Source organism: Crocodylus siamensis, chromosome 3 (assembly GCF_052110815.1).
Source record: "Crocodylus siamensis isolate JL-2025a chromosome 3, ASM5211081v1, whole genome shotgun sequence".
Taxonomy (NCBI): domain Eukaryota; kingdom Metazoa; phylum Chordata; order Crocodylia; family Crocodylidae; genus Crocodylus; species Crocodylus siamensis.
Genome location: NC_143397.1, coordinates 212,392,118 through 212,958,991, shown reverse-complemented (window position 1 = coordinate 212,958,991; position 566,874 = coordinate 212,392,118). Strand labels below are relative to the sequence as shown.

At 43.9% G+C, this 566,874-nt stretch overlaps 3 protein-coding genes across 3 annotated transcripts; 1 reads left to right on the top strand and 2 right to left on the bottom strand.

Annotated features, from left to right (window-relative positions):
- Positions 1-1,384: 1,384 nt before the first annotated feature.
- Positions 1,385-124,556, top strand: LOC149869425 (uncharacterized). Its single transcript, XM_090037355.1, has 3 exons — positions 1,385-1,426; positions 119,523-119,811; positions 123,594-124,556. Exons 2-3 carry the CDS (start codon positions 119,540-119,542, stop codon positions 123,769-123,771), a joined length of 450 nt encoding a protein of 149 aa, XP_089893481.1. The 5' UTR covers positions 1,385-1,426; positions 119,523-119,539; the 3' UTR covers positions 123,772-124,556.
- Positions 124,557-197,154: 72,598 nt separating this feature from the next.
- Positions 197,155-204,431, bottom strand: LOC149869424 (uncharacterized). The gene is made up of 3 exons (XM_090037706.1): positions 204,397-204,431; positions 198,454-198,625; positions 197,155-197,907 (listed from the first exon to the last, which is right to left on the bottom strand). Exons 1-3 carry the CDS (start codon positions 204,429-204,431, stop codon positions 197,155-197,157), a joined length of 960 nt encoding a protein of 319 aa, XP_089893832.1.
- A 65,167-nt stretch (positions 204,432-269,598) lies between these two features.
- CNBD1 (cyclic nucleotide binding domain containing 1) lies at positions 269,599-504,082 on the bottom strand. The gene is made up of 9 exons (XM_090037354.1): positions 504,002-504,082; positions 441,933-442,081; positions 404,139-404,273; positions 392,817-392,949; positions 346,523-346,632; positions 329,436-329,586; positions 302,178-302,245; positions 271,898-271,957; positions 269,599-269,821 (listed from the first exon to the last, which is right to left on the bottom strand). The coding sequence occupies exons 2-9, from the start codon at positions 442,008-442,010 to the stop codon at positions 269,699-269,701; spliced, it is 858 nt and encodes a 285-aa protein (XP_089893480.1). The 5' UTR covers positions 442,011-442,081; positions 504,002-504,082; the 3' UTR covers positions 269,599-269,698.
- Between the last annotated feature and the right edge of the window lie 62,792 nt (positions 504,083-566,874).

The window sequence follows — 566,874 nt, the reverse complement described above, 5'->3', positions numbered from 1 at the left end:
TATTCATATTGCCATGTCACATTTTCCCTCTAAAATGCCTTTATTTCAGTTCACGAGTAGCATAGAGGTGAGAATATTACATTAGATAGACTATCCCCATGAGATTAGAGAATATGGCTACATGTAAAAACTGCCACTGCTAGTAGGAGAACTGTGAGGAGTTATGACCTTTAGGCACTTGATGAGAACATCTCAGAAACTGATACAACTGTTCAGCTTTTAAGACAAACATTGAGAGACAACACACAGCATGCCACAAGTGAGAAACAGGAGCAATTTGATAATGGTAGCGCAGGGCACTGTGAATCACATTGCACCTTGTACAATTTTTCAAGTGAATCAAGAACCAAAACCTGCTATTATTATAGGGTGCTGACAGATGTGAGAAAAAAGTGCTTTACTGGAAGAGGCAGCACGTTAGTTCAACCCAGCTCCATAGCCTCTGTAATAAACTGCATGCTTCAGCAGAGTTTTTTGGCACTTTTATCTAATAGATTCAATCAGCTATTAGATAAAAGCACCAGAAAGCCCTGCTGAAGCACCCAGTCTATATAGACATTGGTTGAGACAGGTCCAACTAGTGCTTCTTTTCCTGGGCATACGTTGTGCTTAGCACGGGGGCACACTGAGCTTAAAGAGCCTTTTTTCATGTCTGTAAGCAGGCATTATTGATGTTTTAAAATCAAATTAACCTTAAGATACTTATGACATCTGCAACTGCTGTATGTTAGCATATGTGACAGAATCTTTCTGTTTTTCACTGCATTCAGTTAAACTTGGAAGGGGCAAGCTTTCTTATGCACTGAACCATCACACAATTGTACATATTAGTACTAGTCTTATTATTTTTAATTAGCATTTTACTATGGTACTGCAAGTTTTCATCATGGTGTTTATCTGAGAGACTATACACTGCTTTTGAACTTAAAGCCTAAGGCCTGTGTGCTTGTATTTAATATCCTGCATATACAATATAATCAGATCACGGGCAAGATTAACATGAGAAAAGATAATTGCTTAAACCCAGCCCTATACTCAAAGGTTACATTCCATGTAACACATACCAAGATCAAGACTGTTAAAGAAGTCACTGTTTGTATTTCAGCTGTATGAGAAAGTTGGTTTTGGACGTGGTAGCAAACTGTGTGAAATTCCCTCATTATTTAACTAGATTAAGTACCAAGCAAAACAACATTTAGTGTCTGAGTGAACAAGCAAGTTCCAGAAAACTTGTAGAGGGTTACCCTTTCAGTAAGCTCAGGGGCCTCAGAATACAGAGACATGCTACATAAATTTGATTTATATGGGCTCTTTGGTAAGAAATCTCAAGATTTTAAAGCGATTCCGCCTCTTTTGCAGTTGGATTCTATTCCACAAAGGGCAACTGAAAGACCCTCTGACTGTTTCATCTCCCTTCTTCCTACAGGTATGCTAAAGAAAGACTCCCTGAAAACTTCTTACTGTTTTCCGGAAATGAACATAAGCAGCACAAGGGAATAAACCTGTAATTCTTTTCAGTATGTAGTTCTGCAAGGTCATTTAAAGTCCACAGAACTAATGATCATTGACTATAACCTCTGTTACTTCAAATGAACAAACAAGCAGATCCAGCCAAGTAGTACAGATCATTAAAGGAAAACTGCAGCTTAGAGATGCCCAATTAAAAGGTGACCTGCAAAGGATGGTTTTAAAATTGGGTGTGTGCTCTTTCTTTGTATCTTGTTCATGTGTGTGCATATTCATTTGGTGCTTTTATTTATTGATGTTTGTTTTTCTTGCTGTTTTACCTTACAATACAGGAATATGAAGCTGGTTTCTCCCTGACTTGTGGTAGGACTTCTTTGGGGGTTTCTCTCACAGGAAGCTCATTGTGAACACTAAGAGCTTCAGTAAAGAGTTGGGGGACATTAATTTGATAGAAAGACATCATTTACATAAAATAAAAAGATTCATTGTGTTGAAACAGCTATGAACAAAAACTGCCAATCAACCAAATACTAAGGTTAAGTACAGATATTTGGGGAGGTTGAATTGGGTTCAAAATGGCCACTCAATTTAAACTTAGCTCATTCTGGGGTTGACCTTACACTCACAGACCTGGTCTCAGTGACCAGCAATCAGTCTAAACCTGTAACCCTCCAGAAGTTCCATAAACACAACCAATCTAAAAATTGCAGAACCCAGTTTAAGATAAACTTGGATCTGTATAGTATCAGACTAATTCAATTTAGGTCAAACTAGCGCATGGAACTTCTGTATGCTTTCACTGTGCAGCCCCAAGGCTGGGAAAACCCTGCCATTGGCCCCAGCCCTAGGGCTGCTCTTTTCACCCCCACCCTACACTGGGTTATATTTTGCCCTCCCAGCACCTTGCTCCCCTGGCGACCAGCCAGTCCTCTCAACTCCCATCCCACAAGCTGCTCCGGGTGCAGCTGCTTTTATCAGCATTTGTCATTGCCAGAGCTAAGCAAGTATATCCTGGTAGGGGGAGGGGGAGGTGTAAGTTTACTGTGGGGACCTCATGCCACCCGTGGGTCATGTCAGCCCCCCAACCCACCCATGGATCATGCCTGCCCCTCCACTTACTCCCTTACTCCCCATGGGTTGCACTATCCTCACCCCCCTGTGGCTTGCTCCAGCCCTGCCCACCCCACACAGGTCATGCCTGCTCCCACCCCTTGCTCATCACAATGGCCCTGCTCACCACACCCGCAGGTTGCACTGGCCCCTGTACACATACCTTGAAGTGCAGCAAGTTGCCCTGGGTGGGACAAGAAGGGCTGAGGCAGCCCCTGGGCTGACCCCGGCAAACTTACCTGGGATCCTAGGGGCCTCCCAGGGCTCCAGCACTGGCGATCCAGGTGCATGGAGCCTGGCCAGCAGCTGGAGTGTGACTGTGGCTGGCCAGGCTCTGGTTTGGGGCAGCACATGCTGCTGCCACATGCACCATCCTGCTTTCTTCTGGTGAAGGTATTTTATACACCAGGACCTCCCAGTGTCAAAAAAAACAGCCACAGTACAAATTATCAGCATAGTGAACACCTGCATGTGAAGTGCATGTGGTTTGCAGTACCTCAAAGAGGTCTATTGCAACACAAACTGCACATGTGTGCTCATGGGGATGCACCCTAAATGTCTGTATTTAGTCTAAAATTTCTGCCTAAAAATACTGTAGCCTCCCAATCATTCAAACTTCATCCTCTTCACTCTGTAATGAAGTCTTTGCTTCATTAATTCTTCAGTCATCATAGTTTCATAGTTTTGTAGTTTCTAGGGTCAGAAGGGACCTGAGCAGATCATCAAGTCTGACCCCCTGCCATGGCAGGAAAGAACACTGGGGTCAAACAACCCCAGCAAGATGTTCATCTAACCTCCTCTTAAAAACCCCCGGGGTAGGAGCTTGCACCACTTCTCTTGGAAGTTGGTTCCAGACCCTAGCCGCCCTGACCGTCAAGCAGCGCCTTCTGATATCTAACCTAAACCTACCCTCTGCCAGCTTGTGACCGTTATTCCTGGTCACTCCTGGTGGTGCTTGGGGAAACAGTGACTCCCCCAATGCCTGCTGATCCCCCCTGACTAGTTTATAACAGGCCACAAGATCCCCCCTCAGCCTTCTCTTTTGGAGGCTGAACAGGTTCAGGTCCCGTAGCCTCTCCTCATAGGGCCTGCCCTGCTGTCCCCTGATCGTACGAGTGGCCCTCCTCTGGACCCTCTCCATGCTGTCAACATCCCTCCTAAAGTGTGGCGCCCAGAACTGGACGCAGTACTCCAACTGTGGCCTGACCAGTGCCGCATAGAGGGGGAGGATCACCTCTTTGGACCTGCTTGAGATGCATCTGTGTATGCATGACAAGATGCGGTTGGCCTTCCTAACTGCCTCCCCACACTGCCGGCCCATGTTCATCTTGGAGTCAATGATGACCCCCAGATCCTTTTCTGCCTCCGTGCTGACAAGAGGGGAGTTCCCTAACCCGTAGGCATGATGCCGGTTGTGCCTCCCAACGTGCATCACCTTGCACTTGTCAGTGTTGAAACCCATCCTATTCTCATCCGCCCACCCTTGAAACCTGTCTAGGTCTGATTGTAGCCTGTTGCATCCTTCCAGTGTGCCCACGTCCCCCCACATCTTAGTGTCATCAGCAAATTTGAATAGGGTGCTTTTTACCCCCTCGTCCAAATCATAGATGTCATAGATTTCATAGATATTAGGGCTGGAAGGGACCTCGGGAGATCATCGAGTCCAGCCCCCTGCCCAAAGGCCAGGAAGTCAGCTGGGGTCATAGGATCCCAGCAAGATAAGCATCCAATTTACTCTTGAAGGTGTTCAATGTAGGTGCTTGAACCACCTCCACTGGCAGACTGTTCCAGACCTTGGGGGCTCGGACAGTAAAGAAATTCTTCCTTATGTCCAGCCTGAAACGGTCTTGCAGGAGTTTGTGACGGTTCGACCTCGCCATGCCTTGGGGCGCTCTGGTGAACAAACGTTCCCCCAGATCCTGGTGGTCCCCCTTGATAAACTTATAGGTGGCCATCAGATCACCCCTGAGCCTACGCTTTTCCAGGCTAAAGAGTCCCATGGCTCTCAGCCTGTCATCGTAAGATCTGTTTTCCTGACTTCTGATCATGCACGTGGCTCTCCTCTGGACTTTCTCAAGCTTCTCCACATCCTTTTTGAATTGTGGAGCCCAAAACTGGATGCAGTACTCCAGCTGCGGCCTCACCAAGGCCGAGTACAAGGAGAGAATGACATCCCGGGATTTGCTCGAGAAGCATCTATGGATGCAAGCCAGCGTTTTGGTCACTTTACTAGCCGCAGCATCGCATTGCAGGCTCATATTCATCTTGTGGTCAATGATGACCCCCAAGTCTCTTTCTTCTGTAGTGCTAACCAACGTAGCACTGCCGAGCCTATAAGGGTGCTGCAGGTTTTTCCTCCCAAGGTGGAGAACCTTGCATTTTTCGGTGTTAAACACCATGAGGCTCTCGTCTGCCCATTTGCTGAGCTTGTCCAGGTCAGCCTGGATCACCCGCCTGTCCTCTGGCATGGATGCTTTGCCCCAAAGTTTGGTGTCATCGGCGAACTTGGCCAGTCCACTCCTGACTCCAATGTCCACATCGTTAATGAAGATGTTGAACAGTATGGGTCCCAGGACAGAGCCTTGAGGGACCCCACTGGTCACAGGGCACCACAATGAGTGACTGCCATCAATCACAACCCTCTGGGTCCAACCACGAAGCCAATTTCCCAGCCAGTGGATCGTGGTGGAGCCAAGGCCACAACTGGCCAGTATGGCCAAGAGGTGATCATGGGATACCAGATCAAAAGCTTTTTTGAAGTCAAGATATATGACATCAACCTCTTCTCCCTTGTCCAGGTGATAGGTCACCTGGTCATAGAAGGAAATGAGATTGGTCAAACAAGACCTACCTGCAACAAACCCATGCTGGCTATCCTTTAGAATGTTAGCCTGGGCCAGTCCCTCAAGGATGGCCTCCTTAATAAACTTTTCTAAGATCTTCCCCAGGATAGAAGTCAGGCTAATGGGCCTGTAGTTAGCTGGATCCACTCTCCTCCCTTTCTTGAAGATCGGCACCACATTGGCCTTCTTCCAGTCTTCGGGCACTACACCAGAGTGCCAGGAGTTTTCAAAGATCCATGCCAGGGGCTAGGCAATGATGCTCGCCAGCTCCTTGAGTACCCTGGGGTGCAGATTGTCAGGGCCAGCTGACTTGAAGGTATCCAGCTTCTCAAGGTGTTCCTTCACGAGGTCATCATTTATGGAGGGTAGGGGATCCCCCTCACCCAGATTTCCCTGTCCCATAGCAGGCATGGGCTTCCCATGTGACTGATGAAAGACTGACGCAAAGTACCTATTTAATAGGTTGGCTTTTTCCTGGGCGTCAGTTGTCAGTTGCCCCATCTGGTTTAGCAGGGGTCCAACATTGCCCTTGCTTTTCCTCCGGCTCCGCACATATCTGAAAAAGGACTTTTTGTTGTCCTTGATGCCTGAAGCTAGTTGGAGTTCAGTTGCAGCCTTGGCTTTCCTGGTTTGCTCCCTGCAGGACCGGACCAGCACGGAGTAATCCTCCTTGGAGGTGAATCCTGTCCTCCATCCTTTGTAGGCTTTCCTTTTTAGCCGCAGGAGGTCCGCTAGGTCCCTGGAGAGCCAGGGGGGCTGCTGTGCCTTCTTGCTGCCTTTCCTCCGTGTTGGGATAGCTTTAGCTTGTGCATTAAGGATCGCTTCCTTGAGAAGTGATGTTGAAGATGTTGAACAGTGCAGGCCCGAGGACCGAGCCCTGCGGAACCCCACTGCCCACGTCCTTCCAGGTTGAGAAGGACCCATCCACCACCACCCTCTGGGTGTGGCCCTCCAGCCAGTTGGCGACCCATTTGACTGTGTGGGTGTCTATACCACAGCCCCCCAGTTTCTTAATGAGAACAGGGAGAGAGACAGTGTCAAAAGCCTTCCGGAAGTCCAGGAAGACTATATCCACTGCTATCATCATAGAGCATTTGTGGGCAGGGAATAATTGAAGCTAATAAACAAATATTCCGCCCCCCCCTTTACTTTCTGCTTAGTCCTGTGCCCCTTTTAAGAATCCTAGACATATCAAAACAACCAAGAAGGGCAAAAGCCACATTTTTTCTGTTTAAGGTCACCTTTAAGAGTGCTACTGCTTGACAAATGATGTTGCTGGGAAACATTTAACTTATCACAGCATAAAATCTGTTTTGAAGTTCCTTTGAAAAGTTCAGCACATGTCAGTAGAATAATTGCATTTCATGATGGTGCAGAGATTAAATATATTTCCTGCAAAGATTCCAGTAGATCTGGATAAAAGAGAAAAAGAAAAAGATTACAAAAAAACCCCAATTAAATATTGTAGATTATGAAGCATAGGATAGAATCTCTATAGGCTATAGTTTCTCATATCCTTATTCACTTTGATCACTTTAGTTTCAGTGGGATTATTTGAGAAATAAGGGCTGGAAGTTAATGAGACCCCTCAAGTGCCAGATCAGGTCTGGACTGCACTGTACTTAGTATAATATAATTTAGTAAATTACTATTCACTAGGAGTTGGGAGGTGGCAGGGCAGGCATGATCTGTGGATGGGTTGGGGGGTAAGTCCAAATAACAGAAACTCGCTTTATAGGGTAAATGATGCACTGCTCATTTCAAAAGTATTATTAATATATTTTCACTAATGATTGTTGCAGATACCAATGATGTTTCTGTCTGTAAAATAGAAAATGTGTCTGTGGTAAACAAAGGAATTCTAAAACTTTGACTGAGTAAGTACTCAGCTAGTTTAGCCACATCACCCTCTCTTCCAGTTCAAGTTACACCTTTCCAAGGAGGGCTTTCAACTCTACTTGAACTCATCATGGATAATGCACTGCAAAACACTTGAAAGATGTGTGAAAGTAAAGATGAATGAATAACTCTGTCTCTGCTCTCATGTGTATATTCATGATGATACTATATTTAATTATTAAATTGTATATTATTTCTCAAATAACACAATGTAATATAATACTGGTATTTTCTATGACCTTTCATTGCATATATGTATCAAATGCATCCTGCCCTGCTCAGTATCACAACTGATGAGACTTTTAGAAATGAACATAAATAAAATATTTGGGCAGCCATGAAAATAATCTACTAATTTAAACAGCAGCACTGAAGTTATTAGAAGGAGATATGATCGCTCTCTAATTTAGAAAGATTTTTTTTAAATAGTCTCTAGTGACAGGAAAGGAGCAAAATATTTGGTACACTGGGGCACCAAGTTTAAATGTTTTCTAAAAAAATGTTCCTTTCAGCAGTTAGTAGATTATAATACCACTAGGACAGGCATTGAGTCCTATGCATTCATTCTGCACTTAAATGATTTAGAAGAAGATAGAACAAACATGATATGATTTTCATGTTTCCAGATGACACTAAACTAGCTGGGCCAGAAAATACTGTGAAAGAAAGAGATTTAATCCAAGGAGATTTAAATAGAGCTGGACTGTAACCAGAAGTATACATTATAAATTGTAGCTAGTGGAAGTTAAGAAATAGAGAGATGGGTGTATTCCATAGAAGTGAGTACAAGAGAAAACTAACTGGATCATATAGCTGTCAGCATAAAATATGGCTCTGGCATAAAAGACAAAGAGGATATTGGGATGTGCCATACAAGCAGGTGACAAATTAAATAATTTCCTCTTATCATAAAGGACATGGAGGTTATAGTAAAATTTCTGAAAGCGTATAAGTGAAGCCTAAATCCTATTCCCAGCAGTGACATAGAAACCTAACAATATGGATGCATGAGCACATTACTGCAAGATAAGTTAGGATGGGAGCTTACAGTTCAGCAGATCCTCCATAGAAACTGCCCATGTGTGATATCTCACATCTACTCTCGGATAAAAGCAGCAGACAGGAATGTAGTGTAAACTAAATGAAATCCCTGCCACTGGTTTACCTCTTGGTAACATTTTCCTGTGCCCGGGCCCTAAATCCAGTCCTAAACTGTAATATATAACTATGACAATAAGTGGGTAGAACTTTAGGCACAAGTTTGCCTAGTACAGGAGACAGAGAAAAGTTCAAATGAAAGAATTGAGACAGGTCAGGAAAAAATTCTATTAAAATCAGTTTGTAGGTCAGAATTCCTGTGGGGTTTATCAAATTGGGCTTTTGGGAGGAGTGGGGTATTATTGTCAGAATGGTAGATCTTGATGGGCAGAGGGGGAGGGAGGAAGAGTCCAAAACAAAACACTTACAATGGAGAGACAGACTGTGAATAAGAATTCACTCTATAAAGCACAGTCATCAGTTAGTTGAAATGATGTAGTAATGATTGACTATGCAGCTATCAAAGTGCATTTATGTGTGTGCATTGTGAAGCTGACACTGATGTGCAATGCTGGGGCGGGAGGATATGTCTCTATGAGACAGCTGCACAGCCAGTCTTCACAGCTTTCTTGATCGACTGATTGGCTGATTAGCTACTGTGACTCTCTTACCACTTAAAACACTCTGTGGTCTGATTGTCAGTGGGAGGGATCATTATTTATTTATTTATTTTTAGCAAAAGCAGTCATTTGCAACAGTCAGAGAAACAGTAAACAGAGCTTGCAGATGTGACCTTAAATATTTTGTTTGCTTTCACAAAGCATTGGGATGACGTATAACCAGCTGCTAAACTGTATAGTGTGGTGAAGTGAACAAGAATAGATGGAACGAGTTCCCATAACTTGCAAGTAAACTGCTGAAGAGAAATGCTTTGCCCTTTATTTTCAGAGCCTTAGTTTTCAGCACAGATTTACTTGAAAAATTAATACTGCTTACACCTGGATGGTGAAGATTCTTTCTTCTGGTCACCAGCTGGGTGTAGACTACATACCACACAAACCATTTCGGCTGCAGTCTGTTTTTAACTCAACGAAAGCAAATAGCACTTTGAGAATCTGCAGGCTAAGGGAATCTACAGGTTTATGCAAGCTTTACTTTCTGATCTTCTTTTTCCAGCAGTAGTGTGAGAGAAGGAAAAAACTTCCTTCCCAAGCCTGGATCCACCCAAGGCATTTGGCCAGCATGGTTAAGGCGTGCCTGTTTCTTTTTTCTGACAGTACACAAGTGCTGTGGCTAGTATTGCATGTAATCTTCTTGACTCGGGAATGGATTACACATTTTAGCTTTCATTACTGCCCTAAACCCTCTTTGGCTAGTCGGGTCTGTTTACATCCAGGCTGGGAAACAATGGATGGAGTGATTAGATTCTAAAAATTAGAAACCAAATTTAGATGTAATGAGAACTGGTTTTACTTGCAATATTACTATAGTTAAATGCAGCATTTTACACACAAGCAGTTGAAAATCAGTTTTCTAAGCCAACCCTTGCATTTTCCTGGTTTGAAATAAGCCATTTTAAAGGACATTATTACAACGTTCATAACAGAGATGCAGTTTTGCAAAGGTTCAGCTGCTTGTCTGTAGGTCTGCAATTGTGAATTTTGTTGTCAGTTAAGCACATGGGCTAGGGTCAGACATTACACATAAACCAGTTTATAAGCGATCAGAAACTGGTTTAAACCTGTAACAGAACATAAGTTCAGTACACATAAACCAGTTTGAAAATGGCTGAAACTAGTTTAAGATAAACCTGGTTGTATGTAGTATCAGACTTAACTGATTTGGGTTAAACCAGTTTATGCAAAGTCTGTCCCAGACCCCATCCTGGTTTAAGTTAAATCAGAGTCCCCCAGCATCCCAGGTGCTTTGCAGCCCTGGGCTGGGCTGCACTTTCTGCTCCAAAGAACAGGATGGCCCTGCCCCTTTCCTCCCTAGCCAGAGTTCTGGGGGAGACTGCAGGCATAAAAGGGTCTGTCTGGCTTCCCCCTGTCCTACCCCACCTTGCTGCTCACTGCTCAAGCAGGAATCCCCCCCTCCCTTCCCCCATCTCTCATAGCATGGACCCCAGCCCATGAGAAAGGGAGGGAGGGGGAGAAAGACCTGAGACAGGGCAGGCAGAGTGGGGCTTTAAACCCCTCCCTAATCAGAGCGTTGTGCTGGGCCTGGCCAGGCCCCCTCTCTCACCCCCCCCCAGCTCAGCACTATGGAAGCGGGGGGGCGGGGGGGTACTTCTCTAGTGCCCCTGGGCTTCTAGCCTGAGCCACTGCAAGCATGTGGCTGCATTTCTGGAATGAAAACCTCCAAGTCAGTTCAAGCGTTGCAGGTTACACTAACCTGCAAAGATTTAATCAATTCAAGCTCAGGCTTTTTGAATGTCTGTCCTTGTAGTTAAGTAACTGCAGTATATTTTATTACTACAATTAAATATATAGTTTTTAATGTTTATCTGATGCAAGTGTGCACATGCCCCTATACACATGCGCTAAATGCTACAGATAGAACTTCAACAGAATTTCTGTGTAGTAAACATTTCTTTTCTTTTTCCTCCATCAGAAAGAATAATCTCATAAGAAACAATGTTCAGGTAGACAAGTCTATAGGTTACAGAAGTCTGTAATAGTACATCAAATCAAAGTTACTGGCTAAATAGAATCCTCCTGAGGGATTTTACTTCAGCTAACATTTTTTAAAAGTATATTCAAGTTTGTTCTGTACTCTTCCAATTTGGTTGTTGAACTGCCTGATCAAAATACTTCTGGCTATATCGCTGGAGGGGACTGAAGACATGTTAAGAATGTCTGAAAAGCAAATATAACATAGTTCCCTTGGGTAACTGGACTGTCAGTCTAGAACCTTTGGATCTAAAAAATATGAGTCTGTACTATCCAAGTTACAATACAAAGCACTGGTACCAAAAAACTTGTAGAAGGTTTAGGGGCCTTTCTGTGGTCTACACAGTACAAGGAATAGAGAGCTCCATTGTATAACTACAGGTTACAAAAGGAAGAATTCAATAAAAACACATGTAAGCCCTACAGCAGTGGTTTTCAACCTGTAGTTTAAGGACCCCTGGGGATCTGCAGACTATATTTGAGGGATGTGCAAAAGATGACTGATCAATCAGAAGTATATGACTACCCACATTTAAAAGTCAAAGAGGTCCATCTGCCCCTCCATTCCAAGTTTCCAGTAGGGTCTGCACCTCCATTTGAATTTTTTTTAGAGGTCTGCAAATGAAAAAAGTTTAAAAACCACTGCCCTACAGCTAGAAAGAAAGCGCTTACTGTCAACACCTATTGGTAAACAGAGAGAATTGCAGCTCTGAGCTCCCAGGATTCCCATAGGAGATGCCTCATAAGAGAGTTCTGTAGGGAAGTCTCTCCTGGCCTCTGTTGGCCAGCAAGTGACACTGACTGGAGAGACCCTGTTTGCATTTTGGCAATGTGACATTTTAAGGCATCTTTATTAAAATATCACTAAATTGTGAAGATGAACAATATCTTATTAGCCCTGTGGATCATAAATGGACAGAAGACTAGTCTCTACTGCATCTGGGGGAGGTTACCCTAGCCAACAGCACAGTCTGGAGTGCAGGGTTAAGAGATCCCTTTGCAAGCCCAAGAGAGAGGGACAAAAAGGGCTTCATCCAGAACTCCCCCATTTGTGGTAGAAACTGCATTTGTTAATGGAACTCCCTTTAAAATGGGGGCAAGGCAGTACTGATGTGAGATTGGTTGTAAGAAGCTAAACCTTTTTGGGTTCAAGCTACTGAAAGCAGTGGCCTCTGGTGAAGCCACCCATGTCATGTACTAGAACTGTGGTCACTTCAGCTGAGATATGAGTAGGTTGCCAGAAACTAAACATCCCTGAGGGGTAAGAGGTGTACCTATCCAAGATTTAGTCTTCTTCAACCTGGACAACAAGCTGTGAATTGGGTGTTACAAGGGGAAGGAGGGAGTTAGCAACCTGCTTTATCAGCCATAGGTTCAGGATTGGGCAGGACTGGGTTCAGGATTATTGCTCAGGTACACTGGTGGTACGAGTTCCCAAGCTGCTGTTTTACTGTGCTTCCCTTTTCCTCGTAATAACCCATGGAACCAAAAAACCCAAGGAAATACTGATCCTATTTACCCAGGCACTGTAAGTTAGCTTCCCAGATTTCTGGGTGGACAGTCAAGGCAGTGTTATTCCAGGTCTTTTTTTTTTAAAGGAACCCCTGGGCAGTTAAACCCAGCCCCAGTTTCTGTCAAACAGGTCTTGGCAGAATAGTTGCATACACAGGCATGAAAAATTGGAATGAAGGGCAACCAGCTCTATTATTTGGGTTTGCAGAAAAATTGACACTGACAAGCTCATTTGTTGTTCTCTACACAATAGGCTCTCAATGAAATTGTCTTGTGAATAATATTTATTCATCACTTCTCACAATGTATTTAGAAAGCTCCCGTTAAAGGGTCTGGTCCTGTTCTGTTGATATTTCACCATTTTCTTCAAAAAAAGCAAAATCTGAATCTATACTAATAGTGTCATGAGGTCACCAGTAGCATGATAGCCCTTCAGCACACCTGAAGGAGGCTCCATTTAAAACCAGGGAAACAGCTGGCTAGTTTGATCCTAGAAATAGCAATGACATCCTGACGCCTAAGTGTATTGAAGTATAATATAAACAGGATGTTTCTAAATTATGGGGTTTTTTTAAGGTTTACACACACACACACACACACACACACACACACATATGCAAATTGAATAATAATATTGCAGAACCACAATGGAAACAATACCTGCTGATCAAAGGAACTCTTTGCAGTTAAAAAGACTGGATAAAAAGAGTAAAAAAAAAAATTTAAGAAAAGAATTAGAATGTTTTTATACTAACAGGCGTAGGGCAAAATGCAGTTTAGGATCAAGTGACCCAGTTTCGGTTTGAAGGCTAAATTCCCCCTGTGATTTGTGCAGCTTTTATCTAAAAACTGTCTAGATAAAGAATGACATATAGGCCATGTCCAGATGAGCACTGATGTTTGGTTCCCCAGAGACAACTACCAGTGGGACACCTTGTTCCGCTGCTAGTTGTCCCTGGGGAATGCCCGTGCCATGCGCCTCTTGCAAGGCAACCACAGGTGGGGTAGGGGAGGCTTGGGCCAGCAACTGTGCTGGCCCCAACAGCCCAGGAGTCCGGGGCTCCAGGGAAGCTGGAGATGCATTGCTCCTACAGCTTGGAGCCTGGCTGGCAGCCGGAGTGTGGATCTAGCTAGCCAGGCTCCAGTTTTGGGCAGCATGCACTGTCTTTACATGTACTACCCCACCCTGCTTTTTTTCTGTCGTTTTTTTTGACCGCTGCATTTCCAGGGATCAACCTCCTCCTCCCCCCACTGCAAGGTAGCAACACAGGAAATACCTGAATGTGCAGCGTGTGGTGTTGCAGAGGAGTTTACAAGGCCACATACTGTATGGCCACGCTCATCTGGACACGGCCATCGGAGGCAAATTCTGCAATGCTTATGGCTTACGATATTAAGTGAAAACTGAAGGTTCACCATTTCTTTTTGAACAGGTTTTACATCTGTATAACACTGACCAGAGTGAAAGATCCTAGCTCTTCACTTCCCCTCCTCTGTCATTCTTTCTTCTTTTTTATGATCATAGCCTGAATATTCTAGCAAGTCCCAGACATAAGTGGCCTAGTAAAAATCCATACTGTAACCAAGTGCTTTCTCCCTAGGTTGAGAACACAAGTCTCCTGAACATTTTGGTGAGTTGAAACCTAATATGTAAGAGATGGTTATTGGATTTAATAGAATTCACTATCAGCCACTGCCTTGATAAAAGTTGGGCTCTGACTAGATAACAAGCTTTTAGACATCACTTGGGACAGGGCCAATTCTCCTGGTCTACATCTAGTAGTAGCTCATGTGACTGGTGTGCCACTATTTTCCTTGACATTGCCTCTATCTGAACAAGTTTTTAATCAGTAACAGAATGTAACTTTTAATTTCAGGAATACTAAGGCTCTTCCTCTGAGAGATTTACTTACAATGGGTGCATCTATACATATGTTTTACTGCCAAGTAGATTAATTAGCTCCACAGTAAAGTGTCCCAGGGCATGTTTACTAGGCCTGTGCAGATAGGGAAGTATTAGATTAGCATTCCGATTCAGCAGATTCAGGTGACAGTGATTCCATTCAGAGATTTGGTTCACTGTCCCAAATCAATTTGGCTGAATAGGCTTCAAAAGATTCGGAGCTGATTTGGAGAGATTAATTGATTCAGCCACAGACTATAATGGGGAATCACTTAAAAAATTATAACTTGATCATTTTTTGGTAGATTTGGATGAAAATAGTAGAGATGGCAACCCCTTCTGAGGGCATAAGGTCTGCCAAGTTTCAAGGAGATAGGTGCAGGGGTTTCTGGGAAGGTGCATCTCAAGATTCTCAAAGTAAAACTCATGTCGTGTATGTATTAAGGGGTGTAGGTTGTAGTGTTGATCTAAGGATACAGGCAGACCAGGTGTTTTGGGTCAATCTGATCTATTTTATTAGACCAACTGAATAGTTGGAGAAATACATCTTAGCAAGCTTTCAGGTTTAAAAACCCTTCATCAGACTGAGGAAGTACCTGTAGTTGGTGTGTATGCTCTTCCTGGATGGAATAGTAAAGAAGCCAAAGTCTGGCATGCAATACAGGCAAGAAAGCTAGTCAGTGAAAATGGAAATGGAGGCATCAGGGGGTAAGACAGGCTGGGAGGCGGGGCAGGAAGGGAGCGTAGCACATAAAAGTGGAGAGAAACCTGGGAAGTCAGATGTCAGGCAGGCTATAGTGTTATTTATAGTCATAAATACAATGCCTATCTTGAGTCCATGAGGTTTTGTATCTAGGAAGTGGATGATGTTGTTTCTACATCCCTCCCCCAGAGCATTATGATTGGAAGGGAACTCAAGAAAAGATCATAGTCACTGGCCAGTTACAGATGTCACTCTTTCCCCCCACCGCTCTCTCTCCCTCTTCTCAATTTCTGCTTCCCTGAAACACTGCTTTCCAAATCACTGAATCTCCAAATATTTTCCTGAATCTTTTCTGAATCAATTCGTATTCTTCAAATCAATTCAGAGGTTTTTATGAGTCTCCTGATTTGATTCAGATTCAGTGATTTGGCCTCTGAATTGGGCCAAATCTTTTCTGAATCAAATCGGTGACTGAAGCTTCGCACACCCCTAATGTTTACATATACTATTAATGTGCAGTAGGCTTACTGCACAGTAAAATACTGCACAGTAAGCCAGGCTTGGGAAGTTCTTTACACGTGCAGCCTCTTGGAAGCAGATTTGCTCCTTATGGGAGTAGACTGATTCAGGCCTCCTCTTGCCCTGCTCCACCCTCCTGCAGCAGCCAGGGGGAACTAGAGGCTCCAGCCACAGTTGTCTGGGTGCCAGGGTCACTCTTTAAAAGGCAGCCTCATGAGATGTTCCCTGGCCACATGCTTTTCTGGCCTGGAGCAGTCTGCAGCCTGCTGGCACAGCCTTCTCACAGCCTTCTATGACTGTCTGCAGAGCCTGTGCCCAATGTGCAATGGCTGCTCCACACCCAGGGCCCAGCAGCACTGAGCAGCACTGTGGACTTCTGTTTGCCACTGCACGTGCTGCATTTCACAGTGACAGTGACTGCCACCTAGCCCAAGTAGGCCTCAGTGCTGTCAGCCCTCACATGTCACACAGCCATGTGACCAGGCTCACCACCCCACCTGTGGCCCACCACCCCTAAGATGTCACCTACCAGCCCCTGGACCACCACCTGGACCCTGGCAAGGATGCCAATGATGCCCACATGGATACCGCCATCCACAAGTTCCTGGGGCTTCAGCCCTGAAACTTGTGGGACCACCTTGCCTGCCAGGACTGGTGGCTCTACATTGTCCAGTGCACCTGGGATGATGAGCAGTGAGTGGACTCCTTCTGGATGACCTGGGCCACATTCCAGGAGGTACTTGACCAGCTGCACCTGCACCTCAAGTGGCACCCACCACCATGTGTCTATTTCTCTTCACAGAAACCCGGGTAGCCATCACCTTCCTCAAGCTCACCTTCAGGATGGGCAAGGCAACCACTGGAGCTCTTTGGTGCCCTCCAGAACATGCTGGACCACACTGTGTTCTATCAAGTCAAGTCACCCTGGAGATGGTGGCAATTCTGAGTCCTGGGCTTTCCACAGTGCTTTGGGGCCCTGGACGGAACACACATTCCCACCAGCTGCCCACTGGGGGGGACCACCACCCATCCTACAGCTAGCGGGGCCTCCACTAAGTTGTGCTTTAAGTTCTGGTGGACCACTGGGGCACCTTAACAAACATCAGTGCTCACTGGGCTGACAGCACCCACAATTCTCACATCTTCCAGAACTCCACCTTGCCAGTCCTAGTGGAGAGTGGGCATTCTGCATCTGGTATTCCAGACCTGCAGCTGGGTGATGTGACTGTCCCACCTCTCCTCATCAGTGACCCTGCCTACCTGCTGCTGTTGTGGCTCATGGAGGCCTACACTGGCTGGCTCAACCCACGCCAGGAAGATTTCAACAGGTGCCTAGCCCAGTGCCGTGCACTGGTGGAGTGCAACTTTGGCTGCCTGAAGGGAGGCTGGTACACCCTCATCACCCGCCTCAAGGTCGCTGAGGCCAACATCCCCAAAGTCATCATCACTAATTCATTTTGGCAGTAAAGACTGTTCCTCTTACCTAATGGAGTAGAGCTGGTTTTGTGTTTAGAGTCACAAGGAAGTCAAGAGACAAGTCATCTTAATTTATTCTGCTTCAAGTTCCTCCTGTTGGCTGGGTCCACATGAACAGGGGTGTGCCTTTGCAGAAGCATAAATAGAAGTGGCACAAATTTGTGCTGCTACTTTGTGCCCCAGTGCATGCCCCTGCCTGTGTGCTTTGCAATGGGATACATTGTTTCATTGCTCTGGGTGCCACACTTCAAAACTGGGCGCCGCACTTCAAGAGGGATGTGGACAACATGGAGAGGGTCCAGAGGAGGGCCACTTGCATGATCGGGGGCAGCAGGGCAGGCCCTATGAGGAGAGGCTACAGGACCTGAACCTGCTCAGCCTCCACAAGAGAAGGCTGAGGGGGGATCTAGTGGCCTGTTACAAACTAGTCAGAGGGGACCAGCAGGCACTGGGGAAGTCCCTGTTCCCGTGTGCACTACCAGGAGTGACTAGGAATAACGGTCACAAGCTGGCAGAGGGTAGATTTAGGCTAGATATCAGGAGGCACTACTTTATGGTGAGGGCAGCTAGGATCTGGAACCAACTTCCAAGAGAAGTGGTGCTGACTCCTACTCTTTAAGAGGAGGCTAGATGTATACCTTGCTGGGGTCCTTTGACCCCAGTACTCTTTCCTGCCATGGCAGGGGGTCAGACTCAATGATCTGCTCAGGTCCCTTCTGACTCTAGAAACTATGAAACTATACTCCATGTGCTGCAGTGGGGGGCTGTCTGGGGCACAAGGTGCCTCAGCAGGACCTAACCATCCCCTGCGCCAAAGTACCCTGTGCACCAGCCAGCTGGGAAGCAACACGTGGAGATGGAGGAGCAGGCAGTCCAGGGCTGCCTACTCCTCCATCTCTGCGTGCTGTGAAGCCCCTGCACTGAGGCATCCTGTGCCTGAGCCAGCCACTCCCCACCTGGCTGGGCACAAGGTGCCTTAGTATGGGGGCTTTGTAGTGAAGCCCCACACTGAGGCACACAAGAGGAGCAGCTAGCCTGCGGCTTTCTGCTCCCTTGTTTTGAGGCACCCAGTGTCCCAGCCAACTAGGACACAACTGGCTGGGACACAGGGTGCTTCAGCATGGAGACTCCACAGCACTCAGAGACAGCAAAGCAGGCAGCCCTGGGCTGCCCGCTTTCCCAACCTACTGTGTGTTCTGGTGCTCACTACTTTGGCAGGGTTTGCTTTTTTTCTAGGTATTTTTTTTGCGACGGGGAAATCCCAGTTGCAAATTTTGGCCCAGCACTGAAAATTAGTAGTGTCAAGCACTGATTATGTGCAACTCATGCATTTTTGCCACAATCCACATGTGCTTGCATGTCTGGACCCAGCCTTTGTGTTTTGTAGACACAACCTTAATTTGCCACGGGAAAAGATACCTCATTTGAGTCTGTGCATCCTTTGCTGGCAAACTGTGTTCCACTTAATCACTGGGGAATTTGTTCACTAAAATATTACTTTTTTCTTCATTGTGAAACCAGGAGCAGGATTGCCAGACTTGTAGGCAAAAGTCAAAACACAAGGCTACGTCTCACAGTTTGAATAAAGTCCATGAGTTTCTGCAGGAAGCTGCATGATTACTTAGCATGCCCTTTAGATATGATTTCTGCAACAATGTGGTCCAAATCACAGCCATCATTTTCTCTGGGGATTAGAGTTCTTTGTAAGGTAATTAGATGTCAAGGAAGTTAATAGTAAAAACAGATATTTGAAAAAAAGGAATGATTTATTGTCTAAAATGATTATTCAGATAGCTGAGGTTTTATTGCTCCTTAATTCTCTGTGTACAAAGAGAATTTTGTAGATAAATGATGTGGTGATGTAAAAGGAAAGCACTGATACTTAATGAATAAAAAATACAGGTTCAGCGATTTCTACAGCACAAAATGAGTACATTTCTGGAAAGTTGTGTGGGCTTTTTTAAAAAAAATGGGGTTGGGTATACTCTTCCTACACTTACTCAGACAAACTCTAGTGTCTGTAGATTACAAGTACCATTATCTACATTACCAGAGATCTTTGTCTAAGTGGAATTTTGTGGAAAACAGAACTATTACCTCTAGATTTCTTGACTTGAATAAATCAGTAGGAACCCATTTGTCAGATGAGTTTTCTAGCTTTATAAATCAATATTGAAAAATGTGTCAAGAATGAACTTGTCTATTAAAAACGTAACATTGGGTTGCAGCCAAATACATCGTTCAGATCAGATGTGCAAGAGAACAGATCTTTGAATTTAAACTACTAAAAGCTAGTGCCTCATCGTAATAGTGGGAAAGGAACTTCCTTTCCAGCTGAAAATGAATAGAAGCAGGAGCTGTTCTAAAGGCTTTTGCAGTCGATGGGAGTTACTCCATTATCTCCACTGAGTTTGATATCTGGCCCATATTTTTAGAAGCTTTATTTTAAGGTTGTATAACTTCTGTGGAGAAAATATTTTTTAAGACTGGGCCACTCACTCATGTGACTCAGACCTAACATCTCAGACTTCCTCACTCTCCATGACTTATGCTTGAAATATGCTTTTTTTACAGTCTCTCATACTGCCATTAACTTGCCACCTACCTTGCCTGGTCCCCTTCAAGGCCACTCACCATTTGCCTGTTTTCCTCAGTTCCAAACATCCTCCTGCTTCATTCTCCTGCTCTTTTATTTTCTAGTTGCCACACCACCTCCTGCTGAACTCTGGGGAGATCCAGACCTTGTCTGGCAGTGTCTACAAAACTGATGGACTCAGAACCCCAAATCTGAAGACCCCCAATACCACATAGAGTTTTCAACAGGCATTTTTTTGTAGCTTAAAACATAATCTCCGATCATGCTGAATAATTAATGACAGGATGGAGCCTACACATCACATTATCTTAGGCACATTTTAAAAAGCTTTTCAGGATTTTCATCTCAGAAAACCAAACACCTTTTTTTAAATCTATTTGCCTTTTCAGCTGTTTCATATCAGAAGTGCACATTGTTAAAAAAACAGTAATCAAAATATTGATATTTAGTTGAAGTGTATTGATTTTGCTGCTGAGGCAGACAATGTTGTTTGGCAATTAGGGCAAGTACTGTTTAAAGTTAGAATTGGCTTCCTTGCTATTTTTTTTTACCTTGCAGAAAATGATCTTGCAGTTTAAATTGGAAAAGCAAGCAGCACCAAAACCTCCGTTCCAGTTAATATAAAATGTATTAAAAAGGAAATTATTAGGCTGTATTTATAGGGTAATAATGTATAAGATAGTAAATCTAATCTGTTTCTAATAATTTTCAATTTCTTTTTATCATTGGAAGTCCCTGTGAAGAAATTATCCTGGAACTAAAAAGTTGATCTGCTGCAATGACAGAATCTAGCTCTTCTAAGAAAGGGAGGGCATATTATACCCATGCCACTAAGAGAGAATGCTTTAAGTAAGCTTTATTTAAACTGGTAATTCACAGATAATACAGTAACAGGGAACACAGAAATATTCTACATGTATGTAATCTACAACGAAAGTATGTGGCAAATGTCATTAAATGGACATAGAAACTGTTTAGCGCTATTCTTTAGAATCCATGAAATCTAAAATAGAACTTCTTTCTCAAGGGAGTGGCAGTCTGACTGTGTTTAGTAAAGGCTAATTCTGTTGGAGTCCTGAACAGATGCACGAAGGAAAGCGCTTACGCTTTGCTCACAGCCCTTAGTGACACCAGGACAACTGAATCTTTGCACTCTTGAGCACAGTGATGTTCAACCAATCTAGCTGATACAGTTTCAACAAATAAACTAAAGAATGGGAGCACTGATTTGATAACCTATTTGCGGTATAGAATTTGATCAGTCTTAGGAAATCATTCTTGCTATCTTTGGTGTTTGAGGCTAGCCCATACAATAGAAAAAAAACCTGGCAAGACAATGAATAAGGAAAAGTGGATGATAGAGTCATGTGTATCTAGGGTGCAATGTAGTTTATTTACAAAGCCCTGTATCCCAGAATAGGCAGAATGACCAACGGCAGACAGATTTTCTGCTCACAATTTCCAAACCAGCCTTTTTAGCCAATACTGTTCTCCAAGGAGCTATGTCTCTGGTCCCTCTCAGGGCCAAGCTCATGACTGTCCCCATAGTTTCTGTTCATTTGCTACTTTTTGTGATTGCTTTTTATTACCTTACTGTTCCTGATATATTTAACCTTTCCATTAGCAAGTAATTCTCAGCTCTCAGCCCGTGCTAATCAAACTTGCATACAGACAAATGTCTGGGACAGAACAGCTTAACGGCGTTAACTGCTTAAAGGCATTTACCTGCTTCTTGCCTTCAGCTCATGAAGGGCACCTATACATGAGTAGTAAGGCTTTTTCAATGCACTGTAATTACAGTGTGTTGGAGCCAACTCGATTAAATGAGTCTGCCGGAGTGTGGTAACTACTGCACGCCAACAAACTTCAGCATCTCATGTATCAGCATCCCTGTACTGAAAAATGGCAGGAGGGGCACTTTAACTAAAGCTTGTTTAATGAGCTTTAGTTAAAGCACCCCCACCACCATTTTTCAGTGTGGGGATGCTGATACATGAGACACTTTGGGCTCTTTAATTAAAGCAGCTCTGGGAGCTTGTGTATAAATGCCCGAAGTGCCTAGCATGGCATCAGCTTTAACTGGATCCACAGTGCCCATAAATCAAATATATACTTGATAATAACCATTAAGGCCTTCCAGCATTATTATATATTTATGCTACCTAAGCATTGAGATCCGTAAGAATAAATCATATGCTTTGGATAGCTGTGTGCTTAGTGACAAATTAAGATAACGCTTGATGAAAAATATTACTGGTCTAGCATCAAAGCTAGAATTAGCTATGAATCTAGGTGGAATCTTAGCGGTGACATAAGGAAAAGAATTTAGGTGACAGGAAAAACATAAGAGTTTTATCAGGTTAAGTAGTTCAACAAGCCTGCATCATTGCTACCTGTGTTCTGAACCTTTACATGCAAGGCACCTGTAGAGGCAATGCTCTCAGCAATCTGTTCAGAAAGCTTTTAAGTGATGATGTCATCTGTCTCTTTGCCCATCTCCTTCATGTGTTCCTTGTACATTTCCTTAACTTGAAATGAAAGCACATTTTACTCTCTTAGGGCATGTCTACATGTGCTATTAATACAATATAGGCTTACTGCATAGTAAAATACTGTGCAGTAAACTTCTCCTGGGAGCATGTCTACACATGCACCCTGATGGGAACAAATATGCTCCCAATGGCAGCAGCCTGGTACAGGGCTGCTCTTGCCCTGCTCTGCCCCGCTTGCAACAGCCAGGGAGAGCTCCAGGCTCCCCTGGGGTACTAGTCTGGAGGATGGCAGGGGGCATTGGGGCTAGTCCCAATGCACATGGGGCGAGGAGAGCTCTGCTAGCTTCAGCAGAAGCTGTTTCCTGGCCCTGTGCACATTGGGATGAGTCCTGATGTGCACAGGGCTGGAAGACAGATGTTGCTGCAGCCAGCAGAGCTCTCCTGGCTCCATGCACATCAGGACACATCTGCCAGCGAGCCCCATGCTCAGCAGGGCTTTCCTGCTTAAGAGGGGGCTCACTGGGAGCTGCCCTGCTTTTGGGTCAGCTGCTGGTGAGCCCCCTGCTGGGCAAGGATTCCCCACCCAGTAGGGGCTGGCTGGGAGCTGTTCCACTCCTGGGGCAGCTGTTGGTGAGCTCTCACCTGGGTTGGAATGTTGGAGTTCATAGTTTCATAGTTTGTAGGGTCAGAAAGGACCTAAGCAGATCATCAAGTCCGACCCCCTGCCATGGGCAGGAAAGGATGCTGGGGTCAAACGACCTTGCTAGGTGATTGTCTAGCCTCCTTTTGAAGACCCCCAGGATAGGGGCAAGCACCACTTCCCTTGGAAGTTGGTTCCAGCTCCTAGCCACCCTGACTGTGAAGTAGTGCCTCCTGATGTCCAGCCTGAATCTACTCTCAGTCAACTTATGGCTGTTATTCCTTGTTACTCCCGGTAGTGCTTGGGGGAGCACGGACTCTCCCATTGCCTGCTGGTCCCCATTTGCCAGTTTGTAGGTTGCCACCAGGTCCCCTCTCAGCCTTCTTTTGTGGATGTTGAATAGGTTCTGGTCCCATAGCCTCTCTTCATACGGCCTATCCTGTTGCCCCCAATCATGTGAGTGGCCCTCCTTTGGACCCTCTCAATGCTGTCCACATCCCTCCTGAAGTACAGAGCCCAGAACTGGACACAGTACTCCAACTGCAGCCTGACCAATGTCGCCTAGAGGGGGAGGATCACCTCCTTGGATCTGCTCGTAATGCATCTATGGATGCATGACAAGGTGCAGTTAGACTTCCTGACTGCTACCCCACATTGGCGGCCTATGTTCATCTTGGAATCAGTAATGACACCAAGATCCTTTTCTGCCTCTGTGCTGACTAGAGGGGAGTTCCCCAGCCTGTCGGTATGCTGCTGGTTCTTTCTCCCCAGGTGCAATACCTTGCAGTTGTCCTTATTGAAACCCATCCTATTCTCATCTGCCCACTTCTGTAACCTGTCCAGATCTAGTTGTAGCCTGTCCCTCTCCTCCAGTGTGCTCACTTCTCCCCACATCTTAGTGTCATCTGCAAATTGGAACAAGGTGCTTTTCACCCCCTCACCCAAGTTGCCAATGAAGATATTGAATAGTGCGGCCTGAGGACCAAGCCCTGGGGGACCCCACTGCACACATCCCTCCAGGTCAAAAACGACCCATCCACCACCCCTCTCTGGGTGCAGTGCTCCAGCCAAGTAGCAACCCATCTGACTGTGTAGGCGTTGACACCAGTTGCCTAATTTTTTTCAATGAGGATGGGGTGACAGTCAGTGTCGAAGGCCTTCCTAAAGTCCAGAAAGAGTACACCCACCGCAACACCCGTGTCCAAGGCTTTTGTGACCCGGTCGTAGAAGGTCACCAGGTTGGTCTGACAGGACCTGCCTCTAATGAACCCATGCTGGTTGCCCCTAAGCATAATCTCCCCTGCTGGTCCCTTATAGATGTGGTCCTGGATAATTTTCTCAAAGAGATTTCCCAGGACTGAGGTAAGACTAACGGGCCTATAGTTTGCTGAGTCCTCTTTCCTCCCTTTTTCCAAAATGGGGACCACATTGGCCCTTTTCCAGTCCTCTAGCACCTCGCCAGAGCACCACAAGTGCTCATAAAGCTGTGCCAGGGGTCCCGCAATGACCTCTGCCAATTCCCTCAGCACTCTGGGGTGGAGATCATCCACCTGCTGATTTAAATACATCCAGTCCCTCCAGAAGTTCCCTGATTAGGTCCTCACTGACCCTGGGCCTGGCTGCACCTCCCCTGGGTCCATCCAGAATCCCAGTGGGGGCGGGGGGGATGTCCCTGTCCCTGCACAGAAAAATGTAAGAAAAGAATCTGTTAAAGAGATTAGCTTTGTTGTCTGCTGCTAGCACCAGATTTCCAAGCATGTTCTGCAGAGGTCCCACATTACTTGGTACCTTCTTTCATAGTTTCATAGTTTGCAGAGTTGGAAGGGACCAGAGCAGATCATCAAATCCAACCCCCTGCCATGGCAGGAAAGAGTACTGGGGTTAAATGACCCCAGCAAGGTGATTGTCGAGCCTTGTCTTAAAGACCCCCAGGGTAGGAGCCAGCACCACTTCGCTTGGAAGTTGGTTCCAGATCTTAGCCGCCCTGACAGAAAAGTAGCACCTCCTGATGTCTAGTCTGTATTTACCATCTGCCAGCTTGTGACTTATTTCTAGTCACTCCTGGTAGTGCATGGGGAAACAAGGACTCCCCCAGTACCTGCTGGTACTTTGGCGCAGGGGATGGTTAGGTCCTGCTGAGGCACCTTGTGCCCCAGCCAGCCCCCCCACTGCAGCACATGGAGCATAGTTTCATAATTTCTAGGGTCAGAAGGGACCTGAGCAGATCATTGAGTCTGACCCCCTGCCATGGCAGGAAAGAGTATTGGGGTCAAAGGACCCCAGCAAGCTGTACTTCTAGCCTCTTCTTAAAGACCCCCAGAGTAGGAGCCAGCACCAACTTCTCTTGGAAGTTGGTTCCAGATCCTAGCCATCCACTGCTACCCCTGCATTTAAGGATTTGGTGACCTGGTCATAGAAGGCCACCAGGTTGGTCTGACAGGACCTGCCTCTAATGAACCCATCTTGGTGGCCCCCAAGCATAAACTCCCCTGCTGGCCCCTCGTGGACATGTGCCGGGATAATTCTCTCAAAAAGCTTACACAGGTTTGAGGTAAGACTAACTGGCCTATAGTTTCCTGAGTCCTCCTCCCTCCCTTTTTTGAAGATGGGATCCATGTTGGCCCTCTTCCAGTCCTCTGGCACCACACCGGAGCACCACAAGTCCTCATAAAGCCATGCCAGGGGTCCCGCAATGACCTCAGCTAATTCTCTCAGCACTCTGGGATGGAGATCAGCTGGACCAGCTGATTTAAATTAATCCAGTCCCTCTAGAAGGTCCCTGACTAGATCCTCACTGATCCTTGGCTTAGGTGCAACCTCCCCTGGGGCCTGAGGGGGGCCCAGTGGGAGGGCTGATACAGTCCCTGCTCAGGAAAACGGAGAAAAAGAAGTGGTTAAATAGGTTAGCTTTGTCGTCTGGTGTGATGACCAGATTTCCTAGCATGTCTTGCAAGGACCCCACATTATCCGGTATCTCCTTTTTGCCCCCTATGTACTTAAAAAAGGACTTCTTACTGTCCTTGATCTGGATAGCTAGCCCAGTTCCATCTCTGCCTTGGTCTTCCTGACGGCCCCCCTGCATCCCCGAGCAACCGCAGTATAGTCTCCCTGGTGATGGCCCCCTCCCTTCCATTGGGTGTATGCCTCCCTTTTACCTAGGAGACATTATCGGATACTTTTGGTGAGCCATGGGGGCTTTTGTGCCCTCCTGTTCCCTTTGATCTGTGTTGGAATTACCTCCCTTTGGGTTTGGAAGATCATCTCCTTAAGGAGTGACCATGCTTCTTGGACACCTGACTCCCCTCCCCTCCTCTCCCCTCTGGGACCTCAGTGCCTCCCTGACTATTCTCCTTAGCTCACTGAAGTCCACCCTTCTGAAATCTGGGGCTGCTGCCTCGCTGCAGGCCTTTGCCACCTTGCGCTGGAAGATGTATTCCAGCAAGCAATGATTGCTGTTGCCTAGGTGGTTGAGCACCTGCAGCCCCCTTACCAGGTAGTTGCCCATGGCCAGCACCAGGTCCAACAAGGCATCTCCCTTGGTGGGGCCATGCACTTCCTGGGTTAGAGGGAGTTCCTTCATTTTGGCTAGGAACCTATGTGAGAGGTCAGACCTGGATGACTGCTCTTCCCAGCAGATGTCTGGAAAGTTCAGGTCACCCATGATGACCACATCCTTTGACTTAACTACCTCCATGAGCTGACTTAAGAATTCCCGGTCTAGCTCTTCCCCTTGGTTGGGTCGTCTGTTGTACATCCCCCCCGTTAAGTCTCTTTCCTCTTGACTACCTTTTATTCTAACCCATAGCACTTCAGTGTGCCCCTCCTCTGACCCTGTGCTACTTGATAAGGATGTGTATTCCTCCTTAATGTAGAGCACCATGCCCCAACCTTTCCTCCCTGTCCTGTCCCTCCTGTACAGCCTATAGCCCTTAATATTCACTGCCCAGTCATGCATTGGGTCCCACTATGTTTCAGGTGAGCCCCACTATGTCTGGGTTGGTGTCAGGTAGCAGGAAGGTAAATTCCTCCCGATTGTTTCCCATACTACAAGCATTTGTGTAGGGGCATTTGAGGCCTCCTGAGGAGGTGTACACTGGCTCCCTAATCTCAGCATTGCCCTGGCCCCTGTTACTTACCCGGGCATATGTTCTGCTCATTGGTCTAGGCTGGGCTGTACTTGTGGGTGCTGCTTGGTTTAGCGGTCCAAGGCTTCCTCTGCCCTTGTCTTCCCCTTCCCCTGATGAGCCCAGTTTAAAGCCCACCGGAGGAGATCAACCAACCTAGAAGAGAACACATGCTTACCTTTAGGGGAAAGGTGGAGCCCATCCCATCCGAGCATGTCTCCCATCATGATGTGTGGGTCGTTGTCTAGGAAGCCGAAGCCCACCTCAAGACACCATTCCCAAAGCCACCACTTGGTCTCTGTGATGCAGGTCTCATGTCATCGTCCATGTCCGCTCACTGGTAGGACAGAAGAGAATACCACCTGTGTACCTTCTTCTTACCCCCTATGTATTTAAAAAAGGACTTCTTGTTATCTTTGATCTGGGTCACTAGTTCTAGTTCCATCTCTGCCTTAGCCTTCCTAACAGCCCCCCTACGATCTCGAGCAGTAGAGGTATAACCCTTCTTGGTGATGGCCGCTCCCTTCCATTGGGTATATGCCTCCTTTTTGGCTGAGATGTTCCTGGATGCTTTTGGTGAGCCATGGGGACTTTTGAGCACCCTTGCCCCCTTTGATCCACATGGGGACTGTCACCTTTTGGGCTTGGAGGATCGTCTCTTTACAGAATGACCACTCTTCTTGGACTCCCAACTCCCTTTGCCTGTGGGACCTCAGTGCCTCCCTGGCTAGTCTCCTTACCTCATTGAAATCCACCCTCCTGATGTCCAGGGTTGCTGCCTTGCTGCAGGCCTTTGACACCCTGCACTGGATGGTGAATTCCAGTAGGTGATGATCACTATTGCCCAGGTAGTCAAGCACCTGCAGTCCCCTCACCAGGTGTCAAAGGCCAGCTGGGCACTGTGAGTGTATCAATTTAGTTGCAGGCTGACTCAGTGCTGCAACTGTATCAGCCACAGGGCTGTTTAGTTTGAGAACGAGAAGGCAGAGTTGGGAATGAAGCAAAGACAAGTTTCACTTATAACAGTAAAGATAAATTTTACTTATAGCAGCAAAATAGCAACAAAAATATGTTTAAGCAGGAAAATATGGTTTATACGTATAACAGTTAATAAAAAGGTTAAGCTAATAAACAGACAATATAACAATAAAAGTTAAAAATGGGCAATGATAATAAAAACAGAGAGACAAATTGACAAAGAGTTCCCACTTGGTTGGCAACTTATTGATAGTCCCTCAGTGCCAGTACACATCAAGTTGATCCAGTGAAGTCAGGTGTCCCCGATCCACGCTGTCGGAGGGAGCACAGAGGAAGGTCCTTCAGTCAGAATCTGGTCCTTGCTCCCACTGGGAGTTTGGAGTCCAGGCTTGGAACAGCAATGACTGTTCTGTTCTGTTCTGTCCTTCCTACTGATCACCTGACATGCATGTTCCTTTATATCCTATCCTATGCTAATATGTTGGCTTTAGAGCCACTCACAGTCTTACCCTACAGCTGTTACCCTATGGAGTTAAAAGGTGTTAGAAATTATTATAATAGGTTACTGCCTAAACTTGGGTTTACCCAATAAGCAAATCACACCACATCACTTTGGGGTCTGAGATTAGCATTTTTCCCTGCCTAAGTTGAACCCACTAGGAATTTTTTGAAATGCGTTAATTATACTTTGTGGTCAGGTTTGTCAATTTTACTGATCTTTAAGTAAAAATTGTTAGATCAGCAAAGTTTGCAGTTTTGTTTTCTAGTTCCATTTCTGGGGGCCCATGTTAGTCTTATGATTGGTACAGACAGTTAATTTTAACATTAGGGTTATGCTTCTGACAGACAGGATATGTCTGCAGGGAACAATCTTGCAAGCTCTGCCTTGGCCAGTATTAACATGCCGTTACCAGATACTTTCAAGAAGCAGATCTTTTTTTTTTGCTATAAGTTGCTCATTAACCCATTTGGTTTTGGCCATCACACCAGGTCATCGCCTTTGGCCAGGACCAGGTCCAACAAGGCATTTCCCCAGGTGGGGAACCACTTGTAAAGGTATGCCCGGCTTCACGGGTTTTTGCTGCATTGCATTCAGTTGTATCAGGTTTCTCATAGAAAGTAAATAATTCTTTCAATATTTCCTGAGATGTACTAATTATGGTTGTACTTTATGCACATAATTATCATGCTGAGGATTTTTTATGTTATCATAACATAAGTTATCAAGTTATCAAGCATTTTCCTTAGTTTATTCTCCGTCCTTGAAAAATATATTTTGTTTTAGATATAAAAATGTATGAGTTGCTTCTGTTGTGTATTGAAAAAACTAATGTGACTTTACAATGTTTCTACCTTTGCCTACTTTTTTTCTGAAAGGATTTATAAAGTACCTCTGGGATTTTGATTTTAGTTTCTTTTGTAATTTACTTTGTTTTGATATTTTCTTCTCTGTTGTGATTTGAATACTTTTTTTTATAGCTTTCTTAGAACTGGTTTCATAGTTTCTCATAACAATGAGAGAGACATTTCTTCTGTGGCATTTGCTTCCCAGTACATTTTAGCCTTTTCTCTCTGTATAGCCTTTTCTTTTTGTATAAGGTTCTTTCAGAAGAAGGTTATTAAAGCTCCACTGGGAGAAATATCGGGGATGAGTTTCTAGTGTGTCTCTTTCTCCCCCCCGCATCTGTTTCTGAATCCTGAAAATGAAATATCTTTTGAGTCAATTCTCTTCTCATTCACTCCTTTTTACCATCATGGCCCCATTAAATGAATGGAATTATTTCCAATTTATACCAAAGGAAGTGTGGACTATCTGGCTCTTTGTCTAATGGGCCTGATGATGCCAGACAATGCATCCTTCCTGCTCCAAGAAAACCAGTGCAAGTCTTGTTAATAGGATAGGTAAGTGCTCTTTAGGCTAAGTACAGGCATTCAAGAAGTCTGAGGTGGAAGAACTCTAACTCTGGAGCTTTACTCCAAGCATCCAAAGTTAGGTTGGGAACAAACAGAACACACATTACTGCTCAGGAGAGGGGCAGGGAGAAGTGTGCCCAAGTCCAGCAGGTGGTAGGGGGGGGTCTCACACACCTCCCAGTGTACCCCACAGGCTCCTTAAGCTGCCAAAGATTCCCAAGTGGAGCCAAATGTCTGAGCCAGCCCTGACTGACTAGCAGGGACATCACAGCTGCCCACCTGGACCTAATGCATCAGCAGCTCATCATGGCATGTGCTGTTATGGCCACAAGCCACTGGATGATTGTCCCACACATGCTGAAACAGCTCACCCTGTGCCCACCAAATGTGTGTGTGCGCGCATGTGTGAGATGCCTAGGTTCTGTGTATGTGCACATGTCCCAGACACCTGGGTTGTATGTACATGTGTGCACGCATGTGCCCTGGATGCCTGGTTTCTGTACAAGTGTAAAAAGGACATTTGGGTTCTGTGTGTGTCTGTGAACCCCTCTCTCCCCACCACACACATACACACAGAACCCAGGTGTCCTGGACACTCTGAAGTGAGAACGGTTCTGGGAACAGTGGACCTGCTGATTCTTTGCAGTGACAGCCTGGGAGCTGGCCAAGTGCACGGGTGGAAGAGTTGAGCTCTAGCCAAGGCTAGAGTGCCACCATGAGGGTGGGGTGGGGAGGGGGTGAGCATGGGGCTGAACAGCACCAGGGTTGCTGATGGAATGTGGGATGGGGACTGGTACAGATGTTCATCACTGGTTTAGAGCACTGTAGTCTCCAAAGTGGGGTGCGTGGACCCCAGGGGGTGCACAAGATGATCCATTGGGGTACAGGAAGAAAATATTAGAACTTCTATTTATATTTATATAAATATACAAATACTGGGGATGCGTGCTCAAAAATTTTTTACTGACAGGGGTGTGTGATCAAAAAAGTTTGGCGACCACTGCTCTAAACTACAGCCCTGAAGTCTGATACCACATCCATCCAGGGTTATCTTAGAGTGGGATCTACCATTTTTACTGTGTTCTGTGTGCTCTGACCAGCTGTTCACTACTGGCTATACAGTGCTTTCTGCATGCCTACCATACAATAAGTGCAAATTTTGTACCTGGAAAAGAGCTAGATTGTTACATAAAGTATGACGAATGAAGACTGGAGCATAAACTGAAGCAAGCTGGGATAACATGAGGGGCCAGCATGGGAGATCATGCATGTCCACGAGGGGCCAGCAGGGGAGATCATGCGTAGGGACAACCAACACGGGTTCATTAGTGGCAGGTCCTGTCAAACCAACCTGGCGGCCTTCTATGATCAGATCACCAAATCCTTAGATGCAGGGGTAGCAGTGGACATAGTCTTCCTGGACTTTCAGAACACCTTCAACACTGTCTCTCACCCCATTCTCATTAAGAAACTGGGGGACTGTGGTGTTGACACCCAAACAGTCAATTGGGTCACCAACTCGCTGGAGGGCCACACCCAGAGAGTGGTAGTGGATGGGTCATTTTCGACCTGGAGGGATGTGGGCAGTGGGGTTCTGCAGGGCTCGGTCCTCGGGCCCGCACTGTTCAACATCTTCATCAGTGACTTGGATGAGGGGGTAAAAAGCACCCTGTTCAAATTTGCTGATGACACTAACATGTTGGGGGATGTGGCATGCTAGAAGGGAGCAATAGGCTGCAATTGGACCTAGACAGGTTACAAGGGTGGGCGGATGAGAATAGGATGGGATTCAACAGTGGCAAGTGCAAAGTGATGAACACGGGGAGGAAAAACTGGCACCATACATACAGGTTGGGTAACTCCCTTTTCGTCAGTACAGAGGCAGAAAAGGATATTGGAATCATCATTGACCATTGGCCAGCAGTGTGGGGATGCAGTCAGGAAGGCCAACTGTACCTTGTCATGCATCCACAGATGTATCTCAAGCAGGTCCAAGGAAGTGATACTCCCCCTCTATGCGGCACTGCTCAGGCTGCAGCTGGAGTACTGCGTCCAGTTCTGGGCGCCGCACCTTAGGAGGGATGTGGACAACATGGAGAGGGTCCAGAGGAAGGCCACTCGTATGATCAGGGGGCAGCAGGGCAGGCCCTACGAGGAGAGGCTATGGGACCTGAACCTGTTCCGCCTCCACAAGAGAAGGCTAAAGGGGGATCTAGTGGCTTGTTACAAACTAGTCAGGGGGGACCAGCAGGCACTGGGGGAGTCCCTATTCCCCCGAGCACTGCCAGGACTGACCTGGAATAACGGTCACAAGCTGGCAGAGGGTAGATTTAGGCTTGATATCAGGAGGCGCTACTTCATGGTCAGGGCAGCTAGGATCTGGAACCAACTTCCAAGAGAAGTGGTGCTGGCCCCTATCCTGGGGGTCTTTAAGAGGAGGCTAGAGCTACACCTTGCTGGGGTCGTTTGACCCCAGTACTCTTTCCTGCCATGGCAGGGGGTCGGACTAGATGATCTCCTCAGGTCCGTTTTGACCCTAGAAAGTATGAAACTATGAAACACCAGGAGGAACTATGACTTGATCAACACATTTCTGTCTACACCAGTCACAGCAGAAACTTCAATGTAGCACAGAGATACCTGAGCTATCTCTAGCTCTACTAGCTTTAATCATCAGTCTAACCAGGATAGAAAGAGACTCAGAAGAAGCTAATTTCTGCTTCTTCTCAGGTGGGTTTTGCAACCTATGCCGAGCTCCTTGCTGCTATGGCTTTGATACTGGTATCTCTACACTATGCTGCAGTCTAATGTAACCAGACTTACTCCTAGTTACAATTCCTCTTTCTTGCTGAAGCAAGCAGAGAAAAGTAATTTACCTGTAGCCTTCACCTTCATTTGGCCAGCTCTGAGGTTTTTTTGAGCAATTAAATATATTTTATCTTTACTGCTGATACAGTTTCATTTCATCACATGGGCTGAACACCCATATGTCTATATGACGAGTCATGAGTTGACCGGCCAAATTCGCCGATGACACCAAACTTTGGGGCAAAGCATTCACGCCAGAAGAAAGGCGGGTGATCCAGGCTGACCTGGACAAGCTCAGCAAATGGGCGGATGAGAACCTGATGGTGTTTAACACCAAAAAATGCAAGGTTCTCCACCTTGGGTAGAAAAAATTGCAGCATCCTTATAGGCTCGGCAGTGCTACGCTGGCTAGCACTATGGAAGAAAGAGTCTTGGGGGTTATCATTGACCACAAGATGAACATGAGCCTGCAATGTGATGCTGCAGCTACTAAAGTGACCAAAACGCTGGCTTGCATCCATAGATGCTTCTCAAGCAAATCCTGGGACATCATTCTCCCCTTGTATTCGGCCTTGGTGAGGCCGCAGCTGGAGTACTGCATCCAGTTTTGGGCTCCACAATTCAAAAAGGATGTGGAGAAGCTTGAGAGAGTCCAGAGGAGAGCCACGCGCATGATCAGAAGTCAGGAAAACAGACCTTACGATGACAGGCTGAGAGCCATGGAACTTTTCAGCCTGGAAAAGTGCAGGCTCAGGGGTGATCTGATGGCCACCTATAAGTTTATCAGGGGTGACCACCAGGATCTGAGGGAACGTTTGTTCACCAGAGCGCCCCAAGGGATGACAAGGTTGAACGGTCATAAACTATTGCGAGACAGTTTCAGGCTGGACATAAGGATGAATTTCTTTACTGTCTGAGCCCCCAAGGTCTGGAACAGCCTGCCATCGGAGGTGGTTCAAGCACCTACACTGAACACCTTCAAGAGCAAATTGGATCCTTATCTTGCTGGGATCCTATGACCCCAGCTGACTTCCTGCCCTTTGGGCGGGGAGCTAAACTTGATGATCTTCCGAGGTCCCTTCCAGCCCTAATGCCTGTAAAATCTATAATTAAAAGAGCAAGAGCAGCCAAGTTACTTACTACTGTTTTTGACACTTTGACCTAGTGGGCACATCTACATGTGAAGTTAATGTGAGCAATAAACTCCTGTGAATACTGCATGGGAGTATTGCTCTTGAGCACCATGTTTACATGTGCACCTGGGACTGTAGCACATTATGCCAGGTCAGAGCAGCCCTGGCTGGCAGGGGGGCCAAGGAGTCAGCTTGCCAGCGCATGGCTACTCCAACCTAGCTCACTGTGCTGCAGAGGGGCTGACTGGGGCACAGATGCTCCAGTATGGGGCTATCCAGCAGGCAACCCCCACACTGAGGCATCCTTGTGCCATCTGAGTTGTGACGCACTAAAGAATACCACTGTAGGATAGTACTTGTGCTTACAAGTACTTACCTACAGCAGAGTTTATTAGCTTACTGCAGCCTAATAGGGCAGCACGTGTAGATGCTGAGACTTTACTACAACAATAATTAGGCAGCTCTGCAGTAAATGTCTCATGTAGATGTGCCTAGTCTGTCACATTGTCTCTCCCTTGTTTATTGTCTTCCTGTTCCAAAGTCCATTTTTCCATCATTCATTATATATAACATGAGTGACACTTTGCCATCAAAATAAAGACTGGCATAGGTGCCAATCTCTCTGAATCAGGGACCAGATTTTCATTGCGTTTGCATGGTACCTAGCATGACATGGCCTTGATTCCTGATTAGGGCCTAGGCACTATTATAATATAAACAATACACAACAACATAGCTGATTTTTTATCTGATTTAAGCATGGGCAGATCCAAGGGGTACAATGGTACAGTTGCACCCCTTTTGGCTGTGCCACATGTGAGGTAGGGTCTGGCCAGAGCCTGTGCTTTTGCATAGTTCCAGAGGCTAGGGGATGAATGCTGCAACCATTGCTCATCCTCTCCATTCTTCTGCTGCTGAATTCACCAGGGAGGGGAAGGACAAACAGCAACATCATGCAGTGGCTCCAGCCAGACCCCATCCCAACTACCTGCTGATCTCACCATTCATTGCTCAGGAAGAGCTTCAACACAAGCCCTTGATAACCATGCAGTGAATTCAGAGCTTGCTGTACATGAGTAGCATGGCTTCTCTGCCCTGTTTCTGGATCTGCTACTTAATTTAACCTACAGTTTGTTACTGGGCTTCCAAAAGAACTCAGAGACTAGATGAAATCTTTGATAGTCTTTGTGCCATGGAAGCTGCCATTGTTATGCTTTTCTCCAGTTTCTGATTAATCCAATCCTTTTCTTCCCTTGTATATAGCTTACTTTGGTGTCTCTGTCTCGTAAGGTTTCATTTAATTCTTTTTTTCCACCCTGACCCAGTACTGCCCATCCTTTGGAGTACAGCAGCTTATTCTGTGGCAAGATTATTGATCACACAGCATAAGTGGTTCAGGGATAGCAGGGAGCTGTGCCAAAAGTGTTGTCCGACAATTACATGGGACTATCAATCACAGACATAATATGACCATAATGATGTGGGAAACTATTGTTGATGACTGTACAAGGTGTTCCTTGTTAAGACATAAGGTAAGAAGGGCCACTTGGGCCAGAAGGATAGGTGAAATTTTCCTGTTTCTATCAGCATCTGGAGGGATACTGCTATATTACTAAAAAATGCCAACAACAAGTCAGTATAAACTCTACGCAGTTGAGCCAGGTTTTCTGAGGTACATTTGATGTCATCTGTTTGAGGATGTTGTTTTAATCAATCAACTCCATCTCAGAGAGGGATTGCAAAATCCTCCATCTTTTCCTTAGTTAATGAGAAAAGTAAGGGAGTAGGAAGAAAGGCAGGTTATTAAAGAACAGAAGAAAAAGCCTATGCTTGAAAAAAACAAAAACAAAACAAAACGCAAAAACCCTTCTATCCAAAACATATGATGGGATGCTGGGGGCTGTAGCAGAAGGGATTGGTACTAATGAGGTGCCAAAATTGTAGAAACAGATATAAAGTAGTATTGCTATGTAGCCGAGTTCTGACTTGGGTATTTCCCTACAGTATTTTAGATATCCCACAAAAAACAACTGAGGATAGTTCAGATTTTCAATAATCTTAGCCTGGCCAATGAAGTCAGTGGTCCACCAAGTGCATATTTTTCTAGAGGAGCTTGAGGCTAGTCCTGAAGCCATTAAGAAGAGAATGTATGCATTGATGAAATAGGGGAATAGATTGAGGGTTTGGTGGAGTAAAGCTAATAAGAAAATATTTATACTGGCTGGCAAGCTCCTTTCTGTTTCCTATCTTCAGTCTCTTGGATTTGTAATAAGGGGGTGGGGGTGACCATTATTTGTATATAATTTTCTTTTTGAGAAAGGGGAGAGGTTTAAGAGGGAACTAAATTAGAAGAGTAGAGGGAACTCTGGGGGAATGTGGCTTCCCAAAGCTAGGGAAGCAAATGGAAGCCCATCCTTTGCTTTTAGTAGTAGAGCTAGCTGAACTAGAAAAAGAAGAAACCACTGGAAAACAGGGTTCCACATAACTGTCTACCAGATAGAGTTGTTATAAAAGTGTACTAGCCAATTGCCTGTCAAGAACGATGGGGGAGGGGGCGAGTGGGGCCTGCATCCCTTCCCCCCTGCCTCGGGCTGGGCCTATTTCCCCTCTCCCCCCTGCCATTTCGGGCCGGGGATGGGGCCTGGGCTGCTCCCCTCCCCCACTGCTTCAGCCTGGGGCCTGGGCTGTTCCCTACCTTTCCCCACTGCTTTGAGCCGGGGCCAGGCCTACTCCCCGCCTCCACCCCCATCTGCTGCTTAGGCGGGGGCTGGGGCCTGTGTTGTTTTCCACCCCCTCCCCTGCTGCTTTGGGCCAGGGAGAGGTCTAGGGCCACTCCCCCTCCTCCCCCCTGCTGCTTTGCATTGGGGCTGGGGCCATTCTCCCCATCACCCCCACTGCTTTGGGTCAGGGCTGGGGCCAGGGCCAGGACCATTCTCCCTGTCCCCTCCCCACTATTTTGGGCCAGGGCCAGGGCCAGGGCCACTCCCTGCCTCCCCACACCACTTGGGGCCAGGGCCTGTGACCATGGCGGCATTCGCAATGGCAGCAGGGCGCAGCCACCAGTAACCCCCACTTCCCCTTCCCGCTCTTCTCCCACCCCCCTTCCCTACCACCTCCCCTCCCTGCCAGCTGTCATTGGGGGTGGGGGGCACCGGCCAGAGCACTCTGGTCCCCATCATCTCCCTCTGCCTCCAAGCAGAGCTAGCCTTGCTCCCCTCCCCTCCAGTCCCTCAGTCCCCAGTGTCATGCCAGTGCTCCACTGTCCGTCTGTCTGTGTAGGGCACTCTGACTGGCTGCTGAGAAAGCCAATCAGAGTGCAAATACAGCATTATGGACAGGCAAACAGACAGAAAGACTGTCAGATAGACTTAGGCTTTTATAATATTAGAATGTAGAGCTAAATTCTTCCCTATCCTCCCCACCTTACCAAATAGTAGTTACACTGAATTGTACTATTCAGAATGAGCAGGGATCACAAAAAACCTCCCACTTCCTCAATATTTTTAAGCATGGTGACACTGTTTTCTAAACTCTATTATCAGTCCTACACTATTCACAATAAAGAGTCTTAAGCAGGCCCTTGATCTGTACACCAGACCCCAAATTATTAACAGTATGAATTCAAAAGTTTGCCATTCCTTTTTAGAATTTTATTCTTTAAGATTGATGATTGTTATCTGCACTGCTCAAATTTTACCTTATATACTCGCATCTAATAGTTCAAGGAACTGGAAAATGTAATCCAGAGTGGAGAATATGATAAAACATTCAAGGCTCATCTGTTCCCCTCCTCTCCTCTCCACCCTCTTCCTCCCACCTGAGGAATTTGAAAAAATGTCAGCCTGACTGCTTGAAAAGTAGTGCAGGGAGGTTGTTTTAGCTGATGGCATATAATTATTTTAGAATAGATACAGAATTCCATTATATATTTTGTATTTTAAGACTTGTGCCAAAGAGTGAGAATGGGGCAAAGAAAAAAAATTAAACTTTCTTGTAATAATCTTTTACTAGTAGCTCGTGGAAAAAACTAGTTAAAGAATGGGATTTTTGACTGCCTGCAGCAAATTCAGCTGAATATTACTGAATGGAAGGCCTCCTTTATAAGGCAGAGTAGAGAAAGAGGGAAACAGATGGAAGGGTGAAATAATTCTTGGAGTGCTGTCAGTGAAAGACTGTTGTGGTTGGCTCTTGTCCTGTCCCTGAAGAGATCCTGATGCTGGGATGAGTTCCTGCTGCCCAAAAGATTGTGTAAGAGATATGCTTCTGTCATGAGGCATGGCTTCTGACTGTCACGGAGCAGCAGGGCTGCTATAGCTACTAACAAACTGAAATCAGAACCATGTTTTACCCAGGACTGGAAAAAAAAAATCTTTGAACAGAGTAATGTTTTAATTGAATAAGAGATTACTTCCCCGTCATTATTTTGTGAATATAAGCACCATAAAACATTTTAAATATATATTTGTCAAGTAAGTAAATATATATACACATACATACATACACACACACACATACATACATATATTTATGAGATCTGTAGCTTAAACCCCATAATTTTGAGTTTTACTAGATTTTTCTCATAATTTTGGAGGCTCTGAATCATATTTTTGAAGTTATACTCACTTCAGCATACTTACATAGTGATCACATTTTATAAAGGCTCAAAGAAGTTTGAGTCCACCATCCTCTTTTCTTCCACCACCAAAGCTGCTGAGAGATACAAAAGAGATACAAAAGTCAATCAATATTCCCTTTGAAGAGGGAAACCTACCATCCATCCTAAACCATGCTGATTATCTGGAAAATATGTCTTGGCTGTCCAAACCTTGTCAACTTCTACATGATGTCAAAACTCTTATTCAAGAGTATACTATATCCAAATTGGCTAATAGCTCACAGCAGGAACTAGAAATGTGTATGTGTTCCCCGAGTGATACTGGGCAGGGGGAAATCTGCATCTAAGTGATCGGACCTATTATCAAAGAATAATGGCTTAAAATCCAATGTGCTAGGCTCAAGAAATCCCCAAAACAACTAGCCCATAGGTGGGTCTTCCCTTTCTTGGGAGCACTATGTTCAACCATCACCAGTTCATCCAGTGATCAAGGAGTCCAATTCAGATTGATTCAGTGATGCAATATCCTCAAGTATTTGAGGATACTCAATTAAAAATATGACAGTGTTACCTTCCAAATTTATTTATGAAATTAACCCATTACACCCATTAGAGAAGTAAGGATGGAGAGTAGCTTGCTGTAGCTTAGTCTGATAAAACATTAAGAGATCAATACAACTATAGGGAGCAACATAAAAATAGGAGCATCACTTTTTACACCCCATTGGTTAAAGGTTTGACATAAGAGATTAGTAGGCCTGCATCTTAAGTTTATGTTATTATGAGTGATAAACTAACGCTTGGATGTTAATTACATAATATTGAGTAAATGGCAAATAAGTTGGGTAAGAAACCACAAGAAGCAGATAATAAATAAATACATTTTATTTATAAATAAAATAAATAAATACCGCCATAGGTTTGTACTTGTCAACACAAATATTATCCTATGGTGGTGTTATTTAGTTCACTGCAATGCACATATTGATGCTGACAGGGCTAGCTGGGGCATGAGGCTACTTCAGTGCAGGGGCTGCCTGCTGACTAGCTCTGCATTGTAGCATCCTTGTGCCCCAGCCAGCCCCTTCACAGTACATCGAGCCAGGTCAGAGCAGATCCAGGTTGGCAGGCTGACTTTGGGCCCACTGCCAGCTGAGGCTGCTCTGACCTGGCTCAATGTGTTGTGGTCCCAGATGAACATGTAAATGTGGTGTCCAGGAGCAATAAACTCCAGTGCAAGCTGCACCAGAGTTTATTCAATTGCATAAATAGCATGTATAGATACACCCAGTATGACCAAATGATTAAAAGGTACACAATAAAAATGTTGTGGACTCTTAAAGCTGGGTTGTGAATAATCAATACATGGTCAAAAGAGCTTTTGACTAAACATGCCTATTATAAGTAAGGTATAAAATTAGGTACCTTGGCACCATTAGTAAGAAAGACAGGAAGAATGTGTCTATTTGATGTCTACCAACCAACTTCATGGGTTTTTTCCCCTTAAAATAGCATGAGTAGCACTTATGCTATTGAACCTTCTTCTATTTCATCTCAATAATATGCTCTACTCTGTAGTTTCATTATTTGTTTGTGAGCATTAGTAACAGCGTGAATCCAAATTGCTTATCCTTACTGTCTACCCTCCTTGGGTCCCTCCCATAATTATTCCTCTGCTTTTGCTACCTCAGGAGAACCTTTACAAACCACAAGATTCTAAACATTTGTTTTAATTTCAGCATTTTTAGTGCTTTACTTCCAATATGAGCAGTGGGATATAAAGTCCAAAAAACTGTTATAAGGGAGCTTGACTAGGTTGTGAAAGGAATATGACAGTAGTTTGTGATAGTAGGAGACTCAGTGAGGGGGGTCCCTTCCAGCCCATGTGCCTATGTTTAACACAACCTCAAGAACTCTCCATCTGCCAGTGTCAAACCTGAAGTTTGTAGAGGGTAGGAGTCGCTCAACAACAGGGACAAGGCTTCAGAGCTAATTGCTGGAGGAGTTGAGCACATCTATAAAATCTCACTGCCTATAGAAAAGAGTGAACAATCCACATCTTCAAATGAAGGTTGACAATCCACTCTCTCATAAAGGAGGAAGGGGAGAAAAGGAAGAAGGGGAAAATGTGAAGCTGAATGAAAAGAGAAAGAACAAAACATATAACATTAAAAAAAAATGCAGACTCTCACACTTTCAACTACCTTAGGGGAAACTGATCTTAGTTATTATCCTCATTTACTCTTAAAGAGGTGGACTGTGCAGTGAGAACCTTGATAGACTGATTGCTGGACCACATGTAGAAGGCTCATTGACTTAGTTTTTCCCTGCGGCTATTAAGACATGCTGGATTCTGGGAAGGTTCAAAAGCTTCACAAGTTACAGTTCAGTTCTTTTTTTTTTTTTCAGTTCCCAGTACAAGTGGAATTAATTAGGACACATCCTTCTTGCCTGTGTTCCTTAGGAAAACAAGAAAGTTTCTCTTGAGCACATTGGCAAGAGAAGGAAAAGGGAAAAATAGGATCCTGCAATAAATTAGGATCTTTGGCCTCTTGTATTTTATTTATATTAATACAATCCAAGTGGGAAGATAATTCACAGTGCACTCATTTTCCATACAACATTAATGTTAGAGGTGTTAGACCAGCTCAGCTGTGTATTGCAGAGGTAATTCATAGCAACTGTGCTTTGGACTTTCACCTTTGCTAATTTCAGATCATTTTACCAGGTAAATTTGTTAGTCTTTAGGAAAGAAACAATAAGAGAGAAAGACAGGCATGTTTTCAGGTTCAGAACATTGCTATCACAAGTCTTCATAGCAGTGTGAAAAATAATGACACACTGGGAATTGTTGCTGTTAATTCAGATGAGATTATGTAATTTTAGGTCTCTTTTTCACTTCAGAAACCTGAGCCAAGTAAAACAGATTACACATGCTAACTGAAGTGGACATGATGACACAGCTGAGATGGACCCAATTTTTGTGTACTGTATAGATAAAGAGGATAACTAAAAACACTTATCTATCATTTTGGAAAAAGCCTAAAATTAATTTACAAACAAGTCAAATAGGCTTCTTCTAAATTCTTTTTGGAAGATTCAAAGGCTAATCTTTTTCAGCAGGATGTAGGCTTTTTTGTCAGGCTCACAACATGAAGTTCACCAGAGAAATAGAAACAACTTAATCAAATTTGAAGTTATATCATAAACACATCTTATTTCCTGAGCAGTGGCCATGCAAGTTTGTGTAGCTCAACGGTCAAAGCTTTTCATCTGCTCACTCACCAGATTCTGAAAGTCAATATATGGTTAAGATATGGTACTTGATTAATAATAAAAGGTTACTTAAAATGACCATAAAGGAAATTGTATATAATGTCAGAATAGCAAACTGAAACAACCTTGAAGTTTTTATTTAGGTTGTTTTTTAAAGAGAATATTGGAGCAACATTAGAATAACAGCCCCATTTATCAGTCCTCTAAAGGGCTATTTCATTGTCTCTTCTTCACCAGGTAGTAGTGTGGGAAAGTAGCTTGAAGAAAGGATCATAATATGAAAAGATGATGATTAAGAACATTAATGAGTGAAGACTGATTATCACAGGTTTGGGAGCTTATAATAATGGGAGAATACAATTGCATTGCATTCACTTTCCTTTGTCACCCCATTGACTATCTATATAGGAACCTGCCATACATGTGCCAAATGTGTCTTTCACGCCATCCATTTTAAGGTTTGGGTTAGCATCTATCAGCGTGGTGTATGAACCTCTAGTCAGGTAAATTGCATCTGCAAAGCACAGTATATAAATCACATTGTGGTAAGAAGCCACCTATTTCTATGATAAACATTGTTCTCAGGTTTCACAGTATTTTGTTTTTTAATTTGCCTGATTTTTAATTGTACCACAGTTTTGTTATTAGCAGCACTGAATAAGAGACTTGCAGGCCACCATTCTGTTTTATGAAATGTAATGAAAAAATTCTCAGGGTGGAGTAAGAGAGAAAAGGTTGTGGGGAGCTGGAGAGGGAGAATGGTTAGAAAAAGATTTAAGATTATAGTAAGATACAAAATACTAATTGGGGAAGAATGAAGCTTGCATAAGATGATGAAGTATTGACAGGAACAGACTCTGAATGAGGAACAGAAAGAAATGGGATGAGAAAGAAGAAAGCATACTGAGGCAGTGAAACACAACGGAGCAATTAATATTAGCCAATCAGGAGAGACATTAGCATATTAACAATATGCTTACTGGGGAATAACCAAGCTACACAAATCAGGCCTTCAACCAGAGATGGGAATCTGCATACATGAGAAATAAATGTATGGTTACAGGTCAGTGACTATATAACCCCATGTGCTCTGATTGGCTGAGTGAAATCCTCTGCAGTAAGGATGCCTCAGGAACAAGCCACTCAGTTGTACTGCAATGGAACAGTCTCAGCCAACCCAAGTGCTCAGATGCCTGCTGTCACTGATGCATAACTAATCCATTTTTTTTTTCTGGATTACTTTTGGTGATAAATGTCCACTCTAGCAGCCAATACCCCCTAGCAGAAGAGAATCCAAGGGGCACACAGCATGTAAGCAATGCCTTGCCGAGGCATTACACACTGATAGTCCAAACAGGAAATTTAACAAGGAAATTATGGTGACTTTTTCAGAATTAGAAAGTGACCTTTTGATAAAGCTTTCCCTAGAATTAAATTATTTAGAGGGCTCATCTAGCAAATGCCAAGTAAAGGCATTTTTTAACATTATTTTATATTGGGGCTGAACTTTATAAGCAGTTTAGCTGTTAATGACACAAGGAAAAATAAACCTAGCAGTACTCTTAATTTCATGCACGGGGCTCTTAGAACTAAGTGTCATGCCTTTAAGAGTTAAATTTTGATGCCAGATAAATGGTATCAAAAGCTATTTAATGGGATGGATGGGGAAACTGTCACTGTAACAGAAAGAGATTAGAGCTGAGTCTAACCTTTCCTAGGAAGCTGTCACACACCAAAGGGCAGTGACTCAGCGCACCTCATTCCCTCCGCATGAGAAGCTATCCAGCTTCAGGCGTTTCTTTGCCATACAAACAGGAAATGAAATATCTTACATTCTAAATAAAAATCTATTTTCAATGAAATCTAAGTATGGCTGCCATCATCAGGGAGTTGTAAAATGCAGGAAATGGATAGGGGAATGTTTGCAACTAACATACATTAACAGTTTCAAGGTCCAGAAATCCAAAACCTAGGCTTTGCAAGAGCAACAAAGGCATACTGAACTCCCACTGTGGAGTTTTAAGGATGAAGTGAATCAGCTTACTGTAATATATTAATGAGTTTTGCCATTCTCCTTATTGTACTAATAAGAGATACTCTGCGCATAACTCCATATTTCACAGTTATCTTATCTGCTCCCCTTTTTTCTTCAAATCTTTGAAAATTCTTGCTTTCCGTCCTACCACTTCCATTTTGTTTCCTTTTCTCTTTCTCCCCTTTACTCTTTGCATTTTTATATCTTTCCAGTTTATTTCTGTACCTCATATCTACATTTGTAAACATATCATCACCTGAAGTTAGGGATAAAAATACTCTAATTAAAATTAAAGGTGAAAGTACTAAGGCTAGATAGTCCATCCCCTTTCTGGGTAATGTAGAATTTTTCCCAACATCATTTCTATTCTCTTATCCATTCCATTTTTAAATTAAGGGAAAATATTTCTACCTTAATCTGAGAGACTTCTCCAATACTCCTTGCCATTAGGTAATATCTACTTATTTTATTTTACCCCAAAGTATTCTTTCATCATTTCATCCCATTTCTTCATGCTATGTGCTTTTGGATCAGTCCAAACAATCTTGCTGCCTCCTTGAGGTATACCTTCCAAATTGCATGGGATATAATAGGGTGTTTTACAGGTTACAATTTGGGCATGCCAAATGTATGGAATATTATGCAGTACTGAAGTTAGAATGTGCTGTGAGCAGTCATACGTTGAGAGTTAATACCGCCTCTGACCTTCACAGCTCTGACTTGCCACTTGAGGGCTGGTGAACAGGTGTGTGGCTAGGAGCTGCCAAGTCTGCACTGCAGTTCTGAAAGAAGGAAAACAAGAGGGTCCAAACCAATTTCTTCCTTGTTTGAGCAGGTCACTTCGAAAACACCAGATGTTGCTCATCTTGACAGCAGTGGTACTGCAAGACCTATCCCCTGTTTTCTGCACTCTCTCCTTACTGCCCCAGATGGACAGAGAGCCAGGGAATTGGGCAGGTGCAGGAGACTGAAGAACCAGAGAGAGCTGGGGAGCCACAGGTCAGACTTGGCAGCTTCTAGACATGCCTCTGTTTGTCAGATCTGTCTGGCTCTCCAGTGGTTGGATTCAGTCTCCCAGAGCTCCCTGGCTTCCCAGCTTTCTGTTCATCCAGGCCAGTAGAGTTTAAGAGGATAGATCATCCACACTGGGGGGAACTGGGAGCAGCACATCCAGTGATGCTAGAACAGCACAAAATGCTCAGACTGCCCCTCTGCAACAGACTGATATTACTGCAACACAAGCTGTATAACATCAGCCAGAAGCGTACGTTGGAGATGCTCAGAGTACAAACTTAGTTTGTCTTTTCTCACCTTAAAGCACAGATGCTCCTGTCATAAGTGCATTTAACATGAGCATCTAACAACACCCATAGCGGTGTGCTCTGACAAACCTTGTATGGAACATATAGTCAATACGTAGACACCTTGAATGCGTCTTGTTCTAGTCTCATTCCCTACATCTCCTTGTCTGACCTCATGAAAAGTTGTGCCATTGAGCCTCTTCCATACTGAAGGTATAGATTACACCTTTCAGTCTTTCCAAGACAATCTCAATATGTAGCTGAACTACAAGAGTTTGACTACATTATGCACCTAATGGGGAAGGCTAAAGCATTTCACTCATAAGGAATAAATCTTACCAGACAAGCTTAATTGTTTTTTTTTGATAGAATTACAAATTAGCAGATGAAGGTAAAGCAGTTTATATGAAACACTTTAGGAAAGCATTTGATAGAGTGAGTAATGAAATCATACCTGGAAAATTAATTCAAATCACTTTGGATACCAAAGAACGCTGTCATGTTGATTGAAAACTGGCCAAGAGATCATAAATAAAATGTACTGATAGAGAGCAAAGGATTTAGTTAGGAGGTGTTTGGCCTTAACTTGAGTCTCACCAAGTATCCACAATGACCTGAAAAAGGGAGTAAATAGAATTAATGAAATTCATATATCCTAAAGTGTAAAAAATCGGAAACACAAGAAAGTGGGCACATGACCACAGGGTAACAATGGAACAGAGCATAGAAATATGCAAGCTAAGATTGCTGGGGAAACATCATCAGAAATACTTGTATTGAATGAGAAGAAAAGAAAAGAAAAAACTGGAACTGAGTCCCCATTAGGAGAGTCAGTGGCAACTAAATGCTCACTGAACTTATGTGGGTTGTTCACAAAGGTTGTGTGTACACGTGCATTTAAGTGTGCCTAAATTTAAGGCACATTAGCTTAATGTAGACGTACTAAAGTGCATTAATGATGTGTGTGGGCTGATTTGGGACTAAGGTTAGTCCCAAATCAGTCAACACACACAGCATTAATGTGCTTTAACTATTTGCGCCTAAATTCACCATTTTTAAATATGCATTAAAGGGCAAGCATGTGTAGACATGTACCCTTAAAGTGCATTAACTTAGAGTAATAAGCATTAAGGCATCATGTGTAGACATGCCAAGGAAGGTGCAGAACTCCCATGTGCTGTGGATTTGCTCTAGTTGCAGTACAGGTCTGTGCATATAAGACACAAGTGGGCCTGTAGCTGTGAGGCTTATTCACAGGGTATATGTTTGTGTTATGCAAAAAGATGATCCTTTTTCACTCCAAAATCTATAAAGTAAAGGACCTGTATCGCACCATAGAGCACATTCTTTCCAAGGAGACTTACAGGGTAATAATACCATGAAAAAATGTCAGCGGGTCCCAGTCTTGATCATGTAGGATGCTGTGAAGAAGTACTGGCATGGGACGACGCCGGAGGGGAGATATCAATGAAGCCAGGAGAGCAGCATTTTAGAAGCAGCTGCTCACTACACATAAAGGAGCCATGGGGCAGAGCTGCATGGCAGGGAGGAGGGGGAGGAAAAGGGGTGGAGTTCCCTCCAGTGCGGAGAACAAGGAGAGGCTTGTGGAGGCAGGGCGATCCAGGCGCTGAGCCCAGCGAGAGAGAGAGGCCTGGGCGAAAAAAGGGGCTGAGCGCTCCCCGAAGAGAGACCACACAGGGAGAGAAGTGGAGAAGCTGTGAGAAGCAGAGATAGGAGTGAGGATGCCCTAAAGGAAAAAATAGAGAAAGGAAGAAAGGAATGGCTACGGAGGCATAAAAAAGTCTTACCTTTGATTTTGGTTTAGTTATTGACTGTTTCCATTGAGAGCTAATAGAAAAAATAAGGAAGTATAGGTAAATACTTATCAGAAGGTTAAAAGTGAGATTGTCGAGGCAATCCCTGGCATGACTGTGAAAAGTAGACGGACTGATCAATATATTAAAGAAAAGAAGAATACTCCAAAGGCGTTTTTTGAAGAGAACTTAAAAAAAAAATGGGGAAGGTTTTTTTTGTCTTGTAATGGTTAAGAGTATAATGGAGCTCTAAAGACAAAAGAGTCACCTAATTACAACAGAGTGTGTTCTGAGTATTGCCTTAAAGTCCATGTGTCGGTAACAGAGACAACGGAAAGGTGGGACCACTGATAAAAAGAGTAGGGTCTGTCAGTAGCCTACTGCAGCAATTAATACCCCCCGACTAATAACATCTACAATCATCAAGACATGGCAGGCGAGAGTCAGAATAGACGCAAGAGGTGAAGGCCGAGACAACCAGTGCTAGCCCTCACTACAGTTGCCCAAGACAAAGAACAAGTCATTTTCCTCTTAAGGAATTAAGGAACCTGGAAAAGGGACTGGTTACAATTAGAAGTCCTTCCAGTGTGAAATTCACCCCTTTGCATAATAAAAAAGTTTATTCACCTTTTGTCTACTCGGCGCACAAGAAGCAGGGCAGAAAGCAGAAGGTATTAGCTGGGGAGCATTCCCATAAACCAGGCTTGTCCAACATACGGCCCGCAGGCTGCCATGCAGCCCTCCAAGGTGCTTCTGAAGGTCCTTCTGAGGCCCGAGGTGCTGTGACGGGAAACAAAAGTAAACGCTGTACTTTTGTTTTGGGGGGGGTTATGTGATACCACTTCCTGTGAGGTCTCTGAATACAGCTCAGGAGCCCACTGGGTGATAAAAACTTAATAATCCAGCCCCACATTCAGAAAGGCTGGACACCCTGCCATAAACCCTTTAATCTCAGTTTTTATCTTGGGTCATTTGGATTTTCCCCACACATCCTTTTTTCTACAGCTACCCTTCATCTCCCACCCATGCAAACATACCTTGTCTTTAGACTGTGCCCTGGACCCTGAGTCTAGATACCCTTCCTTCACTACCTCTTCCTAAATGTTACGAGTCATTTCCTCTGCCTGGAACAGCCTGAATGAAATTCCCTGAACAATCCAAGATTTAAGTGGTCTAATTAAAAAAAAAAAGGATTTTTTGAGAGAGAGAAAAATCAGTTTAAATAAAAGTCAGTTTGCATAAAGCAACTAAAACAATACTTGACAGAAGCTAAGCTGGATAAAACATGAACACCTTAAGTTTATTTAGAGTGAAGTAATAGTCTTATGTTTCTTTATGTAAAACAGTACTGGCTTCTGTTAGTCTCTCCCACCTTCTCCTCTATTCAGCCTTCATAGAAACTCACAACGTCAGAAAAACAAATTACAGATAATTTTCATGTCCTTTCTCTTTTCTCTGACTTGAGTCTTGTTAAACTTTTGGGCTATATATGTTTTTAAACACAGTTAAAAAAAGAGGTTGACTTTAACATGTTTTAAATACATCACATCTTGTCTACACTGACACTTACAATATATTAGTCAGTTAGGACAGGTGAATACATACTTTGCTTAAATTCACATTTGTTTTCTGTATTTATGCAAATTACATCACTGTTCAAAAGAAAGAGATGTGCAACTGCCCCACAAAATAGACTGCTATGAACATCCCATGCTACAAACTGGCAGAGGAGCAGATAATAGTTTGTTTCCCTTTGGTAAATAACTAACCTGGATGGAAGCACACAGACAATGCTTAAACCAATGAAATTTTATCAGAGTTTTATCCTGATTCTTTCCAATGCATCTCTCCATCAGATGGGTTAATGTTACCCTCGTTTGTGTTAGTGGCTAGCTTTTTTCTCTGCAGCAGTACAATGCTGACTATACCACTATAAACTCTCCACCTGCCCAGGACCTTATTTTTTTTAAGGCCATTGGGTTCTCCAGGGTTTCATGCTTTGCCCATTATTGGTTTTTGTGTTGGCATTCCTTGCTCTGCATAAATAATTTCTGTTTCACCTTCACATTTTAACACCTTAAGAAAACCTCTCCCAGTCTAAAACCATCTCCCTTTTGTACTGGCCTTAGTAAGCATGCTTTTGCATGTGAATTGTCTTGGCAGAAGGTGACCATGATTTTGCATTTTAATAGTCTTGTCTTAATCTTCTTTTAAAGATGCAGATTTTATATAATTACAATAATTCATTATTACCAATAACTCATGTTTATCAAGTATGACTCATGGACAGATTAACTCTTCCATCATATTCCTCCCCTTTCTGTCAAAAAGTCACAATCAGGGAAACAGTATAAAATACTTGAACTAGGAAATGGAAAGAGGAAGTTGCATAAATGCACACCTCCTATAAGAGAGACCCAATAAGTTGCTACCATGGTTACCTGTCGGCAGGTGATAGACCTGATATTCAGCCAGACATTATGATAAATTTAATGTAGTGGAAAACTCATGATGGACTTGGTCACTCAGACTTTTTATTTATCAGACTATCCCAAAGGAAAGGATTTATAGGACTTTATTTTAACTCATTTTATTACTTCCAGTAAGTAAATTTAGGCCAATGTGTGGTACCTCATCTCAGCCTTTCTGATTAAATAGTGTGAGGACATGCTCTCCAGTTTGATAAGCAGTGCACGACATCTATCAGGACCATTGAGAAGCAATGGGTTACAAATAAACTTCCATACTAGCAACAGAGATAGTATAAACAATACTGCTATTGAAACAACGAGCAAAAGGCAATTTAGGAAAGGAATCTAATAATGATCATAATATATGAACACAGGTCCAGAAAAGCAAGATATATAGAGATGAAAACATAATATGATTGACTTTGGCCCTGATCTTAGAACTGAGGAGAGGTCCAAAGTCAAGAAATGTCAACTTCTGATACAAATTTTCATAGCATTCATAGCATCTTTCATAGTTCTCCAGTCTTTCATAGTGCTTTCATAGTCCTTTCACAGCATTTGACAAAGTAGGTTGTCACCTGCAGAGGCTTATGCTTTTCTGAATGAGTTAGTCTGCAAGATGTCACCCTACGCTACCTTCATCCTGATACAACATTGAAAGGTTTGTTTGGTCAAGGCCTTGAATGCGTGAAAGAAAGAGAAAGAGCTGGTTTAGTTATTTACTGTTGTCCAACGTTACTATACAGAGAATGTTTCTGGCTATATCCTGACTATATTTTCCTTATAACAGCTTATGGAAAAGTTGTGGATATGTTAAAAAGCCCCAAAGTCCTTAAGATCCTTAAAATGGATATTTGACTATTGTGACAGGGGCCTCTGGGGCCAGAACTCAGACTGCCATAGTCTTGCCTGCCACAACTTGCTGCTTAATAAACTCAAATGTAATAAGTGGGAGGCTGCCCATATTAATGCCCCGATGCCTAGAACAATATACATGGCTCCAACCTACCTTATACCATGTCCCATGCCTTGCACATGGCATCCAATTGCTCCAGTGCCTCACACTGTGAACAAAGCTGCAGAGTCTCACATGCGACTCTCGCTCCACACTAGAGCTCTCAGTCACAGTGCCCTCACACTGGGCAGTTATTAATCTTACAACCCAAACTCATCCTAACAACATCTGAGTGCTTACTGGGGTCTCCCTCTGAACCAAATGCTGCCTCACCATGCTTGAGGACTTACTGGGGTCTCAGCCTCCAGCCCAACTGTGGCCTCAGGCATCCATGGACTTACTTTGGCCTTTCTGTCCCCTTCCTGGGGCTTCAATTTACACCTTTCCACTAGGGCCTTCTACTCATGCCCTCTCACTAGGGCCTCCTTAGATCAACACTCTTGTGGGGGTTGGCCTGTGTGCTTCACTGTGGGTCACTCCTTTAACCCTATTCAGCACTCCCCTGCTGCAGCACTTCAGGTCCTCCTGAGTAGACCCTACTTTACACACCATATGCACAGCACTTCAGGTCACCACCACACACCCTGTTCTGTGTTGGCCTCAACACATAATTCTGCGCCCCCCCCAGGCTACTCTCTTTGCCCCCTCACTGGGGCTCAGGTGCCTCTCCTTAAGTGTGCCTGGCCCCATACTCAACTGCCCCCCTCACTGGGGCCACCAGGGCCCGATATCCTACTGGGCTCAGGCACCTGAAGACATGCCTGGCCCCTGTGCCTGGCCCTAACACTGGGTAATCCATCAGGATGTGGGGGCTGGGGTTATAAGGCACCACTACCCACCTGTCACTGGGGAGACAGATGGCCTGGAATTTCTGGGGAAGTACCTCAACATGGGCCATCCCATCAGGCCATCCTTTCCCAGCAGGGTGTAGTTTTTGGTCATACCCAGGACCAGGACTCTGCCATCCCCATAGCTCCTGCCTTAGCTCCAATGATGTTCTGATCAGCAGCTCAGCCAGGTGTTGTTCTTCTGGCTGCTAGCAGCAGGCTGCTGGTTCAGCTCTGAGAGCCTGGATTAAAGTGAAGGCTGCTCTGCCCCCTCCTCCAATCACAAGGCCCTCCTGTGGTCATGGCACCGCCTCATCAGGCTGGGCCACACCTGTCAGCTGCCCTGCCTGATCTAAGTCTTAAAGGCAGGCACCGAAGGTGTTCTGCCACAAATATCCATACATTTAAAAAGTGTATTTACTTTATTTATGGAATTAGACCTCTACAGCTCTGTTACTGAGAAAGATTCATTTCTTATTATTTCTGTCTGTTTCAGGAGGCAAGAGAAACTTCAGTAAAGGAACACACAATTGATGTGTTTTATAGACTTGCAGTTGAATGCTGAGCATTCAGTTATTACATGGTCCATTTATGCCCCAGTCCTGGACTTCAAAAAGACAGTCGGTAGTAATCACTTTGCAAGATCAGATATATAGGTATTTGAGATAGCTGACCTCAGATGCATTAAAATTTCCCTTGAGGTCAAGTTTTTCTATACTGCAGTGTAAAACAAAGGTACCTTGTCTCTTTCGTAATATTTTAAGATCAAGCCTAAGTAAAAGGAGATAATGTATTTTTAAGTGTTAAATCAGCAACTTAGGAACACTAACACAATAGGAATACCTTAGTTGGCCATTAGGAACAAAGCCATTTTGTAGAACAAATATATGCAGATACAAAAATATGCCAAACATGGCACAGACTTTGACATGCTACACTTAAATTCTGTCGAGGTCTAGTTTGAAGATCATTATTCTTGTACTGAAAAAGATTTTTAAAAAATGTTTTTCCTTCTCTACTGACCTAAAACCAAGTGAAACCTTTTGTCAGGGAAAAGTATAGCAATTGAGGGGTTGAAGAATGGAAGAAAGCACCAAACAGTAAAGTCATTAAGGTAAGTAGAAAAGCTAGATTTAAATCTTTGCTTCAAAAAATAAAGCAGGTATTTGAACATCATTCTCCCACGTGTATATTCAAATCACTTTATCAGCCTCTGTGTCGCTCTTGCTGGAGCTGTTCCGTTTTTATATAAAAAATAAATAAATATTCATTAAGTATGAGGAAGAGAGAAAGAGTAAGAGAAACATTAACTCTGTAGTCCAGTGGTTAGGGCATTTACCTGGGATGGGAGAGATCCAGCCTTAAGTTCTTTATCCAATGGATATTTAATATTATTTATAATTATGTATATATAAAGATAGAAGACACAGAGATCCCTCCAGAACAGCAGTAGACCTGATTATTAGGACATTCATCTGAGCTTGGTGGAATGTTTGCATAGAATAAAAACTGATATTGAATTTGCTTTCAGTTTTGCAAATTTGAGTTTTTGGGGTTTTTTTGTTTTTTTACCAGAACTAGAAAATGCTATACTGAAATACTGTATTGCAGAAAGGTCTGTCCTTGTGGTACTTGCAATCTTAATCTGTTCAGGAGTTACCAGAAAACTACTCTTACAACAACAACTTAAAGCTGCTCGCAGCTCATGCTAATTTTAAAACAACCTAACATTCCTTAGATATAGAAAGTGCTAATGCGTAACTACACTTTTTGCAAGACTGAGACATGGATTGTAATCTATAGTATGCATGATGATCTTCATCCAAGGGTGCTGAAGGAATTGGCCAGGGTCATAGCTGAACCACTAACACAACTGTTTGAGCACTCATGGCACTCAGGACAGGTCCCAATGGACTGGAGAAGGGCCAGTGTGGTTCCTCTTTTCTAGACAGGGAGAAAAGAGGATCTGGGTAACTATAGGCCAGTTAGTCTCACCTCTATACTCAGGAACACTTTTGAAAAAATTAAGGACCACATTTGTGGGAGTCCAGTGGGAAAAATAATGCTGAAGGGCAACCAGCATGGATTCATAGTCAATAGATCCTGCACGACTAACCTTGTTTCTTTTTATAGTTTCATAGTTTCTAGCGTCGGAAGGGAACTGAGTAGATCATCTAGTCTGACCCCCCTGCCATGGCAGGAAACAGTACTGGGGTCAAACAACCTCAGCAAGGTATAGCTCCAGCCTCCTCTTAAAGACCCCCAGGGTAGGGGCCAGCACCACTTCTCTTGGAAGTTGGTTCCAAACCCTAGCTGCCCTGACCATGAAGTAGCGCCTCCTGATATCTAGCCTAAATCTACCCTCTGCCAGCTTGGGACTGTTATTTCTAGTCACTCCTGGTAGTGCTTGGGGGAACAGGGACTTCCCCAGTGCCTGCTGGTCCCCTCTGACTACTTTGTAACAGGCCACTAGATCCCCGCTCAGCCTTCTCTTGTGAAGGTTTAACAGGTTCAGGTCTCCTCGTAGGGTCTGCCCTGCTGCCCCCTGATCATGTAAGTGGCCCTCCTCCGGACCCTCTCCACGTTGTCCACATCCCTCCTGAAGTGCAGCGCCCAGAACTGGACACAGTACTCCAGCTGCGACTGGAACAATGCCACATAGAAGGAGAGTATCACCTCCTTGGACCTGCTCACGGTGCATCTGTGGATGCATGACAAGGTACGGTTGGCCTTCCTGACTGCATCCCCACACTGCTGGCCCATTTTCATCTTGGCATCAATAATGACTCCAAGATCCTTTTCTGCCTCTGCACTGATGAGAAGGGAGTTACCCAACCTGTAGGTATGGTGCTGGTTGTTCCTCCCTGTGTTCATCACTTTGCACTTGTCGCTGTTGAATCCCATCCTATTCTCATCCGCCCACCCTTGTAACCTGTCTAGGTCCAATTGCAGCCTATTGCTCCCTTCTAGCGTGCCACATCCCCCCACATGTTAGTGTCATCAGCAAATTTGAACAGGGTGCTTTTTACCCCCTCGTCCAAGTCTCTGATGAAGATGTTGAACAGTGCGGGCCCGAGGACCGAGCCCTGCGGAACCCCACTGCCCACATCCCTCCAAGTCAAAAATGACCCATCCAGGACCATTCTCTGGGTGCGGCCCTCCAGCCAGCTGGTGACCCAATTGACTGTGTGGGTGTCGACACCACAGCCCCCCAGTTTCTTAATGAGAACAGGGTGAGAGACAGTGTTGAAGGCCTTCCGAAAGTCCAGGAAGACTATGTCCACTGCTACCCCTGCATCTAAGGATTTGGTGATCTGGTCATAGAAGGCCACCAGGTTGGTCTGAAAGGATCTGCCACTAATGAACCTGTGTTTGTTGCCCCTAAACATAATCACCTCTGCTGGCCCCTCGTGGATATACACCAGAATAATCTTCTCAAAAAGCTTGCCCAGGATCGAGGTAAGACTAACTGGCCTATAGTTTCCCGGGTTCTCCTTCCTCCCCTTTTTGAAGATGGAAACCACACTGGCCCTCTTCCAGTCCTCTGGCACCACACTAGAGCACCATGAGTTCTTGTAAAGCTGTGCCAGGGGTCCTGCAATGACCTCCGCCAATTCCCTCAGTACTCTAGGGTGGAAATCATACGGACCAGCTGATTTGAATACATCCAGTCCTTCCAGAAGTTCCCTAACTAGTTCCTCACTAACCCTTGGCTTAGGTGTGCCTCCCCTGGGGCCTGAGGGGGGCCCAGAGATGGGGTGACTGTTCCAGTCCCAGCTTAGGAAAATGGAGGCAAAGAAATTGTTAAATATGTTGGCTTTGTCATCTGGTGTGACAACCAAATTTCCTAACGTGTCCTGCAGGGACCCGACATTATCCGGAACCTTCTTTTTACCCCTATGTATTTAAAAAAGGACTTCTTGTTATCCCTAATCTGGGAAGTTAGTCCCAGTTCCATCTCTGCCTTGGCCTTCCTGACTGTACCCCTGCATCCCCGAGCAACTGCAGTATAGCCCCTCTCTTCTATTGGCTGTACGCCTCCCTTTTAGCTAGGAGACATTCCCAGATGCTTTTGGTGAGCCATGGGGGCTTATACACCCTGCTGCTCCCTTTGATCCGTGTTGGGATTACCTTCCTTTGGGCTTGGAGGATCATCTCCTTAATGAGCGACCACTGTCCTTGGACACTGGCTCCCCTCCCCTCTGGGACCTCAGTGCTTCCCCAACTATTCTCCTTAGCTCATTGAAGTTTGCCCTCCTGAAATCTATGGCTGCTGCCTTGGTGCAGGCCTTTGCCACCTTGCGCTGGATGGTGAATTCCAGCAGGCGATGATGGCTGTCACCCAGGTGGTCGAGCACCTGCAGCCTCCTCACCAGGTCATCTCCTGTGGCCAGCACAATGTCCAACTAGGCATCTCCCCTGGTGGGGATGTGCACCTCCTGGGTTAGATGGAGGTCCTGCATTCTGGCTAGGAACTTACATGAACCGTCAGACCTGGCTGACTGCTCTTCCCAGCAGATGCCTGGAAAGTTCAGGTCCCCCATGACAACCACATCCTTTGACTTCACTACCTCCATGAGCTGACTTAAGAATTCCTGGTCGAGCTCTTCCCCTTGGTTGGGAGGTCTGTAGTAGACCCCCACTGTTAAGTCTCTTTCCCCTCGACTGCCTTGTATTCTAACCCAAGGCACTTCAGAGTGCCCCTCCTCTGATTCTTTGTTAATTGACGAGGATGTGTATTTCTCCTTAATATAGAGTGCCACGTCCCCACGATTCCTTCCTATCCTGTCTCTCCTGTACAGTGTATAGCCCTTAACACATGACTGGGCAGTGAATGTTGAGTCCCACCACATTTCAGTGATCCCCACTATGTCTGGGTTGGTGTCATCTAGCAGGAGGATAAGTTCCTCCTGCTTGTTTCCCATACTACGAGCATTTGTGTAGAGGCATTTGAGGCCTCTTGTGGATGTGTGCACTGGCCCCCTACTTTCAGCATTACCCTGGCCCCTGTCGCTTACCTGTGTATATGTTTCATAATTTCATAGTTTCTAGGGTCGGAAGGGACCTGAGCAGATCATCTAGTCCGACCCCCTGCCATGGCAGGAAAGAGTACTGGGGTCAAACAACCCTAGCAAGGTGTTCATCTAACCTCTTCTTAAAAACCCCCAGGGTAGGAGCCTGCACCACTTCTCTTGGAAGTTGGTTCCAGATCCTAGCCGCCCTGACCATGAAGTAGCGCCTCCTGATATCTAACCTAAACCTACCCTCTGCCAGCTTGTGACCATTATTCCTGGTCACTTCTGGCGGTGCTCGGGGGAACAGTGACTCCCCCAATGCCTGCTGATCCCCCCTGACTAGTTTATAACAGGCCATGAGATCCCCCCTCAGCCTTCTCCTGTGGAGGCTGAACAGGTTCAGGTCCCGTAGCCTCTCCTCATAGGGCCTGCCCTGCTGTCCTCTGATCATGTGAGTGGCCCTGCTCTGGACCCTCTCCATGCTGTTCACATCCCTCTTGAAGTGTGGCGCCCAGAACTGGTCGCAGTACTCCAACTATGGCCTGACCAGTGCCCCATAGAGGGGGAGGATCACCTCTTTGGACCTGCTCGAGATGAATCTGTGGATGCATGACAAGGTACGGTTGGCCTCCCTAACTGCCTCCCCACACTGCCGGCCCATGTTCATCTTGGAGTCAATTACGACTCCAAGATCCTTTTCCACCTCTGTGCTGACAAGAGGGGAATTCCCCAACCTGTAGGAATGGTGCCAGTTGTGCCTCCCCAGGTTTCACTCATCAGTCTAGGCTGGGCTGTACTTGTGGGTGTTGCTTGGTCTGGCAGTCCGATGTTTCCTCCACCCTCATCTTCCCCTTCCCCCATCAAGCCTAGTTTAAAGCCTGCTGGAGGAGATCCGCCAACCTAGAAGAGAACACATGCTTACCTTTAGGGGAAAGGTGGAGCCCATCCCATCTGAGCATGTCTCTTGTTATGATGTGCCGGTCATTGTCAAGGAAGCCAAAGTTTGCCTCGAGACACCATTCCCAAAGCTGCCAGTTGGTCTCCATGATGCACGTTGCATGCCGTCTTCCACGTCTACTCACCGGTAGGATAGAGGAGAAAACCACCTGTGTGCCTATCACCTTTAGCATGCACCCCAGAGTGTGGTAGTCCGCCATCAGGTGATCAGGGCTTCTCCTGGCTGCACCATTAGTAACCACATGGATTAGGACCATGGGGTAATAATTGGTGGGCTGGATCATGGCTTAGTTCATCCCCTTCACATCCTGAATCTTTCCTCCAGGTAGGCAGTAGACCTCGTGTGTTGAGGGGTCCTAGCGACAGATGGGGCCCTCTGTACCTCTCAGGATGGAGTCACCTATGATGATCACCCGAAGCTTTTTCCTCCTGGCCTGCTTATCTCCTTCAGCCTGCTTGGAACGTGGAGAGCGTAGAGTTGCCTCCTCCCTGGTTTCCTCCTCTCCTTCCTTCTCCTCCAGAGTTGCCAGGGCCTCATACCTGTTCTCCAGCCGGACTGGAGGAACTGGTACTGCTGTGTTACGAGCAGCCCTGGTTCTGGAGGTGACCGTCTGCCACTCTGCAGTAGAGGGCACTTCCCGAGGTGCTTCTTCCTTGGGTGCATAACCCTGCAGGGAAAGAAAATAGCTGTCAATTTCTTCCTCTGCTTCCCTGATTCCCCTCATCCTGCTAACCTCCTCCTGGAGCTCCCTCACCTGCGCCTCTGGGGCCCTAAGGTGGGTGCCTGCAGGACAGGTGTGAGGGGTCCCCAATTCCTGCCCCCCCAGGCCTTGCTGGGCAACTCCCGCAGGCCAGGGTTTGGGGGGATGCCAGCCCCCTCGTGGGCTCTGTCTGGGTGGAGGCCTCAGGCAAGCCTCAGGAAGGCTGCACCCCCCGGCAGGGGCCCTGGCAGTACTCTGTGTCCACACCATCTTAGGAGTTGCTGCCTGTTTCTGGCTGAGGTCAGTGCCTTCACCCCGCACTAGCAGGAGTCTCCCTCCTGGCCTTTCCTGCTTGCCTGCTGGCACGAACGCCGATGCAAACGCCGGCGCGCTCTTACAGAATGTGCCTGTTTGCGCGGCTTCCTACCAGCTCAGTTAAGAGGGATCTAGGGGGCTTCCCCTCCAGATCTGGCTCAGCTGCGTCAGTCCCTCTGCCCCCTTTACCTTAGGGGGTTCAGCTGCTGGTGCCCCCACTGCTGCTGCATTTGCCTCTGCTGCTGCTGCGTTTGCCTCTGCTCCGGGTCCGGTAAGAGGGCACACGTGCGTGCAGGACACACATGCCTAGATACCTCCTCTCCCCACTGCTCCTGGCTCCCGATCAGGTCACCAAATGCTCGGATGAAGGAATCAAAGTAGATGTCACTTACTTGCATTTCAAAAAGACTTTCAATAAGTGTCTCATCCCATTCTTATAAATTAGGTGGCTGTGTCATAGATGATTACATGGACAGGTGGGTGGCAAATTGGCTTATGGGACATACCCAGAGGGTGGTGGTGGTGGATAGGTCAGTATCAACCTGGAAAGAAGTGGACAGTGAAGTCCCACAAGGTTCAGTCTTTGGACCAGTGCTGTTCAATATCTTCATCAGATGGTGGCATGGAGAGCACTCTTTCCAAATTCGTAGACAACACCAAATTATGGGGCAAAGTAAACACATTGGGGGGCGGGGAATGGATTCAGGCAGATTTAAACAGGTTGGAAAAGTGGGCAGAAAAGAATAGGATGCAGTTTAACAAAGATAAGTGCAAGGTGCTGCACCTAGGGAGAAAGAATCAACGACACACTTACAGACTAGGTGATGGCTTTCTAAGCAGCACAGCAGCAATAAGGGAACTCAGAGTCAAATTTGACTTCAAGATGAACATGAGTCATCAATGTGATGAAGTGACAGGTAAAGTTAACTTCACTCTGTCATGCATTAGCAGGTGCATCACAAGCAGATCTAAGAAGGTCATATTTCCCCTCTATGCAGCACTGAAGCTGCAATTAGAGTACTGTGTCCAGTTTTGGGCACTGCACTTCCAGAGGAATGTGGATCCAGAGGAGGGCCACTCATATGGTTTAGGGCCTGCAGGTAAGGTTCTACAAGGAGGGATTGAGGGACCTGGACCTCTTCAGCCTCTGCATTGGGGGAGGGGGGGCAGCAAGGATTAGGATTAGGCTCTGTTTACCAAAGCACTCCTTGGGGTAACTAGAAACAATGGCCACAAACTGACAGAGAGAAGATTTAGATTAGATATGAGGAAGAACTTTTTTATAGTAAGGGTGAACAGAATCTGGAATGGGCTTCCAGGGGAGATGGTGCTCTCCCCTACCTTGAAGGTCTTTAAGAGAAGACTAGACAAGCACCTGGCTGGGGTCATCTGGCCCCAGCGCTCTTTCGTGTCCAGGGCAGGGGCTCAGACTGGATCTGCTGAGGTCCCTTCCAACCCTAAAAATCTATGAAATCTATGATTAACAGAACTGCTTAGTAATCAAATGCACCTGTACATGAAAACCTCCTAAAACACAAACACACAGTTAAAGCAATGAGATTTAGCCAGATGTCAATGAGGTCATAAATTGAAGGCAATCACATTGGTCCTGGTGTAACTGAGGACATTACCTGGTCTGCAAACTGTTTAGAGTAGGATGCTAGGGTTGTTGATACATGAAAACTTAGAGCCCTTTTGAAAGGGCAGCAGCTAGTCTGTTCTAATGGCTGTGTGGGAAGGAGCTAAGAACATGCAGCACACCTGCTCCAACTTTAACACTGGATGAAGGAATATTAAAGTTGGAGTGGGCTTGCTGCATTCTCACTCATTCACAACAATGAGAATCTACTTTTAGTAGCTGCCCTTTTGCAATGTTCCCCATTTGAAAGGTCTCCACGCCTTCTCATGCACTTGTGTAGATGTGGCCAAGTGCATTTTGCAGCACCTCAAAGGCTGTTGAGGAGCTGCAATATGCACCCTGACACATGATTTGGTTCTCCATGCTTCAGCACATAGCTAAATTTAGATACTGGGAAATCCCAGTGTCAAAAAAAAGCATGTGGAAAAAAAAAAGCAGGATGGTGCACATGGCAGCAGCATGCATTGCCCAGAACTGGAGCCTGGCCAGCCAGAGCCATGCTCCTGCTGCTGGCCAGGTTCCATGTGCCTGGATCACTGCTGCTGGAGTCCCAGGATGCCCCCAGGATGGGTAGCTGGGCTCAGCCCAGATGCTAGCTGCAGCCTGCCCTACTCTACCTGGAGCATTTTTCCCTACTCTAACCCCACATGCTGGGGTGTGCACCAGGGCAAAAAGCAGTGGCATGAATTTGTACTGCTGCTTTTTTCCCCTATGACATCCACACACCCCTGCTCGTGGGGAAGCAGCCCTTGTGTCCACACCCTGTTTGTTACCACCTGAAATAATGAGATATATCACTTCACTGCAGCTACGTGAAAGTGATGGCCAATGTTGTATATTTCTCTAATCTATACTACAAATATCATTAGTAATTAAATAAATACTAAGGTACTGTGTTATATCAATAGATATTCTGAATATTTTAGAGACAGACTCCCATAGCCATCTTCTGTTTTAAAAAAATCTGTAATAATTTCACTAGTGTAATTGTGGCTACATGGCAGGAACACTACTTTAACTTCTGACCCCAAGACTGAGGTGCTTAAAAGCTTTGTCTGTGGTTGTGTTTGTTCCTTTTTATTTAAAGAACTTATCGGAGGCTTTTCAGGCTCCGAATTAAAATGTAATGGGAAAATGTATATAACGAAAGTCAATCTGTTGTAGGTTTCCTTGAAATGCAGCAATAAGACTTAATATAAACTTTTTTTAAAAAACAAAATATCTGGACTTTTCATTCATGTATTACTCTGCTTAGCTTTAATTCTCTTCCTCACTCTGTCCTATTCTATATTTCTTATTTTTACTTCTATTTCTTCCATTACCATTACACAATTTCTTAGTCTTTTATCTCATCTTTTGTGTTTTTCATTCTTTCCTACTTGTCCCTTCCAAATTGTTTGAAACTCATATTAACGAGTATATATTGGAACCACCATTGTAATTATTAAAGTAATTTCTGTGACTGTAGCCTGAATTTTGCAGTTTGTGGTAGCATCACAGTTAATTAGAGTGCTTGTAACAGCTATAAAGATGTATGCCATTCTTTTACCTTCCTTTGAAAATAAACAGAAGTGCTCAAAGAATAATGGGACCCACAAGAAAAGGAGACTGGTGTTTTAATAGGGTTGTCTCTTTGTTGGTCAGTAGAACTTATTTTGGGGTGTTTATTGATTTTGGGTTGCCCACTACTGCTGTTACTTTGATTTTACTTAATGTTGCTTTCAGAATGATTAAAGCCAAAGTGAATGTATCAGCAGATAGATTAGTCCAAAAGCAGCTGAGAGGGACAGTTAATGAAGTTTATGTAATGAGGGAAAGAAACCAGGAGCAGAAGATTTCAACTGGACAACAACTTAGTTTTAAACTGTAGATAGATAGTTATAGAGCACAAATTAAAACGGCAAGAGAGAAAGGAATAGAAAAGACAGAGATTTCCCTGAAGCACTGGAATGTCTATTGGCATAATGGATTATGTTTGCCTAATGGCTTGGTTTGCAATTCTTTGTTCAATTTTAAACACTATGCTATGAATCAGTCTTTTAGTGACATTTCAACATTACTAGATCCAGGCTCCAACTAGTCTTCATCTTTCTTTGCATATACTGGATGTGTCTATAGATGCATTTGATTTGGGAGCAGTTGATTCACGGGTAAGCTACTTGCAAGTAAATGCTCTCAGGCAGGTGCCTACATGTGCAGGGTCTCAGAAGCAGATTTGCTGCTTGTGACAGCAATCTGCTCTCATCTCCACTAGCCCTGCACCAGCCCCTGCACCAGCTAGGGGGACCTCTAGGAGCCCTCCTTAAGAGACTCTATGTGTGCATGTGCACACGGACTTTCCAAGCCCTGCACCTCAGCTGCCCAATTGGGGCATGGGGCTGGGACCTGCCCCTGACTAAAGTAGTTCCCAGCCCCCCAGGAGCTGGAAAGTCTGTTCCTCACCCAGCTCCAACAATCACAGACCTGGGCAAGGAACAGGTTCCCCAGCCCCTGCCAGCAGGGAGCCCCCAGGCCCTGTTCCCTGATTGAGGAGCACGGGTTGGTAGATCCTGCTCTCCCAGTGCCAGCTCCATGATTGCATGGCCAGCGCTGGGAGCTCCCTGCTGCCAGGGGAGGGAGACATTGTCCCCTACACCTCGGCAGCTGGCAGTTCCTGGAGACAGGGAGCAATCTTCCACCCTCTGCTGCCCAGCTGCCCATTAGCAAGCTCCCAGTCAGGGGTATACATGTGTGCTACTGCACAGTTACAATAATGAGTAAATTTGATTTCATAGACTTCATAGATTTCATAGACATCAGGGCTGGAAGGGACCTCGAGAGATCATCGAGTCCAGCCCCCTGCCCAAAGGACAGGAAGTCAGCTGGAGTCATAGGATCCCAGCAAGATAAGCATCCAATTTACTCTTGAAGGTGTTCAATGTAGGTGCTTGAACCACCTCCGATGGCAGACTGTTCCAGACCTTGGGGGCTCGGACAGTAAAGAAATTCTTCCTTATGTCCAGCCTGAAACAGTCTTGCAGGAGTTTGTGACCATTCGACCTCGTCATCCCTTGGGGCGCTCTGGTGAATAACTCCTGTTAATAAACCCAGGACATTGTTGGCTTTTTGTTTGGTTTGGCTTTTTTTTTTTCTTGCAACAATAGCATGCTTCTGACCCACTCAGAGCATTTATGGTCCACTGTATTCCTCAGGTCCTTCTTTGCACTATTGCAGCCTAGACACTCAGCCCCCAGTCTGTGTTTGTGTATACAGTTATTCCATCCCAAGTGCAGAACTTTGCACTTGTTCTTGTTGAAGCTCATTTGATTAGCTGTGAACCATTCTTTCAGTCTATCCAGGTAATTTTGAATCCTAGCACAGCCCTCCAGAGTATTTGCAATCCAACCAACTTGTTGGCATTTGCGAATCTGTTAAACTTGCACTCAATCCTTCCATCCAAATAGTTAATGAAGATGTTGAACAATAAAAGAACCAAGACAAACCCATTTGAAATCCAGTTGATTAACTCCATTAATGACCCCATCCTCACTAAGCACAAGGATAAACCAGTTTTTCTAATATAATAAAAGCCTTACCAGTTTTATCCATCTGTCCATAATGTTCTGGACCAACTGCACATGTGCAGCCCACAGCCTTAGGACAGACAGACAGGCGGAGGTGGGGGCCAAGGTGGGTGGGGCCAGGCAGTGCTCCCTGCTGCAGGGTGTGCAGCCATGTGTGTGGGGGGTGCAGTGCATGGCTGTGTGAGAAGGGGGATGGCATGCCACCTCAGGGTGCCACAAGGGGATTGGGCTGGGGAGCATGGGCAGCACTGGCTGAATGGAGCACATGGCTGTGGGGCAGGGTGGGGTATGATCCCCCATGAACGCTCCCCATATGGCACTCTGCAGCAACACGCCATGCTCCCCCCCATGCTGGGAGCACTAAAACCCTGTGTGTGCTGTGTGGGGGGTGGGCATGAGGGGCATGCCCCACCCTGCAGCAACATGCTACAGCTGGTGGGTGCTGCCTGTGCCCCCCTGCCTGCTCCCCTCAGGGCTGCCTGCAGCTTTGCACCCCTCCCCCCTCATGCCATGCCTCGTCCATGGCCCACAGCTGGCAGTCACTTCCTGCATGGGGGGGAGCATGGCACATGGCCACAGGGTGCCATGCAGGGAGTGGGTGTGAAGGGTGTGCCCCACCACATGTGCTACAGGTGGTGGGCACTGTCTGCACCTTGTGTTCCCCTTCCCTGAGTGGCACCTGATGCCATGTCCCTCCCATCCCCCTGCACGCCCCACCGCCTGCATCCAGCAGGTGCTCCCAGTATGGGGGGGGTGCATGCAGTGTGACAGGTGGGTGTGTGGCATGTGGCCTGGTGTGTGTGGTTGGGTGCATGCCTGAGGTGTGTGTGGGGGTGCATGGGGCCAGACACAGAGCGGGGAGGCGGGTTGTGTGTGGCTGTATGAGGAACAGTGGTGGCGCGGGGTGGTGGTGCTCTGTCCCCACCACCCACCCACCATTCTTGATGGACACTTTGCTAGTGCATTCATATTGTTACAATACTTTTGTCTAGTGTGCATATCCTTAACTTGTTAATGAGAACATTGTGGGAGTTATTGTCAAAAGCCTTGTTAAAGTCAAGTATGTCATATCCACTACTTTCCCCACATTCACAGTATGTGTTGCCTTATCACAGAAATAAATCACATTGGTTAGGCATGACCTGTTCTTGGTTAATCGATTCTGGCTGTTCCTGATCATCTTGTTCACCTCTAGGCTTCACAATAGATTCTTTGAGGACCAGCTCCACAATCTTTCCACATATTAGGGTCAAACTGACTCACCTGCAATTGACCAGATCCTCCTTAAAGATGGGCACTCTATTTGCCCTTTTCTAACCATTTGGGACATCACTTGACCTCCACATGTTCTCAAAATGGGTAGCTAAGGACTCTGAAATTACCTTAGCCAGTTCCTTCAGTACCCTAGACTACATCCCATCCAGCCTGCTGACTTGCAAGCATCTAGCTTCTCTAAGTAATCCTCAACCTGCTCTGCCATTTTTTCTAGCTTATTTATCTCCTTCTCTATCTTTTCTGTTAACTGTACCCATCATCTGATAGCAGCCTGTTTGTGAAGACTGAAGTAAAAAAGTCATTAAATACTTCAACCTTCTCAGTATCTTAAATAACTAGATTGCTTTCTGTATTCTGTAAGGGACCTATGATTTTTTCCTCTTACTTTTGACATACCTGTGGAATCCTTTTGTTGTTAAGTCCCTTGCCAATTGCATCTCAAATTGTGCCTTGGCCTTCCTAAATTTATCCCTACATACTGTGTGATACTCTTACAATGTTCCCTAGTGCATGATCAATAAAAGAAACAGAGAGCCAGTCTTCCTAAACCCACTTTTCACCCCCAAACTATTCTATAGCCTGGCAGTTACACTTCACTCTTGGAAGATAATATAGATAGACTAAAATACTCATTTTAAAGTCAACAGAGGAAGAGAGAATGAGCCTTGCATCTTCCAAATTTTGGTGGCTGATCTAAACACTGAACTATCAGATAATGACTCCTCCTTGGGCAGTTTTGCCAACGTGATCCTGAAAACCTGTGGAGTTCTAGCATGAACAAAACCATGTTTTTCTGCAAATGTATTGTTTAAAGAAAATGCCCAGCTCTACACCTAGCTTCTAGTTTTGTCTACAGAAATAGCTGATAATTATTATCTAGGCCTTACACCTGATATTTGCTCAGTGGTTCTTGTAACAAGTAGAGCATCAGATGTCTGCTTGCTAGGGCTCCAACTGAACATATATTTGAATGACAAAAACCCATCAATTAACATACTTGTTGACAATTTCCAGCTAATGACCGAATGAATAGCAAGAATTAAACCCACCCTTGAATTACATACAAACAGATGGGTGTGCACGCACACACAAATTGATGTCACATAGAAAGCATTCCCTGCCTGGTTCATATCTATTTTGTATAAGTAAAACATACTTTTTTATGTACAGCATAAGGATCATGAATCATTTGGTTCTTACCTGAATCCTCAAGATACCAGGCTAGACATTCTGTACAAAGAAAAACTTTACCTTGTGTGAATGAAGGGTATGGGTTTCTAGATCTATCAACCTATCACTTTCCATGAACTTAGTAGTTAAGAGAATTGTTTTGTTCATGGTAATGTAGCAATTTCAAACCTTTCTTACCTTTTCATTTTTTTGTCTCAAACGTAACAGTTAGTCAGCCTTTTCTTCACATTTTTCTGATCTCTATGCCCTTTAGTAGGAGAAGACAGAGCTTTTCTCTTTGCAGGTACTTTGTTCCACACCCAGAAGGATGTGGAGTTCTACAATGGCACCTAAAGTCCTGTCTGATGTGCAGTTCAATAGATAAGTTTATCATTTGGAGGTCTGATAAAATTGTACAATGGGTCCCATAAAAATCACACAGCCTTATTATAACAGTTGTAATATATGCAAAGGAGGAAATAATGTAGAATAGTGGTGCTCAACCTATGGCCTGGGGGCTGGACCCTCTGGCACACAGGGCTCTCTATGGGTTTGGCAGGGAGTGATGGCAGTGTTAATTACCATGGTTCCCAGAGCCTCAGCAATTAACCCTGCTATCCCTCCCCTACCACCAAATTTCCAGATTCGTGGGTAGCCTTGCCATGTCCCCGTGCACCAGACAGTACTGTCCAGTTTGGGCCCCTGCTGCAGAAAGGATGTGGACAAATTGGAGAGAGTCCAGCAGAAGACAATGAAAATGGTTAGGGGGATGGGGTATATGACTTATGAGAAGAGGCTGAGGGAACTGGGCTTATTTAGTCTGGAGAAGAGAAGACTGAAAGGAGCTTTAATAGCAGCCTTCAACTACCTGAAGGGGCAGCGGTTGCAGATGACAGAATAAGGAGCAACGGTCTCAAGTTGTAGCAAGGGAAATTTAGTTTAGATATTAGGAAAAACTCTCTCATTAGGAGGGTAGTAAAACACTGGAACAGGTTACCCAGAGAGGTTGTGGAATCTCCATCCTTAAAGTTTTTAAGACCCGGCTAGACAAAAGCCTTGGCTGGGATGATATAGTTGGGGCTGGTCCTGCTTGGAGCAGGGGGTTGGACTAGATGACCTCCTGAGGTCCCTTCCAACCCAAATTTTCTATGATGTAGATTCAAAGACCCTGGAGAAATACAGAAAATACAGAGGAAATGAGGTAAATTTGGATATAGCCAAACTCTCTTTAGGCTACTCTGGAATAGAAGTTATAAATTGTTTCAATGTGTTTTAATACATCTTCATTATGGCTAAAAATAGGTTTAAGTTTTTTTATGTTAATTTCCTAGGAATGTGCAACTTCACAATTACCTTTTGCATTCTGAAGGGATTCCCTCCCTTCCTCCTCTTTCAGCTCTGGATGATTGTATAGAAAAGGTGATTCAAGGTGGGTGATACCAAAATAAAATTGTCCATAATTTCAGAGTACTTGACTGTTTCCAGTTCACTTGGTGTTCCCTTGCAATTTTGTATTGTGAATTCTATCACTCAAGTCAAAAGGGGTTGGATATTTAAAAGTTACATGGGTGTTTGAGCATGGAGATAGACACCAATTAAAATGGGAATTAGTTCATTTCTTTCAGAATTACCGAGGCACATTGTCTGCATCTTCTGGCACTTGCATACCCTTACAAAAGTCTGATGCATGGTCACTAAACTGTTCCTTCATTGAATGGCCAAACCATTTTAAATGAGCAACTGATTAAAGTAAAGAATATCTGGTAGGAATCTTCATTCACATACATTTTTCACAGTAAATTCACAAAACTTCGGGGAATTGCAACCATTTTTCACAAACAGTCAGTGGTTTTCTGAATGTTTATAATAGTAATTATCATGACTGTGGCTCAGACTTTTGCAAGGGGTTAAAGGGAGGTTAGATTGGGTTAAAAATGGCCACCAAATCTAATTAGTTTCCCAGGTGTGGACTTTATACTTAGACCCAGTCTCAGCAACCAGAAAGCAATCTAAATCTGTAACAGTACAGAAGGTCAGTGTACACAGACCAGTCTAAAAGTGGCAGAATCTGGTATAAGGTAGACTTGGATCAATATATACTCAAACTTAATCGTTCTAGGTTAGACTGGTGAATAGAAATTCAGTGTGGTTATCTGCATATCCTTAGGGCTGAGAAACCCAGACACTGGCCCCAGCCTTGGGATTGTACATTTCCTACCTGTCCTCTCTGGCACCAAGCTATTTTTAGCCCCGCAACTCATCGCCCCCCTCCCCTGCAGACCAGCCACCCACCTCTCAATGCCTCATCCTGCAAACCGCTCCTGGTGCCAGTCGTTTTCTCAGTATTTGCTGATGCTAGCAGCTGAGAAAGTAAGTAATCAGTGGGGGGGAGGGGCAGGAGGGATGGGGTTCACTGGGCAGCTTGGGGGACTAAAAGTAGCCTCCTGTCCCCCTCAAACCCCTCCCTGAACTTTCCTAGCTTCCCTAGTCCCACCAAACCCTCTCAGACCACAACAACCCCCTGCAAATCCAACCTGTCCCCTGATCCACTCAATCCCTCCTGCAGACCCTGACAACCTTCTTGATTCCCCTATGGATGCTGTCTGTACCCTTGATCACTGCAGTGGATCTTGCCTTCCCCCTGATGCAACCTGCCCTCTCTATCCCCCCTGAATGCCACTTGCACCCCAATTGCTCCTGTGGATCTCACCTGCCCCCATAACCCCCCTGATTTCTCCAGCAGACCCCACCCCCTCAAAACACCCTAAATGCTCCTGTAGATCCTGTTGTTCCCTGATCCTTCCACAGACATCTGACCACCCCCGCCGCAAGCCTACTCCCCGCCCCACATTCTTCCCAAACCTCCCTAGCCTCCCCATCCTAATTTACCTTAGATCAGGTGGCAATTTTTAATATAATCTAACCTCCTGCTAACCTCCTCAAAAGTCTGTACTTAGCCCTTTTGCTTTATCAGTGCTTTTATTCATGGAAATATTAGCAAAAGAGCTGTTTTCTAACTATTCTACCAGTTCTGTTCTTTCTTGACACCTTAGTATTATGCTGCTCTTTGAGAGAGTAAAAAGAAGGGCTGGTAGGTTTTAAAGAAAATAAAGTGAATATTGAAGAGAAGATATGGCAGCTCAGACTGGCCAAAACACTTTATTACTGGATACATAGAAAAAGCAAGAAAAAAATAAAATAAACCCCAAGGCTAGGGATAGATCTGCAGTTTGTGTGTGCTGTTAGCTCCTGAGTGGAGCGGATAGTAAAGAAGCCAGAAGCTGGTATGCATTTTCCTTTGGAAAAAGCTGTTTAAGAAGAACTTGTAATGAGCAAGGCTTTATTTTCTGGTTGGGTGTTAAATGGTGATAACCAATCTGATAAATGGTCTTTTATCAAGGGAGAGACCTCTCCCTAATCATAGTGTCCTGACGGGGCCTGGCCATGCACTCTCCTCCCCCAGCTCAGCCTGTGCAAAGGAAGGGAGGGCTGTTCTAGTGACCCTCAGTTTCTAGCCTGAGCCGCTGCAGGCATGTGCTTGTATTTCTGGGATGTCTGTCCGGTTACACAACTGATTTAGCCTAGCCAGGTTAGTCTAACCTACAAAATTGAATCAATTCAGTCTCAGGCTTTTTGAATGTCTGTTCCTAGCCCAAAAGAGCACTTCAATGGGATAAGCCACAAAACAGAATGTTTCCATGTTGTTCCTCCCTGAAGAATTTGTATATAGACTTGAGTATATGCCAAAGCTATTCCATCCTACATCTGATTAGGATTGTTACTATCCGGTTCTATGTTTAACAGCCTGAAATGTATGTCTTTGTTTTTTTCCCTCTTACAAGTAACACATCAAAGTACTTTTTAAAGCAAAATCAAAGAGCCACTGTTAAATAGCATACACAGTATATTTTCAGTCTTGCACTTTCCTTCACATTAAGAGAGACTGAGTATATTTTCTCTCTACCCTGATTACTGTCAGTCTGAGAACCCAAAATCAGGGACTGGCAGCTGAAATCTTAAAAATGATATATAGAGTTAGTCTCCAACTTTAGCCCTCCTGTAGGCAAAACACATAGTAATCAACATACAGCAAAGCATACTTTCAACCTACATTCTCATATTAGCAGCCTCATTTTTAGCTCTCTAATTTTCTGTGGCCATGATGATCTCTGGAGGTCCCTTGCAGCCCTACTTCACTATGACACTGAAGAGTCTAACAGATAATATGTTGTCCCAAAGACATGGGTCTGAAGCAGTGAACTACAGGATGGATGCAGGACTCAACCACATGATATTACATCACAAAACAATATTTTAATACTGCCAAAAAACATTTACTCTTAGAAACCACCAAGCCACCGACCACAATTTGATGTTCTACTCTAGCAGGGGCTAACCTATTTTGGCAGACACACCACAAATTAGCCCCATATCCTCTCAGAGTGCCATTCTGATCCCCTTCTGCCTGATCTGCTGCTCTGCTTCCTCCTCTGTGCTGCTGACCTGACTAGCTTCTCTGCTTTCTGCCCTATCTGCTGCTGTCAGCCTGTCCCTCCCATATGCCATGTACCACACACAGGGGCTTCCCTTGCCAATTTTGGCACATGTGCCACAGGTTGGCCATCTCTGTTTTACTCCATTTATTTCAAGTTTTGTTTTACTAGTTAACTATTTTTCATTTGCTGAACTAATAATTAAAAAAGTAATGTTGTAAACAGACATAAAGAACAATAAAAATATTGAATCCAATTCCACAAATACCATTCAAGCCATTAGTCCGTACCAAAATAAGTAGAACCATATGGTTCAATAAAGTATCTATTTCACTAAGCACTTGTAATAAGTAATTATTGAAGAAGCAGATTCATTGTCATGACTTGGCTCCAAAGCATTTCATCAGCATCCTCCAAGTCTCTGATTGAAAACATTCATCTTACAAACTTCACTGAAATTATTAATTTACTTTTCTTCTCATACAGTTTTTATAAATAACAAAAAAAACATTTAATAGAAATTAAACTGAAATAGATAGGAAGCAGTGTGCAATAGATGTTACATAGATGATAACATTTCCCCTGTGTAAGGCTTATGCACCACTTAAATGCCAGTTAATCTCTGGGATTAACTAGCATCAGTACTTGAAATGGCCTTCAGCAGAAGTTGATGTGTTTCACTAATATCAAAACATTATTCTCCATATGTATCAAATAATGTTAACTTTTGTAGTTTCAAGGTCTCTATAATATATCTGCTGTTAGATAAAGAAACTACAGTGTCTTAACCACCGTAGCCTAATTGTTTTATTGACCTGTGGGGACCCTTAATCATATGTTCTGTTGTTTAGTTTATTCCCAAAATGCCATAGCACTAGTCTATCTTTATCTGTGAAAAATATTTCTCTCTTATTCCATGTCAGAATACCTCCCATTTAAAAACCTGTGGCAGAACTTCCAAGAACTTCAAGGTGGAGATCACTCGACTTCCTTCATCCTCTCCTTCCTAGCTTTACTTAACTTGATAAAGATCTTTGTTCATGAATACTGGTCCATACCTTTATTTACTACACTGCATGGCCTGACATTGCCTATATTCTAACAAATTACATATTTTATCAAATTATTAAATATTCCTGTTACAACCATCTCAAATCACATGGCCCTTTCTTATGACAGGAGCAAATATACTTCACAGTTCTCTCTGAAGTTGTGTAACATTTAAAATGACCCTGGGTAATATTTTGAAATGCATTGCTTTTTTAAATTCAATATCAATATCTGATTCCTTTCAACTTTTAATTGCTTTAAGATGGTCACTTACATTTCCTGACAGGAAGATGTCCAAGCAAATCAAAAGCACACATAAGGAAGAATTTCTTTACTGTCCGAGCCCCCAAGGTCTGGAACAGTCTGCCAGCGGAGGTGGTTCAAGCACCTACATTGAACACCTTCAAGAGTAAATTGGATGCTTATCTTGCTGGGATCCTATGACCCCAGCTGACTTCCTGCCCTTTGGGCAGGGGGCTGGACTCGATGATCTCCCGAGGTCCCTTCCAGCCCTAATGTCTATGAAATCTATGAAATCCATTTTTCTCAAATTAATATTACCATTATCAGACCAAAGAAACAAAACAAAACCGTAAGTGTCAGTTAAGCAAGATAAATGCAGTTTAGGAGGAGATATACTTTTATTTTCTGCTGTGATCTCAAACGGAAGTTATAAAAACATCTCAGAACCAAGTTCAATATATAATTCATATATAACATCTATTAAAAAAATTCTCCATGATTATGAACAAAAATAACTTTAACTCTGTTCCTGTAATAAAGGAGTCACAATATCTACAAAGTATAAATGAACCTGTTGATTATACATCTTTCACTTGGAAAATTACATAATATTTTAATAACTTACTATTATTCCTGCAAAAGACTGGATAAGTCTTACTTTTCGTGCAGCCTATACAACCCAGAGAATTTAAGATCATTTAAAAAAATTAAAGGCCACTTCACTATTTCCATCCATATTATCCTTCTTCAAGCTACAAATTGTCACAAGTTCTCTCTTCCTGTGAAAAATTAAATTTTGCACCCTTGCCCCGCCCCTGTCCCCGCCCCTGCCCCCTGCTTCGTTACTTGCTGCCCAGAGGGAGTGGGATGCTAGGGAAGCCTGCAGCAGCAGTCCCACCTGGGGGGGCCAGGCTCTTCTGCCCATGAGGGTGGGACTGAAGCATAATAGGGTATATTGGGGGTGGGTGTAAAAACCTTCCTCTTGTAGGCGGAAGGGCTGGGCAGTATACAATTTATTGGTGGGCACCATGGGCCTAATAAAAAGTGCCTGGTGGGCCAGATCAAGCCCACGGCCTGCATTTTGCCTGCCCCTGTCCAAATGAAAAATACCCCACTTACATGGGTGAATAAAGTTAAGCATGTACAATATTCTTTGCAAGATCAGAGCCCAAATAGAATTTTTTTTAAAAAAATGCACAGCTAAGTTTTATATCCATTAGAAATCTATCTATTGATCTTGCAAGAGACGTCTTAAAAGAACTGTTATTATTTTTTGGATATTGTTCAGCACATACACCAAGGTAAAGCAAAATTGGCTTAGAAATAGATTTCAACATAAAAAAAGATTTCTTTGTATTAGTGTTTTCCAGTTGGAAGATCATGGTCTACAAAACAGAGTAAGTTCTGTGGCTTTTGTGGTTAAACATTTTTGTCAGACACTTTGTGTGGCCAGTTCTTCATAGTAGCCAATATCTGTTTTAAAAATTAGTTTAATGCAGTGCTAATCTTTCACTTTATAGCTTGCTTCTATTGGCTGTGCTAACTTGTATAAAGTCAGATAAGTTAATATCACTGGTTTAGACCTCTTAATGACCCTTTGTAAAGGCAGGTAAGCTTAGGTGTTCATGGCTCAGTGAGGTACTTTTTACTGTACCTGAGTAAAATAAAATTCCCTGCCATCACCAAACTGATGAAAAGCTCAGCAAGCTTTTAAGAAAGCAATAAAACCTCTTAAAGTTAATGATTTTAAAGGCCATCAAAGCACTTACATGTTCAAGAAAGCAATAATCACCGTCTGCCATCCCAATGGAATGTGATAACTTGTGATATTTTGGAACTGTTTCAATGAAAGTTCTACTAATTGAACTCCTGCCTGGACCATGTAATGTCCAAGATGAGAATTAAATGTCCCAAAACTAAAGGTGAAGGTAATAACTGACTGCCAAAAACTGTGATGTAATCAGTACCATCTGCAACCACTGGAGACCACTGCTGTTAGAAAATGTGTGTGTGTAAGAAATATAATATTTAAAGTGTAGGGAGAGGGTGCCATTTTATTAAACATTCTTGGAAAATGCAAATAAAAAAGAAAAAAGTGATTTTAATATCGATGGGGATAATTTTCCTTAGTGAGCTCAGACTGCATTGACTGTGATTTCTTCTCCAATTCTTAAGTGTAAGAGAACTGTAAATTGTCCATAATCACCTGGTTAGAAATGACACAGTAAAGTCAAATCCAAAAAGGCAGAGATGTTAATAGCCTGCAGGTATTTTACCCAACACACAGGAAGAAAGTTTTGGCTCTTTATTTTTCTGTTCTTCATGCATTTTCTATGGTGAAGTCCATGTATATAACACACACATTAATACACTGGTTCAATTCACCTTCCTTCAGCTTAATGATTTACACACGAACAAGTATCACCACCTCACTTTCATCTCATTTCCAGACATCACCACTAACTGCTCATTAAAATAGGGTCCAGTTTAATTATTTTGCATGTTTCTAAGATTCTTCATATGCATAATTCAGCCTGTCTCATAGACTTTCCCTCAATGTCCCCTTTCCAGCTTCCACTTTTTTAATCTAGTTCTCAGGAAACCTAGTTTTGCTGCCCATTACCCCAACCTAAAAAGAAATCACTTCCATTAACAGTGCATGGGATGGCAGTAGGGTTGAATACAACTTCAAATTGTATACTTATTTAATGTTTCACCATTACATATTTACACCTGAATTGGTTCACAGCTAAACTTCTACTTCCTTGGTAATGTGAAACCTTGGCAAATCTGGGTATAAAGTGATGCTCTTTCAGGTTTCAAGAAACATAACATAGAATGGCCATGTTCAAAGTTTAGAAAGAAAGCGATGAGACCATCCACATTCCTGGATACAGATTTTGTGTTGGCCACTTCTCTGTCTCCTCCCTCTTCCCCCTTGCTCTTCCCCTCCTCAAACCTTACATATATATCCTCCCAGATACTTACCAGTTTGAATTTGGAGGGTCATGATCATCTCTACCACAACAGAAACATAAGGGACTGGGGTGGCATGGGTGCCAAGGAGCACAGTTGACTGCCTAGAGGTCACAAATTTGAGGCCATAGCAGAAGCACTCATGGCATGGCCATATCAGATTCCAACAAATCTGTGAATTCTGCTAAGTACCTTGTCACAAGAACACAAAAAAGGAAGGAATAAAAACAAACTAAACCCAACAATTTAAAAATAGAAACCAAAGAACAATGCTACGCATGAAGAGTGTTTCAATGTCAAAGTTACCTCTGTTTGGCTGGATTTATCTGAAACTTAGATTCCATCCTAAACTATATGTTTTTTCTCTGTGATCTAACATCCTAGTGACAGTTCTGTAACAGTTACAGATCTAATCCTCAAATGGTAAATGTAACAAGCAAAGATAAAGTGCCAGCACTTGCTGGCGCACTGCCTCAGCTCATTGGAAAGAAGAAACACCTTACTCTTTTCTTCTCCTGGAAGGCTGTCAAGGATGAACATTGATTCTTTAAGATGGATGCTAAGTCACTAACAACTTCACATTACCAACCTCCTTTTAAAAGCTCTTGGGGACATTGTCACCTTGTGAGAAGTGAGGGTTGGGAAGAAAGGGAGCTCCAAGCAAAGCAGTTAACTCATACATTAATGAAAAATCTGTGAAAACCTTGCCATAGGTGAAACCAGTCTTTATCTTATATAATCAATTAACTAACTGCAGTCCACAACACCCTTTGGAAAAGGTTGTTTGCAATAATATTATAAATGCCAACTTGTCAATACTTTTAGAAAATTCTAGCAGAAATAATATTTCACTTCAATTGATTTAGGAGATTGGAATCAGCATGTTTTATTCTCAGATGACTGAACTGGAAATCTTACCTGCCTTCAATAAATGCTTCCCCCCTCCCCTCCATTATACAAGGATCATGGGGGAAAAAATGTAAATTCAGGATAAACTTTTGCCCAACTTAGACAAGCTAAGTGCTTGTAAAGAAACCTGGAAACAGAAAAGGTTTCATCTGGTTTTATATCCAGTTTTAATTACAAAACCTCATCGAGCCTTGAAATATATACTAGAAAAGGACATATTTCATCAGAATTATATTTCTATTTATGGTGACAGAAGGTCTCATTCTGACCTCATTTGCCCTAGTAAAAGTAAAGAACAATGTCACTGAAAGCTACAGTTACAGAGCTGCAAACCCAGTTTGAAATCAGGCTCAGGCCCACATACTGTGAAGTTATACTCTCACACACACTGTAAAAATTAACTGTCACTAATATATATATGTGACAGTTAATTTTTAGAATTTTCTGTTTGACAGTAAATGCATTGACAGCTGGCAAACCTAAAGGAGCCAGAGGCAATAAGTCATTTTATTGACATTATTTCAGGTGTTAAAATAAGGTAGTGAATCAGTATGAGGAAGATGCTTCCCATAAATACTTTTTATGCAAAAAAGTCAAAGACAAACAAAAAGTAAGTGTGACAGGGGCATACTCCCAGGCCTGATCTCAGTATCAGCCTGCCACCTGTGTATGGGCAAACTACCTACCTTGTTCGCCTGCCACTTGTAGTTAATTGATCGAGATGTTAATTAGGTGAGAGGCTGGCCTTTGAGCACCCAGATGTATAAGGGCAATAAGTACACACTCTGACCTTCTCTTAAGGTGTCCCATGCCTCACAGATATCCTCCAGTATGTCAATACTGCTCTGACTTGCAGCCGGGTCAAATTCAGACCTTCATCAGGCCTTTCACATACTGCCTTGCTCAGGCGTCACACACACCGCCCCCCTCTCACTGGGGCCTCTAGTATACTCCCCATTCCAGGGCCACACACACACTGCCCTGCTCCCTTAAGTGGCTCCCATAGGCCTTCAGGCTTGTCCTTACACTCCAAGTAGTCCTGGCTCAGCCTGCTGGGTTGTTTCCTTGGCCTTCATCTGAGCAGTGACTGTTCAATTAACCAAACTCCAGGCTAACTCTGCCCCTAGCCCCTCACCGGGGTCATCACCCCTTCCTCAGGCCAACACCCTGCCCCTTCTCTGAGGCCCAAGCAGTAGTTCGGTATAGGCTGCTATGGGCAGATCACAGCAGGGTATGTTTGGTCAAGCTAGTTGAGCTGACCAGTTTTACTTTTGCTGCGGGATTTGGCCAAGGACCCACTGTTCAGGACCCTTGCCTCTGCTGCAGCCAGGCTAGCGGATAATACCTGGAGGCCACCTCAGGCTTGTTAGCAATGCAGTACAAACCAAGGAAAGTAAACAAAAAAGTAAGCACTTAGCAGTGGTTCTTTCAGGCTTCACCCCCTGGCTGTCCCTCATCTTTTCAGAGGCTTTGCAGAGCCTGCAGGCTTGTGCAACAAAGTGATCAAGCAAGCAAGCAAACAAACAAACAGAGAAGAGTCCTACTCTTGGCTCTCCTGGTGGCTACTTAACCCCTGGCAACTCCAGGCTCCAGGCAGCCTGCTTCCTGGCCAGGTACAGTCCCTTGAGGCTGCTTTCATTGTCTTTTATCCTTCACACTCTGGGCTTACATGGATAATCCTCTCTCACTCCCCACGCCTCTGTCAGCTCCCTTGCTGCAGGACTCACTACATCCCAGGACCCGATTCCCCAGACTCCAGTGAGTTCTCCCCCATCTGGGGTGGGTGTGCAGAAGTACATGTGGGGTATAGGGCTGTTCATACTCCCTTGAACCCCTAGTAACATGGCAGGGCCCTGTTATACTCAGCCAGCTGGTATTATTCCCTTGCTGGTGGGCAGCAAACTGCTCTCAGCCCTGATAGCTGGGCTGTAAAATGGTCACCCTAATAAAGCACCTGTCAGCTGTCTGCTCCAGACCTTAAAGTGATGGAGCACCAAAGGTTCTTCATCACAGTAGGGGTCTAACTACAGGATGAACCTGGGGCAAAGAAGCTGTAGGAAACCAGCTATTGGACCACAGCTGCTATTAGCCAGTTACAATAATAAAGTGACTAATACCACTTCATGAAAAGAGCAGGGGGGAAAAATTGATACATAACCCCAGTATCCGCCTGTCTAAAATATAGCTCAACACTTGAGCACAAATGCTGTTATTATAACTTGAAGCAAGAATCAACACACAGATAGAAGAAAATGCAAATACAGCCAGGGTGATAAGCACCTGAGACTGCCAAATACAGTTCACACTTTAAAACCACACCCATTTGTTTTGCATCCTCCCTAGTGCTGCACTATTTGCACATGATATCACTAGAATTTTTAATTAGTATGTCCTGTGGCTCATGGTTCTGCAATCACATGAACTGCTCTGTCATCTTTTCCTCTGAATTGTGAGAAGAGTCCCCGTTGTGTGTGCACACTCTTCTGGACACAGTAGATGAATTGTGGGAAGGTGCTGAAGAACTATCAATGACTTGCGGCTGTGACCTTTTTGCAAAGTGGGTGGGTTACTAGTCTGAGTAAAACTTGAACTGATATCAGTTACACCAGCTGAGAGACTCCAGTCCCCAGGTTAATGTATAGTTTTTAAAAATAATGAAGCTATTACTAGTCTTTCTGAGAGAGATTTGCCTCCTATTATTTTAGTCTGCAGTGCAAAATGCTGAATATTTGTGTACAATGACAAAGTATTCAATTAGATCAGAAAGAAAATCTAAATAGGCTCAACTACTGATGTTTTAAGATTTTCCTCTTAAAAGATAAAAAAGACTGAGAGATTTAAATTCATGCAAGAGGGAAGGTATTTGCTTTATCAAGCAACACAATATGCATACAAGTTTTTCCACAAAGCTATATTAATGCACTTCAGACCTGACCTATTTATAGCAGTGGCAGAAGTTCAAAGGATTAAGACAAAGCAAATTACTGTCAATGGGAGCAAACTATGATTATTTCAATATAGCAAATCCTATGCTCTAAAAAAATCATGAATTAGTCTCCTCTGCCAAATCATGAAATTTTAAAACAATATATTTGCAGTAATTTTTCACTGATTTATGGCTTTTCAACATTTAGGATGCATTTTCCATCTATCTGCAACCATGGGGACTAGTAACTTAAGTAAAATAATAAGTTACAGCTGAAAACCACCAAATACTGTCAGACCTGAGATAAAATAATGGGAATAGGCACCATTACTATTTTCTTAAGTGTACTGATGGATGATTCATTATATAGGAAAATGTTTTTTCCAGTTCATAGTAGTAAAACCTGCCCTGCAGCCACTTCAGTGAAGACACCCCTGCAGAGTAGAATTAGTGTCAGAATGAGTGGGCATGAATTGGGGGTCTCACAGCAGTTGTTAGGAGGTATTGTCAGGGAAATTGGCCAGCTACTGCATAGCACCCATACACCAAAGGGTGTGCTTATACACCGATGAGCACTGGCCATGTCCCATCTCTGGGCTCGTTCCTAGCCGCGATCAATTAGGCAGAGAACGAGGGAGTGTCCGGTATGCGAGTTTATTGCTCTGCAGAGGGGTACTCAATGTCCAAAGACAAAAAGCTCCCCCAATCTGAGTTTGATAGTACTCTTTTATGTTAACATACATATGCAAACACATAGGTATAAGACATATATGTGCGAGCATCTTTGGGGAATTTCCACAAGTCTGGGGTCCTTCTACGTGCTGTTGCTGGGTTACAGAATGCGGAACAGAGCAAACTTAAGCTGGCTGAAGTTGGTTTGGTGGTCTCCAAACTTACTGTCAATCAAGGCGGGGGGGTGTTCAAGCTTCTGCTTTTAAAAGGTCATCTCCTGCTTCCCTTTTTTATTTATGGTTGTTTTTCTTACAGTACAGAGGGGTAAGGCCACAGGATCTGCTATTCTGCTGACTGCTGTTCTGCTGACTGCTATGCCCTTGATCACTTTTCTCGTGTTGGGGTTGTGTTTGGCATTAATGCCAAAGTGCTGGCCTACAGAAACTGAATGAAGTAGTGGTGGAGTCTTCAAAGAGAAAGATTACTTTACATATAATATATTGCTTTTTGTCCCTGGCAAAGTAATACAGATGCCACAATTTAAAAAATATATATATTTATTAAAGCTGCCCCTAACAAGAATCCACATCTGCATAGCCGGATCTGATAAATTATAGACTGGCCCTACCTCTAATATACTAGATCCAAAGTACAGGACTAATAACACCCTTTTAAACTTTGTAAAGGTGTTCATTTAGATTCAAAAGAACTTGCATATCAGACTTACAGCTAGTTTTAATTCACTTCTTCCAGAATGAAAATATTCAGCCCTTTAACTATCATGGCCACATATACATGTTCCTGGGATCTGATCTACATCATGATACTTACTTTAAGCAGCATGGTTGTAGGTTGGGTGCCAATTGTACAAACCTGTGCTGGTGCTGGTGCTGGTGTTGGGAGACTTACCTAAGTAAGTCAGGGTGTGGGGAGGGGCAAGTGAGATTTGAGAGCTAGCAGATCCACAGGGGAACCTTCCTGAATGTTTTTGTAGATCAGCATTTAACCCTAGTTGGGTTAATCTAAGTGTAACCTGTGCATGTGGATGAACTAAATTAAAGCAGGCAGCCATTTTTTGCCCAATCTATTCTCCCCAAATGTGTGCAGATTGGCACTTAGGTTGACCTAACCCAAGTTAGATCCAGTAACATCTTTACATACCCCTTGAACCTTTGACTATGTGAACAAGTCAACTTCAGTGGTACTGTACAATACTGAAGTTAAAATTTGGGCCCACACTTTTTCATTTCAAAATGTAGTTTGAGGGGCAAATTTTGAACTGTCATGGATAACAGACACCAATTCCTCAACACCAAGCAGAATATCTCTCCTTAGAACAATAAATCAGAAGACACTTGGGTTTGTAAATCATTAATAGTTGTCAGGCCTACTTATCAATACCCCTCTAAATTATTCCTCTTATGATTTGAAATGGAATCACAGGAGGAGATGAGTACTATAAGCCTTAAGGCAGGCAGAAAGCAGGTTAAAAATGGTAGATATGCACCATATAGACTGACTAAATAATGTATACAGAGCACAAGTTTTTGTGAACTCAGGTTTTGTGAACTCATCAGATGCTGTGTGAAGGGACAGCATAGAGCATCATATAGTTATTCATTAAAAGTCATTATTGAGCACGGTGGCCAGGTACACTTGCACTGGTATAAGCAATCAGAAACCAGTCTATACCTGTAACAGAACAGAAGTTCAGCATACACAGACTGGGTTTAAAAATTGGCGGGGGGGACCTGGTCTAAGATTTGTCACCTCCTCCCCCACAAAGGATGAATGTTTGCTACCAATCTGAACAACACCACTTACAGAAAATCGCGTCACTTAGATTGATTCATTGATTCTGCCTTGGACTTTTTTTGAATGTCTGTACCTAGTCTGTATGAGACAGTTACCTCAAACTAATTTGTATAGACATTGGATTTTCTCACAGGACCAATGCACAGACAATCAATAATTAACTTGTCAGGTGGCTAGCAGCCAGAACCAATTATGCTGCAATGCAGACATCTTCAGCCTCTTGTAAATAAAAGGAAAGTTGTCATAAAAAAGGAACCTGAAAAAATAAATAAAATAATTATTTCCTAACATGATAAATAACCTAACTCCTATTCATCTGGCTTTTACTTTCAGTAGTTTCAGTCTCATTGATTGCAAATAATCAATGAACTAAAGTAAGATAATCAAGACAATTGTGCACCCTCTGCCTCATCTGGTTTTCTGTATACTGATTTTGTCAATAGTTCCTTCTCCCTTTCCAGCCCTTCTTTACTTCTCTTGTTTGTTACACACATGACCAAATTAAGTTTTAAAAAAATCCACAACTGGCAAAATAATGTCAATTGTATTTTCCATGCAGTCTTCTACCCTACCAGTGTCATTAATCACTGTGCTGCAAATCAAACAAAGATCAACAGAACTCATTACAGATACCCTGTTGCAATTTCAGTAGGAAAAGGTGTCAACCTAATTTGCGTTATTCACATTTATTGGTTACAATTGGGGGTGGTAAATCCAAACCTCCTGACCTAAAAGTAGGAGCTTGTACATTTCAAAGAAAAGAGCTAGTTCTTGTACTACAGCTGTGGATGCTTCATATCTTTTGTGTGTCAGTCACAACTTTAGCCATGTAACACGTGCAAGTGGCACTTGCACAAACAGGATGAGTGCAGTTAGATTCAGGAGAGCAAAATCTGGAGAAAACCATCCTCAGCTGTAGCAATGCAATTTGTACAAGGGCAGAACCAAGATTTTACCAAAGGAAGCATGGTAGCAGCAACCAGCCCTGCAAGGGTGGCTGCACTCCTGCTCCCAGGTTCCCCGCTCCCACGCCACACTGGGATCTCAGATGGTGCCACAGGAGCAGCAGTTAGGGACTTCTCTGAGTCCTGAAGAAGGGCCTTGTTCCACCTTACACTGTAAGCCACACAAAAGCTGATAGGTGTTAGTGCTAGCTGAAGTTTGGCACAGTCAAACCTAGCTGCCACAGCCAGGATACTTCTTTTCTTAGGACTGAGGTTTCCCAGAAAGCAGCAGCAGAAGCAGCAGTGACAAGACAGGCAGATTAACCCTTCCCTGCCTGCTTCCCCAGGCAGCCACAAGTCAGTGGGGGAGAGCATTGATCTGGGGTGCTTGGTGGGTACGGGGGCAGTGGGCCTGAACTGGGCCAGCAGAGGTGGGGGGGGGCAGGTTTGGTGTGCCTACACATTAGTATAACACAAGCTGGGTACCCCAAATTAGATAATCTTTCCCTGGAGTGAAGTAATTTTGAGTTCCAAAACAAATGTTTCAGATGTTGATGTGCAGACAAACCAGGTTGTAAGAGCTACAAGAACTGCCCAAAATTACCATTTAACAAGGCCCAATGATAAGAATCCTCCCCACTCCCTTTCCCTCCCTGCTCTGAGGCATGTCCCCTCTCTTTCTTTCCTCCCCTGTCTCTTTCCTTCCCACTCCGCCCTCCCCATCTGGTGCTGCTGGCACCCCCAATGTCTCAGGGGAAAGGGGAGCTCCAGAGCCACTTGAGCTAGGCTGCACGAGGGCTGGGCTCAGCCTAGCACAGCAGCAGTGGGGTGGTGACAGTGGGCGGGTTCCCTGTGCCTGCTCCCCCCAGGTGTTCCCTGCCAGCCCAGGAGCAGGCATAGGGAGGGAGAACCTACCTACCTACCCACTGTTGCTGTTCCAGGTTGAGCTCAGCCCTGACACAACCCAGCTAGAGCAGCTCTGGAGCTCCACTTGCTCCCGGGATAATGGGGACACTGGTAGCAGCAGGCAGTAGGAATGGGAGGAAAGGGGACATGCCTCTGAATACAGAGGTGGGATTCTTACGTTCTTTGGGACTTAAAAAAGTCCCCAACTTCTGCTCCTGCCAGGTGGTCAGAAAGTATGGGTCTAGCTGAGCCACTGTAACCCCAATGGAGCCATCACTGGCTTTGTATATACCTTCAATCACAAATTGCAGCAGCCACAATCATAATTTATTACACCATTGCTTTCCTGGAGGGTTTTTCTTCTTTTCTTTTCTTCCTGAGGGCAGTCAGTCACTTTCCTTTCAGAATGATCAAGTTCTTGCTCATCCCTAGCAGTCATAACTAGATTTGGCTCTTTTGTTTATACTTTGCTTTTATTGATGTGTCATCTAATATTTAAACCTTAAATGATCGCCACCCTTGTAAATTATTAATGTCCAGGCCTTTTCTTCCCATAGCCATGAAAATAAAATTTATCACTGAAATGCTAAATACAACCTCTTAGTTTGAGACTAGGCTACAGTATGAGGGTTTTTTTCCCCCGCTTGGCTAACATAATTGGGTACCACAAAGTTATTTTGGTTTCCATCCTTGATTGACATAGTTCTTTTTGAAACAAGGCTTGCATTTGCAGATTCTATTCTACAACTGTGAGGCTTCCAACTAAGTGTGTTCCACAGGGAAGTAAAATCAACATAATTTCACAATGCTTATTAAATAGAACACATAAGCATCTGGAGTTTATGAATTTATTCCATGCATAAGGCATAAAACATGCACTGTGTGCAGATAGAGAAGTCCAGGAGACACATACACCTCTTCTATTTACTCAGCCATATCCCTCTCTCTGTACCCTCCTCCATTTTGGTTTCTGTCCTCTTCTGCTTTTTGTCACTCCCAGCTAGTAGCTAAAACATCAATTTCTGACTACTCAGACTGGGGGATTTGATAACAATTGTCAAATACAAAAACAAGTATCCTTGTTATAAAAAGGATGGCAATCAATAGTTCTGTGTGCCTATAGAGAACAGAACTAGAAGGAACAGGGTCGCATTGCAAAAAGGGAAATGTAGGTATTAGGAAGATTTCTTTTAACTATAAGGGTTATTAAACAATGGGAGATATTACTTAGACATAGGTAAAAGGATCAGAAGTGTTTAAGTGCAGATAACACAAAACATTAATCTAACATCATCCCTAGTGTAGACAAGGATGATACTTCCTTGAGCTGGTGATGACATCTTGGGTTCTTTATAATTCTATGATCCCAAAACTTCATTCCTCTGATGATCAGAAACCCTCTTCTCATTTTTAGTCTAAATGTGTTTGTGAACATTTCAAATCCATTGAATCTCAAGCCAATATTGTTCTTTAACTTAAATGGTCATTCTCCCCTCCTGATTGTTAGCTCTTGAATGCATTTATGAACAATAGTCATAGCCCCTCCCCCCACCTCATTTTTCTAAGCTAAAACAAGGCAAGTTCTTTTACCCTCCTCTCATGAGTTCTCTGTTCTTCTAACCATTCTAGTACCCAATAGTTCCAGTTTAAATTTAATCTTTTTTGAACACAGGTAACCAGAACAATATTTTACATGTGGTCTTATTCCCCCCACAGACCCCAGAGGAGGCGCACTTAGGCCAAGGGTCAGTGAGGATCTACTCAGGGAACTTCTGGAGGGACTGGATGTATTTAAATCAGCTGGTCTGGACAATCTCCACCCCAGAGTGCTTAGGGAATTAGCTGGAGTCATTGCAGGACCCCTGGCACGGCTTTACAAGAACTCATGGTGCTCTGGTGTGGTGCCAGAGGACTGGAAAAGGGCCAATGTGGTTCCCATTTTCAAAAAAGGGAGGAAGGAGAACCCGGGGAACTACAGGCCAGTTAGTCTTACCTTGACCCTGGGTAAACTTTTTGAGAGAATTATTCTGGCACATGTCCACGAGGGGCCAGCAGGGCAGATTATGCTTAGGGGCAACCAACATGGATTCATTAGAGGCAGGTCCTGTCAGACCAACCCGGTGGCCTTCTATGACCAGGTCACCAAATCCTTAGATGCAGGGGTAGCAGTGGACATAGTCTTGCAGAGGCTGAATAGTTTCATAGTATCTAGGGTCGGAAGGGACCTGAGCAGATCATCTAGTCCGACCCCCTGCCATGGCAGGAAAGAGTACTGGGGTCAAACGACCCCAGGAAGATGTTCATCTAGCCTCCTCTTAAACACCCCCAGGGTAGGAGCCTGCACCACTTCTCTTGGAAGTTGGTTCCAGACCCTAGCCGCCCTGACTGTGGAGTAGCACCTCCTGATATCTAGCCTAAACTTACCCTCTGCCAGCTTGTGACCGTTATTCCTGGTCACACCTGGCAGTGCTCGGGGGAACAGTGACTCCTCCAATGCCTGCTGATCCCCCCTGACTAGTTTATAACAGACCACAAGATCCCCCCTCAGCCTTCTCTTTTGGAGGCTGAACAGGTTCAGGTCCCGTAGCATCTCCTCATAGGGCCTGCCCTGCTGTCCCCTGATCATGCGAGTGGCCCTCCTCTGGACCCTCTCCATGCTGTCAACATCCCTCTTGAAGTGTGTTGCCCAGAACTGGACGCAGTACTCCAGCTGTGGCCTGACCAGTGCTGCATAGATGGGGAGGATCACCTCTTTGGACCTGCTCGAGATGCATCTGTGGATGCATGACAAGGTGCAGTTGGCCTTCCTAACTGCCTCTCCACACTGCCGGCCCATGTTCATCTTGGAGTCAATGATGACCCCCAGATCCTTTCCGCCTCTGTGCTGACAAGGGGAGTTCCCTAACCTGTAGGTATGGTGCCGGTTGTGCCTCCCCAGGTGCATCACCTTGCACTTGTCTGTGTTGAAACCCATCCTATTCTCGCCCACCCACCCTTGTAACCTGTCGAGGTCTGATTGTAGCCTGTTGCATCCTTCCAGTGTGCCCACGTCCCCCCACATCTTAGTGTCATCAGCAAATTTGAACAGGGTGCTTTTTACCCCCTCGTCGAAATCACTGATGAAAATGTTGAACAGTGCGGGCCCAAGGACCGAGCCCTGCGGAACCCCACTGCCCACATCCTTCCAGGTTGAGAAGGGCCCATCCACTACCACCCTCTGGGTGCGGCCCTCCAGCCAGCTGGCGACCCATTTGACTGTGTGGGTGTCTACACCACAGCCCCCCAGTTTCTTAATGAGAACGGGGTAATAGACACTTTCGAAAGCCTTCCGGGAGTCCAGGAAGACTATGTCCACTGCTACCCCTGCATCTAATGATCTGGTGATCTGATCGTAAAAGGCCGCCAGGTTGGTCTGACAGGACCTGCCACTGATGAACCCATGTTGGTTGCCCCTAAGCATGCAATCCCCTGCTGGCACCTCCTGGATGTGTGCCAGCATAATTTTCTCGAACAGCTTGCCTAGGATCGAGCTAAGCCTATAGTTTCCTGGGTCCTCCTTCCTGCCTTTTTTGAAGATGGGGACCACGTTGGCCCTCTTCCAGTTCTCCGGTACCTTACCAGAACACCACGAGTGCTCGTAAAGTCGTGCCAGGGGACTTGCAATGACCTCGGCCAATTCCTTTAGAACTCTAGGGTGGAGATCATCCGGACCGGCTGACTTGAATACGTCCAACCCCTCCAGAAGCTCCCTAACTGAATCCTCACTAACCCGTGGCCCAGGTGTGCCTCCCCCGGGGCCCGAGGGGGGCCCAGAAGGGAGGTGGCTGTTCTGGTCCCTACTTAGGAAGACGGAGGCAAAGAAATCATTAAACATGTTAGCTTTGCCATCTGGTGTGACAACCAAGTTTCCCGTCGCGTCCTGCAAGGGCCCCACATTACCCGGGACCTTCTTTTTACCCCCTATGTATTTAAAAAAGGACTTCTTATTGTCCTTAATCTGGGAAGCTAGTCCCAGTTCCATCTCTGCCTTGGCCTTCCTAACTACCTCGCTACATCCCCGAGCAACTACAGAATAGTCCTCTCTGGTGATGACCCCTTCTTTCCATTGGGTGTAACCCTCCTTTTTAGCAAGGAGACATTCCCGGATGCTTTTGGTGAGCCACAGATGCTTGTGTGCTCTCCTGCTCCCTTTGATCCTCATTGGGATTACCTTCCTTTGGGCTTGGAGGATCATCTTAAGGAGCGATCACTGTCCTTGGACACCTGGCTCCCCTCCCCTCCGGGACCTCAGTGCTTCTCCAACTATCCTCCTTAGCTCATTGAAGTCTGCCCTCCTAAAATCTAGGGCCACTGCCTTACTGCATGCCTTTGCCACCTTGCACTGGATGGTGAATTCCAGCAGGCAATGATCGCTGTCGCCCAGGTGGTCGAGCACCCGCAGCCCCCTCACCAGGTCATCACCCGTGGCCAGCACTAGGTCCAACAAGGCGTCTCCCCTGGTGGGGCTATGCACCTCCTGAGTTAGATGGAAGTCCTGCACTCTGGCCAAGAACCTACGTGAGTGTTCAGACCTGGCTGACTGTTCTTCCCAGCTTTTTGTTTTCTGAAGCTTAGTGTTTATATATATATATATATATATATGTTTTTATATATATATATAAATGTGTACACTCTTTTGTCTCCCTTTGTCTCCATTATGTGTTAAAATTCAAGCATACAGGCCATAGTGGCTTACAAAGAGATTAAACAAAGGGTCTATAACCATAATGTAAATGTCAAATGCATGGGCTGGGAAAATCTGGACCTCTTTTATTGAGCATCTTTCAGAGATCTCAAGGATGGAGATCTTGAAACACTCAAGAGAGGTTGTATCTTCAAATAACAAATGGCAAAGGGGGACTCAGTGGACCATAATGAGAAAATGGAAAAGAAAAAGAAAAGGTTACATATTAAATTGAAAAATTTCTAACATTTAAGTCAGAGAGGTTAAACCTACCACTCAATATAATGTTAATCATGGTTCTGCTCTCTCTTCTACTTGCTTGACATTTGTAGTTTTATACAAAATATGAGAAACAGCCTGTCCTATATTGCATTTCAAAAGATAGGGCAAAATCAGAACATGGTGAAGGCAAAATTCCCTCTTAAAACAGATTACACCAGTGTCCTTAAGTAGGTTTCAAACAGCTAGATAGCACCCAAGTTAGCATATCTCAATACTAGATATATAACAAACAGTAGAAGTATCAAGCATATGAATAATTTATATCTACTGTACTGGTATTCTGTTTTGTTAAGGGAAATCATCCAATAGTATTGCTATATGCAGGTATGTTTCATTACATTGCAAATGAGCTGATGGATAACTTTGTGAGCATGCACAAGAAACCACCTGTTATTCTAGTGTTTAGTAGCCTACTATGGTATATCATACTATCTCTGGGAATAGCAAAGGAGAAGTGGCAATTGTTGCAACAAAAAAGAACAATGAGGGAAAAAGGCCTATAATATATACCTGGTGGAGAATGACAGTGGCATTTCCTCAGAAAAGTTTGTATTCATCAACATCCTGTGAATAAACTTAAGAATTACTGAAAAATCAAATAAGAGATATCCTGGAACGCATCTCACAGATAAATACTGCCAGAAGAGATTAAAAGCAGGTGTAAAGAGCAGATTGAGTAGACCAGTACACAAGCTTTGTTTGTCACCAAAACCCAAACCCTATGGGACCTATTCTTGATATTCTTGAGTGCCATATGCTGTCACTTTTCTACTAGCTATTTACATATACACATCTACACAGCAGTTTCATCTAAAAAGATGGGGACCTTCCATTGTATGTCAGCCTGTTTCATAAGAACATAGGAAGTATTGTGCATGATCTGACCAATGGCCCATCTAGCTCAGTATCTCTGACAATGGCAAGAAGTAGATGCTTTAGAGCAGGGGTTGGCTATTATTTGGGCCCAAGGGTCACATAGGGAGTTTTGATGAGCTGTTGTGGGCTGGGTCAACACTTCCCCCTCTCCCCAAAACAACTAAGACTCTCTATGGGGGTGTGGGTGGGTGGGGAGCAGTGTTCAGGAGCAGGAGGGGCAGGTGAGGCTGGGATCATGGGACCAGGTCTCCAGACAGTGACAGCTGAAGACTGGAGCCTGGGGCCTAAGTCCACTGCCTAAATATTCCTGTCACCTGGAGGGGTGTGGGGAAGGCTGTGTGTGTCGGGGGGGAGTTTGTATGGATGCGTGTGTGAGGGGTGCTGCCTGGGCGCTAGGTCCCAGACGCCTGCTGTGAGTGACAGGAGTGAAAGGAGGTGAGGGTGTGTACAGCAGAGCTCCCTTGGGCATTGCAGTCTGTACTGCCCCTGTGAAACTCTGCATGCGGCTGAGCCCCACCTGCTCACACTGGGGCAGCTCATGCCATGCTCTTGCTGGTACCTGTAACCCAGTCGGGTGCTGCTCCATTCCTCCCCCACCTCCATCTCTAGTGGTGGCTTCTGCTCCTTATCTTGCCCTTGCTGTGCTGTGCCAGGTTGGCGGGGGGCTCCTGTCCCAGCATGCAGAGCTCTGGCTCCAGCTCTCAGGAAGACAGTCAACAGCTGAAGCTGGAGCCCCCATGCTAGGGCAGGAGCCACTCAGTGGAAGCTGCTTGCCCACCCACCTGGAACGGTGTGGCATGGTGCAGCAGGGGCAGGAGCAGGATCAGCTTCCAGTGGGCTGTTTCTGGTGCTGCTGCAGCCAGCTGAGTGCTGCTCTGTTCCTGCTGCTCCTGGTGGGCATGCAGGGTTCTGGCTCCAGCTCCTGGCTACCTTCCAGAACCATCGTACCATGTAGGAATGGTTTCTGATTGGATGTTAAAAAATCCTATGAAACTTATATTTTCAAGAAAACAGATAAGTACTGGTTTATATTTTATTCTTTATGGATGTTTTTAGCTCAGAAATCCAAACCATAGAGATAAAAGCCATGCCAGCAATCTGAGGAAAACATCCCCAATGTCTCCTGTGAAATGTCTCTTTTACTGTGATTCCTAACTACACTTATTGCCATAGAATTTGCGAACACCTTGAGTATAGCACAGCTGAAACTGCAACACACATAGTATGTCAATTTGTAACTCTATAGACTGACATGGGTTCTCTTCCACACTACTGCAAAATGTAATGGATCTTTTTCTTTGCTGATGCAACTTCAGTGATGTCATTATTAGGGATGACTTGTGTTTACATGTGGCATATGAAACTTAACCTTGAATTTATGACTTTGGTTGTTTCCAACACCTCCCAAGGAGTACTGAAGAGTTATGCATTCATTACCTTCTGTGTTTAAGGTTGTTTAATAGTAGTAGTAGTATGTGCTTATTAAAATATAATTAGTATTAATTCTACTACCACTAATAATAATTAACTGCACTCATAGAAACATATAACCTTCAGTAAAACAATTACAGGAACCAACAAGAAACAGATAATGAATGCTAAATATAGTTACGTAAACAAGCACTGGCATTTTTAAACATAATTTTGAGTATATATTCCTATAGAATTCATTTGGCATTTTTAAGGCAGGCCTAATTTTAAGCTTAGAACTTCATTGGTTTTTTTGTAACTTTTGAGATATTTCCTCTAAATATGTTGGACTTGAGCTTTTTCCTGTTGTGAAGTCTATGGCAAGCTTAGCTCCAGCAGTAAAGCCTTGGGTACCTAGTTTGTCTGCTTTTTTTTAAAGATAAGTTTATCTGATCATGAAGAAGTACTTTTCTATCTCCTACTGAAATGTATCAAGGTACTAACAAAAAGAGGAGTAAGTTTGAATTGTATGTGGCATTCACTGAGTTAAATGAAAAGCAGTAGAGATGTTAGTCTCCACTTTTATGGACTGTGGTCACAACAGAATATTTCCAATTTGTAAGTATATTAGTTGTAAGAAAATTAGATTTCTTATTTCAAGCTAATGGTTTAGCTATATAATGTGCTTCACTTTTAAGTAGCTTTGGTTCAAGTCCATCAATTCCTCCCATCCTATTAATATTTAAATCCAATAACTGTTTTAATACTATTGATTTGTGAATTTTCCACATTTTAAATTGATTCCCTTGTGTAGATTAAAATTACATTTTTTCTTCTCTATTTTCATTTCAACTTAATCCTTCAACAAGATCATGTAAGAGGGGAAGTGGAAACCACAGGAGCATCTGAGAAGGCAGGGGGGATGCCTATTCATGAAATTTCTCTTGAAGTTCATAGCCATCTTTAATGGACCTGATAATTATCTTCATTATTTTTATGCATCATCATCACTTTAAGATACCAATTTTATTTAACTCCTCTGAAAGTCAAATGCAATTCACTTCACTGATTTTACATATTTGAAAAAAAGGAGAAAAAGAGAAAACATTCTACCAGAGTGGTAACAGAATGGAACACCAGCTTCCCCATGATTTATCTTTACATATACCCATAATGAAGAAAGACATAAAATTCAAGATAGACTTTATGACCCAAGCAATGTTGCATTTGTAGCCCAGGTAACTCAGGCATATACTCCCCTTTTCCAGCCAAAGGGGATTGTTAGCTGGCAGGTGCTCTGTGGCAGGGGGAAACGGCGGGGCAGGGTGGGGGCGGGGAACTGCAGACCTCTCAGTTTCCCTCCGTCCCTATAGAACCAGGCCAGGACAGTCAGGGGATTAACTATATACACATTTATTTACATTAACTTCTCATGAGGGAAAGGAACATAAATATAAACATATGTACTATATATCTATATATATATAAGATACCTAAACAAGCAACATAAACAATAACCTCTGGGTAAATGACATAAAACCTTATACCAGTGCTCCAGATACAGGTAAGTCACAGGTAAGTATTTGATCTGAAACAAATAAACCCCAAAGATAAACTCAATCCCAAGGGGAAACCCTAATGCCCTTGGGCTTTTTCCAAGCCCTACAATGAAGCTGGTAACTTTAGGGGGGTCCCTCCCAGTGGGTCCTCCACTTTCAGGAGCCCTTATTGAACCGGGGGGGACTCCTTCTCCCCTGTGGGAATGCTCCTTTCCCTGCAACTCACGGCTCCCAGGCCTGGAAGGTGGCCCTCATGCTCTGCGCCAAGCTGCTCTCTCACCTGCAGTGGGCTTTGGGGGGTCACTATCCCCTAGAACAGGGCTCCTATATGCAGGGCTACTGGGGCCTCTGGCATGGCCCTGTCTGCTGGCTCAGTAGCCCAAGCACCATCTGGCTCCCTGGACTCAGCCTTTTGCTATGAGTCGGAAGCCTGGTCTGTCTCATGCAGCACCAGGCTTGGTCCACTCCAGGATTGTCCATGCAGTGACTCCTGCACTGAGCTCTCAGTATCGTTCCGGGGGTTGAGGACCTGAGCTGCCCAAGTGCTCCAAAGGTCCTACTCCAGGTACCGGCCTGTGCACTATGTCTCTGGCCAGAGGTTGCAGACCCAAGCCACCTCACGCAGGTCCCAGGATCGAATGCTGTGTGCCATGCTGCACACTGAGAGTTGTCTGCCGTTCCACACTGATAGAAGTCTTCAGGGGCACGTCAGAACTACTGCTGAGCAGCTCTCCTCAGCTGTTCTAAGGTCCGCTCTTCTCTCTTCTCTGTCCCAGATGTGTTCCCTCATGCTGGGCACGCAGCTCCTTTTGTACTCTACAGAGCTCTGCCCCTGAAGTCTTCTGGACCTGAGTGTTGCAGTCTTCAATCAGGTCTGGCATAGGGTGGGGGGGGAAGACTCCTCTCCTCCTCTCCTCAGGAAAGGGGCATGACTTAACTTCTCTAGCTGCCTCCTGATTGGTGGATGGGCTCCACCAATCAAAACAGCAAGATTTCAAGCCTGGGACTCAACCAATGCTCCAAAAGGCAAGCCTGCTACACATTCATTCTTATTTGTAGTGGATTCTGTACTTTCTGAAATTCACTAATATCTACAAAATTAATGAAATTTAAATAAGGGATGGGGAAACCAGTTCAGGTGAAATAAAATACCAATACAAACTCCTTCACATTCAAACCAAACCTTTCTGAAGATGCAAAAAAATTTGCCTGTATTTTTCCTCCATAATAATTTTTCATGTTCGTGCATTTCTTTATAATCCCATCTGGGCTACCTCAAGTGAATTTTGCTATGGAATAGCCATGATTTAAGACCAAAATATTCTACTTTGATTCTCATATCCCACTAGCTGTAGTAATAATTAATCTGACTGATTAGAAATATTTCTATATTGTGGCTCATGACAAATTTGTTTACCCAATATGCATGAAAGAATAGTATATATTTAAGTTTCTACTACATGTAGAAAGCTTCTACTATACATTATGAATGTGTTACACAGGAAAAAAACAATGATCTGAGCTAAAAGAACATTATTATGGTTGCAAAGTCAAGCATATAAAACTAAAGAAATGCCACTTTAATCTTAATTTGTAGTTTTATTTTACTATCACATTTTTTTCCATGGGACTACTGATTCATTCAGTGCATAGGGAAAGACATTGCTCAATTGAAAGACAAAGCCAACCTCAGTTCTGGCCTCTTGTAATACCACACACTGGCAACTACTGTGGCGAGGTGTGACCAAAGTTTTTCTGGCATGTTGATTTGCCACATCTCTCATAGGCATAAATAACCTTTTCCCTATTGCAGTGTATAATGGCCTACTGCAAGTCTTTTAGGAAATTCCTATGCATTTCCAGCCATTCATATAGTAGTACAAGCCATAGCTGGAGACAGGACGTGGATTAAAGTAGAATATTTGGCAATCCCCATATTTGTTAAGAGTTCTGGATTATTCATGGAAATGGCAAGAAATTGACTGCAGTAGTTAGACTTACTGAAATTACTTTGATCTGTAATAGAAACAAGGTCCCCACAATGGCTAGTTCAGTGTATCAAATCCAACGGCTACTTAAATAAGGCAGAATTCTTGCTATTACCAATCTTTTGTTTAGCCTTTAGAGAGGTCAAAGGTATCTAAGCTGACCTGATGCTGCAGGACTGCTATTCATAGTTTTCAAACTCTCTCAACCCACACTTGAGGGAGTCAAGTTAGTCAGCTTCAATGGCATAGTCACTTTTGTCACTTTCATCCTAACTGGAGGCAGTGTGACCATTCTGGAAATTAAGAAGGACCATGATGTTTAGATAGACTGCTCCAAGCACTTCAGTGAGACTGGGCTGAATTAGTTTTGCCCGGCTGAAATTCTAAAAGAACACTCAGAGATTGAATCATTTTTTAGCTTCAAGCTACAATTTATGATTTATGTTTTTAATTTCAAATACCAAAATCTTTGGGGTCAGAGTAGGAGAAGGGAAGTAATGGGGATAATTATGCCCAAAGATCTATCGATTCGGATTATACTGTAACATATTAATTACATGCTGAGAAGTGTCTGTAGCCTGATTCTAAGTTTTCAGTTTTATCTTCAGGTTAACTGAGAAAGATCATTGGTTCATGACAGAGTTTTATTTTGATACTGAAGAATGAGGGAAAGAAGGTCTTTAGCAAAACAGTGCATCTGAGAATAAACACATAGGCATCAAAACTTATGACTCTAAGTGTCTGCTTCAAAAGTCACTTAAAGAGAGATCCAAATTGAATATATACACTGTGTCCAAACAAGCAGGGGTGTGCAGTTTGTGGTGCCACAAACCACACACAAAGAATGTGAAAATGTGCCCCACACTGCAAATTTTCAGTGTGGAGCCAATATTTGCTAGTAGGAAATCTTGGTATTAAAAAAAAGCTCCAGGAGAAAACATGTGCAGCACATGCAACAGAAGTTTGCACTGGCAGACACCAAGGCTTGGTCTTCCAGGGAGAGATGATCTGGATGCTAGCCAGAGCATCTCCACTCCTGTGGCCTGGTTCCTCCAGTATGCCAGAAGCCAAGAGGAGCTGGGCAAGGGTAGTTTGCCCAAATCAGGATAATTGTCCTTCAACAAAGCACATGTACAGGGGTGTGTGCTACAGCAAAAAGTAGCAGAACAAATTTGTGCTGCTACTATTTTTACCACTGTAAGCGCATGCCCCTGCACGTCTGGACGTGGCCTTAGGTGCCAAAAGAGGATTTAGGCATAATGGATTTATTTATTTTATATATTTATACTGAAGCCATAAAAACCAATTCAGATCAACACCACTTCAACAGCTGCAAAACTCTATGTGAGATTAACTAGCACCTCCATTTTGGCTTGAAAAGACTCCTGAAGCACGTAGGCTTGGTCTAATGTTCATGGTTAGAACCAGTTCAGATCAGCTACTAAGGGACCTAACTCTTTCAGCTTAGGAGGTTTATATAGTTTGCCAAAGTCCCAGTTTCTTGGGTACAGCCAGAGCATGCAGAGTGACTACCTGCTGTTAAGTGCATATTGTCTATTACCAAACACAGCTTAAGATGGACAATATAGATACAGTGGAATGCTACCAATGGAAGAGTTTAAGAAAGACCCACCCCAGAATAATTTATAATCTATAGCCTGGTTATAAGGTCAGAAAACCCGGTAGGCATACTTTGTGAACAACTATCCAAATTGGTCTCTGAAAGCAAAGTAGGCAAGGTAATGCCTATCTGATGCCTAGTTTATCCTAAATTGTCTCAGATGAGAGGGAAGTACTTGCCAGAATTTAAGTATTCAGGAAAGCAGAAGGGGATGGATGTTGCACATGATATTGACCTGGTGCAGTACACCTTCCTCAATCTTTTCTTTGGTGTTATGATCTACCTCCCAGTCTGCTCTAGGACTTCATGGTCAAATCCACAGTATTTTATACACTGAAATCTTGTACAGCTATTACCTATACTAGTCCTCCTAATGTCCCTAAGAACCACAGAGCAAATCAGTAAGAGAGCTAGAATTAGCTCTGTCCCACTGAGTCCATTAGATCATGCTGCATCCATGCCTCAGTTTATGAAGAGTTATTCAGCCAGCCTTAAGGGGAATGACAAGCATAAATATTCTGCAGGGGGATGAGAAATTAGGCTTTTTCCATCTAAGCAAATGCACAGCTCTTCTCTCCCATGTAAACAAATTGATTTTCACATTAAGGGCTCGTCATATTGCATTGTGCGTGATATTGTTTGTAGCTTAAGTCACATTTAGAGTGATAAAGGATAGGGCTGTGTGAAATAGCACTATTTCATTTTGACTCGTGTTTCATTTCATTTTATCATTTAATTTCAAAGCACTGTTTCGTTTCATTTCGTCGAAACTGCTTCACTGTTTCGATGCATTTCAATGTTTCACCCATACACTATAATGGAGAATCCTGAAAATGCCTATAACTTTGTCATTTCTTGCATGATTCAGATAAAAATTGCACGGATACTATCCCCTTTTGAGGGCATGAAGTCTGCTAAGTTTCAAGGAGAAAGGCCCCTGGATCTGCATGTGGGATGACAGCAAGCTGCCACTGCTGGCTGTAGCCACTGCTGGCACCCAAGTCTGCCCAGCATAGTCCGTGGTGAGCACCAGGAAGAACCCAGTGCTGCTGCTGGCTGCAGCTGGCAGCAGCAGCCTGCTGTCATCCTGCATACAGATCTGGGGGCCTGCCCCATCCCACCCGGGAGGGCTGCAGGGCTGTGCCAGACTCTTCCCAGGGGGCATGGGCCCCTGGATGTGCCCACAGGATGACAGCAGGCTGCCGCTGCCAGGCGCCAAGTGCAGGCTGCCACTGCTGGGCGCCAAGTGCCAGAAAGGCTGGTGCTGGCACTGGCCCCAGCTGGCAACAGCAGCATGTTGTCATCCCATGTAAAGATCCAGGGGCCATTCCCCCTGGGAGGACTGCGGAGCTGTGCCAGACTCTTCTCAGAGGGGAGCAGGACCTCGGACTTGCGTGTGAGATGACAGCATGTTGCTACTGCCAGCTGGGACTGGTGCTAGGTGCAGCCCGTGCCAAGTGCTGGGAAGAACCCAGTGCTGGTGCTGGCCCCAGCTGGCAGCAGCAGCACTCTGTGCACTCATCCCATGCACAGATCTGGGTGCCTGCACCCCCCAGGAGGGCTGTGGGGCTGTGACAGACTCCTCCTGGGGGGCAAAGAGCCCCTGGATCTGTGTGTGGGATGACAGCAGGCTGCCACTGCCAGCTGGGACTGGTGCTGGGTGCAGCCCATGCTGAGTGCCAGGAAACCTGGTGTTGCCACTGGTCTCAGCCGGCAGCAGCAGCCTGCTGTCATCCTGCGTGTAGATCTGGGGGCCTGCACGCCCCGGGAGGGCTGTGGAGCTGTACCAGACTCCTCCTGGGGGGCTTCGGTCCCCAAATCTGTGCATGGGATGACAGCAGGCTGCCGCTGCCTGCTGGGACCAGTGCTGGCCGCTGCCTGCTGGGACCAATGCTGGCCACAGCCCCTGCTGAGTGCTGGGAAGCTGGTTCTGGTACTGTCCCTGGCTGGCAGTGGCAACCTGCTGTCCTTCTGCATGCAGATCCAGGGGCCTGCACGGATCTGGGGGCTTGTGCTACAGCAAACCTGGCTTTGAAACTCAAAACATTTCAAAACTTTTGAAATGTTTTGAGTGCCCTTATTTCATTTTGAAGCTGTTTTGAAACCTTGTTTCATTTAAATTTTGCTGTTTTGAGCTCAAAACGCGTCGAAACAGCTTCGAAATGAAATACCCGTCAAAATTTCACACAGCCCTACTAATGAACGACAAACAACAGAGCTTTTACATATCCTCACATCAAGAAGTTTATGTCAAAATATTTCTATAGAAATTTTCCCCCAACTTATTCACATTTTTACACAAAAATCTGAATGATCTATTATTATATATTGAAATTAGATTATGTTATTGTAATAATTTATACTGGCTACAAAAGTAAGGTATTCACAATCAGATCAAATACACGCTCAGTATCAATAACTAATTCGACCTAAATCAGTGGTGAGGAGGGGTGCAATAAACAGTCAATAGGTGGAAGTCAAGAGGAGTGCCCATATATAATGGCCTACAAGACCAGTATCTCAGCTTGATTTTGCACACAGACATTGGCCTCAGTCCAGCAAGCCATGTGCTTAACTAATTCCATTGACATCAATGCTTCTTCATGTACCTGAAGCTGAGATTGTGCTTAGTGCTTTCCTACATTATGACCACAGTATTCTGCACCTTGCTAGATAATTTTAATTATTTAAAATGCTTTCAGAGCCATATTTAATTATTGTAGCAACAAACACAGAGCAAGAGAGCAGGACAGAAAGGAATATAGGATCAAAAGCAGATGGATGAAAGCTTCAGTGCCATTCTTTAATTGATGAGCAAAGCATCATTTTCTAAGGAAGTTAAACAAGTGCCTCAATTAGCTTTGCTACTGGCTCAAACATCTACATAAGAATCTCTTAATGTTATATTTGTTATTTTCCTGTGTACGTTCTTATATGTCAATGATAGCTAAGCATTTTCTACATGAATTAATTTATGCACAGGAAAGGTTCCAGAATGCTATAGCCTATGCAGCATAGGCCAGGGGTGGACAATTATTTGGGCTACAGGGCCACTTAGGGATTTTTGATGAGCTATTGCAGGCTGGGTCATCACAACTCTCTCCCCACCCCCCTCCACCTGCAACAGCTCATCAAAACTCCCTAACTGGGCAGATGAGATGGGATAGGGCTCTGGGTGGGCAGGGAGTAACATCCAGGGTTGGGAGGGCAGGTGCAGCTCTGGGGCTGGTGCCAGGATTCAGGGCAGCCACAATGTGGAGCCTGGGCCAACACCAGGGCCACGGCTGAAACAGAGCCATGATCCACTTCCTCCACAACAGATCATGACTGGCCCATCCCTGGGAGGGTGCGGAGTGCACACGCATGACCCAGCCCCTGTTGCTCCCACCCCAGTATGGGTGCAGACAGGCAGCCCCAGTACAGTGCAGCTGCAGAGCAGTGTAGCCCGGTAGCGCAGGGCAACCCCAATGGATTGTGACCGAATTAGGCCACCCCACACTGCCGGGTCACACTGTTCTGCAGCTGTATTGTACTGTGTACACTTGTGCTGTGGGAGGGGCAGCAGGGGCCAGGTCATGGGCGTGCACTCTGCCCCACTCCTGGGTTGGGCCAGTCGCAATCCATCATGCAGGGTGTGAATTGCAGTTCTGCCCCAACCCCAGCCCCATATTGGCACTGCCCCATGATCTCGGCCCCGACTTCAGCCCTGCCTGTCTGTCCATCCCACTCCCAGCTGCTGGTCCCTACTCACCTGCAGACCTGTCCCGTCCTTCCGACCAGGCATGCCCTGCCCACAGGTTTCCCAGGCTAGTCTCCATAAAGACATCATTTACTCTGTCTGATGGCCCAGCAGTGGCTGTGGGGTGTGGTTTGGATTACTCATGCAGTGGGGATGGGTTTGGTGGTAGCGGTGACACTGGCAGTGGCAACTGGAAGGAACTGCCAATGCTGGGGCTACCAGGAAGTGGAGTCCTGCTGCCACACTGCTCCAGCCCTGCTGTGCACCCATAAAGAGCAGGACTGGCTTTGTGCACTATGGCCCAGGCTGCCCTTCAACCTGGCCTGGGTGGGGCTGAGAGACCAACCACTGGCTGGATAAAATCCTTGGTGGGCTGGATTCAGCCCAATGACCATATTTTGCCTACCTCTGGCATAGGTTCTCTGTTCTGGGACATTGTCTGTAATGAATATATATACTGCCACAGACTTTTCCTTTAAAATGACAAGATCTCCTCCAAGTTTCGCTCCCTATAAAGTGTATGCTTGAAATTGGAAAGTGTACAATAGTGTGTTTGAGTGAAATCTGTGAGCATAAAATTAGCTTCCTATGTGTGTGATGGTGGTGAGGCGAGGGTGTTTAAAATTGGCAATCTATATAGTTTCTGCATTTTCTAGACTACCAGATTTTGCTACAAGTAAAAGCAGAAAGTCTTAGTTATCTTTAAAGTTTATGGAAATTCTCCGAACTTTTAAACAAAGCCATTTCTTTTCTTGTTTTAAAATATCAGTTATATAAATAGAAAAAGTAAGACTGATTAGGACTATTCAGCGGCCTCTTCCTAGAACACTTAAACATCTAATATATGCATTATCTTTTTTTTGCCAGTGCTATACAGTGTGTACCGTATCTTGCTCTTTTATGACCTTAATGGATATGTGCACTCAGCTTTGAATCTGTATACAACTTTCACCTATTCTTTTCAGAAATGATGACAGTGAGAAATGCCGACCTACAGAGCTCTACTTTTTGCTTTATATAGATACTACTGCCCAAGATACACCAATTTCTTATTTGTATAGGACGTGGCATTGCCAGGTAGAGGTATTTGTTTGTCCCTGACTTAACTTCCACTTATTTTTCTAGCAGTTTGGGTGAAAGCTTTATTTTACTACTACAGGTGCAAACAGACATAACATTTGAATCATTCAAAAATGTCATTGATTGGAACATATTCACAAATACCTCTGGAAAGAAGTGTCCACAGGTACACTGCTAAGGGTTCTAAAAGTATCGCTGCCAGAGTGCCAAAGTGCCACCAGAGGGCAGTAGAGTTCCTAGACCATCATCCCTTCCAGGGGTCAGTGCCCAGTTTTCTCCAGGAAGACCTGGATTGGAGCAGGGGGTTGGAGTGGAAGGGTTGCCTGGTTTGCACATCACATTGAATTGGTTCATGGAGGACCAGCTCCAAAGAGTACTTGATTCCCCCAGTGTGTTTTTTAAATATTCCAGGAATTTTAAACCAGGAATTTTCCAGGAAGTTTAAACCTAACATAGTCTGTATGTCTAGACTCTAGAGGTACATCCAGACAAGGGCATACATGCATTTCCCTAAGGACAACTAACAGCAGCTCACAGCTGTGCTGCTGCTACCTGTCCTTATGGAAAAGCCAGGCAGATGTGCTCTGGCATGCAGCAAATTGCTACAGTGGGATAGGGGAGGCTGAGGCCAGCATGTGGGCTGGCTCCAGCAGCCTTACCTGGGGTTCTGGGGCCTCCTAGGGCTCCAACAGTAGCAATCAGGGTGCACAGAGGCTGGCCAGAAGCCAAAACATGGCTTTGGCTGGCCAGGTTCCAGTTTCAGGTGGCACATGTTACAGCCATGTGTGCTGCCCCGCTTTTTTCTGTCATGGGTTTTTCTGACACTGGGAGCTCCTGGTGTCAAAAAACCCTGCCACAGTGCAAATTAGAAGCATGGCAATTTTGGGCATGTGCAGTGTGTGTAGTTTGGGCCTGCAGCTCTGGAAACCTCATTTGTGAGCTCATCTGGATGTGCCCTAGTGGTTTAATGTGTATTTGGAATGTGCTAACTGTTACATCTATCCACACTCTAAGAGGTATGAAATAAAGGGAAGTAGAATGGTATTAGACATGTTTTGGTTCCCAAGGATAGATACTACTGTGGAAAAGAGCAGATGAGTCAGAAGAAATGCATGGGGTGATGCAAGGAACTGCTGTTTTTCAGAAGGGAGCAATGTGCACCCTGTTAATGCCTGCTCTACACTGATGTAGGCTGGGCCTGCTGAGCAAACTAGTGCACTGCCTCTGTGTATCTGGGTCACCAGACATACCCACCATTATTTTGTTCTCAGTACAAAATTGCAGTCCTGCCCGAGTTGTGCATGAGAGCTAAGAGAAGAGAAATAAGACTGTGTTTGATTTCTTTGTTGTCTAACTCAACAGTAGACAGCAGAATTTTACATATTATCTGTGGGATTTGTCTACAGTGCAGTACAGAAAATTTGCTTCTTCTTGGCCTTAGGGATCTCATTTAAAAATGGTTTTGTTGCTTGGTTGCTTGCTGGTGCACATGAAAATACTTTCAAAATAGAAGTGGGTGTGTATTTCATGCAGAATAGGTTTCTTGATGAATTTCACTTCTTTCTGTTTGCAAGTTGTCTGTGAACAGATTGTGAGAATCTCAGATGTACCGTTTACATTACAGTACTTTATCTTTTCCACACAGGGATTATTTCCATGGCTACAGATGCTGCCACACAAATTTACCTTTTCTGCACATGTCACTAGCCATACATGCAGCACTCTAAACATCAAAATGATTTTCAGCCAATTTACTGAAAAATTCCTGATATATTTTAAGACAATCTTTGCATTGGAAAAAATGCCATTTTTTCAGGAAGTAGCTTCATATCTATCAGACTTTTTTACTTATTAAGATCTCTGTCCAAATAACAAATTATGCATAGTGACTTCGTCAGCTCAAAACCTTGCAATACTACAGTCACATTTCACTCAGTTCCTGTACAATGTCTTCTAGTTAACTAGTCTTCTTTGAACTGAAATATAGGTCTGTAGTTTTATAGAATTACACAGTTGCTCCCATAGCATCTGTGCATAATTACAGATAGAGCTATTAAAAGATCCATGCAATTTCCTGACTAGCTGGCACTATTTTTTTCTTTTTTTCCATCTATAAAAGACTATAATTATGTATAATGGACTTCATTTCATCTCTGTTGACATTCATCCAATGAAGCAGATTCATTAATAGGATTAAAAGATTTTAAGATGCCAGAAAAGGACCATTGTGATAATATGCTTTGACCACTTGCATAGTGCAGGTCATAGGAGTCACCCGAATAAGTGTCTGTCTTAAGCTCAATAGAACTGGAGAACATGTTACAGTAAAAGATTCAGTCTAATTTACATTTTTTCAGATATGCTAGTTTTTCCAGTAACTACTCTATTGTTAAAAAGATATGCCTCATTTTTATAGTTTCATAGCTTTATAGTGCTTAGGGTCAGGAGGGACCTAAACAAATTATTAGGTCCAACCCCCTGCCCCAGGCAGGAATGGGTGCCAGGGTCATATCACCCCAGCCAAATATCTGTCCAGCCTCCTCTTAAAGACCACCAAGGTAGGAGAGAGCACCACCTCACTTGGGAGCCCATTCCAGAGCCTGGCAGCCCTAACTGTAAAGTAATGTCTCCTGATGTCCAGCCTGAACCTTCTCTCTAACAATTTGTGGCCATTACTCCTATTACCCCAGGTGGTGCCTAGGGGAACAGAGCCTCCCCCAATTCCCGCTGATCCCCCCGGTGAGTTTGTAAATGGCCACCAGATCACCTCTAAGCCTTCTCTTGTGGAGGCTGAACAGGTTCAGGTCCTGTAGCCTCTCCTCATAGGGCCTGCCCTGCTGCCACTTGACCAATAGAGTGGCCCTCCTCTGGATCCTCTCAACGTTAGCCACATCCCTCTTGAAGTGAGGCATCAGAACTGGCCATAGTACTCCAACTGTGGCCTAACCAATGCCACAGAGAGGGGGAGGATCACTTCCCTGGACCTGCTTGTGATGTATCTGTAGATGCACGACAAGGTGCAGTTAGCCATACTGACTGCTTCCTTGCATTGGAGGCTCATGTTTATCCTGGAGTCAACAATGACTCCAAGATCCCTTTCTGCTGCTGTGTTGACAAAAGGGGTGTTTCCCAGCCTATAGGTGTGTTGCTGGTTCCTTTTCCCTTGACGCAGCACCTTGCACTTGTTTGTGTTGAATTCCATCCTATTCTCATCTTCCCACCGCTGTAATCTGTCCAGATCTAGTTGGATTCTATCCCTCCCCTCCAGAGTGCCCACTTCACCTCACAACTTGGTGTCATCAGTGAACTTGGATGGCATGCATTCCACACCCACATCCAGATCGCTGATAAATATGTTGAACAGTACTGGCCCCAGGACCGAGCCCTAGGGGACTCCACTACCCACATCCCTCCAGGTTGAAAATGACTCATCCACAACCCCTCTCTGGGTGTGACCATCTAGCCACTTTGCCACCCATCTGACTGTGCAGGCATCAATGCTGCAGTCACCAAGTTTTTTTAAGAGAATGTGGTGGGAAACGGTGTCAAAAGCCTTCTTAAAGTCCAGGAAGACGACTTCCACCCCGACACCCTTGTCCAGGGACTTTGTGACCTGAACATAAAAACAAACCAGGTTAGTCAGGCAGGACCTGCACTCAATGAACCCATGTTGGTTGTCCCTGAGTATTACCTCCCCTGCAGGGCCCTTGCAGATATGCTCCTTGATAATTTTCTCAAAGATCTTCCCAAGGACCAAGGTTCAAATCATTCCTTGACCTTTTCTCTGAATATGGACACATGAACAAATTACAGAGGGTTAAAAGGAGGTGGGGATTACACTTCCGTGGACACATGTACATGTGCAATTAATGTGAAGCAATAAACTCTGGAGTGTATTGCTTTGGAGTTTATTGCTCTCAGGTGCGTACTTGGATGTGCACCCAGGACCACAACACGTTGAGTTGGGTTGGAGCAGCTTAAGCTGGCAGAGGGCCCTGGGGGTTAATCTATCAGCCCAGGGCTGCTCCCCTCAGCTCAACATGGTACATTGTGGGGCTAGCTGGCAGGGAGCCCTGCATGGAAGGACCCTTGTGCCGCAACCAGCCAGGGTAGCATCTACACATTCATTGTTGCAGAGTAACAAACTCTTCAGCAGGATAGTATTTCCAAGTATGATCCTGCTGTGGAGTTAATTAGTTTACTCCAGCCTAATAGGAACCTGTAGATGTGCAACATTTACTGCAGAGCTAATTTGTCTATTCTGCAGTAAATGTCTCATTTAGATGTGCCCTGTGATGCCATTGGAACCATATCCATTCAGTGATGATTTTCTATTTAGGTTACATTTTGAAACTGATTTGGCTCATAATTGTTTTTAGATTTGTGAAATTGATCTTTTAAAAACACCAAGAATATGCATGTATCTTGTTGGTATTTCATTCTGTTTGCACATAAATAGAATTAAGCTATGATCACTTGTACCTAAAAACCTACTAACTATTAATTCTACAGTCAATTCTTATCTGTCAAGATGAGGTCTAATATAGATTTTTCCTATCTTGGATGTAACACTTCTTCGGCTAGGAAAGTGTCATTTATGATTTTCAAAATTACAAGCATACTATGATAACCTAAGACCTACATTATGTGTTGCTCAGTTTAAAGTCCACTGGAACAAGTGCTTGTCTACTCTGCTCTTGAAAGGTCCAAAGATGAAGATTCCATAACCTCTCTGGGTAGCCTGGTTCAATGGTTAATTATCCTCATAATGTGAAAGTTCTTCCTAATATCCAACCTAAATTTCCACTGCTGCAATTTAAGACTAATGTTTCTTGTTCTGTCCTCTGCAACTACAGAAAACAATCTATCTTCAACCTATATACAGCCACCCTTCAGGTATTTGAACACTGTTATCAAATCCCTCCTCAGTTTTCTCTTCTCCAGACTAAATAACTCTAATTCTTTCATCCTGTCCACACAACTCATGTTTCCCAAGCCTCCAGTAGGTTTTGTCATTCTTTGTGGGACTCCTCCTAATTTTCCCACATCGTTTTTAAAGTGAGAGGCCTAAAACATGACAGAATACTCCACACCAGTGCCTAACAGAGTGGGAAAATCACTTCCCTTGCTTCATAAGTTATGTTTCTATCAGTACAAGCCACTATGCTTTTGGACTTTTTGGAATAAGAGCATACTGTTATCTCTATCCAGTTCACATAACCTCCAAGTCTTTCTCTGCAGTGCTGCAGCCTAGCAAATCATTCCCCAGCTTGTATTTGTGCATGTAATTGTTCTGTCCCACATGGAGGACTTTGCCCTTGTCCTTGTTATTTCTCATCTACTTGATTGTGAACCATTTTTCCAGTCTACCCAGGTCATTCTAGATACTAGCCCTGCCCTCCAGAGTGTTTGCAACTCTACCCAACTTGGTGTCATCCATAAATTTGCCTAGCATGAGCTCAGTCCCATCATCCAAATAATTAATGATGATATTAAACAATACTGGACTCCATGACAAACCCCCAAGGAAACCTGCTTAGTACCCCTGTGACTGGCCTATAAAGCAGAAACTCATGTAGACCTAGATGAGCTAGCCTATAACTGGATAACTCAGTGTAGGTGGCAAATTCCACCTAAGAATCTGGGAATATAGGTGGTAAGCCTGTGCTGAGCTCTGTGCTAACACAGCTATACTGCTAGTGGTACCCCAGCTAACTGATTTAAACAGTAAATTCAAGGAGTCCTTGGAAGTCATTAAAGTTACATTCATATAATTTTCATAATCAGCACTAAACCTAATCTGTTTTACCCTTTCTCTGATTAGAAAACACATATGGCTGAGAAGACATAATTAGCATAACAGCCAACAGGGTAAAGTATTACCATGTGCTGTACCAGATCTCCAGTGTGCACCAACGTTAGCAAAACAATTCACAGACTTTCAGCTATACACAATGGCCTCATAGCAGTAGTCTTCACCTAAAGTCTGCATGCTATTGCAAAAACAATAAAGCTGTGTCTTTGGGGTTTGACAAGACCTAGTTTTGTAAGTTTAGTTTAGTCTTTTTAGTTTTTTTTAAGTAAAGCAAGCTGTTCTACTTGTATTAAGAGAAAAAAATCAATAAAAGGGCCAGCATAGCAAAAACAAAAACAAGCAGAGTGTCCTGATATCCTTAAAGATCTTGTTATCCAGTATAATAGGTGTCTGACCTAATCTCATATTCTAACATGAAAGAAAAGAATCAATACAAATAAAATAATATCAAGCAAAATAAGAGTAATACCAAAAATCCCACAGCCAAATGGCTGGGAAAAACAAAAAGAATGTAAATCAGGAGGAATGCTTCTGAATGGGCATAACAGACAAGACATCAGGATAAGCTGAACCACATATAACTGGCAACCACAACTCACTATTAAAAATCAACTTTGACTCAGAAATACCACATGGTGTCATCTGAGAAACGGTAGTCAATTATTCTATTTATAGTGAAAAACTGTGGTATTTTAACTGTCACCACATTGTAATTGTGAGTGAATGCTTACTTTTCAATGGCAATTACACACAAAACATTAAGAGCAATGGAGCAAGAAGCAACGGTCTCAAGTTGCAGCAAGAGAAGTTTAAGTTAGATATTAGGAAACCCTGCTTGTGAAAAGGGTAGTAAAGCACTGGAAGAGGTTATCCAAAGAGGTTGTAGAATTTCCATCTTTGGAGTTTTTTAAGACCTGGCTAGACAAAGCCTTCTCTGGGAGGATATAGTTGGGCATAATCCTGCTTTGAGCAGGAAGTTGAACTAGATGACCTTCCAAGGTCCCTTTCAACCCTCATTTTCTATGATTCTAAGACAACAATTATCTTCCCTTTTCACAACCTAGGCTTACTGGAGGAAACTCATATGGATTTTTCAGAGATGCCTGCAATGGTCTTTGCCTTTTCATGCTCTCTCAGCATCTTTTCTCCTAATTGTGTCACATGCCTGTGGATCAAAATCCATCTCCTGGCTGTGACCAACTACAGAGTAATCAATTTAAAAAAGAAAAGGTTTCTTTTTCAGCTTTAAAGGTTTTCGTGGTCTACTAAGAAATGTTCTTATTTCCTACATGACTACATTGAGAGCTCTCTAAATATCAGCATATCCATGGGGAAACACCAACATCCTGTTCACTCATTTCTTCAGTTTACAAAAATCCTGTGGTATGTTTCATTATATGGTCTTATATGCTCCTCAGTCCAAACCAAATAAAGGCAACACTATTCTCCCAGGTAGTAATGGCAGGGCCTCTTAGATACTAAGAATCCTCAGACAACAAAAGAGATTGAATAAATCCCCTCCCACAGAGTCTTTTTATTGTATAGAACTAATATCCAAGTGGATACCATTTCATAGATAAATCTGCTAGTGTGAAAATACTCTTAAAACTGCTTGATTTGAGCTGGGTTTTTTTGTTTTTCATTGGGTAAGTATAAGCAAAGCATGTTGCATCAAGTTATCAAGTTATTAATTACTCAGTTGATCCACTCTATTTAATATCCCATAGACTAACAAAGCTTTGAAAGTGTGAACTGCTATTTTGGAATATTGATTTTATCAGTGGAAAGAGACTATGAGGATGGAATAGCTGAAATCAAGATCTTAAACCAGTGGGAGATTAGGAGAAATGGGGAACAGCTCCACGAATACAAGGCCTCATCTTAACCTGTTAAGAAAATAGAGCTTATAGTACATCACACAGATCAGAACACTGTTCTGCTTTCTGAAACACGAGTTGTTGTTTGCTTGATATATTCATTTAAGTCCTTTTTTACCTGTGATTTTGATATATATATTCCCTAATGTAAAAGCTGCATCTTCAGCCTAATAGAAGGTGGATATGATGCTTTCTATTTCCCATGAAAGGCCAGACAGGAGAGTTAATACACTACTGAAATGAGTACTGCAGTCAGTCATTGGGATACAGAGAACAGATTATTGGCACACAAGTAGAAAATCCTCATTTTATTCTTCATGCACATTCAAATATCCTATGCCTTAGTATCAAAGTTTCAGAAACAGATGATGCTTCTAAGTAGACCATGAGAACAGTGCTGCAGTTTCTCTAGTCCTCAAAAGGAGGGTTCATAAATAGAATACAAGAAAAAATCAGTTAAAAGGAATTTCGACATAATTAATGCCCCAAGGTGCAATACACAGACTCCACTAAGAGCCAGGCAATTCACCTCATGCATTTTTTTAAGATGTATCTTTACTTAGGAGATAAGATGTCCATATTAGTTTGAGCTGATTTCATAAAGATAGAGAAGGTACTATATAGAAGTATGAAAACTTGAGTTTTGTGCTGGGAATTCACTGGTGATGGAGGGAACTGTGAAACAGCATTCTAATACTGTTCCATTAGTTAGTTATCTTTCACAGTCTTCCTTGGAGATTTTGAGCTGCTGGATCTAGATACAAATTGAACTCAATACCACTTAGCCTCTCCTCAGCTTATCACTAACAGCAGGCTGGTCTCTTTACAGCCAACAAAGAACCATGCATGTCTTTCAGGGCATACCACTTCGATACTCCTCTCTTGGTTTGCCTTTGCCTCTTTTCAAATGTACCTACCAGAGGGCAAAAGTAGCATGGATGGCTTTGTGCCTATGCTCTCAACTGGAAGGTTATTTTACACATTCTGCACAGTTTTGTTATTCATTGCTTTTAGACCTTTAGAATAGATGCCATTATTTGGAAGACCTGGAGACCTGTTTGAAATTAAATTTACTTTCAGCTGCTCTCAATGTAAGCACACAAAGCTGTTTACAGTAAAAGAGAATTATGATTTCGGATCATGAACTTTGTATGTGGTTTCTGTGAGTACCACTTCCAAATGTGACATTTGTAAGAGATATAAAAATAAACTAAGTTATAGACTAGCATTTTTGTATGCACTCCCACTGTTTAAATAATTACAGCCATGGCTTCTTCTCACTTGCCAGAACAGAAAGAATTGTTTGCAAAACCAAGAAAAAAGACCCTGGTAAAATAAGCCTGAATAGACACTGAGCTTCCTAGATACTTTCTCAAGAAAAAGGCATATAAATTATATAGAATATTTTAACATTATATTCTTTAACTGAAGAGAAGCGAGGTGCAGCGGGGGTTGGATTATAGAAAAATTGAGAATGGACTCCTGATTCTCAAACTTGACATCAAGGGTGTGGTGGGGTTTTAATTTGGTACCCAGTGAAAGATACCTAAGGAACCTTCAACTAATGTAAAATGACTCTGTCATATCTCTTACAGCTACTTCTATATAATACTGTATTATTTATAAAAATGTATTGATTGTAAACATTAAAAAATAACAAGAAAAACCTCAGTATTAAGAAAGAAACAGATTGAAAAGAGAGGAATAAAGAGATTTGAGTAACTAAAGTGCACTTGGTATAGAGTGTATGTGTTTAAATCCAAAAGAACAATCCACAAAAACATTGGAACATTATAAAATCTGCTTGATATACTATAAATTGTTAACGTATCATGGAGTCCCTCCAATGGTGAGTGCTTGCCCAGAACTGCTGCAGCCTTGTCTAGTCTCTGAGGGTACATCAAGGCTACTCCAACATGCTGTAATTACAGCACATAAGAGCAGATTTGATTAATCAAGTCTGCTAGAACATGGTAATTACTGCGCTCCAGCAGACTCCAACATCATGTGCATCACTGTCCCTGTACTGAAAATGGTGGTGGGGGTGCTTTAACTAAAGCTTGTTCAATGAGCTTTAGTTAAAGCACCCCCACCACCATTTTTCAGGGACACTGATACTTTTTGAGGATACTGATATTTTATCTGCAACACAGGTACACATGATGCTCCAAGCGCTTTAATTAGAGTGGTTCCAAGAGCCCCCAGCCTGCACCTCCTGCACCACCACCTGCATGTGTATAAAAAGCCTGAGAGCCAGGCATAGTTTCTAGAGCAGGAAGTTGTGGGTGGGGATGGTCTGAGAGGGACATGTCCTGTTTCTTTTCCACTCTTGAGAACCTGTGCTTTTAGTATTCAACCCTTCCTAGTTGTTCCATGGGCCTGACTCAAGATGCTCCTGAGAGGGCAACTGTATCTCTCATAGGGGTGAATATCTGCACCCCAAAGTCCCAAGCAACAATACAGACAGCTCCTCTTTGATAAAGCATTTACTGGGGCAAAGGACACCCATTCATAGGTTCTTTGTCCCCCTCCAAAGGGTTAAACCCTCCCTTGATTCGGGAATCAAGCCTGTACAGTCCTGAGCATCCCAAAGTTACTCAGTTGTTTCCTTTCAGTCTGTTGAGCTCCCAAGCCCCAAAGCTGCTCTAATGGTCTCTCTCTCTCCAGACTCTTCCCGTCAGCAGCTGGTGCTTCCTTTTTCCAAACTGTTCTCTTATTGACATGCTTATCTAGCTTTCCTGGAGCCTTCTGGACTGCAATCCTCACCTTTGTTGGCATATGAACAAAGCTAGGGCTTTAAACTAGGTTCATCAGGAGATGGAAATGGAAGCCCTGATGTAAGTGGGGAAGCAGGAGCCCTGGAGGAAAAGCAAGCAGGAAGAGGCAACAGGGGAGGTCTCTCAGACTTTTTGAGAAATCAACTAGTATCTCCGGTGCCTATGCACAGAGCCTGGGAAACAAGCAGAAAGGATCAGAAGTCCTTGCACAGTTATGGCACTGTGACATGATTGGAATAACAGAGACTTGGTGGGATAGCTTGCTTGACTAGAGGACTGTCATGGATGACTATAAACTGTTCAGGAGGGACAGAGAGGGGAGAAGAGGAGGAGGAGTTGCACTTTATGTAAAAGAGCCATATGACTGTTCATAGCTCCAGTATGAAACTGGAGATAGGCCTGCTGAGAGTCTGAGGGGAAGGGGAGTCCAGGAGAGCTGGCTGTACTTTAAAGAAGCCTTACTGAGGCTGCAGGAACAAACCATTCCCATGTGCAGGAAGACTACCAAGTATGGCAGAAGACCAGCTTGGCTTAGCAGTAAACTAAATCACAAAAAGGAAGCTTATAAGAAGTGGAAACTTGGACAAGTAACTAGGGGAGAATATAAGTGTATTACTTGGGCATGCAGGGATGAAGTCAGGAATGTCAAAGCACAATTGGAGTAGTACCTAGCAGAGAATGTGAAGGGTGACAAGAAACAGTTCTACAAATACGTTGGTAGCAAGATGAGGATTAGGGAAAATGTGGGTCCCTTATTGAATGAGGGAGGCAACCTTGTGCCAGAGGATGCAGAAAAGGCTGAAATGCCCAATGCCTTTCTTTGCCTCAGTCTTCATAGGCAAGATCAGCTCCAAACTATTGCATAGGACAGCACAATTTGAGGAGGATGTGAGCAGCCCTCAGTGGTGAACGAACAGGTTAGGGACTATTTAGAAAACCTGGATGTGTACATGTCCATGGGGCCAGATGGGATACACCTGAGGTTTCAGAGGGAGTTGGCTGATGTGACTGCAGAGCCACTAGCCATCCTCTTTGAAAACATATTGTGATCAGGAGAGGTCCTGGATGACTGGAAAAGGCCAAACATTTTGCCCATATTTAAGAAAGGGAAAAAGGAAGATCTAGGGAACTACAGACCAGTCAGCCTCACCTCAGTCCCTGGAAAAACCATGGAGCAGGTCCTCAAGGAAGCCATTTCTAAGAACTAGGAGGAGAAAAAGGTGATTAGAAACACCCACCATGGATTCACCAAGGGCAAGTCATACCTGAACAACCTCATTGCCTTCTATGATAAGATGATTAGCGTTATGAATACAGGGAGACCAGTGGATGTGGTGTACCTTGATTTTGACACAGTACCCTTTTGACACGATCTCCCACAACTTTCTGTCAGGCAAAATACAGAAGTATGGGCTAGATGAATGGGTTGTAGGGTGGATAGAAAACTGGCTGGAACATTGGGCTCAGAGAATAATAATCAATGGCTTGATATCTAGTTGGCAGCTGGTATCAAGTGGAGTGCTCCATGTGTTGGTCCTGGGACCAGTTTTGTTCAATGTCTTCACCAATGATCTAGAAGATGGCATAGAGTGCACCCTCAGCAAGTCCACACATGACACCAAGCTGGGGGGAGTAGTAAATATGCTGTAGGATAGGGCTAGGATTCAGAGTGGCCTAGACAAATTGGAGGATGCGCCAATAGGAATCTTATGAGGTTCAACAAGGACAAGTACAAAGCCAAGGCTGCAGCTGAACTCCAACTAGCTCCAAGTATCAAGGGTAATAAAAAGTCCTTTCTCAGATATGTGGAGAGCCAGAGAAAAAGCAAGGGCAACATTGGACCCCTGCTAAACCAGATGGGACATTTCACAACTGACGCCCAGGAAAAAGCCAACCTATTAAATGGGTACTTTGCATCGGTCTTTCATCAGTCCCATGGGACGCCCATGCCCACTACGGGACAGGGAGGTCCTGGTGAGGGAGATCCCCTGCCCTCCATCAATGCTGACCTCATGAAGGAACATCTTGAGAGGCTGGATACCTTCAAGTCATCTGGCCCTGACAATCTACACCCCAGGGTACTCAAGGAGCTGGCAAGCACCATATCCCAGCCCCTGGCACAGATCTTTGAGAACTCCTGGTGCTCTGGTGTAGTGCCCGAAGACTGGAAGAAGGCCAATGTGGTGCCTATCTTCAAGAAAGGCAGGAAAGTGGATCTGGCAAACTCAGGCCTATCAGCCTGACCTCTATCCTGGGGAAGGTCTTAGAAAAGTTTATTAGAGACCAGCCTTAATGGACTGGCTGACACCAACATCCTGAGGGATAGCCAGCACAGGTTTGTTACGGGTAGGTCTTGCCTGAGCAATCTCATTTCCTTCTATAACCAGGTGACCTATCACCTGGACAAGGGAGAAGAGATTGATGTCATATATCTTGACTTCAAAAAAGCCTTAGATCTGGTATCCCATGATCACCTCTGGGCGAAACTGGCCAACTGTGGCCTTGGGTCCACCATGATCCGCTGGCTAGGAAATTGGCTTCGTGGTCGGACCCAGAGGGTAGTAATTGATGGAAGTCAATCATCTTGGTGCCCTGTGACCAGTGGAGTCCCCCAAGGCTCTGTCCTTGAATCCATATTGTTCAACACCTTCATTAATGATGTGGACATTGGAGTCAGAAGCGGACTGGCCAAGTTCACCGATGACACCAAACTCTGGGACACAGCATCCACACCTGAAGACAGGAGAGTGATTCAGGCTGATCTGGACAGGCTCAGCAAATGGGTAGATGAGAACCTGATGGTGTTTAACACTGAAAAATGCAAGGTTCTCCATCTTGGGAGGAAAAACTGGCAGCATCTTTATAGGCTCAGCAGTGCTATGCTGGCTAGAAAGAGACTTGGGAGTCATGATTGACCACAAAATGAACATGAGCCTTCAATGCGATGCTGCTGCTAGTAAAGCAACCAAAACGCTGGCTTGCATCCATAGATACTTCTCAAGCAAATCCAAGGACATCATTTTCCCATTGTACTTGGCCTTGCTGAGGCTGCAGCTGGAGTACTGCATCCAGTTTTGGGCCCCACGATTCAAAAAGGATGTGGAGAAGCTTGAGAGAGTCCAGAGAAGAGCCATGCACATGATCAGAGATCAGGAAAACAGACCTTACAATGACAGGCTGAGAGCTATGGGGCTCTTTAGCCTGGAAAAGCACAGGCTCAGGGGTGATCTGATGGCCACCTATAAGTTTATCAGGGGTGACCACCAGGATCTGGGGGAACGTTTTTTCACCAGAGTGCCCCAAGGGATGACAAGGTTGAACAGTTATAAACTACTACGAGACCATTTCAGGCTGGACATAAGGAAGACTTTCTTTTCTGTCTGAGCCTCCAAGGTCTGAAATAGCCTGCATTGAACACCTTCAAGAGAAATTTAGATGCTTATCTTGCTGGGATCCTATGACCCAAGCTGACTTCCTGCCCCTCAGGCAGGGGGCTGGACTCGATGATCTTTTGAGGTCCCTTCCAGCCCTAATGTCTATGAAATCTATTAAATCACTTCAGACAGAGCAATCCCATGCACCAGTACAGGATGGAGCTGACTGGCTGGACAGCAGCTCTGCAGTAAAGGACATGGGGTTTACAGTGGACAAGAAGCTGAATTTGAGCCAGCAGTGTGCCCTTTTTGCCAAGAAAGCTAATGGCAGACTGAAATGCATTGGTAGGTGTGTTGCCAGCAGGTCAAGGGAAGTGATTATTCCCCCCTATTCAGCACTGGTGAGGTTACATCTGCAGTACTGTTTTCAGTTTTGAGCCCTCCCACTACAGAAAAGATGTTCACAAATTGGAGAGAGTCCAGTGGAGGGCAACAAAGATGGTTTAGGGGCTGAGGCACATGACTTATGAGGACAGATTTAGGGAAATGGGCTCATTTAGTCTAGAGTAAAGAAGACTGAGGGGGGATTTAATAGCAGCCTTCAACTACCCAGATGAAGGTTCAAAAAAGGATGATAGAGCTAAACTGTTCTGTGGTAACAGATGACAGAACAAGGAACAATGGCCTCAAGTTGCAGCAAAGGAAGTTTAGTTTAGATATTAGGAAGAATTTTCTCACTAGGAGGGTAGTAAAACACTAGAACTTGTTACCCAGAGAAGTGGTGGAATCTCCATCATTGAAGGTTTTCAAGACTCGTCTAGACAAAGCTTTGGCTGGGATGATGTAGTTGTGGATGGTCCTGCTTTGAGATGAGGATTGGACTAAGTGACCTTCTGAGCTCCCTTCCAACCCTAAATTACTATGATTCTATTCAGGTCTCCTGGTGGAAGGGTGCCATGTTGTCTCATTCTGCATGTGGGCACATCCTTTCATTTTGTGTGCTCAGGCTAATGAGGTAAACTAAGGTACACAACAGTATAATAACATGAACACAACACTCTTCACAGAAAAGTCTACAAGATTTTGTAGACACCCTTCCCCAACCATGTGCTGCTGCTGCTGTTCCATCCTGTTACCTGCTGGGTCACAGGCAGGATTCTTTGGGCATCCATGTTGGGACATGGGTAGCAGACCCAATGAGGGGTAAGGGGGGAGAGGTGGGCAACATGGTATGGTCAATGGCATCAGGGTGTGGGGGTGAACAGTGGACCCCTAGGTGGGAGGACAACACAATGTCAAGTAGGTTTGCCAGATGAAGACATTTTTTTTTAACTGACAACCAAGCTTTTAAATTTTTTACTGCAGTTGATGATAAACCCCCAGATTCGAACTCAGATTTTCTAACTGGAGCCTGGCAGAAGAGTTTCATTTACATTATATAAAATATATATCAGTAAAAACCTGTGTTTTGGTTAAAAAAAAAATTCTTGGCTTGGCAACCATGAACTGAGCCCAAGCACCTGGGAAGAAATTAGAATCAGAAGTTGATTTTAAAAAGCTATTTAATATTAGTCTTAAGTGGGCACATCTACACATGCCCCCCATGGTGCAATTGTTACTGCCCTGTCATTTAGTGCTTGCTTTAGGAAGTACTAAATGATGGCGCACTAACAGCTGCACATAGTTATTTTTAGCAGCGACATCACCATAGCAATGCGCTATAGCGAGGTAGCTCATTACTACAGTGATGTAGAATAGGCATCATGGTTTGTGCCCACCAACACTATGTTGCCATAGCACATTGCTACAGCAACATAGCATCGTGCATAGATACACCCAGTGTGTCTTAAGTGGTGCATAATCATTATGCCATCTCCTCTGCACTGGGATTATTTTCAAATGTGAAAAATAAAGAACCAGTGAAGTGGAACAAAATATATTTGTCTACCCTCTTTTACTGACGATCCTAAGTGACCCCTCAAACTGTAGTAGTTGCAAAAAAATTCAGTCAGGATTGTGGCTTTTTAGTTTAAAAGTGAGAATGAGTAATGACTTACTTTTCAGAAACCAAAACAACTCACCACCAGAAAAAAACTCCAAAACTTCTCTTCTCCCTTCTTTCAACTCAAGTTGTGGTGGACAAGTTGTGAAAACCTATATGAATCAGGTAAAAAGAAGACCTTCAGAAAGACATGATAATTGCTAAAAAAAATCATAATTCTTCCTTAACTGGGGAAACTTGGAAGACATGATTTTACAAACTGAGAATGATGGTTTACTTGTCATCGTTGTCAGGAAAATTGCACCAGAACATTTTAGTAATCAGTGGGTGTGTCTACATGAGACGCTTTACTGCACAGTAGCCTAATATCCTGTGCAGTAAAACATAAGTATGTAACCATATGCTGAGCTACAGTAAATATACTACTCATATATATAGGTAGCAAATTTACTGTACATAAGCTAATGTGCAGTAACGCATGTATGGACACTGACCGGGAGCGATTTTCTCCTGTTCAGCCTAGGGAGCCCCTATGGGGATTGGGACCAGCCCTGTGCCCCCTGCCAGCCCCAGGCTGACACCTGGGGGAGCCTGGAGCTCCCCCTGGCTGCTGCAGTGAGCCAAGCAGGTCAGTGAGGCAGGCCTGGTCTCAATTGCTCCAGTTGGGAGCAAATGTGCTCCCAAGCCAGTGCACATGTATACCCGTTCTGGGGCACAGTTTACTGAACCTTATTTTAAGACACAATAACCTTACTGTGCATTAATAGCATGTGTAGATATGCTCAATAACACAGTGGTTTTAGAAAAAGAAAATGCCCTAATGTGAAGCATTTCACTCATAATTACAGTAGAGAGGAAACAGTCTAGAATGCATACTGAATAATAATGATGAATCACCACCATTTAGGAGGTGTTTTTATAAGTATATATATATTTAAACTTCTGTATGTGTATATATCTATATATATATCTATCGCTATAGATATGTGTATATAGGTATATTTATTTATTTATTAGAATCTATATAAGGGTAAGTAATTTTAAGAACTTTGTTTTTAAGTTCCTCTCCAATCCTGCATTCACATACAGTTCTTTTTAATGCCACTGGCCATGTCTACACAAGATGCTAAACGCAGTCATTTAATACTTGTTTATATAAACTTGTATAAACAAGTACTAAATGACTGCACAGTAGCCAGAGTTACTGTGCAGTAGCTCTGATGAATGTTTTTTTCATGATGCTGACTGTGCAGTAGTCTCAGGCTACTGTGCAGTCAGCATTGCAAGTAAACACAGCCACTGTCTGTGCAACCTCAGTTGAGAAAAGGAACAGGAGGGAAGCAGAAATGGTATTGGGGAGAACCTGTTGAGAACTGTCAAGAGACTCTACTTTGTAGCCTGTTGGTTATTTGGAGAACTTCCTGTATTTTTTTTTATGCTTTTGTGCCTTGGGTTGTCTGCCCATGCTGTGAATTGTTGTCATTAAGCTAAACTCCATTTTTATGTAACTGTCTCATCTCAGTCTCACTTTCACAGTGGCCAGGGTTCACTGAAATGTCAGCATTCCCGAACTGAGAAAACTAGAAAACTCTTCAGGTACCCTTAAGCACCAAGACCCAGGGCTGAACTATTTGGGGTTAATTTAGTTTCACCTTTTCTCAGTGTGTGCATGTAAAGCTTTTTACAGCAGAATAGAATTTTGCTTTCAGATCATCAACTTTTTCTATGGTAAGGAGGACAGAAACAGACAAGAGTGGCAGGGAAACCACTGTTTCTACTACCTTGAATTATATTCTCCTCCTAAGTATATATCTTAAAGAGATAATGGTATTCCTGCTTCTATCCCTGCTTCTGGGTTATCATCACAGCACTGGTGAAAAAATCAATTAGCTGATGTCATGACCTCCTTTTTGGAAGTATGTCTGGAGTCAGTATGTCTGGAAATGACATTAAAATGTCTTTTACTCTGTGATTATTGTATCAACAAATACAAAGGGTATGAGAACACCTATCTTAAGCTCTACAATTCAGCTCCATATGGTGCATTTTATGAAGTCCAAGTAAAAAGGCCAAACTTGACATTTTTTAAAAGTAAAATTAAATCTCAGTTTTCTTTTCCCTGGTATCATGTCAAAAGCCTTTCTGCAGAAAAGGTAAACAAGCTACACAGCTCGATACACTGAAGCACATTTTTTCTCTCCGAGTGAAAAATAAGAGTAATCACTTTTTTACCATGGAAAAACAAATTGTGAGCAGCAGGCCCATTGAAACAATTGATTATTCAGTTGCTTGAGTTAAAGCACATGAGGCTTATCTGCAAAACCATCAAAAAGAATTTTTTATTGAGACTCCAAGTACACAGAGCATTATTTATTGTCTGGAAATACAAGCAGCTATTTTTCCTTCTATTGTGTACTAAAAAAAGAAGTTAAAACTAGTAACTTTAATGTGAGAAATTCTTAGATATATTTCAGTTTTTATCTCTCAGATACTGAAGTTAACAACTTTAAAAAATCTAGTTCAGATTTTTTTCATAGCCAGATTTTTCAATTTAAATGGCCAAGGTGAGGAACGTAAATATATATGGTAATTTTTTTTGAAGAGCTGAGCACTCATGCAGCTTATTTTATTTAGTTGAAACTAGTATCTTCAAGAGATTCCTTTATATTTAGGACTTAATAACATAACTTTACAGTCCCAAGTTTGAAAAACATTGATGTATTTAGCATCAGTTTCTGCCACACACTCTCAAACTATTAATATACCATTCTCAATAAGCATTACCTATGCACTAAATATGGTAAAATATAACCTTTGGAAAGCTAGAGTAACATTCCATTCCAGGTTTTCACCTAGTGGGGCTATACTCAGTTGATATTAAATACAGAGCAGAGCTCATTATTGATCATACTCAGAACAGCTGATAGCCAAGCTTAGTAAGTTAGTTTATTACTAAAAAACAAAGGCGGTACTCAAAGATAGCATGTTAACTCCTTGGACAACATTCACAGCAATTTCCTCATAGCAGACACCCATCTCCAGATGGATGTTCCAAACATATTTTTAAACCAATTTTTAAACAAACTAAAACAAGTTTCTGGCCTTTTCCTACACAGTGGGAGCATCTACATGTGCAAGACTGCGCAGTCATTACTACACAGTTATTTAATACTTGCTTAAGCAAGTACTAAATGACCATGCAGTAACTGGCATTATTGTGCAGTCCCAATGCCACATGGGTTTTTTCCCATGGTTCATGTAGACACACCCTGGTTTAACCAAATTTGTCAAACAACTTAACTATTTTAAATAAACTGTGTTGGTCTCACTGGGCATAACCCTAGGTAACTCAGAGGGATGGAAGACCACAAGTGTCGATGAAGCCCCTCTGCTCTAGGCCCAGGCGAGCCAGGGCCCCCCCCCCCCCAACCTTTGTAACCTTTTCTTTGGCTCCTGTAATCTCCTGTCCTTCTGGAAAACAGGCAAGCTGAAACTGTTATCTGTGGAATGCAAGGGCATCGCTCAGAAAGAGAAGGGAGGAGGGAAAAGGGAAGGAGGAGGGGGACCAGCTAGTGGAAAAATACTGCAGAAAATGACTAGGGTATAAATATACACTGTTGCAGGGCTAGGGACGCAGGATATGAGACAATACAGTCTCCCTGCGCCTTTTACTTGAGCTCAAATAAACTCTGTCTACTTCTCCCCACAGTGTGTTTATTTGGCACGATGCCCAATTGTTTCCTCCCTCGGGCACCTTGTGCCGGCAACAGTTTTTGGCACCCAACGTGGGGCTCGAGGCTAACATTTCGCCTTGCCCAGATCCCTCCTGGGGTCGACAACTTGCGGCAACAACCGACACCCAGCGCGCACCAGTGGTTTCATCGGGGGCCTCGGCAGAGACGTGGTTTGATCAACCTCGGAGGGCACAACGGTACAACATGCTCAAATAGTGGAGAAGCGATCATGGGCAACGGTGTGGAACCGGTCCCTCGGACAAGGTAGGATAAGCTCAGCAGTCTGAGCATCGCCCGTTAAGACCTGGGGACGTCCCGTGTCTCCCTGTACGGCCTGGGGACGCCCAGTGTCTCCCTGGAGTATGGGGCAGGGACAGAGTACGGTTAGCAGGGCACGGTGTACACCCTTAGAATGCATTCTGACTAATTGGAAACTGTTTAAGTCAGATCTAATGACTAAAAATAATCTTAAAAGGTTCTGTACAGTGGAATGGCCTCAATATCAACTGGAGGATCAGGAAAAGTGGCCTCCAGAAGGGTCAGTTAACTATAATACAATCCTCCAATTACTCCTGTTTTGTCAGCGGATGGGTAAGTGGAATGAACATTTGTATGCGCAATTGTTTATGGCTTTACGAAATAAGACAGATATTTTGCAGAAGTGTAATTTGACTCCGACAGGATCGGTAGTTGTCAGTGTTGAGCCTCAGCATTCCCCCCAACCACTGTAATGCCAGAGTCGGTGTCCCCTTCGGCTTTAACACCTCCACCATATAAAGATCAGATGCCCCCGGTTCCAGAGATTCCTCCCTCAGTGGGATTTTATCCTTTACTTAGTGAAACTGTAATAGCCCGGCCTGGGGCAGATGGGCGTGCAGCCCAGACCATGCAAGTATACACCCATGTACCTTTTAATCTGGTGGACCTGGCGACTTTTAAGGCACAGGCTGGAAAATTTTCAACTAACCCGAGTAAGTTTATCTCTGTCTTTGAAGGATGTTTAGCTAGTCACAAGCCTGATTAGGATGATTGTAATATCCTTATGCGAACCTTATTATCTGAAGTAGAGCGGAATCAAATTATTTCCAAAGCAAGGGAGGAAGCACAGCGGAGGCATGAAAGGGATCCCATCAATGTTCCTGGTCCGGCAGATGTGGTTCCCCTAGCAGACCCTAGATGGGACCCTAACAATCCTGTGGATCATACCCGTCTTACCTCTTACAAAAAACTGCTTATGCATGGGCTCAGGCACTCGGCTGTCCGATTAATATCCAACTACTGCCAGGAAAAGTCCAGTACAAATCAAGCAGTACCCAATCAAAAAGGAAGCCAGAGAGGGACTGCAGGAGACTATAGACCGTTTCCTAAAGTATGGCATACTGCGAGAGTGTCAGTCAGCCTGGAACACTCCTATCTTGCCTGTACTAAAGCCTGATGGCATATATCAACTGGTGCAGGACCTAAGGGCGGTTAACGAACAGGTTAAAACTATTCATCCCCTCGTCCCAAACCCGTATACCTTGCTGGCCTCCATACGGGGGGCAGTATACTCATTTCTCAGTTCTTGATTTGGAAGATGCTTTCTTTATGATTCCAGTTGACACCCCCTCTCAGGAGATATTCTCTTTTGAATGGGAGGACAGAAAAAGGGTTAAGAAACAACTTTGTTGGACAGTATTAGCCCAGGGATTTAAGAACTCTCCTACCCTTTTTGGCCAGTCCTTAGCTAAAGACTTGGAGGAGTGGAATAATGACCATGAAGTTCTCGTATTACAATAAGTGGATGATTTATTAATTGCTGCTGTAAATTTAAACTCTTGCCTTAACGCCACTGTAAGCCTCCTGAACTTTATTGGACTTCGAGGATATCGGGTGGCTTGAAATAAAGCTCAAATTGCTATCCCCGAAGTACGATACCTGGGATTTCACATAAGACAGGGGGAGCGCCAGCTTTCAAGTGAGCAAAAGGAGGCTATATGTCAGGTTCCCACCCCAAGCAACCGTAAGCGGCTCAGGGCGTTTCTCGGCATGGCAGGATTTTGCAGAATATGGATCCCTGAATTTGGACTATGGGCAAAACCACTATATGACTGTGTAAAAGGGGCAGACCATGACCCCTTTTACTGGACTTCAGAAGCCGAGAAGGCATTTAAAATACTAAAAAGGAAACTAATGGAAGCCCCCGCCCTGGGTTTACTGGACCTTTCTAAACCTTTCCAATTGTATGTGCATGAACGAAAAGGGATGGCTCTGGGAGTGCTTACTCAATTGTTGGGGGCGTGGAAACGTCCAGTTGCTTATTTCTCCAAACAGCTTGATCCAGTTGCCAAGGGATGGCCAGCGTGTTTACGAGCAGTTGCGGCAACTGCCTTAGTACTTTAGAAAGCTGAAAAGTTAACGCTGGGAAGAGTCATGCAGGTGTATACCCCTCATATGGCCCAGGCTCTGCTAGACGCGAAGGGGGGTCTCTGGCTCACCCAGGCTCGGGTGGCTCGGTACCAAGCTAAGCTGTTGGAGAACCCTGAAGTGACTCTGCAGCCCTGCCCCTGCCTCAACCCGGCTACTCTCTTACCTGAAATGGAAGAACAAGAGCATGATTGTTTAGACATCATAGATGCACAGCACTCCAGCCATGCAGACCTACAGGATCAGCCACTACTGAATGCTGATTGTGAGTAGTACACTGATGGCAGTAGCATTGTTGTAGAAGGGCAAAGGAGGGCAGGTTATGCTGTTGTGACCCTCTATGATGTTGTTGAGGCCAAGGGTTTGCCCGCCGGAACATCTGCTCAACTTGCTAAACTGGTAGCCCTGACCCGGGCGCTAGAACTGTCAAAAGGGAAACGGGTCAACATCTATACCGACTCTAGGTATGCTTTTGGAGTACCGCATGCCCATGCTGGCCTATAGAAACAAAGGAGACTGCTGACAGCCCAAGGCTCCTCAATGAAGTATGGACCCCAAATTCTCCGACTCCTGGAAGCTGTTCAACTTCCCTCGGTAGTGGCAGTAATGCACTGTAAGGTGCATCAGAAAGAGGATCAAGACGTAGCCAGGGGTAACACCCAGGCAGACAGAGAAGCTAAAATTGCTGCCACCCTGAGGATGCTGAGACCTGCTGATACCCATATGCATGCCCTCATTCCATCAGTGGGGGAGCTCCCGGATCCCCAGTACTCATATGAAGAAAAAGAACTAGCTAATAAGCTTGGTCTCCAAGAAAAGGAGGGATGGCTCTGCTCCACTGATGGAAAGATCCTCCTACCAAAGAGCCTGACCCGGCTGGTGCTGCAACGGCTACATCAAACTACTCATGCCGGAAGAGAAGCTCTCACTCAGTTAATGAACAAATATTTTCTAACCTCTGGACTTCGACCTCTGGCCTCCCAGAAACAGGCCAGCTGTTTGATTTGTCAAAAGAATAACCCTCGACCCAGTCTCTCAGTACCTCCAGCCACTTTGGAACCTACCCCAGGCCCAGGACTGGTTTGGCAAATAGATTTTACTGAGTTCCCCTGAACTCAAGGATTCAAGTATCTCCTCGTTATAGTAGATCGATTCAGCGGATGGCCTGAAGCCTTTCCATGTCGCAATTGTACAGCCAAAACTGTAACTCTAAAATTCGTCCGGGAAATTATTCCCGGCTTCGGACTTCCCCAGTGGATGGAATCTGACAATGGAACACATTTCACTTCAAAAATCATCCAAAACATCTCAAATGCCTTACAGATCCTCTGGAAACTCCATACTCCATGGCGACCACAGGCTAGTGGTGTAGTAGAACATCCAAATCAGACTCTCAAGCGTCATCTATCAAAGATCTGCCAGGAGGCCTCTTTGCAATGGCCTGATGCTTTGCCCCTTGCTCTGCTTCGCATCCGTGCCCTCCCCAAGGGAAGATTAGGGCTTAGCCCCTTTGAGATTATGTTTGGAAGGGCATGGCCTATAAACGGGACTCCGGTTCTAGCAGGGGAGTGGGAAATAGGATGTAATATTTTGTCACGGTATATGTGCTCTCTGTCTGCTGTTCTTTCTTCTCTCCATAGGTACACTAAAGACTTGCAGCCTCTTCCGCTGGATGCTCCAGTCCACTCGTTACAGCCAGGGGATTCCGTGCTCATTCGCACCTGGAAGAATGAGCCCCTCCAGGAGAAGTGGAAAGGACCTCACACTGTCCTACTAGTTTCCTACACAGCGGCAAAGGTCGACGGACACAAGAACTGAATTCATCACGAGACAGATTTGGCATGATCTTTCTCCTGTTGTATGGAGTGGGCCGGTTAGCCAAGCTGTATTGTCAACTTTCTGCGTTTCTTACAAAATTTGCCAATGACACTTTAGCTATTGAAAAGAGCCTTAACTCCGAGATTTATCAACTTCGTTTATTATCTCTTCAAAACCATCAGGCTCTAGATTATGTTTTAGCATCTCGGGGGGGTATGTGCTCTAATTGGGAACGAATATTGTACTTATATCCCAGAAAATTCCCAAGATATTAAGAAACACATTTTGTCAGCCGAACAGGCTTTTGAGCAGTGGAAAAGTCAGAAATGTGAACCCACTGTTTTCAATTCTCTCTGGAGCTGGTTGGCTAACCTTGGAAGCCTAGGAACGGGCATCCTTCACCTCCTGGTCACCGGTGTTGTGTTGTGTTTAACTTACCCTCCTCTTATTTGCGTGCTGTAATGCCCTCCTACGCAAAGTCTGTGTATCCCCCTCCCCGAGCGCTTCACTATACCCCTGCATTGAAGATCCCAGTTCCCAAACACTTAATTGCTTTTTATCTTCAGAATATGAGAAAACTCAGCCAAAACTTTGTTGAGTATTCTCAAAGGGGGGAGTTGTTGGTGTCACTGGGCATAACCCTAGGTAACTCAGAGGGATGGAAGACTACGAGTGGCAATGAAGCCCCTCTGCTCTAGGCCCAGGTGAGCCAGGGCCCCCCCCCGCCCAACCTTTGTAACCCTTTCTTTGGCTCCTGTAATCTCCTGTCCTTCTGGAAAACAGGCAAGCTGAAACTGTTATCTGTGGAATGCAAGGGCATCGCTCAGAGAGAGAAGGGAGGAGGGAAAGGGGAGGAGGAGGGGGACCAGCTAGTGGAAAAATACTGCAGAAAATGACTAGGGTATAAATATACACTGTTGCAGGGCTAGGGGCGTGGGATTTGAGACAATACAGTCTCCCTGCGCCATTTACTTGAGCTCCAATAAACTCTGTCTACTTCTCCCCCCAGTGTGTTTATTTGGCGCGACGCACACCGGGCAACGAACCCAATTGTTGCCTCCCTCGGGCACCTTGTGCTGGCAACAACAGCATACCAAACTTAGCAAGCAAATATTTGTACTTATGTTAATTATTACTGCAATATCGTCAGAGTACTGTGAGGTATACTACAATCCCTAGTTTAGTTTAGAATAAATACAAAGCACTTCTACTACAATTCAGCCTAAGCATAAGAAATGCCATAACACCTTAAAATATAAAAATATATGGGTTATAAGTAATTTATCACCAGTTGAGATGCATGGCTGTAGTTGCCATAAAAATAAGCAACCCTAAGAACAATCTATTGTGACACTTAACCCCTGAAAATCAGTATTAAAATAGGAAGCAGTATTTTGTTCTTTTGTGTGGAAGGAATTGAAATACATATATCCATGCTCTCCCTTAACTTAATGCTAGTTTCATTTCATTACATAACTATTTAAACCTCATTTACATATGTTCTTATTGTGTAAAGACCCTACATTTTTGCCAGTGGTAGTTTATCTACATTTTCAATAGGAGTATCTAAAGTAGTCCTCTACCATGGACTCTATCTGCATAAGCTTCTTAATAAGTAAGAAGTGTAAATAAATATGAATAATAAAACCCCACAGCAAGAAGTTGTCCTGTTTACAAACTGTCATATTCATGTATGTAGATAGATAGCTATGTGAGCAAATGGCTTCAATAACAGGCCTTTCAGATTCAGAAAGTCCATATGGTGGTACTCAAGAGAATAAAACTTGTGCAGTTTTCAGTTTACAAAGGGCTTTTTCATGAGTTTTGCCATGAGGAAGTATTACACTAGTCCTACAATAACTTTATTTTTTTCTGTGAAATGCTTCATTGTATTAAAAAAATAGAGACAGTATTATTGGGACAGTCTTCAAGGTTGTTTCAGTTCATCTAGCAATTTAATTAGACTTTAGCATCATAACGTTACAAAGAAAATATTAAAAGATAAAGACAACACTAAGGATCAGTACAAAAAGCTTTGTTTATAGCCTGACCAAAAGTGTTTTTTTTGGGCAACAGAGAAAGGAAAGTTGTTTTAAATGTAGTTATTAAACTACAGACACTGGTTTTGGTCACCAGTGGGAAAGAAAGGCACATCTAAAAGGAAAAAGTTTGTACTTCAGCAAATAACGTATTTGCCAGCAAATATTATTGTTTCTGAGACAGGGACTGGAAGAATAGCCATCAGCTTACTAGTATGAGAATGACTATACAAGTGACCTGAAAGAAGAGCATTTGTGTTTGAAAGCTTGTCCAATATCCTGCCTAACTATATACAGCTGTGATCAAAGATATCACAAAAAAAACCCTTGCCTCACACATTTTCTGGATCATCATGACTGCAGCAACACTCTAACCCTATACAAGTAAAACAAGGTAATTTCAGTATGGAAGAGCCTTTTTAAAAGTTTAAAGCTGCAGTAATGCTTCTCCTTCCCTCTACGAGGAGGAGGTCTTAGGAGACCTACCTCATTACGCGGGCCAAAGGCTCAATATAGTACTACCACCAACACAAAGGATATGCATCCTTCGTGCAGTATCATCACAATCTATCAAGTGACATGCCCCAGTAAACAATTCTAGCTTCTCTCCTCATTTAAAACATCCATTCAAAACCACTCATACACAAAATATTAATTGCCCCATACTGTCCCCAGAGCGTAGGGACACAGCCAGGCATCCAGGGCAAAGCAGAAGCGGTGACTTCTGGTTCATGATCACAAATGTGCAGCAGTAACTTTTTTTCTGTCTCCATAGCTTCCCAGAGCAGTTGTCCCATCACCCCCTGCTACTTATACCACTGTACACATCAATCCACTAGTCAGAAACAAAGCTAATCGCTATCATGAATAACCCTTCTCTGCATCCAGAAGAACTCCATGTGTCAACACAGGTGAACGCTCAGTCCTAATATCCAACTTCTCTGCTGTTTGCACCACAATAGAGCATCTGGTGATACTGTTGTTCCAGTTATAGAGGGATAGTCAAAGTAGATAACACTGCTTTATTTCTAATTTTTCCATCAAATGGGGCCCAGATGGTGGATTGACAATTATTTTTTCCAAAGAGCCCTGAATAACAGAGTTCCAAAGGAATCTGTCCTTTTCTTCAAGATAGTAGCAGTCTCCATATAGATCATAGTGATCAGTCTCCATATAGATCATAGGAGATACGCTAAGCTGCTGTGGGAGAAATTGTTTCAATAAAATAACTGAGAGACTGAAAAAGGTTAGGCAAACACTTTTCTAGGATGTTGTAAACATTTGATCCTGCCTTGAGGAAGGTGTCAGATTAAATGTTCTCCTAAGGGAAGGGAGGTCTCTCCTTGCCCTACTTTTTCTATGATCCTATTCCTTTTATTGAGGGCTGAAAAGCATTAATCCTTGATTTGGAGATACCACCAGTGATGAAAAATGTGCTTTTACAAATTACAGTCATTGAGATTCTTGATCTATTCTATGATCCTGAAGAAAGTAGAGCAGGAAGGGACCTCATGAAATCTTCTAATCCCCTTGCTCAAGGCAGGATAATCCCTGACTAAACCATCTCAGCCAAGTGTCTGTGCAACCTGCTCTTGAAAATTTCAAGGATGGTGATTCCACAGCTTCTCTAGGTAGCTTTTCCAATGCTTGACCACTCTCCAAGTTCCTCCTACTCTCTAACCTAAATTTCTTCTGCTGCAGCTTGAGGCCATTGTTTGTAGTCCTGTCTCCTACAGCCACAGAGAAAAGCCCATCTCCATCCTCTGTACAATCATACTTCAGGTATTTGAAGACTGTTACCAAATCCCTCTTCAGTCTTCTCTTCTCCAAACTAAGAAAACCCAGTTTTTTCAGCCTTTCCTCTTAAGCCTTGCTTCAAAGGCCCCTAATCATTGTTGTCACTCTGTGGTGGACTCTGTCCATTCTGTTCACATCCTTCATCAAGTGTGGTGCCCAAAACTGGACACAGGACTCTAAGTAAGGCCTCACCAATGCTTAATAAAGCTGAAGAATCAATTCCCATGATTTGCAAGTGATATTCCTGCTGATACAACCCAGAATATTGTTGGCCTCTTCTGAGACAAGACCAGCTTATGATTCACTGTAACCCCCAGGTCTATCTCTGCAGCACTGCAGCTTAGCCAATCATTCCCAAGTCTGTATTTGTGCATGCAATTTTTCCATTATGAGCTTGTCCTTATTAAGTCTCATCTGATTGATTGTGGGCCATTTTTCCAGTCTATTCAGAGCATTCTGGATCCTAACCCCACCCCCATAGTGTTTCCAACTTGATATCATCCATAAATTTTCTAAGTGTATACTCAGTCCCCTCATCCAAGTCTTTAATGATTAAAGATATTGAAAAATACTAGACCCAGAACAGACCCCGATGAACCCCAGTTGATACTCCTCCCAACTACATATTGAGCCATTGATGACTACTCATTGAGCACAAGGATCCAACCAGTTATGTATCAATGTAATAGTACTCTTGTCTCGTCTGTATGTCCTTAGCTTGTTAATGAGAATGTCATAGGAGATATTGTCAAAAACCTTGTTAAAGTCAAGGTATATCATATCCACAGTTCTCCCCACATCTACAGTTACCTGCCACTTTATCATAGGAGGAAATCAGGTTGGTTAGCCATGATTTGCTCTTAGTGAACCCATGCTGGATGTTCTTCATCCTTTTGTTCTCCTCCAGGTGCTTTACAATATATTGTTTTGTGCTTTCTTTTAAGCCATAACTATCCTTGCATTAATCATATCTATGTTAAGCTACTACAAGTTGCTGTATTTAGGGAATGAGGCCTCCCAAATACCCATTTTCCCACACCCAGAATGCACAAACAAGCCTCCTAAGACTCTGAGACATGGCAGCTAACAGGGCTAAAGAAAAGAAAAAGAAAATATTTTCAGCTAAGAGATTTCAGTTGTTGAAAAATATACCCTGACCTTCTGTCCTGGGGGATAGGATTCACCAGTTCATTAAAGCTTTTACACCACAATCAACTTGTGAAAAAACCATAACCAAGCAGAGCATCTTCTAAATTTGGATGGGCAAAAAACAGAAACCTATGCTAAGTCCAATGTGTTTTTATACATGTCTACTGAACCTGTTCAATACTCAGATATTATAGTGATGGTACTATAGAAAAAAAAAATAACACCCATAGGAGTGACATTTTAGTCCCATTTCAGTAGGACCAGAATTTCAGCCACAGATTATACGGCATATCCAGTTTGAACTAACTACTTCCAAAAGCCTGGGAATAATAAAATGTTATCTTCTCTCCTAATGAACTTGACTCCTGTTGCTTATTAAACATTAGTGAGTTACCTTTGTGATTTCTCCTTTCTTGTAATTGTTCCTCAGTTTTACCTCCTTTTACCAGCACAAGCCATCATCTTGATGTTAGAATCCAAGCCATGTATGTTCTGCTGTTTAACATTAAACTTCTTCAATGCGTATTGAAAGTTAGAATGTGAAATAGCAGGAAGGAAGGCTGAAAAATACTTTTATGTAAAAAGATAAGAGATGCTATCCTGCTGCTATTTAATTAAATGAGTGGAGCATTAGTAACAGTAAACTGTGCCCCACATTTAAACGCTCTCAACATCAACCAACCCAAGCTCTCAAAATATTGCATCAATAGTGCAATACAGTTAATGAACAGACTTGGAATCCTGGAAGCATATTTGTTTTTTTCACTGCAAAGCTGTTTCCATTACATAATGCAGTAACTGATAACTAATTGTATTGCAAAAATTTGGTTGTGATTTTGCCTGTATACAGTGACTTTTCAACAATTCAGTTCTAGACGGTAGTTTAGAGCAAGAAGTAGCTTTAAAACCTGAAATAAAATCTTAATGGAGCTATTTAAATATTTTAAGAGAAAGACAAGGTAATTCAAAATACATTTCAGGGTATTTTGGACTATAACATCTTTTTTAAGGTAGACCATAAGCTATCATATGCAAATACTTATACTGGATTTTTTTTCAATACAGAAAAAACTTGAAAAAATGAACATTTTAAAACATGGCCAATGATCTGGCATTAAAAGGATTTTATTGTCTGAAAAAATCTGTTAAAAGGCTCTTAAATATTCTCAACTTCATTTAGATATTCAATTTATATACTGAATTTACATTTTTCTCCTTTATGCATTTGAAATATGCTACAAACTACATTTGACAGTGGACAGGACCATTTCAACAGTAGCACTTCCAAACCTGCTATCTTACAATGAGGTTACATTTTCATTTCTGCCCTTAACAAAATGTCAGAAAAAAATACTGATCTTTGTTCCTGTAAATTACAAGGGCCTTTTTTGGAGAATATCAGAAGTGTCAAGTGACATGTTTTCTGGAGACTGGTCAGCTGCCAGTAGGTAAACAAGTACATCATGGTAAATGTTAAATGTATCTGCTCTTCCAAATTTAAGTCCCATATTTCATTTCAGTGGACATATCTACATAATCATTAATGTGCCATAATTATAAACAGGTAACAGGTACTAATTAATAACAGGTACTAATCTTAATGAACTGTAATTGGTGCTATGCAGATGAATGCTTTTAATGTGATGCTTAATGCACATTGGACTAAATCTACTGTGCATTAGTGCATTGGCAAGGTTTTTGCCAGCCGTGCTAATGCTCAGTAGAATTAGTCCAATGCACATGAAGCATCTTGTGTAGATGCTCCCACTGCGTAAGAGCTAGAAAAGGTATTGAATATTGCAAATATGTGTTTCTTATTCAGAAAAATTGTTTTGCAGTTGTAGTATATTTGACAGCCATAGCTCTCTGCCAACATTCCTTTTTATTAAGGAGCCCAGAAACTCTGTATGTAGGCTTCACTAAATTATGTGGGAGCTGAATCCATGGAGTACTAGCAATATGTGAACATTTGCATTAGAGATGGACTGGGTGGAAGTTCCTCACTATATACCTCTGAAAAAGAAATACTTGCTGTTAACATAATCTTCCAGTCAGTAAATCATACCAAAAGTAAGAGCAGATGTTCATATACAATCTACTTGAAAATAACCAACTATGAAGCATATATGTTTTTAGCAGCATTCAGCTAAACTAAAATTGTCTATCTGCAACTAGAGGCAAGGATTTTTGTGACATCTTTTACTGAACAAGTGGCCTCCCTTTCTGCAACTACTCATAGAAGAAGGTACTGCCTAAAACAGGCAAAGTAATAGACTCAACAAAGTGTTCCCATTGACTTCAATAATCTTTGAATTGGGTTCTGAACCTGTCAGAGACAGATGCAATCTGTTGCATGCATGTGGTCTAGCATGCATAAGGGTCTTATTGTGAAATGTAATACAATCTGAATGAGATTCAGTTCATCTAAATATTACATGTAAATGATTTCAGTGAAAGTGAGTATACTTTTTCAAAAGTTTCTAAGTGAATTTTTAGGTGCCTAAATACCTTTTGAATATACCATTATTCCATTGACTTTATGGAGGTTAAGAAATGCAAGGGCTTTTTGACTCCAAAGGACACCTTCATTAGCTCAGTTGGCAGCATTTTTATGTGGGAAGAACAAATTTAGTCTGATTTTATTTTCATAGTAGGATGTCTGTATACTGGTACAAAAATCAGATTTTGGCTATGTTCAATGTACCTTCAGAATAAAGGTTAGTTAATTCAATGAGGTTTATATTCCCATCTAGCTTTTCTTCTATAAAAAGCTCCTTTTTCTTCAGCTGCATGAGATGCATCCATTTCTACAATGAGGAAACAAAATGGGTTTATTAAGTGTTATTTACAATTTACTCTAGAAAGTTTTACCCATGTGTTTTCTATATAAATATTGCACAGTGCTTAAAACAAATCAAGGGACTATTGAGGAATATGCCATATATCAGAGGTTCCCAACCACTGGGCTGTGGTCCGGTACTGGGCCGTGAAGGGTTGGTTGCTGGGTCGTGGTACAAGCCCCCTGCTTGGACCCCCATCTGTCCACCCAGGCGAGTGGCTTCCAGGGCATGTGGGGTTAAGGCTGGGGGGTGGGGCAGCCCAGGGAGGGAGGCAGCTGGCTCCATGCACCTCATCCTTCTCCCGTGCTAGTCCGCAGGAAAAAAAGGTTGGGAAACACTGCCATATATAGCTGATCCATTAGGCCCCCTCTACACATGAAGCTAAAGGCATGATGGGATTTAATGTGCAATTCACACAGTCACGCTTCCTGCTATATGACACATGCATAGCAGGAGGCATAATTATGGGATCATGCATTAGATCCCATCTTGCCTTATTGCAGTTGTAGAGGGAGCCTAGTGTTCCCAGCTATGGGGCACCCAATGCAGCCCCAGGACTGGAGGATCACTGCTGTGGCAATCCCCCCCACCCCAGTTGTGTGGGAAACCCCTGGGGCCAGAAGATCACTGTGATCCCACACCCTGGAGCCTTAGGGATCATGGCAGCTGTAATCTCCAGGGCTCAGAGGTGTGGGAAGCCCCTGGACCTTGGGGATCACAGCTGCTGAGAACCCTAGAGCTCAAGGGTTTTATGCTGGGTATGGTGAAGCTGGGGGGTCCCCTCAGCTGACAGGACTCCCAATCTGCAGGGGAGACCCTGATACACATTTTAATTAAAGCTCAATAGCAACCAGCTATAAAGTTAGCACACATTTTTGAGGTCTAACTTTATTGCTGGTTGGAGCTTATTGTATGATAGCTAGTTTGCACATGTAACTGGTCTCCGGGTAATTTCACAATTAACCAGTACATTTCACAATATTTATAGAGGGGGGCTTTAGTAACATGGGGTGTGTAGATACCTACTAGCTTTCTGACAGTAAAGTTGACTTAAATTAAAAGTTGACTTAAATGTCAGAACATACACACATATGTGGAGCAGAGTTGACTTAAATGTTGCACAAAATAATACACTTCCAAGGTGTAATATCTTGAGTCACATTATATAAATTGACTACAAAAGGGAGGGTTCACAAGATGGATACCACGATGTCAAGGAGCTGTACATATGTACGTTCCAACATGGCTTAAATCAACTTATTTAAGTCACCTTATTTTAAGTTGTCTTAAGCAGATGTACATACTCACTCATGTTCACGATAGTATGTGTGTCATTGGTAGGTGTTGTAGGGTCTTGGTGCCCTCTTTGTGGGTACCTTGCCCCCCCAGTGACGTCAGAGTGATACCTAGTCTTGGGGCTGCCTAGATGGTCTGGGCATTGCCCCTTCTCATCTGCCACATCTTTGATGTTGTTATTGGGGAGGCAGTTCCCTGTCAGTGACCTAAACTAAACTTGCCCCATCTGGGACCAATGGTAACTTAAACTGAATGCCCAGCTCATGTCGGCAGGACTCCCAAGATTCCCTTTTCTCAGGGCCCTTGATCCTCTGGGGATACTTGTCCGTCCCCTTTCCTCCTAGTAGATGTGGGTACAGGCAATCATCCTGTGCCCAGCCTCTCCCCTTTCCTTTAGCGTCACCTCCATGGGGCCCGGCTGACCTGTGGTCCAGGCACCCTAGTTCTTCCAGTTGGTATCCTCTCTTTTCTCCATCTGGGGGTTCATGATCCCCTGTGCTCTACCTGCTGCAGGGCTGTCTGTGGGTGCCTGCAAGCTGAAGGAGGCATCCCCAGCTACAGTGCCCAAGCTCCTGGTTGGAGCCTTGTGGCTCCTTGGCAATGTCCCACATAGAGATTGACCCAGCATGGGGATCCCTTGCTCCTGATGGTCCTCAAAGCCGCCTTCTTCCTCCATGGTCAGGGTCCTCTGGCAGGTGCCCAGTTCCTTGCTGAGGCACCTGCAGCCAGCATCTGGTGTTGAGCTGGTGTTCTGCTCCCAGCTTCCCAGCCTCTCCGCAGCTGTTTCCCCCACCACCTTTTGAGCAGCCCACGCTGCTTGGATGCCACGCACCCAGCCTTCACCGATACACAGGCTCAGGCAACTGTGAAACTGCTGAGCCTGTGCTTGCATTTCCTCCCAGCTGCTGCTCATCCTGGCTCCTAAGGTAAGTGCCAGAGCATGTTGGTCAGGGGTCCGGGCCTCTTTGGTGGGGCTTCTGCCTCCTCTCTCACAATGCGCAACTGAAAACCCATTGCTAAAGTGACTAGCTCTCACATATATAAGCTATGCTTCACTTTTGGCAGATGATCTTACTGTTGAAAGCAGAGAGTTATCCAAATGTTGTGGCTACTAGAGACGTTCACTATTTTGAGGTAGAAGTCACAAAACATGACAGAAAAATGGCAATGGGCAAATAAAAACAAATGAAAAATGAAACTGAAAAGATTAATTTTAAAAAGAAGGCAAGTGTATAGGGGAAAAATTTCTTTTCTGCCCCTTTTATCATTGAAAATATTAGCTGCCCATCAAGTTGATGAAGTAAGTTAGGCAGAAGACAGATAGCTGTTCTAGCTATATCTTCAATGAGTACTGATTGCAATGAGGCAGACTTCATTAGGAACTCTGCCGACCTTTCTTCATTTGATCTAATTAGAGATTTATAGTATTAGAAACCTGTAGATGAATTGCCCCTAACCACACTTCTGTTCAATATGTTTGTCTTGTAGCAGTTTCTCTTTTTGTGGATGTACCAGACTGGGTTTATATAGAAGAATGAGAAAATAACAACAGAACAACTGAATTTGTAAACTTGGTGATGCAGTAAATACTGAAAATAAGGAAGAGAGAAAAATGGTTTTAAAAACTAAGAACATTTCACTTAGATGTGAAGTAACAGCAACATGTTTCCTTGTATGCTTTTGGTAAGCCTAATGACCTGGAAAAAGAGTCAAAGTATATAATACAAAAAGGGCTTTTTTATTTCTCAAATAAAATGTCACTTTAGAGATTCCACAATTACTTTCCTAAAGCATCTCTGTGAAAGAGGCATTAAATCACTATATACCCTACTAAAAATAAATAGAAATCTTCCTACAATTATCTGCCACAAAATGCTATTGATCTATGTCTTTATTTTGTCTAGAAAAAGGCATACAATGAATATGGCCAATGCACCCTGAATAAATAAATATAGTGCTAGACAAAGCTTAGGGCTCTTTCTGCCACACGTATACTCAGTAGTCTTCTATGCCACGAGCAATTCAGTCTCATAGAATTCAGTGGACTAGGGTCACAAAGGGATGCTTAATAGGGCTGTACAAAGCTTCAGGTGCTGATTTGATTCGGAGGAGATTTGGCCTGATTTGGCAGCCAAATCTCTGAATCCAAATCAAATCAGGAGACCAATAAAAAGGTCTGAATTGATTCAAAGCTCTCTGAACTGATTTGGAAAAGATTTGGAGAGCCTTGGAGATTCAGGTAGTTCCCACTTGCCACCACAGGGAGCTGAATCCAGACTCCATGCTGGTAAGTAGGGGGTGGGGGAGCTGGAGGACAGGGAAGGGGACCATGGGAGGGACCCTGCCAGGCCCCACCACCTGCCTGCTCCCCCAGTTCCCCTGAGAACCTCTGCCCACTCTCCCAGCCCCCCCATCCCACATGGCTGCCCCACCTGGTCCCAGCTTCCAGCTGGGAGGTTAAGACTGGGAGAGGCAGCCATTGACAGGGCTGGGAGAGCGGGAGGGGCATGGGGCCTGTCTGATTCAGAGATTCAGATCACCAAATCAAATCATGGCCCCCTCAAATCTGCCAGTTTGAAATCTGAAATGAATACTAGCTGCTTTGCACATGCCTAATTCTTTGGCACCTCCAGATCTTTAGCCTAAGTTCACCATTTAAACACCACTGTCTTTCACGACGTGCCAGTGACACCACAGTCCATGATAATCTGACCAGGGGATAAAATTTCTTCCTGACCCCAAATATGGCAATCAGTCTGACTCTGAATGAAGGGGCAAGACCCTCTAGCCAGGAGCCTCCAGCTTTGGTCCCAAAAGGAGTATTGGTACACCCTAGTCAAAGTCCCCAATCATGGCTGTAGCCAACACTCAATGCCTGTGAGAAAAGCTTGAAAACACCCTGACACGTATAGCAGAAAGGTGAGGGAGGGCAACCAGTAAAGTCCAGAAGCATGGGAAATACCCACAGTAGAACATAGGCATAGCTACACAGAGATCATCCCTGACCATTCAGGGAGGTTGTAGGTGTCCAACCTCTTCTTGAACACCTCTAGTGATGGAGAGTCCACAATTTCCCTATGCAGTCTATTCCACTGTCTCACTGTTCTAATAGTGAAAAAATATATATTTTTTTGATATCAAATCTATACTTTCCTGCAACTTCAAGCCATTGGTCTGCAACCTGCTGTCTGCAGCAAGACAGAAAAGGTGCTTTCCCTCTTTTTTATGGCAGCCCTTCACATATTTGAAGACTATCATGTCCCCTCTTAAGTACTTTCTCTGCAAGCTGAATATGTCTAGCTCCTTCAGCCTCTCCTCATATGATTTGTTTTCCAAGCCCTTTATCATCTTTGTTGCCTGTTTCTGGACCCTTTCTGCTTCTCCACATCTTTTTTAAAATGTGGAGTCCAGTACTGGACACAGTTCGCCAGATAAGGCCTAACTAGTTCTGAGTGGAGACGCACTATCACCTCCCATGTCTCGCACCTCATGCTTTTATTAATGCTTCAAAACAGCATTCACCTTTTGCGTGGCTGCTTCATACAGCAGACTCATGTTGAATCTATAGTCTGCCAAGACTCCCAAGTCCTTTTCCATAGTGCAGCAGGTGTCACCCATTTTATATTTGTTTTTGATATCCATTTTATATTGATAGTGTCTTGGATTTGTCTGTCTTGAACTTCACCCCATTAGCTCTTGCCCAACTTTCCAATATGTCAGTTTCATTCTGAATTGTGCTCACATTCTCCAATGTATTCACAGCCCCTCCCAGTTTCATGTCATCTTCTAACTTGCCCAAAAAGTTTTCCATGCTAGTATCCCAATAATTAATAAACACATTGAACAGACCCGTGAGACTGCACGCAAAATCTCCTTCCATTAAACACATTGAACAGACCCCTGTGAGAGTGCACACAAAATCTCCTTCTATTCTGACATGGACCTGTTCATAACTTGGGAGTGGTCCCGGATGACTGGAAAAAGGCCAATGTGGTGCCCGTCTTCAAGAAAGGTAAGAGTGATGGCCATGCAAACTACAGGCTAGTCAGTCTAACCTCAGTCCTGGGTAAAATCTTGAAAAATGTATTAAGGAGGCCGTTATTTGCAAGATGGAAACAGACTTAGACTTCAGTAAAGCCTTTGATTCTATCTCTCACAGGATTCTCTCAAACAAACTCAATGGTGCTGGACTTGACTAGTCTACAGTGAGGTGGGTGGACAATTGGCTTACAGGCCACTCTCAGAGGGTGGTAATTGATGGGATGGCCTCATCCTGGAGGGCCATCTCCAGTGGTGTTCTCCAGGGATCAGTGCTTGGAACGGTGCTCTTTAATATATTAATTAACGACTTGGATGAGAGGGTGGAAAGTTCAATTTGTAACCCGGGTACACCCAAGGGTGTGCCCTATTCTCAACTGGATAGGATAGGTAGGGATGCCAGAATTTTGAGCAGATCCCTCTTTCCTCTAGAGAGTTAGCCCAGGCCCAAAGTTCTTAACTATATACAATGTATTGAGTTATAATATACATAATCATAAAACTAAACATACACATATATTTACTTAGTTAATATTAACCAATAACCAAGGTCAAACCCTAAATAACACCTATTACTTAATATAAGCCCTGACCCATGACAAGAGAGAGTTCTCCTTCCAATGGGGTCCCTTGGGGGTGTCCAGGAAGCACCAGGGGCCCCTCCCCTAAGGGCCTTGACTAGGTAGGGGATGGGGGCTTCTCACCCAGCCTTTCTCTGGGTTTGACCACCCTAAATGTCTTTCCCTTGTGGGACCCAAAGGACCAATGACTGATGCCTTGTCAGGTGGCAGTGGTCAGGGCACAGCTCGATGGGGTGTCCTTTGCCAGGCCTCTCCTGCACCGCTGGGCTCCTCCCCACCCTGTGCCCTGCTCTGGGCACCAAGGGCTCAGATCCTCTCAGCTGCTGCACCACCATTGCTGGCTCCTGAGTGCAGGGCCTCATGCTGCAGCACTACAATTTCCCCATGCCCTGGCTCAGCACTGAGGGCTCTTTTAGCACAGGCTGGACCCTTCAGGCTCTGGCCAGCTGTCCCTATGCTGTCCAAACAGCCTCCGCTGCTCCCTGGCTCCTCCCTCATGAGCTCCCAAAGCCTCAGCTCCATGCACTGAGTTGTGCACCGTGATGGGCCCAAGTGGTCACACCGCTCCCCTCCCAGGGCTGGGTCTCTGTGCACTGTCCCTGTGCATCACTAATAGCCGAAGTGGTCTTGCACCACTCCCAAGGCTGCTCCTCCAGTGGCAGCTTCAGGAGACTTGGACCTATCACCCACAGGGGGAGAGCTCCCCAGCTTTTCTTGGCTCCACTCTTCTTGAGTCCCTCACCGCTTCTTCCCCTCATGCTGGACAAGCAGCTCCTTTTATATGCTCCAGGGCTCTGCCCCTGAAGTCTTCTGGACCTGACAATTTACAGTCTTCAATCAGGTCCAATGGAGCTCTTCTCCCCCTCCCCTCAGGAAAGGGGTGTGACTTTATTTCTCTTGCTGCCTCCTGATTGGTAGATGGGCTCCACCAATCAAAATAGAAGGATATCAAGCCTGGGACTCAACCCAAGCTCTCAAAGGTAAGCCTGCTACAAATTATTAGGTTTGCATATGATATTAAGCTGTGGAAATGCGGGCACACTGGATGACAGGGTCAGGATCCAGGATGACTTTGACAGACTAGACTTATAGGCAAAATGGAATCAGATGAGGTTTAACACGGATATGTGCAGTCCTTCACCTTGGTAGGAAGAACCCTGACCACAGCTACATATTGGGTGGTGGTCCACTGGCTGGTACAGCGTCTGCATGAGACCTGGGGGTTACAATTGACTGGAAGATGAATATTAGTGTGCTGATGTAGCCAGGAAAGCAAATAGAACTCTGGCATGCATCAACTGTCACATGTCCAACAGATCCAGAGATCCAGAGAAGTGCTGCTCCCTCTCTATTCAGCACTGGTGAGGGCTTAGCTGGAGTACTGTGTCCATTTCTGGGCAGTGCACTTCAAGAAAGACATGCATAAGCTCAAGTGGGTACAAAGAAGGGCCACCCACATGGTCAAGTGCATGGAGGGTAGGCCCTACAAGGAGAGACTCTGGAATGGGGCCTGTTCAGTCTAAATAAAAGAAGGCTGAGAGGTGACTTGATAGCCACTGTGAGAAAGAGAGAGTCACAGGGCGCAAAGGAACAAGGGCTAAACATAGGGTCAGTGGCCCCAGATCCACAGCCCCAAAGGAACCGGCAGAAATCCTCCTTACCCAGGTGTTTCTGAAGGAGAGGGGCTGGGAACTCCAACTCTGATATAAAGAGGAGCCCGGAACAGGCAAGTGTGGGGAGTGTGGAACCGGAAGGAGGAGGATCGAGCCGAGCCACGCTGCAGAGAACCCTGAGATAAACATGGGGAGCTGGTAAGAGACTCCTCCAGAGATCGAGTTCCCTAGAGGGAACTTAGAGAGAGGGCTGTTGACCTGGAAGTCTTGGAACTGCCTGTTACCACGCCAGGAGCCAGCGGAGCCCAGCAGAGACAGGTACCATAAAGTCTCTAATAGAGGGGCACTCTAGAAAATGGGTAGCTTAAAGACCCTAAAAGGGGCACAAGAACATTTTTTGTCATGGATGGACCTAGTGGGATGAGGGGAATCATGATGACTCCAATAAGAGATTCGTGGAGAGCCACCATAGAGATGGTAGCGGGAAAGAAGAGGGACTGACCTCATGGATGTCATTTTTGTTTGTTTTCTGCCAAAAAGGAGTCGGAACAATAATCCAGGCCAGAAGTGCTTGGTTTTGTGTTTTTTTGTTTTTTTCCTTCTTTGGACAGAGGCCATGGGGAAGGACCAAGTGGCCGATCAGCTACCAGTGGAATGGGCGAGGGTGTAGGGGTGGAGGAGCCCTCAGGTACAAAGAACCTTGTGGGTCGACTAATTGAACCTACACATCCAGGTACTGAATTGACTCCCTTAAACACCAAGTCGTGGTAGGAAAGAACGTGGGTGTGTAGACCTTTAATTAGAATTCATCCCTCAAGTCGGCTGGCAGGCAGTGTCCTATGGGTCTGCAAGTTAAGGAGGTACATGACAGCTGCCTACAAGACATCAGGTATGAACACCAAGATCTTGGCGAGCAACTCTTCAGGAAGGCACCTCAAGGGAGGATGAGGACCAATGGACATAAACTTATAGAGGGTAAACACAGGCTAGCTATAAGGAAAAACTTTTTCTTTATAAGGGTCACCAGAATCTGGAACATACTCCAGAAGAGGAGGTGCAGTCACCATCCTTGGAGGTGTTCATCAGGAGGCTGGACAGGCACATTGTTGAGCTTGTCTGAGCCCAATAACTTCCTGCCCATAGCAGGGGACTGGACTTGATAATCCTACAGGTCCCTTCTGGTTCTATGACTCTATGATTCTATAATCAAGCCTTTGCTTATGGCTATTGAGCCAGTTATCTATCCACCATGTAGTAGTTTTATCCAGCACACATATCTCCAATTTGTTCATGTACACTCTTTGCTGTAGCTCTATAATGGTGTATAAAGTGCTATAAAAGAAACATGTGTACATTGTTATAGAACTGTTATACAGTAAATCACTTTGACATAAATGTACAGATTCAGGGCTAGTAACTCTTTTTTATTATAAAGAAAGTAAAATTTAAAAATTGAAATTTTGAAGGTCCCCGTTTCCTCATGCATTCAAATGTCTTCTTTGTACAAACTTAAACTGAAACACCTAGTGGGAAATTCAGGATCAGATTACACAAAGATGTTTCAGGTTCTTCCTCAAAGTAATGACTCAGTAACCAATGATTTAACATTGAGTTTAAAATCTTGACATTTAGAAGGGAGGTACATTTATTTATGTATTTTAAAAAGGAATGGTTCATGATGTTAAAACCCAAACAACAACAAACAAAACTTTCAGGCATTTTTAACCAGGGCTTTGACATAATCTAGTTATAAAAATAGGGGCACTGGCAAAATTGGAATTCACATTTATGTCCAGATTTTAATGTGCACCCCCAAAATGTTTGGTGGTTTGCTGTACCCAGAGTTTTTAATGATTTGGTTGCTTCTGTGATAAATATTTCTGAAGGAAAAATAAGAACACTTGAAGCCTATCATGGTAAAGTACACTTTTTTTAAATATATGAATATTAATGCCATGAGCCAGGCTGAGGCTAAAATATGACTAAGTATTCATTTACAATGAGTTCAGCCTTTTTAATAGATAATACCATCTTACAAGGAGAGCATGAGAAAAAGCTTAAAGCTCTTTTAATAAACACTATTCATGTTATTTCTCTTGAATATGGCTGCTGATATTTTTATTCAAAAAATCCACAAATCACTTTGTTACAGCTGAAAAGGACGATTTTTAAGTTGGCACTGCAATGAAACTAGAACTCCATCTTAGACGCCACCTCATACACCCATTCCTACAGTATAAAAAGATACTGTGTGTCCCTCCAGTGCTTATGATTTGCAGGTGGAAAATCTGATGTGAGGCTTCAATGTTCCACATGGCACACCTTGAAGATTACAGTTTTTTATTCAAGAGACAGAAAGCAGCAGCAGCTCTGCTCTGCAAGAAACTGTTGGACTAAGCACATTAAGAAAAGTGAAAGATGAGTGCAATGTGGTTGCAGATTTTACTCCTAGAATAATACAAACATTTACAAAGATTTAAAGTACCAGGAAAATTTCAGTGTGTCACCGATGCTTTTTTTAAAATTTAATTGTCCAGGCAGAAAACACTTTGAAGGCAAGCACAGAAAAGATCAAGGATTACATTTCATTCAAAGAAAGATATGGTCATCCAGCTCAGCATCTGACACAAATCATGAAAAATAGAATGACTAGATTTGGAAGTGACCTGCAGCATTGGCAGAATCCTTGGTATTCATTGCAGATTTCCTATGACACTTTACAGTTTGTGGTCTTTGGGTTTTTTTAGCTTTTGTTATTGGGTGTTCCCGGGTGCAGGGTGTCCAGTAGCATGTAGGGTCCATGAGGATTTTCTTGTGGGCTGTTTCAGACTTGATATCTATCATATATCTGCCTAAGATTGCAAGAAACTAGACGATGTCAGGGCCTTTGTGCCCTATGTTCAAAGGCACCTGAAGAATTTGTGCTGATTAATAATTTCCAAAGATCTTGGATGATACATGAAACAAGGTGTAAAAATCTATAAGATTTTTCTTCACTGCTTGTCACTATAGTTTGAAAAAATAAATAAAATGAAAACTTTTTTTTCCTCTTTGAACTCTTTCCTTCTCTTAAGAGGTGGAAACTTAATCTCTTCCCTCTCTTTCAAAAAATGAAACTTCTTCTGCAAAAATGTTGATAATTTTTAATTAAAAGTATTAAATTTCTTCCAACTTGAATTTAAATTTTAAGCAATAATGTTCATCTAACTTTCAGCCGAATTGATTGGTTGTAACTGGTTACATAGGTCTTACATGCTTGATTCTTGATCCTGGAATTGCCTGTTCCATAGGCATATAGGCTTAGCTATCAGTAGTATTTTGCCTCATTTTGTGAGAAGCTGCTGAAATTTGTGCAATCTTTGAGTCAAATAAGGAAAAATAATGGTGTTAACATTAGCAAAATGCTGTGCCCTCTATTAAAACACAACAGAGTGAGCTGGAAATAGAGATTCTTTTATTTCTGTATCATCTTAACAGCTTTCCACCTCCTTCTCTAAAATTCTTTTAAGGGTGTTAAAAGAGCAGTAATTATGCTCATTGATCTCAAAAGGCAAAAGGGGGGAAAGTATTCCATCCACCAGCAAAGTTAGCAGGCCAGAAGTTTTTTCTCACAGTATGCTGACATGCTCAGAAGGAATCGACTAAGAGCAAAACACTGCATAAGCAGGGGTAGAATTCTGAAAAGTTTAAACAAAGGCCATGTCTGGATGAATGCGCACATGCCTCTTGCCGCATCTCAAACCCCTTTGAGGAGGGGCAAGAGGCACGCATGGGAACAAAAAAAGTTTCCCCACATGCTGCAAACTTGCAGCATGGGGAGAAAATTAGACCCCTAGATATCCACAGGTGTAAAACAACTACTCTGCAGAAGAGGAGAGCAAGGCATGGTCCCAGACCATGCTAGAGAATCAGTCCTCCAAAAGAAATGCTCTGGTGTCAGTCGGAGCATCTCTTTTGTTCTCCTGCTGGTGCTGTCCAAGGTAAGTGTGTGTGGTGTGGGTTCATGGGTGTGGGTGGGTGAGGGGTGGCAGGGGGATGTGGGGGGAGAGCTTGAGGAGTTTCAGGGGTGATGTCCCTGGGGTGCGGGGGGTATAGACCCGGCCCAGCCACATGCGGCTTGCTAGTCTGGCTTTGTACCAGAGCAGGTCACTGGGCTCCAGGAGGCATGCATAGGACCCATGCCTCCTGGACCCATGTGACCCACTCCAGTGCAAAGCTGGATTAGCAAACCACACGGAACTGGCCCAAGTCCCACCATGTGACACCCACCCGCTGGCACAGCAGGGCAGAGGCAGGACCCAGGATGGTGCGTGGGGACTCCACACCATGTCCAGCCAAGTCCAGGCCGGGCCCTTGGCAGCAGGACCCAGTGCGGCATGCAGGGACCATGTGCCAGGCCCAGCTGGGTTCTGCCACCCTCGGGACAGGTTCTGCTGGCCTTGGGGCTGCTCCTGCTGCCTGGCTGGCCTAGCTGGGAAGCAGGAGCAGCCCCAGGGCTGGCAAGACCCAACAGGTGTGGAACATGGTCCCCGTGCACCACACCAGGTCCTACCACTATGTCCTGGCCTGGCCGGGTGGCGAAGAGGCCCTAGGACCCAACTCGGCCTGGCACGTGGTCCGCACATACTGTGCTGGGGCCTGCCACCAAGGGCCCAGCCTGGCTAGGTGGCAGATCACCCCCAGGGCTGGCAGATCCGGCTGGTTCCAGCGCACAGTCCCCACATGCCGTGTCGGGTCCTACCACCATGGCTTAGAGCACTCCACTCCCGCTGCTGCTGCTGAAAGTAAGTTATGGGCCGGGGGGCTGTGGCTCCCCAGGATGCCTGGGACCCTGGGGGTGGGGCTGTGGCCCTCCAGGGTACCTGGGACCATGGGCAGGGGGCCTGTGGCCCTCAAGGGTGCCTGGGACCTTGGGCAGTGGGGCTACAGCCTGCCAGGGGGGAGCTGGGATCATGGGCAGGGGGGCTGTGGCCCTCCAGGGTGCCTGCGACCCTGGGCAGTGGGGCTACAGCCCTCCAAGGGGGAGCTGGGTCCCTGGGCAGGGGGGCTGTGGCCATCCAGGGTGCCTGGGACCCTGGGCAGGGTGACTGGGGCACTGTGGGGGATAGGGCCTGTGGCCCTCCAGGGGGGAGCTCTGTGTAGGGGGGCTGCACCCCGTGGGGGCCAGGGGACCCACTCCTTCTGATCAGCCCCCCCATGGTTCCCCACACCCACAGTCCCCCCAGCAATTGCCCCACACTTACCCACAAACCAACCCACATCCCTCCACACACACACCTGCCTTCCCCAACACCCCTTCCCACTCCCTTCCTGCAAACACCACATTCCCCCATCACACACCCATCATGTGTGAATAAAGCCAAAAGTACCCTCAATACATATAGGTATTTAGAATTTATTTTATCATGATGATAGAGACACTGGTAGGCTTCAACATTGCTTTAACATTGTAAATATACCAATAAAGCATTGCCCAACTGATTGCTCTCTCTCTCTCAACATATGTGTGTGTGTGTGTGTGTGTGTATGTATGTGTATAGAGTGGTCTTTTGTTTTAATTATGGAAAAACATGGATTTTGGGGTATTTTTAAAAATGGATTTGGGATGCTGCTGCAGCAGTCCAGCTAGCATAAGGGGTAGTGTCCCCAAGTACCAAGAAGCTCTGGAGAGTGAGTAGCCCTGAGCTACTTGCCAGGGCAGCTTTTTGTATGGCTGGGGCCAGGACAGGGCAGCTTTTTATACTGCTGGGGACAGCACAGGTGCTGGCCCCGGGCTCTAACTCCCCCTGGCTGTAAATCTGGGAGGAGCCAGGCAGGGTTATTTTGCCCCAACTGGTGCCATTTGCTCCACAACAAAGTGCATGTCTGAGCACATGCACTGAGGCAAAAAGCCCTGGCTCCAATTTGCACCCTTTCTATTTGAGCTGCTGCAAACGCATGTGCTTCCAAGTTTGGACTCACCCAAAGAGTATAAACCCTATCTCCTAATGGTGTTTTTATAGGTAATATAACCAGCAATAGGGCAGGATGGGAAGTTTTTTAATTTAAAGAAATGCTGTTGAAGAATCATCCTTTAAAACAATGATATTTCATGATATTTTCAAATGAATTGTAATTTGTTTTACATTTATCACTAAATTTATTTATCATAAACAAAGGAAATGTACAACTCCTGATGTTCCGAATAAAAAATATTCTATTAAAGTTAGAGTGGGGGGGGAATGCCAATAAAGGACAAAATAGAAACAGCTTCAAAATATCAAATCTTGTGTGAATTAAAAGAGGTTTGGCTAGTTTTGGTTATAATGACTGAAAGGTTAATTAAGTCCCTTTCTCCCTCCCCCCCACCCCCACTTTTTTTTTTGCACTTATCACTGCATCAAGGAGAAAAAAGCTAAGCAGAAAAAAAAGTCTTATTTCTCATCCACCTTGAATCTGGCAGATGATTTTCACCAGTGCTATTTGTCAACACAAACTGATAATATAGATGCTGAATCATCTCTGTCTCTATCTAATGATGTTTTCTATGGCTGTCATCACATTGTCATGTCCCATTGTATGTCTGTATTCCCTATAATTAACTTTTATATTGGTTGCATAAATTTGAAAGCTGAGAACACTTACTACATTTTTAATGAAAGTATTGCACTCTTGGGTAATGTAACAACTATGGTTGAGGAAAAAATTATAATTTATTTGCATCAGTGTGTATTTTTTGAGAAAAAGTTCTGAGATTGTGGGTTTAATTTTCTGTGACAAACTTATACTAGGCACCAACATTCTTAATAGTAGCTGCAAATGAATTTGTATTTAAAGAAACTATGACCAACATCTTGCTCATTCTTATATATGAATGGGAAAATGTAACATACTGTGCCAGAATGGTAATACCGACACAGACTTCCTCAATGTAATATTTTTAGAGAGATGGCTCTCTATATACCTTATAAATATTAATATGCATGGCAATACAGAAAATCAGCATGCAGCACAAAGTAGTATCCAAGTAAGAAAGTGATATTTGTTCTTGTTGAGGGCCATATCCATCTGCTGTCTTATAATAAATAAATAAGAATAATATTCTAACTTCCGCCAGAACCCTCATTGTCAACTGTGTATCAGTACAGCATTATAAAGAGCATTGCTGGAATAAATATTCTAAGTTATGACCAGGAGGTATTTGGAAAATGGTCAGCATTTTCTATGACAAAAAATGAAAAATATTTGCTTTGTTTTTGAAAAATAAAATCTGGAAAATATCCTCCTTTTAAAATGCTATTTGAAAAATGAAAGATTTTTTTAAAAATATCCATTTTCAATTTAAATAAAGCTTTCCGGCTTTTAGTTCAAAAAGTAAAACAAAGTACCCCCAAATTTTCCATGAACATTTATCTTTGAACAACAAAGTATTTTTTCATAAAGATATTAATGGAAATATTTTAAACAAATAATGTAATGGTAATTTTTCTAAAAATTAATATTGACAATTGAGCCTTTGTACAATTGCACAAGAAAATGTCCCATGGCCTAATCTGGAGATTTGTCTCAACCTGGCCACCTTCTTAATCCTTGAAAGACTCTGATTAAAAATAAGTAAAAGGGAAATACTGTCATTTAGATACTTAATTTTCTGCTTTGTAACTGTAGTCAAGAATTTAATATTCAAATTACATAAACTATATATGTAGTCATTTGCATTGAAGTCTAATAGGTGAAAAAAGAAGGACGCTTCTTTATAAACCCACTTCTACAGTATGGAAAATACTAGAGGTTTTGGAATTCTCATTGCTCAAGGTTTTTGCTTTCTGAAATTAACTATACATGCTTCATTTGAAGAATCTTTCAGTAAGGAATTAGAACGTCTGCTAATAAATGCAATGTAGGGTTATATAATGATGTTAGGAGTACATCTTCCCTGTATCTGCTGATTCAAGATAAAGCTGTAGTAAAATAATCTTTGCAAGCATTAAAAGTTTTATTATAAATGATAATTCTAATAAATTAGATTTATTGACCTAAATGACCTTAACCGGATTGCTACAAGCCCTCCATTATCTATTGCTCATACACCCAGATTATCAGCAAACAGATGACAATACACTGATTTAAAATCCTCTTTGACTTCGCTGTCCTTGTGCTCAAGGGAAATCTACCTAACAGCTCTAAAAAGCAAAGGTGGGAACAAAAATTCATAAGCTGGCTGGACACTAAGAACCAGGGATTTAACACTAGTATTGGTTTCATGACACATTATAATCTACCAGATTCCTGAATTTTTCCCACATATGAAAGGTAATAATGACCCTTCTCCCTTTTGATTGGCCTTGATATCCCAGTAATCAGGTTCTTTTCTTCTACTAATTATTTGTCTGCTATCTGTGGGAATTTCCCTTCCCACTCTTAAAACTGTTTTTTATTATGCTATCCTGGGCTTTTCTCCTCAGACATAATGAAGAATGTCTTGCATTCAAAAGCTTGTGTAACTCTATCCCAGCTATGCAGTTGGTCCAATAAAAGATGCCATTCTAGGAACTCCTTACTTCTCCCATAATTCCTGGACCATCATGGCTTCAACATCACTATAACACTATGTTTAAAATTCAGGACATAATGTGCAACTGTCAATTTCTTTCCATAATATATCAGTCACAGTGTTCACAAGCAGGCAAACTCAAGAAGAAAATACATTTGGAAGGACTGAGTAAACCTCAGCACTATGGGTTTTTTCACTTACGTATATTTTTGAATGCTTATAAAAATTCTTTGATTTCAAAATTGGGCTGGAAGCCTTAAGAAAAAGTTTGATAAGGATTCCAATATTTCCTCACTTCTGTCAATTTCAAATATAAAAAGTGCCTTTCTCACATCCCAAACCTCCACTTTGTTTTACTGTTTCCTGCTGTAGCAAAAGGATGGGCTAATCAGGAAAACTAGAAGCCAGTCCTGATCCTATCTATGCATTGACATCACGTAAGATCCAGTGCTGAAGAGATGATGGGAGGTGCTTAATTTTACATACATTCAGAAACGTAACAGGGCAGCTGGGCACAAATCCAGGTAAAGACAAGATGTAACCATACGCATGGTCTTCAGTCTTTGTACAACTTGGCTCTCTGTTTCAGTTCATCATGTGGAAAGCGGACCTCCCTAATTTACTAGAGGCATATTAACTTCTAATGAAAAATTATGCAATATTCCTGGACTTGTAGGTAGAATTTATGAGACAGCAAAATTCTGCTGCCACTACTACTACTACTAAGAATAATGATTTCCTTCTTAGACCAATGGCCAAAACCTGAAAATTCATTTGAGTTCCTCCCCCCCACACCCAAAAACACTTACATTCTAAACCCATAAAAGTTGACTCAGCTTTTTGCTATCCATGCCACTGGTTGTTCTTGCTAACACTATATACAAGACCAGGACACCAGCATAAATATGGTACAATGAAAAAAATTATGAGAAACAGGGAGATACTGGAACATTAGGAAAGTTAAGTGTAGTATGATTGCAGCCCACATGTACATGGGTTTGTACTCCCTTCTTCAACTAAAGGAATTATTGGCAGGGCAGCATGTTATGGAAGGACACTAAAGCCCAGGAGCCACCTCCATCCCCTATAGAGTCAGGCCCAGGCAATCAATTACTTAACTATATGCAAGTTTATTATTACAACAAAACCATTAAAGGGAAGGAATATATATGTATGTGTGTGTGTATATAGATGTGTGTGTGTGTATACACACACACACAAATATGTACAAATTTATAAAACAATAAACCATATACAATATATAGGCATTCAGTTGTTATTCAAAATACAAATAAACAATAGAACAACCCAGAACAAAGGATATTGATTGGGCAACCTTAAATCTCTATTAATATACAGACTATCACTAAAACGTAATCAAACAAAATATAAGGCACAGTACCAAAATGTAAAAGGACACAAAATATAATAATCAATTCTAAAGAAACTACCTGGGTGCTCTATAGGACAGGGGCCCCACTCCCAAGATATAACTACAGGAAAGGAGGGGGGAAAGAGAAAGAGAGGAAGACCCCAAAGACTCTTAAGCCCTTCCCTACCACCAGGGAGTGGCCCATGTGATGCCCCTTCACAGACCTGGGGGAACCTCCCCTGTGGGGGCCCTCTCTCCCAGGGTAACTTACTTCTCCACATCCTGAGGGACTGCCACCCATCCTCTGACTCAAGCTCCACTCCCCACTGGGCTTTCCCACCTCCTGGCTTCACTGTTGCTGTCCTGACTTAGGGCTACATGTACCACCACATGTAGCGGGTGCTCCGCCTCATGCTAGGGGTTGGAGGCCCAGGCCATCTTATGCAGCACCAGGGCTTGGTCCACTCATGGACTTTCCATGCAGCGTTGCACTGCACCATGCCCTGGCCCCGAGCCAAGGGTCAGAGACCTGAGCTGCTGTGGTTGGCTCCAAGGGTCTTGGTCCTGCCATGCACCTCCCTGTGCACCAAGAAGCCTGACCACTTACCAGGGGTTGCAAACCCAAACCACTCCCAGGGTCTGAGGCACCATGCTCTGCATGGGGAGCCCTGGCTGCACATCGGGGTTGCAGACCCAAGTCACCTCAAGTGGTTCCCAGGGTCTGAACACCATGCACCACACTGTGCTCCAAATGGGGCGGAGGCATCGGTCCCAGCCAGGAGTCTTCAGGGCTCTTCCGGGTGCTGGCTTCACCTGCTGGGCAGCATTTCCCAGCTTTTCTCTGCCCCTTCTTCCTTCTCTATGTGTCTCCTTGCATGCTGGGCACACAGCTCTTTTTATTCACTTCAAAGGCTCCGCCCCTGAAGACTTGCCAGACCTGCAGAATGCAGGCTTCAGTAAGATCCAGGAGGCTCTTTGCCCCCACACCATCCATGCAAGGGGCAGGGCTGGCCTGATCGGTGGACAGGCTCCACCTATCAAAATGAAGATTTTCCAAGCCCATTTAAGCCAGGCTGGATTCGTAAGTCTATCACATGATCTACAAGAAAGAAGCCAGAAAAATCATTATGAGGATAAAAGAAACATGAGCAATAAAATGAGCCTGGTTTTGAAAGGAACAAATCCTCCCAGTCAAAGGCAAGTTCTTCTTTGAAAGAATTACATGCTCCAGATGAAGGGACTGCAGTTCATGTAATGCAGCTAATTAAAGGTTTAACTAGATGTAAACGATGTAGAAAAGAATCTGAGAAGCAATTAGAGCTTACTTTAATAAAATATCTGATCTTTAAGATTGTGGAATAATTTCACCAGGGATTCTATGGAATCCCATTGTTTTGTATTTTGGTTGAAGTAAGCAGTCAATATTCATTCTGTATCTTCACTCTTGCCCTATTCTACAATCAGGTACAATAGCTATCCATGAATAGATGTAGCAGTAAAGTTTCAAACGGGATGATGTCTGACCTCCCAGCTTGCCCATATAGGCTGTGTCCAGATCAGTGTGAATGTTTGGTTTCCCAGAGGCAACTAGCAGTGGCACCCCTTGTGCTGCTGCTAGTTATCTCTGGGGAGTGCCTGTGCCACACATGGTCTGGTGTGTAGCAGGTTACCCTGGGTGGGGTTGGGGCAGCTGAGGCCAGCATAGTTGCTGGCCCCAGCAGCCTTACCTGGGGTCCTGAGGACTGGAAGACAGACACATCACTCCTGAAACTTGGAGCCTGGCTAGCAGCCAGAGCATGGCTCCAGCCAGCCAAGCTTTGGTTTTGGGTAATGTGCACTGTCCCCTCATGTGCTGCCCTGCTTTTTTTCTGTACAGGTTTTTTTTGATCCCTGGATCTCCAGAGATAAAGCCCTCCCCCCTTGAATGTGCAGCATGTGGCGCTGCAGATAGGTTGCATGGCTGTACTCATCTGGACATGGCCATAGTTACATCTGTGGGTGCAATTTTTTCTTACACATAAGGTCAAGTAAGAGATAAATGATTGTAGACAAGATAGATTTTACACTATTAACATCTGGAAATTGTATCCAGAGGGATAGCTGACAGTTGTTCACATAATTACAGGCACAAATTTTGAGGAGTCCAAAAATTAGCTTGCTACTTGATATTCTCACTTTGTTGCTCAAAATGAATATTCAAGCTCTTTAGATGCATATCTCCACCAACAGAGATTGTAACACCCTTCTCCTCAGCAGATTACCCTATGACCTAGGTGCTGAGGGCATTTTCTGCAGAGGTGGAAGGTCTAGGCCTCTCTGAATTAGGCAGTATTGATTGGAAATGTGGGTCTACTGAATCTCAGCCTTACTAACAGATTATAGGTTATTCTGGCCATGTCTACATGAGGCATGGACTGCACAGAAGCTTTGCAGGGCATGAAGAGTGACATGAGGCTACAGTGCAGTAGTAATGAGCTACTGCACAGTCAGCATCATCTAAAAGGTGTTTGGCAATGCTACTGTGCAGTAACTTCAGTTACTGTGCAGTCATAGATTCATAGATTGTATGGCTGGAAGGGACGTTGGAAGATCATCAGGTCCAGCCCTCTGCGCTAAGCAGGAAAGATAACTGGGGGTCAGATGATCCTAGCAAGGAGACTGTCTAGTCTCCTCTTGAAGATTTCCAGGTTGGGTGATTGAACCACCTCTGGAGGGAGCTTATTTCACAGCCTTGACACCCTGACTTGAAGAAGTTTGTCCTAATGTTAAGCCTGAATCGATCTTCCATGAGTTTGTGGCCATTACTCCTAGTTTTCCCCTTGGATGCCCTGGTGAACAGTTGCTCACCAAGCCCTTGATGTACTCCCCTAGTATAATGGTAAGCTGCTACCAGGTCCCCTCTCAGCCTTCTTTTCCTCAGGCTGAAGAGTTCCAGATCCACCAGCTTTTCCTCATCTGGCTTGCCTTTTAAGACTCTGATCATATGTGTGGCTCTTCTTTGGACTCTCTCAGGGTTGTCCACATCCTTGTTAAAGTGTGGTGCCCAGAACTGGATGCAGTACTCCAGCTGCAATCTCACCAGTGCTGAGTAGAGAGGAAGAATCACCTCCTTGGTTTTGCTGAAGATGCATTGATTGATGCATGCCAGAGTATTATTTGGACTACTGGCTACAGCAATCCACTACCGGCTCATATTCATATGTGGTCCATTAATACCCCCAGGTCCTTTCATTCATGGTGCTAAGACAGTTTGGTGCTACCAAGCCTGTAGGTGCGTTGGGGTTGCTCGTCCCGAGGTGGAGTGCTTTACATTTCTTGATGTTGAATTTCATCAGATTCCGATCCACCCAACTAGCCTATCTAGGTCCACCTGTATCTGTAGCTTATCTTCAAGTGTGACCATGCTTCCCCATAACTTGGTGTCGTCCGCAAACTTGGCCAGTGAGCTTTTCACCCCCACATCCAAATCTTTAACAAAGATGTTGAAAAGTACTGGACCAAGCACCAACCCTTGTGGGACACCACTGCCCACTTCTCACCAGGATGACACAGATCCATTCACTATAACTCTCTGGGTTCTATCCTGCAGCCAGTTTCTCACCCACCTAACCATCTCAGAGTTAAGCCCACAATCCTCCTATTTTTTCATAGATTCATAGATTCATAGATGCTAGGGTCGGAAGGGACCTCAATAGATCATCGAGTCCGACCCCCTGCATAAGCAGGAAAGAGTGCTGGGCCTACATTACCCCAGCTAGATACACATCTAGCCTTCGCTTGAAGACCCCCAGGGTAGGGGAGAGCACGACCTCCCTTGAGAGCCCGTTCCAGACCTTGGCCACTTGAACTGTGAAGAAGTTCCTCCTAATATCCAATCTAAATCTGCTCTCTTCTAGCTTGTGGCCATTATTTCTTATAACCCCCGGGGGAGCCTTGCTGAATAAATACTCACCAATTCCCTTCTGCGCCCCCCTGATGAACTTATAGGCAGCCACCAGGTCGCCTCTCAACCTTCTCTTGCGGAGGCTGAAAAGGTCCAGTTTCTCTAGTCTCTCCTCGTAGGGCTTGGCCTGCAGGCCCTTAACCATACGAGTGGCCCTTCTCTGGACCCTCTCCAGATTATCCGCATCCTTCGTGAAGTGCGGCGCCCAGAATTGCACGCAGTACTCCAGCTGCGGTCTGACCAGCGCCCGATAGAGGGGAAGTATCACCTCCTTGGACCTATTTGTCATGCATCTGCTGATGCACGATAAAGTGCCATTGGCTTTTCTGATGGTTTCGTCACACTGCCAACTCATGTTCATCTTGGAGTCCACTAGGACTCCAAGATCCCTTTCCACTTCCGTGCCACCCAGCAGGTCATTTCCTAGGCTGTAGGTGTGCTGGACATTTTTCCTCCCTAGATGCAGCACTTTGCATTTCTCCTTGTTGAACTGCATTCTGTTGTTTTCTGCCCACTTGTCTAACCTGTCCAGGTCTGCTTGCAGCTGCTCCCTGCCCTCCGGCATGTCCACTTCGCCCCATAGCTTAGTGTCATCTGCAAACTTGGACAGAGTACATTTCACTCCCTCATCCAAGTTGCTGATGAAGACATTAAAGAGTATCGGTCCAAGGACTGAGCCCTGCGGGACCCCACTGCCCACACCCTTCCAGGTCGAAACCGACCCATCCACCACGACTCTCTGGGTGCGACCCTCCAGCCAATTCTCCACCCACCGGACTGTGCAGTCATCCAAGTCACAGCCCTTAACTTGTTCACCAGTATGGGGTGGGATACCGTATCAAAGGCCTTCTTGAAGTCCAAGTATACGACATCCACCCCTCCTCCTGCGTCGAGGCGTTTTGTAACCTGGTCATAAAAAGAGACTAGATTGGTCAGGCACGATCTGCCTGCCACGAACCCATGCTGGTTTCCCCTCAGCATAACTTGCCCTGCCGGGCTCTCACAAATGTGAGCCTTGATAATTTTTTCAAAGACTTTGCCAAGGATGGAGGTGAGACTAACTGGCCTATAGTTGCCTGGGTCCTCCTTCCTCCCCTTCTTGAAAATGGGAACCACATTGGCCCTTTTCCAGTCCTCCGGGACTTGACCCGTGCGCCACGAGCGTTCAAATATTCCCGCCAGTGGCTCTGCAATGATGTCGGCCAGTGCCTTCAGTACCCTCGGATGGAGCTCATGCGGGCCTGCCGACTTAAAGGCATCCAGCTCTTCCAAGTGACCCTGCACCACCTCAGGGTCCACGCATGGAAGTCTGGTGCCTTGCTGCTGCCTCCCTACACTCCCAGTGAGAGACTTGTCGTGCCTCTCGCTTAGGAACACTGAGGCGAAGAACTCGTTGAGGAGTTCAGCCTTGTCCCCTCTGTCCGTCACCAATTGTTTCTGCCCATTTAGCAGAGGTCCTATTCCTCCCTGGGCCTTCCTTTTACTCCCTATATATCTAAAAAACAATTTCTTATTGTCTTTTACTTGGGTTGCCATCCTCAGCTCCATGGTAGCTTTGGCCTGTCTAACTGCCTCCCTACAAGCACGAGCAGAAGAGGTATATTCCTCTTTGGTGATCTCTCCCTGTTTCCACTTTTTATGTGCTCCCCTTTTGGCCCTTAGTCTGCCCTGGATTTCTCTGGTCAGCCAGGGAAGCCTCCTGGCCCCTTTCCCTCTTTTACCTCTCACGGGGATCATCTCGCTTTGTGCTCGAAGGATAGTTTCCTTAAGGCACAGCCACCCTTCTTGGGCTCCCATCATTTCAAAACTACTACTCTGTAGTGCGTCCTTCACTAATCGCCTGAGTTCACTGAAATCAGCTTTCCTAAAGTCCAGCACGTTCACCCTACTAGTTACCTTACCCACTCGACGCCTTATGTTGAATTGTATTTTTAGGTGATCACTGTCCCCCAGATGGCTACCGATCTGTAGGTCCCCTACTATGTCATCCCCCGTTGCCAATACCAGATCCAGTAAGGCATTCCCCCTAGTGGGACCATGTACCTCCTGCGTCAGGTGGAGGTCCTGTACACAGGTTAGAAACCTGCGTGAGCGGTGGGACTTTGCTGTCTGTGTCTCCCAACAGATGTCCGGGTAGTTTAGGTCCCCCATGACCACCGCCTCTTTAGCTTTTATGGTCTCCGAGAGTTGCCTCAGGAGCCCCAAATCTATTTCTTCCCCTTGATGTGGGGGTCTGTAGCAGACCCCTACCACCAAATCCTTTTCTCCTTGCCCCCCATTTAGCCTAACCCACAGTCCTTCTACTTCCTCATCCTTTGATTCTGTCTTGATGAGGGTTGATGTATATTGCTCCTTAACATAGAGCGCAACCCCTCCCCCCTTTTTCCCCACCCTGTCCTTTCTGTACAATCTATAGCCCTCGATATGTACCACCCAGTCATGGGATGAATCCCACCAGGTTTCCGTCAGCCCCACTAAGTCATAGGCGTTTAGTGCAACCAGGAGCGCTAGTTCATCCTGCTTGTTCCCCATGCTCCTAGCATTAGTATATAGGCACTTGAGCCCTGCGACTGGTGCCTTTGCTGCCCCCCCGCTCCAAGTCCCAAAGGGCTCTTTGTCTCTTACCTTCTTGTTCCTTACCTGTGCCGTATTGCTGTCCACCCCCTGTCTTTCATGTTCCCAAAGCTCTCTTTCTTCAGGCTGGGCTGTCCTTGTTGGTGCCACCTGGTTTGGTGGTCCACAGCTTCCCCCGCCCTCATATTCCCCTCCCCCCGACAAGCCTAGTTTAAAGCCCGCTGGAGGAGATCCGCCAACCTGTAAGAAAACACACGCTTACCTTTGGGGGACAGGTGAAGCCCATCCCAGCTGAGCATGTCCCTCGTTGTAATGTGTGGGTCATTGTCCAGGAAGCCGAAGCCTGCCTCAAGACACCACTGCCGAAGCCGCCAGTTGGTCTCTCGGATGCAGTTCTCATACCGTCTGCCGCGTCCGTTCACTGGTAGGATGGAAGAGAATACAACCTGTGCACCGAATTCCCTCAGCACACCGCCCAGAGCCTGGTAGTCCGCCATCAGGTGATCGGGGGTTCTCCTGGCCGCATCATTAGTACCCACATGGACAAGGACCATGGGGTAGTAATCGGTGGGCTTGATCCTGGCCCGGATTACCTCCGTCACATCCCAAATCTTAGCTCCAGGCAGGCAGTAGACCTCTCGTGCTGAAGGGTCCTGGCGACAAATGGGCCCTTCCGCACCTCTCAGGATGGAATCGCCTATGACGAGCACACGTCTCCTCCTCTTCTGGGTCCTCTCAGATCTCTTGATCTGTTTGGAGTGTGAAGAATGTGGCGTTTCTTCCTGCCCAAGGGTTTCCTCCTCCCTTTCCATCTCCTGCAGAGTCGCCAAGGCCTCGTACCTGTTCCCCAGTCGGACTGGAGAAGCTGGTACCTGCTCGCTGCGAGCTGCTCCGGTCCTGGCTGTGACCGTCTGCCACTCTGCTGTGGAGGTCCTTCCCTGGGCTGCTTCTTCCTTGGGTGCCTGGTCCTGCAGGGAAAGGAAATAACTGTCAATTTCCTCCTCCGCCTCCCTGATCCCCCTCAGCCTGCTAACCTCCTCCTGGAGCTCCCTCACCTGTGCCTCCAGAGCCCTAAGCCGGGCACCTGTCGGACAGGTGTGGGGGCTCCCAATCTCTGCCCCCCCTGGCCCTGCTGGGGATCCCCCGCAGGCCAGGAGGTAGGGGGACATCAGCTCCCCCATGGGCTCAGTCTGGGTGGAGGCCTCAAACCAGCCCCGGTTAGCCTTGTCCCCCTGGGCAGAGGCCCTAGCAGCACTCCTCGTAGACACCATTCTAAGCTGCTGTTTGTAGACCTGTGTGGTGTCTACGTCCTACCCATACAGGAGTCCCACTCCTGGCCCTCCCGGCCCGCCCGCCGGCGCGAACGCCTGCGCAAACGCCGGCGCGCTCTGTTCGCGCTGCGCGGCTCGGGAGCACGGCTCCCTACCGGCTCAGCTATATGGGACCCGGGGGGCTTCCCCTCCGGATCCGGCTCAGCTGTGCCAAGGCCCTCCGCCCCACTTACCTTCGGGGGATCAGCTGCTGCCGCCGCCGCTGCCTCCGGTCAGAAGTTAGTTATGGGGCACACGTGCGTGTGGGACACACGTGTGCCTGATTCCTCTCCTTCCCGCTGCTGCTTCCCGAGTGAGGGAACTACGTCACCCTGCGGCTTTGAAACCTGCGGTTTGAATTACCCGCCCCCGCTCTAACGGCCAATCAGGCGCCCCGGTCTACCCGGAAGTGCCTGCTGGCAGTTCCGGCCCTTACGCTCCCCCGCTGGGGGGATCCGCTGCCGCCGAAGCCTGCTTCTTAAGGGTTAGCCCTGGGGGGGCTCGCTGGCCTGGGGGGACAGTCCCCTCCCTAGCCCTCCCTGTTTGCGCACTCTGTTCCCTCATATGAAAGGACATCAAGGAGCTTGGCTTGTTTAGATAGGCAAACTTGGGAACTTGTCAGAAGCCTTGCTGAAGTCCAGATACACTATTTCCACAGCATTCCCTTCATCCATCCATGTAATTACTTTGTCAAAAAAGGAGATCAAGTTAGTTTGACATGATTTGTTTTTCATAAATCCATGCTGGCTGCTTGTGATCACCCTTTCCTCCTCTAGAGCCTTAAACATGACCTTCCTTAGGATATGCTCCAGTAACTTCCCAGATATTGAGGTGGGCTAACCAGTCCGTAGTTCCTGAGATCCTCCTTTTTGCCTTTTTTAAAGAGGGGTACTACACTGGCCCTTTTCCAGTCCTCTGGCCCATCTCCCATGATTTGCCAAGGGCTCTGAGATCTCCTCTGCCAGTTCCTTCAGTATCCTGGGATGAAGTTCATCACACCCTGCTGACTAGAATTCAGACCCCAAAAAAGCTCTCTATCTCTTCTGAATTCTCCTATTCCTTATCCATGTAATCCTTATTATGTCAGCACTAACACCAAAAGCTGTATTAGGATGCAAAGGAATATGTCCTGCACCATTTTAGAATTTAGACATTTCATTTTTTCCAAGTGAATATTGGACTAAGAACTAAGACACTGGCTGTGAATGGTCTTTCATGCTATTATGAATATTATTATTGACTTACATGCATTGACTGACATTTACATATATACATATATACATGCATATATGTATACATAAATCACTCTAACGTTCTAAGTTTTTTCATCTTATACATGTGTGCAGGATGCAAGAAGTCCTTTTTTAAATACATAGCGGGTAAAAAGAAGGTAGCGGGTAACGTGGGGCTCCTGCAAGACACGCAAAGAAATCTGATCATCACAACAGACAAAGCTAACCTATTTAACAATTTCTTTGCCTCCATTTTCCTGAGCAGGGATGGGGTCACCTCCCCCACCGGGACCCCCATAGGCCCCAGGGGAGGCACACCCAGGCCTAGGGTCAGTGAGGATCTAGTCAGGAAACTTCTGGAGTGACTGGACATATTTAAAAAGGTTCGTCCTGACGATCCCCACCCCAGAGTACTGAGGGAATTAGCAGAGGTCATTGCGGGACCCCTGGCATGGCTTTACAAGCACTCACGGTGCTCTGGTGTGGTGCCAGAGGACTGGAAAAGGGCCAATGTGGTTCCCATTTTCAAAAAAGGGAGGAAGGAGGACCCAGGAAACTATAGGCCAGTTAGTCTTACCTTGATCCTGGGTAAGCTTTTTGAGAGATTTATCCTGGTGCATATCCACAAGGGGCCAGCAGGGGAGATTATGTTCAGGGGCAACCAACACAGTTCATTAGAGGCAGGTCCTGTCAGACCAACCTGGTGGCCTTCTATGACCAGGTTAGATGCAGGGGTAGCAGTGGATGTAGTCTTTCTGGACTTTAGGAAGGCCTTCAACACTTTCTCTCACCCCATTCTCATTAAAAAACTAGGGGACTATGCCGTCAACACCTACACAGTCAAATGGGTCACTGACTGGCTGGAGGGTCATACCCAGAGAGTGGTGGTGGATGGGTTTTATTTGACCCAGAGGGACGTGGGCAGTGGGGTTCCACAGGGCTCAGTCCTCGGGCCTGCACTGTTCAACATCTTCATCAGCGACTTGGATGAGGGGGTAAAAAGCACCCTGTTAAAATTCACAGATGATACTAAGTTGTGGGGAGAAGTGGGCATGCTGGAAGGGAGAAATAGGCTGTAATCAGACCTAGACAGGTTACAGGGGTGGGCGGATGAGAACAGGATGAGTTTCAACACTTGACAAGAGCAAGGTATGGCTCCTGGGGAGGAGGAATCAGCAGCAGACCTACAGGCTGGGGAACTCCCTTCTCATCAGTACAGAGGCAGAAAAGGATCTTGGAGTCATTATTGATGCCAAAATGAACATGGGCTGACAGTGTGGAGACACGGTCAGGAAGGCCAACCATACTTTGTCATGCATCCACAGATGCATCTCGAGCAGGTCTAAGGAGGTGATTCTCCCTCTCTATGCGGCACTGGTCAGGCTGCAGCTGGAGTACTGCTTCCAGTTCTGGGTGCCGCACTTCAAGAGGGACATGGACAACATGGAGAGGGTCGAGAGGAGGGCCACTCACATGATCAGGGGGCAACAGGGCAGGCCCTATAAGGAGAGGCTACGGGACTTGAACCTGTTCAGCCTCCGCAAGAGAAGGCTGAGGGGGGATCTTGTGGCTATTTACAAACTAGTCAGAGGGGACCAGCAGGCATTGGGGGAGTCCCTCTTCCCCCGAGCACTACTAGGAGTAACTAGAAATAACGGTCACAAGCTGGCAGAGGGTAGATTCAGACGAGACATCAGGAGGCGCTACTTTACTGTCAGGACAGCTAGGATCTTGAAACAACTTCCAAGAGAAGTGCTGGCTCCTACCCTGGGGGTCTTTAAGAGGAGGCTAGACTAACACCTTGCCGGGGATGTTTGACCCCAGTACTTTTTCCTGCCATAGCAGGGGGTCGGACCTAATGATCTGCTCAGGTCCCGTCTGACCCTACCAACTATGAAACTATATATATTATAAATATCATACAGTAAAATTAACAGGAGTAAAAAAAGCAAAGTTGTAATGATCTGATTAGTTAGCCCTATAGCTTGCAATCCATATTTCTTTAAAATTTGTAATAGATGCTCTTCTAGAAATTATTAGACATATTTGCAATCTTAGAGAGTATAACAAGGTGCTGTTTAGATTTTATGCTAGCCCAACAAGACCCACTGTCAAAAGAACCCACACATACAGTATTTATAAGTTTACTTGACTTCAAGTGATTTTACTTTTCCCTAGAGTTCCTGAAATTCACGTGCCCTTCATTTTCAATTATTGAAGATAATTTAATGCTGCTGCCATTTCAAACAAAGAACAAGTCATTGTGCAAAAGCCATAGAATTCCCTTGGCAAACTGAAAACAGGGGACACTACTTACTTTTAAGAAGTTGATTAGAAAGTTTCATTATGGTATTCCGGGCCTTTTTTCTAAACTTATCAATTAGTGCTACATGAAAGACTCAAAAGGTGCACTTAAACATACGTTTGTAGTGATTAACACATAGTTCTAGTACGTTTCAGAAAATGTTGTTTAGTAATCAAGGATCTATTCCTTTTTGTCTCTTTGAACCAGTTAGCTCTAAGGGCACTTTTACACATGCTCTGGGGATGGGGGATGGTCTTTTAATTAGAACAGCTCTGTGGCTCCTGTAACAGTGTCCCCCTGCTTAAAAATGGTGGAGGGGGCTCTTGAACTAAAGTTTATTGAACAAGCTTTAATTCAAGCACCCCCACTGCCATTTCTAAGTGCAGGGACACTAATACATGGGATTCAGGAGGCTGCTGGAGCACGGTAATTGCCATGATTAATCAAGTCTGCTCAGACATGCTGAAATTCCAGTGTGTCGGAGCAGCCTCTGCGCTCATGTATAGGTGCCCTAAGGTGCAACCCTGTCCTACCTCCTGCATCATATACCTAGCCAAGACATCCAGGACAATTTACCAACATTTTTATCTTTAGCTTCTACACACTTTTAAGTGTGAACTGTAACACAGCTCAGGCAAAACTCCCATGGGAACCAATGGGTGCATGAGAATATGAACTTGAAGAATCAACTCACATGTATTTATATTGCATATCTCAAAACAGCTACAGATGTTACTTTAAGCCCATACTACTCTCACATAACATACTACTCTTCAATCACTTAGCCACCATATTTGCTGGGACAAGATTTTCAAAAGCTGATTAAGCCAGGAGTAGTATCATAAAAGGCAAAAGGGATAACATGAGAAATGCAAGAGATTTCAAGTGAAGGAGGGAAAGTCCTTCCAAACACTTCACTGAGCTTTGGAGCCTCCACTCTATGGCAGTAATATTATCAAGGATATGAAACACTGAGCAAAGGACCTAGAAGACTTGCATCATACTTCATGCACAGGCACTTTTCCCTATGTTATCTGCATGCATCTTTTTGGTTTCAACAGACCAAAAATTCCATTTAGCTAAATTCCATTTAGCTTTTCTTCTGTTTTTAAACAATATTTGATCTTCACACCCATGGAGTACCCCTACAGCTGAGAGATCACATCCAAAGATGGGAGCCCTGTCAGCAAGGGCTTCTGCAAGGGTTGGCACTCAGGCTGGGAGCTCTAGGGTGAGAGGGTAGGCATGGGACAAGTTTTGCCTGTCAACAGCTAGGGGTGCAGGGCCCCAGAACCCCCCTGCACCTATCTCCTTAACAGTTGGCAGGCTTTGTGGCCACAGCAGGGCCTAGCAGCCAGGCCTGCAGTAGTTTCCCCCCCTCCCCTTGTGCGCCAAGACAGACACAGTTGCATAAGCACCCATGACACAAGTTTTGCCTTTCAGCAGCTAGAGGTGCAGGGCCTCAGAACCCAGAAGCCCCTGCACCTATCTCCTTGACAGCTGGCAGGCTTCGTGGCCTCAGCGGGGCTACCATCCCTGTAGCTTTCACTGTGCTGCGCCTTAACGCACACAGTGTCACGCATGTCACGTTTAGCTTGTCCGCAGCTTAAGGTACAGTTTTCCCCAAACCCCTGCATCTCTCTCCTTGAAACTTGGCAGGCTTTGTGGCCTCTGCAGGGGTTAGCATGCCTGAAGTTTTGACCCCACTGTGCTTAACACATACATGTGACACAAGTTTTGCTTTAAAAATTTTGAGGTGCAGTTTCCCCGAACCGCCTGCACCTATCTCCATGAAACTTGGCGGGCTTCATGCCCTTAGAAGGGGCTACCATTTCTGCAAGTTTCATTCAAACAAGCCAGAAATGACAAAGTTATAGGCTGTGTTGTCCTTCCCCTTTATATCCTATGGGTGAAACATTGAAACAGTTTTGCCGTTTCAACCCTGTTTCGACAGAACAAAATGGAACAGCTGTTTCAAATTGAAACAAAATTCGAAACAAAATGCTGTTCCATTGAAAAGTCAAAACACTGGTCAAAATGTAACTCTGCTGTTTCACACAGCCCTAATAATCACTAGGGGTTTGCAAAATGGGCCGTATTTGATTTGGATTAATCCCAAATCAGGGGACAGTGATTCTACTTGTTGATTCAGATCACTGCCCTGATTTCATTTGGCCAAATCCAAATCTGAAGATTCAATGCTGATTCAGAGAATCAGAGATTCAGTAACAGACACAGCTTTAAATGTTTTTTCTACATACCTTGAGGTACCAGGCATGGTTCATGAATGCTGAGATGCTAGGGTGGATAGAGCATCCCAAAGGAGTGTGTGGGGGTGGGCCCAGCATGCTCAGCAGCACTCCCCCACATGCCTCCCCAGCTTGGTGATCAGCCACAGGAGGACCGCAGGTGCTTCCCCAGACCCAGGAGGCACCAGTCACTGAGCCAGGGGCAGGGGGAGGGTCCCCTGCACTCTCTGCAGTGGACCCAAAAGTGGACTGAAAAGGCTTCTCATCCACTTCTGGGTCTGCCACTGAGCACAGTGGACACCCCCTATGCTCCTCTGGGACACTCCATCTGCCCCACCATCTCAGTGTTCATGAGCTGCCTGGTACCTTGAGGTACGTAGAAAAAACATTTAAAGCTGTGTCTATGTCTGAATCATTAAATCTCTCTGAATCGATTCAGAACGTTCCAATTCAGTCTGGAGAGATGAAAGGGTCTCCTGATTTGATTCAGAGATTTGGCCATCAAATCAGGCCAAATCTCTGCTGAATCAGCAACTGAAGCTTCGCACAGCCCTAATAATCATAGACTCATCTAGAAGATGAGTAGGTGACCACACCTTATCCTTGCTCATTTAAGCATTTATGTTCTTGTTTGTTGCTAAGCTAGGGAAAAATGACAGGAACCATCAATTTTTGTTTCTACCTGGGGTAAAGGATACTGTAATTGTGCTTGTGATTAACCTGATCACAATTTTTTCCATTTGCCAACATAACTTCCTCTTCTTATAATACTTTCTTTCAAGATTATTCCACCATACACCTCCATTTCCCATTCCCTTATGCCCCAAAAGACCAGCTTCAGTGTTGCAACCTCCCAGCACTTCCTCTGCTCTCCTCCTCACCTTCACAACGGCATCTGAATCAAAAGGAACCAATCCAGAAGATCTGCTATTTTCCATTTACTAAACTGTCTGTTACATTTGAATATGGCATCCTCTTAGTCTGTAAGAAGTGACATGGAATACATTCTACCTGAGGTTAAGTGTAGTTTGAATGGAGTCAATGTGTCATTGCCCAATAGAAATCCTTCTGGATCACATATAATGTAATGCAGGAAAGGGACTGACCTATCAGGGAATGGTAGCAGAAAGGAACAGGAAGGCCCGAGACTACAAAGTGATGGTGATGTTCAAATATTTAAGGTCAAATATTTAATAAACAGCATACTCCAATAAAACTGAACAAATGTGAATTTGGAGAATTAACAAATATTCTAATAAAGGACAGGATTGTTTATCTTTGTTAATAAAACTCCTATTTGAAATAATGACTGCTGAGTGATCCAGACTTAACATGATTGAAAGCAGTAAAATATCCACATCTTTGTAGAAGTCACTAAATAACAAATAAAAGCTGGGACTAAAAGAAAGAGGCAGCTCTAGCAAGAGCATTTCATAAAAAAATTTACCAGAACTAGTGAGCAGTAAACTAAGCATAGAAGGGGTGTGGGAGTTGTGGCATTCCGCCTCCCAGAAATAAGTGTCCTACATATGGCAAAGTCTGCAGAAATTGCAACAGAGAGACATTCTGCAAAAATATGCAAAGCAAATAATATACATGCAGTCACAAAAACCTAAATTAAGGGCACAAATGAAGCAGCAGATGAGCAGTCTCCAGAAACTGGGCACCACATCAGTACCAGAGTGAAGAATGAAAAAACTGTCATGGTTAAACTTGATGCAGAAATCCAATCCAAGTTTCACCAGAAAAGGTTTACCAGAAAAAAAATCAGGGATACATTCTGGAGAAAAAACAATAAAAATCAAGTCATATACTCTCATAGTCAGCTGAAGGAAAAAGTGAAAGGTAAATTATTGAGACTAGACATTATACAACATAATGTAGGGACAAAAACACGCTGAAATATAAACTGACTGAATGTTCTAATAGGTTTTTCTGTCTCTATTTTTCTTCTTTAACCCTTGTAAATTTATCCTTCTGAGAGAGAGAAAAAATAAATCAGCAGGTGAAATAGGAACTCTGAAAGCTTATAATAATATATCCAGACACCCTAATCCTGAAAGGGCTCCATTATGCTAGGTACTCTCCTGGCACAGATAAGAGAGAGTCACCAATCTAAAGAATTTGCAATTTAATTTTAAGACAGGTGGTAGACACTGCAAAGAAATAGATAAGATGACTGTCACTGAGCTAGTTAAGGTAAGAGGCAAACAGTGGGTATAACTAAGAATTAGAAGGAAAAGTTGAAGTAAGGGGAGGGTGTGGGGAGGGAAGAAAACCAAGTGCTAAGAGAATACTGCAGTATGGTGGCTATGGATCCTCAGGGTGAGAGATTTTTACCCCTGCTCTGCTTCCTACATGCAAGGTAAAGGGTCTAGTCAACATAAAGCATCTCTGTCCAGCTGGGGAAGAATGCCCCCTGTGTAAAACCTGACAACAGGAATAAGGTATCATCCATGGATCCTTTCACAAACTCCAGCATAAGGAACATTCTGGGGAGATGGATGGGGAGAGAGGCAGCATTTTTAAGGAGCTTTGCCACCCATAGGGCTATATGTACTTTGAATACGCTGATCAGAAGTTCCATACCCATAAAAGGTATATCGCTTCCCAGCATAGACATGAAACTCCTTATACCTGACGGATAGAATGCAATATTCTACAGAAAGGCCAAGAAGACCTCAAAAAGGGAACAAAGACAGAGCAGTTTTTTAAAATAAGGGCATATAAAATACAGGCATGGGATCTCTCTTTCTGTACCACTACACAAGGGAAATTGAGAATACCTTTAACTTGGGCCTGAAGAGCAACCTGAATATTTAAACTAAAAAGAATTCTGTAACAGTGATTCCTCCTCCCAGTACTTCAACTACCAAGATAATATGATGTACCAGAGAGAGAGTTTCACAGGTCTTGGGAAGGGCAAAGTTATGATTCAATAGCTTCCTTCTTTGGTGTCCTCCATCCTTCCCTGACAAGATTTGCCCAGGCATATTCCCTCTCATTGGCTCATGTAAAGAGAGATGTTCTGTGCTGGAGCTAAGATTTTTTTCCTCAAGTAAACAAACTGCTATGCTGCCAAATACTGACATCTGAAACTTTTGGTATCTTGGTGACAAAATACTTTTCATCATTTATTTCTTGTTATGTTTAATTAAGAAAAAACAACATCACATATTTCGTTCTGAAGCTCTTAACTGGAGTCTAACAATTTACTGGAGCCCTCAATGGAAATTTCCAAAGTATAATTAACACAAGAACAAAAAACCCCATAATACATGTTTAGCATGAAATGATGTGCTGCATATCAACAGAAAAACCTGCCTGAAACAGTTTAAAATTCATGAAAACATAATTATTTCTTCCTCTTATTTCAAATATGAGTTATCACACTTTACAATCTGCACTTTTCATGGTTTTTCTACTAGCATAATATCATCCATATATACCAGTAACATATAAAATTTCACAGAGGTATAATCTTGGGCTTTACTTAAGGACAGAACTTTCTTGCTTTCTTTTTTCTTCCTTCCATCTCCTAGCACCTGTTCTCTGTCGGCCAGCGTATCTGGATTATGCTGCTTGTATTTACCTGAAAGACAAATTATGTTGTCTTTTCCTATAAAACCAAAATATCCTCTTCCTGCACATTGCTGTTGTTTCTCTCTAATGGGCCCCACAGGGGACTTGAATATCCTTCTAAACCTTGGATCCCAGCTACGTTTGCAAGGAGGTAGGTAACCCGTTGCTCTGACTGATACATATGTACAAAACCAGAATCTAGAGAACTTTTAAACCAAAACTGGAGAGACGTCTTAACCTCTCTAGTGTTAGCCAAGTAGCTAAGTAGAATTTTTGGGATAGTAATTTTGGGCTTAGGTTACCAAAGCAAGACTTTAGTAATGATAAAGTACCTAAGTCCTTTATTAGATCTAGCCCTAAAGGTATGTAAAGCCTATTCTTCTTACTGTTAGGAAAGAAGTCTATCAAAATAAGTCAGAGATCTAATGGGGTACTACACAGGGAACCTTGTATCACCACATTCCTGTGATTAAGCTTTCATGACTGACTGACAATCTGTTGTTATTTAATTAAATAAACTAATTTAATATGGAAAGGGTGATCACTAGGACAGTTATGACTATATGGTAAAGGGACAGAAGGGGAAAAAATATGTTTACTGACAGCTAAAAAACTTCTCAATGGTTCCTGGCCAGTTCAGAATAATCTCAAAAACTTGCCAGTTCAAGTTGTTTTCCAAATCATTCTCACATCTGTCGATCCAATTACATGCATATTGTTCTCTGTGAGATGCAATTTTGCTTTACTGTCCATGGAAAGAAAAATGGCTATTTCAGCTGTGTCTGAGTGGAGCAACAATGATGTCTTAAATGTAGTGACCTACTAAATGCAGGTGTTTACTCAGATAGGCCCTAGACTTAACCCCTTTCTTAAAGGCTCCAGCCTGAATTTCTACACTAAGGTAGAATATCTTTTTATTAAAAATATGCTCCTTGATTCATTAAGAAATGTTTACCTGGTTTACCATTCTGTAAGCCATCCCATAGATCATCCACCAAGAGTCTCTGAGGTGCTTTATCTCTAGACAATGGAACAGCAGAGAAGTTAGCAAACTTAAAAAGGTGTCGTTTCCAAGGGAGGCAAACAGAAGAAGGACTAGGGAAGTCAAAAGAGAAGTCTTGTCTTCTTCCCAGGAAAAACAGGCAATGAAGGAAGTGGAGAAGGTAAGTAAATACATAAATTAAATGCATCTAATCAATTAAGTAGTCCTACTGTCACTCAAAAGAATGTCTTCAGAAAGAAAATAATGTATTTTTGCCAATTCTGTCTCACAGAAATAATTTCATAAATCTGCTCGCTCAAAGACAGAATGCTACCCTAAGGGGCAATAGAGAAAAATTAAAGCAAATGTGTTTAAGTACTTTGGATAAAAGGGGAAATGTCATTGGTTGCTCAGGATTTTTTCACTGCACACTGAAGTTTAATTCTAGACAATGGTTTATGTGTTTTCTAGTTTGAAATTATCTTCAGTTTGAGGAAGTGACTGAAACATGTTCATATAAGTAAAACAAAAAGAAAATCCACAGCAGAATTAGACATCTCATCCAGTCTTAGAATAGCCACACTTCCATTCCTACATAACCCTGTTCTGACAAGATCTATACAGATTCAGGTGCCTCTGTAAACACATAAGTATATCAAACTGAGAACATTGTACTGGCCAAAAGTCCCAATGCAACGAGAATGTAAGCAATTAAAAAGCAGGTTTTCTGACCAACAAATTTGTGCAAAACAAGAGACTTGCTTTGGCTGAGACATTTAATTTCCAACAGTAGTTTTCTTTGTTGGCTATGTATCCCTTTACCTGCAAAATACTGCTACTCATACTCCCTAGACCTGACATGCCTCTGCATGTTCATTCCTTAGGAGGAGTACCAGCACAGATGTAAATCTGCAACAATACACTCACTATGCAATGACCAAGTAGAAACTACATGACCTTTATTAAAAGTTAGGCATGTACTCATTGGTAAAGGGGTGAAGGTGACAGTCACAGTTTTAGAACAACACTGAGCTGAGATTCAGTCAGACAAAATGGTATACAAAGGGAAATGAAGCAAAGAACAACAGAATGATGGAGCTGCCACTTAGGAAAGATAATGGCCTACACCTTACTGTAGCCATTCATACAGTGATTTCGGAAAAATGTGAGAGACCGAAGGAAAGCATAATTTGCAGTTATTTGTTACTGCTTTTATTCAGAAGAAATTTTAGTAACTAGGGAATGGGCAGATTGTAGCTGCAAATATTTGACCCAATTATGTCTTTTCTAGGAAAGCAAAAGACAGTTTATCTTTTCTATTCAAGCCAAGTTGACTATGCAGCAGTTGATAAAATCTGGTTGCATCAATTGAACAGAAACATTTGAGTTTTAGGAAGTACAAGTCAGAAATCTAGTTGCTACTGCAAAATCTACAGGTGAGAACTGTCCAAAACAGAGTGGCCCTGGCCCTGGTGAGTGTTTTGTTTCTGCATAGCAGTGTTTTGTCCTGTGGCATTCCTCTCCAACAGAATGCAGGACCAGATGTTCAGGAGATCTTTGCTTCCACATTCAACACCTGTATGAAACAGACAACTTTTCCAAAGTCTTACTAAACTATACTAAAATTATAATTACCTAAAAAGTAGATTCCAATTGGAGCCTTTTTCAACTGGACTGTACAAATATACAAAAACATATGACCTCTCCCTGAAAACTTTACAGTTTAATCTGAAACATGATGCAAAAATTGGATTTTTTTTAACACAAGAATTAGAGATGAGGGAAACAGAGGGCAAGGGTGAACAATTAAGGGAACAGATGGAAACATAAATTAGGTATAAAATCAACTTCTCTTCCAAAATTCTTATGCTGCACTGCCATTGCATTATTTCAGCACCTTCCCATAGGTAGTCAAGCAACAGGACTAACCATTGTCACATGATTATTCTTTCAACCTTTCCTTAGGAGAAGTTGTTACCTCTCAGCTTCTAGTTCTTGGGGAACCCTGGCACAATACGCAGCCTGGCTGACTCACAAAGGACTCATCCCCCAACCTCTGCCTGAACAAGAACTGATTAGAGGAAGGACTTACAGAAGGCAATGAACATGCAGTGGGAGACGCATCTAAAGCCCTCCAGCCAGGGGTGATAGTAGTGAAGCAACTCCCCTGGTCTCATTTACATGGAAGATGGGACAGGAAAGCACCTTCATTAGCATTCAGGATGGAGAACAGAGATTCCAAGACAAAGACTGCACTGAATTCTGGGACCAGAGAAGCAGGGGAGCACTGCATGATGGGAAATCCCTGCTCCAAATGCTAATCAACCCACATCTCAGCTCGGCATTTATTAGACCAATTCTAGTAATTACTTCTTTTCTGGTACTCAAAACACTGAACCTGCCTGTCTGTATTGTGAGCTTCCTCAGGGTAACGTCACCAATAGCCAGGGGTGATCAGTTCCTATTATCCAGCATATAAGCCATTGTTTCCCCATAAACAAACCTAGTGTTCTGCCTTGAGCCATTGGTAGTTCTCTACAAAAACCCCTACCCAAAGCTCAAGTTTCTGTCCCGGGGCTTGGACCCAAAAGCTGCACCAGTTCCACTCCTTTTCTGCCTGAATCCCTCCATTGATCATGCTGAGGGCTCTGCCTGTCTGCAAGCTCTAACAAACACCTGGGGACCTCGACTGGTTCAAACTTTGCTAAGTGGTGAGATCCCAACTCTCTCTCTCTCTTTCTCCCTCTCTCTCTGGTCCAGGAACTTGACTTTTGCTTTCTTACTCCAGGCACAGCTTTCTAAACCTGACTTTGGCTGATCAAACTTCAGCTAGACTTCCCCAAATACCTAACTGAAACTATGTAATACTGTGACTGTTTTGTCTCTCTTGTATGGCTATTACTACTGGTATCATCATAAGTTCATATACCTGGAAATAAATAACTTTTATGGTCAAGCTGGTTGCTATACTCTCTCTCTGAATCTCACTTACTCTTCATTCCCCTTGACCTCCCCATTTGCACTGCAGCAACACTTCTTTTACCTAAGCCAAAGATCCCTGTAATGTACAAAACAACGGTGGGGTCTGCTCATCAAGGGAGTTACTACTAGGACCATTGCGACAAGAGATTGGGATGTGGTGAGTTTTGAGGAGCATGAGGGTATCAGCTGAAAGTGCTAATCAGACCTAGCTTTCTCAGATGTACTCTGTTAGCATGTATGTATGTGTGTCTAATTGCATTTATTATTGTCCTGCTGAAATAAGGGATGAACTGAGTTCAAGGCATATGAGGGTGTCAGCCTGTCAATGCTGAATAACTCAGCCTGGCTCAGGTGTGCCTTGTTAATCTGTGTGTGTATGTGTGTATATGTGTTTGACTGATTCAGTGGTTGGAGGAACCCAGCCTCATTGAAACTGAGTCCTGCAAGGTAGCTCCATTAGAGGTGAGGACGTGCAGAAGGAAGAGATACAGCTCCATATGGAAACACAAGTAACACAAGCAGCACATTGATAGAATTACGGTGACCTCAGAAACGTACCCCTAATAAATGAGCACACCCCAAAATGATGGGCAAATCTGGTAACAAAGCGTTTAGTGGGAAAATCTGGTAATGAAGTGCCCTGAGTTGCTGCTGGGAACAGTCTTGTGTTAGCACTTATTCATAAACACGGTGCTTGTAAACAGGACTTTAAGTAAAAGTCAGTCAATGAGATTTAAATTTTTGCTTAAAGTGAAGTTTCTGATAAAGTGCTTTTCTGAATCGGGACAGCTTCCCGATTTAGAAACTTATTTTTAATGTTTATTATATTTTATGTGTTCATCGCTTTAAATACACATATCAGCAATTTACAATAGTACAGTGGCTTGATGCATCATCCACGTCCATAGGTTTTCTTGTTTCCTCTAAAAGGAACAGTTGAAAGACAATCTCAGCTACTTTGAAGACCTTTAATCAGAAACCAGTATTTTACTCAACATCTATATTGATATAAGTTTAAGGGGCTTCCTCCTCTTTTGCAATAAACTATTCAACCAGGCATGCCTAAGTCATAGAGGTTAATGTTATTCGGCTTTGTGAATAAGGCCGTAAGATAGAGATTTTCAGAACTGTTACATATTCGAAAGCCACCACCAGAGACCAACAAACACAAAATCTGAAGAGTTTTAATTTTATAGGGAAAAAGAATAACTAGTACAAATTGAAAATAATTGCAATTAACTTTAGATTTCTAAAAAAAGACACTTTTATTTCTCTTTAAAGGCTTGAAATAATTAAAACAATCCCCTTAACATTTTCTTAGCCAAAGATTTAATACTAAGGTAGTTTTCCATAGTAAGATACACATCAATATCCTAACAGATGCTTTCACAAGAAATGTATTGCTTACAATCCAAGAATTAATTTTCAACAAAGCAAACCTGTCCTTTGCTCTTTCTTCCCAGAATTTTGAGATGGGGAGATATAACCAGCACAATACCTTTTACATTTTTTAGTAATGATAATCCCATGTTCCTTCTAATCATTTGTTTGGGGGGAGTGGGGGGTTCCTCTTTACCCACTTCCCATGCTCCACCCGTCAGGTATGATTGTCAACCTTGGCGACGGCTGACAAGAGATCATTTGGGATTGTCCTGTTCTTGAATATGGCTTTGGAATATACAACCAAAAAATAAATAAAAAACCCCACCAAAGACCCAACCCTTCCACCCAAGGAAATAGCTCAGATGCAACAAACACTTGGGAGATGACTGGTTGCACTTACAGATTCACAAGATTTAAGAACTGAAATACCATTATTCAAGTAGACTTAAGCAACGGACATGGTTATTTCTCATACTTATTTGAACTCATTTAGGCTCCCTGATTTTGAAAGCCTAATCATCTTTCTTACTATTTTATATTGTACCTTCTATCTTGAATAGAAAATGATGTTAATATATCATAAACAACAAATGAATCATGCCACTATTAATAAGCAAGATTCATGTCCTATTATCTATTTTTTTCAAAATAAAGTGATTTTTTTAGGCTGTTTGTATAGGCTAATTTATACGGGCATTTGATGTCATATTTACAGTTATTTGATAGGCAGAGCTTGTAATTAACTACTGTTCAACAAGAGGGCTAAATATAGACATTCAAAAAGCCTGAAGCAGAATCAATCCAATCTACATGGGTTTCTCTAAACTGTGTAGATTAGAACAGGAATCAATGGAACATACATTTGCCTTCTGGTGGTGGGGGGACAGGCAAATGCCTGCATTGGCCAAAGCCAGAAGATTGGGGGTGCTGTTGCATGTCTCCCAGCATGCTGGAGATTGCCAATGACACTTGAGCACAAGCCAAGTGAGGACCATCCCTGAGTGGCTGCTGGCACACAGCCCCAACCTCCGGCTGTCAGCTACGGGGGGGGGGGGGGGGGGGGGGGGGGGAGCCAGCACAAAATATCTCCCCCTCACTGCCACCTCCCCACTCCTCTCACCAGTGGCTGGGGGGGGGAGAAGAGGAGGAAATCAGAAGCCCCTGCCAGACCCACCCCTCCCAGACTTAGCCAGAACAGCAGGGGAGGCTGCATGTTGGGGGTCCTCCCCTTTACCCTGCCCAGCTGCCTGACATTTGCAGACAGGAGCTGTGGCTTGGAGCCAGGCTGTCTGCCAAACTGGGAACTGGAGGCAGGGGTGGGGGAATGGAGTTCCCCACCCCATAGGCCCCACCGCAGCTTGCTGGATCAGGTCTGGCAGGAAAGCATATCAGGTCTCCCACTCCCCACACCTATAATTTCTGACACAGAAGACAGCCACATGACTCCAAGCTGTGCCTCTTGGCTGCAAGTGTAAGGTGGACAGGGGAAGCAGGGGAATGGAGATCTGCTATGCTGGCTTGAGGCCAGGACCATACAATGGGGCACTCTGTTCCCCCACTCCTTCTCCCAGTTCCCAGCCTGGCTGACAGCTGCAGCCAGGGGCTGAAGAGCTGTCCACCACATCAGGAACCAGTGGTATGAGGGGAGCGGAGCTCCCAACTGTGTAGACCCAGCCTGCCTATTTTAGACCTGAGCCAGCAATCTGGGGGAGGCTGCATAGTGTGAGGCTCCATTCCTCCCTTCCTAGTTCCCAGCACAGCAGACAGCCATGTGGCTCTGAGCTGCGGCTCCTGGACCAGTTGACAGGTGCAGCCAGGACAAAATGCTGGGAAGTAGAGACTTTGCTCCATCAACTCTGTGACAGTCTGAGGGCAGGACTGACCCAGCACTTGACCAGAGCAGATAACAACATCACTTAGATCTATTTCACCTCCAGCTTCTTGAATGTCTGTATCTAGCCTCTTAGATCAAGTCTGCCATTTTTGAACTGGACCATGTGCACAGGTTTACATCAATTTCTGACCACCTTGGGAAAAGTGTAATATCTGGCCTGACTGTCTACAGTGGTTTTGATACAGTACATTGGTTAGTTTTTCAGAACTATGATGTAACAACTACTGTGCTTCAAGTAACTACAGCAGAACCTTAGTAAAAGTTCAATACAGAGTAAAGCAATTTAAAACCAGCTTGCACTTTAAGCTAAAAGAGTGTAAGCTCTCTTTGTTTGCAACTCAGACTGCTTGTTTTGAAGTGGAATCCTATCAAGCAAAGCCCTTGAGGCCTTGTCAACAGAAGAGATCAACTGTGGACTAGTAGACTATTTAAAGGTCTTTTTGTTAGAAGGATTGTTAAGTAGGATTCCTACTACCTTTCTGAGAAATGTCACCTGATGTTTTAAAATAATATAATTGTTTCATATTAATTTTGTGCTTTTCATTTGGACTGTCAGTAAAGTGACAGAGATGAGAGAAGTATATTATAGGAGATACAGTAATTTACAAGACTAAAAAACTAAATCACACAGAAAAAAGACTCTTTCAAGGACTCTAATCACCAATAGAAAACCTGGAGGTATAACTGAATGACATGGCTTTCTGCAAAACTATGTCAAACTCTGTTCTTCTCAGGGGCAAACAAAACCAAATGAATGGTTCTTAGTAATACCACAGACTGCACAGAAACAGAAATAAGAAGTATTTATAAAAAGGACAATACAGAACAATAATTGGAGATGTTAACATTGCTATAGTTGTGCATTTGAAGATCATGGAGTTGTGTTTTGGGTCAGCTGGAAGGAAAATTATTGGCATCCTGGGTTTTCTCCTAGTTTCTATTCTTATTCATAAAATATGCTTATGTCCTGTTTTGCTTAAGTCTAACCATAACCACAGTTAGGAAAAAAAAGTAATGAACTGCACACAGGAATTACTCTCTAGTAGCTTCAGCTATTTTAAACAAGCCACTCTGCCTAACCACAAAGAATTTTTAAAGATTCTTTTCTTAACTTTTGCTTCTGTCTGCCCTTCGTAGTCTCACCTGGTAAGTCTCTTAAGCCAGAGCTGCTTAGACATTAATGTTTACTTAGCTTATCATGGGACAGAGAATATAATGCTCCTTTTGTTCAGCTAGCGTGCAATATAAAATTGATCAGACTTGTCCAATTGGTATTGATGGTGTTCCCAGCAGGACTTTGGCTTCTTCAGCCAGCCATGGCATGATGTTCCAAAAAGATGAATTGCTGGAAAGAGATGGGATCCACCTGATGAAGAAAAGAAAGAATATCTTTGTATATAGGCTTGCTAATCTAATGAGCAAGGCTTTAAAATTAGGTACACTGGAGCATGGAGACAAAACTCCACAAGTAAGTAAAAAGCCTAAGGACATAGAAAAAACTTAGTAAGGGAAAGCAATAATGGAAGCTTTAACAACATTCTCAGGGAGAAGACAGAACAATCAGTTAGATACCTGAAATGTTTATACACTAATGCAAGAAGTACAGGAAAAACACAGGAAAAATAAGAGGTCCTAGAACAGGGTGGGGGGGAATTGTTTTGACTGGAAGGCCACTTAACGAGTTTTGGTGAGCTGTCAAAGGCTAAAAGGGTACACTCCTTGTCAAACTGCTAACCCCTGCCCCTTGACAAGTGCTCCACCTCCTGGTCACTAACTTGGGATTGGAAGTTCCACTCCTAACGCCTGACCTTTGCCAATGGAAGTCCCTCCCCTTGCCCTGGAAGTACCCCTTGGGGGGTGGGATCCATCTTGTAACTGGAAATCCCACTGTCACATGGTCCATGTTATAAGAAGGCCCACTGACCCAACACCAAACCTTGCCCACCTCACTGTTATGTTGGTCCCACAAATCCCCTGGCCCCATCACATGTTTTGTGATATCAGAAAGTGTCTTTGACTAGGAAACACTGCCCCTCCACAGGCATGGCCTGACCCTGGGGCCCCAGAAGTTGTGCCCTCTAGGCCACAAGGCACAGGCATTACCTATCAGGTAGCAAGGGATTGTGACCCCTCTAACAACCTGCCCTTTCATCCTCAAACAGTTGTTGGGGGTTTTAGGGGCATTGGGCCTCTCCAAAAATGACACTAAACCAATCAAGTTGAGAGCCACATGCAAAATTTTTCACAAGTATTTTTTAACAAAGCATAGATAAAAAGCAAATCATACGCTAAAAATCAAACATCTACTTTAACATATTTTAATTTTATTTAAAAAAAATTAGTCCTGATTTGTATGTGTTTGAGTAGTGTATATAGAGGAGATTGCATAATAGCTCAAACAAGTTTTTCTTACTCTTGTATATTGTGGTGGGGTTAAGGGGTATGTGGGGGGTATGGGGAAGTGTGTGTTGTGTTAAGGGATTAAGGGGTATGTGGTGGAGTGTGGGGGGATGTGGTTGGGAGGTGGGTGTGAGGTATTGGGCATGTGTTTGGGGGAGGAGGGCTGCCTGAGCACTAGATCCTAGGAGCTGGCCTAGGGTCAGTGAGGGGAGGGAGGGGCAGAGCTCACTCAGGAGGTACAGGTACAATCCACTTCCCCCCCACCCTCCAGCCCATGGCTGCTCCTTGGCACTCCACATGGGGCTGAGCCCTGCCCATTTTGACCCAGGGCAGCTTGTACCATGCTCCCATCTGTACCCTACCCCGTTCTGCTAGAGTGTGTGAAAGACAGTTGGGAGCTAGAGCTTGCACTGGATGGGTAGAGTGGGTGGAAGATGGCCCTGCTCCCACCTCCAGTGGCTCCTCTTCTTGTCGCTGCTTCCCCTCCCTCCCTACCTGCCACCCAGAGTGCTGCAGCAGAAACAGGAGGAGGAAATGCCACTGGAGGTGGGTGAGCTGAGCAGTTCCCCAGGTAGCTGCAGCAGCAGCCCTGCTGGGAAGCTGTGTGCTGGCCAGAGCCAGGGCCAGGGCTGAGGCCCTCCAGTGGGCAAGGACAGAAATGCAGTGAGTGCTGCCCCAGTTGGAAGTGGGCAGAGCTCAGCCCTGTGCAGAGTGCAGCAGGGATAGCCATTGGCTGGATACAATTAATTGATGGGTACCTGCCCATAGGTCAGATCCAATCAGCTAGCAGGACAGTTCTGACCCAAAGGCCATATTTTGCCCATTCTTATCTTAAAAGAATCACAGAATTATGATGTAATTGGGATTTCAGAGACATGGTAAAATAGTTCACCTGACCGGCATATAGGATATAGCTTGTTCAGGAAGGATAGACAGGACAAAAAATTAGGTGGTGTTACCCTATATGTAAAGTGATATACACATGTTCTGAGGTACAGTATGAATTGGAAGGTAGGCCTGTTGCAAGCTCTGGATAAAGGCCATAAGAGAGAGCAAGAGTGGGGATGTCATGGGCATCTGCTACAGGACACCAAACAAGGAGAAAGTAGAGAAGGTATTCTTTAAACAACTGAGGATTTATTTTTCTGGGAGACTTTATTTATTGGGACACCTACTGGAAGGGAAACATAGCAATCACACAATCTAGAAAATCCCTGGATTATGCTGGGGATAACTTTTTGATACAGATGGTAGAGATGCCAACTCAGGGGAAAGTTCTTCTTGACCTGCTGCTGTCAAACAGAGAGAAATTGGCTGAGTATGTACAGGTGAAAGATAATTTGGATGACAATGACTGCAACATGATAGCATTTAAGACCCTAAGGGGTGGAAGGAAGGACAGCAGCAGAAAGACACTGGAATTCAGAAAAGGAGACTTTAACAAACTAAGGGAATTGGTGGGCATGATCCCCTGGAAGGCAAAGCTAACAGGAAAAGTTGTCCAGGAAAGTTGGCTGTACTTTAAGGCCATTTTAAAGTCCAGGAGGAAGCTATCCCAATGTGACAGAACAATAGGAAGTGCAACAAGAGACCAGTCTGACTAGACAGCAATCTGTTTAATGAGATGAAACTTAAAAAGGAATCCAGTAAAAAGTGGAAACTTGGTTATAGCAGTAGGGAAGAGTATAAGAGTTTTGCTTGGGCATGCAGAGAAAAAATTAGAAGGGCCAAGGCTCAATTTCAGATGAAGCTAGAAAGGGACATAAAAGGAATCATAGAATCATAGAAGTAGGGTCAGAAGGGACCTTGTAGATCTTCAAGTCCAACCCCCTACCTGGGCAGGAGAAAAACTGGGCTCAATGACTCCAGCCAGGTAGGCATCAAGCCTCTTCTTAAAGACCCCAAGGAAATATAAAGGAATTTTACTTCAATAATAAAGTAAAATAATAAGAAAGACCAGAGGAACCATAGGCTCCTTATAGAATGCAAAAGGCAATCTCTTTATTGATGATGCAGAGAAGGTTGAAGTATTTAATGCCTTTTTCATGTCAGTCTTCACAAATACTTGTGCCTACCAGATGACGACTACAGGTGGCAGCAAACATAAGGAGACCTACTGCTCACTTGTGACCATTTGTGTTAGTTTCTTTTTGATACTGACAGGGCAACCTGGCTACAATGTATGCAGTTGCCCTTCCACTATTTATAAACTGTATCTAGCCCAATAGGAATACAATTTCACAGCAATGCAAAACTGGTTCATTTTTGTTCAACTGGCAAATTGTTCACTTTGGTAATTCCAGCTTGAAAGGACTTTTTCTCTTACCAGATGGCTAGAGAAAGACGACTTCTTTATTATCCATCTAGTGAGAAGTAAAATAAACCTGTCATCTTCTTAAAATGGAATATATATATATTCTACCTTCTCTACCCAAGAGAGTACACAAACACCAGCACTCTCCCTATGTCTGAAGAAGGGTTTATGTCCAAAAGCTTGTAAAGAATAATTTTTCCAACTATTCAGATGGTCTAAAAAATATATCACATTTACCCAAAGAACCTTGTCTGCTTATATGCCATTCAAAGTTGTTTTACAGTGTGTTGTCAGAAAATGGTAACTAGTTGTAAGTTAGTAGAAATATGTTTTAAGTATACTAAAAATGGTAACATCTGTGATATATGAACATTTACTCAACATTTATCAGCTCTTCATTTGTACTTGATAAACCCATATATATAAAAAATGTTGAGGAAATACATTTTTAGTATACATAAAACATATTTCTGTTAACTTACAATTAGTTACCATTTTCTGGCTCCACACCGTAAAACAACTGTGAGTGGGATACAAGCAGACAAGGTTCTCTGGGTAAATGTGATATCTTTTACTAGACCAACTAAATAGTTGGAAAATAGTTTTTACAAGCTTTGGGGCACCAACCCTTCTTCAGGCATAGGGAGAGTGCTGGTGTTTGTAAACTCTCTTGGGTGGAAAAGAAGTTTAAGACAATACGAAATTTGAATGGGATATGCATTTCCCAAGTTTTACTGGATATACAAATTGTAAAAATAACAAGTTCCTTTCTATCTGATTATTCTTATTAAAATCAAATGTGCTGTATCATTTACATCGTATAAACATCCTGTTTTATTAATAAACATTTAGCAATAGTTGCAAGTTATTTTATTTTAACTCTTTGTTATGTGATGGACACGTAGCAAAAGTTTTGGTTTCATCAAGTCCACTTCTTCCCTTGAATAGTTTTTATGAAGTAGATACAAGGAAAAAGGAGAACTGCAGGTGCTCCTCTTAATGAATAGATGTTGGATATCAGCTATCATTAACTTAGTAGGTCTGTATCTTGAAGTAGAAATGAAGACAAGCAAAGAAAAAGGAGAGATAGCCCATAATTGGAATTTCAGAGGCATGAAAAAGCAAAATCTATAAAATTCTCTCTTCCCCCCCATGTTATTTTCAGTTTCATTTTCTCTTAATCTAACAGAAAGTGATCAGGTTGTAATGGTTTTAGAGTTTAGCTTCCAGAGTTGTTCAGGGTTTCTAAACCAAATAGGCTATTGCATATTCATAGATTTCAAAGGCCAAAAGGGATCACTACAATCATCTAGTCTGACCTCCTGCATAAAGCAGGCTATGGAATTTCACCGTGCTATTACTACTTCATCAAGCAACTTGCAATTGAACTATAACATATCTTTTAGACAGAAAACAAAAAAACTGACCTTGAAACAGTCTCTGAACATGTCACCAGAGTCCAGTTCTTGAAACAAAACATGCACAACATGATCTTTTTCTTGATTTGTAGTGAAAGCATAACAGATATTCTATAAATTTCCAGAGTAACAATTACTTTTTTGGACTAAAATCTGTTAAAATTGTTGAGTTAAATTAGCCTTCACCATAATAATAGGTTTATGGTCAGGGGTATGGAGCTTTTTAACTTGTTAAACTTGTATTTATTGTTATAATCCCAAGGTCTACTAATACTAATACAAATACATATATACCAATATATATAGATTACTATATCATATATAGTTTAATACAGCAGAACCAGCCATTGCCATGCCTTTATGATTACCTTTTTTATTATTTCATATCTATTTATCTTTCCCCTTTAAAATATTATCTTCCACAGGATTAAAAATGTATATTGGAAAATCTGTTGAAATGATGTATCCTAAGACATGACATCAGTAAAAGTGAATGTTGTCATAGAATAATTGTCTCCTACTGCTACATGAATAGCAAGGCATCTAACAAAAATAAATATTGAGTGAAGCTTAGACATTGATCCTGTGACAATGTTTCACTTTAATGACTATTTATATTGTACCAAATGATTGACATTGTTGTAATTATTTTATCTGATGGATGGTGGAGCAATTGAGTGACATTATTTCACTGTAGCATTATTGACTTGCTGTTCTTTGATTGGCTTAGGGAACAGATTAATTAGCTGCTTCAGGCTATCAAAACATATCATACCATTAGAGATACTTTGGCAACCAAAAAACTAATATTAAGAAAATGGAATACTAATAAGATTTTATTTGCTAAGGGAAGATTGAAGTTGGAAAACCTCCTTTTTCACAAGGCCCAGTAAGAGGAATTGATATGGACAAACACAACAATCCTTTCTTGACCTATACACTGAAGAGCAGTTCAAACAGTTTACACTGGCCCTTGACACTTGGTATAAGTTACTAGTCACAGGTCACCAGTATGCTACACCCTTTGATCTCAAATGAAGGCTGACAGACTGCCTTAAGGTCTGAATCTTGAGAGAGAGAGAGCCAACTCCCTACTAATCAACCAACCATCTCTGAACCCAGCAGTTGCTCTGAAGTGGTGAACTTCTAAAACAGCATACAGGCAGCTTCATACCATCAGCTCTCCCTACCCTTTACCTTGCCTAACAGGAAAGTGTCTCTTGTGTAGTTCATAACACTGTGGAGCAGGGGTGACACATAGGGGGTGCACGTTGGTGTACGTGCACCCCCTGAGCGTGGCAGTGCACCCCCTGCAAAGAGGCGCAGCCAACATTGTCAGCGACACCTACAGGCAGTTGCTGCTTGCCACCCTGCCACCAACACCGCAGGCCATGTCTGTGGGTGGTCCACGATCGCCCCTGGCTGCTGCTGCTGGTGGCACCTGCAGGTGGTCACTGACCCCAGTCGGCACTTGCCACAGCCCCACCCTCCACAGTGCTGGCAGTGTCTGTGGGAGCTCCACGCTTACCATTGCCACCACCAAGCTTCCGCCACCACCAGCACAGCCATGGCCCCTCATCTGTCAGGGGAGTGCACCATTCATACTGTGGAGAACAGCATTCTTTTGATGTACTCTGAGGCACAGTGGACAGGGAAAATAGAAAGGAATGTGTATGTCATCAGTTGCCCCAATACACTGGGAAAACCTAAGTAAGTGAATTGAAGGATGGTCTACCAGAGATAAGCAAGGTGACAAAAACGTGGGGTAGGCACCTTTTTCCTAGAAGCACATACATCCTGTATGTTCTTGCCAGAGGCTAATTTCCCCCGCAAAATGGTTGGCCATGGACAAAACAGTTCTATTTTCTCCATGGTCAAAAGGGTCTGCATACTGATCCAATTCCACAGCTCTGGAGTCAGCTTAGTAACATAATGAGAATTATTTTATTACCCAAAAATTATCACACTGATATCGACCAACTCAAGTCTGTAGTTCTATCTTCACACACTAATCACAGCTTGACACCTTTGTCCAGTGCTGGTGTTTTTCCCTTGTATTTGAATCCAAAGCAGACCATCCATGGATGTTGTCATCCCCATCAACCTCCTAGTCACTTGCCGGGAACAAGCCTACCAATGTCACCACATGTCTTACCAGCTACTATGTCTATATTGTTCACCTGTCATGGTTCTAAGCAACAATACCGTCAGAGTGACCAATGCATGGATGAGACAGACCTTTAACCTGAGCAATGAAGCACTAAACACAGCTAGGACTGCACAGCAGACAAGAGGAAGTATCTTCAAGATATTCCTTTCACTGTTGTTCATCCCTTAATTTTGCACTGTGAGATTTTGTCTAAGAACCCTTGGCACAGTCTTCTGCCTGCCTCTTGACCAGGAGGAAGAAAAGGCCTTGAACTACCCCACACTTCTGACAACCTCCTATTATGCACAGTGGTATCTATTCTAGAAAAATACTGAGTCTCAGGTAACAGTGGGATACCTGCTTACTTGAGAATCAGTTACATAGCACTGTGATAGCCACAAACTACATAAGCTACACATAAATTAGGTAAACTGTGTAAGTGACTGAAATCTGGTCATTTGTCTTCTCCTACTGTAGTGTAATTTTACCTGAGGGCAACATGAGTTGTAAAATATCTCCAGTGTATATGTCTTATGTCCAGGCCTTGAGTAATTCTTGTATTAGATAACATACATTGTTCATTGGTATATACTGGGTAATTTCCAAATATACCATATTATATTATTAAATAATAAAATCAGATTGTTACCAAGAAAAAGTTGCCATTTATACATGAACAGACAGACTGAGCTAGTCCTTAAAAAACATCTAGTGGCTGCAAAAGTTGAGATGGAATTGCTAGTATATAACTCCATGCTGTTGGTTTGGGTTTGGGGGGGAGGATGGGGAGGGAAGAAGAGAGACTGTCCCTCAAACCTCTATGCATTTGATTTGCCTAGAAACTTATTATAGTATGGTTTTACATGGGTGAAGTGAGTTTCAACAGTATTTAAGTTTGTCCCAGGGATAGTGAGAAGAGGGGCCGGGAAGCCCCGCCCACGGGACTCAAAGCAGGAAGAAGCAGTAAAATAAAGAAAGAAATACAAAACAATCACTTACGTGCAGGAGAAGCTACGCTAGAAGATGTAAGAGAAAACCCCACGTGGTTTACAAGTCACGCCTTTATGCAATTAAAGCCGGTGGGTGATGTCACAAAGACGCACCAGCCAGCAGGGCTAAAAAAAGGCCGCCGGCAGTAAGGAGGAGAGAGCCAGTGTGGAGGCTGAGGCATATCATGCCAGCAGCAGGCGGAACCAGCAGGAATCAGGAATACCCAGACAACAGGCAGCTGGGGAAGCACTGAGAGCTCTTCACGCCAGGGGCACTGAGATCGAGCCCCAGTAGGGGTGGTGTGCTGGGAGTGACTTCTCCCTAGCACTGCTAAGGAGGTTCATTGAAGGAGATGCCAAGAAGTGGCGTAACCAGGGCAACAAACCCAAGGAGGAGGCTGAAGCCAACCTTGGGGAAACAAAGGTGTCCCTACCTGACCGTTCCCAAGTACCAGGTCGGGGAGCCAGGCTAGGGGTGGAAAGGAGAGAGGGACCCTGCAAGACCAGCATCAGGGGAGCACTGACAAGTTCAGGCAGGAGGACTGGGAAAGCTGACTGGTAGGACACTAGATAGGAAGACCTCTTTTAGGGTTCCTTCTTTTGTTTTCTTTTCTTCATTTTATTTCTCTACTCCTGCTTGATAGGGGCACCCTTGGACCCCAAGAAGAGAGCCGACTGGCTCAAGGGGATTGCAGGCTTAGAGCCCATGCCAGCTAATTATCCTTCCCCAAGGATACAGATGGATACAATAGGGCATGAGGAACATCTACACTGGAAAGGCAGCCATGTCAAGATCTGGTGTGCCACCAGAGGTTGGTGTAAGGCTGGGGTGTAAGGGAGGTGGAGCCCCATGAACATCCCACAAGTGGAGTGGTCATCCCTGAGGGGAACTTCGAGGCTGAACCCCACACTGATATAACATTCAAAGACATGGCAGGTGAGTTCAGGGAAGGCCAGAGCGACAACCGAAGCTCACCTCAGGGAACCCACAATGATAGAGAGCATACACCCTCTACCATCCAGACAAAGGTGGCACATGAGTGGGCGTTCAAAGCCAGGCAGGCACGAAGTTGTATGAAAATGATTACATATTTGTGACTGCAACATGGATATAGGACAATGGCACCCAATCTTCTGGCTCCACAGGCTGGCTGAACAGTGTGAAGTCCATCTGTGGGCCAGATCCTGCATGGAGCTGGCACAGTCCTCATGTCCCCTGGTCTGACTGCATGCCAGCCCAAACCTGCATGTCTGCCTGACCTTGCATAATGGATTCAGCACACAGGGCCACATTATTCAGCCCACCAGTCTCCGTATGGGTCTGGAATTTGGTAGCACAAGACCCACAATTAATGCTGTCATTGTTTTCCTGCTGCCAAATTTCTGAACTCTTGGGGAACCCCATGGGCCAGATAACATGATTCTGTAGGTCAGATCTGGCCCACTGGCTGGAGGCTGAGCACCTCGATATAGGATAAATGAAATGTACTCAATAAATTCAGGGCATGACTTTGAAGGAGAAAAAATAAAAGAAGTCAGTGCACACTGCTGCTGTGATTATATAGAACACATATATATTATAAAGGTAAAAACTTGAGAAATTGTTGTTACTTCTACATGAAACTCCAGAACTGAGCCCTTAAATTCAGAGGACCACTATATCCACACTACATATCCAAGTATATCCATCGTATCCAACTATAATATATACTTAGAGTATGTTTTGTTTTGTCACTACTGGAAATAACACCATTAATGAGAAGAAATCTGTCTGCATATGGAGGTAATACAAAGGAAGACATGGAAGATACTATCTGCTGTCTTTGGAGACAGTAATTAACAAAGCTGAAATATATACTTAAAAAATATATATATATCAGAGGCATAATAATGTGGCCAGACCCCTGGGGTAGCTGCCACACACACAGATAGCAGTGACTTTCAGTTGTTACAGTGACTCCAGCACAATTGCATGGCTGCAGCAGCAGCTGTTTCTTTCCAACCCATACCCCCAAGTCAGGTGTCAATGTTGCCCTGCCCTGCTGCGTTTATGCCACTGGTGAATTTATTTTATGTACACACACACACACACACACATATTTATATACATATATATAAAAGAAAGGGAGAGAGAGAGGGAATTGGTGATCTAGAAAATGTTGAATATATATTAGTTAATGGGTGAGCTGATGTGTTCAAAGGATATGAAACTTGCCACTATTGAAATGGTAACACAGTGAGTAGTGTTTGTGTACCCACACACATATTTATTTATTTGGGGATAGATAAATTGTGAAGTAGACTATGAGATATTCAGATATCTGATCACTAGTCATCAGGTTACTGGTTCAAAAATCACAAGTTCCATATCCTTTGAACTCCTCAGATAGTTTGAATGGCTTTTTGTAAAAATATATTACTTCTTATATATGCTTATCCATTGTGTGCCTTTTGATGTTGGTATCTTTTGTGCCTAAAAAGGTAGCCATTGAACACAAATGGCAATGTAAATATTCTTATCATTTTTATATATGCTTTAGCTTTTATACCCAAAGCCTATTTATAAGTAATTATATAACATAATACAAAATATTTATAAGAACATCTGTTCAATTTACACTGCTGACCTTCTGATTGGGAAATAACATTTCTACCTGTTAACCAGGAAGGCTTGTAAAAGTCAACTGGATATTTCACTAAGGTTGAAGTGTCAGAGTTCACAAAGTTTATTAGATTTTTGTCTTACTGATATGACATTTACTTAAAATGATTCCACAGATGACTTTTGAGTGACATTTTGGAGGTTAAGACAGTTCAAGAAATTAAAAGGTTTCCCAACCCCGCATCCTGAAGCCAGGCAGCTTGTAATTAACTAGTTTCTAGGTGCATCTATATGAGATACTATGTCACTGTAGCAACAAGCTACTGCATTGTAGCTCATTGCTACAGTGATGTAGCACTGCCAGGCACAAACTGTGACAGCAACACTACTACACAGTAGCAGCTAAAAATACCTGTGAGGTGATGGGGCTATGCAGTAACACTGGCTTACTTCCTTAAGCAAGTACTAAATAATGGAGCAGGAACAACTGCACAGTCTTCTGCATGTGTAGACATGCCCTCTAGGCAGGTACCTGTATATTTAATTATTGTGCATACTTCCTTTTCAAATGTCCTGATATTTTTTTCTCTGAACAAATTATTTCCTTATGACTTTGGTGCAGCCTGATTAGCTTCATAACCTTTGCCCACAAATGGTCAGTAAAGACTTGAGAGTCAGAGAGAGAAAAAAAAGACTCTATTTTTGTCAGTTCAAACTTCCATCTCCACTTCTACCACAGTGGCACTTCTGTAGTTTGAACTACTGAAACAAGTGTGAAGCATATGAAGAACCTCTCTTAAAAATATCACATTCAATATTTTATTTTCATCATTATCATCATCAAGATCTCTGTAAACTCAATACATTATAAAATGCAAATAGATTATAACTCATCCTGTATGCTTACACAGGAGAATAAGAGATGTAAAGTATATATTTACTCCAGTAAGAGGAAAGGTCATACCATGATGATGCATCTACTACCCCATCTTGTGGTTGGACAAGAAAGAGCAAAGAATGGGTGGAGCATTGGTTGCATTTCATCCTCTTAAAATGTGATGGCACACCATATGACATTTATTACACCAAGCAGAGGACTGGCTTAGTTTATATCCCTAACAGTATAAGATGAAACCAGAAAACAGTGTGGAACAGTGTAGTGACATGCTGCACATACGGTACTTGCAAAGAAGCCTCAAAATTAGTTAATAAAAGTTGCACAAAAAAAAAATGCTGCATGTGCTGATTAACCCAGGAGAATGAACAGAGAAGACTATATTGGAGATCCCTAGTCCCAGTTGATCCATATGTAACAGTATGAGATGTACCTGAAATAGCCTTATACGTTCATCCAAAAAGATCTTGTAGAGACAGTCTGGTATAATCCCCTAGAGCAGAGGTATTGAATTCACCCTGCACTCCAGGCCACTCAGATGTGGACTGCAGGGCTCCTTGTATGCAAGATCCAGATTGGGACACAGAGCAGTGGCCACCACAGTGGCAGCAGGGCAAGAGTCTGTAGGCCAGGTGAGCACTTGCTGCAGTGGAGTTGTACACGTGGCAGCTGGTCAAGCAGCCACTGGGCAACCAAGGGCTCTGGCACACAGCCCTTTATTGCCCCCCAACACTGATAGTCATGTCCGCCAGGGCCCCATGGTCCTGGATTCTACAGGAGGCCATGACCACCACTAGCCTTCCACCCAAATTTCCTTGGGTACCTGCTTTGCAGGCTGGATCTAGTCTGTGGGCTGTGTTTGACATCCCTTCCCAATAGTCACTAGGTACCACCAGAAAGAACTGCATTCTCCCTTTCTTCTTCAGATTATTTTGTAGGGTAGATTGCTCATTATTTCTGCTATGATGACTAATTTTGAGACAGCAGGCCTAGGGACAGAAGTTACACATAAACCTGTTTAAGTGATCAGAAATTGCTTTAAACCTGTAACAGAACAGATGCTCATTGCATATAAACCAGTTTTAAAATGGCTGAAACTGGTTGAAGCTGAATGGCTGAAACTGATAAACCTGGTTGAATGTAGTATCAGACTGAACTGATTTGGGTCAAATTGGTTTACTTCCTGGTTCAAGTTAAATCAGTCTCCCAACATCCCAGCATGCTTCCCAGCCCTGGGCTGGGCTGGGTTGTGGTGTCTGCTCCAGAAAGCAAGGCTAGTCCTACCCCTCTTCTCACTAGCTGGAGCAGCGAGGGCTGGTTGACAAGGGGAAAGAGGGCAAGCCCAGCTAGGGATACAGCCCAGTCTAGGGGTGGGGGAAGAGAGAACATGACTGCCCCCGCCCCTCCCAGGCAAACTGTGGCTGGGGCCAAGAATGTGGGTTAAACACCCTTTCCCCCACTCAAACACTGCTGGCTGCATCTGTGGACTACAAATCCCAGAGGCATTTGGAAGCAGGAACACGAAGTAATGAACAACCCCGCAGGAGACCTGCTGCTATAATTCTGAACTGCAAATCCTAGAGAGTCAGGGGCAGTAGGAAGTGGAGGGAAACACACAGCTAGAGAGCTGTGCTCTAGTACCTCCTGGCTTCTGGGCTGAGTTACTGCAGGCATGTGGCTGCATTTCCTGAATCAAAGGTAAATGTCTGTTCACTTCTGTTTCAATTTAATCTGTGCAGTTTAGACTAACTTGCAAAGATTGAATTGATTCAGCCTTGGGCTTTTTGACTGTCTGTACTTAGACCAGGTGTTTGTACAACTATACCTCACAGCAGGAATATTTTCCACTCTCTTGTAATTTAAATTTCCCTTAGGATTCTCAGGCATAAAGCATGGCAGGGGCACTTCAGAGACTAATTTTTTTAGAAAGACTTCTCAGTGCAATTCCAAACAGTGAGAAATCTAGGAATAAGAACTCCATGCAAGAACCTAGTCACTCAGTACTATTTGATGCGTTAAGAGCAAGATCCAAGTTCCACAGAATTTACTTTAACTTTTACTGCAAAGGCACCTCCTGTGGGAATAAATTAAGTCCTGAACTTCTGCAAACTTAACTCATCCTGATCCTCATGTGGCTGGGAAAACAGCTCCCCCTGCATTGGGACTCAGCCAAGCAGCAGCAGGCCTCCTGCTGCCTGGGAGCAAATCACTCCCAGTCAGCATCTACATGAGTACTACAGTGCATTATCTAATGTACCATTTATCTAATACCTATATGTGCTGGTATTAGCAAACAGTGCATTAGACTGATTTAATACACAGTAAGTCCTGTGCACATGTAGACAAAGGAGAATTAGATGCACAGTAAAGTGTTTTGTGCAGACAAGACCAGTCAGAGAGGGCAGGCAGCCGTGAGAGGGAGGCGGATCATACCCACATCTTAAATGTTGCTTTCTGCATGTTATCGCCAGAAGCCAATATTTTCTTCCTCACTTGGTAACTAAGACCCCTTTTCAAACCTCTATTTGTCATTTTGACTGCTGTCAGTTCCTCCTTTCTGGCTACCTTAATAGCTATATCACCACAATGCCTCACGAGCCACTTAAATGCAACTATATATCTTACTTGTGGATCCAGCCCACATTAATCCACACTATTGATTCTACTTCTCTGCCACATCATGCTCAACCTATTATTTGTCTTTCCTTTAAAGGATCTGGTCAGCCCTAGTCTCCTACCTCTTTGCTCCGGCAGGGGCATAGGGCCTCAAAATCCCATCTGTTTGTGGATTACTTAATGAAGAGAAGGAAATGGTGTTTGCAGAGCAGGTGTTTTTTAAAGAAATCCCATGGACGTTTAGTTTTAAAATCAAGAAGACACTTCCTCCAGAAATGCTATGTCACAATCTGTTTGATTTCAACATGCTTGTTTGCCATAAAAGCAATAATTCATTCACATAAATTAATTGTCTAACTTTCACTTGTCATGAATAGTAAAATACTACTGCACTGAAGAATGGGCTGTATATCAAAGGAATTACTCCCGTGTACAACTACAATGCTATCAGGCCTACTGAGTGGCTACTAAAATCTTGAGCTGAAAATAGGAGATGTATATTGTTCATGTTGATATGCTCTGTAAAATGACATTATTCTTAACTATGCTTGAAAAATTCAGGACTCTAATTTTTCAAACAGACACAGTATGTATCAATATTTCAGCCTTAAGCACTTTGTGAAAATCTTTTACAAATGCCATTGTCTCAAGATCTCATACAGTAACCTAATAGTGAGACTCTACACAACTTCTGCTCATTCGTTTGAACCACTATTAAAAGGCTCTACTAAACTAATTCACTTTGAATACAAGGCAGTCCATTTGTGTATCTACAACATACAGATGCCAGCTTCCTAACCAAACTACCAGTAAATTTGGGGTTGATTTTTAATCTAATTTTTCTCATTGAAGAACTGGAATCTTTTTAAAATAATGGCTTCAGATTCTAAACAGAATAGGAGAGGGATGTGCACTTACTTTGAAGAATGTATGCCTTTATGAAAGGTGTTACAGGGACTATCACTAGTACTTGAACATTTGAATGAATTATGTTTATGATTTTGCACACTCCGGAAAACAGCAATAATATAAAATTCTCAGCCAGAGAGATTTCAGAGTAATGACACATGAGCCAGTTTCTTTTTATTTCAAACCAGTTTTATGGTATCTGTTTATAATGAATACCATAGATTCATATACTATGAAATGATCAAACAAGGCAGACATTTTTATTTGTAATATAAAATAATATCTGGACTGGAGTTTTTTTTATCCAAGAGTCTTCTGTTAAATGGAGAAATATGCTTCAGTCAAATTATATATAAATTCCTTCAAAGCTTGGCAAACTGATTATGAAAGCAAGACTGAGTAAATTGTGCTAGATACTCATCCTCTCCAGATATCATGCTATGTACAGAGCTGTCTTGGGAATCCAGAGGCTGTGTGGTTGCAAACTGATGGAAGGATCAAATGCTACTGTTACAGCACAGTTTTGTCAAGTTTAAGCCAACCTTTTACCTTTCTATGCAAAACTGGACAACAAATGCTGGTCTAGATTTCAGATATTTAGCCATAGCCCAAACAAAGATATAGCACAGAATTACTCCACTCCCCAGGGGGTGGGAGGAGTGGGGGGAAGGGGCTGAAGATATTCTGCCACATGGACAATTGAAGGAATATAAATACAAAGTCAAGTTCAAACAACATTCATGATCCTGTATATGTTTATGTAAGAGCCATGAACATGCATGATGCATCACAAAACTATAAGACATATGCCCTGCAAAGTGTTTTCAATTTAAATGTCCACATTTTGCTGGTATTCTGTAGTATTCTCTTTTGTAGTCAGACTCACTAAAGGCAACCTGCACTGTTTTTGACATCTTTGACATATTACACACAAATATATATTTTATATCAAAGTGGTATGTTTTCATGAACACAACGGGCAAGGATTTAAAAAGGAAAAGTACAACTCTCACCCATATAGTATGCTGGGCCAGGTTTTGCTAGCCTGACTCTGCAAGTAATCCCATTAATTTCAGTTGGGCTAATCATGGAGCAAGGGTCTGGAGAATCTGTCCCTTCATGACTCTTGCACCAGCAATGCTCAGGCAAGTGATACAATGCTCTATTCTCCAAGTTATATGCCCCATATTTTCTTCCATGAAGTCTTCTACACCTGCCAGTCTTCTTTCAACTTTTCCTCTAAATAATCCTTCCTTGAAATTTATAAATACCATGTTACAAACAAATCAGAAATCTTCAAATATGCTTTTATTCTTAACTGATGCAACCAATACAATTTCAGATGGGTAAGACTGGCAACATTTGATCATTATGTTTACCATTACTCACATTAGTTTAATGTACAACTGGGCACTTCTTCTGCATTTAAAAAGAATGAGTAGTGTCATACTCCATGATCACATTCATTTAAGCTGTTCCACATAATGAGTCTATAAGCATCCTATGGCCAGGTATAGACATTACACATAAACCAATATAAGTGATTAGAAACCAGTGTAAACCTGTAACAAAACAGAAGTTCAGCACACATCATCTAGTTTAAAAATTGCAGAACTCGATCCAAGATAAACCTGGATGGATATAATATCAGACTTAAATTATTTAGGTTAGACTAGTCTATAGAACTTCTATACCTGATCCCCTCCCAACTTAGGTTATAGTCTGCCAGCATCTCAGGCTGCTTTGCAAGTCCCTGCTAACTCCCATTCACTAGCCTTGGCCAAGTGCCAGACCAGCCCCACCCCTGGACTGTCAAAGAGAGGAGCAAGAAAAACCTCTGTCCTCAGCACTACTCCTGCCTTCATCTGCCAGTGGGGCCAGGTAGTAGTGGAGTGTAGGGGTGGGAGAGCAGAAGTCCCCATCAAGCAGCCCCAGCCCCACCCTCCAGGCAACACAGCTGAGGGAGGGAGGGGTTAGTGTAGCAGGGCCTCTGCCTCTGCCAGGTGCAGGAAAGAGTTGCAGCTGGGAGCCACCCACCTATCAGCAGGACTGAGCAGCAGTGAGGGGGGGAGGAGCAGAAGTCCCTGTTGAGTGGGGCCTTGACCTTGCACCCTCCCTCCCCAGCCTGAACCAGCATAGATGGGAAGCAGGGGCACTCAGCAGGGCCTTCTGCTCCTTCCCCTCCTGCTGCCTGGCCACTCTGACAGTCAGGCAGCTCCCACATGCAGCTCTTCTTTGCAATGGTCAGTAGGACCAGGCACTGAAGCACCTTCATGCTATCAGTGCCTACATGTGCATTGCTGCACATGAAAAAACTCCATAGCAGGATAGTACTTGTATTTACAAGTACTAACCTTAGGTGGGGTTTACTAGTTTCCTGTGGCTTAATAACACCACATGTGTAGACGCCAAGACATGTACTTCAGAGTTAATTAGGCAACTCCACAGTAAACATCTCATGTAGACGTGCTTATTGAATGCAAACTTCAGAAAGATCAGTTAATTCACCCTTAGTTTATGGTACTGTTCTCTAACGTTTTGTTTTGGTTCCACTCCTGCCCCAGCCCCCATGAACATCAGTCAGCAGATGTTAATGCAAATCAGTCTTCTGTTATAACAGAGCTAATTTTCTTCTATTAACTTGCAGGGTTACTTGGGACAATGGTTCGTCCCCACCCCTCCATTTTTTAATCTGTTAAAAATTATTCATTTTAAAGATTCTATTAAAATATGATTTGGTCTCAATTATATTTTAATTATGTACATAGATTTCTTTAGAACCCATTGCCTCCACAGAATCCAAGTGCCTTAAGATTTTGGATGACATTTACTACTACATGTGTTCAGGGGTGAATCCAGAATTTCCCAAAGGGGGGGTGTAGGAGCAGCAACTCACCCACCCCCTGCTCCCAGCCTCCTCCACCCCCACCAATGTGTGAAGACCATGCCATGGGAGCATGTGAGGACTTTAAGTCCCTAAAACAGATGAAAATCCCACACCCCTTCCCCAACCTGCTCAGAGGCACATCCCCACCTCTTCTTTTCTCAACCCTCCCCTATTCCCCTGCCTGCAGCTGCTGCTTTCTCCCCGGATTTGGGGCAGAGAAGCTCCAGAGCCAGCTGGACTGAGCCAGGACCAAGCTCAGCTGGGAAGGGGACAGCAACAACAGGGTGGTTAAAAAGTAGTTCCCCCCACCCTGCCCAGTTCTGGAGCTGGTATGGGGAAGGGGAACCCCAGTGCATCCCTGCTGCCATTGTCTTCATATGGGTAGGCAGAAATGGCTCTGGTACTTCCCTACCCTCCCAAGAACAAGAGGAAAAGGCAGGTCTGGGAGGGAGGTGAAGGGTTGAAGAGGTGGCATGCCTTTGGGATGGGAAGGGAAGGGAAAAAGGATTTTCATTTGTTCTGGGGACTTTAAAAAGTCCATGGAGGCTCTTGTGGTATAGCCCAATCCAGAAGGGAGGTGCAGCTGTGCCACTACCCTCCCGTTGGATCTCCCCCTGCATGTCTGTTGAGTGTCTGTTTGCAAGCTGTAAAGGCGATTGGCTATAGAATACTGAATTTGTGCATGGAAATCTGGAGTTCTAAATAAAGTTCAAGTGACATATTTCCCTTATTATATCTTAACACCACAACTTTGTGGAAGAAACTTTACGGGCCAAGGACACATCAAGAATATTTTATCCATTTTCATATTTAAGTGCTTGAGATGACTTTTTCAAATTTAAGCTATCTAAATGAAGTAGTATATTCATCTTATTTGTAATAGCTATATTAAGTGTGTAATTGAATGAAGACAGACAAGTTCTTTGGGTAAATATGATATCTTTTATTAGACCAGCTAAATAGTTGTAAAAATTGTTCTTTGCAAGCTTTCAGGTACAAACACCCTTTTCCAGGCATAGGGAGAGTCTGCTGTTGTTTTGTGTTCTCCTGGATGGAATAGAAGCCAATATGCAAAATGCAGGTCTGTGAAAATGCAAATGGGTGGCAGTAAGGATCAGAGTCTATGGAAGATAATAAGTGTGAGACAGGTAGGTGGGTGGGGAGGGAGTGAAATGTTGATCTGGCAATAGAATGTAGCCGGTAAAACATAGAGGGGTTACCTGGGGTTACTGGATGGCAGGCAGGTTATAATATAACCTAAATTCAATGTCTATATTGACTCCATGATTTTTGGTATCCAGTAGATTTATGAAGTAAAGTTCATAAGCTCATCTACAAAAGGCGTTTTGTAAATTCCCTTCGAAGATTAGAACTGAGAGACTGGAGAGAGAGTGATTGTCTTGTGAGAAGTGTGCACCCACAAGTAATTGGGTATTTTCATCTTTGATAGATTTTCAGTGTTCATTCATTCTGGTATGCAGTTCATAGTTTCATAGTTTCATAGTAGCTAGAGTCGGAAGGGACCTAGGTAGATCATCTAGTCCGACCCCCTGCCTTAGCAGGAAAGAGCACCGGGGTCAGATGACCCCGGCAAGGTGCTCATCTAACTTCCTTTTAAAAATCCCCAGGCTAGGAGCCTGCACCACTTCCCCTGGAAGCTGGTTCCAGGCCCTAGCCACCCTGACTGTGAAGTAGCGCCTCCTAATATCTAATCTAAACTTACCCTCCGCCAGTTTGTGACCGTTATTCCTGGTCACTCCTGGCAGTGCACGGGGGAACAGGGACTCCCCCAATACCTGCTGATCCCCCCTGACCAGTTTGTAGCAGGCCACAAGGTCCCCCCTTAGCCTTCTCTTGTGGAGGCTAAACAGGTTCAGGTCCCGTAGCCTATCCTCATAAGGCCTGCCCTGCTGACCCCTGATCATACGAGTGGCCCTCCTCTGAACTCTTTCCATATCGTCCACGTCCCTCTTGAAGTGTGGCGCCCAGAACTGGACGCAGTACTCCAGCTGCGGCCTGACCAGTGCCGCATAGAGGGGGAGGATCACCTCCCTGGACCTGCTCGAGATGCATCTGTGGATGCATGATAGGGTACGATTGGCCTTCTTGACTGCCTCCCCACACTGCCGGCCCATGTTCATCGTGGAGTCAATGACGACTCCAAGATCCTTTTCCGCCTCCGTGCTGGCAAGAGGAGAGTTCCCCAACCTGTAAGTGTGGTGCCGGTTCTTCCTCCCCATGTGCAACACCTTGCACTTATCAGTGTTAAACCCCATCCTATTCTCATCCGCCCACCGTTGCAACCTGTCAAGGTCAGCTTGTAGCCTATTGCATCCTTCTAGTGCACCCACATCCCCCCACATCTTAGTGTCATCAGCAAACTTGAACAGGGTGCTTTCTACCCCCTCATCCAAGTCACTGATGAAGATGTTGAACAGTGCAGGCCCGAGGACCGAGCCCTGCGGAACCCCACTGCCCACATCCTTCCAGGTCGAGAAGAACCCATCCACTACCACCCTCTGGGTGCGGCCCTCCAACCAGTTGGCGACCCATTTGACCGTGTGGGCATCGACACCACAGTCTCTCAGCTTTTTGATGAGGACAGGGTGAGAGACAGTGTCGAAAGCCTTCCGGAAGTCCAAAAAGACTACATCCACAGCAACCCCTGCGTCTAATGATTTGGTGACCTGATCGTAAAAGGCCACCAGGTTGGTCTGACAAGACCTGCCACTGATGAACCCATGTTGGTTGCCCCTGAGCATGCATTCCCCCGCAAGGCCCTCCTGGATGTGTGCCAGGATAATTTTTTCAAAGAGCTTACCCGGGATTGAGGTCAGACTAACTGGCCTGTAATTTCCCGGGTCCTCTTTTTTTCCCTTTTTGAAGATAGGGACCACATTGGCCCTCTTCCAGTCCTCCGGCACCTCGCCAGAGCACCACGAATGCTCATAGAGCCGTGCCAGGGGTCCCGCAATGACCTCAGCCAGTTCCTGTAGAACCCTAGGGTGAAGATCGTCCGGACCAGCGGACTTGAACACGTCCAGCTTCTCCAGAAGTACCCTAACTAACTCCTCGCTAACCCTTGGCCCAGGCGTGTCTCTCTCGGGGCCCGAGGGGGGCCCAGCAGGGAGGTGGCTGAACTGGTCCCTACTTAGGAAGACAGAGGCAAAGAAATCGTTAAATATGTTAGCTTTGTCATCTGGTGTGATGACTAAGTTGCCCATCGTGTCCTGCAGGGGCCCCACATTACCCGGGACCCTCTTTTTACCCCCTATGTATTTGAAGAAGGACTTCTTATTGTCCTTAATCCGGGAAGCTAGTCCTATCTCCAACTCTGCCTTGGCCCTCCTGACTGCCCCCCTACATCCTCGGGCGACTATAACATAGTCCTTCTTGGCGATGACCCCATCTCTCCATTGGGTATATGCCTCCCTTTTAGCAAGGAGACATTCCCGGATGCTCTTAGTGAGCCATGGGGGTTTATGTGCCCTCCTGCTCCCTTTGACCCTTGTTGGGATTACCTCCCTTTGGGCATGGAGGATCGTCTCCTTAAGGAGCAACCACTCACCTTCGACATCTGATTCCCTTCCCCTCTGGGTCCTCAGCGCTTCCCCAACTATCCTCCTTAGCTTGTTGAAGTCAGCCCTCCTAAAGTCTAGGGCTGTTGCCTTGCTGCAGCCCTTTGCCACCTTACGCTGGATGGTGAATTCCAGCAAGCGATGATCACTGTCTCCCAGGTGGCCCATCACCCGCAGCCCCCTCACCAGGTCATCACCCGTGGCCAGCACTAGGTCCAACAAGGCGTCTCCCCTGGTGGGACTGTGCACCTCCTGGGTTAGATGGAGGTCCTGCAGTCTGGCTAAGAACCGACGTGAGCGATCAGACTTGGCTGACTGCTCCTCCCAGCAGATGTCTGGGAAGTTTAGGTCCCCCATGATGACCACATCCTTAGCCCTCACTGCCTCTGTAAGCTGACCTAAGAATTCCAGGTCGAGCTCTTCTCCCTGGTTGGGAGGTCTATAATAGACTCCCACCGTTAAGTCTCTCTCCCCTGGACTGCCTTTTACTCTAACCCAGAGCACCTCAGAGTGCCCCCCCTCTACCCCCATGCTAATTAACGAGGAAGTATATTCCTCCTTGATGTAGAGTGCTACTCCTCCACCTTTCCTTCCTATCCTGTCCTTCCTGTATAGCCTATAGCCCTTGACACTCACCGCCCAGTCATGCGATGAGTCCCACCACGTTTCTGTGATCCCTACTATGTCAGGGCTGGTGACAGCTAGGAGGAGGGCGAGTTCCTCCTGCTTCTTCCCCATACTTCGAGCATTCGTGTAGAGGCATTTGAGGCCTTCAGCGGTTGTGCCCACTGACCCCCTAGTCACAGCAATGCCCCGTCCCCTATCGCTTACCTGTTTCTCCGTTTTGACCATTGGTCTGGGCTCGCTGGCTGTTGCTGGGCCTGGTATCTCATCGTCTCCTCCGCCCTCATCTTCCCCCTCCCCCGACGAGCCTAGTTTAAAGCCCGCCGAAGGAGGTTCACCAACCTGGAAGAGAACACACGCTTACCTTTAGGGGAAAGGTGGAGCCCATCCCATCCCAGCATGTCTCTCATCACGATGTGCCGGTCATGGCTGAGGAAGCCAAAGCCCGCCTCGAAGCACCATTCCTGTAGCCTCCAGTTGGTCTCCGCAATGCACATCTCGTGACGTCTGCCGCGTCCGCTCACTGGCAGGATGGAAGAGAAGACCGCCTGTGCGCCCATCTCCCTCAGCACGCCTCCCAGAGCATGGTAGTCCTCCATCAGGCGATCAGGGGCTCTCCTGGCCGCATCGTTAGTACCCACATGGACAAGGACCATGGGGTAATAATCGGAGGGCTGGATGATGGACTGGAGCATCCCCTTCACATCCTGAATCTTCGCTCCGGGCAGGCAGTATACCTCACGTGCTGAGGGATCCTGGCGACAGATGGGGCCCTCCGTACCTCTCAGGATGGAGTCACCAATCACGATGACGCGACGCTTCCTCCTCTTAGGCCTCTTGACTCCCGCCGCCCGCACAGGACATTGTGTGCACAAAGTCTCCTCCCTGGAATCTTCCACTGCTCCCTCCTCCTCCAGGGCTGCCAGGACCTCATATCTGTTCTCCAGATGGACAGGAGGAACTGGTGCCGCAACATGGTTAATAGCTCTGGCGCGGGAGACTGTCTGCCACTCAGCGGTGGAGGGCTCATCCCGGTCTGCCCTCTCCTCTGTTGTATCACCCTGCAGAGAAAGAAAATACCTATCAATTTCCTCCTCTGCCTCACGGATTCCCCTCAGCCTGCTAACCTCCTCCAGGAGCTCCTGCACCCGCTCCTCCAGGGTCCTAAGGCGGATACCTACAGGACAGGTGCAGGAGTCCCCAGTCCCTGCCCCCCCAGACCTTGCCAGGCAGTTCCCGCAGGCCAGGGGGTTGGAGGACGGCAGCCCCCCCGAGGGCTCTGTCTGGGTGGAGGCCTCGGACAAGCCCCGGGAAGGCCGCGCCCCCCGGGCAGGGGCCCTGGCAGAACTCCGTGTCGACACCATCGCAGGAGTTGCTGCCCTTACTAGCAGAGCAGGGGTCAGCCTCTGGGCCCCGCCTGCTCGCCCGCCGGCGCGAACGCCGCCGCAAACACCGGCGCGCTCTTACAGACCGCGCCTGTTTGCGCGCTCTGTTCGCGCGGCTCGGGAGCGCGGCTCCCTACCGGCTCAGCTAAGAGGGACCCGGGGGGCTTCCCCTCCGGATCCGGCTCAGCTGCGCCGGCCCCTCAGTCCCTCAGCCCCACTTACCTTAGGGGGATCAGCTGCTGCTGGCCCCTCAGCTGCTCCGCTCGCCGCCGCCGCTTCTACTGCTGCACTCTCCTCCGCTCCGGGTCCAGAAAGGAGGCACACGTGTGGGAAGGACCCACGTGCGCCTGAGTCCCTCTTCTCCCCGCTGCTCCTGACCTCCAAGTGGCGGAAGCTACGTCAAACCGCCGTTTATAAAGGAGGCGGTTTGAATTACCCGCCGCTGCCTTACCCACCAATCAGGCGCTCCTGTTGTTGTTTGGTTTCTCCTATTTTCCATCAGGGCATTTAGTGGACTGGATGAGATATACTACATTTCTGGAGGTACAGCTGTAAGATCCAGGGATGGTGATGGTTCTGTTGTGGGGTGTAGTTATTGTGGAAGTGGTGGAGATACGTTGGCAGGTTTTACACCTCTTGTCCCAGCGTGGTCTGGATCCATTTGGTGTGCTTTGGACCATAAGAAGCTTGCTTCTGGTAATGAGATTGGTGAGGTTTAGTGTTTGTGTAAAGGCTAGGATGAGTGGTTCTGGGAATATCTCTTTAAGATCTGGGTCTTCTTCTAGTATGGGTTGCAATTGTTTGAGGATTTTCCTTATAGGTTCCTGGGAAGGATGGTATGTCATAACTAATGGTGTGCAATTTGTTGGGATTTTATTTTTGTAGTATAGCAGTTCTTCATGTGGTATCCAGGTGGCTCTTTCAAATGTACAATCTCTCTCTCTGGAGAAGTGTCATTGTTGAGTGAAAGCTCTTTTGAGATTTGCAAGGTGACAATCACAGGGGTTCTCCTCAGTGGAAATTTAGTAGTATCAAGGGCTTGGCTTTTTTGGGTACTTCTGTATGTTATGGGACAACATATGTTATCAGTTTCAGGACATGTGATAATTTAGAAAATTCATATGTAGGTCAATCATGCTTTAGACTGCCCCACCCACTTTGAGTCTTCTCCAGGACTAGCTCTAAAATTCTAAGGCTTGATGTAGTGTCACACACCAAAAGCTATGAATGTTTCACACGCAGTTTGAAAACAAATCTGATCTGCTAGAAAAACATTGTTCCTCTATTCTCTAGATGGTACCCTCCCCCACATTGTATTTCAGAGCTTCGGAACAAGAGAAATTTAATTTTGGCCATCCATCAGGCCTTTGAACCTACAAGCTACCAAACTAGAACTGTGCAGTTTGGTATAAAGTTATATTAAAAGCTCAGTTGGAATGATGCAAGTAGAACTGGATTTGAAATCAATCCTTAGAAATAGTTATTTAGAGAAGTAACAGCAACACGAGATGTAAAATATCTTCACTGCATGCTCTCAATAAACTCTTCACTACATGTTCTTTTCCCCTCTCTCAGTAGGTAGGAACATATATAAATAACCTGCTTTGATGTCCTGCAATATGGAACAGCAACCAACTCTGCAGGAGTGGATGCACCCCCTGCTCCCAGCCCAGGTTCAAACATGTTAACTGGTGTTCTGTGGTGGGGGCTCAATGTCTTCTACTTTCCATTAAATATTCATTGGAACAGAGACTGAAATGTCTCCCTCCCTCCTACAGGTGTGGATCCAAATGTCTAAGGCTTGGGATAGAAGTTACACATAAACCAGTTTAAGTTATCAGAAACTGGTTATAATCTGTAACAGACCAGAAGCTCAGTGCACTTAAACCACTTTCAAAGTGACTGAAACTGGTTTAAGATAAACCTGATTGAATGTAGTATCAGACTTAACTGATTTAGGTAAAACCAGTTATAGAACATCTGTCCCAAAACTTCCTGGTTCAAGATAGTGAACAGTCCCCCAGCATCCCAGGATGCTTTTCAGCCCTGGGTTGGGCTATGCTGTCTGCTCCAGCAGAGCAGGGTTGGCCCTGTCTCTCTGCTCCCTAGCCAGAATGGCTGGCTGAGAAGCAGGTGGGGGTGAGAGAGCCCAAGTCTTGATGCCAGTCTGGGTCTGTGTGGGGGAGGTGGCCTCACAAGCTTTCGCCACCTTGCTCCCCAGTCAAGCAGCTCAAGCAGGGGGGAAGAGGGGAAGAGCAGGGCATGGCCAGGCACAATTGGGGCCAGCAGGCTGAGGCATGGTGGGAGGGGGGTTTAAACCCCTTCCCTGGCTGGACAGGACCCCAGCTGTGATCTGCCTGGGGTGGGGGGGAGGCTTGTCATGCTTCTGCCCCCCACCACTCAAGGAGGGGGAGTGGGCAGCCCCTGTTAGGGTTTTCTCCCTCATTCCTCAGTGAAGTGGAAAGTGGAGGGGTATGCCCATGCTCCAGCCTGGGGCTCGCATGCTGGCCACATGGGACTGTAACCCAGGTCTGCCTGGGGAGGGAGCAGACCTTGCCAGGCTTCTGGCCCCATTTTTCTCACTACAGGGTGGGGAGGGCAGCTCCTGCCATGGTTTTGCCCCCCACTTTTCACTGGAGGGGCAGAATGACCATGCCCCAGCTGGGGTCTCCTGAGAGCCAGGGATGGGTTTTAAACCCCACCCCTCCAGCACGTTGACTTGGTTTGGGGGTGGGGGGGTGCCCCCCCATCTAGTCAACCCAGGTTGGGGTCCCATGCAAGCCAGGGAGAGGGTTTTAAAGCTCCCCCTCCCCTTGGCCTCAGCATACTGGCTGCAGGCTGGGGCCTGGCCATGCCCCTCCACTCGAGTAGGGGGGGGGGGGGAAGTCTTGGAGGGCTTCTTTCCTAGGTTCTGTCCCTTCTCTTTGGCAGTGGCTACTGGTGTGCTGTAGCTAGCCTGGCAGTGGCTAGCTTCTGGCCTGAGCCACACTGCAGACACATGGCTACATTTCTGGAATCAAAAGTGAATGTCTGTTCACTTGTTTCTCAGTTCAATCTATGCATTTTTACTAACCTGAAGAGATTTAATCAACCCAGTCTCTGGGTTTTTGACTATCTGTACTTAGCATAAGAGAGAGGGATGTGACACATTTTAACTTCTCCCCCTCTCTGGCTCAACTGATATTTATTTAAAAGTCCCATCTTAAACCACCTCTTAGCTTGGAAATAATACAGTCACATGGGAGGATGGGTTCAAGTCCTCTGTGGCAGAAAATTGATTTGAATCTGTGAGTTGCACACTCCCAGATGAATGTTCTTACCAATAAAGCTATTAAGTCAATATGGGATACCTGCTCTGGTGCTTTGTGAGAGGCCCAGTTTGATGGGCAAGCTATTAAAATGCCTATCAGATGAGATAGGTAGGAGCTCATGAATCCTGCCAGGGATTAGGTATGACCAAGGCACCTAGCTTCTTCAGCATTATCAAGATTTAAGCAGGTCTTCACATGCCCAAAAGCAGAAATTGAGGTACCTTAATGAACTTCACTTGTAGAGACTTAGGCAGATAGCCCATAATGTGGTTGGATAACAGCTGGTACATAAATTCATTTGTAAATTTAAGTGGAAGGCTTCTTCCAACACTCACAGTGGCTGAATAGCCAACTGGCAGCTACTCCAGCATGATCCAATTTCTAATTAAAAGGAGTCAAGGAGGTTGAACCAATAATAGACAGGGAAGAAGTAATGTGTAATGCATTAGTAAGGGAATTTTCAAAGTAAATAATTTGCAAAGTAAATAGTTTGTATAGTTTTTATCCATTTGCAAACCTTGAACCTATTTAAAATTTAAACAATTTTAGAAGCCTTAATTACTAAAATGGTTGAAGTCTGAACAGCAGTATTGTACCCTAAACTTAACAGGTTCTTATTCAATTGTTCTCTAATCATGTTAGTAAAGCTGTTTTTAAAAATGCATATTCTGGAGCTTAAACTCATAGGCTGCATCCACACATACAGGCAGGTATGTGATGCCACAAACTGAACACGTTGCATGCACAAAGCGGCTAATTTGCAGCGCAGGGGCAAAAAATTTGTTACTGGGATTTCCTGTTAGCCAAAAAAACCCACAGAAACCTGGGCCAGAAAGCAGTGTAAAGCATGCAAATATAGCATGCACCAGGAAAAGCATGGAAATGGGAAAGCAGGCTCCCCTATCTCTGCATGCTGCAGAGCCCATGCTGAGGCATGTTGCATCTCAGCCAATGCCCTCCCACAGCACCTGGAGCTTGGCTGGGAGCTGGGATGAGCTGGGCATGGGCAGTTTGCCCACAGCAGGACAATGCTGCAACAAAACACGTATGCACTGTGGCACAAAGTAGCAGCACAAATTTGTGCCACTACTCTTTGTGACATTGCAAGTCCATGCCCCTGCTCATCTGGATGCAGCCATAATGGCTGAAGTTTCATATTCATAAAGGATGGGCATTTTACATATAAAACAATTCCTCAAAATGGAGTTGATCAAAAAAAAAATGACAGAACACTCATCAATTAGAAAAAGCTGTTTCTCCCAAAGTTCAAATACAACCCCCCCCGCCCCACATACACACAATATGTCCATGGAAATGTGTTGGTTTTGGCATTGTTTTACTACAGAAAATAATCAAAATGAAGTATATCAATGATGTCAAAACATTCTGATTTTTTACATCAAAATGACTTTCATTTTTAAAAAATATGAAAATTATTACTATTGAGATGCAAAAATGAGATTTGAAATATTTCAACTTTATCAAAGTGGTTTGACTAACCTGAAATTTTGCAACAATTCTATTGTGCAAAAAATTAAAATTTAATGTGTAAATATAAATAAATTTACAAATTTCAGAGTTTTACCACACAGCTCTATTCAAAATGGGACTAGAATTGATATGTAGTCTTGTTGCCTCAAAGAAGATATTGGTAGTTCTTAGTCGCCAAATGTCATCCATTTTTTTTAAGACTTAGAAAATAATATAGATAGGAAACAGGGACAAGTTTTTGACTGGTAATCCTGGAGACTGTTTTCAGAGGAAATAAAATAGTAGATTAAATACACAAACATTAAGATAATAGTTTTATAGACAACAGACTACATTTCTAAGCATTTCAAGATTGCAACATAATTTAAGTTTCAGCACAGAACATTGTAACAGGCACTCCACTCTGTGACTGATGCCTCTTGGGAGTCAGCCCAGCCTGCTCACACTCCCCCAGTCCCCTTTTCACCTCCTATCACTCGCCTGCCATGATTTCATCTTTATGATTTTTTAAATTAGAGAGGCTGTCACCAGACACTGGGGTAGCCTTTTCCTCAGTGTCTTTCTTGGATGCAGTCATTTGGACTTCTCTGCCCCAATCTCTATGGGGCAGAGGAAACCACAATTGAGCCTTAGGGGCAATAATCCTGACCTCTAGCTGCCCCCATAGTCATACCCAGGCCTTGCAGATGTTCACTACTATTGTCCTCAGGAGGCACCTTGCCTCAATACACAGTCTGGTCTCAGGCTTACAAACCCTTGTTGGGGTTTTGGCCTTTCTCAGGCTTCCACCCCTCTTTCCAGTTAGGTTCCTTTCAGCTGAGGCTCCCAACACCGGGTCCTGGCTTATGAGAACCAACCCTCTCAGCTTCGGGGTCTCTGACCCTAGTTTTGCCCCTCTGGATCTGTGGCCCCTGGCCCTCTCAGCCCCAGGCTGTCTCTGGTTTACGCCCTGCCCTGACAGGATGCTAAGCTTAGGTGCACCCCACAGGTGCCTCACTATGCCCTCCACAGTCTCCTTTTTACAGCCGTACCCAGTCCACTGGTAACAAAGCTTAAACAAACAAGTCAAAAAATGCCCAAAGCACTGTAACTAAAGACCATCCCCACCCTGGATCATACTTACCTGAAAAGCTACAAGCCCTTTCACTTGCAGTTCCTAGGACAGCTCCAGCAACAGTCAATCCCTCTCCAACAGCCATTCAGCTCAGGAGCAATTTTCCCTGCTTCCTTCAGGGCCAGACTACCCTCCATCTTTAGAGCAAGCCTATTTATCCTGAGTCCGTACCGTTCTGGCCTGTCTGGCCTATTAGCTGGCCTGAGCACAGACGCTGCTCATTAGGCCTTGCCTGGCCAGCTACCTTACTCTGAGCCACAAAAATCCTTCCCATAAAGGCTCATCGCTGGTTCTGCAGGCCTCTCCCAGTAACAGGGTGAGGGTTGCCTGTTATAAATATATATGATTTTAGAAAGTTTTAATATATGCTTTTTTTTTAACACTTTGTCCTAAGTAGAAACCAGACTGAGATTTTTTTCTATGCTTTGAGAATGTAGAGAAACTACAACAACATTTTGGTTAAAGGTTATCAAATACTCTCTCTTTCCCTAGAGATTTCTTGGATGGTTTTGGTAAATGCAGCCCAGATGTTTGGTATTTTAAATAGATTTAGAAGTTATACTAAGTAGACATGAAAGAAAACTTAGAAGAGTAGCATTTTCAGTGGCAAGAAATTCTAAAATGAGATACCGAACAAAAGACACTATCTACAATGTCAGGTTAGATTAAGGGAACAAGTACATGTATTCCACTGGAATGTGTGGCACAACTTAGAGGTCATCAACATATAATCAAAAACATCCAGCACCCAAGTTTAAATTTCCATAGGATATATTTATTTTTTAAATGTTGTATAAACTTACAATCCTTATTCTTTTTTACATGCTATTATCGTCATCATTATTATTATTAATAGTAAAAACAGCAGTAGAACAACAAGAATAATGATAATATAGTACTTAGAAGCCCTAAATTATAGATGTGGACTGAAAAAGGCTGAATACGTAGGACCAGCCATTTTCAAAATACTGTTGCCATGTTCTTTGCCCAAGTTATTTTGCTTACCTGATTATTTGGACATCAATTGTGTTTTCAGCTAACGGAATTGATATGTCTGGGTAAACACCAGTTTGTATTCAGAAGTGATCATGTATAACATAATGCTCCAAATATTGTCCCCTCCATTTACTATCTCAGTGACATTCAACCTAGAGGATACTTTGAAACTTGCCTGTGACCAAAGGTTGGTGGGTTACCTAGACAGCAGGCCAAGTAGGCATGATGACTCAGGGCTAGGCTACACAGAAACTGCATCAATTCACTATGGATAACCAGTTTTGCCTGTATTGATTACTCACAAAATGCCTGCTGAAGGTTTCATTTACACCAGCAACAAGCACAGGATAACTCATATTGGTTCAGCAATCGGAATACACTATTATTGGCAAAAGCACCATGACACCTGTATAAATGTACCTAAATTAATGTTTTTGCTGGAATACAAATGTTGTCATTTAAAAACATAACACTTATACAAGATTCCTAGTTTGACAAATGTTTGTGAATGTAACCTAGCTTTAGACACAACTGAATTATAGTTCATCTCCTATCTCTTCCCTGGATCCTGGGGCTAGGAATTTGCTGCAGGTAAAACCTACATATCTTTGATAGTTCATCCATACTGCTAAATGACCAGGAGAGTGGAGGCCTCCTCTCCCTGCACAGTCAAGATGTGCGTGGTGTTGTTATAGGCAAAATTAAGTTGGTCTACTTATTCTAAGTTCATGTGGATCCAAGACAGTCCTTGCAAGGATCTGGAGGGGATTCATGATTTCTGTTCCTTTCCCTCTTGCTGAGGTATGTCACAGGGCATAGCTTTTGACTAATCAAGGCAAAATTAGTTTCAAACTGTAGTCTGAAGTACATTGCTATTAGACATCAATCCAGGCCCTATCTATTAGTTAAGTGAGTCAGGACTACTCATGCTTAAAATTCATCATGTGTGTTTCCAAAATGCCTACTTTGTCATGTAGTTAAGGCAGAAGATTAGCAAGTGCTAAATGAAGAATGACATGCTCTTTGGAAAAGCTAAAAGGAGCTAGAAAGCATTCCTCTCCCAGAGGGTTCAGTAAGGAAAACAGTTGATTTTGAGCATTGTTTTGAAGTTTCAGAGTGCCATTTACCAAAACCAAAACCAGACTAGTCAGGATTTGCAAAACAAAACAAACAAATAAACCCAACAGCTGTGTTTAGCTGCTCAATACTGAAAAAAAGACTCAACTTAAAAGCTTCTAGATGAGCCTCATTCAGCACTGAAGACATTTATAGAATGAATCACGGATATCAACTAGCCTATTTCTGCCTATATTGCTGCTTCCTCAGTACATTCTTGGCTTGTACATCATCTTCGGTGAGCTGGTGCAGTAAGAAAATATTTTTCCCCCTCCTCCTAAATAGAAATCTCTTTTCTAAATATGAGTTCTTTATATCTGCTACTTGTATTTCAGAATTTCCCTGTCTTCTCTCATCTTCTTAGGTCTTACCCTGTGTCCCTTTCCTTATTATATTGACAGCTGAGCTAATAAAATTGCACAGTCTGTTTCCCAACTGTGAAGCTCCATCTCATCAGGTAAAACTGGCACTATTGCTATTCCAGTGAAGCACCTGACTATATCCAGGCAGTTAAATCTAAGGGGTGTTCTGGCCAGAGCTGCCTCCCTGGAAATTTCCAAATGGATATTTCCTGGATGGAATACACGTACCATATTTACTTAAATATAAGATGAACCTTCAATAATTAGATTCTGTCCATGAAAAATTTATAAAGTTGTTATAATCTTCCAGGAATAGAATCTAATTATTGGAGGTTTGCCTTGAATTTGTCCCCCTCCTATAGCTACAGCAGGGAAAAGTGGGAGTCAGGTGGCCCCCTTGCACTTTGCCCCTGCCCATTTTTTCCCTCTGGAGTCCCTCCCCCGCCCCTTACTGTCAGACCCTACTCTCTCTGAACACATGGAAGTGAGGGGCAAATTTGAAAACAGTGATTCTGAAATAAACATGACTATAGTAATTTGTATATAGACAAATTACTATGGGCACCCAAAAACTCAGTTCATCCCAAATTGATGCATTTTTATCTTTTTTGAAACTGCTACAAGGTTTAGCACAGGTACTTTATAAACATGTATACTGCCATGGGTAGCTTTTGAGCAGGTGACAGCCAGGTGTGTCTAGTCTTGCCAGCAGAGCTAACCACTTTTACTTCTGCTGCTGGCTTTGGCTAAGAATGCACTGTTCCAGGCCCTTGCCTCTGCTGCAGCAGAGCTAGTAGATAATACCATGAGGCCACCCTGGGCTTGTAAGATATGCAAAATAAGCAAACAAAGTTATACAAATAAACTGCCACTTAGCTTTTTGCTGGCTTCAGTGCAGCTCTTCCTGCACTGCAGGTTTTACCTCCTGGTTGTCTCTTATCTTTCAAAGACTTTGAAGAAAGCCTGTGGGGCTTGTGCCTCCTGCTGGTCCATGTGGCCGGCTCTTCCTCATTTACCACACCTGGGTTACCTCCCAAGCTGGGAGGCTTACCCCCAGAACTGCATCCTCAGCCTCTGGTGAGTCCTTCCAAGTCTGGGGTGGATGTACGGAAGTGTTCCCAGGGTGTGGAACTGTTCAGGCTCCCCGACACCCATAATAACAGGGCCTGGCCCTGTTACAAAACATACTTTTAAGCAACACTTCTGTACTTACTTATATATGACAGAGAGAGAGAGAATACAAAAAACGTTCGTGTTCCAAGCCAAATTAGCCAAATCAATTCCAAATCCATGAGTCATTCAAGAACCATATGTGGCCCTACTACCAGCAAACATCCTTCAATCCCACCTGGGGCTTCAGATGCTTCCAAATCATTTGGCAGGCATCCTACATGCAGGCCCAAGCCTGGAAGCTCGTGGTTCAGATGCCTTCGAGTTTTGCTTGCCCTCAGCTGTCTGGCCACAGGAGTCATCTCCCATTTTCATAAAGTGGGCAGAAAACCAAGATCTTCCCACTAGACGTGAAAGTGGGAGGTTACCTACACATTACCTTCGTCAAGGTACTACCCCCACCAAGAAAGTGGTTTTCCCTTGCAAGTAGGAAAACCACCTTAATGGTCGTGATATTTCCCTTGCCAAGAAGCGACACCTTTGACACCTGTGACAAAACAGGAACTCCCTGACCAGCCAAAGTGCTAGTCTCCCACCTGCCTCTGGGCACATCCCCCACCTCTCTCTCCTGCCATGCCCTGCTGTTAAATGATGAGGGACTTAATTAGGTGGGAGGCTGCCCTTTGAATGCCCTGTCTCCTGGGCTTACCTATGCAGCTCCAACCACCTCTGTAATGCATCCCAAGCCTCGCAGATGTTTCTAACAGCTGTGCTCTGCTCTGGCTTGAGGCCAGGCCCAACTCAGCACAGTGTTAGGCCTCTTGTGTTCTGCCCTATTACAGGCCACACTCATACCGCCTCGACCTCACTGAGGCCTCTTTCACTCCACTGCCTCTCACATGGTCTCTCTCATACTACCCCTTGCGGGGCCACATTCATACTGTCCCTCCTTTTCCCCAGGGCCACACTCACCCTGCCCTCACCCAGAAGGTCCTCTGGTTTGTTTCCCTGAAATCCCTGGCCAGCAAGTGCGCAGCCTCTTGGGCATCTTCCACTCTCCTCATCTGAGTGAGTGCTGGGCGGTTTGCCAAACAGTGGCCTAACTCTGCCTCTGGTCTCTCACCAGATCACTCACCCACCTGCTCTCAGTCAAGGGGATCCTGACTTGCCCCCTTGTTTCCCTGTGGCTCCTCCATTGCCACCCCTCCCAAATGGCCTCAGGCTCACCTGCAGCCTCAGGCACCAGAAGCCTTACCTGGACCTAACTCAGCCCCCATGCTAGCAGGACCTACTCCCAAGCCCCTTGCTCACTGGGGACCCACTTCACACCCCTGCCTCACAGGGCCTCATCTCAAGCCCCCATGTTTACAGAGCATCACTACTCACACTCTTTACTCACCCCTCTCTCCAGAGCCTCACAACTGCCACTCTGGTGCAGGCCATTGTGCCCCACTATGCCCCGCTCTGTACCTCCGCCTCCATTGAAGCACATACTCCGCCTGTTATGGTGGGGCCTGGGGTCAAACACCCGCCTCACCCTGCAGGCTCAGGTGCCATTTGTCAGCATGCACCATTCTTGCTCTCTGGGGTTTTGTACCCCACATAGGGTCAGGTGTCTCCACAGCCGTGCCTGGCCCCACTATGCACTCTCCAGGGTCTTGCACCCCGCATAGGCTCAGGTGCCACACTGGGGCATGCCTGGCCCTCTACTGCCTCTGGTGATAAATAACCCACCCAAAGGTGTGGGCTGGGGTTAAGATACCCCTCTTTGCCTTTTATTGGGGAGGTAACTGGCCTAGCATTTCCTGGGGGCTTTCACACCACTAGGAGCCCCATCTGGCCACCCTTCCCCAGCAAGCTGCAATTTCAAGACATGCCCAGGACCAGGAACCTCTAAGCCATCCCCATAAGCTCTTGCACTTGCCTACTAGTTGTTGCAGGAGCAGCAGCTCCACTGGGAGATGTTCCTTCCATGGCATCAGGCAGAAAACTGCCTATAGCTCTGCTGGCCTGGATCTAAAATGGCTGCTCATCAGAGTTGGGGCAGCACCTGCTACCAGCTGTCAAAGTGGCAGACACCAGATGTGCTCTGCCACCCTCCTTCCCCCTTTAAAATGGTTCCTGAGAGAGGCTTTTCCCTGCTGCTCTTCAAGCAAGCTCCCACAGAGTTTGTAACAGCCCCAGAGTGGCAAGCACCCGACTGGTGCTCTACCATACAGCTTCCCCCTTTAAAAAATGACCCTCAGGGTATTTTCCCAGCTGCTTTCACTGCTGGCTCTTCCCTAGCCAGCTGCAGTCCAAGTCACATGGCAAGCACCCCAACTGTACTGTGCCACACGCCTAGAAACTAGTCATGATATATCTATCTATCTATCTACATCTATCTTAAGGAAATGTTTTTGTGTTTCAAGTCAAATCAGCCAAATGAATTCCAAATCCATGAGCCATTCAAGAACCATACGTGGCCCTACTACCTGCAAACATCCGCCACCCCCACCTACGGGTTCCAATGTTTCCAAATCATTTGGTAGGTATCCTACATGCAAGCCCAAGCCCAGAGGCTTGGGATTCAGATGCCCCTGCATTTTGCTTGCTCTCAGCCATATGAACACAGAAGCAAGGCAAGGAGGAATCTCCCAGTTCCCTAAAGTGGGTGTAAAGCAAAGAACTTCCTATACATAATATTAGTCCAAAGCCAAAAGTTTCATGATTTACCACATATTTGATTGATTGGGCATCACCAAAGTCAACAACATTTCAGCCATGGTGACCCCACAGCTCAGTATGTGTATGGACTTCAGATACCCCCCACAAAGCATCCACGTGCTATTTAACCACCCGCTTATAAATGGAACTGGGGGTTCTTCTCACAAGTCCTGGGATCCTCAAAAAAAAATATATGCAGATGAGGCAAAGGGAAGTGTGGTCCATCTCCATGTCATGGTGGGAGGGGCCACCCTAAACTTGTGACAGGCTGACAGGGGGAACAACAGAAAGATTCTGGGTGTATTGTTTGGGCCTGATTTGGTGATTTTTGCCAGACATTTAAGGCTGGTGAAGAAACAGAAATCATTGGAACAGTGAAAGAAAGGCAAAGTTCAGCTGTGGGACTGAAAATGAAGTTGAAATGTATTCAGTGTAGTAGCTCACAATGACTTGAAAGAGTCAGCACTAAAGAGGACTGAGGGCAATAGGTACTAACATACATCTTATACAAATGGACTGTGCTAAACTGTTGACCAATATTTCAGAGATTTCATAGACATTAGGGCTGGAAGGGACCTTGGAAGATCATCGAATCCAGCCCCCCACACCAGGGGCAGGAAGTCACCTGGGGTCATAGGATCCCAGCAAGATAAGCATACAATTTTCTCCTGAAGGCTTTCAAAGTAGGTGCTTGAACCACCTCTCATGGCAGGCTATTCCAGACCTTGGGAGCTCAGACAGTAAAGAAATTCTTCCTTATGTCCAGCTGGAAACAGTCTTGCAGGAGTTTATAACCATTTGACTGTGTTGTCCCTTGGGGTGTTCTAGTGAACAAACGTTCCCCCAGACCCTGGTGGACACACCTTATAAACTTATAGGTGGCCATCAGATCACCCCTGAGCCTGTGCTTTTCCAGGCTGAAGAGTCCAATCGCACCCAGCCTGTTGTTGTAAGGTTTGTTTTCCTGACCTCTGATCATGTGTGTGGCTCTTCTCTGGACTCTCTCAAGCTTCTCTACATCCTTTCTGAATTGTGGAGCCCAAAACTGGATGTAGAACTTCAGCTGTGGCCTCACCAAAGCCGAGTACAATGGGAGAATGACGTCCTGGGATTTGCTTGAGAAGCTTCTATGGATGCAAACCAGCATTTTGCTCACTTTATTAGCCGCAGCATCACATTGAAAGCTCATGTTCATCTTGTGGCCAATCGTGACCCCCAAGTCCCTTTCATGCGTAGTGCTAGCCAGCATAGCACTGCCAAGCCTGTAAGGATGCTGCAGGTTTTTCCTCCCAAGGTGCAGAACCTTGCATTTTTCAGTGTTAAACACCATCAGGTTCTCATCCGCCCATTTCCTGAGCCTGTCGAGGTCAGCCTGCATTGCCCTCCTGTCCTCAGGTGTGGATGCTTTACCCCAAAGTTCCATGTCATCGGCAAACTTGGCCAGTCCGCTTCTGACTCCAACATCCACATCATTCATGAAGATGTTGAACAATACAGGTCCAAGGATAGAGACTTGAGGGACCCCACTGGTTACAAGACACCATGAAGATTGACTTCCATCAACCAGCACCCTCTGGGTCGGACCACGGAGCCAATTCCCCAGCCAGCAGATCATGGTGGACCCAAAGCTGCAGTTGGCCAGTATTGCCAAGAGGTGATCATGGGATACCAGATCGAAAGCTTTTTTGAAGTCAAGATATACAACATCAATCTCAGCTCCATTGTCCAGGTGATAGGTCACCTGGTCATAAAAGGAAATAAGATTAGTCAAGCAAGACCTACCCGCAAGAAACCCATGCTGGCTATGCCTCAGGATGTTGCCATCGGCCAGTCCGTTAAGAATGGCCTCTTTGAAAATCTTTTTTAAGACCTTCCCCAGGATAGAAGTCAGGCTGATGGGCCTGTAGTTTGCCAGATCCACTTTCCTCCCTTTCTTGAAGATAGGCACCACATTGGCCTTCTTCCAATCTTTGGGCACTTCAGAGTGCCAGGAGTTCTTGAAGATCTGTGCTAGGGACTGAGCTATGATGCTAGCTAGCTCCTTGAGTACCCTGGGGTGCAGACTGTCAGAGCTGGCTGACTTGAAGGTGTCCAGCCTCTCAAGGTGTTCCTTTGTGAGGTCAGCATTGATGGAGGGCAAGGAATTTCCCTCACTCAGGCCTCCCTGTCCCATGATGGGCCATCTGTTCTAGTCATGCTTGGTGTTTGCTGCATTTAAGTAGCTTCATGGTTGGTTTCCGTTACTGAGCACACGCTACTTTTGGCAGCAGTTTAATAATAGACAAAGTATTTAATGAGGCTTCACTGTATGCAGATGTAAGACAAGAAGCATTTTCCCCCTTGCTGACTGGGGGAGGAAGAACCTTGTCTTATATTTGATTAAATATGGTAATTATGGAATTTCCCATGAAAGAAACATTAGACCCGTATGAATTTGAGTAAACATTTCTGCATAATATGTTTAGAAAATTAGATGTGATCAAGGTGTTTCAGGGCAAACAAAGGATAGGAGAAGGTTACAGTTGACAAGAATGTTTGACACTCAGTACTCATTTCTAAGGATTGGTGCAGTCTGAGGATTTTGATGAAAATGCAAATCGATATACCAAAACTGAATAAAGGAAATCCAACTATTCCCCCATAATTCCACAAGGTGTTGTAGAATGCCAAGACATTCATGAAACTTTACAGCACCACCCTGCCTTTGTCCAACTCACAGCTGTTCAAGTGAGCCACAGGGCCCTTTATCTCAGGTTTGCAGGTGGACTCTTACGTGCTAGTCTGACCCTGTAAAGAGTAACTGCAGAAACCAGAAAGTGCTGCAGAATAATTTTAGCAAGCTATGAAGGAGCAAGATTTTAATAATTCATGAGATTTTAATTATATCTTTATCAGTTTTTCATTTAAACTTCCAATATAGCAGAACAGGCAGAGTAAGCTAAGATTTTATGCTCCAGTGTGCTATGGACTAAGTATTTGGAAATATATTTCATGCTTTGTTTGCCAAAATGACTTTGAGATTTTAGTTAGCACTGTATAAATCTGTACTTATATTTAGACTTAAACACGCACAATTTTTTCTTGGCTTTCCAAAAAAAGAGAAAAGGAAGAAAAGGAAAAAAAAAAGTAGTTCTTATCAAAATAGTTACAGTTCATAGATCACCCATCTAGTGAATAAAATAAAAAGATGGTGAACTGCTTGGTTGCTATCATAAAACAGTTTAACAAAATCCATGCAAGTCCTAGAATTATTAATAAACAGCTGCAGAACCCAGGACATCTGTCTGGATCCAGAGGGCCAGGCAGAGCATGAGGTCAGGAGGCTGGCCAGATCAGGAATCCAGGTGGTCAGGCCAGAGCCAGGTTGGGTATCCAGAGAGGTTAGGTAGAATGCAAGGTCAGGTATCCAAAAACTGTCAGTCAGTAGCAGTACAATCAAAAGGTGCATCTGTTTAAATACGAAGTTGTGCCTTGTACAATCAAAAGGTACGTCCATTTAAATACAAAGTTGTGCCTTGTTGCCCAGACACTTCCTCTTCCAGATGAGGGATTTATACGGGAAGGAGTTAGAAGTCCACTAACCTTGGCTGGCCACTTCAGTGGCAGAAAATAGGCATGCACCTTAGCCCAGACGGACTACCCTAGCCACCTGTGTCTGCCCCAGGGCTCCACTGGGGAGGTGGCAGACTGGGATGAGTCACTGGGCTCAGCAGACCAAGGCATTGGGTTCAAGATCATAGTCTAACATTACTTCACTCCTTAATGACTCTTTTAGGGGGAGCCAGTCCAGGATTTCCCATGTAGTTCTTTTGCTAGTTCCATAACAATTTGGGACATGTATGTTTTCTACAGGCTCCTATGTGTGTTCCTCTGGTCTGTATCCCTCCCAATCTGCTAGATACTGTAGTTTTCCTTGCTGCCATCTTGAGTCCACTATCTCCTTTTGAATAGGTACATGTGACAGTGGATGGATTTTAAGTGTTAGAGGATTAGAGGGAGCTGCAATTCAAAGGTGATCAGAATTATTTGTCAGGTGACATGGAAGGGGCTGATGTTCCTGAGATACAATTTCTGTGAGAGCCAATGGGTTCAGAGGTGCTCTCTTAACAGTCCTATCCTCTGCCCTATCAAGGAAGCCAGTTTCTGCTGCCAGCATTGGTCCACATGTTGTTTATGTGCTTCCTTTGCCTTTTCCAGATGGATTTTTAGTTCCATTTGGACTTCATGTATATTGTGCCAAGTCTGTAGCTGCAAGGTTATTGGAGGTGGCTGGAAGATGGGATGTAGCCTGGGGTAGAATCCATAATTGGCATAGAAGAGTATTTGGCCAGTCAAGGTATGAGTGGAATTGCTATAGACAAATGTGGTGGGTGTTAGCAAGAGAGCCCAGTTGTCTATCTTAAGTTTGAGGTACCACTGGATATACTGAACTAGGACCTGGTTAGTTCTCTCTGTTTGGCCGTTTTTGTGGGTTGTATGCATATGAGAGCTAACCAAACATCTCTGGGTAACTCTTTTGTGAAGGAGTTCCTTCCCCCTCCCCCACAGCAGCTGCCAGACAATGAACCCAACCCCAACCCTGGGGCTTATATGTGCCCAGGGCCCTGCCTCCTTCTGGTCAGTGGACCATGTTCAGGTGCCAGCTAATTCCCTCATTAGCCTGTTGCCCAGGCAACCTGCAGTTGTGGAGTTCTGCCTAGCTTGCAGGGCTCTATGGCTAGGCTGCTTCTGCCCTTGCAATAAAGGGACAAGAAGTAGGTAAAGACCTGTCTGCCTTTGCTCTCTTATGTAGAAATATGTCTAACTTTTAGCTTATGAGTTGAAAGTGGCTTCCAAATAAAAGCAATTCAATTGTGGCATATTTACCAGCTGTTTGGTTGCTGACAGAAGCAACAGGAGTTATTATCACTGCCTCCTTAAAAACCTTTTCTTCTTGAAAAGTTGTCTCACTCCTGTTTCAGATGGTTCAGTCATCCAGCTGCAAGCTGTTGCAATTCTGATGACTGCCCACACGTTAGCCAGAAACACAGCTTCTCTATTCCCACTTCTTCCTCGAAATGACATGCTAAGGAAAACATTGCAGACAATCAGGCACAATTTTTTTTGCAAGAATGGGCTTTTTTATGATGTTTCCATTATCTTGTGGTTTTGGCTGGTACAAAAATATGACGTAATGAAAAGTGTCTCTCCCATGGTTTTTTAGCCAATGCAAGAGAGCTAGCTGGAAACAAAAAAACAAATGAGTTTAATCAAACTTTTTCTAAGGCTGAAGTAAAAGTTGAAAAGCCTGGGCAAAGGATTGAATTAGGTTTTTACTTTACTGCAATCATATCACCTGTTCCTAATTGGTGATTTTCTAAAAGGTAAATTTAAGATCCCAAGTTAGATGGATAGGGGAAGATAGGATTTGTTTCCAATATTTTAGTTAAAATGTATGTCTATACATTAGGTTCCTGGTGTTAGATATTAATTAATGTGCATATGTGCATGTTTGTGATTCTATGTATTTACTTTATCAGTCATATCCAGGGGCCACCCTCCAAACAGTGAGCTCATTTTGAAATTGATCCTACTGTGGCTGCTCTTAGTATTTTCAGTTGTTTGAAATAAAAGACTGGGGGTGGGTGGTGCTTCCACTCTAACCTTAAACAGGCTAATTTTCTTCCTGTAATGTTTTGAGGGCAATAAGCAACACAAGGGGAAACTATACGTCTGTCTTAACCAAGTTCATTCCTTTTTAACCCATTACCTTGAAAGCAACTCTTTGCGTATGTCCTTATGACATTTCATAGAGACAGTCAAGAAAAATGTGTATTTTGTTGTAAATAACACTGAGTTTTCTGAAATTGTGGTTTCTAAATTCACTCATCAAGAAAACATTAGCTCAGTTGTAATGCAAATCAGAACTTCACATTAATAATGACCACCAGTGTTTATTTTGTCTAGTTTGTTGAAAGTCTGTATCTAATTAAGCCAACTTTAATTAATGTAACCTTTCAACTGAATGTATGAAGTATGAGACACCATTTTGTATTGCTTACAAATCAAGACCTTACTAAAACAAATTAATATACTTATTGGTATACAGTCACTAAATTAAAAAAGCCTTATTAAACAAAGAATTCATCTAGGCCTTTAAATGCCCAAACCCATAGCATAAACTCCACTCAAACAGTTTTTATAAGACATATTTGGATTGTTGCTTTGTTTTAATTTAAATGGAATTTCACTTTCAATTTACAGCCCTGAAGCTTAAAAACCTGCTTTCACCATTTGATTCAGCATTATTAATTCTCACAATTTATGTTATTTTTCTCAAAGTCCCAACTTCTGCTATCTCTTTAAGTGGGACTCATCTTACTTTTCCATTTATTATTATTTTGTAAAGTTTCTAGCTTTTCTGGTTGTGGAAAACAGCTTAAAATGTGATGCATACCTTAATGCCTTCAAGAGGCAAAGAAAGTAAAAGTTATTATTTCATTTTTAAAAACTTTCATGATTAAGAGTCAATCTCATGATTTTGGGGTCTGACTCAGGATTTTTGAATGTTCAGGACTGGCAGCATCTTTGATGTCAGTGCTCAGCAGCTACCAAAAAGGTGAACAAATGTTAGGGATTATTGAAAAAGGAACTGTAAACAAAATGGAAGATATCATTATGCCCCTTTACAAATCTATGGTGCATCCCTGCTACATTAGAGGAGTACACCAAGGTCTCAGTGAACAATTGTTCACCAGAGCATCCTTGGCGAAAACCAAGAGTAATGGCCACAAGCTCCTGGAAGACTGTTTCAGACTCAACATTAAAAAAAACATCTTCACAGTCAGGTTGTACAGACTGTGGAATAAGCTCCCTCCAGAGATCTTTTCTACCCTGGAGATCTTCAAGAGGAGGCTGGACAGTCATCTTGCTGGGGTCACCTGACGAGAGTTGTCTTTCCTGCTTGGTGCAGGGGGCTGGACCCAATGATCTTCTGAGCAGGGGTGAAGCATAAGGGGTGCATGTGGGTGTACATGCACCCCCTGAGTGTGGTGATGCACCCCCTGCAAAAAGGCACCACTCACACTGTCAGTGGTGCCTGCGGGTGGTTGCCACTCACCACCACCATGTGTGGGTGGTCCCTGATTGCCCCTGGCTGCTGCACCTGTGGGTGGTCACTGACCCATGGTCGGTACTCGCCAACCCCTCCCCCCCGCCTGCTGATAGTGCTGGTGGCATCTGCAGGAGCTCTCTGCTCACCACCACCGGGCTGGTGCCGCCACTGGCACAACCATGCCCCCCCAGCCACTGGGGGCACACCATTCATACTTCTGAGGTCCCTTCCAGCCCCTTACAATCTATGAATGCACACCTTGAATACTGTGCCCAGTTCTGGTCCCCACACCTCAAAGGATATAGAAGAACTAGAAAAGGTCTGGGGAAAAGGCAACAAACACAGCAGTATGAAGAAGCTTCCACATAAGAGAATAAGAGGCTAGGCCGATTCAGTTTAAAAAAGAGATGCTTGAGGGAGACATAAGGGTTTACAAAACACTAAATGGCAAAGAGAAAGCAAATTGAGATGTATTATTTTCTCTCAAAATACACCAAGTAGGGGTAACAAAATGAAACTAGAAGGTAGTAAATTTAAAACTAACAAAAGGAAGTGATTTTTGACAGTGTATAATTAAAGTGTGGCATTCATTGTCACCAGATGTTGTGGAAGCCAGGTTTACCAGATTCAAAAATGAATTGGATACATTCTTGCAAAAAAGGAGCAACAGTAGCTATTGAACATGGGAATTAGGGCATAGACTGGGGCAGGCAATTATTTCAGGCAGAGGGCCACTTACTGAGTTTTGGCAAGCCATTGAGGGCTGCATAACAGGCAGCCAGGGGCACATAAATATTAATTTTCTAAAATTTTTAGGGGCCCCATGGGCCAAATAGAATCATCTGGTGGGCTGCATCTGGCCTGTGGACCACATTTTGCCCACCCCTGGCATAGACTAAGGTACCTACCCATCCCTAATTAAGCAGGACAGTCCCAGAATGGGAACATCAAGTCCCAGTCCCAGTTTACATAACCCTGGGGCAGCATTTCTCCTGGATTTGCAGTATTATGCAGGAATCAGGAAATAGCTGGTTTCCCCTTATAGGCTGGCAGCAGGATACAGAGGGTGCCACATGCATATGCATGCCCACACATACACGGGACCAGGAATGCAGCTGGGCATCATGGAGAGCAGTTCTCTGCAGGTAAGACAATGTGTGGGAAGGAGATGTAGGTGGCAGATTGAGGCCACCCATAGTGAAGGAGAAAGTGAGGCAGGGACAGGGGTTTGGGGGTGGTGCTCAGCCTGGGCAGTGCATAGGACCCAGGTCCAAGGCAGGGAGTGGGATGGAGCAACGGGTGGCTCATCCAGGGGACATGGGGGAGGCAGCTCCCCACTGCTGCATGTACCCCCCAAGGAGGTTGTATGTGGGGTGTTGGTGGATGCAGGCTGCCCAATGTGGGCTTGGGGCTCCCCACCCTGCTGCCTTTTCCTTGGGAACCCCACATCAGCTGCACACCCCCTGCCCATCCGACAGCAAAAGGAGCAGGTGAGGCATTCAGTTGTGCCTCCCACTGCTGCCAGAGGGGCAGGGGTCACACGGCCAGCATGGGGCTCCCAAGGGAAAGGCAGCAGGGCCGGAAGCTCCAAGCCCATAGTGGGCAGCCCGCTTCTGCCCCTGTTTTCACTCAGCTCTGCTCTGTTCCAGATGTGCCAGCAGGAGGGAGTGGGCAGGGGGGAAAATAAGTGGGTATGTGTCTCACCTTTCCATTTTGAAAAGTTGGTCACCCTAGCAGAGCCTTTGAATCAGAACCTCCTAGACCTTAACTGCTGGAGGCTGAAGGGAGAAGAACAGTTGAAAAAAACCCTGGTCATACCCAGTTCACTCTCCCTTTCAGCATCCACTCATTGCCACTATGTGGCACAGGATACTAGGCTGAATGGACCTATAGTCTAACCCACTAAATGGCATCTTTTTATGTAGAAGAAAAAAATCCCACAGCCTTATTAATACATGCAATTGAGACAATCGTCCATTGGGCACTGGACATTTCTGATCCAGTGGATAGCAACTTTTTATAAGAACCCCCCCACCATCATTTAATATTTGAAGCATATGAGCTTAAGCTAAAAGTAAATTAAGTGAAGATTAAGAAGAAGTTATCAGTCAGGAAAGTACACCATGTTAAAAACCCAATAAAATTGCAATTTAGTATGAGTCACTAAGTTCCATTCCTGATCTGGATCCAAATCCAGATTTCCCCAGAGTACAGTAGGGTCATTAGATCTAAGTTCTAGTTTGGGCCCCTTCTCTAATTTACTGGTAATGTAGTTCGAACAACTACAGTGGACAGTGGGAGAATGAGGAACGAATAAATAGGATTTATTAAAAAACTGTCTTAACAGAAATGACAAAGATAATTAAGAGACCCCTCTCCTCCACTGCCTTGGGCTTTCAAAAAAAGACTGAAGGCACTAAAAATTAAACAATCATTTATGATCAGGAAAAGGAACTAGATGACTCATTATTTTTTCTCCAGATTCTATTATACTATAAAGAAAATAATAACTTTAGGGCTGATATTTTTATAAATAAAACACCCACAAAGATTACAGTTTGTTGTTTTATAAGTATTAAATGTACAATTTAGATCAAGTCTTAAAGTTAAAAGAAACTTCTGGTCACATCCTCTCACAATCACTATCTCCAGCCATCTGCAGCAAACCACTAACAGCCAGCACCTCTGCATTAGTGCAGCAATTGGAAATAGGTCAATTTAGCTATTATTAATGGAAAAAAAAATAAAACCATGCCAACTGTACTCTTGAACCCCCGGATGAATCACCAGAACATGTAGGAGAATTAGAACTAAAATCTTGATGGCTCTTTGCAGTAAGTGAATTTTAAGATGGAGTGTCTAGCCTGAATTTAGGAGATAGCTCCATTTCTGGTGGCACAGCACTATCCTCACCCCCACCTCCTCTCCATCCCCGCTGTCATGGCAGTGCTCCATCCCTACTGCCATTCTTGATGGACTAACTTTCTAATAAGCGGGAAGGGATGCTCAGATACTGTCAAATCCTGACAAAATCCACTAAGGTGGACAAACTCCACAACATCCCTGTTAAGTTTCATTCATGTGCAACTCTTATTTTGAACTCTTCCATTGGTAGTCCAGTATTTGGAGTAACGTGTCTACTGAAAAGATTAATAAGAGGTAACAGTGCATTCTTTTCATGGGATAAGAAAACATTTTGTATGTTCCTTCAAAGGAATGTTGACCCCTGTCTTCTCAACTTATCTCCAGATCATCAAATGTGTCAAATTTTTTTAGGAATTATATCTAGAACTCATTCACAGCTTTTCCTGATTTCATAGGATGAAGAAGTGAAGGTGCTGCCAAAACCTGCTACTGCTTTCTTTTAAACATAATCAAAGTTCATCTCTCCCTTTCCATTCTTGCTGATGAGATATTTGTTTTTCTGAATTTCCAATTTTGGCTTACTCAGATGACATATTCCTTGATTCCACTTCAGTCTTAGGTTGTTGCTTCAAATCTAGTCTTTCCTTTTAATTATTTGCCCCTATTATTGTTGTTAATTTGTACTTCTGGGGCAGCTAGAGAAGCACTTTCCATTGTACTGTCACAGAAGTAATAGTTTCTGCTTCACAGACCTAGATATTCAGATGGGAGATAAGAAAATTTAAGCAATGCGGAAAGTAGGAGATTATTATTTTTCCTCCTTCCTTGAATCTTTCCATTGGTTTTTCTTCTGCGATGGGCTAGCTGGCAGTGACCTAGCCCAGGGGTTTTGAAAGGGGTAAAAGATGATTGGAGGACTTGGGATTCCCTTTCTGCACCAATCAGGCCCCAGAGACTCCCCCCCCCCCCCCCCCCCCGTGTCCCGATTGGCTCCTTGGGTCACCTGGAGGGGGTTAAAAGGGGCAGCGTGGGCTGACTCAGGGAAGAAACCAGCAAGGGGCCACAAGGAAGGAGCTTCACAGAACTGGCAAGAGCTGAGCCAGCAGGGCAGGAGCAGTGCCCCAGAAGATCCTGAAAGAGCAGGACCTGCAGGCAGCAGTGGGACCCTCAGCAGCACGGCGTGCGGCCAGCAGGAGAGGCTCCCCACTGGGCTCCAGGAACGATCTGAGCAGTGACCTGAGAGGTTCCCACCTCTGCTTCCAGCTCCTCCAATCAGAGACCAGACAGCTCAATGTGAGGCCGGGGCTCCAGGAAGGTCAAGGCCCCTAGCAGGCTGGTGTAATGCCACCAGTGGTGGCTGTGTGGCAGGGGTCCTGCCTACTATAGAGGAGATCTAGGTTCAAGGCCCAGCTGAAGTGACTTGGGGTGAGTGAGATAAGAAGAAACAAATCTTCTTGCAGTGGAAAGGGGCCATTGTGTTTTCTCCCCCTCCAGGTACCAAGGCCCTATATTTCCTTGTCATTTGACATTTTGCATTTTGTGCCTTTTTATGTTTCACCAACCCATATTGTTTGTCTTTTATATTTTGTTAACCCTGTTTTTTGTCAATGATTGTAAGTGTCTAACCTTTGTTGAATTCTGCCCCCTTGGGCCATTGTAATGTCCACTATACCCTCTGATTTATGCCTGTTATGTTCCCAATATTAAAAGGTATATGGTCAAGTCACCATTGGTGGCCTGGCTCTGCTCTATAGGGAAGGAGAGTCCCTGCACCTCCCACAGTGCTTGTGCACCTGCTTTGATACCTTCAATTGGAGAGGGGGTACCTCTTACAGTACCACCCGGGTTACACTTCTTTTACACACAGCTTAAGCTTTTCCTCACTTTGAAGCCACAATTGTAACACTACCTCTCCTCCTTCCCTCTTTCAAAAAAAACATCCCCTCCCACACAATTTATAGACTTAGCTTTGGCATTTTTTGCTTGATCTTTCCCTTCGTCTCATTCACATTTTCCAGTGGGGCTATTATCACGCATGTATAGCTTTGGCTTTTAAAAACTTTTCAATAAGGTATTACAAAAAGTTTAACATAAGAGCTAATATATGTAAATCCTAAATTGAGGTGTTAATGAAAGCTTGCAGTCAGTGTCAAATCATCAGTAAACAAGCCCAAATATTTGATATGCCCTCAAACAGCCAGTAGCCTTTAGATAAACACTGTTTAAACAGTAAACATCTTTGTGTTCTGTACCCACACTTACCTATTTTTGCTGCTGTTACATTTACTTAGTGCAATGGTTCGCCATGATGTACCCCTGGACAGAGGCATCATCCCACTGATTTTACAAAAAATATTTCTCAGTCCCTCAAAATGTCTGTTGGTCTTTGCATATCCCCTGGATTTCCCCACACCCCCAGTCTGAAGCAGAGTGAGAATGATTCTTCTGTCTAAAATCTCAACAACAGACAAGGGAGTCTCAGATCCAACAGCAACTATAGTCCCAAAGCCATTAATCAATTGTCTTTTGGGTTTTCAGGAGGGCTGGGAATATGAAATTTGTAACCAACTGGTACAGGTATTGGAAGAATCCTTACACCAAACACTTTCTGCATTTCCAGCCACTAAGTGCACACAACTGTTTCCAACTCCCATATTTATGCCTTTTCTACCTTAAACCTCAGGGGTTTTATTGCTCTGATGGTAGGCATGTGAAAGCTGCAAGACTACTTGTCTACAATGGAAAGCTGATACAGCTTCAAAAACAGCTATTGGACATGCATATTATGTTCCATACCTTATTCCTGGGCTTTTCTGAGATCCTTAACCAAATTTAATCTGCTCTACTTTTTGCATATGTGCACAAGCAGGGACAGAATTCATCCTAATTCCACATCTCCTCCTCAATGTTTCGGTCCCTTTTTTATCTCGGGACAAATGCTGCAATATAAACATGAGTTACATAAAAACAGTATGTTTCCTACTAATAGGAAGCACAGCTTTCTTGCAGGTCTCTCCAATTTCTCTGAAACTTGAATCTTTCACAAGCCTTACTAACAAAGCACATTGTTGAAAGGGAGTCATGTGCACTGATTGGCCAACTCATAATTTTTGTTTTTTGCCCAGGGTTCAATCAGTGAGCTTAAAGCTAAAGCAGGATTTTTTATGTTAGCATGCAATTGTCAAAAAGGAGTCCTACTTTCAGCCAGGATTTCTAGAACTAGTAATATGACAAATAGTTTTATAATCTGGGGACCACATTATAGTTGATGGAGACTAGGTGTGCTACCAAATCCAGCAACTGCTTCATACTATTTATCATCTGTATTGTTTCAACTTTTAAGTTGTACAGCAATATACATAGCCTTCTGTGCAACAACAGAATACAGTCTGCCCCAAAATGGCAAGCTCCTTAAGTCACATAAACAAAGTTCCATTCCATCAATTCAGTCTATGTGCACTTTGAAAGCCCTTTTGACAAGAGAGCCCAGCAATATCTATTTAAAGATCTCTGGCCAGCTTCTCTGATGTGGCATCTGCTACCCCACTGACTAATTCTGGCAGCTGATTTGGCTTATTGGGTCAAGTATAAGGACATCCTTATGCCATGCCCCTTGACATTTCTAACATGGTTGGAATGAAAAGTTATGATACCTGCACTTCGTTAAACTTACAGTGAGGGTCCAGTCTCATAGTCTGTAGTCCTAGGATCTGGGGAGTGCAGAGGTAGTTTTTGCACACTCCTCCAAGGTATACTTAAAAATGTTCATATCCCAAGAACCTGTGTGTGGTAGGACTGAGTCCCAGGGGTAGCCATGATACCCCCAGTAGCTGTGTGGCTTCTACCTGACCTGGTCTCTAGTGTAGCTCTCCCTTGATTGCTCTCCTGCCATGCTTTCTTCTTATTAAGGATTAGATAAGAGCAGCTACCCATGGCCCTTAAAGTGAGCCTTAGTTTGTGTAAGTCACCATTGGGTCCCATCTGGACTCCACAAGTCTCAATTCAGCACTCAAGCTCAATAGGTCCTTATGACCTGTCCATGCCTCTGCAGGGCACCTGTAGCCTTAAGGGCTCATTGGGTGGCTCCATTCACCTCTACACCACACTCCATGCCTTGCAGGTGTTATTGTACCATCATTTGCCTTGTGGGGTCTTGGCCTTATTGGCCTCCTCCCCCAGTTCTCCAACTAGGCCTTTTAGCCCCAGCTCACAGTATCAGACCTGGCTTCTAGACTCTGCCTCCTTGCCTGTCAGTCTCTAACCCTACTAGTCCATGGCAGTGGCCCCTCTTGGCCCCTTGGCCCCTTCTGGGTCCTGGCCTCACTCCTGAGCCAGTCAAGATCTCCAGACTCCACAGCTCTGGCTGTTCCCACCTGTGGCCCCTCCTATACTTTTGTAGACCCTGGCCCTATCCTGGGGCAGTTGGGATCACCAGGCTCCCTGGCCTTGGCAGTCTCTGGTTATGGCCCCGTTTCTGGGCTCATGGTTCCTCAGGCCCCACACTCAGCAGAATTACACATCTCCTGCCCCAGCAGAGCTCAAAGCTAAACCATCACTTCAATTTAATAGCAAGCACTTTTCCTCTCTCACAGACACCCAAACCATCTCTAGGTTTAACATAAAATGAAAGCCAGCTGCCTACATAAACAAGTCTTTCATTCTTCCCGGGTAACTTTCGCCTGTTCCCAGGCCTGCAGTCACTTAGGAGCCAAAGGAGCTCTGCTGCTCCTTTTTCCATGGCTCTCAGTGCTGGCCTGCCTGACTGGCCCAGGCACCAGGCTTATATGGCTCAAGCCCATCCCTCTTCTGGTCAGGTGAATCCCTAATCAGCCTCCCTTGCCACTCGTGAGCTGCCTCTCAGGTTGCTTGTCCTCTTAAGAGGACAAGTGCACCAGTTGCTCTGTTACTCACACTATGGTTCTATGATCAGCCTATGTCATTGGCTGAACACACATTTGAATCTGTGAAAGAGTCCTATAAAAAACATTGTTTAGAACAGTGTCAAGCAGCGTGCCAAGGCACAGCCAGATCCTCTGAAGGGTCCTCAAGGTGTGAGGAGATAAACAAATAAACTAAGTACATAAACACAGGCTCAGGCTTGCCTCTGCCTGAACAATCCCCTTCCCCACCACCCAGCCCCTCTGCAGGGGTGCACTGTAATATATACATTAGTTTTTCAAAAGGATGCCACTCAATTCACACAAGTTATGGAGGGATGCCTCGAGTCCACAAAGGTTGAGGACCACTGGTTTAGAACCATCCTATATAATCTAATATAGACATAACTCCTTTATACAAATCTAAAGCATAGTATAACATCTGAGATTATATATATCTACATTAAATATAAGTCTATCTTTTCTACTACATTCTGTAGGTTCAGGGTAATTTCTTATTTCAGTCCTATTAATTAAATCCCAAAGGTGATTTCCATAAAGCCTGTGTGGAGGGGAAGGAGACATTTCCAAATGGAAAGAAAAATAAACATAGGCACTGAAACATCTTCAGCAAGCACATCTGAAAGTATTTATTAGAAGGAAATGAGAAGCAAGTGAAAGTGTATCATTTGATGCAATTTACTAAGCTAGTTCTATAGGATTGTCCTTCTCTAGTAATTTGATGTTGGAAAGCACATAATCACTAAAAGGTTATGGCAGTAGTAGCAGCACATCTGTTCTACATGTGTTTCAATTGCACTATTGGAGGGAAAACAAAAAGCTTAGTCCCAGTTTAAATCATAGCTTTTGAAAGTCAATTCTATTATGGATAGGCATAATAACTTAGAGTTGAACTATCCCTCAGGATAATGTGGCTCAAAAGGGCAAAATCACTGTGGGAACAAGTTCTGCAAAGATTTACACCTATGTATCATCTTTTTGGGTTTTTTGCTTCTCTACATCACAATTCCCCATCCCTATCCAATAAAAGAGCCTTCTGTTTCATCTCATATCCCTGCCCTAAACTCTTAAAATCTGTACTTTTTTGTTCTGGAATTAAATGGTCAAATTTTCCAAGTGTCCATTATTTCTTAGCACACAAGCTTCCTTATTATTCCTTTTCCTGGATCATCTCTGTGTATTTATATAAATGCTGACTAGCATGCATGCTAGTACTTGTAAGCACTGTTGCAATACATAAGTTATGATTCTGCCCCATATATGAATTATTTCACTTTACACAGCCAAATGGCTGTTAGCCAGCCATGTGACTCCCATTTTTTGCACTTGTGCACATTTTGCAATTCTATTTCATGGGCATGGTGGATGTATAGAGAGCTACTGAGCATGTGCAATAAGCTGAGCTATGGCCAGATGTGTATGCAGCTCCTGTACATGTATTACCTTGTGTGAGCATATGTCATGAAATTCCATAGAGCACATCATGCCTAGCTGGTGGTAGATGCCAGAGGAGAAGGAAGAAGATGACCTTGGTATGGCTTAACACATTAACTTATTGATTAGGTCAGGGGTTTTCAACCTTCTTTAACAAGTGTACCCTTTCTGTCCCAAAGTTGCATGTCATGTACCCCCCTTTATATTTTTTCTTGTTTTTAAGTGGGGGTGGCATAGATTGAGACCCTGTGGTCAGGGAGAGAGTGGGGCAGGGTAGGGAGAGGTGCTGCACAGCCAGGGTGTGGTGGAGCATGGGATGAAGCCATGAGCAGCTCATCCAGGGGACACAGGGAGGGGCTGGTAGCTCCCACCACTGCCTGCACACTGGGAGGAAATGGGGAAGTGCCCCCAGATCTATGCACAGGGTGAAGGCAGGCAGCTGCTGTGGTGGGGAGAGGCCCCAGCAGTGAGGGAGGGAGTGGGGCTGGACAGATCCAGCCAGGGCAGGGTGCAGGACTGAGCCATGTGGTAGGGGGCAGCTCCCACAACTATGTGCACCCCGGGAGGACACACATACCCCAGGAGGCATGTGCCCCGAGGCAGCGAGCTGCTGGGAAGAGATGGCCTCCACCTCTCTCCCCTGGGGAGAAGGCTCTTCTCAGTCAGGCTGGCTGACCTGCTCCACCGGGCTTTAAACTAAGCCCGCTGGGGGATGGGGGGACTACTGCCCCTGCTGGCCCGCTGAACGGCCCTTGCAAAGCCAGCGGACCAAGGCACTTAAGGGGGCACTTAAGGGAGCTCACCCCTGCCCCAGCCCTGGCACAATCTGTGGGCAAGGCAAGAGCCCCCAAGGGCAAACCTGCCTGCCTGTACATTAATGCCAGGAGCCTGGGCAACAAGCAGGACGAGCTCGTCCTCCTGCTCAGTGCAAAGAAATATGATGTCATTGGGATAACGGAGACCTGGTGGGACTCCACCCATGACTGGACCACGGGTATAGAGGGCTATACCCTGTACAGGAGGGATCGTGTTGACAAAAGGGGCGGGGGTGTAGCTCTCTATGTGAAGGAAAGCTACATGTCCCTGCAAGCTGATGCTGGCGACCGGCATGGACAGCTAGAGACCCTCTGGGTAAAAATTCGTGGGGAATTCGGCACAGGGGACACAACGGTGGGAGTCTACTACAGATCTCCCACTCAAAGTCCCGAGCTTGACCAGGAGTTTGCCTGGGAACTGACTGAGGCCGCTTGCTCCAGGACCTTGGTTGTCATGGGTGACTTCAATTACCCGGACATCTCGTGGGAAGATCACTCAGCTAAATCTGAGCGGGCGCAAAGCTTTCTCTCATGCGTGGATGACCTCTACCTGACCCAAGAAGTCTATGGGCCAACGAGAGGCAAAGAGCTGCTGGACCTGGTACTGGCTACGGGGGATGATCTAATCGGCGACCTAGTGATCGATGGGAAGTTGGGTGACAGCGACCACGAGCTGATCACCTTCACCATCCGCCGTAAAGTTGGCAAGTCAGTCAGCAACACAGAAGTCCTTGACTTCAGAAAAGCCGACTTTGACAAGCTCAAGAGGCTAGTCGGTCAGGCCCTCAGGGACCATGACCCCAGGGAGATGGGAGTTCAAGAAGAGTGGTTGCTTCTCAAGGAAGCGATCCTCAGTGCACAAGCTAAATCTATTCCAACATGGAGGAAAGGCAGCAAGAAGGCACAGCAGCCCCCCTGGCTCTCCAGAGACCTAGCGGATCTACTGTGGCTAAAAAGGAAAGCCTACAAAGGATGGAGGACGGGATTCACCTCCAAGGAGGATTACTCCGCGCTGGTCTGGTCCTGCAGGGACCAAACCAGGAAAGCCAAGGCTGCAACTGAACTCCAACTAGCTTCAGGCATCAAGGACAACAAAAAGTCCTTTTTCAGGTATGTGGGGAGCTAGAGGAAAAGCAAGGGCAATGTTGGACCCCTGCTAAACCAGATGGGGCAACTGACAACTGACGCCCAGGAAAAAGCCAACCTATTAAATAGGTACTTTGCGTCAGTCTTCCATCAGTCACACGGGATGCCCATGCCTGCTATGGGACAGGGAAATCTGGGTGAGGGGGATCCCCTACCCTCCATCAATGCTGACCTCGTGAAGGAACACCTTGAGAAGCTGGATACCTTCAAGTCAGCTGGCCCTGACAACCTGCACCCCAGGGTACTCAAGGAGCTGGCGAGCGTCATAGCCCAGCCCCTGGCACAGGTCTTTGAAAACTCCTGGCGCTCTGGTGTAGTGCCCGAAGACTGGAAGAAAGCCAATGTGGTGCCGATCTTCAAGAAAGGGAGGAGAGTGGATCCAGCTAACTACAGGCCCATTAGCCTGACTTCTATCCTGGGGAAGATCTTAGAAAAGTTTATTAAGGAGGCCATCCTTGAGGGACTGGCCCAGGCTAACATTCTAAGGGACAGCCAGCACGGGTTTGTTGCGGGTAGGTCTTGTTTGACCAATCTCATTTCCTTCTATGACCAGGTGACCTATCACCTGGACAAGGGAGAAGAGATTGATGTCATATATCTTGACTTCAAAAAAGCTTTTGATCTGGTATCCCATGATCACCTCTTGGCCAAACTGCCCAGTTGTGGCCTTGGCTCCACCATGATCCGCTGGCTGGGAAATTGGCTTCGTGGTCGGACCCAGAGGGTTGTGATTGATGGCAGTCAATCATCATGGTGCCCTGTAACCAGTGGGGTCCCTCAAGGCTCTGTCCTGGGACCCATACTGTTCAACATCTTCATTAATGATGTGGACATTGGAGTTAGGAGTGGACTGGCCAAGTTCGCCGATGACACCAAACTTTGGGGCAAAGCATCCACGCCAGAAGATAGGCGGGTGATCCAGGCTGACCTGGACAAGCTCAGCAAATGGGCAGACGAGAACCTGATGGTGTTTAACACCAAAAAATGCAAGGTTCTCCACCTTGGGAGGAAAAACCTGCAGCACCCTTATAGGCTCGGCAGTGCTACGTTGGTTAGCACTACAGAAGAAAAAGACTTGGGGGTCATCATTGACCACAAGATGAACATGAGCCTCCAATGCGATGCTGCGGCTAGTAAAGCGACCAAAATGCTGGCGTGCATCCATAGATGCTTCTCGAGCAAATCCCGGGACATCATTCTCCCCTTGTACTCGGCCTTGGTGAGGCCGCAGCTGGAGTACTGCGTCCAGTTTTGGGCTCCACAATTCAAAAAGGATGTGGAGAAGCTTGAGAGAGTCCAGAGGAGAGCCACGCGCATGATCAGAGGTCAGGAAAACAGATCTTACGATGACAGGCTGAGAGCCACGGGACTCTTTAGCCTGGAAAAGCACAGGCTCAGGGGTGATCTGATGGCCACCTATAAGTTTATCAGGGGTGACCACCAGGATCTGGGGGAACATCTGTTCACCAGAGCGCCCCAAGGGATGATGAGGTCGAACGGTCACAAACTCCTGCAAGACCATTTCAAGCTGGACATAAGGAAGAATTTCTTTACTGTCCGAGCCCCCAAGGTCTGGAACAGTCTGCCAGCGGAGGTGGTTCAAGCACCTACACTGAACACCTTCAAGAGTAAATTGGATGCTTATCTTGCTGGGATCCTATGACCCCAGCTGACTTCCTGCCCTTTGGGCAGGGGGCTGGACTCGATGATCTCCCGAGGTCCCTTCCAGCCCTAATGTCTATGAAATCTATGAAATCTACATGCAGGGGGGCACGCTGCCACTGCAGGCTCGGGCACTGGGGTCTTCCCAGTGGGGGCTGGGTCAGGCTGCACTTGGGGCAGGTGGCAGTGGTGATGGGAGGGGTGTTGGGGGGGCTACAGTGAATTTTGGGGTGGCCATAGACTCACTCCCATAGGCCCCTGCAGTGAGGGAAGGAGTGGGGGCTGGAGCTGGAGCAGGGGCAGACACTGCCCTGCCTGGGTGGAGCATGAGACAGAGCTGCAAGTGGCTCATCCGGAGGACTCATAGATTCATAGATGTTAGGGTCAGAAGGGACCTCAATAGATCATTCAGTCCGACCCCCTGCATAGGCAGGAAAGAGTGCTGGGTTCAGATGACCCCAGCCAGATGCCTACCTAACCTCCTCATGAAGACCCCCAGGGTAGGGGAGAGCACCACCTCCCTTCGGAGCCCATTCCAGATTTTGGCCACTCTAACTGTGAAGAAGTTCTTCCTAATGTCCAGTCCAAAACTGCTTTCTGCTAGCTTATGGCCATTATTTCTTGTAACCCCCAGGGGTGCCTTGGTGAGTAGAGCTTCGCCAATTCCTTTCTGCACCCCCTTGATGAATTTATAGGCAGCCACAAGGCCTCCTCTCAACCTTCTCTTGCGGAGGCTGAAGAGGTCCAGGTGCCCTAGTCTCTCCTCATAGGGCTTGGCCTGCAAGCCTTTAACCATAAGAGTGGCTCTTCTCTGAACCCTCTCCAGGTTATCCACAGCCCTCTTAAAGTGTGGCACCCAAAACTGGACACAGTAGTCCAACTGTGGTCTGACTAATGCCTGATAGAGGGGAAGTATCACCTCTTGGTTCTGTTTGTCATGCATCTGCTGATGCATGATAAAGTGGCATTAGCTTTGCTGATGACTTTGTCACACTGACAACTCATGTTCATCTTGGAGTCCACTAGGACTCCTAGATCCCTTTCTGCTTCCATGCTACTGACCAGGTCATTTCCTAGGCAGTAGGTGTGTTGGATATTTTTCCTCCCTATGTGCAGCACTTCGCATTTCTCCTTGTTAAATCACATTCTATTGTTTTCTGCCCATTTGTCCAACCTGTCCAGGTCTGCCTGTAGTTGTTCCCTGTCCTCCAGTGTCTCCACTCCTCCCCACAGGTTTGTATCATCCACAAACTTGGACAGAGTACACTTCACTTCCCTCGTCCAAGTCACTGAAGACATTGAAGAGTATCGGTCCAAGGACTGAGCCCTGTGAGCCCAGGCGCTTTGTAACCTGGTCATAAAAAGAGACTAGATTAGTCAGGCATGATGTACCTGCTATGAACCTGTGCTGGTTTCCCCTCAGCATAATTTTTCCTGCTGGGCTCTCACATATATGAGCCTTAATAATTGTTTCAAAGACTTTGCTAAGGATGGAGATGAGACTGACTGGCCTGTAGTTGCCTGGATCCTCCTTCCTCCCCTTCTTGAAGATAGGGACCACACTGGCCCTTTTCCAGTCCTCCAGAACCTGGCCCATGCACCATGAGTGCTCAAATATTCTTCCCAGTGGATATTGGGGGGGGGGGGGTTCCCACTGCTCCACGCACCCCAGGTGGGCATGGGCAGCACATGCCTCTGTATCTGCATGGGGCAGGGTGGGCTAGGGCTAGGGCTGTGCCAGGCTCTTCCTGGCAGGGGCTGGGCCAGGCTGCACTTGGGGTAGGTGGCAGTGGCACTTGGAGGGGGCAATGGCAGGGGCTGCAACCACCACAGAATTCACCATAGCCCCCTCTGTAGACCTCTTTCCACCTCAGCCCAGCCCAGCTTCGCCCAGCCCAGCCTCCATCAGGAACAGCCTGGCACTGCCTTGGCCCCAGCTCACATCCTGCCCCACCTTGGGCACAGATCCAGGGGCATGCACCCTCCATGCCTTCCTGAAGCTGCCACCCCCTGCACCCTCCCAGCCCAATGAGCTGCTCACAGCTGTGTCCTGTGCTCTGCCACAGCTAGGCAACACCCATCCCTGCTCCAGCCCAGGCCCCAGCCCCACTCCCTTCCTCATAGCAGGGGTCTATGGGAGCAAGGCTATGAGAAGGGGCTCCAGAGAGCTCAACATTTGCCCCCACAAACCCCCTCCCAGCACCACTGCTGCCCACCCCGAGTGCAGCCTGCCCCAGCCCTCAGAGGAAAAAGCCTGGTGTGGCGCCAACAGCAGCCCACCCCATGTGCAGATCCAGGGGTACATGCCCCCCATGCCCTCCCAGGGCATGAGTAGTTGTGGGAGCCACCCCCCTGCGCACATCAGTCCTGCACCATGCCCCAGCCCCAGCCCCACTTTCTTCCCACACAACAAACCTATCTGTTGGACCTGTCTATTCTCCACATGGCCATGCTGTGCTCTTGGCTGCCCATGTGCTGCACTGCAGCTGCATGCACACAGAGGCCTAAGTACCCTCTATGACCCTATTAAGTATTCCTAGGGGTACGCATACCCTCGGTTGACAACCACTGGGTTACGTCATTTCCCAAAGAAGCAGGAAATTAAGGTTCTAGGACCCCTCACCCAGAGATGGATTGAATCTACATGTCTGACCAACGTGTCAATCATGTTTGAAAGAAGTGTTTGAAGCAGACATGTGGACAATTGAAGCTGCCATCTTTGGCAAAGCAAAAGCAGGTCTGTTAGTTAGTAGCCAATAAGCTTAGTCTATCTAGTGTACATGAAGGAGCAACACGGTGAAGGAACTTAAAGACAAGATAGTGCATCTAATGGGAGAGAAGAAAGGGAGACCAGGAATAAATGCAAAAATAGGTAGAGATATGATCAGGAAGATTATCCTAGTAGTAATCTTATCAGTCTCTCAAATGAGTAAAAGATGTCACTGGTCTCATGGCTAGAGGAAAGGAATTGAATGTAAATGAAGCATGGAATACTGAGGATCAGAATGAGCGATGCAGAAGACATTGACTTATGTAAATAGATATAGCAAGCCTTGTAATCTAGCCTTTATGTATAGGTTGAGAAAGATGGCAGAATGAAAGAGGACAGCATCAAAAGTGGCAAAATCAGGTAAGGGGTTGGATTGGATGACCTCTGAAGGTCCTTTCTAGCCCTACTTCTCTATGATTCTATGACATTTGGAAATATGTTTAAGGGATTTAGAAAGATGAGTGTTATCTGTGGTCACCAGCTTAGTTTTAGCCATGTGGACTTTATGCCAGAAAATTGAAAACAGTAGCTTCGTAATTCTGAAGAATTATGTATGATAGCACTATGGTAAAAATAGATTAACCTGATTTAGAAAACGCAAGGTACATCAAAATTCAAACAGGATGTCTTGGATGTCCATAGTTAGGGCAGATTTGACAACCCACCAATCCTTCTCATCAAAACCGACATGAATAATGCTGAGGCTTTTGTCCCACTTGGAAGTGATTCATGGAGAAGTTTTAAAATAAGGCTTCTTGATTTTGTCTAATATGTAAACTACTGCTCTTGAACACAAAAAAGAAACAGAAAGCACATGATGCATATTATAAAAGACAGTGGCGTGGCAAAGCACTTCCCAAAAAAACCACATATGTAATAGCATGGCTTAACATGTATTAATTTAACTGAGAATTGAATTATTACAAATGTAATTATTTTCCCTTCTTTCCCATAGTTTTGTATTTACTAAGACAAATAATGAAGTCAACTTTTAAAATGCAAGTTGAAACAAAGAAAGCTTTCCTTAACAATTATTCTGATCGCTAAGATATATTACAGAAGAGAGATCAGACAAGATATCATGATCAGTTTATTAGAACACAAATATTGAGTTATTGAGATTGCACAGAATGAAAAGAAAAGAAAAACAGTACTGAAGCAAAGAGACAAGACAACTCTGGAAGGTTGATGTAGGCATTAGTTAGGGACTGGGTTTTTTTGTTTTGTTTTCTTTTTTGTTCTGAGTTTTTTTAGAGCATTAAGAGATTTCTGATGTATTTACTCCACTATGTCCCATGCAATCAGTTATAACAAAGGTACTTTAGACCTCTGTGGTCTGTTTCTAAGAAAGTGGAGATGCAGTCACCGTAAAGTAGCCTTTTTCTGCTTTACAGATAGTTCTATATGTCCGTCTCACAGTAGTGATAAGAGTCTGTTCACAGAGAAGAAAGAAATATCACAAAGATGAATAGGCTTTTATTATCTAAGTGTGTGCCACACTGAGTTCCAGGAAATTACGAATGATTATTTTTTTCATCCAGAGATAATATGTACTTTCACTCACTATAACTTTTAGATTAAAGAGAAAAACAAAAACAAAATAGAACAACTTGTGCTCCATGTGACCCTATCACTTCACTGAGTAATAGCCTCCATCTTAAGTAACCTCCTAGCATCTTCATTTCCATCAGATTGAAAATCTACTCATAGTTCCTGTCTAAGGCACAAATGGTGGTTAAGCACCTAACTCTCACTGAAAAAAGGCTTTATCCCCATACAGTTCCATAGTCCTTATGAACATATAATAATGGCAGCAGAAAATGAAGGACATTATTTTGTGTCCTGACACTTACAGAGAAGGTATAGGAACAAAATAATAGTATAGGAACAAACAGGAATGATAACAGTGTACTCTAGGTCTGAAAAGATTAGTACAGTTATTACTAGCTCGGCCAGAGAAGTGATAGCCCATTTTTGATTCACCTGGTAGAGCTGCTGACAATAACCCACAAGAGACTCAGTTCAGAGCTCAGGTAAGGTTATGTGCAGAACACTCAAGGAATTTAATGGAAGCCTTTGCAATGTGAAAGATAAGCACATGGTTGCTGTCATAGTAATAACTATAAGTGTGTTGCCTATTAGCCATTGTTGAAAGGGCCTGTATATAAATACAGAAAAACAAAACCTAACAGAGTGATTTCTAGTAAAACAAAACTTAAGTAACAGAATGAAACTTAACGCACCAATCAGTTACTGAGCATACAAGGTTACTAGGTTATTTTAGTGCAATTGGGAGGTCCCAGGAACTGGCTCAGACCAGAAAAAATTGCCCAAAACTGGGTCAGTGGACTAAGAATGGGGATGTGCTAGATGCTGCATCTGCACCTGAATATGGGAATTATAGCGAGGCGGAGTAGGAGAGGGCCATGACGTCAACTCACTCCATATAAGCCAAGCATAAACGATCCCAATTCAGAGGACAGCTCACTTGCAGACCATCTAAGGAAGAATCGCAAGTAGTTCGCGTTGCAGCCTAATCAACTGCACAGAGTCCCCGAGAAAAATATCTCACTTTAAGTGAACACGTCGTCTCGCCTGAAAGCCGCGGAACAACAGGCCAGCAATGTCTCGTCTGACTCATAACCAAGTATGCTACGCCTATTGGTGTGATAAGTATGAAATATGAATAATACAAATAATACTGAAATCAAGAAAGTAGTTGTAATTTGTAGCTGTACTTGTAATCCTTTTTTGTAGTGTTATTATCAACAGAAAGAACAATTTTTTTCATAATTTTGTGTTTTGTGTGTTTGTGTATGTTGTGTTTTGTATTGTTTATGAAAGCTAAGCAGTTGTACAAGTGGTCTAAAGAGTGGTAAATTAGTTCCTGAATAATTAAAGCGTATTCCCATCCCAAGTAGTCCTTCTCAGTGCTTACCCTTCAAGATGTCATAATCAAATCCAATTATTACCTGTGCAGTTAACACCACCAGACAAACTGATAACCATTTATGGCAAAGAAAATTAATTTAGAACCTATTTACTCTTCTTCATGTAAATGGTTGTGGTAAATAATTTCCCACTGAAGGCATAATTAAAACATCACAAGAAACCAACAGCATTTTGAAATATAGAGCTTTACCATAACCTTATCATAGTGGTGAAAAATGTGTTTTTCTTTTCAGTATTTCCTTTTCCCTTTCTTGTTCCTTATAAAATATTTGCACTAAATTGGACTTTTTTCCCCCCAAGAATCAAACTCCCTCCTTGTTTCTGGCTCATTCATCGAATTCACACTCCAATGCTTACTACATAATTCCTTCTACACTGATGTATTCAGACTTATTACTAATTTTTCCTCCAGTTAAAAATGGCTTAGTTATCTGTTTTTAAAGAACTGCAGTTTTGTTTAACTCTATGACTTTAACACTACTAAAAGTCAGACCACTAAGCCTTCAGACAATTATTTGAAATCCTAGTTGTCTTTGACTGGCATTTTTAGTTCAAGGCAAAGAGGTTTTAACATAATGGGCAAGGCATGGAGATATCTCAATAGCTGGCAGGGTACTATTTACTGAATTTGATGGGATTATAGGGTCCCAAAGGTTCCTAGCAGAAAAACACACCAGAAAGGAAATAGGTCATTATCACTACCCATTCATATGTATTAGGTGTGTGGGAAATAGGCTATATTCAATTTGGATTTGATTGGCCTGAATCAGGGACAGTAATTTGATTTGTTGATTCGGATCCCTGTCCCAATTTGATTTGGCCAAATCTGAATCTGAAGATTCAATGCTGATTCTGGCCTGGGGCTGTTCCTGCTTCCTTACATTGAGGGAAATACAGATAAAAAGGAGGAGGGGAGGGAGGCAAGGGAGGACCATGGGTGATCGCCCCAGTCCTCAGGCTGGCCAGGCTGGCTCTTGTGGTTCCAGCACTGCAGCCAGGAACCACATGGTGCTGGCAGGCGGGTGCAGGGAGCAGGGAAATGGCAGTGGCAGGTGGGGGGAAGGGGCAGTGAGTGGGCGTGCCAAGTGAGCAACAGTGGGGCGGGAGTGCGGGGCCTGCATGGGTGCACTGGGGCCAATGCTGGTGGGGCCCAAAGTGGGGCAGCAGGATTATGGGACCGGGCTGGCAGGGGCTCTGTGGAACTGGGCTGGGTCCCTCCTCTCCCTGCTTAAGCAGCGCAGCCCGGACCCCATGCTTCTGCCACCTCACTTTGGGCCCTGCTAGCAGTGGTCCCAGTGCATCCATGCAGGCCCCATGCTACTGCTCAGCTGTTGTAGTGCTCCACATGCCCTCTCACTGCCCCTTCCCCCTGCCTGCCACAGCTCTTTCCCCACTCGTCCCCCCCACTGCACTCCAGCATTACATGGTTCCCAGCTGCAGTGCCAGGACCACAGAAGCAGCTGAGACATGGTGCCAGAGCACTGCGAGGGGAAGGGGGTTGGGGGGTCAGGGAAGTGGCAGGAGAAGGGCAGCAGTGGCAGATGAGGGGCAAGTGGCAGAAAGCAGGAGCACGGGGCTTGTGCCAGTGCCCCAGGGCCAGAAAAGGCAGGAATGCAGAGCCCATGCTTGCAGGAGCACTGCACGGGTTCTGCCTGCCACGGGAAGGGGGGGACAGGTTGTGGATGAACTCTCCCCCTCCATGCAAGCCACAACCCTCCCCAGCTGCCCTTCCCCCACACATTCACAGCCCCCCACAAAACCGATATCCACTCACATCCACCCAACCCACCCCCCCACACCTATCCACCCCCCACAAATCTCATGCACACACACCCTCCCCTATACCCCTCATACCCACAAATTTATATCCACCCACACCCACCACAATATACAAAAGTAAAATTTCATTTTAAGCTATTATACTATCACTTCTACATACACTACATAAACATACATAAAGGACAAAACTATTTTTTTAATAAAATTAATGGATGTTGTAGTACATTTGGTTTTTAGAATATAATTTGGTACTTTTCTGGTCAAGAGATGGCGAAATCCCTTGCTGAAAGGAGTTATTCTGGGGGGCAAGAGAAGGACCTTCTGGTGGCAAAGGTCAGGGGTCGGAACTTCCAGTCCCAATATGGTGAAAAGGGGGTGAAGCTCCTGTCAAGGGGCGGGGCGGGGCTACCCACATGGCCCTCAATGGCTTGCCAAAATTCAGTAAGCGGCCCTTCACCCAAAATAACTGCTCGCCCCTGGTCAAAGGACATAGGTAGGCCAGGTTCTCTGGGTACATGTGATATTAGACCAACTGAGTAGTTTGTAAAAAGTTCTTCACAAGCTTTCAGGTACAATTACCCTTCTTCAGGCATAGAGAGTAGGGTTCTGTGAAACGGGTCATATTCAATTCAGATTTGGCTCACTTCAGTGGACAATGATTCAATTAGTTAATTCAGATCACTGTCCTGATTCGATTCAGCTGAATTCAAATCTGAGGATTCGATGCTGATTAGAATCAATGATTCGCCCATAGACACAGCTTTAAATACCCTGAGGTACCAGGCATAGCTCGCTGAGATGCTGGGGTGGATGGAGCATCTCACAGGAGCATAGGGCCCCCCTCTCCCCCCGCATGCTTGGTGGCAGACCTGGAAGTGGACTGGAAGTACTTCCAGCCCATTTCCAGGCTTGTGCCCCCCCCCAAGCTTGTTAATTGGCTACAGGGGGGAACCCAGGTCCCCCCCAGACCCCGAAGGCACTAGTCACCAAGCTAGAGGGCCTGTAAGATCATTAAGTCCAGTCCCCTACCATGGTCAGGAGGTTATTGGACTCAAATGAGCTTGATGAGGTGCTTGTCCAGCCTCCTCTTGAACACCCCCAAGGGTGGCAACTGCACCACCTCTGCTGGGAGTGTATTCCAGATTCTAGATGCCCTTATGGAAAAGAAGTTTTTCTTTGTGTCCAGCTTAATTTTTTCCTCAATTACCTTGTGCCTATTGGCCCTTGTCCTGCCAAGGGGTACCCTTCTGAAGAGTTGCTCCCCCAGATCTTGGTGTTCATCCCTGACATATTTGTAGGCAGCTATCAAATCACCTCTCAGTCTTTTCTTGCTCAGGCTGAACAAAGCCAATTCCTGCAGTCTCTCCTCATAGGGCCTATCCTCTAGGCCCCTAATCATATTGGTGGCCCTTCTCTGTACCCTTTTGAGTTTATCCACATCCTCCTATGTGGTGCCTAAAACTGGACACAGTACTCGAGCTGTAGCCTCACCAACACCAAATAGAGGGGGAGGAACATCCCTCTGGATCTATTCGCAATACATCAGCTGATGCACACTAGAGTTCTGTTTGCCCTGCCGGTGACTTTATCACATTGTTGGCTCATATTCATCTTCTGTTCAATTGTCACCCCCAGTTCCCTTTCAGATGAAGTGCCAGGCAGTGGACCACCACCCACAGTATAGAAGGTTCTTCATATATATATGTTTATGTTTTTGTATATGTATATGTATAATGGCAATATATAATGGGATCCTCTCAAAATACCTTAACTAATTTCAACTGCATGGATAGGTACTTAGCAGATACTCCCCATGCCTGAAGAAGGGTGATTGTGCCCAAAAGCTTGCAAAGAACTTTTTTCCAACTACTCAGTTGGTCATAACAGTAGGAGTACCTCAGTACTGCTGTATATGAATAACCACCTTTTGGGGTCATTTAGGACAAACTTGAACCTCCATGTCTTACTATAAATATTAGTATTAAAATGGAGCATTCAAGAAGATCTGTACTTGCAAGGGGGAACGGGAATTAAGTTACAATGCAGTTGAAATTAGTAAAGGTATTTTGATAGAATGCCATTATAATATAGTTTAATCCAAAATATACACTGACAACATCACAAAGTTACTTCAGGTGAAGTTGATTAGAGTTGATTCCACCACACAAAGCAGCAAAAGGGAGAGAGGACCACCACTGCCTAAACTGGTTATCTTTGTTGCAGTACAAGCTCCCAGCAACAATAAGCACACCACCTAATGGAACTTTTATACCTAATTAGACTGTATGATCCTCCCTTTGGCCTTTGGTATTCTGGGAAATGTAGTTCAGAAGTCATTCAGCTGTAGAATACTTTAAGAATTGCTCTTGTTCATTTAAGTAGGTAGGAGAGTTACTCATATGTGTTGCAACCCAAGCAAGTATATGTTTTGTTTTGTGGATAAATTGATTATTTGTGTTTTTGTTAAGAAGGAGAAACTCAGAAGGATTTTGCACAGAAAACAATCAAACATATAAAGAAAGCCAAGTTGGGGAAAATACTGGAAAAGCCTGGTCATGGTTGTTTTCTTTGGGTTCTAACATTTATGCTTATTTATGATTCAGCTGATGCATTGGCAACATGTAGGGGGTGCATGTGTGTGTATGTGCATGAGATTCACCATGCATCCCCTGAGAGAAGTGCCACCGACGCTTGCTACTTGCCACCCCCCACCACCAGCAATGCCACCACCACCTGCAGATGATCACCAATCACTGATAGCCACCACTGACACTGCTGGCAGTGTCTGTGGGTGGGTGCCAACAGCTGGTCAGTGCTCACCACCCTCCCCCCACTGCTGCCAAGACTGCTGTAGCCACCTGCAGGAACTCCCTGCTTGCCATTGCCACACCCTTGCTGCTGCTGCCACCGCCAGCCTCCGGGGGCAGATGTCATTCATGAGCTGATAGAAAATTCATTAACTTGATGTGTGGTAATTTGTTCTATCATCAAATTTACCCACATCTCCTTTTAAATCATCTTGAATATGAAGACATTTTTACACAAGTCTTCAATGGTTATTCAGTAACATAGTCTCTTAATGTTGATTATTACACACACACACACACACACGTATTTAAAAGCTGGAATAAATCAAATGTACCTATACATTATACTCTTCCCTTCCTGCATCCTACATAAATCAAATCAAACAATAGACAACAAAATGTGGATATTCTGCTGGAAAAGCTGAACTCCATCACAAACTCTGTAATGATATGGCTACTGAGTTTTTGTACCATTGACTTCTACTGACTGAAATCAGACAGAACTGATTAATACTGTTTACAGCTAACAGATATTTCTTTTCTTCAGTTCAAATGGTATGAGTTTAGAATAGGTCATGATAGTAGATAATTATCACTCAGCCTAATAGAGTTGCATTTGTAGCTCACTTTCCTAATTTTTAACCATAAAAATAACAGAAATTCTATAAGTATATATACAATTTGCTTCTCTGTTGCTAACTGTAGAAAATAGTGCATCGAACAGGAGAAATTTTCTTAAAACAAAATTCATCCTCAGTAATTTGAATGCTAGTTGAAAATTCACTACTTGCTGAAAGCAGTATTTGAGACTTCCTTGACTACATAAAGGCTTTTATCTAAAAAGTTTTAAAACATTTAATTTTGTGGAAGAAACATGGGGTAGTTTTCCTGGACAATCCAAAATGTCACCTCAGTCAATCATTAAACATTTCCTGGAGATTCTGTGGAAACATTGTCTAGTGTCACTGTAAATTCTTGGCAAGTATCAGCACATTATATTATAATATTAAATATTATTGTATTTTATTATATTAATTATGAACACATTGTATTAGTATGATATTACTACCCTGATTTCAAAATTAACAAATTAAACCATGCCATTTGTTATAACAAGGGTGCAAAATCTAAAAATAAACTTTTAACTCAATGCTGTTCTGTTTCATTGATCTGGGATGCAATGGTGAAATATTGATGTAAAGGTTGAGTAGGCTGCAGAGACATGAAAAAGAGGTGGGCCAGAGAGGAAGAACATGAAGTCATCAAAGTGAGTGATAACCAAGGCTTGAATACCCACTTCACTTGAAGGAACAGTGAAAGGAAGCTCTTTTATGCTGTAAAGAAAGAAGCATTCAAAGATAGCCTGGTAGAGAAAAAAGGGAGGGAATTCAAAAATGACCCAATTAGTGAAGATGATTGTATCACTGTCATCAACAGAACAAGACAGAGTTTGATTAAAATGAAGAAGTAGGGGGATGTAGGAATAGGTACTCGAAATTCAGAAAGCAATGTGAATCTATGCAAGAAATGGAGATGTCTATGGTGGAAAGGGAGACTGGAGATTTATCAACAACATGCATGTGCATGCATCAGAAAGTGTTCTTACAGCCCCCAGAACTACCATTAGTTCCATCAAAGACTCCTTGTAAGGGAAGATTACTGAATGGTTTTTCATAAGAGAAACTGATTTCTTGCATTAGCTATCTGAATAAAAGAGAGTGATGTGAGAGAGTGGAGAAATAAACTATTTATACCTTCAAGGGATCTGTCAGTCTTATATACCAGGACATGCCACTTAGACTGCTTAAAAGAGCTAATTGCAGTGCAGCAATTCAATTCCATTAGAAAAAATCCTCAAGATAAATTCTTCACTTTGGTACAGGCTAGAAGCTCGTTAAGTTGATGTATGACTAAACTTGGATCCAGTACCCTGTAAAATGTTTAAGTATACCTTTCATCAGAGGCTGCTCCTGCTGCTGTGGAATGCCCAGGGGAGTTATGGTGGAATTAAGGCAACAGCTCACCTTGATAGTTAAATATCTGCAACAAATTACTTGGTGACCTTTTAAACAGAAGCAATTCCTATGTGTGGGGATCATACCCCCCACACACAACCAGCTTTAGGATTTAGAAGTCAACCAATTACACCCTCTAGGGGGTCATTTTCATTTAACTGTTCATTCTGCACAATGTTAAAGTTCAAGAAGGCTATGTCCAAGCAAGAATCACACCTTTGTTGCATCAGAAATGGAGCTCAGCTCATGATGGATAACTCCAACTTTTTATATGCTTTGCAAGGGATAGTCTAGAAAGTATCTATCCATTTGCATATTTGTATGGCTTCAGCTTACAATTTTCCTTCTTTACTTTTACTTTTATGCAGAATGATCAGTGAAATGTGAAAGACTCCCAAGGAGATTCATTGGGAAGGCATATGTATCAGCGCATGATGGAGCAAATCACAGAAAAAGTTATCACAGCAACCTCTGTACTGCACAGACTGTTTTATGTCCCTAATTCATAGGCTAGACACCCTTGACTTATCACAGTATCCTTTCCATTCAGCCCCAGTGGAAAAGAAGAACAGTTATGGCCATATGTCCACTGACCTGCAACTCTCTGATTAAAGCAGGAAGACAGAAAGGCAACACAGGCAGTCTAGAGCTGGGAATATTAGGGCCAGAGCCTGTGAAAACTAGGATCAGGGGGCCCACAGCTCAAGAGGGGTGGGACTGGGGCCAGGGGCCCACAACCATAGAGGGGAAAAGCCAGGGCCAGGGGTACATAGCCTGAGAGGGGCAAGCCAGGAGCTGGAGTACAGAAACCAGGTCCAGTGTAGTGGACCTAGACTTAGAGGGGGCCCAGCAAGATAAAAGGCGCAGAGGCCAGGAAGGCAGGAGCCCCAGTAAGGGTATGGAGGCATGAAGTGATAATTCATAGATTTCAGAGACATTAGGGCTAGAAGGGACCTTGAAAGATCATCGAGTCCAGCCCCCCGCCCAAAGGGCAGGAGGTCAGCTGGGGTCATAGGATCCCAGTAAGATAAGCATTCAATGTGCTCTTGAAGGTGTTCAATGTAGGTGCTCAAACCACCTCTGATGGCAGGCTGTTCCAGACCTTGGTGGCTTGGACAGTAAAGAAATTCTTCCTTATGTCCAGCCTGAAATGGTCTCGTAGTAGTTTATAACTGTTCAACCTTGTCATCCCTTGGGGGGCTCTGGTGAACAAACATTCCCCCAGATAGTGGTGGTCACCCCTAATGAACTTGTAGGTGGCCATCAGGTCGCCCCTGAGCCTGTGCTTTTCCAGGCTAAAGAGCCCCATGGCTCTCAGCCTGTCATCTTAAGGTCTGCTTTCCTGACCTCTGATCATGCGCATGGCTCTTCCATGGACTATCTCAAGCTTCTCCACATCCTTTTTGAATTGTGGAGTCCAAAACTGGATGCAATACTCCAGCTACGGCCTCACCAAGGCCAAGTACAAGGGGAGAAGGACATCCTGGGATTTGCTTGAGAAGCATCTATGGATGCAAGCCAGTGTTTTGGTCACTTTAGTAGCTGCAGCATTGCATTGCAGGCTCACATTCATCTTGTGGTCAGTGATGACCCCCAAGTCTCTTTCTTCTGTAGTGCTAGCCAGTGTCGCACTGCTGAACCTATAAGGATGCTGCAGGTTTTTCCTCCCAGGGTGGAGAACCTTGCATTTTTCAGTGTTAAACGCCATCAAGTTCTCATCTGCCCATTACCTGAGCCTGTCCAGGTCAGCCTGGATCGCCCTCCTGTCTTCTGGTGTGGATGCTTTGCCCCAAAGTTTGGTGTCATTGGCAAACTTGGCCAGCCTGCTTCTGACTCCAATGTCCACATCGTTAATGAAGATGTTGAAAAATATGGGTCCAAGGACAGAGCCTTGGGGGACCCCACTGGTCACAGGACACCATGATGAGTGACTGCCATCAATTACTACCCTCTGGGTCCAACCACACAGCCAATTTCCCAGCCAGCGGATCATGGTGGATCCAAGGTCACAATTGGCTGGTTTTGTCAAGAGGTGATCATGGGATATCAGATCGAAGGCTTTTTTGAAGTCAAGATATATGACATCAATCTCTTCTCCCTTGTGAAAGTGATAGGTCACCTGGTCGTAGAAGGAAACGAGATTGCTCAAGCAAGACCTACCTGCAACAAATCCATGCTGGCTATCCCTTAGGATGTTGGCATCAGCCAGTCCATTAAGGATGGCCTCTTTAATAAACTTTTCTAAGATCTTCCCCAGGATAGAAGTCAGGCTGATGGGCCTATAGTTAGCCAGATCCACTTTCCTCCCTTTCTTGAAGATAGGCACCACATTGGCCTTCTTCCAGTCTTCGGGCACTACACCAGAGCGCCAGGAGTTTTCAAAGATCTGTGCCAGGGACTCGGCTATGATGCTCGCCAGCTCCTGGAGTACCCTGGGGTGTGGATTGTCAGGGCCAGCTGACTTGAAGGTATCGAGCTTCTCAAGATGTTCCTTCATGAGGTGAATATTAATGGAGGGCAGGGGATCTCCTTCACCCGGACCTCCCTGTCCCGTAGTGGGCATGGGGATCCCATGGGATTGATGAAAGACCGATGCAAAGTACCCATTTAATAGGTTGGCTTTTTCCTGGGCATCAGTTGTCAGTTGCCCCATCTGGTTGAGCAGGGGTCCAATGTTGCCCTTGCTTTTTCTCCGGCTCCCCACATATCTGAAAAAGGACTTTTTATTGTCCTTTATGCTCGAAGCTAGCTGTAGTTCAGTTGCAGCCTTGGCTTTCCTGGCTTGCTCCCTGCAGGACTGGACCAGTGCAGAATAATCCTCCTTGAAGGTGAATCCCGTCTTCCATCCTTTGTTGGCCTTTCTTTTTCACCTCAGGAGGTCTTTTAGTTCCCTGGAGAGCCAGGGGGGCTGCCGTGCCCTCTTGCTGCCTTTCCTTCGAGATGGAATAGACTTAGCTTGTGCATTGAGGATTGCTCTCTTGAGGAGCAACCACTCTTCTTGAACTCCCCTCTAGCTGGGATCATGGTCCCTTAGGGCCTGATTGACAAGCCTCCTGAGCTTGTCAAAGTCAGCTTTCTTGAAGTCAAGAACTTCCGTGTTGCTGAATGACTTGCCAGCTTTATGGTGGATGGTGAAAGTGATCAGCTCATGGTCGATGTCACCCAGCTTCCCATCGATCACTAGGTCACCATTTAGGTCATCCCCAGTAGCCAGTACCAGGTCAAGGAGCACTTTGCTTCTTGTTGGCCCATAGACTTCTTGAGTCAATTAGAGGTCATCCACACACAAGAGGAAGCTATTAATTGGTAATAGCTGCAAAGCTTGGGTATGGCTGTAGAGGTAGAAGGAGGCCACAAATAGACCTTAGTGCTAGGGACAGACATTCAAAAAGCCTGAGCCTGAATTGATACAATCTTTGCAAGTTAATCTAACCTGACTAGGCTGAACTGGTTTGAAACTGGACAGACATTTTCTCTGGACCAAGAAAATTCAGGAACATGCCTTCAGTGGCTCAGGCTCAAAGCCAGGGGGCACTACAGCAGCCCTCCCTTCCCTTCTGCAGGGAGCTGAGTTGAGGGGGGTGTGGCCAGGCCCTGCCAGGATTCTTTCATTAGGGATGTCTGCCTTCATGGTTCCAGGCTTTTCCCCACTAGCTGCTCAAGGGGTGGGAGTATTGCCAGCCGCCAGCCTCCAGCTATCACTCTGAGGCAAGTGGTGGTGTGCGGTGCATGCATCTGTTGATAATACAGAGCTTTTCAGTCTCCTTCCCTGCTTTATCATACTGTCTGCAGCAACTGACAAGCAAGCAAGCCAGTGGGGGGGTGGGGTGATAACAGTCTGCATCACCTAATTAACAAAACAATAGCCTTTCTCCACATTACTTCAAACTTCTTAAACAGTTTACAGGCTGACCTGCTGATCAACTCCAAAAGTCCTGAGGTCACTTTTCTGTTTGCCTATCCCAGTGAAATCGGAGAGAAACACACAAACAGACACTTCTCAGCATTAGCTAGCATACCACATGCTGGATATGGTTCATGCTGTGGCAGGGTGGAGGAAGAGATGCTTAAGCACCACTTGAGGGTGGGGGGGTGAAGAAGGACACAGAGAAGTGAGCAGATCCTGCTGTGCTTGCAAGACTGTGCTGAGCTCCAGCCAGGGAGCAGAGGGGAGGGGCCAGCTCTGTTGTGGAGAGTGCATGCCGGGATGCTGGGGGTGTCTGGTTTAACTTAAACCAGCAAGGGATCTGGAACAAATACTTCATAAAACAGTTTGAGCCAAATCAGTTAAGTCTGATACTACATTTAACCAGGTTTATTTCAAACTAGTTTTGGCCATTTTGAAACCATTTTATGTGCACTGAACAGCTCTTCTGTTACAGGTTTAAACAACTTTCTGATCACTTAAACCAGTTTATGCGTAGTATCTGTCTTTAGCCATAGATACTGCTCAGTGTCTAAATACTGTGCTGCGAGGAGATGGTATGTCTTACCTGAATGAGAACCCCAGCCTTGCAGCACCAAAGTGATTGCTCACCAAGCATTTGTAATGTACCGCAGTGTACCGCAGCACAATTGCCAACTGCATAAAGCAGTTCTCATTTTGATGTGGCAGCAATGGAGAAGTGGGGTAAGTTCATTCAACTTCAAACATTTCATTTTTTACATCTGAAAGTTCTGCAGCCACCACACTCCTCTCCTTTCACCTGCTGCTTATTTCATATGTCCAGAAATAATGCTCCGCTATGTGAAGCTGGTCAGTGAGTGCCTGCAGCACCTACTAATTTTCATTAACTGATCACTTCTCACACTGCCGTGGTAGTTCCTCAGCTTTTACAGCTAGAAAAGAATCAGTTGCCATGACTTCAAAACAGGCAGGTGAATTCTTTTGACTTACTTAACATTCACATTTCTGCTGATAAGAAGTCTTAGATTGACAGAAGTTAAGAGAAAGGACATATTAGAATGTAATGAAGTATCTGTGGAAATTAAATTAAAGCAATATGAAAAGAGAAAATTAAAACAGAATGGTGGGATCTTGATCTCCTGCAGTTTCCTAAAGAAGTGCTAGTATCTTACATCTATCCTAGTAGGTAGTGCTAGAGATGCTGTCACTAGACAGCTTGCGAAACATATGCATAGTTTATTATATCTCTGGCCAATATAACCTGTAGCTGTAAGGTTGAAAGGTACCAGCAAAGTCATTCATGTGAGCATATACTCCAGCAAAACTGCAATGCTGGACCTGTGTACTGACAGAAATGCTACCAGTAAAACTTTTTAGTGTAGATATTGTCTTAGTGCTTTAAAGAAAACATAGGTTCCATTTCCAAATTTAGAACTAAAATCCATTTGTAAGCACTTACACATTTTAACTAATCTAACAGAAGTGAAGAGGACAACACTTCCATGCAGCTGAGACAGGATATGCTCACAAGAACAGTCAATATAAAAACGTAATAAATCAGTAATACAGCAGGGTCACAGTTGGATGCACTTGATTTAATAGAACAGAATTTTGTCAACCACTCATTTTGAATTTAGAGATGTTATTACTTTCTGCTAATATTGAGTCAGCTTTCCCCATATGCTCTCTTCCTGTCCAAAAGGCATTGAGGGAAATAAACTAGATGAAAAAAAAAACCCCCAAAGCCACAAAGTCTATTTATTCTACCCTACCCAGTTTGTAGAAAATGAAGAACAGAGATCTGTCAGTATCTGGGCTTCTAAACATGTGACAGACACACACTGTTTGAATGTTCCTCTCCAGCCAAAAAACCAGGACAGAATACCACTACCAAGATTCTCCTTTTCACCCTGGGGAACCTCAGAATTCAGTGGACTTACAGGGTATGGTTCCCTGATAAACTGGAACCAGTAGCAATGAAGAAAAGACATTCCCTCACAAAGGTTGGGAATGGGCTTGAGCTTATAATGGCTAGCACAAGAAGGAAATAACTCTTTTTTTCCTCCACCTCTTAAACCTCATCATGCAAGAGTAGAGGGGTCCCAGGAAGGGTATTAGGAACATATTAATGGGATAGAATTCTAATAGTAGTCCTTCACCTGGTACAAAGGAACGGTAACCTGCACTGGACTGGATATTTTCCAGTTGTGTTATTTAATAAAGATGTGGCTCAGTTAAGCCACATTCCTGGTGTCTTGTCTTTCTTTCTGCAGTGTTTGGGACAATAGCCAGCTGGCTGTGACTGCCAACCTATTCCTGCTCTTCTGAATTAGAACTTCTACACTGTGGGGTACTTTATAGAGGGAAGTCATAGTAACCTCATTGTCTGGGTTATTTAAAATTAATCAAGATAAAATAGACAAGAATACATAGTAGGATCCGATCCTTGACTGACTTAGGGTTTCTCAAGAAAATGTTTAATTATGGGAAATTAAGTTAAGGTCAAGAACTGTCTTCCCTGGGAATCTGAACTATATTTCTAGTAGTTTATACCTCCTCCTATACAGGTTTATGGACATAGTAGGATCCCACTAATAATATTTTCAGTGAATTGTTTGCTAATCAAAAAGGAAATGCACTCTTCCACAAAGCTATTCCAGCACCTATTTGTTTAAAAGACCATATGATCTGTTTGTGTTTGTACTATAAAAAAGGATGGGACAATTCTACCAAAACGGAGAATGAAGAAAAAAGACATGTTCATCCCATTTTCCACCTAGGCATAATATTCAAATGACCGCATGGAATGTCCCATATATTATATGATTATTACATTTTCCTTTGAAAATAGGCCATCTGAATACAAAGAAAAGAAGCCAAGCCATTGGTTAAAGAGCTATAGATGAATCACTTGGGTGGATAACAATTCAGTTATCTACATTCTCAGAAAGCCTGAAACAGAACTTTGTGGGGAAAAATGGTAATAAAATTGGGTTTCAACTTTGATAAAAAAAAAGCACTTGGACCCTTAAAAAACACAAAAACCAAAAAAAAAATATCAATCAGTGGGTGTGTCTCACCATCCTGCCTATGTAGTATTGGGGCTACTCACCCTCCATGGCTTGCTGTTCAATGGAGTTTACCTTTGGAGGTGATGTTCAGTAGTTCCTCCATGGCCCCAGGCGACACTACTGGTGCATCTTCTGTGGGCTCCTTCTCCTCTATATCCCACCCTTTTCCACTCCGGTGTTTTGGATCAGCCTGGATGATGCTCCTGATGTGGTGACGGGGTTCTTCCTTCCTGCACTAATGCCTGGGACCAGGGGCAGCTGCAGGAGGCCTAGCTGTGACCCTGTAGACTTGTGAAAACTATACAAAATAAGAATTCAACCCAAAATAGCTTGGATGTGGCAGTAGGCAGGGCAACAGTGTGGGGCTTTCAGTGTGTGGGGCTGGGTGGCGCACTATGCACCCATCTCCCACAGTCTCTCAAGGATGCCCCTCTTGTTGGCCTGCTTCTGGGACTGTGTTCTGCCTGACCAGGTGCTACAGTGTTGTGGGGTGATCCCTCTGTGCCTGCAGTCTGTTATGGTTCTGCGAGTCCCCTGGTGGGGCACTCTGGTTCTGTGCATGGTCAATGGGGTATGAGCAGCCAGTAGGCTCCTGTGCCAGCATCTCTTTTTCAGAGGCTTCAGCTATGCCCACTGTAACACCCTCTCCCAGCCCCAGCTGACCTGCATCCTCCTGTGATGATTCTCATGATCTTTTTTTTTCTCCCGCCCAGGCGGGGGGTCAGACTTGAAGATCTACAAGATCCCTTCCGACCCTACTTCTATGATTCTATGGGTGCTGTACAGCATTATGGGGTCATTGCCACCCAACCCACCAGCTGCCACAATGCAGCTGGCATCAATGTCTGTGTCTGGGTCTGCCTGGGTGATCTGGGCTTCATCCTCTTCTCCGGGGAGTCTGGCCCCAGGGAGAGTTACCAGCTCCTCGCTGGCAGAGGGATTTGCCTCTGGGTGCTCCCTTGGCATCCCGCTGGTACCTTGAGCCTGGACCATTCATCCCAGCTTGCTAGACCAGGATGGCTGCACAAGGTAACTTCGGGCTTCTTTTAAGCCCAGAGCTTTTTGGCACTGGACCAAACAGTAGAGCACCTTCTGGCCATGTGGTGCTGGCTGGCTCGCCCCCAGCTGGGCCATGAGGATGTCCATGTTGAGCTCAATGGGACAGGGGCCTGTCACAATGTTGTTAATGCATTAACCTGTGAACCACGTATGAAAGACCTTATGTCTCACCATGTAGTTTATAAACCATGTTTCTCTGGGAGAAGTTACTTAACTCTAACAAGTATTTCAGTTTTCTAATAATACCAGTTAATAATTCATCACAAGAACTTGCCTTCTAAAATAATGGTTACCTCAAATTAAATTCCACGCTCTCTGACATCCATAGCACCATCTCCTGTTGTTTATTAACAAATAAAATAAATGAGATATCAGAGATATTAGCTGCCCAAACCCTGTGAAAAATTTTTACCACTGGCCTGCAGTTATCTCTGTTTTTCAAGCAACATATCATTTTTTCCTTCAGTGACAATGTTTAACCTTTTTTTCTCCCTCTGAAATAGGTTTTAAAATAAGCAATTAGAAAACACAATGTTTTCTTCAGGTTGATGTATTATATACTAAGGCACAACTGACCTTCAAGGCATGAGAGATCAAGGAACAGCCATTGTTTTTTAAATTCTTCTTCCTAAAGCCTTGGAATAAATTGAAGTGCCATAAAGGACACATGACTAGCTACCATGGCATACTAAGATGATGATGAGTCTAAGTGGGTATATTAACTGCAAGTAGATATTTTATATTATCTTTATAATTAATCTGGATTTCAGGGCCAATATAGATACTTAATTTGAAACATTTTATTAAGCTACCTTGTTCATATGGTTTATAAAATATGTAAACATAAGGAATGGTTTTCCTTTTCACCACCCTCTTGAAGTGTGGGCACTTTAATCACAGAATCATAGGATCAATGAGTCAGAAGGGACCTAGACAGATCATCAAGTTTGACCTCCCACCATGGGCAGGAATGAGCACTGGGGTGGGAGGGGTCATAAGACCCCAGCCAGGTGCCTATCCAGTCCCCTCTTGAAGATTTCCAGGGAAGGTGAGAGCACCACCTCTCTGGGTAGCCTATTCCAGGCTCTGACCACCCTTATAGTGAAGTAGTTCTTCCTAATATCTAACCTAAACCTATCCTCCCTCAGCTTGTGGCCATTGTTCCTGGTGAGTCCAAGGGGGGCCCTGGTGAGCAGACTTTCCCCGAGTCCCTGCTGCTGGCCCCTGATAAGGTTGTAGGCAGCCACAAGATCCCTCCTCAGTCTCCTCTTGCAGAGACTGAAGAGATTCAGGTCCCTCAGCCTCTCCTCATAGGGCTGGCCACAGAGGCCCCCAACCATACGAGTGGCCCTCCTCTGGACCTTCTCCAGGTTCTCCATGTCCCTCTTGAAGTGCGGCTCCCAGAACTGGACACAGTACTCCAGCTGTGGCCTGATCAGTGCTGCATAGAAGGGGAGCAAGACCTCTCTGGATCTGTTAGTGATGCCCCTGTTGATGCATGACAGGGTGCAGTAAGTTCTGTCTATTGCTTTGTCGCAATGGCGACTCATATTCATCCCCGAGTCAATCATGGCTCCAAGATCCATCTCTGGCTCTGTGCTGCCAAGAGGGTCAGCCCCTAACCTATAACCATAATGCTGGTTCCCTCTCCCCAGGTGCAGCACCCTGCACTTGTCCTTGTTGAACCGCATCCTGTTCAGACCCACCCACTTCTCTAACCTATCCAGGTCTGCCTGGATGCGGTCCCTGCCTGCTGGTGTATTCACTTTACCCCACAGCTTGGTGTCATCAGCGAACTTGAACAGGGTGCTCTCCACACCCTCGTTCAGATTGCTAATGAAGATGTTGAACAGCACTGGCCCAAGGACCGAGCCCTGGGGGACTCCTCTGCCCACACCCTCCCAGGTTGACATCGACCTGTCCACCACCACCCCCTGGGTGTACCCCTGGAGCCAGTTTGCCACCCATGTGACTGTGCATTCATCAATGCTGCAGGCCCTCAGCTTGCCCACCAGAATTGGGTGGGGCACTGTGTTGAACGCCTTCCGGAAGTCCAAGAAGATGACAGTGACATCCTCCTTCACAACTAAGCTTTTTGTTACCTGGTCATAGAAAGAGACCAGGTTAGTCAGGCAGGATCGGCCTGGCACAAACCCGTGTTGGAACCAGCCAGTTCCCTCAGCTCCCGCGGACGAAGATCATCCGGGCCCGCTGACTTGGATACATCTAAGCCCTCCAGGTAATCCTTAACTAGGTCTGAACTAACAGTCGGGGGACTTGCATCCTTCCTGGGCTTCTCTATGCTATCACCCAAGAGCACCCCATTGTCAGCAGACAGGAACACAGAGGCAAAGAGCTTGTTAAAGAGTTCTGCCTTCTCTCATGCATCCATCACCAACTGCCTTGCCCTGCCCCATAGGGGTCCAATGTTACCACAAGACTTCTTCTTGCTACCTATATACTTGAAGGACTTTTTGTTATCCTTAATCCCAGAAGCTAATCTAAGCTCTAGTGCTGCTTCATTCAAAAAAATTAAGAAAATACACAGATGTTAGGAGTAATAGATTTCATAGACATTAGGGCTGGAAGGGACCTCAGAAGATCATTGAGTCCAGCCCCCTGTCCAAAGAGCAGGAAGTCAGGATCCCAGCAAGATAAACATCCAAATTTCTCTTGAAGGTGTTCAATCTGGGTGCTTGAACAACTTCCAATGGCAGGCTATTCCAGAAGTTGGGGGCTCAGACAATAAAGAAATTCTTCCTGATGTCCAGCCTGAAATGGTCTTCCTGGAGTTTTAAACTGTTCAACCTTGTTATCCTTTTGGCCGCTCTGCTGAACAATCGTTCCCCCAGATCCTGGTGAACAACCCTGATAAACTTATAGGTGGCCATCAGATCACCCCTAAGCCTGAGCTTTTCCAGGCTAAAGAGCCCCATAGCTCACAGCCTTTCATCATAAGGTTTGTTTTCCTGACCTCTGATCATGTGTGTGGCTCTTCTCTGGACTCTCTCAAGTCTCTCGACAACCTTTTTTGAATTGTGGAACCCCAAAATGGATGCAATACTTCAGCTGTGGCCTCACCAAGGCCGAGTACAATGGGAGAATGACGTCCCGGGATTTACTTGAGAAGCATCTATGGACGCAAGCCAGCATTTTGCTCACTTTACTAGTTGCAGCATCACATTGAAGGCTCATGTTCATCTTGTGGTCAATCATGAACCCCAAGTCCTTTTCATCTGTAGTGCTAGCCAGCGTAGCACTGCCGAGCCTATAAGGATGCTGCAGGTTTTGCCTCCCAAGGTGGAGAACCTTGCATTTTTTGGTGTTAAACACCATCAGGTTCACATCCGCCCATTACCTGAGCCTGTCCGGGTCAGCCTGGATCATCCTCCTGTCCTCACGTGTGGATGCTTTACCCCAGAGTTTGGTATCATTGATGAATTTGGCCAGTCTGCTTCTGACTCCAATATCCACATCATTAATGAAGATGTTGAACAATACAGGTCCAAGGACAGTGCCTTGGGGAACCCACTGGTCACAGGGCACCATGATGATTGACTTCCATCAACCATCACCCTCTGGCTCTGACCATGGAGCCAATTCCCCAGCCAGTGGATTGTGGTAAACCTGAGGCTGCAGTTGGCCAGTATTGCCAAGAGGTGATCATGGGATACCAGATTGAAGGCTTTTTTAAAGTTAAGATATACGACATCAATCTCTTCCCCATTGTCGAGGTGATAGGTCACCTGGTCGTAAAAGGAAATGAGATTGGTCAAGCAAGATCTACCCACAAAAAACCCATGCTGGGTATCTGATATTGGATAAGGATATTGCTGTTAGCTAGTCTGTTAAGGATGGCCTCCTTGATAATCTTTTCCAAGACCTTGCCCAGGATAGAGGTCAGGCTGATGGCCCTGTAGTTTGCCGGATCCACTTTCCATCTTCCAGTCTTCGGGCACTTCACCAGAGCACCAGGAGTTCTCGAAGATCCTTACCAGGGGCTGAGCTATGATGCTAGGCAGCTTCCTGAGTACCCTGGGGTGTAGACTGTCAGGGCTGACTGACTTGAAGGTGTCCAGCCTCTCAAGGTATTCCTTCATGAGGTCAGCATTAATGGAGGGCAGGGAATCTCCCTCACCCAGGCCTTCCAGTCCCATAATGGGCATGGGTGTCCCATGGGACTGATGAAAGATTGACACAAAGTATCCATTGAATAGGTTGGCTGCAGTTCTGCCCATGGTTCCGGGCTCCACGCAGACGGAGCCCCTGGGTCTCAGCTGCACGAGTTGTCTGTCCCTCCCTTTTTCAGGCTCTGGGGCCCAGGAGCATGGCCACCTCCCTATGTGGGGTCTGCTCCCTTTTGGGGTCTCTGGCATGCCAGCTGGAGGAGTTCCAGGCCACAGTCCAGAGACTGCGTGCCATCAACAACGGTGAGCAGGAGATTGACTCTTACTGCTAGGCCCTTCTCCCCCAGGAGCCAGAGGGTAGACCACGGTCTCCCTCCAGGACAAAGGATGACTTCAGGAACTCCTACTCTGTCCAGTCAGGGGCATGGACCAAGGTGGTCAAGGGCCCTAAGGCCCACCGCACCAAGGCCCCTGCCCCACTGGAGCTTAGCAACAGGTACACACCTCTTGCTGCACCAGCAGAGCCTGCTGAGTTGCCAGCTCCCACAGGCAACACAGGCTCAACTGCAGCTACCACCCCCACTTTCCCCAACACAAAATGTAAGGTGTTTGTTGTGGGAGACTCCATCCTGCGGGGGACTGAGGGGGCAATTTGCTGCTCCAACCCCTTAGCCCGGGAAGTCTGCTGCTTCCTGGGGGCCCACATCCGGGACATTGCAAAGAAGATCCCTAAGCTCCTCCAGCCCACAGACCACTATCCTATGCTCCTTATTCATGTGGGCACCAATGACATAGCTCGGAGCGGTCCCAGCTGGGTCATGAGGTGCTACAGGGATTTGGGAGTGGGGCTAAAGGGTCTGGGGGCACAGGTGGTGTTCTCAGCGATCCTCCCAGTCTCAGGCTATGGGCTGAGGAGGGAGAGAAGTATCCAAGTAGTCAACCAAAGACTGCGGTGCTGGTGTCATTGGGAAAGCTTTGGCTTCCATGACCACAGCCCACTCTTTGGCGAGAGAGGCAGCGAGCTGCTGGGAAGAGATGGACTCCATGTCTGTCCCCTGGGGAGGAGGCTCTTCTCAGCCAGACTGGCTGACCTGCTCCACCGGGCTTTAAACTGAACCCACCAGGGGACGGGGGGTCTACCACCACTGCTGGTCTGCTGACCAATCCTTGCAAAGCCACCAGGCCAATGCACTTAACGGAGCCCACCCCTGCCCCAGCCCTGGTACAATCTGTGGGCAAGGCAAGAGCCCCCAAGAGGACACTTGCCTACCTATACAAAAATGCCAGGAACTTGGGGAATAAGCAGGAGGGGCTTGTCCTCCTGCTCAATGCAAATAATTATGTTGTCATAGGGATAACTGAGACCTGATGGGACTCCACTCATGACTAGAACTCATGGCTATACCCTGTACAGGAGGCTGTACAGGGTGGCTGTACAGGAGGGATGGAGTAGATAAAAGGGGTGGGGGTGTAGCTCTCTATGTTAAGCAAAGCTATGCATCCCTGCAGGCTGATATTGGTGACCAGGGTGGATGACTGGAGACCCTCTGGGTTAAAATCCATGGGGAACATGGCACAGGGGACAGAACGGTGGGAGTCTACTACAGACCTCCCACCCAAAGTCCTGAGCTTGACCAGAAGTTTGCCCGGGAACTTGCTGAGGCTGCATGCTCCAGGACCATGGTTGTCATGGGTGACTTGAAAAACCTGGACATCTTGTGGGAGGATCACTCAGCAAAATCCGAGGGGTCGCAAAGCTTCCTCTCATGCATGGATGACTTCTACCTGACTCAAGAAGTCTATGGGCCAACAAGAGGCAAAGTGATGCTTGATCTGGTACTGGCTACCGGGGATGATCTAATGGGTGACCTAGGGAAGCTGGGTGAGAGCAACCATGAGCTGATCACCTTCATCATCCGCCGTAAAGCTGGCAAGTCAGTCAGCAACACAGAAGTTCTTGACTTCAGGAAAGCCAACTTTGACAAGCTCAGGAGGCTTGTCAGTCAGCCCCTAAGGGACCATGACCCCAGGGAGAGGGGAGTTCAAGAAGAGTGGCTGTGCCTCAAGGGAGCGATCCTCAATGCACAAGCTAAGTCTATTCCATCTTGGAGGAAAGGCAGCAAGAGGACACATTAGCCCCCCTGACTGTCCAGGGACCTGACAGACCTCCTGAGGCAAAAAAGAAAGGCCTACAAAGGATGGAGGATGGGATTCACCTCCAAGGAGGATTATTCTGCACTGGTCCAGTCCTGCAGGGAGCAAGCCAGGAAAGCCAAGGCTGCAACTGAACTACAGCTAGCTTCAAGCATAAAGGACAATAAAAGGTCCTTTTTCAGATATGTGGGGAGCCAGAGGAAAAGCAAGGGCAACATTGGACCCCTGCTCAACCAGATGGGGCAACTGACAACTGATGCCCAGGAAAAAGCCAACCTATTAAATGGGTACTTTGCATCAGTCTTTCATCAGTCCCATGCCCACTATGGGACAGGGAGGTCCAGATGAGGGAAATCCCCTGCCCTCCATTAATGCTGACCTCATGAAGGAACATCTTGAGAAGCTGGATACCTTCAAGTCAGCCGGCCCTGAGAATCTACACCCCAGGGTACTCCAGGAGCTGGCGAGCATCATAGCCCAGTCCCTGGCACAGATCTTTGAAAACTCCTGGTGCTCTGGTGTAGTGCCTGAAGACTGGAAGAAGGCCAATGTAGTGCCTATCTTCAAAAAAGGGAGGGAAGTGGACCCGGCTAACTATAGGCCCATCAGCCTGACTTCTATCCTGGGGAAGATCTTAGAAAAGTTTATTAAAGAGGCCATCCTTAATGGACTAACCAATGCCAATATCCTAAGGGATAGCCAGCACGGGTTTGTTGCAGGTAGGTCTTGCTTGACCAATCTCATTCCTTTCTATGACCAGGTGACCTATCACTTTCACAAGGGAGAAGAGATTGATGTCATATATCTTGACTTCAAAAAAGCCTTCGATCTGATATCCCATGATCACCTCTTGACAAAACCAGCCAATTGTGGCCTTGGATCCACCATGATCCACTGGCTGGGAAATTGGCTGTGTGGTTGGACCCAGAGGGTAGTAATTGATGGCAGTCACTCATCATGGTGTCCTGTGACCAGTGGGGTCCCCCAAGGCTCTGTCCTTGGACCCATATTTTTCAACATCTTCATTAACGATGTGGACATTGGAGTCAGAAGCAGACTGGCCAAGTTTGCCAATGACACCAAACTTTGGGGCAAAGCATCCACACCAGAAGACAAGAGGGCGATCCAGGCTGACCTGGACAGGCTCAGGTAATGGGCAGATGAGAACTTGATGGCGTTTAACACTGAAAAATGCAAGGTTCTCCACCTTGGGAGGAAAAACCTGCAGCATCCTTATAGGTTCAGCAGTGCGACACTGGCTAGCACTACAGAAGAAAGAGACTCGGGGGTCATCACTGACCACAAGATGAATGTGAGCCTGCAATGCAATGCTGCAGCTACTAAAGTGACCAAAACACTGGCTTGCATCCATAGATGCTTCTCAAGCAAATCCCAGGATGTCCTTCTCCCCTTGTACTTGGCCTTGGTGAGGCCGTAGCTGGAGTATTGCATCCAGTTTTGGACTCCACAATTCAAAAAGGATGTGGAGAAGCTTGAGATAGTCCATGGAAGAGCCATGCGCATGATCAGAGGTCAGGAAAGCAGACCTTAAGATGACAGGCTGAGAGCCATGGGGCTCTTTAGCCTGGAAAAACGCTGGCTCAGGGGTGATCTGATGGCCACCTATAAGTTTATCAGGGGTGACCACCAGGATGTGGGGGAACATTTGTTCACCAGAGCGCCGTAGGGGATGACAAGGTTGAACGGTCATAAACTATTACTAGACCGTTTCAGGCTGTACATAAGGAAGAATTTCTTTACTGTCCGAGCCCCCAAGGTCTGGAACAGCCTGCCAGCGGAGGTGGTTCAAGCACCTACATTGAACACCTTCAAGAGCAAATTGGATGCTTATCTTGCTGAGATCCTGTGACCCCAGCTGACTTCCTGCCCTTTGGGCGGGGGGGCTGGACTCGATGATCTTCCGAGGTCCCTTCCAGACCTAATCTCTATGAAATCTATAAAGCAAAATTCAATAGATAACATAACTATAGCATATATAATACAGCTCTGAATCTAGGAATATAAAATCAGGAAATCTGACTCAAACTCTTACACCTGCAGCTTAAGTCAATGCTACTTTACTTTATAGTGTTACAAGCAATCTGAAGAACAGTTGCAACTTTTCAATGGTCTGGTTTTAGTATCTACCCAACTCATTGCCTGTTTCTGGCCCAAGTCACTGGGAATGTGACATCAGTCGTTTAGTCTTCCATGTTTTGAGCCGTGTTTCAAGGAAGCTGTGCAGAGAGAGACGATATATCTTATTTTCCCTTAGGCTCCTTTTTGGGCACATATGTGGCCTTGATATTTTAATGTTAAGGTTCACAAGTCCTCCAGCCTGGTTATCCTGTAAGTTATGACCTTAAAAGGAAGTAAAACTAAATGTTTGTCCTAGCTGCTTTTATAATAAGAATAAGGCTGCATTGGTCCTTTTTTTGTGTGTGTTAGAAACAGATTTCCCTCCCCACTGGCCATGAGTCAACTTTGCTTCCCCAGCATGAGAGAAGCAGAAATGATTAGTCAGAGGCATCACACCTATATTTTGTGATGTTAAAGGAGTTTTCCCCCTTCCAACTAACTTTTGCAACCTGGTTTCGTACAGGTAAATGTGCGATTCATTGACCTCTTCTGGAAGGCCATAAAGAACAATACATGGACTTTTCTGCATTTACCAATTTGGAATCATCTGGTATTTATAAAAATGTACAATAAAACTCATCCTGGGAGGAAGAACTTTGTAGAAAGTGGGCATTAGTGCCAGCTATTGACATGTTTTCTACAAAATGGAACTCCTGCCATGTCTCATTACTTTAGATGTTGCACTGCGTTCGTTTCAGAAAAAATGCGATATAAACTATTTCAGAAAATGTATTTCAGATCATTTCAGTTGTTTATAATGATGATTAAACCAAACAATTGTATTTGTGCCATTGTGACCATGAAGCAATTAGGATGTCTTATGCAGCATTATTAAGTCATGAAAATTTTCTGATCTAAAATTTTGAGTTAGATTGTATCTTACTTCTGTGAGCTTGCAAATCCCCAGGGAAACTATCTTATACCTTTTGAAGATAAGGTAGGAACTGAAACGTCTGCAGCCTAAATTAATGTTCATGACACATTATCTTTTTTATGGATTTCTTTTTCTGAAAGCAGGTATATTTTGCAATACATTTTCTGCCCTCCAATCAACAGCTAACAGAAAAGATCTGTTCTCAAGCTTACTGCTATATTCATATAACCTACTGCTATGGATCAGCTGGCATCTGGATAAGATCAGGGATAAAATTCAAAGCTACACTGCAAACTGAGAAACACACTGAGACTGAGGCTCTGTTTTAAATGCCTCATTATTTAATAAAAATATTATTTATTATTTAATAAAAATAATAATATGCAGTGTGTAAAGGATCTAATGAAGAGCATATTGTATGACCAAGACCTAAAATTAAGGGCACAAAAAACTAGCTATTCAATAGATACCATGAAATTCATCCCTTTAATGCATCTCTTTTGATACCACCATTTCATGATATCCCTGTTTTACATGTAAATAATTTTTATAATAAAAGTCAAGAGTCAGGAAATGTGGTACAGTGCAAATAACTTACTGATTGATATGACTGATGTCCTTTGAGTTAATAGGAAAAATAGTGATGTAAAATCTGTCATTTTGTAAACAAGACTACATGTTGTCAGTAATTACATATTCTAAAAGACTGTTTACCAAATACCTACAATATATTTTTTCTTCCTTTATTTCAGAGTGGGAAGTTAATGCTTTAATCAGTGTAGATTAGGTTTTAATCTGCATAGATTTTAGACATGTCATTTATGTTTAGATTACTATTTAACAGAACAACATTGCTTTATTTCTAGATCTCTTGCTTTTTTAACTGTAGTCCAGACACATCAGTTTGTATGATATGTTTGTTACATGTTCAATCAATAAGAATGCTATAATATTTTACATGATATTTTTAAGGAAAATATATTTTTGACTTTTGGGAGGAATCATAAAATCTTTTTTGTTTTAAATAAATTCTGTTTAGAAGGCAGAGTAGGCATAAAACAAGCTGTTGACTTGAAACCATAAGCTATAGAGTTAAAGTTTCAACAGGCTCCAGAATGATATCACATTTGATCATTTTCTTCAAGAGGTAAAGTTGTGAAGGTGGAAACTGTGCATTCAAAATCAAAATGCTCTGCTTATATCAGAAACAGTGGTGTCACTTTAAGAGCCAAGTTGTCTAAAATGCACTTCTGCATAGATTTGCATGTGTTCACACAGATAATGGACTCCACAAAACTTGCATTTTTGAGCCAAAGATGAATAATACTGTGCAAAGCCTGAAGCTCTTATTCAGGCAGAACTTCCATTACTTAAATGGAATAAATGTGCATACAAAGCCTTATTTTGAGAAGTTGCTTTCAGTTGTGTCTACAGTTTTGCAGCTGCATTTAATTATGGACTCAGTTCCTAGAATTGGGATGTTTAATAATCTTTTTTCAGGAGAAATGAGATAGATATCTAAGCAACATGAACTGTACTTTCGATTAAGTTCAAGTGTAAATTTGCAAGCAGGAGACAGTTTATGAGCAGAGGACTAATTGGGAGAATCTTTTAAAATTGGAACCACTGATAAAAACCTAAAATCCTAACCAATTCTGTACCCAAGCAAAATGCTTTCAGGTAATGTAACCACCTGCTGCCATTGGATTCCAAACAAAGTCTCTGGGGGCCAAGCCCGTGTTAAATTTTTTCCCAAAACAAGCTGAATCAGGCAAAGCGCCATGCATAATATGATTATTCTAGATTGCCTCATATCCCATCTTACCTTTTGATCTAAAAGCTAATTTTAAAAGCCTAAGAATACTCACTTACTGTAAATAATGCTGAATGGTCAACTAAAAATACCATTCAGCCTATAATGTAACTCACTGTGAGTTAGATTCTTATACAGATGCATAAGACAGAATGCCATTCACTCCGGCCTCCACTGTACAGGGACTGATAATAAAGCCACTGAGAACTGCAGCCTAGGCAGGTAACTACAAGTGTCCCCTTCTCCAAGGATTTCAGATCTACAAGTCCAGTGCACAGACCCTCACAGCCACTGGAAGAATCCTGGCCAACTCAACCAGAATTCCTTCTGGGGGCCACAGCATTAACATTACCCTTCTATATTAGGCTACATATTAGGTTTCATTCACTCTTATGAGTATACACCGAGTGACAATTGTTTAGGAGAAGGTATATTACTGCACCATTTCTGGTAGTATTTAAGAGTGATACTCTAATTTCTGGACTATCTAAGAGTGATAGTCCAGAAATTATGTGAGAGGCAAGGATTTCTTAGGGTGATATATGTAATTGGACCAACTATATAGTTGGGATAAAGACAAGCTTTCAAATGCAAGACATTGTTTGTCAGCTCTCTGATCACAGGAAGCCAGGCACAGATGTAGTCATAGATGCCAGACTAGAGGCACTTACCTGTCTAGCATCCCAATGCTCTCAGAATACTAAAATACTACAGAGGCAGAAATGTTAACTTTAAATTACTGACAAGGATAATAAAGATTCAAATACACAGGAAGTAATCAAATTCCAGTTTTTGATTGCAGCTATAATATAAATCCATGGCGAATGCTCACTCATACTGCAGAACGTTCATGTTCTGCTCAATACTGTACGTATTTATTTTCGGCATGAAAAAGTCCACATGACTATTATTTATACAGCCATAAGAAAAGGGTTGTGAAATGGCCTATTTTTGAGAGAAATGGAAGGATAAAAATTAACATTTTGGGGGACTGCACGGTGCATAGGAGTGCCCTGGTGAACAGCTGTTCACCGAGCTCCTGATGTACTCTCCTGATATAGCAGTAAGACACTATCAAGTCCCCTCTCAGCCTTCTTTTCTGTAGGCTGAAGAGGCCCAAGTCCCTCAGCCTCTTCTTGTATGGCTTGTCTTGCAAGTCCCTAATCATACAGGTGGCTCTGCTTTGGCCCTTCTCAAGTTTTTCCATGTCCTTGTTGAAGTGTAGCACCCAGAACTGGATGCAGTACTCCAGCTGCGTTCTCAACAGTGAGGAGTACAGCGGGAGTATCACTTCCTTAGTTTTGCATGAGATGCAACAGTTAATGCATGCCAGCGTGTTGTGTGCCCTGCTGGCCACAGCATCACACTGTTGGCTCATGTTCATGCAATGGTCGATCACTACCCCTAGGTCCCTTTCAGCTGTGGTGCAAGTCAAATTGTCACTACTGAGCCTGCAGGTATGTTGGGGATTGTTTACCCCCAGATGGACCATCTTACACTTCTAAGTGTTGAATTTCATCTGGTTCTGGTCTGCCCAACTCTCCAGCCTGTCCAGGTCTGCCTGTATCTGCACCCCATTTTCTGGCATGAGCACGCTCCCCCATAATTTGGTGTTGTCTGCAAACTCAGCCAGCAAGCTTTTCTCCCCCACATCCAAATCATTGATAAAGATGTTGAAAAACACAGTCCAAGCACGGGCCCCTGAGGGACACCACTGACCACTTCTCACCAAGATGACACAGATCCATTCATGAGAACTCTTTGGGTCCTACCATGCAACCAGTCTTCCATCCACTGAACTGTTGAATAGTTAAGCCCACAATTTTTCAATTTTTCCACAGGGATATCATGGGATACTAGTTCAAAAGCCTTTTGGAAGTCCAGGTATATAATGTCAACCTTCTCTCCCATGTCCAGGTGGCAAGAGACCTGTTCGTAGAAGGAGATGAGATTGGTAAGACAAGACCTACCCATGATGAAGACACGCTGGCTGTCATTCAGAATCTTACCCTCCATGACAGTATCTCACATAGATTCTTTATTGAGTTTTTCCAGGATTTCCCCTGGGATGGAGATTAGCCTGAATAGCCTATAATTGCCTGGGTCCTCCTTCTTGCCCTTCTTGAAGATGGGCATAATGTTGGCCCTCTTCCAATCCTTAAGGATCTTTCCACATGATGGACATGTGGAAAGTTTTCCGTGATTCAAGTCACATCCCTCTTCCCAAGTGCGGCGAGGGCCCTTGGGCCCCCATATACTCGGCACCTCTGACAGTGGTATTCTATTACTCTGTACATCTAACCAGCAGTTTTCCAGCTGTACAAAGGGCATTTTTGGTACCTATATATAGGTTTCAATTTTATTACCTTGAACTGTGGATGCTTAACATGAGCATGTAGACTGAGCATGTTTGGTTGCCTATGCACTGGTTGGGCATGTACCCAGACCCCCCTCCCCCCATTTTGGATGCATAAGTGTGTATAAGTTATGAAAACAGAGCTGGACAAAAATCCATGACAAAGGGGGGCAAGGGGGAGAAGGGGAAGGAGGAGGATGCCAGTCTTAAAACAAACATTAGAGAGGGAGGCTCCTCTACCACTTTTCCAGGTTTTATGAGTGTACATGCCCAGCCAGTGCATAGCTTACTGAGCATGCTCAGCTTATGTATCCATGTGCTTATGGGTCTTAGTTACAAGAATGCCACTTATGGGTCTGAAAAGTTGTCATTTAGGTACACAAATTGAAACAGCATTCCACCCTACACATGGGGGATGTCTATTGGTATTTCCATCCCACAAATGGGGGGGTGTCTATTGGGCTGGAAAAGGCTAAGTTGAGTCTCAGCTAAATGCTTCATACTTCACTTCTCCATCAACTGTGCTGAAGATTATGGCTCTCATTTTCCTACTTCAGAGAAAGTCATACCTCAGTGGACTCCACACTAGGGTGAGAAGTTTCTTTTTAATCACTGCCTGTGCATCAGTACTATGAAGTGACGTATTTCTCTTCAGATACTGAACGCACACACTGTATTCTGGGTTGCTTCTCCCAGGATGTATGTTCCAGCGTATGACTGAATGCAGGTGTCTACTATCAGGAGGGTCAAAAGAATGGGACATGGAAATCTAAATCATGCAACTGGATCTGATGCAGGATCCCAACAACTGCACTTCCTGCCATGCTACACATTCATGGCCCGAGGCATGGTTGTGGGATACTGGATCAGGTCTCATTGTGCCATATTGTTTGTGCAATAGGGATCCTAGGATTCCCCTTCACCAGCAAGTAGCAAGCCTGGCTCCCAGCGTTATGCCAAGAAACAAAACCACTTCCACCTGTGCTGCCTGTGAAAGAGACTGAAAATCAAGTGACAGGACAAGATTCCAGACACTGAGGTACTCAGAAGATCAGCTCTCCCCCGTATCCACACCCTACTGAAACTGGTGCAGCTAAAACGGGCCGGCCGTCTTTCAAGACTCTCCAGCACTCGCTGCCAAAGAAAATCTGCTACAGTGAACAGAGTACGCTTTCATAGCATACCAAAGAAGTGGTACAAGGACAACCTAAAGATGTCCCTAAAGCGTTTTGGCATTGACCTGGAATCATGGGAGTAAATCGCTCATGACCATCCATCCTGGAGGTCATCAGTCCAGAGCGAAGCACTGGCCTTTGAGCAGTGGCATGCAGGAGAGGCAGTGTGGAATCGCATGGCCGGGAAAATGGGACCTCTCAAGTCCAGTCCTCATTGCTTTCCTGCCCCAACTGCAGCAGACTGTTCAGGGCAAAGATTGGGCTTATATGTCACATACATAACCAAGTTTCATAGTTTCATACTTTCTAGGGTCGGAAGGGACCTGAGCGAATAGTCTAGTTCGACCCCATGCCATGGCAGGAAAGAGTACTGGGGTGAAACGACCCCAGCAAGGTGTTCACTGGGCACTCTTGGTGGGGCTTGGGGGAACAGTGACTCCCCCAATGCCTGCTGATCCCCCCTGACTAGTTTGTAACAGGCCACGAGATCCCCCCTCAGCCTTCTCTTTTGGAGGCTGAACAGGTTCAGGTCCCGTAGCCGCTCCTCATAGGGCCTGCCCTGCTGTTCCCTGATCATACGAGTGGCCCTCCTCTGGACCCTCTCCATGCTGTCCACATCCCTGTTGAAGTGTGGCGCCCAGAACTGGATGCAGTACTCCAGCTGTGGCCTGACCAGTGCTGCATAGAGGGGGAGGATCACCTCTTTGGACCTGCTCGAGATGCATCTGTGGATGCATGACAAAGTACGGGTTGGCCTTCCTAATTGCCTCCCCACACTGCCGACCCATGTTCATCTTGGAGTCAATTATGACTCCAAGATCCTTTTCCACCTCCATGCTGAGAAGAGGGGAGTTCCCTAACCTGTAGGTATGGTGCCGGTTGTGTCTCCCCAGGTGCATCACCTTGCACTTGTCTGTGTTGAATCCCATCCTATTCTCATCCGCCCACCCTTGTAACTTGTCTAGGTCTGATTGTAGCCTGTTGCTTCCTTCTAGCGTGCCCACTTCCCCCCACATCTTAGTGTCATCAGCAAATTTGAATAGGGTGCTTTTTACCCCCTCGTTCAAATCACTGATGAAGATGTTGAATCGTGCGGGCCCGAGGACCGAGCCCTGCGGAACCCCACTGCCCACGTCCTTCCAGGTTGACAAGGACCCATCTACTACCACCCTCTGGGTGCGGCCCACCAGTCAATTGGTGACCCATTTGACTGTGTGGTTGTCTACATCAACCACAGCCCCCCAGTTTCTTAATGAGAACAGGGTGAGAGACAGTGTCAAAAGCCTTCCGAAAGTCCAGGAAGACTATATCCACTGCTACCCCTGCATCTAATGATCTGGTGATCTGATCGTAAAAGGCCACCAGGTTGGCCTGACAGGACCCGCCACTGATGAACCCATGTTGGTTGCCCTTAAGCATGCAGTCCCCTGCTGGCCCCTCCTGGATGTGTGCCAGAATAATTTTCTCAAACAGCTTGCCTAGGATCGTGGTAAGACTAACTGGCCTATAGTTTCCTGGGTCCTCCTTCCTCCCTTTTTTGAAGATGGGAACCATGTTGGCTCTCTTCCAGTCCTCCAGCACCACTCCTAAGCACCATGAGTGCTTGTAAAGCCATGCCAGGGGTCTTGCAATGACCTCAGCCAATTCTTTTAGAACTCTAGGGTGGAGATCATCCGGACCGGCTGACTTGAATACATCCAGCCCCTCCAGAAGCCCCCTAACTAAATCCTCACTAACCCTTGGCCCAGGTGTGCCTCCCCCAGGGCCTGAGGGGGGCCCAGCAGGGAGGTGGCTGTTCCGGTCCCTACTTAGGAAGACGGAGGCAAAAAAATCGTTAAACATATTAGCTTTGCCATCTGGTGTGACGACCAAATTTCCCAATTTCCTGCAAGGGCCCCACATTACCCAGGACCTTCTTTTTACCCCCTATGTATTTAAAAAAGGACTTCTTCTTGTCCTTAATCTGGGAAGCTAGCCCCAGTTCCATCTCTGTCTTGGCCTTCCTAACTACCCCAGTACATCCCCGAGCAACTGCAGAATAGTCCTCCCTGGTGATGACCCCTTCCTTCCATTGTGTGTAAGCCTCCTTTTTAGCAAGGAGACATTCCCGGATGCTTTTGGTGAGCCATGGAGGCTTGTGTGCTCTCCTGCTCCCTTTAATCCTGGTTGGGATTACCTTCCTTTGGGCTTGGAAGGGGAATCCTTGGACACCTGGCTCCCCGCCCCGGGACCTCAGCACTTCTCCAACTATCCTCCTTAGCTCACTGAAGTTTGCCCTCATAAAATCTAGGTCCGCTGCCTTACTGCATGCCTTTGCCACCTTGCACTGGAAGGTGAATTCCAGCAGGCGATGATTGCTGTCACCCAAGTGGTCGAGCACTCGCAGCCCCCTCACCAGGTCATCACCCGTGGCCAGCACTAGGTCCAACAAGGCATCTCCCCTGGTGGGGCTGTGCACCTCCTGGGTTAGATGGAGGTCCTGCACTCTGTCTAAGAACAAACCTGAGTGGTCAGACCTGGCTGACTGCTCTTCCCAGCAGATGTCCAGGAAGTTCAGGTCCCCCATGACTACCACATCCTTAGCCTTCACTACCTCTGTGAGCTGACCCAAGAATTCCTGGTCAAGCTCTTCTCCCTGGTTGGGAGGTCTGTAGTAGACTCCCACCGTTAAGTCCCTTTCCCCTTGACTGCCTTGTACTTTAACCCAAAGCACTTCAGAGTGCCCCTCCCCTGACTCCTTGCAAATTGACGAGGATGTGTATCCCTCCTTAACATAGAGTGCCACGCCCCCACCTCTTTTTCCTATCCTGTCCCTCCTGTACAGCCTATAGCCCTTGACATTCACCACCAAATCATGCGTTGAGTCCTACCCATGTTTCCATGATCCCCACTATGTCCGGGCTGGTGTCAGCCAGCAGGAGGGTGAGTTCCTCCTGCTTGTTACCCATACTACGAGCGTTTGTGTGGAGGCATTTGAGGCCTCCCGTGGATGTGTGTACTGACCCCCTAGTCCCAGCGTTACCCTGGCCCCTCTCTCTTACCTGTTTATTCACTTTGCTCATTGGTTTGGGCTGGGCTGTAGTTGTGGGTGCTGTTTGGTCTGGCAGTCTGATGTTTCCTCCGCCCTCATCTACCCCTTCCCCCGATGAGCCTAGTTTAAAGCCCGCTGGAGACCTAGCCTCCTCCCCCTCCTCTCTCTTATTTCTCCCTCCTTTTTTCTTTTCCACTTCATTTCTCTCTTCTCCCCCTTCCTCACTGGATGCAGTCATCTTTGCTTGCAAAAGGTGAACAACAGTTAAAAATTTGGACCCTTGGGCCTTTGGACCCCCTTGGGCCCTTACACAGTCCCTTCCTGTACTCTCAGGCCTCTAGTCTTACACACCGCCCTTTCTCTGGGCTCCTGGTCCTACACATTACCCCTTCTCTGTGCTCCTGGGCCCCTGGTCCTACTTGCTGCTCTTCTCTGGCTCAGGGACCCTCTGGTCCAGCTTAGCCCTTCCCTGGACACCAGGACCCTCTGTAGACTCAAAGTAAAACAAAAATCCACTTGCCTGTAAAACTCAGTCCTTCTCTGCCCAGGAGCCTTGTCTCTGCTTCCAGGCTTGCAGAGTTGTTTATATAAATTCCTCTCACATTAAGAGACCTGTTGCCTAGAGCTCCTCACCTTGTGGCCACCAGGAAGACACTACCTGACTGGCTCAGGCTCTGGGTTTATAATGCTCCATCCTGAGCCTCCTTCTAGTCAGGTGAGCCTCTCATTTGCCCCCTGTACTATACCTGCAAGCAGCCTCACAGGCTGCTAGCTCCCTTAAAGGAGCAGGCACACCCCAGTGCCCTGCTAAAGTGGGCAGGTCACTACTTAAAATTAATCAGTTAATGACTTCTTAAGTGTAATGTCTGTCAGGAGTCTCAGGCTCCAAACAACACAATTCTGTACTGCTACATACAAGTAAGGTTTATTATACAGAGAACCTATCCTTCTTCTATACTATTATTTAAGAAAGTAAAACTCAGTTAATTAAAACACTTTACAAGGAAGCCAGAAACCTATTATTTCTGGAGTTTTTAATATGTTAAAATTAACTAAATGCTAAGAAAATATACACATATTCATGTTTGTTTTTATTTCTTCCATCAAAAAGGGGTCATAGCACAGGAAACAGGAGGGATAAGGGGAGGAAAGTTTGCCAAGTAGAAATAATTAACAGATGTATGGTGGTCTACAGGAAGAAATTGAGTGGGCGAGAGACTTAACCTGGGAGGGCTGTTGTGACAGCAAAGAGAAACAAAAGTAGTGAAATGATTGTTGGCTTGCACTGAAGTCCCAAACCTCTTACAGACGGACGTCACTTAACGGCATTTGTTCTGTCTCTTCCCACACCCTGCCTTAGCTGGATGACTCAATTCATGTATCCATTTCCCCAAACCAGGAACAATTCCATTGTGAAACAATATGTCCTGCACCACCATCTTCTGAAAAGAGCAGAAAAACTTAAAATGAAAATATTACTGTGCACAAGCTTTAACAAAGGAAAGGCCATTTAATATATAGCGTAAACTCAGAGCAATACATGGCCTGCCTTATGCTCATTTTACCCCACTAGTTTCAATGAATCAAAAGACAGAAGTACATTTATTTACACTAGCGTGAAGTGGAGAAAGCCCACTGAATGGATGGAGATATAGTTATATACAATCAGCACACTGAAGCAGAGAATCACTGTATGAATGCAGGGAGAATTTACACCTAAAACTTTAAGCCTGTATTAGAGATAGGATCAAAAGACAAAGACTGGGAAGGTTTAGCCTGAATGCTTTCATTTTGCCAGATGTGGAGCTAATGGCTAGTGCTGAAATTCAGGTTTCAAATTAACCTTACAAATCTGGAGAATTTGGAACTTGTTTTTTGGTTTTTTCCTGTTTACGAAAAGTTATCAAACAGATTGTTTCTATTTAACAAACAAGCAATAAGTTATTTCCATGTGGGACAGAGGCAAGGATATATTTTGCTAAACATATTGAAGTTAATTTGCTGTTACAGTACCTGTGTTTAATCAGAATGTTAAATAATTCATTTGGCACTGCAAGCTCATTCTTCACAGAAGTGAAACTCTGGAATTTGATGCATAACAGACTATGACACATTTTTTTTGGATTCTTATGGCAGGCCACACATTTTCTGCCAGTGCAACCGTTCTATCTATATATACATCAACCAGTCATCTGTATTTCTACAGCACCAATTACAACCAGCACCATTTAACATTTGTTACATGCAGGGAAGGCTTTGTAGAATTGATTAATAACATGAAGATAAGAGCTAGTACGGGTTTTTTTAGCACAAAAATATATCATTTCAATATCTTAAAAAAAATCCTTACAACTACCAGCAGGACATCTATTAAATTCTAACACATTCTTGACAACATAGGGACATCTTGTCACTTAAGAACAGAGCAGTGATAACACCTGCTAACAGATTAAACACATTAGGTGGTTGGTGCATTTTTGGTAAAATTTTGCACGCTATTGAAAATTCATTATGTTCTCTCATGTAGCTACAGCTTCTATCAAAAACCACAACATTTTATGAATAGTTCTAGGTGCGGGGGGAAGGAGGGAGCATGGTGGTGATATGCATAGATTTGACCCTTATGTGCAAAGAGGAGAACAGTAAGACATAGGCGCTATGCTGTTTGAGAGACCGCATTTTGCCAACCATAGACCAGAACAGGAAATCAGCACCTATGTAAATTCCAGTGACTGAAATTATTATATAAACAAAATGGAAACTTCTATACAACTTGGGCCTCTATACACATGCTCCGAGGCAGGGGGAGGGGGGTCTTAAATTAGAATGGCTCTGAGAGCCATTCTAATTAAAGTTCCTGCAGCTTCATGTGTATTCAGCATCCAACACTTCAAAATGGTAGCAGGGGTGCTTTAACTAAAGCTCATTCAATGAGCTTTAGTTAAAGCGCCCCCACCACCATTTTGAAATGTGGGGACACTGAATACACATGATGCGAAGGCTGTTGGAGCACACTAATTAGCAGGCTTCAGCAGACTTGGAGAAGACTCATTTAATTGTTTTGGCTCCAACGCATGCTAATTAGCACATGGAGCAGAAATCCATCATATGTTTAGGTGCCCCTTATTTTTACAGCTACTTAAACCATCTTTGCATATTCATACTTATTTATATGAACATGGATATGAATACTTTCAACAATGGATACTCTGTATTGTATTGATTGTTTGGGTTTTCAGTTACTGTGATTTTTTTTAATGCAAATAGATTTCTTGATTTTTTTAATTCTGAAGTATATTGTCATCAAATTATGTTCAACATAGCTCAATTTTTGGTTTAAGCTTCCTTGGTTTGATAGAAATTGTAAAAACATCTTTTTGCCTCTAGACTTGAAATTCCCCATTAAAAAACCTAATATTTTATTCACTCAAAGCTTTATAAAACTCCTTTTTACACAGGGTTTTTCACAAACATGGTAAGATGTTATTTAAGTGCTCCCTATTATTATATAGTCATACCTTGACAATCTGCCATTCTTTTTGTCTTTCTTTGTTTATATATTCAAAGTTGATCTCATCCTAAATGGAAACAGAATAATTCCGATTATTTTTTTTCAATTTTTTTAGAGTTTGTGGCCTAATTTCAGTAACTGCCACATTTTATAATCCCTTTAAGTCTATATTATTTAGTTTATGGGAGTCAAGGGTTTTTTTGTGATATCTTCTATTGGAACACCTGGATAGTGGGGAGAGAAGTTTGACAAAATTGGGCACAAAACTTTAACTTATGTATTAATTTATTAATTATTTAATTTATTCTTGCACAGCATACATCACTGCAGACAACAGGCAATGCATTATCAGGTAGAGGTACGTTACTGTTGAATAACTGTTCTCCAATAAAAATGCTTTTCTCACAGGGAAGTCACATTCAAAACCAGACAAATGTTGATCCTATAACTTCACTTCATTAAAAAGAAGTAACTGTAAATTCTCTTGACAATACACAGAATCAAGTCCAAATAACTATATTTCCACTTCTAATACAGCAAAATCTACTGGGACTAGAACCATACAATCTCCTTTACACACATCAACATAAAATTAATCTATTATGTCTGCAGTTAAGCCAAATGTGAGCCTGATAGATTTGGGCAACTCAGACAAAATATGTATGTGAACACATGCATGTGCATATGTAAGTATGCATATAAGCACACACAAGGTGGCTTTGGTCCAAAGTCTTGAAAGATAAAAATAACGAGTCTGATTGGAATGAACATAAATTGTCATTATTTGTTGGTTCACCAAAAATTTGACCAAGAACCTCAAGTCTATGTACATGATTTAATGGGATGGGATTAATGGGCTAAATTGATGGAGTGGTATGGCCTGCAAGTTTTTATGGAGGAGTCAGGATAGTAACATTATAATATGACAGACCTAGAAATGATCTCTGGTGCACATACTGTTCACATAAATGACTGTCAGTGGATGCATTTATATATTCACTTTACTGAGGAGTTCACTACTTAGTTCTGCTGTAAAGTGTTACCGTCTACACACGCACCAGTATTATGGCACAGTAAATTATTTAATTTCACTGCAGGAAATTACTGTTGGGGACAATACTATCTTATAGCTGAGTACTTAACTCCACCAAAATTCATGTGTAGATGATGACAGGGGCTGGCAGGGGCACGAGGGTCCTAAAGTGCTTGGGCAGCCTACTGCCCAGCCCCACACCTTAGCATTCTCATACCCCAGCCAGCCTCTCCACCACCCAACAGGGCTACCCAGAACCCATGGCTGATCCCACAGACCCTCTGCCAGCCCAGGGCTGCTCTGTTCTGGCTCAAATTGCTGTATTCCTGGGTGCATGTGTAGATGCTGCACCCAAGAACTGCTTACTCCAGCGCAAACTGAACAGGAATTTATCATGTTGCCTTAATAGCATGTGTAGATGCACCCAGTGTCATTAATCCAAATGGCTGGTGATTCATTTGACTAGCTGGTCCCATGATGTGCACAAAAACAGAGACAAAGATTTTTTTTAAAGCTGTCAGACCCTGAAAAGCAAGACATGTCTCGCCTGTAGGCAGACATTTGGCTATGTTTATTAATAAAAGCTGGGATCTTACTATTCATGCCTACTAACAGAAAGTAGCCCATGATTATGCAGGTGAGAGCCAATGCTGGAAAGAGGAGTGAAATAAAACCCCTGGTGGGTCCCATCTTACAGATAATGAAATGTTTTGCTACCCTGGCAAAAATTGCTGAAAACAACCTGCTCCACACTACAGAACCTCAGACATATGAACAGTACTACACAGAAAAACAAAGTTCATGTTTTAAAATTTGGTCTCAAGGAAATTGCCAATCTTCAAAGGACAAATCAGGCAGAAGGCAAAGCAGAGTTGTATCCTATAGCCTAACTCATTCAGAGGTATATACACTTTTGTAAGCAACAGCTTAGTTTGGCAGATACTATCAACATTAGTCTATAAAGGTGCAACTCTGCCCTGCCTTCTGACTTCAGACTAACACAGCTATGGAATGAGTATCCTGGAGTTCTTGGAATGACCCATTTTCTCTTCTAGATTTATTCTTTTGTAATGTATTGTTTGTTTAAATATTCAGAAGTGATTTGCATGAGGGATTTTGCTGAAAAAAATGTTGGGCTCTGAAATGATAATAGAACCCTGACACTGAGTTCAGACATTTATTCACACTCGCCATTCATGAAGGTCTTCAACAAGAATCCACTCAAGTCAATGAAATGGCTTTAGATTACGCCTTAAGTTTATATTTTAAAATTTTAAAAACCTATTTGGGATGCAGGTCTAACCTTTATTAAAATGGAAATTATAGTCCTCAGCATAAAATTATCATCAGTGCCTGCTCATCACAAAGTGCATAAAGACAGTGTTTCTTCCCTTGAATTCCCAAGATCCACAGGGGCAGATTGGACTGTGAGCGAGATTAAGCTCTCCATGTATGTTGCTACTTAAATGAAAACAGTCCATGATTAACCACTGCTGCTTTTCCTCTGGCATTAATTAAAAATATAATGGGGGGAAATTTGAGGAGGGAAATATTCATAAAGTAAAAATATTAATTTCAGGTAAAAATCCTGTTAAGCAAAAAGGCAAAGAGTACTTGGATCAATTACATTTCTCAAACAGTAAATCACCAAAGCTCCTAAGGGGTCATCCAGAGAAAATTAAAGTGCCACCAGCAGTCATTTTAAACAATTTATGAAAAGCAGGTAGGGTGTCTGGAGATAGGAAAGAAGTTAGTATAGAGTCAGTCATTAAGATGCATGCGAGGGTTGATTCAGAGAATTCCAAAGTGTTTATGGCAGTGTAAGAATGATGTTGTAGCCAAATGCACCAAGTGCCCTCACGGCAACTATAAGTATAATAGGCAACCACCGATCCTCTGGATCATGGTGTATGCATAATAGGTCTAGTCAGGTGCCTGATATATTTGTTTGTACAGAGTCTTAAGACTGTCACACCAAGACATTTGATGCATACTCCTAGGCAAGAATATGGAGTGCAGGCTACGCATTTCCCCTTTAGACCACTGGGACCAAATCCAAAGGCTACACTAAGTCCAGATGTTAACTGCCCCAATGGCTTTAGCTTCTGCTAGACAGCAACAGGTAAGAACTGCTGCTGACTGTCTAATACTTCAGTGAGGGCATGTTTCTGTCAGGGTGATGTCCTTTAGCCTTTCTCCAACCAAGGACTACCCAGAAGTCAGTAAGCTAGGGTTTTTAGTTGCCCTATACTCATCTTATTCTGGAGGTTGCAACATTATGGTATTTTATAGAAGCTACCTTGCCACAAGTAGCCCCACAATGTTGCCATATCAGGACATACAATTATTTCAATTTCATAGATGTTAGGGGCTGGAAGGGACCTTACAGATCATCGTGTCCATCCTCCTGCATTTGGGAAGGAAAGACTGCTGGGGTCAGATGAGCCTAGCGAGGTGGGTGTCAAAATGCTTTCTGATGGTAACCAGGGTTAGGTAACTGTACCACCTCTGGGAGGATGGGACCACTGGAGTTTGCACTGAAAGTGCTCCTTTAATCTTGCAGTTTTCCCTGTGCACCACCCCCATCACTGATCAGCAGAGGGGCCCCAGCAGCCCCGCTGCTTGCTGTCAGTGATCATGGTGTATGTCAGAAATCATAGCTTGGAAGTGAAAACTGCAGTTTTAAATATGCCATAGTTTTTGCTTCCTGTCTGGGCAGCAGCAAGCAATGGGGCCACCAGGGCCTGTCCACCAATCAGCAACAGAAGGCAAAAATAATGGCATATTTAAAGCCTCTGCCAATCAGGGACAGGAGGGGGGTACATGGGGGAAGCTGCAAGATTAAAGGAGCCACCATGAAGCGCACTTCTTGTGCAAACTCCAGTGATCCTTACATATAAAACTTCATGAAAGACGAACCAATTTCATGAGATAGATCCCTAAACCCAAAAGTTTACAATCTAAGAAGCTGATATGCAAGTATGGACTGTGATACTTGTACAGGAGTCTGGAATCCACCTGTTGGCTGGAACAATGCATACACTGACCGCACAAAGACAAGAAATAGTGAAGTGGTGTCACACTTTTTGTTTATCATCAGATATTCCTTACTTTGATCCCCTGTCATTCTTATAGTTAATAGCCTATGCCTATCTTAGCTTATACACTATATTTCATTCCATTCTATTCCATGATCCTTCACATTCCTCCCTTGGTCATCATCTGTTCTAACCCTGGCTTATATTCAGTCACTACTTCACCCATTTTTCTTTTCTTCCAGTTGCCTTGGTCTGTCTTATTATCCTCAACTACTGACACTTTATATCCAACGTCCCAAGCCTCCCTATTTCCCTCCCTGATACAGTAGCTTTGCCCATGACCCAAACAGAAGCACTAGGCTCCTCATTCCTATGTAGATCTTTCACCTTTTCCTTCTCTTGTTTGCTTCAATTTTAGATGAGGTTTCCTGACTTTTTACCTATTGGGGGTAGGATAATGTAAATCATGTTACTAATTATGAATTATATCAGCTATGAAATAATCAATGTTTTGCTGAAATTGTGTTATGAGAAAAAGTGAATGCCAAATGGCATTTCATTAGAAAAACCAGCAACAAGATTTCCATAATCTTTATATTTAATAAATCATGTCAGATTAACCAGAGACCTAATTTTTTTTAAATCAGTGAATGGAGCTTAGGGTTCATCATTAGACTAAAATACCAGGATAAGGATCTTTAGATTTAACACTCTTTGGGGAAAGGACTTTATTTACACTGTAGTTTTAGTTTTGCTGCAAGAAATCACATCTCTCTACATATCTATCAAATCATAAAGGTTTATTCTTCAGATAAATCTATTCATAGGCAGAAGGATGACTGACTGCAGGTTGAGAACTTATCCTCCAATTAACAATCATCGGTTAAAAAATTTTCTTATAGTTATTTGGTCCAAGGCAACCGCAGACAGTTCCATTATTTCTTTCCTTCCTTATATCTATTTGAAAAAGTTAAGTGACACAAACCCTATGCTGGCTCTCCCCTTACCTCCTTTTGTTACATCTTTTTGCAATTTGACAATGCTCTTTGTGTCTCTATGCTTATACATTATGTAGTGTAACATGGAATTAACCCTAACTAGAGCTCATAGATGCTACTGTAATCATAACAACAACAACAATAAAAACAAGTTTAAAACACAGTTCTCCTGTCAGACGATCAGTTTCAACTCCCATTAATTTAATTAAGGAGTTGAAACTGACCTTCCCAGATTGGAATTAGTCCATTAAATTTTAATCAGATATACCTAAACATAAATGACATCAGTGTTAATATGATCTACATTTTCCTAGAAGACCTTTCAGCCTAACACATATATTTCCAAGGCGTATCAGAAGAAAACCTATTATATTTTATCTTAGCTTAATTGTGTCAGCCTGGACCTGTTAATATATTTAACCAAGCCAAACTATTTCATGATGTTCACTTATACCACATTCTTGATAACCAATTTCCAGTCTCCAGAGTGAAAAATAAAATGATTTTCATTGCACAGATCCCTAATCAGAGAGATCCCTGTTGGCTCCACATATGCATGTTATAGCTTTCAAAGTCAATTGTAATGTATATATGCTGAACTGGGTCCAAGTCTATCTAAGGGAGGGTAACATACAAAGATTTCAGTGTTTTACTAACTTGGTCCACCTCTTTAAGGAGACCCACAATCATAACTATGGAAAACAGATCAGAAAATCCATGCATTTTAGAGAATGATGGAATTCCAAAAGATTGTACTATATCTGAGGATGCTGCTGCCAGCCCATCAATCTTGTAACATAAAATTTGGAAACAATATGAATCTGAGGGTAATTTAGCCCTATGAATGCTAACAGTTGACATTTTTCTTTTCCCCTTTATGTGATGTTGAAGAAAAGATATTTCTGCTCTCAGTGGTGCAAATAAAAGCATGACCCATGAGAAATAAATAAATAGGTAAGTAAGTATTCATGAGATGTTCAGCTTAATAAAACTGACCACACAGGATGGAGAAATGTGAAGACTTATGCCATGTTTCTCAACTCATCATACCATACTGCACTTTTAGTGAGAAAATTCCTACCGTCATTAGGAAAGACCAATACCACCATACAGCTAACACTCCCTTAAAAAAATCTAACATGTTCATTCCTGTTATGTTAGTATTATAATAATAATAATAATAATAATAATAATAATAGCAAACAACAACAACAACATTTAAGCATGCTCTAAGCTCAGTGGCACTATGTCCTGACTGACTCAGGAGCCACCTAAACCAGAGAAACAACGTACACCACCAACCTGTGTGAACTATGACAGAACACACTCCATTTCAATGTAAAGAACCCCCCAGAGTACATTAGATGACATTAGCAGTTTCTGTTCCAGCTGTTGCAGTATTCATGACTGCAGGAAAGACATAGCTAATATATGCAGTCAAAGAAAAAAAATAAAAGCCTTTGCTAATATTTTACACAAGGAACACAGGTAATGATTTGAAGAGTCACTTGTAGCTCAGAAGCCATGTTTTGAGTATTGCAGTTCTAGCTCCATCCAGTTGAATTACAATGGAATTAAAATTTCCATGTACAGCATTCTTCACTCTATGAAATTCATACTATACTTATGTCTGCAGAAGAGGACAACAAGTCTATAAACCCATTGCTTACATCTTCATATAATTTAAAAGAACAGTTTCTAATGTTCAATTATTATATGGCAGCAACCATAACATGAATACAATAAAATAATTCAGTACTCTTATAAAACACAACCTTTGGCCCATAGAGGTATTCAACACAATATCCTTGCACGGCTTAATTTGCTATAGTACAACTTTGGGCAGTAAACAAACTTCAATGTGGAGTATGTTGATCAAGAAAATAAGGAACATAGATCTTCTTTTCTGGCTTCTGTGCAAAGGATAGCTTTCTGTATGTTTTAATATAATAAATTACACATACAAGGGCCATTCTATTTCCCATTCTCTTTCAGAAAAAAACTGATTTTTAAAAACATTTCAACATGTTGTTGTAAAAATGTACTTTTATTCTGTGAGAGTCAAAATTTGTCTTGCACATTTTCTTGTACCTTTCTGAGGACAAACATTTGACTGACCTGGTCCATTTACTTCCAGTGGCTTGTGGGACATAACTGGACTGCTGCATTTAGAGTTTGCTCAATAGTCTATAAGCAACTTACAACAAATGATATAGAAGGCTTTTCTTCTAGGTCAGCAGTTTGGAAACAGTCTTTCAAATTCAATTAAAATGTTTTATTTCCCTATTGGCCTGAGGATAATAAATGGAAGAACCTCTGTACTTAATATTTCTCCCCTTTAGAAATTCTTCAGATTACATGCAAGCAAACTGAGGTCTATTGTCAGTGACTAATTACTTCAGATTTCATTTACAATTGAAGGTTGTTGACAGGAATATGATTATTGTTTTGAAAGTAAACAGGGAAGTTAAGAATTATTCAGGTCATCCACAGAAATAGTAAATATAAAAGCACAGCAGCTTTTAGATGCTGCTGCTTCGAAAGTCAGTGATACAATACTTCTGGTATTAAAAATCAGGCAAGCAAATTGGCTAAGATGTGTGTTACGGCTATTTTGATAAGCACACAGTACAGAAGAAGCCCTGTTATCCGGCATGAGTGGGAAATGGTGGGTGCCGGGTATCTAAAAATTCTGGTTACCTGAGGCTGGCTGTTTTCAGCCGGGGGGGTGGGGACAGTGGCCAGACACAGAGCAGTGGCAGTGTAGGATGGACGTTTCAGCCTGATGCTGTGAGGTGGCAGTGCAGGGTGGTGGGTGGTGGTGGCGCCCCGCCACACCTCACTGGCCAGCCAGAATTCCAGTTAATAGAGTATTCCAGTTAGTAAAATGTCAGATAACAGGGCTTTTACTGTACTTGGTTTAAGCCTGTTGAAATCAGTGAAAAGCCTTCATTGATTTCCTTGGCCTTTGGGTCAGACCCCTGAGAACTAACATACACTTTTAGAGTACTTAATTTGAATCCATCAGAGGCATAATGGGCCAGCTTTGCACCATAAGCAGCAACACCACACAAGACACCACTCACTGCTGTTACCTGTCAGCTCCATGTTCTTGGGGAAGCCTGACACAGGACACAGACTGTCTGACCCACAAAGAATCGCCCCCCCACCTAAACAGAAACTGATTAAGATGCAGTGAGAGACACACCTAAAACCCTCCAGATAAGGGTGACAAAAGTGAAACAACTGCCCTAGGTCTCATTTGCATCTGAGATGGAACCAAATGACCATTCATTTACATGAGAGATGGAGAACAGAAAGCCTGAAGCAGAGACTGCAGTGACTTCTGGGATCAGCGAAGCAGGGGAGCACTGCAAGATGGGGAAGCTGTGCTCCAAATGCTCATCAACCCACACACTCAGCTCAGCATTTATCAGACCAGTTCTAATCTGGATTTACAAAGTTTTCCTTCCCCGCCCCCAAACACACCTCTAAGCAAAAGTAAGTTTATTGGGCATCCTGGGCTGTACATTCCCCGGTCCCACTATGGGAGGCCTATGTAAACTTAATTGGCTACAACTCGGTTGCCAGGTTAGGGAATGCTGAGGCAATAGGCCGAGTCCGAGGGGGTATGGGCAACATTTGAACAATGATACAGGGTTCATCACAGCATCCAGCCCATTGGAGCTCTGTCCACAAGTGTTGTCATACTTTTCCCGAGACGACTGGTGGAAGTCCTCTCCACAACAGGTTATGAACACTCCAATAATTGCCTTAAGTCTGTTAAAAGACTATAGTAAGATCTGGAAAAGTCATGCTAAGCTGAAGCTTGTTCACAGCAAGTAAAAATCCAAAACCCTGATGCTGCAATCTATTGTTTCTGAAGACACCAGGAGATATCCCATCAAGTAGATCTGCTATCCATAGGAATGTCAAGCTGGCTCCAAGTAGATGTTTCCTGAGTATCAATCAAGTTCCTGAGATGTTCCACCCAGATAACCCCTTGTCAATAGAAAAGACAATTTGATTTACACTACTGAGAATGCTTGAAAGAAGCTGAACTGGGGGTATAAAAATCTGTAAAAGCAGCAGTAGTGTGTGTTGATACCACCCGCTTTCTTCTGGAGAGGCTGCAGAAGGAAGATCATCTCCCTTCAAGGATTGTGCTGAGAACTTTGACCTGTCAGCTTTGCAACCCGAGTGCCTTGGACTGGTGAGATCCCAGCTCTCTTTTCTCTCCTCTCTCTCTAAGCATAGATTTCTGAACTTGAACTGTATTAGTTAAGCTTGAGCTAAGTTTCCCCAAATACTTAGTGAAACCAGGGTATACTGTGCCTGTTTGTGTTTGTTTTTCCTTTGCATGTCTATCACTACTAGTGTCAATATATATTTCATCTACTTAGCAATAAATAACTTTTATAGTCAAACTGGTGGTAATTGGGTATATTTTTCCTTCTTTACTTCTCTTTCCCCCACTTGCTCTGCAGTAACGCTCCTTTTACCTAAGCTAAAGATCCCTGCGAAGCCCAGAAATACTGTGGGGTCTGCTCATCAAGAGACTAAAAGATTGGGATGTGCTGAGTTCGAAACACATAAGGGGATCAGCTTATACAGGCTGATTGACCCAATTTGGCTCAGACGTGCCCTAATGAACTGAATGCTGGCCCATGAGGGTGTCAGCTGGACACCCAGCCAGGTTCAGAGGGATTCTGTTTAACTGTGTGCTTGTGTCTGACTGTGGTTATTGTTGCTCTGATGAACTGATTCTTGGCATATGAGGGTGTCAGCCTGTCCATGCTGATCAACCCGGCCAGGTCAGGCGTGTCACGTTAATCTGTGTGTGTATGACTGATTTGGGGACTGGAGGAACCCAGCCCCACTGAACTGAGTCCTGCAAGATAGCTCCATTGGGGGTGAGGGCTTGCAGAAGGGAGAGATACAGCTCCGTATAGAAACACAAGTAACACAAGCAGCACATTGATAGAATTACCAAGACCCTAGCCCTAATAAATGAGCACACCCCAAAGTAGCGGGCAAATCTGGTAACAACTGCTTCACTGCAAACAGTGGCTGCAAAGCCAGCTGCCAACCACAAAGGCAGCACTTTCTGTGTCCTACTACAAGTGACAACCAGGCTTGCTGTCCTGGTTACCGCCCTCAGTTACACTACTGAAGTAAATTCTTGACCACCAGTGCAGCCTTGATTTGTCTTGAATGAATCTACAATGAGTTTCATGAACAAAGTGAGCTAATCTGAGCTGGAACTTAAAAGAACAATAGGAGAAGCGGCCCAATTCTGACCTCACACAAACTGGATTTACATGTATATTCAATTTTGACTTGTACAAATCAGATACGACTCATCATTAATATAAGTCAAATTAATGCCTTTCATGGTCCATCCTGGAAAAAGGGTGATGAAATATTGCAATTCTCTTGTGGAGGTCTCTACACAGGCGACTGGGAACCAGCCTTAGTCAGTCTTGCAACTGAGCAACCAGGCATTATCTTGGCTGCAACTTAATCTAAGGCCCTGATACAGGTCTAGAAGACCCTATAACAAAATCGATCAGAAATCAGTAACTGTTGCATAAAGTGCCATTTACTATAGTGAGGGCATCATGCCTTCTTAAGGTTACATGCCCAGACAAGAAAATTAAAGAAAAAAAACAAACAGTTGTCTTATTAAAGTAGCATTGGGAAAAAAGCTGTTTCAAAAACTAGGCTTAATTTAATATTAAAATGCAGCTCTCAGAATTTTCTTCATGGTATGCCAGGGTTTTTCAGTACACTAGAAATTTATCTATACTGTCCTTTCACTGGCATCTCCCCCTGGAAAGTATTTGGAGAGGAAACAGACAGAAAGCATGAAGCAAAACCAAACAGAGGCCTCCCTGGGTTATGGAGCTTGACATATCCTGGCTATTTTTGTATAATACATGGGGATTTGTACTCTTCAAATCAAAGGTAGTGAATAACTTGCTTTCTCATGTCTCCAGTAAAACTTCCTCAGCAGCAGTCATGTATCACTGTCAATCACAGCTTCCTTATAAAGTTCATTTTGATCCATAGCTGAACACAAAAAAAAAAATGCTTTCTTCAAGGTAACATCAATTGATGGCAACTGTTTTGAAGGATCTTAGTATTCTTTCTACACTACCGCTGTATAGTTCTTGGGAACATCTTTCCTTATACACAAAAGCAAACCCACATTTCTGCTACATGGGCTATGACTATTTAAGGACTCTGTCTCTGCATAACTTATGAATTCTTGTTAATGTTATCGAGTAATTGTGAGATTGTTCTATTTTTAATTAATTTACGTGAATATGTATCAAACATTGACGGTAAGGGCTGTGTTATATTCCTCCAGACTACAGCCAATAGTCAGCTAATAAATTTTAATAGTTCTATATTCAGATGTAAATACCTTGGGAACAAGGGTTAACTGAAGCCCAGAAGCACTAGTTTCTCTTACTTATCTGCAGGGAGTTAGGAGAAAAAAGGGCACCTAGAAAGCTGAAAATTACCAAAGTAAAACAAAGACACCAAAGAGGAGTAAGCAGATATATCTACAGACTCACAGAGCATATACAGACACACAAGAACTTGGAGAAGGGAGGAGCAGTCTTTGGGCAGAAGGGAAAACATGGGCAGGGTTTTGTAACTGGGGGTGGCAAGACTGGTGGCAGGATCAACCAAAGTCAGGAAAGTAATTTCATCAGAAAAATTCAATGGTTCAGAAATAAGCCATCAGCTGACAGAGGAGAACTCTAGTTATCGCTACATGACACTGAACTCAGGCCCAAAGAACACTTCCGAAAGTAGTAAGGAAACTGAGTCAGGAAAATGCATGTAGGATTTATTATTTTTACTTATAGCTGTGCATTTCTCAGATAATCAAGTGAAGAGCAATATTGTTTCAAAGTCCTTTGCAAAGTTGGATTGTTTGTTATTTTCCCGGGGTGGGGAACCAAACCCCAGAGTCACGGTGGGCCGGGGTGGCAATTAGACTCGGTAACAGGCCGGGTTCTATTGGCTATGGAGAACTGAGGCACGGGAAGCGTAGCGGTTTCTTAAACAAGTTGGAAATTTATTTGACTTACGCTTAGGTGCGTAGGAGAACGATGTCTTCAGTTACAGTTTACAACAACAACAACAAGAACAACAAAGGGGTCTGTTGGCCCACGAGGTTCAGTCAAAGACCTAGTCCCAGGGCTGGTCAACAGCTCATTGAGTGGATAACACAAACAACAAACTAACTGTAACACGGTGAATGATGAAAACGAGACGTGACGCCAGTCCAGTATTGGTGGATGATCGAGTAGTCGTAGAGTAATGCCGAGGTCGGATGCCAGAATGTTGAGGTGAAATCGTAGTGGGATGGTCCAAAATCGTAGTCAGCAATCAGTCAAATTGAATCAGGAACCAGGAGATCAAAATCACAATCGCTCTAACCAGCACAGAGTGCTAATCTGGGGAAGGAGACCAGTAGGCCCAAAAGCCTGACTGCCAGACAGTCCCTAGAAACACCAGCCTCTGTCTGCAGTGACGCGATCTTCTCCCCCCAGAGGGAGGGGCCCTCAGACCTTTTATAGCAGCCCTATAGCCAATCAGGCTGCTTGGCTAAGAGAAATTTCTAGAGGTATTACCTCATTCCAGTCGTACACTGGGCATGCTCTGCACTAAGATCTGCATAGCAACTGAGTCTGCTCAGAGCTGAAAGTGGGTCAGGGCTGATTGACAGCTCCTGAGGTCATAGAAGGGGTAACTCAGGCCCTGCATGGAATTTTCCACTCTCAATCAAACTGAGTTCATGCATTGGCAGCACCTATACTTAAAATTTTGCTCCAACAGTTATGAGTCAAACCTACCACATACCCCTGAAGGGTTCAATTGTACAGTGGAATTCAGGGACATGAGCAAGGGCTGTGGGAAGCTGGAAGGGGACTGCAATAGTTCAATGGCCAAACTGTGTGGCAAACACTAGGAGCCAGATTCTATTCCACCTGTTAGGTATTTGAGTAGACTTCAGTGGTTTGTTGCAATATAATTCCACTGTTTGAGTCCCTGAAATTAATGCTTTTGTAACACACTGCCATTTTAGTTTTAAGATTAAGTGATGATTTAAAAATAGTGAGGAGGACCCATTCACTCATCTTTTGCATTAACAGTTTTTTCAAGGAATCAGAAAGGGTGGAATAGGATCACTCTTCGGCACCTAAGTCTCCTGAGGTGCCAAATTGGTAGAAAAGGATCTGAACCTACAGGGCATGCCTCAAGGCCCAAGGTCAGAAATTGTGCTTACCTCTGTCTCCCTAGCAACCTAAAAAGACACATGGGATCCAGTGTTTAAACTGAATCACAGCAATCTGGAGGGGCCAACATGGGACAACTGAACAAATCACTGACAGGAGCAACTTCTCTTCTCAGTTTTACTTCATACACAAATGCTGTTCAGTGCATCACATAATTACTGCAAGTTAAGTGGGGGTGCAAACTTACAGTATATTACCTACTTCAAAGTAACTGCTCATGCACATGCTTTTATCTTGTAGTAAATATAAAAATAGCTTCTCCATGAAAATGGGGTAAGCTACCTCATATACCATACAGAGAGAACATGCTTATGGGTAGGGACCTACCTAAATCAAAGCGAGACAAAAAGTTTTTCATGGCCCGCCCCCAGTGCACAGAGCTGATTTTACAGGCATTTGCAGCAACCACACCCCTCAGTGCTGATTGGCAGAGGTCCCACCCTCAGTGCCGATTTGTGAAGAGGACAAGGGGGGAAGAGGGGCATGTGTTCAGCCACCATCTTGAAGGCTAGCTGCCCTTTGTGCAACCCCACTCTTTGGGACTGATTGGTGGAGAGGCCCTAGCAGAGGGAGGTGCAATGAAGGGACAGCTGCCACCTTGTCTGCTGCCCTTTGTGCTGCCCTGCCAGCTGGCACCATCCCTTTCCAGCAGTAAGGACCACAGGAGAGCCAGATTTTTATTTTTTTTTGTTTGTTTGTTTACTTTGCAGAGATTCCTAGATTTCAAAGTTTCTGCAAGATCTGTGAAACTGAAAATTAAGTAGGTCCCTATTCATAGGCTGTTACTGCAGAGAAGCTGACAGTGTCAGTATATATACTAGCTTCCCTTGTGATAACTTCTTTACATGGCCATAACTTTAGCTGAAACTGACTTAAAAGAAGAGGGTCATTCTGTGAAGCTGAGAAAGAAACTTGTCTACTAATTCACTGTAAGCTTACAGTAGTAAACAGATCTTTCCAGGAATGGGAGTCATACTGGTACAATACAGATCTCCACAAGTATATGACCACTGCCAAGTGTCATTAATGCAGTAAGTCAGGTATCCAGGTTGTAGGTGTATTAGTTTCGAGGAAAAAGCACTCAGGGCTCATGGTAGAGGTGATATCTTTTATTAGACCAACTAGATTTTTGCAAAAAAAAATTTCAGTGTAATAAGGCTACTAAACACGGAGACTGATTTCCACAAGCAGGTTACCATGCAGTGCTTAAGGTATGAGCTCTGTGCACCAAAAACATGAGTGGCAAGTATATTCAGTCAGAATCAAGACATGAAAATTAATATTTATTCAATGGAGTATACAGATATCCATATTGCAAAGCAATTAATATGAATAAGTTGAGGTAAGTTATAATTATCATCTTAGGACAGTGTCCTCATATTTCTGGTTTTTTAAATCAACTGGCTAAGGCAGAAATTCAAAAGAATGCCACACACACACACACAAAAATCACTGTTAACCAGATTTGACCATTATAACTAGGTACAGATAATAGATACTGTGTTTAAGTATGCAGAAAGTACTTTAAAGGTGTCACAGAAAAGACATTCATGACATATAACATGCTTTAAAAAATGGAGGATCCCATGCTAAGTTAACCCTGGATAGATATGGTATCAGACTAAAGTGCTTTAGCTTAAAGCACTTAAATTAATGTCTGTACAGCATTCCATCCCAAGTTAAGGTAGATCACATTTCCCCAACATCCCAGGGGCCTCTCACTGAGTGATCTGCTAGCCTCAGTCAGTGCTCATTTGCTCCAGGTGAGAACTGGCCCAGCCCCGCCCCTGGGCTATCACAGAGAGGAGGCAGAAAAGAAAGACTTTCCTCCCTGCATGGCTGGATGGAGGGAATGCCCACCACCCGTGCTGTGAGGGCCCCCCTGCAGCTTAATGGCTAAGGTTGAGGAGGGGAGAGACCATGTCTGTGGAGTAGGGGGCTCCATTGTAGGGGGCTCCATTCACCCCTTGCTGTAGTTCCCAGTACAGCAAAAGCCGGAAGGGCGGCCCCCTGCTGCAGCTTCTGGTTTCAATTACCAGGAGGCTGGGGCAAGGTGGACAGGGGAGGTAGGTGAATGGAACTCCCCTGCCACATGGACCCAATCCAGGCTCACTCCAGCCGCAAGCCAGCAAGCTGTGGTGGGGCTCTTGCAGCATAGTGGGGTTCCATTCACCCACCCCCCCTGCCCCAGCCTCCTCCCAGAAGCTACAGCATAGGGCTGTCCAGCTTGGCTTTTAGCTGTTGGGTACTGTGGCCAGGGGTGAATGGAGCCCTCCCTGCCTCACAACCTGGGTCAGCCCTCCCACCCCCAAACCAGTAAGCTCGGGGGGTGACAGCTGGTGGGGGAGGGAGGCAGGGCTGAGAGGGGATGCTTCAGCAGCCTCCTGGGAGGCATGTAGGAATGCCCCCCACCTGCCAGCTTTTGCCAGTGCAGGCCACTTCTGTGCCCCTTCCAAAGGGTGAATGTCTGTTATGCTCACTCCTGCACTCATTTAGACTGCTTTAATTAAAACACTGTAGTTAGAATGCTTCTGCCTCAGGGTTTTTGAATGTCTGTACTTAGCCTATATGATTAGGAAACAGTACAAGTACCTTAGAACTAGCAGTCTTAGGGAAGTAGGGAAGTGTTTCCGAAAGTGTGGTGCAGGGTGCAAAATGTCATTAGCAGTGGCATGGGCAAATCATGGCAGAATTGGCGGTACTCTTCTACTTCAGTTGATGCTACTGCCCATTCACACAGCATCAACTGCCCTCAGCAAGGAGAATCAGTGGCAAATGGCAGCAAGGGGAATCAGCAGCTGTGGCTGAAGCAGAGGCATGTGACAACTGCCGATTTTACTACAGGGAGACATAAACTCACAAGGTTTGGGAAATCTGTAATGGTCATATTTTAGTGAAATCATTAGGACTACTCGCAGAGTAAGATACTGCTCAACATAATACTGGCATGATTTAGACATATAAATAAATCCAAAGGAAAAAAATGGCTGTAATACTCTTACACATGTTGAGCAGTATCTTATTCTTACTCACAGAACAGTATTTAATTAAATTAATGAGACTTTCAGAACAAGTAGCTATAGGTATTAGAAACTGGCTTGAAATAAAATGTTACATGGATATAGCAAACTGTTATATGGGTACAGCAACATTTTCTTAATGTCAAAGGTAAAACACCACTCAGGCAACCCAAATAATTATTTATCATTTGCTGTTGTGCCAACTGAACATGAGAAGCTCCTGAGAATACAAACTATAGTAATATGTATCTGTCTACTTTACAGATTTCATATACATTTCAGTTGATAGTTGAGACCAAGAAAATAATGCTGCAAGCTCATGAAATAACTTAAAGATGTATGAAAAAAAATTAGAAATTATTCTTTGCTTTAAATTTGTGACTGCAAATACAGTGTGAAAGACTTGGTCATTTTTCACAATTGGTTCCCAGCTGTGCAACTCCCTTAGACTTATAAATTAGACCATTTTTGGCAGATCAATGACCATTTACATTTGGAAAACAGTAGTCTCCATCAAAATAGGCCAGGTTGTGGGAAAGTAATTATTCTTAATGTGGAAGGGAACAAGAAATGGAATCACTAAAAGAAAGGAGCATTAATGAATTCATTTTCCACAGCTTCACAGATGAAGGGGAAAAAATAAGTTGGCTTAGCACAGGACCATAATAATCAGTTGTATGTATCGTGAGACAGACTTGACCTTAGTCCCTTTGAGTTGAAATTGTCCAATTGTCCAAGCATTGTCCTTATTGAAAGGAAAAAAAAGAAGGATGGGGGGAGAGGTCAGGAGGGAGTTCAGCCCCTAATCCCTGGAAATAATTTATTATTCATACCACTGTTGCCTCAAGAGTTTTGAAAGATTTGTTTTGAATCACTGTCAAATGGGAACAGTAAATGTTTACTAATTTCCTGCTAAAGTAGTATTTTATATTTCTTCCACGTCCTTTTCACTGAAAAGTTGAATTCTACTTAGCACTAAGTGCTTTTATTTTTCTCCCAAAATTAACATTAGAGGACTCCAAAATCTTGCTTCTAGTAGCTATGAAAATTAACAGGCTACATTTGAAACTAATAAAATTTATTTTATAGATGTACAAAAGCCATGTTGAAAAATAGTCATGTTTCCACATAAAATAGTAAAAGTACTCGGATCAAATTATACAATTGCAAATTTGTTTAGTTGATAACCAAAAAACTAAAAAGTTGCATGTCACCTATCTAAGGCTTTTTAACAACTGATGTTAAAATACTGACACAGTGATATTTGTCCTCATTTTTAAAGCTGAGGTGCCAGTTTTTGGAGTTGAGGGGATGCTTTAATGGAGCTTAGCTCTGAACACAGCCCAGTTCCAACCTACTGGAGTTTCAGTCACTGCTTCCCTGCCACAGTGCCATTTCTGTGGTTCCTCTCTGCCTCCTGGGCACTATGTAGTTGAAACCTCCAGCTGCTGAAACATCACAGAAGCCTCCTTCTGCCAAAATGCTGCAGAAACCCTGGATCTGCCAGCTGGATAAAATGGCTGTGAAGGGCAGATCTGCCCTGTGCACCATAGGCCACTGACCCCTTTAATGGAAAGGGATTTATAAGGGCAAACTCCTACAACCATATGGAGTCCCACTAACTTTAATGGGACACTTTGTAGGAGTAACCTCTGCCCATGCCGATTTATTGCCAGGTTAGTTAGGTGCTGGAAAGTAACTTTCATTTTCTTGGACAAAATAGTACAAGGCTGATCACAGGCTTTTCTATAGACTTTACCTAGTCTAAAAGGGAATGGAAGATGAAAACCAAGATGGAAAATATAGGATATTTATTCTTCTTTGCTGCATCACTCTTGTGTAGATCTTAGAGAGCCTTTGGCAGACATTGAATAGCACAACCTGATAAATTCCAGAATAAATGAGGGTGTGTATATGTGACTGGAAACACAGTCTCTGAGTTAACCAAAATGTCCTCAAACTACATTTTTACTACAAAATATAAAGTTAAATCAAAGCAACATATAAATGTCAGAGCACAGAAAGCAAGTCTGGTTTAAAGAGCTTTTTCCCCCCCCTTTTATCTGAATATTGTAATGATTTACTACATGCAGCACCCCCCCCCAAAAAACCCAACCCAAACCAAAATAACAACAATCCAATGCAAGTTACTCATTAGAAACACAGACAGGACTATTTTATACTCCATTTAAATGGGGGCTTTATGAGAGATTCTCCCATAAAACTTTTAAGATGTCCACCTCTGCAGACCACTTAATCCTAATTTACAAATGCTGCTCAGTAAAAGAAGAGATGCACTGGCTATATTTTCAGATTAGCATTGTCACAGCATTTTAGTGTACTGATGCTCAGTGATCATCACATAAAATACAGTAAATTAAAAGTTATTAATGTATTGATATTTGTACTTTGAGATACGAAGGAAAACCAGTTTGCTACATTTGGAGGGTAAATAGATATAGCAGAGAAGGGACTAACTGGTGCTGGATTTCAGAAGGTGGCTCAGTGGAATTAGGGAGCTCAAAAGATGTGTTCTCATTCTTGTTAGCCAGCAGATGTTTTCATATCCAGCTGCAGTTGTTTAAAATGGAAAACAATCACTTTCAGTTAGCACAGCCTGAAGCAAGATGGCAACATTATTACCGTTACCACTGTAGTATGTGTTTAGGAGTGGGAATGTTTGTGAACCACTCATCCCTCCTTTTTTCAGTTTGTTTTTATTCAGCTAATAGAGAGAGGTTGTCCCTTTAAGTAAAAAAACTGTTTTCTACTGGGTAAAAATCCTCTTGGCCCTAGTCTGAAGCAGGAAAAAGAACTGACGTAGAATCATCATTGCCAATCTACACCTGTTACATACCCTTTCCCTGCCCCCAATTATGGGTGCATTCTGAAGGGTGCATTCACATCACTTTTATGCCCACAGAATGATAGGAAGGAGATGCTTTACAATACAGTGTTGGCTTCTCTCCAAATTAATGCATAGACCATTACAGATTATATTATTCAAATACTTGTTACATATATGTGTATGCATTTTTAAAATACTTTTAGTAATATTTTTAAAAATGTTAGTATGTGTTAAATAATTTGAAAACAATGTTTCTACAAGTTTCAGACAAGAGTTGAAACATCTGCATGCATGCATCTGGGTGTACACTTACCTTTGTCATAAGATTTCCATCCCTGAAATCTTTTTTGTATTTTCATTTAAGTAGAGTATAACACAATAAAGTTGAAAAGAATTGACCCAGCTGTACAGATCAGTCAGTCAAGCTGTCAATCAAGTATCTTTCATGAGGTCTGAATTCACACATGTAAAAGAAAGTTCTGCTGACAGGAAGCCAAAGAAAATAATTTCTAGCTAGAGCCTGTCTATAGTTGTGAGAAGCTTTCATACCTTCTACTACTATTAGGGAAGAGTTATATTATTTCCATTTCAAAACATCTAAACTTTGAAGCCATATTCTTCCTGAAGCATGTACAGTATTTCTCAGGCAGCCTTGTATGTCACAACAAAATCAAGTAATCAAACTCATATTTTACAGCATCTTATGAATATTGAATAGTATTATGGTATATAGAATAATAAGGAGGAGTTTCACATGCCAAATAGTATAGTTTATTGTTATGTATTCTCAAAACATATTACTTCCCTCAAGGGCAATTAGCACTGCTCATATGTACTCCTGAATATCTTTTTATATGATAAAATATTGAAGTAATGCAAGGCTAACTATTTATTATCTTCCAGAAGGTTTTTGTTGAAAAAAAAAAAAGCCAAGTTTCATTAAGGCTAGGGACAGACATTACCCATAAATCGGTTTAAGTGATCAGGAACTGGTTTAAACCTGTAACAGAACAGATGTTCGGTGCACACAAATCAGTTTGAAAATGGCTGAAACCGGTTTGAGATAAACCTGGTTGTATGTAGTATCAGACTTAACTCATTTGGCTCAGACCAGTTTATGCAATGTCTGTCCCAGACCCCATGCTGGTTTAATATAGATCAGATTCCCGCAGCATCCCCGCATGCTCTCTGGGCTGGGCAGAGCTCTCTGTTCCACAGCAGGGCTGGCCCCTCCCCTCTGCTCCCTGGCTGCAGCTACAGCAAGGACTGCAGGCACAAAAAATCTGACTGGCTCCTCCATGCTAAGCAGGGATTATTCCCCCCCACCCCTCCCTCTGCCTTATGCAGATACCTCAGCATTAGCTAGCAGACTATGTGCTGGCTACAGTCCATGCTGTGGGAGAGGACAGAGGTAGACAGGCTTTTTGGAACTAATCAACAGGAAGTTTAAAATCCTTCCTTGGAAGAGCTGTTTAAGAAGAGCTTCATTAGTTAAAGGAGAAAGGCTTTGTTTTCTTAATGAGCTGATAAACACTGAATTAAGGGTGATAAACATTCCCTGCTGGGCTGCTTGGAGGGGGGCGGAGATATCAAGAGCACCCTGCCGGGCCTGGCCACACCCCCCTCAGCTCTGTGGAAGCAAAAGGAAGGCTGTTCTAGCACCCCTGCAACTTCTAGCCTGAGCCACTCCAGGCGTGTGCTGACATTTCTGGGATGTCTGTCTTGGTTACAAACTGACTTAGCCTAGCCAGGCTAAACTAACCTCCAAAAACTGAATCAATTCAGGCTTTTTGAATGTCTGTCCCTAGCCTAAGAAAAGATGAAAGAAAAACTCTGAAATCTTGGATTGTAAGACCTATATTATTCCAAGAACCAAATGATTTATTACTTGGTAGTTTCACTGAAAAAACATTGACATATGTTGTAAGAAGTATGCTGCTTTGGAGACCCAAGGTTGGACTGTACCTTTGCTCTAGCCCAGTGATTCTCAGCTAGGATGCCAGGGAGCCCATGGGTGCTGTGAAATCCTTTGAAGGGTGCCACAAACATGAGGAGATAAGCAATTAAGCACAAGTTTAGGCTCTGTCCCCATCTGGCCTTTCCCTGTCTCTATTGCAAAGCCCTTCCACAAGAAGGTAAGTGCTGTAATAAATTTTTTTTTTTTAAATGGATTGCTGTTCAATTTACAAAAGTTTTGGAGAGGTACCTTGAGACTATTAAAGGATCCTTTGAGTCTAAAAAGGTTGAGAATCACTGCTCTAGCCTGAGAAGGTATTATTTAAAGAAAAGAATTTTTTGAACAATATAATAGAATTGGCTTAATTAGGGCACACCCTAATAAACATTTGTGATTAAATTAGCAACTTGGTTAAGAGGCTTTGTTTTTCAAAAAAACCTTAATTGAAACTCTTGATGACACCTGCTCTTTGCACATTTCCAACCTGCACTGTAGATATGGAGCAGAACAATTATGCACAGGAAAAGAGGAATTAAAAAGGTAAATGGGGCAGAACAAGGAAGAGGCAAAGCGCAGAGAGAAAAGGTCTATCAAAGAGCAAGTCCTCATCAAGATGCTTCTTGGATCATTTATCTCAACCATCAGGCAGCTTCAACAAATCTAAGTATTGTTAATAGACAGAATTTGGGTGCCATCTGTATTTGGGAAATCAAATTACCTCATAAGGATTTATTTTTAAAGCAGAAATCCTACTCCTCATCCAGCATCAGGTATCTTGTGTGCTCTGCCAATCTTACTCATGCTTCATAGTACCATACTCTACAAGCAGTCCCAGCGATTTCAGCAAGGCTATTCACAGAGAAACGTTCATGCAGCAAGTGACAGGGTGTTGGCCGTAATAAATAAGTATTGCTTATTCAACCAATTCACAGAAAGCAAAATTTCCACCTAAATTTAAATGGGGTCACTCCTGGGTAGCATCCAAATTAATATAACCAGATTATGTATGTCCCAATTAAAAGGAGAGTATTTCATTTTTTTAGCTGAAAATTATGTAGATTTATTTGTTCCCATCAAGACATCATATATGTAATAGTAATTATCATCCACCATCCTTGGTTAAAGTATCATTTAAGTATAGGAAAACTGACAGTATAGGGGACAACCTGGTTTTTCCCCAGTGGAAAGATAGCATTCCTGTTTATCAAAGTAAAACCTGTCTTTCTTCTTCCATAGCATGCCATACACTATATATCAACCTATGTGCCTCCACATATACAATCATTGATTCTTCTCAATAACAACTTCACCCCATATTTCAAAAATAGAGCCAAATGCCTAAATGCCTTGACTAAAACGAGAGAGTGGGAAAGATTAGTATGGAAAAATATATGGGCCAACTTCAACTGTAGTCTAGCTTAATTGATACCAGAAAACAACACGGTTTCATTTCTCAGTTTGAAATATGGGATTTTTTGCTTAATATTGTTTATACAGAGGTGGGATTGATGATATTTTTATTCCTTTGTCTTCACAAAAGCAATATGGCAATGGGTTTGGCTTTGTAAAACCTGGTGAGTCATTGTGGCAGAAATGTCTTCAGAAATGAGAATGCAAGTAGCAGGTTTACATGGGGTCATTTGCTGTTTGGTTAAGTGTTAATAAAGTTTTTTTTTTTTTTAAGTCTATTGCATAAGTCTCTTATTTTTACTCTGTCCAATGGTTTAAAATTAACCATTTGTGCCTTCTGTGCATGCATACAGACAAGTATACAACATATGCCAATATCTTCTACCCTCCTTCCCTATGGTTTAAATATAGGCTTCACGGTTTTAAATGCATTTTGACAATTCGCTATTTATTCTTAACAATATATGCAGGAGGGAGTGGGGGTAGCATTATCATCATCTTTTACAAAGGAGAAAACTGAGGCAGAAATAAAGTGCCTCTCTCAAGGCCCTAGAGAATTCAGACTATAGCCTAGATCTTTCTACTTTCAAGAGCTTTACCCAATAATCCATGCTTCCTTCTTTTCCCTTCTACTCTCTGCAGATTATATTCAACTCTGTTATAATCCCCACCATTTTTTAATAATTTGAAAAAAATGGTTCTACAAGTTTCGGACCAGGGAAGAACTGAAATATCTGGATTAAGAACAACAGTATTGTTCAGTGTTGGCAATGCAGTCATCAAAATATTATCAAATAGACTGCTGTAATAATTCCAGGCTTTTAAATTAAAAACAAAGCTGTGTTATTCTTTTCCCACAGTGAGTTTGCATCATCTACAGTAATATGAAACATCAGGGAAAATGTGGGCCAGATGGCAGGATTGCACTTACAGTTCATAGGACAGTCTGATTTTAATACAAATCATCTAATGTTACATATTGAAGGTTCAGGTTTTGCTAAGAAATTATATTTTTCAGAGACAACGGTATTGGAAAGCATTGCTACAGTGTAAAGAAGACACACTCAAGTAACTCTGGCCAAGAAGGTCTTGATATGGTCTTCTCCAAAGGCCATCACTTATTAAAGAGTGCTGTTTGAATCATCCAAGTGATGCTTTTTCCTCTCTTCCCTTGCCACCTCAGCACTTCTGGCCCCTGCTTCGGGGAGAGAAAGAGTGGAAAACACTCCCTTCCTGTGGGAGCTGACTTCTCAGCACTCCTAGCCCTGCTGCTCAGAGACAGCCAAGTTCTACAACTCTTATTTAAGTTGCATAGTACCTGACTTTATAAGAGGTCTCAGTGAAGTAAATGGGCTACTTGTAGAGTAAAGCAGTATTCAGTTTTAGAAAGATTTCCAGAATCTGGCCTGAAGTGATTGAAGAGTGAAAAATACTACCAGACTGACCACCTGTGGCAAGTGGGGGTTGCAGACCAGCCACAGTGCTAGTTTCCCCACCTGCCTCTGGGCATGCCGCCCACCTGTCTTTCCTGCCACACCTTGTTGGTACTCGAGGTGTTAATTAAGGCAGGAGGCTGCCCGTTCTTGCCCCAATGCCAGGGGCACTATCTGCAGCTCCATTCCTCTCCTACATTGCAGTCCAAGCCTCACAGATGGCATCCAGATGACACAGTGCTCCCAGGCTACAGCTGGACCAAGCTTAGGCCTCATTGTCAGGCCTCAGATGCACACACATTCATACTGCCCTCCTCTCACTAGGGCCTCACACACTCCACCACCTCTCACAGGGTCTCTTTCATGCCTCAAGAACTTGTACTGCCTTGCTCCCTCTTGCAGCAGGCCCGTTAGGCCACAGGCTTTAGCTAGCTCATACCTTGGGTGGCAGACATACCATCTTTTGGGCTTCTCCCACAACCCTCATAGGGGTAGTGGCCAGCCAATTACCTGACTGGGTCTAAGTTTGTCCTGGCCCTTCCCAGGGCAACTCTGTACACTTGGACAATACTGGGCTCCCAGCCCTCTGGTTTTCTGCCTAACTGGGGCTCCTCATCTCCACCCCCCTCACTGGGGCCACAGGGCTTCCCTCCCCAGTGGGCTCAGGTGGCCACAGACAAGTCTGGTCCCAAATACCTCCAATATTAAATGACCCACCCAAAGAGGAGGGATGGTGTTAAGGCACCCCTACCCACCTTCTACCAGGGTGGTAACTGGCCTGGCATTTCCTGGGGTCTCCCACACCACAGAGTCCCACCAGGCCACCCACTCCCAGCAGGGTGCAGTTTTAGGTTATGCCCAGGACCAGGAGCCTCCAAACCATCCCCTACAGCTCCTGTCCTTACCTCCAGGATATTGCATGCAACCTTGCAGGCAGGTGATGTTTCTACCTGCCTCCCAGCAGCAAATTGCTCTGTTTATATAGGTAGCCAGAGATCTAAAATGGCCGCCACAATCAAGCACCTGCTGGCTGCTCCTCCAAAGCAGGCTCCCCTCAGAGCCTGTGAAAGCCCTCAAGTGGCGAGCACCCCCAAAAGTGCTCTGCCATACCACCTTTTACTGACATTTGGTGAGAACTTATTCAAAGGAATAGTCCCAGTGAAGTCAACTGGAATAGTGATGTGAGGAATGCCATGTTTACATGGCATCCCTCCTACCCCCAGGTCCATGGCCAGTGAATAAGCCCTGCCCACTCACTCCTCCTGTACACATGAGAGACTGACAGTTAGACAGAGGAGAGTGCTACAGAGTGAATCCAACTGTACTGGAGCAGATCTGAGCACCCCCAACACTGTTCTCAACCTCTCCCAAAATAGAGAGCCTGAGAATAACTCTGGGGACAGTCTGTGCTGCCTACTTGATCTAACTGTGGGTCTCTGAAGTAACAAGGAGCAGCAAATGTCTGAGCCTTATCTTGTCAGTGTTGGACCCCAAGCCAGGAGGAAACCATGATGACATGCCCTAAGTGCTCACCAATACAAAGGTTGAATAATGCAAGACCTTTGTTACATCATCAGTTTCACCCATGGATTTAAAACCTTTTGTAAAAAAAATATGCAGACTAAGTTTTTTAGGCTAAGTCTTAACTATGGTGAGGGATATTACTGCATTGCTCCGTATGAACACTCATACAGACATTGTAATTGACTCTCAATTCCTTTTCTGTTTCCTTTTTGCTTATATTACGAATCCCTCATGTTATACATCTGTGTAATTACCATTAAATTGATTATAAACATTTTTTGTATCTAAACAATAACTATTTTGTGGCTTCATTTTAAATATTTTTTTTAAAGGTAAGACCTGAGCAAGGGCGTTTGATGCCAAAAGCTTATCCAACTATACAGCCAGTCCAATAACACAAAAATGCTTACCCCTTATACGCTTCCTGGACCATCCCAGCTACAACAACACTCTGATCCTCTTAAAATGTGTATTCATTTTCCTCTAATGTTGTTTACTATCTCTATGGGAAATGGGAATTTCAAAGCGATGAGGGAAAAGGTCTTCAAGTTCATCGCCTAAGAGTATTTATGTTTTATGACTATTGGTCCAGAAAAGTACTTAGGCATGTGCTTTACTTTAGAAACTACTCCAGTGACCAAAGTTAAGCACATGCTGAAAGGCTTTGCTGAATCTGGATGCAAGTCAATACTTCTGATGTCAGTTGCGTATGTGACAACAAGAAAAACAGAACCGGTTTCATGGGAACTCATTCTCCCTCTGTACACTCAGAGATAACTTAAAACTATTGTATTTCTTATGTTTATATATGAAAGATTTGTTGCTATGCATACTAATGGGTACCCAGTCTGAGCTTCCAATCATTTTTCCAGTTAATCATCTTTTGACTTTTCAGCTAAATGTTTTCTCACCCTCACCTTTTCATTTGACCTGCTGCCTTAGCTCAGCATTTCTAATTATTGACAGACTCTTTCATTTGGCTTGCTTCTCATCTATCCCTGCTTTTTCTCTTGATCTCTGTTACGTTGAATTTACCCTCTGACCATCCCTTGGGTTCTCTAAGCATCACCCATCAGCTCTTCATGCTTTATCACAAATCTTTTACTGAGTTCCAGTCCACCCCTACCCTCTCTTTACTTTCACTAATATGGAAGAAACAGTTGTTCATTCTCTCTATGCTTCCTTTTCTTCCACCTTGCACTTTTCTGCACCTCTCCCCATTAACAGTCTGCTCTGCCAACCTCCAGCCCTGGCCTACATCCAAAACCTACTTCCCCTTTTCCTGCTCTCACACAAGTAGCTGATTTTTTTTACTGTAAACAATAAAAGGACTTATTATGCTGGAGAAAAGAATTAGTCAAGAAAAACTAACAATAAGTTTGGAGACAGCAAAAAAACTGCAGATGTCTTACCCTCTCATATGACTTCCACGTAGTCCTTCAGAGAGACCTGCCAGTATTTTCAGAGATCAGCCTGCCTGCTGATCCTGCCAGCCCTGGCTGCTGGAAACCTGGATTCTTCCCCAGCCTGGGATAATCCAAAGATGCTGGCCAGCTCACAGATAGCCCTTAAAATACCTCTAAGCCATTCCCCCACCCCTCTTCCCCTTTATCAACATTGTTCTGATAACTCATGAGTCACAGAATCCTCCAGAAATATCTTGCCTTCTGGTTAATGGGCCATTTCTTTCAGATGCCTTTGCTATTTTGTGTTTATTTTTCCCATTACCAGCAGACAATAACTTGGGCACCTATTCCACCAGTGGCTCCTGGTCTGTGTTTGGGAGTGACAATTATCCTTGCCCTAGAATACAGTGGCAAGTGATATTTGGTAGTTTCACCTTTTCCTTAAGTATACATCCTCTGCTCCTTTGACTGAACCATGTCCAAAATCATAATGATATATACAAACAGCATAACATAACCCATACAGTGATAAAAGGACACAGCATAACATGGGCTTTTTCAGTGAGACCATACACACCTTTTCAGTACAGTACAAGGAAATCTGCATGAAACCCCCGCCCCTCCATAATAGTCAGTGGGGCTTATGACACCTTCTTTCCTTTTGCTTTCACTTTTATATGTTCATAGGATGACACTTATTTCTTCCAAGATAAAATGGATAAAATACAGCATGACCTTCTTCCTCCCATGGGCTAGCTACATTTTCCCTTTCCCCCAGTCACCAGCATATGTGTTTCCTGTCCTCCAATAACACTCCACTCATTGCAGTGGCCCCACACCATCTCCTCATTTTTCTCACACTTACTCTCATCCACGTTCCTACTCTTCTCTCAATACAAAAATGCTACACTCTCCTAAAAACACAAATATGCTATATTCTATCCCATCTAAAAAATTTTAAAAACCTGAACCCCACTTGCTTCTCTAACTACAATCCTATCTTGCTTCTCCCTTTCTCTTCTAATCTCTTTGGACATCCTTCATCCTTTTGGAAGTATTAAAGCATGGCGCAGTATGGGTGGGCACTGCACTGTACGGGTGGCGCACACTTCGATTTCCCCGCTATGTCACCATAGCAATGTACTGCTCCAGAACAGGGATATAGCAGGTGATCACATGCAGACACATGTGATTCCTACGTCACTACAGCATGCTGTACAGCGATGTAGCACATTGCTACCAGGGCTGTGCAAACAGCAGTGTTCCGTTTTGACGAGCCTTTTGATGTTTCGATGGAACAGCATTCTGTCTTCAATTTTGAGAGAGATTCAAAACAGCTCTTCCATGCTGTTGAAACAGTTTCGCCATTTTGACCCTGTTTCAACGTTTCACCCCAGGATATAATGGGGAAGGACAAAACAGCCTATAACTTTGTCTTTTCAGGCCTGATGTGGGTGAAACATGCTGGAATGATAGCCCCTTCTGAGGGCCTGAAGCCTGCCAGTTTTCAAGGAGATAGGTGCAAGGGGTTCAGGGAAACTGTACCCTAAATCTTGAAAGCAAAACTCACATGTACATGTTAAGCCACAGTAGGGTCAAATCTGCAGGCATGCTAGCCCCTGCAGAGGCCACAAAGCGTGCCAAGTTTCAAGGAGATAGGTGCAGGAGTATGGCAGAAACTGTACCTCAAGCTGCGGATAAGCAAAACTCAGGACATGGGTGACGCTGTGTGTGTTAAAGTGCAGCAGGGTGAAAGCTGCAGGCTTGCTAGCCCCTGCTGAGGCCACAAAGCCTGCCAGCTGTCAAGGAGATAGGTGCAAGGGAAGTCTGGATTCTGGGGCCCTGCACCTCTAGCTGCTGACAGGCAAAATTCGTGTCATGGGTACTTGGGGGACTGTGTCTATCTTGAGGCAGAGGGGGGTGAAAACTGCAAGCCTGCTAGGCCCTGCTGTGGCCACGAAGCCTGCCAGCTGTTAAGGAGATAGGTGCATGGGGGTTCTGGGGCCCTGCACCCCTAGCTGCTGACAGGCAACCTCATGACATGGGTGCTTGTGCAACCACTGTGGCTTAACACATACACATGACATGAGTTTTGCTTTCAAGACTTTGGGGTGCAGGTTCCCCCAACTCCCTGCATCTATCTCCTTGAAACTTGGCAGGCTTCATTCCCTTAGAAGGGGCCACCACTTCTGCAAGTGTCATCCAAATCAGGCCAGAAATGACAATGTTATAGGTTGTTCCAACCTTCCCCATTATAGCCTACGGGCGAAACTTAGAAACAGCGTCAAAACGGTGAAATGTTTTGACTTGCCTCATTTTGTTTTGAGGCTGTTTCAACGATATCTATTTTGTTTCAGTTTTGCTGTTTCAACCTCGAAACAAGTTGAAACAGTGTCAAACCAAAACTGGTGGCAAAATTTCACACGGCCCTAATTGCTATATCACTATAAGGTGCCGTACAGCAATGTAGCACGTCACTTTGTCGCCATAGGGCAACATGTAAATGTGCCCTATAACTGCTATGTGGAGGGCCTGTCCTCCACGTCCATCTTAGTCTACAACCAGGTTAAATTTTTCAGATTAATTCATCTTCTTCAAAATATGGTATCAGGTTGAACCAAACTGAAAGGCACAAATGGGACTTAGACCCACCTTTAATCTTGTTCTCCAGGCAATGTCTCCATTGTCATAATTAGTGAGAGGTGGAACAGGTAATGAAGTCCCTTATATGCAACTTCTGTAGCCCCATGTGATAGAGCTGGAGAAAATGGACTATATGTTGCTTGATTGACTCAGAATAATATGTTTTAAAAGGATTCAGTGAAGCTTTTAAAACAGGCCTCATCTGACAATGTTTACACATCACAGAAGAAATGAAATTTAGTATCTTTGTTGTGACTGGTACGTGACAGCTTTGAGAATTTATTGTAAATTCTTGTGCTGTCACAATATATAGCTGCAAGCAATTCCAACATATATTAGTAGGTGGAGGAATTGGCACGGTAGCTTTAAACACTTTCTGCTTCACTTTGCACTATTTTTTCCAGACAAATGAAAAAATATTGATTTCTATAGTCATTTTTATAATATTATTGTACTTTGTATTCCTAATTAACTGTTGTTATGCAATGAGCCATGGAGAAAATGACTATTTCTGTCATCACAGCCTTGTTCAGGTCTCATTTCCTTTTGAACAGCTAAAAGCAGACCCTCTGTTGGTATAAACTGTCAGAGCTCCATTGAGTTCAGGTGGGGATTCATCCATTGATTTCTAAATCCATTCACCTTGGGCTTTTACTTACTTGAGTTATATTACCAAATGTTGGCTCAGCTGTCTGAAGGAAAAGCATTTGTGTCACCGTATCTAAGCCTAAAAAACAAACAAACAAAAAATGTAAAATTACTCAAAATTGTAAAAAAATATTAAGGATAACAAACTACAAATAATAGTGAAAAGCAATTGGACTGACCTAATTACTTATTTAGATACAGCAAGAGAGTTTAACCCAGCATGCAGAGACAATGTTTTCTCTCCAAATCTTTCCCATTTTTTGTTCAGCAATGCCGGGAACATTTGTGAAGGAGTAACTCTGCACTCATGTTAAAGATACATGTTAAAGAATCAAAGCAATGATTTATTGAAAGAGAAACCAGTTCATCCAGGCTGTACATGTGAACAGACTCATTAATTATTTGCCAGTCAGTTAAAGTAGTCCATCTAAAAGAAGTCACCAACAATGATTGCTTCTTTATTTGGCAGCTGGAGCCTTTCAGCCTAAATATAATCCCAGGCTTTATGTTTACTTGGGAGTGTGCTGTAAGTATCTCCTGTTCCTGCCCATACCAACTGTATCGCAGGGATTTTCTGCATAAAACTATTTTGTAGTGCAAACCCATGGTCCCCACCAAATGCCATCAAATCTAACCATATTTACTCATAATGTGGATATGACACCATCCTATGATACCTTAAAGTAAATACCCAAGAGAAAATGATTATAAGGGCACAATATTTTACTGTGCACAGTTATCATGCTATTATAGTGGATATTATATAGCAGTATATTATAGATACTCAAGGTTGGGAGCTTGTTTATATTCAGCAATGACTATGTCAGGTGCTCTAAAATCTATGGGCTAGACTCAGATTGTTTTGAAATATGCTGTTGCTTTTTTTGAGTACCATGCCAATAAAAAATACTATGTATTTCTTACAGTTACATAATACATTGAATTTTAAAAACACTTTAAAACATAGAATATATTTTAATGACAGTAGAGGCTAAGTTATACCTTTAAGGACAAAGCAAATTTATCAAAGGGGGGATGTTACTTCTATATCTCAGAGGCACTGTAATGCAAGGGAAGAAGGCATTGTGACTTAAATCCTGTAGAAGAAGTGTAACATGATGAAAAGTCTTTGCTGTCCCCAGTGTGAGATATATGTGTATGCAGTCTAGACAACAAGCCAGTACTATGTCTGTTTAAGTCTGGAAGAAAAACTGAAAGAAGTAAACTTTTTCTTTTTCATTGTTTAGAATAATGCTTGTTTTCGAACTGTTGAAAATATTATTGATTATGTCATTACATGCATACAAGCGCACACATACACCCACCCACAGACACAAACACAGAAGAAAAGTCAAGTAATGAGACAAAAAGACATGAGAAAAGCAAGAGGCCAAGTTATGTCCTCAGATGCAATGCTACTGAAAGCTGGAGCTGGCCTAAAGTCCCTTCCTCATGATATCTCACTCTAAATCATGCTAACAGCAAAAAGTGAATTTAAAAATGATGTGTACATAGTACTTTCTACTGACCCATTGAACAAATACAGTGTCAGTGATGATCTTTGGCAAAGCTACTTACACACCTGGACAATCATTTCTGCCTTTGTCAACAAAGGTCACTATGAAGACTGGGATGCACTGTCTGGTTTGCACTTCTAACATGCAGAAAAAACAGCATGTGTGACAAAAGTTGGGCTGTTTATGATACATAAATTGAGAAATAAGTCCAGTACATGCTCAGTCTATTTTTTTAGGGTGTCTGCCTATGGACCAGAGTGGTGGTTTGATAACCAGGCATGTACTATAATCAATCTTACTTCTCTGAGCGAGGGACTTTAAAGTATGGCTAGCTCAAGAAAGTAGAGGTCACATGGTCTTTCACCCTTTGTTCTTGCATACAAGTTTTTCTCTGTAACTTACTGTTTCATTCTACGTGTACCAACTTGAGATCAATAGGATTGACAGTCTTTTCTGAAGCTCTAACACTGCTCTAAAGCAGTCATTAAGAAGTGCTTGAGCTTGCACAGCAGACTGGCAATTTTGAAGCAAATGCTATATCTGGAGAATCAGAGAAAATGCTAAGCACTGGTTAACCTTACAGGGCTCCCCTCACTTCATGGTATATCATTTTCTTATCTAGGTTTCTTCCTCTGTTTAAAATGGTGCCTGAACATACTCTCTTCTTTAGCTATAGCTTTTGACAGGATGGCTTGTTTTCCTCACTAAATGATGAATGAAAATTATTAGCAAGTACTTTGTTTTCCCCTCCCAATCCTTGACACATGTAACAGCAGTCTTATGAGTCAGAATTCTAACTTGCTGGCTAGAGATAATATGAAAATGTGTTAAAAAAGGACTACTAAAGTACTACAGCTAAGGCTTATGTCAAATGAGTGGACTGACCTGAGTTATATTTACTAATTTTAAAGCGAAAGCTTGCTTGTGCAGTTGGCTGAGCCCTTAGACCAGTGGTTTTGAACCTTTTTAGCCTCAAGACACCTTTCCATAACTTTTCAACTTAGGGGAGCTAGCACATGGGCTGCCAAGGGGTTGGGGGGGAAGGCAGCAGTGGCAGTGCCAGTCTCCAGAGGAGCAGGTGCAGGTACCACTGAGTAGCTGGGGCAAGTGTAGGGACTGTACTATGGGAGGAGAGTTTTTACCTCTTCTCATAGGGTGCAGCACTCTTGTGGCACCTCAGGGTGCTGTAGCACCCCAGTTGAGAATCACTGCCATAGACTGTGGGAAAAAATCCAAGAGGAACTAGGAACAACTTCAAACTTCAACTTCTCTTCAAACTGCCTGATGCACTCTGTCAAATTGGATTACACAAATTAAAGAACAGCACAACAATCAGGAACTAAATGTTACTTTCAACATCCACATCTAATTTCCCATCTGGGAAAAACAAAGGACAAAGGAGAAAAGAGTTATATCCGGCAGATGTTAGCCACAGTGATAATTGCAAAACTGTAAGGTCCTTAGACATGACAGAGCTAAGACAGTAAAATGAATTTTTTATTTTGTTTTGTTCTTTTTATTTTTGCTCTACCAATCACTAGAGATAGCTAAACATCCCAAGAAAAAATGGGCAGAATGTGTATATTTTTATTTTCTCCATCTGTGTATTCATTTTTCATTGGAAATCTAGGATGAAAAAATAACTTTCTTGTTTTCAAAGGCCAGTACCTAACAAATGTTATAAAAACTAAATGAACAAACAAACAAAAGAAAAGCTTATAGTTCTTTTTTTTCAAGAATCTTTAACAATTTTATCTATAGGAACATTTAAAAATAGGTTTTGGTTTGAAGCCATTTTTTTTAACACTGAATAGGTGTTTTGACCAAAAAACCCAAAACAATTCTACTCATTAACAACGATTTCAATAGAACTCTGGCTCAGTGGAAGCATAGGACCTATTATTTGTCCCTTGATATTCAATAGGAAAACACAAAATAAAATAAAAAATTAGGGAAAACAAAATTGGGTGAGGAGTATTATTCTGTACTGGTAACAGGATATATAGATATGATATTCAAACACAGTTTAGTGTACTGATGAGATTGCATATTATCCTAAAAAGGGGGAAACAGTTCATGAGAATGGAATGGATCCACTCAAAACAATCTGCAAATAAGTAGAATTTATTGCAGATATTCTACAGTGAGAAGAGGAAGAAGAATGAGTTACTGAGAGCATAAATAAGATCAACAGCAGTTATTGGTTTATAAAAGAACCTATAAAGTACTTTGCACGATCACTTTATATAATGCATCTATTTTGGCATCTAAGACAAAGTTGCTTGATTTTCAAAGGTAGCAGTGGGCGTAGTCTTTCTGGACTTTAGGAAGGCCTTCGACACTGTCTCTCACCCCATTCTCATTAAAAAACTAGGGGACTGTGGCATCGACACCTACACAGTCAAATGGGTCGCTCTGGAGGCCGCACCCAGAGAGTGATGGTGGATTGGTCATTTTCGAACTGAAGGGATGTGGGCAGTGGGGTCCCCTAGGGCTTGGTCCTCAGGCCCGCACTGTTCAACATCTTCATCAGTGACTTGGACAAGGGGGTAAAAAGCACCATGTTCAAATCTGCTGATGACACTAAGATGTGGGGGGATGTGGGCACGCTAGAAGGGAGGAATAGGCTGCAAACAGACCTAGACAGGTTACAAGGGTGGGCGGATGAGAATAGGATGGGATTCAACACAGACAAGTGCAAAGTGATGCACCTGGGGAGGAACAACTGGCACCATACCTACAAGCTGGGGAACTCCCTTCTTGTCAGCACAGAGGCAGAAAAGGATCTTGGGGTTATCATTAACTCCAAGATGAACATGGGCCAGCAGTGTGGGGATGCAGTCAGGAAGGCCAACTGTACCTTGTCATGCATCCACAGATGCATCTCGAGCAGGTCCAAGGAGGTGATTCTCCCCCTCTATGCGGCACTGGTCAGGCCACAGCTGGAGTACTGCGTCCAGTTCTGGGCACTGCACTTCAAGAGGGATGTGGACAACATGGAGAGGGGCCAGAGGAGGGCCACTAAGAGGAGGCTAGATGTACACCTTACTGGGGTCATTTGACCCCAGTACTCTTTCCTGCCATGGCAGGGGGTCAGACTCAATGACCTTCTCAGGTCCCTTCTGACCCTAGAAACTATGAAACTATGAAACTACTTGTGTAAGGATTAACCAGAAAAGGCATTGCAGATATAGCCCCATCACTTATTTTGTAGATGGTGTTTTATAGAAGAAGGATACAAAAGAAGGAAAAAAGGGGAAAAGGAAGAATTTTTTTTATTCTAGCAAAAACAGAAAAGATCAAAAAGAAATGAATTTTTTCCATTAAAATTTTCATTTTATGAAGATAAATGTCTTCATGTATATTTTAGGAGACTGAATGCATTTTTAATCAATAAAGTTTTAAGAAATTAGAAGAAAAGGTAATTTTCCACAGAATTTTCAGCAAAAAATATTATCTCACCCTAATATTATTATGTTAATTGACAAATAATCCATATGAAGCATGTCCAACTGGTGGCCTGTGATCTACATATGGTCTGCAAGTGATCAAGATGTGGCCTCCAGATGTTGCTCCATCATTCAGGCTGCAAGAACAGACAGGAGCTCCAGGATCCTCCTCTAGGTCAGTACAGCACACAATGCAGTAAACAGAGGGTTAGCCTGGGGACATGTGGGTGCATAGTGCAGTGGCAGTAGAGGATGCTCACAGAGATACATGGTGCAGTAGCAGAGGTGTCTCTATGGTGCATGGCTGGAGCGCCATTCAGGGTTGTCAATCCAAGAATATTTTTACTGACAATCTGCAAACTCTTTACTGACAAACTTCTTTTTTTAATGACATGTTTTACTGACATTTTATATAATGTATCCTGTAATGTAAATGTAACCCTTCTGCAAGGTCCTATGGCTTTTTACCCTACCCTGCATTTAGCACTTGTCAATTTCCTTGTTAATGCAAATGCATTCTTTAAATTTGCTGTCTATAGTCTGCTAAAACATACACATTCTGCCTACTTTTGATTCACCTGCACTTTTAAAATGATCACTATTCTTTTATCAGCTGCCATTTCTAAAGATGACACTGACATGAGTGATGATGAGTTGACAAATAAAGTCTTATTATACTTTTAAATGATGTTACATCATGCTGCTCCCACTCCAAGGGCTTCCTTCTCAACCCCACATCCTGATACCTGATATCACATCCTGCATTCAGCTGCTCCCACCCCAGCCTACTTGCCAGCCTTCCCCTTGCCTGCTTCACTTCTCCCCATGGTGCCTACCTGTCCCCTCTTCTCTTTTCCAGTTCCTCAGCTCTGTTGCTCCATCTGAGACACAGTGCTCCTCTCTCTATCCCACATGGTGCCTCAGATTGCCCAGGGCTGTATCACCCTGCCTACCCTCAAAGCAAGCAGCCATTATAAGCAGGCAGCTGCCAACAGGATACAGCAGCAGTGCATGGCATGGAGATGAGGGGGTTATGGAGGATCTCATGCAGGGTGCCAAGCTGTGCTCCCAATCAGAAACAAGGTGGCTCTGCTCTGCTCTATCTATCAACACTTGCATACAGGCTAATTCCAGAGCCTGTCAAGTTCTAGACAGATCATCAGTCAAGTTCACAGTTTCCTAGCTTTTTTTTATAGATAATTCTTATTTTTACAAACTTTACAGATAAGCAGTTTAGCAGTTTTAGCCTTTTTTATTTACATACTGTCCATAAATACAAATAGTTGGCAACCTGGGGCCATGGCTTGCCCCAGTGGAGCCCATACGGTGTGTGGGCCTCACTGGTGTGGCCCACCAGGTGTGCAGCCCCCAGCCATTTGGAAGTTGGACAGCCCTGACCTATAACAATGTTGAGACAGTGGATGAAACTGTCCCTATCAAGGTTAACAAAAAAAATGTCATTAACTTTAGACAGTATAAGATTTCGTCCACCTATTGTTATTTGAAAGTACGAGAGGAAAATTTTGCTTTGAATCTTTGGATTTTCAAGTTTTGAGATTGTGTGCCATTCTGTACCAATTTTTGCAGAATGAAAAAATTGCTGTAAACATTTACATCAGTTTTTAAAGCATTCCACAGGCCTCATTCTATGAAGGCAAAAATTCCTGTTCAGAATACTTCTGAATTACACAGAAGTTTTACAATCTTGAATATATTTGCTAGTATTTCTAGAGTTTTAATTTAGATTCATGTGCAATGTCCTTTCCATAAAGCTGCAACAAACACAATATAGTAATTTTTAAAAATTTATACAGAAAATGACAGGAAAAATCAACTCAGAAGAAAAAGTAAACTTGGAGAAAGTTTAAAACTCTGTATCTCAGTAAGTACACATAGCTCAATTCATTTAGAATTTTGATATTAAAGTGGTACCTCAGTTTAATAGTCCCAGTTCATTTTCCAGTAGATGATACTGTATGAACGTATAACCCAATAGATGCAAAGAATGAACAGACAACAGCAAGTGAACTATTCCTTTCAGAAAAGGCAATCATTGTGAGCTATTTTCAACAGATTTACTGATAACCTTGTCTATAAATGCTTCTAGGTCACTTTCTATTAACTCTTGTTGGACATTTATCAGACACAGTTCACTGAAGCTAATTTCTATTATTGATTTGCCTTGCTATGCTTTTAATCTTTTCATTGTACTAAACTCCCCTCATCTCTATGTATGCTAACCAGCTTATCCAACTCCATTTCAATGACTTTCCTGACAGTGAGGTAAATCCACAGACAGAAAGTACCTTGTGAAAGCATGTCATAAGAATGTGACCAATCTTACTTCTATTGAGTTGTCCAATATTTTCTCTCTCACTCCTGTCTGTATAGCATCCTAAGTATGAAACTGAAATTGAGTTAATTAGCAAAAATGTTTTCCCAGTTTTATCTGCTGCAAACACATGCTGAATTCTTTATTAAAATACTTTATTTTTTAAAAAAACCTGATAATATTAATGGATTTTTACCAAGACATAAGGATAGACATATAGTAGGTTGACTTAAAAGTTCATTCCTTTCTAGGGTTGTTGCCAGTTCTTGAGTTATTGTCCATTTTAAAAAATAGGGGACACAATTGAAAATGGGAATGCACTTTTGAAGTTGACTGACTAGATTTCCAGTGGATCACAGATTCAAAGAGTCAGAAATATGAGGCAGTTGTGAAAAAGGAAATGCAATGTTCAATTGCATTAAACAGGAGTATTGGCATGGGAGATAACAGTACCACTCTGCTCAGTGTTAGTTAGGCCTCATCTACAGTAGGGTATGCAGTTCTGAGCTCCACATTTCAAGAAAGATGTTGCAGTTTGAGACGGGCCAGACATGGTCCAAAAAATATAAAGGGGTTGAAAGGCAAGCCATATGAGGAAAATATGAAAGAATTAATTATGCTTAGTTTGTAGAAGGGGTAACTAAGGCTGGGAGGCAAAGAGGGACATAATAGCAGTCTTCAAATATCTGAAAGGTTGTCATAAAGAAGTGGTAGAACAACTTTTCTCCTTTGCTACAGACGACAGGACTCAAAGCCGAGGCTTCAAATTGCAGCAATGTAGATTTAGATTAGAAAATCATCCTTAGTATTGGAATAGGAAAGCTGTACAATCTACTTTACTGGAGGTTTTTAAAAATCATAGAATCATAGAAAATTAGTGTAGAAAGGGGCCTCAGGGGGTCATCTAGTCTAACTCCCTGCTCAAAGCAGAACCATCCCCAATTAGATCATCCCAGCCAAAGTTTTGTCTAGCTGGGTTTTGGAAGCCTCCAAGGATGGAGTTTCCGCCACCTCTCTGGGTAAGCTGTTCCAGTGTTTTACTACCCTCCTAGTGAGAAAATTCTTCCCAATATTTAACCTAAACTTCCCTTGCTGCAACTTGAGACCATTTCTCCTTGTTCTGTCATCTGCCACCACTGAGAACAATCCAGCCCCATCCTCTTCCAAATGCCCCTTCAGATAGTTGAAGGCTGCTATTAAATCCCCTCCCAGTCTCCTCTTTTCTAGACTAAATAAGCCCAGTTTCCTCAGTCTCTCCTCATAAGACAGCAGGGCTTTGGCTTCTTCAACCATGGGATGTTGTTCCAAGAAGAGGGATTGCTGGGAAGAGATAGGATCCATCTGACAAAGAGAGAGAAGGGTGTCTTTGCAGGCAGGCTTGCTAACCTAGTGAGGAGGGATTTAAGTTTGGTTCACTGGGAGATGGAGATCAAAACCTTGAGGTAAGTGGGGAAGTGGGAGACCTGGAAGAACAGCAAGCAGGAGGGGGCAACAGGGAAGCTACTCCCATGCTTCCTATGAAATTAGGGCAGTCACAAGCCCTGGTTCTCATGGGGGACTTCAGTGTCCCTGACATCTGCTGGGAGGACAACACAGCAGTGCTCAGGCAATCCAGGAAGTTTTTGGAGAGTGTTGGGGACAACTACCTGGAGCAAGTGCTGGAGCAGCCAACTAGGAGCCATGCTCTTCTTGACTTGCCCCTCACAAACAGGGAAGAACTGCTGGGGAATGTAGTGGATGGTAACTTGGGCAGCAGTGACCCCGAGATGATAAGAGTTCAGGATCCTGAGGAAAGGCAGGATGGCGAGCAGCAGAGTAAGGACCCTAGGTTTCAGATAAGCAAACTTTCACACACTCAGGGAACTCATGGGCAGGATCCCCAGAAAACCAGTCCTAGAGGGAAAGGAGATCTGGCTGTACTTCTAAGAAGCCTTACTGAGAGTGTGAGGCCAAACCATTCCAATGTGCAGGAAGGCTAGCAAGAATGGCAGAAGACCAACTTGGCTTAGCAGGGAACTCTTCAGTAAAATAAATCACAAAAAGGAAGCTTATAAGAAGTGGAAACTTGGAGTAATAACTACGGAAGAATATAAGAGCATTGTTTGGGCATGCAGGGATGAAGGCAGGAAGGCCAAAGCACAATTGGACATGCAGCTAGCACGAGATGTGAAAGGGAATAAGAATGGTTTCTACAAGTATGTCGTAGCAAGAGGAGGATCAGGGAAAGTGTGGGTCCCTTACTGAATGGGGGAGGAACGCTTGTGACAGAGGATCCAGAAAAGGCTGAAGTGCTCAATGGCTATTTCACCTCAGTCTTCACAGGCTAGGTCAGCTCCCAGAGTACTGCACCAGGCAGCACAGTTTGGGGAGGAGGTAAGTAGCCCTCAGTGGTGAAAGAACAGGTTAGGAACTACTTAAAAAATCTGGATGTATACAAGTCCATGGGGCTGGATGGGATGCACCAGAGGGTGCTGAGGGAGTTGGCTGGTGTGAGTGCAGAGCCACTGGCCATCATCTTTGAAAACTCATGGCGATTGGCAGAGTTCCTAGGTGATTGGACAAGGGCAAACATAGTGCCTGTTTTTCAGAAAGGGAAAAAGAAGGATCCAGGGAACTACAGAACAGCCAGCCACACCTCAGCCCCTGAAAAAATCATGGATTAGATCCTCAAGGAATCCATTTTGAAGCACTTGGAGAAGAAAAAGGTGATTAGGAGCAGTCAGCATGGATTCACCAAGGGCAAGTCTTGCCTGACCAACCTGATTGCCTTTTATGATAAGGTGACTGGCTCTGTGGATGCAGGAAGACCACTGTATGTGGTGTACCTTGATTTTAGCAAGTCTTTTGATATGGTCTCCCACAGCATTCTCATAGGAAAGCTAATGATGAATGGACTGTAAGGTGGATTGAAAACTGGGCTCAGAGAGTAGCAATCAATGGCTTGATGTCTAGTTTGTAGCCAGTATCAAGTGGAGTGCCTGGGGCCAGTTTTGTTCAATGTCTTTATCAATGACCTGGAAGATGGCACAGAGTGCATCCTCAGCAAGTAGGCAGATGACAACAAGCTGGGGGCAGTAGTAGATACGCTGAAGGGCAGGGCTAGAATTCAGAGTGACTAGACAAATTGGAGGATTGGGCCAAAAGAAATCTTACAAGGTTCAACAAAGACAAGTGAAAAGTCCTGCATTTAGGACAGAACAATCCCATGCACCAGTACAGGTTAGGGGCTGATTGGCTGGGCAGCAGCTCTGTAAAAAGGGACCTTGGAGTTACAGTGGACACTAAGCTGAATATAAGCTAGCAGTGTGCCCTTGTTGCTAAGAAGGGTAACGGCATATTGGGCTGCATTGGTAAGTGTGCTGCCAGTAGGTGTGTCCCCTCTATTCAGCACTGGTGAGGTTACATCTGCAGTACTGTGTTCAGTTCTGAGGCCCCCACTATGGAAAGAATGTGGACAAATTGTAGAGTCTAGCAAAGGACAACAAATACGGTGAAGGGGCTGGAGCACATGATATATGAGAAAAGCCTGAGGGAACTGGGTTTATTTATTCTAAAGAAGAAAAGACTGAGAGGGGATTTAATAGCAGCTGTCAACTACCTGAAGTGGGGTTTGAAAGAGGATGGAGCTGGACTGTTCTCAATAGCGGCAGATGACAGAACAAGAAGCAATAGTCTCAAATTGCAGCAAGGGAAGTTTAGATTAGATATTGGGAAGAATTGTCTTACTAGGAGGGTAGTAAAACACTGGAAAATGTTACCCAGAGAGGGGGTGGAAGCTCCATGCTTGAACCTGGCTAGACAAAGCTTTGGCTGGGATGATCTAGTTGGGGATGGTTCTACTTTGAGCAGGGAGTTGGACTAGATGACCTCCTGAAGTCCCTTCCAACCCTAACTTTCTATGATTCTATAAAGCGTTTAGCACCCTTTGCTGCCAACAGCTTCACTCTGAACTGGAGATGATCAGCAATGGTGCTCAATCTCTGGCCTGTTATTTTGCCTGTACAGTTCCCAGTGGGTCTGGAAACTTGGTGGAAGAGGAGCAGTGGCAGTGTTAGTTTCTGCAGCTTTCATGACTCTGGCAATTAATGCTTTCACTCCTCCCCTGTTGCCATTTTTCTACACCCATGGGGAGCTCTGCAGGACAGATGACATGGCCCTGAGCACTGGATACCACCATTGTGCTGACCCTACTCTAGATGAGGCCCATAGACTGACTCCACCTGCAGGATCTGGACCTTGTATTGGCCCTGTGCCATTCATTCAGCCCCAGTGCTGGAAGGCTGAGCACCACTGTTTTACTACATATTCAGTCCCTTAATGGATCAGGCGCACCATTTGTATTTGACTGTAGAAGCAGCTTACTAGCACATTCAATGAACTGAAAAATTCACCCTGCATCTGGGTACTTGTCATGGATTTGATACATACTTTAATAAAATTGATGCAAGTTAATCAAATTATGTATCCATAATTAGGTCATTGTGGACACATATGGCTGTTTTTTGTATACTATATCTAACCATCACTTACTCTCATGATTTTTCCCCTTTGTTATTTTATGCCCTGAAGGACTGGCTCAGTCGGTCAATTGCTTCAATCATTGCTGATGCCAGAGGATACAAAATAGCAAAGAAAAGAAATGACTGGATCATCAGTCAGGAACGGCTGGCTGCACTTTTCAATACGCTAATACTAGCATCACCAGCTGCATCCTGTCAAAGATTCTATCAGCCAAGCAATCTGCCTCACTTTGAAAATATGATGTGTGAATTCAAGAAAAAAGAAAATAAAATCTCAAAAGCAGGACATTTCTTGGAAGAATCTGCCTTGGTGTACTGGTAGGGATGTGCACCCCACCCTATAAGTAGATTGTAAATGATGCACATCCATTGGTGGGAGCTTCATATCAGGGAGTTCTGTATGAAATCATCTATTTTTCCAAAATGAAGATTTTTCCTACCAGCGTGTCACCAATCTTTTTTTCCTCTCCTCGATGACCAACTTACATCCACTAATTTTGTGGGCTCTGCTGCACAGCACAAATAGGCATTACTGATTAGCAGCGGAGAAAGGAAAATTCACATCAAAGAAGAAACACTGTGTTGTTTTCTGGCATCACAAAAAAGATTTTGACTGTGTTATTGTATGATGTCTGCAGAATATATTTGATTGTTCAATAGCCAATTGTCAGAAAAAGCCCTTAGGCAGAAACAACATGCAAAAGACTCTCCAGCCAGGACAACAGGCCAATAGCTACATGTAAGGTAATGGAGGAAAGGGGTGCACTTGAGGAAGGATTAGACAAATCATGGAGATTTTTTTAAATAGCTGTTTTAGGTTTTCTAACACATTCATCATGTTTTGGTAGGTTGCTCTTGGTTGTAGAGGAATAGATTACAATTTAAAAGTATGACAATAATTTAATGAAAGGGGGTATTTTCAAGACATGGAAATATTTTGAAGGCAAAGAAGTGTAGTTGGCTTGATGCTTCCACTTGTGTTTGAATTGTGAAATATTTCAGGATTTTAAAACCAGTGATGACTAAAAGTATAGACCTGCTTCATAAAACCCTCACTGCATTGAGGAGTCATTATAAATAATCACCAATAAAATGGATTCTCTCAAATAAAACTTAGAACATGGGGATTTGAATCACTGATCTAGAAAACACTTTAACTGAGCATGGCATCATTCTCTCTTCTTGGATCAATTATATTTAAAGTGCTGCTGCTTCAGCACACAGTGGAGAACATGGAAAATGAGGACAGAGTGAGAAACCTAACCTAAAAAAGATCAAATTGGATCATTTAATATTTTTCCTACAGTAAGAAGTGGTTATAGAAAATGGAAGTTTTGCCCTTTCTGAATATTCATAATCATTCCACTTACTTGAATGACACAAATATATTTTTTATCATTTTCAAGATCTCAAACATGTTTCCTCCTTTGTATTAGGATAAAAAAATTCTAAATTTTCACAAGGCAGAAAAAATCCAACGTGGATCAACTGAAACATTGGCTTCAAAGATTTTCAAAGACTTGTTTTTATGTTTTACTCCATCTCACTTTTATTTTATTTTTACATATTTACTATATGAGACTTCATTTTCTATATTAAATCTCAAAACAAAAACTAGGCAACTAATAATACAGAATTCCACCCACTGATGAGCTTTTCCATAACAAATTAATTTATATTTCTGTATAAACTCTCCAAGAAGAATCAAGCTGGTTGCACTGGCATAATATTTTGCTTGGAATATTTTAATCCTTTTTTATGACAAAATGCTGTTTTCATCTCAGTGCATGAATTATTACTGCACCAACTTTCCAAAGCATTGATAGAAGTTTGAAAATCAATCCAAGATGTTAAAAATAGACACTGCAAATGGAATAATTAGACAATTTAATAAGGGTGGGGCAGAGGTATAATAAAGCAGCTGGGCACCTGGGATATCAGGAGGCATGAAGATAATGGAGACTTTCAGATGCTGCCCTGCCACTGGCACAATTGTGCAGCAGCAGTGGGGCAGCTGCCTCAGTCACTTCACCCTAGTTACATTAGAATGGGCGGAATGGTGAAATACAAGACAAAAGAAACTGAATTGGGTCTCTGAGCAGAAGGAGACCAGACATGAAAAAGATCTAGGATCCAGGACAGCACTGGGAATGATATGAACTTTGAGACTGATCCAGAGTCCACTGCAATCAGTGGAAAGACTCCCATCAAATTCAATGGACTTTGGATGAAGCCCTCAGTGCAGATGCTTTAAGATATGCAGGACTAAGTCAGGATTTCTATGAGCCTTATTCTGCATGCTAGCAAAGGTTGCTTTTCCTTTGCCTTTCTAAGCAGCTACAAATTTCTCCCTGCTGTGAGCAGCATCAGTTGGAAATGCCCAAAGGTAAAAGTCACAATATCAATGAAACCATCTTCTCAGCTTTTCTGTGCAGAAGTGAACAAAATGAAGTAATGAAAATCTAGAGCTAGTGGTTCAGAAAAGCAAGTCAGTATAACTGGGGACAAAAGCACTAAATTTAAATAACCTAGCAATAATAATTCAGATGCATTGTTTTAAAGAGGATTAGCCAGAGAACTTACTGAATAATATTTTTGAAAATTTATGGTGAACTGATGCATTAGAATTAGGTGGGGAAAGAGAAGAGGAAAGTGTAGAGCATATGGACTTTACACTTGGAAATAAGCACTACATCAGCAATCAGTTTTTGGCAATTACACTGGTGCTGACCACACTGTAGCTCTTACTCTTGACAAGGGCAAACCAAGGTCAGCACACATTCTGTTAACTGAGGTTACCTTGCATCAGTTCAGTACAAAGATTTATAACAACTGAAGGCTAAAATTCAAGTATGGTGATCACTCTAACTCTGAGCAGAGGGGCAAGGTCCTCTAGCCAGGAACCTCCAGCTTTGTTCCCAGCAAAAGCACTGGTACACTCCAGTCAAAGTCCACAGCCTTGGCTGTACCCAACACCCAATGCCTCTGGGAAGGATTAAAAACACCCTGACACAAATACACGCATAGCAGAAAAGTGTTTGGGAGATGAAAGACTGATAATTAGCAAGCAATATATTAAAGTTAATTCCCTCCTAAAATAATGGGTGAAATGGATAAACATGTGATAGCAATTAAAATAAAACTGAATAGCATGGACTATGAATGAAAAAAAAAATCGTGCCAGACCTGGGCTATGCACACACACTGAAATAATCTGGGAGATTTTTCCCAGGTTTGTTCTCCTGGTAGAAAAACTTACCCAGAGGTGCATGTACAGAATTTGATTCCTGAGACTCTGAAGAGTGGACAGCTTGCAGTGCTGACACTGTGCAACCTGGGTAGGGGCCTTGTGGACACATCTGCTCTGCAGGCTCCCTTACTCTTCCTGGCCCAGATGCTAGTATGACCTGATAGGCTGACCCAAACTGCCCACTGTCAGCCCAACTTTCCCTGCAGCAAAATGTGTGTGTTCTGCTCCTGGCTGGAGCAGCAAAATCCAAGGGGAAAGGGGAGTTATGGAGGTGATGCTGGAAGACTATATTCTCTTCTGAGAGAAGCCAGAGCACGTACAGATATTTGTTGTGTCAGGTGAAACTTTCCTGGGAGTGATTTAATCTTGGTTGTTCCCGGGTTATTTTTCTTTTGGAGTGGCCATTTTTACTCTGGCATAAAAAGTGCGATCATCTGTACTCTTGCAGTTTCTCCTGGGAGATCAGAGACTCTCCCAGGAGAAACTGAATGTTTGTACAAGGCCTTTATTTCATTTTATTGATATACACAATTGATGGACAAACCCATCATACTTCAAAAAATGCACTATGAGAGGTCATAAAAAGCTGTTCTCTATTTATGCATTGTATGCGACCAAAACACTGGCTTTCCGACCAAAACGCTGGCTTGTATCCAGAGATGTTCTGAGCCCCCAAGGTCTGGAACAGCCTGCCATTGAAGGTGGTTCAAGTACCTACATTGAATACCTTCAAGAGCAAATTGGCTGCTTATCCTATGACCCCAGCTGACTTCCTGCCCTTTGGGCGGGGGGCTGGACTCAATGATCTTCCGAGGTCCCTTCTAGCCTTAATGTCTATGAAATCTATGAAATCTAGATGGATTTTAAAATTCATTCAAATACATTATTTCCTGGCTAAAATTTACCTGAAAAATGTCAAATTCCATCTTTTTGCCACAAATTAAGTTATACAGATCTAATAAATGGAATTGAAAAGTACTGATTTAAAAAATGTTGTCTCCTAGCTGTCTGCCTATAAAACTGTGAGGGTCTTTGGGTATTTACAGTTCTGAAGGTCACTCATACTCCTTAGGAAAAATATAAACCATTTCTTAATTTCCCAGCTATTGCCTAAGGTCACATAAGTTTCAGTTATAACCAGGAAACTTCCTCAATTTGTCACTGGATAAGGCAGCCAGGCTAAATCAAGTGTTGTGTTCCTGCAGAGCTACTGAGAATGGAAAGCTTCTCATTAGTGGGAATATGTAAGATAATCTTTCCTATTAAGTGCATCATTCTAAGATGACATTGAAAGAGCCTGAAATGTACAAAACGTGCATTTCTTCATCCCTAGGCCTTGTAACTTTTATAGTTCTACTAACACAGTACATACATGTGTACTGTACGCTACCTTACAACACCCTTTAGTCAATATTATTATACTCTCTTTGCAGTCTTGCAATGCCTCTGACAGTATATTAATAAAGGATCTCTATAAGCCTTTTGTAGCACCCAATGATTTCATAAGATTCCCCATTATTATAGCAGCTATTTAATCAAATTCTGCCTTGTTAGAGAATTTCTTTAGCAACCATCACCCAGGTAATAAGGGTAAAATTTACCTCTAGTGACATAAGTTTATACAAAGCCAAGACTCCACATAAATGATGCAAAAAGGCAGCAGTTCTTTCTGTTCTGACTCATAGCCTGAAGTAGGTACCACAAAAGGAGTGCTTCAGTCCCTCTCATTAACCAAGACCTCCACCTTTTACTTATGAAACCTTCTATATGCTTCTTCCACAAAACCCTACTGTTCAGGCTTTATGCACTTCACCTGATGTACAGCAATATTAATCTACAATATTAACTCGGGAAATCTGTTCCATGCCATTATTGTGTAACAAATACAAGCTCTAAACAGTTAATTCCACAATATGAACAGGAAAATAGTAAAGGACAAAAATTCAGACCTTTAGAATTATGCCGTGTATATTTTACACACTGATATCTAAGAATATTGCATATTGATTGTATGTTTGAATTAAACTGTGTTTTGTGTGTTCCAAGGTTATATGGGGAAACAAAGAAAACCAATGTTATTATGGGAAGAACAACAGTCTAATAAAACTGAGGCCACTTATTAACAAGGGCTGCAGTGTTTTCTAAAGGCCTACTACATGAAAATCAATTTAGCAAAATAACACAAGCATAACTTATTCAATGTTATCACATACATTCAATCAAGGTCTTCCAGAATCCCATCTGTTAGCAGAGGCAGAAGAGACATTTTTGTCCTTGCTGAGTTAAAATTTGTTGATTACATACTGGAGAAAAACAAATTATCTTTGACTTAAAAATTGGTAATTCAGTTTATTGTAAAGGAAATAATAGTCCTTTCTTATTACACATGATTCTTACCATCTTCTACAAGAAAACTGTAAGTAAATACAATGGGTCATTTCTCTCTGCAGAATAAATAAGAATTTTTTTATTTTAAGAGTTGGTAATTTTGTTTATTATAAAGAAACGGCAAGCCATTAATTTAATTTATCACAGTTGGGAGAAGATAAAACCCATTTATAAACATAATGCATTAGCATTCTATTATAATGTTTCTCATACTATACCTTTACTATTTTAAATCAGGTCTTTTTATCTTCTCCCCAAGTAATAATAACAATACAGTGAAATATAATCATACAATTTCTAAGTTCCTGAGCATCTAAATTAGTATGAGGTAAGGTTTCCTGTCTACTACTTCACTGGGACCACTCATGATAATTAGATCAATTGAACTGATTGTAAACTTATCACACACTACTCTGTAAATGACATGTGAGAACAGAAAAACTCTAGGTTACTCTTGATTTAAAGAAAAAATATTCTTTTTATTTGATGGAATGAAGACACGTAACTTACCACACTTTCTTCTATACCATTGCTCTAAGTTACATCAGATAGGCAGGGCTAAATTTTGCTCTACACATTCCTAAGAGCAAATAATAAAAGCAATGTGTATATATTTATAAGTATGTATACCCTCCTATAAATATGTCTGTATGAATCAGATTCCACATCATAAAAAATAGGAAATATACACGTTCCTCAGCATATGCAATCATTTAAATTAATAAGTATCACTTGTCTGAAAACAAGACAACTCATTAAGGAAACAGAATCAAATCAGTGTACATAACTTATTTTTCAATTCAGAAGCTAAAAAAAACCTATTCAGAGTGAACCATACTTTTTTTTTAGTTTTACTTCACCCCAACTCCAGCATTTCATTTTGCTCAACATGAAACACTTCAGGAGACCTGATACAATATGTTTCATTTTCACAAAAGGAAAATTCATGCAACTCTCTAGATTTATGAAACTCTCCAAGGAAGTTGCTATCCTCTTTTTATTCAACAGCTCAGTGACTACAAATAACAGAATCAGTCCCTTCCTCTGTCTGAGGAAACATAAACTTACATTTCCCATATCCCAGGAAGTCTCCTAACCAACAGGCTATTGGGTGTTCTGGGGCAAAGGCAGAGGACACTTTCAGTCTCTCCTGTTGACATTGTTCCACCTTGTATAATTACATGTAGCAGAGACTGGACCCAGGGTGTCCCACTCAGAAATCATTCAACTGCTCCTATTTAAACTATTTAAATATTTAATGTCAGTCAGAGCATCTCCAATAAAAGGAATTGGGTAAAACACATCTCAGAAAGTTCTACAGGACACTATTTGGAAAGATGCTAGTTCTAAATCACGCAGAAAGTAGTTTTGAACTTACATCCCCCACCATGACATGAATCTAGTCTCACCAGTACCACCCTCCTTTCCATAAATAAACCTACACTTTAATTAAAAGTAAACTGTGTCTATAAATCATTGATTAACATCATATTATTTAATACATTTTTACAGGAAAAAGATTAACAAAACACACATAGGTAAATGGAAAGAGGATAAAATTCAATAAAGGTTTATCAAACGGAGTTTGTGTCAGACTAATCTTGTATCTTTCATAAAATAACTGAGTTTGTAGGCCATAAAATAGTGATAGTTCTAATCTGTGTTGACTTTGGTAAAGCATCAGATATAGGGCATATGGAAATTGCTGTTTAGGCTACAGAAGATTGAGACTAGAAAAAGAACTATAAAGTAGCTAAGAAATGGGCTAAAGTATTATGTGAAAAAGAGAAAAAAATCCATCTGAAGTTAGAGTTCTTGCTCCTTTAACCAACTTGTTTTGAGAACAGTCTTATTGGGTATGTCTACACATGCACGTCTAATGTGCCTTAGCCCAATTTAAGGTGCATTAATGGTGCACGTCTACACGTGTGCACCCTCAAAGCACCTTAAACATAGCGATTTTAGGCTATTTGAGCCTCAATTTGATAGCTCATAAAGCAGGTATCAAATTTATGCGCAAATAGCTAGGTTGCATAAGCGAACCTGTAGATGTGCTAATGCGCATTAGCGCAGTGTGCATCCATTGACTTGAGAGCAACTTGAGTCCCAAGTCAGTCCGCACACCCATATTAATGTGCCTTAGCGTGTGTACATGTAGACATGCACCTAAATTGCCTTAATATGCATTAGGCTAATACTCATTAAGTTTAGGCGTGCATGAAAGCATGTGTAGACATGCTCATTAAATCTTTCATTTATGTAACAGGTACATAAAGTAGGAATGTGCTAATGAAATATAGTGACAACAAAAAGCTGGGAGACATTGTTAACACACAGAATCAGAATTATAAAGAAGAGACAGGATCACTGTAAGGGCTAAAATAATAGGATGAAATTTAATGTTGCAAAGTGTAAAGGTATGTATCTTGGGCCTATTAACAAAAATTTCTTTTATAAGCGTGAGTTCATCACTTGGAAAAGACCGAGGCAGCAAAAAAAACACAGATGTATTAATCCTTCACAACTGCCAAAGTGAGGCAGCCCACAAACTGGAGATTGCATACAGCAAATTATTTGTAGTAGAGATGGGGAAATATTATGTTGTTATAAAAGGCACTAGTGAAATTTTATTTTAAACACTGTGTACAGTGATCAAAAAAGCTGAATTCAAACTGAAACAGATGCAGGAAAGTGCTGTTAGGATGATCAGGGGAATGTGGAGTCTGTCTTACGAGACTAGACTTACAGGCCCTGGCTTGTTTAATCCAGTAAAAAAAAGCTCCAAAGGAGAACAACTGTTCTCTTCAAAGGGATATATGTCAGAAGGGAGAAAAGATATTTAAGATAAAGGACACAGTTGTCACAAACACAAATGGCTATCAACTGGCTGAAAGCTATTGATTCAAGTTAGATTACTGTCCTCCAGCATCTCACCCTGCTTTGCTGCCCCCCTATCCCTCCCTTGCAGAAGGTGCACTAGCACTCAACCTACACTTAGCTATTCCAGCTGAGTGCCCAGCAGGCCCCACCTCTAGGCTGTCCCAGTGCTGAGTCAGCACAGCCCTTCTATCTGGCCCCACCTCCAGTCTTCAGCCTACAGTCAGCTGCAGGCAGGCAGAGGAGGAAGCAAAGAATCTGCGTCCCTTCTATGAGCCCCAGGACCTGGGCATGGGAGTCCCTAGGCCATGCCCCCACACCCCCACCACTCCATGAAGCATGTGATGACATACACAGAGACCCCATGCTCAGGCATAGCCCTACAGACCCCAACCCTGGCAGCTGCACACCCAAGCAGGACCCCCATGTCCCTACACTCAAGCACAGCACCACAAACCCTGACTATGGCACCCATATACCACACCACACCACAGAGGCCAAACCCAGGCACCCTGGGTGCCTGACAATGTGCCAGAGGCTGTTGTAATGCACTGTAATTACAATGTGTCAGAGTAGACTCGTGAAGTGTGCTAATTAACATGCTCCAACTGTTAGCTTAGAAATGGTATTTAAGGTTTGCTTTTTGGGAATTGGCTTATAAGTATAGATATCTGTATTATAATGGTTCAAGATAGACAGCAGGGGTTAACTGATTTCTAAGAAGCTTGGGTCTCGCACACAAAGTTTCTCACAGCCCTGGAAGCAGACAGGCTGTCTAACATAAGGCCAATGGATGGACACAGCCTGAGAATGGAGGGGGCATCCCATAACACAAGATCACAGACTTCAAGGCAGACAGGTTGTATAACACAATGAGGACACACAGTCTAAAAAATGGTCTGGGAACTGGGAGCATACACCATACTGTCCCATAACACGAGATAAGTGGCACCAACTTACAAGGCCCCAGATCACGGGGGCCTAACTCCTGGTTTTGGGTAAACAGACCAAATCAGGAGAAGACCCAGAAGGCTATATGCACATGTGACCACAGAGAGACAACCAACCAGTGATAGCCATGGATCAAGAGTCATCAGGAGTCATCAAGGAGGAAGGAGAATACATAAACAAAGACTTGAGACTAACAAAGGGTCGCTCCCTTTGTCCCGTCCCTCCTTCTCCTCCCTGAGAGGGAGTCCCCATCCCTGTTCCCTGGGAAGGGTCCCCAAGACCACCATGGACAGAGCGCACACACCAGTAGCCCATCTCATTCACCCCAGAGGAGGTGGGGGCAGGTCTCAGCATCCAGACTGCTGACATCTAAGAAAGAGAGCCTCAGAGTGAAGACTGTGTCCTGACCAGATGTATTTTGACTCTGATGATGGCTCTAGGGTTTGGTAGATATACAGAATTGGTTGATTGGTTGTATTGCTTCTTTTCTGTTATCATTGTGTAACGGTAAATTTGCCTATTATCTAATGGAAAGGTCGTGGTCAGTCAGATGGACTAAGTTCCGACATAGGCAACATTTAACAAGTTTTATTAAAGCAAGAAAAGTTTGGCACCTGTAAAATTGAAAACTCAGGAAAGTCTTTTCCTCATGCCACATTCTCCCATATCAGGGAGTGTGCCCCTTGGGGGGGGTAGGAAGTAATGTCCAGGCAGCCAGGGTTGTGGGTGGCAGCATCTGGGATGTGGGGCCGGAAAAGCCTGGGGCAAAAGATCTGTTGCCCAGTGCCAGGGTGCAAGCTCTCGGGGACTCAGTGTCCTGCAGCCCTACCCATCTGGGGAGTCCTCCCAGTCCCCATGGGCCAAGAGCTGGTTAGCCAGGTCTTTGCAGACCTAGACTACCTACTGGTCCATGGGGCCAGTGCTCCCAGGATCACTGGGGTGCTTATTCTCCCCAGCCTCCCTACTCCATGCATGCTTGGTGCACCATCCTGGTCTGCACACTGTCTCTCCTCTGCACAGGCTTCACAGAAGACCTCCCCCCTGGTCTTTCAGATGTTATGGAGGATATGTGCAGCAATGTTGAGGCATATCAGGTTCTCTTCCTGTACTCTGAGGTGCTTGCTGAGAGCCTGCCAGCATGCCTTGAAATGGTCAAAGGCACACTCCACAGTCATGTGGCATTCACTCAGGCAGCAGTTGAAGTGCTCCTTTTAGTTGTCCAGCTGCCCCATGTAGGGCTTTGTGAGCCAGGGAAAGAGGGAGTAATCCAGGTCCCTGATGATGAGGAGAGGGATGAGAATGGCACAGATGACAAAACTGGGGACTCCTGGAGCATAGCACCTTTTCACCATCAGCTGGGGGAGGGGAGAATGCAGAAGACACAGGCATCATGGGCACTGCCTGCCCAGCCAGCAAAGATGTGGGTAAAATGTCCCTGATGGTCAGTGTCATCTGGCAGGATGATAAAGAAGTAGCCCTTGTGGCTGATAAATGCCCAGGCACCTTGGGGCAGGCAGAGCAAGAGGATGTGGTTGCCATTCATGGCCCCCACACATTTGGGGAAGCTCATGCAGCAGAAGCCACCAACCACTTCTTGTGGGTTGATGAGGCAGATGAAGGAGTTGGCTAGGACATTCTGGAAGACTAGACACACCTCCTGGACAGCATCTCTGGCCGTGGACCTGCCCAGGCTGCACGGGTTGGTTATATAGCAGAAACTGGTGGGGTGGCCACTTCAAAATGGCAGTGGCCACCCACTTCGCCAGAGTGAGGGGGGGCTGCATACTGATGTCCTGGTGTAATGAAAGGAGTGCATAAACACTTGGGCAATGATGTCCATGAAGGTGACGCAGCACACAAAGAAGTTTTGGGCCCACTGTTTGCCATCCCACGTGTCCAGGATGATCTGTTCCCACCAGTTGCTGCAGGTCCAGAATCAGCACAAGATGTTTTGGAGGTGATACCAGACCACCCCAGCAACCATGGTGTCCTAGGTGGTCTTGTCTTCAACAGGTATGTGGAAGTTGGTGTCTTAGTCCGTGATGCTGAGCAGGCACAAGGTACAGTAGCTGGCCCTACACAGGACAGATAGCTGCTAGCTCATGGGCAGAAAGCTGTGTGAGATGGCAACCAGCTGCCTGGTCTTGTCCACTTGACCGTATGTAATGTTCTGCAGGCTCCAGAGAATTGTGCAGGGCAACAAGCATGATGTGCTACAGTTCTTGGGTATACAGGCTTGGGCATGGGTGGTGGGGCACCATAGCAGGTGAGGGCAGGCCAAAACATGGAGGCACATGCAATCAACAAAGAAGAACCTTCACTCTAGGGCTCTTCTGGCAGCCTGTGGGCACAGTGTGGGGGACTGTCCATGGTGAGGCTGCAGCGAATTGGGAGTATGATTGTCATTTGGGTACTCAGCTGTGGCAAGGCAAGCTGGGAGGCATGCAGCAGTGCCTTCCCACCTGCAGGCCTCCACCAGTGCAGGCTGTCTGTGTGCCTTCTCTCCCTGCAAGGGTGAATGTGCATAATGTTCACTCCTGATCTAAACTAGGTTGCCCTGAAAAAAAAAAAAGCATAACTTAAATCAATTCTTCCCCCGGGTTTTTGAAGACCTATACATGGCCTCACAGAAGGTTTTTAACTCCTTACATAAACAGAACTTGGCATGTGAGCCAGATGTACAGTCATGCCAGAAGATGGGAGGGGGAAATGGCTGTACAAAATGTAGGATGGTCCTGTACAAGGATGGTCCTGCACCCAGAACAGGATGCCCAGAAGCAAAGATACAGATAGAGTGTAATAAATAATTTGCTTTAATTTGCTGAAGCTGAATTCTGGGACCTGCATGTGGTGGCATGGAGCCAGCCTGGCCTGGCCCACTGGTGCACACCTTCAAACCAGACTAAGCTGGCTCTGTGCCAGCACAAGGTGCTCATGGCACTGCAGGTGGGAACTGTGTGCCTTCAGGACAGGCTGGCTCCATGCCTCCATGTAGTGCTTCCACCACTTCAGTGGGGAGCCACACGGTAATGCATGGACATAACTTGACCCGATAGCATGCAGACTAGGAGCTGTGGTGAGTCACGTGCCATCAGGCCAGGCTGGCTCCATGCCTCCACATGTGGCTCCCTTGTTGGAGTGCTGGAAGCCCCATATGGAAGCACGAAGCCAGCCTGGCCTGGCCCAGCCCGGCCCAATGATCTATGGCTTCCGCGTGCAGTGCCAGGAGCCCACGTGCTGGCATGGAGCCAACCTAGTCTGACCCAAAGGCATGCGCTAGCAGGCCAGGCCAGGCAGGCTCTGTGCCCCACACGCAGCTTCTGGGATTCAGCTGGAGCCACGCACCACTGGGGGGGCTTTGCCTGCAGTGGGCTAGGAATGACCCAAGGGCCCACTCCCTGTTGCTCTGCCACCAGTGGTGGGGGCTGTGCGCCATGGCAGGAGAGCCCACTCCCACTCACAAACCCCACACCTACTCCCTCTCCTGCAGGCAGGAGCTCACCTCTGTATTCACCAGCTGTCCTCATGGCTATCGTACACAATGGCTCCACATGGGACTCCCAAATGGAGTGCCCAGTCCAGTGGCACATGACCAGTCCAATGGTGTGCAATCTCTGAAAGCCTGCCTCCCACCAGCTTTCAGAGGGGCAACCACAGACCGGTAATCATTGTGTTTTGGAGAGGGCCCATGGACCAGATAGAATGACTCGGTGGCCTGGCTCTGACCCATGTGCCGTACTTTGCCTGCCCCTGTATTAGCATCTGGTCATTGTAATAGAGCAGATTTGTCCTTTTTCCTTTTGTTTTATTTGTACGAGATCAGCCAAATGAAAAATCAGACCTCACTCTCATCAATTAAAGGAAACCATATTTTTAGCATGTTGTAGAAGAAGAAATAACAAAGTAAAATAATATTCTTCCCCATTCAAGTACCTTGTAACTAATTATGAGCACTATGACAGAAACTTTGTAAGGAATAGTCTAAAGTGAGCTTAATGTGGATTGAAATTTGAAATCTGGACAGCATGAAAATCTTTGTATAGCCTATTTGGAATTGAAGTCAGCCAGATGGTGAAGACTTTAATATATGCTTGGAAGAAGCACTTTCATGTGTGAAATGTTCATTTTATATGAAACAATCCAATGTGTATTTGTCTTGCATCAGTTATCATAATTAGCAGGGGGGAAATAACCACATCATATCAATTGCTATCAGTGCAAGACCAAAGGAAAGAAAACACTAAAAATTGCATGGATTTCAACTACCCTTTCCCTTGTGAGCTGACTGCTTTGCATCCACTGTAATATATTATTATATATTTTACCATATTTCCATAAAACCCTTTATCATCAATGGTAACATAAAAGTGATTTTGTAGCCATACTGGTCCAGAAATTATGAGAGAGCTTGTATTTGAAATCTTGCCTAATTCTATCTCAGCTATGTAGTTGGCCCAATAAAAGATACCACCCTGAGAATTCCTTGCTTTTACCATCCATCTAATATGGTAAGATTAGGATGTTAGATGATTTCACAAATCCTGAAAGAACAAAATTCTTTCAAACAAAATTTTGTTGGTGAACAAAAATAATATGTAAATTGTAACAAAGCCTGATTCAGCAAAATTCACTGCCAGTGCTGCTAACTATGTCCAGAGTGATGGTAGTGATGGTATAAGGTCTTTTCACCATCTTATTCCATTCAAACCCCCAAAGTAAAGGTTCAATGGCACAGGTATTTTACTGGTCTAGCAAATACTGCTTTGTGCAGAAGTCCATATAAAATTACTGGGAGCATTTGGAGGATGAAAGCCTAAATATCTCTGGGTTATTGTGGTCTGTCTCTTTGTAGCCTTATTCCTTGACTTTCTCAGGCCCTATCTCTTCTCTTACATAGTCACAAATTCCTTTCTCTTTTCTAAACTCTGTTTCCAGGATCCTACCTGATTACTCTTTCTTCTCTTTCCTACTGCCCATTCATCCTAAAATGGAAGACCTTTGTTACCCACCTATTTATTAACTTGTCTTGTTGGGATCTAGATATTAGCTTTGTGGATCAGTATTCAGAGGTCTCAGACAGAAAATAATGGACAAATTACTTTTTCAGATGCAGCTAACGGGCTAATTTGTAACAGAAGACATAAAAGACTACAGTCTAGGAAGAAAGATGCGGCACCCAGAGATAGAGAAATATTGGATGATGCCACTGGGAGCAATGCCCCTAAACAGGGAAGGGCAGAAGCAACAGGGAACCATGAAGAGAAGACCATAGCTACCTCCTACAAGTTTCTTGGTCTAGAGCCAAGAGGAGAGCATGGGCTTGGGTTCCCCTCTACCTTCCATGAAAGATTGAAAATGTCCCTTTTAATTTAAATGCCACAAATCAAGGAGGCCCCAGATTGGGGAAAGATAAACTATTGTGTGTAATGCTCATCAGACTTGAGTTTTATGTAAATATTCTCCTCTTTGAGGAAAAGACCTTAATGACCTGAAGGAAAGAGTAGTAGTAACAAAGTTACACCCCACAATCCATGCCATACATATGAAACTTCAGACCAGGCAAAAGAATATTTCAGGCATATGCACTATAAATATCCACCAGCAAATAAGTCAACCTGACATACAAAGTAAGGGGAATATCAAAAGTTCTCTAAAACAGACATATGGGGCAGCAAGGGAGTAAGCAGAGAAACGATACCAGTTTTGGATTCATCAACCAATTTTCTGAAGTACAACCTGATGGGCGGCAGAACAAGGGAAACACAGGTATATTTACCAAGAGGTAGAGACCTGGAGACATTCAACAGGTTTTGAGCAGGTACATTGTTGTCAGTCTCCAGAAAATCTCAGAGATGAGAAGGATGAGGCAAAAACTAGATTAACTGGTTTGGTTCAAGCTTGGATATTTTATAACTGGACCTAAATGTATTCAAATTACCACTCAATGATAGTATTTGACTATGCCAAGACAATAAAGAAGCTTACCTAGTATAACACTAGCGTCAATGGTCCCCAGTTTGACAGCTGTTGCAGTTATGATTGTACATGTGAAAGGGGCCTGAAGAAGAATGCTTACTTCTCCAAAGGATTGCATCTTGTGGAGCTGACCCACTAGAACTTGCCTTTTTTGTTTTATCTAGATGGAAAACAGAAATATGTTCTGGGATAACATAATGGTACAACAATGCTGGGATAACATAATGGTACGACAAGTAATACATTTACATTAGAAAATGCTCAAAACTACATATAGGCTATAGTTCAATTCACTGAAATAGCTGCTTAAAGTAGAATTTTATGACAGTTTGTTTGCTGTGGCAAAACAGTTTAATGATATCTTGTATGGACAGTTTAGCTCAGCTATTTCAAGGGATGTGGTATTCCTCAATGTTTCTTTTCATCAGCAAATGTAAAACATGTGAAAAGCTAATGCGGCTCCAAATTTTAATCATAAATACAAAAACACTTTCTGATGTTTTTGGTTTGCCTGTAAATTAAATTTGAAATTCTCAAAATAGGGTACCAGCAAAAAAATCTTGCCAAATATGTTTTTTAGCTCGGATGTTTTATACATGTAAGGAGTCTATTAGGTTGACGATAAATTTTGTGCAATTCAATGACTAATTTTAACAGCTTTTAAGTTTTATAATCTAGCCTTTAGAAAACTATGGGATGATACTAATTGTTCCCCCTAGTAAGGCTATAGTAATTTATTTACAGCAGTTATGGGCAAATGGATGTACCAAATTGATCCCAGTTTCTGACTGATAGGAAATGAGCTATCAGCAACTCGTCCATCACCTCCCTAATTTTTTTTTCCCAATAGATTTCATGCATTATGACTTTTAGAAATGTTGTATACCTCTCACAACGTAGAAAGCTGCTGAACTTTGCTACCACATTGCCTGTACTTCTCCCACTCCTTCAGTCAATGAGTGTTCCAAACCCTTGTTCAAGAAATTTGCAAAGAGCTTCTTGCTGTAATTTATTCACACATTTGTAATTACAAGGGGAATTTCCTTTACCATATGCCTCTTCAAACCAAGAAAGGTGAACAACAATAACATTATCAACACTGCTGTCCACTGTAATTAATTGATTGGTGCTTGCAGGACATAGAAAAGGAGCAGAAGAGCGGGTGCATCCTGCAGACAACTGGCTGCACAGGTGGTGTTGCCAGCAGGGCTTTGGCTTCTTCAGCAATGGGATGTTGTTCCAAGAAGGATTGCTGGGAAGAGATAGGATCCACTTGATGAAGAGAGGGAAGGGTGTCTTTGTGGGCAGGCTTGCTAACCTAGTGAGGAGGAGTTTAAACTTGGTTCACCAGGGGATGGAGATCAAAACCCTGAGGTAAGTGGGGAAGTGGGAGACCTGGAAGAACAGCAAGCAGGAAGGGGTAACAGGGGAGCTGCTCTCTTGCTTCCTGAGAAATTAGGGCAATCACAAGCCCTGGTTCTCACAGGGGACTTCAATGCCCCTGACATCTGCTGGGAGGACAACACAGCAGTGCTCAGGCAATCCAGGAAGTTTTTGGAGAGTGTTGGGGACAACTACCTGGCGCAAGTGCTGGACCAGCCAACTAGGAGCCATGCTCTTCTTGACTTGCTGCTCACAAACAGGGAAGAACTGCTGGGGAATGTAGTGGATGGTAACTTAGGCAGCAGTGGCCATGAGATGATAAGAGTTCAGGATCCTAAGGAAAGGAAGGATGAAAAGCAGCAGAGTAAGGACCCTGGACTTCAGAAAAGCAGACTTTGACACACTCAGGGGCAGGATCCCCTGGGAAGCCAGACTGAGGGGGAGAGGAGTCCAAGACAGCTGGCTGTATTTAAAAGAAGCCTTACTGAGTGTACAGAAACAAACCATCCCAATGTGCAGGAAGACTGTCAAGTATGGAGGAAGACCAGCTTGGCTTAGCAGGGAACTGTTCAGTAAAACAAATCACAGAAAGGAAGCTTATAAGAAGTGGAAACTTGGACTCATAACTAAGGAAGAATATAAGAGCGTTGTTCGGGCATGCAGGGAAAAAAGCAAGAAGGCCAAAGGGCAATTGGAGTTGCGGCTAGCAAGGGATGTGAAGGGGAACAAGAAGGGCTTCTACAACTATATTGGTAGCAAGAGGAGGATCAAGAAAAGTATGGGTCCCTTACTGAATGGGGGAGGCAACCTTGTGACAGAAAAGGCTGATATACTCAATGCCTATTTTGCCTCGGTCTTCACAGGCAAGGTCAGTTCCCAGACAACTAACCAGAAAGCACAGTTTGGGGATGATGTGAGCAGCAGACAGTGGCAAAACAACAAGTTAAGGATATTTAGATAAACTCGACATATACAAGTCCACAGGGCCAGACAGGATGCACCTGAGGGTGATGAGGCAGTTGGCTAATGTGATCGCAGAGCCACTGGCATCATTTTTGAAAATTCATGGAGATCAGGACAGGTCCTGGATGATTGCTAAAGGGAAAACATAGTGCTCATATTTAAGAAAAGGAAGAAGGAGAATCCAGGGAAATACAGACCAAGGGCAAATCATGTCAGATGTACCTTATCACCTTCTATGATGAGATGACTGGCTCTGTGGAAGCGGGGAGACCAGTGGATAGGGTATACTGCAATTTTAGAAAGGCATTAGTTATGGTCTCCCACAACATTCTCACAGTCAAGCTAAGGAAGTATGGGCTAGAGGAATGAACTGTAAGATAGATAGAAAACAGGCTGGAGCATCGGGCTCAGAAAGTCATAATCAATGGTTCGATACTGGCAGCCAGTATCAAGTGAAGTCCCACAGGGAGCGGTCCTGGGGCCGGTTTTGTTCAATGTAGTTTCATAGTAGGTAGGGTCAGAAGGGACCTGAGTAGATCATCAAGTCTGACCCCCTGCCATGGCAGGAAAGAGTACTGGGGTTAAATGACCCCAGCAAGGTGTTCATCTAGCCTCCTCTTAAAGACCCCCAGGGTAGGAGCCACCACCACTTTTCTTGGAAGTTGGTTCCAGATCATAGCCGCCCTGACCGTGAAGTAGTGCCTCCTGATGTCTAGTCTGAATCTACCCTTTGCCAGCTTGTGTCACTCCTGGTAGTTCTCAGGGGAACAGGGACTCCCCCAGTGCCTGCTGGTCCCCTCTGACTAGTGTGTAAATGGCCATTAGATCCCCCCTCAGCCTTCTCTTGTGGAGGCTGAACAGGTTCGGGTCCCTTAACCTCTCCTCGTAGGGCCTGCCCTGCTGCCCCCTGATCATGCAAGTGGAGCTCCCTTGGACCCTCTCCATGTTGTCCACATCCCTCTTGAAGTGCGGTGCCCAGAACTGGACGCAGTACTCCAACTGCGGCCTGACCAATGTCACATAGAGGGGGAGGATCACTTCCTTGGACCTGCCTGAGATGCATCTGTGGATGCATGACAAGGTGCGGCTGGCCTTCTTGCCCGCCTCCCCACACTGCCGGCCCATGTTCATTTTGGCATCAATGATGACTCCAAGATCCTTTTCTGTCTCTGCCCTGATGAGAAGGGAGTTCCCCAGCCTGTAGGTATGCTGCTGGGTCTTCCTCACCAGGTGCAGTACCTTGCACTTGTCAGTGTTGAAACCCATCCTGTTCTTATCTGCCCAGCCCTGTAACCTGTCGAGGTCCTATTGCAGCCTATTCATCTTAATGTCTTCATGAACAACCTGAAAGATGGCATAGAATACACGCTCAGTAAATTTGCAGATGTGAGCCAGCAGCGTGCCCTTGGTCCCAAGAAGGCTAACAGCATACTGTGCTGCATTGGTAGGTGTATTACCAAGTCAAGGGAAGTGATTATTCCCCTCTATTCAGCACTTGTGAGGCCACATCTGGAGTTCTGTGTTCAGTTCTGCCCCACCCCCCTTACAGAAAGAATGTGGACAATTTGTAGAGTCCAGCGGAGGGCAACAAAAATGCTTTGGGGACTGGAGGACATGACTTATGAGGAAAGGCTGCAGGGAACTGGGCTTATTTAGTCTAGAAAAGAGAAGACTGAGAGGGGATTTAATAGCAGCCTTCAACTACCTAATAGAGCAAGGAGCAATTGTTTCAAGTTGCAGTAAGAGAACTTTAGGTGAGATATTAGGAAGAATTTTCTTACTAGAAGGGTAGTGTGAGAGTTAAGCTACACTTGCAAAATAAATCACCATCTCTTGTTTTAATATGAGCTGGTTAATCTCCTTTATTTCTTGCCCACCACGACTGTGATGGAACAAGGTACAGAAAGAAACACAGTCCTGAGAGATGAGGAAGATATCGTGTCTGCGGTTCAACAAAAATAACTCTTCTGCACAACTATTATGTCTCTCTTAGATAAATAACATCATATATATTTAGTTCCCTCTCTCTTTGAGAACTCTCCATTTCTTGCTTGCTTGCCCAATTCTCTTCCACATGGGTCCCAAGCAAATAGCAATCCTAGGGCACCTTGTATTTACTACTGATATCAAAATTGTAGGGTTCCCTTCTCTTTGTTAGTTTTCATCAACTCTCATTCCTTTCTTTTAATTTTAAGTCTCTGGGATGTTACTTGATGTCTTCAGGTATCAGACTCGCTGACTCAAAGTCCTCCTTTGTTAACTCACTTCAGCTTCCCAGGTAAGTCTCTCTCCAGGCCCCTTCTTACATTCCCTTTTCTCTTTCTTGTAGTTTCTCCCTGTTTCTTCTGGGCTGCTTTCTTCTCTTTTTCCAGCGAATTTGGGTTACTTCCCCTTTAAAACCTTCCAGCCATCTACTATCTCTCTCACAGCCAGCACTCTTTCCCTTCGCAGGCTTGTGTTTTCCTCCAGGTCTCTCTCTCCCCCATCCGGGTAGCACCGCCCCCTTTCTCCTGGGACTGGTTGCTAAGGTAAGTTTTCTGCTTTCCTTCACTCCCCCGAAGTTCTGTGACGGGGCAGACTTGGTGCCCCATCACAGGTAGTAAAACACCAGAATAGGTTACCCAGAGCATTTGTTTGGAGGTTTTAAAGACCCAGTTAGAGGTCTTTTTGGAGGTTTTTAAGACCTGGCTAGACAAAGTTTTGGCTGGGATGATCTAGTTGGGGATGTTCCTGAGCAGGGGGCTGAACTAGATGACCTCCTGATGTCCTTTCCAACCCTAATTTTCTATGATTCTATGACTCTAAGAGCAAGAAGAGTTTAGGGATTCTGTGCACAGAACAACTGCAATGTTAACATGTAGTATGGCAACTAAGTGGTAGTCCTTGGCCTCATCTTCATGTGGGATCCTATTTTTAATTGGTCATTACCATTAGTGAATTTGACCTGTGCACTCCCACTGAGTCACAATATTAAAGTAAGCATTTTCCCAGTTTCTGTAACATTCCCGAGTAGCATCACTAGATAATTAATCATTAGTGTAAGAATAGAAGCAAGAAAGATTCGAGTAGAGAAAGGCCACATTTACATTTTAAAAAAGGACAAGGCAAAGTGAATCCTACATCTGGAATAACTGTTCCCAATCTAGTGTAGAATTAACCTGTTAAGATTTGGGCTAAGACTGCACCAGTGTAAAGTTCCACCCAGGTATACTTCATATATAACTTTTATTTCATAGACATAGATTTCATAGACATTAAGGCTGGAAGGGACCTCGGAAGATCATCGAGTCCAGCCCAAAGGGCAGGAAGTCAGCTGGGGTCATAGGATCCCCGCAAGATAAGCATCCAATTTGCTCTTGAAGGTGTTCAATGTAGGTGCTTGAACCACCTCCGATGGCAGGCTGTTCCAGACCTTGGGGGCTCGGACAGTAAAGAAATTCTTCCTTATGTCCAGCCTGAAACAGTCTTGCAGTAGTTTATGATCATTCGACCTCGTCAGCCGTTAGGGCGCTCTGGTAAACAAACATTCCCCCAGATCCTGGTGGTCACCCCTGATAAACTTATAGGTGGCCATCAGATCACCCCTGAGTCTACGCTTTTCCAGGCTAAAGAGTCCCGTGGCTCTCAGCCTGTTGTCATAAGTTCTGTTTTCCTGACCTCTGATAATGCGCGTGGCTCTTCGCTGCACTCTCTCAAGCTTCTCCACATCCTTTTTGAATTGTGGAGCCCAAAACTGGACGCAGTACTCCAGCTGCAGCCTCACCAAGGCCGAGTACAAGGGGCGAATGATGTCCCGGGATTTGTTTGAGAAGCAGCTATGGATGCAAGCCAGCATTTTGGTCGCTTTAGTAGCCACAGCATTGCATAGCAGGCTTATGTTCATCTTGTGGTCAATGATGACTCCCAAGTCTCTTTCTTCTGTAGTGCTAGCCAGCCTATAAGGATGCTGCAGGTTTTTCTTCCCAAGGTGGAGAACCTTGCATTTTTAGGTGTTAAACACCTTCAGTTTCTCATCCGCTCATTTGCTGAGCCTGCCCAGGTCAGCCTGGATCACCCGCCTGTCTTGGCCAGTCCGCTCCTGACTCCAATGTCCACATCATTAATGAAGATGTTGAGCAATATGGGTCCAAGGACAGAGCCTTGGGGGACCCCACTGGTCACAGGACACCATGATGAATGACTGCCATCAATTACAACCCTCTGAGTCTGACCACGGAGTCAATTCCCCAACTTGCGAATCATAGTGGACCCAAGGCCACAACTGGCCAGTTTAAGATAAATGGAAAAACTCTACCATATGGTGGCAAGGTGCTGTAGAAGCCTAATGTGTGTTGCTTCCCTGGGACTGGTGCTCAGCTGTTCTCTCTAGATTTTATTACCATTTATATCACTGTGAAAAACCAAAGTATGCTAAACTGGTGAAAATGTGTTGACTGTCTGGGCACAGTTAAGACTACAATAGCTCTAGCAACACTCAGGATACTACTTAGCTATCTCTTTGAGCAACAGGAGAAATTTCCTAACACAATACAATGAAATAATACAGGTTTTCCCTTCATCCATAGTTTCCATAGAGTATAGACAGACATAACAGCTGTAGAGATAGCAGTAGAAAGTAATATACAGTAAAAGCTCTGTTATCCAGCATCCCCCAGGAATGGGGAATGCCAGATAACATAATATGTTGGTTAATTGAGCGGTCCGAGACACCACCCCTCCCGCTGCATTGCTGCCCCTCCCGCCACATTACTGCCCCTCCTGCAGGTCCTGTGGGCCCCATGGGACAGGGAGGCAGGCCCTGCACAGCCCCACACAGGCTGTTATGCCCCCAGGCTGTGGGTGCTCGGCACCTCAAGTTGCTTTGCCTTAGGCTGTGGGGGCTCGGAGAAACTGGAAGTGCCATGGAGTGCACTTTTGGTTTCACTTTATCTTACAAGCTGGCATGCCAGTTAATTAAGCATGCTGGCTTGTAAGATGCCAGTTAACAGTACATTTACTGTAAACTGTTATGACAGCAGTTTAGCTTACTTCTATCACTACAAGATCATACAAATGAACAGTTACAGTAAGCAGGTGATGTGAGCGCCTGAGTCGCAGCTCCTTCTCCCTTTTAAATCAGTTAATATGTATGTTTGGCCTTATCCTTAGAGCTAGAATCTGATGGTCAGGAATCTGATGATGAAACTTTTTTTGTTGCTGTTACAAAATTATGATTTGTTGAAAGCAAAATGCTTTGTAGAAACTTTTTTGACAGATTTATGCTCCAAGAGAACTTGTCTAATTAATCACATAAGTCATGAGATAAATGAAATTTCATTTTATTGTGCTCCATACATGAGTGTAGTCCCCACGTGTGTTAATAATCACCATGATCCATGGCACTCTTATGCTTTATTCCTCCCCTTTCTTAGCTCTTGCCTTGCTTAGTAAGGGTTCTTCCCCCTGACCTGACCTTCCCTTTGTTTGTTCCTGCGTCTTTCAGCTGTGTCAGGCATCTATCCACTCACTGCACTCTCGCACTCTTTGGACCCTGCAGGTAAGTAACTTTTTCCTCACCTTTTCTTCTCTCGATCCCTTGCTGTGGGTTTCTTCACCCAAGCAATCAGTTGTTGGAGTGAGGCTTCCAGCCACTACATGTCTCCAGTCTCTTCTTGTCGATCCTCCCGGTCAGTGGTCGCAGTAGGCATCACATCACCTGTCAGAGAGGTCAACCCGTGGCTCCGGAGTTGGTGCTTTTGTGTGCGTTTTGGCTTCCTGGACCATGATCCACAGTTCCATGCAAGGAACTTCCTGGGACATGATGGGCTTCATCTCTCCTCTCTTACAGGTTGGCTGATCTCCTACATCGGGCTTTAATCTAGGTTTAACGGGATGAAAAGGCAGGAGATGGAGAGAAAATAGGGCTTACAATCTATGAGACATGCAAATAGTAGGGTAGAAGTGCTTGACTTTAGGAAGGCTAACTTTAGTGTTCTCAGGAATTTAGTCAATGATGCACTGCAGGATAGGAGTATTGGCAAGATGGGAGTCCAGGAAGGGTGGTCATTCCTAATGGAAGCGATCCATCGGGCGCGGAGGGAGAGGATCCCATTGTGAGAAGTGGGGAAAGAGGCCATAAAACCTTTGTGCCTAAACAGAGAAATCCATGGAAAGCCTAAGGGCAAAAAAAGGCATATAGGCAGTGGAAGCAATGGGAAGCTACCAAGGAGGAGTATACCTACTTGGCCCGCACTTACAGGAAGGCAGTTAGAAAGGCCAAAGCAGCTACAGAGCTGAGGTTGGCAACAGAAATTAAAGACAACAGAAAGTCCTATTTTTAGGTATGTAGGGAGTAAAAGGAAAGCGCAGGGCAGCATAGGACCCCTAGTGAACAAGCAGGAGCAATTAGTGACAGACAGAGGGACAAGGCTGAGCTCTTCAATGAGTTTTTTGCCTAAGTGTTCCTGAACAAGGGTCATGACAAGTCTCCTAATAGGTTCTGAGGAATTGACCAGTGTCATAGCAGAACCACTGTCACAGCTGTTTGAGCACTCAGGGCACTCAGGTCAGGTCCTGGAGGACTGGAAAGGGCCAATGTGGTCCATATTTTCAAGAGGGGAGGAAGGAGGATCTGAGTAATTATAGGCCAGTTAGTCTCACCTCTAGCCTTGGAAAAGTCTTTGAAAAAATTATTAAGGATCATATTTGTGTGAGTCCAGTGGGAAAAATAATGCAGCAGGGAAACCAGCATGGATTCATAGCAGGTAGATCGTGCCTGACTAATCTGGTTTCTTTTTATGACCAGGTCACAAAATGCTTAGAAGCAGAAGTAGAGGTGGATATTGTTTACTTGGATTTTAGGAAGACCTTTGATACAATATCTCATCCCATTCTCATAAACAAAATAAGAGGCTATGACTTAAATTATTACACAGTCCAGTGGGTGGTAAATTGTCTTGGGGGTTGCACCCAGAGAGTGGTGGTGAACGGGTTGGTATCAGTTTGAAAGGATGTGGGCAGTAGGGTCCTGCAGGGCTTGGTCCTTGGACCTGTGCTCTTCAATGTCTTCATCAGTGACTTGGACGTGTGTGTGAAGTGTACTCTCTCCAAGTTTGCAGATGATAGTAAATTGTGGGGCAAAGTGAACATACCATGTTGACTCCGGACAAACTGGAATCTAATTAGCGCTATATTAAAACAGCGACTTTACTGTCCGGTCAACGAAAGGGTGGTCATTAACCCCTCAGGCCACTTATAACCCAACCTCCTGTATCTGATCACCAGTAGATTGGATCAGAGAATTAACTGAGAAATTAATTGACTAATTAATCAATCACTCCACAGACCCAAAGATGTTATATTTTATGAATAAGACGGCTTATTAATACTGGAAAATCACTTATAAACAATAACACCAGAAGTTAAAACACTTATAAACAATAACACCAGGGAAACAACCAACATGAGGAGGTTATTCCAGAGGAGGGAGGGAGGTGAACTTTATTTAAACAAGACTGAGGCCAGAACTTCCCTGAGCTGTTTCAATCCACTAAGGATTAGATTAGGAGAGAAGGGTGATACTTACAAGGATAGGGAAGCTGGTACATTCATGCCAACCACACCCAATGGGGAAATACTGGGGAGCCAACCTCTTCCTATCCCAGTCCCTGGGAGTGTTCCAGTGGTGGAGGAGGCCTCCTCAGTTCATGGTGACGAGACTGGAACTCTATGTTCCTGATCCACAATCAGACACACACCACATTCACGGACACTCTCACCCTATAACTGCTAGTTCGCTCTCTCTCTCTCACTCTCGCACTCAATACTGGTTCACAAATATATTCATATATTCATACACACCCAGCTGCAGACACACCCAACTCTGCCCACACAGACCCTTATATATCACTGTTACACATGGCAATCTTTACCTATAGCACTTGGCATCATTCTTGCACATGACACTCTGTTTCAGGTGGGGTCTCAAGTGATGACCTAATCCTTTGAAGAACAGGTCACCCAAAGGTCAGAGCATGACCTACTTTGCAGCATCACTATATAGCATTCAGACCATGACACAAGTCTCATCTTTGCTACTACAACTGGAGGGTAGAGAATGATTGCAGGCAGACCTGGACAGGTTGGAAAAGTGGGCAGAGCACAGTAGGATGCAGTTCAACAAGGACAAGTGAGGCATGCTGCACCTAGGGCAGAAAAATATCCAGCATACCTACTGGCTGGAACATGACCCTCTCAGTAGGACAGAAGTGGAAAGGGATCTTGGAGTCATAGTCGACTCCAAGAAAAACATGAGTTGTCAGTGTGACAAAATCATCAGCGAAGCTAACCACACTTTATTAAGCATTAGCAGATACATGACAAATAGAACCAAGGAGGTGATACTCCCCCTCTATGTGGCATTGGTCAGACTGCAGTTGAAGTACTGCGTCCAGTTTTGGGTGCCGTACTTTAAGAAGGATGTGGATAACCTTGCGAGGGTCCAGAGGAGGGCCACTTGTATGGTTAGGGTTTAGAGGCCAAGCCCTAAGAGGAGAGACTAAGGGACCTGCACCTCTTCAGCCTCCACAAGAGAAGGCTGAGAGGGGATCTTGTGGCCACCTACAAGTTCTTTAGCGGGGGGAGGACGCAGCAAGGAATCGGAAACGCTCTGTCCACCAGGGTGCTTCTTGGGGTAACAAGGAACAATGGTCACAAACTGACAGAAAGCAGATTTAGGCTGGACATCAGGAAGAACTTCTTCACAGTAAGGGTGACCAGAATTTGGAATGGGCTTCCAAAGGAGGTCTTTAAGAGGAGGCTGGATGAGCACCTGGCTGGGGTCATCTGACCCCAGCACTCTTTCCTGCGCAAGTCAGGGGGTCGGGCTCGATGATCTGTTGAGCTCCCTTCCAACCCTAGCATTTTTGAGTCTATGAATCTAAGTGCCCCAAGGGCTACATCCCCTTCACAAGCCGATGCTTTTTTTCCTCTGGCTTGCCACTTTACTCTTCCCTGGTGTGCAGATCCCCTCAGCAGTGACCAGTGTTACCTTTGCCCTTGTCCTGACATAACTCTTTGCCCCTTCCCTGGGGCTACCCCCTCTAGTACAAGGTTGTCTTTCACCCTGTTACACTTACCATGGGAAATTCATTTCTCGTCTCAACAGTCCTCCAGAAATTGTGACTTTTGTGTGCTATATTCATGACTGAAAGTAATATATCACTCCACATAAATAACATCTTGTTCCTCCCAACCATCCTTACCATACATGCTCAGTTGTTTTCAGGTAAGCAAAATGCTTGAGACAAATACTTCTCTCTACAAAGAGTAAGCTGTGGTACCATCCTTTTAGGGAACATATATGCTTCCTTCTAAATAATGCTTCCTCAATATGGGATCCACTTGATTAAGTTTGGGAAATCCACGGAAAGCCTAAGGGAGAGCTGCACTGGGGGTGACCAACTACCGAATGGTACCTCTTTGGAAAAATGCCTTTTTCTGCTGCTGTTACTGTTGCTGCTGTAGCTCCTGGTCTTATTTATTTTGTGAAGAACAAGATGTTATTCTCTCAGCCAGATTATTTTACTCATCATAAAAAGTGCAAGTGACTACAGGAAAGCAAGAACATGAAGGTAGGAGTTGATTGAAAGGATTGAATATGAAAATATGGGGCCACGCAGTAAACTGGGAAGGAGCACAGAACCAATACATTAGAAGAAAATCTCTAATGGTGGAGAGGACGAGAGTACACATGCAGTATCACCTGAGCAGCCAGAGAGAAATGTATTTCTCAGTGTGCTACAAGAGGAGACCCAGCTCCAGAAAAATCCTTAAGACAACTAAAAAGGCAACTAAAAGCTGTGCACTGCCAGTCCTCGACTTACAGCTTTTCAATATATGGTAATTTGCATTGGCAGCACTCTGCCATTTACACCCGTCATTACTTACAGTGCTGGACCCTTGCACTTACGGCAGGCAACGAGCTGGCCACGGAGCGCGGTGGAGGCACCAAGGCTGGTGTGCGACACTTATGTGGGTAAGCTCAGTCAGCAGCTCCTCCTCTAGGCCATGTGCTCCCAGAGGCGAGATGGGGACAGGGGCTGGGGGCTGGCACCAGAGAAGTGCTCCGCTTCCCAGCCCTGACACCATGTGCCTCCTCACTCCCAGAAGCATGGTGAGGCAGGAATGGGGGCTAGTGTAGGCTCTGCCAGCTCTGGGGAACTGCTCTGTGGGCTTCGCTGCCTCCGGGGAACTGCTCTGCGCCCCCTCATCACCTTGGGGAGTGAGGAGGCACGTGGCACCAGGGCTGGGTAGCAGAGCAGTTTCCCGGAGCTGGCAAAACCCATGCCAGCCTCCAGCTCCTGTCCCCGCCTCGCCATGCCTCTGGGAGTAAGGAGGTACATGGCATTGGGGCTAGGAAGCAGAGCAGTTCCCCGGAGCCAGCAGAGCCCACGCCAACCCGCAACCCCCAACCCCAGCCCCTGCATAAGGACTGAGAAGCTTACCTTTGGTAAGTGTCCCACTCCAGCCCTGGTGCCTCCCTTCCAGTTCTATCAATCAATTGTGTCAAATGGCCTTCTGATTAAATAAAATTTTATGTCATTAGTTACTGCACTGCACTTTAGAAAGCTTTGTACTGTACCTTGTATATCGTTTATCAGTGTATACCTTTTATAGTTGATTAAATAGGTGATTTAAATGTGACATTTATGGTCATTTCTATAAAAAGTTGAGCATCAGGCCCTTGGTCAGGAACATAACCCCCTATTATAACATTGTTTCAATGGGAAGATCAGATTCGACTTGCATTGTTTCGATTTACAGCACCTTTTCCAGGAACATAACCCGCTATAAGTGCAAGGACTGCCTGTATCAAGATTGATGATTGTAGCTGTGTTGGCCTAAGGACATAGGCAGGACATAGGACATAAACTATTTAGTAGGTCTAATAAAAGATATCACATCTACCCAAAGAATCTTGTCTGCCTAAAAACTGTAGGCACCTATCCCACATCGATTTTGAGATTGGAATCAGGCATCTTAAATACTTTTTGTGTAACTGGGCCTGATTTTCTAGTTAAAATCATACATACCCACTAACAGATGACTAGCGGACCATTAAAAAAACATGATTTAAAAACCAAGATTTAGTTACTTTATGTCAGGGGTTTTCAACCTTTTTTAACAACTGTATCCCTTGTGTCTCAAAGTTTCAACTCACGTACCCCTTTATAGTTTTTTCTTTTTTTTTTAAGGTGTGGGAGGCAGATCAAGGCCCTGCAGTGAGGCATAGAGTGGGGCAGGGGCAGGTGCTGCTCAGCTGGGATGCGGAGGGGCAGGTGATAGAGCTGTGAGTGGTTCATTCAGGGGATGTGGGAAGGGGGGATGGCTTCTGCCAACACCCTGGGAGGGCATATGGGAGATATGCTCATGGATCTGCACAGAGCAGGGTGGACTGCCGCTGTGGGGTGGGTGGAGGGGGGCTCAGATTGAGGCCCCAGTGTGGAGGGAAGAGTGGCTCTGGGGCAGGGTCTTCCCAGCCAAGGTGGGGTGCAGGACTGAGCTGGGGGGGGCAGCTCCCACCACTATACACACCCTAGGAAGGCATGGGGTGAGTGTGCCCCCAGATCTGCACACGGGGAGTGAGCTGGCTGTGAGCTGGGGCACTGGGCTCTTCCTGGTGGGGTCTGGATGGGCTGCACTGGGGTGGGCAGTGGCAATGGGAGGGCAGTTGGGGGGGCAAGGGCACATTTTGGGGTGGCTGCAACCCCTCCCCATAGCCCTGCTCCTGCAGGCCCCCATGGTGAGGGAGGAAGTGGGGCTGGGGCAGGGGCAGGGTGGAGCATGGGACAGAGGTGAAAGTGGCTTATCTTGGAGGCATGGGGGGTAGCATATCCCACAGATGAATGCACCCTGGGAGAGCATCGGGGGCATGTGGCCCCAGATCTGCATGAGATGGGGTGGGGTGGCCTGGGGTTGCACTGGGCTCTTCCTGGTGGGGGCTGAGCCAGGCTGCACTTGGGACAGGTGGCACTGGGAAGAGGCTACAGGAGGTGCTGCAACCACCCCAAAATTCACCACAGCCCCCCCACAATACCCCACTCCCAGCACAGCCTGGCCCATCACTACCACTGGGAACAGCTTGGCGTTGCCATGGCCCCAGCCCACAGTGGCTCACAGCCCGCCATACCTTATGTGCACATCTGTGGGCACATGTTCTCCCATGCCTTCCCAGGGTGTGTGCAGCGGCATTAGCCACCACCCACTGCACCCCACAGACAAGCCACAAATAGCTGTCCTGTGCTCTGCTCCAGTTGGGCAGTGCCTGCCCCTGCTCCAGCCCCAGCCCCAGCCCCACTCCTTCCCTCACCACAGGGTCCTACAGAAGTGGGGCTATGGGAGGGCTGCAGCCACAACAAAATTTGCCATAGCCCCCCCAGCCCTACTCTTAGTGCTGCCACCACCTGGCCTGAGCACTGTCCAGCCCAGGCCCTCTCCCAGCAGGAAGAGCCCAGCAATCCCCCAGCCCCAGCTTGCCCTTTGTGCAGATTCAGAGGCATGTGCCTCCCATGCCCCCCCAGGGTGTGCCCAGCTGCAGGAGCCATCCTTCCCCATGTTGCTCAGTCCTGTGCCCTGTACCAGCTGGACAGCCCCAGCCCCAGCCTCAGCCCCAGCCTCTCTCCCTCCCCCCACAACAAACTTACCTGCTGGACCCAATTGCTCTACACATAGCTGGGCTATGCTCCTGGCTGCCCACATGCTGTGCTGCGGCTGTGCGTACAAATGCACGCAGAGTTCCATATAATCCCTATGACCCTTTTAACTACTCCTAAGTGTACACATATCCCCAGATGACAACCATTACTTTATGTGATGCTGTCAAGGCCAATCTTATTTTTGGAGAACGGATACTTGTTTTTTTATCTTTCAGTGTTGATATTCTGAAACAGGAAGTCTAGGTGCTTGTTCTATTTGGGTCATAATAGGCTGCAAGTAAGGAAAATGTGAAGTATGAAATATTTTAATAGTAATCTTAAATATTTCCCAAGTTCTGATTTAAGAACACCAGGGAAAAGCAACATGTATGCAAAATTATTAATAGCATGTTAACACCAGACTACAACTTCTTCCTCAAATAATAATCATAATATTTTCTTTCAACACTTCTTGCCATAGTGGATAGATTCAGAATAATTGGACCACAGAAAACAAAAAAGCTATATTAGTGGCTGCATTATTTTTCAGTGGGACCTAACATTTTACTTTCTTAACATAGTAATGTTTAAAATCAACAGAATCAAGATACTATCTTCGTGGTGTGTATCTATTTTAGCCAATTAAAAGATTCTGAATGAAAAGTACTGAAAAAACTTTAGGATCCAGAGCTGGGGCCAAAATCCAGGATCCCCTCCCTTCCACTGTATTGTCCATTTCACTAAGTCACTCTTCCTCAGGTTTACTTTCCCAGGCCTGGCACCAGTGAGCCAGTTTCAAGGGGAGGGCTGTAGAGAATACTGAACCTCTTCCTTGACCTTGTGCTTAGAGCTATTTGTTGAGAAATGAAAGATGAAAGTTCAAACCCCACTCTAGGCAAGGGAAGCCTATCATCTAGCATGAATGATGCCTGCTCCCCGAGGCAGGGGGCCATGGCAACTAACCACAGGTGGCAGTGGTAGTGTTGGTGGTGGGGGCATGGCAATGGTGAGTGGGGACCACCTGCAGGCAGCCACGGTGACGTCAGTGGTGTGGGCGGACCAAGCAAGGACTGCCCACAGGCAGCCGCAGTAGTGTCAATAGCAAGTGGAGACCGCCTGCCACCACTGGCGGCTGCTTTGACAGCAAAGGCGGGGGTGGTGACTGTCTGCAGAAGCCAGCGGTAGCTTCGGTGGCAGCCAATCTCAGGGAGGGCACATGCTCCCGTTTCCCCCCTAGATGTCACCTATGTTATCTAGGTCTCTCAGGACCTTCTACACATGCAGATAAAGGTACAAAGGAAACTAATGTACAATCCACACAATCATGCCTGCTGTCATGCATATGTGGCATGGCAGGAGGTATGATTATGTGGATTGCCCATTAGTTTCCTTTGCACCTTATCATTGGTGTAAGAGGATCCCAATATTGGGCTCCTCCTGCACTGGCAAGAAACAAGCTCCCATGACTGAGAGTTGAAGGACTCCCAGTTGTGGGGGCACCCCACGCACCCCTTAGCTGGGGGATCAGGGCAGCTGCGATCCTCCAGGCCTGGAGGTTTCATGATGACCATGGTACACCCCTACTGCACATGCAAATTAAAGGTGGATAGCAAACAGCAATAAAGTTAGCACACATTTTTAGGCCTACCTTTATAGCTCGTTGGAGGGTGTTTTCATATGATAAGTACTTTGTATGTGTAGCTGGTCTTAAGATAATTATGCAATTAACCAGCTAATTGCATAATACCTCAAATGGGTAGAGGGGGCCTCATTCTCATGTGCCATAATCACAAGATTACTGGGCTATAAAAGGTGTGAAGGTTTCCTATTTTTTCCCTTCAGACACTAGTTGTTGGGTTTTTGCAACTAAAGTTTTGAGACCCAGAGTTTACATAGCCAGTTGAGGCAGCCATACATACTTAGAAGGGAAGTACAAGGCCAGTGTACATATACAAGTAAAAACAGAATCCAAAGTGTGCATACGTACTATAAATTGCAGTTATGTAGTTACATGTTCCTGTCAATAAAGTTAATAACAATTAAAATGCTTACTTTTCAAGATGTTAATGGACTCACCCTTTTCCCCAATGGTAGTTTCACAAGTGCTTCAACTTCTCTGTAAATATTACAGCATCCAGAGCTAATAAATCCTACAAATGTACTTATTTCTCCTTTTTTTACTAGCACTGTAATGAGAAAAGCAACAGGAAGGATTGTAATATAAAGTTTTCTTAAATTAATATGATTTAAAAAACAGTTAGAGAATTGCATAAATGAATGTTATATAGCTGTACTCCTAAAGTTAAGTGGTTCTTTATGATCATCAGGCCTTGAAAGTTACCACCTGCTGGTATAGTTACACCAACTTGCAGCCCCACACCATTCAGTAGGAATTTTTACAGGCACAACAATGTACTTGCACATATAGTACATTACAGAACTGGAGCATTATTTAAAATGTTTATACATGGGATTCATGAGTAGATCCAGAATGTTGAAAAGAGGGGAATGCAGATGGTGAGGTGCATTATCACATATAAAACAACACACATTTTTCTCCAATTTAAAATGAACTAGAAGTTTTACTAATATGCTAAGTGCCTAGGACTGCATTATTTTTAAGATCAAAGCAAAAAATATATATATAACTTCATTGGAATGAGGTAAAAATAATTTTCAGGGCTATGGAATAAGAGCTGAATTTCCAAGAGCAGATAACAGACAGCACAGTTGCCTAATTGGTGGAGCATTAAGACCATTAAAAAGAAGAGAGGGTCATTAACACCTGTGGAATGAAGAGTTTAGAAGGGATCAGGTAGATTATAATACGTCATTAAATCAATTAACTCCCTCTGCATTGCCTGACTAGAAATGTCACTGCTACTGCCAGGCAGTTGATTTTCAAAATCTGGGTGGAACAGGAATAAAAGGGGGATACATGTGTACCAGTGAACCCTACCTGGATCTTCCCCTGATGGAATTAATACAGATATAGGCTATAGCAGCAATGCGTGCATATGCACACACGTAAATACAAAAGATTTAGTAAATTTATATTTTCAGTTTCAGTTTTGAGGCTATGCTTGAAAAATGGAGGCAACCCATTCTCTCTCAGAAACATTCATAACAAAAAAAGTACTATAGATTTCAGTATTGTATTTTCGTGACTTAGACCTTTCATCCCCAAATGAAAAAACATTGAAATTCTAGTATTTTAAAAAAAATTCCTGTATTAACATTGTCTACAACAATACAGTAGAAACTCAGAACTGACCATTCTAATTCCACAGATAAGCAAATGTATCTAAGAAGAATGGGTCAGATCCTCAACTGGCATAGACTGGTATGGTTCTATTGAAGTCAGTGCCAATTTATGTCCACTGGGGATTTGACTCAATGAGTTATAAAACATCCCCACTTTATTAGCATAGGCAGGGTTTCTTTCTCATTTCTCCTTCACTGGTAAAGACTTTTGCTCTAATTGTTCACAAATCAAACAGCCATATTTTTGCCCTTGGAAGAGTACGTTATAAATAAATGCAATTTGTTGCAATAATTTTTTCTGACTTTTTTAAAACAATTGACAGTGACATCAACACTATATTTATTAGTGCAATACTAATGAAACTATGACAAAGAAGCCACCTCAAGACAGCAGACTGAACAGCTGCGCAAAAGAGAAGTACTCTGGCATCACTGTTCTGGGGACAAATCCTACACTGGTATAAGGTGGAAGAGCTCCAATGAAGCTGAACTAATTTACACCAGCTGGAGTCCTCACTTTCATTCAACAATCACATTTTCCCATGGCTGGAAGAAATAAAAACAACAAAATCAGAGATATTGTTTCAAAATGTATGACTGGTATGCTTCTGCTGCTTGGTGATGCAAAGCAGATGTAAACCCAACACAAAATGCCAGTTTAGCTAGGTTTATGATTGCTCTGTCCAGGCAGTGTGCCTAAGTATGTTGGTAAATGTGCCCAAAGACTTCAATAATATTAAAAAAAGAAACAGTGTTCTTACTTTCCAATGGATTCATGCTCAGAAGACAAAAATGTTTAGCCATTCATATGATGGGATTTCCAAAAACACTGAGCATAGTCCTAACTCTGTTATGACTAATGGGGATAGGAGTTTTATGAAAACCTTCAGGAAGAGGCCATTGTAGCATTCTTCTGAAAATCCCACCAGTAATCTCCACTGGGGATTTGAAAGGTAGTCTGGCAAACAGACTGAGAAAACAACTCAACTGAATGAAAAATATCATTGCAAATATAAAGAAATAATTCTGAGATTCCTACAGCCAGTAGAAAAATGTTATCTCCTAAGCATCAAGAGAACCATCAAAAGAACCAGAAGCAGTGGGAAAAAATATGAAAAGAGACAGTCAGGAAAATGTGTCCATCAAGAAACAGAAGAGCTAGGTTTATGAAATGTCATAATGCACATAATGCAAATTAAAAGAAAACAATAAAGTATGCAACACCAAACGTGTAATGAGTCAAACTTGTATTTCTTAAGTGAGCCAAAAAAAAGTTTGATCACAGATCTCAGCTTAAAAATAGCTGTTAAGTATCCAAATTTCACTTAAGAACTGTTTGAAATGAGAATCTACACATATCTAGATACAAAGTTTGCTAATTCCTGAGGAGCCCAAGTGGATTTCTCAGATGTGGGAATCATAAATATCAACCAACCAACACTTGAACAATAAGCTAGAACAATACCCAATGGCCTGATCTATGAGTAAAAAGCTGAATTCACTTAAGCAGAAGAGTCTGACTTCACTACAACATCTGAGATAAATTACATAAAAAGTAAAGACTAAGCAGTTCTGCTGACTCATTTAAAGCAAACATGAGCAGAAATACTTTAACATTTCAACTCCAATTTTAGTTACTGTAAAGACAATTAATAAGCGTCTTTATTGCCTATTAAATCGTTCTCAGATCAGAAATTATTTAAAATATTAGAATCAATTTAATTTTTCACTTCTCTGTGTTAAGTGCCTTAAGTCAGAGGTATCCAGCTTATCTGACCCCTCTGGCAACAGGGTGGCAGCTTGTCGGCATGGCTCCAGAGCCACTATGTCGGCATGGCTCCAAACCCAGGGGCTGAACGCCATTGCTGCTCACCCTCCATTTTCCCTTGCTGCTGAGTTTAGTTGCCAAGAGCAACTGCAGATGCCAAATTGGGATTGGGTAAAGATGTAGGAAGGAGCAAGTGGGGGTAGCGTTCAAAGTTTTCACCCCTGGGTTCTGGAGCTATGTGAATGTAGTGTCAACGCCGACAAACCTGACTAGCTGCCAGTTTCACATCCCTGTCTTAATCATGGTACACCTGAAAGGCAGGCTCCCAAAATCCCAACTAATAAATCCAAATTTAACCTGATAGTCTTTCTTGGATTTTGTCCAATTTGAAATAGAATAAGACTCCAATCTTGGATGATGTTTTCTAAAACATATGAGAATAGGTTTGCTAACAACTAGATATGCCAGGAAAAAAGTATGTTTTTTTCAGTAAATGCTAGAAACAATTGTGTTGGTTTCTGAATACAAACCCATTTACTCATCTCTAATTAAATACTATTTGTTGTGTTTATATACATGTTCACATTTACAGTCACCTAGCAAATAACACATTTTCAGCTGTAGATCTTCATGATATAATTTTATACCTCACCATCTGCCTAGGCATTTAGCCAGGCTGTAATCAAAGATAGATTCTGAGCTGATACTTAAAGGACTTTATTTGAGCTGCATTTTTGCATATACACAATACATCATTATCTACCTCTGACTTTATGAAGCATTCCCTGCAACAAGAGAAGAAAGGCTGTCCCTTGTCTGTATGTTGGGAGGCCCATAAAGATGTTCTTTAGCCCTATCTGCTATGGGCCTATGCTTATTGGTATTTCCATCCAACATAGTACAGAGGTGAGCTGTGGAGCACTGCTGATGATAGAAGGGATCAAGACTGGTGGCAGGGGAAGTCAAACATACATGAAACTATCAGCCCAAACCCCATATATACGAGGACATGGCAGAAACAAAGGCTACCTCAGATCTGACATGTCAATAGTAGTAAGTGGCGTTGCAGCACTTTGGTTAGTGTGGAGGATTCTATGCTCCCTTTCATAAACTCATTAAAAGCCAGGAGCAAGTTACTAGGGCAACACAGGGAACAATATATACTGCTAAATTTACAAAATAGGATATGTTAAGGCTACAAAAGAAGATATGATTTCTACAATGAATGCTACACTGATCACTCCATTCATTTATCTAATCTTTTAATAAAACTCCACATAATTTACTAAAATCCATATCTTCCTCAATTTAGTTCCTTCTGTAAAGGTGCACTTGATATAGGTCCCTCTGTATAGTAAGTAAGCCTTCTGATATTTCATTCATGCCTTATTTAATTTGTGCTCATCTAAAATGAACAGCTGGTCTTACATCATTGCAGCATTATGAAAAATCAAGTTTATTACCCTGTAAGCTCACATGTGGTGATCTTCACGTTTTGTAGGCCACCATAAGGCATAAGCACCAGTTAAACCTCTTAAATTCATAAAAAGGGGTGGAATTCATCTACGGTACATAATAAACATGAAGAAAACATATTCCGTGCCATGAAAATGATGTTTACATCCAAGATACACAGAAATGGGGTAGTTTTATTGCTATCATGATAAATGAGTTAGGCATGTCAGAACTTCGGACTCATTTAAAAACAGAAATACCAGAAAAGAGGAAATGCCACTCTTTGTTAATAAGTAAACTAATTGGAATTAATTCATTCCTAAGTATAAAAACAAGACTTAGATGGTAGGACCAAAATTTTCTAGTAAATAATATTTTATGTTTGGGACAATGCAGAAAGAATTGTGAAGGTAATAGATAAAATACATAGGTACTTACAGGAGCCACAAGACAGCTAATTCTTTACAAACTTGACATCCCTTTGGTCTTAAACTTGCAAAAATGTTTGCTGGAAATAATTCAAGTTCATTAAAATCAATGGAATTCTAATTAACCATTGGTAGTGTAACTATGGGGGGGGGTGGAATGGGCACCAGCCCCAGGCACTGACGTAGAAGGGGACAGAATGGTGGCCCCCTGGGGACTATTCACTATAGCAGCTACTGTAGCAGTAGGCATCGGGGGTGGACAGACCATGCCACAACAGGTATGACACACACAATCTCCACTCTGCCACTTGGCAGCCTCTCCCCGCTCACTGGCAGGGTTTTGCCTGGGGCACCAAACTTATTAGTTATGACTGGTGAACACTTCACAGTAACACTAGGATATTATTTTTCCCCCTAAAAATAATCTCCTTTACAAAGAACCTGAGTGAAACAATGCAGCTATATTTTCACTCTCGTCTTATTAAGTATAGGATTCCTCTCAGCACTCAGTAGTGGAGTTCTGCTAGGTTTGGTATAGGACTCAGAGCTCCTAGAAACACATAAACAGTGGGTTTATAGGATATAGGCTGGAAGGGAGCAAGGACATTTAGTCCAGCCCCCTGCTCCAGGCAGGATCATGCCTCACTAAGACATCTCAGCCAAGTGCCTATCTAACCTTCTCTTGAAAATTTCCAGATAGGAATTCCACAACTTCTCTAGGTAGCCTGTTCCAAGGCATGACCACACTCACAGTCAGAAAATTCCCTTTAATCTCCAACCTAAATTTCTTCTGCTGCAGTTTGAGGCCATTACTCCTTGTCTTGTACCCTACAGCCACTGATATAATAGTACAACAGGTGTCTGAAAACTGTTATCAAATCCCTCTCAGCCTGTTTTTCTCTCCCTCTAGTTATTTCATCCTTTCCTCATAAATCACGCACCCTAGATTTTAATCATTTCTGTTACTCTCCTCTGGACACTTTTCAATCTGACCACATCTTTCTTGATTTATGGAGCCCACACCTGGACTTGGTACTTTAGGTGAGGCCTCACCAGCACCAAATAGAACAAAAAAATCATTCCCCTTTATTTGCAAGAGCCAGTGCTGTTGACTTTTTTCTCATTCTTTCTTTCTTTCTTTCCTGCAACAAGACCATGCTACTGGTTCATGTTCAGTCTATAGTCCACTGTAGTCCCAATGTTCGTCTCTGCAGTACTGCAGCCTAACCAATCATTTCCCTGTCTGTATTTGTGCAAGTGCTCTGTTTGATTCATACTGATGCACATTAAAATGTTCTGGTTAAACACTTTGGGTCATGAGAATAATATCTACACATGCATCAGGATACATGTGGTTGTGTACTTTGCACTGTATAGATCAAAGGGTGTAATTCTGTTATTCTTTGCAATCATTGCAGAGCCAATATATTTATAATATCTTCAAATGATATTTCTGTAAAATATATGAACTATGCAGAATACTTAATAAGACTGTGTAGTAAAAAGGTTTTTAATGAATTTTCTTTTGGGAGGGCCTATGTACCTCACTCAGAGCTTCCCAATCTAGAGTACGACAGCCATGACAAATATGCAACTAAGATCTAATATCACACTGCAACAAGATGCTTCAACATCTACTGTTCTACCTGCAGGGAGTTCACCCAAGCAGGTTAATTCTCAGGCTAGACCCCAACATCTTGTCAGGTGTGGGTTGTCCAAGAAGGCTGAACTGGACACAAGAGAGGAGAAACACCTGGTGGAGAACTATGATGCCCAGAATGGGACTCCATTGGTTCAAATAGCTCCCAGGAAAAAGAAAACGTGAGGCCAGACTCTCACATCCCCTGGGAACAGACATCTCTGAGTCAGAAAGGACTGAAAAGATCCACACGGAGAGTGAGAATTAGGCCCTTGCACCAAAGATGTGAAAACGATCAAACTTCACCTTCTACACACACACCTTCATAGAATCACAGAAAATTGGGGTTGGACGGGACCTCAGGAGATCATCTAGTCCAACCCCTTGCTCAAAGCAGGATCAGCCCCAACTAGATCAACCCAGCCAGGGTTTTGTCTAGCCAAGTCTTAAAAGCCTTCAAGGAAGTAGATTCCACAACTTCTCTGGGTAACCTTTCCAAGTATTTTACTACCCTCCTAGTGAGAAGGTTTTTCCTAATATCTAACCTAAACATCCCTTGCTGCATCTTGAGCCACTGTTCCTTGTTCTTTCATTTGCTGACAATGAGAACCATCTAGCTCCATCCTCTTTGGAACCACCAATCAAGTAGTTGAAGACTGCTATTAAATCCCTTCTCAGTCTTCTCTTCTCTAGACTAAATAAGCCCAGTTCTCTCAGCCTCTCCTCAGAAGTCATGTGCCCGAGCTCCCAAACCATTTTCATAGCCCTCCACTGGACTCTCTCCGATTTGTGTGCATCCTTTCTGTAGTGGGGAGCCCAAAAATGAACATAATACTCCAGATGTGGCCTCAGCAGTGCTGAATGGAGGGAAATAATCACTTCCCTTGATTTGCTGGCAACACTTATATCAATGCAGCCCAGTATGCTGTTAGCCTTCTTGGCAACATAGGTACACTGTTGGCTCATATTCAGCTTATTGTCCACTGTAACCCCCAGGTCCTTTTTTGCAGAGCTGCTGCCTAGCTAGTCAACCCCCAGCCTGAACCTGGTGCATAGGATTTTTCTGTCCTAAGTGCAGGACTTTGCACTTGTCCTTATTGAACCTCATGAAATTTCTCTTGGTACAATCCTCCAATTTGTCTAGGTCTCACTGAATATTAACCCTACACTCCAGTGTATCTAGTACTGCCCCCAGCTTGGTATCATCTGTAGACTAGCTGAGAGTGCACTCCGTGTCATCTTTCAGGTCATTGATGAAGATATTGAACAACACCGGCCCCAACTGATCCTTGGGGCACTCCATTTCATACCAGCTGCCAACTAGAAATCAAGCCATTGACTGCTACATTCTGAGCCTGATGATCCAGTCAGTTTTCTTTCTACATTACAGTCCATTCATCCAACCATAAGATTCCTTATCTTGCCTGAGAGAATGTTCATAGATTCATAGACATTAGGGCTGGAAGGGACCTTGGAAGATCATCAAGTCCAGCCCCTTGCCTCAGGGGCAGGAAGTCAGCTGGGGTCATAGGATCCCAGCAAGAAAAACATCCAGGTTTCTCTTGAAGGCATTCAAAGTAGGTGCTTGAGCCACCCCCGGTGGCAGGCCATTCCAGATCTTGGGGGCTCGGACAGTAAAGAAGTTTTTCTTTATGTTCAGCCTGAAAAGGTTTTGCAGGAGTTTATAACCATTCGACTTCGTAATCCCTTGGGGTGCTCTGGTGAACAAATGTTCCCCCAGATCCTGGTGGACACCCCTTATAAACTTATAGGTGGCCATCAGGTCGCCCCTGAGCCTGCGCTTTTCCAGGCTGAAAAGTTCCATGGCTCTCGGCCTCTGGTCATAACATCTCTTTTCCTGACCCCTGATCATGCGTATGGCTCTCCTCTGGACTCTCTCAAGCTTCTTCACATCCTTTTTGAATTGTGGGGCCAAAAACTGGATGCAGTACTCCAGCTGCGGCCTCACCAAGGCTGAGTACAACAGAAGAATGACATCCTGGGATTTGCTTGAGAAGCATCTGTGGATACAAGCCAGTGTTTTGCTCACTTTACTGGCTGCAGCATCACATTGCAGGCTCATGTTCATCTTGTGGTCAATCCTGACCCCACAGTCACTCTCGTCCGTAGTGCTACTCAGCATAGCACTGCCGAGCCTATAGACATGCTGCAGGTTTTTCCTCCCAAAGTGGAGAACCTTGCATTTTTCAGTGTTAAACACCATCAGGTTCTCATCCGCCCATTTACTGAGCCTACCAAGGTCAGTCTGGATTACCCCCCTGTCCTCAGGTGTGGTTGCTTTACCCCAAAGTTTGGTATCATCGGTGAACTTGGCCAGTCCGCTTCTGACTCCAATATCCACATCATTTAATGAAGAGGTTGAACAAAATAGGTCCAAGGACAGAGCCTTGAGGGACCCCACTGGTCACAGAGTACCATGACGATTGACTTCCGTCAACCACCACCCTCTGGGTCTGACCCCGGAGCCAATTTCCCAACCAGTGGATCATGGTGGACCCAAGGCCGCAGTTGGCCAGTTTTGCCAAGAGGTGATCATGGGTTACCAGATTGAAGGCTTTTTTAAAATTAAGATATATGACATCAATCTCTTCTCCCTTGTCCAGAATATAGATCACCTGGTTCTAAAAGGAAATGAGATTGGTCAAGCATGATCTACCTTCAACAAACCCATGCTGGCTGTCCCTCAGGATGTTGCCATCGGCCAGTCCATTAAGGATGGCCTCCTTGATGATTTTTTCTAAGACCTTCCCTGGGATAGATGTCAGGCTGATGGGCCTGTAGTTTCCCAGATCCACTTTCCTCCCTTTCTTGAAGATAGGCACCACATTGGCTTTCTTCCAATCATCAGGCACTTCACCAGAGCACCACAAGTTCACAAAGATCCATGCCAGGGGCTGAGCTATGATGCTAGCCAGCTCCTTGAGTACTCTGGGGTGTAAATTGTCAGGGCCGGCTGAGTTGAAGGTGTCCAGCTCCTCAAGCTGTTCCTTCACAAGGTCAGCATTGATGGAAGGTAAGGAACCACCCTTGCTTAGGTGTCCCTGTCCTGTAATAGGCAGGGGCGTCCCATAGGACTTGTGAAAGACTGACACAAAGCACCCATTTAGCAAGTTGGCTTTTTCCTGGGTGTCAGTCACCAGTTCTCCCTTTTGGTTTAGCAGGGGGCCAGTGTTGCCCTTGCTTTTCCTCAGGCTCCCCACATATCTAAAAAAGGACTTTTTATTGTCCTTGATACTTGTTGACCAGTTGGAGTTCCATGGCAGCCTTGGATTTCCTGGTTTGCTCCCTCTAGGTCTGGACCAGTGCAGAGTATCCTTCCTTGGAGGTAGATCCCATCCTCCATGTAGGTCTGTCTTTTTAGATGCAGAAGGACCACCAGCTCCCTGGAGAGCAAAGGGGCCTTCTGTGCCCTTTTGCTGCCTTTCCTCTGAGATGGAATAGCCTTAGCTTGTGCATCTAGGGTCTCTCCTTTGAGGAGCAACCACTGTTCCTGGACTCCCCTCCCTTTGTGGTTGTGGTCCCTTAGGGCCTCACCAACAAGTCTCCTGAGCTTGTCAAAGTCAGCCCTCCTGAAGTCGAGGACTTCTGTACTGCTGACTGACTTGACAGCTTTTTGGCGGATGGTGAAGGTGATCAGCTCGTGGTCGCTGTTACCCAGCTTTCCTTCAGTAGGTCGCTGATTAGGTCGTCCCTGGTTGCCAGCACCAGGTCAAGCAGTGCTTTGCCTCTTGTTGGCCTATAGACTTGTTGTGGGGGACCATATCAGAAGCCTTGATAAAATCAAGGTATACCACATCCTCTGGTCTCCCCACATCCACAGAGCCAGTCATCTTAAAATAGAAAACAATCAGGTTGGTCAGGCATGATTTGGCCTTGGTGAATCCATGAGGACTGTTCCCAATCACCTTCTTCTCCTCCAGGTGCTTACAAATAGATTTCTTGAGGACCTGCTCCATGATTTTTCCTATTACTGAAGTGAGACTGAAAAGTCTGTAGTTCTCTGGATCCTTCTTTTTCCCTTTCTTAAATATGGGCATTATATTTGCCCTTTTCCATTTGCCTGGGACTTCTCCCAATTGCCATGAGTTTTCAAAGATGATGGCCAGTAGCTTTGCAATCACATTGGCCAACTCCCTTAGCACCCTCAGCTGCATCTGATCTGACCCCATAGACTTCATAGAATCATAGAAGTAGGGTCGGAAGGGAGCTTGTAGATCTTCAGGTCCAACCCCCTGCATGGGCTGGAGAAAAAATTGGGCTCAAATGATTCCAGCCAGGTAGGCTTCAAGCCTCCTCTAAAGACCCCCAGGGTAAGAGCCAGCACCACTTCCCTTGGAAGTTGGTTCCAGATCCTAGCTGCCCTGACTGTGAAGTAGTTCTTAAGGATGTCTAATCTACACCTACTCTCCAACAACTTATGGCCGTTATTCTTTGTTATGCCAGGGGACACTAGGAGAAACAAGGTCTCTCCCAAACCCTTCTAGTCCCCCCTAGTGAGTTTATAGACTGTCACCAGGTCCCCCCTCAGCCTTCTCTTGTGAAGGCTGAACAGGTTCAGGTCTCACAGTCTCTCACTGTAGGGTCTGCCCTGTAGTCCCCGGATCATGCGGGTAGCCCTCCTCTGGACCCTCTCAATGTTGTCCACATTCCTTCTGAAGTGGGACGCACAGAACTGGACACAGTACTCCAGCTGTGGTCTGACCAGTGTTGCATAGATGGGGAGGATCACCTCCTTGGCCCTGCTTGAGATGCACCTGTGGATGCACGACAAGGTCCAGTTAGCCCTGCCAACCATGACCTCCATTGTTGGCCCATGTTCATCTTGGAGTCAATAATGACTCCAAGATCCCTTTCTGCCTCCATGCTCTCAAAAAGGGAGTTTCCCATCTTATAAGTGTGCTGCTGATTACTACTGCCCAAGTGCAGCACCCTGCGCTTGTCAGTATTGAAACACATCCTGTTTTTGTTAGCTCACCCCTGTAACCTATCCAGGTCTTGCTGCAGTCTTTCCCTCCCTACTAGCGTGCTCACCTCACCCCAAATTTTGGTATCATCAGTGAATTTAAATAGGGTGCTTTTCATCCCATCGTCCAGGTCACTAATAAAGAAATTGAACAGTGTGGGCCCAAGGACCGAGCCCTGGGGGTCTCTGCCCACTTCTCCCCAGGTCAAAAATGACCCATCTACCACCACCCTCTGAGTATGACCCTTCAGCCAATCTGCAATCCATCTAACTGTGTAGGCATCAATGCCACAGTCGCCCAATTTTTTAATGAGGATCAGGTGGGAGATGTTGTCAAAGGCCTTGCTGAAGTCCAGAAAGACTACATCTACAGCGACACCTGCATCCAATGCTTTTGTGACCTGATCATAAAAGGCAATCAGGTTGGTCTGACATGACCTGCCCCTAATGAAACCGTGCTGGTTGCCCTTGAGCATCATCCCTGAGGCTGGCCCATAGCAGATGTGCACTATGATGATCTTCTCAAAGAGTTTCCCTAGGATTGAGGTAAGACTGATGGGCCTATAGTTGCCTGGGTCCTCCCTCCTCCCTTTTTTAAAGATGGGGACCACGTTGGCTACCTTCCAATCATCTGGCACCTGGCCTGAGCACCACAAGCACTCGTAAAGCCGTGCCAAGGGCCCTGCAATAACCCCTGCTAGCTCCCTCAACACCCTGTGGTGGAGAGCATCTGGACTCGCTGATTTGAACACGTCCAGCACCTCCAGAAGCTCTCTAACCCAGTCCTCCCCAACCTGAGGTCTGGAGGCATTCCCCTCAAATCCATCTTGCATCACAGTGGGGAAGTCCCAGTCCCTGCACAAGAAAACAGAGATGAAGAATTGGTTAAAGAGGTCTGCTTTCTCCTCTGGCGCAACCACCAGATTGCCCAGAGGATCTTGCAGGGGCCCCACATTTCCTGGTGCTTTCTTCATCCTCCCTATATATTTGAAAAAGGACTTTTTGTTATCTTTGATTTTGGACGCAAGTCCTAGCTCTATGTCTGCCTTAGCTTTCCTGATAGCCCCCCTACAGGCCTGAACAGAGGAGGTATACTTCTCTTTGAGATAGCGCCCCCCCCTTTCACCAGTTGTACACCACCTTTTTGGCAATCAGGCATTCCCATACACCCTTGGTGAGCCAGGGAGGCTTTCGGGCACTCCTGCCCCTCTTGCTTCTTGTTGGGATGGTCACCCCTTGGGCCCTGAGTATCGTCTCCTTAAGGAACGACCACTCATCTTTGGCACCGAGCTCCCCTGCTCTCGAGAACCCCAGTGCCTCTCCCACTAATCTCCTCAACTCATTGAAGTTGGCACTCTTGAAGTCTAGGGCTAGTGCCTTGCTGCAGGCCCTTGACACCCTGCGCTGCATGGTGAATTCCAGCAAGCGATGATTGCTATCACCTAGGTGGTCAAGAACCTGGAGGACCCTTACCAGGTTGCCACCTGTGGCCAGGACCAGGTCCAACAGGGCGTTTCCTCTGGTGGGACTGTGCACCTCCTGAATTAAGTGGAGGTCCTGGATCTCGGCCAGGAACCTCCTAGAATGGTCCGACCTGGCTGACTGTTCCTCCCAACAGATGTCCAGGTAATTTAAATCACCCATGACAACTACATCCTTAGACTTAAGTGCCTCTGCAAGCTGGCCTGAAAATTCCCAGTCCAGATCCTCCCCTTGGTTGGGGGGTCTGCAGTAGACCCCCATTGTTAAATAACTCTCCCCATGGCCCCCTTGTATCTTGACCCAGATACTTCAGCTTGCCCCTCTGACCCCATTTTGCTGGCATGTATATGTCCATCTTTTCTAAATACTCCTTAAGTTCTACATTCCCCACCAATTCTTCCCTGTTTGTGAGCAGTAGGTCAAGAAGACAATGGCCTCTAGCTGGCCACTCCAACACTAGCACCAGGAAGTTTCATAGTTTCATAGATTCTAGGGTCGGAAGGGACCTGAGGAGATCATCTAGTCCGACCCCCTGCCATGGCAGGAAAGAGTACTGGGGTCAAACGACCCCAGCAAGGTGTACATCTAACCTCCTCTTAAAGACCCCCAGGGTAGGAGCCACCACCACTTCTCTTTGAAGTTGGTTTCAGACCCTAGCTGCCCTGACCGTGAAGTAGCGCCTCCTGATAGCTAGCCTAAATCTACCCTCTACCAGCTTGTGACCGTTATTCCTGGTCACTCCTGGCAGTGCTTGGGGGAACAGGGACTTCCCCAGTGCCTGCTGATCCCCCCTGACTAGTTTGTAACAGGCCACTAGATCCCCCCTCAGCCTTCTCTTGTGAAGGCTGAACAGGTTCAGGTCCCATTGCCTCTCCTCATAAGGCTTGCCCTGCTGCCCCCTGATCATACGAGTGGCCCTCCTCTGGACCCTCTCCATGTTGTCCACAACCCTCTTGAAGTGTGGCGCCCAGAAGTGGATGCAGTACTCCAGCTGCGGCCTCACCAGTGCCACATAAAGGGGGAAGATCGCCTCCTTGGACCTGCTCGAGATGCATCTGTGGATGCATGACAAGGTACGGTTGGCCTTTCTGACTGCATCCCCACACTGCCAGCCCATGTTCACCTTGGAGTCGATGATGACTCCAAGATCCTTTTCTGCCTCTGTACTGACAAGAAGGGAGTTCCCCAACCTGTAGGTATGGTGCCAGTTTTTCCTCCCCAGGTGCATCACTTTGCATTTGTTGGTGTTGAATCCCATCCTATTCTCATCCGCCCACCCTTGTAACCTGTCTAGGTCCAATTGTAGCCTATTGCTTCCTTCTAGTGTTCCCACATCCCCCCACATCTTAGTGTCATCAGCAAATTTGAACAGGGTGCTTTTTACCCCCTCATCCAAGTATCTGATGAAGATGTTGAACAGTGCGGGCCTGAGGACCGAGCCCTGTGGAACCCCACTGCCCACATCCCTGCAGGTTGAAAATGACCCATCCAGCACCACTCTCTGGGTGCGGCCCTCCAGCCAGTTAGCAACCCAATTGACTTTGTGGGTGTCAATACCACAGTCCCCAAGTTTCTTAATGAGAACAGAGTGAGAGACAGTGTTGAAGGCCTTCTGAAAGTCCAGGAAGACTATGTGCACTGCTACCCCTGCATCTAATGATTTGGTGATCTGGTCACAGAAGACCACCAGGTTGGTCTGACAGGACCTGCCACTGATGAACCCGTGTTGGTTGCCCCTAAGCATGAAATCCCCTGCTGGCCCCTCATGGATGTGTGCCAGCATAATTTTCTCGAACAGCTTGCCTAGGATCGAAGTAAGACTAACTGGCCTATAGTTTCCCAGGTACTCCTTCTTACCCTTCTTGATGATGTAAACCATGTTGGCCCTCTTCCAGTCCTCTGGCACCTTACCAGAGCACCACGAGTGCTCATAAAGCCATGCCAGGGGTCCTGCAATGACCTCAGCCAATTCCTTTAGTACTCTAGGGTGGAAATTGTTTGGACCAGGTGACTTGAATACATCCAGTCCCTCCAGAAGCTCCCTAACTAGTTCCGCACTAACCCTTGGCCTAGGTGTGCCTCCCCTGGGGCCTGAGGGGAGCCCAGCAGAGAGGTGGCTGTTCCAGTCCCTGCTTAGGAAGATGGAGGCAGAGAAATTGTTAAATATGTTGGCTTTGTCATCTGGTGTGACGTGTCCTGCAGGGACCCCACATTACCCGGAACCTTATTTTTACCCCCTATATATTTAAAGGACTTCTTATTGTCCTTTAATCTGGGAAGCTAGTCCCAGTTCCATCTCTGCCTTGGCCTTCCTGACTGCCACCCTACATCCCCGAGGAACTGCAGTATAGTCATCCCTGGTGATGTCCCCTTCTTTTCACGGGTGTACACCTCCCTTTTAGCTAGGAGACATTCCTGGATGCTTTTGGTGAGCTATGGGGGCTTGTGTGCCCTCCTGCTCCCTTTGATCCTTGTTGAGATTACCTCCCTTTGGGCTTGGAGAATTGTCTCCTTGAGGAGTGACCACTCTCCTTGGACACCTGGCTCCCCTCCCGTCTGGGACCTCATTGCTTCCCTGACTATTCTCCTTAGCTCATTGAAGTTTGCCCTCCTGAAATCTAGGGCTGCTGCCTTGCTGCAGGCCTTTGCCATCTTGCACTGGATGGTGAATTCCAGCAGGTGATGATCACTGTCCCCAACACTCTCCCAAAACTTCCTGGATTGCCTGTGAACTTCTGTATTGTCCTCCCAGAAGATGTCAGGGTCATTGAAGTCCCCCATCCAGGGCCTGTGATTGGGAAACTTCTGCTAGGTGTTTGAAGAAAGCCTCATCCACTACATCCTCTTCGTCTGGTGGTCCATAGCAGACTCTCACCACAACATTACCCTTGTTTCTTTCCCCTCTGACCCTAACCCAGAGACTTTCAACAGACCTATCTCCAGTTTTATACTGAGAAATCATATGTCTCTTTTACATAAAGTGCAATTCCTCCTCCTCTTGTCCCCTACCTGTCTTTCCTGAATAGTTTGTACCCATCCATGACAGTGCTCCAATCATGTGAACTATCCCACCTAGTCTCTGTTATTCCATTCACACCATAGTTCTGTGACTGTGCAAGGATTTCCAATTGTTCCTGATTGATCCCCAAGCTCTGTGCATTCATGTACAGGCACCTAAGGTCACTAGCCAATTATCCTGATTTCTCAGGAAGAACAAGAATACCTCCCCTGATCCCCACTCCTGCTTTGCACTTTGTCCACGTCATCCACTTCCCCACTTACTGCAGGGCTTTTGTCTCCATCCCCCAGCAAACCTAGTTTAAAGCCCTCCTCACTAGGTTAGCAAGCCTGTCTGTGAAGATGCTCTTCCCTCTCTTCATCAGGTGGATCCCATCTCTTCCTAGCAATCCTTCTTGGGACATCATCCCATGGTCAAAGAAGCTAAAGCCCTGCTATCCACCTATCCAGCCAGGCATTGAAAATGAATTGTGTTTATTTGTGTATATGGACATACATGGTTGTAACCTCATTAAATAACTCTTATCTTTCCCAAAACTTCCATACATATTCAAGTAATGTAAACCAACTTTATTCTGATCAAGTGGCTGTGATCAAGCAAGAAGATTGTCATGGACAAATGTTCCTATAATAACTAATGCATTTTAAACTGGGAAAAGTAAAGTAAGATACTCAAAGAAGGGAAAAATAGCAACCAGGAACAAATAAATAATGACCATAAACACTCTTCACTGCCATTTTTTTGTTATAATTTACAGAACAGTTGGGCTTGCCAAAACTTGTCCAGTTGTTTAAGGCAATTGTAGGAATCTCAAAACAGATTCACATTATAAATTATATTGGCTGGCCAACAACTTTTTTACATTTGATCAACTAGTTGAGAGGAAGTCATATAGTCCTTTGACCAAATCAGAATAACTTCAGGAAAACTGTTTCTAATGTGTCAGCATATTAAGTTAAAAAAAAGATAAAGATATATGAGATATGAATATATGGGAGGCATGTCTACATGTACAGTATATTTGAGGCACTTTTAAAAAATGATGAATGTATGTGAGATGCATCTACACCTGCAATTAATGCACATGAATAAACTCTGGAGCTTAGTGCTCTGGATTTTATTGCTCCCAGGTGCACTGTTTGAATGTGCATCCAGGAGCAATAAGGTCTGGAGTTTACTCATGTACAGAACTTTGAGCTGGGTCAGAACAGAGCCTGTTGGCAGGGATCCAGGGGGCCATCCTGCTATCCCAGGGCTGCTCCAACTTGGCTCAATGTGCTGTGGTGGGGCTGGCTGGGGCATGAGGGTGTGCCAGTTTGGGGCTAGCCAGCAGTAGGCCCACACACTAAAGCACTCTCATGCCCCAGTCAGCCATATGACCATCTACATGTGTGTTGCTGCACAGTAAAGAATGCCACCACAGGATAATACTTATATTTACAAGTACAATCCTGCGGCAGAGTAAATTAGTTTACTCCAGCCTAATAGGGGTGCATGTATATGTGCGTGACATTTACTGTGCAGCTAATTAGTCAACTGCAGTAAATGTCTTGTGTAGATGTGCCCACTGAAGCTTAATTCAAGCTTTTAGGGACTACTGGATTGGTTTTGTTTTTAGCCTCTTTAGGTCTGCCAGCTACAAAAAGAGACTAAAACTATAAAGTATTTGTGGGACCCAAAGGAGGAAAGTCTTGAGAGCACAAAAGCACTTACCTCCCCACAGGAGCAGGAATTTTAGGTCTGCCTGACTCAGAATGGTCTCCTTGGCATCAGCTGACCCTGTGAATGATCATGTTAGCATAACCTCACATATCTTCCTAAATCTTTCACATTTTGAGTTGAAAGTCCTGATCTTCCCAAGAAAGAAGTTTAGGAAACTGAAAGGAAAAATGGTCTGGGAATTTTTAATAGTCAATTGATTTTCAGAGGGGGAGGTGGTTAGAGAATGCTCTACCCATTATAAAGGTCACTGACACATTTTGTGAACAGCTCTAGTGCTGAAGTGCTAGAAAGCTAAAATTTGGCAGGCAGTACTTTGGTAGTGCCTTTCAGTTGTGCTATTGAACAATCTTTATTTGACTGAGGAGGAATTTTTCAATTATAACCACCATGTGCAAAGTAATTTTTAAAACAAAATCATCATTTATTTTTAATGTCAAAATCAAGAATTTTTAAACTAAATCCCATATATAGCAGGAGATTAAACATGAGAAATATCAGGCTAATGGCTTTACAAGAAATGGGAGAGGGAAGTGGCTTTAGGACTATTTTTGGTTCTTAAATCTCTCACGCACTCTTTTATCGCTCTTTCTTTCTCCTGTACTGTCAAAGGAGGAAATAACATCAATTAATATTTTAAGATCTGCACATATTTGAAGAATGAGCTGTGTTAAAAAAGAGAAGTTTCTAATACTAGAAAGGTTTACATCTATGGTAAAACCATCTGCAAATATGAGGGGTCTGACACCAGATTCCCATTCAAACACAATGCACATACATACAGAGCACAGAAGTAGTAACTCCCAGGAAAAAGATCAGCTGGGCTTTTTGAGGCATAAGGTTAATTTTTTTTCCAAAATTGCCTCCATTAGTCAGGTTACAGACAGCTAAGATCGTCTCAAATGTTTCACCCTTCTCCCAAGCAAAAACTATTACCAAGCCAAAAAGAATACAGCACTGCATATATAGACAGCCCAAGGATTTTTAGAGGAATTAACATGATGATTCTAACTGAAAACTTAGCTAACCATTATATATAAAAAGTTTGTTTGCATTGGAGAAAGGGTGGATCAGCAGTTCCTAGTTATATTCAATTTAATTCTCAACTGAGTTGATCCTTGTAGAAGTGGTGCCCCGATGCCTATTCTAGTTTCATTTGGAAGTAGTCTAAAGTAATGCCCATATATAGAATATGGTTAGTATGGTAACACTTTCAATTATAGCTTAATCATTCTATTATAATATAATAGAGATATAATTATATCTCTATTAATTTCTTGGTTATTTATTTTAATAGGATGAAGAACTCATTTGGTTTTAATATAAATGCAATGAGTTTAGGATTTGCATTGTAATTCATCTTTAATTAAATGGAACATTATTTTGCTGCCAACGCTGATGATGTAATACCAAATTAAATTAATGTGCTCAGGGAGATCATGGATGCTGGAACACAGGGACGGCCTGTCCAAGGCTATAGAACAATCATCGTCTACCAATTGACACTTAAAAAAAACAGGTTTCCTGCTCATGTCTATTTGTTCTCTGCTCTGCTAGCAAACATTGCCAGAAAATGGCTCATATTTACTCATACCAGGGGCATCTATACATGCAGTTTATTGTGGAGTCAAGCATCACCATCTACAAGTGAGCCATTATTAGGCCACAGTGAACTCATAAACTTCATTATAGGATAGTACTGCTCAACAAAAGTACTATCCTACAGCAGAGTTATTTAGTGAACACAACATACACATAGACATTGACCAAGGCTGACTGGGGCATGAGGGTGCTACAGTGTGGGGCTGCTTGCCAGCTAGCCCATAGCACACTTGTGCCTCAGCCAGGTTCTCTGCATCACACTGAGCTGAGGTGGAGTGGTTCCAGGCCAGCAGGCTGACCCCCCAGTCAGCGCTATACCACCCCAGCTCAACATGCTGCAGTTCCAGGTGCACATGTAAATGCTGCACCTGGGAGCAATAAACTCCACTGCTAACTGTGCCAGACTTTATTCAGGCATACTAACTGCCTCTGTGGATGCACCCACCCAGTTTTTGCTGATCTCCAGCAGACCATGGACTGACTGATAGAAAGTAAATTCAACTACTCCAGTGATAGGCAGTGCAATGATTAAGTGTGTGGAGGACACCAAGCTCTGGGGAAATGCGGGCACATCTGAGGGCAGGGCAAGTATCCAGGATGACTTTGACAGGCTCATCCTATGGGCAGAATACAATCAGATGAGGTTCAATACGGATAAATGCCAGATCCTTCATCTGGGTAGGAAGAACCTTCACCATAATTATACGATGGGTGGTGGCCCACTGGCTAGCACTGCATCTGAAAAGGACCTGGGGGTGACAATCAACCAAAAGATGAATATAAGTCATCAGTGTAATGAAGTTGCCAACAAGGCAAATAGAACTCTGGCATGCATCAGCTGATGTGTTGCTAATAGATCCAGAGATCTGTACTTCTAGTAGCTGAAGTACTGTGTCCAGTTCTGGGCACCGCACTTCAAGAAGGATATGGATAAGCTGAAATGAGTACAGAGAAGGGCCACCCATATAATCAGGGGCCTGGAGAATAGGGCTATGAGAAGAGATTCCAAGAACTGGGCCTGTTCAGTCTGAGTAAGAGAAGACTGAAAGGTGACTTGATAGACACCTACAAGTATGTCAGGGGTGAACACCAAGATCTAGGGGAGCAGCTCTTCAGAAAGGCACCCCTCAGGTGGATGAAGTCCAATGGGCACAAGCTAGTTGAGGAAAAATTTAGGGTAGACATAAGGAAAAACTTATTTTCCATAAGGGTAACTAGAATCTGGAACAGGCTCCCAGCAGAGGTGGTGCATTTGCCATCCCTGTAGGTGTTCAAGAGGAGGCTGGACAAATACCTTGTGGAGTTTGTTTAAACCCAATTACCTTCTGCCCATGGCAAGGGACCAGACTCAGTGATCTTATGGGTCCCTTCTGGTCCTTCTATTCTATGATTCTAGGCATTCTTGAAATACCCACAATAGACAAAAAGCTCTTGTATTACTCAGGCACTGGGCATACGGAGAAATAGTGAATACACATATTATGTTTAGCACAACCATAGTTTTTTTTTCAGAAAGAATCAGAATGTGTAAAATTACTTACTTCCAGAAACGGACTATTCACAGATCCAAAATACAAGGAAAACCTCCCATTGATTTTAATATTATTTGGATCCACTCATAATGGGAGCACTTTTTGAAGAGTTCCAAAAGATTCACTTCACAACTAGTATTCTCTAGAATGCAAAGTACATGTTCATGACTATGCTGAGAAATGTTACATTAAACTCTTTGTAATAATCAAAAGAGATTATGCATCTACTCTGTTATACACTCGGCGCATTTACACATTGCCCTACAGAGACATAACCCTACGTCGCTGTATGGTGTGCTATGGGGACGTAGTAATCACATGTGTCTACACATGATTGCCAGGTATATTGCCATCATGGCACACTCCCTAGATATAGTGCGCCACGCACTATACCCATCTACAAATCCAACCATGCAAAGCACACACGCCTCAGTAACCACCCATACTGTGTCATGCTTTAGTGCTTCCAAAAGGAAGTACTAAAGTACTATTGAAGTACTAAAGTACAGTGACATGTAGACATGCCCATCAAATACTAAAATTACATCCCCAAATGTTTTTGACATTTCTGTTTTGAGGCATATGTGTTCAATTCTTACTGACTTCAGTTGGAAATATATGCAGATGTCCAAGGGCATAATTTGCCCCATTTTCTTTATTAGACTAATCAATTGCAGTATGTTTATATCAGTTTTTGGTCACATGAGCAGTAATCACAAGACTTTAGTATCATGGCAAAGTACACGGTGGGGATATCTACACAGAACATTTTACTGTGCGGCAAACTAATTTGCTGCAGAGTAAAGTGTCAATGTATACATGTGTGCAGCAGTTAGGGTTTACTTCACTGCCAGACAGTCCCAACAGATAACAGTAGTACCCAGAAGCTTAAACACATGTGTAGACAGTGACATCAGGATTAGTTTACCCTGGCTCAAATTGAGCTGGATTATATCCAGTCACATTTACTGAATATGTAGACACACCCAGTATATGGTAAATAAAGGCTTCATAAATGAAATCTTATGCTGTATAACATGTAAAAAACCCACTAGTTGCAGTTTTCAAATAAGTCATTCCCCTGGTTAATATTTTATTTTTATTTATTATATTATCTCTTGCCACTATGGCCTCTGGAATTACTTTGCCTTTAAAGTTAAAACCAACCTCTCCTCTCTGCTGTATCTTCTCACATACAACATGTCACCATATAAAACACACCTTGTTTTTGGATGGCAGAATGTAGAAAAAAAAGATTTTTCAAGAACTGTGATTGACTATATGACATAAACTAAGTTTTCATGGAAACACAAAGCATCTAAGAATTGTGGAATCTAAGAATTGTGTGGAACTTCCTGGTGTCACAGACTTTCTTGTAGGAAGCTACACTTCCTGGATACTCTATGTTCACAAGAGGACTTATCTCACATGAGGTTAGGTCATAGACCCTGGCAACAGGCCACAGAAAGACTGTTACTTCTTTACTGTAATTCTTTATATAATTTCCTGTAAATAAAGTGTTGTGTTCACATCACAAAGCCATCAAGATACTACCAACAGCTCACTTTCTGCCTCAGGCACACGCAACAGTGCTGTCAATAGCCATGGCTGTGAAAAAATTAACACAAGACTCCACTGCTTCAGTTCTGAGCAGACAGAAGCAGCAGTCATTTTAGCAGCTGCATAATATGCACAGTGTCTCCAGAGGCAGGTCTACACATGCCCCTATGTTGCCATTGTTACTGTGCCATCATTTAGTACTAACCCTTTGGAAGTACTAAATGATGGCACAGTAGCAGCCCATACTGAGCCATGCTGACAGTGCACAGTTATTTTTAGCCGCTACATGGCAATGTGCAATACTGAGGGAGAGTGTTGCTACAGAGATGTAGTGTTATGTGTAGATGTGCCCCAGGAGTGTTCCTCTCTGCATGCTACCCCACAACCAGTTTTACACCCAAAGTGGGTATGAAACTGGTTGCGGGGTAGGATACAGAGAGTCCAAATGAATGGAACAGTGTTGTCCTGGAGAGATGTGGGCAGTGGCATACCCCAGGGGTCAGTACTTGGCCCAGTGCTGTTCAATATCTTCGTCAATGACCTGGATGAAGGGGTGAAAAGCCCACTGGCAAAGTCTGAAGTTGACACCAAGATATGGGGTTGTGCGGACACAACCTCAGATAGGCTGCAGATACAAGCAGACCTAGACAAGCTGGCATGTTGGGCAGAACGGGACCAGATGAGATTCAACGTAGAGAAATGCAAAGTGCTGCATCTGGCAAAGAAGAACCCCAGCACACCTACAGACTGGGCATCGTGAACCTGACCAGCACTACAAATGAAAGGGATCTGGGGGGTAACAATACACCACAGCATGAATATGAGCCAGAAATGAGTATGAGCTGCTAGAGCCAATAAAACTGTGGTGTGCATCAGTTGATGCATCTCCAGTAAATCCAAAGAAGTGATTCTCCCACTGTACTCAACATTGGTGCAACCATAGCTGAAGTACTGTGTCCAGTTCTGGGAGCTGCCCTTCAACAAGGACATGCTAAAGCTTGAGAGGGTCCAGAAAAGGGCCGTCCATATGATTAGGGACTTGCATGGCAAACCATATGAGGAGAGGCTGAGGAATCTCGGACTCTTCAGCCTAAAGAAAAGAAGGCTGAGTGGTGACCTGATTGTGGCTTACCACTATATCAGAGGTGTACATCAGGGGCATGGTGAACAACTGTTCACCAGGGCACCCTGGGGGAAAACGAGAAACAATGGCCACAAACTCCTGTAAGATAGTTTCAGGCTGAACATTAGGAAAAACTTCTTTACAACTAGGTGTCCAGACTATGGAACAAGCTCCCCCCAGAGGTGGTTAAATCATCTAACCTAGAGGTCTTAAAGAAAAGACTGGACAGTCACCTGGCTGGGGTTGTCTGACCCCAGATGTCTTTCCTGCTCATGCAGGGGGCTGGACCCGATGATCCTTTGGTGTCCCTTCCAGCCGTATGATTCTATGTTCTTCTAAGAAAGAAAACAGCTCCCCCACTTAAAACACAGACCCCAATTTTTGAGGGGTGGTTGATTTTTTTTAAAAAGTGTGTACTTTATGTGAGAACATAGAAGTTATTTCATGGTACTGTATGTACCTCATTATAGTTCAGAACTGCCCCAAATATTACTATTAATAATAGCATGTGTAATGGTAGTCACTAAAGGTGTCAATAATGGATCCATTGTGTTAGGCACTGTTCTAAAACAGAATAGCAGATGACATTCCCCCCCACTTCCTAGAAGCAAGGATTTTTTTGGGTGATATCTTTTATTGGACCAGCTGCATGGTTGGGATAAAGATAGACAAGAATGCAAGGCATTCTTTATCAGATCTGTGAAGGAAAGCATGCACAACCAATTTTGAACAAGTAGGAAGAATTGTTGATGAAAGTCTTTCATTATCATTAATTATAATCTTCACTGCCCCATAGGAAAACTGATTATATACTATAAAGCCTCTTGTTATCTGAAAGCTTGGACAACTTTCAAGCCTCCTCTCTGTTTATTTATCCTGCCCAACACAATGACTAACCATCTGCGTTTACATATAGGTCAGAGATGTTCTGAACTCCAGAACAGTATAGTATTGAAGAGTTAAATGAAAATGCTGTATTATACTACATGGTACTTTTTCATTAACAACAATGTCCTTTCACAGATGGATAAACAGAAACAATCAGGTAAGAGAATAGAAATATGAGTCATATGATGTATTCTCTCAATTATCATATTCTAATCAGACTAGATGACTGGATTTTATTTGCTCTTTTGGGTAATCAAATATGTGCTTAATTTTCCAACAAATTATGCATTCCATTCATGAAAAAGCCATCCTTTTGCCACAGCCTTAAACTCTGAATATTGTACTAGCAATAGACTTACACTGGAATTTGCTATTTTACAATATGTTAACTAATATGAACAGAATTAACTCACAGCTAGCAGGAAGTTATATATTTTTAAATAAAAACCCTTTCTTTTAACAAAAAAACAAGCTGATCTAAAGCCCATGTGAAATTAAATTCTTGTCTTTTCACTAATTTAAATAGACTTTAGATCTCAATGAAAAATATGTAAATATTATTTAGACAACGGACATTATAGCTTTACTAAAAATCTTTACTCCAATGCTTGCTATTATAGTACACTGTTATTTGAAACACAGAATGCACTTTTGAGTTCAGTAGAGCCATCAGAAGGCTGCACAGAACACGTACAAGTGTTCAGCAAGTGCTCTGCATTTGCCTTTGTGACTGATAGGGATAGCTATTGCTATTTCTCTCGGGTAGTAGATTTAGGACTTGACCCAATTTCTAGTAACGTGAATAGAAGTCCAGCTAGCTTACACTGCTAGCTTACTAAACCCATGCAACTAATTCTCAAGATCAAGTGGAAGAGTTTTGTTCTGAAGATTGGAAGGCATTCAAATTCTTCTTGAAGGAAACAATATATTGATTTTACAACAAATCACAAGACTTTTGCTTTCCCGTAAAAAGTGGCTTTTAATTGAAAAAGGACACAAAGTTACCCCCCAAAATTCTGCATTTATATCCTCTTGCAGGATGACTAAGTCACTGTTTGTTTGTTTTTTAATCCCTTCATTATTATTGGTAATACTGAAAACCTGTACCTTTCCTAAACCAGTGCATAAGTCTTCTACATCAATAACTAGTTTCAAATAGACTGCAAACATTTTCCAGCATCTTTCCAAAATAATCTTTTGCCCTGTTAGAAACTCTAGAATAGGATTATTAAAGAGGAATATTCAAAGGATAATAGACATTTTCTCAGAATAAAATTGTTTTTGAAAATTTTCAGTCAATGTATTTATATAAGCAATATTATGCTGAAGTTTTTTTTCAAATGCTTGTGAACTGCCACATAATATAGTGTAGCTGGTTTTTAAAATACCATTTCAGCAGCACCTTCTGTACAGCTTCCAAATGAGCACTTAACTCTCTAGGGTTTTGCATTCCTATGGAATACTAATCTTATGGAACAGCATGAATGAAGGCATTGCTATTGTAAGATGACTTACTCCCACCAAAGGGGTGGGGAGAAATCTGGAAGAGGAAAATGCTATGTATGTACTATTTCGTTACGTATCCTGTTTGACATAAGTTGAAACATTAAGTACATATAGCAAAAAGGTATCAAATGGATGACTTCTGTTCAACAAAAATATTATCCTTTTAAAGTGACTTTTCATTTAGCTGATATTTGCTTAGGCGATCCCAGCAGTTTTCTGGTTTGAAACATAGGAAATGGATTCTTGGAACAGGCATATCTCATTAAATCTGGTTACATTTCATACATCATCCCTTTGTGTAATAAACACTTAATTTTTTAGTAACCTATTTATTCCCCATGGCTGTATTCTGACTCTGCAGTATCTTTGTATTATTAGTTTGTACATAAACATATAATTAACTGTACAGTATAGATTTAGGCCATTTTATTATTTTGGACACCTCTGTTTTTAATATCTGAGGTGAAACACCTAAAGGTGCCTCATTTTCAATATATTAATACAGGAGTGACCAAGTTGCAGCACAGGTAGCCTCTGTGTGCAGCATGAGGCAGATTGAGGAGGGAACAGGCAGCACAACAGCAGATAGGTCAGGGAGCAGAAAGCAGAGTATCAGAGCAGGCAGGGAGGACAGAACAGGGGTCGCATCTACACGTGCCAATATATGGAATTTTAGCCCGATTTAAGGTAAATTAAGAGTATGCATCTACATGTATGTACCCTTAATGTGGCTTAAAAACAGTGATTTTAGGCTATTCACACCTAAATTTGATACCTGCAAAAGCAGGTGTCAAATTTAAGTGCAAATAGTTAAAGCACATTAATGCATATGTAGACTCACTAAAGGCACATTAACGCAGTGTATGGACTGACTTAGGACTAACATTATAAGGGGTGTTCACCAGAGCACTCCAAGGGATTACAAGGTCGAATGGTTATAAACTCCTGCAAGACCGTTTCAGGCTGGACATAAGGAAGAATTTCTTTACTGTCTGAGCCCCCAAGGTCTGGAATGGCCTGCCGCCAGAGGTGGTTCAAGCGCCTACTCTGAACGCCTTCAAGAGAAACCTGGATGTTTTTCTTGCTGGGATCCTATGACACCAGTTGACTTCCTGCCCTTTGGGTGGGGGGCTGGACTCGATCTTCCGAGGTCCCTTCCAGCCCTAATTTCTATGAAATCTATGCACTTTAACATGTGCTTATGTTGACAGAAGCCTAAATCATCTTAATGCACATTAAGGTAATGCACATTAAATTTAGGAGTGCCTAAATGCATGTGTAGACACACCCAGGAAGCAGAAAACAAAGCAGCAGTTAGATCTGGGAGCACAAGGTAAGGAGAAGATAGTGAACTAGCAGATCAGATGAAGAGAAAGGACTGCAGTGGTATTTGGCGTGGGTGCAGAGTTAATTTGTGGTATGGCTGCCAAAAAAGTTGCCCCCCCACTATATTGAGATTTATAGCATCTGACAACTGGTACCAAAATAACCAACCACTCCCCCCACCCCTCAATCATTAATCCCTTTTGAAAATTAAACCCTGATTTTCCTATGTCAAAAGCACCAAGTTGAAACTCATAGCAGATAGTATTCCCACTCTCTGAAAGTATGAGGATTAAGAAGACCTTCCAGTCTCAAATCAGGATGAAAATCAGATAGGAAAAACTCATGAACTAACTATTAGAAGGGAAAACAGAGCAAGTATCTGAGGCAAACCAGGTATTTTATTTCTATAACTAAAATGCTTCATTTGATTATTTTTAATTTTCTCAATAATATTAGCCAAAATTCATTCTGCTTTTCTGTTGGAAAGTATTTTTGTCAATATTTGTCAAAATTAATGCTTCTGACAAAAAAGACTGGGTTTTCATAAATGATCAGTTTTTGTTAAAGAAAACCTAACATTAGCAAAAAAAACCCTACCAGGTCTAGTGCTGGGAATCCACAATTTCCAGTGAAGCCTCAAACATAGGAATATACCAGGCACATCTGAAAATTGTTTCGTTTTGTCTCCCAATGGGAAACACTGCAGCAAAAAAAATTTCCATTCTCATGCCAAAGGAAGTCAAACACCTTGGCTACTGGAAATACTAGCAGCAATACTAGCAGCTTCTTAGTTTCATTTCTTCCTCTGATGCTGTATTTTAATGATGCTGAATAACACTTTGTACTTCATTTAATTTAACTTAAAACTTCTCCCTGGTTTCTAGCAGAGTTAAAACACGAGAATTTTTCACATGTGCTATAAATGCACCAACAAGAGCAACTCATTCATATTAGGAATACACTTTAGTAAGACTATGTCATATGGTTCTCACAAAAAGATATAGACAACATTCCTATAGTCTGTCAGAAGAATATCATCAGCAAATATCTTGCAAGTGAAGCAGTGTTTGTAAGGGAATAGGTCACAAGACTTACAGACCTATGCAAACAGATGTAACACATATAGTCTACTATCAAAGATCTCCTGTCTACTCTTAGTTACACTGGCATGACTTGAATTTAATCTATATTTCTGGTTTTGGAGACAACTGTCTTTCCCAAAAGAAACATTCTGGACTGAAACTTCTTTAGCTTATGAATTTGTTTCTGTTTCTACTTTTACATCATCCTAACCTAACCATTCCTGCAGTATTTAATGAAAAAAAATCATAGCTACATGGGGTTAGAAGAGGCCCTGAGACACCTTGGACCATCTAGTTCAATACCCTGCTGAAGGCAACATCACTTCTATCTAAAACACCAGAAAACATTTAAATTAGAATAGGTTTTATTTTGGGTCAGAGGCAGTCTAATAACAATTCCTGCCCATGGATGAACAGGCAAAAGTAACTTCTGACATAAGCCTTGCACAGCTAGGTTCTGTCCCCTGTTATTTTTTCACCATTGTGGCTTTACGTCACAGCAAGGAGCCTGAATCTGGAAACTAACCATGAAACTGAGTTTGCTCTGTATAAGAACTTCTGGATATTTTTTCTAGCATCTGTTCCTGTTTTATTTCTACCAGCATTCGCATCACCAGTATAAATGAATAACAAATATACCATTTCATACAGGCACCCCGAATCCTCAAAGGGGCATCTAAATTCTAAGCCCCTGGACATCTAAAAGATACAATGCACAAAGTGACTGAGAATGAGAGAGAGCTGGGTTGCACATCATGGCTCAAAGTGTACAACTTAACCTTAGAACTGGTTGGAAAATTTGTGCCAAAACAAGTTTTCATCAAAAATTGACAGTTCATCAAGCCATAAGGGTTTATTCAAAACATCTTGGGTTCAACAAATTTTACCAAATTCAAAGCAGGAGTCCAGGGCAAACATGATTTTAATGTTGCTGATGGCAAGTAAACAGGAAAAGCCTAGTTTTATTTTTAGATCACAGGCTGAGCTTGCAGTTTAGGTATTTAAGAGTAAGCTGTTTTTGACTTGAAAATGGAACAAATTCAATAACAAAAATTAATCCTGGAACAAGTCTTAAATTTTACTTGTATTTTGCTGTTCAAGAAAACATGAAATAACTGCAAAACACAAGTTTCTATGAGACATGATAGCATCCATTTAGTGTATTTTCATATGCAGTGAAAGAATAACTTAGGGGGAATAAATGTGGCATTTCAAAGGCATGGCAACCGATCTCTATTACCAGCAATATTAAAGACACTTTGGAGAAAAAAGTTTTTTAGTGATCACTTATAAGTTGATCTTAACATTAAAATGAGCTTCTCATTGCTATATAATATTTATTTAATTATGAAAATTATGAATTGCTTGCTTGGAAACAGGGGAAATTAGAGCAGGTGTGACAGGTACATACATCAATGAGGCAGGAACAGGGCCATCCTTTGGGGAGGGGGCAAATCGGGGTGATTGCCCCAGGCCCCACACTTTGGGGGACCCAAGGACCTGGGCGAAACAGCCACAGCGACTCCGTGCTGCTGCTGCCAGCTTCACATCTGACTGCTCAGCACCCGCCGCCTCCGAATCCGCCACCAGCTGCTTTGAGTCACATGGGGACAGGGACCTGCACAGGCTGATTTGTCCTGGGTCCCACACCCTGCTCAAGTCAGCTCTGGACAGAAACCTTTTATCACTGTTAGTGCAGCCACATTTTTCTCCCTGAATTGGTTGCAAATCTGACAATGAAATGTATGTTCAGTTAAGGGCCCAAATCAGGTATCTGTTTGAGAACCTGGAAGCCACTTTCATTAGTTATATTTCTGAATATAATTCTGTTTCACTGCATGCACAGTTTTACACTGTCTATAACTGCCTGCATAGTTTGTGGTCTGGCTGAAAATGGCCTCTGTACAGAGGAGTCAGCACAAAACCTAAGTATCACTTAAAAAACACTTAAGCATTTAAATTAAGTATTATGTGTGAGCTGGTCCTAAGCACAGAGGCAAATGTTAGCCTTTCTAAATCCCTGGTTCATACATATGTTAGTGATTTCAAAGAAGTCACTGAGAAGACTGTTAACATACTTGCATATTAAAATAATGAGACGGCACTGCAGTTACTGTAAGATTAAGAGCAACAACCTCTGAAGAGAAGTTAAGAACTTATATAAAAGTTTGCAGCTAAGGTGGCTTGGGCTGGTGGAATAGGAAGTTTGAATTTCTTCCACACAGGTGCCAACTACTCTGGATGATTCAAGGCCATGATGATAAAATGTCAAGCTCGCTGTACACTTGGCCTGAAGCAGGTATAGAATACAAGATAGCTGGTGTTTCCAGTTTACTTATGGTGATCTAGGAAGAAAATCTAATGAAAGAATGAAAATTAAATGATACCTCTTAAGGAAAAATGAGTGCTACTGTTAAAATTAATTTTAATTTTCATTAAACTTTCAATTAATCCCCAAGTGAACAGAGTTAAACATTATGTATAATGAATAACTAGTCAGACATACAGCTCTCACTGACTTCTGATTCTACATTCTACTTCATTCTACATTTTTTTGGTTTGGTTTCTTTGGGGGTGGGGGACAGGGGGAAAAGAAAGGGGGAAACAACAGGTCAGTACAGCATCTGTAAACAGTAAGGGCACATCCAGACAAGCATGGCTGTGAGGTATGTATGTGGTGCTGCACACATGTCTGCAGTGCCCAATATCGCAGTCAGGTGTCCTCTATGCTGCAAGGGTGCACTACCCATGCATGAGCTGCTCAGGGGGTGGGAAGGGTTCTGTGAGTTTTTTTGACCCCTGGATATCCAGGGGTCAAAAAAAAAAAAAAAAACCCCACAGAAAAAAAACCCAAACCAGAGCAGCATGCACACAGGCAGTGCACACTGCTGAAAAGCAGAGCTGGGCTCCCCGCAATAAGGCCAGCCCAGTGCTGGCTCCAGCCTCCCCTACTGCACCCCAGGGTAAGATGCCATGTGCCAAAACACACACAGCACGGGAGTTCCCTGGGGACAAGTAGCTGCAGTGTCCCTGGTCCTTCTGGCTGAGCAGGCAAGGTGCTGGTGAGGTCAAAGAGGACACCATTGGGGGTCATTCTTCACTGGCTTTTATCCCTCTCTGGCAGACTTTGGTGACTCCCCAATTCTCAGTCCTGGGAGTCCATTGATGAATTTTGACTGATTCACTGCCGTGATGAATAGAGCTCTGGAAGTGGTTGATCAGGGGGTATTTCATCCCCAAGCATCTGTTTCCAGCATCGATTAGTTCAAACTGGGGCTTCGGTACCTTTAACAGTAAAGTTTCAGGGAGTTCCTGGCTCTGTACTGATTCTTTCCTCTCCTTAGTCTGTGGTATATATGTGTTAATTGTTGCTCGTTAACTTGGTTATCCAGACTAGCTACTGTGTTACACAATGAACCATGATTCATTCAGGGACCCGCTCCATACAGAGATTCCTGCCCTTGCTAACATTGTTACATGGTACAACTTACTTTTAAACTTAAAGTACATTTATAAAAGCATCTACAAGCTCTATTTTCACTATCAACTGAGACCTTTCTTGCACTTATTTGGTTTTCATGGTAATCACATTGTTTATGTTATTACATCAATTCATTAAAAACCATCCCTATTCTCCACCTCCTTTCTTGAAATTAGTTTAAAATTATTAAACCAATGTAAATGAATGTAGCCACAAACTTTTGTGAAGAAGAGGGCTCTATACTGATAGACGATGGCATAATGAGACGTGGTGGCTGGAAATAAGAGTAAGACAAATTTATGCTGAAAATAACTTGCATATTTTTTAAAGTGAGGGTAATCAACTACTGTAACAAATGTACTCAGGTGTAGATCAGATGTCTTTCTAAAAGACGTGCTTTAATTCAAACACAGGGCTAGATGCAGGAATACTGGGTGAAATAGTAGCTTCATTTTACATAGGAGGGCAGGTTAGATGATTACAATGTTCACCATCTATGAAAGGTAAGAAACTACCATTTGTTACAAAGTTCCTGTTTAATACTTTCCTAGATGTTTCTATCAAGAAAGGTAAATTACATAAATTACCCTAGGGTGAGTCTTTTGTTTATTCACAAAACTAACTGCCTGGGCTTTGATCTTGCAAATGATAAATCTGTACCAGAGAGAGAGAGACTGTTGTGAACTGAAAGAGTCAAATCCATCCCTGGGGTTTTGAATTATGTAACATAACTGCTACAGCTCTACATTCCACTCAATTCTCTTGGACAAACAGGAAAGCAAAAGGTGGTTTAGAAAAAAAAAAAAGAGATAGGAAACAACCACAGAGGTTGATTCATGTTTTTCATCAAAAACTCCAGACAAAAATTCTCCAACCAGCACTAACTGGAGAGCAAATTCAGCACTAACATAAATATTGGATTATTAATTTTAGTTTGGAAAGGAATGAGCCTGTCTCAGGCAGGGGGGTGGACCAGATGAACTCTGGAGGTCCCTTTCAGCCCTACTTCTCTATGACTTCATGATTCCAAGTCACCTACTGCATTCAGATAGTTAGAATAGAGATGCAAGTAGTAAAATACTATGTCTTTTACCTTTCTGGTATTGCAGTAAATGGGTGCAACTGCAATTAAAGTCTATGGGAGTTTTGGTCAGTAAAAACAAGCAAATACATTGGGGGAGGAGGGGAGAGGAGATGGGTAGCAGGGGGCAACTGGCCCTATGCTGTCATTTGCTCAAGACCACCAAACACCCCTCTCCCTCCACAGCGTGCACAGTTCCATGGCCAGACACTCATCCCCAAAGGCTTGCCTTCCATGTGGAAGGGCTCCTTCAACATTTTACCCCATTTTACAAAAAACCTGTGTATGGCCCCTGTTACAGACCTCAGAAATTAACCTTGTCTGGTCCTATTGCTCATTAGGATTGACCCTTGTTATTTTAAGGTCTTAGGGAAAATTTTGCTGCCATATTCTTCCACACAGGGTGGAGTGGTAGCGTGGGCAAAGGTGAGATCTCAAGCCCTGGTCTAGACCTCTGCCCCAGTCAGTTCATTTGTCACGAGCTGTCAAAGGGTGTTAGATATGACATGAACTGCTGCACTACCCTGTGTCACTGGATACACTGTCTGTTGTGCCCTAACTAACTTAGCTTAGCAAGTGCTTAGACTCAACATGGACACTTGACCCCATACAATTAAATTAAAAGTTCCACATTGGATAGCTATCCAGATTGTCCATGGAACAGGACTGGACCTATTTCATATACATTGTATTCTTTCTAAATAAATTACGGTATTACTGAGATCTCATCTATGCAGCCAGGAATGTAGTTGACTTGAAACTAATGAGACCATAATCTGAATTTCCTTTGTAAGAAACCAAAAAATAAATTTAACAGCTATAGGTAGGAAATTCTCATTTGTTTATACAAAAATTTACACACAAACCATGCATGCTCCAATGTATTGCACTTTATGCTCATCATAATATAATAGTCAAATAAAACAAAACAAGTTAAAATCACTAAGCACAATCTTAATGAAAACATTATATTTTGATGACAGTTATATGATAAAAATGTGGAAAAAGTAAATCATTCTCATTTTTGTGGTATGTTGGTGGTATAACTTGCATTCCATGTAGTACATATTCCAGTGATTTCTTCTAAAAAAGGTGCAAGGGGGTGATGTATTCCATAATCTATTATACAAAGAGGTGATTTAGCAGATTATCAAAGAAAGAGAGGATGTTAAAAAAAAGCTCAAAGCTTAAAAAATGGACAGAAAAGCAGGGAAGAATTGTAATTGCTGAAATAATCTTTAAATTTTGTCACAAAGAGAGGCATCTGGTAATATGATCACCCAGATTGCAAACATTATCAAGAGGACACAGAAGAAAAAGCACCTGCCAAGTCTAATGCCTATCTACAAAAGTGATTTAATGTTAAAATTAAAAGAACAAGAATAATATTGTGAACAAAGAGTTTTATTGGCACCCTAGTCATTTAGGCTTCTTGGACACGCCACAAGAGTTTAATTCAGTTTAGTTCTCCCTAAAGATGGGTTTGAAAAGATGGGTTTTTAAAAATACTGCTTCAATTTAGGGAGAATTAAACTGAACTAAACCCCAATGGCGTGTCCACAAGGGTGTGGGCCCAATCCTTACCTGCCTCTTTGGTGGTGGGGTAGGTGCGGGGGCAAGCTGCCAGTGGGCCAAGCAATGCCTGAGCTGTGGGGGGTGCCCCAGGAGGCACCTGCCTGCTGGCACCCAGCTCAGGCAGTCCCAGGGGGAGCTGCAGCTGTGGAGGGAAGCATTGGCACTCCTGCAGCTGTGAAGGGAAGCACTGTGCCCCTACACACAGGTACGCAGGCAGGCTCTGGGGAGAAGAAAAAAAGAGATCAGGCTTGCCACTTTCTTTTTTTTTCTTTCTTCAGTGGAGCCTGCCTGCACAGGCTGCTGCCGGGTGCCTGAGCTGCACGGGACCCACCAAGCCCCAAGCAGGTTGGCTTCCAGTGCCCCGTACACTGTTGCACTTGGTTAGGTAGCAAACTAAGACACCTCAGAGGTGTTTTATCTTGCTACATACCAAAGTCATTTAAAGCGGAATACATCACCGAGCATGCAAACAGCAACATCATTAAAGTGCAATACACTGGCAAATGTGTAAACAGCAACATCATTAAAGCGGTGCAAAAGGGCATTTAAGCCATGATAAAGACCAATTTTGTGGTGTGTACAAAGGCCTATACTCCCTTGTGTGTAAATTTTAATATAAACATGAGATTTCCCTATCTATAGCTGTTAAATTAGGGATAGTAAGCCATGTACTTAATGGTCTAGATAATATTAGATTTCAGGCCAGAGAAACACCTCCATTTTCCATGAAAGATATGAATGGGGCCAAAACCAAACATCTCTCTTACTCAGTTATAGGAGCCATTCAAAATAAGTCAATCACAATGAGACATGGTGAAACTATCATGGTGCAACTACCATGAAGCATCCCACAGGAGCACAGGGAGCTCTTCTGCACACTCGGCAACACACCTGGAAGTGGACCAGAAACACTTCCAGTCCACTTCTGGGTCAATGGGAGAGTGTGCTGCCCCCCTCCCTCCCTCCCCGCACCCCTCAGCTCAGTAACTGGTGCCTCCTGGGTCTGGGGGGGGGCACCCGGGGTCTCTTTGCAGCTGATCAGATGAGGGGACATACACACACTACAAGAGTAAGACTTTATTTTGAGCTATTATGAAATCACCTCTATAAATCAGGACAAAAATATTGGAATAAAATTTAAATGTTACAGTAAATGTCTGATTTCTGGTATACGATTTGTTATTTTTCAGTTCCAAGATGCCATCCCCCCCCCCCAAGTACTTCCAGGCAGTAAATAGATGATTGCTGCTATTAAAACAGATTAATTTTGGGAAAACTTAGGGTTTAGCTTATAGTAGACAGAAAATATTCAATTTTTATCAACAGATTATTATTTGTTTACAGCCAGTTATAACAATAGTCATAACTTGTACTTTATTAAATCGCTCTCCTTTTTTGGCTTCTAAGCAAATATACACATACCCTTATACTTGGATAGCCAAAGGAAGCTTACCAGGTTTAAGACTCACTAATAATACCTTCTTTTTTTTAAGCAGGTAAGTATTCTCTCTCTAGTTTTAATTTAATTGTACTCATCAGGAACTGTGGAGTCTTCTTTGCCTTACGGGACTGAGTTATTTCCTTTCAAGAATGGTAGAAATGTAAATGCTGGTTAATATATGCAAAATATACATATTTTTCTCTGCTATCCATATAGTTACTCAACTATGAAATGTGCTGAACGGGCGCAAGCTGCCAAAAATATATTCACTGAAACCTGTTCAAAAGGCTGGAAACCTATCCCTGGAGTAATGAATTCCACGTTTACTAGAAAACCATTTTCATTAAGAAACTTATTACTGTCAATCCTTTGAGTGGTGACTTAAACTTCATTTCAGCCAAGGGATTATTTCACATCAGAAATAATCTCCACCTCTGACCTGTTTGAATTAAAATGCCCAGAACTTTAAAACTGTTGCCAAATATATTTTACCACTCATTGCCTGTAGTCTAGATCTTAATGAGCATTTAAAAAAAGATGCAGAGAAAGGCAGAGAGAGAGAGGTTTGAAATGTTTTCTATGTTGGAATGAATAAGATATCCCTGTTTATATTATATTATATTAGTTAACATATATTTGGTAATGATAGAACAAGAGATCATACATTTTAACAAAAGAACAGGAAGACAAGGATAATGAACTTTCAATTTTGCACATGTATTCTTGGCTTCTGCTTATCATTAATGTTAGTTATCTGGAGAAAGATTTTCAAGAAAGCAGATTCAACAATTCCTGTATTGAATAAGTAGTCATATTATCAGCACCCAGTAATTCTCTCTCAAACTCAATGGGAATTATTGAGAGAGGATCATTTTAGAAAAAAAATTAAAAAAAAAAATCAACCCTTCCTTGCTCATGGCAGCACCTCCATCCTTTCACCATGAGGCTCTCACAGGCCAAGGGGCAAGCAACATGTAAAGAGGAGGAGTTAAGGAAGAAGGGACAAGAAATAGAGACTTTATACAAGTTAATTAGATGAACTAGACATTGTGATGAATAAGTCTTTTTGAGGGACTTAAGCATGGACAAGTTAGGAAGGGGGACTCAAGGACCAAGTACAGACAGTCAAAAAGCTCAAGGCTGAATTGATTCAACCGTCACAGGTTAGTCTAAGCCACATACACTGAACTGATCAAGTGAACAGACATTTACTTTTGATTCCAGAAATGCAGGCACATGCCAGCAGTGGCCCAGGGCAGAAGCCAGAACAACCCCTCCCAGCTCAGGTGAAGCAGACAGCTTGGGACAAGGCTAGCGCACCCACTCTGTGAGGGAAGGGGTTTGCAGGGGAGGTACAAAGCATCCTGGGATGCTGGGGGATTGCGAGTTAACTTGAATCTGGAAGGGATCTGGGACAGAAGTTCAATAAACTGATTAAAGCTAGATTAGTTAAGTCTGATACTACATCCATCCAGGTTGTATCTGTCTCCAGATAACTAACATTAATGATGAGCAGAAGCCAAGAATACATGTGCAAAATTGAAAGTTCATCATTATCCTCGTCTTCCTGTTCTTTTGTTAAACTGGTTTTCGGCCACTTTGAAAACAGTTTATGTGTACTAAATTTCTGTTGTGTTACAGCTCTGAACTGGTTTCTGATCACTTAGACTGGTTTGTGTGTAATTTCTGTCCCTACTTTGGAATGCTGTAATTCAAGCAAAAGGCTGTTTGGAAAAGTATAGTGTTATGCTGACAGAGATGGATGAGAATGGAAACACGTGCACAGTGGAGGCGAAAGGGTCAACAAAAACCTCAGATAATGAGCATATAACATCACTATCTTAAAGCAGCATTAATGATGGGACAACCAAGGAGGGGCAAAATTACCAACAGAAAATTGTAAATTCCTTATTGTTTATCTTGATGCCTCTGGAAACTAGCCAAGATAGTGTTTTATGGGAAATTATACACTATACCATTATATTCCAGTTTGCCAGCTTCCTGTGATAGGAGACAATGAATTCTTGCCCAGTAAAAGCACAGAGTATTTTTCCATCTACTTCAAAGGGGCAATAATTTCCTCCAGTGGCTTAAAATTTCACATTTTTCAAAAGCCATTTACCTACTTAGCACTACTAAATTGACAGTCATTATGCAGAATTTATGCTAATTCAGGCCAATTAAAAACAGTCATTAAAATACACTATCTTTAGGTTAAATTAGTTATCTAGGAGTTTTCTAATAAGGAGCTATCCCAATTAAGTATAGTATACTGCCATAATACTTCATTTTTAGAGTACCTTTCATCCCAAAGCACATTATCAGTTAGAGTAAAATCCCAGCAGGCCTTTTCGCAAGTGGGCAACAGTCAACTGTCAAACAGCAAGTGCTCCCACAATTTACGCAATGACATTTTGATGAAATTTTATACCACTACATCCAAAGTTAACAAACAGGTACAACCCTGAACCTACTGAAACAATGATGAAGAGCTCATTGGGATCTGGGGGCCATTCAAGATACTTGTCTGAAGGAGTAAAACAGCTTTGGTCTAAAAAGCAAAATAGCCTCTCTACCTTGAAGATGAAAAGGAGAGATGAAATTTAGGTTTAGATATAAGCTAATTTGAAGGGAAACAAATATTTTACACTTGTCATTTAAACTAAGGGGGGGGGGGTGTGTGTACTGATTTAAACTCATTAGACAACTCCTCCAGTTCAGCCCAAATCTGTTTTGGCTGTACTCTATATATGTTTTTGCTGGATTTTTAAACAATATTCTCTTGCTAGGAAAAATGCTTGTGCCAAATATTTTGTCTTTTCCAATCTTTCTCATCATATATATCCTGGGAGTCTCCCATCAGGCTCAATGGAAGTCAGTAAACGTGAGGAGATAGCTGTCAAGAAACCTAGTCATAGCTGACACTGACTTACTGTGCTCACTTAAATCGCTTTGTGACCCTGTAAAATGGAATAATGACAGCCATCTTTCTAGGGACTTCTATTTAAATCATATTTCGTGTAATTAATGAATATAAAATAAAACCCAAATATTTTTATTGTTTAATCATTCTAATTAAACATCTTGTTAACCAAGAATCTACACAAATGGGAAGCATTCCATTTCTGTTGTTTTTAGAAGTATATCGTCTCATTTTCATGTCATAAGAAGAATTAAATGAACACAACTGTAATAGAGAGAGTTAATGTTTGCAGCCTGTACAATGAAACCACTGCAGGTGTAAGGCTTAATTGAGAGGCAGATGCACAAAGACAGCAGGTAGTAGATGAAAATTAGGTTAGTAAGAGAACAGAGCAGGTGAAAGCAGAATTTGATAACCCAAATAAAAACAAGCATATTTAAAATGTGCTGGTCTGTGCTCAAGTCTTTGTTAATTACAATATTTAATTAGCATTTTACCTAGTTGGACCACTAATTTCAAAATAATGGTGGCACTCCCAAAAATGTACACACTCATCCACATTCTTGCAGAAAAATATATTTGCATATGAATGCTGGGCAATTTTCCATTTGTATGTGAAATTATGTTTTTCATGAATAAGTTGAGGATTTTGTTCTCACTAGAGGTGCAAAACCAATTTTAAAAGCACACTGGTGTGCTTACAGCAGGATGCATGACCCATTGCTTATGTACTCTTAATATTAATCATCTAAAAGCAAAGGTCAAGTGTTGTAATCAAGTGCAATTCCTTTGTAATAGCTTATTTTACAGTGTACATTTTAACAGGAAACAAAAGATACCGAGGTTTATGGGAATATCTCCAATTAGCAAGGTGGACAGTGTAGAGATGAAAAAATTGTGGGGACATCATTCTTAGCACAAAGAGGTCAAATCTTGCTCTAGTTCAAATGACAACCTTCAGGCAATACTTCAAATAATTGTAAAGGTTCTGAAGGAAATCAGTATTGTCCCTCTGGCTGGAAGACGTGCTCTGACGTTGGCCTATTAGAATGATAGGAGGGGACAATAAAATCACACGTAAATTAAGGAAGGTGAGTCTAATTTTATTTCCACAATTCTCCTTAAATCCCCATATTATGGTGGATATGTCTGAGCAGCCTTTTCCTGGTCCTATGATTCTATATATACATCTTAAGTATGCAGCTTCAGTGAATTGCAAAGCTGTTTACAGTGAATGGACTATGAATACCAGGAGCTACCTGACCTCTAAGGGTATGTACAAACTACCAAGGCTTAGGTTGATCTAAGTGCCGATATGTACAAATGGCCTAGGGAGGTGAACCGAGTTAGATCGAGAATAGGTTAACCCAATCTAATGAATGTCTGTACATGTTCAAAGTTTAGCCTTGGGGTTAGGAAAGCCTAGCCACCCACCCCAGCACTGGGGCTGCACTTTTCCTACTGCCTCCAACTTTGACTAGATTTTTAGCCCATTACCCCTCTACCTTCTGATGGACAACCCCTCGTCTGCAGACCCACATTCCCCTCCAGTACCACCTGGGCCCAAAACCCTCTCCCCCTCAAACCAACTATGCTCCCCAATCTTGCCTGCCCCCCCGACATACTTAGATTGCTTTCCTAGTGCAGCTCCTGACACCAGTGAATGTCTGAATAAGAAGGATGCAATTTTTAAACATGAAGCTTAAAGTAAGCCAGGTGATTGTAGATCAGTCCCCATGAATGTAAAAATGTAACCTGAAAGTAATAATACTATGTTCTAAAATTAATATTTCCAACCAGATGGAGCCCACGGTTCCGGGCTTCATGCAGACAGAGCCTTTGGCTCTCAACTGCAGGAGCTGCCTGTCCCTTTTTCAGGGTCTGGGACCCGGGAGCATGGCCACCTCCCCTTGTGGGGTCTGCTCCCTACTGGGGTCTCTGGCATGCCAGCTGGAGGAGCTCCAGGCCACAGCCCAGAGACTGCATGCCATCAGGGACTGAGCAGGAGATAGACTCCTACTGCCAGGCCCTTCTCCCCCGGGAGGCAGAGGGTAGACCATGGTCTTCCTCCAGGACAAGGGAGGACTCGAGGACCTCCCCTTCTGTCCAACCACAGGGTTGGACCAAGGTAGTCAAGGGCCCCAGGGCCTGCCCTCCCCTGCTGGAGCTTTGCAACAAGTATGAGCCTCTTGCAGCCCCAGCAGAGCCTGCTGAGTTGCCAGCTCCCGCAGGCGACACAGAGGACACTGTAGCTACCGTCCCTACTCTCCCCAAGACCAAAGGCAAAGTGTTTGTCATGGGAGACTCCCTCCTGAGGGGGCAATTTGCCGCCCCACCCCTTAGCCCGGGAAGTTTGCTGCTTTCCGGGGGCCCTCATCCGTGACATTGCAGACAAGATCCCTAAACTCCTCCAGCCCACAGCCAACTATCCCATGCTCCTTATCCATCTGGGCACCAATGACATGGCTCAGAGTGCTCCTAGCAGGGTTGTGAGGTGCTTCAGGGATTTGGGAGTGGGACTAAAGGGTCTGGGGGCACAGGTGGTGTTTTCTCTGATCCTCCCAGTCTCAGGCTATGGGCTGAGGATGGAGAGGAGGATCCACATAGTCAACCAAAAATTGCGGCACTGGTGTCATCGGGAAGGCTTTGGCTTCCATGACCACAGTCTGCTCTTTGGTGAGAGAGGCAGCGAGCTGCTGGAAAGGGATGGCCTCCACCTCTGTCTGCTGGGGAGAAGGCTCTTCTCAGCTAGACTGGGTGACCTGCTCCACCAGGTTTTAAACTAAGCCAGCTGGGGGATGGGGGGGGGGGGACTACTGCTGCTGCTGGTCCACCGAGTGGCCCTTGAAAAGCCAGCAGGCCAAGGCACTTAAGGGAGCCCATCCCTGCCCCAGCCCTGGAACAAAATGTAAGTGAGGCAAGAGCTCCTTAGGGGACACTTGCATGTCTATACACAAATGTCAGGAGCCTGGGGAATAAACAGGAAGAACTTGGGGGTCATCATTGACCACAAGATGAACATGAGCCTGCAATGCGATGCTGCGGCTAATAAAGCGACCAAAACGCTGGCTTGCATCCATAGATGCTTCTCGAGCAAATCCCGGGACATCATTCTCCCCTTGTACTCGGCCTTGGTGAGGCCGCAGCTGGAGTACTGCGTCCAGTTTTGGGCTCCACAATTCAAAAAGGACGTGGAGAATCTTGAGAGAGTCCAGAGGAGAGCCACGCACATGATCAGAGGTCAGGAAAACAGATCTTACGATGATAGGCTGACAGACATGGGACTCTTTAGCCTGGAAAAGCGCAGGCTCAGGGGTGATCTGATGGCCACCTATAAGTTTATCAGGGGTGACCACCAGGGTCTGGGGGAACGTTTGTTCACCAGAGCGCCCCAAGGGATGACTAGGTCGAACGGTCACAAACTCCTGCAAGACCGCTTCAGGCTGGACATAAGGAAGAATTTCTTTACTGTCCGAGCCCCCAAGGTCTGGAACAGTCTGCCAGCGGAGGTGGTTCAAGCACCTACATTGAACACCTTCAAGAGTAAATTGGATGCTTATCTTGCTGGGATCCTATGACCCCAGCTGACTTCCTGGCCTTTGGGCAGGGGGCTGGACTCGATGATCTCTTGAGGTCCCTTCCAGCCCTGATGTCTATGAAATCTATGAACTTGTTGTCCTCCTAAATGAAAATAACTACAATGTCATTGGGATTACAGCGACCTGGTGGGACTCCACCCACGACCGGACCATGGGTATAGATGGCTATACCCTGTACAAGAGGGACGAAAGGGGCAGGGGCGTAGCTCTCTGTGTCAAGGAAAACTACACGTCCCTACAAGCTGACATTGGCACCCATGGTGGATGACTTGAGACACTCTGGGTTAAAATCCATGGGAAGCACAGTGCAGGGGATAATATGGTGGGGGTCTACTACAGACCCCCTACCCAGAGTCAAGACCTCAACCAGGAGCTCACCAGGGAATTGGCTGAGGCCACACAATCCTGGTGTATGGTAGCCATGGGAGATTTTAACTACCCAGATATCTCATAGGAGGAGTGGTTGGCCAAATCCGAGCAGTCGCATAGCTTTCTCTCATGTGTGGATGAAATCTGATGCAGGAAGTCTATGGGCTGACAAGAGGTAAAGCACTGCTTGACCTCGTACTGGCAACCGGGGATGACCTAACTGGCAACCTAACAATCGAAGGGAAGCTGGGTGACAGTGATCATGAACTGATCACCTTCACCATCTGCCATAAACCTGGCAAGGCAGTCAGTTGTACAGGAGTCCTCGACTTCAGGAAAGCTGACTTTGACAAGCTAAGGAGGCTTGTCAGAGAGACCCTAAAAAGGCCACAACCCAATGGAGAGGGGAGTTCAGGATGTATGGATGCTCCTCAAGGGAGCAAACCTGGATGTGCAAGGAGGACAGGCAGCAGGAGGGCACAGCAGTCCCCTTGGCTCTCCAGGGAACTGGTGGACCTCCTGCATCTTAAAAGGAGGACCTATAAAGGATGGAGGACTGGAACCACCACTAAGGAAGAATACTCTGCTTTAGCCCAGGCTTGCAGAGAGCAAACCAGGAAAGCCAAGGCTGCAATGGAACTCCAGCTAGCTACAAATATCAAAGAAAATAAAAAGTTCTTTTTTGGATATGTGGGGAGCTGGAGGAAAAGCAAGGGCAACATTGGACCCCTGCTAAACCAGATGGGGCACCTGACAACTGACGACCAGGAAAAAGCTAACTTGCTAAATGGGTACTTTGCGTCAGTTTTCCATCAGCCCCATGGGGCGGCCCTGCCCACTATGGGTCAGGGAGGCCCGGGTGAGGGAAATTCCTTGCCCTTCACTGAAGCTGACCTCATGAAGGAACACCTTGACAGGCTGGATACCTTCAAGTCAGCTGGCCCTGAGGGGTTACACCCAAGGGTACTCAGGAAGCTGGTGAGCATCATAGCTCAGCCCCTGGCATGGAACTTTGAGAGCTCTTGGCACTCTGGTGAAGTGCCTGATGATTGGAAGAGGGCCAATGTCGTGCCAATCTTCAAGAAAGGGAGGAAAGTAGATCCGGCAAACTACAGGCCCATCAGCCTGACCTCTAGCCTGGGGAAGGTCTTGGAAAAGATTATCAAGGAGGCCATCCTTAACAGGCTAGCTGAAGGCAATAGAAACCCAGCACGGGTTTGTTGTGGGTAGGTCTTGCTTGACCAATCTCATTTCCTTTTATGACCAGGTGACTTATCACCTGGACAAAGGGGAAAAAGATCGACATCATATACCTTGATTTTAAAAAAGCCATGATCACCTCTTGGTTGAACTGGCTAACTGCGGCCTTGACGTCACCATGATCTGCTGGCTGGGGAACTGGCTCCGCAGTAGGACCCAGAGGGTGGTGGTTGACGGGAGACAATCATCTTGGTGCGCTGTGACCAGTGGGGTCCCACAAGGCTCTGTCCTAGGGTCTAAACCGTTTAACATCTACATCAATGATGTGGACATTGGTGTCACAAGCAGACTGGCCAAGTTCGCCGATGACACCAACCCCTGGGTTACAGCATCCACACCTGAGGACAGGAGGGTGATCCAGGCGGATTTGGACAGACTCATGAAATGGGCAGATGAGAACCTGATGGTATTCAACACCAAAAAATGCAAAGTTCTCCACCTTGGGAGGAAAAACCTGCACCATGCTTATAGACTCGGTAGTGCTATGCTGGTTAGCTCTATAGATGAAAGGGACTTGGGGGTCATGGTTGACCACAAGATGAACATGAGCCTTCAGTGTAATGCTGCGGCTAGTAAAGCGAGCCAAATATTGGCTTGCATCCAGAGATGCTTCTGAAGCAGATCCTGGGACGTCGTTCTCCCATTGTACTTGGGCTTGGTGAGGCCACAGCTGGAGTACTGGGTCCACTTTTGGACTCTGCAATTCAAAAAAGATGTGGAGAAACTTGAGAGGGTGAAAAGGAGAGCCATGCACATGATCAGAAGGCAGGAAAACAGACCATATGATGAGATGCTGAGAGCAATGGGGCTATTCAGCCTGGAAAAGCGCAGGCTCAGGGGTGATCTGGTGGCCCCCTATAAATTTATCAGGGGTGCTCATCGGGATCTGGGGGAACGACTGTTCACCAGAGCCCCACCAAGGGATGACAAGATCGAATGGTCACAAACTCTACTGTGACCAGTTCAGGCTGGATATAAGAAAGAACTTCTTCACTGTTCCAAGGTTTGCAACAGACTGCCACCTGAGGCAGTTCAAGTGCCCACTTTGAACACCTTTAAAACACATTTGGATGCTTATATTGCTGGGATCCTATGATCCCTGCTGACTTCCTGCCCCTGGGGCAGGGGGCTGGACTTAATGATCCTCCAGAGTGCCTTCCAGCCCAAATGTCTATGAAACGTATGAAATATTTCCTCCGTCTTAAGATTTCACTTTCTGGAAAAAAATGAAGCTGCAAATTGCTGACCAAAGAAAAAACACAGAGTTCTATCACACAGTTTTCTGTGTATTTACATCTTCAGTGAAGGTGAGCAATCCTTGGAGGCTTCTTTACTATATTGATACAGCTAGAAGTCACTGAGGACAAAAAGAAGTAGCCTCAACATGTTACCCAACAGATAACTGCAGACTAAATCATTTTTATGCAACACTATACACAACACACTGATTTCTGGCAAATTACCAATGCCATCCTTTGCAGAGTATTTCTGCTGTGCCATATAAATTCAATAAGATTTTAAATAAAAGCAAGACATCTCTTTGCTAAAAATGTCCACCATGACCAAAGACAGTAATATATATATACCTACATGAATTAAAAATTTATTAATATATTTCTATTCATGCATATTCATACATCCATACACAATTGCATATTGAAGAAAATATTTTTAAGAAGATCAGTCAAAATGGTTATATAAAATCAAATGAAAAAGATTTTATATGAGAAGATATTGCATATCATATATGGAGTTAATCTGACACTTTTTAACCACCCTGTATCAACTACTTCTAGTAAATCTCACTGCACATGCTGGAGTTGCATTTGATAAATGATACTTGGCAATACTATCTGAGTGAGATAACTAACACTTTTAGCAACTAATTAATCAAACACTCATGTAAAGCCACTGTCTTTTTATTTCAATGAAGATTATAGATACAATTCACTCCAGTAAACTGGCTGATTAAAAGCTTTATCATGCAGTCTTTATATAAACAGACTAAATGTTGAAGCCTCTAAATTCTGCCTATGCATGCTTCTTTAAAGAAGTTTAATAAGAAAAATAACTCTAAAACAATTTAAGGAAACAAACACTTACAGGAATCTTCACTTACAGGAATCATCCTCAATGATATACAATCTATTACTATATTGCATTTGTGCTAAAAAAAAAAAAAGCTCCAAAACAGGTGGGAGGGGGGTTTTTGCTTTTTAAAATCTACAATGCATCAGAATAAAAATAGAATGAAACCAACCAACCTTGGCCTGCAAGATATTGCTTCCATTGCAAATGTGGTGTTAACTGTGATATATATAGCATTGGCCACTTGCAATAATAGCTACAACCATGAATTAAGTCTTCTTTGGCAACTTGTCCACGCTTAGCTATTTCCTGAAAGAGAGTTACATGTTCAACATTAAAGTAAACATTTTGAAAACAAAATAAAAAGAATCAAAATAAAAGCAAAAAAAATGAAAACAGTATTTTCTTATTTAAATGCTGTAGAATCAAACCAATTTGGAGAAGCATGATGTTTATTTTTAAGAAGTTTTTCTTTGTAATAACAGAGCCAATTTACTAACCATTTTTGATAAGGCTGGTACTTTACTATAAAGTACTATAATCCTGAGAAATGGAGATTAGAAGTTTGTTTTCTTAATTATAAACTGCCTAAAAAATGATAAAACAACATTTTCTTTTAAGGGAGGTGGGGGCGGGGGGGGGGCTCCTTAATTTGACATCCTTTTTCTCCTTGCATAAATCACATTCTCAACAAAGAGGCTCTGGTCTTTTTAAGTATAAAGCTGCTGCTTAGCAAATCAAAAACAGCTGCCTTCAGAAGCAAAAGAATGATGCCTTAAAAGGAGTGTTTGCATTTACAATTAAGTTTAACAAGGCTTGGGTCACACTGACAGAATAATCTTGTACACTATACAGTATTAGCCACACTTCACTGAAGTGGCTTAACACCCATCCTGTAAATTTAACTTTTTGCTATTTGCAATACATTAGAGTATCACATTGGTTATTAGCCAAGATATCATCCAGTGTCTGAGAAATTATATCACCCTTATAGGAGGGATAGAAATACACTGTGATATTACAGAATATATTATATATATTGGTTTGTATAATGGTACAATATAACATTTTTCATTTGCAAAATCTCCATTAATTGCCATTTTACTTTTCAGGACATGTTTTCTTTTTGTCAGCAAAGAACTACATAACAATTATGGATATCATGGGTAGGAAGTGAGAGCAACCAAATGTAAAATCCTCATAAAAGTCATGATCCTGGGCATGTCTACATTAGATGTTTACTATGGAGTAGATTAATTAGCTTCAGAGTAAACATCTCACATCTATGCACACAGCCCTATTAGGCCACAGGAAACTAATAAACTCTGCAGGGGGTTAGTATTTGTGAATACAAAGTACAATTCTGCTGTACAGTAAAGAAAAACAAACCATAAACAACTTTGCAGCAGTGCACTTGTGGATGCTGACACGGCTGTCTGGGGCATGGGGGTGATTCAGTGCAGGGATGCCTGCCAGCTAGCCCCACACTGGAGCACCCTCATTCCCTAGCCAGCCCCTCCTCAACATGTTGAGCTGGATCAAAGCAGCCTCAGGCTGGCAGGTTGACCCTCCAGGGTCTCCAACCCATAGATCCTGGCTGCAGATCATGTTTAAATGGTGCACCTGGAAGCGATAAACTCTAGCATGATCTGTGCCAGTTTATTGCTGCATGCTAATAGCATGTGGAGACATACCACCTGACCATGATAAAAAAAAAGGCATCCCTCTCCCTGTACCTTTTCTAGCTCCAGAAGGTCTGGTAGAAGGCACACATAAAAGCAGCAGCTGAAGTTTACTGATGACAGCAGGAGATGTCACTATTTTTTACCACAGGCAGACACATGGAATGCCAAAAAACCCTCCTGTTCTCAGCAGCAAATATTTCCCCCCTGCAAAAGTGAACTCCAGTCACTACTGTTGCACAGGACTGCATGTCTCAAAGTGCTCTTCACTTGTTGACACACACACACTGTCCCTGCTTACTGTTGGGTTTAGGAAAACTGGGGGCTAGGAGGGTGAGGCACCCCATGCTCCAGTCTGGCATCCTCCATCGCTGTTAAGCAACATCTGGGACTCATGCCCTGCTCACCCACCTATCCTTGTACCACTTACTAGCAATTAGAAGCACCTAATCAGGTCTCAAAGCCCAAATATCATCATTTGTTTATTAATGATAAATAACAATCAACAGGGAACAAACTATGCTTCTCTAATCTCTGAAAGTTTTTAAGAGGTCAGAATCAACCTCAACCTGAAGAGCCTAAACAAACAAGGAAGAAAATTTAAATTCAACATAAAAACACTTGAAACACATCAGCAACTCCTGGCTAGAGTTGAATTCCTGAATTTATCTGATTGTGCAGAAGCCTATCTGAAAAGGTATAACAGCAGCTAGGCACCTGAGCAGCAGTGATGCACGGGGAAGCAGTGAGTTCTGGCTGTCGGTGCAGCTGGAGTGATACTTATTATTTTTCTCTCCCTCCCCACCCAACGAAGTTGATAATGCGACCTTAGTTACACTACTGCCCACCTCCACCACCTTTACTGGAACTTACAGAAAATTTCCTAGGATCGCTTTGCAGACAGAAACACACCCAGAATAGGGCATGTTGATTACAATGAACGGCACTTACAATGTTTATAATATCAAACAGCCATGCCAGTGGCTCAGCTATGACACTGGCCAATTCCTTCAGCACCTGTGGATGGAGATCACCTGGGCCAGCTGACTTGTACTCATCCAGCCATTCCAATGATGGACAATAAGAAGTCCTTCTTTAAATACATAGGGGGTAAAAAGAAGGTTCCGGGTAATGTAGGGCCCCTGCAGGACACGTTAGGAAATTTGTTCATCACACCAAAACGACAAAGCCAACATGTTTAATGATTTCTTTGCCTCCATCTTCCTAAGCAGGGACCGGAACAGTCACCTCCCTGCTGGGCCCCCCTCAGGCCCCAGGAGAGGCACACCTAAGCCAAGGGTTAGTGAGGAACTAGTTAGGGAACTTCTGGAGGAATTGGACATATTCAAGTCAGCTGATCCAGACGATCTCTACCCTAGAGTACTAAAGGAATTGGCTGAGGTCATTGCAGGACCCCTGGCACGGCTTTATGAGCACTCATGGTGCTCTGGGGTGGTGCCAGAGTACTGGAAGAGGGCCAACGTTGTTCCAATCTTCAAAAAAAGTAAGAAGGAGGACCCTGGAAACTATAGGCCAGTTAGTCTTACCTTGGTCCTAGGCAAGCTGTTTGAGAAAAATATGCTGGCACACATCCAGGAGGGGCCAGCAGGGGATTTCATGCTTAGGGGTAACCAACATGGGTTCATCAGTGGCAGGTCCTGTCAGACCAACCTGGTGGCCTTCTATGATCAAATCACCAAATCATTAGATGCAGGGGTAGCAGTGGACATAATCTTCCTGGACTTTCGGAAGGCTTTTGACACTGTCTCTCACCCTGTTCTCATTAAGAAACTGGGGGCTGTGGTGTCAACACCCACACAGTCAATTGGGTTGCCAACTGGCTGTAGGGCCGCACCCAGAGAGTGGTGCTGGATGGGTCATTTTAAACCTAGAGGGATGTGGGCAGTGGGGTTCCTCAGGGCTCGGTCCTCGGGCCACTGTTCAACATCTTCATCAGCGACTTGGACGAAGGGGTAAAAAGCACCCTGTTCAAATTTGCTGATGACACTAAGATGTGGGGGGATGTGGGCATGCTAGAAGGGAGGAATAGGCTACAATCAGACCTACACAGGTTACAAGGGTGGGCAGATGAGAATAGGATGGGATTCAACACTGACAAATGCAAAGTGATGCACCTGGGGAGGAACAACCGGCACCATACCTACAGGCTGGGGAACTCCCTTCTTGTTAGTACAGAGGCAGAAAAGGATCTTGGAGTCATCATCAACTCCAAGATGAACATGGGCTGGCAGTGTGGGGATGCAGTCAGGAAGGCCAACCACACCTTGTCATGCATCCACAGATGCATCTCGAGCAGGTCCAAGGAGGTGATCCTCCCCCTCTATGCAGCATTGGTCAGGCTGCAGTTGGAGTACTGCGTCCAGTTCTGGGATGTGGACAACATGGAGAGGGTCCAGAGGAGGGCCTCTTGCATGATCAGGGGGCAGCAGTGCAGGCCCAACGAGGAGAGGCTACGGGACCTGAACCTGTTCAGCCTCCAAAAGAGAAGGCTGAGGGGGGATCTAGTGGCCTGTTACAAACTACTCAGGGGGGATCAGCAGGCACTGGGGAAGTCCCTGTTCCCCCGAGCACTGCCAAAAAGGACCAGGAATAACGGTCACAAGCTGGCAGAGGGTAGATTTAGGGTAGATATCAGGAGGCACTATTTCACGGTCAGGGCGGCTAGGATCTGGAACCAACTTCCAAGAGAAGTGGTGGTGGCTCCTACCCTGGGGGTCTTTAAGAGGAAATTAGATGACCACCTTGCTGGGGTCGTTTGACCCCAGTAATCTTTCCTACCATGGCAGGGGGTTGGACTAGATGATCTACTCAGGTCCCTTCTGACCCTAGAAACTATGAAACACTCATGGTGCTCTGGCCAGATCCCTGAGGGCTGGAAAAGGGCCAACAGGGTGGCCATGTTTAAGAAGGGGAGAAGGGATGAGCCGGGTAACTTTAGGCCAGTCAGTCTTACCTCCATCCTTGGGAACATACTGGAAAAAAAATCAAAGAGCGCATTTGTGAAGGCCCAGCAGGGGAAATGATGCTCAAAGGAAACAACATGGGTTTGTCACAGGTAGATCCTGCCTGACAAACCTTACAGCCTTTTATGACCAAGTCACACACTGCCTTGACATAAGAGCCCAGGCTGATGTTATCTACCTGGATTTTAGGAAGACCTTCAACACAGTTTCACATCCTATTCTCATAGGGAAGTTAGCAGGCTGTGGAGTGGACACCTAAAGGGTCAGGTGGGTGGCCAATTGGCTTAGGGACCGCACCCAGAGAGTGGTGGTGGATGGGTCATTCTCAACCTGGAAGAAGGTGTGCAGTGGGGTCCCGCAGGGTTTGGTCCTTGGACCAGTGTTATTTAATATCTTCACCAGTGATTTGGATGAGGGTGCAGAGAGCTCCCTCTTCAAGTTAACAGATGATACCAAGTTATGGGGAAAAGTTAACACACCGGAGGGTAGGGAGAGAGGTACTCCACCTGTGATGGAGGAAAACCAGCACACCTATAGGTTGGGGGATGCCCTCCTCAGCAGCTTAGAGGCTGTGAGAGATCTTGGAGTTATAGCTGACTCCAAGATGAACATGAGCCAGCAGTGTAACGAGGCCAGCAACAAAGGCAATCGCACTTGTTGTGTATGAGCAGATGCATGATCAGCATATCAAGGGAGGTGATGCTCCCCCTCTATGCAACATTGGCCAGGCCACAGTTGGAGTACTGTGTCCAGTTTTAGGCGCTGCACTTCAAGAGGGGCACAGAGAATCTGGAGAGGGTTCAGAGGAGGGCCACTCATGAGATTAGTGACTTCTGTGAAAGACCCTAAAAAGGGAGGTTGAGAGATCTGAATCTCTTCAGCCTTCACAAGAGATGTCTATGGGGCGACCTAGTAGCTGCCTATTAAGTTTATCAAGGGAAGACAACAGGGAATTGATGATGCACTATTACCAGAGCACCCCAGGGAATAACTAGGAATAATGGGTGCAAACTAGTGGACAGTAGATTTAGGTTAGACATTAGGAAGAAATGTTTTACAGTAAGGGTGGTCAGAATCTGGAATGGGCTTCCAAGAGAGGTGGTGCTATCCCCTAACTTGAAGGTCTTCAAGAGGAGGCTTGATAGTCACCTGGCTAGGGTCGTCTGACTTCGGTCCTCTTTCCTGATGGGGGCAGGGAGTTAGACATGATGATCCATTGTGGTCCCTTCCAAACTTACAATCTATGAATCCATGTAGCTAATGTTACCATAGAGTAAAATAATAGTAAAATATAACTATGTTAGTCTTGTCCTGTAAGCAACTTGAAAACTCCATTTTGTATCTTTCTGCTTGACAAAAGTGAATGAACGTTGCATAGCCTTTATGTATAGATGTGTGTAAAAATGTGAATGGTGACAGAATGGCATAGAGGCAGGAAAAGAAGATTTAACTGTTTATGTAAGCAAACAAGGTATCAGATGTGTAAATTATCAGCCAGTAACTAACAAATGGCTGAAGAATCCCTTTGAAGCTCGAGGGCACAAAGGAGATAACAGAAGAGGAAATGTTGCCATGTAGGAAGCAAAAACACTCCAAAGCTAAGATAAGCTGAAGACAAAAGAAGAACAACCGCAAAAACAGAAGCTGGGTATGGAAAAACCCCGAAGTAGTGAAACAAAGGATGCCAATCCCTATAAAAGAACACTTTGAAAATGCCAAGTTGGGTGAGTCTCTTTCTCTACTGCTGTTTCATCAGAGCACAGATGCATCTGTTCACCCAGCTCCAGCTGTTATATTCAAATCTGCTATCTTCAAATCATCATCATCTACTCAATAAGCCCAGGTTGGCCACCCTTGGCTGATATTGAGCAACTATTGCTGGTAACTAAATCTGGTAGATGTGTGAATGAAATGGTTGTTTTATGTATGTGTATGCCTGTGTGCAATGATGTGTATGATGGCTTGTGTGCGTTTGTATGAATGGTATGTCTGAACCTCTCTGACTCATGTAATCAATAAAAGAGGCACTTTGCCTTATCCCCTTTTATAAGTCTCACTCATGATTTGAGCAATTGGCAATTTGTGTAACGCTCTCGAGTGTGGCCTCTCTGGGACCTTTGGCCACACAGGCCTTGGCCTCACCTCCAAAGCCAATCAGAACCCTAGGCCCTCGGCTCTTAGCATCCCCCTCAGTGAGCCCCTTGCCCTTTTGATCCTTCTGGTCCTGGCCCCAGCATTGACCAGTTGAGGGTGCCTCAAGTCAGGCTTCTGAGCATCTAGCCCACACTCTGTAACACAGGCCCACCTTCTCAAGCCCTACTATGTGGGAGCTGGGGTTATTAAGGCATACCAACCCACCTTTCATCAGGGTGGTATCTGGCCTGGCATTTCCTAGGGGGGGTCCCATACCACTAAAAGCCCCACTAGGCCACCCATCCCTGGCAGGGTGTAGTTTTAGGTAATTCCCAGGACCAAGAGCCTCCAAACCATCCTCATAAGCTCTTATCCTTACCTCATAGCTATTCCTAAGCCTCAATTCCACCAGCTGATGTCTCTCTCACAGTTGCCAGCAGCAAACTGCTGCTTCACCCTATATATATATCCAGGGTCTCAAAATGGCCACCATACTTAAGCACCTGGCTGCTGCCTGCTCCAGCCCTTAAAATGGAAGGCACCAACAGTGTCCTGCCACAACATGGTTTTCAGGAACTGATTATGTCGTAAATCCGAGGACTGTCTGTACACAGCTGGTGCTTGCTTGTGGAGATCCCCATTTGAGCAAGCTGAAGTCTAAAGATAGAGCTAAGAAAAACAACCTGATCTTTCATCCTACTCTAGTGTCTGCCATCCTTATGGAAAAACTACAACTGAGGCTATTATCTCAGAATTCACCTGGCTTGGGAAGATCCTTACACAATGTATACTGTCATCGCAGTGCCACATGCATCATAGTAACTAGAAGACCTGATATATTAGGGCAAGTCAAATGGAAAGAGTAGCCAGCGTTCACCTATATTTGATTGATCCTTGATTGTCAATAGAGGCCAGCAATACTGCTTCAACTATAACTTAGGGCTGTGTTCAAGGCACTTTAAGTTTTTCTGTGGTTCAAATAAAACTCAGAATCTGGGAGGTGGAAGTGAAAAGATGGAGTATAAGAGTGTCATAAAGCTGCCTTTATCCCGCCCTTACCTTTTTTCATTGAGGATTAGGGTCACGCTATTTAGAGTTTAACACTGTTATTTCTACAACTTCTCTCTATCAGAAAAAAACAATTTATTCTAATTCACACTATCCAACAAGTGTAAACTGGGGATGTTGCAATAAAAGGCAAAATACACAAAGCATTTCTATCAGATGAGACTCTACACACTAATCAAACAGGCATGTAGCCACTGCTTCTTAACAGGTGAAGTGTTATGAAAACTTTTTGGAATGCAAGTTTCATGTGGGGTAATATGAGATAAGGTAATATCCAACAGATTTCAAACACAGTCCTTCCAAAATGTTCTACAGTATCCATCTCCACTGCATTGAACACTAAAGACCACAGACCCTCTAAATGCCATCTTATCTTCAATGTAAAGGTGAGCCAGAGATCATTTCATATAACTTCCAGTCAAAGAACTGTCCAAAGGTCTTTCCCACAGATGCCAGTCACATGATCCTATGGCACTAAACAGATGTAATGACCACAGGAGGTGAGTCCAGGTATAAATCTCCCAGACCATTTTGCTTTTGATGAACAATGTCTTAGCAATGGTCAATTAGGTATCCATTGGACCAATCAGGTTGATAATAAATGGTCCCATTTCCTTGGGAAACAAGGGCAGGATTTTCAACAGGATAAGTCCTAGTGAGAGGACATATCCCATCTACCTCTTAAGGAGATCTTTCTACACAATCTCACTGGTGAGAATCATGAAGAGCATTGTCAAAATGGTGCTCAATTATTTGCTGGTTGCACAGTCTTTTCAGTTATCCTATCTATGTAGAGTGGGGTGTACATAGGATCCTTGAACTGAAAGTTTTCCACATGAACCATTTCTGGCAGTAAGGTTACTGTCTATTCTTCACTCATCTAGAACCCATGGTGAACAAAATGAGTTTTCAATCCATTACAGCATTATTACTTTCTGTGTTATGTGATATCTCCATCTTCAAAAAAATGTGAGTAGTACCCACTAATAAAAGGTATTTTTGTTCATTTTAATGGAAATGCTTCAAAGTCTATCTTTATCCTTTTGAGATTCTGTGGATGTTTCTAATCCTCCTTTCCTTTATTTTGAGATTCTTTAATTGGAAACTATTATTGTCAATTTATGAGAGGCAAGGATTGTGATCTTTTATTCCAGAGGTTTTCAACCTTTTTTAAGCAGGGTACGCCTTCTGGCGGGTACCCTTTCCAGATGCAGAGCAGGGGGTGGCGGGTGTGCTGACAGACACTGGGAAGGCTGCTGACAGACAGACAGATGTGAAGCTGGCATGTGATTGCCAACACCTTCTATACACTCCGTGTCACCGCCGGGCGCTGCTTTCCCATGCCCAAGTATCCCCACTTCTCCACACCACCGGCTTTGCATCCAGCCAGCCATCAGCACCCTATCCCCCCTTGGCACACAGTGGCACCACAGGGAGCACACACATGGCAGCCACCCCTATCTACACACTCAGCACTGCTGCCACGTGCTGGGGGGGAGAGGAGAGGGTGCTCATGGCTGGCTGCACACGAAGTCGGTGGCATAGAGAAGCGGGGATACTTGAATGCAGGAAAGTGGTGCCTGGTGGTGGCACAGAGTGATGGATGGTGGCAGCAGCCCTGCCCTGCGCAACTTTCCTGAGCCCAAGTATCCCTGCTTCTCTGCGCTACCAGCTATGCATGCTGGCAGTGGCATGGAGTGATGGACGGTGATGGCAGTCTCACCCCCTGTGCTGCCACTTCCCAAGTACCTGCACTTCTCCGTGCCACTACTGAGTAATCCCTGGGGCCTTCCCAAGTACCCCCAGGGGTATGTGTACCCCTGGTTGACAACCTGTTTTATTAGATCATCTGTATAATTGGAAGATTTGTTCAGCAAGCTATCAGGCATCAGGTGCCCTATCTCAGGTCTAAGGAAGAGGCAGATACAGGTTAAGCTTAATATCTGAGGAACCCCCTCCCCCCCCCGCAAATGCAAATGGTCCACTCAGAGGGCTGTGAACTAGATGTGAAGAGGTATTATAAGAAGTAATTCTAAGACAAAAATTATCTTCAATAGCAATAATCATGGTCAAAACAGACATAATTACATTTCACAGTCCTTAAACTTCTCAGATGACCTGCTGGATTAAACTTAAAAATGTTGACTTCATGCTTCATGACTTCTACTATATTAATATTTGCTATGAAGCTGCTATATTTTCAGCAGTGTTAGAGGCAGTTACTGAAGCTGCTAGGAAGCTCAGTTACACTTTTTCCTCCCAGAAGGGGAGGAATTTTTTTTCCTATGGCCTTTTCTCCTAAGTCTGCAGAGTAGAGAATGATACCTCTTGCATCCACAGCGGAGCTGCCAACTGTCAGTAAATTTTCTTACTGTCAGTAAAAAGAAAAATTTTAATCAAGCTAGAAAAGGATGTCTGTAAAGTCTCTAAAAAATATGATAGCCATCAGTAAAAACAATAAGCAACTGCAGCTTGACTGAAGATCTGACAAACAGAGCACAGCAGCATCACCTGGTGTCCAAACAAGAGTGTGGCACCCTGCAGGGAGTGTTCTTTCTTCCATGTGCTGCTGCTGCTGTTGCTGCATCCCAGGCTGCCTGTAATGCTGCTGGGTTGCAGGTAAGCATCTTTGGGGGTCCATGTCAAGAGGGGAGAGGGGAATGGGGCTGGTGCAGGGAACAGCATAATGCAGGTTGTAGTCGGGGGGCATCAGGGTATGGGGGTGAGTAGAGGACCCCTGGAGGGACAGAGGGCAGCACAGAGTAAAACCATCACTGCAGTCAAGCAGTGTTGCCAACCCAAGAAAATTATTTTTAGTGCAAACTTTTTACTGACAACCAAACATTTAAACTTATTTTTTACTATGGTTAACCCCTAAATTTGAACCCAGACCTTCTAACTGAGGCCTCGCAGCAGGGCAGGGCTTGGAAGAAGACTTATATTTACAATAGTTAAAATTTATATCAGTAAAAATGTGTCAGTAAAAATAAGTTTGGCTGTCAGTAAAAAGCTTGCAGATTATCAATATACTAAAATTCTTGAGTTGGCAAGAAACGAAAAATTATAAGCAGGTCCCTTCTAACATTGCATGTCATAGATTTCATAGACTTCACAGACATTAGGGCTGGAAGGGACCTCGGAAGATCATCGAGTCCAGCCCCCCAACCAAAGGGCAGGAAGTCAGCTGGGATCACAGGATCCCAGCAAGATAAGCATACAATTTGCTCTTGAAGGTGTTCAATGTAGGTGCTTGAACCATCTCCGATGGCAGGCTGTTCCAGACCTTGGGGGCTCAGACAGTAAAGAAATTCTTCCTTATGTCCAGCCTGAAATGGTCTTGTAGTAGTTTATGACCGTTCAACCTTGTCATCCCTTGGGGCGCTCTGGTGAACAAATGTGAGGCAGTGTGTGTGTATCTGCTCCCAAATACTGTTCAGCTTATATAACATATAGTTGAGCTTTATACTGAAAACACTCAATCAGTGGAAATGCAGAAACACTCCAAATATATTTATGTTAAGGTATTCAAAATTAATCAAACTGCTAAACAAAAACAGGTCATAGTACAACACAGAAAAATAGGCTATTAACCTATTGCCTATGAAGATTTCTCAGTTATATTTTAATTTACCTCTTTTACTCTCAGGTAATCGGTGGAAGAAATTTTAAGAATTTCACAGTCTTCTTCTGTAATGACAGACATCAGCATGTGCTGAATTTTTGGTGGGAGTAATTCCAAAGTCCCAAAACAGCTTCCGCTAACAAGCTACAATACAGAAATACATAAAAATATATCATAATGTATCAAACTTGATTGTCCCTCTTTATCAGGAAAGCAGGGTGGCAACAAAATTTTAAAATTAAGTTTTATATATCAGTTTCTTTTGAATACTATATATTTTACTTTTGGAAAGCCCAGCCAAATTATACTCAGTGGCAATGGCTGATATTTTATGCACTAATCATGCAATCATGTGGTAATTAGGGATGGTGATAATACATCAGAATACTATGGTAATGAAGTTCAATTTGATGCAACGTTTTTGTAAACAACCATTATGCAGGATCCTCCTTGTAAAAAATGAGCATTATTCCCAGAACCAATAGTTTTGTCTTATGAATGTGTCTTTGCTTTAAAGAAATCAGCTTTTGGGAGAATGCCCATGACAGGTGGGTTCATCAGAGAGATTTGTGATAACGGGCCAGATCCTCAAGTGACATAATCTGCATAGCTTTGCCACTTCATACCAGCTGAGAATACTTCTTGCTGCACGTGTGATGTAGCTGAACTGAGATAACATGTGCCATCACATTTTAAGCAATAAAATACTAATTGCAGTGTATATCTAATGAAGTTATTTGGTGTACTCATATGTACTTTGTAATTAACAGACGAGCAAATATTTAAAACAACATAGAAGGAAAGTCATGACAATAGGTCAATTCAAATTATTACCTGGATAATACTTGCCATTAACACAACTCTGTATTCTCAGGGTGAGAATACCTAAATGATGTTTTAGGCAGACAAGGTCCTGTAGGTAAATGTGATATATTTTATTAGACCAACTAAATAGTTGAAAAGATTGTTCTTTGCAAGCTTCTGGGTACAAACACCATGTGCCTGAAGAAGGGTGTTTGTACCCAAAAGCTTGCAAAGAACAATTTTTCAACTAATTAGTTGATCTAATAAAAGATATCACATTTACCTACAGGACTTTCTCTGCCTATGTCCTTAGACCAACACCACTATAACTAACAACCCTAAATGGTGTTTTGAAATGACTGAAAAGGGAAATATACAACTTGAATACATAACCAGCACCTGACTCCATGCCATCAACTCTGCATTTTACTGAAATGGAGCGTGCTCAGAACTTCAGAGAAGCTCAACACCAGCAAGCAGAGGGGCGCATCCAGATAAGCCCACACATGCTTCTTGCAATGACTCAAACCCCTTTGAGACACTGCAAGAGTTGTGTGCAGGAATGAGAAAATGTTCCCTGTGCTGCAACTTTGTAGCATGGGGGGGAAATTGGATCCCTGGATATCCAGGGATCAAAAAAACCTGCACAGAAAAAAAGCAAGACTGTGCCCTGAGGCAACTGGAGGCAGGGTCTTCCATAGAGATGCTCTCACTTCCAGTGCATCTCTATGGTGAGCCCTCACCCTGGTGATGAAGAACGCTGTGGGGGCTCTCTGAACAGTGTGCCAGCAGCAGGGAGCTGGACCCAAGCTCCACTTCTGGTAAGGGGTCAGGAGGCTAGAGGAGGGGGGAGGGGACCATAGGGGGGTCTCCCACCAGCCCTGCCTGCTCCCCCAGCCCCCCCAGCTCCCTGAGCCCTCACAATCCCTTTCCCACCTGGCCCCATCCCCCCCCAGCTCCTGAGCACCCCCGATCCCTGCCCCCCTGATCCCAGCATTGGGAAAAAACAAAACAAACCACACCTCGGCATTTACTGGCAGTTTGAGCTACCTCAAGGTCACTGGGACCCTGTCTGCACAGTGCAGGGCAGGATCACGGCCCCAGTGGTCCCAGCCCAGGCCCTGCTGCTCCCTGCTGCCCTGTACTGCCTGGAAGGGCTCTGACAGGAGGCCTCAGAGCCCCCACAGCCCCTGCTTGGTAAGTAGAGCCTTTATTTTTTTTAAGTGCCAGAGGCTGCAGTTGGGGGGAAAGCCATGGGGGGCTTGGGGTGCAGGTGGGGGCTGGGTGGCCAGCCAAGGGGGGGAGTGGGGGTGTGAGGCTGGGTTGGGCAGCCATTGGGGGGACTGCAGAAGCTGGCCAGGGATGGGGCCAGGCAGGGCAGCAATCCAGGGGGCTAGAGGAGCAGGTGAGGATGGGGCAGGGCATGTGGGCCCTGCAAGGGAGGTAGCCCCTGTTGGGAGGCTGTAACCCCTGTGTGGGGCCATAGCTCCTGTGGGGGGCTGCAGCCCCTGTGGGTTGGGGGCATAGCTCCTGTGGCGGGGCCCTGGCCCCTGTTGGGGGGTTGTAGCCCCTGTGGGGGGCTGTAACCCCTGTGGGGGGCAGGCTGTAGTTCTTGTGGGGGGTAGCAAAATATATATTCACATATTCATGAATTCATGAAACATGCATTTAGAGTTCACTTTTTTATTATTATGATAGAGACACTGGTAGTCTTCCAAATTGCTTTAACACTATAGATATATGTGACAGGTCTAGCGCTCTGAAGCCTTTCTGTTAGTGGCTCCGCCTTCCTGTCTTGGGCTAACCGCCTGCTTACTTTCCTGCCATGCCTTGATCTTAATTGATTGAGTGATGTAATTAGCGGGAGGCTGCCCACTTTATATGACCAGTGTCAGGGGGCACTACCTGTGGCTCCTTTTCCTCCCCTACACCGTAGCCCAAGCCTTGCAGATGGTACTTGACATGGTTTGCCCTATGCCTTGGCCCTCTTCTTTATTTCTGGGGCCCCTCTCTGCCCCCTCCTGCTCCGGGGCTCCTCTCTGCCTCCTAGCTCAGGGCTCCTCACTGCCCCTCTCACTCTGGGGATGCTCCCTGCTGCCCCCTCTCGCTCCAGGGCTACAGGGCTGGGGCCAATGCACCCCCAAACAATGCTGCACCCTCTCCGGCACCAGGAAACCCCATGTTATCATGGTGTCCCTATGAGGCCTCCCCCACCCCTAATAGCCTCACCCAGTCCTCTGGTTTAACAATAAACACAAAACATAAAGCCCCTGGGCTATAACATAAAGTTAAACCATCCGGTACAACAGTTAATCCCTACCAGGAAAAAATCAACAACCTGCAGATACCCATGCAGCCAAACCTTGGCCTTCTCTCCGCACTGGCTGAGCTCCTCACTCCTTGGCTACCAGAGAAGGAACTGCTCTCCTGCCTTATGTTTGGGCTTCAGAAGGGATCAAACCCTGCCCCTTCCTGTCAGCTGGCCCCCTTGGTTTCCCTGGCGACCAGCACCTGTGCTGCCCTGGTGACTGGCAGTTGAACCTCCCCCTTCTCACCACTAGGGGTCTCTCCTGCCCTTTCTGCTTTTAGGCGCAGGGCACCCGTGTGTACTATGACAATATATCAATAAAACATTGCCCAACTGATCGCTGTCTCCCTGTCACACTATCTCTCTCTTTATAGTGGTCTTTTATTTTACTTGAGGAGGAACATGGATTTGGGGATATTTTACAGAGTGACTTTGGGATTTTTTTATCAGGGATTTTCCAGAACACCAAAATTCCTGCTAGGGGGCCAGTGGCAGGACCCTGCCTGCTCCCAGGCTGGCACTTTGGACCTATCTGGCTGTGGCAGACCTCCTGCCCAATTGGGACCAGGAGGACATGCTTTGACAGTTCAAAGCAGATCACCACACCCAGAACATCTTCTGGGTGATAGTTGCCCAGATGGCCGGGCAGGGGGCACACATGGCAGTAGTGCTGCACAGAGGCCAACTCTGTAGCCACAGCCCACAGGCAGGCAGATGCCTCACCCAGGTCTGGCAGGTGCGCAGCAGGTTACAGCCAGGCAGCAGCCCCACTGCCAGCCTGCTGCAGTGGGTAAAGGGTGCAGGGAACAATCAGGGCTGCTTCAGCAGTCCAGCTGGCACAAGCGGTAGTGTCCCCAGGTACCAATTGGCTGGGCCCCAGAAGCTCCTGAGAGTGAGTAGCCCTGAGCTACTTGCCAGGGCAGCTTTTTTTTTACTGATGGGGCCAGGACAGGGCAGCTTTTTATACTGCTGGGGATTGTACAGGTGCTGGTCCTGGGCTCTAGCTTCCCCTGGCTGCAGATCCAGGAGGAGCCAGGCAGGGTTATTTTGCCCCAAGTGGCACAATTTGCTCTACAACAAAGTGCATGTCTGAGCACGTGCACTGAGGCAAAAACCCCGGCTCAAATTTGCACTCCTTTCATTTGAGCTGCCGCAAGTGCACATGCCTGCCTGTGTGGACACGCCCAAGGAGTTTTCACCTACCTTTGTTAGTTAAGTCAGAAAATGTATTTTTCCTTGTCAAGGCAACCTGTCCTTGATAATTCTTTCTAAACCCTTGGAAAGCTTCACTTTTGGAAACAACAGTTATAACATGGTAACATACCAAGAATAACGTTGCTTTACATAGTCCCACAACAGTCTTTAAATGGCACTTTTTGAAGTGTTAATTAAAGGGGATAGTAGGTCAAATATCCAAGATTCCAATTGCTCTAAGAGCTATACTATTCACAAAAAGATTGTTGTTGTCTTTATAGTCAACAATAATGCTTCTGTAGTAACTGATACTCCAGGGAAGTGATCAGTACCTCCTTGTCCAGTGGTGTTTAAGTTGCACACTCCCGGTATAAATCCTTTAACATCAAGACATGGCAGGACCCCCCCACGGGGCTATGCCCCCGCCCCTCAGCTCTTTTCAGTATTTTCAAATTAGTGTGAACATTACATAGAAAGTGGGGAACTAGCAGATGGTCATGGTTCACATTCTCTTTGCCAAATTCCTGATGTAAAAGCAAGACTCACATTGATTTCTAATAGTTTTAAACCAGGCACTAATGAACTAGAATAGGACTACTACTGGCAGTGAGGAGTGCAAGGGCACAAATGTTAGCCTTGTGTGAGTGTGAGAAGAGAAAATTAACTCAGAATTCTACCTCTATCCACTTACAGCAACCAATTTTTTCTAAGAATGATGAACTGGTGAAACAGACAGGAAAAGATCTAAACTAGGGGTTGGCAATTATTTTGGGAAGAGGGCTGCTTACCGATTTTTGGCAAGCTGTCAAGGGCCACATGGGTAGCCCTGCCCCTTGACAGGTGCCCCACCCCCTGGTCACCATCTTGGGACCAGAAGTCCCATTCCTTAACCCCTAACCTTTGCCACCAGAAGTCCCACCCCTTGCTCCCGAAAATACTCCTTTCAGCAAGGGGTTTTGCCATCTCAGAACCAGAAAAATACCAAATTATATTCTAAAAATCAAACATCTACAACATTAATTAATTTGATTTAAAAAAATATTTTGTCCGATGTATATGCATTTGTCTAGTGTACATAGAGGGGACTGCACAATAACTAAAAATGAAGTCTTACTCTTATATACCACGGGGGGTGGGAGCATGGGGGGGATGGGTATAGATTTGTGGGGGGCTGTGGGTGTGTGGGTATGGGGGATGGGGAGGAGGGTGTAGGGGGGATTGATAGGTTTGGGGGTGTGGGGGTGGGGTGAGGGAGCATGTGGGGGTGTGTTTGGTTATATGGGATGTGGGTAGGTATGGAGTTTGTGGAGGCTGTGTGGGAGGGTGGTTGGGGTGTGTGGGGGTAGGGGGTCTGTGTGTATGGCACTGTGGGGGGTAGACATATATGGTGGGGTGTGCATGTATAGGTGGGGTGTGCTTGTGGGACTCGCCCTATGAACACACACACACACACACACACACACAGAGTGCCTTCCTCACTACACACACATACAAACACACACACACACTCCTTCCCTCATTGCTCGCTCTGTCTCTCTCTTCCCCTCCCTCATTGCACAGACACACACACACACACACACACCCTTCCACTCCTGGCCCCATGGAACCAATGCAGCCCTGGACTCCCGAAGTCCAGCGGGGCAGCCTGGGGCCATGTGGTGCTGGAGCAGGCATGCAGGGAAGCAGTGAAAGCCAGGGCAGGCAGAGGCTTCCAGTTGGGAGAGAGACAGGCATGGGAGGAAGCTAGGGGGGTGAGACTGAGCCGGCCTTGCTCCTGAGTCCTGCCAGCTTCTACTGCTCCTGGCTTCCGTCATCTTTGACAGGCAGCCAGGAGCAGATAAATATTAATTTGCTAAACTTTTTAGGTGCCCTGTGGGCCAGATAAAATAGCCTGGAGGGCTGGATCTAGCCTGTGGGCTGTATTTTGCCCACCCCGATCTAAATACTACCTAACCTTCCCAATTTGTGCATATCTTTTACTTCTCCCTAAATTGTTACTGCATATCTTTGTAAGACATCAAAATCCTGAGGAACTCCCTTAACTCTTCTCTTGGTTACAGGGGTTCATTTTGATTAAATCAAGAAGAAACAAGACCACATGACTTATGTAGCTAATCAGAATTAAACAAAAAAGCATTAAGTGCAGGACAATTATCATCATATAACAAATTCAAAGTATAAAATACTCCAAAAATAATTAAAATGTGAAATCACTATTAACAAGCACAAACAAAAATGTGGAAAAATTAACAGAAGAAAAAAATAGTTGGAAATAAGTAACTAAGTTCTAGCAGCCTTATTTTTTTCTACTGATAGTTCCCCAAAACTGAAATATTTAATAAAGTATATCATTGCACTGAAAATTCCCAAGGAAAAAAATTCAATATTTAAAAAAAAAATTAAAAAATTTCATTTTGGAAATATGTAAAAAATTGTTTCAGAATTTTGAAAAATTATTTTGAATGATATTTTATTCTATAAGTTTTCATTTATTTTTATTTTTGTATTATTTTATATTATACAACACCATTCACTACAGTGACTGCTAGTTATTAAAATCTCTCTTAATTGAACCAGCTACACATTAGCCTCAAAGTCTCAAAACCAAATGTGAAAAGCTGTTTATTACAACCAAAATCTTAAGCCATGATTTATATGCACTAGCCTTTTTCCACTGGCTATTACAATCAATGAGTAAATTAAAATGAGGTACCAAAGCTGTACAATGTTTCTTAATGGTACTGAAAACATGCTTTTTACTCTTCTCTCCTTGTATTGCTGCAGCTTATTAGAATTAGCAGCCATTCAAACCAAAACTTCTCTGTCTGATATGATTCTAATAACTGGTACACAAAGTAGTGCATGAAGTAAAAGATCAACAAGGAAAATGCTTTAAATGTAAATAATAACATTAAGGATTTCAAAAGAGATTTTTAAAATTAAAACATTTAAAAATTTAGAAACTGTTCAAAACTCTTTTTAGAATTATTACTTTATATGAAATTTAAAAATATTTTCCTACTGAAATAGAAACAAAACGTTTCAAAATTTCCTGAAAATCTTGAAATGCAAAGTGTTGACAAAATCTGATTTTTATTTTATAGAACTTCCATTCCTCATTCTTCCAAAAAAAATACTTCAGTACTGAAAACACTGAGGGCCATCTACATGTGCAGGTAAAGGTGCAATGGGATCTAATACACAATCCACACCATCGTGCCTCCTGCCATGCCTCATGTGCATGGCAAGAGGCATGATTGTAGGATCATGCATTAGATTCCATGGTGTTTCATTGATGGTGCAGGGGGGACCCAATCATGGGATCCACCTGCACTAGCAAGAAGCAAGGTTGGGAGCTCCCTTAGCTAAGAGGAACCTGCTGCAATCTCCCAGCCATGGGGCCCTCTGTGGCTTTGAAATCTCAGGAACTGTGATCTCCCAGCCAGAGGGATTATGTGAAGCCCCATGCACCTGGGAGATCACAGCAATTATGGTATCCCAGCCCCAGGAGTATGTCTCCCAATGACGGGGGCTGTTGTCTCCCAATGGCAGGGGCCACCACACACCCTCACAAGTGGGAAACCATAGTAGCTGCAATCTCCCAGCTGCTGGGGTGCTTTATGTACCCCTGATTGCAGCCATGCCCTGCAGCTGCCAGGACCCAGAGTTCTGCAGCTATGGACACTGTGTCCCAGCAGCTGCAGGGTGCTGCCAGGATCTAGAGCCAGGGCGGGCAATTATTTTGGGTGGAGGGTCACTTACTCAGTTTTGGCAGGCTGCAGAGGGCTGCATGGGTAGCACTGTCCCTTGACAGGTGCCCCACCCCTTGACAAGTGCCCTGCCCCCTGGTCACCATCTTGGGACCAATGTTCCAATGTCTTGGGGCCCATGTCCTAGGGCCAGCACCAGTGGGGGCCAAAGCAGGGCACAGGCTGGCAGGGTTCTGTGGAGCCAGGCTGGGCTGCACCAGCAGGGAGAGGAGGGAGCTGGCCCAGCTTCACAGAGCCCCTGCCAGCTGGGACCCCGCACTCCTGCCACCCTGCTCTGGGCCCCACCGGCACTAGCCCTGGGGCAGTGGTGTGGGCCCTGTGTTCCCACTGGCTCCCTGCCCACTCACACCCAGTGCTCCCTTGCCCCACAGTACAGGCAGGGGCAGCACACAGTCCTGACCCCCTGCTTGCCAGCAGGGAAGACGCTGGTGCTGAGCGTGGGGAAAAGTGGCCCCTCGCCCACCCCATGTCTGGTGCTCCCTGCTGCAGCTGCTTGCAGCCTGCACAGGGCTGTCTGGAGAAGACACAGGCAGCCCCATGTGGGCTGCAAGTGGCTGCAGCATGGGACACAGGCCACACAGTGAGCAAGGGGCTGCTCTTCCCTGCGCTCAGCACCAGCTTGTAACGCAGCCCTGCTGCCAGCCTGGCAGGGGGGACGGGTTACAAGGTGGTGCTGAGCGCGGGGCAGTAGCCCCTTGCCTGCCCCATGCTCGACGCCCCACACTGCAGCTGCTCGCAGCCGGCCTGGGACTGCCTGTGCCTGCTCCAGACAGCCCCATGTGGGCTGCAAGCACCTGCAGCAGGGAGCACCGGCCATGAGGTAGGCAAGGGCCCGCTTTTCTCTACACAGGGAAGGAGCCCAGGGAAGAGCTGAGCACAGGGGGAAAAGTGAGCCCTCCTCCACCCCATGGCCAGTGCTCCCTGCTGCAGCTGTTTGCAGCCCACAGGGCTGTCTGGAGCAGGCACAGGCAGCCCCATGCAGGCTGCAAGCAGCTTCAGCAAGGGGCACTGGCCATGGGGCGGGGAAGGGGCTCCTTCCTCCCCCATGCTCCTTCCCTGCCTGGGGTCCCCCCGCCCTTCTTACCTGTGGTTCTGGTGCAGGGCAGCCACGTGCTCCCAGGCCAGAAGCCCTGGCAGGGGCTTCTGGCTGGGGTGATGGGGCCAGGTGGTCCCCACTGGGCTTCCCCTGAGTCCTACTGCCCTTGGTTCCTGTCATTTTTGACAGGAACCAAGGGGAGAGAAATATTAATTTTCTACATTTTTTAGGTCCCCACGGGCCGAACAGAATGGCCTCGTGGGCCAGATCTGGCCCATGGGCTGTATTTTGCCCACCCCTGACCTAGAATCTGCAGCTCCTGGTCACTGCTGAGGCTAAGAGTCCACTCAATTGCAGGACTCCTCCTAGGTGGGCATGGCATCCTCTGCGGCTGAGAGCCCAGTCAGCTAATGGGGCTCCCAGCCACAGGGGAGAACCTGCAACACATTCAAATTAAAGCTGGATAGTAACCAGCTATAAAGTTATATATTTTCAAAGTCTAACTTTATAGTGTTTGGATCTGTTTATGGTGTAATAAGTACTTTGTACCTGTAGCTGGTCTTGGTAAATACACAATTAACCAGTTAACTGCACAATACCTGTAAGGTGTAGAGGGGACTGAAGTTCAGACACTACAATATTGATATTTTTTAAATGGCTCTTCAAAGAACAATGTAAAAGCAAAGTATAGATTAATGTAATTATACACATAAGGATAGTAAGTATTTCTATACATGGACTTAACTGTTTCACTTGTGAATCACTATATTATACTTCACAAGTTTTAATGGTGCCCAAAGATCATGACTTAAAGCATATATTCTATTTTTTGTAATGCATTATTTCAATCTTGTAGGTTCTGTATTTTCCCAAAACTGACACTTAGTTTTTTTATAAAATAACCCTGAATTCCCTCCATTTTTTTTTTCAGATTCAGAAAACTATAGATCTGACCTGCCAGAACAGCAGGTCTGACATGACCTGCCAGAACAGCTGTTCTGGAAACTCATTCCTTTGAGAAACTGGCTTCTGATTTAAAACCTAAAATGTATTCAAGGCCAGTTTATACCCATCTGATCTTGTGCCAGAATTATCCTTTAATTTAAACAGTTCCTCTTCCTTCCCCAATGTTTTCACCTCTGATATACCTATAGAGAACACTCATAACAATTTTCAGCTTTCCTTTTGCTAGAGTAAATAAGCTAAGCTCTTTAGTCTCCTCTCATAAATTTATTCTCTTCTCATAAGGTACATGCCCAAAGAAAAGATATTCTAAAATCATTTGTACAAGAAGCCACCTAAATTAGTTAGGAATGAAATGCAAAAGAAAAGGATGAGACTAAGGCACCTAAACAGATGACTTGGTGTAATAGGGAGCCAGAGGCTCTCATTACTTTATAGGAAAAGTGCAGCAGCCTAAGCTAGCTGTGGGAAGCTAGATGCACTGTAATAAGCAGCCCAGGAGCAGGCCTCCAGGTACCACAGTAACAAGTGCAGGCAGCTGGGATAAGCTGCAGTAAAGGAAAGCAAGCAAGCCATCAGGGCTAAATGAAAACCCCTGCATGTGGTTGGACAGCCACCTGACAGGAAGTGGTAGGACTTTGGAGGCACATGAGGCATTTTTACACATGCTCTGGAATGCTGTGCCAGCACTTTAATTAGTCAGCCACACTAATTAAAAGCAGCCACATGTCACATGTATCAGCATACCTATGTATCCCCGCGCTAAAAAAATGGTGGCAGGGTACTTTGAACTAAAGCTCATGAAATGTGTTTTATTTCAAAACACCCCACCGACATTGTTTCAGTGTGGGGATGCAGGGAGATGCTGATACACATGATGTGAAAGACTGCTGGAGACCATCAGTTTCTGTGTTCTAGCAGACAATTGGGTCTGCTATAATGTGCTGGATTTCTAGCGCATTGGAGTAGGCCCTATGCACATCTGTAGGAGCCCATGAGTTCTGTGCCTGAGCCCAGGCAGACAGTCTGGCCCTACTCGTGGGGAGGGAGAGGCGCTCCAATACCTGTAGCTGATAGGCTGGCAGGTACATGAGCTGTTCCACAGAGCTGCCAGAAGGGAGCCAAGAGAAATTTAAGTCCTATAGTGAGGCAATGATCCTGAGCTGGGTAGGTTTTTAGTTGCAAAACACTCACTTGTATTTACACTGTGGATATGAAATCATAGTACTAGGTTGTGGCTACAGAGCAGTATGGAGGCCAAATGGGTGCCTGAGAGGCACCCCACATAGACCCCTGAAGGGGTCAGGGGTGGCACAAGAACATCCTGGCCTGTGTATAGTATGCAAGAAGCCTTATCTGAGCCAGGGACCCCAGGGGGCTGACAATCCTCAGAAGGGTGAGAGAAAGGCCAGGGACCCAGAGCCAGAGAAGGACAAGGTGGGGCTGCAGCCCAGAAGCCAACATCTGGGGCACTGGACCTAGGCTGAGGGGGCACAGTCAGAGAAAGAGGGCTGAAGCCAGGAAAGCTCCAGGAAAGGTTTGAGGGACAAGGGGGCCCTCCAAAGTGATCAAGTATCATCTGTGAGGCATGGGTGTGGCTACAGCGGAGGACAGAGGCTACAAATAGCCCCTAGGACAACTAGGCCCCGAGGCCAGGAGGGCCCCCACTTCATGCTTGAGGGGCAGGACTGGAGTCAGCTGGATATAGGAGGGATGTGCTGACTAAAGCAAGCTAAGGCTCACTTTGGGACCCTGTGGCAACCTTTCTTTAATGCTAATTGTGTCAACACCCCAGGGTGTTGAGGGAATTGGCAGAGGTTATTGCAGGGCACCTGGTGACTTTCTGAGCACTTGTGGTGCTCTGGCCAGGTGCCATACAACTGGAAGAGGGCCAATGTGGCCCCATCTTTAAAAAAGGAAAGAGGGAGGACCGGGGCAACTATAGGCCCATTAGTTTTACTTCAATCCTGAGGAAGCTCTTTGAGAAGATTATCAAGGAGCACATCTGTGATGGTCCAGCAGCAGAGATGATGCTCAAGGGCAACTAGCATGGGTTCATTAGGAGCAGGTCCTGTCAGACCAACCTGATTGCCTTCTACAATCAGGTCACAAAATCACTGGATGCAGGTGTCACAGTGGATGTAGTCTTTCTGGGCTTCAGGAAGACCTTTGACAGTCTCCCACCCCATTCTCATTAAAAAGCTAGGTGACTGTGGCATTAATGCCTACACAGTCAGATGGATTGCAAATTGGCTGAGGGGTCATACTCAGAGAGTGGTGGTGGACGGGTCATTTTCGACCTGGAGGGAAGTGGGCAGTGAGGTCCCCCAGGGCTCAGTCCTTGGGCCCGCACTGTTCAATTTCTTTATTAGCGACTTGGACGATGGAGTGAAGAGCATCCTGTTTAAATTCACAGACAACACCAAGATTTGGGGTGAGGTGGTCGGACCAGAAGGGAAGGACAGATTACAGCAGGACCTGGACAGGTTACAGGGGTGGGCAAATAAAAATAGGATGGGATCCAATACTGACAAGTGCAGGGTGCTGCTCTTGGGCAGTAGGAACCAGCAGCATGTTTATAGGCTGGTAAACTCCCTTCTTGAAACCATGGTGGCAGAAAGAGATCTTGGAGCCATTATTGACTCCAAGATGAACATGGGCCAACAATGTGAGAACACAGTCAGTAGGGCTAACTCTACCTTGTCCTGCATACATAGATGCACGAGCAGGTCCAAGGAGGTGATCCTCCCCCCCAGGCAACACTGGTCAGGCCACAGCTGGAGTACTGCATCCAGTTCTGGGCACCACACTTCAGGAGGGATCTGGACAGCATTGAAAGGGTCCAGAGGAGGGCCACTCTCATGATCTGGGGACATGAGGGCAGACCCTATGAGAAGAGGCTATAGGACCTGAACCTGTTCAGCCTTCACAAGAGAAAGCTGAGGGGGGACCTGGTGGCCATCTATAAACTTACTAGGGGGGACCAGTGGGGTTTGGGAGAGAATTTGTTCCCCCGAGCACCTCCTGGAGTAACAAGGAATAATGGCCATACATTGCTAGAGAGTAGGTTTAGACTAGACATTAGAAAGCACTACTTCACAGTCAGGGCAGCTAGGATCTGGAACCAACTTCCAAGGGTTAAGTTTTGGGGCAAGGCTTAGGGAACTGTTTTATTTATTTTATCTGTTTTTGTGACACCATGTTTCACTGCAAGTCTGCATAGAAGACAAATATATTAATACATACATACACATATGCATATGTAAAAATGGCATGCTTTCACTTCAGAGCCAGTGAGCTGCCACACAGGTGGACTCCACTCTCTGTAGGTGTTTTAGGTAGTGACAGTTCTATAGCAGTTTCTCCATGCCACTGTGCTGGGGGAGCTTGTGGAAAGAATACTGTTGGTAGGAAATGAAGGACAGTGTGTCCTTTATTTTAATGATGTCAACAATGAAAGCAGAGATGTGACTGACACACACACAGACATACCAAAGTTAATTTTAATCTTGCCAGCAGGGAAGCCAAGGGTGTACAAGCTACAGGATGGACTGTACAAGCTCACCCTAGCCACTTATTCAATGTGGCCAAACCAAGGTGAAGTCCATGGTACCACTGCTATTGGTACCAAACTAGCTACATTAAAAGTTAGCTGAAGCAAGCATACACACACTGCAGTCACACTTCCCTGCTGCAAAGCACTGATATCCTATGCAACCTTCTGGCAAAAAAAGTCATGCATAAAAGACGCTCAGCAAGTGAATTTATTCAGGATTTCTACATGCATCAGGATTCAGCAACAAGATCACTCTAGTCTTTATTCATCTGAGAAGCTAGAATTATGGCTTAATTAACAGGCAAGTTATCTTTATTTAAATATGGAAATTAACACAAACCAAATGGAGGAAAAATTAGCTCCTGTACGTAAAGAGCAGTGTTTACACCATGACAACAGTGAACAAACTATTTTTTTTAATGGACCACAGAATGCATAAAGCATTATGCTAAAAATACATCTAAGAAGGACAGCACTTCGGAGTAAGGAGCTGGAAGCACACTTTCACCTCAGCAGAGAATCAAGATTTCTGATATAAAAAATAAGGGTTAGTGAAACTGACCCCTTACCATTCCACTCCTCCACCAGATACAAAGGTAAAAGTTTTATAATACTCCAGATTTTAAAAACCAAACTGAAATTTTCAAAAATAAACACGATGTTGATTAAATGTTTGTCACATGATATTGCACTACAGTCTGTAGAATACCTTACACAAACATTTCAGCCAAACGCAATACAATGAAAGCTCATGATGAAATATGATCAAAACTATCTTTGAAAACCTGTGATGGTAGGGAGAGGTCCTGGATGACTGGAAAAGGTCAAACATAGTTCCCTTCTTTAAGGCAGGAAAGGAGGAGGATCTGGAGAACTACAGACCAAGCAGCCTCCAAAGTCCCTGGAAAAAAACTATGGAGCAGGTCCTCATGGAATCCATTTCTATGCACTTGGAGAGAAGCAGGTGATTAGGAAGAGTCAGTATGGATTCACTGAGGGGAAGTCATGCCTGACCAACATGACCACCTTCTATGATAAGCTGACTGGCTTTGTGCATGTTGGGAGAGCAGTGATCATGATATAACTTGATTCAATCAAGATTTTGATATGTTCTCCCCCAACAACATTCTCGAGAGCAAGTTAAGGAAGTATGGGTTGAATGAATGAACTGTAAGATGGATAGAAACTGGCTGGATCATCGGGTGCATAGGATAGTAATCAATAGCTTGATGGCTTGATGTCTGGTTGGCATCTGATATCAAGTAGAGTGCCTCAGGGTTCGGTCTTGGGGCTGGTTTTGTTCAACATCTTCACCAACAACCTGGAAAATGGGATGGAATACATCCTGAGCAAGTGTGTGGATGACATCAAGCTGTGGAGGAGTAGTATATATGCTGAAGGGTAGGCCTAAGATTCAGAGAGACCTCGACAAATTGGAAGATTGGAACAAAAAATCTCAGGAGGTTTGATAAAGGCAAACGAAAAGTCCTTCACTTAGGATGGAACAATCGCATGTACCACTCCAAGGTGGGGACCAAGTGGGTAAACAGCAGCTTTGCAGAAAAGGACCTGAGGGTTACAGTGGACAACAAGATGAATCTGAGCCAAATATTCCCTTGTTTCCAAGAAGACTAATGACATGCTGCGTTAGTATGAGTGTTGCCAATAAATCAAAGGAAGTGATTCTTCCCTTCTATTCAGCACTGGTGAGGGCACTCCTGGAGTACTGTGTTCAGTTTGGGTCCCCCACTATAGAAAGGACATGGACAAGTTGGAGACTGCAGCAGAAGGCAATGAAAATGGTTAGGGGGCTGGGGCACATGACTTATGAGGAGAGGATGAGTGAAATCTGCAGAAGAGAAGACTGAGGGGGGATTTGATAGCAGCCTTCACCTACCTGAAGTGTTGTTCCAAAGAAGATGGAGCTAGACTGTTCTCAGTAGTGGCCAATAACAGAAAAAGGATTAATAGATTCATAGATTGTAAGGCTGGAAGGGACCTTGGAAGATCATTAGGCCAGCCCCCTGCACCAGGCAGGAAACACAGCTGGGGTCAGGTGACTGAAGCAAGATGACTTTCCAGGCTTCTCTTGAAGATTTCCAGGGTAGCTGATTGCACCACCTCTGGAGGGAGCTTATTCCACAGTCTGGACACCCTAACTGTGAAGAGGTTTTTCCTAATGTTGAGCCTGAAATGGTCTTCCAGGAGTTTGTGGCCATTACTCCTGGCTCTCCCCAAAGACAACCTGGTGAACAGTTGTTCACCGAGCCCCTGATGTAATCCCCTGGCATAGCGGTAAACTGCTACCAAGTTCCCTCTTAGCCTTCTCTTTTTCAGGCTGAGGAGTCCCAAACCTTTCCTTGTATGGCTTGCCATGCAAGCCTCTAATCATATGGGTGGCCCTTCTCTGGACTCTCTCAAGTTGTACCACCTCCTTGTTAAAGTGTGGTGCCCAGAACTGGATACTGTACTCCAGTTGGCCCTCTTCCCACAACAGTTTTGCCAGGGGCTCCATGATGAGGTCAGCCAGCTTTTTCAGCACCCTTGGATGGAGTTCTTATATATGTCTAATTTCTTTAACTGATCATGCACCAGTTCTACAGCAACAGTAGGGAGGCAGTTATTTCTGTACCCTATCTGGCATGATTTTCCTTGTGGCCCGGTGAAACACCGAGGTAAAGTAGTCATTCAAGAGTTCAGTTTTCTCCTGAGTATCAGTAATCAGATGTCCTGAGTTGTTGAACATTGGCCCCACACTCCCATTTTCTTTCCTTTAGTTCCCTATGTATCTAAAGAAGAACTTTCTGTTGTCTTTCATTACCATTGCTAATCTAAGTTCAGTTGCCACCTTAACCTTTCTAATTTGTTCCCTATAAGTGTGGGGCATTGTTGTATAGTCTTCCTTGGGGCCTTGTCCCCAGCTTCCATTGTTTGTACACCTCTTTCTTCTTTCTAGGGAGGACCATGAATTCCCTGTTTAGCCAGGGGAATGGACTTCTGCTGCCCTTTCTCCTTTTGCTGCATGAGAATGGACTTCCTCTGTGCTTCAATGATCATGTCCTTAAGGAGGAACCACTCTTCATGCACATATTTTGCCTTCAGTCCCTGGTCCCACAGCACTTGCCCTACTAGTGACCAGAGCTTGTTAAAATTTGCATTTTTGAATTCCAAGACTTCAACCCTGCTTTCAGATGTCTGCCTTGTGATGGACAGTGAGCATGATGGTTTCATGGTCACTGTTGCTCAGGCTACCTTCTATTTTTAAGTCGGTCACCAGGGTGTCTCCTTTGGCCAGGACCAAGTCTAGAACAGCATTACTTCTGCTAGGTCTGTGCACCTGCTGAGCCAGGAAGAGCTCTCCAATGCAGGTCAGGAAGGAACACAACTCATCTGACTTGGCCAAGCGCTCCTTCCAAGAGATATCCAGATAATTGAAGTCACCCATGACGACCATTTCTCATGCATGCACAGCCTCTGTCAGTTCTCAGGCAAACTCCAGAACAAGCTCCTCTCCCTGATTTGGTCTGTAGTATACACCTACAGTTAGGTCTCTTTCTCCATGCCCCCTCCCCCCTCACTCCCCCAGAGCTTGACCCAGAGGGTTTCAAGCCACTCTTTTTTGGAGCTGATGTAGGCCTCCAGAGAGATGCATTGCTCCTTTACATAGAAAGCTAAACCTCCACCTTTCTTCCCTACCCAGTCCCTTCTATGCACGACATAGCCCTCCATAGCTATGCTCCAATCATGTGAAGAATCCCACCAGGTAGGTCTCTGTAATCCTTACTAGGTCATACAACCCATTGGAGAGCAGGAGGGCTAGCTCATCTGGCTTGTTTGCCATGCTCCTGGCATTGGTGTCCTAGCACCTGAGGTGTTCTGGCACCCAGCATTGGTGTTTCTGGCACCTGGGTCCTGTTGAGACCCTCAGCTTCCTGTCATGCTGAAGGAGGATTATCCCCTAAGCTCTCTCAGGAGTGGCTCTCCCAGTGTCCCTATCTATGAAACTTTCTTGTATGTCAGTCCCCAGGAACACTTTAGTCAGTGTTTCCCCATCCCCTAGTGAACTTATTTTAAAGCCCTTAGTTTAAAGGAGCAATAGTCTCAAGTTGCAGCAAGGGAAGTTTAGGTTAGCTATTAGGAGAAACACTTTCACTAGAAGGGTAGTGAAGCACTGGAACAGGCTACCCAAAGAGCTTGTGGAATCTATATTCTTGGAGGTTTTTAAGAACTGGCTAGACAAAGGCTTGGCTGGGATGATATAGTTGGGGATGGTCTTGGTTTGAGCAGGGGTTTGGACTAGATGACCTCCTGAGATCCCTTCCAACCCTAATTTTCTATTACTCTATGATCCTGGTTCGAGAGATAGAATCCACCTGACAAAGGAGAGGCATCCAGGAGAGCTGGCTGTACTTTAAAGAAACCTTACTGAAAGTGCAGGAACAGATGATCCCAATGTGAGGGAAGACTAGTGAGTATGGCAGAAGAACAGCTTGGCTTAGCAGGGAACTCTTCAATAAACTAAGGAAGTATGGGTTGGATGAATGGACTATAAGGTACATACAAAGCTTGCTTGATCATAGGTTTCAGATGGCAGTAGTCAATGGATTGATGTCTAGTTGGCACCCGTATCAAATGGAGTGCCCCTAGGGTCAATCTTGGGGGTGGTTTTGTCCAATAGCTTCATAAATGACCCAGAAGATGGGATGAAGTGCATGCTCAGCAAGTTTGTGGATGACACCAAGCTGGAGGCAGTTATAGATGTATTGGAGAGTTGGGTTAGGATTCAGAGAGACCTAGACAAATTGGAGGATTGGACTAAAAAAGCATCATGAAGTTCAGCAAGGAAAAGTGCAAAGTCCTACGCACCAGTACAGGCTGGGGGCTGACTCACTAGGCAACAGCTCTGCAGAAAAGGACCTGGGGGTTATGGTAGACAATAAGCTGAATATGAGACAGCAGTGTCTTCTTGTGGCCAAGAAGGTTAATGGCATCCTGGGCTGCATTGGTAGGATTGTTGCTAGCAAATCAAGGGAAGTGATTATTCCCCTCTACAGGCACCCCCACTTAACTTGGTTTGGCTTGCTGTGGTTTCACTATAGTGCTCATTTAAAAATATACCTGGTTTCACTTAGCATGCAGAGTGTTTTATTATAACACTCAGCATGAGGCTGGGGAGAAGCAGCAGTGGCAACAGCAGCAAGTGAAGAGGTGAGTGACAACCAGTGGGGGCCCAGGGCAGGGCAGAAGGGTGGGGTTTGCTCCTGCACATGGTGCTGGAGCTGGTGGGGAGTAGCAGTGGCAGTGAGAAAGGGGGCGGGGGGGTAGACAGCATGAAAGCAGAGCCCAGCCTGGTGCCCAGGGTCAGGGCTGGCAGGGCCCAGTCGTGGGGCAGCAGGAGCGTGGCAGGAGGCTGTGGCTGGTGGGCAGGTGGGGAAGAGTGGCAGTTGCAGCAAAAAGGGGCAGGTGGGCAGGGTGCATGAGCACGGGGCCCAGGCTGGTAGGACACATGTGCATTGTCTCCTGCCCTAGGCTGCAGCAGGGCCAATCCTGCAGAGCCACACCGCAGGGCTGCAGCCCTCCCCCCTGCCCCGGGCTCACTGCCACTGCTACTCCCCACCAGCTCCAGCACCATGTGCAGGAGCAAACCCCACCCTTCTGCCTTGCCCTGGGCCCCCACTGGTTGTCACTCACCTCTTCACTTGCTCCTGTTGCCACTGCTGCTTCTCACCCACAGGACATGGACACTGTCCTAATCCTGCAGCAATCCAGCAGCGGCAGATAGTCCCAGTGTCGGGTGCCCAGGAAAGAGCCCTCACTGGGTGGAGCGGGGCACTGGCAGGCAGGTGGCTCCACTGCTCCTCCCATGCCAGGCAGAGCCCTGCTGTTGTGCAGAATCAATTATATTTATTTACATAAAATTCTATGGGGAAATGGGTTTCACTTAATGTTGTTTCACTTAGCGCGTGGCTATTCTGGAATCAGTTAAGAACACTAAGCAGCGGTTGCCTGTATTACGCACTGGTGAGACCACATCTAGAGTACTGTGTTCAGTTCTGGGCCCCTCACTACAGAAAGGATGTGGCCAAATTGGACAGCCCAGCAGAGGGCGACGTAAATGCTGAGGGGGCTGAGGCACATGACTTCTGTGGAGAAGTTGAGGGAACTGGGCTTATTTAGGGGATTGAGAGGGGATTTAATAGCAGCCTGAAAGGTGGTTCCAAAGAAGATAGAGCTAGATTGTTCTCAGATGACAGAACAAGGAGCAATGGTCTCAAGTTGCAGCAAGGGAGGTTTAGGTTAGGTATTATGAAAAAAAAAAACCTGGAAAAAAACACTGGAACAGGTTACCTAGAGACGTGGTGGAATCTGCATCCTTGGAGGTTTTTAAGACCTGGCTAGACAAAGCCCTGGCTGGGATGATCCAGTTGGGGCTGGTCCTGCTTTGAGTCGGGGGTTGGACTTGATGACCTCCTGAAATCCTTCCAAACAAACTTTTCTATGATTCTATCACATTTCAGACAACGTTCTCACTGGCTCCAGGAAGAGCAGGATCAGGTACTGTCTTCTGTTATTCCTCAAGCCTTCTGTTTTCTTCTTTCTCTCCTATTTATCTAAATAGTCTCACTAAAACAGGCTGCTACTGGTGCAATGTGTTTTGGGGCTTTGAGTTATTTTTGTTTTGTTTTGGGGTGGGTTTCTTGATGGTTTATTTTACAGTATGTGTCTCAAAACTCCCAGCCAAAAACAATGGATACCCATTGTTCCATGGCAGTATTATCTTCCTAACAAGAAGTAATTATGAGAAGGAAAGAGTTGTCATACTTGTTATCAAATACACTCATTTATTACTAAAAAACCCATCAAACAGTAATCAAATACAAAACCTCAAATATAATAATCTAACATCTGCTGCAAAGTAATTTGATTTCAAGTGCTCAAAGATTTAACATGATACATTTGAAGAAAATGAAACTTGCCTTACTTATCAGAAAAACTTAATAAATGTGATGATGGTTTTCTTTAACACACACCAACTGCTACTTCTAATTTATTGTGTATTTAATACTCTGACTTGTCTACTACCAATTATATAAAAACTGGATTGCTTTTTATATTTTATAATAATTCTAAAATACAGTATAAAAGAAGAAATGATTAAATAAGACCATTATTATTTTATGAATTTTCTTAAAATAACAGCAAAAAGAAAGGTTTCTTATTTATGTGGGCAAGATGGTTGAGAAGAAATAGATATAACAGAATGACCAGGAATTCTGTCCCTTGTTTTGAGTCTGCTTTTCCTAAAACAGCAGTGAAAATGATATAATGTTTATCAATGAAGTGCTCTCCTTTTTAATTTTTATAGCTTTATTAAAGGAACATTAGTACACAGATTTAATACATACCAATAAACATGTCCCATTTTTATGAGTTGTGTAATGGAGCTGAAGTAAACAGATGACATGTACACCAACAATTTCACTCCCTTTTAAAAATGCATCTTCGAAGCAGGAGCAAATATGCTAAGTGTTTATTTCCAAAGTCAGTTACATCAGTATTGGGTAGTCCAAAAAATTATAAAGGGTTGTTCTAGATACTTAGTGATACGTGCTTATATTTTTAAGGTTACAGTGGAGTCCCACAAGACCCACTTCAGCAAACTATGCATACTAGATATTGCTAATTGTTACATTATTTGTTAAAGGGGTAGCAAAAGAGCCCACTCTGTCTCCCCATGCCAATCTGGACTATAGAGACAGAGCTACCCTTGTGGTTACTGCACGTTGCTACTACAAGAAGGATATGGCTGATATAACTGAAGGGTCACAGATCCATCAGCCCCATCGTGGTACTCCTTCCCTTGGCTGCCTCCACTTCCCCACTCTTTCCACTCCCCCTTCATCTACAGCACTGCCACAGTAAACTCCAATGCAGACAGACGCATTCTGTTGTCACAGCCCCTCTACACCAGCAGGGGAGAGTGGAGATTTTTTTCCCAAAATGCTCTAATAATATACTGACCATGCCTATCTTCATTTGGTGAAAAGAAATATTTCCTTTTTCAAGAAGTGGAGATACAGGGATCAGCCTCTCCAAATACAGTCTACTAGCAAATATGTACATATTTTATAAATATCCAGAATGCAGAAAAAATGGTAAACTTTTTAAATTATCAGAGTTTATCCTGAGACAGAACCACTCATAAATTCAATGCTTTAAGATCTGCTTCCCTCAAGTTAATGGATTTATTGTCATATTTTATTGTTCCATTGCCTCTGGCTAACAGATTTACAGTACTTTCTGGAAATTATTTTCCTCTCCTTTCTACCAAATGTGGCTTTATCTTATAGCATGCACATTAAGGCACTATATAGCTGGTGAGTGTGTCCCATCATTTAATTAATGTGCATCATAAATCACAAAAAAAAATACACAGAAGGGATTTTTTTAACATAGTAGTGTTAGTGGATTACACATTCACAAATACCAAGATTTGAAATCAATTATTCAGTCTACTAGAATTTCTGCTTTCATTCTCTCCCTCTTTCTTTCGCTCCAAAAATCACTAAACAAAATGTACCCCATATTCTGCAGAAGCCCTAACTAAATGTGCTCTATGAGGGTTACTTAAGAATCCAACCTCCAATCCAGACAGTGATAACACTCTGTTCCTCCAAAGATGCTATTCCAGGTTGCAGAAGCTCCTCTGAAACACTTCTATAGACTTCCTGGGTACTGAAATCCTGTGGCTGAGGCTCATCCACTGTGGCTAGTGGATAGCTGTTCTATCAACAGAGGCCACACCAGATGGTACTAATCATACCTTCATAGTGCAAAGTACAAAGACAAAAGACCTCACTTACAACTGTTCCACCCTTGGCAGAAGGCTACCTAGTAGATGTCACGCACAGCACCTTGTCCGAATCCTTCAAGCTATGTTGAATTTTTCCCTGTAACATGAAAAGAGTGTTCCAGTTCCTCAGTGGGTACAAAACTATGGCATTGGGCTCAATGCCACAACACAGATGGAGCTGCAGATTACTGTTTGCCTTGGCTAGTATATTAAAATTATGTCCTCAATGACCTCTCATTCACTTTTGTTTTATTCAAGTTGATGATAAAGCTATAATGTGTTGCTGAAATTACAGATTTGTCCATGATAGATCTGTGAATGACTAGTGCTGTGTGTGTAGTCATTGGAAAGAGGAAATTAATGATTGGATTCCTCAATAACTTTACCCAAAGAGCTCAAAAGATATACAAAGTGTATACTATACCGTGTGGTACATTACAATATGTAACACATATGCATGCCATTAAGTCTTTGTAGCACTGTGGCACTGGGGCTTGTTGGCATCATTGGCTAACACTGCAGGAAAGAACAAGCTAAAGGTCTTTCCTTGCTTGACACTAAAACAACTACTGACTACTGAAAACTATAAACCACAAACCATTCAGTAATAAGCTTCCCTATATGAGTTTATGAACTTGAAATGTAATTTGGCATCTATATCAGTACTTACATTTAAAACAAGTTAAAATCTATACTGTAATTTTAAAAATTCACAGTAGAAAGTGAACTTCAATATCATGAGTTAAGAAAAAGCAATCAAAAACATGAATTGTACTTTATAACCTAAGTCTGTTTTATCTTAAACTCTTTTACCCCAAAATGAAATGGTACGGAGGCATATAGGGAGATGATCGAATATATTTAAATATTGAAAGAATGACTTTACTCCTCACATGCAACTTGCTGCACTGGAACACTAGGGAAAGCTTTTTGATACCATTTTAAAATTGAAGTACATAAATGATTACTAAATTTTGTGACTTAAATAGGCACAAAGCTGATACAATCAGCATTTCCTTATTAGCTGGCTGTTTGTAGATAAAAAAACATCAAAACGTGGAGCTCTCTTGTTTATGATTTTGATTTTGCTACAAAACAGGACCTATTATCAATCAATGTACTTGTTTAGAATCTGTCATAAGATGAAAGCAACTGAAAGTGATTATGGTTCACAGTTCTGTGGCTTTTGTGTAGTCAAAGACAGAGTTTAATATTGTTGGATATATTCAGTTTTATTATACTATGTTTGCCTATTTACATTTCATTTTTTCATTTTTTTCTAATTACATTCTCTTTATTGATGACATTTTGTTTGCTCTTTTGTGTCCCATCTTTTCTTTTTATGGAAGTGCCCACTGAAGTGTTGAGTGCCCTTAACTGCCAAAGGTAGAATGCAACTCCCATGAAATAGGCAGGCAAGGTTCTTTGGGTTGATATGATACTTTTATTAGACCAACTATGTCCTTAGACCAACATGGCTACAACCAACCACTCTATGCCCATGAAGTGTGTGAAGTCAGCAGGATTTAAGGCACTAAGCAGCACAGGGAATCAAATTCTAAACAAGCAGCAAAGCTAACCGGACCTTGTCGTGCATCCACAGGTGAATCTCAAGTACAGCCAGGGAGGTGATCCTCCCCCTCTATGCGACGCTGGTCAGGCCACAGCTGGAGTACTGTGTCCAGTTCTGTGCGCCCCATTTCAGGAGGGATGTGGACAACACTGAAAGGGTCCAGAGGAGGGCCACCCGCATGATCTGGGGACAACAGGGCAGACCCTACAATGAAAGACTGCGGGACCTGAATCTGTTCAGCCTTCACAAGAGAAGGCTGAGGGGGGACCTGGAGACCATCTATAAACTTACTAGGGGGGACCAGAAGGGTTTGGGGGAGACGCTGTTTCTCCTAGCGCCCCCTGGCATGACAAGGAACAATGGACACAAGTTATTGGAGAGTAGGTTTAGATTAGACATCTGCAAGAACTACTTCACAGTTAGAGCGGCTAGGAGCTGGAAACAGCTTCCTAGGGAAGTGGTGTTGGCTCCTACCCTGGGGATCTTTAAGAAGAGGCTCGATGACTACCTGGCTGGACTCATTTGAGTCCAGTCTTTTCTCCCGCCCAGGCGGGGGGTCAGGCTTGAAGATCTACAAGGTCCCTTCCGACCCTACTTCTATGATTCTATGAATATGCTAAGTTTTTGATTTTATACCCATATGTATATGAGATTATGATACAGAACTCCCATTTCTCTGAAGGATAACAAAGCTGGGAAGGCATGATCTCTTATTCAAATATGAATAGCAGTAAAGGGAATGCTGAAAGTCACAAAGCAAAGGAATTGTTTCCTGAGTAAACATTCTCTTGAAAAATATGGGAGTCCCCCTTTAAAGATCTGTCAGGATTTCTATTAAAAACATCTATTTTCAGAACATTGTAACTCAGAAGAATTTACCTCTGGCTGAAACACAACAAATGAAGTACTGTATATTGCCAACTAAGGGACCCCCTCTTTTTGCTGCAAGGAAAATCCCAAAACATCTTGCTCTTATTAAGATATAAAGAGATGTGTGAAGAAACAGACGTTTTCCAGTTTTGGGCTTAGCATCTTGGCCCTATTGGTTTTTTCAAATGTAGATGTTGTATGTTGGAAGTCAATATAGATCAGTATAACCAGCAGAACTGTACATGCATGCAATGTGCTACCCTGAGGCAGGAGTTCACAAACACCGCTGGGTCTAGAATTTCCTACTGGCCACCTATAGACAAGGCCCTGCATCTCATGGGGCACAGACAGAAGTTGAATTTGTCATGTGACTGGCCTCCTGAAAGCACTCCACAGCAGTGCCATGACACACATGCACAGCTGCAGAGCACTTTTAAAGTGACCAATGGTGCAACAAATTAACTCTCATTGAATGAGAGATCAGATGAAGGTGCTCTGCTTTAGAATGCTTTAGGGAACTTGTGTTCCCAAAGGTTAATTTGTTGTGCAATTAGAGTTGGACTGATGCCCCATGGCTGTCAGCAAGAAGGGAAGGGGAGTGAGCTGCTGGCTGGGGTTTGTTCAGCCTGGGTTGGAGGAGGGGCGGGTGGATTGGAGCTCCCCCCCATCCCCCCGCAGCTACCTTCCCTCCAGCTCAGGCCAGGCAAACCCCAGCTGACAGCTTGCTCTTGCTTCCCCTCCTACCTCCCTTCTTGCTGACAGCCATGGAGCTGGGAGGTGGGATGGGACTGGGGGAGAGAGGTGGTTCCTGGGCAGCTAACAGGTTCCTCAGGCTCCTGCAGGAAAACTCGTTCCTCTGTCTCAGACCCAACAGACCAACATCTGTTGGGTCAGGGGTATGCTTTAACTCCTGATGCTTTCTGTAAAGCATCACAAGTTAGAGCAGGGGCCTGGATGTGTGTCAGCACCCTCAGAGACATGTAAATGCTATATGCCTCCCCAGGCAGAACAAGATCTCTCTTCTGGGATAAGACACATTTTTCTGTCATGTGGCCATTTAGGCCCAGATGGCTAACAGACTGAATAGGCTCTGAGCCCATGGTTCTGCATGGAGACTAACACAAGGGCACCCCAACTTGGTTTGGAGTCTGCTGACACATTAATATAAACATAATAAATTACCTGGTTAAACAATGTTTTGGTTCTGACCAAAGTTTGGATAGTCAGCTTTGTTCCATCTCACTCTTTAAATATACGTAACTTACTTCTCACAGATAACTGAGCCCTCAGAAATTCACAAAGAAACATTTCTGAATATTAATAAAACCTTTATCTTATCCATAGGCCAGATCTAGCCTGCAGTACCTTGTCATGCAGGTCCCCATAGGTCCAAAAATTTGGAAGTGGGGGGAGTGATAGCATCATTCCCTTACTGCCCAATTTCTGGATCCATGGAGTGCCCCAGGCCTTGCTCACTGGATTGGGCACCTGTTCCCAGTGTGTAGGGCTGAGTGCAGAAAGCATCAGGCCCCTGGGCCCAGTCCTAGTGTGAGAGGATTGGAGAAGATAGCACCAGGCCCCTGGGACTCAGTCCTTGAGTGTGGGAGTAGGAAGGGGCGGTTCCAGGCCCCCAGAGCCCCGTTCCAAGATGCAGGGTTGGGAGAGGACAGTGCCAGGTGCCAGGGCCTGATACAGCCCACGTGCCAGCCCCGCACCACTGATCTGGCCTGCAGGGCCAAAAGCTTGAGTACCACTGCTCTATATGAAAGGTGTCTGCTTCTGGTTAAAGCACAGGAATGACAGGCAGGGACCCCAATGTCCTATTCCTAATTTTACCACAAATGTCTGTATGACCTTGGGCAAGTCATTCAGGTTCAAATTTTCAACTGAAAAAAAAAAGGATCAAAGATCCAACCAAACCCAACAACCCGTCATGGTCACATGGTTAATACCAATTTCTGTAGCTAACACCACATGAAAAGTATGATGTGGCTTTCAACCCAGCAAGTAACTGGATGATTCAATTCTGGGTGCCAACATTTAGAAACTTATTTACAGAAGTGATGAACACTTACCTCTCTGAAGTCCATCTGGGTAGTGGGTACTCAGAGCCTCTAAAAATCAGGCAGTGTCCCACTTTGGAAACCCAGAAAACAACACAATCAAAACTCAGTGTCTCAGTTTCTGCATCTGCAAAATGGCAACCTTTCTTAACCCACAGCAATATTTTGAGGCTAATTTAATTAAATCACAAAGACAATTCAAGTTCCAAAACTGAAAGGTGCCAGAAAAGTACAACTTATTATTACAAAATGGTTTAATATCCATTGTTAAAATATTAGGGCCAAGTTTTATACTGAAAATCTGGAAATAATATCACCTCTGCATTTAGGAATATTGCATGAATGACATGCTGTAGCTGGCTGCATTTCTTATGAATAAAATTACAGCTATGAAAATCATCCCTCAACATTTTTTAATCTGATAGAGATACAGAAAATCAATTAATACCTTAAAAACCACAGACAGGCATTAAGTCTAGATCAAAAGGTTCCCAAGGGGAGATAAGTTTTTTTACACCTTTCATAAATGTGTGATGCCCTACTTTAAAAGTGTGTAGCTTGAGAGCATAAATCTGCAGCAAGGAAAGGAAAACTAGATAAACTCCCTTGCACTACACAATTAAGCTAGTTCTCTAAAAGAGTTTAACAAAGTACAGTAGCTATCAAAAACAGTGACTGTATTAGAGGCCTGAAAACCCAATCAATTTTATACAGAAATAAATTGAGTTTCCAAGCCATAAATCTAAAAGTCTAATTTATGAATAAGGGATTTTTAGAACAATTGGTCTTTCTCCTGATGTTCAACTCCTTGAGAGCAGTAGTTCCTTTATTCAAAAGTCAAACTGCCAAGCTAAAAATGTAGAGTTCTAAATATTACTTTCTTCTTGATAACTTACTCCTGGTTGGCATACACTGAAAATGGAAAGCCCTATGTGACCAAACAGAATAAAAGCAAACATGCCTATCATTGTCAGCAGTAAGCTAATACACTCTCCATCATCCATATCATACATTTGGTTCAGAGTTGTATTACAAAGCTATATATATTTTCTACTTCATCTGGCAATAGCCATAGAGTTCCAGTTAGCAGAGCATGGCAAACTACAGGGTCGATGCATAAAATAAACTTCCTAGAGGACCAGCAACCCTTCTTATTTAAATACTTAAGTGCAGTGTACATTTCTTGGATTGGACAAGTGGTGTATTTCTAATATTGTATTAATAGTGACATAAACAAAGACTATGTTTGTCATCAACTAACACATTAAAATAGAGCTTTTCCTGCAGTTATGAGTAAACAGCACAACTCTAGCCATCTGTAAGAAAAATCCAATATAGGTGGACCAGATAAGAGAAAATTAATCCCATCTTCCTGCCATTCTGTTCAAGGTCAGTTATTTTATTCTAGTGGGGTAGCATGAAGAATTCTTAATGATCCCTTTTGATGAAGCCCTAACTATTGATCCTAAAGGCACCTGAAATTCATTCACTGTGTTTCGATTTTCTTTAGTGTATGCAGTTTTGGCATGTTGTTTTAGCCATCTTAAGGTGATGTAATCACCAGTGTGAAGAGGTTGAAGGCCACCAGGTAGCATAGTAAATGGACATGAGTCAACAGTGTGGGACATATTTTGATGAGACAAAGAGATGTGAAAGACAACACTTAAAATGCTTGAAAGGTAAACTTAACAGCATTAAGCAGGTTCATGTAAGCTAATCATAAGGCCCCCTCTACATGTGCACGTAAAGGCGCAATGAGTTCTAATGTGTAATCCCACAATAGTGCTTCCTGCTATGCACATGGTGTGACAGGAGGTGTGATTGTGTAGATCACACATTAGCTCTCATCATGCCTTATCTCTAGAGCAGGAAGAGCCTAGGATCATGATCCCAGGCTCCTTCTGCACTGGCTGCAGCAGCTATGAGCCCTGCAGTTGATGCAGCTCAGCCAAGCTTCTAGCAGGGGCAGTGTAGAAACACTGCCTGCACTTCAAGCATAGTCAGCTGTAGAGGTTGCAGCAGGGGAACGCTGCCCCTTCTGTGAGTCTCCTGAGGTGTGCGGGTCACTAGCAGGAGGGGGATGGGCAGCCGCAATTGTGGTGGGGCTTGCAATGGCAGCAGCAGAAAAACCACTGCTGCCTCTGTGAGCTTCCTGAGCTTTGGGGTCATAGAGCTGGTCTGATCATTCGCCCGCTGTAACAGGGAACCTTAGCCCTGTCACCAGAAAACAAGTCCACCCTTTTAAGGCCAGAACTTTCTGGGCACAGAGTGCTGGTAAGGAAGGAGTTAAATGCTGCACCTGGCCAGCTAGTCAGCTGACTGAAAGGGGCAGGACTATAAAAATCCTGGGCAGAGCAGCAGTAAGAGGGACAGCAGCTGAAGGGGAAGGAGTGCCTCTGAGAGCTCCACAGAGAAGTTGGGAGAGCAGTCCAAAGGCGGGAACTATGGGAGCCGCCAGCCACACCACAGCAGGGACTGTCGCCAATGGAAGGGAGTTGAGGCACAAACCCTGCGAATGTAAGATGACCTGCTGCTTTGGTTGATCATATTGGTTGGTGACAGTTATTATTTTTTCTTTTTTTATTGAATAAGACCGGTGGTTTGGGTGAGGCTATTAGGGGAAGGAGGAGGTCTCATTTTGGGGACCCACTACAGAGTGGGGACCCTGGTGCCAGCAAGGGCATGGCTTTTGTGGGGGCACAGACCCCAGCACCAGTGAGGGCACAATCTTAAAAAGGCCAGGGAGGCCTGCTGCACCTGGGGTGCAATCTTATATTGGGTTTTTTGAACTGAGAGGGGCGAGTTCAGGGTCATCCTCTGGTTTTGAACTTGCGACCCCCTAGCTGTAGGGCCAGCACCTGGACCTCTGAGCTGGAGGGGGGGCAGGCTCCAGATTGGAGCAGGAAAGGGGACATGAGCCTCAAGACACTGGAAGAGGCTAGAACCTCGGAGTCAAACCCTGTTTAGTAGGTTTAGACAGAGAGGCCTAGCCAGAGAAAAAACAGGGATCAGGTCTGCGCAGGTGAAAGGCCCCAACATACACAGTACAATAGGCAGTCTCCCACTCGCAAAAACATTGTCATAATAATTTCCATCAAGACGTGGCAGGAGAGTATACGGCAGGACATAACAACTCCAAAGAAGGCTCCAAGGCCGCACCATGTAAAACACAGATTACCAGGGACGATGGCACCGGGGAGGGTGACCTGTTACACCCACCTACTTGTCTTAGGGCTCACAACCCACCTACCTCATCTGCCACACCTTGATGATAACAATTGAAAGATGATAACAAGACAGGAGGCTGCCCATTTACTTGACCTGATGCCAAGGGCCTATATACATGAATCCGACCTTCCTTAAACCATGTCCCATGCCTCACAGATGGTATCCATGGTCTAACACCCAGCCTATAACTTGTTTGGCCTAACACTCAGCTTATAAGCCCATGCCCTCACACTGGGACCTGCACTCCAGAGTCTCATGAGGGACTCTCACATCCCACTGGAGCTCAATCTCTGTGCCCACACACTGGGCTCTCATTCAATCAGTTGGGGCTCCCAGACCCTACCTACTCAGGGCTCCAAGCCCCTACCATCTTGGGCACCGTGCCCAACTCAGGACCCTCTCGGTCCCTTCATGCCCCTACACTGGGGCCTCATCCCCTGCCTTATACTGCGCTACACAAATCCCCTTATCCCCTTGCCTGAGGAACCCCACATCTAGCTCCCTTGGCTTAGGGCCTCACTCCTCTGAAGCCTCACACCTGGCTCCTTGATGCAACCTCAGAGCTCACAGTGAGCCTGGGAACTGCCTCAAGTCTCTTCTTGACCTGGGCTCCGCCTCAGGACTTACTGTAAGCCTGGGTTCCTGCTTTGTTCTTCAGGGTGTGCTCTCCTAGCCTTTCTTCTCCATGGGGTCACCCACAAGGCAACTGGGGCTGAGGCTTTTTCTCAGTGCCCCACACTCACCACTCACTAGCGAGGCACAGTGGCATTTCCTGAGGACTGCCTCACCACCAGCAGTCCCACAACACCATCCTCCCCAACAACACCCTGTGCTCTGTTACATGGGGCTTGCAGCAGGGGGCAGTGTTTCCCCACACTGCCCTCACTACAAGCCCCGCATCTCAGGAGGGTCACAGTGGGGGCAGAGTTCTTTCCACTGCTGTTGTTGTGAGCCTCACATTGATGTGGGCTGTTGGGCTCACAGCAAGTACAGCACAGTGGAATGCTGCCTCCACTGAAAACCCCACAGGCAAGGACGCTCATGCTGGGGCAGCATTCTCCCCGCTGCAAGCCCCACAGCTGACAAGGCTGCCACCACTGTGAGCTTTATTAACTGCAGAGGTGGCAGCTGGTGGTGCTCCCCTGTGGCTAGGAGCCCCTCACTTGTTTGGGCTCCCAGCCACAGGGCCTGGCCACACATTTAATTAATGGCATGATATGAACTAGCTACCAAGTTGTCACACATATTTTGCGGAATAACTTTGTAGTTTATTGCTCATTTGTTCATGCCATTAATAGGCTGAACATGCATCAGGGTCAAAAGTTAAGATGTGATTACCTGGTTAATTCTCCTGAAATGTAATGTGTAGAGGGGACTTAAGTGATTGTAAGTGACAATGCCACCACGTCAAATCAAACAACTGCCCCAAACTTCCAAATGTCAATCAGAATTATTTAGCCTAGACAACAAACAAGAAAAGAGATTCTAATTTTCATGTTATTTCATAAATAATTTTCATATTATTTCCAAACTTATAACTATTGTATAACTAACTCTGCTTGCCTCCCATGCTCATGCATTTTACTGTACTGTATAAACACCAAACCATTCAATCTTAAAAAGCCTATTATTTTTTCCTATTGTAAATCTCTAGATCTGATAATTTAATTACCTTCTAGCTCTAACCTGCATACAAACACATTATAAAACTGGCATTCAGCCTTGTCAAGTGCTCACCCAGGAAGCATATTCTTTCCTATACCAAATTTGCATAAGCCAGTTAGTTTCTAAATAAGTACAAATCTGAAGTTAAGCTTTCATGTGTAATTGCATGGGTTATATAACAGAGCTGTGTGAAACAGTACCGTTTCTTTTTAACTTCCGTTTTGCTGTTTATAAGGAACAGTGATTTGTTTCATTGTTTCATTTCAAAGTACTGTTCCATTTCATTTTGTGGAAACTATTTTGCTGTTTCGACACATTTCAACATTTCATGCATAGGTTATAATGGGGAATCATGAAAATGCCTATATCTTCATCATTTCTTGCCTGATTCAGATGCAAATTGCAGGGATGGTAGCCTCTTCTGAGGGCATGATGCCAGCCAAGTTTCAAAGGAGATAGATACAGGGGGGGTTTGTGGAATTGCACCTCAAACAGCTGAAAGCAAAACTCATATCACTTGCCAGCAGTGGCAGTCTGCTATCATCCTGTGACAGTAGATCTAGGAGCCCGCACCCCTGGGAGGCCTGTTGGTCTGTGTCAGACTCCTCCTGGAGGTGCGGGCCCCCAAATCTGCATGCAGGATGACAGGAGGCTGTTGCTGCCACCTGGGACTGGCACTGGGCAGAGCCCGTGCCCAGCGCTGGGAAGACTGCTGCTGCTGCTGGCCCCAAGCAGCAGCAGCAACCTCCTGTCATCCCATGCACAGATCTGGGGGCCTGCACTCAGTGACAGTGCTGGGAGGGCAGGTGGGGGCGGGGGCTACAGCCAATTTTGGGGTGGCAGTAACCACCCTTCCATTGCTATGGCCTTCCCCGAACACCAGGGAGAACCCAGTGCCACCAGGGCTTCACTCAGAGCCAGGCCTGCATTTGGAGTGGCTCCACCACTGGCTCTCCCACCACCTACCACCACCAGGCTGAGTAGCCCTGGCTCTCCCCCACCTCCTGCCAGCAGGTTGCACTCCAAGTGGCTCCATGAGCCCCACAGAGCCAAGCCTGGCAGCAGGAGGCAGGGGACAGCCACTGGCCAGGGCTGCACTCAGACCCAGGGCTGCACTGAGAGCAGCTCCATCACTGGCTCTTCTACCGCCTGGCTCAGTTGTGTAGGGAAGACCCCAGCACAGCTCCCCAAGCTGCTGCCCTTCTTTTGCAGCTAATGCTGGTGCCCCCATGGCAAGACCTGTGGGAAGTGATCAGAAAGCTGGGGGAAAGATCAGGGAGCTGGGGAATTCAACTGGGAACTGGGGGAATATTCAAGGACCTGAACATTTCCCCCCCCCCCCCCGTTCAATTCCCAAGATCCTGTTTTGATTACCCTGCTCTCTGATTTGCTTCCCACAGCTCTTCCCAGGAGGCACAGGCCCCCAAATCTGTACCCTGGGTTTCAGCAGGCTGCCACTGCAGTTTCAGTAGCAGCCTGATGAAACCTTGTGTGCAGATCAGGGGCCCATCCCACCCCCCACCACGGAAGAGCTGGGGAAATGAACAGAAAGCTGGGGAATCAAACAGCAAGCTAGATGTCAATATCAGAGAGCAGTCCTTCTCCCCTCTCTCTTCTTAGTATCTGTTTAGCTGCAGCAAACCTGGCTTTGACACTCAAAACATTTCAAAAGTTTTGAAATGTTTCGAGTGCTCTCATTTCATTTTGAAGCTGTTTCAAAGCCTTTTGTTTCATTTTGATTTCACTGTTTTGAGCTTAAAACACGTAGAAACAGCTTTGAAACAAAACACCCATCAAAAGTTCACAGAGCCCTATTATATAACTCAATAAAAATTAACACCATTAAAATGTGGAATTTTACAAAAATTCAGGATAATATTTTCTAAAGTCTCTAAGCCCTATTGAAAAACAGTGGAATTCAGACACCCAAGTTTCTTAAGTGACTTTAAATAAAACATACTTAATATATTCTCTGGAAGACTAACCTGCTTCTCTACTTAAAGAAAAAAAAATGATATAAACATTTTATCTTAAAAGTACAACTGAATTAAAAAGTAAGACCATGCAACATGACACACAAAGGACAAGTATGCTTACAACCTGTTATTTAACAAACAGCTTGAATTCTTATCTCTTCAGGGGGATAAGAAAATTACATATTTTTCAAACAGAGTATTGAAGTATTTGGGGTAGTAGTAGTAGTAGTCTCAGTATTACATATTTTTCAAACACAGTATTGAAGTATTTGGGGCCTGACTTTCAGATATAATATCTAGCTCCTTTTAAATAACCTTTCAGTCATAGATCTCAAAGAACATTATGAGGGGAGGTTATTTTTCCCATATGGCATATATGGGGAAAATGAGGCAGGAATGGGAAGTGGCTTTCCCAACATCATTTAGGTGAGTAATAAAGATAAGAAAAAAATCAAGGTTTAGTGCTTTATCAAGCCTGACCATACTGCCTTCATTGTACATGAGGGGACCTGAGGCAGCAACGTTCATGAGATCAATGCTGCCAGTGAATAAAGATTATTTAGCTAACTTCCCCAAGTCCAATTGGTTTAAACCACTCAAAGGAGCTCTGTCCTACTGGCATCTGCTATAACTGTCAATTTTGGAAGACTGGACCAGCAGTTCTTGCAGATCTGAGCCTTACATATCTAAAAAAAACCCCTTTGTTTGAAGTAGAAAACAATATGATCATGTTTCAGTTAAGTTCAAATAAGTGAAGGTTTATATTAAGAATTGCAGGCTATATTTGCTCTTTATGTGTTTATGTACGTGTGTATGTATTATTACTATTAGTAGTAGTCTCAGTATTACTAGTAGTAGAATTAACATTATTATAACTGAACTTCCCGGACATCTGCTGGGAAGAGCAGTCAGCCAGGTCTGAATGCTCACGAAGGTTCTTAGAGTGCAGGACCTCCATCTAACCCAGGAAGTGCACAGCCCCACCAAGGGAGACGCCTTGTTGGACCTAGTGCTGGCCATGGGTGATGACCTGGTGAGGGGGCTGCGGGTGCTCGACCACCTGGGTGACAGCGATCATCACCTGCTGGAACTAACCATCCAGCACAAGGTGGCAAAGGCATGCAGTAAGGCAGCGGCCCTAGATTTTAGGAGGGCAAACTTCAGCAAGCTAAGGAGGACAGTTGGAGAAGCACTGAGGTCCCGGAGGGGAGGGGAGCCAGGTGTCCAAAAAGAGTGGTCGCTCCTTAAGGAGACGATCCTCCAAGCCCAAAGGAAGGTAATCCCAACCAGAATCAAAGGGAGCAGGAGAGCACACAAGCCTCCATGGCTCACCAAAAGCATCCGGGAATGTCTCCTTGCTAAAAAGGAGGCTTACACCCAATGGAAAGAAGGGGTCATCACCAGGGAGGACTATTCTGCAGTTGCTCGGGGATGTAGTGGGGTAGTTAGGAAGGCCAAGGCAAAGATGGAACTGGGACTAGCTTCCCAGATTAAGGAAAATAAGAAGTCCTTTTTTAAATACATAGGGGGTAAAAACAGGGTCCTGAGTAATGTGGGGCCCTTGCAGGACACGTTGGGAAATTTGGTCGTCACACCAGACGGCAAAGCTAACATGTTTAATGATTTCTTTGCTTCTGTCTTCCTAAGTAGGGACCAGAACAGCCACCTCCCTGCTGGGCCCCCCTCGGGCCCCGGGGGAGGCACACCTGGGCCAAGGGTTAGCAAGGATTTAGTTAGGGAGCTTCTGGAGAAGCTGGACGTATTCAAGTCAGCTGGCCCGGATGATCTCCACCCTAGAGTTCTAAAGGAATTGGCCGAGGTCATTGCAAGACCCCTGGCACGGCTTTATGAGCACTCGTGGTGCTCTGGAGTGGTGCTGGAAGACTGGAAGAGGGCCAACATGGTTCCCATCTTCAAAAAAGGCAGGAAGGAGGACCAGGGAAACTATAGGCCGGTTAGTCTTACCTCGATCCTAGGCAAGCTGTTTGAGAAAATTATGCTGGCACACATCCAGGAGGAGCCAGCAGGGGACTGCATGCTTAAGGGCAACCAACACAGGTTCATCAGTGGCAGGTCCTGTCAGACCAACCTGGTGGCCTTTTATGATCAGATCACCAGATCATTAGATGCAGGGGTAGCAGTGGATATAGTCTTCCTGGACTTCCGGAAGGCTTTTGACACTGTCTCTCACCCTGTTCTCATTAAGAAACTGGGGGGCTGTGGTGTAAACACCCACACAGTCAAATGGGTCGCCAACTGGCTGGAGGGCCGCACCTGGAGGGTGGTAGTGGATGCGTCCTTTTCAACCTGGAAGGACGTGGGCAGTGGGGTTCCGCAGGGCTCGGTCCTCAGGCCCGCACTGTTCAACATCTTCATCAGCGATTTGGACGAGGGGGTAAAAAGCACCCTGTTCAAATTTGCTGATGACACTAAGATGTGGGGGGATGTGGGCACACTAGAAGGAAGCAACATGCTACAATCAGACCTAGACAGGTTACAAGGGTGGGTGGATGAGAATAGGATGGGATTCAACACAGACAAATGCAAGGTGATGCACCTTGGGAGGCACAACCGGCACCATACCTACAGGTTAGGGAACTCCCCTCTTGTCAGCACGGAGGTGGAAAAGGATCTGGGGGTCATCATTGACTCCAAGATGAACATGGGCCGGCAGTGTGGAGAGGCAGTTAGGAAGGCCAACCACACCTTGTCATACATCCACAGATGCATCTCGAGCAGGTCCAAAGAGGTGATCCTCCCCCTCTATGCAGCACTGGTCAGGCCACAGTTGGAATACTGCGTCCAGTTCTGGGCGCCACACTTCAAGAGGGATGTTGACAGCATGGAGAGGGTCAAGAGGAAGGCCACTCACATGATCAGGGGACAGCAGGGCAGGCCCTATGAGGAGAGGCTACGGGACCTGAACCTGTTCAGCCTCCAAAAGAGAAGGCTGAGGGGGGATCTTGTGGCCTGTTATAAACTAGTCAGGGGGGATCAGCAGGCATTGGGGGAGTCACTGTTTCCCCGAGCACCGCCAAGAGTGACCAGGAATAATGGTCACAAGCTGGCAGAGGGTAGATTTAGGCTAGATATCAGGAGGCGCTACTTCACGGTCAGGGCAGCTAGGGTCTGGAACCAACTTCCAAGAGAAGTGGTGCAGGCTCCTACCCTGGGGGTTTTTAAGAGGAGGTTAGATGAACACCTTGCTGGGGTCGTTTGACCCCAGTACTCTTTCCTGCCATGGCAGGGGGTCAGACTAGATGATCTGCTCAGGTCCCTTCTGACCCTAGAAACTATGAAACTATAATGACTTGGCACTTTACAATTAGAAGCATCATTCCCTACACCCAAACAGAGTTTAAGATCTAAGTCAGTGTTGCCCACCCACCTAGCTCCACAGGCCAGATGAGTGCCATGGAGTTAGTCTGCAGGCCATCAGTCCATAAGTGTGATTCCCCTGTCCTCAGATCCAGTTTGATCTGTGGGGGCACCGATCAGCCCATCCCAACTCTACATACCCAAATTTAGCTGTGCATTGGCCTAATCTGACCCCATGTGAACAGATCCAGCTGTGTGCTGGAGCAATCTGGCATGCAGAATCATGGCACCTGGCATGCAGGACTCCCCACAGGTCCATACATTTGGCAGCAGGGGAGACACAATTAATGCCGCTACATGCCCCCGCCATCAAATGCCCAGACAGGTTTGGAGCTCCCATGGGTCATCTGACATAGTCCATGGGCCAGAGGTTGAGCATCCTTGGTCTAAGTGAAGCAAATCACACTAAGAAGCGCTGACAAAACTCTCTCCTTAGTTAATATAAATATTTGCTAGTTTTCTGAAGTACCTCTGTCTTCTTTTATGGAACAGGCCAGTAACAAAACTTTCTTGGATTTCTTTATGTTATTCTTTACTTTAATATAGTACCTTGATCAAAGCTTACCAATGTCCGAGCTGATAAACCAAATGGAATAATAGTAGATGGCTCTACAGACAAAGAATCAAAATCTTCTGCCAGCATTCTCTTGTAAAATTTTGTTCGGGGTTTAGCAGAGCCTTTTAAGATTGCATAGAAGCCTTGATTTCCAACAACTGAAATAAAAAAGCAACAAAAATAATTTAATTTTTCAATTCTTGGTTCACTTCATTTCAATTTGATTTATTTTATTATTTGCAATTAGAAATATATATTCCTATAAGTTACAAACAAAATTGTACAAAAAATAAATTCAAACCTGAAAAAGGTATCTGTATCTATAAGCTCAGTGTGTGTTTGCAGGAAAACTAATATCATTATTTTAAAGTGAAGATGGTCTTTGGAGGAAAAGGTGAAAAAACCTGCACAGTGTGTTTGAAATATTTACCACTTTATAAATATGCTTTTTTGAAGGTACAACTAATTTCAATATAATTCCTGCAGTTTGTAAAGTTAGGAGATGTATCATAGAAAATTAAGGTTGGAAGAGACCTCAGGTGGTCTTCTAGTTCAACCTTCTGCTCAAAGCAGGACCTTCCCCCAACTAGATCATTCCAGCCAGGGATTTGTCAAAGTGGGCCAGAAACATGTCCAAGGATGGAAATTCCACAGCCTCTCTACATAACCCACTCCAGTGTTTCACCACCCTCCTAGTGAGTTTTTTCCTAATATCTAATCTAAATTTCCCTTGCTGCAACTTGAAACCATTGCTCCTTGTTCTGTCATCTGTCACCACTGAGAACGGTCTAGCTCCACCCACTTTGGAACCACCTTTCAAGTTGTTAAGGGCTGCTATTAAATCCTCCTTCAGTCTTCTCTTCTGCAAACTAAATAAGCCCAGTTCACTCAGCCTCGCCTCAGAAATCATGTGCCTCAGCCCCCTAACCATTTTCATTGCCCTCTGCTGGACTCTCTCCAACTTGTTCACATCATTTCTGTAGTAGAGGGCCCAAAATTGGACACAGTACTCCAGATTTGGCCTCACCAGAGAAGAATAAAGACGAATAATTACTTCCCTTGATCTGCTCATGATGCTCCTGCTAATGCAGCCTAGTATGCCATTAGCCTTCTTCACAACAAGAGCACACTGTTGGCTCATGTTCAGCTTACTGTCCACTGCAACCCTCAGGTCTGTGAAATAATGTAAAAACTTTCTGCAGAGCTGCTGCTTAGCCAGTTGGTCCCAAGCCTGTAGCAGTGCCTGGGATTCTTCCATACTAAGTGTAGGACTTTGCACTTGTCCTTGCTGAACCTCATGAGAGGTTCTAGCTTATGTAGCTGTGATGCTAGTAACTCACAACTACCTAAAAAAGACTAGCCCATCTGTTCTTTACAAAACACCATGGTATCCTGTTCTTCAGATAAAGAACAGCTATTTTCTTTAACCAGCCAGCAAAGACTAATAATCTTACATCAATCAGGTAGAATACAGTAGGAATATTGCTTTGTAAAGCTGGCGATCATTCTACAGATATAAACATAATAAAAATAAAAAATATAACAGCCTGTTTTGCTTAAGGCTGTAAGACAAACATATATTGCAATGGCAGATGTAATAGCTCCTTATACAATGTAAGACCAACAGCTTTTGGGACTCAAATGTTTGAACATTTCCCACTTTACGAACACACATTTTGGAAGGCAGAATTATTTTCAGTGTAGTTTATTTTAGTTTGTGAATATAGAAGATACAGCTCTCAAATTTCTGAAAATACAGGTGCAAAATTAGCATGCTTTGAACAACTAAACAATCACATTTTGATCTAAGATCAATAAATGGATTCCTGTTGAGTCAAAGCATATAAATCTAAGACAGACATCTAAATCTCATATGTGGGAACTCCAATCAGTACCAAGATGACAAATTATTTATTTTAAACATTAATATGCCAGTGAAAGACTAAATGCAAATACTTACAAAAAATATGAAGTACAAAGCAAGTACCACTTGCTCTAGGATTTTTACAGTCTTTCCAGTTGTGACATTGCACCCTATGCTTCACTCTGTGTTTACTTCGGTCCCTCATAGATCCACACAGTCATTTTTGGACAGCTCAAGTAAAAGCTGAAACACTCTTTTGACTATCTTCACTGTTTGTTCATAGATTTTCAAGCCAAAGTAGCAAAAAGATCACGTGTGTTGCCAGAAATCTCATTTGGCCGAGAGACTACATTTATATCCTTATTGTGTTTCAATAAGTAGCATTCCTACCTGTCTCATTCTGCAAAAACTGATAAATCTTTCATTCTCTTTCAGTATAAACCTTGCTTACTCTTATCCAGAGGGACAGCATCTCTCACAGGTAGTTTTTATTTCAAGAAAATAAAAGGCAGGTTTAGTGGCAGATGTGTCTAGTAGTTCAGAGTTGAATAAGCTCTTCCATCAGCAGAAAGGGCTTTTCTTGGCCCAGTCTGCCAACCTCACACCTATGGTTGCCAACATAAATGGATAAATCTTCATCTACCAACATCTCCTTCTCTAGCACTGTGTTAGAGTGCTCTGGAGGCTGTAACTATGTTTGACTTGCTTTACTCTGTAATGTCAATTCAAAAAGAACCTGGAGGATGCAGTAACATGAAGGAAAAAGAACGCCTTTGGGAGAAAAAGTGACCACTGCAACTCCTGAAGCAAAATAATATAGCTTTTTTAAAATCAAGAATCCATAATCTTCACATGAAAAAGAAGAAAATTCCCATCTTCTGTAGCTGTTATGAATTCTTCCAGAAAAGTGCTTTCTTGGGCCCCAGCTTTGTCTCTCTAAATACCCCTTGTAGACAGCCCAGACACAGTGGGGGAGGAGTGAGCCTTGGTCCTGGGACCCTGGCCATTCAGTCCAACAACCATCCCTGGTTATCCATGACCCTCCCTCAGGAAGCTACCTTCCAGCTCAGCTCTTGAAAGAGGGACTTTACCTCTTTGAAGGGAAAATAAGTGCATCCCAAGTTCTGAGCAGCAAAGTAGACAGCTCCCCTTTCAATAAAGGACTTTACTGAGAAAAATGTCAGATAGCAAGATGACCTTATTCCCTCCAAAGGGATAAGCTGTCCCTCTCCCTAATTCAGTCCACACAGTCCTGATCACCCCAAAGTGGCTTTGCTGTTTCCTTTCCAGATTTTGCAGCCCTACGACAGAACCCTCCTATTCAGGCTGCTCTTTCCATTATCTGAAGTCTACCTGCCTCTGATGGCTAGAAGATGATATTTAGAGACTTGCTTTTGGGAACTGGCTTGTACGTAAAATAGATGTGCATTAGAATAATGGTCCAGGGGAATGTCAAGGGTTAATTTGTTTCTAAAAGGCTATTTAATGACAAAGTTTCCTTTGAGGCCCACTGTGTCTGACACAGGCAAGCTACGAGCAGATACACAGGCCGGGAGATTGGAGACATGTACCACATGCTCCATAATAGAGATAAGGGACTCCGCAGGTCACAACGCCAAACTCCAGAGCCCTTGGGATTTCTAGTTTTGGTAGATGGACCAAATTTAAAAAAAAACAGAAATAACCACATTAAGATGTGTACATGTGATGGGTTTGTGAAACAAAGGAATATCCTGACAGAACAGAACATGAAACATGACAGAAACCAGTCAACGAAGCCCAGAAATGAAGAGTCGTCAGACAGGAAAAAATAATACCAAAAAAAAAAAAGGAATTTCAGAACAGCAAAGGGTCCCTGAGAGAAGAACCTGAGGCCACCATGGACAGAGGGTATACCACCAGCCTCTGTCACCCACCCTACTGGTGGGGTGGGCCTCTGCCTTCTACCTCCAGACTGCTGACATCTGACATTCAGCTCAGGGTGAGTCTTGATACTAGCCAGATATACTTTGACTCTCTGACAGCTCTATATTTTCATTATTCTTATCTGCTATAACTGTATATCAATAAAATTAGCCTATTCTCGAATGGAGAGGCTATGGTCAGTCCAAGGGTTTTGGGTCCACCTGGAACAAGGTATCTGGGTCATAAATCCAGTGCCAACACCTCCATTTTAGGCCTCCTGAGTGTCACCTACAAAGAATATTTACCAAACCCATGTGACGCATCAACAAGGCTATTCAAGTCTTTGCTGATGGGTGCATCTTCTGCAGTATTGCCAACCATCCATAAATTTATAGACAGCCCATAAAATACAGGCTAAAAAGGCCTGTCTGTGAAGCCTATAAAAAGTGGAGTCATCCATAAAAAACTAAACAGTGAGCTTATTTGAAGATCTGTTGTCACCACTGGCATGAAGCTAGGTTCAAATGTTGATGAACAGACTGAGCAGAGAAGTGCCCCCTGGTTTCTAATGGGAGTACAGCTCAGCACCTTGCAGGTGTCTGTCAGCCCTTCCTCTTTCTGCATGTGCCACTGCTGTACATCCTAGCCATCCCCTGGCTGTAACAGCTGCTCAGCACTCACCAGAAAGTTGTGCAGGGTAACCCAGTCCTGGCCTCAGTTGGACAGAAGTGAAGGGCCAGGATGGAGCTTCAGAGCTGAGGAGAAAGGGTAGAAGGAGATGGGTAGGGCTTGTAGGGGTCAGATTAGAAGGTGAACGGGGGGAGGTAGAAGTTACAGTGCAGCTGGTGGTATCAAGTTGTGACTGAGTAGGAGACCCGCAGAGTAGCGGCAGCACAGTGTAAAACCACTGCTACAAGCAAGCAGAGTTACCAGCCTCTCAAAAATATTTCTGGCAATTTGCAAACTTTTTACTGACAACCCAATATTTTTATTAGGGTTGATATTAAACCCCTACATTTGAACCCAGCTCATCTAACTGGCTGCAGGAGTTGACAACAGAAGGGTTACATTTACATTATGTGAAATATATATTAGTGAAAGTATGCCTCGTAAGAGAGTTTGGTTGTCAGTAAAAAAGTTCCATATTGTCAGTAAAAAAATCTATCACACAGGCCAGGCAACTCTTGCTTCAGGTCTCTTAACCTCTTCATTTCCCCCTGTACAAGTTAGTCAGGGAAACTGAGGTATGCAGAATTATTACAACATGAAAACCTTTAAAGCAGAAATGTTACAATAAAACTATAACGGTAGTTGATGATATCCTATAAAACAGTTCATCTGGATATATTGTTTACCATTTGCTTTGTGCTGACAGAAAACATAGTTCTGGTAGTGAAGGTAGCTATGTGGAAACATGCCAAACGTCATGATTTGTAACTAGGGAATCTGACCAGGCCTCACTGGTTATAGAAATCACAGTTCAAACTGCTGTATGGATTAGATCTAGCAATTCCCATGGTCAAGAAGTGTGCTTTGTTATGAATCCTAAAACTTTCTTAGTCAGTTCTTATAGTTTCATAGTTAGTAAGGTCAGAAGGGACCTGAGCAGATCATCAAGTCCAACCCCCTGCCATGACAGGAAAGAGCACTGAGGTAAAACAACCCCAGCAAGGTGTTCATTTAGCCTCCTCTTAAAGACCCCCAGGGTAGGAGCCAGCACCATTTCTCTTCGAAGTTGGTTCCAGATCCTAGCTGCCCTGACGGTGAAGTAGCGCCTCCTGATAGCTAGCCTAAATCTACCGTTAGCTTGTAACCGTTATTCCTGGTCACTCCTGGTAGTGCTTGGGGGAACAGAGACTCCCCCAATACCTGCTGATCCCCTCTGACTAGTTTGTAACAGGCCACTAGATCCCCCCTCAGCCTTCTCTTGTGGAGGCTGAATAGGTTCAGGTCCTGTAGCCTCTCTTCATAGGGCCTGCCCTGCTGCCCCCTGATCATGCGAGTGGCCCTCCTCTCGACCCTCTTGATGTTGTCAACATCCCTCTTGAAGTGTGGTGCCCAGAACTGAACACAGTACTCCAGCTGTGGCTTAACCAGTGCTGCACAGAGGGGGAGGATCACCTCCTTGGATCTGCTCGAGATGCATCTGTGGATGCATGACAAGGTGTGGTTGGCCTTCCTGACTGCATCCCCACACTGCTGGCCCATGTTCATCTTGGGATCAATGATGACTCCAAGATCCTTTTCTGCCTCTGTACTGATGAGAAGGGAGTTCCCCAGCCTGTAGGTATGGTGCTGGTTCTTCCTCCCCAGGTGCATCACCTTGCACTTGTTGGTGTTGAATCCCATCCTGTTCTCATCCGCCCACCCCTGTAACCTGTCTAGGTCTGATTGTAGCCTATTCCTTCCTCCTAGCATGCCCACATCCCCCCACATCTTACTGTTGTCAGCAAATTTGAACAGGGTGCTTTTTACCCCCTCGTCCAAGTCACTGATGAAGATGTTGAACAGTGTGGGCCTGAGGACCGAGCCCTGCGGAACCCCACTGCCCACATCCCTCCAGGTCAAAAATGACCCATCCACTACCACTCTCTCTTCCCATTACATTATTTTATTCTCCTGTACCAAATCACTCTACTTTGCTATTTAAACTCTTTAAATACTTTCAGTGGTTTAGTTTATTTAATCTTTCCTCACAAATGAAAACTACCAGACTCTTCACCTTTTCTCTTCACAGTACACAACTATATTACCATATATAGATGCAATTTTATATGCAAATGGTTGATCATTACTTCCTTATATATTTCTTTTGATATTATTTCTTTTTCAATATCCCACCCAGAGGTACTAGGACTTGAGGTCCCCTCCAACCCCATTTTTCTAGGAATTTATGATGACTTCAAATACCTGATGCACAGACTGTAGTAATTGCTTTTGCAAAGCAAAAACTAAAATGTGAACAATAATATTTCTTTCTACTACCCCAGAATGACCTAATCTGGCAATCAGAAACATGTCATTTCCTAGTTTCTTTTGTCCAACAGAAGTTATGGGATGTTAATATTCTCCTTATTATCCAAGAGTACTCCCCTCCCCGTTATGTGGTAAACTGCTGAGTGCTTTCCCTAATATCTTATTTTTTTCTCACTGAGGCCCTTGTCACATGTTACACTTAAGACATGATTAACCAGCTAATCACATCTTAAGCAATTACACAGCCACAGGTTAATGCATTTAATGGTGTGATAAAGAAAGGACTGACCCACAGTTATTACACAAAAGATGTGCATCAACTTTATTGCTGGTTCTTATCACACCATTAATTGAGACAGATGATTCGGGCTTCTAGCCTCAGGGGCCCACTGGAGTCAAGGGCTCTGATGGCCTCCAAGGCTAGAAGCTGAGATCCACTGCCACTCCCAGCCACTAAGGGTGTATATGACCAATATGCCCCCTCAGCTGGGAGCAGGGGCAGACTCAGCTGAAGGCAAGGGCCCTGTCGGCTGATATGGGCTCCTGTTGTGGGAGCTTGCTACTTGCAAGTGCAAGGGGAGCCTGGTATCAGGATCTTGAATTCCACCAGCACAGGCAATATAGCATTAATGGGATATGATGCTTGATCCAACAATAATGCTTCCTGCCATATACATGTGGCATGACATTTTTGGGGATTACGCATCTGATCTCATTGTGCTTTTAGTTGCACATTTTCCACTAGCCTAACTGCTATTTCCCAAATGGCTGTTGATTTACCACCCCAAATTGTATGTGTGTCTACACCCACAACCGCTCCTAATATGTCCTCCCCCTCTTTTTTTATAGTGTCCCCATTAGTGTAGGTCTATAAGAGAATAGAGGACCATATATTCCTCCAAATTCCAGCTCAGGACCCTGGTATAAAGAAGTCAGTTTTGCATATCAGACTTTCACTACCTCCCTAGGCTCTTCATACCTCACCACTTCTTCAAGATGCCTTCTTTTCTCCATTCCCCAAGTTTCTCTTCCTCAGGGCAACCTTTCCAACATAGAAGTCTCCCTTTCAGAGGCCAATGTTATCAGTCTCTCTGAGGATAGTCTTTTCGTTTCCCTTTTGCAAACAGCGAACATCCTCTTCAGCCTCAACATTAGATCCCACTAATCGGGCCCTCGGATAGACCACTATCTGTAACCAATTCCTAGTCTATCAGGCACCCCACATCCAACAGGAGCAGATAGCTGGCTACTCATGCATTTTTCTTCTATTAAATTCAGTACCCTTCAGATGTGGGAGAGTCTACTTGATCAGAGTTTGGCAGTTACAGGGCTCCTGGCCTTAAAGGAGCCACTTAGCTACAACTACACAATCAGTACACTAAAACAGAAGAGTTTTTGATCCTACTGTAAGTTTACTAGAATTCACATGCCTCTTGAGGCTTTAGCCAGAGACCAATTAAGTCAATGAAATGAAGATTTGCTTAAATTTACCAGTCATTCATGCATTACCAGATCCTTGTTATAACTCAGAAATATCACAGCATTAGTGCTTTCAAAAGACACCTGGAAAGAAACATATTGTAGAAACCATTGTAGCAAAATATATTAGTGTATATAAGGAAGAAAAAGATATTCATCTTGTTGAATAATTCTCTGAAAGATAATCTTTGTAGATTAAAAGCATACTTGATGTGCACTATTTTTATCAGGTCTGTTTTCCTTAATATAAAATCAATGCTGTGTTTATTTTTAGGTTATATCATCAGATTAGTTTGAAAATGCTTCTTAGCCTGGTTCAAACAACTGGAAAAGATTGCACATTGATGCAAAGCAGCTTTGTCTTTGAGGAACAACGTGATCGTCTGAGTCATTAAGATTAGCTTTTATCTCATACACAGATTGGTGATGAGCAATTTTAGCCACTGTGATTCTGAATACCAATGTAGAGTCCAATCTAATGTAACATGGAATTCCAAGTGACCAAGATATGTACACTAGTTCACAGTATAAGTCCTTGCTTCTTTCAAATATGTATAATGAATTAAGATGCCAATTTTCATTACTTTCATTTGAGTCACAAGACTTGACTTCAACTTTGTCCTTTTCATTATCTCTGCATCATTATGCAAATGTAGTTCCTGCATGTTCAAATCTTAGTTCAGTCCGCCTGTTAATTATACAGTAATGCTGTAATGCAAGCTCCTCAGTTTTGACTTTCATGCTCTGATTTCCATATTCACTTTATTTGAATACATTATTTCAGAAGTTTAAAAGTCATCAGGATCGTTCCCAGAGGAGTACATAGATCTCTGGCATTAAACTGAGGCTGGAGCTATATGAGCTCCTCACTAATTGTTCAGCACCTAGCACAAAAGGGTCCTGATCTGGGGCACAGTGGGGCTCATGATTTGGCACTATGGTACTACAAATATTGAATAGCAACAACATCTAGCCTTTCCTATACTAGATAAAGTTATAAAAAGGATATTGCCTTTTATTAGCTGCAACTTTTCTTTGTTAGATGTTGTAGTTAGATGTCACAAGTGCCAAAAGAGTTAGCTCATTTAGAAATAGTATATTTTAATACATACCACAACTTCATTTTTAAAGACTCGAACAAAGCATTTATTAGCTAGCTGTCTCTAATTTTCCTAGCATTCCTCCCCCTCAAAAGGACTTGCCAATCTTTTAATTAAATTTCCTTTTCCCACCCATGTTTCATAGAATAAGCGCAATCCACTCTGTCTGTAAAGAGATTAAATTTTACATTATGTATTATCAGGCCAATGCCACAGAGAGGATATATAACATTAAGCGCCATTGCACTGGTGATAGATAACTGCAAGAGACTTGTTCTCAAAATGTATTTTACAGCAAGACTATCCCCTCTCTAGAATACATCATAAGAGCAATGGCTCCTTGTGTTATCCATCACTAGGGCAATGGTGCTTGGTGTTATCCATCATATAGGCAATGGCACTCAGTGTTATACATCATCAGAGTGATAGTCCTCTGATAACGTACGATACAAAAGAGCTTTTCTTGATAATATAGGTGCATCACATGGTTTCCTAATTTATAGGAACCTATTAGGTTTTTTTTTTAATAAATTGTATATCTGCATTAAAAATAAAAACAGCAATGTTTAATCTGTAGGGATTGAATACTGTATTATGCAAAACCCACCAAAAAGGCACTCAGTTTGTATTTCTGTTGCTTGAAGACTAGTAGATGATCTCTACAAAAGTTATTTTGATTCTATTATAATTATAAGAATATAAACAGTGTCACAGTACATGTGAGCAATGGAAAAGTATCAAGTGGAGCCCAAACATTAAAAGTCACTATCTAAAAATCTGGCTAGCATTTCTTATTCTGCCACTGAGTACTGTTGAGAACTTTTCAACTACTCCTAGAAGGAAATTTCTTTATGAAGGACAATAAGGGCCCTTGTAAGTTTCCTAAAATTCACTGTAAAATGAATACTATTCTTTCTAGAATTTATATATATGGCAATTTCACTTTTCGCCTCCAAAAATATGATCTGATCTGCCCTTGGCAGTATCTCCACATGTTTTTGATGGACAAGAATGACTCTTTTGAATGACTCTTTCTAAGATGCATATCCCTAACAGACTGCAGCATATGCAGAAGATAAAAAACATATCTATTTTGGCACCTGGAAAAACAACCTATTTGTATTTTAGAAGCAGATAAGAAAATCATTTGACTAAGATATTGCTACCTGTGCTGCCTTTTGCCCAGTATTCCTTGAGGGTAAACATGCTGAGTTCCTTCAATTCTGCATCAGAAAGCTGAGCACTTATGTCAGGAATGAGCTTCATCATCTCATACACTATCTTAGTTTCTTTGCTAGATCTTAGAATCGGGCTGTAAAAGAATTCATATAGGTCAGAATGTAAAGCATTTGGGAGTTTAGAACTTAATAACTTAATTATGAATGTGTTTGAAAACAGGACACTTCTTCTACCGTCCACAATATATTGGCTATAATTGCATTAAGTAAGTACTGTTTTACAGTTAATAATATAGCACTACATAAAGGAAGCACTAGCTACTATTTAATTAAGCTTCTCTATGCTGTGAATTTATGCTCATGCACTGTAACATTTATGTCATCGTAAAACATTTCAAGATCTTGTCAGAAACATATGTGCAGTTATTTATGCATTTTCAAAATGTAATATTAATTCACTTACTATTTAACTGCATAAGGTTACAAAAGAATTACAACTTATTTATTTAGTGTAGCAATTAAAGTTTCTATAAATTAAAGGGTATTAACATAGGTCCATCAAATCTAAAGTATAAATCATGTATCCATCCTACAGTATTGACTTAGTTGCAAACTAAGCATTATCTGCTCTGCCATCTTTAGCCTTCCTTAACGCAGTCAACTGAAGGAATTTCACACATTCCTATCTTGGCATGTTTTCAACTTCTTTGCAAATTATAGTTACTCTTAAGAAACAAGCCAAGACAAATAACCTTTAGTTTCACATAGGCACCCTCAAAAATAAATAATAGAAAAAAAGCACAATAGTATTTCACCTATTTTATTTTAGTTTTACCCAGTGGGATTCAGTGTTTGGTGGGAAAAGGTTGTGTACTACACAGAAAGGAATCAAGGGATTAAGAATATAAAATGCTATGATGTATCAAGGGGTTCATTAAAAACATACTGAAATAAATGGGATTAATCATATAGCTAAATCTGTAGTGCAGGGCAGTGCATTGGGATATTCAACACGAGAGGATCTTTATTTTCACTAATATGTCATTTCATGCTGCCAGATATTCAACCAATCTATGGACTTCTGAACTAATATTTAGCTATGAGCCTCGTTATGCTGGGCAACAGAAAATAGGTAGGTGTTATGCTCTCTAATGCTAACTGATTTAATATCCCTTTGCTCATTAAAATGCTTCCCCTTATCTGCTCTTTTTTATCCTGTGTAAACAGCACCTAACAGTTCTTTGCACTTTTCTGCTCTTAAAGTAGCCTTTGTACTATAACATAAGGTAAATAACATAAGGGGAAAGCCTTATTCTAATTATGCTAAGATTAGAGAGGCATGTCAGTTTAAAATATGGGAAAAAACTCCAAATCCTCTTTAATTCATCAAAATATTGATTATAGTTTCTCACATCTGCAGCCCTAAAATATTTGCCCATCCAAAAGAGATTATAAAGTGAATCTTGCACATAGGTTCACTCTTAAGAAGGTAAAAAGGTTTTATCTTTTCCATCTCTCTCCTCAGTGACAAAACCATTAGAGATACAAAAGATTTAGAAATTCAGACATGGCGGACTTTTATGTCTTTGGACCATGACATATAACTTAAATTCAGGTCTCTGTTTCCAATAAAATGAAGCCCCCTATATTGACAACTGTTTTTTCATATAAGCAAAAATGATATAATCAATCACAAATTTTCCTTTTTCACTCTCAGTTCATTCTTCATCACAGGATCTAATTCAGACTCTTCAGAAGTGCCAAATGTCCTATCTTCTCTGTTAACTTCCATTCTGGTATCTTTCATTCAGCCTTTGCATATGTTCTCTATCTTTGTACACAGTTGGACTCCTAACAGAAGGTACTACATTGGCAAATGAAAACTAAGCAATTGTACATTTAAGAAGTCTCCAAGTATTCCTGGATAAGAGCAGCCTGTAGTTCTAATTTTTAACTGCATCCCATGAACCAATACTACATGTAGAATTTGGTCCTCTTCCCAGAACAACTTTTGAAACACTATCTCCTATTGCTTTTTGGTCTAAATCTGCAAATAAACAATTGGTGGTTCTCAATTATGGATCCATCACAGATCCTTTTGAAGTTAAGACAGGAGTTAAGCAAGGCTACAACATTCTTCCAAAACTCTTCTTAATATTCTTTATCATGATGCTGTACCTGACTGCCAACAAGCTTCCAGCTGGAGTGAAGGTAAACTACCAAATGGATGGTAAGTTGTTTAATCTCAACCAACCCCAAGCCAAAATGAAGATCACCTTGACCTAAATCTTCAAGCTCCATTACGCTGATGATGCTATGCTCACTCAGATGCAGACCTTTAGGTAACCATTGACATTTTTTCTGAGACGTACAAGAAAATGGAACTGATATTTAACATTCAGAAGAATAAGGTCTTCCACCAACAAACTCTTAATGAGCAGTCCCCAGCTCTGGTAATTCAGAGTCACACTGAGGCTCTGGAGAACATTATTTCCCAAACCTCAGAATCATCTCTCACAGAAGACTGACATCAATAAAGAAATCAAAGATCACCTCAAATGTGCAAGTGCAGCCTTCAGACACCTGAGGAAATGGGTGTTTGAAGATCATGACATCAGATCTGAAACCAAGCTCATTGTAGAAGTTCCTTCAAATCCAGTGAGGGGATAGACATACCAACATTAGCATCTTCTCACAAGTGAGCATCAAGGCAATGAGCATTCAAGCTAAAAAGGAAAGCCTACAAAGGATGGAGGACGGGATTCACCTCCAAGGAGGATTACTCCGCGCTGGTCCGGTCCTGCAGGGACCAAACCAGGAAAGCCAAGGCTGCAACTGAACTCCAACTAACTTCAGGCATCAAGGACAACAAAAAGTCCTTTTTCAGGTATGTGGGGAGCCGGAGGAAAAGCAAGGGCAATGTTGGACCCCTGCTAAACCAGATGGGGCAACTGACAACTGACGCCCAGGAAAAAGCCAACCTATTAAATAGGTACTTTGCGCCAGTCTTTCATCAGTCACACGGGATGCCCATGCCTGCTATGGGACAGGGAAATCTGGGTGAGGAGAATCCCCTACCCTCCATCAATGCTGACCTCGTGAAGGAACACCTTGAGAAGCTGGATACCTTCAAGTCAGCTGGCCCTGACAACCTGCACGCCAGGGTACTCAAGGAACTGGCGAGCGTCATAGCCCAGCCCCTGGCACGGATCTTTGAAAACTCCTGGTGCTCTGGTGTAGTGCCCGAAGACTGGAAGAAGGCCAATGTGGTGCCGATCTTCAAGAAAGGGAGGAGAGTGGATCCGGCTAACTACAGGCCCATTAGCCTGACTTCTATCCTGGGGAAGATCTTAGAAAAGTTTATTAAGGAGGCCATCCTTGCGGGACTGGCCCAGGCTAACATTCTAAGGGACAGCCAGCACGGGTTTGTTGCGGGTAGGTCTTGTTTGACCAATCTCATTTCCTTCTATGACCAGGTGACCTATCACCTGGACAAGGGAGAAGAGATTGATGTCATATATCTTGACTTCAAAAAAGCTTTTGATCTGGTATCCCATGATCACCTCTTGGCCAAACTGACCGGTTGTGGCCTTGGCTCCACCACGATCCGCTGGCTGGGAAATTGGCTTCGTGGTCAGACCCAGAGGGTTGTGATTCATGGCAGTCACTCATCATGGTGCCCTGTAACCAGTGGGGTCCCTCAAGGCTCTGTCCTGGGACCCATACTGTTCAACATCTTCATTAATGATGTGGACATTGGAGTCAGGAGTGGGCTGGCCAAGTTCGCCGATGACACCAAACTTTGGGGCAAAGCATCCACGCCAGAAGATAGGCGGGTGATCCAGGCTGACCTGGACAAGCTCAGCAAATGGGCAGACAAGAACCTCATGGTGTTTAACACCGAAAAATGCAAGGTTCTCCACCTTGGGAGGAAAAACCTGCAGCACACTTATAGGCTCGGCAGTGCTACGTTGGTTAGCACTACAGAAGAAAAAGACTTGGGGGTCATCATTGACCACAAGATGAACATGAGCCTCCAATGCGATGCTGCGGCTAGTAAAGCGACCAAAATGCTGGCGTGCATCCATAGATGCTTCTCGAGCAAATCCCGGGATGTCATTCTCCCCTTGTACTCGGCCTTGGTGAGGCCGCAGCTGGAGTACTGCGTCCAGTTTTGGGCTCCACAATTCAAAAAGGATGTGGAGAAGCTTGAGAGAGTCCAGAGGAGAGCCACGCGCATGATCAGAGGTCAGGAAAACAGATCTTACGATGACAGGCTGAGAGCCATGGGACTCTTTAGCCTGGAAAAGCGCAGGCTCAGGGGTGATCTGATGGCCACCTATAAGTTTATCAGGGGTGACCACCAGGATCTGGGAGAACGTCTGTTTACCAGAGCGCCCCAAGGGATGACTAGGTCGAACGGTCACAAACTCCTGCAAGACCGTTTCCGGCTGGACATAAGGAAGAATTTCTTTACTGTCCGAGCCCCCAAGGTCTGGAACAGTCTGCCAGCGGAGGTGGTTCAAGCACCTACATTGAACACCTTCAAGAGTAAATTGGATGCTTATCTTGCTGGGATCCTATGACCCCAGCTGACTTCCTGCCCTTTGGGCAGGGGGCTGGACTCGATGATCTCCCGAGGTCCCTTCCAGCCCTAATGTCTATGAAATCTATGAAACATGAACTTTGCTGGGCCAGCCATGTCATCCAGACGTGTGACTCCAGACTCTATTTTATTCTCCCAGCTCAGTCAAGGTGTTCAATCAAGAGTAGGACAGAGAAAGTACTTCAAGGATGTCCTCAAGACCAACTTGAAAAAATGCAACATCAATATCAACTTGTGGGAAACTTTTAGGGCTGTGCAAAATTTCAGTAGCCATTTCATCTCATTTCAGATTTGGACGTTTCAACAGTCAAAACACCAAATCCAAAAAGAATCACACGGTTCTGAAACAGCTCTGAAATGAAACAAGCTCTGATATTGACATCTGTAGCTGGCCAGTGACAATGATCTGTCCCTGAGGTTTCTTCTAATCCCAGTGTTCTGGGGGAGGGACAGAGAAGCAGCATAAAAGGCTGTGTTTGTGAACTAAGTCAGACACAGCTGCAAAATGGCAGTCTCAGAAGGAGCAGCAGAGCCTGAGAGCACTGCAGCATCATTCTGGATCTGTAAGCTTGCAGCTTAGTAGTGCCTTGCTACCAAATTGTAGCCAATCCTTTCCTATTTATTTACCCTTGCCTACCCTTCCCCCAAAATCCTGTTATTTGTTCTTTTTTTTCCCCCAAAACAAAAAAAAAAGCAGTGCTTTGCCTGGAAAGCACTCAATACACATACATTTCATTTTATTACACACACACACACACACACTTATTTCCAGAACACAAACTATGAAGCGTGCTGGAAACAACAATGGGGCAAACATGGTCATGGCAGTCCATGATTCCAACTTTGTTGGCATCTGCTGTGTGGCACACAAGTTCCACCTCATAGTCAGGGATGCCTTTGAGGGGAACAGGGCTGCTGGTTACAGTGCCAGCACCACTAGCCAGCTCACTTCAGAATGCAGGAAGGTGGTGGGCTACTTCCACCGGAGCATCAAGCGGGGCAAGATGATGCAGGACAATCAGGCAGAGCTGAGCATCCTGAAACACAAAATCATCCAGGATGTGGAGACTCAGTGGAACTCCACATACATGATGCTAAGAGGCTGCTGGGGCAACAGAAGGCCATCCATGAGATGGCCTTGCTCAGGGAGATTGGGATCAGTGACCCCCTGTTGCAGCCAAAACCAGAGGGGTTACTGTCATGAGCGATAAATATATGCTCTTGGAGTCATCCAGGCAATTGTCTAGCAGTTGAGATAAGATAATGCAAAGCTTGCAAGTTTGCAACCTGCAAGTAGAATTTGTCTGTCACAATTTAACCAAACTGTTGCATCTAATATTTCCACTCATCATGGGACTGACTGGGCCCCAAAAATAAGCAAAACTACAAGATTAGCTGATTTAACAGGTTTTTTAAAGGTCAGCCATAACAAGATCGGACCACCTAATATAATTAGCACATGCCAAGGAATCCAAGGAATAAGAAACCAGGGGTTCAGCTTGGGCAGAGTAATGCTAATTTCAAACCTCAAAGTAATGTGGTGTAATTTGCTTATTGGGTGAACCCCAGTTTGGGCGGTAACCTTTCATGGTAATTTCTAACACCTTTTAATCCCATAGGGTAACAGCTATAGAGCAAGATTGTGAGTGGCTCTAAAGTCAACAGATTAGCATAAGATTAGGTATAAAGGAATGCACATGTCAAGTAACGAGTTTGAAGGACGGGACAGAAGGACCATCACTGTACCAAGCCTGGACCCCGGACTTGCAGTGTGAGCGACAACCGGATCCTGACCAAGGGACCTTCCCAGTGACCCCTCAGACAGTGTTGATCGGGGATGCCTGACTTTGCTGGAACAACTTGGGGTGCACCTGGCATAGAGGGACTGTCAATAAGTTGCCAACCCGATGTGGGAACTCTTTGTCATTTTGTCTATCTGTTGTTATTATTTACTATTAGCTCTTTATTATTGTACTATTTGTTTGTTGCATTAACCTCTGTCAAATTTGTATGCTAAGCTATAAGTAAATTTGCCTTTACTTCACTCCTGACTCACCTCCTCAATCACGAACCCAGCAGCCTAACAGCTGATACGCTCACAGTACCTAGCTGGCCTGTGACAGCTCCCTTAACAGAGCTGAGTGGGATACCATCTCCCAAATCTTGTTTGTTCTCAACCCGTTCCTCAAGGCCACCAAGACCGTCAGCGCTGGTGATGCCCTACTTAGCCAGATGATCCCCATAGTCAACGAGCTTGAGAATGAAATGGAGAAGTTCCAGAGGATCAATGTTCCTGGCTGAGGCAAGCCGTTTTCACCAGAGGTTCAGGCACTGGTGAAGCAGTTGAAGGAGGGCATCAAAAAATGTCTGAATCTGTTGCGGTCCAGTACGGTCCATGTGCTGGAGGGCATGTGCAACCCAAGGCTGAAGGGGAGCATGTGCACTGGCAGCACCAAAACCCTCAATCACTGGACAGAGGTGCTGGTGAACAGTCAGGGAGGCAGGCAGGCAGAGGTGAAGGGACGTGGAAGAGGGGGAGCCACTTTCCCGTGCCAGCACTCTCAGCACCAGCACCAGCCAGTCTCCTCCATGCCAGCTGCTGCCAATGTGAGCCAAGGGTAAGGCTTCCATGGTGTGGTCACACACCAGACCCCAGCTTTGGGCAGGTAGTGCCAAAGCTTTGGTGGCTACCTATCTCACCAAGGATATAGAGCCACTGCACTGCGACCCCATGGCCTACTGGGCAAGCCACAGCCAGATGTTGCAGGATCTGGCCATGTTGCCTGGGAACACCTGTCCTGTCCACTGACCAGTGTTCTGAGCGAGAGGGTGTTCAGCATTGCTGGGGATATTGTGACACCCCACCGCACCTCTTGGATCCTGGTTTGGTGGAGCAGCTGGTGTTCCTGAAGATGAACTTCCCACTGCTGGGGTTCCCAAAGCTCCACCTGCAGATGGACTGAATGCTACCCTCCTCACTCTGTCCACACCTATTTTTTTTCTTTTCTTTTAAACCATTTAATGCCCCACTTTCAGAGCTGGATGCAGCACTCACTGCATCACCAGCAGCAAGGGAAGAACATGTCCCTGCTGAGCTTCCATGCCAGGACGAACTTGGAGGTATGGGGAAGGGGGTAGCCCCAGGTCCTGGGCATGACCACTAAAACTGCACTCTGCCAGGGTTGGGAGGCCTGGTGGGACTGCCAGTGGCGCAGCAGCCCCAGGAAATGCCAGGACTGAGGATTTCCCTGGTAAAAAGCAGGTATGAGGTGCCATAATCTCCAGCCACCACATGCATGCACAGCCCTGGCTGGGGAAAACCCAGACCCCTAAGATCTTTGAGAAGCCTGAGGCTTGCTGGCTGCAGTGGAGTTCTGAGGCTCTAGGTGATTTCAGCTTAGTTGCCTGGGATGCCATCTCCGAGGCATGGGCTTTCAGGTTTAAAACTCTTCATCAGGCTGAGGAAGCATCTAGTTGGTGTGTATGCTCTTCCTGGATGGAATGAATAGTAAAGAAGCCAGAGGTGGTCATGCAATGCAGGCAAGAAAGCCAATCAATGAAAATGGAAATGGAAGTGTCATGGGGTAAGACAGGCTGGGGTAGGGGGAAAGGGTGTCAGGCAGGTTATAGTGTGTCATAAATTCAATGTCTATATTGAGTCCATGAGTTTTTGCATCTAGGAGGTTGATGAAGTGAAGTTTATAGGTCTGTCTGTGAAAAGTGGTTTGTAAATTCCCCTTGAGGATCAGGACTGAGAGGCTGGAAACAGAGTGGTTTTAATGCCCCACTCTCAGAGCTGGAGGTGGCAGTTTAGTTTCTCACAAGTACAGCCAGCAGGGGAAAACATTTCCCTGCTGAGGTCCTGTGCCAGGAAGAACTTGGAGGTATAAGGGATGGGTCTATATGGGGAGGAGGATGCTTCACATCATCCTGGGCATGATCTAAAACTGCACCCTGCAGCCTGTTGGTGGCACAGTAGCCCCAGGAAATGCCAGGATCATGAACCTCCCTAGTGAAAGGCAGGTAGGAGCAGGAGGCGCCTGATAATCTCCAGCCACTGCCAGTGGAGAAAGAGCCTGCTGCAATAATCTCAGTACTATGGCAACAGGAAACAGAAAAGCAGGAGCAGCAGAAACAGTGTCTTGTGGACCTAATCAAGAAGCTGGAGCCACCCACCCCACACAGAAACATGCGCCTGAGTTGCTACGGAGTCTGCCAGTCTAGGATTGGTTTTGTTGGCTATATTCAAACCGACAGATAGCACAATCATGGAAAAGAACTATCTTCAACTGTGAGGGACTGGCAAAAATGAAGCAAAGAACCTTAGACACTTAACTGTCAATAACTTCACATTTAAGTGTCAGCAAGAACCTCAAAAAACTAAGTAAGTCATCTTCCATCTAATCCCAGAAGCACCTAAAGAGTCCTAGGCATCCATACTGTCAATAAAAGCTGCCTTCATGCCTATCTTTCCTACCATTGCACAAGCATTCACAACTTGACACCACTGAGCTAGAGCTGTAATGCTATGCCTAAACCCAAGCAGGATGCTCACTCTAGTCTCTCTCATGTCCAGTGCCTTGCACTTCCTTGATTCGGTCCCATACAAGGAAGTGTAAGGCTCTCATACAAGGAAGACTGGCTGGTGGTGTGCATTTTACACCCAGAATCCCAGGAGTTAGGGCCCTTCCCTGGGTGAAAGGAGACCAGTTTTCAGAGGCCTATATTTTGTTAGAAATTGGAGCAGGAACTTGAAGCCAGATCTCACAAAACCCAGAAAACTTCCCAAAGAGATGGATTGCTGTATGCACTGGATGGGTCTTTTTCTCTCCCCCACTTCTGTGAGAAGAGATTGATACAGTTTAGACACCAATCTATTGGGTCCCTGGAGTTACATATCTAGTCACATTTGAATGATAAGACTTAAAAAAAGTGTCCATGTCCTCAGGATTTGCTGTTTCTTAGTAACAAGTATAATTATTTGTGTAGGAAGGAGGACTATTGTCTATTTCCCTGTTCTCATCACTTTAAATTTACTTAAATGATATTGGTGAAGTTCTTTGAAATAATTCTCCTTTGGGTAGATTCAACTGTGAAAAATTTCAGCCTGTAAGGGAAATATTTTTACAATTTCAATTTGTAAGGGAAAGGTTTTACAAAATCTAGAGAGTGGACATTGAAAGAGGCATTAACAGAAACCATTTTGCAACCTTAGCTATGTAACAACAGTAATCACATGTGTAACCATTGTAACTGGTCTACAGTGATGGCTTGAAAATGGTATTTAAAGGTTTGCATATATATGGTTGATCACAGGATGAATATGAGCTGCCAGTGCAATGCTGTATGCAACACAGCTAATAGCATACCGGGATGCATTAACCTATATGCCATGAGCAGAGCTAAGGAAGTGATACTTCCCCTCTACTCAGTGTTGGTGAAACCCCAGCTAGAGTACTGCATCCAGTTCTGGGTTCCACACTTCAGAAAAGACATGGACAATCTTGAAAGGGTCCAGAGAAGGGCCACAAGAATGATTAAGGGCCAGAAGGACAAACCTAATGGCTAAGTACAGACAGTCAAAAAGCCTGAGGCTGAATTGATTCAATGTAGGCAGCTTCATCTAAGCTGCATAGGTTGAACTGATAACCAATTGAACTGACATTCAGTTTTCAATTGAGAAAGGCAGAGGGAGGCCTGCACTGGCCCAAGCCAGTAGGTGGGGGGCACTACAGCATATCTCCCAAGCTACTGACTATCACCAGCCTAGACAAGTGTTTCCAAACCTCTGCTGTCTTTCCACACAGGATTAAGAAGCCCCCTGTCTGGGTTCTGGCCTACCTTGGAGGAGCCTTCCCTTCAGGAGGCTTCCCCCAGTCTGGGTTTCCCAGCCCAGGCAGCCCTGGGGAGCTGAGTAAATTCCCCCATCCCACCACCCTTCCCATCTGCTGATTCCTTCAGTGGGTGCCACAGAAGGGAAAGAGTCATCCTCCAGGCCAGATGCCTGCCCATGCAGCCCAGTCCCCAGGAACCCTGCTTGTCTTAGCCCTGTGAGTCTAAAGGATAGCCCAGGGAGTGGAGGGACATTCTCCTGCTCCCTTGCATCAGTTTTGTCTCAGACAGGAAATAGCCAAGGCTGCAGAGAAGGTGGAGAATGTCCTTCCACTCTCTGGGCTATCCCTGACACTCAGAGAGCTAAGACAAGCAGGGTTCCCAAGGGAAAGAATTCCCACAGCTCCTGGGACTGCCCAGGTCTGGGGTACCCTGGGCTGAAGTGGGGAGAAGCCCCCCAAGGCAGAAGCTCCCTGGTGCCCCCATGCTGGGCTGCATAGGCAGGCACCCAACCTGGAAGACAACTCCCTCCCTTCAGTAGCAGCTGCTGAAGCAATCAGCAGCTGGAAATGGGGGGTGTGGGAGAGGGGAGCCAGGGCCAGGAGCTCTCTGCTGCCAGGTCAGGGGGACATTGTCTCTGCCTTGACAGCAGGCAGCCATGGGAGGCAGGGTGTAATGTCCCAGCCCTGACCAAGTGACAGCTGTCTCCTGGCCCAGTGCTCCCTGCTAGCCTCTGGGCTAGCACCCAGAGGGAGCCTAGATCTCCCCCTGGTGGTGGAAGGGACCCATTGCAAGGCCCCAGAAAGTAGCAGCAGTTTGCTATCATTAGCAGCAAATATGCTCCCTCTTCCCTGTACATGTAGACGCCTGCCCAGAAGAGTTTACTGGAGTAGTTTACTCGCAAGTAAACTGCTCCAGCATCAAATGCACATGTAGTCATGCCCAAAGGTATTTGAGCAAGGGTGAACTGAAAACCAGTAAAAGAAAAGCATCCTCCCCTTTCCCAGTCCTAAATACGCTACAGAACAGTAGCAATGAGCTACAGCACAACAGCTCATTGCTATGGTGCCACAGTGTCGCTGACCACAAACCATGATGGTGATGCTACTGCACAATAGTAATGAGCTATTATTGTACAATAGGTCATTACTACTGCACAGTAGCATCTAAAATAATCATATGTGGACAGTACTGCTCAATAATGCTGGTTACTGAGCAATCATTTAGTACTTGGTTAAGCAAGTATTGAATGACTGCACAGTAACAACTGCACAATTGATTGCTCATGTAGATGTGGCCACTACGTGAAAAAGATTTAATAAATTGGAGCCCGCAAACACTACTGCTGTAATATTACTCTCGGCTCTGCATGAGCTACAGAGAAAAGCAGAAGGGAACTGAGGACAGGGTGCCTGATGGGCAATGTCACCCTACAGGAAATGTACTTTGAGATGTTACGGATGTCACCTTTGAGATGTCACCCCACAGGATATATTAACACATCACTTGATGAACAAAATTAGTTCTGGGTTCTCCATAGTATCGAGTTTATACTCATTGAAGCTGAAGGGAGCAGACAGAAACATAGCTTTAAACCACCATTTTTTTGCTCCTTAATCTAAAAGCTGCCCAAAATTTTACCTCTGATGTAGAGATACCAAAAGGCCCTCAACACTAGCATGGTTCTGCAACAGCCTGTTTCTCTGTACTGCCAATATCAAGGAGCCTTGCTTGCAACTAAAAATATTGTCCACTATCTTGAAAGTGTTCTAGTAGCCTAAATAGATGGAATTGCCTCAGCTTTACCCACACACCTTTGCTATTTCACTGAGATACCAAACAGTTTTTATGCTCTTAAACAATGACTACTATTATGGCAGCTACTTATATGTGGGTGCAATTACCTATCTTCTGTGAACAACTCAGATACAGCTTTTAAAAAATGTAATCTATTGTACATTTTCAGTTGAGCTCAGCCATGCAGCAACAGTATTTTACTCAAGTATTAAGCCCTGCAAGAATTAGCAATAGGACACAGGGGGAAAAATTAGACTACATGCAGCCAGAATCCAAGTCAGTCACAGTGAACATTTGAGTAAAACATGCCTACCCTGGTCTTTTAAGCCACAAACTGAATCTAAGCAATAACATCTTTACTTTCCAACTCATAGTGCCATCAGGTTGTAAGTTGCCTGGTAGAATAATTTAGGAACCTGCTTTAAATATTTAGAGATACAAAAATAATATAAGATGGCAACTTTAAAGGCGAACTATTAATTGGATACCACCTGCACATCTAGGATCACATTTAAGTTGCTTGAAGGAAAGAAATTGGAAGGTTTAAAAGGTATAGTATCCATCTATGTCTCTTGTGAGTCTAGGAGAATTGTGCTTCTATTTCCAGATACTGCAATAGTAGAAAAAACAGGAATAGCCTAAAATCACTGTTCAGCGATCGTTCTAGGTTCCATATGTATGGGTAAGCCCACTCCATGCAGAGTTCTCTTCCTGTCTAACTACTGGGAAATTATTCATGTTTATAAAATGCCCAGTGCTTGCAACCACTTATGTTAACACTATTGGGCGGTTGTCTGGCCTACATAAAACAAATTGGTCACCTCATCCCTGTCCTGAATGAACAGAGCAAGTAACTTAAGACTTAACAAAACAATGATTAACAGACAACTTAAAAAAACAAGTCCCTTTGATACAATTTATACCAACATTCTTAAAGTTTTTCATAAAGATCTTTCCAAAATCATCATACTAATTTAAAATAATAATACTAAATTATAACACTGGAAAACACTGGTTATGGTAAAGATATAAACAGAAATACAAGTAGGAATAAATAAGCAAAAATGCGACAGGAATAAATAAGACTTGAATTTCATACTCTTCCTAAAACTAAGGTCCATCCTTGCTCTCTGAGTAGCCCTATTAATTTGCTACTGAGTAACCCACAGAATGAAAATGAAGTCAATAGTGGGGTGATAAAAGGATTGTCAGATTAATTGGACAGTAATTTGAAAGATGACATGAATAAGCAAGGTAAATATAACTGCTGCTTATGTAAAATTATTTTGGTTTGTTGGTAAAAACTACAAGCTGTATGTACGTTTGTAAGGAATCTATAAAATGGGTAAGATAAACAATGGCAAGGTAAACTCACCTCTTGACAAAACTGGCCAATTGTGGCCTTGGGTCCACCATGATCTGCTGGCTGGGAAATTGGCTCCGTGGTTGGACCCAGAGGGTAGTAATTGATGGAAGTCACTCATCATGGCGTCCTGTGACCAGTGGGGTCCCCCAAAGCTCTGTCCTTGGACCCATATTTTTCAACACCTTCGTTAACGATGTGGACATTGGAGTCAGAAGCAGACTGGCCAAGTTTGCCAAAGACACCAAACTTTGGGGCAAAGCATCCACACCAGAAGACAGGAGGGCGATCCAGGCTGACCTGGACAGGCCCAGGTAATGGGCAGATGAGAACTTGATTTAACACTGAAAAATGCAAGGTTCTCCACCTTGGGAAAAAAACCCTGCAGCATCCTTATAGACTCAGCAGTGCAACACTGGCTAGCACTACGGAAGAAAGAGACTTGGGGGTCATCACTGACCACAAGATGAACGTGAGCCTGCAATGCGATGCTGCGGCTAGTAAAGCAACCAAAACATTGGCTTGCATCCATAGATGCTTCGCAAGCAAATCCTGGGACGTCATTCTCCCCTTGTACTCGGCCTTGGTGAGGCTGCAGCTGGAGTACTGCGTCCAGTTTTGGGCTCCACAATTCAAAAAAGATGTGGAGAAGCTTGAGATAGCCCAGCGAAGAGCCAATGCACATGATCAGAGGTCAGGAAAGCAGACCTTACGACGACAGGCTGAGAGCCATGGGGCTCTTTAGCCTGGAAAGGCGCAGACTCAGGGGTGATCTGATGGCCACCTATAAGTTTATCGGGGGTGACCACCAGTATCTGGGGAAACATTTGTTCACCAGAGCGCCCCAAGCGATGACAAGGTTGAACAGTCATAAACTACTACAAGACCATTTCAGGCTGGACAAAAGGAAGAATTTCTTTACTGTCTGAGCCCCCTAGGTCTAGAATAACCTGTCATTGGAGGTGGTTCAAGCACCTACATTGAACACCTTCAAGAGCAAATTGGATGCTTATCTTGCTGGGATCCTATGACCCCAGCTGACTTCCTGCCCTTTGGGTGTGGGGCTGAACTCAATGATGTTCCAAGGTCCCTTCCAACCCTAATGTCTATGAAATCTATGAAAAGGCAAGGTAAATTACACGGAAAGAATTAATTTAGACACACTGATGGATTCTCAATAGTTGAAAATAATCCAGAAAGAGATCTAAGCAACTTAAATAAGAGCATAATAAACAAATCTGATGAAATGCACAACATCAGTTATAAACTGAATGGGATTTTGGATACAAAGAATTATAAAAAGACCCACACACAAGCTCACACAAAAAGCTTAGACAAACATATAGGACATATGGCATAAGGCGATCTTCACATGTCTTACCGTCAAATAATTTAGTGAACTGTGCTAAAAATAAATGCAAAATTTCTTTCCTATGTTCACATATGGATTTATAGATGTGCTTTGCAAATAAAATTAAAATATTTAAGAAATATTGAGCCAGTATTTTCCATGCAGCCCAAAAGGTAGCAACTAGACAATATTAGGTAAACAACAAGGTATTCTGAAGGTATTTGAATACTACAAATATTCATATCTGATCAGCTCAGTTGTTTCATTTATTGTTATAAATGAGGAAAAATAAATGCTCAATAATCTTCCTGCTTGGACATCTCCTTCTGAGTTGTAATAGCTACTAGGCTGGGGGTGCTAATCAAAGCTAAGTAAGGCCCTCATTGCACAGTAATTTTGGGTGGCTCCTAGAGCCCTGAACACCTGGACTGTCCATACGTTAACATCTGAAACAAGTTTTAAGCATGCAGTATACAGCTCAAAGTTACACCAGTCCAGAGCAGAATTATCTCTGATCTGTGCTACCCAGCTCATGTTACACTAAGATCTAGCCTCTCTAGGCTACACCTTAGTACCTCCCCATCTGCCCTCCTCCCCCACTGGTGTAAATCAGGCTCACTGCTCTCCACATCCTCCCCAGCACCCCAGATCCCCAGTCACTACCTCCTCTGCCCCCTGCTTATCTGTGACTGCCTGTGCTGTCTATCCCAGGGGAGTAGACAGGGAAGCAGAGCTGGTTGGGGGAGCAGGCAGGGTGGGCAGCTGCCCAGGATGCCTTGGTCGGGGGGTTCTGGCAGCACGGTGCAGCTCTGCAGGCAGGAGAGTGTGGTGCAGCTCTGGTATTACTATTCAGGTAGCTAAGGGAGCTGATTGTTAACAACCGTGAAGTAAAAAACAATGGTAATTGATTGGCAATTACCCTTAGCTGCCTGAATAGTAATAAATACTAGAGCTGCTGCACCATTTAGTGCAGGTGGACAGCGGCTCAAAGGTGGCAACAGCAGGAATGGGACCAGAGCTGGCATGCTCATTTAATTTTCACAGGCTGTGACCCATGCAAGCATTTGCAAGTGTGCGCCAAAGTTTGCCAGTGTGTGCAAGCATATGATGGGATGCTCATTTTAATTTTCACCAGTCATGAAACTTGGAAGGAAACAATATATTGTAAGTACCTAAGAAGAGGATGTCAGCGGTGCAGAACAGGAAACAAAAGCTCACTTAATGAATGTAAGGAAAAAAGATGCAAACACAATGAAAACATACTTGAAATCCATTAACAACAACCCATGCATTTGTAGTGGGACAGTCACAGAAGAGCCATCAGATGAAAATGCAGATGATCCACAATTCAACTTCTAAGAATCATCACAAGAGCAACAAAGAGACCCAAATGAAACAAATTCTTCATCCAGACCAGAATAATGATGATGCCACTACTGACAGAGATTAAATGATTCCCATTACAAACACTGGGAATGACATTTCTGATCCTGCTTTATGACTCAATCTAGTGCCCAAAATTCAAGATATGCTAGCAGCCAACAGTCCACCAAAAGTAAAGGACATGGATTTTCCTCTATATGAGCAAAATCACCATTTTTCTAAGATGTTTTTATACAGAAATCTTGAAAATGGTGACGTTCTGAAGCACCACCAGCTGTTTTACTCAGAGTCCACTGACAAGGGTTCTGTTTCTGCTGCAAGCTCTTCAACTTGAATCCACAATCATCTGTGTGGGGCTTTCTATAGATGACATGACTCCCAGATGAAGAAACTTTGAAGAAGCATTGTAGGGACCTTCATTGTGTGTCGACATATGGAGAGAGCTCTTGCATTAATGGCATTGACCTCTGCAAAGAACTTAGCTATCTCCAGTCTACTTCCAACAGACTGTAGTGCTCCTCAAGAAGTTCTACAATTTATTTACAACAGTGAACTTCATGACAACTTCCCAAACGCATGGATAGCACTCAGGATGCTGTTAACCATGCCCACAATTGTGGTGAGCAGTGAAAATTGCTTCTTGAAGTTGAAGCTCATAAAAATCTATTTGTGAATGACCATGGGACAAGCTATATTTGTTGGCCATCCTGCCTGTCAAGAATGCTGTGGCTCAAAATAAAGACCTGTCATAAGCAATGAGGGGAAGGAGTATAAAAACTGGTACGACCATAACCTGGAAGAAAATGGAAGATAAGTCTTGCTAAGGTTATTCCTTCCCACCTCAGCATCATTGGGACCCAAACTGTGCAGAGGAGACCAACTACTCTGGGGTCACTAGGCCCATCTGACTACCTGACTCTGTCACTGACAAGAACTTGAAGAAGAAAGGAACTGCTGGGAGGAGCAAAGCTGGAAATTTTTCTGGTAGGAGAAAAGAAACTATGGCAAGGATGTTCCAAAACTGAGGATATTATCAGTGCCCCATTGTATATTTTACTGTTTTCCCTCTTGGTACTCTTTTTTTTCTGAAGTTCAGCTGTTTACTGGATCCCTTCTGCCAGCTCAGGCTCACTTTCTTCACTTTAACTGTACCTATTTGACCTCCATGCTCTTTTTTCAAAACTACCAGAGACCCTCCCCACATTGGCTCAGTGGCAACACTCCTTCCAAAATCATCCAGACATTAAAGAACCACGTTTGTGACCTTGCCATTCTTTCTGCGGCTCACTCTGCCTGGCTTTTTTAATCTTTCCTCTCAAGAATGGAGAGTTCTTCAGAGCAGGAACCATCTCCCAGGGTATACTATATACTGCATACAGTAGCACAAATTATCATATCCTTTTAATCTGACTAATGTGAAGCAACACAGATTTCAGCACAAGCTAACAGCACAAATTCATATGTAGGGACCTTAAATGGCTTATAAAGCCAGGGCTGAAATCCATACTGCTTAAGTGTTGGTATTTCCCATGCCACTTAGATTAAAGGAAGTATGGATTAGGCCTGTGCGAAGCAGCAAGTATTCGATTCAGATTTGGAGTCAGGCAATTTGGAGGGGCAGTGATTTGATTCAGTGATTCAAATCACTGTCCTGATTTGATTCAGTCAATTCGGAGATTCAGTGCTGATTCGGAGACTTGGCTATTGACTATAATGCAGAATCATTAAAATATCTATAACTTTGTCATTTTTTTGAGATTTAGATGGAAACAGTGGGGATGGCAGACCCTTCTGAGGGTCTGAAGCCTGCCAAGTTTCAAGGAGATAGGTGCAGGGGCTTCTGTGAAAGTGCACTTTAAACTGTTGAAAGCAAAACTCATGTCACTTGTGTGTGTTAACTGGGTTTCTGGTTGTAGCCGTATTGGTTCAAGGAACAGGCAGGCAATAGGGCTGTGTGAAGCTTTGGTCCCCGATTCAATTTGGCAGAAATTTGGCCCAATTCAGTGGCCAAACCTCTGAATCCAAATCAAATTAGAAGACTCTTTAATCTCTCTGTATAGAATCAGATATGTGGGGAGCCAGAGAAAAAAACAAGGGCAACGTTGGACCCCTGCTGAACCAGATGGGACAACTGACAACAGATGTCTGGGAAAAAGCCAATCTATTAAATGGGTACTTTGCGTCAGTCTTTCATCAGTCCCATGGGATACCCATGCCCACTAGAGGACAGGGAGGTCCGGGTGAGGGAGATCCCCTGCCCCACATCAATGCTGACCTTGTGAAGGAACCTTGAGAGGCTGGATACCTTCAAGTCAGCCAGCCCTCACAATCTACACACCAGGGTACTCAAGGAGCTGGTGAGCACCATTTCCCAGCCTCTGGCATGGATCTTCGAAAACTCCTGGCACTCTGGTGTAGTGCCCGAAGACTGGAAGAAGGCCAATGTGGTGCCTATCTTCAAGAAAGGGAGGAAAGTGGATCCGGCTAACTACAGGCTCATCAGCCTGACTTCTATTCCAGTGATGATCTTAGGAAAGTTTATTAAAAAGGCCATCCTTAATGGACTGGTCAACGCCAACATCCTGAGGGATAGCCAGCATAGGTTTGTTGCGGGTAGGTCTTGATTGACCAATCTCATTTCCTTTTATGACCAGGTGACCTATCACCTGGACAAGGGAGAAGAGATTGATGTCATATATCTTGACTTCAAAAAAGCTTTTGATCTGGTATCCCATGATCACCTCTTGGTGAAACTGGCCAATTGTGGCCTTGGGTCCACCACGATCCGCTGGCTGGAAAATTGGCTCCATGGTCGGACCCAGAGGGTGGTAATTGAAGGAAGTCAATTGTCATGGTGCCCTGTGACCAGTGGGGTCCCTCAAGGCTCTGTCCTTGGATCCATATTGTTCAACATCTTCATTAATGATGTGGACATTGGAGTCAGAAGTGGACTGGCCAAGTTTGCTGATGACACCAAACTTTGGGGCAAAGCATCCATGCCAGAAGAAAGGCAGGTGATCCAGGATGACCTGGACAGGCTCAGCAAATGGGTGGAAGAGAACCTGATGGTGTTTAACACCAAAAAATGCAAGGTTCTCCACCTTGGGAAGAAAAACCTGCAGCATCCTTATAGGCTTAACAGTGCTACACTGGCTAGCACTACAGAAGAAAGAAACTTGGGGGTCATCACTGACCACAAGATGAACATGAGCCTGCAATGTGATCCTGCAGCTAGTAAAGCAACCAAAATGCTGGCTTGCATCCATAGATGCTTCGCAAGCAAATCCTGGGACGTCATTCTCCCCTTGTACTCAGACTTGGTAAGGCTGCAGCTGAAGTACTGTGTCCAGTTTTGTGCCCCACAACTCAAAAAGGATGTGAAGAAGCTTGAGATAGTCCAGCGAAGAGCCACATGGAATCAGAGGTCAGGAAAGGAGACCTTATGACGACAGGCCGTGGGGCTCTTTAGCCTGGAAAAACACAGTCTCAGGGGTGATCTGGTGGCCACCTATAAGTTTTTCAGGGGTGACCACCAGTATCTGGGGGAACATCTGTTCACCAGAGCACCCCAAAGGATGACGAAGTCGAACAGTTATAAACTACTACAAGACCGTTTCAGGCTAGACATAAGGAAGAATTCCTTTACTGTCCAAGCCCCCGAGGTCTAGAATAACCTGTTATCGGAGGTGGTTCAAGCACCTACACTGAACACCTTCAAGAGCAAATTGGATGCTTATCTTGCTGGGATCCTATGACCCCAGCTGACTTCCTGCCCTTCATGCAGGTGGCTGGACTCGATGACCTTCCAAGGTCCCTTCCAGCCCTAATGTCTAGGAAATCTAGGAAATCAGAACCCTCCCAATCAATTCAGAGAGCTTCAGAAAGATTTGGCAATTTGGATATAGGCATGGTTTAATTTTTTTTACATACCTGAAAGTACCAGGTGGCTTGTCAATACTGTGATGGTGGGACTGATTGAGCATCCCACAGGAGCACGGGGGGCTCTGCAGCTCACTCGGCAGCAGACCCGGAAGTGGACCAGAAGCACTTCTGGTCCACTTCTGGGTCTGCCACGGACCACGCAGTGGGGAGACCTGCCTGCACTGGCTTGGCAACTGGTGCCTCCTGGGTCTGGGGGAGCACCCAGGGTTCCCCCTGCAGCCAATTGCTGAGCCAGGGGCAGTGCAGGGGGGCCATCTGCATGCTTGGCAGTGGACCCAGAAGTGGACTGGAAGTACTTCAGGTCCACTTCCAGGTTTGCCGCTGAGCACGCAGTCCTCCCCACCCCCCGCTCCTGTGGGATGCTCCATCTGCTCCAGCACCACAGCATTCATAAGCCACACCTGGTACCTTGAGGTATGTAGAAAAAACATTTAAAGTTGTTCCATGGCTGAATTGCTGATTCTCTGAATCAGCATCGAAACTTCAGATGTAAATTGAGGCGTCAGGGTGTGAGAGACAGGCTGGGAGCAGGGGAAGGTGGCGGGGACATATAGCAGCCAGGTAAAAGTGGAGAGGTTCATGGGGAGTCAGATGTCAGGCAGGTTATAGTGCATCATACGTCCAATGTCTATACTGAGTCCATGAGTTTTTGCATCTAGGAGGCTGCTGAAGTGAAGTTCAAAGGCTTATTTGTGAAAAGTGTTTTGTAAATTCTCTTTGAGGATCAGGACTGAGAGATTGGAGAGTGGTTTTCTTGTGAGAAATGTGCCCCCACTGGTAATTGGGTGTTCTTGTCTTTAATAGATTTCTGGTGTGAATGCATTCCGGTGTGCAGGTGTTGTTTGGTCTCTCCTACATATTTTTCAACAGGGCATTTGATGCACTGGATGAGATACATAACATTTCTGGAGGTGCTGCTGTAAGATCCAGGAATGGTGATGGTTCTGTTGTGCCACTGATCCCAATCTCTCCGACAAAGGACAGCTCATGGATGGCCTTCTGTTGCTCCACCAATCTTTCAAGTATCAGGTATGTGGAGTTCCACCAAGTCTCCACATTCTGCATGATTTTGTGCTGCGGGATACTCAGCTCTGCCTGTCTGTCCTGCAGCATCTTGTCCCCCTTGATGCTCTGGTGGAAGCAGCCCACCACCTTCCTGCCTTTTGAAATGAGCTGACTGGTAGTGGGAGTGATGGTACCATTGCTGGGAGCTCTGCCCCCCGCAAGGTGTCCCTGACTATAAGGTGGAACTTGTGTGCCACACAGAAGACGCTGACAAAGTTGGCATCATGCACTGCTTTGAATATATTGACCCCATTGTTGGTGTCCATGAACCCATGAATGAGCTCACCCTGCCCAAAGAGACACCTCTGCACCATGCAGTTCATGGCCCCCATGATCTCCTATGCTGTGTGGGACCCATCCATCACCTCTGCTTGAAGGAGAACCCACAAACGTCCTGACTGATCATTCAAGTGCCCTGTGAGGGAGAGGTAGGCATGATCTCCATCCCGGCTGCTCCAGATGCCCAAGATGAAGTGCAAAGCTACCTGCAGCCCTGCCTTGTGCAGCTCCTCCTTCAAAGTACTCCCTGCATGCCTCGTACAGGGAGGGCACCACTGTCCTGCTAAAGGTGGTGCATGCTGGCATTTGGTAGAATGAGGCCATGAGCACCGTAAGCCACCTGAACCCTAGACACTCAAAGGAGAAGGACTGGCCATCCAGAGCAAGCATCTCCCCAGTGCTTTGGGAATGCACCTCCCTTTGTCTCCACCTTAGAGGGTTGTGTTACTTGACACTTTTTCAGTCAGCTGCTATTTTCAGTCTTGAAATAACCTTAAAAGATCAGAAGTTAAAGCCTTAATAAGAGACCCACAACAGGTACCTATATTGTTCAATCATACCAACCTCTTGTCTTATCAATCTTATTTCTTTTTATGATCAGGTAACTTGCCACCTGGATGACAGAGAGAAGGTTGACATTGTATACGCTGACTTCCAAAAAGCTTTTGATCTGGTATCCCATGATGTTCTCATGAGCAAATTGGAGGATTGTGAGCTAAACTGCGAGACAGTTAGGTGGGTAGGAAGCTGGCTGCAGGGTAGGACCCAGAGAGTTCTAATGAATTGATCTGTGTCATCTTGGCAAGAAGTGGCCAGTGGTGTCCTGCAGGAATTGGTACTTGCTCCAGTACTATTCAAAATCTTCATCAGGGATTTGGATGTGGGGGTGAAGAGCTCACTGGCTAAGTTTGCGACAACACCAAGTTATGAGGAAGTGTGGTCACACTTGAAGATAGGCTGTAAAGGCAGACAGACCTAGACAAGCTGGCAAGTTGGGAAGATCAGAACCAGATGAAATTCAACATTGAGAAATGTAAGTGCTCCACCTGGGGACAAACAAACCCCTGCACACCTACAGGCTTGGCAGTGCCAATCTGATCAGCACTACAAATGAAAGGGAACTGGGGTAATAATAGACTACAGTATGAACATGAGCTGGGAGAACACAGCCAACAGGACTAATAATACCCTGGCATGCATCAATCGATGCATCTCCAGCAAAACCAAAGAAGTGATCCTTCCACCGTACTCAGCAATGGTGAGGCCACAGCTGGAGTACTGCGGACAATTCTGGGCGCCACACTTTAACAAGAATGTGGTAAAGCTTAAGAGAGTCCAGAAAAGAGCCACCTGTATGATCAGAGACTTGCACGGCAAGCCATATGAGGAAAGGCTGAGGGACCTGGGACTCTTCAGCCTGAAAAAGAGAAGGCTGAGAGTGGACTTGGTAGCTGCTTACTGCTACATCAGGGGCATATATCAAGGGCACCCTTGGGAAACACTAGGAGTAATGGTTACAAACTCATTGAAGACTGTTTCGGGCTCAACTTTCAGAAAAACTTCTTCACAGCTAGGGTGTCCAGACTGTGGAATAAGCTCTCTCCAGAGGTGGTGCAATTGCCTACTCTGGAAATCTTCAAGAGGAGACTAGACGGTCACCTTGCTGGGGGTCACCTAACCCCCAGTTGTCTTTCCTGCTTGGTGCAAAGGATTGTACCCAATGATCTTCCAAGGTCCCTTCCAGCCCAACTATCTATATTTTACATGCACTGACTACCCTTTTTATTAAATATTTAAAAGTTGCTGCTCCCCCTTCTACCTCCATCTCTCTCCAGGCAGTTCCAGTCAGCTCCAGAATGTACGAATCCAAAATGAATTCCTACATTCACTTACTTCATCTTTTTGCTTTTATTAAGTCTGGCAATAAAACAAAATCCTGCCAGTCATCCTCCAGTGACAAAAGTCAGGACTTCTACATACTTCATCAGTGATATTCAAGTTCTTGTTGAGAGGAGTCTTTGTTTTCAGTGACATTTGTTGCAGGTCTTGAATTGCCAGCAACAACACTTATCATCAGTGTCAGATGTTATATCACCATCTCTAGACAGCATTTTCTTCTGCATAATAAGTCTCCGTGTTTACCTTCAAGAATGTCAATCATTCTATATTCAGACTCGCTTGTCAATTAGCAACCTCACTGCCAGCTGCAGTGAAAGAAAGTTTAAATACTTGACAGCAGTTATTACAGATTAGATTTTTGTTTTAGTCTTCAAAGCTGGAAAGCAAGTGCATCTTCAGTATTTGAAGTTATTTATGTAACCCTCAAACAATCCAAAATAAATTACTGCTACCCTTTTTTGACTTCTGGGCGAGCGGCCATCATCATTCCAACTCCTCACTAATTAGGAAGCTGGGGGTTCTCTGAACTTCCTCCATCACCTCCTTCTCCACAAATATCAACACAATTGAGTTTTCATTTCATTTCTTTTCAGGGGTGCTGTACTAACCCTTACAACATGTAAATAGTCAAATTCCATTTTGGAAGATATCTCTTTTCAGTTGCATTCCTCAGACTTTTATCTCAGTGCCTACAGACACATGGAATCACTGCACTTACACATGACTGTGAAAGACTATGCACACACACACACACACACACGTATGTGTTTCATTTCTTCACACCTTTCCCCAGACATCCTTCTCTCCTTTTTAGGCTGTGCTATGTTTTACTCAAATCTCTGAGATCTCTCTGGGATTGTTACTGCTGTTGTTGATTTGAACTTACGACCTGCTGCTCCAGGGAAGCAACTATTGTACACCTGTTCAATTGTGCCAAATATAAAAATATAAAAGTGTAGATACAAACACTTTTTGAACTTGAATATAATGTATGCCTCTTCAGGCTCTCTCCATACAGAGTTATTCTGGTAACTTGTTTCCTTGCTTTCTATAGTTTTTAAGCTCTGTTTAATGTCACTACTAGTTCCAGAGTTCTCTCTTATCTGTTTCCTGCTCAACCATCAATATTCTTTGAAACAACAGTTTTAAAAATTGTAACTGCAGTATTTAAATATAACCTTAATACTGCTGACTACTTCCCTCTATTTTTAGAAATGTAACAACAATCCAAGCAGGTAATTCTGCTAGCCCCGTGTTTATGTAGATATTAAACCAATATGACCCATGAGCCAATAGATTGAAAAAAGGTCTCTTAGTCAAATATTTAAACCAATAAATAACAAAAGAAAGAAACCCAGATATCAACAGCTCTGAACTCTGAAGATACCCAAATCTAGAACTAAACTTTGCAGTTTGGAAACCACCTAGTCATTTAATCTCCTTTAGTGTAATGTAGGGATATGTGACCAGTACTGTAGCATGACAATATGATTCAAAGAGTAAGGCACTGAAGGGCGAGTCAAAAAGACAACAGTTCTGTTGGTGGCTCTTCCACTGACTTCTGTGATGCATATAAGTTTGAGGTCTTTTGGGGGTATCAGTGTCCCACAATGCTTGCTTATGTAAAGAGCTATAGAAGAAAAGATAGGAAATGCCTCTATAATATCTACTGCCATGGAAGAGTTTTGTCAGTCCTGATGACAGTCAAAGATGATACATCAACAGTTATTAGCATATATATCTTGTAATACTTTGAGTGAACTGCAGTAGTTTAATCCACTAATTTAGAGTCTTTAGCCTTTTTAGGGTGTCTACACTGATAAATAGGATTGACCTTGAGGTTAACAATTGGTCTTAACTTTCAGTTTAGATTTAACCTAACTTGAAAATTCCTCCAGTGGCTGGGAGGAATGATTTTTACAGTTCCTGCCTGCCAGACTTATTTTTGACATCACAAATCATAGAAACACCACAGGATCACATAATTATAAGATATATATCTAAAATTTCATATCCTGCTTCTGAAGTTAGTCAGTACAGGCCACAGGCTAAACTTGTACTTACAGGATATAAACTGTAGGATTGTACACCAGCAAGCATTTTAGTTGGCACTGACAGAGCTTGACTATTTCCTGCACTGAAAGTCAATAATAGCTGTTTATAATCCAATTTCAGTAAACAACCACTGGAGTGAGTCAAGTCAAATGATATGTTCCAGTTCACCTCCCAGAGGCCTTAGGAAAGCACAGGTTGCAAAAGGTAAGGGGTCACATCAAATAAAGAATAAATGCCATTTGACTTCTCTACATTATGGTAATGCAGGCTACACACAGTTCAGTTCTGACAGCAGATGCATGGCAGGGCATAGGATGTGTCTCAGGAAACTAACAACTCAGAACTCTTACCCATTCCTCTCCTGTTCTCTGTATAGTATAGCTGATTTGCCATTATATGTGAGAATACCATCTGCACATCAGAAAATGAACTTAACTACTAAGATTACTAGCATTTACATGAAAACATAACATTGCACAGCTTTTAGTCTTGTATGTACTGGCTTGTCAGGATATCAAGTATTTTATGCCTTGCCCATAACTCTGAATTTCCAAATTCCCATTCTCATGAGACATAATGGATTTCAGAATTATTTTACAGAATAACCCATACTCAATCAGGACCTTTTACCACCAAAACAATGAGTGCCTGGAAACATTTAACACTTTCAGGAGTTCAGAGTTGATTCTGTTCCTACATCACAAGCAGCTGGTTATAGGATTTGAGGGAGATGGAGACAAGATAACTTCACAAAGAAGCAAGGAGGGGACTGTGCTCATGAGGTATTGCCAGAAGATGGAAGATTGCCTACTTGGTCTCTGAAAATCCTAGAGTAAAAAAAGGAAGGTGGTAGCTGACCCCAACTCTTTTTGACATGATGACTGAAGGCCATTCCACTGCCCTTCCCCCAAGGAAGAAATGTGGTGCAAGAGAATATATAGAGAAGTAAGAATTTCTGAACCTTTGTCTGAAAGAAACTCTCTCTCTTTGAACTCTCCTTGGCATACACCCAAAATGCCAAGCAGAACTGAGCCCAAATTTTATAAGAACCAATAAATAAGTGACCCGATGTTTGCATACTAATCGCGCATTCCTTTCATCCTTAAATCATGCAGTTATCTCTACTAAGTCCCTCAGAACAGCATGAATATTCTGGCAAGTCCCTCTTTCACATACTAAAAAGGTCATTTGGGTTAAGCAGGGAGACAGAAACCTTTAGAAGACCTGCCCAGTATTTTGTTCCATCCGTCACTTAGACATCAGGTTGCTAAGTGTCCAGGAAAACCACTTTGAAATGACTGCCTAACTGCTGAATTACTTCACTGAACAACAATTACAGGTACGTAATTTTCTTTCCATGAAATATAGTAATGTGTTTTACTGCCCTAACCTTTCAGCATTTTATCTTTTGACTAGCAAGTGCACCTTTTCTCTCAAATTAGTGAGGCCATCAACAGGAAAAGGAATAAAATAGCTAACCAGTCAAATATAAAATGTGAAAAGGTGAAAGCCAAATGCCATACTACTATATTTCTAAGACTATAACAGACATTAATAACACGAGACATCATTCTTGTGACAAAGGTTGTGGACACTAAGTTCATGTAGTTCTCTCACTTGTACTGTGTATTTTACTTACAAAAAATGGCTTTGGCATTACTGCTTTCTTCAGGGTTTTTGCCAGGGTAAAAACCCTTATGGAGGCAAAAGGGTTGAAACTTTAGTGAAATACAGTTTCCAATAAATAAATCACTTAGGAGAAGCAAAAAAATTATTTAAGACATGACTTTTCTAATGCATCCTTTGAAGGTTATAGGTTATGCAAAAAACGGGGCTTTCTTAAAGAAGGAGAAAAAACTCTGCATCTATTATTTACATCCTGTGTAAATATAAAAGGGTGTATAATATATGGGAACTCTTACATGAATAAGCCTGCAATATGCCTGAATCAAGTTAATGTCATTTACACATAAAGACCATAAAATTGCACAAATAACCTTCTCTTACAACAATGACAGTAAGAAGTGGGAATAAGTACAAAGTTGGCATATATTGCAAGCTCACGACTGTAAAACTTATCTTTTAAAATCCTTAAACTGTTTGTTGTCAATGTGATGGCAAACTTGTGAATCTCTCAGTAAGAAAATCCTAATATTAGAATGTATATGTCTACAAAAACTAAATAACATCTTCTTAAGGTTCAGCTGTTTAGGAAAAAATCAGTCAGATTAAGGATCCAATCATAAGATGGAGAAATGGTTTCTGAGTAAACAACTAGAAAAAGCTTTGAATGAAAATTTGTGCAATTCTTTAAAAGAGTTCTGAAATGTCTAGATGGCAAAAAGGGAAAGGATTTGGGCTCTCGCATGACTCACACATGAGCTCAACCAGAAAATGACTGACTGAGATTTAACAGGTTTTAATGCAAGATAGTTGGCATGGATGCAAGGATGTGCATTTGGAAAAGCACCCTTCAAATTTAGAAGACATCTCTATGCATTTAAAGAAAAATAAAAATGCCTGTCATCAGTGAAATATGTGCAAGGGTTACTGTATAGCCCTGTATCTCTGATTAGAGAGGTATAAATTGCAAGAATAAATTGAACCTAGTAAAGAAAGCATAAAAACTTGAATAAGGTAGAAAACAGTCTGAGACGGCTAATTCACATGATAACTCTTTGATACCTAATTGTGGGGACATTATTTCTTAGGATTAAGGCAAGGGTGGGAAATTATTTGGGCTTGAAGACCACTTAATGAGTTGTGGTAAGCTGTTGTGGGCCAGGAGGGGAAGGGAGACCCAGTTGATCCTATCCAGCCTGCTAGCCACCGCTCAGACCCTGAGGACAAAGGGCTGTACCCCATTTCACCCTGCTTTGCTGCAGCCAGGGCCACGCCACACAGTGCACAGATTCCTCCAATCCCATTCCCTCCATGCACCTCCACCATGGCCACTGGTAGCCAGGCCTGCATGGGACAGGAAACAATGCAGCACACAGAGTAGCCATCCTGCTCACCCACCTGTTACCATGAGCCACTACTTCTGCATCAAACCAGGAAATTGAGGGTGGCTTCCCCAGGCCAAGCCCCCTCCCCCCTCTTCCAGCTGACACAGAATCACTTCCTAGTGGTACAGCAGCTCACTGCAGTGAGGGGGAGGGCAGGACAGTTATTTGGCATGCTGCATCACACCCCATCTTGTGTGGGCCCAACTGCTGGCAGCTTCAGCGCCAGGACTATGCAGCCACTGCACCAACAGAAAGTCAGGTGTGGGGTGATGGATGTGGCAGAACGGGAGGGGAGAGGAGTCTGCATGCTCTGCAGCCTGGTTCAGCCCTGGCTGAAGAAGAGCCGAGCAGTGCAGGCTGCAGCCTTCCTTCAGGCTTTCAGCAGCAGCCAGTAGGACCGATAGGATCTACTGGTGGGCCAGATATAGCCCACTGGCCATATTTTGCCCATGCTGGATGAAGGGAAGAAAGAGACATTTTCATAAGAATAAAGAAAAATTTGGAAAACAAAGGGATCATTCTGCAGAACTAAAATGGAATTTGAGTAATTTTTAAAAGTCAGTTTAACATAAAAGATTTACAGAAGTTGACAGTTATTAAGAAACTTCAATTTAGAAATCCCAGAACACAGGACAGAAAAGCTCGTTTGTTGGCAGTATCATAACCTACCAAACTATACAACACAGAAGATACAAGCAAATTGGTGCAATTCACTTGTAATCAAAGACCTTATGTGCACTTGTGCTGTGGGGATGGAGGTGCTGGTGCTTTAATTAGAGTGGCTCCACGGCTCCTCTATCAGTGTCCCTGTGCTTGAAAATGGCAGTGGGAGCACTTGAACTAAAGTTTGGTCACTGAGCTTTATTTCAAGCACCCCCGCCACCATTTTTAAGCATGGAGACACTGATATACAAGATGCAAGAGGCTACTGGATTGTGATAATTGCCACACCACAGGAGACTCAATTGAGTCTCCTCTGATACATTGGAATTCCAGGGCATTGGAACAGCTTCGGCACTCATGTATAGGTATCCTGTGTGCCCACTGATCTCATTTATGCTCTCTACCAGGTACAGGGCCTCTGCATGACAGTGAGCTTTGCCCTAAAGTTGTAACATGCATGATATGAAACATATATGCCCCAGGAAGGTTTCTCAGAGTATCCAGAGTAAATTTAATTATTCCTTCAAGTAAGATACCATAATGTCATTTGTCACTGTACTTTGTGCCTGCTATACCTGAATCAGTCTTATCTGCCCCATTTCAGATGTCACCAGCAACCCCAAGATTTACACACAAGGATCAAAGGCAGCATGGAGCAATTGGTATAGTATTAGCACGGTCTATGAGCTTGATTTTGATCCCAGTTACACTAAGGTAATTCTGGAGTAACTCTTATTACTTCTAGCTAACTACTCTGGAATTACTAAATGAGATCAAAATCAAGCCCAGCACTTAAATATCATTTGACATGCTTCCTACAGCACTGGTTTTCAATCTGTGGTCTGCAAACCCCTGAGAATCCACAAACTATGTCTAAGGGGTCTGCGAAAGACGACTATGATCAATCACCTGTATGTGAGTAAACATGCTTACAATTCAAAAGGGTCCTCATCTCCATTTGAAATTTCCAAAGAGTTCCACACCTCCATTTGAAATTTCTTAGGGGTCCATAAATGAAAAATGTTTGAAAACTACTTTTCTAGAGCTGTACCCTGAATGCACAACTTCCTTCTTACTATGCGAATTGTGTATTTCTCACTTCCAGTGAATCCCACCTGATTTTGCTGAAGCTTCTTTGTACAGTTCTGGGTGTCTGCAGAAATACAGTGAAATGGATAGGAAAGGCATTGGGTGTATATGGGCATTAATTTGTGCCAGGAGAAAAGCCTTCCTCCTAGAACATAAAGAGCATTCAGACACTGACACACTTTCTTGAGGTAGAAAAACAGGTTTTTTGAAAGAAAATTCTACCTTTCTCAACTAGGAGGAGTTGAAAGGCTGTATGCTTCGCTCAGATATGGAGGGCACCCTGTTTCCCACAGTCCTCTAGCTTCCCTCCCTCCAAAGGAGAGGGAGAGATGGAGAGCACTGAATCCCTGACAGCCAGCCCATGGGAGAGCTATCGCCAGCCCTGTGAGACCCCTGCTGCCTATTGCACCATTCAGCTAAATGGTGAGATAAGGAGGGTGGGGAGGGAAACCCACTTGGAGCCCAAGGAGGGATCCTGCCATGGGAGAAGAGCCCCTACTGATGCACTCGTCTGGTTCATTCTGGAGGAATGCAATGGGGAGAGGCTGATGTGCTTGGGTCTGGAGCACAACTTCTAAATGCTGCCCCTGCTGCCCACCTGGGAAGTGGGGACAGGGATTGAAAAGCATGTGGAACTGGAAACAGGGACAGGGAAGCTATCCCCAAGCCCAACTCCCAGCCCCGACAATTGTTCCCTTGCTGCCTCTCCTGCTCAGCTGGGCAGCAGCTGCAAGGATTGCAAAACTCTGGGGGACAGGAACTGGGGCTGAAGAACTTACCCTTCCCCAGTTTCTGGCCCCAGGGCTTTAAGTGCTGCATGTACCACTGAAGTGGGCAAATTAAAAGCTGGGTAACCAGGACCTGGGGTTGTGGAGGTTGTCTCTAGCCCCGTTTCCCTGTCTGCAACTTTAAATCATGCTGTGTGCAGCCCAGATGGCAAGGCTGCATATTGACAGTGTGCCCTCTTCCCACTGTCATGTAATTGGCTCCCCTAAAGGCACGGCTGCCCCAGAAAACAGCCCTCCCCTGGCTGGGGAGCTCACCTGTGTAGCTCTACATCCTGGGGGCTGGAATGCATGTACGCTCCTGGGCTATTCTGTTACCAGTAGAAATGAATGCCCATTTATTGCCCCACATTAAACCTCAGATAAATCAATCTGAAAAGATGATGCAGTCTATAGCTCTATTCTTTTTGCAGAGCCCTTCCCAGGAATTTCTGGAGGCAGTTAAGGAAGTTTGGGACCACGCTCAAATGGTGGGGCTGCTCCAGCTCAAATGGGACCATACTTTCTGGGAACTGGAAAACCCCTGTTAGGAGCTGATGTAAAAATAATGTAGAAGCATAGGACTTTGAAGCAAATTGTTTCAATATCTGTCAGGTTTAAGACAAATCCTGCTGATTCTTCTGCAAATTGTATTCCTCCCCACAAGGGGGAAGAGGAAATTTCCCCTGAGGAGAAAGATGATCTGAACCTGTTTCATCTAACTTCTCCAGAGTGTGTAAATGCAAAATTCCAAGTGCCTTCTAACAATGTGCATTGATTGATTTAAATTAAAAAAAAAAACCTCAACAAAACATTGCAGACCCTGAAAACAGAACATATTTCCAGCTTTCACCCTGAGCTTAATGTGAACCAAACTGCCTACTGAGATTTAAAAGAATCTGAGTATATTTTCCCTTTTTTTTCCTGTTTCAGCTCCTCCAGGCTTCAGTCAAAAACAAAATTGCAGCATTTGATAAGAACAAAAAAACTACTTCCACAATATTGCAGACCCAGTCAAAACCAGGAAATATTTGAAGAAAACAACAGTCTCCCCTTGGACCATTTCTAGCCAGAGTTCCAGACTGGAGAGTTTTGGATACAGCTGAATGGGCTTTATAACCTCTTATGGTTCACTCATGACTAACAATAACTTCTATATATATTTAGCATTTTAGGTGCACCATCTGTATAGCCTATTTATTGCTTTTATTAGTGCTACATTTCTCTGGCAGATGACACAGTATGATAGGTGCATGCCATTCCATTTTCAAAAAGATTTATAGGGATTAAAAATGTAGTAAAAACAAAATTCCTGTTCCTGTAAGTAGGGCCATTCTCAGTTCTCAGTGACTTTAATAGAATTTGAGGATGTTCAGTAGCTATGAGGAAGCACTGAGAAACTCAGGGCATGGAGTAGCAAAAATAATTGTATAAAATGACACATCACATCAGTGAAATTAAAAACCAACAATGATCAGCAATAACACATGTCAGGTTTTGACATGTGGGTTCAAGTATTCTTTTAATTGAGTGAATTAAAATGCATATGTTGGGTTTATCAGCTTTCATATTTTAACTCTGCTACTTTACTCATTTAGGATCTTGCCTGCCATAATTAGAATTATCACTAATTCTAAATCTAATACATGCCTTTCAAAGCCTAACCCGATGATAATACAGATTGGGGCCAGTAGGTAAAATGGGAGAAGTCAGCAATTTGCAAGATGGAAATTACACTTGTAGCTCAAATAGTGTAACATTGATACCTCTAAGCAAAGTTATTTTAGTATTATAAGGTGCTTTTCATTCAAATTCATTTTTTCTGAAATGCTGAGTAAATGAAATGCTTGTCTAACATTTATTAATGAAAAGACAGTGGCCAAAATACATTTTAAAAGTTGTCCGTTTTAAAATAACCAATTGCCAGGGTTTGAACAGGTGCTTGTTTGAAGTGGGGTTGAATGTGCCAATGTAACCGCATCAGTGCAAATCCCTGGAATGGATGCACTGCATCAGCATAAAAAGTTATTTAAACTAAAGTAACCCCTGCAAGGTACAAGTCACTTTTTATACTGGGTCAGCACGTTCACCCAAATTCGGGTTTGCTCCTGGCCAACTACATCAACACAAAACAGAACCCTATAAAAAAGCCTTTAGAAATATGTTCCCTGAGAAAAGACGGAGAGTGTGATAGTTACCCTAAGTGGTATGTTATCTTTCTTCTGTTCCATGTGTAAGTCTCCAGAACATTATATAAAGTTTGTCTTACTACCTGGAATTAATTAGCACCTTACTACCTGCATAAATGGATATATCTACAAGCATGAGAAGAGGCTACGGGGGATGACCTAATCGGCGACCTAGTGATCGATGGGAAGTTGGGTGACAGCGACCACAAGCTGATCACCTTCACCATCCGCCGTAAAGCTGGCAAGTCAGTCAGCAACACAGAAGTCCTTGACTTCAGAAAAGCCGACTTTGACAAGCTCAAGAGGCTAGTCGGTCAGGCCCTCAGGGACCATGACCCCAGGGAGATGGGAGTTCAAGAAGAGTGGTTGCTTCTCAAGGAAGCGATCCTCAGTGCACAAGCTAAATCTATTCCAACACGGAGGAAAGGCAGCAAGAAGGCACAGCAGCCCCCCTGGCTCTCCAGAGACCTAGTGGACCTACTGTGGCTAAAAAGGAAAGCCTACAAAGGATGGAGGACGGGATTCACCTCCAAGGAGGATTACTCCGCGCTGGTCCGGTCCTGCAGGGACCAAACCAGGAAAGCCAAGGCTGCAACTGAACTCCAACTAGCTTCAGGCATCAAGGACAACAAAAAGTCCTTTTTCAGGTATGTGGGGAGCCAGAGGAAAAGCAAAGGCAATGTTGGACCCCCGCTAAACCAGATGGGGCAACTGACAACTGACGCCCAGGAAAAAGCCAACCTATTAAATAGGTACTTTGCGTCAGTCTTTCATCAGTCACACGGGATGCCCATGCCTGCTATGGGACAGGGAAATCTGGGTGAGGGGGATCCCCTACCCTCCATCAATGCTGACCTCATGAAGGAACACCTTGAGAAGCTGGATACCTTCAAGTCAGCTGGCCCTGACAACCTGCACCCCAGGGTACTCAAGGAGCTGGCGAGCGTCATAGCCCAGCCCCTGGCACGGGTCTTTGAAAACTCCTGGCACTCTGGTGTAGTGCCCGAAGACTGGAAGAAGGCCAATGTGGTGCCGATCTTCAAGAAAGGGAGGAGAGTGGATCCGGCTAACTACAGGCCCATTAGCCTGACTTCTATCCTGGGGAAGATCTTAGAAAAGTTTATTAAGGAGGCCATCGTTGAGGGACTGGCCCAGGCTAACATTCTAAGGGACAGCCAGCACGGGTTTGTTGCGGGTAGGTCTTGTTTGACCAATCTCATTTCCTTTTATGACCAGGTGACCTATCACCTGGACAAGGGAGAAGAGATTGATGTCATATATCTTGACTTCAAAAAAGCTTTTGATCTGGTATCCCATGATCACCTCTTGGCCAAACTGACCGGTTGTGGCCTTGGCTCCACCACGATCCGCTGGCTGGGAAATTGGCTTCGTGGTCGGACCCAGAGGGTTGTGATTGATGGCAGTCACTCATCATGGTGCCCTGTAACCAGTGGGGTCCCTCAAGGCTCTGTCCTGGGACCCATACTGTTCAACATCTTCATTAATGATGTGGACATTGGAGTTAGGAGTGGACTGGCCAAGTTCGCCGATGACACCAAACTTTGGGGCAAAGCATCCACGCCAGAAGATAGGCAGGTGATCCAGGCTGACCTGGACAAGCTCAGCAAATGGGCAGACAAGAACCTCATGGTGTTTAACACCGAAAAATGCAAGGTTCTGCACCTTGGGAGGAAAAACCTGCAGCACCCTTATAGGCTCGGCAGTGCTACGTTGGTTAGCACTACAGAAGAAAAAGACTTGGGGGTCATCATTGACCACAAGATGAACATGAGCCTCCAATGCAATGCTGCGGCTAGTAAAGCGACCAAAATGCTGGCGTGCATCCATAGATGCTTCTCGAGCAAATCCCGGGACGTCATTCTCCCCTTGTACTCAGCCTTGGTGAGGCCGCAGCTGGAGTACTGCGTCCAGTTTTGGGCTCCACAATTCAAAAAGGATGTGGAGAAGCTTGAGAGAGTCCAGAGGAGAGCCACGCGCATGATCAGAGGTCAGGAAAGCAGACCTTACAACGACAGGCTGAGAGCCACGGGACTCTTTAGCCTGGAAAAGCGCAGGCTCAGGGGTGATCTGATGGCCACCTATAAGTTTATCAGGGGTGACCACCAGGATCTGGGGGAACGTTTGTTCACCAGAGCGCCCCAAGGGATGACGAGGTCGAACAGTCACAAACTCCTGCAAGACCGTTTCTGGCTGGACATAAGGAAGAATTTCTTTACTGTCCGAGCCCCCAAGGTCTGGAACAGCCTGCCATTGGAGGTGGTTCAAGCACCTACATTGAACACCTTCAAGAGCAAATTGGATGCTTATCTTGCTGGGATCCTATGACCCCAGCTGACTTCCTGCCCTTTGGGCAGGGGGCTGGACTCGATGATCTCCCGAGGTCCCTTCCAGCCCTAATGTCTATGAAATCTAAATCTATGAAATCTATGTAGGACTGAACCCCAAATCATAATAATAAACATTTTTTTAAACCCATATTACATCTATTTCTTCCCCCCATTCCTAATTTTTTGAACAGGTGTCATAGCAAGCTGCTCCCATTCTACCCTCTACCCCAGATATCTTTATAACCCACATTTCCCTTCAGTGTTAGAAAACCTCATGACTGAGTAGATGCCTTTAAGCCATGGGTAGCCCTCTCTCAAATAACCCAGTGTCCCAAACTCTTGTAAGAACAAATCAGATCAAGGTCTATATGGCAGCCATTCAACTACAAAAAGTATTTCTTTATTTCAATCCTTGTCAGTCCTTTCCAATTTCAACAATGATATAAAATAACAATTAAAAACTAGCATTTCCTTCTGAGCAGATTTACTGAGTCCATTTTGTGGAATTGCCACCATTAAAGAATTTTCCATGGGGAAACTCTATGACAAGGCTATAAAATGCTTGGAGAGATTTATGGGAAATTAAATTGCAAAAGAATCAGCAAAAACTGAGGGATCAAAGTTAACTTTATGCCTAATAACAGACAAAGTGGAAAGGAATGTAACATGCTTCACATCCTTGAGTGTTCTACTGCTTAAAAGACAAGAAGGGAGATTTCTAAAAGGTAAAAAATTGGACTTAGGCATCTAAAAGTGTGGAGCTGGGCACTTAGCCTTGCTTTATGCTTTTGCATGCTTCCCTTTAAATGCAGCCCACTACTGTTCCATTTTTCATGGCAAAATACATAATGTCATGAAACTACAATGTGAGTTGCCAACATTTTTAAGTCAATGATGATTTCAGTTGTGAATTTAGGAATTCTTAAATGGGCGCCTAATAACATTGGCCAAAATATCAGGTAAACAGGACACTCTTTTTGTTTTTCAGAATATTCAAAAAAGGTAAACTAAAAGCATATATCCTAGAGACCCTAAGATTAAAACCTGAGGGACCCTAAGATCAAAGCCCCATTTGGATAGGCTCTGTACAAACACATGGGCTAGGGTCAGAAGTTACACATAAACTGATTTAAGTCATCAGAAACTGGTTTAAACCTGCAACATAATAGAAGTTCAGTGCAAATAAACCAGTTTCAAAATGGCTGAAACTGGTTCAAGATAAACTTGGTTGAATAGAGTATCAGACTTAACTGATTTGGGTCAAACCAGTTTATGAAACTTCTGTCCCAGACCCCTTCCTGGTTGAAGTTAAATTACAGTCCCCCAGCATTCCAGCATGCTTTCTAGCCCTGGGCTGGCTATGCTGTCTGCTCCAGCAGAGAAAGGCTGGGGTAGGGAGGAGGGTGTAGAAGATGGGACTGTCCCCTTTGTCCCTGGAAAACCCTGGTTGGAGTCTGGGACCAGGGAGGGGGGGTTAAACTTCCCTTCCCCTGTGTATAGAGTTGCCCTGACCTGCCCTGCCCTGCTAAAAATGTAAAGCTGGCTGCAACTGAGGACTACAAATCTCAAAGGCACCTAGAAGCAGAAAGAGGAAGTGATGAGCACCCTGCAGTGTCCTGCTCCTGTGATTGTGGACTGCAAATCTGAGAGACAAAAAGGGCAGCAGGAAGAGGAAGCAAAGACACAGCCTATGTACCAGACAGCTGTGCTCTAGCACCCCTTGTGCTTCTGGCCTGAGCCGCTGCAGGCATATGGCTGCATTTCCTGAATCAAAAGTGAATGTCTGTCCAGTTGTTTCTCAGTTTAATCTCTGCAGTTTAGACTAACTTGCAAAGACTGAATTGATTCAGCCTCAGGCTTTTTGACTGTCTGTACTTAGCTCCGGTGAAAAAGTCTGGTCTTAAATTGTTTGTCACTGAAATAGGCCAGACAGACAAAGGGGATCAGCACAGTGAGGTTAAGTGACTTTTCCAAAGGTAAAACGCAGGTGATGACACAACCAGAAAGAGAACACAGATCTCCTGATTCCCAGAACCGAATGCTATCAGCCAGAGAATGCTTATGTTTGTGTTTCTAAAGGACTCCATCTTTTTCTCTAAAATTCCTGTATCTTAAAACTATGATTTCTGGTTTCCATGAGAAGTAAGGCATCTAGCTACTTAGCTGCTTTGAAAATTCAGGGTGCAATAATTTTAACTCCTGTGTCTGGTTGCTTTATACAAAAAAAAATGTTTCAAGAGAATGCTCAAAATAGGTAAATAAAAAAAAAATCTGCTTATAATTGCTCACCATTTTATGAACTACAATTATTACTACTGCGTGCCAATATAATGGCTCAAACAATCTACAGTCCATTGTTAAGTGATTACACAGACATCCTGTCAGCAAAGAGAAGCACAGCTACCATTATTTTAAGTATAAATTGATGAACGAGGATCAATTTACAAGATACTGTAGTAAAGCTGATATCTTGCCATATATTCATGAATAGGTTTCAATCTGACCTTATGCACAAAAGTATCTGACTTAACTTTAATGTTTTTGGCATATAAAATACTTCCCACTTTTTACATGTACAATCCTCAGAGCTCAAACTTCTCTTTTCATGTTTTAACCTCAGTTTTGTGTATAATTATAAAGGAATGGTTTAATAAAATCTGGTAGATCCACCTGGCCATAAACATTCTAATTCAAGTTGACCTCTATTTTTCTTGTGACAGGATTTTGCTGAGAGAATTCACCATATTTACTTGTATATCAATATCACACACCTTTTTCCCAGGAAACAGGCCCCAAAATTAGGGTGCATGTCTTAAACAAGGTAGCTGACTTTCTGCCCATATTAGAAACATCTAACCTTGGTTCTACCCAGCAGCAGCTGTGGCATTTCTATTCAGGCAGTTGAGGGCATTTGTTCACTTAATACTCTTCACTGCACACATTATAATGATCATATCTCCTTTTTAATGGTCTTGATGTTGCACTAATCAAGCTAACCTTTCTCTGGGCAATTTTCCTGTCTGTTAACTGACCCCAGTCTCCTCCTGTTTTTAGCTCTTTTTGAAATTGTATACCTACCTGTGAAGGCCAGTTTTCAGCACCACTATTTGGTTAATCAGAAAAGGGAGCGTGGCAAACTGAAGAGTAAGATCTGTTCCTGCTCTATGCAGCCCTAACTCTGAAGAATTCTTTCTTGTTTCATTCAGTCTTTCCAGATGCATGGTTTATGTCTTACTGGGGGCAATCAGTATGCAAGAAAACATGAAAATTGTGAAAAGCCTAGTTGGAGTACTAACCTTTACCAGAAATAGCAATATTTCACTGACTCTTGCATTTTATCTTGGCTCTCTGAGTTTCCATCTGAATTATTGCTTTTTATAATTTGTCCTGAAAGATTGGCAGCATTTCTCAATTCCTACTTTATCAAGTATCAATTGATGGTGGCAAACTGAAGTCCCTATTACATGATAGGTGATTCTTACCTTGCTTTCAAATACTGAATAGACAAACACACACAAATGGTTAGCGTTAGACTAAAGGTTCTCCAAATAGGAAAATTAGTCATTCCAATTTTGCTGAGGATGTCTTGCATGTAATCCATTCTTTCAGACATCACCATTATTATTAATGTTAAAAAATTCTAGTTTTGATTATGTATATAGTACTGTCACTCCTATCTATGATCTCTGTTCTCCCTCAATGGCTTTTCTCTATCTTACATTTAATAAACACCATAAAACTGATAAACAGCAGTTGGCTAGCTTATGTTCCACAGACAGCATGGGCAGGAGAAGAGCCCAGAATCCACAGCCCCCAGGACAATACTCATGTCACTGAGTCCACACTTCCTCCAGCACACTGTCCTTCTGCATCTATATAGCTTCTGATATTGACTAGAAATTTGGACAACTTAAAGAGGAGAGCTGGAGGGTGCACTGGGTAATACCTAGTCCACAGAATGCTAGTTGTAATTCTTCTCTGACTACATCTTCAAGAATGTACATATTTTTATAAAACTGTACAATGAAAATGGAAATATGATCATTTTATAAAATAATTGTATTCCAGCCAGAGTGGAGCTTCCTGAGCATGCTCAAAAGGGCAAGTGCACATATGCAAGTGGAAACAGAACCTAAAATATCCATAAAGTCCCCGAAATAAGACTCACACAGCTATGCCTAGAAATGTAAGTAGCACCAAGGTGCATCCAGGTGAAAGAGGATTTGACGCTCTCATTGTTTCTCCTTTAACAGATTTGATTTCTATTTATTTTCTATTTTCTCTTATTTCCCTGTCTCCTTTTTCTGTGATCTCCCATTTTATTAATGAAAGAATTTGGGCTGTATCTACTTGTTATGCCTATGACCAAGATAAGCTCCAAAAAAGCAAATGAGAGAAGCTTGAATTGGAAGGCTTCACTGTGTCAGCTGGCAACTATCTGCAGGAGCCACCCACAGAAGGGGCCATATGCAGGTGAGTGAGTTTCAAGGACTCTTTGGCCATATTACCAGCAGAACAAGTGTATGAAAGGACTAGGGGCACTTCTACATGTGATGGCAGTTTAGTCCTCAGGTTTTTATTCTATGCCCCCTAATTTGAAATGGAGGGTTCTTAATTGAAACCCACTGTTTCAATATAGGGGCTTCTGCCACTGTTATGGCTAGGGGCCCAATTCCCTTTTTTTCCCCAGCGGCACCTACCTGTGGCCAGGGGGTCAGCTGCCAGCAGAGCAAGCAGTCCCTGAGTTTAGGGGGGCCCCTAGTCCTTCCCTCTGCAGTGACAGTGCTCGATGGGTGGGCTACTAGTGGGCTAGGTGCTGTCCCAAGCTCAGAGGCAGGACTTGGCCAGATCCAACTCCTCCACGGGCCTGCCAGGGTTTCCAGCACCCCATTCACTGTCTCTGACACATTCCTGCTGCATGGGACTGCCTGGGGATGAACTGGCTTGCCCTTGGGGCAGTGCAGGGAAGCAGCAGGAGGGTGGCTGGGTGTGCTGGCAACTGGAAAAGGCAGCAGGGACAGTGCACAGGGTGCCGACAGCCCGCCAAGCCTGAGCTTCCCCGAGCCCACACAAGCTTCCAGTGCTCTGTGCATTATCCCCGCTGCAATTTGAAATGTTGCAAACTAAACTACATGGAGATGTGGTTTAGTTGACAACATTGTAAACTCATGTGAAACACCAAACCTCACGCACGTGTATTGTATAATGCTATTAAGCCACATAAAGATCATTTTTGTCACATATACATGGTGATGATCATGACATGTACTAGCACCCTAGATGTCGTTTTTTGTGGGGGGGTTTCTTATTCTCTATTCTGTGAACCTTAAAAATTAGGATGGTATCCTCCAGCGAGCCAAACCGACTAGTCTATAAATAGTGATAAAAGACTGTGTGCTTGTTCCCATCTCCTCTCTTCCTGATAAAGGTTAAATTAGAAAACAAAAACATGATAATTTTCTTAAAGAACTGTTCATCTGGTAGTGAACAAGCACATACAGAGCTTGGAGTCTGTCAGCAAAAATCAGACTGTGCCAGCAGAAGAAGCCTGATTAAGTAATGTGTTATTGATTTGGATAATGGCTTAGTACTTTAACATAATCCATAGACACTGGAGACCATAATGCAGCAGGGAAAAGGGAATGGGTGGAGTATCTACATTATTATGTGCATATGAAATATAGAGGAAGATTTTCAAAAGTTAGAGAAAATTGTATGAATCATGAGTAGCAGAATAAAACAAAGCCATGTGTGGGTTACATCAGGTCATCTAACAAGTGAGACTATGTTTGCTACTATATTCCTACACTGAGATGTATTAAAAAAATGTTAGTTGTTGAAGCTCAGTGCAAATTGGTGTTACTAATCACTGAGGTATGTCAGCCATGCATCACAGCTTGTATATTTGTGATCTATCGCATGTATAACTAATATGATGCCATCTAACATCATCTGTTATCAGTTTTTACAGGCTTACTTTTTATCCAAATTGTTAACACTGAACTCTCAATTATGCAAATGGGGGCGTTACTGCTCTTAGAATTCAGCACAGGGAAAAGTGACTTACTGGTGGCAGGCAGCTCTAAGTAGGGTGTTCACTTACGGCCCAGTGCTGCCCCACCACTAGTACAAAATAAACAGACTTGTTAATTAACTGGAAACCATAAGAATACATTAATACCAACAGATAACAACAAAAAAATGATATACAAGAAATATGTTACAGTGGAAAATTGTAGAGAGAGAAAAAACAGAGAAAGACAGAAAACAGACCCTGAGTCTATCTGCCCACAGCAGTGTTGCATCTTGCAAGCATGAGCACACACACACTCACACACACACAGAGCTTCTCTGTCACAGGCCCTCAGGCATTGTGCTATGAGTAAGATATGTGAAGATTTCCCACCTCCCCCAAAGAATTCCCCTTCTCTAGGGTACTCCTCCTCCCTTGTTGAGAGAAAGGGTGATAACTTTACCGTGTACCAGGTGCTGGCCAGTCATTATTGGTATCCATCAGTTGCTAGATCCCAAGTGATTACTGGGGAGCCTCGCTCTACCCAGATCACACACAACCAAGATTTCTACAGACAATACCCACTTGTACCTTACCAAACACACCCTTACACACACAGTTCCTCACAAACAAACTCACAGAACTGAACTCAAACTCGCACACCGCAGACACCCAATCACCCAGTTCCAACTTCACACACTCTAGAGCTTAGCTCAGGCCTTTTTATGCTAGGGTCTTTTTTAAATCAAAGCAGGAAGGGCCAGGAGGAAGACTCTTGCTAGGACAGGGCAAAGGCACTGCACTAAGCTATAAATAAACAGCAACTCCTATGATGGTGTCGACGTGGAGCGCTGCTAGTACCCCTGCCTGTGGCGCAGCCACCCGGGTCTTGTCTGAGGCCTCCACCCACCCATAGGGGAGCTGGCATCCTCCCACCCCCTGGCCTGCGGGTGTTGCCCAGCAAGGCCTGGGGAGGCAGGGATTGGGGACCCCCATACCTGTCCTGCAGTCACCCGCCTTAGGGCCCTGGAGGCGCAGGTGAGGGAGCTCCAGGAGGAGGTTAGCAGGCTGAGGGGAATCAGGGAGGCAGAGGATGAAACTGATGGTTATTTCCTTTCCCTGCAGGGCCACACACCCAAGGAAGAAGCACCTCGAGAGGTGCCCTCCACTGCAGAGTAGCAGACGGTGACTTCCAGAACCAGGGCTGCTCTCAACATAACAGTACCAGTTCCTCCAGTCCAGCTGGAGAATGGATACAAGGCCTTGGCAACACTGGAGGAGAAGGAAGGAGAGGATGCAACTGGAAAGAAGGCAACTCCACACTCTCCACGCTCCGAACAGGCAGAAGGAGCTAAGCAGTCCTGGAGGAGAAAGCGTCGAGTGATCGTCATAGGCAACTCCATCCTAAAAGGTACAGAGGGCCCCATCTGTAGCCAGGACCCCACTACACACGAGATCTATTGCCTACCTGGAGCAAAGATTCAGGATGTGACAGGGATGATCCAGGCCATGATCCAGCCCACCGATTACTACCCCAAGGTCCTAATCCATGTGGGTACTAATGATGCAGCCAGAGGAAGCCCTGATCACCTGATGGTGGACTACCACGCTCTGGAGGGCATGCTGAAGGAGACAGGTGCACAGGTGGTATTCTCTTCTGTCCTACCAGTGAGCAGACATGGAAGACAGCATGAGACGTGCATCACAGAGACCAACTGGCAGCTTCAGGAATGGTGTCTTGAGGCGGGCTTTGGCTTGCTTGACAATGACCCACACATCACAACGAGAGACATGCTCAGATGAGATGGGCTCCACCTTTCCCGTAAAGGTAAGCGTGTGTTCTCTTCTAGGTTGGAAGATCTCCTCTGGCGGGCTTTAAACTAGGCTCGTCAGGGGAAGGGGAAGATGAGGGAGGAGGAAGCCTTGGACCGCTAAACCAAGCAGCACCCACAAGTACAGCCCAGCCTAGACCAATAAGCGGGACATATACACAGGTAAGCAATAGGGCCAGGGTGATGCTGATATTAGGGGGCCAGTGCACACATCCTCAGGAGGCCTCAAATGCCTCTACACAAATGCTCATAGTATGGGAAACAAACAAGAGGAACTTACCCTCCTGCTAGCTGACACCAACCCAGACATAGTGGGGCTCATTGAAATGTGGTGGGACCCAAAGTATGACTGGGGGGTGAATATCAAGGGCTATAGGCTGTACAGGAGGGAACAGGACAGGGAAGAAAGGCGAGGGTGCGGCACTCTACAAGATGAGGATGTGTATTCCTCCTTAAATTAGCACAGAGTCAGAGGAGGGGCACACTGAAGTGCTCTGGGTTAGAATACAAGGTAGTCAAAGGGAAAGAGACTTAACTGTGGGGGTCTACTACAGACCACCCAACCAAGGGGAAGAGCTAGACCAGGAATTCTTATGTCAGCTCACAGAGGTAGTTAGGTCAAAGGACATGGTCATCATGGGTGACCTGAACTTTCCAGACACCTGCTGGGAAGAGCAGTCAGCTAGGTCTGACCACTCACGTAGGTTCCTAGCCCAAATGCAGGACCTCCATTTAACCCAGGAGGTGCACAGCCCCACCAGGGGAGACGCCTTGTTGAACCTAGTGCTGGCCATGGGTGACAACCTGGTGAGGGGGCTGCGGGTGCTCGACCACCTGGGTAACAGTGATCATCGCCTGCTGGAATTCACCATCCAGCGCAAGGTGGCAAAGGCCTACAGCAAGGCAGCAGCCCTAGATTTCAGGATGGCGGACTTCAATGAGGTAAGGAGAATAGTCGGGGAAGCACTGAGGTCCCGGAGGGGAGGGGAGTCAGGTGTCCAAGAAGAGTGGTTGCTTCTTAAGGAGACAATCCTCCAAGCCCAAAGGGAGGTAATCCCAACATGGATCAAAGGGAGCAGGAGGGCACACAAGCCTCCATGGCTCACCAAAAGCATCTGGAAATGTCTCCTAGCTAAAAGGGAGGCATACACCCAATGGAAGGGAGGGGCCATCACCAGAGAGGACGATACTGCGGTTGCTAGGGGATGCAGGGGGGCAGTCAGGAAGGCCAAGGCAGAGATGGAACTGGGACTAGCTTCCTGGATCAAGGACAACAAGAAGTTCTTTTTTAAATACATAGGGGGCAAGAAGAAGTTACCGGGTAACATGGGGCCCCTGCAAGACACACTAGGAAATTTAGTTGTCACACCAGACAACAAAGCTAACCTATTTAACGACTTCTTTGCCTCCATTTTCCTGAGCAGGGACTGTATCAGCCCCCACACTGGGCCCCCCTCAGACCCCAAGGGAGGCGCACCTAGGCCAAGAGTCAGTGAGGATCTAGTCAGGGAACTTCTGGAGGGACTGGATGTATTTAAATCAGCTGGTCCAGATGATCTCCACCCCAGAGTGCTGAGGGAATTAGCTGAGGTCATTGTGGGACCCCTGGCATGGCTTTACGAGCACTTGTGGTGCTCTGGTGTACTGCCAGAGTACTGGAAGAGGGCCAATGTGGTTCCCATCTTCAAAAAATGGAGGAAGGAAGACCTGGGAAAGTATTGGCCAGTTAGTCTTACCTTGATCCTGGGTAAGCTTTTCGAGAGAATTATCCTGGTACATGTCCACGAGGGGCCAGCTGGGGAGATTATGCTTAGGGGCAACCAACATGGGTTCATTAGAGGCAGGTTCTGTCAGACTAACCTGGTGGCCTTCTACGACCAGGTCACAAAATCCTTAGATGCAGGGGTAGCAGAGGACATAGTCTTTCTGGACTTTTGGAAGGCCTTCGACACTGTCTCACCCCGTTCTCATTAAAAAACTGGGGGACTGTGGTGTCGACACCTACGCAGTTAAATAGGTCGCCAACTGGGGAACTGGAAATATCCTATTTGCTATAGGCAAATGGCTGCTTCAGGATGGCAGTGAAAATTAGCATGATTTACTCGAATCTGACATAGCGTTATGCTGTTGTAAGGTTCTGCTCGTGTTTTAACATCAGTATTAAAACTGATTACACTGCTATAAATATACTGTGCACCCAGGCACAAAGTTCAATCTTTATGTTATATAGTGAGTGCTATAATTGCCTGTTCTTGTGTGCCTTGTGTTTTGTACAATAAAGGCAGTTGCACAGTTGCTTTCTGATCTCACTGGCACAAACAAACCACTGCAATGCACAAAAGTTCTTAGTGGGAGATTGTGGCTACAGGGACAGTACCAAGCCGGGGTGAGACAAAAGCTGTACTCCTCAGGAGCAGCCCTTCAATACAATTCTTTCTCTGTTTCCTTCTGCTGTTCATGTGGGGGTAGCAATTTGATACTAGCTGGCACTGGCAGAAAGTTATGACACCACTATTCTGGCACAGCTGTGAGGTTCAGCAAAGACAAGACCTCGACCATTAGCTGTCACTTCTCACTCTGCTACCAGAGGGAGTAGGCAGGCATGAGTGAAAGCAGACACTGCTGGACTCAGGATCTGGGGCTTATGTAGAATTCTTATCACATTGTAAAAACATTTCATGCAATCACAACCCAGCCCTAGTAAACAGCCACATTTATCACAGACATTTTTTTTCAGTTCATAAATTTTCATTTTATAAATCTCATTATTTGAGGGGTTTATGAACTCCCTGATTCTTTCCATAGGTGTATACATAGGAATAAAATGTTATCCTCTGTGATTTAATCAGACTATCTGAGGCCTGTATTCATTTCAATGATATTTCCACTGTTTTTTTCCCCCAAAGCATCAAGAAAAACACCCTAATCCTACTTTATATGGTCAATTAAATCTCACTAGGGATTAGCTCCTCTTGATTGCTGAGGCATGGAGATGACCTGCTCAACTCCTAATCAGTCTTCGAAATTGCACTGGATAATATCAGGCAAGTTCTTCCAACATGGTTTGGAAGTAAGACAGGAAGTTACTATCAGCTACATTTTGGGTCCTGCTGAACCCGATTCATTAACTTTAAGGTCATCCTTTGACACCAACACCACCAGATTTCAAAGGGAGAAATGATCTGCATTAAGTGATTTAATGTAAAGAAATACAAGAGGAACCCGATAGATCCTAAGAGGAAAAAAGATAAGATTAACAGGTAGGAGCAAAACTGTGGATGAAAGAATGAGTAAAATGTTTAAATAAACGGTAAAATAGAATAAAGAAATGGGAGCAAGAGGAAGAATAAAAAGCATAAGAAAAATTACACCACAGGTAACAAGAACACATAACAAAAACTGATTTCCAGATTAATTATACATGTGCATTATCACGGCAAAATGATCTTATAGAAAATATGAGTCTGACTAAAAGTTAACTTAGGTCAGTGGAAATATTCCATGGACTCCAAAGCAACGAAGAATTTTCAGTAAAGTTTTTCTTGGTGAGTTTTAGTTTTTCAACTGCCTGTGAATCTTCTCATCAGCAGCCCAGGTATTGTATACGGATTGACCTGCACTCACAGCAGAAATAAGCAGAGGAATAGAATTCAGAATGCATTAGAAAGGTACTGATAGTATATCAGCGAGACATTGAGCAAAGGTATACATACTCTAATATCCCAGCCTCTTGCTGCTGTGTAAGTAGCAATAATGGCTTTAAGGCTGCTGGCAGTCATTAATTTAGTTGTGCGATTGGGATTTGAGAAATTTTATTGCAAATCATGTGTTCCACCATGCCAGATGTGCATGACAGGATGCAGTTTTTGGAATCCACAGCAACATACATTCATCAGATCCTAATACATCTGCCAGGGAATGCAGCTGACTGCATGCTTCTGCCTGGACAGTCTGGGTTCTGGTCCCCTCCCAGGTCTCTCACCTCAAAACCTTCATGTCCAGAAAAAGAAAACACAGGGAAAAAAGATCACAGTGCACTGGGCACTCTCCTTGCTGCAGCCTCCTTGCATCTCCTCACAGCCACTCCGGTCCACCAGCTGTTACTATTAATATGAGTAGAAACATAGACAAACAACACTAAGCAGGCTCATACTGTTTGGGCTCTCAAAACAGCCTGCGATCCTTGGGGTACTCCACTTCCCAGGCCCCTCTGGTGTCACCAGGAACAGCCCCAGGGCTCCTCCAGGGTGAACATAAAACCACTCTCAATTATTTGTATCCCCTTCCCAGGGGCTTCTAAGGCCCCCTCCACAAAAAATAGAAAAGAGAAAAAAAACAGAGATCCTCAGAACTTCCTGGGCGCTTGCTCCTTCTTTATGGATTGACAGAAGTCCCTCCCCCCAGGCAGCAGCTCTCCTGGCCGGAGGGGTTTCCACCCTTGCTTCCCTGCAGGACTCTGTCTCCTTTCCTCTGGCTTGGGGATAGTTTATAGCTCAGTCAGCCATGCCCACCTGGACAGATGACTAGACTTCCTGCTTCCTGGGTGCAGGTGTGATCAATCCCTTGCTCTTCTCACCCTGCTGGATCCTGCAGCTGGCGGACTGTGGACTGAGCTTTGTAAGTGTGAGCCCCTGGCCCAGGGCCTGGCTTCTTGCCGCTGGGATCCCTGCTTGCCCTCTCTACTACAAGCTGCTTGTCCTCTCCTGTCCATCTGGGGCTCCCCTTCATAGGCAAGGTCTGCACCACCCTGTCCGTCTGTCCACATCAAGGTATCAGGACTGGTTTGTAAATCCCATGCCAACAGCTGGGTCCTTCCTGACAGTAGGTAATTGTCACCTTCTCTGGGCTCCGAAGTTTCGGGCTTTAAAGACACCTTGCTGCCTTTTCTTCAATGGACCCCTCTTCTCCATAACAGGGCTAGATCTCCTGTTACATGCACCTTGAAATGGCATGTGTGTAGACTGCTATACATGGGCTAAAGAGTAGGCAGCTTCCATCCAGTCAGCTGCGCACACTGTGGTGTGGAAGTTGCCTGCACTGATGACATGCCACCCAATGTGGGTGCATGCCAACACTGGCTGCATCCACTCCGGTAAAGGTTCACAGAAGGGGCAGTCATTCCATCATCTGACTCCTCATGTGATGAAGTGAGTTCTGCTTTCAAAAGCTTGTGTTATATATCTACTTTGGTTAGTCTATGAAGTGCAAATATACCTTGTCATTCCATCAGCCAGAGAATTTTAGAGTACAGTTGTGCTCTGGCCTTAACCTTTTTCCATTGGCAATATCCTTTAGGTTATGGAGGCATCTTGACACGTGCTCTGGGGTGGGGGTGGGACGCTTTAATTAGAGTGGCTCCAGGACCCGCTGATTAAATCACCCACAGTGTATTCAGCATCCGGTGCTTCAAAATGGTGGCAGGGGCACTTTAACTAAAACTCATTGAACAAGATTTAATTAAAGTGCCCCCACTCCCATTTTGAAGCACTGGGATGCTGAATACATGAGACGTGGAGGCTGCTGGAGCACATTAATTAGCACACTCCAACAGACTTGATTAACTGAATCTGCTCTGATACACTGTAAATACAGCACGTCAGAGCAGCATCCCCACATGTCTACAGGCACCCTGGATGACGAAGGGCTATGTGAGGGGAAGGCTTTGGTTACTGCAGAAATTCTATATGATATCAGATTTGCCCTACACTGGATCATGCTATCAGTTTTTTACACTAAAGATGTGCCCATTATTTTAACGAGTAATTGCAACAATTTGAAATAACTGTCAGCTCTGAAGTTCAAATACAGCACAAACCAGGGATAAGGCATAATGGGCATTTTTACACATTCTTTTTTTCCAGAGACACTCCAGAGATCCACCACTTCAGAGCCGACTTGATTGATCAAATTTACTCTATACACAAGCTGAGGTGAACTGCAGGGCTCCATGTGCAGTTGTATAAGCGGTGAAATGTGTGTCAGCACGCAGAAAATGGCGGTGGTGCGCTTTTGAGCAAAGCACCTCTAAGGTGTTTTAGTTCAAAAGTGGGCCACCATTATTTTCTCAGCACTGATGTGCATTTTGCCACTTACGATCAGAATTGATGATCCTGCAGGTCCCCTCCGGTCCTTTGATTCTATGAGTCTATGATTTTGCCACTTACACAACTGTATGCGTCGCAGTGCTGGGTGCTTTTCAAAGTGCTCAGTGCTGTGACACACACATGTGTAAAAATGCCCAACATATTTACTTGAAATTCCACTCACTTCATCCCCTTAAACATCTAATCATGACTACAATCTTATTACAAAAATAGGCACAACTCTATTTCACTTTTACACCCGGGTCTTCAGCCCAACTGCTTTAACAATCGACTTCTTCACAAGGTATGTTTTGGTAAGCCTGAAAATTTCTCCTCTAACACGTTTAATCTGTAAGGAATCCAAAACATAAGATATATCTCACATCTGAATGCCTTCCTGCATGGTATCTGCCAGAGTAAAGATCACAGATAGGTCAAAGAACCTGGACACACAACACATTTACATTGATATAAATTAGGTTGGTGTTTTACATCACTGGAAATTACACAATGACCCAGAATGAACTGGTATTCAGTTATCTTGGGGTAGTAGCCACAGTAGGTGCTGTTACACTGCCCTGTCACTAGCTGGCAAGGAAGCTGGCCAGAAACCTGTTTCCTTTGACCAAATTGCTATCCTGGGATAAGCTGCAGACAGTGTAACCTATTCTGGTGCATTTTTACTGTTGTTTTTTCCCTTGGTAATGCTCACCAGATCAGTAAGTCATATCAGTATAGGGCTCAGTCATAAAATCATAGAAAATTAGGTTTGGCAGGGACCTCAGGAGGTTATCTAGTCCAACCCGCTACTCAAAGAATGACCAGCCCCAACTAGATCATCCCAGTGAAGATTTTGTCTAGCCGGATCTTAGAAACCTCCCAAGATGGAGATTCTACCACCTCTCTGGATATGTTGCTCCAAAGCATTACTACCCACCTTAGTGAGGAAGTTCTTCCTAATATCTAACCTAAATTTCCCTTGCTGCAACCTGAGACCATTGCTCCTTATTCTGTTATCCGCCACCACCCAGAAAAGTCCTACTTCATCTTTGGAAGAACCCTTCAGGTAGTTTAAGACTGCTATTAAATTCCCTCTTAGTCTTCTCTTCTCTAGACTAAGTCCATTTCCCTCAGCCTTTCCTCAGAAGTCATGTGCCACACAGCCCCCTAACCATTTTCATTGCCCTCCACTGGACTCTCTTCAATTTGTCCACATCCTTTCTGTAGTGGGGGGCCAAACCTGGACACAGTACTCCAGATGTGGCCTCACCAGTGCCAAATAGAGCGGAAGAATCACTTTCCTTGATCTGCTGGCAACACTCCTGCCAATGCAAGTCAGTATGCTATTAGCCTTCTTGGCAACAAGAATACCCTGATGACTCATATCCAGCTTTTTGTCCCCTGTAACCCTCAGGTCCTTTTCTGCTGAGCTGCTGCTTAGCCACTTGGTCTTCAGCCCGGAGCAGTGCATGGGATTGTTCCATCCTAAGTGCAACACTTCGCACGTGTCCTTATTGAAACTCATGACATTTCTTTTGATCTAATCCTCCAATTTGTCGAGGTCTCACTGAATCCTAGCCCTACTCTCCAGCATATCTACTACTCTATTCAGCTTGGTGTCACCTGCAAACTTTCTGAGGGTGCACTCTATCCCATATTCCAGTTCACTGATAAAGATGTTAAACAAAACCAGCCCCAGGACTGACTCCTGGGGCACTCCACTGGATACCAGCTGCCAAGTAGATGTTGAGTCATTGACTACTACCCTCTGAGCCCAACGTTCCACCCAGTTTTCTATCCATCTTACAGTCCATTCATCCAGCCTGTACTTCTTTAGCTTGCTTGCGAGAATGTTGTGGGAAACCATACTAAAAGCCTTCCTAAACTCAAGGTATATCGCATCCACTGCTCTCCCTGCATCCACAGAGCCACTCATTCATCTCATCATAGAAAGCAATCAGGTTGGTCAGGCATGACTGGCCCTTGGTGAATCCATGCTGATTGTTCCTAATCACCTTATTCTCCTCCAAGTGCTTCAAAATGGATTCCTTGAGGACCTGCTCCATGATTTTTCCAGGGACTGAGTTGAAGCTGACCAGTCTGTAGTTCCCTGCATCTTCCTTCTTCCCTTTCTTAAAGATGGGCACTATATTTGCCTTTTTCCAATCATCCAGGACCTCTCCCAATCACCTTCATTTTTCAGAGATGATGGCCAGTGGCTCTGCAATCTTATCAGCCAGGTCACAGGTTAAGTCAATTCCTTTTTTACACCTGTAAGGTATAGGCATAATGTGTTTAGGCCCCCAAAATGGGACTTGCATTGTAGAATGGTCAGAAGCCAATTGTGGAAGGCAGTTTTACAGTATTCATAAGCATGTCAATAGCAAATAATTGCAGAGCTGTATTAGGGATTTGAGGCCCAATTCCCAGTTAACTCTTGAGGTAGCTTTGAAAATCTCATTTTACAAAAAATAATTCTTTTTGGCCTCCAGCCCCCAGGAAACATTAGAAATTCTTAGTTTCTTACCCTTTTTTCCTGATGGTGCCATTAATCTTTTGCACTTCTGTTTTCCCATTGTTAAAAAGGATTATATGCCTTATAACAATAGTAAAACTGAGTAGTTAAGTAGTATTTTTTTCCTGTGGATACAAAGTCTTTCATAATAACCATTTTAGAGACAGGAAAGTAGAACCTAAAAAATTAAGTGATATTTCTCAAGATCATAAAGGTTGCCTCAGTTTCCAAACTGCTGTGGTGTTCTAACTACTGTACTATAGTTCAACATATGGGCTATATGATCACTTCTAAAAGTCTTTAGAAGTGTTATCCAAAAATATTGATTTTCCTGATGTTCTTTTCCTGTTCTTTAAGTCTTAACCTCTCGCCCACAACTTCAGTAATGCAGTGCTCCTGAAACAAACTAATAACGGATTGCTCTAGATTACATCTATCTGGATTTCAGTAAAACACTTGATTCAGTGCTACATAGGAAAATTTTAGTAAGATGGAAAACCTAGGGATTAGTGGAGGAACTGTAAGGTGGATAAAAAATCTGCTAAAGGGGAGAGAGCAGCTGATAAAATTGAATATAGAACCATCAGGCCACAGGGAAGTTAGAAACAGAGTCCCTCAAGTGCTTTTGGAATCAATCTTACTTAACACTTCATTAACAATCTTGGCCTAAAAAGTAGGAGTATGCTGATGAAATTTGCTGATAAAAAGTTGGAAAACATCACCAAAGAAGAAGATCAGGATATAAAAAAAGAACTAAACAGAAGTGTAACAAAAATAGGATGAAATTGAAGGTCATGTATTTGGGGAATAACGGAAAGAATCTCTTCTGAAAATTGGAACTCATAAGTTGGAAAAAGACCTGTATGTTCTATTCTGTAACAAATGACCAATTATCTATGAAGAAGCATATGTAAGATGCTGAAGTGAATAAGGATTAACAAATATTTCCTAAGAAAAAACTATCATTATAAGTGTAGTAATATAATAACTATAAAATGAACCACCAATGTGATATGACTGTAAAGACTAAGGTGATCCCTAAATACATAAAAAGAGGTATTTCCAGCAGATATAGAGAAATAGTATATCATTATACCTCTTTTGGAATATCAGGTAGAAATTCTGGTTATCCATGTTCAAGAAAGATGAACTACAACAGATGCAGAGAAGGTCTATTTAGATAATCAGGAAAATCATCCTATTTTATGATAGAAGACTATGAAGGCTTGGCTTCCTTAGACTAGCAAATCCAAATAAGGATTTTTTTACATACAAACAAAATTATAGGGGAAAAACCCACGATGTAAAACAAATATTTAAACTAAAGGACAATGTTTACATATGAACACATGTGAATAAACTGGTCACAAATAAATATGATTCAGAATTTAGCAGAAGGTTTCAAAGCATAAGAGTAGTAAGGTGCTATAACAGTTTTCCAATGGAGATTTTAGAAGTCAGATGCTCCATCTCAGTCCATTGGGCAAATGTGAGTAAGGCACAACAATTTCTGTAGCCAATGGCACACAAGGGAAGTATAACATTGTACAGCATTCAGCAGCCTTTGGCCAGGTACAGACATTACACTTTTACCAGTATGAGTCATCAGAAACCAGTCTATACCCGCAAGAGAACAGTAGTTCTGCACACACAGACTGGTTTAAAAATGGTGGAATCTGGTCTAAGGTTTGCTTCCCCTGTCCCTCCCCACTAAGGGTGAATATTTTGTTTGCTACTGGTCTAAACTATGCCACTTACAAAAAAACACATAACTTAGATCGATTCTGCCTCAGGCTTTTTGAATCTCTGTACCTAGCCTCTGACTCCCCAACTCCAATGACTTTAAGCTGCCTAGACCTAGACTGGGAGTGGTGCATGCAGCCATTTGGTACTCCCAGGAGTCATGCAGTGAACCCAATATAAACAACTCTGGGTGGGAGGAGGGATGGGCAGGTCTATGAGAGGGGGGTTGGTGGGATTGGGGGGTTGGTGGGTGTGACAGGGGCAACTTTGAGGCCAGATTCCGACCTCTTTGATCCCGATCCCAACTTTGAGGCACACCCACCTGCCTAGGGCTGCCATGATTTGGTTGTTGCCTAGGGCTGCCACGACTTGATTGTTAACTTAATTTATTAAGTGGGAGGTTGTCCATTCCTTGGGCAGGGGGCGCTATCTGTGTCTCCAAACCTCCCCTACATCACAGCCCATGCCTTGCAGATGGCATCCTGGTTATGATTGCTCCCAGGTTTGAGATCAGAGCAAACTCAGTCCATAGTTGGGCTGCATTCATTCTGCCCTCCCTCTCACAAGAGGACTCTTGCACTCCGCCCCCCTCTCACAGGGGTCTCTGGCATACTGCCCATTACTGGGCCACACTCCACCACCCTTGCTTCTCTTGAGCAGCCCTCTTGGGCCATCAGGCTTCTCTACTCGAACATTGGCCCTATGACACAGTCCTTCAGTTCCTGCAAATTCCCCTACTCTACATGACCTAGCTTTGTGCCAAACACTGGGCTAATTCTGCCCTAAGCCCCTCACCGGGCAACTGCTCTCATGTTCACACCTCTGGGGCTGGCCCATGTACTGCCCTTCAGGCCACTTTCACAGCCCTACTCAGTATACTCAGTCCTTCAGGTGCCCCTTATTAGACCCTATTCTGAGTGAGCCATCACACTACAATCCACAAGCTACCCTCTTTGGGGCCTTTGGGATCTCACATCCCTGCTGGGCTCAGGTTTCTAACTACTAAGGCACCTGGCTCCCTTGCTGTCCCTGCCTGCACTATTACCCACCAGATGGTGGAGGCCAGGGTTAAGGCACCCCTACCTCCCTTCCATCAAGGAAGTTCACAGTCCTGGCACTTCCTGAGGGCTCCCCTGCCAGAAGGAGCCCCACTAGGCCTCCCTACACTGGCAAAGTGCAGTTTTAGGTCATGCCCAGGACCAGGAGCCTCCAAGCCATCCCCCTAGCTCCTGCCCATACCTCAAGGATGTTCCATGCCACAAGGGAGCTGGATGGTGCTGTGCCCTTGGCTGCAAGCAGCCAACTGCTGGCTCTGCCTGACTGGCCTATGTTTGAAAATGGCCACCCTCATCAGGCACCTGCTAGCTGCCTGCTCAGCCCTTAAAGTGGCAAGCATCCAAAGGTGCACTGTCACAGTGGGTCTGCAGGGGGAGTTCCCTAGTCAGGGGAACAGTCAGGGGACTAAAAATAACCTGGTTCAAGTTCAGAGAGGTGGGATTAGCATAGCCCTGGGCAGGTAGTCCTTTCCTAGATCAGGTTAACCCCTTCCTGATGTAAGTTAGCACATTTCCCAAGGTGCACTAACTTTGATTTGATACACTATTTTTTGGCCAAATTGAACCTCCTGAATGCCTGTATTGTTGGACATTTATATCAACTAAACCATGGTTAGGTTGATCTAAATGTAATATCTATATACATCCTAGGTACCCATTTACAGCTGAGTTGACTGGGAAAGCCATTTGGTATGAGTGGAGAATAAAGCTTAAATTCATGCCTTTGGAGACATAGTAAGATGACAGCTGGTTTGCCACCATACCCATTCCAGTGGTTACAGTGGGGTCAAAGAAATCTGTTTTTGTTTGAGCATGAAAATTGTATGAAAGAGATATCTTGATGTGGTGGCTGTGATACTCTGGGACACTGGAGACCCCTTCCAGACTGGTGTTCCTAAAATGATTAGTAAAACCAGTTTATTACATCCAGTCTAATCATTAATGACCAATTATCTATGAAGAAGCATATGTGAAATGGTGAGGTGAATAAAGATTAGCAAATATTTCCTAAGAAAAAAATCTATCATTATAAATGGAGCAATTCAATAACTATAAAAGGTTTGAATTTTCTCTTTAACTCAACAGACAGATTTCCTGTATCTTTCTATAATTATACCTCACAAAATTTTAAACAGCAAAATCAAAGCCTTCAGTTAGAGTTCCACACCTTATTAATGAAAAATGGGACCCAGAAAACATTTCCTGCACAGGAACCTCTGATAAGCAAAGATTTATTTTCACTTTATTCACACAATTTAGAACTGGTTAAGAGTATGTCTGAGTAAGATCCAGTATCATTTAGTCGAATCTCATTTAAATGACTAAAAGATAGCAGGCGGCACAGATGCTGACAGTTCAGCTCTTGTTGAAAGAGACATCAGGTAGGTGTCTCAGTTACACAAGGAAAAAAAAGTGGCCCTCTATAACTAGATCAGTTCCTTCACATTACAATTTCAAATTTAAGGAAGTTAGGAAGCAATTTAAAATGAATTGAATTTGAAGTTATTGTTCAGGAACAGTTTGGGAAAATAAAATTGATGATGAAATTTCTAGACTATTAACACCATCAGATGTGGCAGCTGCTGACTAGCTGCTGGAGAGAGTAGGTGTGTAGGAGTGTAGTGAGATTATTTTGTAGCCTAGACAGTTATTAATGAAACCTGCTACCTACTTTCAAATCAGTGTGTTTTATTTCTGCTGTACAGTATTTTGTTTGGGTCTTCTATTGCAGTAAATTATCTACTGTCAGTTATCAATTCAACAGTACTAATTAGTATGTACTGTTAACTACTGTTAAATATCAATTCAATATATTTTCTATAATACTTTTATATATAAATGGGGTTACAATTTAATTGATATTTAACAGTAGTTAACAGTAAATAGTTATATATAGCATCATGTGTTCTGATAATAGAACTCTATTCTACTGTACATGTTAAAAAATCTGCATTCTTTCTTTTGGTATGCAGGTTCAAAAGATTAGGAACCTGCTTGTGCCTGTCCCCTAACTTGTATCCTAAAATATTGAGGCCGGGTAGAGACATTCAGGAAGGTTAGATAAAGTTAAAAAGGGCCACCCAATCTAAGGGAAGTCAGGATGGGGCTGTTGGCGGGGGGAAGGGGTTGGGGAGATTGGGTGCAGCAAACAGGCTTGAGAGGGAAATTGCTGAGATTGAGGTAGCAGGTGGTGCCCATGGTGGGACTGGGAAGGCTAGAAGGGTCTGCCGGGGTGAGGGGAGAGATTGGGGAACTAGAGGGGCAGATAGGGTCTGCAGGGGAATCAAGAGGGTAGGAGACATCTATGGGAGGGATCAGAGGAGCAAGCGGGATCCACAAGAGGAACTGGAGGGATTGGGGGGCAGCTGGGGTCCACAATGGGATCAGGGAGCAGGTGGGGTCCTTGGGGGATTGGGGGGTCTGGGAGGGTTTGGTGGGATGAGGGGGGCTCACAGGGTCTGCAGGAAGTCTTAGGGGGATGGGGGAGTTCTCTCTTCCCCCTCAACCAGGGGCACTTTTTAGCCTCCTCCTCCCTCCCCCCCCAGCAAACTAACATCCCTCGTCACTCCCGCCCCTCTCCCCCACCAAGACTTACTTCCTCAGATCCCAGCACTGGCAAAAATTAATAAAACCAGCACCAGGAGAACTTTGCAGGATGGAGGGTTTAGTGGGCTTGAGGGTGGGGTGGGGTGGTTGGTCCATTGTGGAGGGTGTTTGTCTGTCTAGGAGTGGGGCGAGGGGCAAGGAGTTAAAAATAGCCAGGAAGGTGGGTAGGAAAAGTGCAGCCCCAGAGCTGGGAACTGTACAGAAGTTCAGGAAAGTTAGATCCATCTAAAACTGGCCAACATGATCAGTTATACTACCTCAGAGAAAGGGTTAACTTAGACCATGTTGGCTATTTTTAGACTGATCTAACCTTCCTGGAACTTCTGTACAGTTTGCACTTAGATCAACCTAGCTAGGGATCTAAGTGCAAGGTCCACACTTGGGCAAACTAAGATTGGGTGGCCATTTTTAACATGATCTAATCTCCTCAAACATCTGTCTGTATCCTAAATGTAAGGGGCTGAGGGTGGGGGACATAAATCTGTGTCACTGGCCAGATCTTGTATCTTTAACTGTCCCTCCCAGATTGTTTGCTGTCAGAACACATGGGCTGCAGAAAACAGTTGTACATGGTTACCAGAAGGCAAATGTTCATTGTGACCTTCCCAAGCCCTGAAGTCAGCCTGCTCCCCCTCCACCATTTTTTTTTTTTTTAGAAGGGAGATCCTGAAGAGCTCAGGGAAACTCTGGACCACAGTCACTTATTGAGGGCATTCTTGCTAAGGCCTGAAAATATCTCTCTAAGAAGAAGATAGCTAAAGCCATCTTACATAGACAGATATGATCTACTGGGGAAGAGCCACATGGTTTTGTAATGAGAAATTCTGCTTAACAAATCAGCTGGAGTTCCTTGAGGGTATTAACAAGCACATGAACAAGGGGATCCATTTAAAAAATGGTGTTGCCATGGGATTAGAGAGAAATTTCTTTTGTTGATTGAGAGCTAGTTAAAAGATAGGTAACAAAAGGTAGAGCTAAGGATGGAGGGAGGTCAAAAGTGGGACCCATTAACTGGGTGCTGTTTTGTTCAACATTTTCATCAATGTCCTGGAAACAGGGGTGCCCATTTTAGTCTCCAATTTTTTAGATGATACCAAATTATTCAGGATAATCAAGTCTCAAGCAAATGGAGTGGAGCTGCAGAAAGCTCTCACCAAGCTGAGTGAGTGGGCAAAAAATAGCAAATGAACTTCAGTGTCAACAAAGGTAAGGTAAGGCACCTGGGGGGAAAAAAACCTCAACTATACATACGTAATGCTGGGTTCTGAACTAGCTGTTATGACTCAGGAAAGAGACCTTGAAGTCATGGTAGATAATTATCTAAAAACATCAGGTCAGTGTGCAGTGGTGACCAAAAAAGCCAATAAAATGTTGGGCATCATTAAGAAGGAAATTGAAAACAAAAGGGAGGACATCATCATACTATTATACAACTCTGTGGTGAGCCCATATCTTGAATACTGTGTGCAGTCCTGGCCTCTTCAAACAGAAGATAGCAGACTTAGAAAAGGTACAGTCAAGGGCATCCAAAATGATCAGGGTCATTTGCCATACAAGGCAGTTGCCATACAAGGAACAGTTGCCATACAAGGAGAGACTAAAAAGGCTAGGACTCTTCAGTTTGGAGAGAAGAAGGCTGAGGGGAGATGTGATAGAAATCTATAAAATTATGAAGAGTGTAGATCAAGTGAAAGGAAACTGTTGTTCACCATGTCGCAGAATACTAGAACTGGGGTGTACCTGCTGAAATTAACAGGTGACAGTTTTAAAACTAACCAGAGAAAGTAATTTTTTATGCAATGGAACTTATGGAATTCATTGCCACAGGAGCTGGTGGAGGTGGAAAGCATAGCCAGTTCAAAAAAGGGACTGAATAAACTCATGGATGATAGAACTATTGTCTACCAAAGAAAATGGTTGGAGATGTTTCCTCTCGTATCCAGCATCCCCTCTAAGCTGTGTGGCATGCACGGCTCTGCAAGCATGCATGGCAGTGTGGGATGAGTGCACCTGCACAGCCATGAGTGCCACAAAGCTTAGAGGGAACACTCCTCATATCTCTAAATCAATAATAGTAGATGCCAGGGAATAGGTATTGAATAGAGGATACATCACTCTACAAATATCCAGTTCAATGCTCTTCCTCTACAGGATCCATTCTGCCACTGTTGGAAACAGAATAGTGGGCCTGACAGACCACTGGTATGACCCAGTATGACACTTCTTATATACTAATAAGACAAAAAACTGGATATAGCTTTGATTGAGGTCATAGATATGTAGCAGGATTTGCAGATTTGAAGAATCTGACAAGGGCTGGAATATGAACACTCCTGCTGTGGTCCCCAAAGTCTTGTTAACACCCTATCTTAAAGTGGTGAAGAAGAACATCTAATATCTGAGCAAGTTGGATTTCACCCAGTGAAATCATGCACCAGTCAACTTTTAAACGTCATGCAGCACAACGAAGCTTTGAAAAAGGAATGGTCACTTGTAATGTATTTGTAGACCTGTCAACTGCTTATGGTACTATAAACCACCAGAGCCTCCTTGAAAAAATATGATATGACAAAAGATTACCAACTATTATGAATAATATAATCAATTACTGTACATCAAATGATATAAGAAGTGGAGCCAACAGAAAAAAAACAAATAAATGGCCTACCTCAAGGGAGCACAGTTGCACCTATATTATTTAAAAAACATCTACACCAACAATCAACCAATTTACCCACACACAAAAAAATATTATTTCTGCAAATGATTTGTGTACCACAGCCCAAGCTAAGAAATTTGCCCATGTTAAATAAAACACAGGTTGGTGTTTTTCACCTTCAGAACAGAGATTCATAGATTCCTAGATTTTTAGGGGCTGGAAGGGCCTTGTAGATCATCGGGTCCAATCCCCCAGCACTAGGCAGGAAAAAACTGGGGTCAAGTAACCCCAGCAAGGGGACTGTCTGGTCTCCTTTTGAAGATTTCTAGGGTAGGTGACAGCACCACCACTGGACAGAGCTTATTTGTCAGTCTGGACACCCTGACTGTGAAGGAGTTTTTCCTGGAATCAAGCCTGAAGCGGCCTGCCAGGAGTTTGTATCCATTGCTCTTTGCCTTCCTCAGGGGTGCTCTGTTGAACAGCTGTTCACTGAGTTCTTGGTGATCTCCCCTGATGTAGCGATAAGCCGCTACCAAGTCCCTTCTCAGCCTTCTCTTCTGTAGGCTGAAGAGGCCCAAGTCCCTCAGCCTCTCCTCGTATGGCTTGTCTTGCAAGTCCCCAATCATATGGGTGGCTCTTCTCTGGACATTCTCAAGTCCTTGTTGAAGTGCAGCACCCAGAACTGGACGCAGTACTCCAGCTGTGGTCTCACCAGTATGGAGTACAGTGGGAGTACCACTTCCTTAGTTTTGCATGAGATGCAACACTTAATGCATGCCAGCATGTTGTTCGCCCTGGTGGCCACAGCATCGCACTGACGGTTCAAATTCATGCAATGGTCGATCATTACCCCTAGGTCTCTTTCAGCTGTGGTGTAAGTCAAATTGTCACCACCAAGCCTGTAGGTATGTTGGGGATTGTTTGTCCCCAGATGGACTAACTTATACTTCTAAGTGTTGAACTTCATCTGGCTCCGGTGTGTCCAACTATCCAGTCTGTCCAGGTCCGCCTATATCTGCACCCTATCTTCTGGCATGACCATGCTCCCCCATAACTTGGTGTCATCGCAAATTTCGCCAGCGAGCTTTTCACCCCCACATCCACATCATTGATAAAGATGTTGAAAAACACCGATCTAACCACAGACCCCTGAGGGACACCACTGGCCACTTCTCACCAGGATGACATAGATCCATTCATGAAAACTCTCTGGTTCCTACAGGCAGCCAGTTTTCCACCCACTGAACTTTTGAACAGTTAAGCCCAAAATCTTCCAATTTTTCCACAGGGATATTGTAGGATACTAGATCAAAAGCCTTTTGGAAGTCTAGGTATATAATGTTGACCTTCTCTCCAGTGTCCAGGTGGCACGAGACCTGTTCATAGAAGGAGATGAGATTGGTAAGACTAGACCTACCTGCAACAAAGCCATGCTGGCTGTAGTTCAGAATCTTACCCTCAAAGAGCGTATCACACATAGATTCTTTAATGAGTTTTTCCAGGATTTTCCCTGGGATAGAGGTTAAACTGATTGACCTATAGTTGCCCGGGTCCTCCCTCTTTCCTTTCTTGAAGATGGGCACAATGTTGGCCCTCTTCCAGTCCTCAGAGATCTCCCCCATGTGCTGCAGTTTCTGAAAGTTTTGCCAGGGGTTCCACAATGACTTCAACCAGCTCCATCAGCACTCTTGAGTGAAGTCCATCTGGTCCTGCTAACTTATAAATGTCTAGCTTTTCTAGTTGGTTTTGCATGAGCTCAGCATCAACAGTGAGAAGACTATCATTGCCACCATGCCCCCTGTAATCCTTATCTCCCTTGCCTTTCCCCTTGGTCCAGTGCAATACCAAAGCAAAGTGGGCATTCAGGAGCTCAGTTTTTTCCTGAGTGTTACCAGCTTTCCCAAGGTTAAGCAGAGGCCCCACACTTCCATTTGTTTTCCTTCTGCTCCCTACATACCTAAAGATGGACTTCTTATTGTCCTCGGTTCCCTTGGCTAACTTAAACTCAGTCGCTGCCTTAACTTTCCTAATCATTTCCCTACAAGTGCGAACAACTGTTGTATCATCCTCCTTGAGGACTGTCCCTAGCTTCCACTGTGTGTACGCTGCTTTTTTCTTTTTCAAGAGGACCACAATGTCCCTATTGAGCCAGGAGGGGTTGCCAGCCCTTCTGCTATCTGCTATCTTTCTTCTTCATGGGAACGGTTTTCTTTTGTGCTTCAAGGATTGCGTCCTTGAGGAACAACCACTCTTTGTGCACCCCATTTGCCTTCTGTCCCTGGTTCCACAGCGCATCCTCTACCAATGCCCTGAAACTGCTGAAGTCAGCATTTTTAAAGTCCAGAGCTTCAATCCTGTTACTTGATTTGTCAGTCTTGCAGCGGACAGTAAACCTGATGAGCTCATGGTCACTGTTGCCCAGGCTACTGTCACTGTTCAAGCCACACACCAGATCATCTCGTTTGGTGAAAACCAAGTCTAGGAGACTAGTACTTCTGGTTGGCCCTTGCATTTTCTGGGTCAAAAAAAGATCCTTGATTACAGTTAAAAAGCTACATGACCAATCCAACCTAGCCAAGTGTTCCTGCCAATCTATGTCCAGGTAATTGAAGTCGCCCATTACAACCAAATCCCTTGCACACACGGCCTCTGTCAGTTCTTGACAAAACTCCAGCTCAAGTTCCTCCCCTTCATTTGGTGGCCTGTAGTAAATACCCAGTTAGGTCTCTCTCACCTCATCCCCTCCCCAACAAAGCTTGAGCCAGAGGGTTTCAAGCTGTTTATCTTTGGAGCCATTGTCAGCCTCCACAGAGGTGTACTGCTCCCTCACATAGAGAGCTAACCCTCCGCCTTTTCTCCTTGCTTGGTTCCTTCTGTGCAGGGTGTAGCCCACCAGGTCTTCATGGTCTCTACCAGGTCTAATTGCCCACTAAAGAGTAGGAGGGCTAGCTCCTACAGCTTGTTCCCCATGCTCCTGGCATTGGTGTACAGGCAGCTGAGGCCCCCAACTGACAACCCCAATTTCCTGAGATGCAAGAAAGCAACTCAGGTGTCTTTATGGGAATGCCAGAAGCCTGGGAAATAAACAAGAGGAACTGGCACTCCTTCTGGTAAACAAAGAATTTAATTTCATTGGATTGCCGGAGACCTGGTGGGACGACACATATGAATGGGCAGTTTTCAGAATAACACAAAGCTGAAGAGCAAGTCCTAATGCTGTCAATGAGAGGAAGGTATATGATGAAATATTAACTCTGGGATTGGTTTTAACAGTAATGAAAATAAGAACTGAGATCAAACTCTACCTACATTTTAAATGGAAGTATTTGAGTTCCCTGTGCTCTGGCAAAACAGCAGTCAGGGTTCACTCTTGGGTAGTGTATCCACTTTCAAATGTGTCTATGCAGATGTTTGGAGGTGTATTAAACAAAAATTACTACTTCACTAATGCCTGATGATACCGATTGCTGAAAAAAATATTTTTCATTATAATTTCTGAGAGTGCTGATAAGTGAAGCATTATTTTTTAAACTTATCATATGAATGGAACAGTCTTTCACCAGCTGAAACCTGGGTTCAATTGTTTTGATAGTTTTTGAGGTCTCATTCTATAAACCATTCTACAGACCACAGCACAGCAGAATAGCAGAGGCAAATCTGCAAAGCACTATAACTTGTCTCTGTCTGTCACAAGTAATTTATTTTAATCATGGGAGTGTAGCAATCCACTACATAAAAGTCAGGGAATTACATAATTTCAGTAACTATGGAGATATTAGCTAACTTGACAGCTTAGAAATACTTGTGCTTCAATTTTTAATTTGTACTTAAAGGCATTTTCATTCTCATTACATGATTACCATTATATTTGTGAATCATGGCAAAATACTCCTATGCTTTTTGCAAATACATCATGTTAAGATTAATTACCACATTCTAATTTTCCATATCTTGAAGGGGGACAACATACCATTTTCCCCCCAAATGCTATGAATAGAGAAATCTTATCCATGACCTTCCAAAAAACAATTTAAAAGAAATAACCATTTGAACAAAATAAAAATAACGTATGGAAAATAATAATAATGTTCTGAAGGGAGCCTTCTATCAGCACTTGAGATGCATTCAAATGTCTGTTGTCTCTGAAATTCCTGTTTGATATAAACACAGAAACAGTGAGGCATCCAATTCATTACACTGAGTTATATCTCATGATAATCTCTCCAACAAAGACTTAGGAAAAGGAAGGGTGGGGGCTTTTTTGAAATATTTGAAATTATATGATCAAGCAAGCATCAGAGACTGTGTTTACATGAGATGCTGACCGCACACCCATTATGGTGCAGTCATTTAGTATTTGCATACACAAATACTAAATGACTGCACAGCAACCAGTGTTACTGCACAGCAGCATAGCTGAGCAATGTTTAGGTGATGCTGACTGCACAGTAGCTCATTACTACTGCACAATAGTGTCACATCATGATTTGTGCCATGCAACACTAGTCCACAGTAGTAATGAGCTACTGTGCAGTCAGCATCTCATGTAGACATAGCCAGGTGTAAGAAAATTCTTTATCATTATTATGTAGCATTCCAAAAATAAAAAGTGGCCTCCTGGTGTACATGCATTATGATTTAATTTTAGTTATGATTGGCATGCAATTTTTTCCCCCGCAAGATCTGACTCATTTAGTGAAAGTATAGTTAAGTGCATTACCCCAGGCCTTCTTTACCATACACTATTCAAGCCAACCCTGAATGCTAACAATATTAACTTTCCCCTGGGTATTTCTATGGTATTTCTATGGCTTAACTTCAGACTAAACATGGCTAACCACCACTGTGCTCCATAGGATATAAGCTATAATTTAGTTATTGGAGACAACCCACCATCACCCACTTCTGAAACATTTTCACAACTTAGAAGTAACTTCACATTTCCCAGTGTCTACTCCATCATTTATTCTCTCACAGCCAATGTTTTCTATACTACTTAATAGTCATAAAAACAGTGTTTAAAATATTTTAAGAATCCTTTGAACGCACACTTGTGTTTGCATGATAAATAGTATATTGCTTTTAGCTCTGAAAGTATCTGAATAATGAAGAAAACTGCTGGAAAACAAATAATTAAAAACTTAATCAGTTCATTAGCCATATATATTCACTGAAGATGCTACAGAGACAAATTAAGAAGGCTTCCACCGTACCCAGAAGTTGTCTCTTCAAATCAGCTAATGATAAGCAAAATTAGATTCCCTCTGTGCATGGTTTGCAGTCAAATGCATTTAGCTATAAAACAGCTATCAAAGAAAGTTGCCCATTAGTTAAAAATTCACAAATACTTTAGAAAGTGATACTTCCAGCTTCATTAATTTCCATCCAACAATTTCCTACTCTCCAAAGAGTGTGGGTGACACTTGTACTATCATCAGTCAGGGTCCTTTCTGCTTTGTAACTGAAATAAATGGCCACCAGGTAATCATTTAAGAGAAACTAATATTCTCTAAAGAAAGAGCATTAGAAACCAAGCAATCTGGAGATGAATCTCATTTTCATGTCTACCTATGTCTCTCCATGGTATAAATGTCACATATGTTTCCCAAATGGTGTCTGGGAGCTAAAAATAAAATAAATATCCCCAAATGTATTTATTTTGTACGAATGTATGCATCCAGACATTCTAACATCATTCAGATGCACTTATTGGTTACCACTTAGTCAACTGATCGTCCCTTGCTGTACCATGCAGTGACAGCATAAGCCAAATGAGCTCTCTATCTTGACTTCTCTTGAGTTTAATAACAGCACTGTCTCCTAATATAATGAGAAATTTCCATTTTAAATCTCTGGGGCAAGAATAAATTTTGGAGGAACGTTGTAAAAAACCTCTCTCAAAGGATCAAATGTGAGACACAAGAATGTCTTAGGGTGATATCTTTATTGGACCAACTATGTAGTTGGGATAAAGTTAGACAAGCCTTCAAATGCAAGACTTTCTTTACCAGGTCCTTCATCAAAGGGTCAAAGAAATCTGTTTAAAGCTGTCTTTACACAGTGAAAACTAGATGTCAGAATGCTATGTCTAGTTGTTTCTTATATCCTAGCTATGGGCCCTGCCACACATTCAAATTAAAGCTGGATAGAAACCAGCCATAAAGTTGTTACACATTTTCAAGCACTAACATTGTTGCTGGTTGGCTCATTTTATAGCTGGGTGGACATTTTTATGGTGTGATAGTTACTTTGCATGTGTGGCCAGTCTAAATTTATTGTGTGATTAACAGTTAATTGTAGAATATATGTAACATGTGGCAGGGGCCTATGAAACAGCCAACTAAAATCAAATTTATTAAAGTATTTAATTCAACACTGTCTAAACATAACATACCTTGGGTAGCCTTTATAGATGGGTAAAGCACATGTAAAATGTAACCACTAGGGTAAGCACAATTTCTATTTAGCATTATTTGGCACCTGTACCCATTTTTACAGTTGTTCATTTTCAGTTCACCATAAACAGCTGCCACTTCTTCAAAGCCAGAGGTCAAACTGCTGTCATCTTACTGTCACCGCCAGAGTAGCCTACTCAATGTTCCCTATGGGTGCACCTACATGACATGTTACATTGCTGTATCCATGTGCTATGACAACACCGTGTCAGCAGGCAAAAACCATGATGCCACAGATATGTCACTGTAGGAACGTGTCTCTCACTATAGCGCATCGCTACGGCGACTTAGTGGATAAAAATAACCATGCACTGCCAGCACAGCACAGTAATGACAGCGCTGTACAGCACATGTAGACACGCTCTATATGTTAAGCTGAGCACAACTGCCACAAAAAGAATGTAATTTTTTAAAACATGCAGCAGTATACAAAGGTAACAAAGGCCAGCATGAATATATTGCATCTGTACAGTAGACAAATTAAGTTATTGCTTAGTTTAAAACACAATTATAATTCCTCTCTAGCTCTACTAAAATACTAATGGGCAGAGAGAAAGCTATCTCACAGATAAAGTCACCATACAGAATTCAGGACTTTGCAAGACAAGCATTGCAATTGGAAAAAAACAAGTTTAGGTCTTCAGATATTGCAAACAGCTTGTTCTTCAATACAGGCCCATAAATGACTGAAAATTCTTGCCAGAAGAAATCTGATGAAATCTCAAACTGAATGTGCTTAGGTCTAAAAATTCACACCCTTTTGAACAGCTTCTCAAGAAACTACACCCATAAGTAGCACCAGCATCAAATATAAACTCATAAATACTCAAGGGGAACCATGACAAATAAAGCTATTGTTGGTAGACACTGAATTTCATCACTATTCTGTGAATACTACCTCAAATACTAGTCCTCAAAATGTCATAAAAGGATCTACTCAACAAATAATGCATATAAATAGGAAAGTTGTTGATATTTACAACAAAACAACCACTCCATAACTAGGCAATATAAGTAAATAGAAGCCCAGCTGTTCTGCCTATATTCTACTCAGAAAATAGCCATACAAGCAGAAATTAGACTAGTGTGCAGATTTTTGATAGTCTGTAAATGGAACTGAAATTTCCAGAAAATAAGAGAAATTATTAAGTTAAGAGAGATATGTAAAGGAGAAGAGAAAATTAAAACATACAACATCAATATGGACATTAATATGAAAAGTTTATACTATTAAGAACACATCTTTTCAAAGCAGATCAACACATAACAGCAAAATATCTCAATGAGGGGTCCATCAACACAAATTACAGGAAACCAATCCATGAAGCACTGTTAACATAAGGAAGCAGAAATGTGTTCACCAAAGAAAAGTTGGGAGAATGTTCTTAAATCACCAGAGAGCATTGCTTCTCTAAGTGGGATACACATCCAGCTGACAAGACTACCTTATGAAAAAAAATTATAGTAAAATTGCAAACAAAAAATCTAAGTGATTGATAAGTTTTCTTAACCCTCTATGGTTGAAATGGAAGTTTAATTTCAGATATACCAAATTTCATACCAGGAATTTTCTTAAAGCTTTTATGTAGTATAACCTAGCAGTAATTAGCCCCAATTATGCTTTATAGTCAAGTTCTAACATGGAAATCTCATCATTTCTGAGTCCTTGGGTAAACTGCTACAGTTCTTTCATTGTACATTGTAGGGGCAAACTCAGTGCTGCATACTTCCCCATCCTGGAGCTCACCAAAAGAACAATTCCACTTTACTGTAATTAAAGAGCACTGATAGCTATTGAGCATGGGAGTTAGGGATACAGCCTCTGAATCAGAACTTCCTAGATGTTAAATGCTGAAGGCTGCAAGTGAGAGAGGAACAGTGGAAAAACCCTGATCATACCCAGTTCCCTCTCCATTTCAGCATCCACTCTCTGCCACTGTGTGACATAAGATACTGGACAAGCAGGACCTATGATCTGACCCAGTAAAAAGTAGTTCTTATGTTCTTATATATTCATATGTAAGATCAATTGTAGAACTGTTCTCATTTATGACACTTCCTTAGCCTGTTGCACTGACTGAGAAATTCCAAAATTACAGGTGATTCAGCTATGCTCACTGTAACAGAGACTGAAGAGCAATGGAGCTAGGTCATGCTGGCTGTATGCCAGCTAAGGATTTCTTCACACTAATGGAAATCCTTTACCTTTGAGATGTTTGTATCACCAGAGCCATACTAAAGGGCCTCAGATTAAACCAGGAACCAGTTTGAACTTCTTATATTTGCAGAAGATGACAAAGTCAGCTACACATTTTAATGCCATGGGAGGTCAGTCAAATGATAATTGTTTCTAATTAGTGCTCTTGAAAGATGTAATGTGCTTTACTTGGAGCTAGAAAGACAATCAAAAAAAATTCTTTCATGCCTTTAAAAAATTATGAAAAGAAGAGTTAAAAAATTTCATACCTGAAGACCCCACTGCTTAGTATAAGAAAGGTCAAAGACATTAGCATAAACATTAAAGGCTATTGGAAAGTGAAATTTGATCCCTATAGCCAAATGAGACCGGTAAGTATTGATTAGTATGACTAATTGCATAATAACCCTGAAATTCCACCTAGAGTTCAGCTGGATATAGTCTAGCAAACTTTACCCCTGCAACTCAGAGCTGGTTTTTAACATTCATTAAGCTTCTTTTCTTCTAGCAGCAAGTCAATTTTCTCCTCTGCAAACCAGCTTACATACCATTTCAGAATTCCTCAAAGTTTGGTCTCATGTGTGATTACAGATACCAATGAGGAAAGATTACCAGTAGCTGTGCATTTTTAATAGTGCTTACAAGGTCCAGAGGCCCCAAGGATGCAACCAATCACAGCAGACTGCTCTCTCCACTACCAAGTTCCAGGCAAGATGAACTGATTCAAAAGCAAGGCCACTTTAAAATCACTCTTTTCCATAAGAGAAATATTAAACTTAATTTACACACCTAACTTTTTATGTATGCACTTCAGTTTCTTAAAGAAAATTTAATTAGTGCTGGCTGGCAGCTGTAGCCAAAATACCTTTCTTTTTGTAGAGTGTCAACTGCATCCTTACTATTCTAATACTGCTATTTGGTCAAGGAAACCAAGAACAGCAAAGCTACTAAACTGGATGGCATACCTGCTGAAATCTTCAAGGCTGGGGGTAAGGAACTAGTAGTGAGACTCCATAAATGTATACTTTGAATTTGGCACAACAAGGAGATCTTTAGGGACCTGAGGAACACCAACATCATGATTGTCTTCAAAAAAGAGATAAGTCTACATGCAAGAGCTATCAAGGTATTGTCCTCCTTTCCAAAGCAGTGAAAATTTTCACCGCATCCTCATGAACTGTTTTTTACCTCTTCATGAGGAAGTCCTACTGGAATCTTAGTGTACTTTCAAACTATTATGTGGGAAAATTGACATAATCTTTGTTGCCAAGTCCAAGAAAAGTGTTGGGAAAAACATCAGGACCTGTATATGGCCTTCGTTGCTCTCACTAAGGCTTTGGACTCCATCAATTGCAAAGCCTTGTGGAAAGTACTGGCCAGATTTGGATGGCCTGAAAAATACATCAAGGTCCTGAGGTTTCTCCATGACGATATGACTGTGACTGTTCTTTGTAGTGAATTGGAAACTAATCTATTTTTTATCCAAACTGGGGTCAAACAAGGATCTGTCTTTGCCCCAATTCTATTCTCCCTTTTTTTTCCTTGTCATCCTGGTTCTCCTTCTGGAATCAACACTGAATATCAAATGGATCAAAAACTATTCAATATAAGACATTTTCACTCAAAGACCAAAGTATTAAAAACAAACATCTTTTGACTTTCAACTGCACCAGCCTTGTGCACACTGAGGAAAATCTCTAGACCATGCTGGATCTCTTCACAGAAGCCTACTGAACTTTGGACCTCTTTCTTAATATCAAAAAACCTAAGGTGCTCTATCAACTTGCCCCAGGCCATGAATGTGTCCCCCCCCACAAAAAAACCACACAGACACACCTCAAATTACCACTGAGGGAAAGACTCCAGAGGTGATTGAGCACTTCCCATAACCCGGTAGCCACTTTTCTCAGAAAGCGAACACTGATGAAGAGCTCCAGCATGTGATTGAGTGCACAAGTGCTTCCTTCAGAAAACAGCTTCAGCATGTTTTTATTGATCACGATCTCCAGAAAAACACCAAGATCCAGATCTAGAACATAGTCATCATCCTCACTTTCCTATACGGATGTGAAACATAGGTAACCTACCACTGCCATCAAGAACCTGGAGAGGTATCATCAATAATGCATCTGAAGCAAATGAGAAGATCACTTCATAAACATCATCATCCTTGCTGAAGTCTGTTATCAGCATTGAGTCAGTGATCCTCAAGCACCAGCTTTGCTGGACTGAACACTGTGTGAGACTGCTCAACTCTCAACTCCAAAAAAATGTTTTCTGCTCCTGGCTTAGTTGCAGCCTGAGAGTTCACAGCAGCCAGAGGAAACATTACAAGGACACCAAGAAGGCAAGAAAATGGATGCTGACATCAAGAACTAGGAGGGGCTGCCTGCTAACTGACTCCAGTGGTACTACAACCCCAACCAAATAGCAGCCTACTTCATGGTATTGTGTCTTGCCCTTGAAGCAGAGAGGAGAGAGCAGAGGAAGGAAAAGGAGAAAAACCCTAAAGCCTGCTCTCCCCTGTGGAAAAATCTGCAACTTCTGAGGACAGATCTGTGGCTCAAGGATTAGACTCTTAAATCACCTCAAGACCCATCAATGAACTATAGTAGAGATAATCGTCAAACTGAGGGATTGCTGCCGCTGCTGACAATTTGGTAACAATATGATTTGTTGAAGAAATGACTAGGTTTAATGAATGTATTTCCTAAGTCTTTTTGTGTGGTTTAGTAAAAAGAAAAAAAAAGGATAATTGATTATATTCAATTTACTAGACATTAAATTATTATACAAAATACAGAACATAAGTAATATTTAGTAAAAATCAAACCAAATATTTCTACTGAGAACAAAGGACACAGACAGGACTCCAGAACACTTGAGTTTTATTCCCACATTGGCCAATGTATTAATTTAATGGTTTAGTTTAATGGTTTAAATACCTGGATGGCATACATATTCAATCCTAATTATTTTCATTTCTCAGCCATTACAGACAAAATTGGCACCCTTAGTGATTGAAAAACTAAAGGATATATAATGTAAAGCTATATGCAATAGTCTTAATGGCTGGATGCAGAGATCTCATCGTAAATAGCTGTTATATCCTGGTGGTTCTGTATGCTGTTACAATAGATCTGTAAGGGCACCTCTACCCAAGCAGGTAAAAGTTCAAAGGGATTTAATGCATGACGTACACAATAACACTTCCTGATATCCCACACGTACATGATAGGAAGTGCAATTGTGGGGCTGTGCATTAGAACCCATCACGTTCCTAGGCTCCCCCTGCACCATTTCTAATGGCTGCAAGCCCCCCAGCTAGGGTGGCCATCATAGAGGACATACCAGTTTTCTGCTACTCTGTCCTCTATTGATACGAAACCCAAAGCCTTTATGTCCTCATAAAGGTGTCCAGTTCCGTATCAATAGGGGATAACTGGACTGTCCTCTATGATGGCCACCCTACCCCCAGCAGATGGGGCTCACAGTGGCAGTGTTCTCCCCACTGCCCCCCACTTCAAGCCCTGCACCTGACAAGGCCTGCAGGGATGCAGTGTTCTCTCCGTTTCTCCCAATATGCTGACAAGACTGGCAGTGGCAACAGCGTTCATCCCACTGTCTCTGCTTTGAGACTTGCAGCTTATGAGGCTTACGGGGGCAGGGGCATAGGGGATGAGCAGCCTTCTCCCCACTGTGAGCACCACAGTTGATGAGGCTCACAGCAGGGGCAGCAGGTGGAGAACACACTACCTGCTGCCAGCCCAGAAGTTGAAGTTGACAAGGCAGCAGCGTTCCCGATGTTGCCACCCGGTGGCTGTGACGCCCAGTTGACGGGCTCACAGCCACAAAATTAGTACAAGTTTTGTGGAATAACTTTGTAGTTTATTTCTTGTTCTATCACGCTATTAATTGGTTGAACATGTAGCTGGGTCACAACATAAGGTGTGATTAACTGCTTACTCAAGCTTTAAGTGTAGCACGTAGATGGGGCCCAAGTCTGGGGCTGAGCTGTTCCTGTTTGTTCAGCAATTCCATTTTTGGTAAAGTGTTTGAAATGTTCTGGTTTTGTTCCAATATGGAACAGAAAAAGTTCTCCAAATCTTGAAATGCAACTGTTGTCCTCCAGTTAGATCTAGCTGCACAATACAACATTTAAAAGAACACACTATTCCTCTGTTTTCAGGTTTCCTCTCAGATATATGGAGAATCTAGGGCCCAATTCACACTGATACACAACCCTTATGGAATAACTCTGGCACTGGAGCAGGTGAAAGGGAAACATGATATTCTAAGCTGTGTCTGAAACAATGTGGCACTATTTCTATTTGGGTCTTGGACATCTATGCACAAGTGATGCCAATTTTCTGATTCCCTGGGCCCCACAGACAGAACAGTGAAAGCCAAGCCAACCCTCTTCACCTTCACACACCCTCCACTCCGGGATAAAGAGAGAAATCAGCTACTATTGTCCAATTAAGATTATATGTTAAAAATAAGTTTAGCCAAAACATTTGTATAAATGAAAGACTTGCCTAAAAAGAAGTGTTTATATTTAAGATTCAAAGTATTACACTAAGTAACATCTAAATTGCATTTATGGTAGATGTATTTATGACAGCAGGAGAACAGATTAGTTAACTGTTTTCAAGTAATAGTGTATTAAGGATCTGTACAAGCAGCTCAATTAAACCCACTTATAATTTATTTTTCAAGCAAATGTGGCAGACTTACCGATACAGCCCAGCATGCCCAGGCTCAGAAAATCTTCATTGTGGCTGGTGAAGCATATCCACCAATCCGGTAACACTGGGAAGGGACTTGCTCTGCCCCTACCCAGGGGAGGAGTGGGGAAAGGAAAACCCCAGATCTGGTTGTTGTTTGCTCTTTGCAGGTCAGACAACACTCTGGGGTGGAGCCGGAGTGAATAAAGGAGCTGCGTGCCCAGCACATGGCAGACACGGTGAGGGTCAGAGAAGAGGACAGGCAAAGAAGAGCTGGTGTGAGCTGGCTAGCAAGCAGAACCAGCACCCTGAAGAGCCTGAAGATGCTTCTTCGCAAGCAGGAGCAGTGAGCAGCTGCGTCCCCAGCTTCCCTGTGAGGAACATGGTGTCAGTGCATGGCTCGGGTCTGCAACTCCTGGTGTGAGGCCAGGGACTTGGTGCACGGGCCAGTGCATGGAGCCCAGACCCTGGGAGTTGCATGAGGCAGCTTGGGTCTGCAACCCCAGCATGCGGTCGGGACCTCGGTGCACACAGCAGTGCATGAACCTTGAGACCCTGGGAGCAGCTTGAGGTAGCTCAAGTTTGCAGCCACTGGCACAAGGCCAGCGGCTTGGTGCAGGTGATGCTGTATGGAGGGTCCAGGAGTGGACTGAGCCCCAGAGCTGCCTGGGCCTCCAACACTCAGCAGAGGGCAGAGCCCTCAGTGCACATGACAGTGCATGGGGCCACTTGCAGGCAGCAGCTCAAGGGGAACCAGTGGCCTGGGAGGTCACGTATGTGAGGAGAAACTCAGCCAAGGGGATGAGAACCACTCATCAAGGCCCAGAGTCATGAATTGTTGGGGAGACGATTTCCACAAGGGTGGGGAGTTACCCCGGCTGTAAGGCAGTTTATCCTCAGGGAAGCTTGAGCTAACCGGTTGTTGAGGCGCCTTATACTTGGTGGGATACCAGCATACATTTTATATTTTAATCCTTTAAATGCAAATTATTATTATAATGAAAATTATATCCACCTTTACACAGTTTCTCCCATGTACCCCCCAGAAATGTCTTGTCTCCCCCCAAGGGTATGTGTACCACAGTTTGGGAACCCCTGCTCTATTTTTCTTGGGGACATCTGTTGTCGAGGCTAAGGTATCTTGTAGTACTTGTTTGTTGTTTTGATTTGATTTTTGTAGTTGTCATTGCTATTGTTTCCTGCCAAAAATGTTTTTCAATTAAAACCTGGGGGTTTTTTTGACATATTAAAATTTGGGGAAAAGGTGTCCTCTTTCCTGAAAAGGATGTTAGTTTCTTAAATACTCTCTAATGCCCTCAGTGAATTATAAGAACCAATGTTTTTCTTTAAACATAGTAGAAGATGATTATGCTCCCAAAAGAACCACAGTATAATTCTAGATATTTTTAAGCAAATAATTTACAGTGTTGATTCATTTAAAATGCCCTTTTTTTTCTTATTGAACTGAGAATAATCAATGGAAGAACATCTACACTCATTTTTTTCCTACAGAAACAGATAAAATTCTGACTTTCAGAGGCTAGAATGATGCAACTTGCTTTTGTTTACTATTGCAAATTAACAATTACTTGATTAAAGTTGTGGAGTTGGGTTATCAAGTTACGAAAATTTATGTCTCATTTGTGACTGGCAATGATTAAATCATAAGAAGATCCAATAATTATGCTGACAATACACTTTCCTATAGTATTTTCATCAGTATATCTCAAAAATTCTTTATATAAGAAGTGTTTTTCATTTTTAACCAAAAATAAATAAGTGAGGCAGAGAAAGGCAAAACGATATGCCCAGGGTCATCCAGGAGGTCTAGGAATACAAACTGGATCCCCTGAGTCCCAGTCCTGTGTTCTAGAAATTAGTCCATGCTGAATTAGAAACTGAACTCTGAGCAGACATCACATTTGCCTTGGGAGAAAATGTTCTCCAAAGACAAAGTGTGATCATTCAGATGTCCGTGTCACACTACTCCTGGGACTTTTCTGCTCCCAGACAAACACAGGCACAATTGGTCCCAGGACAAATGCAACATCTGTTCCTAGCCCAAAAGACAAGAGGACAGCTGAAATGAGGAAGTGCTGTTAATGGTGCTATGATGGTTAGATATGCATGTACGGCTCCTGGAAATGAAGGATCCAGATGAAAGACATAGCACTTGAGCAAGTAATTTTCTTACTGTCTTTAGAACCAGGGTTCAAATTACGAGGGAGTCTGGGGGGGTCTAAGCCCCCCAATAAGAGATAAGAGCCCCCCATAAAATTTGAAAATCAACCTGGGGGGTCTCCAATTTTATTAGGGCATTGTGATGGGCAGTCCAATTTTTTTGCAGACCCCGCCAAGAGTCGAAGTGTAATGTAAACCCTGTTTAGGACAGTGGAAATCCATAACTCTCCTGTCTGATTTGAAATCAAGTAAGTTTATTTAGAAGTGAAAGATTCCCAAAATGTCACAAAAGGAAAGTGTGACCTTTAAGGTCTTCTTTCAGGAAACAAATGAAAGGTATACTCAATGTGGAAGTATTGTTTGTCCTTTATCTATGAATGGCAGAGGAGAGACATTCCAGCCAGACAGCTTTCCAATATTTCCTGGCAGTTAAACCCATTCAACATTGCTAGAGTTAATCACACAGGAAGCAGTATATCCTGCTAAAACAGCCTCAAAAGGTTTTAAACAGGTAGATGAAATTTGTACCATTTCCTTATCTGGTGGAAATCTTGCATGGAGAATAGTATCAGCTTTTTAAAATATTTGTACAAGAAAAAAAAAAGGTTATAAATGTTATTATTCTGATATCTTGAATTTCCTACAGCTCCTTCAACTAAATATTCACATTACTGTAGGTTGTATCTGATGGCCACTAAACTCAATGGATAGAAAGCCACTGATGTCATTGGGATTTGAATCAAGCTTATTCTGTAAAAAATCTCAGAAAACAAGGAAGATGGACTGGCTACTCTTCATGAGCAGAGAGAAGCAATTAGTTAAGTTAACCTGAAGTCAAGAAGAAGGTAATGTGGATCTGCACTTTATAGACTAAAATTAAAGGTATGTAGCAGAAACTTCCATATGCTGGAGCTCACTTCATCAGATGCTATGACAGGACATGCACAAAGCAGTGCATATAATAGAAAGAGTAATTTGAATACAAAAAATAGGAAGAGAGGGAAAGAGGAGGGAGAGGGGAAGAAGGAAGGGGGAAATGCTGGGGGAGGCTAATAAGTAAAGAATGCATAGGAACAAAGGGGTCACAGTCTGATCCAGGTAAGGGGATAAACCATGTTTAAACCCTACTTAACACAATGCAGTCTATGGATGATTTCTTTTCCACAATTCCCCTTTCAAATAACTTTTTAAAGGTTTACTACCTAAGTCAATCTACCCTGTGTTCAGCTATAGAGGTTAAAATATTCAGTCACAGGACTGCACCTTTATGGAGCTGATATCAGATCAGTGTTCAATAATTCTTTTAAGTGTGTATTGCCCCATTTGTCCAATATAGACACAGAGGGGCCCTGTAAGCAGCTGACAATATATAGGTAGGGACTAATTTAAATCATAATTTCTCATTTTTTGTAAAAATCATGACATTAAGTGATTTTCATGAAAAATGTGATTTGTAAAGAAAAGCCACGATATAGCCACTTGGGGAGTTGCCCAGAAAACAGCTATATCCATGGCATTTCATTGCAACACCAGCAGCAGCGGCACTGAGTGGGGCCAGGCAGGCAGTGGGAGAGAAGTGCTGATACAGATTAATAACAAAAAGCAATAATACAAACAATCAAAAAATTTTATATCTACTTATCCTAGGGATGTTATCCAAGTCAAGGTACATCTGGTCAGGATGCAGGCTCCACAGTGAGGTTCTCTCTCTTAGGTGTCAGCAGTCTGGAGGTTGGGTGATGAGGCCCACAGCCCCCCTCCAGTGGGGTGCATGAGACGGACTGCTGGTGTGTGCCCTCTTTCCATGGCAGCCTTGGGGACCCTTCCCGGGGAACAGGGATGGGAATGGGGACCCTTCTCAAGGAAGAGGAGGGACAGGGAGGGGAGCCCTCTTGGGGAGGAGAAGGAGAGACAGAGAGGGATGAGAAGAACAGGGAGGGACAGGGAGAAAGAGAAGGGACAGGGAGGAACAGGAGGGCCAGACGAGACAAAGGGAAGGACCCTTTGTTATTCTCAAGTCTCTGCTTTTGTATTCTCCTTCCCTCTTGATGAATCCTGATGACTCTTCATCCATGGCTATCTCTTCTGGTTGGCTGTCTCTCTGTGGTCACATGTCCACGTAGCTTTCCAGGCCTTCCCCTAATTTGGTCTGTTCCCCCAAAAATCAGGATGTAGGCCCCCCTGCTGTCTGAGGTGTTGTTGCTGCTGTCACTTATCTTGTGTTATGGGACGGTATAGTACAAACTTCTCTGGTTTCCAGACTGTGTGTCCTTGTTGTGTTAGCCCATCTGCTTTCAGGGCCATGAGAAGCTGTGTGCATCTCCCAAGCTCTTTAGAAATCCATTTATCCCCTGCTGCCAATCTTGAACCCTTATAATGCATGCATCTCTACCTATAAGCCAATTTCCAAAAAACAGGCCTTTAAATGCCATTTTTAAGCCAACAATGCCAGAAACACATAGTCTGGCATGGCAAACAATTTGATCCTAACTCTTTCATTGCTATAAAGGCAGGATCTGTTTCTATTTACCTACATAAATACAACTGTGCATGTATAACTAACATTTGTACATACAGCCAAGACTAAGATACCAACACATTGCCAACTTGTGGGATTTTATCACATATCTCATAATACTCAATGATATACATAAGGCCCAACCTCCTGTGCACAAGTGATAAGAATATAAGAAGTGTCATTTTGGGTCAGACCAACCGTGGTCCATCTAGCCCAGTATTCTGTGTCTAATTGTGGCAGGAGTTGATCCTTTAGAGGAACAGCATATGAGCAGGGTCTATCTAGAGTGGTTAATCCCCTGCCACACACTCCAAAGCATTCACTATGGGTGGTTTAGAGATACATCCCTAACTGTTCTGTTTAAGAACTATTAATAGAACTATTGTTTACTAATTTGTCTTACTCTGTTCTGAACTTGGCTATACTATCTGTCTCTACAACTTCCTGTGGTAATGAGTTCCACAAGTTAAATATGTGCTGCAAAGCAAAAAGCACTTTTACTGTGCAAAAAAGTACTTTTGATGAGATTACATGAATACATTAGAATCTCAATTTTCTTTTAGGCAATAACAAAGTTTCTTGTCTTTGTTGTTACAAAGAAAAACTTGAAGACCTTATCCAAGTGAATCCACAAGATTTAGAAACCAGAGGATAAAAATAAGCCAAAAGACTACATGTAAAATTCATTATTTTATAGCCAGCCTTTTCAGTTTTGATTGTTTGGGATTGGTCAAATTCTTAGTCTCACTTCTTTTGCAACCTCAGTGTAAAACCTATTATAAAATTATTATATTATTAGTAGTTTGGCACATAACTAAATCTGAAGCAATGATCCCATTTTTGGAGGAGAAGTAAGGAAGCTATCTTATCTGAGTAATCACATTCCCTATGTATTATCTTTTCCATATGTTCATGGATAAGAAAAAACATTAAGTCATTTGTGAAAAGACTTTTTAATCCTTTTGCCTTTCTGCTTTCCGTTGTATTATTTTTTCTATCTTCTAATATGCCAGAGCTTATTGCTTAATTTCATATTCTAATTATACCATTAACTTGCCTCTGATGTGGTTCAGTCCCCTGAAAATTTTACATTGTACTCTTAGGACTGCTGTATAATACAGGAATTGGCAATGTTTCTCTTGCCAATATTTGTTCAGAATTAATGAAAGATTTTAAAAGGTACAAATGGTAGATGTTTAAGCAATACAAAGATTAAGGATTAATTTCACAAGTACTTTTAAAAAGTGCTACAAAGATTTACCATGTGGAAATCAAATAAAAACAGGGTTGCTCCTACTGCGAGATAAGTAAATGGTGACATAAGCATTACTCATGTTCCCAAATTCATAATCCAATAATACACACCTCTTTGCAACATGTGTTTTAGATGTTGTTGGCCAAAACTGTAATTGCAATAACATTTAATTTTAAAGCTTCAAATGAATAAGCTATCTGCAAGGATACATTCAAATATAGGGGATAGGTGTTGATGTGCAATAATTCCTTGCCTTTCAAGCTCTGATGGTTTTGTTTCAAATTTGACTTCAGTTATTACAAGAGAAAAGAAGTTAGTATCATAGGACACGTGTAGATGCAATGAGGGGCATGTATGCACAACACTTTAAAGCGGGTAAATGCTTTTACACTGCTTCAGTGGTACTGGTGTTTGCACGTGTTGGCAGTATATTCCACAGTAATTCCAGCTGCTGTAGCAAATTCGGCAGCATAATGCTGCTTAAATGACTTGGGATGCAGCACACTAAAATTCCTTCAAGGAGTTTTAGTTTGCTACTCTACAGCTGCGGATCGAAGCACTGGGCTCCATGCAGCTCAGGGTCTCTGCAGGAAGCCCATGCAGGCAGCCTAGCAGCAGCCTGGGAAGGCAGTCTCTGCCCAAGAAAAGTGGCAGGCCTGATCTTTTTTTTCCCCCTGCAACCTGCCTTCGCTGTACGGGGGCCTGGTGCTTCCCTCCACAGCTGCGGTGCCCTCCGGGCACCTGGTGCCTGTGGGCAGGTGCCACCTGGGTTGGGGCCACCGCTGCCGTGGAGGGAAGCACCAGCCTGTCCCCCTCCTTCGTCCCCACAGCCCAGGGACTGCTCCACCCGCCAGCAGCTTGCCTTCCTCTCCCCATCACCAGAGAGGCAAGTAAGTTTGAGTGTATGCACAACAAAGGGGTTTAAAGGCCCCTAAATTGAAGCAGTATTTTTAAAAACCCACCACTTCAATTTAGCGCCCCTGTTTCATCTACACACACCCATCAATACTAAAAATCACAACACACTTTAATACAACTACCTATCTCTGCAGATGAGTATTTCAAGTCTTCACCACAAGGCTAGAACACAAATGTAGGAGTGGATCTTTGTATGCAAAGTGAACACTGTTTACTGAACCACATTTGACTTCAGGAAGTATCCTTTGCTTTTTGGTGTCCAAATACAATAATGAGGGGTGCTATACAAAAGAGGTAAAGGCAGTAAAATCCACTCAAATTCACCATCAGTAAATTTCATCTCTACCCCTCAACAACAACAAAATTAAATACAGAAGGTACTACATCACAGCAAGCCTTTTGAAGGGTACATCAGTCAGTCATTAATAACTATAACAAACTGTATATCTTGGGACGCAATGTTTAAGTTATGCTTTTACCTAGAATAAAGTGCTTCTGCATGCACACCATCACTGGTAAGCTAGCTGACTGACTGACAATGGAACCCCATCCTGTCAATTCTCCTCCTGCAGACATTGTTCTCTTGCCTGTATTTCAGTCTTTGATCCTCGGCAGCAAATACAAGGAAAAGAGATACCTCAGGTCCCTCATCTGTTCTCACTATCCCATTCCACAGATAACACAGAAAACTGTAAGCATAAGGTACTATGCAACACTGCAGAGCTTACTTTTTAAATCTTGCATTTTTTTATTCAGATCTCAGTGCTTATAAACAGTGATTATAAAACAATTTTTATGACAGCTCCTGTTTTAATGTGCTAACATTTTTTGTGGTTGGAACATCTATTTATGAATATCTTATTTATAATTTGTATTATATTTCTGAACTTTTTATGTAATTTCCATTTGACTATCTTCATCTCATCAGTTAAAGAAAGCAACATAGGTACACCTAAATAATATGTAGATATGTACTATACTGATGGAGGGTGGGCTCCATGTATTCTAAAATCTACCAAAGGAATTTCCTCCTCTTGTTTTAGAACTTTATTCCAGATTCTAAACCTTCTTAAAAAAAATGTTCCTAGTCCCTATGGAGGAAAAAATATTTCCTTCCCTATGAAGAAAAAAAAAGACATAAACTAAATATAAACTAATGTATCTTCTTGGTTGTCTACACTATAATATTCTGCCCGAGTTTCATAGTGTTGCTATCATGAATGCAACTCACCTCCCTAGTGTAGGATGGGGTTCCAAGGTGGCAGACAAAATCTCATTATTTAGCTCTGCTCGCAGTATGCCTACAACTCACTGCACTTATGACATCAAAGGGCATTGTCCCCTTGTCTTGGTTTCCCATTTCTAGAAACGCCAGAAAATGTTAGGTGAAAATGTCAAGTCTAAACAAGGACTCTAAATCTGAGACAGCCTGAAACAAATAGCTCTGGTAGAGGTATAAACAACCCTGCTTATGTAAATAGTGTACCAATTTAACAAAATTAAAATAGGACAATTTATTTCACTGTTGATTATTTTAACAGGGCTGCCAGCTAAAGCATTTAATCATATCCCTCAAGCATATCCATTTCCAATAGGCAACCACTGTCCCAACTATCCTATCTTGTAACAAAACCTCCAACTTCCCCTGTGACAACAAAAACAATGCAGTTAGGTGGTATCAATGTGCCTGTGCCCTATTGAAAAGTATGGATTAGTGGACACATCTACACATGCATATAAGCATGACTAAATTTAATGCACATTGAGCTAGTGGCAGGTGTCTACATGCACAGGGACTTGTCATTAAAGTTAGTGCCAAGTCCCTGTAGCACCTGGCAGCCATCTTGGAAATACAGATCCCTGGCCAGCCCCTTCCCTGCCCGGGAACTGCATGCCCAGCACAGGGCAGCACACAGCAGCTCCCTCCTTGCCCACCCTGCCTCCATACATCAGGGCTGCTCCAGTCCCTGCCCCTGCCCTTATCCTTGTCAGTGCCCTGCACCCCACTGTTCCACCCTGGTCCCTGACAGTGACTCCCATGCTCCTGCTGGCCATGGTGCTGGCCTTGCTGGCCCCAGCAGCACACCCAGCCTGGCCCCAAGACAGCTGCGTACCCACCAGTGGGGACTAGGCAACTGGTTGCAGGAAGCCCTGCCTGACCCCTTCCTCCTGCACTCCCTGCCTGCCTTGCCACCCACACATCCCTACCCCCTGCCCCTCCCAGCACCACTCTCAGGACATGCACATAGTTGAAGTGAAGAAACTTTTTTACCCTTACAACACATACCCCCATTCCTCCCACCTCCCCCCTCAACCAACAGCACCGTTCTACCACCTTTCCCGCCCACCAACATTAAAAAACCTGCTTACAAGTGGAACACTATTTACATATGGAAAATTATTTATAATATTTTGGGTCTTCAAGCCCAGATTGGGGAGCCATGGAGGTAGGGGGAAGGGCTTGGGGGAAGAGCTCTGGGGCAGGTGACCAGCACCCCAGCCTGGATGGTTTCTGGGGCTGGGCTCAGGTCTGGCCCTTATGGCAGGGTAGACCTAGTACTATAGTTAGTGCCAGGTTGCATCTACATGGGCATTAATATGCATTAACTAATCATGACTAAATTTGATGCCTGTATTTGCAGGTATCAAATTTAATCACAATTAGCCTAAGTTAATGCACAGTAAGGGCATCCACATGTAGACACTCACCTGTAATGTGTATTAAATTAGGCTAATGTGCGTTAATGTGCGTTACACCCTCAGTGTACCAAAATAAGGCTTTGTGGCATTCTGATCCATTCATAACCCTTTCCTGGATCTCAAGAGTTAGACCACAAAACTATATTATAGTATAAAGATGGCCTTAAGATTCTCCTTAAAATCCTCTCAGTGTTTTTCTATATGTGAAATTCTTGTGAACTATGTCTGAATGCTGATGATCCAGGATCCAATGCCTCAGACCTATTGTCAGTTGGAAAACAAATGATCCAGTTATAATACCTTGGAATACAACAGTCATGGGGTCATCAACTTCCAAAGATGGAGATTTATTATTACCTATCAGGACTTGTCAGCTATATCTTTGGAGCAAAATCTTGTAACTTTTTGTTGCTGCCGTGTATTTTTTTAATTAAATATATAGGGAGATATGGTGGCTGCATTCCATAACAGAAAAAAAGACTTAGTGAGCACATATGAGCAACAGATGTAGATATGTTTAATATTCCAACTATAAACAAATGAGCTCATCTGATCCTCATATAAGGCTATGAAACTGTGATTTATTTTTTCCCCTGAAAGCATGTTCAACCCCAACAATGCAGGGCTCCGACCATGTCAAAAAACCCACTGTGGCACACTGGAAGAAATGTAAAATCTCTCACAAGATAATGTGCTTTTATTATGCCCTAATTGTAGACATTGATTCAAAAGAAATACCATTTTACAGTGAAGTCCAGCTATAAATGGAAAGACAGTAAATAAATAGTTTCCATTTGTGCTACCAAGACCCCTTCACTAATTTCATTGGGACTGACAATTTGTCCAGCGGTTCATCCATGTGGACCTAACTGCACTGTCATGTTTAACACATGCATTCACTTCAGTCACGACTGTCATTAGTACTGTTGAATAAGAATTGTAGCGTTGTAACAGGGATATATTTGAGCAGTATTAAACAATATTATAGTGATGCTACAAGGTGGGCACATCTACACGTGCACATTTATTGTGAAGTAACTGAAATTACTGTGCAGTACAGGCACATGTCTACCCATGCATGCCCATACTGTGCAGTAAATATGGTAACTTACACCGACTTGATCATAAATTTATAACTGCATCAACTTCACGGTAAAGTGCACATGTAGTTGCACCCACTACTTAAAAACTAATTCCACGCAGTTACCTTGGCTGGTAGACCAGTAGCATTATACATAATAAAAATCTCTCTGAGCCAAATCATTTACTACCACAAATTACTAAGATTTGAATAAGACCTCCATTCTCAGTTCACTGCATTTTGATTTGATACTACAGTATTGATTCTGCATTAATATGAATTCAAGTCCCATTTTGTTGCTATAATCTTGCAGCCTCTCCCCAATCTACAAATGACTGACTTAAGAGAACTACCATGGACTTTATAAAAAGGAAACAAACAAACAACCAACCAACCCTTGGACACCCTGATTATCTCATTTCTTCTGCTGTAAATTAAACTGTGTATCAGTACACACCACAGGATACAATATCTACAGATATCACTATTGATGCTCTAGCTGGGTTACTTCTATTATAGTCCTGTTTATAACCCAGCAGTAAAAATTCAGGTATAAAGTTTGCCAACAAAATCTTCCTCCACAATATTATTTAAAAGAAGTCAAATGTCCTAACAAAAATCCCTTTTAATATGGAATTACAGTTACTAACATGCATGTAAATAAAACTCAAAAAGTACAGGATAAATTGGGATATGTTTTTTTCAGAAACCACTTTTTTTCCTTCACATATATTTCAATGAATAGATTCATAACTAAGAAATCAAAATTCATGTAAAATACTTCATTTTAGCTACAACATATATGAATATGACTTTTTACTATATATGAAAATATATTGCCTACTGTATATTCAGGCTAGTTCTGAAGAACTCTACATTCTTAATAATTCTGTTCTTAAAATATCTCTCATGTTTGTTTCTACATATATAGAGATATGATATGCACCCTAATGGTTATTACACATTAAAAAACTGTTAAAATACTGCAAGGTCAAGCAACCAAAAATAGAAAATGCCACAAATAAAGCTTCCTGTGCAACCTTAGTTCAGGCCTATGTCCATATGTATTATGATATAGTGTTACTTAAATGCTACATTATTTTTTCCCTAGGACCTCTGTTTCATTCAGTGTACATGAACGATGAAATTCAATGGGGTATTGCATAGCATAACGGGTGGGAAAAGACATCAAGGGTCTTTTAATCCAACCCCTCTCACAGAGATGTAAGAGTCACTTTTCCTAAGCCAACTGAAATCTACCAAGCTCTTCTTGAAAACTTCCACTAAAAAGATTCCAGAACTTCACAAGATACATTGTTCCATTTACCTACTGCTCTTACAGTTAGCAAGTTTTTCTTTAGATTTTATCTAAATCCACACTGCTGTAGTTTAAATCCATTGCCTCCTGTGGCAAGGGAGAACAGGTTTTTGGTCTTCTTTATGACAGTGTTTTCAAATATTTAAAATATTATCATATGTGCCTTTTGTCCACTTTTCTCCAAACTATTCATGAACAGTTTCTCCAACTTTTCTTCAAATTGCTTTCATTCCTACCCTCGCCTCCCTTCCTGCTTCTTTCATCTTTCACAGTTTGCATTGTGCAAAACTGAATACAGTAATTCAGTGAGACCTAACCACATCCAAGCAGTGTTGGCAAATGTGCATTAAACAGTGTTTCTTGCAAACAACTGTAACCCGGGCGGTACTCCAAGAGGCACCCCCTCTCCAATTAAAGGGATCAAAGCAGGTGCACAAGTGGTGTGGGAGCTGTAGGCACTCTCCTCCCCTATAGAGCAGAGCCAGACCACCAATGGTGACTTGACCATATACCTTTTAATACTGGGAACATAACAGGAATAAATCAGAGGGTATAGTGGACACTACGATGCCCCAACGGGGCAGGATTCAACAAAGGTTAGACACTTACAATCACTGACAAAAACAGGGTTAACAAAATATAAAACTCGAACAGCAGAACAAACAATACAGGTTGGTGAAATATACAAAGGGCACAAAATGCAAAATGTCAAATGACAAGGAAACATAGGGCCTTGGTACGTGGCGGGGGAGAAAACACAATGGCCCCTTTTCACTGCAAAAAGGTATGCTTCTTGCTATCTCACTCACTGCAGCTGGGACTCAAACCTAGATCTCCTCTGCAGGAGGCAGGAGCCCTGCCACACAGCCACCACTGATGACAGCATCATAGCCTGCTAGAGGTCTTGACCTTCCCAGAGCCTGGCCTCACATCACCCTGCCCAGCCTCTGAATGGAGAAGCTGGAAGCAGAGCTGGGAACCTCTCAGGGCACTGCTCAGATCCTTCCTGGAGCCCAGTGGGGAGCCTCTCCTGTCGGCCGCACGCAGCACTGCTGAGGGTCCCACTGCCGCCTGCAGGTCCTGCTCTTTCAGGCTCTTCTGAGGCACTGCTCCTGCTCCACTGGTTCAGCTCTGTGAAGCTCCTTCCTTGTTGTCCCTTGCTGGTCTCCCCTGAGTCAGCCCACGCTGCCCATTTTATCCCCCTCCAGGTGACCCAAGGGGCAAATCGGGACATGGGGGAGGGGGGGAAGGGGTGAGTCTCTGGAGCCTGATTGGTGCGGAAAGGGAATCCCAAGTCCTCCAATCATCTTTTGCCCTTTCAAAACCCCTGGGCCAGGTCACTGCCAGCCAGCCCATCACACAATGTTTCAATTAATGTAGCCAAAACTGCCATTTTATATTTGGACCTTTAATTTTTCTTTCCTATCACCTTACATTTTTGTTTATTGAATTTTGGGTTTTTTTCATCTATTGCTAAGTTTCCCAGTTTATCAAGATCCCTTTTAAATTCATCTCGTCTTCCAAAGGGATTGCAAACCCTCTGAATGTTATGTGGTCTGAACTTTCTAACCCTATTTGGGACTCCCCACCTGTCGGATATTGACCCATCCAGTTCATCCTCTTGTTTCTCATATTTCTTGTATGTACAAGTGTAGAAGGTATTTTGTTGAGCAACCTGCTGATTTCTCCTCTTGCATCTTTTTAAACAGTTTCCCATCTATTCTCCAGAAATTAGCTTCTTCTTCCTGGCCCTCATCCCTTGATCCTAATTGTTCAACAGCTAGTGAATTTTCCATGCTGATCCCACAAGACTTTTATCCACCTACCCAACATCCTGAGGCCATGTCTATACCACCGGCTGGTCAAGCTCAGGGCTGCTACTGAGAAACAAGCCCCATCCCCTTGCTTCCACTCCTTACATAACTAAGCCTGACAAGTGCCCTCTTGGCAGTTTGGAAGAGTACCTGGCTTAAGGAGGTTCTGAAAGCATCCCTCACAGCACTACTCTCAGGTTTCCCAGGTTCTTCAGGGAGGTGATATGGCCATAGTCTGCTCTTCTATTCTCAGGTCATTTGTAGTAGCATCACTGGTGCCCACATGAATGAAAGGAGAAGTAGTGCCTGGAACGCCTTGTGAATTTCTGCAATCTCTCTGATGCATCCTGAATTCATGCCCTGCATAAGCAACACATGTCTTGTGATTCCAAGTTCAGATGGCCTATGGGCAATTCTGTTGTCTTCAAGAGGAAGCCTCACGCATAACCCCTCTATCTTCTGTTCGTTTCCCATGCGTCTTCTGGTTAATGTGTTTGTTTCTGATGAATTCCATCATTTGAATCATCTGAGGCAATCTCAGCAATGGAACCTATTCAACTGCGAGACCACTATCCAGACCCTGAACTGAATATATAATTATTTTCTCCATGGTTTTTTTTCCATGTTCAATTTGCAGAAGTAGAGTATTTAAAAATATGGCTAAAATTGTCCTCAGAACACTACTCCTGACAGACTCACCTATGTACTCTGTTTCTCAACAATATTTGCAGGCTCACAGCTGCAGAATGGCTAAAGTGTTATTCTGCCTGCATGGCTAAGAGTTTTTTTATGATGCTGCAAACTCAATAGTACACAATTTGAACATGATCAGTCAATATTATATCCCTATATCTGTAATATGTTTAGAGTTGATGGCAAAAAAAACAGGAGGAAAGATGTGTACCATTTCTGCACTCCCACGTTATTTTTAAGCAATTTTTATTTTAAAGTATCCATTCAAGTTATAGTTATAGAAGCAGCTAGACCTATAGTCCACTTTCTTTTCCTCTATCTACCTACTGCTTTCCCTGCCATTCTCTGCAGCTACCTTAGAAATGGAAGTGCCATGACGTAATTGAAGAGGAGGTATGTGGAATTAGATTAACTGAAATGTTTACAGTAAACAACTAGCCAAGCAAAATAACACAAAGGCACTTAAGAATATACCAAAACCTGGTAATTGAGGAGCAATTGCCCCTCACAAAAACACAAGGTGGTGAGTGAAGTAACTTTTCTTACACAGTCACACTGAAAGGACATGAGGTTTTCCTCTACTTTGCAAATGGCACTCGCTGTCTGGCTTTTAGCTCGTAAGCTGCAATCTGCAGCCCTAAATTCATTCTTCACCCTGAAATACTGGTAAAAATCGAAATAACAATGAACAAAAAAAATTTCAAACTTCAAGCAACTGCATTGTCCTGAAAGATGAACTATTTCCCATAAATCATCACTTATAATTTCATTATCAGTAGTAGAGAAATGTTTACAGAGCACTAATTAATTGATTTCTTCTGAATCTCGAAAATGTTATCAGCAAGATAAGAAGGAAGCCCCACCCATTCTCTCTTTCCTCCTGCCTCCACTTGCAAAGTGAACAGAGGCAGGTATGGGAAAAGAACTCAGAATCTCGAAAACAGTCAGTTACAAATGTTTCAGATGTATCACTTTCAGCTATTTTAATACTAAGTGCAAAAGCTAAACTAATAAGTATTTCCACTTTGAATTGGTGTGGAATGGAAATTGGGTACTGGGTGGCAGACAGTTGCTAAACCTGAATCTGGGCTTTGGGGATTAGATAGAGATGTGTCCACAGTCCAAGGAATCTTAAAAAAAATAGGGAAGGGGGTTAAGAAAAATGAACAGACAAAAAATACAAGCAAAAAAGTACAGAACAAATATTATAACACTTTAGCCATTATTTTCTTATTTTACCAAACTAATCTTTTTAAGTCTCTGTTCAAGCAAAATTTGATTTTTTTTGTTCTCTCTCACCTAAACAAATTTAAAACCTGAACAACTGCATACCACATCAAACAGAAAGTTCCACTGGATCCCAAGTAAAGTGGACACAAAATACGGTAATTAAAGCAAAGGAAAGGAGGAAGAGGAAGAAGGCGAGGAAGACAAAGAGGGTGTTTGTCTTCCCCTCAAGCAGAAAAGAGAATTTAACCTTGGTCTCCCACATCCTGGGTTGGTGGCCTCTTAAATGGGCTTTTGGATAAAAGAGGGTCAGCACTTCATCCTCTCATAGTTTCACCAGTTTAACCTAAGGCACATTCAACCTGAATTCACTGAAATTTCAGCCAGCTTTAGTTTTAACCTCAAGTGTTTTAATAGGGCTGTGTAGAGCATAAAGAATTGTAGAACTGCCTCTTTGTATTTTAAGGGGCACTTCTAAAATACTGCAAGCACATCCAAAAGCACAGTTCATTATTCTGAAAGTTTAAAAACATGACGTGTTATTTAATAGTATATCTATAGAGAGAGAGAGAGAGCGATTCATAGTTAAATGCAACTTGTGCTGTTTTCTATTACTAAAATACAGCAGACTTAGAGGATTTTTTATTTTTATGTTTTTACAATAACTACGATTCATAAAAATCAGGCACAATTTTGCAACTGACAAAGCTAGGCAATGTTATGGTTAGTAGCTAAAGGCAAAACAGAGTTTGCTTAATGTACCAATAAAACTGATTAGCAGATGGTAATGTGTGTTTCCCGGAGTCCTACTGCTTTTAGAAAACATTATGAATATTTTTTTTATTTTACTGTTCACGAGTTAATAAATTGCAGCCCTCTCAACTTTATTTTTTTCAAGAAAATAAAAGAATTACAAAAGTTTTAATTTGCATTGCACCTCTTATAAGGTAAAAATGTACTTTTCCAAGGGGTCCCTATGGGATCTCTTTTGTGACTGGTTCATGACTTCTAACACCAGACTGCTTTCATGTTTAATTAGTGTATCAGCTTAAAACATTTTTCTTTTCCAAATATTTATTTTAATATTAGAATAGATGGACCCTTTTGCAGATATATGTTCTGAAATATTTGTACTATAGCTATTAATATGGAGAAGTTGGAATGGCCATCTTACCCTGAAACATCTTTTTCAATGGCTTAACTATGTGGTTGAGTGCTCAAGGCAGTTGCCATACACAGGCATGGTTATGTGGTGGCAAAGACAGTCAGGTGGGGGGGGAGGTTTCTTCACTCCCCACCCATCACCCCAAGGCTGCATTTGTGGGCACCTCTCTGGTCACCTTACCCTAGCTACAGCACTGTTCTTTTTTGCAAAATATTTTATCGATTAAGTAATTGTTATAAATTTGAAAATATCAAAAGAATAATGTATCTCTGAAAACTCTACCAGGATGAAATAATAAAACGGAGATTTTTCATAGTTGGTCAGGTCAGAAGGGACCTGAGAAGATCATCAAGTCCGGCCCCCGCCATGGCAGGAAAGAGTACTGGGGTCAAATGACCCCGGCAAGGTGTTCATCTAGCCTCCTCTTAAAGATCCCCAGGGTAGGAGCCAGCACCACTTCTTTGGGAAGTTGGTTCCAGATCCTAGCCACCCTAACCGTGAAGTAGCGCTTCCTGATAGCCAGCCTGAATCTGCTCTGTCAGCTTATGGACATTGTTCCTTGTTACTCCCAGTAGTGCTCGGGGGGAACAGGGACTCCCCCAATGCCTGCTGTCTAGCTTGTAACAGGCCACTAGATCCCACTAGATCCCCCCTCAGCCTTCTCTTGAGGCTGAACAGGTTCAGGTCCTGTGGCCTCAACTCCTAGGGCCTGCCCTGCTGCCTTCTGACCATGCAAGGGGCCCTCCTCTGGACCCTCTCCATGCTGTCCATATCCTTCCTGAAGTGTGGCGCCCAGAGCTGGACACAGTACTCCAGCTGAAGCCTGACCAGTGCCGCATAGAGGGGGAGGATCACCTCACTGGACCTCCTCAAGATGCATCTGTGGATGCATGTCTTTGTTCAGGCCAGTTTTATATGAAGAGAGTTACATTAATTCTTTTTTCACTGCTAATAAAAATGGCTAACTGAAGGAAATGGGACCTGAAATAATTAAACAAATGTGAATCAGCTTCACATTTCCAATGAAAATATGAATTTAATTCTTACATTTTCTTTTCTCATGAAACCACCCAGACAGTCTGCAAGGAATATATTTAATTAATCTATAAGCTATTATTCTTTTATTGCATGGTGTTCAGCACCAAAATAATTTTTTTTAAATTCTTGAAAATAAGATTTCTACATTTGAAAAAGGATAATTTAATACATGCACCACAAACTAGATTTTGCTAACAATACTGTGAATATTATGCACAGATCTAATATAAGTAAGCAATTTTTTTAAAAGACATACAGAGGCAACATTATATCTTCACAAAACATTTTGTAGCCACCAATGGGTAACAGTGCCCATGGGTCTCCAGCCATGGGCTCCTCTGGCCCCGAATCATGAGCACTGCTGCCCACAACCCAGGCTACCCAGGCACCATCCTTCTTCCCCTCTCCTTCTCCCTCCCCATCCCCTGGGGAACATACAGAGGTGCAGGGGAATGTGATGCAAGGAGGAGCCTCATCTCTGTTCTAAAATGTTGCAGTTCCAAAACTTTTCCTGAGTTTAATAAAGAAAACTTGCTGAACATCGCCCATGTCTCAGCTTGGTCCCTCCCCCAAAATTAACACAAAACAGTAAACCTTTCATAGAGGCTGTGGGGAGGGGGTTTGAGAGTGGAGAGGCAGAACCTGGAAGAGGGGTTGGGGTCAGGGGGAATGCCACAGGGCCTGAGCTAAACAAACATGAAGCCTTGGAGGGGAAGCACAGGGTAGGGTGCTTTTGTCATGGCACTCTACTTTCAGGGGTTCAGAGTCAAGGCCAAAGACTTCTCTGTGCAGGAGCAGGACCGCTGTGTGATCCCAGACCCGATGTTTGTCTAAGGGAATTGCAGACCAGGAGGCATCGCCCCAGTGGGCACCAAAGCCTGCTGGAACTCTTACATGGGAACCCTGGCCCCTCAGCCCGCTCAGACCTGTCTCCCACTTCAAGGACCACAGAATCACAGCTCCTGCCAATGCCTGGGGCTCTTGTTAGGTAGCTTGCCCAAGCTAGAGTGCTGCCTATCTCTGCCAAGGCTGCTTCGCTCCCCTGAAATGGGATCTGAGCCAGGAGTGGGGCCAAAGGGAGCAGAAGATCTCGCCACCAGGCCTCCCGATGGGGGGAGGGGAGGGGCAGAAAGCTGTGACTGTCGAGCTCTACTGCCAAAAGGTGCCTCAGTAACTTCCTGACCTGGTGGGAAGGCTGTACTCTCCTGCCCATTCTAAGCTCTCCTGCACCCCTTTGGGACTGGCCTGGACCCACTTGGGGGCCTGCATCTACAGGGTGACCAGCAGCAGTCCAGGACCATTTGCATTAACTCCCTATCCTGATACTGCAACTCTCTCAGTTCTGCTGTGACATAGGGTGTCTCTAAACAGCAGGTGGTCATCTGGGATCCCCTGTCATGCAACTTGGCTGGAGTCTAAGCACTACCCCACTCCCAGCCTGTCCATTTCCACCACCCAAATTCATTCCCCGAGCCGGTCTTGCAGGTCCTGGTGACAGGAGACCATGGTGCGTGGCCTGAGCTCAGAGGCTGAGACCAAAGCTTCTAACGTCTCCTCTTAATTTCACCATTTCTTCATACACACATCTTTCATTTGCTCAGCAGGTGTTCAGTCACCCAACCTGGACTCACCATGCCAGCCACAGTGAGCTGGCATGCCACGCAAAGTTGCAGAACTTGCAGACAATGGGGAAGAGTTACTTAGCTTGCAGGAGTGGGAGGGGATAGGGGGGCAGGTCCAGGGCTGGGATGGGCCAGCAATTGTGGGAGGGGGGTTGGGAGTTGCCCTGAAGTGTTCATACAGCCTAATGCCATGAGAATTGGAATCAGCCAGTGCCCATTGGATCTTACCTGTGGATTGGATCAGAGGGGAGGAGGGAAAAGTGCTGTTGGGCTGTCCAGGTATGCAACAATAGAGTCACCATGGTAGCAAAAGCTGAGTGGGAGGCCGGGGAGAGCCAGGACTGCACTCCGAGCAGCTCCATGTAGGCCCAGGGGGCTCAATGCAGTGGGAAACGCAGGCCTGGCTTTCCCTGCCTCATGCTGGCGGGCTGCGCTTCCTGGGGCTGGCGGAGCCAATTTGAATGCAGCGCTGGCTTTGCCTGCCTCCCACTGCCAGGCTGCACTCCAATCAGCTCCACCAACCTGAAAGAGCACAGCCTGGTGGCAGGAGGTGGGCAGAGCTGGGGCTGCACTTCACCTCCCACCACTGGGTGAGTTCCACAGGGCTGTGAGCTGCTGTGCAGTCCCTCCACCAGGCTGCAAGCCACTGGGAACCAAGCCGACTTCCACCAGGCTGGGTTCCAAGTGTCTTGCAGCCTGGTGGATGGAGGTGGGACACAGCCCAGGGGCTGCGCTCTGCCCACCTCCACTGGGCTCGCTTCCCAGGTGCTTGCAGCCCTGTGGAAGGAGGTGGGGCTCACCTCCACCAGGCTCAGTTCCCAGCATCTTGCAGCCTGGTGGAGGGAGGTGGGATGCAGCCCCAGGGCTGCACTCCACCCTCCGTCACCGGGCTCAGTTCCCAGCCACTTGCAGCCCCACGGATCTGATCCCGGTGGGGGGTAGTGGAGCACAGGCCCCAATCTGCCTGTGATCAGAGGAGGCTACTCCTCTTCCAGTTTCATGCTTCCCCATTATAGCCAGGGCAAAACGTTGAAACAGAGTCAAAACATTGAAACTGTTGTGACAAAATAAAACAGAACAGTACTTTCAAAATTAAAGTAAACTTGAAACGAAACACTGTTCCATCAAAACAGAAGTTGGATCGAAACAGTGCTGTTTTGCACAGAACTAGTATGCACCTTTGGATTAAACAAGACACTGGCTGAATCAGGACACACTTCTGAGTGTATCCTTCTACTACATCAGATGCATCTCAAATCACTTTGGAGAATGCAAGATGGATAGAGTAGGCTAAATGTACTACACATTAGCTTAATGTGCATTAATTGATTTTTTGGCAGGTGTCCACATGTGCAGAGAACCAGCATTAAATTTAATGTCAGGTCCCTACAGCCCTGCCATGACTGCCTGTAACCACCAGGGTGGTGGTCCAGCCTCTGACCACATGACTGCCAGCACTTCGCAGCCATCTTTAAAACAGAGCTCTGCACTGTGCAGTCTGAGCAGACACCTCCTCTGTGACAGAAGCAGCATGGTAGAGGCACACACAGCGCAAGGCCACACTGCTACTGCCCCAGATGCACTTCTCAGCCATGGCTGCCCCAGCCCCTGGCCCTGGCACCCAGGAACAAGGTCCCAAAATCCTCCTGGCCTTCTCTGTCACCCTGCTGGCCCACCACCATGATCCCACCCCTCATCAGGGACCCAGATGACACGCTACTCCTGTGGCTCATGAGGCCCTACACCATGGCCATATTAACTGGTGCCTCAGGTGAACCTGTGCCCTCATAGAGCATGCATTCAGCCACCTCAAAGGCCACTAGCAGTCTTTCACAGCCCTTCTCGAGGTGGCCAAGAGAAAACTCCCCTGGGTCATCATTGTAGTGTGTGTGCTGCACAGTGTTTGCAAGGCCCGGGGAAACACTTTCAGGGAGGCCTGGGCAGAGAAGACATGCTGGGCAGAGGCAGCCCACTGAAGGAAACATGAGCTTCAGCACCAGCAACTGGTCCCCCCCCAGTGAGGCGCCACCAGCAGGGGCCAGGGCACCAGGTGAGGGAGGCCCTGGTGGGCTACAGCACTCACCCTTCTAGCCCACTCCCCTGCCCATTCCCAGCACCACTCTCAGGAAATGCACATGGTTGAAACAAAAAGCTTTATCCCCCTCACAATCCCTACCTCTGTCCCTCCCCCCTCAATACATAGAGCCCTCTTGCCCCTCCTTCCCCAACACATGGAGCCCCCTCCTTCCTTCCTCTGCAACACACAAAGCCCCTCCACCACCCTCCCTACCCACCAATAAAAACCCCTCTTCCCAAAGTGAAAACTATATATAACATTATCAGTCTCTGACTCCCGAAGTTAAGGGACCATGCAGTGGGGTTGCCTAGGGCCTGGGGGGCTGCAGCAACCATGGTGGTTGATGGGCTTGTCCCCAGGTGTTGTACCACAGCAGTTGCAAACACAGGGGGGTGAGCAGCAGCAGGTACCAGGTGCTGGCCCTGCTGCCACAGACAGCCAGGCAGCAGCCCTGGGCATGACAGCTAAGCAGGGGGTGCAGAAGGCTACAGAGATTTACAACACTCACCTGTGCCCAAGCAGCAGCTCTGGCTAGGGGACAGGAGTGGCAGAGGTTACCTCCATCCTGCCCAAGGGGCATACAGAGCTTGTAGTGTTCTGGATCAGATAACAGGCTCTCTCAGGCTCCCTTGGTATGTACCCCAGGACACAAAATGGCTGAAGGCTTTTATAGCCTGCAGCTAGGAGCTGCTAGGGAGTAGCCCAGCCCCAGGGCAGAAAAAACTCCCAACCAGGAGCCCTGGGGTTAGGCTCAGGGTGGCCCCCCAGTGACTAGGCAGACATGGCACTAAAGTTAGTGCCAGGTTGTGTCTACATGTGCATTACTGCACTTTAACTACTCATGCATCAATTTGATACCTGCATTTGCAGGTATCAGATTTAGTCACAATTAGCTATTCTTACTGCTCAGTAAGGGTGCATATGTGAAGACACGCACCCATACTGTGTTGTAAATTAGGCTGAGGTGCAGTAAAGCACCTCATGCAGACACACCCTGTATGTACCAAAAACAAGAAACTCAGTTAACTTTTTAGTTATCTATTTCCCCCCCAAAAAATCAGATGGAGTAAGAAAGTGGAGTGCTATTAATATTTCAGACTATTTTGCTTCTTAATTTATACCACAGAGTTAACTAGCTTGTTCTTATTTTCTTTACAGGTGTATAGAGCTCAGCAACTTTACCTGATAAGCCTTAGTTGGCTTCATTCACCCCAAATGTGCCATCTTCTCTCTCCACCATCCTCCAAACTAGAATTTTTGCATACTTGTAACTGCTTTTAATGATTACCCAGCCCAGGCAATTTCTCTAATGTAATACAAAGAGACAAAACAAGGACAGGCTAGATGCTGTGTTTGTTCTGTTTTTTTAATGTAGTGGTTGCTCTAGGATGGAAACACTACATTAAGAGTAGCAAGACCATTGGATATTACTATTAATATAGCCAGGAAAAGTGACAATTGAACAATGGTATCTAATAAAACAAACAGTGTGGGAGCTTGACAAAAAAGCCTAGCTACCTTGTGTATGCATCTATGGGACTCCCAGGAACATACCTCAGACTCTGTAATGGACCGTCTGAAACAGCTTTCTATCAAGTGCACATGGTTCCAAATCATTACTTGAGTGACCAGAATTATTATGAAATTGTCTTCAAGGCATGAGAACAGAGAAACACTTTCTGCTTCTTTATGGGTTATTGAACAGATCCAAGTTTCCTGGGACTATGTATCTGTGATTTGCACTCTTGGGTTTCTGATGCTGCATCCTATATTGAGCACAGGTAGTGTAAGCTCTTCTCATAATCTACATTATACATACACATGCATTCAGTTTCCCCAGACAAGTCAGAAAGCAGTGATGATACATATTAGTATGCATGGGTGTGCTGAAGTAGATTTGGGGCATATTTAAGTACATTTTTTACATTCATTAGGGAATTTGCTCATTTCCAGAAATCAGTGCAGATCAGTGGCAGGCAAAATACAGCCCATGGCCCAGATGCAGCCCACCAGCCCATTCTATCTGGCCCACAGGTCCTCTACAAATTTTAGAAAAATATTTTTTATCTACCCCTGGCTGCCTGTCAAAGATGACAGGCAGGAAGCAGCGGCAGCAGTCAGCAGGAGCCTCTGGCTGAGGAGCAAGGCTGACCCGGCTCCACCCTGCCACCAGCCCTCCACCCCTTCCTGTCCTAAATCCCCAACCAGAAGCCTCTGTGGCTTCTGGCCTCACGACCCTGGAGTGGTTCCCCCCATCCCTCCATCCAAATGGAAAGTAAGATAAGATTGGAGGGGGGGAGCGGGGAACCGCTGCAAGCAGCCCAGCAGCTAGAAGCCCCATGGTGCCTCCAGGCCAGGCTAGAGCCAGAGAGGGAAGCAGCAGCAGGAGGGTAGGGAGAGGGAAGCGGCTGAAGCAGGGTGGCCACAAGGAGTGGCAGGGGCTGCAGGGAGTGGCACAGGAAGTGGCAGCAGCACAGTAAGTAGCAGGGGCCATCAGGAGCAGCATAGGAATTGGAGGCAGCTGAGGGAAGTGGTGGGGGATGTGGCGAGTAGTGGGGGCTGTAAGGAGCAATGAGAAAAGCAGCAGGGAACATGGGGAGCATTTCAGGAAGTAGTAGGGCCTGCAGGGAGCAGCCAGGTGCCACAGGAAGCAGCACAGCAAGTGATGGGGGCCACGGGAGCGGTACAGCAAGTGGTGGGAGCTGCAGAAGCCATGGGGATTGGTGCAGTGAGTGGCAGGGGCTGCAGGGAGTGGCATGGGAAGTGGTGGGGCCGTGGGGAGCAGTGCAGTGGGCAGCAGGGCAAAATATTTTAAAATAAAATTAAAATAAATTATACTAGATATATATCTATTTTTATTATAATTTGGGTTTTTTCTGGTTTCAAGATTGCAGCACCCTTCCTCCCAAGAGGAGTACTTCCAGGGTAACAGGAGGGACTTCCGGTGGCAAAGGTCAGGAGTTGTGGGCAGGACTTCTGGTCCCAATATGGTGACCAGGTGTGGGGCAACCATCAAAGGTACATTGTATTTTGCCCAAATCCCATTGAGCATTGTGGCACCCCACCCACCCCCATGTGGCTCTCAACAGATCCCCAAAACTCAGTGGCCCTCTGCCTGAAATAATTGCCCACCCCTGCTGCAGATGAATCAGTTCTTAAGTCAGGCTAACTGTGCGCAGAAGCAAAATAGCAGCAGACCTACATTCAGCACTTTCTCACTTGTATTCATCACAATCTACATTAAGAAAAATTCAGCAATAAGCCGTTTTCTTTGTGTGGATGGATCTATGCTACCTGGAGGAAGGATACGGGCAAGCCTGGGGACAGAGGCTTTACTGACTCTTGTCAGTGAAAGCCCAGAGGTGGGGCCAGCCCAGCACTCAGACAGAGGAGATAAGCTCTGTCCTAGTCTAGACTGCCGTCCCATGATGTGGGGGTGGGTGGGGTGCGACAATGCTCAATGGGATTTGGGCAAAATACACCATGTACCATGAGTTGCAATAGAATGTGATACAAATCTTCATCATGGCACTCTAACCTACACTGCTGAAATCTGCTACCACATCTATCCAGGGTTAGCTTAGAGTGGGATCCACCATTTTTACAGTGCTCTACAGGCCCTGGCCATGTGTTCAGTTACAGCTATAGTGCACTTTCTGCACACTGATCACTAGAAAATGATATTTAGAGGTTTGTTTTTGGGAATTGGCTTGTAGGTAAAGTAGATATGCATTAGAACAATGGTCCAGGGCAATGGCAAGAGTTAATTGATTTCTAAAAGTCTGTTTGTGACAAAGTTTACTCAAGGCCCATTGTGTCTGATACAGGCAAGCAAGTGGCAGACAGGCTGGGAAATTGAAGACATGTACCACACTTCTTGTTGTTTATGACTTCAGAAAGTCAACTCCTGCATCATTTAAGAGTAGATCCATCACTATTACCGCAATCTTTCAGACTGTTTGCTCCCTCTGGTGGACCATATAGAGGGCAGACAGTGGACTTTCTAATCTCCTTTGCCACATGGGCACGATCATGAGTTTGTAAGACCCATTTAATGTTTGATTTTACTGAAGTCTCCATAGCCTGTTAGCAGTTTCTTAATGGCTGCTGCCTTAGTGGTTACCTTGTGCCTCAACTTCTCAGGTGGTGGTGGAAAGTTAGGCTTCCATCTAGTGTGACCCCCCCAGGTAGGTTGGTGTCTTCTCAAAGGGTAACTCTTTTCCCTCCACAACAACTCTTATCTTAGCATTTGAAGCATGATTGCTCAGTTGGAAAAGTATTGAGATGGTTTTCTGTATATTCAGCTTCAATCATTACTGTTTTAAGTAGGAAGCTATTAGATCCATGTCATGTTCAGTTTGGCCTCTATTGATGATATGTTATTACAGGCAGCAGCAAGTGCCAGGTCACCTGCATAGATGTATTTGGTCAATGTGGTGCTTACTTAGTCTGCCATGTAGATGTTAAATACGGTGGGAGTTAGGAAAGAGCCTTGTGGTACTCCATTCCTGAGTCTTCTGTGAGAGCTTGTCTTTCTGCATGATGTAGTCAAAATAAAAGACTGATTTGAGATCATCTACATGAGGAAGTTAACTAGACTCCTCTCTGATGGTGTGGTAAGTAGCTTATAACTAAGGCCTAGGGGCCAGACCATGTCATAGGCTGCTGTTAGGTCAACTAGAACCACTCCAACCTTTTCTTGATTCTTAAAGACTCTCTCAATATCCGTTGTAAGAGCTGCCACATGGTCAAGGGTTGACCGGTTTCTTATGAAACCTGTTTGCTCATGTGGCAATTGTTGGTTAAAAATTGGTGATCCAGTTCAGGATAAGCCACTCAAGGACTTTATAGACCACTGATATAAGTGATACGGGTTTGTAGCTCTTTGGGTCTGTCAGGTCTTTCCCCAGCTTCTGTATTGCAATGATATTGGCATTATGCCAGATTTTTGGTATATTGCAGTAATGCATGCATGTTGACAGAAAGCTGCAAAGCCAGTCTTGGGCTATAGGCCCAAGTTTGGTGAGGTGTTCAGGAAAAATATGGTCAGGCCCAGAAGTTTTGCCATTTCTAACACAAGATAGTGCTGTTTTCATCTCTTCTTCAGTGAAAGGAGCTGTCAGATTTTGATTTGTAGCTGATTTTAGGATGGGTGTGGTTTTCTGCTTGGAGACCTTGTCAAAACAAGTTCTGACAATGTACCACACTGTTCCATAACATGAGATAAGGGACTTTACCACATTGGCCAGATCACAGTGCCCAGCTGCAGAGCCCTTGAGATTTCCAGGTTTGGGGAACAGACCAAATCAGGAGAAGACTGGTAAAGGCCAAATTAGGATGTGTGCATGTGATGGGTTTGTGAAACAAAGGAATATACTGACAGGACAGAACATGGACAGTATAATGACCACATGGAGACCAATCAACGATGCCCAAAGATAAAGCATTATCAGAAAGAGAAATAGGATACAAAAGGAGGGATTTCAGAGCAGCAAAGGGTTTGGGTCCACTCTGAATAAGGTATCTGGATCATAAACCCAGTGCCAATATGCACCTACCATGCAATCAGTGTAACTTCTGTTCATGGCCTAAATGAAATAGCTAAACATATGGCAATAAATTAATAAAATGAAAAAACAAATATTAGACAAGATCTACTGGATTAGACAAGATCTATTGGATCTTTGTGGAATTTAATGTTGCTGTTTATTCCCTAGTTCCCCCATTAGCAAAGAAGAAAAAAAGTCTGCTCCAGATCTCTCCACACTCTGGAGACAGATGTTGCTGGAGTAGCATGGGCACAGATTGCTACAGCTGAGGAACAAAGGTGCTGTATACTGGCTGTAGCAATAACACCTGCCACCTCCCTCCCCGGAAGTCATTTCTATGTAGGAGCAGCCCTGCACACACAGCTCAGCCACAGAAGTTGGGCAGCCCTACATCATGTAGTATGTGGAGTGGGGGAGCAGAATTGCAACTCCACCCTGGTATTTTTGCCACAGAAGGTGCAGCTCCACTCCCCATCCTTCCTAGATATGCTACTGGGCTCGAAGTATGGGGAAGAAGCAGGAGGAACTCGCCCTCCTCCTAGCTGTCACCAGCCCTGACATAGTAGGGATCACAGAAACGTGGTGGGACTCATCGCATGACTGGGCGGTGAGTGTCAAGGGCTATAGGCTATACAGGAAGGACAGGATAGGAAGGAAAGGTGGAGGAGTAGCACTCTACATCAAGGAGGAATATACTTCCTCGTTAATTAGCAAGGGGGTAGAGGGGGGGCACTCTGAGGTGCTCTGGGTTAGAGTAAAAGGCAGTCCAGGGGAGAGAGACTTAACGGTGGGAGTCTACTATAGACCTCCCAACCAGGGAGAAGAGCTCGACCAGGAATTCTTAGGTCAGCTTACAGAGGCAGTGAGGGCTAAGGATGTGGTCATCATGGGGGACCTGAACTTCCCAGACATCTGCTGGGAGGAGCAGTCAGCCAAGTCTGATCGCTCACGTCGGTTCTTAGCCAGAGTGCAGGACCTCCATCTAACCCAGGAGGTGCACAGTCCCACCAGGGGAGACGCCTTGTTGGACCTGGTGCTGGCCACGGGTGATGACCTGGTGAGGGGGCTGCGGGTGATGGGCCACCTGGGAGACAGTGATCATCGCTTGCTGGAATTCACCATCCAGCGTAAGGTGGCAAAGGGCTGCAGCAAGGCAACAGCCCTAGACTTTAGGGGGGCTGACTTCAACATGCTAAGGAGGATCGTTGGGGAAGCGCTGAGGACCCAGAGGGGAAGGGAATCAGATGTCGAAGGTGAGTGGTTGCTCCTTAAGGAGACGATCCTCCATGCCCAAAGGGAGGTAATCCCAACAAGGGTCAAAGGGAGCAGGAGGGCACATAAACCCCCATGGCTCACTAAGAGCATCCGGGAATGTCTCCTTGCTAAAAGGGAGGCATATACCCAATGGAGAGATGGGGTCATCACCAAGAAGGACTATGTTACAGTCGCCCGAGGATGTAGGGGGGCAGTCAGGAGGGCCAAGGCAGAGTTGGAGATAGGACTAGCTTCCCGGATTAAGGACAATAAGAAGTCCTTCTTCAAATACATAGGGGGTAAAAAGAGGGTCCCGGGTAATGTGGGGCCCCTGCAGGACACGATGGGCAACTTAGTCATCACGCCAGATGACAAAGCTAACATATTTAACGATTTCTTTGCCTCTGTCTTCCTAAGTAGGGACCAGTTCAGCCACCTCCCTGCTGGGCCCCCCTCGGGCCCCGAGAGAGACACGCCTGGGCCAGGGGTTAGCGAGGAGTTAGTTAGGGTACTTCTGGAGAGGCTGGACGTGTTCAAGTCTGCTGGTCCGGACGATCTTCACCCTAGGGTTCTACAGGAACTGGCCGAGGTCATTGCGGGACCCCTGGCGCAGCTCTATGAGCACTCGTGGTGCTCTGGTGAGGTGCCGGAGGACTGGAAGAGGGCCAATGTGGTCCCTATCTTCAAAAAGGGAAAAAAAGAGGACCCGGGAAATTACAGGCCAGTTAGTCTTACCTCAATCCCGGGTAAGCTCTTTGAAAAAATTATCCTGGCACACATCCAGGAGGGCCTTGCGGGGGAATGCATGCTTAGGGGCAACCAACATGGGTTCATCAGTGGCAGGTCTTGTCAGACCAACCTGGTGGCCTTTTACGATCAGGTCACCAAATCATTAGACGCAGGGGTTGCTGTGGATGTAGTCTTTTTGGACTTCCGGAAGGCTTTCGACACTGTCTCTCACCCTGTCCTCATCAAAAAGCTGGGAGACTGTGGTGTCGATGCCCACACGGTCAAATGGGTCGCCAACTGGTTGGAGGGCCGCACCCAGAGGGTGGTAGTGGATGGGTTCTTCTCGACCTGGAAGGATGTGGGCAGTGGGGTTCCGCAGGGCTCGGTCCTCGGGCCCGCACTGTTCAACATCTTCATCAGTGACTTGGATGAGGGGGTAGAAAGCACCCTGTTCAAGTTTGCTGATGACACTAAGATGTGGGGGGATGTGGGTGCACTAGAAGGGTGCAATAGGCTACAAGCTGACCTTGACAGGTTGCAACGGTGGGCGGATGAGAATAGGATGGGGTTTAACACTGATAAGTGCAAGGTGTTGCACATGGGGAGGAAGAACCGGCACCACACTTACAGGTTGGGGAACTCCCCTCTTGCCAGCACAGAGACGGAAAAGGATCTTGGAGTCGTCATTGACTCCACGATGAACATGGGCCGGCAGTGTGGGGAGGCAGTCAAGAAGGCCAACCGTACCCTGTCATGCATCCACAGATGCATCTCGAGCAGGTCCAGGGAGGTGATCCTCCCCCTCTATGCGGCACTGGTCAGGCCGCAGCTGGAGTACTGCGTCCAGTTCTGGGCGCCACACTTCAAGAGGGACGTGGACAATATGGAAAGAGTTCAGAGGAGGGCAACTCGTATGATCAGGGGTCAGCAGGGCAGGCCTTATGAGGAGAGGCTACGGGACCTGAACCTGTTTAGCCTCCACAAGAGAAGGTTAAGGGGGGACCTTGTGGCCTGCTACAAACTGGTCAGGGGGGATCAGCAGGTATTGGGGGAGTCCCTGTTCCCCCGTGCGCTGCCAGGAGTGACCAGGAATAACGGTCACAAACTGGCGGAGGGTAAGTTTAGATTAGATATTAGGAGGCGCTACTTCACAGTCAGGGCGGCTAGGGCCTGGAACCAGCTTCCAGGGGAAGTGGTGCAGGCTCCTAGCCTGGGAATTTTTAAAAGGAAGTTAGATGAGCACCTTGCCGGGGTCATCTGACCCCGGTGCTCTTTCCTGCTAAGGCAGGGGGTCGGACTAGATGATCTACCTAGGTCCCTTCCGACTCTAGCTACTATGAAACTATGAAACTATAAGAACAGGGAAGTCCCTGGAGAGCATGGTGCTGTGCCCACATAGCAAAGACTCCCAGAGGGAGGGAATTCTGGTCTCCTTCTAAATTGGCACCTAGAACATGTTCCACACTCACCTGCCCCTACTTACACTACTGAAATGATGTATAATGAAGACCTTACTTCCACTAGCTCTACTGAATTAAACAACATTGTGACATTGAACCATATCTCCAGAGCATCAGTTAATCCATGAGATTAATGGAGTGAATTTGGGATTAATAATAGAGTATTTTTATCAGGCATAGGAATGATGCAACATGTCTGTAGTTTATCCTTAGTCATAAGGAGTAACTGTATATACTAAAGGGCCCAAATCATCACCAGAGAAAAATCTTTGCCTTGAAGGAGAAAGCTTTAGGAATTACATATAAAAAAAAAACAAAACCAAAAAATGAAGATAAAACAATTTTAAAATGCAAAGGATGTAATTTAATAGCCTAATGCCACGTGTTACTGAAATATAGGTTAAAGCTAGATATGCGTGGATTTAGGGCACATTTTCAAAAAGGAAAACTAAAGCTATGTTCACAACAGTGTTTTCAGTCATCTAAGTAAAAGTGAACACCTTGGAAATCATGGTAACCACGTGGTAAACAACTTATTATTAGGACAGGAGAATGATGTTATGCTCTGGGACTATACTTGAGGAATGGAAGAGATAAGGTGGAGCAGAGCTAAGCATATCCCCCACAGGCATAACAAAGCAGGTCCTTATTTTCTTTACATTACTACAGGATCAGGAAGCTAACACCAACTCTCTATGGCCCCCTTCTACCTTAACTGTGTTGAAGCTGTGTGTGGGCACTATGGGGATTTGAGACTTAATTTTAAATGTCTACCTCCAAAAGTGAGGTATAACCATAGAGAAAGTAAAGCAGCTGAGGAAAAGCCTAATGACACTGAGCTGGGAGACACTGCAAGCACTTTGGGGTACAGGATAATAATTCAAATGATCTTGATAAACTGGGAAAAAGCTCCAAAATCAGAAAGCTGACCTTAAAAAAATAGCATATACAACATTACACTGAAGGAGGAGAAATCAAATACACAAATATAAAGAGAAGAATAACTGGCTTGGCAGCAGGCTAAAAGAAAAGGGATTATAGTGAATCAAAAATGAAATATGGTCAACAGTTTGATGCTACTGAAAAAAGGCAAATCCTGAGATAGATGGATTAACAAGAAATTGTATTTAATACTGAGGAGATAATTATTCGTAATTACTCAGCACCAGCAAGGCCTCAGGTGGAATGCAGAGTTCAGTTTTGAGCAATACAGTTTGAGAAAGATGTAGACAAATTGGAGAAACTTCAGGGGAGAACAATAAGAATTACTAGAAAATATAATGTATGAGGAAAGATTGAAGGAATTTGGTTTGTTCAGCCTAGAAAAAAGACGACTTAAGAGGGGGTTGGACATAGTGTTATTGCAGAAGGCAAAAGTTGGTAGACAGATCATGGTAAATAATTGTTCTCCATTTCAATTTAAGGTAGGGAAAGAAAAGGTTGGCTTACTTTACAGCAAAGATTTAAGTTAAATATCAAGAACATATTTCTCAGCATTTGGATAATGAAATAATTGAACAGTCTCACTAGCGGTGTTGTAGAATCCATTCATAAAAGGATTTATGAATAAGTGAAACAAACAAACCTCTGTCAAGTATAATTGGTCCTGCCTCAATGCAGGGAGTTGAACTGGGTGTCTCTGGGCATCCCTTCTAACCATACTTTTCTAGGGTTATACAACAGGACATTGTACTATAGGAAATGCACGGGAACACACATGCTAAAAGCTGTCATACTTAGTGACAATAAAAACAGGTTTAAACATAATAACAGTTGTTAGAGAAAATAAATTTTGAATAATTCACTAATAACAAAATTCACCTTTAGTTGAGAGGGTGAGCACATGACCATACACCATTTATGTGTCTCTTAAACCCAGTGTAACAAGGTGCATGGCTCAGGGGCAGAAGCCCAGCTGCAAGGGGTAGAAGATAATGGCCTGTCTACCTAGAAGCACTGGGCCAGCTGACATAGATGACTGGCTTGCCCTGGAGAAAGTTAACAACTCCCAAAGAAGTCATGCTAGGAAGCAGGAAAGTTGAGAAGAAATGCAACAGTACAGCACTATGGTGAAGCTCCTGCCCTGGATAGGAGAGGCATGGGGGAATTTTCTTGATATTTTGTTATTCTCTTTAGTTTGAGGTGAGAAAGAGGGAAGGCTGCTTCCTGGGCTGAGATCAAAGAGAACCTGCTGCACCTACCATATTACAGCTCATATGCTGCACAGGCATTATGGTATTTTCCCCCCCAGTGATAAATTTCACCCTGAGTGGATTTCAGCCCTATTCCCAAGCCATAGGATCTCAGAAATTCAAAGATTAATATCAAAATTAAAAATGACCCTTTTCTTTAACAATGGATAACTTCACTGTTTGCAAATGTCCCTTTTGCTTATATTCTTAAGTGGAGCTCGTACCAGGAAGTCAGTAAAAGATAACTGCCTAGGTCTTAATTATGTTTATGCTATTGTAGGGGATAATTCTAAGAAGGTGACTACTGGCATGTGACAAAGAATAATGACTTTTTGTGGCTTAAACTTTTACTTTGACTGGATTTAAAATAAAAGTAGCAGGTTTGAAGGAGGAAGCCAAACAACTAAAAAATGGTATCAAACAGATTTGCTTTGATTTTTCTAAGGAACGTAAGATACCAAGTAACATTAACTAAACATGTTCACTAATTAATACAGTAGTTATGAATTCCAGTTTCCTGTATAATTACAACTGTTTGTTATTCATGAGAGCAAGAAAAAGATGGTTAAAATGTTAATTTGATTCTTGAATTAAAATTTGACTAACAAAATTTACTTTTTGATTAGTGTATTTGCATAAATAAGTAGTTATAAGAGTCTTAATGACATGGAATTTGTGAATGTGTCAAAGTACAAATCAGTATTTTGACGTGTGACAATCAATTATAACATTCTCCTGATTCAAACAAATTAAATGAATAGAAATGTTCAGACATAAAATTACTATTATCATACTATTAGAAAAATACTATATGTATACAGATGAAATGCAAGTGAAGAGGGCCAGTACAGAAGTCTCAGAGAAGCTTGGGACACAGAATGGACAGGTAAGAAATGCTATTCCTACTGATTCAAGAAAATAGCTGCTGGGCAGAGAATAATCTGCATTCTTGGTTAGACTTGGACTATGGCAACTAATTGGGCCCCCTCATGCCTTTGCCCTTGCCTGTACCCAAATTCACCAAGCCACTTCAGCAAATGCATAACTTTATGAGTGTACACCCACACACACACCCTCCCCCCCCTCCCCCACCACCCATGTTTCAACATATATGGAATTAAAGGTCCTGGAAGGGACTTGGTAAGGTTCCTAAACATTGAATTTTAAGTGTCTGAGTAGCTCCATTGTCTGCAATATTTATATGGAAAATCCCATTATCTTTAGACTTGTGTCCATGGAGTGAAGAAAAGGAAAATGTTATCCTTAACAAATCAAGCTGAAATTAATGAAATTATATGCAACCTTTTTTCATAGCATCTCCAAAACAGAATGACATCTTGTTTATAGAAGAAACATACAGCATGTTTCCCATGGAAACAAGGGTTTTCCATTTGGTAAAATATTTGAAAATGTAATATTCATAACTTACTATTACAAAAACAAAAGACAATATAACATACATGCATAAATCCATAGTTTTTCAGCGAAAACAGGGAAAAACACATCCTGGATGCTAACATTCTTCAGCTGTCAAAGAGACTTCAAATAATGAAGACAGAGTTTTAGATAACCATGAATTTGTCAAGGTGCTTATAAGACCTAACAAAATACAGTATGACTATTTTAACTGATAGAATTTGTCAAAGTCCTATTTTAGGCAAGGAAGGTTCCTGGCTTCCATATGTAAATAGCCATGTGGCCATCATCCAAGGGCACTAGTGACTGACAATTTCATACGCTACAGTATAGTCACAAATCCACAAAAACTTCAGAACACTAATGAATAAAAGTCACACAGATCAATGGCATGTAACAAAACAGCACTAGTTACTTTCGTACCTGTCTATCTATACTAAATACAATCAGGAATCCATGTTGCCTTAAATATAATCAAAGGGTAAAGTGTTGCTAAATTGCTTTAAACTGAGTAGGAGTAGATAAGTGGAGTTTATTCAAATACTTAAGAGAAGTCTGAGAAAGTAGCTTTGGGCATCTGTTCATCTGAGCCAATCTCACATGTGTCTTCAAATCATTCTACCTTGTCTACTTCCCTTTTTTTTTTATTATGCATGTGGATCCATGCTGTTAAAGATGTATCTGGTTTGCAGACAGAGCACTTTCATTCCTGATTACATTACTAAGGTATCAGTGGAGGGGCTGGGGGTGGGAAATACTCTACTTGCATTATATACATTCATAGGCTTAGAAGGGATCTTGAAGATCATCTACTACAAACCACAGCACACATGCTGGATTCACCCTTTCCAGACACATTAGTCCAGACTCTTCCTGAAAACCTCCAATGACCAATATTCCACAATTTCCCTAGGCAGATTAAGATTACACCACTGCCCTACATTTCTTACAGGCAGGAAGTTTTTCTAAAAATTTGTGTCATTTTAAATGGACTACCATGTTCCTGCCCTATGGCAAGAGATTACAATACTATCATACTCTCCTTTCTCCAAATTAAAAATCCCTAGCTGTCTCAACCTTTCCTCATATGGCTTATGTTCCAAACCCTTTGCCATCCTCATTTACCTCTGAACCCTCTCCACATTCTCTTCTACTACTCATATTGTGGTGGCCCAATCTTGACACAGTACTCCACCTGATGCCTAACGGGAGCCAAGCTGAGTGGTGACATCACCTCTGATATCTGGCATACTGAGCTTTTATTAATACAACTGAAAATTGCAGTTGCTTCTCCTGGGATAGCATCATATTGTTGGCTCCTGTGGAGCACAAGATCTGTAAGAATCCCCAAATCAATCTTAGCAAGTGTTACTACTATCTACTAGTTATCCCCATTCTGTATTTGTGCTTTCTTCTTTTTTGTAGCACCTTACATTTGCCATCACTCACTTTAATTTCTCTTTCAGTTCTTCAGTTTATCAGGTTCCTTTAGATTTCATTCCGTCTTCCAAAGTGTTTGTAATCTCTCCCAGTTTTGTGTCATCAGCAGATCTGATCATTACACTCTATCCCTGCATCCACAGATTTCAAACAGATTACTGCACAGCCCCAGTTTAGATTCCTGCCAGCCTGACATTGATCCATTAACAGTTACTGTTTGCTTGTGATTATTCAGCTGATTATGTATCCACCTAATGGTAATTCTGATCTAGGCCACGTTTCTCCACTTAATTATGACAGTAGCATGTGAGTATGTCTCAAAAGCCTTGCAAAAATCTAGATAATTACACTTGACTGAGCCTTCAGGAGGCTGAGAAGTCAACCACAATCCCATCGTCCCCCAAATCAAGTTGGTTTAGCAAGACGTATTCAAAATAAATACACAAAGGCTGCTTTTTCTCACAGATAACGTAATTTGTCCAAGCAACTTCTCCAGTACTGAAATCAGACTGACCACCCTACAATTCCCCAGGTCGTCCTTTTTCCCTTTTAAATATTTCCAGCATTGAATATTCAAAGATGTAGATTTATGTCAAAAGTAATATTCTTTTTAAAAATGCTGACAAAAACAGAAGCTGAAGGAGCCATGGTCTTGTGTATGTTTCCCAAACTAACATTTAATTTTTCTTGAGGCCAATACATGTGTATTTCTCATAGGTTAGATAATTATCTCTACAAAATTTGTCAATTTAGAAAAGGCTGATTTTTAGAGATCAGCTAAGCAGATATAAGAGGAGGATGTTATTGCTGAGGAGGTGTCTGTTGTTATTTGTAAACAAGTGACTAATATATAGGTAGATTTTATATTGATTGGCATTATATACTTTGGCTGAGATACCTCTGAATCTTGGGTACTCAAAATGATAACATAACTGAAGAGCAATTATTTATGTAAATTCCTAGAAAAAGTTTTGATTCCTAAGATGCTGTTTTCTGATGACACTGCAGTGATAGCCCACACAAAGGACTGACCTTCAAAGCCTCATCTGTCACTTCACTCACACCTACAAGAGTGTGGTCAAACAATCAGCATCAGGAAGACTAATGTCATGGGCCAGAATGCTGATTCAACACCAGTAAATCACACAGGTGAAAACATACTGGAAGTTGTAAGTAAATTTACGTACATTGGGTCCATTGTTACCAACAACCTGTCATTTGAAGCTGAACTGAATACCCGTCTTGGCAAAGCATCAGGTATCATGAGGATTCTCACAAGAAACTCCTACTCTTGTTGCTGTGTGGTACAACAAAAACAAACTGACTGTTAAGACAAATGTCAAAGTATATCATCCTTGTGTCTTCAACATCCTTTTGTATGGCAATGAATCCTGGACCACATACTCTATTCAAGAAAAGCACCTAAACAGCTTCCACCTATGTTGCCTTCGCCATATTCTAGGAATTTCTTTGGGGGACTAAGTTGTCCACGCTGAGGTCCTGGACTGTTCCAATATTCTAAGCAGCCGTTCTCTTATCAGTGAGTGCCAACTTCGATGGCCACATGCAGAGAATGGACGATGGCCCAAGAATCTCCTCTATGAAGAACGCTTTACAGGAAGAAGACCATTTGGGTGTCCTGATCTCTGGTTCAAAGATGTTTGCAAGAGAGATATGAAGGCACTGAACATTGAACCAAATGACAGGGAGAAGACTGCTGAGGATCAAAGTGCTTGGAAACATTCTAATAAGCATGGAATTAAGACTTTTGAGGAAAAAAGAGCCCAAAATGCAGAGGAACGAAAAACATCTCAGGAAAAACCCCACACTACAATCAGGACTGTTAGATATAAACTTCATATGTGAAAAGTGAGGAATGAACTGTCATCCAAGAATTATGCTCTACAACCAAACTTGCAGATATTCAAAGGGTAGCTGCTTCACTCGGCACAATCTGCTGTCTCGTGAGACAGACAAATAGATGCCTACCTTAGAAAAAAGGATTTCTCCATCTTTGAGAAAGCTATGGAGTTCAAGACCAAAATAAATATATGAATGTAAATTATTTAATAAATAATATTGTAACCCAAAGGAAATGCAGAGAAATTCATAAAGGAAGGAAAATCTTCATTCCTTGGTTGGTAAATTATTGAATCTTAAAATCATGAAGGAGTTTAAGGTGGCAATTTCTCTACCTTCTTGGATCATCAAATGTAAATATCTGTAATAATGCATCTTGTTTGAAGCTGTCAGCTTTAACACCAAACAACAGCTCTAATTACTATACCATTCTATACAATTAAGAGTTTCTTTCACTCTGCTTAGGTGGTGTTTTCATAATACTTTTCTGTTGTCTTGTGAAGAGTATAAGCACAAAGAACTTGTCAAATCCCAATCCTAGATATGCTATGTGGTTTGTGGATTTCATTTACTCTAATGACATTCTGATGTTTCTATGATAATTGTGTGCAAGTGTCAGATATAATACCAAGATGTTAGTCAGCTGTCCTTTGCTGCAATCAGTCCCGCTGCTTATTCACGCCCAAACTATGCTATGAACAATTATTTATTTTGGCTATTATCCAAGCCATTCTTATCGCATTGTTCAGCCTCCAATTAGTGCTAATTGAAAAAAATAGACAAATTGTTTATTCGATTGCTGGAACAAACAACACTACATTTAGTGAGTTCTAAACTTATGTAATTTTTTTATTCTTGTATCCTTATTGGGGGGGTTATAATTCTAAAAACCCTGCTAATAGATATATTTCAATTTCAAATGTGTGATGTGAATGAGATCTGAGCTTAATTTCTTACTTGAATTCAAAATTGAAAAACGGTACTCATGGGGACATTTATAAACACTTGCATAAAGATTAGCCAGCACAACACCAAATTATTAGACCATTTCCTCTCTTATTCTTTCCAGACTATTATATACTATCTTGTGTGAAATCTGTAGCTACATTTAATAATTTCTGTAGCTACATTTAATAATTTCTGTTCCAAACACAAGAGCCTCACAAAGATGGAGCAAAATTATAGGAACTGGTCAGCCATTAGAAACAAAAGTTTTTTGTAAGATTATAGTTTCACCGTAATAAAGATGCAAATTTATGTTGAAAAATTTCACAGAAAACTTTAACACAAACGGTCCACAGGGAGGCAAGTCTAGGCCAAGAAAGCAAGGTAAATCTTGCATTCCTTGCATGCCCTAAAACTGCACTGAAGGAAAAGAGTAGCTCCCTACTTCAAGAGCTAAACTAGTGGTTCTCAATCTGTTCAGACTTGAAACACCTCCATAACTTCTGTGACTGAAACAGCACCCCATTTAAAAAACAATTTTATTATAGCGCTTACCTGCTTGAAAAAGAGCCAGGAAAGAGGAATAACCAGCAGGGAAGAGCCTGCACTGCAGTGAGTGAGGGGAATGGTTGCAGCTGGAAAGGAAAAGCCTGCACTTATTTCTTCACTGGGGCCTGTGCTTAATCTTGCTTATCTCCTCTCTCCCAGTGGCACCCTTCAAAGCCTGTCACAGAACCAAGGTGCCACAGCATCTGGATTGAGAACCACTGAGCTAAACCCTCATCTTGACCTCTCCAGTCTGTGTTCATCTCACCACAGAATCAGGATGGTAATAGTGCAAACGGGTTACGTGAAAAACAAGAAAAAATTTTAAAGCCTGGCACCAGGTCCAAAATCAGGAAACTAAGGATGTTTTTTCTTGAAAACCCCATCAATAAAATAAAGATTAAACCTCTATGTTGCTGTATATCTACAATAATTCTACAAATATTGGCTCACACTTTCAGAGGAGACTATGCTAATTTGAAATCCCTCATTTCTTTAAGTGCCCAATTTAAAAAATCTAAAAGAGGCCTGATCTCCAGAGGGTGGTGTTCAGGCCTTCTCTGAAAAATCAAGCACTTTTAAGATGCCTGAAGCTGAGTCATCCAAATATCACTGGCTCCATATGCGACTGGTAGCAGGAGCACAGGGGGGCACATGCCTCTCCCCCCCCACCCCGAAATCGGCCACCAATGGCTTCTGCAGGTGGTTGCTGCTTCCCACCCCGCCGCTGACACTGCCACCCACAAACTGTGCCCCCCCCCCAGTCTCAGGAAGCACCAGTCTCCCATAACTGGTTCTATCAAGACATTTTGGCCTTAGATCAGATGTCATTTTGGCTTTAGATTGGATGACATAAGGAAAATGTCTTTATAGTTCGAGTGTCTAGGGTCTGGAACAGACTCCCCACAGATATGGTACAATCACCTACCCTATAGATCTTCAAAAAATGACTGGGTGCACACCTTGCTGGGGTCATCTGACCCCAGCAGTCTTTCCTGCCCAAGTGCAGGGAGGCTGGACCTGCTGATCTCATGAGTTGCCTTCCAGCCCCTAACATCTATGAATCTGTGAAATATTACTAATTATTTAGATGGAAAAAACATGTTAAAAAATAGTGCCAGGTAATGTACAGACAGACGCATCCCTGTACCAAAAATGCTGATGAATGGATTTTATGAATCAATGAAAATTCTAACCAAAGGCAGGAAATGTAAATCAAGATAAACATGAAACCATATGCTTCTTATTTCATAACCTGGTGGTTTCAAATAAAAAAAATGTTTTTCTTTCAACTTCCCATTTTCTTTCAAAATGGAGTTCCCTTCTCTACTTAAGTGTAATAAAAAATGTGTTTGGGCAGAAAGGGACAACAGTTAAGTCAGACCATTTTGTATTTGTCAGGCCATTTGTTTAAATGGTCCAACCCAAATATTGGAATGTTTACTGTAGCTGGCAGCTCCTTTTATAAAACAGTCTGATAAAAACTAGAGATAGGCCTGAAACAAATACTAGATCTGAACAACCCAAAGTTTGGAAAAGCCCAAGGTTTATGATTATAGCTAAGCTCTTTTGAAACAAGTGCCCCATTGGTCTTCAGTTTGATCTTGTAATCAAAGGGAAATAACGAGGTGAACCAGACTTCTCCTTCTAATACATTTCAGAGTGCTCACTAAATGAAAGAAAATAGACCAGTCAGAATGGAAATAAACACTACAAATGTGAATTAAAATTGTTATTTAAATTCATGTCACAATTATGACACACACAAACAAGGTAGAAGGATTACAGTGCATGTTTCAATGGGGCTTTCACTTGATGCACCTGGGTAAGTTAGATAAAAGAGTGCCTGGAGGTAAAGTTTGCCTAACATTTACTCAGAGATGAGCTGGGACACTATCAAGTCTGAATGACTGTAGGAATAATTTGCTGAAT

Excerpts from the sequence above, each read along its gene's own strand:
- LOC149869425 (XM_090037355.1), top strand. The coding sequence starts at position 119,540 with ATGCCCAATTGTTTCCTCCCTCGGGCACCTTGTGCCGGCAACAGTTTT. Across the intron at positions 119,812-123,593 it reads GAACCGGTCCCTCGGACAAG|GTACACTAAAGACTTGCAGC; the intron begins GTAGGATAAGCT and ends TTCTCTCCATAG.
- LOC149869424 (XM_090037706.1), bottom strand. The coding sequence starts at position 204,431 with ATGAGCCTTTATGGGAAGGATTTTTGTGGCTCAGA. Across the intron at positions 198,626-204,396 it reads AAGGATTTTTGTGGCTCAGA|CTTCCGCCACTTGGAGGTCA; the intron begins GTAAGGTAGCTG and ends GGTTTGACGTAG. Across the intron at positions 197,908-198,453 it reads CAGCAGCTGATCCCCCTAAG|GGTGATACAACAGAGGAGAG; the intron begins GTAAGTGGGGCT and ends CTTTCTCTGCAG.
- CNBD1 (XM_090037354.1), bottom strand. The coding sequence starts at position 442,010 with ATGCTGGCAGAAGATTTTGATTCTTTGTCTGTAGAGCCATCTACTATT. Across the intron at positions 302,246-329,435 it reads TGACGCTAGTGTTATACTAG|GCTTAGATACGGTGACACAA; the intron begins GTAAGCTTCTTT and ends TTTGTTTTTTAG. Across the intron at positions 271,958-302,177 it reads CATTTGGTAATATAACTCAA|GATGAGATCAACTTTGAATA; the intron begins GTAAGTAAAAGC and ends GTTTCCATTTAG.